Here is a 574,417-nt window from a genome sequence, read left to right as displayed (position 1 = left end):
TCAGCCCCGGCTGTGGAGATCTGGTGGTGCAGGGGTGAGCAGGACAGTGAGTTAGAGGCCAGGAGAAGGGGTGTGAGCTGGTAAGCTCTGTATGAAAACATGCCACCCAGCTGCTACCAGAGGAAATGCAGAAAGTCCTCAGAAACATATCCAGAAGATCTGACTCCTTCCTGCACCCAGTATATGCAGCTGAGATAGGACACAGATTTTTTCCCCCTCTTCCTTGAGTTGAGGGTGATAACAGAAAACATGATACTTTATCCTGAGTGGAAAAGGGAAAAGGAAAGTTGTTTGGGGCCTGTTCCTCTCTGAGGAGCAGACTAAGGCAGCCAGCCTGAGGTACATCTCATCAAGAGCACATTTTCTGAACAGGACAGCCACGCTGGGTAAGGGCTACATGTTACCAGCTCCTGATGCTGGGTTTGAATCCTTTTGGTATTTTCTCTTATTTTCCTTCACTGGGAGGATTTCTCAATCACAGCAAAGTGTGTTTGGTGATGTTTTTGTCCCTCAGCCTGAGGAGATGTTGACAATCTCATTTCCTAACAACTGCAATTCTGCAATTGCTTAACATAAAGTGTTGTCATGAGTTTCTCATATTGAGCATTACGAGCTCCTAACCTCTCATTCAAATGATCTGTTGAAAATATCATGATTGTTTTATTGCTATAACCACGAACATTAAATGCTGCACATGTTTTAGGCCAAAAAATAAAAAATAATAAAAAAATAAAAAAAAACATTTTCTTCCTTGAAGTTACCATGAATAATTTGCATCTTTCAATTTGAGAATGTGTTCACACATGTAGGGAATTAATTATTTCCAGATAAATTCACTTATTTTCAGTAAATGACTGTTATTTTGACTTGCACCAACAGTTGTTAATAAGGCAAGATGAGGGAGAGAGAGAAAGAGAGAGAGAGAGCGAGAGGAACACGTGTCTCTACCAGCTGTTGTTTCACTCTTTCCAAAAAGCATGAAGAAGTTGTTGGCAGTCATTACAAAAAGATTTTCTTTCCTCCTTTTCAAGCACAAGTATAACAGCTGTTGCCTCTGGCAAGTGTAATTTTTGCCTGATTAATGCTCATCCCATACAGTATTTTTATAAAAGACCAAACAAGAAAACAAAAAAAAATGGTGAAAACTGCAATGAATCAAACTCAGTTCACAAGCTTGGAATACCCGAATAAGAAAAAGAGCACTTTACCCACTTGAAGACATCTCACAAATTCAGAAGGAAGGGCAAAAACAAACAAAATGAACCCTGCAGGATGCTGCTTCAGATTTCCTACCAGATTGTTTCCGTTGCTGTATCAACAACTGCGCTTCTTTTCCCACTTCGCTGCAAGTCACTTTCTTGATAGAAACTTTACTTATTTGTTCTACATTTAGATTTGAGAAAATGCCCATCCTGTGGCAGCTAAACAGTACGGTAGGGCTGTCCTGTGCATGGCTGGTGGTGGCAAACACTTGTAACCTCAGTCTATTTCAGAAATACAGCATCTCCTCAACTGAGCTGAAGAAGTAGACGAAAACATGTGATTTTGGTAGTCAACACAGCTTTTTCTTATAATTGTTCAATGTCACGGCCACAAGTGCAATCTCCTCACTGGAAGCTCTGTCAAGGCAGCCTGGATAGAACGGCACCCATCAGCCCCTACAGTGCTAGCCCCACAGGGCAGCCAAATCTTTGCTGAACAAACTCCCCATCCCCGTCACTATCTATCACAGGGAAAAGTCACCTTCTCAGTACAAGAAACCCCCCCAGCTTCAATTTTTCTTTATTTTTTTTTTTCAGCCAAGCTGCTCAATTGCCTTCTTCAGCACTATCTTAGCGATATGGTTTAGTGGAGGACTTGTTAGCGTTAGGTCAGAGGTTGGACTCGATGATCTTGAGGTCTCTTCCAACCTAGATGATTCTGTGATTCTGTGATCTCCAACTCCCCTCAGCTGACCAAGGGATTTTAACAATGTATGTAACCCCTGCTGTTTGGTTCCTTGTTTCTCTCCTTTTCCTTATGAGGATCTCACCTTTGTCCCTGGGTTTGTCTCAGTGGTACTTTGCATTGTATCTTGGCTCTGCCCTAAAACGCTGCAGGCTGTGGTGAAACAGTTTGGATCAGCTCATTGCAAAATAGTCTTAAAAGAGATTGACTATGATAAAGGGCTTTGAATTCCCTTATTAATAATGCAGAAGGTTAACCACAACAGAAATCCTAAGTAGATACTCCTAAGTACATTCAGAGGGATCAGGTTTATCAATCTCCAGGGTTATGTTTCTTGATTACAGTAGTATCTTTTCCTGGCAGGCAAAACAGACAAGGCAGTCAAAAGCAAATTCTAGACCTAATCCTCCTTCACGGGGAGCTGATTTCATTTCATAAAGGGGAAGCTGCAAAGCAGCTAGGATCTATCACATACACAAAGAAATAAAACGCTTTGTGCTTCTTTGGGATGGATCACATTCACTCAGAAAGGCATGGGGGCTTGGGAGGAGGACTCCCACTCCTATGATTTAATTCCAGTTGAAGTGAGAGGAGCTCTACTAGCATGCATACTGTAGCAGTGTCATTTGTCATCCCACCAAAAGTCATGATCTTTGTGTGTATATGACTAGGTAAAATCCAGAATTTGTTCTCATGCAGAAAGGGGCATTAGAATACTGAATTTGTCTCTTAGAGTTCAAAAATCTGTGCAACTTTATTTTTCAAAGCCAAAACCCAGTCACAGTGCTTATTTTTAGGTATAATTCTTTACTGCAATCAATGGCAAATTTGGACTAGAAGTCAATGATGCCATCTGGCCCTTAGATGGATCCTTGTACATTGTTAGCTTTGCAAAATTAAAGGAAGGTGATGTTGATCATTCAGAAAGAGCAGCTGCTGTTGGAGCTGTTCCTTGGATAGAGTGCTAGTCAGCTGCGAGCTAGCAATTCCTCCAGATATTTAATCTAGCAGACTAATTTTTTGAGCACATTTCTTAAGAGGCAGCAGCCACTGCAATGAACAAACACACAGACCCACCTGCTGCCTGCTTTTGAACAAGTCTACTCGAACCGGTGATGGCAGGGACTGGGGTACCTGGCCAATGCTTCTGGCTCAGCGCTTGATCTGCTGGGTGAATTTTAGCATGGTGTTTCTTATTACAGCTGTTTCCCTTCCAGTTTGTCAAGTTGCAAGCGGTTTGTGAGACAGGCTAAGCATAATCCTATCATTGTGTGAAGCCTCACAAAACAGGACTCTCTTCTCAGACAGCACATCTAGGCCAAACTTGTAGACCCTGAATTTTTTTACGTGGGTACATCTGAAAGGAAGAGGAGCTTAGCAGTCTGTCCCGCAGAGGCAGGGGCATGCTGAAGGGACAGGGAAACCGGACAGAAACCTGGGGGCAGGTTTTTTTTTCACTGAGCAGGTGCTACACCTAAGTCCCCTCCTCAGGCAGCCCCCGGGACCCCTAGACAAAGAAGCAACACCCAGCACAGCGCTGCCATCCCTGCCAGTGTGGGGAGCTGCCCCGGTCATGGCAGGGGCATGGTCACAGCACAAAGCACCCCACAGGTGAGGGCAGGAGGGCAAAACATGGGGGCTGGCCTCCGCAGCCTCCCATGGAGCCTGGCTGGGCATTGCCCCATGTCTGAAGGCTACCCGGTGAGACCCTCGACCTGGTGGCACCCAGATAATTTCCACGACGCCACTTCCAGAACATGCTTTCTATCTTTGAAATGGTGGAGTGAGAGAAGTTGAAAGGACTATTTATTCACAGTAAATCTTTGTTCCAGCAGCTAATGAGCAGATTCAGCAGACTGAGTGATGTCTCCTCCTCCAAATTGCTCACACCAGAGGTCACAGTGGCTCGCTCAAGGGCACCGGCTTTGTGTTCACTGTCTGTGTTTGCAAGAGGATGGATAACCTTTATTTTTCAGCACATGTGGGTCATATCCAACAAGGTGCTGATCACTTTCTGCAAGGCGCTGAGCACCCACTGATAAATAAGGTGTCTGAGTACCTCTTGGGAGGTGATCAGCATCTGGCAGGATCAAAGGCTGCAGGGCTGAGCTGCCCAGACAGCCCACACAGCAATAAATTAGACCTTGTAGTTGCTGTGCTGGCAAATGTATTCATCACTCACACTCAGCAGTGCTGCTCACACAGCTGGGCACATTGGCACGAAAGCTTACCTGTACAGGGAAATCACTTGCACTCTCAGACATTTTCAGGAAGCAGTCTGTTGCGGATGGTTTGAGGAAACACGGATATCCTGTGCTCCCCTGCGTGCTGCTATGAGGAACTTCTATTATTTGCTTTGTCTGCTGAGGGAGGAACTGCTGGATATTGCACGCTTTTTGAAAAATCTCTACTTGACAGTCATTTCAACATATGTCCATGTTCCCTATGAAAAGCAGCCAGTATGATTTATTTTCCTTTTTCAGCTTGTGGTTTCCAGCCTTCAGATTTTTGCTACAAAAGTTTGGATTTGATTGCTTGCAAGTTTTCTAATTTACACCTTCCGGTATTTTGGCCTAAAGCTGCACATGGAGATGGTAACCACCAAAGAAAATGCCCAATATCAGCCATCTCAAATTGATTTCTTCCCAGCTCAAGCTGTGGTAAATCAGGGCATTCCAAGTTTGAACACTGTATAAACAACCTTACACATACTGTATTTGCACTGTGATAATGAACTGTAGACAGCAGAGCGACTTTGGTGCCAATGAGAGAACAAAACCCCCTCTTAATTATCGCAGTGTTTTTATTTTAGATCTCAGAAAACATCTGCAGGCTAGTTTGCAGCACCTCAGCACAGAAGCCCCCTTCTCAGTTCTAGTGCACTGCCTGTTGCTATTGTGCTGCATTTATTAAAAATTAAAAAAATTAAATTAAATTAAATTAAAAAAAACAAAACCTCTACACCAGAAATCACAGGGAAAATGTATTTCACAGTTAGATTTTCATGATTTTTTTTTCTTTTTCCGCACAAGCCCATTCTTGCTTTGTTTCAGTGTGAACAATGATGAAGGTTTGACAGAGCTGCAAGAGAGACCAGAAATGCAATCTCAAACCTGAACAAATTCTCTTGTCGGGAAGATCTTGATTTAGGAAGTAATGACCATTGGGATTTCCCAGCAAAACCATGGGCACAAAACCCCTTACACTTGAACAGCACGATTAATTCAGCCACACTGCACACGTGCTATGCAGGGTCTTCTATTCCTTTCCTGTGCATAAGAACATCTATTATCGACACCGCAAAGTACAAACCCCACTTTTTTCAAGCTGTCAGTGCAGACGAAGTGCTGCTGCTGGCATGTGAACACTTTGCAGGGAGGTGGGTCCTTCCATTGTGTGACCTTCGCGCCACATAAAACGGGACATCATTTAGCAAAAGGGGTGGGCAAGTGAAAGGCTGGTGGAGAACTCAGGAACTTCTTGTGCAGACAACTGAATGCAAGCTGCAAAGAAAGAAACACGTGCTGGGAATTATCTGGGGTAAGGTGCAGCCATGCTGGCACATCTTACCTGTCGCTTGTTTTGATCAGTTGGTCATTTTAGACACAGTTTAAGCAACCGCCTGCCTCCCAGTCTCTGGTGGCTATCTACAAGTGAAGCCCCTTCCCTGCACTTTGCCTAGGTTCCCTCTAATGCCGGAGGAGAGACCCAAGGCACCCCTGCTGACCCAAACGGGTGCTGTGGGATCCACGAAGCCTCCCAAAGTATGTGCTCCAGCCTTTGGTGACTGGGAGCCCAGGTGACTTCTGGCATTTCTTGGAGCTGACGTGGCATAAGGCCCAGGGCTGTAAGGAAGGGGAATCTGCCTTACGGATCAGTCAGCACAGCTGGAGATAAACAGGCTTTTGGGCACGCTTAACCTAGATCCTCATCCTTCACACAGCTAAAGGTGGACGAGATAAATCCTGTCATAATGACCAGGTTGCTTCTAGGGGTAATCATCTCCCTCACAGGTAGATTTGCATTCCTTCTGGGCCTCACTATTGACAGAGCTATATGTATTTTGGCTTAATATGGAGGTTATTTACTGCCCTGTGCAGAAAGACATGTACTTGAGGTGAAAAAACTTTGCGTGGGCAATGTAAAATACCTGAAATCCCTCATTCCCACTTCCAAGTGACTCCTTTTTGTAAATTTTAAATAAGTGACGTGGTGTCCAGATGTTATTGAAAGAAAACTAGCCAAGCTACCGGCATTGCTCAGAGGCTGAAGCCAGAGCTCCCAGCACTGGCCCCTCACTGCAGCTCAGCCATGGCACGTAAGGCACACCATGCTGCAGTGAAGATGGGTCTGCTCAGCACCACCACTCGCATATGACCGGCTCACTGCAGTCCTTTCCCCATGACCACGCACATGGAGAGAGACAGGATCGGGCCCAGACAGCATTCCCCAGGGGGAATCCTGACTCCATGACAAGGCAGCCGGGAATACCTCTGGCCATCAGGAGGCAACATTTTTTACCGAGGAAACCGAAGTGCGACCCGTGCAGAGTGTGCTGCTGAGGGAAGCAATCTTCAAGGTCTCCTAAGGTCTGCTTTTCTGCTTGAACTAAAATGCAGACACTTCTCTTGTTCTTTTTTAATGGCTACACAGTGCCTTACAACTGCAGTTCCAGCCCTGTTTAATTTTCCCTTTCCCTCGGAAATTCTGGAGTGCCTCTCATTATATTAAATTACTGCCGCTCCAGTGGAGAACAGAAGAGATGCTGTTATACTATTTTTGGTTCATTAAGTTTCTAATCACTTTGGGTTTGATATTCAAAAGCACTAATTAATGCTTTTAATGTGTAATGGTAGCAATGCACTACAATTGAATTAATACCGTTTTCAAGGAAAAATATAAAATATTTATTCCCAATGAAACATACAGTAGAATTAAAGGTTGAGAAGCTCTATAAATTATATAAGAGTAAAAACTGTACAGAACTAATTGCTATTATCTCACAACCAGGCAATCTGAATCCAGAAAGTTAAATGCAGATTAGTCTTTTAAAAACCCTAAAGCAGACTAAATGGAGACAATCTCAGTTGAAACAATGAAATTCTCAGTTCACAATGAAACTCCTCAAAAAAAAAAAAAAAAAAAAATCCTGTCTGCTGTGTCAACACAGTACCAATGAGGTATTTTAATATTTGGCCTTAAAGACAGGATATGTTTTACAAATAGTATCCTCCTATGTAATTACTGAAGGGCAGATTTAAACTGTATTTAATTCCTGTTTTTAAACTAGTATGCTTGTAATTACATGCTTGGATAAGTATAACCACCTCTCTGAACATCCTGTGTTTGCAAATAATCCTGGGTTTGGAAATAATTGCTACATCTCCAGAGCATTTTCTTTTTTGTTTCACCTTAAGTCCCTGATGTATTCTTCCAGTCCAAAGAGGGTTTTAACACAGACAATGAGGGGCATGAGGCAGCAGAGGGTGGGCGCCCGCCTCACCTGCGGTCGGTGTGGAGGGAAGGCCATGCGGCCCCTGCTGCTTTTGAGGAGCCCGAGCCCCATGGCCAGCTCCAGCCCTTTGCCTGCCTTTTCCTCCCCAGCTCTGCTGGTCTCAGTGCACTGTGGGCCCCATTCCTTGTGTTGGGGCCCCAATCCGGGTGTTAGGGCCCTGTTCAGGAGCTGCTGTGCTGATGCAGGAGGGGCCCCCTCGTTCCCTACACAACCCTGGCAATTATATTTGGCCTGGCTAAATTGACCTAGCTAAATAAGATTACCTCTGAAATATAGTTTGTCCAATAGGCTTTAAACAATTTTAACTGCACGCAACCTGATGACATCTTGCTGGCCACGCAGCCTGGCTTTTCCAGCTTGGCTGAACAATGTCAATCTGTACACAGTTCCAGCTGCTGCTTCTCCCCCTCTTCCCTACATCTTCCTTCTTCATTTGCACAGGATCCTGCTGCTTTCTTCCAGTGTTTTGACTTTGGACCCCAGCCCCCCCCCCCATCTCAAATCCACTCCCATTTTTCCCCTGCAATTCTTTGCTCCTGCCACAGATGCTGAGCTGTTTTTGTCCTTGCCTCCCCTGCTTGCTCCTGGTTCCACCCTCCCTCGCCTCCTGAATTGCCTCCCTCTCATTTTCTCTCTTTAATCTCTCACCCCTCTCTGGCTCCCCAGCATTTCAATGAATGTATGTGTTAATCCTCTTCATTGCTTACAAACGCCTCCCCCCCAGCCGCGACCACAAATCTTCACGCATCTTGTTTCAACCACCACGCACCTCTCTTCTCCTCACGCTGCAGGCTGACAGAAAGCCTGTTTGCCAGAGGATCCCAGAGCCCTCATGAGGCTCGTTCCCTCTTGCCCGGCCTCTGCCCCACACTCAGTTAATGTTGCTGGTGATGGACCTCGAGTGACCTCTCCACCAGCTCCGACTCTGCCCTGAGCCTCCCTTCTCTTGCCAGGTGCTCCCCACATGGCAACCATGCTTCCCTCCCCGATATGTAATTCTGTCTGTCATGGCTCTGCCCTCCCTTCCCCTTCAGTCTCCTCTCCATCAGCACGTCCCACCAGCTAGGCCACAGAGTGGGTTGTATACAGCTCTGGACTTGTCCTCTTCTTCTATGCTTTATCTGCAGGTAATCTCAACCACAAACATAAACTTGACTGCTGAGCAACTTAAAGATCCAGAGCTCTGTTCTGGCCAGTCTCTAAAGGTGAGATTAATCTCACCAAAAACAAAAGGGCAGAGTGCTGGTGTCTGCAAAAGCCATGCAGACTCCCTTCACAGTGAAGTGATCACCACCTTACCCTATCAGAGGCACCTGAAGCAGGTCAGATGCTTGGCACACAGGAAAATCCTGTTTCCCTCCCCTGCCTGAAAAGGGAGTAGCTCTGATGCTGATGGTCAAGAAGACTCCCAGGCCTTCTTTAACACAGCCTCTCTGGTGCTGGTCCAGGTGAGCCTTGCCATCAGCCAAAACCCAAGCATGGCTACAAAGACCACTTCATCATGGTATTCCTCAGCCATGCAGGCCAACAGCTTTACATGCCTATAGGTGGGGGCATCTTTGGTCCAGACCTCTCCCTATGACCTTTTTCAGGCCTGTATCTAGGCCTCGCAAGGTTGTTCTCTGCAAGAACTTCTGACAGGAAGCCTTTCTGTCTCCATCCATAGAGCTAAGAATCTCATCCAAGCTGTTACCACTTCGAACTGTGCTTAGTGCAAAAGTGCTTTTCCTTCCCTGAACAAATGCGGTTTTGTCCTGCACATCATCACGCTTCCACAAAGAACACTTGTCTGGCTGGTCTTCTGGGTGCTGCCAGACCTTTCTTTGCATTTATCCCTAATGAAGTGAGAGCTGCTTCTTCTCATTTCCAAGGCCTTTCTTAGTCATCTCAGCTCTGCCTGTCTCATGCATAGCCTCTCAAGTAGAACAAAGAGCCGGTCCTGACATCACCCATCACCCTGTGACACAACCACCTTGCTATGCTCTCATACACTGCTGTACAGCCTTCACGATGTCCAGCATATTTGGGACAAGCTATCTGCACACATCTGCAAGAACACCGCATCTACAAATTCTCTTTTTCCTCACTGCCCACAAAAACACTGGACAAGGGGCACATTGTTGTACTGGCACACACCATCCTGCAAGTTCCTCATATTGTCCATCACACAAGCTCCTGCGCTGCATCAGGAGTTGGACTCTCCCGTGCTACTTCAGTGACTGGCACAGGGAGGTCCTTGTCCACGACCCATGCTCTTACGTGTCACAAATTAATATATCTAAAATGGCATCAGCAGCCACTGAGTCATGATTGTCATTTGCATGACAATATAAAAAACTGAGTCTTAACCTTAAGAGGTGCAGCTGTAATTTAGAGATAATTGATGCTGTTAATAGTGTGGGAAGCTGGGAGAAACTGAGTGTATTTGACACTCCTTTGGTGATCCTGCCACTTCTTGGTAGCACTGCAGATTTGGTTATTAATACCTAAAAATGTCTGTTTTAAAAGAAAAGTGTTTTGACCATGATAGCATACCTACACTCCAAAGGATAGCATTAGACTTGCTCTTTTTCCTTCTTACTTGCTTTCCATCCTTTCAGTGAATGATCTTAATTTTATGTTGGCCATCTTATTTTTTAGCATATGTTTTCATATTAAAAATAAGAGGACAAGTGCAGCTAAATAGCCTGCTTCTTTGAAGCCCAGACGGACTGAGGGTGAGGAGGCAGTAAACAGACCAATTTAGGAAACTGGCAGGTGCTTCCTCTCCTGGAAAAGAGGAGGTGAAGAAAGAGGTGGGTGTCTGCAAGTCTTCTTTGAATCACACGCCTGGGTTGGTTGCAAAGACATATTTGAGAGTGTTTGGTGGAAGTGTTTTACAGGGAGGTTTTTTTTCTGCTGAATTTGGTGTTGTCCTTAAAGAAACTCTAACGGGGAGTCCTTGCTGTGATGGGAAACAGGTTAGTCCTGACAAGAAGCTATTCTTCCGAAAGAAGACATTGGAGTCTCAGGTAGGATTATTCAGTGTTAGTTACCTGGTTGTTTTTTGTCAGTCCGCCTTTCTGAGTGTGTATTTTTCTGTTTAAACATTCATCTCAAAGTTCTGCTGCTTTGCTTCAAAATCCATTGTGGATGTGCTAAAGAGGTCTGGAATATAAAAACTGACTCGTATCCTGATTTTCACTCTAATTGTTTTTAGGGTATTTTAGGACATGCAAGTAGGAGTATGAGAGAAAAGGTGGGTATTAAACTGCTAGAGTGACACTTAATAGCTCTGGTATTTTCTGGACAATTTGTAGAATGTAATGGAAATGATCTTGAACGCAATGTGCAATGAATCTCTTTGTGAAGGTTACTATGTGGGCTGGAGAAAAAATAGCTTGAAAGTGAAAAATCTGTTAAAATGCCAAAGATCAAAATTCCATCTTTATGATTTTATAGTTGAAAACAGAAGACTTAGTCCAGTAGTTTAAACTGAGGGATGAAAAGAAATTATGCTACAGGTACTCCTGTGAGTTCCGTAAGCTTCGCGTAAATTCTCACAACAGTAAAACACCTGAATAAAAGAAATTAGCTGGTTTTTATTTAAGTGTGTTAGTGACTGCATTAGGCCATTAGGCTCTGTTGAAGCTGGGAGAGTTAATGGATTTCTTTTATTTAGCATGAATATAGGAAAAAATGACCTCCTTTAGTAGCTGAAATAAAAGTATTACCATATATTGAACAGCCATGCACAGATTGATTAAAAACTGTCTTCTACGTGTTGACAGAGATTTGAATACACATGGAAAAGAGAACAAAACATGTTGTGCTAGGCTACTTTGAAAAAAAAAAGGGGAGGGGAGTGTGGAAGCAATTACTAGGTGGGAAAGGGGCTGAAAATATCTTCAGTCATCTAATTCTTACGCAGTACAAGAAAGGAGGAGCTTGCACATTCTTTGTACAGGAAGTGTTGCACAAGAGATACCTCAATTTATTATCACCTTCTCATCCTAAGTGAAACGACATCCAGAACATCAGGAGCTATGCACTAGGATTCTCTGAACGGTAATTTATAAGTACAGATACTTTTCTAATGTTGCTGATGTTCTCCCTCCATGAGGCAGAAACTGAAAGAGTATCTTGCCAAGGTGATGGTGATGTATAGCTTGCGTTCTGAAGTAGATGGGAAAAAGGTCATAAATCAGTTTGACAAAACACAAAGAACTATCGTTGTCGTGGTTGTAAAGAATAGTTTTATGTAAGTACCTCCAGCTGCCCTCAGTCCAGGGGTGAATGTGTGGGACAGTTGTGTTCTATCTCTAGAGAAATGTTAATTTGTATTGCCACTTGGGTATTTTTTTACGCTAAAATTTCAATGTAGTGTCTAGAATGAATACATGTTAAAATATGTTTAATTTACAGTATTATTTCATTGAAGTCTAGCTACGCTTCTGCTTCCTTGCTGTGTGAACCTCTGCAGTCAAACAGAAACAATTAACGCAATAAACTAAAAACCAAGGATCGAGTATGCCTGGAAGGCTGTTTATTTATAAAGTATACAAAGTCGTCTCCTCCGTGGCACTTGGTGTATATCACAGACAACTGCTCCTGGCGAAACCCCATTCGGGGTGCCCTAGCTTCGCTGAGCCCCAGCTGCGTGTCCTCTGTGGCGGGCAGGCCGCAGCTGCCGCCATGGGGCGTTGGGTGTGCGGTGGGACAGGTCTGGCCCCTCAGGGTGGTGCTGCCCCTCCTGCCCCTCCCCGGCCATGGGGCTGCCCGCCAGGCCCCGAGCCAAAATGGTGCCTCTCCCCGCGCCGCTCCAGCGTAGGCGCCAACCCTCCAGGAACTACACCTCCCAGCGTGCCCCGCGGCGGAAGGGCCGTGAGGAGCGGAAGCGGCGTGCCGCGCGGCACGCTGGGACACGTAGTCCTGCCGAGGCGCGATCCCGCGAATTTGAAAATTCCCGCGGCGGCAGCAGCAGCAGCAGCAGCATCAGCCGCGGCAGGAGCAGGAGCAGGAGCAGCAGCGGCAACTCTCGCGAGACCTCCGCCCCCCGGCCCCCGCGCGGCGGGTGAGCGGGCGAGGTGGGTGCCGCGCGCGCGGGAGGAGGAGGAGGTGAACGGGGGGGGGGGGGAGGGGGCGGGGCGCGCGCGGCTGCGCAGGCCCCGATCGCGGCGCGGCGCGGCCGGGCCCGGTGCGGGCGGGCGGGCGGAGGGAGGCGGCTGTAACCGCTGCGGGAGATGCCGCCGGCCTCACCGGCACGTACCGGGGCGGGGGCGGGCGGGGGGAGGCACGGCGGGAGGGAGAAGGGAACGGAGGGCAAGGGGGGGGTGGGCGGCGGCGGCGGCCGCGTACCGGGCGCTCCCCCGGCGGCTGCAGGCCCGGCCCCGAGCCCCTTACGTAAGGGCCCGCGGGCGGCGGCGCCGCGGCCCGGCCCGAGCCCCGCACGTGGCCCGGGTGAGGCCTGGGCAGCGCCGCCGGGGGCGGGCACGGCCCGGGGGGGGGTGGGGGGCGGCTTCCCCGCAGCCCCCGAGCGCGCCCCGCGGCTCCCTGCCCCCGCCTGGCTTTATTTCCCTCTCTGTTTTCCCTTTTTGTGCTTTTTTTTTTTTTGCTGGTCCTGCCCCGCCGGGGGTGCGGGGACCCGCTGGGGCTATGGGGACCCGGCGTGGTGCTCAGCGTGTGCCTGCCGCGCTGAGTTCCTGCATCACCCTTGCAAGTTGCTGCCTTAACCGTAAATACTCCGTTTCTTCAATGAGCCTGGTCCGGAGGTGCTGCTGGTAGGGAAGGAGGAGCGTGGCGGCTGGCTCTCGGCTCTCAACTCCGTCACGGTGGTTTGTAAAATACTCCGAAATCCAGGGGCTTGGTGAGGAGTCCTGAGCCCTGCCCGTAGCGCAGCGTGGTCATTCAGGTGCCGTGTTCACCCCGTGGCTGTGGGTGTTTGTGGCGGTCCCGGCGGGCGGCTGTCACATGCTGGGGCACACGGCGCTCTGCTGAGGACAGCTCCTCGTGCGCGGGCTGCATCGACTCGTTGTGCTGCATTCATCTGCTCGGGGATTGCTTTTTTCACGCAGCGCAGTGAACTTAATCAGGCTCCTATTAATTTCGTGCCTTCTACCTAGTAAGCTGTCAGATGCAGTTTTCGAAAAATAATGGTGACAAGCGGTTGCTGGCATGGTGCTGTGCTGCCTGTGCAGAGAACAGAGTGCTCAAACTGGGAGGGCACTCACCGAAAGCCTGGGCCTGTCTGTCTGTGTTTCAAATGTTTTTGCCATTCAGCTCATCCTGTTGCCCCCTGTGAAAGCGCCAGGAAGGATGTATGTTACAGTGGCATGCCAGGAGGCTGGAAATGCCTGGCTGACTACTGGCCGTCTGTTAGGAGGCTTGTGTGTGCTGTGTGCTGCTAACACCTGCCTCTGCCCGCCCTTGGCGTACCAAGTAATGTAAAAAAAGACCGTAATTTTAGAACTGACTGCAGGAACTTCTCCTGGCTTAGCCATGTTAGCTGGGGTCTGCACCTCTTGGGTAAAAGCATAGTCATGTTAGAGGTTAACCATAGGAGATAGCTGGGTGAACTGGCTCCTGTGTCGGGTTCTGATCTGGTTTGGTTTTGCTTGTTCTTTGATTTAAAGGGAAACCAAATACATGGTTTGTGTCAGGTATCGGGTTGTAGCTATTGGGGATTGTTGGGATAGAGAGCTGCAACTCTTTCTTCTCCTCACTCTTCGCACTGTGGATCTGTGTTTCTCAGCGAGCTTGTGGTGCTTCCACACAGCCTCTGACTGTGACAGCCTCTTTCTAGGCTGTGCTTGGGGGAAGCGTTCTAGAATTATGATGTGGATGACCATAATGAGCAGTGGCTCTACACTGAAGTTCAGGTCTTGGTTTAAGCGTGGAGCTTTTGCTTAAGACATTAGGGGGAAGTTTCTCTGCGCAGCTAGGAGAGAGAGTACCCTGTGGTGCTCACTAAATCCTTTCTTCAGGAGTAAATCACGGCAAAGTGCTAATTCACTGCACCTGACTACCAAAGTGCTGTAAGTGTCATCGTCTTCTGCTCCTCCTCCAGTGCCTGTGAGTTGCTTCCTGTTTTTTTCCACTGAAAATGTCATGGAAGTAGTCAGTAATAGCTCTTGAAGTTCTGTAATTGTCAACTTTACCTGTTAGTCAACAGAGTGAACGCTGCTCATCTCGAAAGAGTTAGCTTTGTCTTTCACCTTCTCTTCCCTGGCTTCTTCCCACTCTTTGTCCTTTTTCTATAGAAAATGTGCCTGGAATGATGTCGTGCAATGCTGTTTGTTCTCTGATCACTGAATAATACTTTGCTGAAATCACTTTAGCTTCCCCATCTGCTGAATGAGAGTGATGCTTGTCACCTGGAGCCTTCTCAGTGAGGTAGTCTCTACGTGAAACAGGGAGTTAAAAGTTGACTGTGTCTTGGGCAGTGACCTTTCTAAAAGTGAAGTTGATTTCAGCTCCTTGAAACTGAGCGTGGAGTTTCACACGTGCAGGAGCCAGCACAACGGCTGGCTGCCATAAAATGGGGAAGGCCTCGCTCCCTCTGCTGATTTGCGATGCGTTGGCCTGCCTCTTCCTTGTGTTGACTTTTGTGCTCGCTAGCTCTATCTGCAAGCCAGTTTAACTCTCTAACCTGGCAGAAAGCTGTTGGCTTTTTGGGGTTAGTTTCCTGCCTGCTTAGGGAGTTGGCTTGGCTCGCAGAGCAGTCGGAGAGGCTTGCCAGTCAGTGCAGGGTGAGCCGCAGGGATGCGGTGGGGTGAACGTGAGTGCATGGAGAGGTGGGAGGCAGCAGCCAGGTCTCTCTTCTGGTGCCAGTGAATTCACCGTGTTTTGTGAAATCACACCTGCTTGTGACTGGCCATGCTTTGGGCTTTTTCTTCAGTAAGCAGACACCATTCTTTGTCTTTGAAAGTGGTTTTCATGCACTTCGGTCAGTTAAAACTGACATCCCAGAACTCTGACTTGGCTGTCTGTGGTTCTTGAACATGTGGTTTCTCATGTTTTTCTTTTGGAGTCTGTTCATCCAAAAACGTGCCATCATTCAGGGTTTTTTGACACATTCATGTCTTTGGGAATAATTCATGATGTGTGAAGTTTTAAGCACCCGGGGTGGAAGAGGAGTTGGCAGTATGTACACAGAGCGCTTTGGTGTAGGATGCAGCTGGAAGGTCGGATGCCGATTTTACTCCTGAATGTGGAGTAAGCCTGTGGCATTTCACACTAATCTGGTTTCCAACAGACAGGAGGAATACAAGTGTAATCACTGACATTGTCTTCAGAGAGAGCAGAAACGCAGTCAGTTTTGGATGTACTTCTGAACAGGAGAGGTTTTGTGCCTTTAACCTATCTCTGTCCTAGTCACAGGGTTCTTGTGAGCAAATATTTTTCCACTGTTGTGATTTCCCAGCAGTCGTTGGTTTAACTTAGCAGAATGATGGAAGTAAACCACGCTAATAACCTGATCACTATACATACTGTTCATAATTTATCATGGAGTTATCTTCCCAGTTCCATATTGCCAGGCCAGATGTCTAGGAAAAAAAAAGTCATAAATTCGTGTTGGCTTCCTAGAGGAGACATAGGCATGCCTGGTGCTGTAGCATTTTTTTTTTTCACGCTTGTATATGCATTTAAAATAGCTGCAGCATGATTAAATGTAAGGTTACAAAAATGCTACAGGTGTTGAAGAGTTTGGTGTTCCTGTGGGGTGGCACTGGACTGACACACGTGAGGGGACGCTGGCAGGGCGGCGCTGTGTCAAGCCGGGAGCTTCCCACCGGAGAAGAGGAGTCCATTTGGCTTTGGTTCAGGGTGGTGGCTGTGGGGCTCGTTTGTTCTTTGAAATCGCATCTTCCCACTGGATTATCTTAAAATACGATTTCCAGTTTGGCCACGCGGAGCTCAGGCCTTTTCTCTGTGCTCTTGGCCTCCAGGTGGGCAGTGGCAAAGGCAGGAGGGCTGAGGGCGTGCGGTTGGGAATGCCACCTGCCTGCCCTACTGGGCGGGAGACACCTCGGTTCTTTAACACAGAACCATCGTGTGACTATTGCGAAATACCATCTTAGTAATCATGGAGTGCTTGTCACACAAACGTGTTTTTCAGAAGCGTTCATGCTTATTTATAGAGAAGATTTATGGTTTTATTCCCCACGATCGTGTTCTTTTCTGAATTGCATGCTGTTTTCTACACTTCCTTCGTACGTGCTGTCAAAATCAGTGCTCTCCCTTAGCGGAGCATCAACTGGGTGAACGTTTTAAAACAGGCTATGTCAGGGTTTTTGAAGTAGTATTTAAAACAAAATGCAGTGTAAAACAAAATGTAGTAATGATCTGGGTGATGAGGCAGAGCGTACCTTCAGCAAATAACTCTTCCGTCAAGCCGTCAGCAGCTTGCTTTTAACAAAACAGTGAATTAGACTGTGAAGCAGTTGCCATGTGCAAAATACCCAAGAAGTTATTTCTGGTGGTGGTGGGTCTTCTTTGGCCTGGTCAGAATGCAGAACCCTACCTGATTCCTAGCAGAACATCTCGGATAGAAGTCGCTGGGACCCTGGACAGAGACTACATGTTTCAGATCCTTTTTCTTCCCTCTATCTCCTTGTCTTACATGTCTTCTAAACAGGATAACAATTGCTGACAGAAAAAGAACCCAAGTAATAAGAACACATTATATCCTATTACATGAGAAGCATTTTGGGTGGGTTTTCTTACTTTTTTTTTTTTTTTTTTTTTTAAGTTAATGACATAGTCTACTTTTGGTATCTATTTTATCTGCTGCTTCCATCTGTTCTGTTTATCTCCTTCTGCATGTGCTCTGCTGAGTAGTCTTTCTTTGTTCATTACATAGTATATCCCCATTACTTTATCCTGCATTTGTCTTGAATATGATTTTTCTGCTTGGTTGCCTTCTTTCTCTGCTCTTTCAGATGTATCAGTTGGCTGTCCTGTTTTTCCTCTCTTGAAATTTCTTCTCCTGATTATATTCTCAGGTCATTCCTACTTGTTCAGCATCACAGAGTTGCAAAGGAACCTATGAAAGCAGTTGAATATTGATGGAAATTAAAAAGATGCTATTCAGAAGCCCAGAATATCTATTAGTATTTGGCATTATGGGTTACTCATGCAACATGTTCAGTCACTCATTTATGAGTAAACTGAGGCGGACTGCTGGTTGAAATACGGAGCATTTCACTGTCTGGAGCACCTCTATGCAGTGCAAAAGTTCATCCTGTTGGCATTGCTAAATGATGCTAACTATGTAAAGGGGGCCTAAAGGAAAGATGGGGAGAGACTTCTTAGCAGCTGTTGTAGCGACAGGAGAAGGAGGTTTAAACTAAAAGAGGGGAGATTTAGATTAGATACAAGGAAGAAGTTCTTTACTCTGAGGGTGGTGAGGCACAGGCTGCCCAGAGAAGCTGTGGATATCCCATCCCTAGAGGTGTTCAAGGCCAGGCTGGATGGGTCTGGTGCGAGGTGTCCCTGCCCGTGGCAGGGGGTTGGAACCAGGTGATCCATGAGGTCCCTTCCAACCCAAACCATTCTGTGATTATGTAATTACCAAAAAGCAAATTCAGCTAACCTACTGTGAATAAGTTGTCCCACTTGGAAGTTATCTGTGCTAGTTGTGAATGCTGGCAGAGTGGTCAAGCTGGCTGGCTGCAGCGGTGTCCTGCAATACTGACTTTGCCAGAAACTGTTGTGTTTTTTTTTTCAAGATGTCACCTTCTTCATGTGGGGGCTCTGAATACTGGCAGAAGATACAGCAACGCATTCTCAAATGCATGAGGCTTGTGACTTTAGATAGAGTCGATTCCGATGCCCAGGTCTTGGAGAATAATCCTCCACAGAATGATAATTCATACAAATTATGTTTATTTTTCTAGTCATTTCCCCTTTAATATTCTGTAATTCATCTGTTATTCCCAGAGCCTGGTCTTCAAAACTAGCTGTGACTTACGCTGTAAGAGAAATAAGTTACTTTTCTAAAACCCTGTCTTACTCTGCAGTATGTGAGTAGACTCGAGCTGTGTGAATTGTTTTGCTGCTATTTATCTGTCAATACCTGTGCATTGCTTTTTTTTTTACTGAAACGTCTCAGGCATTAGAAAAGCAAATGGTTGTCACTTTGCTCTTTTGTAAGGTCAAAAACTGAATGCCTTTTTTTTCCAAATGCCTTTTTCCCCCTCTTGCTTATAAGAACTACATGTGATGTAAAAGAGATTATTTGATGTATATTGATGAAAATTCTGTGAATCTCAAAAATATGTCTGACACGAGTATTTTTGCATTTCTTTATTTCTTTACAGTGAAGAATGCAAGACCTAACGGCTCAGGTAACAAGCAGTCTGCTGCAGTTTCCTGAGGTGACTATTCAAGCACTTGGGGAAGATGAGATAACCCTAGATTCTGTGCTGCGTGGGAAGTTTTCTGGAGGTGAGCATTACCCTTTAAAATGTTATTATTGTACGAAGTCATTATTTTCTGGAGGTTACCTGAAACATAGGGTCATAGAATCAACTGCTTTAGATTGGTTCTATTGAGATGCATCAGGCTTAGAGAAGATAAAAAGGGTGTCTTGGTTATTTAAAATGCTAATATTAGAATGAACTTTGAAATCACAACAATCCTCACTGAAGGCTGAAATAATCTTATGCTATTGAAGTCATTTACTTAAGCATGCTGAATCAGTGAGCTTTCCTCAATTTTTAATTAACTAAAGAACAGTTTTTCAAGTAATAGTGTTGTCTTGGGCTATATTTATTTGCACCAGCACAAGCTATATGACCATCGTGATACCACATGTGGGAATAGTTTTACAATGTTAGAGACAAAAAAGAAAAAATATTTTCCAAACTGAGTAGAACAAAGAGGCTAAGAATGTTAGGCACTGCAGCCATTATTTCCAAACTCCTGAATAGGATGCAGATGAATATCCAGTGAGAGTTTCTGAAGTGGCTAAGCAGATTAGATAGTTTTTCTTTCTGTGTGATCAGAAAGTAGAGCTGGGTGCCTGTCTGGATTTCCAGTCTTCTGTTAAGACCACGTAGAATCCACCTACCTGGCCGTAAACGCAGTAATTGAGTTAATACTTCTTTGAGTTTGAGGTAGTTCTGTGACACAAAAACTCTAAATCCTTCGGTAATCACAGGTAAGATTTGTAATTTACTAATGCATTTACCATCATTTTAAGATAATTTCTTCTCAAATTCCAAATCCATACCCAAAGTAGGGATATGTCAAGTAAAATTAATAAACTGGAATGAATGTTACAGTTGAAATGTACTCGAAGAATTGAATATCCTTATGTATTCAGATGTTTTTTAGCAAAATCAAGCCAAATATGGCATACAGACTGGATCAATATATTGCAATCCTTGCCCCCAACAATTAAAATCATTCAGTATATGGATGGCAAGTGCAAATGCCAAGTAATAAGGTTGTAAATTTTAAGGTGGGCTGCTTGAGGATTTCAACGTGTGATTTTAAATAGTTGACCAAAATTAAGTAAGTTAGTCTTACTCTGTTAGGTACTTTCATTGAGGGAAGGGGGCGATGACTTTTAAGTTGCTTTCAGTCCTCTGCTGGAAATTTTGAGTCAGCTTTCTTTTCTCTCACAGGACGAAATGGCCAGGCATGGTTGGCATGTGGTCCTCAACTTGAGGTAGTGAACTCTGTGACAGGAGAGAGGCTCTCTGCATATCGTTTCAGTGGAGTGAATGACCAGCCTCCCACTGTTCGCGTGGTAAAGGAGTTCTCCTGGCAGAAGAGAGCTGGGCTGTTGGTTGGATTGGAAGAAGCAGAGGGAAGTGTTCTCTGTCTGTATGACCTTGGAATATCAAGAGTGGTTAAAGCAGTTGTTCTTCCAGGAAGGGTATGTACTTGTTAATCAGAGAAACAAAGCTTTTATCTTATTACGTGCTGTTTCAGGAAAAGCTTTGGAGCATCTCTTTGTAGGATGTATTTTATTCTATGCTGTATTAACATACTGTAACTTCAGAGCATCCAGTCAAGAGAATCATGATGTAAAAGGAGGGGCCTAACAATACCATTGTCTTTAGAATTATACCGGTAGTAAAATGGGTTTGTTATCTAATTCTCCAAGTTCAAAAAAGGCATTGATTTTTTTTTTTTTTTTCCTCGTCAGATTGAAAAAGAAAAAAGTGCTTTGAAGTGTCTGTAGTACATGTTTCCTAAGTGGTTAATTTCTGTCTGAAGTACTGTCTTTAAAGTATCTCAGACTTCCATAGCTGTTGTGCAGTGAATGATTTAGACATTTCAAGTTGAAGTTTTATATCTTACATCTAAATAGAATGAGCTGGGAATAGAAAAATGAAAATAGGTTAAGAAGGATCATTGTCACATATTTAATCTGTGTGTATGGAAGTCATTTGAATATAGTTACAACTATCAGTTGTAGGAAGGAGTTTTGCTGTGGCACAGCAAACTGTTCAGGAGAAGATGTGAGGAATCTTGCAGGGGGAAGTTGGCTGTTTTGTGATAAGGGTTATGAATTTTGGGATAAAGCCAAAGCTTATCTGAATTTTTGCTGTTCTGCCCTAAATGTTTTTGATTACAAGCATGTTTGGTCTGTTGCTTTCACTTTGGTTCCTATCTTGTTGCTATTAGATTAATTACATCAACATAGACAGGGCACAGGTACTACTAATTGGAGCATAAAGTTCTTACGTTGTGTGTAGGAGCAAAGGTAAGCAGAAACAAGTAGATAAAGCTTGCACTTGACTACTCTCCATTTGTTTTGGATTTCGTTATTCTGTAATTCATACCGGCACGTATGTAATGTATAACCTGATTTAATCTGCCTAAATGATTCTTCCACACTGATTATTTTTAAAAGTAAAATGCAAATCTATTCTTAGTATCACTTTCTGCAGTTTGAGTTGTTGCTTTTTTATGGCTTTAATGAGCACATTAATTTACGGACTGTTTTTACTGTGGGTATATCTTCTGTAGCCAGATATAGAGGTTAACTAGCTTACAGTAACTCTGGTCTGAGGTGTTCACCCATTGATGTATCCATACAGCGTAGTTATAGTGACTGTACAGCTGACTTTTAGTGCAAGAGTAGATTGGCCGTTCAGAAAGGAAAGGATTCAAAAAACTTGTAAACTTAGACAAAAAAAATGCCTTTTTGTTTTGTGGGAGCGAGCATCTCTAATTGCTTCTGGACATCCATGCAAAATGTAGCAGAAAAATTAAAAATGTTACTGCAATCCTATTTGAATTAGGTTCCAGTAAAAGCAAATTTGAACTAAAACATTAAATTGTTTTACCATGCTTGTATGTTTCAGAACTATTGAATAGTATTTTCACAAATTTTCCTGGTTTGTGTGAGGCAGAAGGGTAGCATTGAGATTCAGTGAGCTGAGAGGAGTTGTCTTTGTTCATTCCCAGAATGAGCTGGCATTGGGCTAGGAGGATATGAAGACAGTGCAGAGAACAGTGGAAAAATGTGCTGTTTCAGGAGCTTTTACATAGTAAATTGATGTGTTAGAACCCAGAAATATTTTTTGCAAAAGTTGAAGATTCATTTGGAGCCAGTAGTACAATGACAATAATGGTCAAAGAAAAATTAGAAGTAACACCTGAACGTTGGGTAGTGCTGCAGTGAGGTGTGTACTGTACTTGTGCTCTCCTCATCACAATCATCAAGATGCACAGCAAAAAATTTGAATACTCAAAATGCTTTTGGTACTGCTTTGAGTAGCAGAGAAGATTGGAGATTTAATTTGATTCATAGGAAAATGAAACAAAATGCAGGTATGTAAATAGCTGCAAATACTTCTATGATTAGAAGTGTTGTGACAGCTGAAAGGTAAATTCTGTAGTGGATTGTTGGGCACTGTGGTCATAACAAATATGGGAGAGGAGAAGACTTTGAGGCTTCAGGGTTTAGTTAGTTTTTCCAACACTGGAAAAAATATATAGGAAGAGAAAAAATATATAGGAAGAGACTACCTTGTGATGGACACTTCTTTCAGTTTGATGTGACGTTGTTGACATAAAGCTTCCTGTTTTCATTCAGTTGTATTTTGCAAGAAGCTAAATGACAGCCTACATTCTTTCCTTGTATAGCTTTGCTGCAGGAGTTTTCAGGTGTTTGTATCTCTGGTATAGCAGTGAGTGCTGTCCCAGGAGGTGTTGCAGGTGCTGTGAAGGGTCTTCATTTTAAAGTAAAACAGCATGCAGACTGCCTTACAGCAGCCAGATGGATTTTGAAGATCTCCAAGGAAGGAGACTACAACCTCTCTGGGCAACCTGTGCCAACACTCCTTCAGGGATCAACAGATCCCTGAAGATGTTTAACAGGGCTGGGCCCACTGTTGACCTGTGAGGTATACCACTTGATACTGGCCTCCAACTCGATGTTGTGCCATGGGTCACCACCCTCTGGGCTCAGCCCTTCAGCTGGTTTTTGATCTGCCTCACTGTCTGCTCGCCCAGCCCATGTAACAACTGTTTGTCTGCGAAGATCCTACAGTAGACAGTGTCAAAGGCCTTACAGAAGTCCAGGCAGACAATATCCACTGCTCTCCCGTTGTTAACTGGTATAGTCATTTCGTCACAGAAGTTTATCATGTTGATTCCCTTTGGTCAGTCCATGTTGACTTCTGATGTCAACTATGAAGGCACAGACTATATCCCAGTGCTGATAGGCTGTGAGCACTGGGAGAACTAGATTTTTGCCTTATGTAAGGCTGTTAAATGCAGTAAAGTTTCTTCTGTAATTAATTTTAAAAAATTCCTTAGTTATTTCTAAGTAGGAAAGAGAAGTTGGTAAGCTGTAATAATGGAGTGTACCATGTAAGTTGGAGTTTATTCAATTAAATAACTGTAGGAAATACAGTAAATGAGAGGCAGTAGCAGATTTTAGTACAGGACTGATTTTTTTTTAATTGAAATAATTGAAAACAATGCTTTGCTTTCAAGTATTGTGCATTTATGCCATAGTGAGTGTTTCTGATGCCCTAATTTTGGTTTCCTTGTTGAATGATTTTTGTTTAGCTTGTCAGACAGGTTAAATGTTAACTTATGCTTTTCCTGTAGGTAACTGGTATAGAACCCATAATTAATCATGGAGGAGCCAGTGTGAGCACTCAGCACCTACACCAGAGTCTGCGATGGCTCTTTGGAGTGGCAGCAGTGGTTACAGATGTTGGACATATACTTCTGGTTGATCTTTGTTTGGATGATTTATCTTGTAGTCAGAATGAAGTAGAAGCATCTGGTAAGCTTGCATTTTTTTTTTCAACTTGAAACACCCATTTTAAATGTAAGAAAGGTTATGTCTTTTAAGTAAATAATATAGATCCAATTTTGAATATACTAGCATACAGACTACTGATTGCAGATGGTGGTTTGGTATCATGAAGTCCTGAACTGGTTAAAGATGGGAGTGGCGTAATGCTCTTTCTAAAGTTAAAATGCCCACCGTCTTTCACCAAGATCACTATGTCACCAATTCTTGCCAGTGAGGTATAGGAACTTTACTATCTGAGCCAGTGCAGCTGTCTGATGGGAAGTTGTCAGAAGCGCTCTTTTTATTGGGAATGATATTTTGCTTCTATTAACTAACATGGGGGCAAGTTATAGGCATATTTTTAAGATTAAATCCAACTTACCAAAAGTCATGCATTTGGACGAATGAAATACCTGATTTACCTATTCAGTTTTCGTATGCTGTTCCATTATTACAACAGTAGCTTCAGGAGTTGATGTCCTTCAGAGAGCTTCATCATAAGACCCATGCTCCTGATGTACGGAAGTCAAGAAAAAATTCTTTCTGGTTACACTTCTACCTGATTTTGAAATACAAGTGAGAATTTCAATCAAGTTAGAGTTCATATGTATTCAAAGAAATGACAATAGCAAATTACTGTTGCATAAATGGATATTTGGCCTTGGATGGTAAAACTAGATTATCAGTGTTGTCATGTCAGAGTTTTACATGCATGCTAAGTGAAATAACACATTCTTTTATCGTGATTTTTTTTTTTGTATGTGTGTAGACCTAGAAGTTGTCACTGGAATTCCTGCTGAAGTTCCACAAAGAAGAGAAGCTGTAACCAGAGAGGGGCGACATCTCTGTTTTCAAGTACAAAATCCATCAGGAACAGCAATAACAACCCTGTGCTACATAAGCAGAAGCAATCTGCTTGCTGTGGGTTTTTCAGATGGCTACCTGTCACTATGGAATATGAAAACTTTGAAGAAGGAGTAAGTAGGCTTGTATGCTTGCAGGAGGGTTCAAAGAGCTCAATTCTTGACTTAAGGAAATATGTTAAATTAAAGAAACTTTTTTCAGGGACCGAAATTCTTTAGAATAATCCTGGAATGCTTAGAAAATCTCTTTTGAACTACGAATTCATACATGGGATAAGTTGACCACCTTCTCCCCAGTGGCCTACATTTGTTTTACTTATTGTGCCTCTGGATTGAGGAATTGTGGAAAGCATTCTTGTTTGGGTTATGTTAGGCCATTAAGATGTGACAGAGCTGATTTTTCTAAGACAGTGCATTTTTCAGAACTAGTTACTGCAAGTAGGGCATAAATTGCAAGGCTGAAATATGTTAATAATTTTTTTTTGTTACGATATTCTCTAAAGAGTCTAGGGTGAGACTATTGAGACACGAAAAATCAGTAGCTGACCTGTGATCGAATATTTCTTTCTTTCTATGTTTCAGCCTTCTCTGATACAGGCAATTGGCCTCTATCAAGAAAAGGATGCATGCGAATGAAAGTTTGCTTAGAATGCTTGGAGACTAGAAAAAGGGACCCATAAATTTATGGGTGATAGAGAAGTTAAGGGATAATTTCAAAGAGGAATCTCTCTTGAAATACTTGACCAGATTTAGAAAGGGATTCACTTAAATAAATCTGCAGTGACTAACCAGAAATTATTGGATACGTGAATAGACAGTGGTGAAATAACTAGTTAGCAAGAATAGATTATGAAGTTACATATAAAATTCAGAAGTCTGGAAGAAGAATGCTTTTCTGCATAGTCCAAGTAAAGAAACAAGAAGCTACTTCTGTTTGGCACTGTTTTGAATTTGTTAAAAAGAACTTTAAGTTCTATATTTAAGTAAGATACAAAAGTAGGAATCGTCTCTTGCCCAGCAATTAAGTAATTGTTTGGGAGAAGCTAGTTTGAATTATCTTATGCAAAGGTAGTAAACACAGGTTATTACATTTGATAGACAATCTCCTTACCTCTTGAGTAGTCCTTGAAAAGTGGTCACTTCCTTGAATCACTTGTTCAAGATGCAAGTATGAGAGTAAGCATGTGGGTACTCTTCTGAGAAGATGCTTCTACTCTTCTGCAAACTTGGCCGATAGACTTACCTCCCTTATTTTTCTTCTTTAAACCTGTAGGTACCACTCTCAACTTGAAGGAGGAAGGATTCCTGTATATGCTGTTACTTTCCAGGAACCTGAAAATGATCCTCGTAATTGTTGCTACTTGTGGGCTGTTCAATCTACCCAAGAAAGGTAAATTAAAGTATATATTCTATATTTCACTGAATTAAGTTAAAATATGCTCACTTTGTTTAAATATCCAGGGTGTTTTCTCAAGTACAGAAGGTGTTAAGCTTACAATGCGGTTTTTATAGTTTTTAACAAATGTGAAGATGGAACTACTAGTTAAAATAATGATGACCTCAGAAATCCTTTTATTATAGAATAAATTTCTTCTTTCATTTGTAGTTTGAAACCTCTGAGAAGTCAGTCGATGAGAATGAATAAACATTGACTATCATGTTGTAGTCTTTTTCTTGAGTTTGGGATTTCACTAGGAGTGTAATGCCATTATATTTGAGCACTAGTATATATGTCATTTTCTTTACATACTTTCTCTTAGTTTTGACTGTTGATGTTTCTTGCATTTATTGAAATTGCTGTTGTAGAATTGTGTGTCTGTGTTTTTAGAGAGTTCTCTGGAAGCCTTGGGTTCATGCAGTTCCTACTTTGCTCAGAGTTTCAGAAAGAAGGTGAAACAGTAGTGGCTATATTTTTGTGCTTGCATGCATAATTATTTCCTTTTGTTCCTTGATGACTGCTTTATGATTTGTTTGATACTCACAGTGTGGTATTAAAAGCAGTTTAGGCTGCAAATCTAGAACACTAAATGTGCCGATACAACAGCCTGCTGTCCCTAAAGGAGGAGAATCACAGTATTGCTGATGACCGTCTGCCAGTTTTAGCATTCTTTGGAACCTCCATGAGTTAGTTCAGCTCATCTGGCAGAATACCATCCCTGTTCAGCAGAAAAGTAAATGGTTTCCTGCTGGGCTAATGAAGCAAACCAGTGTGTGGAAGGGTGCAGTATATGCAAGAGAGGGACTGAAATATTGTGATAGGGGAAAGGAGAGATCTCCCTCTTTCACCATTAGTCAGCTATTTTGTCAACTCAGCTGTTCACAGAGTTGCAATCTTTTGAAGTTTAAATTGAAAGCAGTTTGGCTTGAGAACTCTTCGCTGTGAAGAACTATTTCCAACATATTTTAGTATATACAACATATTGAAGCTTTCAAATTACATGGTTAGCATTTACTGCTGTGGAGCTATTAGTGTCCAAATTTCCTCCTTTATGTTTTAGCAGCTAAATGTGACCTATTGTCATGTTTAGGGAAGTGGTGTTTTTCTTTTCTGCCAGAGCGCACTATTAAGAAAACTTTGGTCTAGGTCTGATAAAAATGACAACGAGGACTATAAAACAACTTTCTAATCAAATTTCATAATTTGTACCTTTTTCAGCGAAGGTGATGTTTTGAGTTTACATCTGCTGCAGTTAGCGTTTGGTGACAGAAAACGCTTGGCATCAGGACAAGTCATGTATGAGGTAAGATATGTGTGTATGTGAAAATATGACAACAGTAATTTTCTCTAAGGGGAGTATCAATTAAGTTGGCAGGGTAACACCATCAAAATTCAGAGCTGACTGAAACAATCATCTTCAGCTTATTCCTCTTGGTCATGACCTTTGTCCAGGCATTTTGAAAACAAGTCATATGATTTTAAACTCTGATGTCATGTGTTCAAACTAGATTCATTTGCTAAGAGCTCCTGTAAACTCAATTTCCAAAGAGAAAACAGGTTTTACAAATAAAATTATCCTTAACCAAAACATCAAATTAATGGGGTGTAGTAACAGAAGAAGGGCTTTGAGTAGCTTTGTTTGTTTAGCCAAACTGCAGACTTGAATAAGCTTCTCTGTCTGTATCCCTTTTTAAAAATACAGTTGTGTATCTTTCTTTCCTGATCTTTTGTTTTATATTGTTGTTTTTCTTTTGTATTTTGTCAGCCAGACTGTAAAGAGAATGCATCTATAGTGTCTTAAGTATTGATCCTGAAGCATAGTAGCTATTAAGATCCTTTATACATCTTGATTGGCTTTCCTGTTAAATCTATTCTTAAAGCCAGCAGAATATGTGAATACAGTAAGCAGTGGTATGATTTGGTCAAAAGAGTATACATGAATTGTTAAAACTGGCTCCAAAAATAATGTGTTTAAAATATAGGTGAGGTATTGGATACCGATGCTGGTTAAACCTAACAGATATAAGTAAGATTAATCTGTTTGACTGTCTCTAGCAAAACATAATTCTGTATGCTTGAATCTCTTCCAAAATTCCTTTAAGTCAAGTCATCTTACTTGGAGCAATTCTTTCCTCCTATTCTGATGTTTTTTTTTTTTTTTTTTTTTTTTTAATTTAATATCCTCAACAGTTATGATTCTTATGTCATGGTACTCTTGTTTTTATAGGGACTGTGCCCTTTGATGGTTTAGAACAAAGGCAAAAATTTGAGTATAAATTCTGACCTTTTTCCTTATATACAGCAAAGCTCCTTCCTCATTTGTAAATGTTGCTTTTTGAATAGGTTAAATTTAGGTGATTGGGAATGGTGGTGTTTCTTTAAAAAGCATTACCTATCATGCTGGTAAGATATAAATATCTCCAAGTGATTCACTAGGTTCTAAATATGGATACCATCTCTTTATTTTTGTGTGTGTTTTTTGTTGTTAAGATATTAATATACTTTGCTTTAGAGGAACAGCACACCCTTACTGGGTTTTTAGTTTTTAAAAGGGCTTTTGCTACAGTTCACTTCTGCGTTTCTTGCACTGCTCTAAGAACTTTGGCAAGTTGATAGGACAAAGCTTCTTTAATCTTTTTCTATTTCCATTTTTTTGTACTACTTTGTTCTTTATACTCTTTTAAATGTTATTTTTAACTTCAGTCTTGGCAGTGGCAGAGGTTGTACCATGTTGCATGTGCTTCTTTGGGATAAAAAAAACGTCTACGTCCATCACTCTTGTGGTAACCAAGTTCTATCTCAATGCTTTAATGTTAGAATGTGGGTCCTTTTACTATTGAGCAGTTTTTTGTCTTAGTCACCTTACTTGTCTGAATTAGACATGACAAGTATCAATTTTTAGCTCAGAAGTTCAGCAGATTTTAAAAATGGATTCAGTAGCAATTCCAGTTAATACTTTAAAAAAAAAAAAAAAAAAAGGCAGTGTGATAACATAACGTGCTTTTGACCCCAGAGAACTGTGGTGTAGTCAAAGAATTTAAGACACTTAACCTTCTACAGACCTAGCAACAAGTAATTCATTCATATTCTTCTAAGAGGTATCAGGTACTGTTCTCTGGATTTGAGATATTCTACCCCTATGCTGTTTCTGCTTCCCATAAGTGTTGTGGAAATGTGAAACTGGGACCAATCTTACAAGGTGATTGAAGAGAGAATTAAACAGCTGGACGTGCTGGGGAGAAAAGATATCTGACTTCTTCAGCTAGCTTCCATATGAGCCACTTACACATACAGCTTCATACCAAGACGTGATAACACATACTGTCAACAAATTAAAAAAGATTGAGACATGTCAGGACAAGGAGGTGTGCTCTGCAGTTGACATGAGGGAAACGTGTAGTGTCACTTTAGCCAGTACTAGAGCTCTCAGTGGGTTTCTGAAGGTCTTAATACTTAAATATGCCTACGCAGCTGTCTGAATCAAATTTCCTGTTCATGTTCAGGGGCAGAAGGTATAAAAATTGTTCCAATTTGCCAGGTGAACTTTGAGTAAACAGAAAAATACTATTTGCCTTTGGCCATTGAGTTGAGTTTATAGGAGCATGAAAGATTTCTTTCCTATATCAGTTTCCTATATTGCTTAACATAGATTTGCTTTCCTCGATGGAAAAAATTAGCATGCGCTGTTATGCGTCAGGAGTTTTCTAGGGCAGGAATTGTTTGACTTCTACCCCCCCACCCCCAAGTTGGTGAGGAACTGGCCTTTATGAAGTTACTCAATGTCAAGTAGGAGAGGTATCCACATATTCAGTGATATTTTTCTGTGCTGAGTTAAAATAATTATAATTTCATAAACTAAACGATCTGTGACCTTTTGATCCTTTTCCTTATGCCTTAAGATCTGAAATCTCAAGTCAAAGGGAGTAGTACCTTTTAACCTGGCTGCATAGGTTGGCTTCTTAAATGATGTGGAAAAGCTATAATCAAAATCATCTGGACTTCTTGAATAGCAGTTTCCTTTAAAACATCCAGACACATATGTGGAACGGTATGAAAAGGACTTGGGCCTAAGCACAATGATAATTCTTTAATGCAGTTGGATTCATTTAGCAGCACTTTCTGGTTACCACTCACAGTTCTGTCCTCCAGTTGCCTCCAGGTGGCCCTGCTTGATCAGGGATTTGGACCAGATGACCTCCAGAGGGCCCTTCCAACCAGCAGAATTGTCCAGCAGTTAAAATTCATCTCTAGCAGGTTTATTTGGTTTTAGCAGTTTATTTGATGAAACAAACTTTAGGAATGGTGGACTTTTTTTTTTTTTTTCAGGAAAGCATTTTATTAAAAATTGTTTGGATAGTTTCCCTCCATAATAGAAGTGAGATTCAATTAGGCTTTGTGCTGGTTTTTCAGGGGGACCTTTTATATTTTTCTCATCTGTCTATGTGTGTCTGGTATTGCTGAAGTTACTTGATAGAATGGACTGTGCATACTTCAGGGTAAACTTCAGCATTTTTCTCTGTAGTAATATGTCGTGGTTTAACCCGGCTGGCAGCTAAACACCACGCAGCCGTTCGCTCACCCTCCCCCCTCCCTCTCTGGGACGGGGGAGAGAAATGGAAAGTGAAGCCCGTGAGTTGAGATAAAGACAGTTTAATAAGACAGGAAAATAATAATAATAATAATAATAATACAATGATGATAATAGTACTACTACTAATAATATGTACAAACAAGTGATGCACAATGCAATTGCTCACCACCCGCTGACCGATGCCCAGCTTAACCCCGAGCAGTCCGGCCCCCTCCCCCCGGCTAGCCACCCCTATATATTGTTTAGCATGACGTCAGATGGTATGGAATACCCCTTTGGCTAGTTCGGGTCACCTGTCCTGGGTCTGTCCCCTCCCAGCTCTTACTGCACCCCCAGCCTGCCTGTTGGCAGGACAGAGCAAAAGTCTGAGGTGTCCTTGGCTTGGTATAAGCACTGCTCTGCAACAATTAAAACATCGGGGTGTTATCAGCACTCTTCTCATCCTAAGCCAAAACACAGCATTCCACCAGCTACTAGGAAGAAAATTAATTCTTTTCTAACTGAAACCAGGACATAATAAAAGACTTTTTTTTTTTAAGACAGTCTTGATATTTCTTTGTAGTATTTCTTCAGAGAGAAAATTGGCCTCTTCTGAGGCTAGATGAATTAGATGTGCCATGTGAGACTATTGTTTTGTTCCAGCTCATTTCAGAGTTCTTAAAGCTTAGGAAACTGGGGTAGAATTGATTTTGGGATTGGTTTGTTTGTTTAGGTTTTAGGGTTGTTTTTGTGTTTCGGCATTCCTTATTTATTTGTGGTGGTGGTTTTTTGTTTTGAGGTTGTGGAGCTGTTGCTTGTCCACAATACGCAAATTGATGTGTTTCATGGCAGATGGTTTGAACCAATGCTGCATTTGGAAAGGCAGTATTTCAGTTAATGCTTACTGTAGAAAATGATGCTATCAGAAACGGCAGCAGGACTGTGTTGAACCTCTGAATACGTCTAAGTAGTTTGCCCATTCTGAAGTAATTTGTGATCCTAGATGTGTTGTTCATGTCTACCCCATTTTGTCTCTGTTTTCCTCTTCTGCTGTTGGCTGTGCTTGGTGAAGGAACCAAGGAATATTTAATCCATTAGTCTGACAGGATTAGAGGAGGAGCTAGGAGAAGCTTATATGGCCTGATAGAAGATTGTTAATCAGTAAGAAATTTCTCATAGGTACTCCAGAGGGATGTGTGTTCATTCTAGTGGTGTGCTTATAGTTAATATCTCTGTTATCGCTGTATCTCTGGTGTGCTTACAGTTAATATCTTAATATTAATAATAAATAAAGAATTTCAGCTGCTGTGATGCCATTACTTCTCTGATTTCATGGGTTCTGTAATCAAGACATGGAGCAAAGAGCTTTGTTTGCATCTGTATTGCATTATTTTAGGAATCTATTTGTAGATACGTATTTTGATCCGTAACAAACCCTTGTTTGGAAGAAATTCTGCAAAACATTTTTAGAACTGAATAATGTTAGAGAAATGCTGTGCTTTGAAAACAGGGAAAGTATTATCAATTTTACCCACTATGATTTTACTTTTTTTAAAATTTGCTTGCAGATCAGATGTAATTTATATTTACTATTGGAAATAATCTAGGGGGAAATACACGTCATCACATCTGTATTACATTTAGATACGTACAGTTGATTTAGGTGTAATGTTTGTTTTCATTTCAAAATGACCTTTTCTCTCTTCTCTTATTCTTCCCCAGGGCTTTGAATATTGTGATGAAAGGTACAGTTTAGATCTCACAGGTGGAGCCTTTCCCTTGAGAGGACAGAGCAGCAATACTAAATTACTCAGCTGTCAGACTGTAGAGAAATTTCGCAACCACGTAGACAGAGAGGATAGCATTAATGAAGGTTTGTTGTGATGTCCATGTTTGGTTATTCCAAAAGGAATGGTTTTGGAATGTGAACAATGAATGTTCTGTACCCACGGTCTGAAAGTTAAATATCTGTATAGAATAGCCTGTTTGGCTTATCTAAAAAGAAAAATGGGATGCTTAAGTTACATTTAAAGATAGAAATGGACAGTGCAATGAAGAGATCTGGTATTGAGTAAATTGCGTAAAGTCAGAAATTGTGCATTTCTTTTTTAGAAAAATATTTGACATAGCCATTTTTAAAACTTGCATTTTTAAAACTTAGCCATTTTTAAAACTTAAAAAGTAATTTGGACATTGTTTATTAAAGCACAATGCTGGTCTTTGCAGTTAAAAAACGAGGAAACTGCAAACGAGCAGTATGACTAATCTATCACAGAGAGATATGCTATCCTACCAATTTTTTTATTCTTAGTAGGTGTTGTCTGTCGTGAGTGATACAGAAGAATTAAAATGAAATGGAAAGTGATGCTTTAAAAATATCAAAAATATAATATTTTCTACTACTGAGACACAATTTCTTGTCTTTTACAGTAATATCTCCTGACACCAGTGTATCAATCTTCAGCTGGCAAGTGAATACATATGGTCAGGGAAAGCCATCTACTTATTTGGGTGTATTTGACATCAATCGCTGGTATCATGCTCAAATGCCAGATTCACTAAGGTAGATTTTTATTAAGTTGTTTTCAGTGTCCTTACAAATAACTTAATTTGAATGTTGGTATTGAAATTATATATTTGCTTCCTTAAAGGCCAGAAGAATTCCTTTATAATTGCCCCTATTTTGCCTTATGGTCATTGGATACTGTAATAAGTATGACTTCTCCAAACCGCATTTTGGATATTCTGGTACACGAGCGGAGTTTAAGTCGTGGAGTTCCTCCTTCTTATCCACCGCCTGAGCAGTTTTTTAATCCAAGTACCTATAACTTTGGTAGGTATTTCACTGTTTTTAATAAGGATAAGTTTAAGAATTGAGGTCAAATGTCATTTACTGGTTCTCTTGTTCAACGTTTGTCACTTAAAAATCAACAACAAAAAAAACCAACACATAAATCCAACGTGTGATTATGCTGTACCAACAAGGTACTTAATATCATGAAACACGCCGGAGGCATTGTGGGGTTTCTGTGCTTATATAACATAGCCTGTGAATTAGTGATGGTTATAAAATCACATTACTTTAAGCTGAAGGTCTTCAACCTCAGTAACACTAGAGATAAAATGTATATGTGCAGTAATGATATTTTTAAATGTTTGTAAATGAACTGGCAAAAAAAAAAAAAAAAGGCAAAAAAAACGGGGGGTACTCACATATTTCCAGATATATTTCTGTGTTAAAAATGTAAACTGGCTGTAATGAAATGGTGAGAGTATAGAATTCTAACAAACATTCTTTGTTTCTGCAGATGGTACGTGCTTGCTGAACTCTGGAGTTGTTCACATGACTTGCACTGGCTTCCAGAAGGAGGTGATCTTTTATTTTATCTTCATTGAGAATGTCAAGAAGTGTTTTCTATTGCACTGTTTCCACCATCAGGCCATTTTGTGGTTATTCTGCCCACCCACTCACAGAATTGCAGCTGCATCCTGCCAGTTTTAAGCAAATGGTTATGTTTTAGGTCCACTGTGGGGACTGAAAACTACCATTGACTACTTGTGAGCATGATGAAGGATTGGATGTCCGGAAAGGAAAAGAAAGCTGTTCTTAAGAACAACAATCCTGTAGAAGTCAGGGAAAGCTGTTGCTTCTTGATTGATACATCATACAGTCAGGGTTTTCATCTGTGATGGGAAGAAAAAAAAGTTAAGATGAAATGTCTTTTTTTTTTCCTTCCAAACTTGGACAAGTAATAACTTCTGAGCCACCACACAAATTGTAACAAGTCATTTTTTTCAGCTAGCTAAGCATTTCCAACATAAGTAGTTACATATCTCATTGAACACAAGTAAACATCTAAGAACTAAAGAACACCATCCCACAGAACTGCTTGATCAGCTTCAGCACAAACAACTACGGAAAGGATCTTCCAAAATGTGGTTTAAAAATGTGTTAGTTTTCATTTATATAGGATGTATTTTGCTGCAGTGATTAAGGAAAAGGAAAGGTCAACCTAAAGAAGCTAGAAAATACCTAGAAAAAATCCTGTAAGGGCTGATTTGAGTTGAACAGGATTTTTATAAACTGTAACTTAGTTTGGCTTCCATCTTCAAGACTACATAGTGATACTTAGATCACTAAAGCATGTTACTGATGCAACCTTCTGGGTAGTTTGTCAAAACTTTTTTTTTTTCCAATGATTATTTAGAACCTTCATGGTTAAATTACAATGATGTCTTAATCTGTAATTTTTGATTGATGTTTCAGACCTTGAATTTTTTGAAGAAATCTGGTCCTTCAATAAGTGAAGCCATTTGTGATAGCTACAATAGGTGTCTTATAGCTGGCTTGTTGTCTCCAAGACTAGTTGATGTCCAGCCATCCAGTCTGAGTCAGGTGAGTGCTTATCAGGAATCACGGGTGGGAGGAAGACCTGTGCGGTGCAAGGAGTTGGACTTTGTGATCCTTATGGGTCCCTTCCGAATTGGGGTATTCTATGATTCGTGTTGTCTGACAGGGCTGTGGAAACTCTAAGACCTGATAACTTGACACCCACTGCTTTTTATCTGCTTTATCCCACTGCAGTATTTACAGCCCCCTCTTTCATAGGTTTTCCATTTGCAGTACACCAACCGTTCTGTCATCTAAAGTGTTTCATGAGAAAGGGAGCTGTTGTGATAAACAGGCAGGGGAGAGCAGTCCTCCTACTGCCCTCATGTACTAGTCTCTTGGATTCTTCACTGGATTTGGGGAAGTATGTTGGGACAAGAAACAAACAGTCTGACAGCTGAAGGAAATTTCTTGTCAAGTTGGCCTGGCCATTAGACTGCTTATTTTGCAAGCATGATGCATAGTCTTAAATTCAAAATTGATGCTTTGATGTCAACTATAAATTGGAAATAAGTTGGGGATTTTTTTAATCATTGTTTGATTGTGAAAATATCACTCAGACTTGTGGATTTGAGCAGGGATTTCTTTTGGTTATTAGTTAAGACAAATTTCAGGATTATGGTCAAGAAGCTTGGTTTAGAGTTTTCTTTACCACCGTAAGTATTCTTTGTTGTTTCCTTGTCTGAAACAATTCCAAGAAAAAGATGGAAATGTCCCGTGTTTATTCTGACGTGCAGAGATTGCTTTGATCATAATGATTTTACCTAGAAGAGAAGCATAGTTTTGACTGTGTTCTAAAGAAATAAATAACAAAAACACAAACAAAGAGTAAATTCAGTAAAATGATATGAAGGATCGTTTCGCTTGAAGTATCAGAGCACCAGCTGCAGTAAACTACCCTTTAATATTTTATTTCTGTGCATAGTTGTTACCCTCCTAAATGAATCCCACTACGTTATAATGCACTTTTTGAACAGTTTAAAATAAAATCTAAATCTATTAAAATTTACAGTTCACTTTGTTTCTATAATTTTAGAAAATTAGAGCTTAATGTTCTGATGTTGAAGCTGCCTCATGTCTTTCCAGTCTAGAAAGCAGCTTGACCTTAGCTTCACTGCTTCTAGTGCAAACATTGCATATTAATGCATTCCTGATGCAAAACTTACATGCACAAAATGCGTAATGGATATTAGCAGAGGATGTTACCAAAAATAGTTAATTGGAGCTCAGTAAATTAAGACTATAATGCAGAGGCATGCAAATAGAGGTTAGAATTAGTAAGTTGAAATATCAGAGGAAAAGTTAATGTGTTCCTCAAACCAACAAGACTGTGATTAGAATTAAGAAAAGGGATATGGAATTAGTTGAGTATGCATGAAAAGACTTTTTGGTGTCTATATGAGTTTACACTTAGAAACACTAATTATTGATGGTTCAGACATCGCAACTGTGTAAGATGATCATTTTATTTTGCCTGTTGCGTTTAGGAGGAGCAGTTAGAAGCTGTATTGTCAGCTGCTGTCCAGACAAGTTCTTTAGAACTTCTGACTGGGTGCATTAAACATTGGACATCTGAAGGTAATACATCTTATGTTGACTTTGTTTTATATTTTTGAGTTTTAAGTTGTTCATTCATTCATTCCTTTTTGTTCTTTTTGTTTTTTAAAGAGCAGCCAAGTTCTGCTGCTAGTTTACGGTTTGTTCTTGAGTGGACGTGGAACAAAGTGATTTATACAAAAGATGAATTTGACCAAATCTGTGAGTATTACTGTAGTCATTTTGCAATCATAAAATTATCCTTTGAAATTGAGCATATTAAATAATCTGACTCTGTATGATATTGTACACAGTACTTTAAATGTACTTTGAAACTCTTGTTTGGAATTACACTATAGGCTAATGATTTAATATTTATTCTTGGAAAGGTGTTCCACTGTTTGATGGCTCCTGCAACTTCATTGACCCACAAACAATACAGTCTCTTCAGCACTGCCAGTTGGTTTTGAGCAACCTTAGCACAGTTTTGAATTGTTTCCTAGCAGAAGCACAAGAGCTTACTGAAAAAGGTTTGTAACAGTATTACTAAATCTTTCATATGTTCTATTGTGAAGTTCATATTCTCATTCAGGGTGACACTTGGGTTGTAGTTGTGGAAACATGAATTTTTGTTGGTTTTGATGCTCAGAAGACAAGTTTAGGTAGGAGAAGAGCTGTTAGTGAGAAATTGTGACTATTGCTTAATATGCATCTGTTCAGGGAAATGCTTTGTTCTGGAGTTTCGTGCAAGTGAGTAAGGGAGGTTACATTTAGCAAGAAGCTTTGTAAGCAACTAGACTGAAACTGCAACAATTATATATGGTAATGGTTAAAATTATTCTCTTTAGTTCTTAGCTAGCAACTCAGTTGAATACAAATACTGCATTACAAATTATAAAGGAAGCATAAATGAGTAACTTGCTAAAAGAAAAGTTGCTTAAGTTTCTGCAGTTTTTTATATTATAAATTGTTTGTGGCATATTGAAAAAATAAAGCTCTTTTCCTTTGTCATACTAAAAATCACTGCTGTATTGAAAACAGATGTCTTAAGAGTGTGTTCAGTAGTTCAGACTCTATTTTAATTTTTTTTTAATGTTAACCTTTTAGTAAATCTCTTGCTTTGCAGAGTTATTTTCTGTTGTGATTGTTTTTTTTCTTCAAATGAGAAAGTGATACAGAGATTTCTACCACATTGTTTTGCTGCTTTCCGCTTAGTATTGTGGAGTTTGTTTAAAAAAAGTTTGTTCTTTTTTTTTTTTTTTTAAGGTGTTACGGACTTGACAAATAAGCAGCTGGTAACTAGCCTCATTTCTTTGTATGCACAAGTAGTCATCTGGTTCTGTCGATCCAGTCTCCTACCAGAGGGTTTAGGTAAGCTTCAACTGTAATTCGTTTGTAACAAGGAAACTGTCCAGTGATTCCTGTAAACATGTTTTTAGCCATAGTCTAGTAAATGTTTCATCAATAACAAATAGTGTTGTTTCCATGATAGTATATGCTGAAGTTCTGTTGGTGAAATAGAGATTTCAGTGTTTTTTCAAATGTGTTGTGTAGAATAATGCAGCCAGTTTCTTTCCTGCGTGTTCTTTAAAAATAGCAATAAGCTTTTGACTTTAGGGAGGTAATTTGGATCAGTAACATGAAATACCTAGTATTTTAAACATTTTTTTAATAGGTGGTTTTACTGTTACAGTACACGTTCTGAATTTTACATCAACGGTAAACTTCAAGTGACAGTGGAGGCAAGAAGGAATTGTCTTGTGCCTTCTGTTCTAGTAAAGGCAGAAACAAAGTTAGTTTCTTTCAAAGCTGAAGGCTTGCTTATGCTTCTTGATGTGCTTCTTGATGTTTAGCTTTTATGACCTTCTGTTTAAATTTAATACAATACTACTTTAACTTGCTCTTGCTTTACTGCCTGTAGATGATGATATGCACTTGTCTAGACCTTTCTACAATTATCCTCTGATTCAGAGCTACTATACTGGTCATCGACAGAAACTTGAGCGTTTATCAAGGTAAGGTTTACCAGAGAATTCTGGAACACTTCCACTGAAAATTCAGAAGTTAGTGAATAGCTTTGATATCAACAGTTGTATTTGCTGTGCTTAATGCATTTGTCAGCAGTACTCAATTCTGTGATGCACATGTTCTGTTGAATACAGAGGCTACTTTCCTGTGCTAAAATGTGTGTGTATACTTCTGCTTAGTACCAGTCCTTGTTTTTTTATAGTTTAAGGGAAAATGATGAGGCAATAGTTATGTTTATTGTTCTTGTCATTTTTTTTATAAATGTCAACCACAAAACACAATACTCACAAAACAATTATTTTGGACATAGAATAAAGCGTGTTTTTGAAAATAAATTAAAAAAAAAACACTTCTGTTACTGACTGGTAATAGATGGTAATAATTGTATTGGCCTAAGTCTCCTACTCACAAGTAAAGCACACATTTGTGTGCTTTAATAAGATTGTCAGCTACAAGTAATTTTGACTTACCTAGCATAGTACTGGCTATTGGATAAAAATCACTTTTTTCTTTTTTTTTTTTTTTTTTTTGCTTTTGATCATTGGGGAAATTAAATGGCAGAAACAGTCAGTAGAAGACTGGTGGTCTATGGGACAATGTAATTTTAAAAAGTTCAGACATACATAACTGTAATGGTATGTCTATAGAAACATAAATGCTGCTTATGATGGTAAAAATTTACCTGTATGTCCAGCTTTCTGAAAATAACAGTATATTGTAGAATGGCTTGGGGACCTTAAACATCATCTAACTCCAACCCTCATTTTTCAGTAATAAAAGTGAGATACTGAAAACAAAATGTGAAATTTTCATTAAGTTGTGTATCAGTTGCTATATTGGAACACTCAATTAGAGGTATTATATTGCTCTTAAGAAGTTGTGGTGTTTTGATGCTGTTAAATTTCTTCTGTTAGTATAAGAATGATTATTTTTGGCACTTAAAAAACATTGTTTACAATTCCTTTAGTATGGTAAGTAACACAGCCTGAAACAGCCTCATTGCAGTTTTTAGTGTAATAGAACAACTTTTAAGATTCTCATTTTCAACTCCTATAATAATTGAATAGCACTTAATGAACATTTCTCAAACGACTCACGTATTTGCATGTATATTTCAAGTGATATTCACAGCGTTGTATGTATGTCTTCTTTCTTTGCTTTAGAAGAGTTGGCTGGTTTTTTTTTTTTTTTTTTTTTTTCTTAAACTGAAACAGAATTAGTGTTTTACTCTGTCCAAATCCTTGTTGCTTTTTGTTCCAGAGGAAAATGGGATTCTGACTGCTTGATGATTGATGGAATGGTTTCCCAGTTAGGAGAACAAGTTGAGAAACTGTGGCGGAGAGATGAAGGAGGAACTGGGAGATACCCACCTGTTAGTTTACACGTGAGTGTTATGCTCCTTTAAAAAACAAAAAGCAAAAAAGCAAACAAGAGCAAACGACTTACAGATGATTGGAGTTTTTTGGTTTTCTTAAACTTTAAATTTCTCATTTCAGGCACTGCTGGATCTCTATTTGTTAGAAAACATTGAAGAAAATGACAAACATGCAATTGTATCCTTTTTATTTATTTCTATTTTGTTTTCAATATGTGCACATAAATGTACTTAAATGTCATGTGGGTGCCTAATAGAACTTTTTAATTTACACTTCAAACACAGTGCAAGTGTGAAAAAATTCAGTTCAGAATTAAGTGGTAATCAGAAGCATTGTTTTACTTCTCTGTACTGTGGATGTTTTATGCTTTGTTGCAAAGTCTTTTCTGGTGTGAGCAAACAGGTGTACTAAAGAATTTTAAAGATAATAAGAAAAACAGTTTTTCTGGAAATGTATTTTTTTTAAAGCAGCCGTATCTGTAGTAAATGGCAGTTTCCTAGTATGATGCGCAAAAAGTGCTGCTTCAGAGGAAAAGGAAATGTAACAAGCTTATCAGTACCTTTTTTTTCCCACCAGCACAGCTAACAGCGATTGCTTTTGTTCTGTTCTAAGTGCAGGCACACAGAATAATAAACAGAGAGAAGGGAAAAGCCAATGTGCAGAAACTTAATATTTAAGCTGCTGAAATATACAGAATTGCTTTCTTGCCTAAGCAAACGGAGAGGGGAGCCAAGAGAGTTCACGTGTTTTAAAAGCTGTTGTACCTTACAGCTGACTTAGAGTATGTTCCTAAAAACACGTTAGAAAGAGAGAATGGCATTACCAAAGAATCATGCCATTTTAAATTCAGATTTTTTTCATTGAGAGCTAATACATTTCATAAGGATTTACTTTGTTTTGCATACTCTGGAAATGAGGAAATAAACCAACACCAGGGAATTTGTAAGCCTTGAGTGTTTCAATGTTTTGAATGTCCATCTGGTAGCTCTTCTGACTAAACAGTGGTCTGAGTTTAAAACTGAGATATTTAAATATCTAAAGTTAACTTTTTTTGAATACCTTACCGAAATTTCTTCCTGGTTATGTACTCAGGATGCAATTTTATGGTTCAGTATTTGGCTTTCTTTGGTTTATAATAGCTTAAAATGGCAAGACTAATCCATTACTATTTTTCTGCTTTCTAATACTCTTACGTTCTCATTCATTACAATATTTTTAAGAATAATGGGATACATTTTTAATCTCAGAAATATATTTGCCTTAATCAGATACTTGATATCAGACAATTTACTTGCTGCTAGATATCATGCATTCCATTCCGAATAAAACAGAAACTTCCATTGACTCCTTCCCAACTGTTTTTGCTATCCCCTGGGGTCTCGTTAGGCTTATTCAAGGTTTTTGGCTTCTGGATCACAATGATTATGAAGTAAGTATGTTACAGTTTGATTAGGCATACATTACAGTACAAAGCTATAAACTAAAAAGATTTTTTTTAATTGGTGCTGAGCTCATTAACAGTTGATAAAGGAGCAGAAGCTATTGTAATATTGTTACGATGCTTTCAGCAATAAATTATGCTTTGAAATTTGGTTTTTATTACTTTGATGGGAAATTGATTACAGAAGAAATCAACATGAATAATGCTTGTTGTTTAAATTTTCAAAGCCATTTGTTTAAGTCATTTTTAGCTGTTGAACAGTTTCTCAAAAACAATGTTTTGGGTATTTGAAATACTAAAACTGTGATCATAATAGTACGATTCAAGGCAGAAGATTGCAAAGGTGACTTTTGAACCTTATTCATGTTCTTTCTGGTGCTGAAGTTTGTTCTTTGCTTTTCATTATGTTAATATAATCTGGGAGAATAACTTGTCTATTCAATAATGTAGTTATCAAATTTCTATATACAAATATTACTTTTTATTAACCTAGAAATGTGCAAGTTGAAGTTCTTTTAAAACAATTCTAGATGGCTAACATTTTTTTGTGTGCAAATGCTTAAACATTCTTATTTATATTTCCTGTATCAAATATTTCATTAGTACTAGTCATTATACACCTTCACTATTATTTAGGAAGCTTTTGAGTGCTTTTATTGCAGAAGTGATTATTATCTATCTTAATAAACCTATTTTCTAACTTTTACAGAATTCATTGGCCCTTCTGTTTCATCCAGCTACAATCAAAACTGTGTCATGGCAACATATGAGAATTATTCAATCGCTTATGTGCCAAGGAGAGCATAGGCGAGCCCTCAAATACATGCAGATGATGAAGCCATCAGTCTCAAGCAGTAGTGAAGTGCAGCTTTTTCTCACTGTGTTGTTGTCGAATAGGTAAAGAAATATACGCCACGATGTTAGTATTCAAGTGTGGTGAAAGGTGGAGAACTAGTGATGTAAATCACTGTCACTTCAGTTTCCTTTAAGTGTTCAGTACACAGTTTTCAGACATCTTTTGGATTATGTGATTAATACTCTCTTTACATGTTATAAATTAATAACAGGTGCATGGTGGAGGCTTGGAGTCTGTTGCAACAACATAGCACTAAGTTAAATGTAGAAGAGCTGTTAAGGCACATGTATGAAATCTGTCAGGAGATGGGACTAATGCAAGATTTACTGAAGCTCCCTTTCACAGACACTGAACAAGTAAGTGTGGACAAGAAAGAAGTCTTAATTACATTTTGGAAATGATAAGAGGCAGAATCATAATAGTTTTCTGAAATGTGTTATTTCTCATAGGAGTGTTTGGAGAAGTTTTTGCAGACCAATGGTGGTGTACAAAATCACGAATTTCTTTTAGTTCACCATCTGCAACGTGCCAACTATATCCCAGCACTACAGTTGAATCAGTCAATGAAAGTTAATCTTATGGTAAGCATAAATGTTCTGTCCAGGGGTGCAAGTTTCTTTAAGGCATTACTATTTTTGATGGTACTTCATAAAAACCTTGGTTTTTTATTGTTCAAATATGGTTTAAGTGTTTCTTATACCATTCTTTTGAAATACTAGGAATAAGTTTCTACACCTTAAGTTGCAGCTGAACCTAAAGGTTAAACAAAATCTTTCACCGAGTCAGAGCTATTTTGTGAACTTATAAATTGTTACAGACCGGTTGACTCCACTTAAAAGTTTGAATCTGAGGAATCTACCTTTTGTAACATAAAGCTGTAAATTTAAAATTTCACTGTAGTCCTGCATTACAAAAATAAATTTTTACCTAATTCCTAACAGTCTAAAGCAAATTATTTTTGCTAAAGAAAAGTGTCTTTCACTGTAAATGGTCTGGATAAGGCAAGAATATAGGAAATGCTTAAGCTTAAATAGTGTGTACACAGTGTATATGTAAGCTTAAATACTGTTTATTCAACATCAAGGGATTTTAACCCCTTGAAGAACTCCAGGTCCAGAAACTAATGAATGAATTCTGTATGATTGCAAGAGTGTTAATTCAGTGTAAAGTATTCAAGGATATGAGCAAATTACTGTGAGGTGCTATAGGGCATGGTCTTTGTTTGGTTTGAACTGTTTTTTGTATGCATGTTGCTACTACAGTAAATATCAGCCAGTCTTGCTACTTAGTTGTTCAGATATGTATGTCACATACATATTAACATAATATATGCATATTAACATATTAATAACATAGGTTATTAGAAGTTGCTTTGATCCTTTCTGTGGAATGAAGAATATGTTGTATGTCGTCTCTTGCATCTTCCATGCAACTTTGTTTTTCTGAGAGCAGCCTGGATGCATATCCAGATGTAAAATTTTATTATTTTTTTTTTAACTTCCTCAGTTACAGTATGAGCTCTGTGATTCCACAATTTCCATTTTACCTCTAGTATGAGAAAAATCAATTTTTATCTACCTTCTGTTTCTTAAAATAACTCAACATTTCACGTGTCTATGTGAACTTCTCTTACAAATCTGTGATGCGTATGATGTTTTCCAGGACCTTAATTTTGCAATGAATCAAATCTATTAGATGGTATTGGAAGTTCTAGGTCCTGCATTTGAAAACTTACCTGTCTGGAAGATGTGTATAGGTAGCTTTTTCTTACCTGTTTGAATATTCAAATTATTTTGTCTAACATAATTTGCAGGTGCCTTGTATATAAGGACATCTCAGCCCTTGGTTTTTCAGAAAACCAAGGTCCATTGTTACTCTTTGGTAAGCTATTTGAGAGTGGGAATTGCAGGTGACAACATGCGTGGCACATTAAGTTTGTACAGAGTGCCAGAACTCCTTCAACTTAAGTTTGTAGGCTCATTGTTCTGGAAGTCTTCCGTCCGCTTGCTAAAAATATTAGGCAGAATTGGTGTTTGCTGTTGGGTAGAACTTGCTGTTACATGCAGTGGATGCATTTTAATGCGTCTTTAGAGGAAATGTATTCACTAATTAGAATAGCACAGATTACAATGAACTTTTTGTAATTAGTTAACTTTTTATAAACTTTTTCCTTTACTCTTTTAATTTATCAGCATGATTGTGATCCTCGCTTGAGAGAGAGAGCAGTTACCAGAAATTCTATATTAGACCAATATGGCAAGATCCTTCCTAGAGTTCAAAGGAAGCTGGCTATGGAGAGAGCCAAGCCTTACCATTTGCCTTCTTCAGTCTTAAGAGAAGGTAAATTTTGGGGGGAAAAGTGTAATGGACAACTTACCACCACTTGGATTACATAAGGCTAATATTTTTTCCCCTCTTACTTTACAGTATCAAGACCAAAGCCATTATCAACAGTAGCAAAAAAAGCTAATGCAGAAAGTGTGCATACAAGAGCAACTTTCATCAGTGATGTGTTGTCCAAAATTGGAGAAGTATGGGTAGGAAATGAGCAGAAAAACAGTTTTGCACAAAACGATAGGTAAGAAGCGTTTTAACAAAGTTAAGTCTTTAGATAGGTGTTTGGATAGAGATTTCAAAAAAAATGTTTGTGTTTTGTTTTCTTGGTGTTTGAGAAACCGGACCTTGAATAAAGCTTTGTTTGGCTGCTTTGCATATGCAAAGTAGAGTAATTATTATTAAATGCGAGAAATAATATTTTCAGAAAGTTTTCTGTTAATAATCTTACTTATGCAAATACGTATTTTTACGGTGTTAAATGTGTTTACAGAATTTAAGATAACTGAAACTAAAGCTTTGCCATCAGGCTGTTGTGTACAAATCTTGATAGATGCTGTTGTGTGATCAAGTACCACTCTTACCACTTTGTGTCTGGTTTCTGTTTTTGTTTCAGCTTTTTAACTTAGAAATAGGTAGAATTACAAACAACAAAAAGGGTCTAGTAGTAATACTAATAATAATGATTTTCTTGTAGGTGATACCAGAATTCTAGTTTATTTCACCATATGTTTTGTACTGCAGGTGAATGAAAGTCAATCATGTTTTCCTTTTAATTCCAGTCCTAGAGTTACAGAACCACCAGTCATAATGAATCAACCTCTCCCTGATGCAGAGTTGCCTGAGGCGTTTATTGGGACACCAATTACAAAATTTTCACAAAAATGTTCCAGGTAAAGTAGATCCACAGAGAGAATGTTCCAAAGATAAGGGGGAGGGAATATTATTTTATGTGGCTTTTGTCTTAATACTGTAGAAAATAAGTAATACTTATTTTTGTCCTACAGAATTACTAGTTGGTACTAAATATAGTTAGTAATACTACATTTAAATTATCTTGAGAAATAAGATGCTTCTCGTGTTCTTGTGTTTTCAGAGCGTTCTGTTTTCAAATTGTTCAATAGACAGAAAACCAAAAATCAACATAAGGGTGCAACTAAGTGGAGAATTTGAATTGGTCCCAGCATTGAAATGCAGATTAATTCTTTTGACATGAGAATTATGCTACTTATGTAAAATTGGATTACTCTTGCCTCAGAGGCAGTAATTTAGGAAATAAAATACAAAATGTAAACAAATAGTTTAAAAAAAAAAAAAAAAAAGCCTGTAGCTTGGACCTGGGCTTGATACCCTCACTGCTGCAGTAATGTATACGCATATTTTTTGTCCATTGCATATTTTAGTTATGTATCATCTCAGCTGTTTTGAACACAACATAATTTCATTTCCATTTATTAACTTACTTTCTTACTTTAAATTGTGTATCTTAACAGATTGCTGGATTTGGTGGTTCGCCCTGTTCCTTCATGTTCTCTAGCACAGGATGATAGCTGGCAGTCACCATGCCTACCTTCTACTTCATACATGGCATCCAGCCCATTGAAATCAAACATACATGGTTCCATCCCACAAAAAAGAATTGCAAGAGCATCAGAACTGGGTTTACTAGAGACTCCTCTTGTGGTTAAGGTTTGTGTTTTAAGAAAACAGTAAGAACCAGTGAACCAAACCAAAGCCTGTAAGCTTTAAAATGAAACCGCAGTACTTAACACAAACAACATGGGTTTCAAATTTTAATTTGCATGTGGTTATTATATATACGGTGCCTTTGGAAGCAGTACATTGGTAAGTCCTGAAAAGGAAATTTAAAATTGGACATTTAATTCTGATTTAATTGTAGTATGCACATTGTCCAATAACTCATGGAATACGCTTGTTTTCATTGCCGTGGAAAAAAGTTAAAATGGGACTTCTCAAAGTACTTAACGTGCAGTTTGCAGCATAATCATCTCATTATGTAAGCACTTAATAGCTCTGTCTGACTTGTGTGTATATAGAAGCAAGAATGTATATACTTCAGTTTATTAAGTGTTAAGTGAGTAACAGCTGTGGTTATCTGCAGGTGTTGTGTCAAATTCAGTGATCGCTTGTTGCAGTAACTAATAATAATTTCTACAGCAATATACTGTATTTTCATTCACTGCCATCAAACTGCATATTTTGTAAGAAAATAACGTTTGACATACCTTCTTGGGATGTTTCCTTTTTCCTTTGCCTACCTGAACAAAATAGATGTTACTCTGAATTATAAACTTTTTACTAAGTTTTGTTCATATTGTTAAGCTATTTTCAGTATCCTTAACTTTTAAACCTTTTAATTTCTGAAAAATCTTTTTTATGAGCTGGAATAAGAAGACCTGAATGCTCTAGATAAATTGGTATTTTTACAGCTGACATTGCAGCTTAATTTCATGAAATTAATTTGAAAAATAACATTTTGTTTACATTTTTAAACAAGAAGAAAAAATGGGGAAAAAAGACAGGCAAAAGAGGCATAGAAAGGATTGTTTATCATTATGCTTTTCATACATTTGGAAAAAGAGAGCATTGTAAAGGCTAAATTCTGTCCTCTATGCTGTTACGAATCGTGTTTGTAGTTGAAATGAATGTTTTTGCAAGTGAAGTCTTCTCTTTTAAAGATGTAACTAGTTTTAAAATAAATATTTTTATATCTTTTCATAGAGAGCTAAAGTTTTGGTGACATCTGCTGCTGCTCCTGGTTTTCCTGGGTTTACTCCTCAGTCTATTTTGAGATCCAGCCTTCGCACCACACCCCTAGCAACTCCCTCTGCATCTCCAGGGCGATCAGTTACTCCTCCTTTACGAGCAAAGGAACTTAGAATATCTTTCAGAGAAGAGAACTCAAATGTAAAATGGACTGTTGGGGTAAGCTGGGCTGCAGTTAATGATTTTTACAGTTAAAGGCTTTACAGACTCTGATTTGATTTTCATATTCATTAAGTATTTTTATTTTATTAAAATAAATTTATTATTTCATATTTATTAAAAGGTTTGCCAAAACTTATATAATGAGAATTGGAATTGCAAGTCATAAGGCTATTTGCATTTGTTCAAAAAAGGTTGTGTTAGACCTGCGGGCATGTGATGTTTTTGGAGCATATTTTGTAATAAAGACCAGTGGTGTTGATGGTTCTTACTTAGGTGTTGTTAAGAGCTGTGGTTGGTCCAAATTTCTAATTCAACTTCCTGCTGTATCTCATTGAATAATGATGCGGCAGAAAAGTAGTGAACATAGGCTCAGCTGGTTGTTCTGAAGTGACAAATATTTTTTAAGCTTTGTGAATTAAACATCTTTGAAAGCAGCAGAAGCCATGAGCTGCATTTACTTCCAGTCTGCCTTTTTGAGAGTCTGTGTTTACTTAAGATAAAAATTGACTCCTGATGAAAAGAGCTGTATTGTTGTTTGTTGTTCAGGCCTAAAGTTCTTAGTTTTGTTTCTTGGTTTGCACCAGGGATAGCATTCATGTAGCTATCGAATGAAACTTCTTTATCTGAGAAGTTGCCCTGTTCTACTCCTCCCACAGTCTTATTCTGTTGCTTTGATTCCCTGATCCAGCTCATCATGCTGTTTCAGAAGTGATGTATCAAAGTCAGGAACATGTGCTAGTATGAATGAACTTTCCATACATGTATTAGTACAACTTGTCATTGCAATCAGCACTTTATTATCTTTTATTAAGCCTTTTATTAGAATACCTGAATATTCTCTGTTATGAAGAGATATTTGGTTGTAACAAGTTCTCTTTCCTATATAAAGTTTTACTAATAGCAGACAGTGGCCAGTTTAATTTACTTGTTCCATGCTGTAGGCGTACTGCACTCTGAAATAGGTTGGTAGTGCATACAAGTTGAAACAGCAAGCAGTGAAAAGAAATCTTGAGAATTTTTAATTAAGTTCCCTCTTTTTGAGAAAAGAGTAGCGAAACAGTGAGCAGACTTGACACTAGAAGCAAGCACAAACAAGACATAGTTTTAATTCTCTGAGGTCATGGAAACTGAATAAGCAGTCAAAAGCATGGTAAATTTGTGCGTTCGGCTTTAAAAGCTATGGTAGGTAGTGCTAGAATGAGAAACAGTTTTGCAGTACCTTGCTTAAGGTGACAGTTGTAAAACTTAACCAGACATTGTTACTTTTTTTTTTTTAAGGTAACAGAAGATGATAAAGCACAGTCTGGAGCTTCATCTGAGCATCATCGTGGATTGGTGGACGATGCTTGGTCTGAGTGTAGAGAGAAAACTCCTCTGTTCACTCTGAGGAATCCCGAGGATGGTCATGCTGAAATGGAAGAGTCTTTGGAAAGCACACCTGGAGGTGGTTTGGAGAAAATGGATGTCAGTAAAGAAAATAGTAATGTCTCTGCCAGGTCAGACCAAACTACGTTGGAATATCATGATGCAAAATCACCTGGTGATTTTGAAGATGATGTCATTTTTATAGCTGCTAAACCAGCTAATTCTTTCACCGAAGAAACTGCTGATTTTCAAGAACCAGAGAGAGAGGACCATGGAATGGGTGAAGATAAACCTTTCCAGATAGAACAAACAGATTCATCAGAACCAAGAAAAGACGCTGGTGTGTTCCATCATATGCTAACTTAAGTTTTTGAATTAATTTTTCAAATGTCTTCAAAAGGTTAAATTACTGATGAGTGCAAGGGTTGGTACTGATGAGGGTTCACAAGTGTCCTAGGTACTTCCTTGTCCTAGGCTTTTAAAATTACCACTTCATTTTGAGTCATTTTCCAGATATCCTGGACTTTAAGAATGCATTATTGATTTGACTGGCATTTCTTCTGTGTAGTTGCAGCTAAGAGGCAGTAGTGATTTGAGGGATCAAAGTTGAAAATTTAGGCTTTTGGCTCTGTCGTAGAGGTACTTAAAGGTTTTTTTGTTCTTGTTTTACAGAAATCTTAGTGTAAAATGTATGTTGACTAGATACTTACCCCCCTCAATAGTCCTCAGTTTCCTTTTGGAAATGAATCTGTCTGCTCTTCATTACAGTTGTTCTTACTCATTTTACTGGCACAACAGCTTAGCTTACATAGCGTTTTCCAGACCTGTTTCAGTTGGTCTTCAGTAATTCATCTCAGTTCAACTCATTCAAGCAAGTTCCAGGATAAATAGGATGCATTTATATGAAACAGGCCTGCTGGTAGGTGAGAAGGGGTGTAACGCACGAGCTGGCAAGCAGTGGTGAAGAGCTGAGAGTGGTAGCATTTTTCATTTTTGTGGGAACAGGAAGATGATGTGTAAACACAGCTGACGTCAATATTTGACAATTGGGTCAGTCCATTCAACTCTAAAAAAGTTGCTATTTGAGTGTCAGACTACTGTGTCTGAGCTTTTGAAACAGCTCGTAGCAGTGAGTGCGTATACTCAAGTATGGGTGCATGGTATGTAGCCCAATTGAGTTCTAAATTTGATGTGATCCTGGGGAGAGATTGCGGCTGTCAGAGTTCCTGAGTTCATTTTCTTTGTGAATAAAACGACTCCACATACATAGGTAAAAGGGATTCTTCTGAATATTTCTAGTAAGATAGGTCAAAATGTCCTCTCTTATTTTGTCTTGTATATGGACAAGAAACCACAGGTGCTTTTCATTAAAAATATTAGTAAGGTACTAATGATTAAAGAATAACCCTGTAAAGAGGCTTTGTCGTTGCTGGACTGTGGTAGAAACAGTTCTGTACAATTTCAGTCCTCTGGAAGCATTAGAGGGCAGTTTGCATAGCTCTCTTTTGGCCAGAGCTGGCAAAATTATCCCAGTCTTGCATACAGTCTGCAGAGGTGATTGCTGGATCTGGAGGAAGCAGGCAATAGAAATAAGAAAAGGAGGATGTGTCTGAAATTGAAGCTGTCAAGGTAAAAACATGAGCAAGCATTTGGGTTTAAACAACACCAATCATTTATTAGAAGGAAAACTCAAGAAATTGGCTTAGATGCATTCTTGTAAAAGAGAGGAAGTACAGTCAAGAAATGAGTAAGCATTGCTGAAATGAGATAAATACCCAAAGAGAAATAAGAAAATTGACTTCCTAATTCTAAGAACAAAAGATGTTTTCTCAAGTGCGTAGGTCATTTGGCCAGTAATAATGTATCAAGTTCAATTTGTAATCAAAATATCCACTTGCCTTTTTGTTTTCTTGACTGAGATTATGCAGCAGGCTATTCTGGTTTTACTGTAACAAATTCAGGCCTATGGATTTGAAGACTTGGTAGCATTATTTTGTTTTTTCTTTAATTCATACGAATGTTTTAAAAGTAATTAAGTGAAATAGGAAAGTCATCTATCTGTCTATTTTTCTAGGATATTTGGAAGAATCAACTACTGAATGTCCTACCTTTCCTGAGGATGGTAAATTTGTGTTTAAAGCTGCTGAGGCTGCTGCTTCTTGGACTGCAAATGAAGGGTAAGTTTATAAAATGCATCTTTGGGTTTGTGCAACTGCTGACCTTCCTGTGTTTTAAAACTATGATGTTGGTATTGGCTATTCCCTATGTTCTTATGCATAATGGTTTTCCTATTCCTTTCTATCTACGAATATAAATAGTTTGGCACAAATATAACCCATATTGACTAGCTGTCATCCTTTCTTCTCAAATGGTTGTGGACCCCAAAGTATTGTGATAAAGACTTTTTTCAATGGGCCACACAAATCTTCTTACACTTTGAGGATAGATAGCATGAACATACTGTTCTGCTTTTGTCTGAAAACTGTGTAGCTAAAAAATTACACCTAAGATTCCTGTAGCTTTAGCAGGTTTATTTTGGGGTTTGAATTCTTTCTGGCAGTATTTTGTACGCTTGACAGTACAAAGAAAAGAGAACTTAATTAGTATCTACTTGTTTATAGAAAGGGAAGCAGTTTTTTCACCTGCACAACTGTTTTTTAAAGAGATGAAACGGGAATGTTAGTAATGAAAGAGCCCTTAATTTCATGTGGTAACTTATGCTGGTACAAACCTGTTCAGGTTGTTCTAAGCTTCCAATATAGCAGTTGCATTCTTTCTACAGAAAGCAAATTATTTACTAAAACTTCATTCTCATGGAACTAGTGTTATGTAGCTGGGAAGAATATTAAGTATATCATTCATTGCCTAAAATGAGTCACAAATTGGGTGTAGGTAAGTTGGGTAAGGAATTTCTAGTTTTAATCAATTCATTCAGTTTTTAAACTTGAAGATTTTGCAGTGGGGGAATGTTTTTGTAAACCTCTTAAAGGTATCTTTTGAAGCTTAACAGTGAATTCCTCTTTTTTTTTTTTTTTTTTCTCTGTCTATGAAGTGAAACAAACCACCAAGAGCCTAAAATGGCCTCTACATCAGAAGAAAGAGACGTACTGCCTGTAGTAAATCCCCAGCTTTCTGAATCCCCGGAGGCAGACAGCGAATGTATGTATAGTATGTTGGAGATGTTATGTGAGTTAATGTGACTAACCTCCTGAAGTTAAATGAGCATTTTGTCATACCACTATGTGTCTCTAACTGAAATATTAGTAGGATATTACTGCTATTTTTTGTTAACCCATACAGAGAAGACATTCCTCAAAGGAAGTCCATGTAGAGAATGTGTAGTGAATGTTTCTTTTGATCTTCAGAAAATTGGTAAAATTTAAAATATTAGAAGGAAAGCTTCATATTTCTTTTAATGTTGTACCCCATTTTTATATTGTTTGTAATGAGATCTGCTACTCAATTTGCTATTTTAAACAATGATGCATCCTCAATATGAAGGCTGTGAAGCATAGCTAGCTGTCAAGGTGCCTTTTCAGCCAACCTTTCTTCTGTTCTTTTTCTCTATGGCAGCTGACTTCCCCTTCCTACTTTTTTATTTCTTTTTTTTAATTTATTTATTGTGAGACTACCTCCTAGTTTTTGGAGAAAGCCCAATACACATGGTAGGATGGTGAACTGTATTGTTTGTTATTGCTCCCTTTGTTACTTTCTGTTGCTTAAACCTGTGCCATTCATTCAGTGGTTAAGTTTAAACGATGTAAATCTCTTTCAGCTGTGATAAGTATCCTTGACAGTGAGGATGTGGTCAGTACCCATTCAGAAAATCGTCTTGAAGGAAAGTATGTGGATTTACCTGAAGAACGTAACCTAGACGAAATTGAAGAAAATCTTCCCTTTGCGCAGGAAGAAATGCATGTTTCTAATAATCTTCCAAAAACTGAAGAAATTCACGTAAGTGAATTAGTTTCTCATTTTCTACAAAATAGAAAATGCAGCAAATTTCAGGACTGTCTTGTCTTAGAGTTAAAAGGTACACAAGAACATCTCAGCTTCTTGAGCTTGCTAACACGAGTTAACCTCACTATGTAAGGGTGGACAACTTTTTTTCCTCTTGTATTTTCTGTATGTATAACACAGAAGAGAACCTGTCAAGATTTGGGTCATTGAGATCTCCAACAACTAAAAAAACAAAACCAAAACAAAACAAAAAACAAAGCCCCTAAACTCTGCATTCATTTGATTTACTATAGCTTAAATGTTTTTAGGTGACTTCTAATTTTTTTTTAAAGAAAACATGAAAAGTTGGGGAAGCTGGGGAGAGCAGTTTTTTCAATACAGCATAACATTTTACTAAATGGCAAAATTATTAGGTTAGGGTAACCTAACTCATTTTCAGAGCGACTTAGGTGCTTATATCCTTTACTAGTTTTTTCTTGCTAACATAATTCATTACTGTGAATTCTGTTTTAATTTCATTTTCAAGATATTTTCAGCTACTTCAAAGATTTTTTTCTGTAAAAGCACACATTTTTTTAACATCTTAAAATGTTGTTAAATGTAGAATTTAAAAGGTTGCTCACATGGACTGAAAACTAGAACTAAGGTTTCTACAGTTATCCCTGATTTTTCCTGTTTTCCTCACCTTACTGGAGCTGATTTGTTATTCGGATACAGGTGCATGTCTTCGAAGTGCCATACAGAATACACTGTCAATTTCCTTTAGGATATTCTCTTATGTTTTGTGCTCAACATAAAAGATCAAGTATCTCATGTGGATCTAGAAGGAAAAAATAACCATCCAGTACAGGGAACTACAAAAAATAAGACTAATTCACATCACATGTGTTATTTCACCAAATCCAAGTGATTCCTTGAAGTGCAGTATTGAGTTTGCCTGCTGTGATGATATCTAGCCAGTTTGACTAAATGTTGAATTGTTGCAGGCACAACTGTCAGGACAAACTTTAAACTTTGGGGGGTGTAATTGTGTTGGATGCAGTCAGTCACTGTGGATGTGTAGTCAGCCCAAAAAGTACTATAGTGTGGTGGTTACTGCTGGTTGTGTATACAGCTTGTATTGTAAAACTGCTCCCCTTGTTCATGGGTGGTGGCAAATCATTAGTCATAAACCAAAATACCAGAAATGGAGCGTGTGATTGAATACACTGAATATTCTGTTCTCAGTTCCTCAAATGTATGAACCTCATCTGTAGTAGAGAGTACACTATCTGTTTTTAACTTTACATTTAGTGGTGATGTAAAAGGAAAAGCAGCATTTTACTGTCCTTAATTTCATCTGTCTCAGTTTGAAGCTAGTCTAGTAATCATTAATGCATTAACATACTTTTTTTTAACTTAGGTTCTGGAAGATGATGCAGTTAACATGCAAGCCTCAGAAGAAGCACCTGAAATGTCTCCACGTAGTGAACTACATCCATCAGGCAATCTTCAATACAGCTATGATACTATAGAGCAGCAGTTTGCATGTGATTTGCCTGATAATAAGGATGATGAATGTGATGCAGCTGAAGCAGATGGAGAGCTTTTTATATCTCAGAGTAATTTTACTTTAGTGTTGGAAGGAGAAGAAGGTGAAGGAGAGATGGGAGACCCTGAATTAGTAGATACTTCTAAACCAGCTGTTAACACAACAGATGAAAAACCCGTGAACAGTTTTGGAAATACTGAAAATGAAGAACATGTTACAAACTCAGTGTCTACTGTGACTAGTGACCAGGAATCTCAAAATATTGCCGAGTCACTCCCATATGTGCCTGAACCCATTAAGGTAGCTATTGCTGAGAACTTGCTGGATGTAATCAAAGACACAAGAAGTAAAGAATTTACGTCCGAAGTTGTAGAACAATCTATTCATGAAAGCATAGGTAAAAAGGTAACTAGAATGCAAAGGTCAAAATCTTCCTTAACAACTGTGCCAGAGGGAGTGGAAGACGAAACCAGCATACGTCAAGTAGAGTATGTTGTCACTCCAAGATCACGCCCAAGGAGACAACTGAATAGAAGTTTAGTTATTCCATCATCAGATGATCAGCAGCTACTAAAAACAGACAAACCAGTTCTATTTGGACTGTCTCCTAGGAGAAGTACCAGGCGAACAAAAGAAGCACCTGAGACTTCTAGTCTTCTAAGAGTAGAAAATACTCAAGATGAGCAAATACCTGTAACCCCTGTTACCCCGAGGAGAGGTAGGAAGCCCAAACAGACTAATTTAGAAAAAGCAGAGAGCAGCCAATCTGATGGACAGACATTGTCCAGCAGTACACAGTCCATAGCCGCTACTCCAAGAAGAGGATTAAGGAGAGCAAAGGAAGCTGCATCTGAACTCTTGGAAGAGGCTAAAGAGGAAACTTCCCTTGCTGAAGGTAGCGTTTTTACTTCTGCTACTTCTAGAAGGACTAGAGGAGGAAAACGTTCAGCAGGAGATCAAGAAACTGGCCAGACTGGCACTGATCATAGGATAAAAACAGCAGTCAGTCCCAGTAGAAGTATAAGAAAATTAAAAAGCAGTAATTCACAACCTATTGAAAATACTGTCATGGAGCAAGAGGTGCAGCCTAGTGATCAACTTCTTTTACCTGTGCCAACGAAAAGAGGCAGAAGAAGAAAAACGAGTTCATCGGATCTTTCTGAAAATTCTGACCTTGATCTGTCTAAATCATCAGTTCCTCAAACAGAACTCAAACTTCCTGTGACTCCTAGAAGAAGTGTTAGGAAGCTGGTACGGAATCTCTCAGCAGACATTGAATCTGCCTCTACTCAGGAAGACATACCTTCAGGTGAGAAAGTGGAAGTCGTTGATACTCCTAGGAGAAGAGCAAGAAGGGTTACACATGCTAAACCAGAAAAAACAGATGCTCTTGAGAGAACACCTGAGCAGCCAAATGAACAATCTACCACACCCAGGACTGCAGTAAGGACAGGGGGTCGGGGCAGAAAGAGGCGATTGCCATCGATATTGGAGGAGAGCACAGGGGAAGAAGCCTTCCCCCAAGGACCCGATGGCAGTCCTTTGCTGCTCACGGATGTAAACACATCAGGATATGATGAAGCATCAAGAACTCTAACAGATCGTATTACAAGATCCCGTAAAACTAGTGTGCATCAGAAACTGTCTGTTGAGGAAAATGAATCCTTCCTTTTTTCTCCTCCTCTCACAAAGCTGTCAAAGAAAGTTAAAGGTAGGTGCAACATGTTCATATGCAAAACAGGGTATGTTGCTGTCTTGTAAATGACATAAAACAGACTGTTTTATGACCCAAAGTATGGCTTTTAGTATTGTAAATAATCTAACTTTACAAAAGTAAAAATTTGGAAATTCATCTTTTTGCTTGAACTCCACATGCTTGGCTGGCCAGTTGTGGGGGAAGCAAATGATGAGGCTGAAACATTTCAAATAGACTGAAATCAAATTTTACCTGATTTTTTTTTTTTTGTTGTCATGACCTTAATTCCTATCAACTTAGAAGTCTAGGGGGACATCTTTTCAGACAATTGTCATCCGTTCCCCCACATGGCAGAAATAAAGGAGGCATCCAAATTTTGTTCAGTTTTTAATGTAAAATGAGCTGCATCTTGCAACACACTAGACAGCTGTTTAATTATGTGATTGTTTCTTTTTGGCATATGCTTTGCTAGTGAAGTTATTGCATACAGAGTTCTTTGTTAGACAACATGATTAATTTTTTTTGGAAATCTGTGAGGACACTTGATGCTGATTGAGCAAAACATCTTTGACTATGTAGGTACAAGTAAAATCACTGCTCTAGTTCATTGTTTCACAATTCACTATAAAATGATGGATCCTAAGAGGCAGTTATGAAGAAGTACCTCCACACTGAGTGTTTATAAACTTGATTGGGCCCTTTATTTTAGGAAGCTATTGTACTCTTTATTATCAGCTCTAATTTAACATCACTGTACTTTATAATGTACGTGCATGTTAACAATTCATTATCATTTTAGCTGGAAAAGCAGACCATCCTGTGCAGCTTAAGGATTTAGACCCGGACTTGTCTTCTCAATTTGTCTTTTCACCCCCTCTTTTGAGGTCAAGGAGAAAAAATGCCTCTAGTATTTCCCGAATTGTGAAAGAACCGGTAAGTAAAAAGTGTACTTGTCTCATATTTTTGACTTCTACTCTGTATCTCTTTTTGAAATCATACTTCTCAATGCCTTGTCTTTTTCCTTGGAAGTATATCTAAAAAGAGAGTTCTAAATCAGTCAGCTAGCAAAAGAGGTTTGTTGCTTTAAGAAAATTAGCTGCAAAAGTCAATTTTGTATCTATGTAAGTTGAGAACCAGTAAGTGTTGCCCTGCCTTTAACAAAAGACCAAGTGTCTGTCTTTATCTTTAAACTTAGGTGGTGTGTTATTTGTTAATTTCCAAATTTGAACTTTTAGGATGATGCAGTAATTTGAGGTGGAAGGTTGACTTTTTTTTTTAGAGGTGCTTATGGAAATCATAGTTTTATCATGATTTCTTATTGAAAAAAAGCATTCATTTGTATTTTGTAGAAGTGTAAGAATGCGTGCACATGAGTAACATTTTTTTTTGCCATAACATAGGAGCTTCCATCTAAAGAAGAGGAGGATACCATATCCATAGAGTCTGTGGGAAAACAAAAATCGAAGAGGGGTAGAACTGCAAAATCAAAAGCGAACAAAACAAGCAAGTATGAAACTCTTTTAAAATACTTAAGTTTATTTCTTGTGGTAGTCATTCTGTTAATAGCCACCTAACTTGAAACATCCCACTTGGCTATGTAGCAGTCCAGAGCAGTCCAGCTCGCTGGTCTGATAGACACATTTTTCCCCATGTAGTGATTGAGTTTTCTATTGCTAGCAGAAGAAGGGGATAGAAAATGGTGAAAGGCTACTCCTGTGTTTACTCGATGGTGATGTGCTCTTAATTCATCTTATTCCATCTAAAGAAACCACAGCCTTAAGGTCTTTAGTTCCTTATACAAGGCAGGAGGGGGTCAGACAATGAATAAAGAGAAGGTCTTGTTTCTGGACCTGTTTTCTGTTTCTTTCTGGAAAATGGTTAATTTGAGGACATTTGCTTCTTAGAGCTTGCAGGGGCCTTAAAAATCTCATCTGAATAATGACTGGGAGTGCAGAAATTAAAGAAATGAAAAGAAATGAAAGCAATAAGTTCATTTATGTACCTTCTCTGCCTCATTGCTGTCTAAAAAGAAGCCCATAAATTAATTTGTTGGCATTGATTTTGTAATTCCACTTTTTTTCCCCTCTACTAACTGTTGTTGATAATCAATTTGACACTTGCTGCTTTCACAGAACCACAAGAAAGGAAGGTTCTTGGTCACCTCCACCAGTAGAAATACAGTTCATTTCTCCTTTTACAAGTCCAGTGGATGGAAAGAAAAGCAAACAGAAAGAAACCACAGATGCGACAGAGAAGAATCTACGTAAGAACAAAAAAAGACTGTCTAATTTTCCAAAGCCAGTTGTGCGCCGGAAGATGCTGTAACTGTTTTTTAAGTTTGTAATGTACACCACTGTTTGTAAAGTCATCAAAATTGTGTGGATTAGTAAAAAATAAAAAATAATCATCTAATTTGGAAGAGATAATTTATATAAATTATTGTAAAATTTCATAAACAAATGGTCTTCAATAAGTAACTCCATATGGAGTGTGATTTCCTCAGTCAATGCAGTTTTCTATTTTATATTAAGACTTCATACATTTATATAATATGTAAATACAGCTTATTTTAGGAATGTTAAATAAAAATGTATACTTCACAATATGCTTACTGTCTGATAGCTTTTTAAGGGAATAGTGGGTTGAATGGCCTGTATCTCTCAAATTTTAATGTTGGTTTGCAAGAGTTGTTAATACTGAAAAATGAGGCCAAAAGTTTTTAAAAGTTTGCTTAGAACTACTATAACAAACACTTAAAATGTACTAGTTTAAATTTTATAGATGATGTTTGACCTTCTGGCACAAATAATTGGGCTCATGAATACAAACTGGTAATTACTTACATTCATGGTTAAGTTGTACTGTATTGAAGTCAGAATGTAAACAATTGTATTTTAAGCTGTGCAATATTTTTTTTGTATTTGTCTTAAACTTGGGGAAAGCTGCTCTTCAGTTTATAAAACTAGATCACATCTCAGATGTTTCAGTATTTTTTACAATTTGTTATCAGCAAAAAGCTATAGAGTTTGATGCTTACAATAGCATATCAAATTTAGAGGGATATTGCCCAAATAATTTTGGCTCAAATTTCAAAGTATTTTCATAAGATTGATACGAATACAACTATAATTGAAATAATTACTGTCTGTAAACATTTTGCAATATTTGAAGTCTACATATCACAGCACTGAAATGAAAGGTTGATGGTAAAGCTAACTTAAAAGTCTGAAGGTACCAAAATGTACAGAAATCTTAGTTACAAACCATATTTTTGAATGATTATCTCATTAATAATCTTGGCCTATGGAGTAAATGTCCCTATAAAATTTCAGTTTGTAAGAATAGATGAAAAAGACTATTCTTTTAAAAGCAAACATGGAAGTACTATTTTGATGTGCGGTCTTTTAGACAATGGATTATTTTTATGTATGTTAATTTATATATGGATGCAACTTTGAAGACTACCAAATGGTGGAACCTGACATTAAACTTTTTGATTAGTAAAAACTGCTACAATTACTTTAAGAAATAATTTATTGGTTAACTAACACCTTGTACATAATGAATGAATGTATTAATAATAGACTAAGCTTGTAAAAAGTGTCTTTTGGGGCCATGATTTTTCTATCTCAGAGCAGGATGTTCTAGAAAAGTAGCTGCATGCACTTTAATTTTCTTCCTCTTGGGAGTATTCATGACTGAATGAAAGTTTATAAAAATGCCAAATGTTGACAGCGTGAAAGTGGCAGTTCGAGTGAGACCTTTCAGTCAGGTTAGTAGTTATTTACTAAATACTTTTTAACTTGAGTTCCAATATATATAACCTTAAAGAGGAAAAAGGGGGTGGGACCAGGAGGGTTCTAACAATATTTTTTAATGCACATTGTACAGACGTGCATTGAGTAGCTAAGAAAATGGGGTAAAAGACCAAACTTCAATAACTGGGGGGAAGGGGGAACACGACTTCAAACCTGAATATATGTTTTGTGTGTGTTGTGCACAGAAGTGTAATGTGTTTGGATTCTTGATCAAACAATTAGCTGTCATGCTAGTGAAGATTGTTTAGTAGGATTTTAACATGAGTCTGTCCTTTATACTTACAAAATATTTTTGTATGAAAATAGAAGAAAACATATTAGCTAATTTTATTGATTGTAGTCATTTTTAGCCTCTCGTTTTATAACCTCAGCTGAATTGCCCTCATTTGGCAGTGCTTTGGCAGAAAAAAAGAAAGCAATAGTAATACAAGGAAATTGGCATGGGATTTAATAACTTCTTCAACTTTTGTAATAGCCCAGTAATCTTTATTTTAAAGGAGCTTTAATCCTATTAAATGCTAAATGTTTTTCTCCATTTTTATTCAGTTGTTTACATTCAGTGCACGTTTCTTGAATGCTGACCTGTATCCCCACGGAGTGTAAAAAGAATGGGAGAGTAACCGTAATGCGTTAACAAGGAATGGAATTTCAGAAAGGTGAAGGAAGTAGAAGCAGAAATGGGCATTGGGAATGTTTTTGTTAGAGCCTGAGAAACTGAACAGAAGTAAGCCTAACGGGAGGAAAAAAGATGGCAATGCGAGGAGGGATGAGTTTATAATGAAGTAGAGAAAATAGATTGTACTTGGTTTATTTGGTGCAGGCTTGCTACCAGTATGTAGAAAAAAAAAAAAGTGAAACATTTCTGTAAGGGAGAGGAAGATCCAGTCCATGGGCAACGCTTTTCAACGAGGAGGCTGAATTGGGAAGGAGGCCGCTATTTTAAAAGGTGTTAAAATGGCTTGGGAGCAAGTGGCTGAACAGGCTAGGGGTCCTCTTGGACAACTGTAGGCTTCTGCAAGTACGTGTCTGAGAGGAAGGTGTAACAGCTATGGTTCCAGAGAAGGACATGAGGGGCCTGTGAAGGAAAGAGCTGTGATGCAGCATCATGGTGGGTGCACACAGAAGGCCGTAGTGGTAGTTCTCTTTGAGAAACAGCACAGGAAAACTTTTTGTGAGCAAGATCAACATTTCTTAGGGACTCTTCCGTGCAGTTTATCACTAAATAGAGAAATTATGAAGTCCTTCCATGGGAAATCGAATTGTTTGAGGGTTGTTCTCTTTGTTTTTCTCCCCCTTAAGGAATTGCTGGGATTTCTCGTACAGACTGCTAAAAGCTGAAGCCAAATGCCATGTCTGTACCTTTTGGGGCCTTAACCTTAAGGAAAATTCTAGTGGAACATTGACTGCCTTAGGATAGTAGGCTCTCACCTTGCAGAAAATAGAATAATATATGTAATGGCAGATTTTATTTCCAGGAAACATAGTAGGAGATATTCATGAAGGGAAAATGAATACTAATAAGCCTAAAAGCTATTGTCTCAAAAGGGCATTTGACAGGATGTTTCAGTACAGATGTTTCCTTGAGTTCCCAGATAACTGACAAAAATGTAAGACTTTTTAAGTATTTAGAAGCCAAATGTGATGCAAGTATTCATTCTGGGTTATAATACAAAGGAGAAATACAGCAAATCACTTTTGATAGCCACTTAGCACTTTAAGCATTAACTGATTCACATTGACTTAGTTTATTTGAATTAATATTCCTACATGCCCAGTGTGCAAATAAGGTCACAGATAACTATATAGCTATAAATATAAATATATATATATTTATATATATTTATATATATATATATATAACTATATATTTCATCAGAAATTTCTCTCATGGAAGACCACTCTCAGGGTTGGTTGGCACAATACATTTGTTTGCTGTGATTTCATCAGTTCACATGTAACATCATAAATAGCTTAAGTTGCTGATTTACAGTGTTGGTTCCATCTTCTGGTGAGGAGAAAAGCTGCAGGCAGAAGCAAACCCATAGTTTTTCATGAGGAGTTAGACTAGTACATTACAAATACTGCCTAGGTCAATCTAACAATACTGTGAAATAACGCAAAGCATTACTCATCTGTCAGCACCGTCAGGTCTCACTTGGCTTCCTGTCATGTCACGTGGCTCAAGAGCAGACTTACTCCACCAGAACTACCAGTACATTGTACATTGCTATTGAACTTATTTTAAATCCAGACTAAACCATGATTTTTTTAGTGAATGACTGCTTGTATTTTGATACTACAATTATAATTTCAATACAGAGAGAGAAAGATGCAGGAAGTAGGTGTGTGATTTCTATGAACTCCAACAGCACGAGCATATATGATCCTAGGAATCCAGGGCACATGAAAACCTTTACTTTCGATCTGGCATACTGGTCTCACAGTGGCTTTCTAAAGGATGAGAATGGCACATTCATCTCAGCGGGATCCAACAGTTATGCTGGCCAGGTAAGTAGCAGCAATTGTAACTAATACACAGTTGTAGACTAGTCAGTTCATTTGTCTTTGTTATTAACACTCACGTCAATGGGATGAACTGACTGATGGCATCTTGTTTGCTGGTTTGAAGTATCATCTACATTTTGTCTATGTTAGTCTTAGTTTCTTAGAACTTCTAAGTTCTGTTTCTTAGTTCTGTTTCTTAGAACTTAGTCTTTCTAAGTAAGTTTGCAAATCCTGATTCTTCATTTAAACTGCTAGTGAGGGCACTCTGACGTGGCAGTAGTGCTTCTGTATGTATTTGCCTGTTCATCTTTCAAGATGATTTATTTGATAATTTTTTAGAGAGAGGTATTTCGTGATCTTGGTCAAGGAGTGCTGGAGAGTGCATGGCAAGGTTATAACGCTACTCTCCTAGCCTACGGTCAGACCGGCTCGGGGAAGAGCTATTCCATGATCGGGTATGGTGCAAACAGAGGACTGGTTCCCAGTGTGTGTGAAGAGCTCTTCAAAGCAATCCAGAGTCAGGAAAAGAACAAGCAGTACCAGGTGGGATTAGCAACAAACTGTCATTTATTCCCAAAATCTTTCCAGATTGTACTGTGAAGACTTTATTTAATTGAAATTAGAAAAAATATAAACTGTCAATATATGGAGCAAATTACTGTACAAACCATAGTAGGTCTTATAAGTGTTGAATAAAAAGTTGATGGAATAGAGCTAGACTTACAGATGATCCCTAAAAATGAGGATTTCTGTCACAGGTGTAACTGAAAGTAAGGTGATTTTAATTTTAGTTATGCTTCCTAACCTCACTCTCTTACAGGGTGCTTGTGAGAAAATCTTTCCAATGCCTCTAGTAAAGAAAATCAGTGTTTTCTTCTGTATACCTGTTAAAGAGTTTTATAGTGTTGTGTATCTTCTTTACAACAGGAAAGATGTTTTTTGCCTTGTACTACAGCATCTGTAGCTGCTAGGTGCTCCCACTCCATCTGCATCCTTTTCCAAGTGTAGTCCAAGTAACTTCCATGCAGCAACACTTGGCACATTCCAGCACTGCTGTAGGCATTACACTTCCCTTGCATTCAGCGGTGCCTTCTGTCTACAAAAATGCCAGCCTGATGACCAAGGGCTACTTCTGACTCAGTCCTGTGTTACTTCTCTTAAGAAAAGAACACTTTCTATTCCGTAGCCAGTCTCCACAACTCCATCCCATAAGGCTGCGTTTTGTGAATGTCCTGTGATGTCGTCATCCATTGTGTACCTCTGTGATAAGAAAAAAATAGTGAAAACGCCTTCCTTCCCATTTCACTAGATCAACCTGGTGATCAACCTAGACCAATCCTATTTGGAGTTGTTACTGCTATTAATGACAGCAACGCAGCTCCTCCTGGCAGCTCCTAGGAGTCTGAGCTTCTGGAGCCCAGCCCAGCACCCCCCAGACCCAGAGGTCTCTGTCCCAAGGACCTTTCCCATTTGCAGGTTCAGCCTCTAAGAAGGCTGGGTGTTCATCACACACACTCATGACAGAAATACAGGATACCAGAGCCAGGCTTCTCCCTTTAACATTCCCCATCTGCCACCATGGCAACTCCCAGAAACTATAAGTGCAGAGTCCCCTTCTTCCTCTTATGCTAATCACACCTGATGCTCACTGGTGACACCACACACGCTGTCACTGTGCACACTCATGCGCATGCCCACATTTGTAGCTCCCCCAAAATCAGCACAGCCCCAAGTCCAGCTAGCAGGTTGTGCCTGGAAATGGGGCTCCTGCACTGAGTCTTTCTGGAGAGTTTCCTTCTCCTCCCTGGTTACCCCACCATGGAGCTGGCTCACAAATGACACGTGCATGCCCACACACGTATGGTTATGGCACACAAGCACCCTGCCCCCTCTGGTTACTGCCCCCTGCACATAGGCCCTGGTGCCATGCCCCCGGTCCATCTGCAGGCACGTAGGCCCTCACCGCTCCCCCTGCTGCCACCACAGGCATGTGGGCCTCTGTCACCCGTGCCCAATTTTGTTTGCTGATGCTCAGCTTGCTCAGTTGCCAGCCCCAAGGGCAACGAGGCCCACTGAGCCATGGTCCCACCAAGTCCCCATGGTGGAGCCATCACTTGCTGTGGTTGCTGGTACCTCAGGTACAGGGGTCGCTGCCACCTGAGGTCTGACTCCAGTTATGGGAGCTTAGACCTTGCAGCACTCAGTGCGTGGGGCAGTGAGGGAATTTACACAGCTAGGTTGTTAAGGAAGGGTTCAATAAGATAGGACAGGCTGCAGTGATCAGACACAGGGTTCAGGCAGACAGACATGCTGACAGGCAGCATTTTGTACACAACCAGCCCCTTTCATCCTTCCCTCTGACTGTTCCTCCCTCATCCAGTCGTCCCCTTGTTTCCCCCCACTTGATCTCTTCCTTAAAAGTTCCTTAGGTCCCCTCCTTCAAGGATGCAAAATACGTGCACCTTGCTTCCCCTTTCTTACCAACTGCAAAATCTGGGCTGGCCCTTCTCAGGGCTGTGCTTGCAGTTTCTTAATGCCCCCTCAGTCAGTCTCCGAAGAGTTTGGGTCTTTGCTGTTGCCTCTGTTACTGCTTCTTGGGGCTTGGCAGCCTTGTGCCTCTGCCTGCTCTGCTTACTGTTTCCTTGGTGTTTGCTGCTGCCTGTAAATGGAAAAGGTCTGTGATCTGACCACCGTGATGTAGCAGGTGCTCTCATGCTACGCGTGCCCTTACACAGGTAATTTGTGTATGGTCACTGATGTTCACACAGAAATCAGCAATAGGAAAATAGGATTTTTCTTTGTTAAAATAGTCTTGAAAAGAAATACTGGTTGAATCGTCCTGCTAGCTAGCAGTGCTATTGAAAATTAACATTTGTTCTTCTTGACTTTTCTACAATGCTGTCTAGCTGCTTAATAATTTGTAAGTAATAGGTTTTATTGAAATATACCTCACGATGTAATCTCTATAGAGAGCAATAAAGTCTATGCATACAAGGGTAGGTTAAGGAAATGCTGGAGAAGAAACAGTTGTGATAAAGCAGTATGGATCTGATAAATAATTGCTTCAATTGAACTTACGTAATGGGTTGTGATGAAATGAAGATTTGATTTGTGGCACCTGTGCTATTTTTACAATGGGATGACTCCATTGCAAGGATTATTTTTTTCAAATGCATTTTTTTGTCTCATTACTTCTTGTTTTTACAGATTACTTTCAGTATGCTGGAAATCTATAATGAACAGGTAATGATCTCGTTTTATTTCAGTATTAACAAATCTTAGTTTTCTACGTACATTTCTTGATTTTCTGCACGCTGTAATTTGAAAATAAGCCTTTTCGTTCTCCTAACATGACCCTCCTGGGTGTGTTGGCTGACAAGTGTAGTTATTATCTGGACCAAGAAGAATTTTTTTGCTGCTTGAGCTAAATGAAAGTCTGGTAGCAAGTCTGCTCAGGTTCATAAACTGCTTTGCTATGCTGCTGCCAGAGTGGGACATGGAGAGTTCTGTTGGGAAGATCTCAGACCAACACTAGGCTCTTGAAACAATGCTGTCTTTGGCAAGAGCTGTCATACTGAGGGCCCACGTCTCCCTTTGCAGTGACAAGTCAAAGTGGGACCTGTGCCCCAAGCCCCAGCAGTGGTTTGGGCAGGAGCCTCAGCTGGCCACCACAGCCACCTTCCAGCATCACAGCCAGCTGCTCTGCACGCCAGTGGCCAAGTTGTTTCATCCTCTGCAGTGCTTTTCTGCTTTAAGTGGCTTTTTGGGGAAAAGAGCAATTAAGATAAGATTTTTACTTTGTTTTCCTTTTGCTGTTGATGTTATCTCCATGTCCTGGCAGACATAGGAGGCATTATTAATTGCAAATGGCTAAGCTGTTTCTCTTAAGCTGGGAGGGACTTCTGAAGATGGTATAAGTCTCAATGAATTATTTCCCTTCCCTTCCCTTTCCCTTCATTAGTTTTGAGCCACGTGGCCAATTTCAGTCAAATTTGATGTAGTGTACAGGAAGGAGAGTGGAAAAACGAATGCACAGGAAAACAAACATTATTAGCTTTAGTAGCTTAATAAGCCTTTTAAAACTAATAATGTCATAATTTTGCCAGCATCTTTAAGTCTACAGATATGAACTTTCAACGTAGATTAAATTTAAATGGAAAGTGGAACTCTCCGGGAATAAGTTTCTAAACACAGTAAAGTCAGAATAGTTGCCACATGATGAGCTGTAGTTTGTCTTTTTTTATTATTCTGTCCTTATTAAGAATAGTATTTTTTTTTAAATTTTATTTTAGTGACATATTCTAACTACAAATCTCTCTCCACAGGTAATAGACTTATTGTCTAAGACCAGGAAGCCCAGTGGGCTCAAGATTAGAGAAGATCGGCACCAAGGTTTTTATGTGGACAGTTTGAAGTTGGTGCCTTGTGATAATTACGCACAGATTGAGAGGTTAATGGATCAAGGGAATAAGATGAGAACAACAGCTACAACCACCATGAATGCCAGCAGCAGTCGATCCCACATGGTCATCACAATCCAATTCAAACAGGTGCAGTGTGCAGGCGCTGTTTGCACTGTGTTTCTTACCACCTCTGGGGCAGAGCCAGCAGGTGGAGAACACACCAGGTTTCCTCACCCCCAGGCTGCAGGGCCAGCCTTGTCAGGTTTTGGCACTCACACTTTGTCACACCGCTGCTCTTGGGGCCTAGATCACTGAAGTCAGAGATATCCTAAACCACGGCCTGTTTGCAGATAGGCTCACTATTTAAGGTTCTCTACGTCCTAAATGCATTTCCCAGATACTACAAGCTGTCTTTAGAAGCGTCTGGCTGATGTCCAGAAATAACCTGGGATTTCCACCCCATTTTCCGTGGGTGCAAGGGATGAGTCGTATTGCCTGCTGCTTAATTGTGGGAGACAGCAGGTCTTTTTGTTTCAGGCACACCTTTACAGCTCTCACATGTCAAGTAATTCTTAATATATAAAATGTTCCACTATTGGTAAATATCACAAAATATTTACTCTGAATTTCTGCACAGGGTTCCATTTTCTGTATCTTAATACTACCCGAACCATTTATTCGGTAACATTTCCTTATATTGACACCATACCTTCACAGATTTTTCTAGATGAAGCAATCACCAAGCAATCAGTTATAAATCTGGTGGACTTGGCAGGAAGTGAAAGGCAAAAATCATCAGGATCTGAAAAAGATAGATTGAAGGAAGGAACACGTGTAAACCTAAGCCTAACCACGCTAGGAAATGTCATCAGGTAATTATTATTACATTTTTTTTTTTAATATTTGTGAAGTAGAAAACAAATTTCTACATTTGAAAAACAGCCTCTTAATTCACATCTTCCTTGCAGTGTGGTTTACTAAAAGTACTTATTAAGTGAAGTCTCACTGTGTGCCCAAGATGTACATAAGCACATGAAAACAAAAAATATTAATTTTTCCTGGCTCCATATGTTGTGAGTGCTTGGACTGCCTGCTCATCTTTCAAAGCAGTGGCAGGCTGTGCAGCAGGGCTGAGGTGAGGCAGCTTCACAGGGCTGTTGCTCAGTGCATCAGACATCCAGGCCTTTCTGAAGCTCTTGAACTGAGCCATTCAAAACTTTCCTTTCAGTCTGAAAATCTTGACAGCAAATTATTTAGGTGGTGCATGAAGGAGGACTTTTTGTGTTCCCATAATGAATATATTGAAGTTATCTAATCTGTCTCTTTTTTTTCTTTCTTTCTTTTTTTTTTTTTTTTTTTCCTAAGCTTGCTTTTTCATATTTGTACTTATGTTGTTCACCCCTTTTCACTTCACTTTGTTTTCCCGCAGTGCTCTGGCTGAGGCAGCTACAGGGAAGAAAGTGCTGCATATCCCGTACAGGGACTCCGTGCTGACTAAACTCCTGCAATCTGCTCTGGGAGGGAACAGCAAGACAATCATGGTAAATTGATTCTTGAATTTATAACTCCTCAGTTTACCCATTGAAATAGAATTGTGTGGCTCCAACATTGGTGAAAATGGGCATAATTTTGTGTTGAGATTGCTTTCTACCTACCATAAAGGTGAAAGCACTTCTGCCACTACTACCAGAACATAGGTATTATTCAAATGGACAGCACTTGTGGTTATCAAATGCAAATGTGGCTGGCACAAAATGTGCAAAACCTAATGCAGACACATGCAGAAAACATTTTTTTTTAATATAAAAAATATAGAGATATATGTAGCTGTGAAACTTATAGCCATTTGTGTAATACAAAAGTCGTGTTCTTTATGTAAAACTAGGCTATATAATGATTTTTTTCCCGATTTCTGAGATCATTGTGTTGTGGATCAGATATTGCCTTCCTAAGTAGGAAAATCTCCCATAGGCTCTTTTCTTTGTATTAGGTGAATTGTGTGTTCCAGCATCTTTGATGACTTTTTTTAAAAGTACCATTAAATTAAAGATGGGAAAATATGAATAGCAAATGTGCAATTGTGTTAAATGCTTATAGTCTTAAAACAGTTTACCTGAGTTTCTTCAAATACTAGCCTTCTTAACTCATTGATGATGATGTGAACAAAGTTCAGGACATATTTTACAACTGTTACTTGTTGAAGAACCATCAATTTTTTATTTTTATTTTTATTTTTATTTTTATTTTTATTTTTATTTTTATTTTTTACTGATGCTAGGGTAAGCATTAGTATTACTAATACTACCTGTATCTGCTCATCTTTCTTCCTCATTTCTTATAATAGTGTTAAAAAGTGTACATTCACAGCCAGAAGTGTTTAAGACTACTTTAAAAAATCTTATTCAAAATCTATTATCAGTAAATATTTTTTGTGTGTTTACAGATTGCAGCTGTCAGTCCAGCAGACATCTGTTATGAAGAAACTTTGTCAACATTACGGTATGCTGAAAGGTATACTTCTATAATTTTTTCCTTTCTGGTCTAGGTGCAAATTGCAGGCAGATGCTGGGCAAAATGAGAAAAAATACCAATTCTAAGTGATCAGCAGCTCAGGATGAAGGAAGAGTTAATCTGTGAATAAGCAAGAGCAGCGTAGTAAGAGTTTATTCTTATTCGTGAATGGCTTATATTTTTAAAAAACTGAATTGTTTGGCAAGGGAACTATTTTTCCCTGGGTCTCTTTTCTGGAGGAGAAGGCTCCTGCTCTCCTCCTTCCCTTTCTCAGGCTCAGGAGAGATAATCTCTCACTTTGTAGTCCTTTCACTGGGGAAGTCCTTTCACTGTTAATCCCCGTATCAATTCCTTCTTACTCCAGCTCCCACAAGAAAAGGTCAGGCAGTTACACGTCCCTTATCCCGAAGCAGACCGTGGCTCAGGGACATTGCATCTGCAGCATCCTGGCTGCCGGCAGGTGTCAGGAGCAGGAGATTTAATGTTCTCAGCACCAGTTCAGTTCTGCAGGTAGCTGAATTGCTTTCATGTGCCGATGAGCGCCGTGCACCTGAGCCAGCTCCTTGTGGGAGCAGCTGGAGTCCACCTGTGTATTTGCCAGCAGACCTGTGGTGCCCGTGTTTACTGGGAAAGAAGTCCCTCTTTGGGGTATCCTGTCCCTCATTGCCCCACACACTGGAGGCACTGCAGCTGTGGCAGTGGGTGCAGGTTAGGGTAAGATGGAAAAGATGGGCAAAATCAAATTGGGCTGTGATTGCTGTAGCAGTACAAGAGAGGACATCAAATGCTTTCAGCCCTGGGGCAAAGTTTCTGCAGGATTTTTTTTTTTTTTTTTTTTTTTTTTAACTTCTGAAGTTTCAGAGCTGCATGGGATATTTCTGAACAGGGAAAAGAACAAAAGAGGAAAAAAAAGTAGTCATGTCTGACAGAAAATCTTGTCCATTGCTGAGATGGTGTTACAGCTTTTCTTTCTTTTTTTTTTTTTTTTTTTTTTTTTTTTTTCCCTTTTATGTGTTTTCACATTGAAAAGGACAAAAAAGATCAGGAACAAAGCAGTGGTAAATGCAAGTCCTGCTGAGAAGCTTATACGAGAACTGAAAGCTGAAAATAACAAGCTATTGTCCAGACTGGCTGGGCCCGGGAGCACAGGGAGATCAATAGCTGATGAAACACGTATGTATTTCAGCATAAATGAATAACAAGTAGATTTGGAGTTTCCAAAACATTATCAGGAGGCCTTTTTGGTAGTCTGTGACATTGGAGCAGTACGATGGAAATGCAGCTGAGCTATGTCCACAGGTGAATTTCTTACAAAGTGGATGGCAGGGGTAATCAAGGCATTGTATAAAATATTGACCCTGGTGCGCCAGTCCCAAGTATTTCAAAATCACAAGCTCTTGTGGGAGGAAGAGAGGATGTGGAGTGTTGGAGACCTGCAGTAACCCTGCCCAGCCCTGACGGGAGCACGTGCCTGGCAGTGCCACCCGCCCCTGTCTGGGTTAGGACTCCATCTGCCCCTGAGATGAGGAATGCAAGAACTGAGACTACTGGGAATGTTGTCCCAGATGGGCAGCCCCACAAGGTGGATGTTCTTCCCTCATTGCCAGCTCACCCTCTGCTTTATTTAGACACTTAAGCGTTGCTGTGTTTCTGTCTGTTGATGTGTGTGTAGTATTTGATAGAATTGGGATTTTTGTAGTATTTGATAGAATTGGGATTTTTTTTTCCCAGATATTATCAAAACAGATGCTGCTTTTAAAAACTTTTTTTTTTTTTAAAAAAAAGGCACTTTGAGAAACAGTTTTTGTTTCATTTATGCATTTGCAGCATTGGTCTGGCCACATCTGGTCGCTCAGTCAGACCCCTTATCAAGTGTTGATGGTTTGCTCAAGGTAAAAGATCAAAGCAAGTCTAAGTAAGGACACAGCAGGCAGGAGTGAAAAAATATTTACACTTTAAGGAATATAATAACAAGATGAGTGTGGACAAACATGAGAGCTGAAGGAAGAGGTAGAAACGTGCAATTGGCTAGTATTTGCATATTCCTTTGAAGAGGATTCAGCCGAGTCAATTCTTGTGCACGTACTGGGCACAGAATATTTTAGTGACCCCCTGTTGGTTAGAAGAGGAGAAGGAAAACTACAGCTTAATTTCCAGTTTAGGATGGGGATAGCAAACCCCATGCCACCTTACAAGGTTTGGGGAGTAAGGGCTTGCTCTGCAAGAGGCCAGGCCACTTCCCAGTGTGCTGCCACCGTGCTGCCAGTCCTCATCTCTCCGGGGCTTGCTGTTTCACAGGTGTATGCCCTGGTTAAAGCTGTCTCTCTTCAGCAGAGCTGCGACTGCTGGCCGAGAGCGAGGGGTGGATGCGGAGCACGCAGGCGGCGTGGGAGGCTCGCCTGGAGGAAGCCCGGCAGGAGTGGGAGCAGCAGTACGCTGCCGTCACCCAGGCCAGTCTCCCAGCAGTGGGCATCGTGGCTGAACCCAGATGCCTCAACCTCTGCTCTTTGAGTCTGATGTTTTCCCTTTCTTGCAATCTTTAAGATTTGTTGCTTGCACGCATCTCTGACAGCAGTTCCCCGACACAACACTCACAGGGCTTTTAAGCTTGGGTAAAGTGGTGATAATGCAGTCCTCTGTTAAGGATCCACAATGTCATACTGATTCTCGCTTGAGTTTAGATAACAGAATATTCTGTCTGCTTCTACCGTCAATGTATATTATAGTTTCTTGGATTTATTCTGTGGCTATAAGAAATTATTACTGAAATAAAACTTTTTTTTTTTTTTTTTTTTTTTCCTTTTAGTTTTGGGCATGTTTCTGAAAGCAACCCATGCTGACATGAATTCTGTAGCCAGACAGAAGCCTTTCAGTAGGAGGCTGTGGCATGTAAGAGCCAGGGAGTCAGGGAGAGGCTGCTGTGGGAGAGGAGGACCTGGCGGTGCTGTGATTAACAGCTTGTTCAGCACCTTTTGCAGAAAGGCTGTACGCAGCTCTCCTCCCTGCTGCTCTTCACGAGCCATTCCTGCACTCCTTGCAGGTAGCTGCCACCCGATAACATCAAGGGGAAGCCCAGATTACAGCTATCATGCTTGTATGCTATCAATGCTAGATTCAGAAGCATTCATCTGTGTGTGTAGATAGCACACGTAAGTAAAGGCATCTGGGGAATTGTTTCCCATTTCTCCAGTCAATCCTACTCCGTTCCCTGCTGTTGGTTCCCAGTCTGCTTTGTCAGACTGCTTCTAGCTGCATGGAGTAAAGTCTCTGCTCAGACCATGCCTCAGTCTTTGGGACCCCAGTGCTGAGAAGGTTGCTGTTTTTTTGCTGTAACAAATAATACCTATAATAGCATAAGCTGTTCATTTTTGCAGAAAGCAGCTCTGGGGATAATTCCAAACAAATAGTTCTTTCTTAGTATTTTGTTGCACGGAATAGAACTGAGTTTTGCTAAGACATGAGTTATGAGCTTCATGCACAAAATTGAATGCAGTTCCTCGTATTAATCTCACTGAAGGTGATGTGGAGGTCAACATCATCCTGAGATGCGTGATTTGAAATTGTAACTGAAACATTAAACCAAACCTTTTTTCATCACTTTTTTTTTCAAATCATCTGCAGAGTTCCCATGCATTTCTGATAAACCAGAATGCATTTTTAGGAATTGGAGACTGTGAATGTGTTTCAGAATGCAATCTCCTGTTGAGCATTTGGCATTTCGATTTTTTTTTTAGGATGTTCTTATGCAAACTGCTGTATGGTCATGATCTATCTTGTACACACACACGCAAAACAAACAAACAAACAACAACCAAACACCTCTATGTGTAATATTAGCTGTTATTTCAGGCATCCCACTGAAATGACATATTTCTCAATTCTTGCTCAGGAGAGGCGGATGATGGAAACGTTCCCCTATCTCCTGAATATCAATGAAGATCCACAGCTCTCATGGGTTCTCAAGCATTTCATTCAGGATGGTAAATATATTTTAAAGTCCTGAAGACAACATATAAATAGTGCTGTGATTTAACACTGACATATCAGAACTGCTGTTGCACTAGGTTGCTCAGCCATGTGAGTCATGATTACTTTATTTTTTTTCCTTAAGCACTTACCTACTTTTACCACTTTTAAACGTGCTCCTCTTGTTTGAGATCAGAGTGGGCTGAAGAATTATACTGTGAGAGTTGTTTCTATTGCAAAAAATGCTAAGATACGATGGAATAATAAGTCACATGCAATAGAAAAAGAAGTCATAAGAAATACCCAGGTCTTCTGTCAGCCATTTCTTCCCTGAAAATTATTGGCTTGAAAATGTGAACTCTTGCAAGCTGATGATCTCACACTTTCCACATTCTTCCTTACTGCCTTACTTACTGAACATCTCACCCCTCCTCTGCAGGTTGTGCTTTGCTGTTTTTCCACCACTGACTGACTGAGTGCTGCAATTAACAGAAATGGGAATAGAGTTGTAGATCTGGTACCCTGTTGCACACAGGTTATTTACTCTGGATGATTTTCTCTGCCATCTACTTGCTGGTAATGGATCCCAGGACTTTCTGGGGTCTCCCACATACATCCCAGAGGCCACATGGAATAAATCCTTTTTTGTTTCTCAGGATCCAGAGTCTTGTCTTTCTAAAGAGAAAGTAACTGACTATATTGTCATTTTCAAGTAGCAGCACTAATGTGAAAGGCTAGTGCTAAGCAGAGCTCAACATAGTGATTCAAAGGAGAAAAACTAAAAAGTAATGCAAAAACTTCAGCACTGTATACCTGTTGGTGTGCAAAGCACATATAATTTATACTGGAAAATGCCTATTTATTTATTTATTTATTTATTTATTTATTTATTTATTTATTTATTTTTAAAGGTACTTGTGATGTTGGTCAATCAACCTCAAATGCTATAATCCTAAGAGGTCTGGGGTAAGTACATCAATTTGTAGAAAACAAGATGTCTGCTTTTTTGATCTTCATGTTGTTTGGAGTTGTTTAATTTTAATTAGTTTTCAATTAAAGGAATTGCATAAACTGCATAAACATGGGTTATGATTATTTTGAACTTTTTATGGTATCTGCTAAGGGAAAGGTTAAAAAGTATAACTGATAAGCTTTTATGTTTCTAGAAACTGCCATTCTGGTAGTGGCAAAAACTTGAAGTCAAACTGTGGCAACTGCCTCTTGAATGGCAGCCTAAACTTAATGAATGGCAGCTTAAACTTGTCTTTGAAATTATGATTTAATGTTCTATGATGGTTCTCAAATTAAAAACAAAAAGTGAATCACAAGAAAATTGAACATCTTTCAGCATTTCGGACAAACACGCTACGTTTACGAATGCTGATGGCAAAGTTACCCTAGCACCACGAGATATGTGCAAGGTCGTTGTGAATGGTGTGCCCATCACAGGGAAAACAAAGCTGCAGCACTTGGTGAGTATTTTCATGGAGCATAAAACAAAACCCTGAAAGAAAAAAAACATTCTAATTTGCTCGCTGTGTCCTCAGGCAGAATCTTGTGTCTAAGGGAACATAAATTTGATATAATGTATTTTTTTTGTAATGTAATGTATTGTCATGTAATTAATAATAATAATAAAAAAATCCATCCATCTAAAGGAGCAAGCTCCTACCCCAGATTTTGACCTCACAGCTGGGCTCAAAATCTCTGTTCAGCCTCAGAATGATTTTTAGTATAGATGTGGATAACCTGTGTGCCTTTCTTACTGAAATGTTAAGCAATTGGTTCTGTTTTTATCCAGTTAGCACAAAATAATGCATGTGAGTCTGTACTGGGAATACAATGGGCCAGAATTAAAGGACACCAAATGAATCTTAGCAAGGTCCATGTTTGTCCCAAACAAAGGTGTAGTTAATCAGTCCTTCTTGCCAGAAGACATTGGGGAAATGATAACTGCATTACTTTGCTTCTGAGAGGATGTAGATTTTTCTTTCATGAAGCAGAAATCCACTAAGGGACGCAATGTAGAGGGATCACTTCCCAGAAAAGCAGCAGCTCTGCAGTTTGCCTGGAATGTGTACTCCTCCTTGGAAATCTGTCCCTGAGGGACAGCACCGCAAATGGGATACTGGGATGGATGGGTCTTTTTTCTGAGCCAGTGTATCTGCTTTTATATTCTGGTATTGAGCAGGTTTCTCTTCCTGATAGATGAGGCAAAACTGATCTGGTGATCAGCTTCTCCTCATGCTGGCTGCTGTGCCAATGGCAGTGGTGATTTTCAGGTCTCTCAGCTGCAACTACTGTGGTGGGTTTGGGTCACCCTTCGTCAACCCCCTCCTTGTCCATGGGAGCCCACAGGTCCTCTCCTCTCAAGCACTTTTCTTTAAAGTCTTGCCAGCTTGTGTAGTGTTTGCAAACACTTCACCCTTTGGTGACCCTTGCCATGCTGTACCCATAACTTCAGCAGCATCCTGTGTCTAACCTTTCAGGATCGTGTTATTTTGGGATCAAACAGTGCTTACCTGTATGTCGGGCCACCTGCAGAACGAACAGAGGAGGACCTTAGCAGATACGACTACGACTTCTTTCAGTCTGAGTTGGCAGCAGCAGAAGGTTTCAGTGTGGATAAACTTGGTAAGCACCACTGCTTGGGCACTGGGTGATGCTTTTCTGTGGGGACTGATGTTTTGTCACACCTTGGATCATATGCACACACCTTCCAAATCTGCCTTATTCTTTTGCAGTTTGCATGTTGTTCTTGCTGGGGGTTGGAGGCTGCGCAGTTCCTTATGAGGAAGCAGCCATGAGTCAGAAAAATTGCTTCATATCTATCTAATACTATAGAAAGAGAAATGCTTTTTAATTTTTTGAAATTACTATATGTAATAATATATAATATTATATGATAAATAATATGTAATAATGTGCTATTTCAAGAAACCAAGGGTGTGTCTGTTAGCTGTTACATATGTGAGCTTACTTATACTGCCATGTTGATAAACAGTAAAATGTGCGTTTGCTCTGCGTCTCAGACTGAGCAGCCTGACAGCTGAAGGTCTGGATAATTATTTTGGGTTTTATTACACACAGATCCCATTCTTACCATAGTTTCCTTTTTATTTTTATTTTTATTTTCCTTTTTATTTTTATTTTTATTTTCCTTTTTATTTTTATTTTTATTTTTATTTTTATTTTTATTTTTATTTTTATTTTTATTTTTATTTTTATTTTTATTTTTATTTTTATTTCTTTAGTGCTAGAACTGCTTCTTATATTTAAAAAAAAAAAAAAAAAGTGAGCAGTACTGATGAGATTACGTGAGATCAGATTACTTTTAATAATGCAGGAGCACTCCAGATGAGAAGGTCGCTCAGGACTGCACGCTGCACAGCACACGCAGTCAGTGCTGCCTTCCACAGCACATTTTATTGTCTGAGTAGCTTCTCCCAGAGAAGGCTCTTCCAGGCAGAATCACCAGATGTACACTGAAATAGTCTTTCCCTTTGTTTTTAACATTGCTCCATTAACTCTCTATGCTGGATTTTTTGTTGTATGTGTGATCGCATTAGGTAATAGTACAAAATATAATGTTAAATACTCTTTTGCTGTCATCCAAACCACTCCCCTTGCTCCCCTAAAATTTGCTCCTTTTTAATTTTTTTCATCTACATATATTTTTCTCTTTGTACATTGGGGAAATGCTACCCTCCAGTACTTTTCTTAAAATTACTTTTTTTTTTTGAAGTTCACTTTCTTGACATTTTTTAATGTGATCATTCCAGTGAGCAAAATGTTTAGTTGGTAAATATAACATAGACAATCCTGGGTCCTGGGAATATGTCACGTAGATCTTTTGCTTTCAGATATTTATTATTCGTAAAGAACTTGGGGGTTTGTGCATTGTTTTTGAATTGTGTGCTAATCTGCAAGGCCATTTTGAGTTCCTTAATGGCCCTGACAGTTTCATCTTTTGAATCACTCCATCCCTCTAGAAATATTCACTAATTTACAGAATGGCAGAGCTGTGACTGTAATCACACCACTGCCTTCAGGCATTTGTCTGAGGTCCAGCTGATCACCTGTGGTGAGCGTCTCAGGGAGTGCTGAGGGCACCCAGAGGACTGGGCCTACAGGCCTGAAACTCGATAGCATTGCCTCACTCCTGTGGGGAGGGATGCAGCAAATATGCACCTCAGCACTTGTGTGTAAAGAGCTGTTCTGGTACCCAAGCACACATTCTCTGTCTTAATAAATAAATAAATAAATAAAATTATTCAGCTGCCGTTCTGTTGCATCACCAAAATCCGTAGGTGGTCAGAATGGGCTGAGCCAGTTCTCTAAATATACCTAATTGTGTCTGCTTCAAATCCAGATGTTATGTCCCTGTTTTTTCATCCTGGATTGCCCTGCAAAACCTGAATTCCTAAGAAAAAGCAGTCCCCACCTGCAGACAGCAGGGAATTAATGACTGAACAGTGAAACTCTGTTCTAAGGAGTACCACAGTGGACTCTGACATCGAGTCCTGTAACAGTTTGGAGGAAATCCTTCACACATCAGACAGGACAGAAGCTCCCTGCTTGACATCCACTTTCTAATCCGATCAATTTGTCAGCCCGATTTTGAAAGAAAGGCGAAGTAGGCTGCTGTGAGCAAAGCATGTGTTTCTGCTGCTGTTTTTCCTGTGCTGCCCTCTCCCCATGGGATGAGAGCAGGTTGCGTGCCGCCCACCCAGCTCAGAGCAGGAGAGCGGCAAGGGCCAGAAGCATTAAATCATATTTTGGCAGTCGATGAGCACCCCCCTAAAGCTACCCACGGGTCAGGTGGCAGCCTGTTTACCCCTTCTCTTTGCCCCCTGGCGCACCGCTTCGGAAAGGCGCTGCGGGCAGCGGGGAGGGCAGAGCAGACCCCAGTGTCCTGGCGGCGTTCCACGATTACATCAAGTTGATGCCACTGGTGGCGGAGGCGAATCAGATGAGCCAGGAGCTGAAGAAGGTGAGTAAGGTTTCCCCAACTTCTGCGGGTTGGACTCGTTTGGTACATTTTTGAGTGTGAATAGAAATAACTGTAAGAGCATTTGCCAATGCTCTCACTCTTCCTAGCGCCCCACTCCTTTTGCTTTCCCCAGTCTCCCTCAACATCTGGCAGGCAGAGAGAAGAGGAGATGGGGGGAACGTGAATTTGGGAATGCAGGCTGCAAATGGAGTGTCAGGGTAGTTGCACTGTATGAATACACAAACAGTGGCTGCCATGGTGTTTTCAAGGGGATGAAAAGTCCACAAAGGGAGAATTCCTCCTCAGCCAAGTTCTATAACTTAGGAATAATGAGATAGATTTCCCTTTGGATCAAGATGCAATTTCCCAGCATTTTAACTAACTAACTAACTTCTGGAGAAGTTTCCTGAAGGAAAGATGGAAATAAACTTGTTAGGGTAAGTATTCTCCTTTCTTTGTGCACCCTGGTGGGAGAGTATGGTGCCAGTGAGGTATGTAAAGGAAGCCTCATTCTTTCCAAAATTTGAAATATTGGGAATGTCAAGTCCTAGACACTGCAGGAAGATTGCTATGAGAATTTATTTTTTAAGCAGGTTCATACATGTGTGTATATATTTATTTATTTATTTATTTATTTATTTATTTATTTATATATATACACACACACACATCTGTATAATTTTTCCTCTTATATGAAAATATTGCCAAATTATGTAGCAAAAGGTGTCTTGGATTGGAATGTGTTTAAGAAACTTTATTAATTAATAGGAGCTCAAATTTGAACTGAAGGTGAAGAACCTAGCCTTATCAGACTCCAGAGGCCATGACCTACAAAAGGAAATAACAGTAAAAGTGACACATGCAACGACAAATCAGGTAAGAAGGGCTCACGCATTAACAGCAGGCTTTAGGAGAAGATAAGAGAGATGTAGGCTGTGTGCTCGTTCTCAAGCCAGACGTTGAATCCTTGCAATGGCTGTCTCTGCTGTGCCTTAACAGACCCACGCCCTTCTTTTACTCTTCCACTCTTTGACGCCCTTTTTGTGGGCCTCCATACATGAAATGCACTCCTCCTAGCCCACGGATCTGTTCACCTCTAAAAAGGAACCCATGTGCTGCTTGTTCACAGGATGGCCATGCTCCTGGGTAGCTTCTGGCACGGACAGGAGATCCTTGAGGTGTATTCTTTCTGCCCCTCGAGGACTGTGTCTGCCTTAGCATTTGGGTGCAGTTAGCTACCTTCAGACACATTCTGTCACTGAACATCACAGCAGGGATGCACCTGGTGAAGTAAAGCAGGCGTGTTTGATGTCAACAAGTGCAGGGGGAGGCTGCCAGAGAACCTCTCTGCAACAAGTCAGCTTCAGCTGCATGTGGTGGCTCCCTCACTGACACCTCCTTAGGAGCTGCTGCTCCCTTGCAGCTGATCTCTGGCTGCTTAGCAACAAAGCTTCACCTTTTAAATAATGGAGGAGAGATCTTTATCTCTCCCTTCCGAAACCAGAGATTTTTCTACAACTGCTTGTTACCATTGTATTTGAAATGTTTGAGAGTGCTACTGTTGGACAAAGAAAAACGATTTTACATTTTCACTTCATATATTTAATAGTCCTGTTTAGACACACTCTAATTTGTAAATTGTTGTTTTACAGGAGCACTTTATGATGTAATTTATCCTCATTTTGCCATCATTGATGTCCATTAGTCTTTGAAACCATTGCAGCTGCAACCTAAGATGCCATTATATTTTTTTGTGAAAGCATTTCCATTTGTTCTTGTGTAAATCTGGCATGTGCAAAGCTTAGGCCATAGATACGAGCCCCTTATGTGCTCTTTAAAAACAGTGATGGAACCAGGAGAAGGAACCTCAGGAACTAACCAGAGTTAATTTCTTTAGATTTAGTGGTATTTTCTCAGCTGCTGGTTGTAATAACAAATTATATTAAAGCTGAAAACAATGGAAACTAAGATCAAAGGAAGACTATCTTAATGCAGAAGAAGCAAATTAACAAGCAATATTGGGCTGGGATGAAATGAAGGAATAAAAGTGAAAGGTAGTTGTGTTCTAATAAATCCCTTGAATCCCCATTCTGCCTGATAAATGATCTTTCTTAGGAGCAGTCTTAAGCCTCACGCTTCTTTGTTACAGGTGAATGCTCCAAACACCAGTCAGTAACACAAATCTTCTCTTTCTATTGTGTTTGTATAAACTTTGAGACAGCTTAGTCAGAACAGTTTATTGTATATTTTAAATATGAAATTCTAAGAGCTGCAAATTATTTCAGTTGATATGAAAGGCTGAAAGAACTGAATTTCATTTGTTTTAGAGAAGAGGTGACCACATCAGCCTGCACATAAAGGATTGTTGTAGAAAGGATGATGACCAGTAATCCTCCATAGCCCCTTAAGAAATAAGTCAACAGTCTTTATTGAAAAGGAAGTTAAAATTAAAGTATATCTCTCCGGCAGGTTGCGCAGCACAGGGTAGTTTTTTCAGTAATTTCAGAGGTGACTCCAAGTTTATTCTATCATTCCTCAAGGTGGAGAGGTGCTTTACTGTTCTCCTTGTCCGTGATTGCCCAACTTCATCACTTTTCCTTTGCCTCCTCCATAGGTGTGGGTATGGTCAAAGGCCAAGTTCATTAATAGGAAGTTCCTAATGGAGGAACTGTACCAGCGTTTTCTGGAAGGGGAGAACATGGATGTGAACCAGGACAGCGACCCATTCTGGGACCCAGTGGAGGTTGTCCATGTGGGATCTGCTCACGTTTGGCTGCAGGCACTGGCGTACCGCATGAAGCTGGAGGAGCAGACCGAGCTGCTGAACTCCGAAGGGCTGGAGGAAGCTGTCCTGCTGATCGACCTGTCTCCGTGCTCCAGCGATGGGAGGTAAATATCCACTGCCTTTGTACTGGAGAGCTGTCGGTCGTTCCTTGTTAAAGGAACTGGGGAACTTCACCTGTTGAATTGTGTGACTGGGAGTGAAGGCTGGCAGTGCTGAGCAAAATGTGGAAGAGGGAGACATTCAGGGATCTCACTGCTGAAACTGGGAGTGGGCATCAGCTCCAGATTATTAGACAACACCAAGGGGCAGTCCGTCCCCACTTCTGCCTCCTCTGGAGGGAGGGCCCCAGAACTGTTTTTCACACTCGCAGCCCTGCTGACTGACAGCTCTGTCCCTGTCCCCAGCTGGAGCTGGCAGCTCACAGAGGGACAGTCAGAGCTGAGCAGTCTTCTTCCTGCAGTTTCTGCAACGGGGTCGATATATCAGCAGTTCCTGCGCCTGTTCCTCAGGCCCTTTCTTTATACCTGCAGATCTTTGTAGGCTGGAAGTATCACAGTTAGTTTCTTTTAGCTGAGTAATGTTGCCATCAACATAGATAGAAGCTTCATCTGATGGAGAAAATAATTATACTTCAAAATGGATTCAGGTTAGTCCTCTGTTTTGAATGGTTCCTACATCCGTATTGTCTTTCTGGACTCCTTTGTTTTCTCTTTCAAACATAGCTGTTTTCTGTATACTAACATATGATAATGAAGGTCACATAGCCTCTGTCCTCACTTGGGGATGTGCAGAGGAAGAAAAAACTAAAACCAGCACACTAGCTGTCACATAAAACTGTCATTTCATTTGCCAGTAATTATTAATTATCAAAATGTTCAAGTCACACAAACAGCAGCTCTCCTCTCTGATCCCAGCGTCCTCCTCATTTCTGTTATCACCCTGTGTTGCTGTTGATTGAGGACCAGGGTCAAATTTGCATCGCTGTTCTTTCTGTTTGCAGACTCTTTGGGGAGGACGATATGGTCATTGATCCGCTGGAGCTGCTGGGGCGAAGGGTTGATTTCCAGATTCACGTTGCAGAGTGCCTTGGAGTCAAATGGTTGCGGGATGCTGCGGGAAGAGGCATTCAGATAGGGTATTGTGTTGCACCAACTCCCTGCTTCCTCAGAACAAGCCTGTTTTGTGCTCCTGGTGAAACTGAGAGCAGGTTTAGCCTTGCTCCTGTGGAAGTCATGAGCCTGCATAAACCATTATCTCTTTTGCTGGGGCCTTTAAGCTGCAGCAAGAATTTAACCTTGAATCTCTGAAACTGCGGAGAGATATGCAGTGTTGGCCTAAAAATATCCCTCCCATTTTAAAAAGGTCCGTGTTGAGCAAGGATTTACATGACTTCATTTGTTATCCTCAAAGATACGGGTGGAGCTGGAGAAATGCCCCATGGATTACTTAATAGGCAGCTGGAAGTCTCAGAATAAAAAATGGAGTTATGAATATTTTAAAGCTTTTTGTGCATTTTTGACAGCTTCCCACACTGCTGCTGTCAACAGAATAAGTACTAAAAATTAATAAAGTACAGTAATATTTTCACATGTCCTGCGGGTGCTGAATGACTGCATAAGGCACTTTATTGAGCAGGAAAGAACAGCTGACCTTGAAATGCTGCAGTATTTGTTTCTGCTCAACTTTTGTGTGTGTTTAAATAGAGACATTTTCAGAGACTGAATTGGCTTTTAATTATTTTTTTATGCTTGCATTTTTTGTCTTTAGGTATAGAGTTTATGATCTTCCACGGTCTTTATACACAAAACCTGTCTGGAAAAACGTGAATCCGAAGATAGAAGAAACAGTCCATTTCTCAGCTCTAAATGCATCCTATGAATTTTTGAATTATTTACAGAAAAATGCTTTAATTGTTGATTTGTGGGGACTTCAAGGTATTTCTTCCTGAAATTTTCACTTTTGAAAGTCTTATATTACATATTTTATGTTTTTCTTCAGTGATGGTTGGTAGATAGAATCAAACTGTATTGTCCATCGTTACGGAAACAAAAACATTCAGAATGTGAAAAACAGTTAGTGGTTTCATGGTATAATTTTAAAATGAGCATGCTGGCTCTCAGCTTGGTTGAAGTGCTAGGGAAAAGAATATTTCTGCCTTGAATTCAGAGTTTAAAAATAGGCTGTGTTTGTTTTCACCTTAAGTAACGTACACAGTGTGCAATAAGGGCACCAGTAGCAAAGAGCAAGTGATGGCTGAGTCCTGACCATGCTTTGCCTTTCCTTTGCTGCAGAAGGTTGTGTGGAGATGGACTACTCCTTGGATGGTCTTTTGCTCACAAGTGAGGGCACTGTTGTGGTTGATAATCCCAAAGCTTTGACTGCAAGCAATGCTGGTCTGGTAAGTGTACCTGGATTACCGATAACTACATTCCGACAAACCCACTTGATTTTCATGGGAATATGTAATGAGCGAAGGCTGCAGGGAAACGTCTAATTAAGCACAGTGCTGCATCTGAGCCCAAAGCACTCCTTGTGTACTGCTCTGAAGCACTGTAATGGATGACAGAGCCTGGCTGGGGTGTAACACAGCTGCAGGATGCAAGTGCTGAGCAGCTCTGCACACATTTGCTGGAGCACCACAGTGAGGTGCTTCCATTGTAAATGTTTCTTGACCTTCGCAGCTTATTTAATTACATTAGAGAGTAAAAGATTGTAAAAGAAATGAAAGCAGTTAAGTGATTTCTACAGGTGCATGTGTGCTCACACACATTTCAGTACAATTGTTTTTTATATATACATATGTATATATTTCTGTATGTGTATAAATACATGTACAGCTCTGTGTATGCATGCATATACACACATATGGAAAGAGATAGTAAAGCTAAAGCACTGCCCCTGATACTTGCAGAAATTCTCTTACCACTTTTGCTGATGAAATACCATGACAACAGGCCGGCGAACATTGGCTTGGCAGCTGGGGAAATAATAAATGAATGTTTGTTTAAAGGACTAATAAAACTGTAAGGAAAGAAAAAATATCCATCTGAAGCCATAGAAAAGTTTGTTTTCAAAATTCAATAACATGAAGAATGTAACAGTTCCATTTCCCCATTGGGAATATTCATTTATCTGCTTAGAAGTGTTTTTCATAGATGGGAATCAGTAAGGATTCGGTGATAATTATCTGAACTGCAGTTTTGTAACAAATACAGGATGCAGGTAACGAGGTGCCTGAACTGTACCGGAAGCTGCTGCAGATGGAACAAGAGACAGAGCTGCTGAGAGAGGTCAACAGAGCTTTAAGAGAAGAAAATGTCCTTCTTAAAGACAAACTAAAGAAATGGGACACAGGACACCACGAAAGTCAGTGCTCATCACAAACTGTCTCAGTATCTCATGCTTTTGCTACAGTTCTCCCTTACCAGTACTGCCCTAGGACATAGGCTCTACAGAAAGTTAATTTATATCCCCCTGACTTTTTCTCCTCTGACAAAGGGAATTAGCCTGCCATTTCCAATGACAATAAATTCAAGATAGATATATATTTAATTTTTTTTTTTAGTTTATTAATAATAATAAAAAAAATGTCTCTTGCATTTTAGAGAAAAAAGCTGAGTCACCTACCAAGGCAATTAAGATGATGAAACAGCCTTTGGGAGAAACTGAAGAGATGTGCAGCCATCGGACCAGCTGCGATGCAGAATTTGCTAAGGCCCTTAAGATCTTCTATCAAAACATGAATGTGGTCAGACAGCAATTCCTTCAGCTGAAGCAGTCCAGGCCACCGGTAGGTAAAGTTTTTACAATTTTTTACGAAGTTTTTGCAAGTTTAAGGATCAGAGGCCACTTTTCTAAGGAATTTTGTCCTAGATTTAGGAATCTGAAACTGGAGGTTTCAGAACTGGAGATTCGTGGAATCACAGGATGGGTATGGCTGGGCTACAGTTGGTTTCTTATCCTGGAGTTTTCCAGGTGGTTTGCATGGGACCAGAGGTACTGCCAAGACCTGCAGACTGTGTGCAGTCAGACATGCAAGTTTGAACACTAGATTTCAACAGCCTCACTCAGGTGGGCATGTTGCTACAGAAGTGCCTGCTTATCAGGGAAGCCATACTTTAACCAGGCCTGTTGTTAGGTATTTGGCTGGATGTGTACATAGTGCTTCATGGGAGTTAGCTTGTCATCATCTTCTTTATACGGTTTCTTCAGGATGGCTCTTTTTGTCTTTTTTTTTTTTTTTTTAATTTACATAAGTTGTACTTCAGGCTCTGACAACTTTAAGTAAGCAATAACTCTTCAGCACAAAACTACCCTCTAGAACACAAGTCAGATTTGTCAGGAGTGTGATGCAAATGGGCTTTTAGACGTGGTTGGCTTGGTATTCAGGAAGTCTTCTAGATTGCTTGGCAATGTAGCCATTTTTTACTGAAGCTGGCAAGGAGACTTTATGGCATATGTAGGCTTTCATGGTGCGACCTTTTCATGAGGGCTCTAGCTCTTCCTGTTACTGCTCAATAGCCCAATTTCTTGCCAGCAACACTGAACTCTTTTGATTTTTTCTGACTCTGTGTAACCTTAAGTTATACAGGGTAAGAAAGTCTCCTCAACTGGTTTATCATTTTCCTGTTTTCAGTGTTTACGGTTTTTCTGCAGGGAAAAAGTTAGAAACATATAAACATCAGTTTGTTTTGGCTTCTTATGTATTTGGCCTAAAACGCAGCTCAGAGTTGGAGTGCTGTCCCCAGCCTCTAGCAGACATTTGAAACAGCCTGTATTCAGTACTGTAAATCTGCATATGTAAAAGCAGGCTTGGACATTTGTTTCTTTAGGAAGCATTTATAAAGACATTCTAGGCCGTAAGACTGTTGTGAACTGTTACTGCCTAGGTCAGGGAGAAAAGCATCAATAACCTAATGTAATTCCTTTCCACTATCTCAGCTGAAGAAAAGGCTGCTCTTTGTATGGTTGGGAGCAGGGAACAAAACAAACTCTAACACGGTCCCGTATTTAATATTGTAAGTGCAGCAGTTCTAGCATCCGGGTTAAGAGTAGTATGATCTGAATTTTAGCCCAACAAATACTTCAGGCCCAACTGTATTAAAGAACTGTGTATTATGTTTCCTGTGCAGATGGAAGTTGGTAGCTGTTTACTGTTTCGTCTTATGCTGGCCTAATCCTTAGCCTACAGAACCATAGTGCATTTTTAGTACAACCGTTGTGGGGATGCAGATCCAAGTTTTTCTTCTCAGAATAAGAGACATTAATTATAAAGCAAATGTGTTTCTCCTGATCTTGGTATTTGTTTTCTGCAATTGAAGAACTAAACTGTCTATCAACAAAGGTATGAGATGCTTACAGGCTATACATTCCTAAAACCCACTGCTTAATTTCTGGTTATCTAGTAGCAGGATGATTGGTGGTTATCTCAAGGACAAAAGATGCTGTCAAGTCACAAGATCTCTTTTGTGCATACATGAAAAATTCATTGCCACTTAGTTAAAGGTAGCTGTGAAGTAAGCTCTGGCTTGTGCCCAGTCTTACACCCTCAGATGTTGCTGCAAAAGAGTGGTGCAATTCATCTGGCCTGGAGAAAGAGCAGAGCTACCTTCCCAAGCACATCCCTCGTGTTGTGATGCATGTTATTCTCCTTGGCAAAAGAACATAAAATTATGATCCTAATTTTAGTTTTTGAGGCTGTGGTTTATTCTAGCCTCCCCTTTTATTCAGTTACTGCCGTAGTTAAACCCATGAGACCTTCAAGTATTCTTTGCTGTTTATGTAAAAAAATGACATGGTTGTTCAGCCCAACTCATTTATTTTATTATGTTTTAGCAGGAAGATAATTTGCAGGTACTGCGTCTTTTTACAGAGAGACAATCACAGATGATAAGTGATTTTGGAAAACAACTTGAGTCAACCATTTACAAGCTGAAAAGTGATGTTGCTCTTATAGTTAAGAAGAAGCGGGAATACACAGCACATAGCAAATCTTGAGGATTCCCTCCAAGGAAGGCATTGAAGTGCAAAGTGAGTTTTCAGTTTGTAAGTTCTATCACAAGCATTTTATATACACCATAGTTTAAAGCAAATGTTATACCCATTCCCTCAGCTTTTGTTTATGATATCAGCCTCTAAAAATCACTCATTACAAATCTGTTTCACACTAAGACAAGAAATGAAGTTTTTCAGAAATACTATGTTCATCTGTAGCAATGCTCTGATCTCAGCAAGCTGTAACAGTGGGAAAAAAAGCTGTTATATTACTAAATGCAGATGTATTAGAAAAAAAAAAAAACAAACAACACGTTTGCTAGATGTATTATCATTCAACCACAGAGACTCCTGAAAGGTAACTTAATATTTACAAACAAATATGGCATTTTTTTCAACAGTTTAGAAGTAGTTTAACTTCCTACAATTACTATACTGACAAGGCTGCTACTTAGTCACTTTGTAAATGCATTGTTTTTGACACTGCTTTGTGTACTGCATGTATTATACTAGAATGACTTGTTCTCAGTTGAAAGGATGAAATGGCAACTGGTCTTCAGCTAGCTCTATATTACACTATGGGTTTTCTCTTTTTCAGTATGCCTCGCTACAGGCAAGCTGGTAGGACTGAAAGTCAACACTATGTGTCTACTTAAGTACAGTCAACTGATCTTCATAATAACCCACCAAAAAGACAAAACTACTCCTTAAACCTTAAGAAAAAAAAAAAAAAAACTACTCTGATTTGACTATGGGTACTAAGCCTTTAAAAATAAGAACACCAAATGGTAACCATGCCTATCCCAAACAGGCATGAGGAATAACTAGTGGTTTTGTCTGCTAAGGCACTTGGTATCCAGGGCCTGCCTGCTTCAAATAGTTGCGGTGAGAAGGTTGTGGTTAATTGCAGATTGAATTATGTAGTAACTGAAAATTTAGGCTGCTGTTCTCCTACTTAAGGTGAAAGAGATTAAACAATGTTCTAGAACTAGTACCCAATAAATTACTGATTTAATACATTCATGAATTAAAATCAGTATCCTGTGTTGTTTTTTTTTCACTATAGCATACGTTATTATACTTTTTAGCTTATTTTTTCTGCTGTAAACAACAGCACAATGAAACTTTTATGATCAGGCTTCTACAGCCAAATGAACTTTATTGGAATTAGACACAGGTAAGATGTTAGTTCATACAGTTATGTCTTGATGTCAGACTTCAGGCTGGCTAATGACAGAGAACTCAACACCACGACTGTTGAGGCGCTCAATCAGGTTTGTTTTAGAGAAAGCAGCTCCTGGAGAATACACACCACCTCTGTTAACAAGAATTGAAAGAGAAAAACATTAGTGGTACAATGACCAAGTACTGTCTTTATCTGAAGTCAAAAATATGTTTCCCTGGCTAGGAAAGAAAAAGCCACTTTGTGCCAGATGGAGCATGTGAGCAAGCTGGCTCATTTCTGCATGTAGTGAACTCAATGGAAATTTTTCCATAGCTGAAAATATAGATACTGGTGCAGTGGATACTGCAAAAACATAACTAAAACCTGTAATTACATCCTTTCAAGTTGAAAGGCAGATGAAGAGTAAGTGACTTTATCATGGTAAACTATCTCCCTTGCATAACAAGGATCATGTTTAATAGCACTGCCATTTGAGTGAGGTAAGAAAGCAATTGACAGGTTTATAGAGAATCTGTATTTTCAAAGAGAAACATGCATACAATAGCTGTAATGGAAATCAATATGTTCTGCATAGGAAAATACTCACTGTTTAGGCAGATAAGTTGTATCTTCCAGAAGAGATAAGGCTGCTTGAACCATCGCAATTGGAGTTGCAACATAGCCTGGTTCTGATGAAAACCAAACATACAGGGTGTTGAAACACAAAATTCACATTTCTAATTTTAATCTTTTTTACGTCATGCTGAAGAATAATCGAACAAACAAAAAGCTATCTCCATTTAAGATTAGCTTTTTTTTTTTTTTTTAAAACTGGTTATCATCCTAAATAGATAAAAGTCCTTAAGAACTAAGGTGAACAGAGATCTGCCTCAAATATAAGCCTATAACCACACAACAACTGTGAGTTATCACCGCTAAGTGACAACAAGCTCTTCACTACAGCAAGAGCTTTGCCCATCTGTGCTTAAAAGACTTTTTGATGTGATGCTGTCAGTATCCGGCTACGTATATTGTTATTTAAAGTAGCAACAGTTCATTAACTCCCTTCTGAATGTACATTCTTGCTGTCTACAAAACTGTTCAAAAAGCAGGTTACAATGCATGCTAGTACCTGAGATAATAGTCCATAAAGGCTGCGGGTTTAGTAGATGGTAGTGGAACCATAACCATGTATCAGGGTAGGAAATGTGCTGCAGTTAGCTGCTAACATACGTACCCGGTCCTTTCACTTGAGTGCAAATCTTTACATTTGGTTTGCCGTTCTCTGGATTCTGCCCCTCACTGTAACCCTCGCCAAAAAAGGTCATTGTGAAGGAGGTTTCATCCATCTGTAGTGGACAAGACATGAAGCGTGGTCACCAAAACAGTAACTCACTTCTTTAGACAAACAGAAGTAGTAAATGCAAGTATTACGCCAAATGCTGTGATACATCTAAACATGAAAGCAGTAATTCTGAGTCATTGCTTAAAAGGTACAATCCCAGTTACATAATCATTTAACTTTACTGGAACAGTTAGTTACAGCCCTAAAGTCCGGTTATTCTTTCACTGTGTTTGGGCTTGAGTTTTTGCTACTTCATCTATCACCACCCTTGACATCTATGTTGTAAGCCATTCATGTGAATACATCAGACCTAGAAATATGATCCACTTTTTCTTGTATCAGTTCCACATACTTTTGATGACTTAATAACAGAAGGCATCATTACTTAAATATTCACAGGTATACACAGTGTGCATTTAAAAATGATTTATTTCTTGGAGACTAAGTGGTAGACCACAGTTTACTATTCTACCATTACCCCAACAAACTTCTTCAATAACTAGAATGGAAAGCAGTCAGTTACCTGTTTCTGGGTTGGTCCTTTCTTTGTGAAACGTCCAGCAGAGAAAAATTCTGGATACTATATAATGAGAGGGAAAAGGAAAACAACACAAACAACTCACGTTAACGTAAAGTAAAAAAGCCTCCAAGCACTTAATTCTTTTGTGTTTTGAACACTTACTTTTGTCAGAAGTTTTCTTCCAAAGCTAAATTTCACAAGAAGAAGAAATAAAATGCCTGCAATCATCAGCTTCACAACAGAGCCAAGACCACCTATATTCACATAAGCACCATACTGTACCTAAGACAAAAACATATTTTCAGTGGTAGAATTTATATCAAAATTTTCTTGTAGATTCATTTTTAAAAATGCAGGATGCAAGTTTTTAATACAACATAGAGCTATTTGCAGTAGACTTTAGAACTCAGCTGTTTAAACAACTCCTTGAATAACACTTGACTTTATAATTCATTATGAGAAAGCAATGTAACTATGGAATGGAGATGGAGAGAGTATGGTAAACAACAGTGGAAAACTTAAAAGTTGTTTTCTGGTATTTGATTTCAGGCTTCTTTCCCAAGATACTCCTTTCCTTCTTTCTGTGTTTTAATTTAAGAGAAACCAAGGCCTTGCATTACAATTCTGGAATAGCAACAACAAAACCTTCTCATTAATAGTTCCAAGTATATTTTTAGAGCATTGTCTCCTTCAACCCTAACTGATGCCAGCGATTCTGCACAGCTGTTATATGAACTGTTAGTGCTGGTCTCCTCTCAGGGAACCATGGAAAACAAGAACTATATATCCTTCTCACCACCAACACACTTCATGTTGCCTTCGCTCTGTACCCCAAAGACTGAAGCATAAAAGAAGTTTCCAAATACAAATGAGCAGCATATAATTTATCTATGACAAAGTTTAGTACGATACCAACCTGTCTATTGTTACATAGACTACATTTATGATGTCTTTAAAATCTTCGTTGATATAACAAAAAAGCCTCTGCACAGGTACAAAACTAAACACCTTTACAGTTTCCTAAAAGCATGAAGCCCACTTTTCAAACACTTCTGTAACCCAAAGCCAAACCCAAAATTTCTTACAAACACATACCCAGAAATCAGACAGCATAAAAACCCTACAAAAGACTCTCAGAATTATTCTTTCTAGCAGCAGAAAGCAAGCTCATCAGGCAGGATATCACACAGTATGAAACAGGCCTGGGCATGCAGAAGAACCTGGACCACATAAGGTCAAGCAGCTTCCAAAAGATAATCAAGAGAACAAGCCTCTTTCTTTACACAAGCAAAAGCTCATTATTATTTATATAACTGCAGAAACCCTGGAACACAGATCTACATAAAGAACTATTATTACATATAGGAGGGATTTGCTGCAAATTAAAATAAAGACATACTACACTAGTAGCAGTGACTTACTGGTGTTTCCTGCAGCTGCGTGTGCAAATAGCGCTGAGACCGTTTCACGACAGAAACATCAGATCCCATGAATGGAATAGCATACTGTTTGAATTCCTGACTGTAGAACACAAATCCTCTGCAAATGGAAAAAACATTCACAAAAAAAAACCAAAAAAAAACATTCAAAACTTCATGCAAACAAAGAAATTGATCATAGCAGTGCTATCAATACTGTCTTTCTTTCAAGCATTTTTATGACATTATCTCTTTTCACTGAAACTAATTCAATAATTCAAATTTATCCTTGACTCAACTAGAAATTCCATGAACTATGGTCAGGATAAATATGATAATCAAAATAATATTCTCATATTTGTTTTTTCCATTCTACATTCATCACTTCTGAAATAAAAGTTTGCCGTGCCACTAAGTCTTTTAGAACACACTGAGAGACATGGTAAATGCTAACATGTTATTTTTCAGTGAAATATGAACATATCTTCAATTTTACCAGACAAGTGTGTGTATGTGTAGATTTTCCTGAAGTCTTAAATGCATATTTTTAGCATTTAATAATATGCTAACATTCTATAAAATAAATCCTGGAACTGTTAGAAAACAGCTTGTTTCACATTTTAAGCTTTTTATACCTTCTTTTAAGTTTTGCACCAACTACAGGAACAGGGGCATATCCTATCTTTTTTCGAAGCTTCTTCAGGTTGTCTTGATCTGCGAGGCCATAAACAGCAGACTTCCAAGTCCCATCGTGTATACAAGCACCCTGGTAAAATACCATGAAACAATAATTAATGCAGTTAAGGCTTTAAATATTTAACGATGACTTCGGAATTATTACATTACAAAATTATTACACAAAGGTATTCTGATTACATGCACTATCAAGTATCTCAAAACAACCCCAACAAATAGCAACAAAAAAACAGCCAAAATATTAGGATTACTGGCAACACACTTACGTATCCACTACAGTTTGTGTATGAGTACACAAGAAAACTGCAAAAGTAGTAGAGTACACGAGAAAACTGCAAAATCTAAGTATTTCTTGAAACTGCTTAATACAACAAATTTTATGTCAGCCCATGCAAGCAAACCTTACAAAAGGGTAAGTATCCTTGGGATACTTTATTAGCTTCTAAAGAATAAAATATTATATTATATACTATATATTAGCTTCTAAAGAATACAGACTCGTTGTGAAGGCACTGGCACAGCTTGTTCCGCATTAACGTAACAACAGTTACTCAAACAGGCTACGCTGATGTGATCACAAGTTCCCATGACAGTATAAAGCAACTAACCTCAGGTCCAGATTTCACATTCAGGAAACTTTCGACAGCAGTTAAGGTACCTTGAAAAGAGGAGAAAACATTAATTACTTGGGATATACACTCAGGTTAGTTCACATAGCCAGAGGACACTCTGGCAGCCTCAAATTGCAGACTACTGACATCGCTAGCGGACAGGACAGAGACACATCTTTATCTCAAAGTAAAGTAAACTAAGATTAAGATCTGGAGCTTTTTTTGTTAGCAAATAATAATTTCATACATAAAGTACTTCAGTAACGGTCATTAAACTTATCTTGAGTCATTAAATGCTACAGTTGTTTTATCTAGTTAATAAGATAATGTAAATAATAAATCAAAAGAGGAAAAGAATATTAAAAGCCATATTTAGATTTCCCTAAAGTTTTGAGATAAAGGACAACATCAGCTGTGAAACATAGATGAATTAAGAGAGCTTGGTAGCTCTTATTACAAAACAAATAAAAATAAATAAAAAAGAAAGAGCAGAAACACTCAACATATTCTAAAACAAAGGTTGCTTAGTTGTGGTGAACAGCAAAAGAAAACAACTCCAAATTCTGCTTTGTTTCACTTTGCTCAGTTCCTTTTGAGCTTATAAACTGTTCCTGTAAGGGCAGATTTAAACATAACGAGCAACTGGATAGACAGGTGATAATACCAGAAAGTCAAAATAGGAAGAGATAAAAGACATCTTTATTCAAAACAAGTATCAGACATCAAATTATAAGCTTATGAACAACCAGATACTCATTTTCATGCCTCTCCTCCTCTCTCTCTCTAATCAGATCCTTTTATAGATTTAGTTTTATGAAACTGAAAGTTGATGACATGTTCCAATATCAAGCACGTAATAGCAATTTTAATAGAATATTAGAGGCAAAACATTTGGATTCTCTTACTGGCCCTTCCAGTTACAAAGTCAGAATTGATGAACAAAGTATCCTTGTGTGGGATTAGGATCAAGAACTCCTTGCAGAGAATTAAATCATTTTACATCTTTTCTCAAATATATTTATATTTATTTATATTTATATATTCTCTGAGTTACTGTCCAGCTGCTCTTGACATAAAAGGCACTGTAAGACACTACCTACTTAGGTCTGTAAAACAGCTGCTCAGTACTGGAGGCGGAGAAACAAAACCTATGAAACCTGATCATCCACTGATTTGCAGTCCCTTCCCTACAGCCATCCTGTCCCCACCATCTCTTCCATACAATACTCTCACTGCACAAGAGAAGTATGCTGCAGCTTGCCCACGGATGCCCACACACTGGCTGAGCAGTCCACTTGCAACAAACAAACCTCTCAGTGAACAGCATCACCTTGAATCTCACCTCTACCTGAACACCAATTTGCTTGAATCTAATGGAACATGATTTAGATTTTCTTTTGTATCTGTCTACCAGATTTGGTTGAAATTAGTTAGCTGGTAAAGGCAGACAAAAAGACAAATTGAAGAAAGCTTGCCACAAGCATTTGTTTTAGGAAAACAGATGAAAAGCATAATCTGTGTGTCTTTTTCAGCATAAAGCCATGTTAAGAAAGTCACCTTTCAACTTGTCTCTGGTGTACAGTACTCCCATATCAGCTGGTATAGAGTCAAAGCCACAGCTTCCAATGACATACACTCCCTTCTCAGCAGCTTTTTCATTGTATTTCAGGTACATTCCTTCCAGAAACTAAAACACAATCAGAACAGATACTTTAAGCAGATCCCATATCTGACAATGTCCAATATTAACCATCAGCGCTTTATTCTCAAATCATAGCAGCCTACATACTTAAAATTAGTTATATTTATATCACTAATAACTTATATATCACTAATTAGTTATATTTATATCACATTATATTTATTATATAAATTACTTATATACATCTTTAAGGCAGATGTGTATCATTTGTCTTTTATGGTATGAAAATGTCACAACAGTGGGAAAAAAATAAAAAATGATCTATCCAAAATTCCTACCTGGAATCACAACTGAGACTTAAAGAGAAATTAAAAATGTTGGGCTTCCAGAAAGAACCTGGGGGGCTCTTGTCTAAGGGTGAGAAAACTATACAAATACTACACGTTCACACATCCTAAAGTTAACGCATCTTCAAACTGCACATCAGGAGGCAGAACTTGTCTGCATGTTCAAAAACGCTAGCAGAAACATAAAACTTCTTAACCAAGTAGTTTAAGAGAGCCTTAAGGTAAGGTAGCATTTTTCAGATGTCACGTACCTGGGGCTCTCCACTGATGTCAATGCAGCTCGCACCGTTTTCAACGCAAGCTTTCACGACAGGCTCTCCAAAAAATCTATACTGTAGAAGGAAAAAAACAGCACACGTAACAAAATAAACCCCCCCACACAACTCACCCAACCTGCTTCATCTAGTGTCTATCTACCAGATAAGGAAGCGCTTAATAGCTATTGATTTTTCTAAGTGGGGCAAATGCAATAGTCTTGCCTTCTGGGGGGAGGTTAGGGCCGGCGCAGCAGAGCAAACTTCATCACTGATAAAGGAGACTGCTGCACAAACCACTCCACCGTACCTCTCTCCAAAGATAAGATCGCCAAAGCTGGTTTAATATCTTCTTATCTCAATGTATGCTTTTTGCATTTGCATTACCTGCATATTCTCTGCTTAACTAACTCCGCAGGCCTTGCCATGATCTAACTTCCAGCTCGCGTACTTTGATCTGCTCTGAACGAGCCGGAACCATCGTCGGCCAGGGCCTCGGCACAGAGCTCCTCGGCCTTCTCTTCCAACCCAGACCTTTAAAAAAAAGGGGCGAGGAGACGCGGCGGGGGAGCACTCACCGGGCCCACGCAGTTGAGCACCAGCCGCGTCTGCCTCGCCATGGCGGCCAGCGAGCCCGGGTCGCCCACATCGCACAGCAGCACGCCGACCTCCGGCCCCAGCGCCGCCTTCCCTGCGCACCGGAGAGGCCGTCACCGCCGGCACCGCGGCCCCGGGGCCCTCCCCGAGCCCCTCGGCTGCTCCCAGCGGAGGAGCCGCCGCCGCCGCCCGCCCCCCGCCCCGAGCCGAGCCGAGCCGCGGCGCGTACCCAGCCTCTCGGCCGCCTGCTCCAGCACCTCCTGCAGCTTGGTGCGGCTCCGCCCGGCCACGGCCCAGCGCAGGGCGCCGCGCAGCTCCCCGCCGCTGGCCGCCCGCGCCACCTCCTCCACCACGAACTGCCCGGTGAAGCCGCTGGCGCCGAACACCACCAGCTCGTACGGACGCTGCTCCCCCGCCCCGCTGCTGCCGCCCGCCGCCATGTCGAGGGCAGCGCCCGAGCCCCAGCCCCAGCCGCCGCTCTGCGGGGCCGCTCCGCGCCTGGCAGCGGCCGGCACCGCCTGGCGCCGCCCCCGCCCCGCCCGCTGGGCGGCCGTTAGGGCCGGTACCCAACCCGCGCGGGCTGAGGGGGCGAGGGGCGTTCGGTGCCGTGGGCGCCCCCTCGGGGGCTGGGGCGAGTGGAAGCGCAGCGGGGTGCGGCTGAGGAGGCTGGGGGAGCAGGGGGTTGAGCGGAGATGGCTGTGGAGAGGCTGCTCTCTCCTTACCGGCATGGCACTGCTATGAGTGATCACTGTCTGTCAGTTCAGGTCGCGAGGATGAACTAGGGGCTGCTACTAATCGAAAAGAAAACCTTAAATCCCCGCCAGTAAAATAAAATGCTCAGTTGCGGCGGTGGTGACCCTGCAGAAACGTGGTGAAAGGCAACACTGGCGACAGCCCAGCACAGCGAGGCACAGCCAGATTTTCAGTGCTTCCCACGGCCCGGCTGCTCGCCTGGATCCCAGAGGCTCACAGGCAGGGCTGCCATACCTGAACCACCACTGATGGATGCCTGCCGAGCCTGTTTTTAAACCTCTAGTGACAGCAGCTTTCACAACTCTCCTCAGGCAATATCCTCCGGCACTGTCGTCCTTACCGCTGGAGACACAAGGCTAGATTGCTACGTGATGCAGGTTCAGCTCTGTACTCTTTCTCCTCTTCCTAGAGTACGTTGACAAAAGATTGGATTCCCAAGGAATATATAAGAAACCAAACAAACGAACAAACACCACCAACAACACCACAAAGCTGGAAATTTTCTTGTATCTCTTCAGCATTCACAAGACTAAAGAACACCAATTCTTTTTAATCATTCCCCACAGTTCATTTCACACATCCATCTTTCCTGTAGTTTTCTGAATCTCCCCTAGCTGGTTTACATTTTTCTTGAAATTTGGGTCCACTGCTAAGTCTCATATTCACTTTACCAATGCTAAATCAATTGGAAAGGTTATGGGATGTGCCAGAATTGATCCCTGTCTCTACGTGCCCAAACATCTGTCTTTTTTGTGGAAGTGTCCCACTGCTGATGCACATTCAGCTCATGATCTGTACTACCTCACAGGCTATTTCAGATCACCACTGCCTAGCCCATCTTCTCACATCTCGGATGGGAAGATTGATGTCCTTCCTGAACACATTTTAAATGTGCCATCTCCAGAGGCATGTGAGATCCTCACCTCCTAGCTCAACTCCTTGAGTTGTGCTGATGCAGTTATTTGTAGGCCTACACTATCAGCTGTGTCAGTGAAACAACTCAGTAACAAAAAACAAAGAGTGGGGGAGGGAAGGACAAAGACAGGTTTTGTTCTTTTTTAATTTTGTTGATATGATTTACAGAGCAACCCTGCAAAACCAGTTCCTTGTGCTTGAGGTCACTGAACATCTCATTAGGCAAGCTGGTCTCTTACTACCATCTCATCCTTCCTACGCACTGGGATAGTTTCCAGCTCTGCTCATAATACTGTCGAACTGTAAGGAGTGTGCACGCTGCAGAGGGGTTCTGACGTAGTTTACAGGGCTGGCTGGGATCTTCCATGTGCTTTCTTCAGCCCTTTGCTCTGGAAGCTTGCCTTTACTGCTCTCTTGCCTTTTCTCCCTCATCCCTCTCCATCATCCCTTTTTTGATATCTCATCCCCTGTCACTTCCAGAAAGCAAAGCAATTTAAAAATTACTACTCGGACCAGACCACTTGCGAGGGATCAGGACAGCACAAGCTTTGTAGGCCGTACATATTTGATAAGGCCTGCATTGCATTGTTAGGCAATGGCTTGGCAAGCGCAGGCTTGTATGCAGTGCTGAGAATCCTCTCTCCTCCGAGGGACTGAAATTTTACACCAAATCGGGCAGACTTACCTTGTTTAGCAAGCTGCAACCCTCAAGATTTCATCTCTTATTTCAAGTCAGCTATATTTCTTTAAAACACGTCTACTGGAGCAAAATAATTCATGTAAATTGCAGCTTACACAAGCAAGAAATCAGACTTATAGAGCTATAGAGGGACACCTGAAAAACAATGAGAGAGACAACAAAACACAAGGCATTATTTTTTTTCTTACACAAAATATCATCATGACAGCTCAAACGCATTTTTTCTTGAGATGGATGTGCAGTTGGCAAGTGGAAGATTCCTCTGTTTGTAGTCATCTCCAGTTTCGCTCCAGCTCACATGGGTAAAAAAAATAAAATACCCAAAGTCTCTAATCCAGTTTACAATCCTGCCCTTGGAACCAAAAAGTAGACAGGTAGGTTTCAAAACAGCAAACATCAAGGGAGGAATGTCAAGGTTCTGATTTTAGATGGAAGGCTTACAGCAGTCTTGACTAAAGGTAAAGGTTAACCTGTCTCCCTAGTTAGTGTCGCCAACGCAGGACTACAAAAATTATTCTGTGGGAAAGCCGTAGGATGACTTACAGTTTTCCTTTGTCCAATAAGACGGCAAGAAATGCCAGATCTGCTGCCAGCTGCAGCTCTCCAAGGGATGTTCCCACCTGGATTAGCTTCAGAAGCTCACAAAAGAGACAGTCTATTTCTCTTAAAATCTCGTGTTTTCAGATTTGAAGGTGCTTCTCTCTTTGATAGACATCTGTACACAGATATTTGAAGATTTCAGTACCTTATTTAAAGCCTTTTTTAACCAGACTACCTCAGTCTAAAATAACTTTGATTGCTAAAGGGCCCTGCCAGTTTCTTTGGGACCATGAAGCACACATGCACAATGCACACAAACCTTATCTTTTCAAATTCTTTAAGTAAAAAGGGGCTTGTCCCTTCTCTTTTTCCACCTAGAACCTTCAGCAGGATCTGACGAATCTGCATGGGCACTTATGACAGCACTTGTCTGTCCCTTCGTTTGGTACTGCTGGCATCCTGAGGAAGTCCCTCCTGTCAGTATTTATACTCCTTGGGCAACAATCTTTGAGGTAATTTTCTTTTTTTAAATACTGCTATAACTTTAGGGTATTCTTTGTTTATTAGAGTGGAAAATGAAGATGTCGTTCCATGACTACTTTTTAATTAAAATAATAATAAGGTAGCAGAAAGAATGCAATATGCTATCTATTGCACAACACTGTATAAAGGTGATTTTGAAAAAAATACATCATGATAATTGTCTTGTACCCCAAAGAATAAACTAAGATCTCTGAGTTGCGTCATTACAAGAGTTACTACAGGACACAAGAAAAATAGAGCGTAAGATTAGGCTGAGAAGTTGGGAAATAATGCTAGCTAATAAGGCATGGAAAATTCACTGCAGAGTTTGAAAAATTCTGTGGGTGAGTATAAAAGGAATAAAAAAAAGAAAGGCGGGCATCTAGGTACCAGCTACAGTTACTCAGCACTGTAAGACTGTGAGAACAAATGTTCCTGGAATAAAGCCTGCAGTTCTCAGTGCTGCAGTATATCTTACCCTTAATTTATGCAGAACATGACTTTATAATTAAGATGCAATAGGCCCCAAAAAGCCACACCATACAGAACTTTAGAATTTGTAATAAACCAAACCATTTAGACTAGGACAACAACAACAACAACAACAAAAGCTTAAAATTAAAATCTGCATTTCCTAAATTCAGTTCAACAAGGAGTTGCTTTCTACGTGCAACAGTTTGCTAATGTTTTATTTACAGAAAAGCACATCTTATGGAATTAACGAAAAAATAAAATGAAGAGCACAAAGTAGAATGGATGCAAATACTGAAATTCAAAAATATGAAGGCAAGCCAAGTACTGTAAATGGTTTCACATTTTGTAAAATTAGTATATATAATATATATATTCAACCAAACATATATTCAGCCAAATAATAATAACTGAACAAAGTTATTTCTGCCTACTTTGCTTGTTTCTAAATCTAGAGACTAAAAAAGAGCAGATGGTAGCTTCTGACATCTGCAAATCCCCTCCTCTTTTTCTTGTTTGTAAGCTGTATATACATTCCCATTCAAACACAACTCTAAGCAATCTTTTAAAAGAAGCAATAAAGGCACCTCTTGACCCACAGAGGTAGAGCAGAAGTCAAAGGTTTTGATTACCACTGGAGTTCAATACCTTTGTTCAGTACATCCTGCAGATCTTAGTTCTCCGACTGAACTTGAAACATTTATGGGTGTGAAAAGATTGATAAACCCACAGTATTTCAGTGACACTCCAGCTTTCTTTGATGGAGACCAAACAAGAAAGTGTAGGAGAACACTGTTTTCTCATGATGCTAAATAATAACCAATCTTGCATCAGAAAACTCCACAATAAAAATGGCCACACAGTAAATTGGAGATAAAGAGTTAAAAGACAGTGCTCTTGATGGGTCGTGCAGGGCTGTGCCCTATCTGACATCTCACCAGTCATTTTGATGACAACAACTGAACATTTGAAAAGTGGCCATAAGGTAAGCACTTAAAATTTCTCCCCCAGATGCACAGAAATAATTCACAGGCAACTAAGAAATTAGAAAGTGACAAGATTCAGAAAATGCAAACTAATCTATAGTGGAGAATCAATCTACGTTTCAGACTTTCAGGGGAAGGTTAAAACCTGGAAGGCAGTTATGCTGAAAGAGACAGAGGGATGAAAGCTTTGCTTGATGAATAGCAAATGCGGAAGATATTAGCTATGTAGAAGCATGAGATTGCAGAGGAGGAAATAGAAAGCTGTCATCATTTGAAAGTCTCATTTAAAACACTGAATCTGGTTCAGCCACTTCACTACAATAAAAAGACCGACAAATAACAGACAGCTCCAAGAAAATAATTCAGAAAATAAAGAATTATCCAGGAGTAAGATGGAGACACCTACTAAGAAAAATCAAAAGCACCAAATGTATAGTATTAAACTAAAAATAGCTACAGAGGCAGGATAACACTTTGCAGATATCTGAGGATGTAAATTCTAGGGGCGGTGTGAAGGACTTGGCGTACAAAAGAGCTGTGCACCCAATTAGACATGGCTGACAGAGTGACCAGCACAACTCATTCCTCACAGCAAGATTGTCCAGTTTTACAGATCGGCAGAAACACAGCCCCTCATTTTTACCACACTTACAAATCACAGCTCAGCTAAACAGGTGTTACTGTTCTCAAGAGCCTTGTAGCTCTCCTTGAGTTTATATCATATTCCTCCAGCATTTGACCTCCACAGACTGTGCTTTTTCCCAGTATTAGCTCGATCGGCTCCTGCATGAGGCGACCTGTCTTCTGCACCCATTCCCTTTACCTGGAGGGTTACAATAGTCAGCCCTCCACAAAACTCTCATCTTTGTCCCAGGGGCTACAGCTGCTCAGTACAACGCACACAGGCCCTCTCACATTTTTCAAGCAGAACACACAGTTATTCCTTCTAACCCTATAGCAGCTTTTATGCCTTTGCCCTGTCATAGCTTCCCTTGAAGCCAGCCCTGCTCACTAATGCTACTTCTTTATCAGCCGTCAGAGACTGAAGAGAAGGCAAGGGGAGAAGAAATGTTGCAGTGGTGGAATTTTTCTCCCTCTTGCTCCCACAGAAGAGAGCACAGCATTTAGTTTCATGCAGCTACTCTCGCTCTGCTCTGATGTTCTGTGCAGGAGAATAGCTGCAGAGTTTTGGGGGTGAGAGCAGAATGCCAAATGCCCTGTGGTCTCAGCCACCATACCCTGCAGAGATATTTCTGTGCTGAAACAGGGGTGGGAAGCAGCACTTCAAAGCTGAGTACCTTCTTCTGTGTCTTCCATGAAGCTGCTGTTAAATAGCCCCTGGCCAAACTTCTCACAGGAGAGCTCCAATGTCCTTTAGATGCCTGTAACATGGACAAAGGCAGGATGTCTTTCATCTTCCTCATAGAAAAGATCCTAATGGCTTTCTGGTGCCTGTAATGTTAGAATGGAGCACAATTTCCAAAATCTGCAGCCCAGAAATACAAGGTTTTCTAAGAGTTGCCACAAGAATGATAAACTATATCCTTTTGTTCATTCAGTGGAAAGCAGGTTAGCTTTCAGACCACTGTCTTGCCACAGGACTGAGTTCAGAGTTAGTAGTCATCACACGTAGCATTTACTGAGAGGACGGAAAGAACAACAACAGCATGTAATGCAGAGCCAGCAAATTCCCCTCATTTTATGGAGCTGGCCTGTGCAGCAGCGTGCAGGGCCAGTGACTGAACTTCGAGAAACAGTAAAGAACCAAGTGGGCCTACAGCGCGGGGAATATCTGCAGTGCAGCACGTTTTGCCATATTCCTGACGTACCTCCAGCACCCCCAGGTGACTGAATGCAAAGCCTGAGTAGAGCCCAGCACTGGTTTGTGTCACAGCGGAGCCTTACTTACCAACACAGCGACAATCCTCTCCCCCTCTTCTGAATTTCTGGGATAGCATCGAGGTGTCATACCCAGACTGAGAATCAGTTTATTTAAGGCTTTACTTCAGTAGTACTATCTCCCTTGTCACCTAACAAAGCTTGCTCGACTCATGCAAAATAATGAGCTGACCATATTAATTTTCTCTATGCAGCTGAACATGTGCAGGGTGGGAAAAGGCAAGAGGCCCCAGTCTGATATTATGTGGCCTCCTTCTATAAATCACAGTGCCAAAGACTGCCCAAGGTGGTTTAGATGATTTGCCTAACTCATACTAGTGTTTTAGTGCTCTCTGGCAAAGAGGCTTTCAAGGTGTGGCACACAAACCATTTTTACAAGTGTTTTTTAAAGGAAGAGAAGAAAACAAAACAAAACAAAACAAAACAAAACAAAACACACACACATCTTTTGTGGCTCCAGTAGCAGATTGAAAGCCTGCAGTGTACCAACTCTTATCTGAAGGAGAACAAATACTGCCACGTGAACAGCTACTGCGTGAGGGGAGGACAGTGACTGCCTGATGGCTGATAACTATCTGGCCACCAGAGAAGCATGTTTATAATGGTCTTTACTCATTAATTGCTTCCTGAACATTAGGTAAACACTTTCACAACAGCGATTACAGCCAGTCATAGAACCGCACCACTACAACTGCTCCTCTCAGACTGCCTGCCCAGGTGGTGCCTGAACCTGAGCTTGCAGCTCAGGATGGTGGAGCAAGAAAAGATAAGGGGAGAGGTTAAAATAAAAGCAGAGGCAGAGGGCATTAGGTGGGTGAGTGGATGAGGTTGGGGGCAGGCGGTAGGTGGGCAGAGGCAAAAGGTTTAGATCTTGGTGAGGTGAAGTGCACAGACAAGAAAGTAGCGGCTCTGAGGTGGATGCATGGGGTTTGTGGGAGTGGGACATGCAGCAGTATGCACATCTGAAGATGTAATGAAGGGGAAGGAACACACGAGGAGGTGGGGGGGAGGCAGGCAGGGATGGTAACACACTGCTTCTGACCCACCTTTATGGTCTGGAAAAACATATTCCAGTAGTATCTACTGATGCTGACACTCAAATTAAAGTTTGAGACCTCCGTGCCCCAGTTCAGTCCTAATTTACAAATCAGCTATGTCTTAAAGCTCAGTTTGCTTTTCATGATGCAGAGTCTGTAGTTGCCCACACAGAAACTATCTCAACAGGGAAGATTTACCGACAACACGCAAGTAACAGACTGGGGTAGAGCAGCTCCTCCCTGGGCTCAGAAGCGATGTCTGAGCTCCCTCTAGCGACTTGTGCTGGTTTTCCACACTCAAAGATCACTACCAGATTCTATACAGCTTTGGATCGAATAGCTCAATTAAAACCCAAAGAAAGAGTTTTAAAACAAATAAACGGACAAAGGGTCTTTGTACCTGTCCGGTACAGTTCATATCAATTCCACTTCACAAAGATAAGTTTATCTTTTCAGAAGTTGCCAGAAAAGTAAAGCAGAACATAAACAGATTGCATGGCGTTAGAGACAAGTTGAAACTGGACCGTTTCCAAAGCTCTTGCAAAACAAAAACAGAAAGCTTGTATAACTTTCTACTTTAGGTAACAGAAATATCTTCTGAAGTAGCATTTCTAGAAAGGGGAGTAGAAGAGGGCTTTTGCCGTCATGAATCTGAAAACAACCATCATAAATAAGTCTGGCATATAAATTGGTTCCCTTGCTATCTTACAGAATAAACATATGGGTGAATCACTAACTTTAAAAAAAAATCAGACTGCTCAATTTTCTACATGATGCATGGGCTCTGAGACACGGCCACTGCAAGCCTAAAAAGGAGAGAGTACAACTCATGTAAGTGTCAGGATCTGGGGTCCTCTCCCAGTCACATCCTCTTTGCAAACTTAAAAAAAAAAAAAAAAAGAAAAGAAAAAAAAAAAAAAGTTTAAATCATTCAATTTTTAAAACAAACAAAAAAGGCTTTAAAACTAAAACAAACATTTTACAAAAAAGTTTCTCTGTCTCATTGAAAATGTGTCTTGAGACACATATGTTAATCCTGATGGCATTTCTCTGCCTGTCAGTTTAATTATGTACTCCTGGAATGAGGGATGGAAAGGAACTTTTTGTATGCAACGAGCTTCAGCTACAGAGGCTGTGAACTGTTGCCTCAGCTCCTGCATAACCCCGCATCTACCTGTGCTTTTCCCCACAATGGGTGGAAAAAAGGAATATTTCAAACAAAATAAGACTGAACTATCTAGTGGTCAGTATAAGCATGTCCTCCAGCTCTCCTGCTGTTTTGCCATGGGGTTGTTCACTGTTTACTTCACCTGTCACTGACGTGGTGCAGAGTCTAGCATATGGGAGCCCTCATCTCAGTTTAGCCTGTCCTGCAGGGACTACTGCTACAGGAAGCTGTGTGCATCAGCATTGTTGTTTCCTGATATTGCTGTTCTTTGGTTTGTTATCAGTTCTGCTACGCTTATGGGACCGTGTTTTTGTGTACTGTTGAGCCACAACCACAAATTAACTTCTGTTCATATATTTGTCTTCTGTCTCTGCCACCAAATAAATCCCTACCTCCAAGATAAATGCCACTAACAACCTTCTAAAGTCCTATCCCCTTCTGGCTACAGCAGAGCAGTAATTCCCTCACAGCTCCTGTCTTCACACTGCTATATCTGCTCTCTTTCCTGACTTCTCAAATCCAGGTGCAAATTTAGGAGGGGGCATGACAGCAGCCACGCAGTTGTTCAGAGCAGGGTGAGAGGCTGTTAGCCCATCTGCCAGGGGAGAGTGCAAGCTGTAGGGGAATTTAACTTGCCCAAATGAGGAAGAGAATGAAGAGCTGGAGCTTTGCATTTAATGTTACAGAGCAGCAATGTTTCCCTGCCCATTACATCATGCTCATCATTAACTCACCAGCAGGAGGATTGTTCCTTTGTTTTTACAAAAGATCTCAAGTGGAGGGGAAGCACCCAACGGCTGGTACAGGGGAACAGCCTCTTCACCTCCTCAGCCAGTAAATTGGAGCAAGATGCTCAGACTCTGTACTGGAGGAAACACATAATGCTGAAACCATTCTGCATGGGGCTATGAAAACATAAAAGAGGCATAAAACCAAGTTAACAGCAGCATGTCAAGACCTTGTTAAAGAGTGGAAACAAAGCAAGTGCTGACGTAGCACCACCAAAGGCTCTGTAACAGACCAGGAGACTGAGTGTTGTTGCATTTCACTATATGCCTAACAGCAATACCTCCCAGCAGAAGAAAGGTTATTTTTAATGATCACTCACTTATGTCCTATAACAGTTCCATGGCCTTGGCAAGCACAAAGAGCTCCAAATGTCCTTTTTTTTGCCCAACCCTCTTTCCCCCCTCCCCACTTTTTTGTTTAACATACAACGTGATGCTTTTTTTTTTTTTTTTTTTTTTTTATGAAAAATAACTAATCTATATAGGAACAGATCCCATAGGTGAAGCTGAAACTAGGACATTTTAGCTTAAAAATAACTCATTAGGATTTAGGCACATGAGGTCACCTCTGAAAACAGGCCGTAGATACTCTCTGCACGTCACAATTACCAGTCAAAATCAGATGCTAAACTTGCATGTCTGGTTCAGAGTATTACAGATAACCCGAAATTTACTCTCAAGCATTAATGAGCTAAATTGGTGAGCATGTTGTTTTGCACTGAAAACCTGGAGCAGAGAAATCGCTCAGCATCGCTTAGACCCAAGGGATGGACTTGCGCTGTTATCAGCTACCGCATCTGCGCGACGTGGGCTTGGGGTTATCATCAACACTTGTGTCCTTTCCCATATCTGTATGTGCCCCATCAGGACACGTGCAGAGGGAACCGTGGGCTGTGCCTGGGTGCAGCTGTGCAGCAGCAGCAGCCACCAGCCTGTGCTGCAGCCCCAGCAGTGCCCGAGCAGCCCATGGCACCGACAGGCAGCACCGCACAGCTGTGGGCCCCTGCTCAGCTGGGCATGAGGAGGTGCTTGGTTAGCTTGGTAACCTTGGTTAGGGCTGGTGTCCAGCACTAGGGTCAGGACCGTGGAGCTGTTGTCATCTCTTTTGGTGTAAGCAGGGAGGGAATAGGAAAAATCCAAAGGGCAAAGTGAGCAAGAGGTTCTATTTTTGAAGCAGCAGTCTGGGAAAAATGTACCGGACAGAGGTCATCGTCTGTTTCTAAATAAAAGATCCGGGTGCCATCTCTGAGATGACAGTTGGCTTCTTTTTGTAGGAGTTCTCAGTACTCACCCCTTTCAAAACAGCAGCCCACACTTGTGCCCCATTTTCTCTCTCTTGGAAGTACAGTAGAGAAGAGAAAATGCAAAAATAATAATTTCTGCCAAAAATAAGACTGAAGAAGAACGTACATGCAACAAGACCAAACACAATGAGAAGGCACTGCTACTGTAGCTGGCCTCTTGCTTACACAAGATTGTCCCTAGCTCTTCACTCTGCCTCCCGCCAGTTCCTAGGTGCCATCAGACATCAAAAATACTGTTGGACCTAGGATAAAACAAGAAGGATTGCAAAAACAGTGCTCTCAGGAGGCTTTCAGCTCTGATCACATTTCCAAGAAGCACCTGATTGCTTCAGCACCTGAAATCTCTGCTAACATTGTGTAATTGCTTAGCAGCAGATAAGGATTCTGGATGGCAAAAGGATATCCCTCAACAGCCCCTCCCAATAAAGCCCACAAAGAGCTGCTCTCTCATTCCAACCCAAAAGTGGTAGCTGTAGTTTTCCGTTCTATTCCCTCCCGCTCCCCTGGGCCCTTTTGCTTTCTCCCAGGCTGAGCTGGCTTCCCCGGTAAGCTCAGCTGCCTCTCCCCATGTCCCCGCAGCTCCTGAGGGCAGCCAGGCAGGACAGCCCAGGGCCCCGCTGGCTGGGGACGGCACAAAGGTCTCCACAGCTTCTTTCGCAACACACACTCCGGAGGGAAAACAGCAGAAATGTTTATAGTGAACATGTTATTACAGACCTCATCCTTAATCACCAAGCAGCTCCCGGAATGCTGCTCTGCTGATTTTGCCACCCTAGAAACCTACGGAGGCACTTTGGGAATTTATCCAAGCCTCCTCCAAACTTCTGGCCAAGCAGCAGCACCTTGAACCTGCATCCAAATCACAAGTGTAGTCAAGGACAGCTGAAGTTACCTTAAGTCTACTGGAATCTGTAACTAGTAACGATTTAGTTTTCCTTACCTACAGCAGAAGTTTATGCCGACCCACCTGTCCAGGAAATTAGTCACTCATTGATGGAGCCAGGGCAAATTCCCATTATCGGTGGAACCAAAAAAAGTCATAGCCATCTCACTCACAGCTGCAACCTCTTATTCAAGGTAGGCTGGATCCAGGTCCTCCCCAGAAACCTGCTAGAAGTCAGACAAATTGCTTTGGGAGAAGCTTTGAGAAAACTGATTGCACCTCCCAGGACTGCCAAAGTGAGAGCAAGCAAACACCAGTCACCAGCAGGGTGGGCAGGGGACTAGGAAGGATCACTCAGATAACTCAGATAACCTGTTTTTCTGTCTTCCACTTTTTAAGAGGGACATTCATTCTGCTCGGTGTAGCAGAACCAATTACACAACATAGGTTTCAAATCCCTAATTACAGTGGATGCTTTTGCCTCAATATTGCTGGAGGGAAAGATTCATGCAATGAAGCCGCGGTATCTGTGACAACAACATCATGTGCCATGCTGATCAAAAACTGGTTCACTGCTGAATTTCAGTGTCACCCTTCCTAGCGGTAATTATGCCTCACAATTAAAAAGGAACCATCATCAAGGCTGTGTACTGACAAAATATTTTCATATGAATCATGGAACTCACTAAGTAAAATACAACATTTATTAATAATCTGTAACACGTTTTCAAAAAATTTAATTATTTTAAGGGCCAAAGGATAAAACTTCTGTGATAATGAATAGTCTAATCTTTTACAACTGGAACTAGGTCAACAACAAATTAAATTACCCAGCCAGCATGAAAAAGATGAATTGCACCAAAATTAAAAGATGCTATTAAAATAGATTTCCAGCCTCTTTTGCTAACCCACCTCAAAGCAAAAAAAAAAAAAAAAAAAAAAAAAAAAAAAAAAAAGAGAGAGAGAGAGAGAAAACAAAACAAACAAACAAACAAAAAAACAAACAAAACAACCAATCAAAACAAAAACAAACCACCAAAAACCCAGTAATATCAGGATGTCAGTATCATGAAATGGAATTAGGAAATATCATGCTGCTTTCTAGTTTCTGAACTACAGTGTTATAATAATCAAAGGGAGAAAATTTACTCCAGGATAGCAACATGGAGAAAAAAAGGAAAGTTAAAGCAGCAGGGTATGGAATTCTTTCAGTACGTCTTTAACTGAAAACATGTGAGATTGCTTGAAATTAATTCACGTTGGTATCAAATCATAGCAATAAGATCTTTTTCTCTATCTTAGCACTTTTTTTTTTTTTTTTTAATGAGTGTGTCAAAGCATTTTACTGGTCATAGGTAGGTGTCAAATCTATTGGAAAATAAATTCCTCTGTAGGAGTGCACTGCAGTGGTGGTAGTGAAATGAAACCCTTGTGCCCCAGCATGTCCCATTCAAGTATGGGTCAGAAATGCAGAGCTCCAGGAGCACGGCTGCTCTTGCACTGTTATTCACTGTAGGTAAGTGCAATGTACCTGAGAGGTGAGCAGGGTCTGGGTGTACTCTGCTTTACAGAGATGTAGACATATACAAGGACTGAAACACATACAGAAGCCTCATGGTATCATGCACAGAAGCCTCTTTATCTGCCAAGCTAAGGTCAGACACCTCATGTACTTTAAGCACTAATTATAATAGTAATAAAATTCATACATCCAAGATTAGAAGATCATCAATAACAAATCCACGAGACTTCCTGTATGAGAACAGTTGCGAGAACAGCAAAATCTGGCTCTGCTTTAGCTAGAAATGATGTTGAAACATTGTCAAAAGGCTTTTTCCCTCTTTGCTATGATTTTATTTTGGGATAAAATAGCTTAATGTTCCAAGTGTTATGTTTTGGCTCAAACTGCATATTTTAAAGCAATGCAGCTCTGCTGCAGCTTCTCTGAAAAGTACTATTTAATAACATTGTAAAGTCAATGACTCAAATCCCAGAAATATCCCTGCTTGTACTTTGTGATTTGGGCTTTTGGTTCCTAAGTATTATGATATTGTCTTTAATCACATTAGCATATCCTGTTGTCTCTAAGGATTCCTGTTCACGCAGTCACTGGGAAGCTATTCAGTGTTCTTTTCACCTTCCCTACTCAATGCCTGGCTCCAGGTTTCAGACTGCCTCCTCCCCACCAGGGTCTGCTTATGAAACTATTCACTCAAAGTGATTCATTAGCACTCGTCTGACTGCAGTGCTTGAAGCCCTTCTCATAACTAACTGAGATATTACCTTAAAAAGGATGCAAAGAATAGAAGTCTTGATCTCCACCAATGAGTTTGCATAATATTTTGAGAGAAGGCTGCTCTACAATGCACATTAAACTAGTGCAAGTTGGGACAAATACAGGTATCATGTATAGACCATTAATTTCTTGTTTTGGAGATGACTCTAAACTTCCAATTCTCAAACAATGGAAATTTGCAGTATACCTAAATCAAACTCTTACTGAAGAGGAAAACTCAAAAGGAAGCAAATAACCTCCTTAACAATAATATCCTGGTGACATTATAAAGCAAGGCTAGGCTATCAGTAATTTTCTTTAAAAAAACAAAACAAAACAAAACAAAAAAACTGCTTCTCACAGTAACAGAAGCATCAGGAGTCTGTGATTTTTCTTTTTCTTTTTAAACCAATGAGATAGTTGAGGTAAAGAGGCAATGAGAAACAAGAAATAGCCCGAAGAAAGGACAATAGCTACATGCCTGCCTCCTCCCCCTCTCCCCTTGTCACATTTTGAATAAATTGGCAGCAATTGTGAGTATTTCCTCACAAGGAAAATCCCAGTCATACGACCTACTTTCGTCTAATTACATGACCTACTCATCCTTGCCTCTTCCTCTAATGAAGGTGGTTGGTTTTTTGAAACCATTTACTTACCCAGGTCTTAGAAATCATAGCAAGTGCTGAAAAGCAGCACCTCGGTGGGGTGTGCGCAGATAAGTACCTCAGCTCATGAAGATGACAGTGAATTTTAATATGCAACTGGGACTGATAGGATTATTCACCTGCCATGATCATTTCTGGCTTGCCAAGGTGCCATATGAATGGGCAAGATTAAATGCTGGCTTCTCTCATCAACCAAAGAGTAGGACATGCATGGGTCCGAAACATGAGCCCACAGAAGTGCCTTATCTACATCCTGTGACTATATTCTTTCTCTGTTTTGGTAAAACACTGTGATGGCATTGCTCTTCTCTGCCACCACCTAGGTTCATATGTAGAAGGAAATGGACAAAAACTATAATCTCGGCCTCCTGAAAAAATAAAACACAAGGAGGTCACTTATAAAGGGGGTAATACACAGAAACAGCAGGCAAGGTGCCTGAATCTTTCTGCAGCTAAGGGCAGTTTCACATCTATGACAGAGGGCTGCTGATGGAGGTGGCTGTGCTGGAGAAGAGGAACTCACTGCTTGCTCTCTGAAGAAAGACCCAGCTGACATTAGTGCACGTGGGGCACTACAGACAGCAAAGCTGCAACTTTCAAACGATATCATAATAAGTGACACTAAAACAAGAAATAATAATAAAAAACCTCCAATGCTTCTGGAGATATATTCAACCAATTATAAAAATTATGCCATGAGGTTTTGCAGAACAGTTTGCATAATAGATGAGATTTTAATAAAACAAGTTGTTTCAGTAACTGATTTCTTACCTGTTCCAATTTGAAAATATGCTGACTGAAATAATACTGAAGCCGCTTATTTGCATAATTTATGCCTAACTGCTCAAAACTGTCGGTTTCAAAGTCTTCAAACCCCAAAACATCGGCTACAACAATGGGCAAACACTAAAGGACGAAGATGTAGAAATCTAGTTAAGCAATCTGGCATACAGTGACTTAACCCTCAACAGCTAACTATTACCAAAGGTGCTGTAGTGTATGCTAAGAGATTTTGAATACCTGTAGCGTATACTAATAGATTTTGAATATTTAGCAGATATGTTTATTATGAAAACAGAGAGAGGTAAATATTACAAAGAAGTTTGCCATTGACTTCAGAGGAATAGTAAGTTTTCCTGTGTTTGGGCCAGAAGCCATACCTTAGCTTGTCTTGCCTTTTCCTTTATGTTAGCTGCTCTATGTCACCTTCAGTGTTTCCAGCGAATAGCTTATGATGACCCGGAGAATTTAAATCACTAAATATACCTAAATGACTAAATCCCCGCTAATACTGTCACTAACAGTAACACAGCAGCAAAAAGCCTAACCCATATAAGTGCTAATAGCATTGGGAACAGACTTTTTCAGATTCTCTCTCAAAGGCTCTAGTATGAACACTTTCAAAAATGACCTGGTCACATTGTCCACAGGCTGCTTATTTTTCAGATAACCACTGGTAATATTGAGACTGTTAAAAGCTTTGCCCCATGGCAAGTGTGAAGGACTGACAGGTCTGGGTACTGCAGATACCAGCTATTGAAATCCATCAAGCAAATGCTTTTACCCCTCACTCCCATAGGAAAATGCTAATTTGCAAAAGCATTTTATAGTTCTATACTCTTCCTCTCAGGTAGCTTAAAATAGCGGTAAAATCTCACATTATAGTCATTACAATGCTAACAAAAAAAATCACAAAAAATAAAAAGAGATACAATTTCTACATCTGGCAGCACAGGACAAAAAAAAAATGGCAGGGATACTAAAGTGTTTCTTTGCATTTTTTAATATATATATATATATATATATATTTTTTTTTTTTCCTGAAGCAGCTATTGTATTCATAGAAAACCTGAAAAAGAAAGAGAGAAACAAGAATGGGCTTCTTTCTTTGTTTCTTCCTCCCGCCCCCCCCCTTCTTTTTTTCCCCTCTCAGATGTGGGGTTCTTTGCAAATTTACCTTACATTGTCACAAGTAACACTTCAGACAGAGGTGTGACAAGCAAGTTGCTGATATTGCTCAAAACATTTTACTTACAAGCTTACCATGATTCTGCTCACTGCTGTATTTCCACAGAGAGCATCAGACAGTATTTCTCCCCATTACTTCGGGGAGTACTGAAACACAGGAGGATTAACTGATGTGCTTAAGACCGTGTAAGAAATCTGTGGGATAGCAGGCAATTCCCAAGTTCCAGCTTTGGTTTTATCACTTAATCATCTCTTTCTCTGAGCTACAGGAAACTGTGTCACAGCACATCAGAAAGTACATTTTTCTGATGTGTATATATATATATATATATATATATATATATATATACACATATGCTGTATATATACATATATATTTATGCTGTAAAATTGTTTCTTAAAATCTCCTAAAATCCTTTGTTGTATTCCAGCTCACAAATCGATCACTTGAACCACTTCCATCTCAGTTGTGCTCCAATTGTTCATTTATAGCATTCTCCCTAATTTTGCAGGTTAGATAACTTAAATAGGACACTGTGGGTAAGTCGTAAATGTGCTTTATAAATAGCGCAGCACTCACAGATATATACAATATATCCCCCTTATAATGAAGTCAGCATCTCATCAGATATCTTCACTGACACTGAAAGAAAGAGTGGCAACTCAGTTGCTGGAGTTAGTGATGTCCACTTGTGTCAACTGGGGAATGCTCGTAATTTCCCCAGGGTCGAGATGTTCAGATGGGTCTCACAGCTCACCACTGATACCTGGAAGGAGCCTAAAGGAAAATACTTCATGTAGAAGGACAAGGTGCTAGTCAGGAAAACAACGTGCAAAAAAATTAACACAGTAACACATAAGGCATCATGTAGCTTTTCAAACAGCGGTAGCTTCCTGAAGCAAATGCTAAGTTGCTTTCCTCACAGCAGTGTTTTTGGATATGCTGTGAAAATGGCCCCATCCTTTTTCAGCCACAAACAATTTTTTCCTGGCTGTATCAAAAAAGTACGGAGCCAAATGGTTAACGGGAATGTCACTTAGAGGCAGGAATGAAGGTTTGAGGAAAATAAAACAATAATGTAAAGAAAGTTGAAAAGCAACTGCTGGTTGCTGAAAAACAAACTGGTTTGCCATGTAACCCTACAGGTCAGGACGACAGCCAGAAAAAAAAAAAAAGAATTTTAAACTCACCCTGTCACTGCCCTGCTGTAACCCACTGAACTGTATTTGGACTCATGACTGTGAAGCTAAGTGCTCTGTGACAAGAAGTGCCATAGAACATAGCCTTGTTTCTTTAAAAACTATTTCAAGCCTGCCCTTCTTACATTTGAATGATCTCAAAATCCTGAGGGACTCTTGGCAACACTACCTCCACTGAAATCTTTTTTTTTTTTTTTTTTTTTTTTTTTTGTGGCTTCCTCATGCCTTTGTTGCAGGATCCTCAGGCCTTCAGTCCCTTACACTATGTATTTCTTCATAAAGGAGATTAGCAAGTTTGGGTTCTTAAAATATTTTTGGTAATTTTGGCAATTGCTTCAAAGACCTCAGAAAAGACCACGGGACAAACTACGCGCTCTCCTCTGTGCTGGACAAACACAAGCTTGGGCTCAATCCTGAAGGACACTGCTTGCTCTCCTGCTAGCAGGACATTTGACTCATGGGCATTTGGCTCCCCCAGAGGGAATTAGGTGGCAAAGAGCATCTCCTCCAGGCCTGCACAGATTACTTGTTAGTGAGACCAACCATCTACCTGATCATGGGCTGTGGGGAGTGCAGGACAGACAGGCTGTTGTGGAGCTTCCAGCTAAAACCCTACAGGTCTTTATGGCCAACACGTGGCTGTTCTGTTTACTTTTAGGAGCCGTGCAGCCGCTGGGCTTCTCTACAGGAAAATGAGCAAAGTTTGCTTTGCAAGACGACTTGCCTCCCTGGCTGCTCTCAGCTGAGACATCACAGCTGAGAAAAGCATCAGCACAAAGAAGAACAAAGTGCCAGGCTGGGCTGGTGGTGTGGGTGGGCTGTGCAAGGCTTGTTCTGCAGTACAAAAGTCTGCCAGTTCTCCGAAAATATTGCTTCAACATCCTACTGCATGAGCCGATATAGATGGTTCTTTCTGATGGAGCTCTCTCTTGAGTCACTTACTGCTAATGGCCATCTATTTTGCCATTGTAGGCAAATTGTGGGCAGCAGTGAATTAGCTCAGGAAGGCAATACCCTATTTATAGAAAAATCTAACAGACATTACATTTTGAATTTTAAAAAAAGGTTTACCATTGCTTAATTCTCCTCTTTGCCTTCAACTAGGGAAGAGCTTTAATAATACAAAAATTGAAAAGAAAAGAAGGTTATTAAAGGCATTTAGAGAGATGCCAAGAACATTTGAAATTATTTCCATCTATCACATTTGCAGACAGTGATGACAACATCCACTTTATGGTCAAACCATTTCCGTGCCACCTCACAAGAACTTCATTTCTGCTGGAGGCAGCATCAGGTGACCACTGCTTCTTTCCCCACTGCTGTTTCTTCAGTAATGATTTTCCCTCTTGGCACAGTGGTAGGTATTGTATGAAGCCTAACAGAACTGAGATTGTGGCCTGATTTTTTTAAAAAATAGATTTCTCAACTGGGCCTGCTCTGCCGAGCATTGTTATGTCCCTGCAGTTACCAGCGCGTGAATAACAAGGGTCAGATAGCAAAAGACAAAAGAACTACAGACAGCTTGAGCCTCATTTCGTGATTACAGCAGTTGAAATTATGTGTTCCCAGGTGGTCTATTGATAGAATTTGTTCTAATACATGTAAACAGCAACCAGCTACCATGGGTATGATGATATCAAGCACTAGAAATACACTAGAACAGCATTTGGATGTATTGCTACATACCAGAAAGGAAATTCATCTCCTGAATCAATTTTATTCCTTACAATCATAACAGAACTTAGGAGAATATAAAAAAAAAATCTTGAAACAGAGTCCTCAAAGCTGTGTGAAGTTGAGGCTAATGTGAACAACAGGGTACTCATCTATCTTCCCTAATCCATGTTGTCCTAGTGGGCCCACGACCAGGCAAGAGATCAGAAGGCAGGATTTATAAACTCTGATCCTGCGTTGTTTCTGTCTGCTACGTGACCTTGTACAGACCACTTAAATTCCTCCTAGGGAGTCCTGCAAAGAAGCCAGCGATATTTTAACCATTAGTCACTCTCTTCCCTGTCTTCGTTAAATTACAGTGCCTTTTGTTTTGTTTTGTTTTGTTTCTATAAAATCTGGTTGAAAAAAAAAACACCACCACTGGTAGATGTCATTATCCAAAATATTTTTCATCTTTTACCAATACATTTTTTGATTCTCTTTCAAAGGTCTTTATTAAGTTTTCTGCAGCCCTTTGCCTATAACATTTGTACATTCTGGAGAAGTTCCTCCCTTATTTACCAACTTGTACTTAAAGATTCAGATCTTTGAATTAGGAATGCCATTAGGAATTCTCAGTGTATAGTTTTTTTTTTTTTCTTTGTACCTTTTTCAAATCTACCTTTACCTACTACTTGCAGTGGGACATTTTGGAGCAACACTGCTAACTTCTACAATGGTAGATGCTGACATTTTGTCTTACTAAAATTCACAGATCTTAAATGATTCAAACCTTTTGCTCTCTTTTCTCTGCCCTTTCTACAGTGTGCTGAACTCAGCTAGCACAGAAAAGTCATATCAAAATATCCTTGCTAATCCTGTAGCCTCACAGGGCTCTTGTTGCTCAACTTCTAGCACAGACCTGCTTTCACCGCCACTTGCGATGTAACAAAGACTTTCTCATGAAAGCCATGCTGAGGACAGCTGAACAAGTACCGACCAGCTGCTGGGGTGTGCTGCAGGAAATGCTGCAGGAAACGCTGCATTGCCTCTGCTTCCATGGATTATCAATAGCAATTGTGAAATCAAGTAGTGTTGCAGCAAAACTGTGAAAAACAGTGACGTTTTCTCATTGCAGTACTAGGCACGTGGCACTTTCTGAAGAAAAAACGAAACATATAGTTCTCACTCTGAAAGCTGTTTTTGATAATGGCTTTAAAGATGATTAGTCTGGAAGCACAATAGTGGGGCTTAACTTCGTTTTCAAGGCTGTACGATGAAATAGGACACAACCATTAACTGCAACGTGACAAAAGTGTTACTGGAAAACTTCCCCAAGAGCCTAGCAAATGAGTCCTACATCGGGGCCTATTTTGGCTCAAAGATGACACTGCCAGGCAGTTTCTTGGCTGAAAGAAAATGCAGAGAGCTGACTGACCTACTATCATGTGAAGCTGGATTCAAGCTTGTTTTCAACAAAGTGCAGCTCAACAATTTTAGATTAATGGAGGACTTAGGTCTGATATTAGCTGTGCCTTTGAAACTTTGGGTGTGCTTCAGTACTGCCTTTTTTTCACTTTTAATTTTAGTCTGTTTGTCATTAACAGCAAGCTCAAGATGCCTAAGGGCAGAATCAGACCTTTGGCTGAAATTCCATGATACAATTCTGTAACAGCTTAGCCATCGCAGAGCTACTCTTTAAAACAAAGCAGGCATCTACTCCCCATCATCACTTCCTTCATGCGATGAACACGATTCTTGTACAATGTTGGGTACAATGAACTCTAGGCTCTTATTAAGCCAGAGAATTACAATGCTATTTAATCCAAAATAATAAAAACCCATAAATAATAAAAAAGAGCTTCAAAGAAGCCATGTATAAAGATCATTATTGAAGCCATGTCTAAAGACATGATCTTTAGAGTTGGAGTTAAATGTCTCTTTAGAGACATGAAATACTTTAAGCTTCCTTAGGTAGCTGTATGAGATGTTATCTCAAGTTCCAATGAAATTACACACAAATCTCTTTTTCTTCTTCTCCATTTACATTATTATATTTTTCCTCTTTTTTTTTTTTTTTTTTTTTTTTTTTTTGGCTGTGAAGAACAGTTACAAAATATAAAACACAAAGATGACAAAACCAGAACAAGATTAACAAAACCAACTCATTTCATCTTAGGATTTCACTAGTTTTTCAGCCAGTCTGAGATCCTGGGTGGCCTCATTTGGTGGCTCTTGGGGGAAGAGCCAAGGCAGGGGGATGATGCTAGACGCAGCGTTGGCACGCTCCTGTTCAAATTGGAGACATCTGGGTTGGGCTGGGCAGAGTTGGAGTTGATTTGGTTTTGTTCAGTTGAACTCAAAGAGCAGACTGGCCTGTGATCTCTAAGCAAGTGACCCACCCTAGGGTTTCTGAAACTTACCATCCAATACTTTCTTTTGGAGCAACACAGTAAGGAAACATTTCAGCACTTTAAACACCGTTGCCTAGAGAATTCATGCTCTGTGAGGAGGCTGGGTTTTCATTTAGCTATTAAAACAAAGAAAAACCAACCAATCAACCCATGAAACTTACATTACACTAAAAACCAAATCAAACCTTATGCATTTTATCCTCGTTTACCCTTCTGGTTTGGGTTTGATCATAAAGTTCTCCTTGGTGATACTGCTGGTGATACTACTTGAACTTCACAGAACATCTCAGTGTTTTCTTATACTTAGAAATAACAGTACCCAAAAAGGTTCATATATTTTCTTTGGGACATCTTTTATTTTTATTTTTTTTTGCTACAGTACTTAAATCACAAGCTTGGGTGATGGTTTCAAACAATTATTTACTCCTTTTGCTAAAAGTAGCTAAAGTTAAATTTGTTACAAATCGTTATTAATCCTTTTAGATGGTCTTGGTTTTACATTATGGTACAAAGTAGGCAAAGATATTTTCCTGGGAGGGTAGCATCCCCTTTGGTTGTTGAGTGGAATAGTGCCCAATCACACAAAAACTTGGACTTCCAACCTACTCTGGTCATTTGATGTTTCAAGCTTGCCCTTTCCTCCCAGAGAACTCTAACAAGAGTTTCCCCTTTGGTTAGGCTACTTCCCACTGCGTGAGACCAGTGCTACGCATTTTCCAAGCATGAGAGCAAAGATACTGGACGAATCTTAAAACACGGGCTGCGTCTAGATTACAAACTTCTCCTGGCGCATCTGGGCTGTGAAAACGCTTCCTTACTGACACTGCTTGAAAACGAGCCTGTGGTACAGTGTGGCTATGCTGCAGCACAGTGCTTTTCTTGGTGTGCTTCAAGGTATTTGGGGTGAGGGTGCTAATTATGTCATTAGAAAGCTCTTTTTGGCAGCTTATGCTGAATGGGCATGAAGAGTCTTGTTGGTTTTGCTCTATCATGAGAACCTCTCTACAGTAACGACACTCACTGAGTGAACTGGAAGGTGGGGTTTCTGGTAGAGTGCGGCAGGTGATTAAATGCCCACAACTTCCATCTTTGAAGGTGAGCTACCACCCTGACATCCCAGTCATCTCTTAAGATGCCAAGTACTGAACCATTCCCTGAATTTTCCTACTGGCTACAAATGTTTTTACACTGGCAAAATGTTTCCCTTACTGCCAAGCAGAACCATACAGACAGTGGCAGGGAAGGCAAGAGAGGAAATGAAAACTTACACACAAAGGGCTTTACAAATGCACAAAGGGAAGAAAAAGCCTTTTCTCCCCTCCTTGCTTCCTACTTCAGGCTTAGCTGCAGCTCAGCACTATTTTACCACAAAACCCTCAGACGAGGATAACTGTTCAAATCAACTTTCAGCTTGGATTTCCCTAAGATCCCAACCCCTCAGGCCGCCCAGGTGGCAGCAATGTCACCAGCAATCGAGAGGGTACAGAACACATGGGAAGGCCAACACGAAGCCAACCTGCACACTCTTTGGTGTTCAAACAAAGCACGTCTTTTGTGTTGGTAGCTGCAAATCTGATAACATAGAACAGACCATGCAAACTGCGTGTACCAGCAGGATTGTCAGGCGAAGCAAGAGTTAGTACTATCCGCTTCTTATAAAGGAATGCCAACAGAAATTAGATCCAGATTCAAGTCCTCAACTGCAACTGAGGAGTGAAGAGCTCAGATGAGGAGCTGGGCAGCCTGTGTGAGTGTGTTTCTTCTGCTCCCTCAAATCCTGAGACTCCTTGCAGGAGCGGTTCCTTGGCATAGGCCAGGAAGGCGGGAGACATGCTCCACGCTACAGCACCAGTGTAAGATAGCTGAGCTACAGAGAACATTTGGGAACTCGTTTTTTTCTCAGGTGCGTGTCATAAAGTGGTGTGCTACCCCTTCATGGTCTTCTTGTAGGCAGTTCTGCTGATGTTAGCGAATCTTTGCACTGGGAATATAACACAAAGCTGCCATACCAGGATTTGGACTGTGGATTTTAAACTGAACTGCTTATTAAAAATTGCTTTGACTTTAAATAGATTTACAGTTTTAAATAAAATAATTATTTTAAAATAGTTCTAATTAAACAAACGTAGAAGATCTTCGATCCTCATATCTCATATATTTTTGAATAAATAGTTCTATATATACCTCTTGATCTTTTTGGTGATGAAGTGCACAAAAACAGATTTTTAAGCTGAAATCAACAGTTGTCTTTTAGGAACAAACTTAATATCCTGAAACACTCAATGCAAAGTTACAGAAATGCAAAATATATTTTAACTACACAATCACTATAAATACATATTTTAACCAAATGCATGCTTTTTAATTACTCTGAGTAAATTACCAAAAAAAAAAGAAGAAAATTAAGTTTTTCTTTAAAATAAAAACTAAATAAATACATAAACCGGAAATTAAAATAATACACTGAACCAGCCAGTAACACTTTAAAATACAAAAGCATCTCTCCCTTTCTCCCTTAGATTAGTCCAGCTTTATAATGCTCTGAGAATAACCAACAAAAAATATGCCAAACTACCATTCATAAGTTTCATTGTGAAAGCAAAAGTTTTCATTAATTTAGGTATTTTAGATCTGCTACTTTAATATAGAGCTGCACATGAGGCTTCCTAAGGTATGGATAAACTAAGCCTCAGCAGTGAAAACCGAAAAAGAAATCATACATGCAGTTTATTCTAGGAAAAAAACATGATTTTAACTTTCACTTTAAAAACCCATTAAGTATAACGGTGCGTTAGGATCAATCAAGCTCACTAGAGGGACATCGGCTAGCAAATGGCAGAAAGCATGATTGTTTCATGTTATAACTCTGAGCAATACCGTAAAGATTTCACTTTGTGGTAGTTTACAAAATAATATCCTAAACCTGAAGGAACTGCATCATACAACATTAATAAGCTGGAGATGGGAGTGGAGCGGAGTGAAGCAGACCCCTCAAAACTGCTGTTTCCTGAGGTGTGAAGGACTCCTTTCACACACCACCATCAGCATCATGCTCTGCGCGAGAACAGCTGCCACATTTTGACCATAGCGTGGGCCAAAGGCCTGTGTCACTAATTCTGACCTTTGCCGTCACGTCAGTATTTCTCTCACATACCACACAGAAAGGGCTGAGCACCAGGTGATAGAAATACCCATTTAAAACAACTCTTTTACTGATTTAAAGCTGGTAAAAAAAGAGAGCAGATTTTACAATATAAGTCTCAGATCTGGAGGGCAAATAGATGCAAATGTGCTTTCTCTGCTGGAATGAGTGCCCTGGACTACCAACATACTGTGGCTCTCAAGCAAGCCTCTGAATTTCTTCTTTTGTTGGATCAGTCCCACTGTATGTAAATGCTCACTCAATGAGAGAGGCTGCAGCCACACAGTTCAGTGATCCTGTGTGCTCCTCCGGGCTGCAGGAGAATCAGACGTGAGCCCTAATTGCAATAAATATTCACAGACAAAGGCAAGGATTGTTATTCCCCGTTTACGGAGGAGAAACTGAGGCACAAAGTGATTACCGTAAGTCAGCGACATAGCTGGACAGAAAACCCCGTTAGCCCAACACCTACTACCAGGTCCTTTAAAACTGGCCAAAGCCACTCTACCATAACACGAATAATTTACTAAACATCTTGCTCCTGTTTCTGCGTTTAGTGAGACCGATGATTTCTTTTTTATCCTCCTACTTCTGAAACAGCCCACACAATACCGGGAGTAAAGTTCCGGGAAGTTTTGTGAAATCTGCCAGCAGATTTATCCCACTCATGATATTCACCATAAGCTATAATATACAGGGTCAGCCTGCTTTCACCAAATGAGGGCTCTGTGAATGCTGCTGCACTCTTCTCACTCCACCCAAATTATTACATGGCTCACCAGGAGAATTAAAATGGAGAAAAATAGTAAGACGTAGAAGAAAAATAATGTTTTCGTAAAACACAGACTTATTGCATGATAGCTGGAGGCAACACCTTTGCACAAACAGCTGTAAATCAAAGCTGTCCTTTAACTAAGCTTCCAGAGATTGCTTACACAAGGTGTGGCAATGAGAGAGTATATAGAAGACAGTTAATTTTCTTCTTTCTTCTTCACTTGCTCAAGTTATTGAAAAGCTGCTTGTCTAATCTTAAAAGGGTGAAGAGAATGACTTCTTATTCTCCCATACCACGCTGCTACAGCTTAAGATGTGAACATTTTGCCACCTGAATGCTAAACTAGGATTTTTCTCAATTTCTAAGTAAAAGTGTAAGTACATCATCACATACACCTGCAGGTGGCAAGTGTTACCAAGAACTTGAAATCACAGTTTTTGTTTCTACCAGTGATCAGTGGTAAGCTCTCAACGTGCTGTCTCTGCTCATTTCAACTAGGAGAAGGCTATCCAGTGTTTTAGTTCTTCCACACGCTGCAATATCTGGGTATAATAGAAATCCATGTTGGCTGCGAAATCTGCACACACCGGGGATTCCATGTCACCAAAGGTGCAGTACAGCGCAGTTCCTCCAATGCTAAGGAAAACAGTTGCTATGCACAGCAGGATCAGCAAAATACAGGAGCCACCAGCTACTTCATCTGGAAATAGAAGAGCAGAAAAGTTGTATAAAGAACCATACAGAGCAATAGGAACATTTGTGAGAAAACCTGAGATTTGTTTTGGAAACCATAAATAATTATACAGTGCCTTTCCTGCAACCTGTCCTTGACAGGATCATTTGTGGAGTCAGTCCGCATGGAAGTACAACAGTCTTAAATATGAGAATGTCAGAGAACCAAAGCCTTCCTTCATGGAAATATCTGAAATGAGATTAAAGCTTTGAAAATGCAACAATTGTAAACGTTCTCCCTTCATTTGTACTGCCACTGACTGTGAGATGGTGAACTGCTCGTGTTTACTCTCACATTTTGACTAAAAGGATAGAGACAAAAACTTCAGGGTAAGCTATCATCAAGGGTTAGTTACATCTCCATTATTCTGTGGTAACTCTTTGCATGACTGTTTATTCCCATAGAGAGGCTACAGATGTGCTGCTACACCCTCACAACCTCACTTATCCATGCTAAGCTGTTCACACAAACAACATCTACATTTTCTGTCACACTGAAGAGGCTCTAAGAACATTTCTGAACTCCTTCCACCCTACCTCTGGGAGGAGAAAGAGGAAAAATTCAAGGTGTTTTTTGTTTTTTTTTAAAATCTGATTTAAAGTAATAATAATAAAAAGCAAGTTTCCTTATGAATCACTAAGTCCTGGGGAAAAAAATGGAACCAAACAAAAGGAAAATACTGGAATTTCATTTAAAGCATGAATTGTTTCTAAATAATTTCAAGAAAAAGATGCAATAAGCTCCTTTTTGGGCAGTAAATGGATTTTCTTTTCAGCGTGTGGGAAACATCATGAAGCATTAAAATTCTGCTCAGTTTCTCCAGCAGACTGTACTGAAGTATTATGAAACTATGCCAGTATTGCGGAACAGAATTTGGCTTTACTTAAAATGATGGCAAAACAGTAACATATTAAAGGCTCTCACAGTCTGGAACACTTCACAAAAAATTAAAGACGGGAAAAATGCTAGTTGTGTCTGAAATGACTCAAGAGTGCTAGAGTGCCTCGGCTATCAGGGACCACTTACACCAGATAGCCTTTTCTCACTCCCACTTTTTTAGGGCTGCAAAGAGCATTTGGGTCATCTCAGAGAGCTCTGATTGCAAAATACTTCTGTGGAACTCATCACCACATTAATGATACTAAAAGTTCAGTATCTCGATGCCTTTAAAATTATCTGGCACTTGATCAAGCTAGTCCTTTAGGACTAAAATATGACTAATTTATATGAGTATAGTGAGAATGACAAAAAGGTAGAGACTGGCAGAAAGGTAAGAAAGGGTTACAATGATATAAATTCATGAGATTCCTTGAGGGGCATGTGTGTGTAAGTGTATGTATGTATAAGCATTCATATACATATATATATATATATAGTATAGGCACAGAGGCATGTATTTATAATTATGAAATTTAAAATTATAGCATTTCAGTAATATGCTGTAGGAATTGGCAACAGTGACAGCGCAATATTTACTGAATAACCGAGTTCAGTGAATAGAGGAAAATTCCTGGAGTTAGAGATAACAAAGAAAAAAAATTAATATTTCAACAACTTAAAAGTTCATTGGTGAACCAGGAATGATAAATATTCATTTCATACAATTTAATCACAGTATGGGCACCAACCGTGCTACACCCAAGAAAAGCAGTCGCATACATTGGCAATGTTTATGGGTCAAATCAGATTGTTTCAGCTACCTGCTCTGACCTTCTGCACAACATGAGTCACATCATGTGAAAAAAAGTGTTTGGTTCATGAATTAAGCTACAACTTCTGATGTTGACAAACATAACTAATGCAATGAGTATCTGCTTATATATATACGTATATTGCATGTAAATACATGAAAAATACATGTAGCTACAGTTCATCTCGATTTACATATTTGAATTGACAATTGTCCTCAGAGGTTGTTTCAAGTGTTAACTGCATTGCTAAAAACTGAAGTAAAATTACTATGGCACTTACAAACTCTGCTCATGGGCAAGCAGCTCACTAAATAAGTAATGCATTAGTTAAAATCAAAAATGCTAGTCCTTATTCCAAGCAGTTTAGATGCAAGAATTAGACAAGGCAACAGACAGACCCAAAAAAGGGAAGGCAATGAGGCAACGTGGATCACAACACAAAGCATTAACACGGCCCACTAATAAAGCTTCAATTCTTTTTCCTTCTACACATCTTACTCTTGCATGTTAAAAGATTCTGGGGATACCAAAATAACAAGCTCATAAATTCCCACACTATATTAAAGAATATAGTGGGACGTACCTAGCAATCTCCTTCCAGGCAGAAAACGTGATGTTCACTCCAAAAGAGGCAACTAAGCAACTAATGGACTCACTTAATATATTATTTTAAGATTCTAACTGCTTGCTTGGTTGATTTCTGCTAAGCAATGTTACCTGATTTTTTTTTTTCCTTTCTGTATTTTTTCTCTACATAGTAATACCTACAAGACAATATCACTGGATAACTTTTTAGTAGTAATTCATACCAGTTTAATTCTGCAGTTAGTGTTATTTTTCCCTCTCCTTCCCCCAGTTCTCAATACGCTTTCACTTAGCTAATCATTAAGAGGACATGCTGAGCATTACAACACTCAGAGAGGAGAATTAATAAATGTTAATTTGGAGGAACAATAGAAACCAAAGGCATATGAAAACCATTATTTCTTGAGTCCCCACATGCTTAATTTTTAGACTCTTCTCTAGGTCTATTTGTTCCATTTTACTTCACAAAAAGCAGACAATGTTGTGTGTGTGAAATGAAACATCTTTCCATTACATCCAATGGCCAGTTTTCAACTTCTGGAGAACATCAGGCCTAAGAGGGATCTTTTCTACACTTGTTCCCAACCGTCCTATCAAGCAAATCTGAACATACCAGAGAAGGAACCTCCCATTATTGATCAAGCGTCTGCACTCCATTTAAGTTTAGCAGAACTGAAAGGCCTAAGAAAGGCTTCTACCAACCAAAGAAACTGCTTTCACCTCAAACACAACTTACACTGATTTAGGATGTTTGGAAATTCTGCAGTACCAATATTCACCCTCAGTACCCCAAAACAGCTTTCAGTCTCTCTCCTCCAGGGCATACCTAACTACTCTTAGTTTCAGAGTGGGAGGTATACTAGGAACAGTCAGCACTGGCTGGTGAAAACTGAGTCAAACTTCCTCTCCTGAAATCTGTAGTCACAGCGAGAAGAGCCAAGTCTGTCTACCTGTGCCACTAGCAATAACCATTACCCAACAATCTCCAAGGGGAGAAAAAATGTTTAATTGCTGCTTCATTACTATACATTCATTAGGGCTTCTTTTGTTGGTTTAAGTGATCTTGGCAAATAAAAGTTGTATCTAGTCTCAAAGGACAAAATAATGAGATGTAATTCCTTCAAAGTACAAAAAGTGAGTTTTTGGGCTATGTTAAAAAACAAAAACAAACAAACAAACAAACAAAAACAAACCAAAAAAAACCCACAGACATTCACTTGCCTGTTCTGTTTAAAGACAGAATTTCTGCAGAAGCCGGTATTTCAAGGCTTCTGGAGTAACAACAATAAATTATGCTAAAGAAAAGGATACCAACATAACATATTGTATTTCTTGTGAGGCTATTTAGCCCATCAAAAAGACAAGGCATTTTGCCAAATTCTAGCAAGTTTAGCTAGCAATTTCATACAGATGTTTAATTATAAAGCAGGATTAAAATCTAATGCTCTTCAATCCCATGGTCTAATAGAAAAGGCTGGGAAGCTATCTGTGGATAAAACACAGAAGACCTATTCCTTTTGTGTTCCTCTTTATCTACATGGATTAGGTTCAGGGAGAAAACCTACACCTACCGCCCCTAAGCACTAAGCATTCCTGAAAGGACATTACATGTCCCTCACAAATCATTCAGCTAGAAGAAAAAGCTGTGACTTAATTCCAAATGAGTTTAAAACAGAAACATATCTGTTGTATCCTTCCTTCTTCTGTATTCTTGATAACCAAACCTGCTATAAAATAAGCTTTGATCAAGCACCTTCAACTTTTACTTGACTAAGTTTTAAAAAGCCAAAGTACTATATAAAACGAACATCCACTTTGCTCTCGTGAACAAAAAGATCATCACATGCATGCCATGAATTAACAGTGTTAAAATACCTTGATCAAAAGTGTCGTCCATTTCTTGGAATCGGACTCTTCTCTTTGTTTGCCTTTGCTGGACTTGAGCAATTGCTTTTCCTTCCCTGTCATCTCTTTTCTTCAGTATGGACACTAATCCTTCTGCTGGGGCAATCTATCAGGAAAGATTATCAAAATCATTTGAAAGTGATTGGTACAACGTGAGAAATCCAAGCATGAAATCTATGTAACAAAAGCTTTAAGGAGTAAGTGAGACAAAGAGATAAATGGTTTCCACACCACATTTCTTAAACATTACAGCACTTGTGAAAACCCCTTATTGAATGCATTTGTTTCTTAATATGCAGGATAGCTTCAGCATCGTTCTGCTGTGTAGTAGCTGAGTAAGATGACAATTCGTGTCTTTAATCGCAATCAAAGTTAACATGCATTGTTTGGATCGTACTGAGTATTCATTGCATCAGCTCCTTTCTAAACTCGTATTAGTAAATCACATGGGTTGGGGCTGTAGTGAGAAGGCTTCCAGTCAAAAACACTATCGTCAAGGACAATAAGAGGTCAATGACATTGCTGCTGCCTCTCCAAAGACATAATCCTGCAGAGACTATAAAAATACTCACTGCGAGATTAATTTTTCAGTGTTGTGATTGGTTGCCTAGGGGAGACGACAAGCCAGAGTGGGGACAAAAAAAAAGAGAAAACACCAGGGGAAAAAGAAGTCTTCTTGCTTCTGGATAGATGAGAGCTCCGCACTGTAATAAGCTCTCAGGATAAAGTAGGAGTTCAAAAACCATTCCTACAAGTTGATCACCCAAACAACTTGCACAGTGATATGTTCAACAAGTCACTTTCCTTTCCTTTCCTTTCCTGTATCATTTGACTTAGCTGCAATATATTTTGAATACTTTTCTTCCTACAAAGCCATGTTAGGATGTTAGACTACCCAGCACTTTGTAATTTCCTAGTGACTACAGAAAATAAAGAAGGAGAAATATGAGAAGCAGAATGCATAATGGAGATGTGAGAACGCTGTCATGAAATGGTGCTGAGCCAAATGGATGGGCACTAATCAGCATAGGTGTTTGACTATTGAAACAGGTCACAACAGTTTCAATCTTCCCCAGCAATATTTTCATCAGTTAAAAACCACAAAACACACACCTTTGTAAAATTATCTCCATCAAGAAAATATTTTTTCTTAATTACATATCAGAAAATGTTTTTGCTTGTTATGGCAAATTTACCATGCACATAGATCCTACCATTTAAAAGCATCAACCAGTTTTCTGAAGTCACAGAAAAGAGGAGAGAAAACACTCGGAGTTGAAAGAGTAAAGTAGGGGACAGCATTAATACAAACAAAGGTACCCAGAACAGGTGCAGCACTTTACACATTACATTCAGCTATACCATTTACCTTCAATTTCTGCCAACCATGGATGCAATTACACAAAAGAAAAGATCTTCAATGAAGTGGTACTTGGGTGAGTAGGATGCAGGAACGTTGTACATCTTAGTTTATACACATTGAAAGTGGATGTGACTGTATTTGTAGGATACATTATTTGGATGTATTATATCAAAAAAAAAGCTAAAATTGCCAGAGCAGCAGTATATATGTGAAACTAGATAGGAAGAGTCACCTGATTAAACCCTGCACCTGGCTTTCAGGATCATATGCCAAATGTGATAACCCACCGGCAGAATGTGCTTTAGAAAACTCACAGGGTTCAAGAACATGCTGGTATTTCACAGGTGTAACAATCTACATGCTAACAGTAACATTCAGTGAAACTACCTGTAAGACTCACTGCTTGTGGGCTTTTACATTCTCTTCTCTTTAAAGCAGCTGGCATTTTTCTTTCATTACTTTAACAAGAACTTTAGCTGCTTGAAGTTGTTATAACAGCTTAAGCAATGAAGAAAATCTATGGATGATACTAAGGTTTGATACAAATATTACCTAAGTATTACCTAAGAAAAACAGATACATACAAATCCTGTTCCTTAGCTCTGTAGTCACCATGCTCCTTTTTTTTTTTTTTTTTTTTAAATCTTGAGATCATCTTTACCTGAAAAAGTCTTATCCATTTCTTCATAAATTTGAGTAGCCCCTTCTAAAACCTGCCTTGTTGATCAGCAATAATCTTTGTCAAACTGAAAGGTAATCTGTATAAATTTGTGCTACAGATGAGAAAATATCACATTTGCAACTTGATTTTGCAGCTCACCTGAGACATGACTCCAAATAGCTATAATTTTCACAAAAACAAAGTGAAAAAACAGACTACTTTCCAGACAACATAGCTGCAGACAACTGCCTGCCAACCACCCCATGATCTAACTAAATTGGAAGACCATGCATAAAAGCTCATTTATATTGCAATTACAAGAGCTGTAGAAAACCAGAAAACAAGTGACATTGTAACTTACGGTCCTAAACTTGCTCATACTACAAGCTTATGTAATGCATCGATGCTTGCTATAATCAGAGATGGTGTGCTGCACACAGACAATGGAGAGCACAATCCAATAGGCACGGCACCAACTGTGTCATTTGGCATTTGCAACATTTCAACCAGTAAATGTGGCAATTAAATTTGCATGTCTCTGCTCTGGCAGTATTTTATACCCCTCAATTGTTGCCCTCAGCAACAAACAGGGCTGGCCATTGTGGATTTATGTCTACAGCACAACAAAATTTTCCCCAAAACACAGCTGAGAGGATAAGATTGACATACTCTCCTTTTGATATTCACTTTCCCTTTTGATTATCTACTTAAGAGTTTGAATGGTTTATTTAATGAAACAAGGCAAGGAAGTACGTATGAAGTAGTGAAAGTGTGGAGGTGGTGAGAAGAAATTGTTTAAGTCGGTATGTGGAGGCACAAACCAAGTGGCAACAACAGCCTGCAAGCTCCTCATCACATCAGACAAGCGCACCGGGGTTAAGTGTCTACCAGTGATGTTAAATTAGCCTTGCAGAGCTGCCACGAAAATTTATCAGGCCAGCCAGAAAATAAATACTTATCCTTCCATGTTGTGACAAGGGAGGGGGATTGTGTAGGCGCGTATTAATTTGACTCATTTATTTGGGAGGGCGAGATGACATTATGTCCTTTAAAAGAGTGGATTATTTTAAGCCTCTACGTACGGCATCGCTTTTGTAAAGAGGATCAATGGATCGTCCCGAGCCACCCACGCAGCAGGCGAGCTGTTGCTGGCTACGCCTGCTCGAGCAGCTGGGACTGCGCGTGTGGGGAACATCACCTGGGGCAGGCTGGGCCCTGTCAGCCTGGCCTAGCAGCAGCACGTGGCAGGCCTTCCCAGGAGTGAGATGTTGGCTCCTGCCATCTGAATGGCTGTGGCACAAGCTCCGTCTCCTCCAAGCCTAAAAGCTGAGGGCTGTGCCTGACGGGATTACCTGGAAATGTGTTTCAGCGATTACAGTTATGTAAAAGGCTTGTGCAGGGAAGTCTTGCTGCAACGAGGTTTGAGGTTCACTTACTTTTGCTGTTGGCATACACAACTGTTGCAGGATTACTTCTAAATGCAAGAGACCTAACTGATGCAGCACAAGTTTCTCCACTCTAAACACCACCTTTTGCTTAAAAGGGGTGAGCAAGGTCTTTTGATTTTGCAATATAATCAGCATGGCTAACGTCATTCTCCTGGCCCAGCAAATACCAATAGATTAGATTTTTAAGGCTCTCTGACCAGAATATCTTCTTTGCATGACGTGCACCCATACCTGGAACATTTCATCTGCCTGTCACCAGATTGGAATCAAGGGTTTCCTTTTGCTCTGCAAAGCACCTACAGAACTATGCCTCCTACCCAGGGTACAGTTTATTATTAAAATGCAAACGCAAATACAAACATATGGAATTCTGCATAAAGCAACTTTTATACCTTTTTTCCTACCATGTTCTCAACTGCAGCTGAAAACTACCTAACAAACATCAAAACATTTTATTTTACTTATTTTCAGTCATTAATACATGTACATGTATGTCATTACTGAACTTAAGATTTTCATGTAAGTATAGTGTCCCTCTCACTACTGACAAAGTCTCATTCAATTTAACCAACTGTAAACACAATATTTTTTTCTGCACCTTTCTTTTAGAAAGATTTCAAAGCAATATACAAGCGGATTACATTAGATCCATCTCCCATTAACTAAATAGCCATGGAAAGTGGTAGGACAGGGACTTAACAGTCATGCAAGACTAGAAGTATTCCAGCCCAGTGTTTGAGGAATTTAACAAGGCAGAAAACATTATTTAAATTGGAGTCTAACTAGGGAACTGTGGTTAATACAGCTAACCACAAGTCAAGCCTTTGCTTGACTTGAACCACAAGAGGAAAATGTAGGCCTGCAGCAGGCGGCACAGCCAACAGCTCTGTTACATAAAAAGCTACATAAAGGACACTATTGAAACATAGGACCTTTTCTTAATTCTAAGCTAAATAATTAATAAAAGATGCTGTTGGACTTTGTGTACCTGAACTCACTCGGCTCTGCTGGCCTTTTGTAACAACCACCCAGAAACTGCAAATGGCATGCAGGTGTATGGTGGCACATGGACCAGCAGTCAGCAAGGAAAGCAGCAGTGACTACTGATTTACTCAAACTGCCAAATATTTGAGCTCTTCTCTTTTTACCAGTAGTAACAGAAAGTGATCCTGCTTCACACAGAAAAGTTTTAAACTTTTTTTTTTTTTTTTTTTTTTGGGGGGGGGTAAGGTTTAATATACAGGCTGCAAAAGAAGCAAGTAGATAAATAAATAAATCTCTAATTAAACTCTCTGCCTCTTCTCCTTGTTTAAAGCAGCATGTGCTGGTAAACTATTTAAAAAGCTTCTTACATTATGCTTATTTTCTCCAACTATGATACACATACTTTTATAAATATGACACACAAAACTATAAAAGTAAGGCCCTGCACTTTGAACTCTTGACAGAAAGTCAGATTACCCTTGCCTCTTGCAATCAGTCACAGCATGCAGAAGTAAATAAACCCCCAAAACTGGAGGCATGGAAGCAAAGTTCGCTCTGTGAAGTATTTTGGTCTAAATGCAGAGAACTACTCAAGGAGGAGTTTTGTTTGTATATTCTTCTGTGGGATTTATTCCTGATTCAGTGACTTGGCAGAAGCCTCCAATTTATTTCTAGCAATACCAGGCTCTTAAAGCAGTCGCACATAGCTGTACAACAAACTGACAAAAAGCAAAACAGCCCTGGCCTAAACTATAAGAAGCAGGCCAAACTCTGCTAATAAAATACATTATGTGCAGGAATATAATGATACATTAGATATATGAATAATCGGACTTTGAAAAGGAGCTAACTAATCAGATTCCGCATTCATACCACAATTAAGCTCTAACCATTTTTCTGTTAATGTGCTTACCACGCAAGCATTGGGGCTCCATTAAACAGAACCAAATACCTCCTGCTCCTCAGACACCACGTAAGCATTTCATGCAGAAATGTAATTCTCACAGACTCAAAACCACAGGACCCAAGCTGTACAAGAGGACAGGGGATCTCAGCAAGGCACCGTCTCCACACTTCTTTTCTGGAGACTTCATTTCTGCAATCAAATCAGCTGCTAGTCAGTACATACTCAGTAGTTTTTTAAAGTCTTGGTGTACAAAAAATGCCATCTAGAAGCTACTACTTTATGCTGTGGTAAGGAGTCTCACTACTTTTCATTGCAGAAAGAAATTTCAAATGGTAATTTGCCATTGAGAAAAACATCAAGATTTTATTCGTTTCCCCAATCATCTTGCAGAAAAAGCTGTATTTCATAAGGCAAAATGCACCTTACTTTACTGAAGTTACAATCTGACTGCTGGTACGTCATTTCATTCACACAGAAATGACAGCAACGAGATCCAAGAAGAGGTTATACACTTGTGAATTCTGTTGCTCCCAGCTGCTGACTGTGCCCCAAAGCTCTTTGCTAGCTGTATGAATGTAGTTTCTACATAACGACAGTGATTTTCCATCATTTGCACATTGCTGTGTATGGTTTGTACTAGTGAAGAAACACACAGTGTAACTCCAATATGTAAAATGCTATTTCAGTTTTTGTAGTTATTTAATGGCAGAGTCAGAATATAGGAGATTTTCGGTCTTTAATTAATTATTGTAAACGGTAGCTGAAAAGCAAATGACATAAAATATCCAAATTAGAGAACTATGTGAGGTGACTGCTCAATATGGGGCCAAAAATCCCTTGCTACCTGTAAATACATACACAACACTTACTGTGCCCCATTTGCAATAAATTAGTATTACACCTGCACTGCTCTATCATATGATTTTTGTGCCTAGGTTATTTCAAAACAGTCGTTACTTCTACCCTCTTCTAACTTGTTATGATTTTGTAAATACTTGCTCCAGGAAAAGTTTTTATCACATCCAAGTTAATTTTTTAATTGTCACTGTGGTACGTTTCATGTAAGGATTTGTTGCTGTTACACATGTGGCTACCAATGGATTTTCTAGGTATTTCTTTCATAACTCTTGTATGAAAACACTGTAACCTACTAGATGGCCACAGCCTGAACAACAGAAATTCAAAGGTGGAAAAGGAAGACAACAAAGAAATGTTAAAGCTGGATGCACAATCAGTCTGCTTGTTGTCAGTGGAATCTTACTTTGGCACTAAAACAAAACCACTTAAAGTAAATGCTGACAGTTTCTCAGAGGTCCCAAACCCTCTGGTGCCTTTCAGAGAAGCTGTAGGTGCTCACCACTTCTGAAATGCAACCCCTAAGGTAATGACAGGTGATAAGATTAACTAGAATAACAAAATATAAATGTATAATCAAACAACACAGGCTGCTGTGCCTGTATTGTAATTCACCCTGCTGCACCTAGCGATTTCAGGTATTGTAAAACACCTCAGAGGCTGTGTATTGTGGATTTTAATCAGTGTTGAAATGAACCCTTCTTTGCTTTTTCCTGATTTATCCCCCCTGCCTCACACACAAATCCAGCCTCTTGCTAAGAAAGACTGGAGAAGACTCCACCAGTGCTAGCCACCATTATGCCTTATACGGCAGGGAAAATGCTGTGCAAAGGCTCAAGGTACTTTTTACCTCTCCAGAGACTCCTCTCTGCTATCAGAGTACTGGCAGTCCTAGCAGCTGGGCAGCGAACTAGAAATGACACTAGATTCTCAGTAAAGCATCAGTGTCATCAATTGCTGGGCCAATCAATACAAGCATAACTTTTCTAACAGTATTGATATGCTGCTTCCTATCCAATCCTCTAAAAGGCAAATGGCACAACACACCACTTTAAAAATAGCTGCTGCAGGGTTAATTTCAGATTTTTCTACATGAAACAGAACAGTTCTCTTCTGTGGCTTAAAATGTTGAACTTCCATCGGGCTCAAAAGAAATCTCATCCCGAGGGATGGTATTTAAACTGCTCTTTTGTTATACATCCACATGGACTTAGCACAGACTGTCAATAAAATAATCTTATTTGAAGCCAGTGAATATAAGCCAATGGATTTAGTGCAAGAGTTTGATAACACATAATGAACATGTATTGTGGGTTCCCACATGTCACATGTTGTGAAGAGCTCGTTTACAGCTACTGCTGGATCCAAAAAAGCTGAAGTAAACGCAGCTTTGTGTATGCACAGCCCTCAGTCACAGGATGTGGTATGCTTCCTGACATCCCACAGAAAGAAAAGGTGTTTTAGGGGTGATCAGGATGCCTGGTGCTGGAAGGGAGACAAAGCTGTTTAGGTCTCTGTTTCCAGCATGGAGATTTTACCAAAGATATAACAACATCAGCATGGACCTCTGGTATTTAGTTTCCTGCTTGGCTGCAGTCCCTGAGCGATCGTGGGTTCTTGGTCTCCATGCATTAGCTTCTGATCTATAGAGAAGTACTGTTACTGTATTGCTAAGGGATGCTGTATTGTTAAATGCATTAAAAATAGAGACAAACTAACACGATACCATCTTACAAGTCCACCCCTTCCAGCATCTGAAATCACATCATTTCACAATATTCTCATATTTACATTTAAAGGAAAAGCTTTTAAGGTCCCACAGATGCAAATGTACCAAAACCAGTAGACAAATGTAGCAAACAAGTAATCATACACTTTGTGAGCCAGTCCTGAAGCAATAAAACTTCTGTATTTCAGAAGAACATTTTAGCTTAGGTAGCACTCATCCTTGTTGGGACCTATCAGAAATGCAAAAGAAAGGGGGATTGAGGCTTAGAAGGTTTTTCTTACTTTTGGTTCAGTGACAAAACTTCCTATGCGTGGCAAAATTAGAAGCCCATACAAGTATATACAGAGTTTACTATGTATGAAGCTCTTCCCACATATAAGGAAGGAGTAGAAAAGCAAATCAAATTTCATTCTGTGAATAGAAACCAACCATATGATACATCATTGGCATTATGTAGATCTTTTCAATAAAATCATAATTTAACAGGAATTGTCAGCTTATGTAAAAAAGACAAACGAGTTCACACTAATATGTAAAAATCAATATAGTTTTTAGAAGCACAAAGCAACACTTTGCAAGAAGGACACAAAGAGATAAAAGGGAACTTTTGTCTGAATTAAAACAAGTAAATAAATGTAGGTTTCTTTTCAGAGTAAAAAAAAATGACGAGTATTTAACACACTTTGAAGTTGGCAATGACTAAAATATTTTAACTAAGGTAACATGGAAGGTTTTATAGGATTCACAGTATTTACCTCTGCGATCTCTATCCTTCTTGCAAGTTCATCAAGAGAAGAAAAGCTGTCATCTAGTGATAAAGCTTCCAGTGAGTTGTAAGATGCTCGTTCAGGTGAAATATCTGGAACAGTGTCAAAATCCTCTTGGTTTGCTAAGCTTGCAAATGATTCTTCAGTGTCTATTATGTTACCATTTAAAAGTCTGAGAAGAAAATCTTCTTGTTCTTCATTTTTTAGCTTCTCCTCCTGTCCTGCTGCTCTCTGCATTTCCTTGCATACTCGTGAAAGGGCAGTACTCTCATGCTCAGACACTTTATGACTTCCAGAGCACACGTTCGATGCAGTTCTGTCCTGGGGAGATTTTTCATCATCGTGATCGGGCTGTTTCTGCTGCTGGTTTAAATCACTATTTCCGAGCTGGCCACTAGCAATTTCTGAAGAACTAGCAACATGTTTTGATCTGAGAAGATTTTTATCAGCTTGTACATCTTTATCAGTAGGAACCAAATCAGTAGGCATATAATCAGCATCTGTTAAAACCACAGCATCTACCATTGGCCCAGGAGAGATTTTCACTCCAGGCTCCCCAGCTGTCTCTTTTATTTTTTCTGCATCCTTAGAGAGCTGCCTTTCTCTCAGCTGCAAACTGTTATCTTTACCGGCATCCCCTGATGATAAACAGCCCGAAGAAGGCCTGCCCACTGTCCCTGTGGACTGGGTGTGTGGCTCCGATGTTGATTCAGCACTGCAGTGCTGCTCCTCCATGTGGTCCTTTCCTGCTGCTACCGAAAGGCTTGCTGTCTCGCTCTGTCTCTCAGTTTTGTTTTCACCTGGAGGACGAATGCTCAGCTGTTTATCTTCTTTCTTTGGTCCGACGCCAGGACAAGTTTCAGTACCTAAGCGCAACAGGAAAACAGTTCCAGTGTTTTTAAATGATTTAAAGCACCAGCAGAGGAGAGAGAGAATATATTATCATTTGATAACATTGGAAGCTAATGCTTTAAAACGTGCTCCCGTATCGGGAGGTACTTAATGCTCCAGGCAGAATGAAAGCTTTGTTAGTCTCAAGTAGTCTGAAAAGCTGACTCCTGATTTAACACAGTGTTTACATGCATTCTTGCAGGCTAAGCACATGATACTGTGCTCTCCTGAAGAGAAACAGACTTACTCCCATGCTTCAAGCAAAATATGTATTCAAGTGTCTTTCTGAACAGCTACATTCCTTCTAAAGCGTATTTTATATGACTGCATATTATGGAGGCCTGAAGTACAGATACATGCACTTAACTATTAAAAAAATGTATTTTGATGCTGGTGTATCTATTGCACAAGATCGCTGTATTTGCTTTAAAAGAACTGAAATTATACTGATTTAATACATTTTAAATTAAATTCTTTTAAGTGGGTAACTAGCTCCTTTAGTTAACGGTAAATTAAAAATCTAATTATGATATTTTACATAGCAGACTGCATAATGATTTACTTTTTGGAATTGAAAGTTAGTTTACATACTAAGAATGCAACTGGATTCGTTTTATTTCTGTATTCATATTTACAATACAATTAGAGACGGATTTTTCTGATCTGAAATTTCAGAGAGAACTCAGAGGAATTCTGCATAGGTTGTGAATTCACCTACTACTGACATGATCTGCTAATGAAAGAGTAGACGGTTACCCTAAATTGCCAATAAAATTACGAGACATTAAACATTATGAGAAGCTCAAAGCCAGATCTTGCCCTTAAGGCTTATGAAGAGAGAAAAGGAGTATTCAGCATTAGAATACCAAAGCAAGCTAACTATAACAGAAACTCTCTTTTTGCTCCATAACTTTAATAAAAACTAAGTTAAGACAATGCTACAGTAGGACTACTGTTACAGTAATAGTAGTAACTCCAAACAACAAACTCATACCTCCAGAAAATGCTTGTTTGCATTTTTTGGGTCACAGCCAAAAGCAGAAAATCTCATGAATATATTAACAAAGAGATCAAACACTACCCTGATTAACTGTACACATCCTGACAAGATGGACTGAAGATATTACCATATCTCTATGATAATCTTATCCTCCCTCACCTGTTAAAACACTTTAAATCTGAGCGATTTCCTCTACTTGTTACACGAAACAGGGTCACATTCTTGTGCCTTTCAGGAAATAGTCACATTATTTCAGTTTATGGCACAATTTTATTAAATTCTAAACTATTTTCATAGTGAAGTACAAGGCAGCATAGAAAAGATAGGCTTGAGAATTGAAGAAGAATATCCAACCATCTCAAAATGCAGACAAAAAGAACAACATTAATGGTTGAGAGGGTATGGGGAACCTAACTTATGAATGAAGAAATGGGTACGAGACTGGGACTTCTTGAAAACTAGATACAGATGAGTAGATAGCCCAAGGGATTTGTAACTTGATATTGAGCCCTTCACATATAGGTCATGAGTTCAAACACAGCCTGGATTACTGGGGCAAGATTTTGTTACCATCTGTCAGTTTCCCCCAGTGGATACATCCACATTACAGCAGGCATCTTTGTTGGTAGCCCCAACTGCAATATCAAAGATTAAATGGGAACGGAAATTAAATCAAATTCTTTACCAAGAGAGATGGCCCTTGAGCTCAGGCTTCTATTGCTAAGAAAGTAATAAATGATGCCAGCGCTGTTATCTGTCTGCAGAGGTACAGGAACTGAGAGGTAACAATCACCATTACACTGCACATCACATTTTCAGCAGCTTTCAGTACGTTCTGTACACCTACTTCAAAACACCTGATTTAGACAACTCATGCCCGCTACATACTCAAGGCAAGTTGAGACAAACACTTGAGGACTTACATTACAGAAGATGCTTTTTCCTGCCAAGTTAAATGAAGATGTACCCACCAAGGTGGCAGCAATTTTTATCTGTCGGAGATGTAACAGTGTCTACAGAGAATCTTCTAGCAGCAAAGCACTTAGAGCAATTTAAGATTTTTCCCCCCTAAACAGTTACTATTAAATTGCCACCAGCTTTGTTCATCGCAGAAACCTGTAGTCACTTCATTCTGTTACCCCAAAGCAGTCTAGCAGGGAGTGCTGAGAACGCGATGGCATTCTTCCAGTGGGCAATTCACACTTGCCCAGTCTTTGTCCCTGTCCATTTAAAAAAGAAATCCTTATACCCTGTTTTCTTTTAAGCCATAAAGAAGTTTCTTGACACCTTGAAAATAGGGTTTTATGTACACACTGCAAAATTATGCAAAGTGTTTTATTACATTCATCATTTCACTAGAGAATATTTCATAAAACACACGAACATGATTATCTTTAATTAACACCACGGTTTTCAGTTAGAAACCAAATAAATTAATGGATATAGTATGCATCAATTCTCATCCTTTAATGCACGCACATAGCTTTAATTTTTCTGTCGGTAGAATCAAAGATAAAATCTGCCAGGGAGGAAAGTGTAACAGAACACGAATTCACATGAAGGACAGTCTTCAAACTACTTGTGCATTTCCTTTTACTGTCATACTGTAAGTCACACCTTTACTACCAGCAGCTGAGTTCAGTAGTTCTCCCTTTCATATTGGCAGATACATTTCTATGTAGGACGTTGGGAGAAAAAAAGAAGAAAAAAAAAAAAAAGATTCTTTCTGATGTAGGAAAAAAACTGACAAAAGCAGAATATAAGCATTGTAAGTTCACAGTGAGAAGGCCCATGAATTTGGGCTCATGCTGAACAGGTTAGGTCAGGAGTCATAGCTTCCTCAAGAACATACTAATTTGTGAAAATCATCTCTTGTAAATCTTAAGCATTTAATCTTGAGGTAGGCTTGAAATACCCCTATCTTTGTACTGACAAAGTATTCAGCACTGATGGAAAATTCTCAGCAGGACAGCTTTATAATGGAATACAGTTTTATTAATTTACAAACACTTCACGGAAACCCAAAGGTTTTGATGACATTTTGACAAGAGTTACATTAAGAGAAAGACACGAAAAAATCCATTTGCACCATTAATTACTTTCACATTAATTTTAATATTTCTAGATGTTGTATCTTAACATTTACAAAAAATGCTACTTAATTCAGAAGTTTCAAAAGGTCAGAATTTCTGCTCTCCAGAAAGCTTTTGCTCCCACTTGGAATAAAAATGATGTAATTATATGTATCTTCCTTTTTTTTTTTTTTTCTTTTTTTTTTTTAAAACCATCCGAAACCAAAAGGACATTCAGTTCTTTTGATCTGCTTTCTGAGCTGTCAAGCATGTTTGCTCCACGTTTTCAATGTTTTGTTTTTAGATAGGTTGCTGCGACAGCGAAGGATCAGTATAGGGGTCATGGTAAAGAAAGGATGAAGATGAGGAGAGTCCACACACCTAGAAAATTATCATTTTGCTATTCTGTATTTTCATTAACTCCAAGTTCTGAACATCCGGGCTGATAGGCACTTGTTGGATAGCTTAGGTTGAAGGGGACTTCTGGAGGTCACCTAGGCCAACCCTCATCTCGTGAGAAATTCTGTCTGTTTTTGAGGAAAGGTCCTCAAGTTCAGGCCATTTTTGGCAACTGGACTGCAGCATAAAGAGAACATTTTTGCTCAAAGAGAGAAAGATAAAGCACAGCCTAGTAGATAAAGCACAGCCTAGTAGCCTAATGATGCTGTTTCCCTCTCTATCTCCATTTTAACAATTCATTAAATTGCAAATGTTTCATAAGACCCCAATGATTCTAACATATTTCTCAAATAAAGCAGCTGCTCCCCAAGGAAGGAGGATGAAAATGACATAAAAGTGCATCCAAAAAAAATTAACAGAACTATAGTTTTCTCTTTAAGAAAATCAAAAGGCTCCTCAATTTTCTGTGCTGTTATAAAAATATATAGCCCCAAATCAGTGTAGCACATATAATTAAAATAGTTAATAATATTTTTAAGTATACTGATTGGCCACTATTTGGATAATTATCTATCATCAGATTGTACACCATATAGTTTTACATGTCTAGTTTTACACAATTCTGTACCTTATGGAGGCTGCTGTAAACACATGCTCACATTCTCATCTAAAAGTAACTCTTTTGATGGGGGCTAGAATTACTAATTACAATTCTGAGTATCAATGACTAATTAAAATTGCATAACATGTCCATTGCAGAATTATTTTTGAAAAAAATAATAAAATGCAAAAATGGACGAATCTGTGGGAATCCAACTGCAGCTTCAAGTGAAAGAGAGTCATAATTTTTATAGGAATACATCATTATGGGATAATATTTCAAACAAATAAATGTACACATACATACATATACACACATACCTGATTTAAAAGCAGTAGCTTCTCTTTTCTTTGAATCCTCTGATCCCTTTAACTGGAGCAAGCAATCGCTTTCCCATGTAATTTCTGCAGCTACTGGCTGTAAAATATGATAGCATTTCCTGTCATTTTTGAACTGGAATACTGTGACTTTTTGAGACATTCAAGCTTCACGTGGCTCTGTACTAAACTGGAAAAACTATGTCTAATAATATTAGTAGTATATTTATTAGTAGTCTTTGGCAAAGCAAAATTCACATAAATGGCTCCTTACCTTGTTTTTGGGTGCCTGTGGCCTGCAGCAGTAAAGAAAAAAAAAATAAATTAAACTACTCAGCAACAACATTCTTCATAAAAAATGTCACTGAAATCCTATTAGCCTTTTCTCTGCTCTAATATTAGCACAGAACTTTTCTAACATTGAAACAGCATCAGCATGCAAAGACAATTTCAAACACAGATCCGTACCATATGTAAATATAATCAAAAGACCAATTAGCCCAAACACTGCCCCACCTATTTAAGAAAGCAGTTAAAAGATAAGTTACTGCAGCATATCAAGCGATCTAAATTCCTGTACAACTTTTTGCTAAAAGAGAACGCTGCCAACTTTCAAAATCATGTAAGGACACAGGATCTAGTGATATTAAAAATACTGATTGCTATAACAGAGGTTGAGGAAGGGAAAAAAAAAAAAAACAACAAACACCACCACCTTACTTGCCTCTCCTTAGACTATTTACACTGGGACATATTTTCTGGCTACTGTAAGATAGAACAGCTCCTACTGACTCCACTGGGATTCGCAGGTGATTCAGCATTGCTAATACTGTGGACTTTGCAAGCTGTGTAAACATTCATGCACAATGTGTACCTTGCTTTCGACTTAAAAAGCAAAATGCTCATATTTTCCAAGACCCTGTCTTAAAGTATTATTTTAATTGCAAAATAAATTGAGCATAAATCTTAGAAAAAAAAAATGTATCAAGTAGACTTTTGCCTAGAGAGTTCTGGAAAAGTAGTAATTTTCTATACAGAGAACTAATAATGGCAAATGAACAGAATCCTCATTTTTTACCAAGTTGCAGGAATGATTTACATAACTGAATTTTTATTATTTTAAAGTGAGGCTGCATGTAAGAGTTGGAAGGAGAAAGCAAAGTTATTCTCAACAAGGTGAGAATTCAGTGCCTAGGGAGGTGCTGCTAGTTGTGGCATATAAATTGTAATAGTCTTGAATACTAATCTTCATGTGAGCTTGCAAAGTCACGTATATAAAATGTAGCTTGAGGAACCCTGCAGGCACACAAAGTAGAATCTTGCAGCAGCAGCAGGCTCTGGGAATAAACTTGCAGCTACGGTGTCAGAGCTGCCTCTACCTCCCATGGAAATGCAGGCTTATGCTTTCTGGGGATTCCCCCCAAATGCATTCAGACTACAACAAACAACCTCAGCCTGGGCTCTGACGATTGGCCTGGGTGTTCTTCAAATTCTGTACTGTCATCCACAGAAAAAATGTGGAAGCTACATCATACTCTGTGAACAACAGGAATATTTTTGTTTTTGTTACATCCAACTGACTAAGCCAAAGCAAACGTATTTGAAAAAAAAATTCTCTCTCCATCTGATACAGAACATCTTTTGGATAATGATTTTTTCAGTGGTAGCTAGTATCCTTTTTTCACCAGTCCCTTAAAAGGCCTAGTAGGTAAGACATTCACCCATGAAATAACAAATCTTTGCCTTCCTGATGGGTCCCTTATCCCTTATGAAGAAGTACATCCCAGGCACTATTCAAAAGTTTGCTATATTGTGATAAAATGTTTCACGAGGCTGCTGGATGAGGCAAAGCAGGTACAAACAAAGATTTCTTAACTTTTCCAAAGACCGTCACACTAGTCAAGTACAGAATTTCTGCTTCATAGTGTTTAAGCAACCCATAGGAAATCAACAGAAGGTAACAAGAATGACTCAAAGCATTAGTGATTGTCCTAAAATATCAAAGATTTTCAAATAAGGTCCTATTGAGTAGTTGTGAGTACTGGAGTTTGAGGTGTTAGGCAATTGTATTTAAAAACAATGATTAGAACAGTAGGTATAGGCACAAGCACCATCATCAGATCTGCAGTCTGTCTCTTCCTGAATTAACATTTCTCAGTTTTCACTTTGGCTGAAAATACAAACTAACTCAACACTCTGTTTTTGGCAAAGTAATGACTTGCTGAAAACAGTCCAGATCTAGTCCCTGTACATTCCTCAAATCGTATGAGAGCACTGTGAAAACTGATGGTAACTGAAACATGTCAATTGCATACCAGGAACAGCAACCACTTCATAAGCACATTCACTGAAGTCAATGGGATACAGATTTTATTTTGGGACTGACTTTTTAAAAACAACCATAGCACTAATGAGACAACAGCTGCACTGGCATATTAGTACTGTAAAAGTAATGATGTTTTCTTTTACTTACTGTTGATGTGAAGAACAAACTTTAGTAAGCTTTTCCAGCTCTTCACTACTCAGTTCTTTAGCTGAATTCCTCAGCGTTCTAACTGGGCTAGAAACTGCTGTTTTCCATTTTCTTTCTAAATTAAACCAAAATATTTTATGCAAAGTACTATAAAAGTTAAATTTGCTTAACATAAAACATGCATGCTAAATTAATTCATAGAGAAATATTAACAGCTCCTCTGCACACGCTCTACAGTCTTTTTCAGACTGTGTAAAAAGCATCACATTTTGTCACAACGTGCTTTATTTTCATAATATCATATTAATCAACCTTAAAACAAAAATAACCCCCAAACAACTGTTGATCAAAATCTCAATTGACAGAATAAAGGATAATAAACTATTTACGCTTTCTTCATGATATGTGCAAAAAGGAATCCAAAGAAGGATTGCTTTTCTCGTAACAAGAGAAATTCTGATATAAATTATACTTTTGTTGTTTCACAGTTTTAAGCTGTAAAAATGCAAGCTCTATTAATTAGAAAGATAAATCAAACTCTTCCTTCTACTATATTAGTTTAGCCTGTACTTACCCCACTGTTCCTGTATGGAAGAAAGATTAGCAAGCAGCTGCTCATGATACAATCGTTCAAGCTGAATGAACTTCATTGCCTTCTCATCTTAATGGAAGGTTAAAGAAGAAAGCACACGTATACAAACATATTATGAATTATTTGTATTTGACACTGTATTTGAAAGGACAGTCATTATGTACCTGAAATTTGACATTACTGAATCAAACTGAGTAATAGTTAGCATCTAGATTTCTATGCAAGGAAGAAAACAATAGCAGACATGAATACAGCAAACGAGAACCAAATACATGTAAGTTCCAAAAATGAAAACCCTGTTCTCTTCAGCTGTTACCTATACCCATGTCTTGTGGCCAACAAGTTGTTCTAGAAAAGAAGTGAGCAAAATGTTACTATGCTGACAAATGTTTTCAGAAAATAAAATCTGTGGGAAATGAAAAGCAAAACCATTGCACAAATACTAGTATGCCTCTCTCAAGATATTCAATTGTATGTCAATAAACATAAACATAAATATAGCTTCTTCTTATTGACCAGCTGGTGACAGTATTAAAAAAAAACACAAAACCAAAAACTTTCCCAACTCAGACTCTACAAAGACACCAACCCTCTTTCGAACAACTGCATTTAACACTGTTGGACAGCTGAGACACCTTTTTTCTTTTTTCTGAAGATTCTCTTTACTTTTCTTCTACATGAAGAACTCTTTACCCTCCCTTCAAGGTTATCAATGTATTCAGAAAGGTATACTGATAGTTTTCTAATTTGCAATAGTTTAGGACAATTCTAGTTCCAGCAGTGCTCGGTTGTTAGTTGTTTTGTTTAAAGCCATGTTTTGTCAGCTATTTCAAATTTAATTCTACAGTACATGAGGATAGTAGTAGTCTGAATGAAGTTCACAGTAATATAGTAAAAAATTCCATTATTCATTCTCATTAAAATACTAAAGTAACCATTGTGAATACACCATCAATACTTGTTATTTTTGTTAGCCTTATGCAACACACACATAGCATGGCTTATAAATGACAATATTAATGGAAGGAATATTCCCTGCCTTCAAGATGTCTGTTATTAGAAACAGTATTACAGATCATAGAGAGAGCCTTAGAGGAGATCACAGCAACAAACCCTAAATTACTGTTAAATACGCAGTTCTACACTGGATGAATTAAAATGCCCATCATGGATAATTGATACTATGCAACATGATGAAGTAAGTTCTTTATTAACCTCAGGAAATTGATGGCTGCAAGTACAGATGAGATATCCTTCATAAATATGCATTATATCATGGTGTTGAATTCCACACATCAGGTGTATACTGCATTTTAAATTTACTGTATTTTTCCATTAAGAGCGATAATTTCTCTACAGAATTTTTCGATTTTTCTAAGTTGCATTACATATATACGTATTTTTTTTTTCTGATGGATGTTTTCTAAGATAGTGATAAGTATTTCACTTAATATATTCCTTTTAAAATATTGTTACAGTAGTTTCTCTGTTTTTGTACTACAGCCTAACATATTTTGGCTAGATTTCAAGGATATCTTTCCGAGCTTCTTTTGCTTTGTTATTTAATCATTATAATTGCCCACTTGCTTCATTTTGTTTGTTTTTACAAAGGCAACAAATTACACAATAAAGAAATAATCTTGTTTTTCTTAATCTTGTTAATCTTGTATGTACAGATTTTTTTGAATTTATGATGCACCTTAGTGCATATATACCTTATGGGCTTACCACTTGCCTCTTCTTTTTATAGGCTGAAAATTTTTCTTCAAGAGCAAACAGAGAAAAACTCAGTACAGGTTTTCTAAAAATACCATTTCACTTTAATGTAAATATTATTACTCTCTCCCAGAAATACTAAAATATATCGGAGTAACTATTAGCAGTTCAACTATTGGAACTTGCTGATCAAACTTGTTTGCATTATCTATGAAGAAATCAAAATAATCTTAGCTGTTCCCAGAAGCAGTTACCCACAGTTTCCTGTGACAAGGTTCTCAAACTACTTCGATGTGACTTGGACGAAATAGCATTTGACAAAAACATGCTGCTATTGTATGCAAGTTACTGATCTCCCTTAGCTCAGTGTTTGGTATTTTTATTCTAATCTAGACACTAATAGCACCTATTCTAATCAACTGTTGTGATAATTTTGTTCTTGCAACGATAGTGCCCTATTTGATATAAGAGAATATAAATGCTATCTGGATTGGACGTATTCCCAGTTACTAGTACTTACAACAAAACTTATCCTATAAAACAGATGTCCTTTGGAAACATTTCCTTACTTCCTTGTTTGTGCACAACTGCTAATGATTGTATCAGCACAGGTTTTGAAAGTGGATTTATTACTTAACTCATATTCCAGATGCCTGATTAAGAAGGACTTGCTAACATATTATATATTCACTCATGGGTAAATTAGGGCTCTTATTTCTTTCTACACCTGTCCCACAACCTGTGAGTCAATTGTAAAGTATGTCTTTTATGTTTTATCATGACAGATTATTTAAATACCACATAATTTTTACAAGTGAAAGGATACATTCCTCCTCTTGAAAATAGGTCTCAGCTATCTGCAAAGAAAAAAAGCAGAAAAATTAGCATTCTCTATTTTTATGAAAGTGGTAAGGATGTAATAAGAACTTTTTACTATAGTTTTTAAACATCTGTTTTGTAGGTTTGTATTTAGTTTCAATAGAACACAAGCGTTCAGACTAAATGAATGTATTCTTATTCTAGGAAAGATGTTTAAAAAAAGTGTCAAACAACAAAGAAATTTTAAGTCTACTCACACAAATTAATTTGCCCAAACATTAGTTGGGCTTTATCTTGTTACAACAACAAATGTTTATTTCAGCATTTTTTGTTTTAATGATCATATTAAAAAGTTTTAAGATAACCTAGAACAGAGGCACTGTATTTAATGATATGAGATGGGTCAAAGAGTTTGAATTCTATTATTGACCATTGCTTCCTTATGTTTGACAGAAGGGATGTTGTTGAGCTCTCCTGAGCATTACAATGCAATGAAATCAAATAGAGAAGTATAGGCTTACTGACAGATGACAGAAGAACAATCTTTGGATCAAAGAAACTGAAAATATCACCTATTGCAAGATCAGAGACATACCAACAGGCTTCCTGTTTACAATATTTCACATTTAAGCATTGGAAATTCATGAGATAAACATAAAAGGACTGATTTTTTTTCCCCCCCGTGTTACTCCTATTCTGCCAACAGAATCCAGACACCACCATTGCAGCAACCTTCTGCCACTTTCTTTCATGAAGCTTCTGTTCTGTATTAAAAAGATCTAAGGACCTTCTGCTCCATGTCAATTCACTAAGCCTAGCATCTTGATATCTGAAGCTCTTGAACAACAGAGCAAGAAGTCGTGTAGTTAACCCAGATGGCAGCCATTTGATATGCACTGTAGTTGTTATGACACAGAACAAATCTGAGGCTTTTCCTCCTTAAATTGACATTTCTGTAATGGAACAATTAAAATCAGATTCATAACAAGACAGCTCTGCCAAAAAGACGACCACTGGAAAGAAAAAAATAAAAACCAACAAAACCCTAAAAAAAAATCACAGTTTTCAAGACTTGTTCACCTACACGGACATTGAATTTACACAGATATGTCAAAACAAAGAAATACCATGTAGCTGACACAAGAAAAAATCAAGTGGTCCCTAGTGCATTATTTAGACCTTAAAGTGCTAAGGGAGTTTAATATAAAAAAAAAAAAAAAAAAAGATTGTACCAAAGCAGCTACTAAGGTTCAAACATGAGAGACTACTTTGAAATAAAACGTCAAAGAACATACAAAATACTTAAAATCTAAGTCAGTCTCTAACACCTGTAGCTTAAAAAAAAATTGTAAACTGACATTAAATTCTATAACAGCTATCAGCTTAGCCAATGGCTAGGAATTGAAAAAGAGATCTCTGTAGCCAAGCATTCAAGATCTCTATCTGTGACATCTTAAAATAAACTTCACCTTGGTTGCATAATTTTGCAACTTTGATCTTTAATAGATCGCCACAAAAAGGAACAGTAAACACATGCTTACCAAGGCATTACTTATATTTACACTAAGAAGCTTTCCATACCAAGGACATGGGCATGTGAAGATTTGCTACAGCAAAGCTACGAATTTTAACTGCAGACTACTGAACTAGATGTGCTAACCTCTTCCTAACAATGCTTTTGCTTTCAGCCAGCTCAAATCCAAAACTACAAACATGGAGGTGGCAAGAACTTCATGAAGAAAAGTCAAGTTCCCAGTTCGGAAACCTTTTTTTCTGTTAATCAAGTGAAGGTATCTTTTGTTGTTGCCTTTGTTTTCCTCCTCCCCTTTCTCAGATCTGATTTAAAGGACTATCTCTTGGACTAAAATGGCAAAGGCACCACTTTATAATAGAGTCCAGGCAACCAGCTGAGAGAAAGCAGTGTCCAAAGACATTCGGAAAAATAAGAGCGTTTTTAAGCAGAACATAACAGAACAAAGAATATTTTGCTTTGTCTCTGAGTTGTTGATGGAGAATACTACAGAAAAGACAGAGCTGATATTCCAGAAAGGAAAAGGTTTAAAGCTATATAGGGAAACTAAGCTGGTAACTGAAACGTATTTCTTTCCATTCTTCTCTTGACAAATCATCTTTGAGATATGCAACAGCAAAAAACTTACTTGTGCTTGCCAGAAAACTGGGTAGACTTTCCAAGAAAGCTGATGAACACTGATGATTTGTTCATAAATGGAATAAAACAACAAAAAATATAAACCTCAAAATTAAAAACATGTCTTTCACACATTCCAATACAATACGCTGCTATGTCTTAGGAAAAAAGAGAAGGTGTGTGGTTAACATGTTTGAGCCTAGAAACTCAGATTTTGTTTTCAGTTCTGTCACAGTTCCTGTATGACTTTGAAAAGGTTGTTCCCTTTAGGGTTTGGCTTCCTCATCTACGAAGCTGTGAACAGATTTCATCTCCATTGTGGTCGGTGACACTCCTTAATGTTTGTGAAGTGTTTTGAAATTCTTGCCCTAACTGTATTGTTTTCCAAAGGAGACCTTTCTACTGACTCATGGACAAACACCAAATTAAACATGGCTACAAGTACAAATGGTTTACCCTAATGCTAAGTTTCAAATAAGTTAAGGAACAACATAAAATCACTTAAACACAAGTATTAAAAAACAAAACAAAACAAAAGCCCTATATCAAATGTGAAGTATCTAGAAATTGTGATATGAAAGAGAAGACTCTCATATCATCTCTTCCCCACATTAAAGAGAACAAGGATGCAGGAGCATCATCAAAGTGAAGAAGCTTAAGATATTACAGTCATCCAATTTTCTGCAATAAGGATCATATAACTAAGTCAAAACAGACACTGTATCACATCTCTCTCTAGCCTGCGAGAGGTTATAGCCAAACAAAATGTTGTCCAGTCCATTCTCAGTCTGACAGAATCAAACTATGTATTAACAGTGAATCAAGTTCTAGACACATACTCATTTTGCACCATGATCTTCCAAAAAGAAAAACATACTTTGCGAGTTAGTAAGACTGCTTTCCAAATCACACAGTATTTAGTATTTCCATTGGTGTTGCACATGTGGTGACTGTGCGATAAAGAGTAGATACTAAGGAACCGTGAATCTCAGCATTCATGCATGAAGTTCATGCTAGAAAGAAGTCTGCAATGGTTAAAATAATTACCGATATAAAATATAATTTAAACATCAGCAGTCTTCTATTTACACCAGTGTCCTACAAAATGTATTTTAGGTATTTTGAAGAGTTATTTTTCTAAATCTTCTCCTAAAAATTTCCCTAAAAAAAAAACTTTCCTAAATCTTCCTGACCCACTCCAGGACTTCAGTGTCTGGGGAAAAAAATAATATTGTCAAAAACTCTTCTATAGACAAGCAAGTCTGTTCTAAAGTGTGTAAGACTTACCCTTGAGTTTCAATTAACTGCAGAATATACTTTCAAGGTAATTTATCATTTCACATATATTAGAAGAGGAGATATCTGCCGTGACCCTCTGTTATATATAGAAACTTCAAACTATTCTGTCCAGATACGAACATTGACATATGTTGAATTAATGCGTCTTTCTCCTAATGAGAAAAAGTCTCAAATCACAAAGCTGAGTGCAACAACCCAAAATGATAGTACCTGATGGAGACACAGGGGCAGTATCTTTGAATCCATCTGCTCAACCTCTTCACGGAGCAAAGAGAAAAGGGACTGCAACGTTTGGTTTTGTTCTTTTTGGTGAGAATGTTCATTTGCTTCAACAGCACCTTCAGCACGCACTGAATCTGTACGTGTAACAGGAGTATTTTCCTCTTTGATTCCTGTGGTTCCCGCTGAAGGAACTCCTTTAAAAAGAACAAGTATTTAGGTTAGGAATTCAAAATGTCAAGTTGCATTTTTAGGAAATTTCAATACAATAGCTGTGAATAAAAAGCTAGGATCTTAAATAACAGTTCTGCACATAAATAAAATATTGGCCTTGTCAAAGCTAGCTGCAATAGGTCTGTCTTACTGTCAGCTCACCTACCTGAAAAGACAGACACACAACAGCTGTTCTTGTACACTACTATCTGGGATCCAACTTTAACTTCGGATGAAAAAACACCTAGCCTAAACTGTTTGATAGTGATTAAAGGAGACCAGGATGACCTAAAAAAAAGTGTTGTGGCTGATGTTACATTTTTTGCAACACGGTTTTGCTCAGATGGGACAAAAGAAGAACAAATGAACAGCAGGCAGCAGATAGGCAGGGAGCAGTTTGTGTGATGAGCAGGGGTTCTGGTGGTGGCCACCTGAGCCAGGAGTGTGCCTGCGAGTTGGCTGGGACCAACCAAGGATGCACAGAGAGGCTGTCCTGGGTAGGCCAGGAGAAAGTGAATGAGGTTCTTGGTCGGTCCCTTCATGCCTGCTAAGGAGCTTGTAGAGGAGTAGCCCCAGAGAAGGAAAGGTTCCTGCTGGGAAAGTGAATTTAACCTCCCTCAGATGATCACACGGCATCTCCTCATGGTTATGACAAGATCTTAAAGGACAGAAACAAGTAGATGATGACAGTGGGAATTCTACTGTGGAAGACACACACGCAGGAGGATCGTACTGCTGGGTGAAAAGGAAAACACCCCCAAGTAGCCAGGCTATTTATTTGGGAGTCCAGGAGATGAACTACTAGCCATGATCCCTGTTGGTACCAATGAAACAAGGAAACGTGAACTGAATTGAACCACCAGAACTTCCTGATAGGCCAAAAACCAGGACCTCCATGGTACACTCCCTCCCAGTTCACTGTTGCCTGCCTATTTTTAGAGAAGCAAAAAAGGTGAGCACGCAGGTGAAGGACCATGTATTTTAACAGAGTAAAAATACTACAGGTAAAAATTTTCTGGGTGCAAATCCCTGTTTTCTTCTAGAAATGAAAAGTGGCCAGCACATGGGAGGAGAGGTTCTTGAAGGACTGGAAGCAAAGGTAGGGCCTGATGCTTCCTTTTGAAAATGGAAAAAAGTCAGTGGTGGGATACTCCAGGGTGACAGGGACTATCATGGACCATTTTTAACTCAGTATCTTCACTTCCTTCTCCAAGTCAAAGACGGTCGATGAAATCTCAAACTGTGCAAAAAAACTGTACTAACGTCTTTGGAACCAAGGTGAAGAAGTTCAGAAGGACCTCAAAAACTTGAGCCGGCAAGAAGGTGGCAGATGAGATGCAGTGTAGGTAAAAGTAATTCTGTGAGAATTATCTAAACTATTGCCTGTAAAATTCCAGTTTCATAACCAGATGAAAAAAAGTCAGGAAAGACCTTGGAGTCATTGTTGGCAGCTCTATGGAATCATCAGCCGATGTGCAGCATGTGCCAAAAGAAAAACCAACAAAACGTTGGACACAACCAGAGAGGCTGCTGAGAACAAAACACAAGATACGATTTTGCTGACTTGCACTGCCAGCATTTTGGCAGCACAGTTCCCATCTTTTATCTCAAGACAGGTATACAGGATTAACAGCAAGTACAGAGAACAACTGAAATGATCAAAACTGAGTAAATTAGGAGTTAGGGTGCATCAGGAAAAACTATTACATCTAGACTCTTCATGTAGGAGAAAAGAAAGACGAGTGGGGACAGGATAGAGACTTGTGAGGTAGAGAAGGTGGGACAAGCTGAATGGACTGTCTTGTGTTGATTAAACCAGCACATGAGAGTAGGTGCTTACCCAGAATCAACTAGAGTTGATTCCTCCAATTCATGAACAATTTATATTAAAAAAAATAAAATCTGTCCTATAAATGTATCAAATTCAGTGCATTTTTATGAAAAGAAAATGGGTAACAAATATAACAAATAAGTAAGTAAAGAAAAAATAAAAAAATAATGCCACTCACAGCTCCATAGATATTTTTAGTCACCAAATATGTTTGTGAAATTAAAAATTTATTGAAGTTATCTTCTCGATTAGTTAGACAACATATAAAAAGCATCCTGCATAGATGATACATACACCAAGACGCCAAGAAGTGCACAATAAAAAATTTTAACTCAAGTTATGATGAGTATGTTATTCCTGAACTACACCCATTTTCTGGAAATCATGTTATCAGTTAAAAGCAGGATGCATGGGGACACTGTGTCAAGCTAACCTACTCCCAGCAATAAGCATCTCTTCTTGGAACCATCACTCTGGTGCTGTTTCAGCAGCTTGAGCACTCAGCTGTTTCAGACTCCCTTGTGTTCACTGAAACCCTGCAGTGATGATTCAGGTTCGAGATTTAGGGCTTAAGAAAGGCATTGACTTGTCTGCTGAAGGCTCTACCGTTCTATTTTTGGTTATTTACAAACTCTTTATTGTAAACTGTCCAGGTCAGGAGCAGTAATAAACTCTGTGGGTGGCTGTTTCTGCAGGGCTTATTGCCAGACAAAATACGGGTGTAATTTAATAGTGCTTTTTCAATATTAATGTACATCTCTGCTCTTCAAGTATTTATTTGCACTTACTGTGGGCCAAAAGCAACAGGAGGCATAAATGGATGCAAGATGCAAACAAGAAGGTGTTTTTAGTGATGGAACGAAGGCTGTATTTAAAGAGACAAGTGTCTGTTCAGCACATGGTCATGAAATAAGAAGAGGGCCCAAGTATTTTAGCAAACCTTTCTCTGGAAAAAAAAGTCACTTCAAACTGCACTTGATTAAGGAGTTGATAAACACCCATCACATCAAAACACGAAACACGCACAATGGCAACCATCACAAAAAACAACTTCAGTTTAATGTTATTTTGGTACCGTTGCTCTAATACATAGTTCATACACTGCATATTGTTCCTATATATAGTTGAGCTGTCACCCACCGGGAATCCAGTTCTGCCCTCAACTTACTACACTGAAGTTGAAACAACATATTGGAGCCATTCAGGATCATTCAAAACCCAGGACAGCATTTGTGCCTTGGTAACTACAAAACCAAGAATGTTTCTCGTGGCAACAGCACTTAGGAATATAATTTTATCATAAAAGTTTTATGGGACAAGATCCCACTTTATGTATTCTCCACATTCTTAAAAAGGACACACACCACCACTTCTTCATCGAACTCAATCTTACTGTCTAAAGCAGATTTGAAAAAAAAAAAAAACAACAAACCATGACAAAAGGCAGTTATCTTATGTATATGTCTGATATTTAAAGAAACAAAGATTTTTTTTTCCCACTTTGCAAAACATAAACACTGAAAAGCTCACTCTTCCATTCTAGAGCGGAACCAAATCCTTTGTGAAAATTTTCTCCTATGTGGAGAAAAGCAAACAAACCAAAAAACATGACCAAACAGAAGATATCACCTCTTCAGTGGTGAGAGCACTCATTTGGAATATGGCAAATACCTAAGTTGAAGTCCCTGACCTGCCAGACTCGCGAAGTTTTAACTGACATCTTCTGTGCCCAACTGGCAGTGCCAACAATTCCTAAGACAAGGGGAGATGCAAACTTTCTCATAAGTTTTCTAAAAGTTCACCGAAGCAGCCCCGTGTCTGAACAAAATTCCAACTTCGACAGACCTTCTGAATGGAAATAACAAATGCATTCTTCCATGTCTCACTTATGCTTTTGTCAGTACTTCCAGTATATGAAATCAAAATGTTCTTCCCACCTGCTTGGAAATGTCAGATGTGCAAGTATGTAGTATTTGCTACCAATTCAAGCTATCAAAATAAACTTACAGAACTGTCCTCTATTTTTCAATTCAACTTTAATTTTCGTATTTGGTAACATCAGTTTTGTCTCTCAACAGTAACAGAAGTTTCTAGTACAGAACATTATTTATTTTTTTAAAAACATTTTTGGTACTCTGGTTCAGACTGAGTCATTCAAGAACCATAAAAAAATACCACCACCACCACCACCCTGTAGTATTTAAGTATTTTGAAAATACCTAATTTTTAAGAGATTATTATTATATTTTTTAAGACAAGAGTATCGGGGGGAACATCATTAAAGATCAAACTACAGCAGATCAAGCCCAAAATCTTGTTTAGCACAGCAAACAGGTAAAATGACTCTGCTTGGCTGTCCATAAAATGTGACCAGTTCATGTGTTTAGTTTGCTGCAACACCAAATCCATCCCAACCGCTTCACTTTCTCTCCCGTCTTTATGCTACTTCATGAAATAAGTTGAATAATTACAGGAAAACTGTGTGTTGCAGAATTTAACACCAGGAAAAGCAATCAAGTGCAAGACACCATGCTACTATCTTCATGAATTACACAGTGTGATTCTATAACATGAAGTTACCAATTATGCCAGGGATGACCTTTCAGAAAAAGACTAAATTATTTGCAGGGAACAGGGATAATTTGAGATCTGCATTTATAAAAATACATTGAGGCAGATGATGCTCCATGAATCACCATCTCTATCGCACTCCAGCAAGTACGATTCACTACAAGAAATCCAAGGATGAATAATCACCAAGGTTTAAATTGGTCCATTTATAGTTACATCACATCTTTGATCGCCAGTGGCCTCGGATATATTTATTCAAAACTATTATTAGTGTACAAAAAGAATGGGAGAAACAACTCAAGTCAGGCGGCAAATTCACTGGAAACCATTGGGTTCTGTCAATACTCACCCAGGGAGCTCCTGAATGGGCAATTTCGGGTGGCAAGGAGAAGACACTACCAAACACCTCTCCTCACCTTCTCATTGTAACTCTTATTTAGCAGTCCTCTACTGACCACTGTGAGAAGCAGGACATTCAACAAGATGGATCTTCAACTGCTACAGTAAATCCTGCATCTCTGACACTGATTGTAGAAGCTAGGATAATTGTAGCTCCTACACGTTGCAAATATATACAGAAACATAACAGTCAAATACTTGTAGTTGTTTACACCTCATAAGAAAATATTCAGAGGGTTTCAAACACTCTGCAAGTGGCAGTACTCGCTCTTTCTTCTGAAGTAAAAACGTGTGTTCAGAGTGGGATAGTGACTTCTCTAGTGATTGCCAATCTTCTGCTGCGCAAGTCCCGAAAAAATAGAAGGTAGGTTTCCATACTCCAAGTTCACTCCCTTAGATACCAGCAAGTGACTAGATACAGACGTGTTATTTAAGTCAAACATCAGCTTTTCCAGATTTTTTTTTTTAACACTTAACAGCGACAGGAACAGGTTTGCTTATATAAGAAGAGAGGACGATTCATAACACTCTTCTGTATCTATGAGTCAAAGCCAGCTCATCCATGATTTTTCGATAGTTAAAAATAAAAATTAAAAAATATCACCGTAATACATGTCCTGCAAGTATTCAGTCTGAGATTCTAACTGGATTGTGTAACTCTCTGCTGTCACCCATTCAGTGATTTTCCTCTGTTTGATTATTCTCTCTCTGAATTGGTATAACGCACAGAAAGCTGGTTTTGTTCTTTATGTAGAGGGACACTAGAGGAATACTCAAGAAATAGTTAAAATAGCTGATGTTAAAAATGAAAAAGGAAGGTTCTCACTAAAATAAAGGCATCTGCAACATCAAGAAATTGTGACAGTCACTGCACTGTGTGAAAACAGGAGAACCACCATGCGATGATAACTAGAAAGCTTAATGGAAATTAACTCATAGTCAATGGGAAAGAAGATGTAATTTTGTATTTTGATCTTCCTACTGTAACGATCCAGGTTCTTTATTAATAAGTAGTTAGCGTTTGTTCACAGGGATTCTATTTTTATTCCCAACAAAACTCCTTAAACTTTGCAGGCAGGATATTCTTCCCTGTTGTGGTATGCTGCATCTCTAGGTTTTTCAGGAAGTTTTCTTTATTTCAGCTTTCTGCCTTAGAACTCCCATCTACCGTGCACAGCTGTTTCTGTGGTACTCCTGCATCTGTTGATTGCATTTATCATCAAGAATACAAGCTAGCGGAAAGAGAATATGGGCAAAGCATAACTTTCAGTGTTTGGATAAATTTACTTATTTCTCCCTCTCACCATACTTCAGACACTTCTGTCCACAGATCTATATTACATTTCATCAACTTTTTTTTTTTTTTTTTTATTATTCCACTACTAGTCCTCAATTACTTCTTCCAATCCCTCTTTTATTTTATTTACCTTTTTATACATGAGATCTACAATTGAAAGACATATTCACTGATTTTCTTCATTATTTATGGACAAATCATTCTCCTTGTGACGACAGATTTCAGTATCCTCTAATCTTTACTAGAAAACATATTTTTTCTCTTCTAGATCTTGCCTGTATGTACAAGATATGGAACACAAGCTTCCTTCCTTTTCCTTTCTTTACCTATTTTGCAGTCCCTTTAGATCATCATCATTTAGCAGAAATAGGCCATAGAAGAATTCTGGCAAGAAAATTGTATTTTAAAACTACCTATTTAAAACTGTCAAATTCCCCATCTTCCCAATCCTTAGAAGAAAAAAATACATGGAAAAAAAAAAAAGGAGTGACTCAGTTATTCCAAGTAAGTTTTGAAAAGATACCAATGGGATGAAATACACTGATTTTAATTAATATATTTGCAGCACCATGACACATAAGATATATGATTTACGGCATAATCCTAATATGCATAATGATGCAGACAAATCTTACTCATTCAAAAAGGGAATGAACATCTCAAATAAGAACGTGTAATAAACTTTTACATCTTCCTTACCGAATTCAGATCCAAAAGATATAAAGGAGAAGTAACATGAAAAATTGGGAGAAATATCTGTTGAGTGTCTCATTACCTGAAATGCAAATCCTAGCACTATGTATCAAGCTTTAAACAACCTACGTAAATTCTGATGGGAGCAGGCCAAAATCAAGATACTTGGTACTCATACCAAGATGTCAAATCATGACTCTATATCAAGACACCAAAATCTTGCACTTCAACACCTAAAATAAACCAAAACATACTGCCTGAATTTCTGGCCATTCTGATTTGGAAGTCAGCCCAGTTTCCATACTGAAACTCTGCACCTCCCTCTACTCATCCTTCATCTGTGTGTTCCACGTGTTACATAGCTCACTAATTCAAATACAGACAATGAAAACTTCTAGAATTGAATCTGATTTGGTACTATTAACACTCTAAAACATATTTTAGTGAAACATGAAAATAATTACTGTGGCACGTACAATAGAACTTGCTTACCACTTCACAGATTAAAACTACAGTTTTATTATTTTAAGTAAACAGAATAAAAACATGTTTTTTAGAAAGTACCTTTAGATTTTTTTCCAGAGCTTCTTTTGCTTCTTGGACTTCTTTTTCCACCTTGCTGCTTTTCTATAACACGCCTTTCCTCCAGCTGGGGGTCCATATGGACATTTACAGATGTCCTTTCAGTCTCCCTTTCCTTACAGCTTGGGGTACAGTCTCCACTGTCCATATTCTCATTATTGTTGATGCTGTCCTGCTCACCTTTGTCCTGCCTTCCCATAGCAGTTCTACTACTGGTCAGAACCTCATTCCCATCATTGTCAAGTTGATTTTCATTTTCATCAGGTGAAGAAACCAAATATGAAGCCAAACTTTCCACCCTGTAGTCATCCTGAAGATTGTCTTTGGAGTCTATTTGTAGATCATTTGGTGGAAATTCTCTGTCATCCATTAGAGCGTTACTTGTTGAACCACTTAATCCCTCTCCAGATCGTTTTAGACCTAAAATATAAAACCAGAAGAAGCATTTATAATACATATTATGACAGATGAATAAGCTTGTGCTTAATTCCAGAAAATAAAGAATCACATTAGCTAAGTAATATAGTTTAACGGTATGGGGAAATCGTTTCCAATAGTTGCCCCATTATAAGTTTCCAACCCATTGCTCCATTGTAAGTTCTAAAACAAAGCATAGCTACATACTAAAAGCTATCTGAGAACTTGCGTTTTTATCCAGTTACAGTTGGTTCCAGTTAAATGGCCAGTAGCACAGCTGATCTTCACAACAGTGCTCACAGTGCTATAACTGAGGCAACAAGGAAAACACAAAGATAAACAAAAGCCACCATCTCCGTTTAAACCCATGGCTAAAATAAAAGCATTCTTATTGCATAAGATCATAGTTTGCCTGAAAAAAACACAACACACAAACCAAGACAGGAAGGAATGGAAGCTGAACTGTCATTTCTGTCAGTCACAGTACCACGGCAAACATGCAGATAGGTTAACTCTTTCACAAGAATTAGATGCAAGTAAAACCTGTTTATTGACTCAAATTGTCACTTCATTTTCAAGAGAACATTCAACATGTCTTCAGTACACACACAAGCAGATGGTTTGTTAATAAAAAAACCTAATCCACCACCTACTCTCAATGGGGGTCAATTTTCCCTTTTAGTGAACATGCAGCTCTAATCAATGCTGCAATTAAGCACATACTTACAGGAAAAAAGGATAAGACTTAGTAGCAGAGTTATGTGGAACCTAACAGAGGACTGTAATTGTGTTTGTTGCTTTCCTCAGCTTTTGGAAGCGCAGCACTACTGCTGGTTTAACTTAGCAACTATATAGATGAAATATAATTCCATTACATACATCTAATTAGATTCATCTCACATATTTTAAATAGGAAATCCAAAAAATGGCAAGCACTCTTATATTGCAGAAGAGCTTTGACAAGCTTCCTAAGGCAGCTTCCTACCCTTTCCTTCAAAGGAAAAGGCATTTTAGGAAACCTGTTTCACCAAACTTTCCTTGGTTTTCTTCCCCAATACATACAATTGATATAACTGAAATGCATGCTTACTAGATATGTGAGATACCATTTCATTTTACTTGGTAGAATAATTCAAATTGCAGAAAAATGAAAAGATACCTTAGAGGATAAGCATTCCTATACAACCTTTACAGTTGCTAAAAGGACTGGAAGGAAGAAAATTTCACTCATCTTAGAGAAGGACTAGAAGGAGGATTCACGGATCTACAGGCTGCTTGCCCTCACCTCAGTCCCTGGAAGATGACGTAGCAAGTAATCCCGGAAACCATTTTCAAACACGTGAAGGACAAGAAGGTCACTGAGAGTACTCAGTATGGATTTATGACAGGTAAATAGCACTTAACCAACTTAATAGCCTCCAATGACATGACTGGTTCAGTGGCTGAGGAGAGAACGGTGTATGGTGTTTACCTTGACTTTAGTAACGCTTTTGACACTGTCTTGTGTAACTCCCTTATAGACAAGCGTTCAAAGTATGGGCTACATAAACAGTGAAGTGAACTCAACACTGGCTGGATGGGTGAGCCCTGAGGGCTGTGATCAGCCAAATAAAGTTCAGCTGGAGGCCTGTCACGAGCCGTGTATCCTCAGGAGTTGACAGTGAGGCCAGTACTATCCTTTAATGACTATTCATTAAGTACTATTCATTAACTTCATTAATGACCTGGGTGACAAGTCAACTGGTGGTAAGCTTGCGGATGATACACCAGAGGGTTGTGCTGCCATTCACAGGGACCTCAACATGCTGGAGGGAATGGGCTGACAGGAACTCCACGCACTTCAGCAAAGGAAAATGCGAAGTCCTGCACCTGGGAAGGAATAGCCCCATGTGCTGATACAGACCAAGGGCCACCCCGCTGGAAAGCAGCCCCACAGAAATGTCACCAGGGCTTCTGGTGGGCAGCAATGGACCACGAACCAACAACGTGCATTCATGGCAAAGGAGGCCAATGGCATCTTGGGCCACATTAGGACGAGCAGGTCAAGGGAGGTGATCCTTCCTCCCTACTTAGTGCTAGTGAGACAAACCTGGAGTGCTGGGTACAGTTCAGGGCCCTATGGAAGAAATATAAGGATGTACTGAAGCAACTCCAGGACAGGGTCAAAGAGATGATTAAGGGACTGGAATATCCATCAGAGGAAGTGAGGCTGAGGGAGCTGTGACTGTTCAGCCTGAAGGCTCAGGGGAGATTTTATCAACATATGTAAATATGACAGGAGGAAGTAAAGACGAGTCAGTTTCTTCTCAGTGGTATCTAATGAAAGGACAAGATGGACACAAGCTATGTATAAGGAACACTTTTTGAACACAAAGAGAAGCTTCACCTGTATGTACAACTGAGAACTGGAACAGCTGCCCAGAACAGGCTGTAGAGCTGCCATTCTCGGAGATATTCAAAACCCAGCTGCACACAGTCCTGAGCAACCCACTCCATCTGACCTTGCTTTAAGTCAGGATGGGGGATGGACTAGAAAATCTCCAGAGATCCCTTCCAACCTTACCCATCCTACGATTCTGTGGCTGTGAGTGGTGGGATCATTAATAAGATACAGGCCACATCATGAAGCAAAAACTCCTGTATCTGCTTTTTGTACAAGGCATACAATAATTGTTAATTAAAAGGTTCATATTAAAAATCAAATTCACTAATTCTGAGAGGGAAAAAAGGTATGACTCTTATGTTCCTTTCACCAACGATTCACTCAGACACTGTTCTGAAGCCAGATGTGTATGCAGAGCTGATCTAAGGAAATGGAAAGGTGTCAATTCTAAAATTTTCTTCAACTTTCGTCCATTTGTAGGTTTTGCAGGGAACAAAAGGGAAGGGCACAGGACTGCAGAGGTGGAGACGCCAGCAGAGAAGCTATCCGTGCCCACACGCACTCCGGCTACTGCAACTGCTGTTAGCCATCTATGCTGGCTAGCTGTTGGGCACACAGCCAGCAGAGTTTCCAGCATTAACTCTTCCTAATTGTCCACCTCTCTTTCATCACTGCTTCAGAGAGGGCTCACAGGCTTTAGTCACTCTCCATGACTGCCCTTTATACTTGTCCTAAAATTATTTCTGCTACTATTCCTGAAAAGTTTATTTATAAAGTGCTATCCTTACTGCAACGTCAATTTTGCCAAGCTAACAGGTGCAAGGAAGCGCGAACACATCACTTGGGTAGTCTGCCCCTTAGCAGCACGAGTTTACTTCTCCACTCGGGTGTTCCTGGGTCACTCCACCAAGCACTGCTCTACTGGTTCTACAGGAGTGGCGAGACACCGGCAGCTTACCCTGCCCTCAGATACCACTGCAACCCACGCGTGCTCTGTAAAGGACTGTAACTTCTGGAGAGTTACAGTGACGGTGTGCCAGGTGCCCGGGGGTCTCTAAGCAGGATGTTTTAGGAGTTCCCAGTAAGGACATGGAGATGATGAGCCATAGCCAGCTGGGCAATGCAGAAGCAAACTCAGGACAACGCAGTTTCTGCTTGCTACCCGAAGGACCTGTTAGCCATTTCCAGCCATACCAGTCCAGCTAAGAACTACTGCCTGTCCTTTAGCATACACGCACCTTAAAAAAACAGTCAGTCTAGAAGACTAATGAATTGTACAAAGTGGGAAAGACGTAAATTGTGTCTGGCAACCAAACAAGAGAAATGGCTTTTCTTGAGCATAAGACAAATAAGGGATCTCAAGAGGAGATGGTTCTGCAGAACCTATCTGTTCATTAGAAGGATGCTCCTTATTCTAGCTCCTTGCCTTCAAGGAGAGTTAAACATGAAATGAAAAGTTAACAGGAGGACAGACCGCAAGAATCAGAACTAGAATATATTCTTTACAGACACCAATACAACAGTAACAATTCATAGATGGTAACTGTTCTAAATTGTTGAAAAAAATCCCAAATACCACATTAAAGGTTTACTTCTTACTCATCCCAGCAGATGAAATACTAACTATTGCTGCCTTTCCCAGCTCAAGGATTAAATGGCACTTCAGATAAAACAGGATAAAGCGAATTGCCCAAAGCCAATGAGGAATTAGCTTTTACAGCAATAATTAAAAACCAGGATGTCCTACCACTGCTCTTTTGCTCCTATCAGTAGACAACAGCTTATCCTTCCAAGAGCTAACACATGGAAAACAGAGAACTGAATGCATTTGAACAAGATGTTTCCTATTAGATTGTGCAAAATGAGGAAAAGATGCTTTTGACAAGTGGCATTTTATATAGAGGAAGCTAACTTTTTGATAGAAAATATTAAGTCATTTCCTTTCAACACAATATATGTGGCTATAATGATAGTCTCTCTCTAGCTGAGAGGCTGGAGAGCCTTTGCAGCTCATCCTGATAAACTTTTCCTGGCTTACAGTCTGAAATTAAGTATTTCTCCAAACAAAGGTAGCCTTTAAATCTACTCCTTTCTACAACCCTTGTGACTCAGAGGATGAAAATCCCTAAAGAGCTAGTTCAAAGAATTTAGAATAGTCTTGCTCTTGATATTTTAACAGGATTTTCCCTCCCTGCTGCCCCCCTCCCCTCCTTGTTTTCAATATTGCGGTTAATCCTTTTGACACTGCCAAGACACCAGGAAGTCACAGAAGCGCAGCTAAATCCAGTGAGAATGAACTTGAGCTCTGCCTACAAAACACAACTAGAAACACTTATTTATAAACAAAACTGGAATTAAGCCCACTAGTGATTTGACCTATATTTAAAACACCACTCTCATGCAGTTATTCTATTTACTCTTTTGCCATTGAAATGAATTGTATGCAAAAATATATGAAGAAAAAAAAACCACATTTGCTTCTTCCCAGGCACATCCTTCCTCCCTTCGCTATTTGTCCAAAATTGACATAAAAGCCAACACTGAGCAGAATTGTGCAGACCTGAATTAAAACGAGATGATGAATGGAAGTGCTTCAGTTTCAATTGCCACACAGATTAATGCAACTGGCATATAAAATCATGGTGATTATAGTACAAATAAAAATAGGATGGAAAATACTTGCCAAGTGGCTAAAAGGAAGTCTGAACTGAAAAAATTAGTTGGGTTTGTTTGAATACAGACAGCACGTATGTTACAGAAATACCCTGACACTCACTTCTACTTGAAGTAAATCAGTATCAATTTTAAAAAGTCCATGCTCTTCAGTGTTTTCTTTCATGTAGTTCATATAATTTCAAGAACTTTTTAGTTGCTTGTTTTTGTATGTGCATACAGTGATTTTCTTCCATCAGTCCTTACTAAGGAAACGTTACCTTAAACAAAGCTGTTGGGATTGAACACTGAAAAAAAGAAAGAACCAGGATCTTTCCTGACCTGGAAGGGCATTAATGAAAAAAAAAGAAAAAAAAAAAAAGAAAAAAAAGGAGGATTCATTGCACCCTACCAGACACTAATCAATTACAGATGTGTATTTTTCTTTTGTGCACAACACACACACACAATGTATGCAAAAAAGAACCTAGAAAGGTAAGAGTTGTAGAGGGGAAGGAACAGTGCTGCATGTGGTAACAGTTGCTCAGCCTAGAAAAGGTTGCCAAATGAATGAGCCAGCTGTCAAGAGATGTGGAATTGCCATCTTTTTAAAGAAGAAATTTAGCAACTTTTAATTTTAAAGACTGGTAAAAAGTAAATAGCACCTAGGATTAAGGGAACTTGTTTTGTTTTTTTTTTTTTTTAAATGTTGTGTGACTTTTGCCCCTTTCATATATACATTTAGTATTTTTAATATAAACATCATCTAGGACAACTAGTCCTAGAAAAAAAAAAGTGCTGATACTGTTAAGAGGAAACAGGATTTTTTTTTTAAACAATACCTATTATACACATATTAGGGAGTTGTGGCTTTTGTTGCTAGATAGAAAAAGAAAAAAGGAAAAGAGCTGAAACTGGATAATTTGAAGAATGACAAAACCTTACATGCATATTTCTTTGAAGAAAAAACAAATCTGATGATCTTTCTGATAGCCAGAGTGAAGATACATTATAGGACATTTAAATATTAGTATCTCATTTCATATTTTTAAATAAATACAAAGCAATGTGAAAACTATAATGGCCTTTCAAAATGAAAATGTGCACTGCAAATTGTTATTATTGCAACTTAATTTCTGCATAAGAGAAAGATCATTGGTCTTATTTAATGAACAATTACATTTACTTCCAAAATGAAGGTGCAATGATGGAAAAACTCTAGACAACAGAGTAACTAGTTCTTTTGAGAAAGTGCAAGAGCAATTTCTCTACTACTGCTGGCTTTTTCCATTGATCTGGAACCCAAGACATCCCTGAAGAAATGTGGAATATTATCACCAGATGGCTTCAGAGTGTCCTCATTTCATCATAGCCAAGAATAACAGGGGAAGTATCAGATGCTGGAAATGTACTTGACCATCACACGATTTGCTGCAGATGGAAAGAGACAGCAGACAACGAGGGTAGGCATTTCATTCAGCTGTAATCGTCTCATAAAGCCAGACCACTTCCAGCTAGCAGAATCCTGCTCTGCACTTGTTTTATGTGCAACACATAATGGTAAGAATCCTGCTGTCCTAAAGGAGGGGAACAAATCCGGACACACTTCTGTTTCCCAGCCTGATGTCCCTGCAGAAAAAACCTGCCATGCTGTGAGCATGGACTCGGTAGCAGTTTATTGCTTCACAAGGCAGTCTTATGTACAATCCCATTACTGGACAGCCTCACTACGAGAGAATCTCATTAACGTCCTTCTGCCTATTCAGTTTGCCCAGCGTCCTGCTTTGAAATAATGTACTAGACGAAAAAAAAAATAAATCTTCCTACATGTTTTCTGCTTCCACGTCAGACACATGGTTCAGGAGGTCTCTCTCTTCAGACACGTTAAGTCTGGTACCTCCAAGAGATACAGAAGCAGGAGTGGTTTATCTAATTACACTGAATTTACAAAACATCTGAGCATGAACAGCTTGGTGATTTGGCACTTTCCGACACTGAAGTGGTATTTCTCAAGTGACAGTGGCATTTAGCAGCATGACGATCTCTTACATTTATAAACAGCAGGAATGGTGAGGTTTTGAGAGGAAGTTCCACATGCTATTTTCAACTGCGAAGCTCCCCAATCATTCTGCTTATTCACAGCTTTCGTAAACAATGATAAACATACGCTGCCAGGCATAATCTACTCTTCCACATTTACCATTACTATAAAAACATGGTTCCGACACCAGCCAAACACAAGAGGTTTGTCTGGGAACAAATAATATCTGTTATTAGAACATACGACAGTTTAGATGAAAATTTCATACAAACAAGCTCTCGTTCAGCACTCAAAATGCAGTGATCAGCCTTGTAGGTCTCTGAAAAGTTTCAGGTTCCAAGCTAGGACAAACTTCACGCTTGTGTACGTTGAATGGTATGAGAACAAAATGGGACCTCATCATTTGATGGGTTAATTTTTTTAGCTTCTCTGCAGCAAAATACCCAAACATATCTCAGGTAGGGGACGTAAGGTGATGAACAGACTGTGGTAGGAGGATGGAGAACCCTCATCACTGCAGCACCTGGTAAAACACTGGTCAGAAGTAACCTATATGTAACTGCTCCTGCCTTAGGATAAATTGATCTCCTTTGAAGCCTTATGAGCAGAAGTAATTTGCCTTTTTTCATTTTTGTATTCTCCTTCTAGTTGAACAACTCCCAGATTGCTGTTACACTTCCGAATATGTGCACAGATTTGATTACCAAGCTTAAAAAAATTAAACTTCCCACTAGGCAAGTTCGTGCATCTTTCTCGTCTATGAGAAAAACTCGTTATAAATACAGTACTAGCTGAAAAAGAAGCAAACACAAACACAGAGAGCCTCACACATACCTGCATAACAAGCACCAACCAGCGTTTTCTATCAAACAGTTCTGAACAAGAAGTTTTGGTTACCTAGCAAAAGGCCAACTAAGAGTTATCCTAAGATCTTCCTAGGATGGGTGGATGGGTACTTTTTTTTTTTTTTTTTTTTTTTTTTTTTTGGTGAAAATAAAACAAAACCACAATCTAACTTTCTGAGAACTGACCAACTCAACTTGCTCTTACCTAAATCTTTGCTTTACCAGGACCTGAGAAAGCTGCTACACCGTAACACCTCAGAAAAGGTAGCCAAAAAAAAAAAAAAATAATAATAATCACATGGAGATCTAACTGTCCCACTTTCTCAGGTAACAACTTTAAACATACACAAAAAGGCAGAAATGACAGAATACAGAATACAGTCCTTCAAAATAGAGCTGCAAGAAGAACTGGGTTATTACCTAAAAATTGCCCATCTCAGGAAGCAAAGCGTTCAAGACCTTCTGTGAGTTGAATTTCATGCTGAAGTTAAATTCCATAATTTTCACCTGAGGAATAAGCAAGTTTTATAGCCCTGATCAACATCAAGATAATTGGCATGGTTAAAATATTTAATTAGGTCCTAAATCACATCAAGGCCAGAAACAACCACAAACAGAATGGAAAACTTGTCCATAAAATCTGTGAAACAAGTCTTGTCTGCGAGTGTTACATGCTTGTGGCTTCTTTGTTATCAAACCTGCAGGCCCAACTGAAGGCTAATTAAGATCAGAGCTAATTGTAAGATCTTCAATAACTCTCGTCATTAGAAGCTAAGAACACCCAGCAGCTCTAACAAACTGTTGCATCAGTCTGTTTTCTATTTGAGAGAGGAAGGATGGTTCAGCTGCCGCATAGTTCAGCATCAGATAGGAGCGAGTGAGATTGAACCCTTTCTTTGCTCTGAACCTCCCACATGAGCTGGTCACACTCCTACATTCTCTTTAATGCATTTCTGAACTGGAAATTACTGATTTATTTTGCAGGGGTATAACAAAGATTAATACATTTAAAAGATTGTAAAGTAGGTATTTTAGTAAAGGGCATAAGTATGGTAAAGAGATACAAAACACACATTTAACACTCAGATTTCTTGCCCTTAAATGCACACATGAGAACTTGACCACGTATTAACTTGAAGCATATGTTAAACAAATCATAGCCCCCCAAAATCACTTGCTGGTGTAACTTGATTGAAATTAATGAAGCTGCAACCACCTAGCTCAGTGATGAATTTAGCCTTGATGGCTGCTTGGGTCCTCCCCTTTCCAAGGGGAAGTTATTAAGTTAACTCAATTCAGCTCTAATTGTGTAAATAGTTGCTGGCTATATGAGCCATCTCTAATAATTTGCACATGCTTTTGATTAATAGATCTTGGAGAGGTTTTCTGAAACACACAGCTTTCAACTTTTCTATTAGAATTTGGATGCAAGTTTGTAATATATCAATATGTCAACAGTCAGAAATTTGTTTTAAATCACTTTTTCAGAAAATACTAGTTATCAAGACTGTTTTAAGTAGCAGTTTCCATTAAAAACAAAACACACACATGTATTTCCATTAGAAAGTCACAAATGACACAAATATTAATAAAACATAGCGTCAGTACTGTAAGAAGACAAAAACTCATTTCATTTAAAAACCAAACCCAGATAGTTTATATGGTACCATGACAGGAAGAGAGTTACAATTGACAGAGGCATTGTGTGATTGCTATTTCATCCTTGTACTAATGATGTCACGTTTCAGCACTAAAAGATTTTTAATAGTCACTCTTGAGAAAACAGAAATCCAGATATGAAACTTAGCAACTGCCACAACAATGGAGTAAGGGTAATTTTATATGCCAGCAGTAATAAAATCTTGCTGGGATCAAATGTGTAAGCTTTGCAATGTGAATGTCACTTTCTTTTATAAATACACAAATGAAAAGAGATGGCAAAATATTACTGAACAACTTACAAACTTGTAAATTGCAGGACAGGTGTCCTCCAATACGTTTATTTTGATGTAAGTGACTGAAACACAATTAACAAACAAACACCAGAACTGTGATGCCCTTACTTATTAATGTTGGTCTAAAATGATAGACCACCATGCTCTCATTTTAAGACTGGGAGCATATGATTCTAAAATTCTGTGTTTCAGTCAGTAGGACAGAACCCCAAAACCTCCATTACCAATTTCAACATTGTTTCAATGACTTATTCCTCAAGTGAGCTTAAAAATCTTCCTAACAGATGCTGATATTGCAAAGATAAATATCCAGATTATTCATTTACTTATTTATAATCCCAAAGTTATTTTGAATTAATCTCTATTTGCCCAGTAGTATAATATTTAAAAAAAAAAAAAACAAAAAAAACCACACACACACACAAACAAACCATAAAACCTAATCCACAGACAGAGAAAAGCAGTGTTAAAACTCAGATTGCAAGGTTACACATTAGCCATCCAGTTAGGAGAGAGGGCACAGCTTATTGGAACAACCACAGAAAAAAACTTCATGTTCCTAGGCAACTCTATTCCTAACAAAATCAAATGTGTAACCCACCAAAGTTTGTATACAGAAATACTTGACAATAACACCATTCATCCTCTACACTCCCCTTGTAAGTCAGCAATGTATTTTCAAAGACATCACAGTTAAACAGTAAGAAGATAAATAAGTTTAGAAAAAGAATGAAAAAGATGTTAACATGAAAAACCCTTGAGCAAGACTGCATTGCCGGAGTATTCAAAATAGACTTATGAAAACATACACATACACACACAAACAGGGGTGAGTGAATCTGAGAGTGTGCAGAATGTGCTGATGTGTATGTATCAAAATTCAATGAAGAGGAATTCTGAGAGAAGTAAACAGAAGACACGCTTATTGGAATGTTTTACTGCTGTCTACAAAGGTTTTAATAGCACTTTTTTGCATGCGCACAAAAAAATATTTGCAGTACTTTTACTGCTGCTGAAAGATGCCAGATTGATAGCCCTAGGGACTGAGTTTCGCTGTATACACAGACAGATATAGCACAGAGTGAGAAGGTTGTACCCCTGCCAAAACGCTTTACAATACACAGCTTATGCAACAGTCTTCACACCACAGAACCCTTGCTTCTCCTCTGAAAATGTTAAAAAATATTGCTGCTTAGTGTTCATTATAAGGCAAAATAAGATGGGGACACTGCTATTAACATCTGCAGGGCCAGAATTCAAGCCATCAGCTCATTTTAAACGTTTATTTTTGTGCTGAATGGCTCTGTTGTTAGCTGTGAACTTTGCTGCGCTGTTTGACAGGCTGGAAAGTCAAACTGCACCTGGTATGAAAACAGTTTAGTATTAAATAGAATGTTATTACAGCAGAAAAGAATGCAAAGGAAGAGTGGCTTAACAAAGTTTTTTCAAATAAGCTTATGGTCACATACATGAGCATACACCTAGTGCTCAGAAATGACCTCAAAGAACACAGCACTTAATAGCTTCACTTAACTGGTGCTCGCCAGTGATCTGCACATTTGATCTAGGGCATTTTTAAAAGACAATAATTTCTGATTAATAAGGTTTTAAGTGTTGCTAATACTAGGCTGGAAGCTACACTGTCATATGGAGCAGGCAGGCTTCCAAGGAACCTTGGACTACTGCTTTCCTTACTACTAATAGTTTAGCCAAACACCAAAAAAAACCACCAAAACAAAACAACAAATCCCCCAAATCCAAGAGCCTAGCCGTTTTTCACCATCAACAGATTACACATAAAATAGAAATAAGTCAAGGTTTATAGAGCACAATGGGTCTAAATGCAATTTACTGACCTCATTATAAAGAATGATTTTCATTTAGCAGGAAGATTTCTGATACAACCACAGGGTTGTAACTACTCTGCATCTCAAATCAGATTGTGGCACAGGATTAAAAGCTACTTTAGCCCTTGGGACTTCTATTGTGTGCTTATGTGGGCTTGCAACAGAGGGACAGTGTAACAGGGGAATAGGACAAAACAATGAGGCTACTCAATGATTTAAAAAAAAAAAAAAATCTTCCTACAGGAATACTTCCAAACTTTTGATCATATTTTGCCACCTTCTGAGTGTAAACACTTACAGAGCTTTTGAGGAAATCTCTTATCGCTCTTCTTCTTGGTCACCATCCATAGTATTACAACAAGGTTAATGAAATACACTGAATAAAACTCAAGTGCAAACAGTGACTCTGTGACATTCTGCATCTCAGCAAGGCACAGAATGGCTTCTGTCAATTCAACCATACAGCAAGTTACTTCCTTTTCATACTATTGAAGATAACGTATTTAAGGGATTCTTCCACCTTATTTTCTGAACATCAGTTCTATTGCAGGCCTTTCTTTAAAATTAGCACCAGAGGCACTGTTTGGTAACAGGTGAGCTTTTCAATATATGCATAATTTAAGTAAGGAACAATCAACATTGACAGTAGATTTTAAGATCAAATTTTCCAATGATGCAATTGGAAATGCAAATACGATATGGTGAATAAAACACAAAGATAAAGAGTTTCTAAAACAATACTAGCAAACGTGATCTGTATTCTGAGCCAAAGAGGAGCATCTAATGACAAGTATCACCACCAAGACAAGAAAAATTAAGATCTTGAAAATTTCTATTCACGTACCTTTCGTTTATGTGCAAGACAGAAATTCTATTGAATTTGTACAGAAAATGAAGTATGGGCGTACAGTTTCAAAAATGGAGATCAAGATGTATATACTATGACAATTTTCCCCTTCAGAAATGCTTGTTAAAATTTCCTGTTATTAAGTGGATAATACTACAAGACTAACTCTTCAAAATTAATTTAAAAAATAAGCTTTACACGGAACAAAATGAAAAGTAAATGCAAAAGATATTTAGAAATGTTGAGAAGAAAAGCATCCCTTTATTGATCTTCTTAACCCATACAAGCAATGAGCTCTTTCGGTTTAAGCACAGGCTAGAATCCTTCTGATTTCTTCTCTGTTTCAAAAAACAGTAATTAGAAGGAAACAACAACTTCAGAGCACCCAACAAGGAACTTAAATTGCAAAGACATGCCTATACAAGGTAAGACTGTAAGTTCAAATATTTGTTTGTGATAATAGCCGGATTAGAAAATATATGCCATGTGATCAGCTGTTAGCTTATAAATAGCCCCAAGTTGACTGTTCAAACATCCCTGGGATATACACTACTGGATTAAACATTTTTCTGCATTGTAATTTCTAAATGAAAACCATACAAATCTTACCATTTTCCTAAGGTTTCAACATGGATAACAACCAGGTCAGAAAGAGGTAGTCAGGTAGTCCCTTACGCGTGCAAAATTCGGTATATGAATATAGGGTAGGCTCCTTCATTAGGGGGAAAGAAAAATAAATAAATTAGAGAGTCATAAATGTATCCTATAAATAGATAGATCTATATAGATCTAAAGTTCAATGTAGGCAAGTCCTATGCTGAAGTTAAAAAATATAATATGAAAATGCAAATAAAAAACACACCATTTCTAGTGTATGACGAGTGTCAGGGCACAGCTCTGGGTCTTACTTAGCAAGCGTTCTTGAGAATAATCTCAGGTACTCTGAACAGCCCATGCAGTGATGACCCTAAAATCCTGAAAGCTTGAGAATCACAGAATCATCCAGGCTGGGGAAGACCTTCAGGATCATCAAGCCCAGACCTCACCCAACACTACCAAGTTCTGTCACCAAGCCATGTCCCTAAGCACCACATCCACTCCTCTCTTAAATACCTCCAGGGATGGCCACTCCACCACCTCCCTGGGCAGCTTGTTCTGATGCTTGGCCACCTTTTTGGTGAAGACATTCTTCCTGATACCCAACCTAAACTTCCCCTGGCACAACTTGAGACCCTTTCCTTGTGTCTCATCACTTGAGATAAAAGGGACCGACCCCCTCCTCACTGCAAGCTCCTTTCAGGCAGCTGTAGGGTGCAACAAGACCTCCTCTTAGAACAACATTTTCCGAAATTCTTTGCTTATCCTTACAGTTTATGGAATACAAGGCGGTGATATAGCGACTGTGCCTAAGATGTCTGTGGCCACAGCACGGACTTCAGTACGGGATGCTGAATTAGGGCATTACCCAACACCTCACCTAGGAAAACCGAGCTCCTTTTGATGTGCCGAAAGACCTACAAATTACCGAATTAACAGCCTAATTAGCGAGAGAAGGGAAAAAAAAAAAAAAAAAGCTATTAAAAACGCGAAGTCCGGCTTAAAAACGGACCGAGCTCTACCCCAGCACCCTGCCCACCTCCCCTACGGCACGGGGCAGCGAGGGGGAGCCCGGCTCCCTGCCAGCCCCGCTATGGGGGCGCCGCGGCGGTACCGGGGGCAGGGGCAGCGCCCGGTGCCGGCGGGGAGCAGCAGGAGGACGCCTCCTGCTCCTGCTCCTGCCGCCGGGAGCGAGCCCCGGCACTCACCTGGGCTCCGTCGCGGCTCAGGCACCCGCCGAGGGCAGCGGGGAGGCGCGGGGAGGTGCGGGCATGGCGCGGGCACGGCGCGGGGACGCGGCGGGTACCGGGGTGGACGCGGGGGGGGGGGGGCTCGGTGCGCCGGGCGCCGCTGCGGGGCTGGCACCATAGAGAGGGACCTCCAGCCCCGCCGCCGCCAGGGCGGAAGAGCGCTAGAGAGGCGCCGTGCCGAGGCGGAAGTGACGCCGGCCGTTGCTAAGGAGACGGCGCGGCCGGCGCTGGGCAGCGGCGCGGCGCCATGCGGCCGGCGCGGGCCCCGCCGGGCTGCGGCCGGCTCCTGGCGGCGGGGCTGCGGCCGCTGCTGGGCTGCCCGCGGCCGCCGCTGGGCCGGGGGGTCGCGGGGCGGTGGCCGAGCCCCGGGCTGCGGGTGCCGGAGGCGGCGGAGGCGGAGCGGCTGGTGCAGGAGGCCCGGCGGGCGGGCGGGCCGCTCCGCCGCTTCATCGCCTGCCCGCGGCTGGCCCGCACCGTGCAGCGCTGCCTCTGGGCTGCGCGCGGCCCCCAGCCCGTCGTGCTGGAGTGCGGCCCCGGTAAGAAGGCTCCCGGCCCGCCCCGCCCCGCCGCGCCGTGACCTTGCGGGGTCGGCGGGGCCGCCGGCGGTGAGGGGCGCTGGGGTTTGGAGGCGAACTTGGTCGCTGCCACTAACGGCAGGCCGAGGGATTGCGGGCCCTTTAGACAGCTGCCGCTCGTAATTGCTTAATGCTTGTATGCCACTCTCCATGGAGGGTGTTCTACCCGCAGGGGTAATGTGGGTAAGGTTCCAAAGTCTGTTTCATTTGGTAGAAGAAGAAGCAGGGAAGGTATTTGAGATATATCTAATGGTCCTCTGCATCAAACTGTAACACTGTGCTTAGTGCAATTCACTCAGTAATCTAAGGGACACTGTGTAAATTTGTTTTCAAACCGTTGTTTTGAAATAAGTGACATGAGTTACCTCCTGAATGGAAGTGCTATACCCCAACTGTTGCGCTGGAAAAATCACTCAGGGGAAAGTGGTTTTAAAAATATGTATTCCCCCCCCCCCCCCCCCTTTACAGGGCCTGGAATCTTGACGCGGACTCTACTCAATGCAGGTGTTAGAGTGGTAGCTCTAGAAAGTCACTCAGCTTTCCTTCCAAACTTACAGGTACGCTTTTGGTTTGGTAGCATGTTTCTAAAATTTAATTATGAGGGAAATGAGACATTAATTATGAAATACATAATTAACTGTGGGATCAAAAAGGAATTAGCCAGTCATTGTTACTTACAACATCTGAAATAATGCTTAATAATAGTAAGCATTGTTTGGTTTTACGCTGAACAGTCAGCAACAGTCTGACTATTTTATTACCAATTAATTTGACATCTTGAGTACGTGCAAATTCAAGTTCATAGTTTCATATAAAAATTTTTGAGGCTAGTATTAAGCAGAGTCATTGTAATTGTGTATGTTTAGGCAGGAAGTCCACGTGTAGCTTCCAAAAACCTGTAAAGATTCTCTTGGTTATTCTTATTGTCTCATGGTATTAGTTAATCTATTGTCTTGTGGCTGGCTGGCAATATGAAGACCGACAGGTGTTAATTCTTGTGTTCACCTTAACGTTGTGTGCTTTCAGAGGTTGTCAGACAGAGCCTTAGAATCTGCACGGAAGGAAGGTGTTACAGTAAAGCAGAGATTAGGAGCTTAAGACTCTAAACTCTTTCAAAATGTGCATAAAAGGCATGTTTTGTGCCTAAGTTTCTCATTCGCTGTGTATATGAAGAATTTCAGTTGGAAATTACTAAATGTAGTGGTTTGCTCAGTTTAATATGTATTTTTTTATTTTTTTCAAAACACTGCAAAACATACTACTAGTATGGGGAGGGGTTTAAAGCTCCAGCCAAGCAGCACAGAAATGCCTTGCATAATAAAGGAAGTTATTTTTCCTGTCAGTTATAAGACCCAACTCTGAAATCTGACTTTTTCTAGTGCTTGAACAACTTCATGTCTTGGTTGAGTGTTTTGTAAGGCAGTTTACTGCATTCTTCAACTGAAACTTAATTTGGTTCAGTCCTTAGAGAACAGCCTGGATGGACAATTAAAGGTGATTTATGGTGACTTCTTCAGACTGGATCCTTTGGTCACTGGAACAGTGAAACCGCCTGCTGTGTGTTCTGACAAGCTTTTTGAAGCCATGGGTGTAGCAGCAGTTCCTTGGAGAGCAGGTACGCGTATGAGATTGCACACGTTACAAACACATTTGAAGGCTGCATGGGCGGTTTGGAAAAATCTTTGGTAATAGCTCCAAAAAATGGCAATATGAAATCTCAGCTGTTTGCTTATTGTAATAAAGGATTAGTCTAATGCAAACAAGGCTTAGCTTTGAATAAAGCTTGAATTTTATTCATTCTTGAATAAAATGAGCTGACTTTTTTTTTTTATTATTTGTTTGTAAACTAGATGTTAGCATTAATGAGATTTTCCAATACATATTGCAAAATTTTAAAGTTACTTTTGCACACTATTGAAACAGATGTACCTGTGAAAGTTTTTGGAATCTTGCCACAAAAAAAGGAAAGGAACACACTTTGGAGGCTACTTTTTATCCTGTATGAATGCAGTTCCATATTCAGATATGGAAGAGTAGAGCTCAACATCTTTATAAGTGAAAAAGAGTACAAGGTATGTGCAAGAGATTTTGAAGGTAGTAGAGAATAAGTAGTGCTTCACAGTACACCCAAACAGTTATATTGTGGAGTTAGTCTTTTTGCTAGTGATTTTTTTTTTGACAGAATTTTAAAATCTTATAACTTCTGAGGTGCTTAAATTCTGTAACATGCTTTTGCAACAAAATTGGTTCCTAATTGCGGGACAGTGAAGAGGGAATTGACAAGTTCTCTTGAAGAATATTCAGTTGCTAAATAGCATGCTCGGTTTTATGCACTTGTCCACTTGAGCAAGCTTTGCGTGCAGTTCTGGAAAAAAATTGAGACAAAATATGAGTAAAGTACACACCTTTTTATCATAGTTCTGTATGCTGAGGGGCAGAGTAGCTTTCTGGATTACATGCTCCTGATTTGTGCTGTCTCAAACTTTTAGAATTGTACTTTTAGTTCAAGGCTACCTTCCTCTTTTTTTTTTTTTTTTTGCACTAACCTTGAGTTACTCGAGGTAAGGAAAGACTTCCAGGTGCGCCAACACAAGCTGTGTTCTGTCACCCTACTGGAAAAAATTAAAGTCTAAGTATGTTCTCTTGCAAAATGATAGGCTGGATACCACTGGAATGTCTGCTTGTTACATTTTTACTGGCTAGACATTTGAACAAAGAGAGGGCATCATAGTCATTTTAGTGCAGTCAGTGTAATTTTTAATTAACTTTTCTGTGTTTATTGTGAATCCTCTTAAATGAGTATTGTGTACCGAAGTAAAAGTAATTGGGACTCTTTTTTAGTGGGCACTGTTGATTCCTAAATCTATGATAAGTTAAATCTTCATTTTGTGACTTCTTTGCCCTGTTTGCACATAACTGTGGGGGGGTGAGTTTCTTTCTTTTTTTTTTTTTTTGTTTTCTTGCACTAATGTGTAATATTGTAACATCAGGAGGATGACTGGAAGGTGCTTAATGGTCAGGGAGATGGTTGGCTTACTCTGTGTGTTGTACTGGGAATATTCTCTTATTAGTGGGGAAGAACTCAGGCTATGAACTCTGCCCACGTTACAGTTTTAAAACAAAATGTGATCACTCTTTCTCTTCCATGTGAAACTCCTCTCTGCCTTAAAAGGGGCCTGAAAGTGTAAGCCAAAAATTCCTACTCAGTTCAGTTATCCAAATGATCGCTGCAAAACAATACTTAGATTGCCATAATGTCTTCTAATTGCATTTTCTAACAAGCATACTAAAATCACAGAAACTGGGGGTGTAATGTAACTTAGTCTTGGAATTTCAGACTTAACAGGTGGTAAGAAATTCATAGTTAAGTTTATAAGGATTTTCTTAGATAAAGAAGCAGTCTTGTTTTTTTCAACAATGATGTTTCTGCTTTGCCATTTTGTTAGGTATTAACAGCAAAGCCTGGGGAATCGAGGGCTTATCAAGCACTTTCTGTGCTTTGCCAAGTAGGATGTGAAATTCAGCTACTGCATATGGTAAGTTTGTTGTACCAAATGACACGGTCTCATGCTATAAACGTGCATATACAAAAGGGTTTGTACTGGTTATGCTATTGTAATCAAATTGGAAGGTAATTTGATGTTGAAATTAGTGGAGCACTACTGAAAACTCTTGGATATGGACAAGTCTTTTCTGTCTTGCTAGGTGTTGTGTGAGATTTAGGCTGCTCTTCCAGTCTGTCAGAGTCTGCTCTTTTTGTCCTCTGTGTTTTGGCATTGTGTGCTTTCACCTGCCTGAGCAATTTTCAGTAGAAACACTTTTTCAGTTTTGGTGCTTCTACTTGCAAAGCAACCCTACTTCTCACGCTAGTCAAGAATCATCTTGTCAAATGCGCTACGGTTTAGTTTTAAAAAGTTTTTTGAAATTGTTCATTAGCTTCCACTTGCTTTACTCTTTTAAGATTTTGTTTGTTTGTGCCCTATTTTTTCTGGGAGCTTCTTTCATAGTTTAAATGCTATGCTGATCTAAAATCGTAAGTTTCATTATCTGTTGTCCTCCAAATGGCTTGTAACATGAGGTATAGAGAGGACATTTCTAAATATGATGAGGTTGAAGAATACGATGATGCTCAAGGAACAATTATATAGGCATGGCCTGGTCATGCACTGCCTGCATTGCATCTGCTTGTAGCTGCTTCTGGAGTCAAGTTGTTGGGCTTGTGAGACTTCTATTCAAACTCAGTACAGCAGGTCTTATGGTCAGGTGTTTCTTTCCAGTTTTTAGCTTTGGTTCAAATTTTCAATTTGAAACCAATGAGCAGTCCCAGTTATGCATGGTAATATATGCAAAAGCTATTTGATTATAAATAATTTTAGCAGTGCTACTCAGATACTTTGTCAGGAGCATGGCTAAATAGCATTTTCAGTCTTGCCTTTGTGTGTATATTACTTGAATTTTATTTATATATATATATATATATTTCTAATGTATTTACATGGTTTTAAAACAAAGTTTAGAATGGAGTATGGTTTGAATTTGATAGGATTGATGGTAAATGTTTTTCTAAATTCTAACAAAGCACTTCATTTCTGTAATGTTTGCTTCTTCTCATAGGAGCCCTGGTCATCCTTTGTAACTAATTTGAAAAACAAGGGACTGGCAGTTTCAAAGAGCATGGTAAGATCATTTTCTTCTTTCAGAGATGCAGCTAAGCCCCTTTAATTAAAGATTAAAAATAACTTTATAACAGTGTTCACACATGTATCTTTTGGCTGTGAATAGTACATTTTTTTAAATGTTCTAATTAAAACTCATGGGCAGCATGTAGAAGGTGAAGAGGGTGAAGGATTGCTGCAATCTTAGAAACTGAGATAAACTAGTGTCTATATGATGAGAAAAAAATACAGTAAATAAATATCATGAGGACATGTGAACAGGTAAAATCTTATTTAAAATTAATGTCAGGGTCACATCTACCTGCTTGAATACAAAGACTGTTACCATGGTTAACAACATAGTCAGTATGCTGCTGGTTTTGATCAAAGTGGTTGTTCACATGTCCAATGCATATTCTGTGTGCTAGTTAAGTGTTGAAAGTGTGGATCTCAAAGCCTGTATTGTCTATTTCAACTAAGAAAACACAATCTTAAAAAATAAAAATTATGTCATAGTGTATCTGCTTGATTTCCTATTTCCTTTCCTGTTTTAAAAAAAAAAAAGGTAAAGCTATCTTAGTTACATAACAAAATTTTATAGCTTCCGCTTCCAATGTCATTATCTTTTTACCTTCTAAAACTCTAAGAAGTGTTACTGCTGGCCCAGTTGAAATGCTTTCTCTTAGAAAAAGACAGGCAGTGTCTTAAAAATGACTAATTTTCAATGACTTATTTTGTTTTTCTTGCAGTGGCTGCCGAATGACCATTTATGTTTGGTACGACTGACTCCCCAGCGAGATCTATTTTCAGAAGGCTTGAAGCCCACAAATTCAGCTACCTTCATTTTCATGGTGAAGCAGTGTCTTGCTAAACGCAAATCTAGACTTACTGATAGATTAAAGTAAGTATGGAAGTGTTTCAAGTTTTTATACGTTTCCTAAAGACATATAAGGAAAATGCTCAAATACTTTCTCAGAGCAGTATATATTTTAGATGAAATTCAGCATCTTTTTGAGTTACCTATGTGTAGAAAAGAAGACTTCATTTTTTCAGCCCAAGTACAATATTTTGGGTACCTGTACTTCATTCATACAGGATAAAAAGTTGAGGTTTGGCAGGAAGGTAGGCAAGTACGTAAACTTTGGAATTACAGACATTTACTGCACACCTAATGGAGGTGAGCTTGTGTACCTGCAAGAAATTTTTACTCAGTTTAGACATAACAATAAAGTCACCGAGTCTTTGCAGATATAAAAATTAAAAAGCTGCAGAAGTTTTGGATTATAAGAAACATCAAAGCAGTGCTAATGAAAATAGCTGAAGGTTATTGAAGGTTGAGTGGGGATGTCCTCACGTGGCTTTCTGTTACTGCATTCAGAAATTAGACTTCGGACTTATTTACCAATTACGCAGCTCTCTTTAATTACTTATTCCCTTTGATATGACATTGGAGCTACTCACTTGGCAGTACGATCACTAGATTTCTGTTCCCATAAATGTGAAGTGTTTGTACTCTCTGAAGTATTGGCTTCAAGTTGTTGATGAAAATAATTAACATATTTCTCATTTATTGATAGGGGTTAATGGATGCTAATTTCCAGAGAGGAGGTGGGGGGGATGTAAGGAGATGGGACACACACAAAAAGAATCCCGTGCAGAGAGCCTTAATGGATTTCTTTCTTAAAGCTCAGTGGTTTATCTAGTCTTCACTCGATCTTTTAGCCAGGAAGTGGAGCTAACCTTGAAGGCATCTAATGTGCATCTTTTGTATATTTATATCCCCTTTTCTTGTCTGGGAAATAGTTAATGCGTATGCACATTTATAAAAGGCCCAGTTTTCATAGCAGTGATGTGAATGTGGAGACAGTTTATAGATCTGTTTATATATAGAAGAAAATACCTGGGAGGTTTAAACCACGCTACCTCATGCTGTACTCAGTCATCCTCCTGAAGGTGACCTTGGCTTTAATTCCCCAGGAACTGAAGAGCAACCCCCTTTTATGCAGTAATGTCGGTTGCTGACAGCTGGAGTAGGGGTTTGTCTATTGTCTAGGACAGGAATGTCTATTGTTGTGCAGCTGGGGGAGCGAACTGAGGGAGCTAACCCTCTAATGGGGTGGGTTAGGTGGTTTGATATTCTCTGTGTGTGTGCTGGGGGCATTATTTGGTATTTGCATGGCTTCTTAGTAGAAGTTTTTCTGTTTGTAGTATGATTGAAAATAACTTGTGTCATAGGGAGAAATTGTTAACTTGCGGAAGCTGTGAAAGGATGAAATTGACCTTCAGATACTGTTTCTTCACAGGGAGAAATGCTCCATTATGATTTGTTTGTTTGTTTGTTTCAGTTCATGGAGCTTGGACAATAGTGGCCAATTACTGAAAGCACTAGAAATTCCAACAGATGTTGAAACAGGTAATTTGTACCCAGAAGACTACAAGCGTCTTTTTGAGGCTTTGCAAAACTGTAGTGTGTTTACTGAAAGTTGGTTCCACGATGAGGTCTTGGAAAGTATAAGGAACATAAACTTATAAATTGAAAGCTGCTGTCTTTTAGAAGATCATCTTTGCTTCTGGAAGATTACTGTGATAAGAAATGATTTAAATAAAATCGAAGTATTGTTAGGGAGATGACTTCCGGTCCAAATAGGAAAGTAAACTTGGCAAGAAACTAGAGCTCTTCTATACAGCATGGAACTGTGGGATTTACAGTTACTTGGTTACAATTGGATCCCGACTGGATAAAATCTGCATCTTCCCCAGGAGCATGATAGTGACCTGCTGCTTTTGGATGTGCCACCTAAACTGAACTTCTTATTACACTGCTGTATATTTACAATGTTTGAAAAAATAACAGACCAAATAATGATTTGTGTGGTTTGTATTTTAGTGCTCAGTGCTTTGAAAGTTCTTTCAGATTCCCAAAATACACAGGTCTGTACAACCACTGAATCTGTTGTATCATCTGATATATAAACCTTGCAGGCTAAGATATTAATAAATAAAGAGTGGTGGGTTTATGGAAGGCAAGGTAATGACAGCATAATAAAACATCAACTGAATATTTTGTTTAAATAGACTGTTATATCTGTGGTTGGGGGAAAAAAATCAGTTTTTTCTTTTGAAAATTTTAAATGACAAAACACTGGGTGTTCTGTTGTAGTTTACCATATGTAAACACCTATATACGGATGAGCTTTATCTTATTTTAGGTCTGAAATTCAAGTCACCAGAACATTCAGTGTTTTTATAAACAGCTGTGAAAAAGAATCATCTTACCTGTAACCCTTGCAACATAAAATTGTTCAATATGTATGATGTGTATATAAAACCTTATTTTAAAGAGAGATGCTATTAAAATTGTCTTTTCAGTCGTAGTCCTCCATACTCCAACCTGTTTCTCATTCCCCTTGTTGACTTAACATGAAACTGTTCTGTTGTTGTCTGATACTGTTGGCAAGTTCTACTACTGGCTGTGTTTCTTACGTTGTCTCCCCTGGGAGGCTGAGTGAATAAAATACTTTTTCAGGATGTTCTCTTCAGGATTTGGAAAACATTGGCAACTGAAGCGATGCAGTCGGAGGATCTTATTTCATAAGCACATTTGGAGGTATATATATGTGACAAACATTCATCTCTGTATTCCTCCTGCAGTTCCTGCTGCAGAAGAAAAATTGACTTGAAGCAGCCTCAGTTCATTGTTAGCCACCACTGCACTGTTAGCTGTGTGTTTCAACTGTCTTTTTCATGGTGTTATGGTGAAATTACTGGAAAAGCTGAGATTTAATTTGCATTCTGTTTCAGAGCAGCATTGCTCTTCTGGTGTGGATCTTGAAGATTTGAGGTTTTCTTTCTGTTCAGATATCTTAGCTCAGGTAACTTGCATTGTAAATCGACCATGAATGGCAGACTTGCGTTAACAGAAGCAATTCCTTCTCTTCAATTCCAGTGGACGGCAATTGTCTTATCTACATTGAAAAAAGAACTTAAAGTTGCCTGGCCTGATTTTTTTTCTTGAATAAAATAACTTCATCTTACTGCAGCAAGTTATCACATACCAGGGAAACTATTCAATGCATAAAATACAAGATGACCACTATCTACATAATCTTCCTTAACTGCATTGCTAGTAACATTTTTGAACATTAACTTGAAAAAGGAAAATTGCTCACTAGGTTTTATTTTTATTATGTTGTTGTCCAATAACATTTACTGAGCCAATGCAGAGACTTCCAAGGTAACAGTAGGAGTCTGTAAACGTATGGAATATTGTGTAACTGGGGACTTGAAATGAGGAGATGGAACGCTAACAGGAACTTTGCCATTAAGTCTTAAGTGTAAGCAGCATGTTTTACTCCATCACAGATGTGAAATGAAGAGTAAAATAGCTGTTATTACAGAAGTGGTTTTGGTATTGATGGAAAAAGTGAAGAATATTGGTGAACATGACAGAATACAATGGAGTGAAACTGAACTAGGTCAATGGCTTTGGTTCACTGATGCCATGCACTCGGTAGTTTCTGCTGTTGCAGGTTTACACCTTTTGTAGGAAAACAAGGCAAAGTTTCACTGAAAATTTAAATTGTGCATAAAGACTTCTCATGTGTTTTTGTTAAGCTTTATAACAAAGCCTCTACTTCTCATGCTCCTTTCCTTATATAATACTTTGTATTATTTTCACATTTGATAACAAAGCAAGGTCTTTTTCAGTGATTTTGGTCACCAACCTCCCTGACTGTTCCACAGTTTGCAAGTGATATTTTCACTATTGACTTTGTAAGATTTCTGTACTTTTGCTGTTGTATTCTCTTAAAAGTTCAAACTACTTATTTATATTGAGATGTGGTTTAATCCAGCCAGCTAGCCACCACACAGCTGTTTGCTCACCCTTGCCCCCTCCTCAGTGGGATGGGGAAGAGAATAGGAAAAAAAGTGAAAGCTTGTGGGTTGAGATAAAGACAGTTTATCAGGACAGAAAAGAAAGGAAAATAGTAATGCTAATAGTGCTAGTAATAATAGTTTGCACAAAACAAGTGATGCACAATGCAGTTGCTCACCACCCGCTGACCAATGCCCAACCTGTTCCTGGCATATGGTCCAACCCACCCCAGCTAGCCACCCCGTATAATTGCTCAGCATAATGTCAGATGGTATGGAATACCTCTTTGACCAGTTTGGGTCAGCTGTCCTGTTCTGTCCCTTCCCAGCTCCTGCTGCAAGCCCAGCCTGCCTGCTGGCAGGATAGTGTGAGAAGCTGAAATGTCCTTGGCTTAGTGTAAGAACTGCTCTGCAATAATTAAAACATCAGCATGGTATCAACTAAATTCACATCCTAAATCCTAAACACAGTACCATACCAGCTACTAGGTATGGTACTAGGAAAATTAACTCTATGATATGGATAAACTCTGAGCTGTTTTTTTTTCTTAGTGCAGAACAGTGTTCCACCAAAAAGCAGTGTCCTAATTTCACAATCCCCTTCAGTACTCCAGTAGTTTTTATAAGGTGTGGTGGTGGAATGAAGGAAAAAGATGGTGTTGGAGGTTCTGTCAGGAATGACCTGAGGAAGTCTGACATAGTTGTTTGATTTGCAGATTAATTCAGTTTGCATTTGAAATTTGCACTGAAATTTGTTTCACCAGAGTTTGAAGTATGTAATTTATTATCCAGTTATCAAATTAAGTGTCTAAAAAATGTTTATTAAAATAAAAGGAAAATAAGAGCCATTACTAAGTCTTGTGCACGTCGTTGTAAATGACTGCTAGTTGTGAGGGTTTTGGACATTGTGTTCTACTTTAAAATATCTTAGTGGTGCTTTGGAAAAAAAGGGCTTCCCTGACACCAGTGTAGAACTCTGTCTAGATCTGTATTCCACAATACACGCGTTTAACACCCTCTGTGTTACAGACTGCATAATTTAATAATTCTAGAAGCTTAAGGAACAAGAATGTTTGTCATCTTTGCAATACCCTAAGTTCCAGATTTCTGATTTCAGTCACCAGATGGGAGATTTTCAGAAGGCAACTTGATAGATTTCAGATGTATTACCATATAACTCAGAATGACAGGAAAACAGTGTAGCGTTAAAATCATAAACCTATATACTTCTTATTACAGATCAGCAGTGTTTTTTTAAGGAGTCATCAGTAATCATCAGTCGGTGCCTTAAAATTTCAGTCTTAGTAATTCTAATTTGCTGGACTTTTAAAATGATGTTTCCTTCTTCGTTTTGGATACAGTTTATTTGCAAACAGTAAATTACTATGGCTTGCCAATCCAGTTTTTGTTGTGTCAGTGTTATGATTACTAAATAAAAGGTAAATATGCTGATGAGTAGAAAAGTAGGATGTTTTTTCAGAGCCTCTGTTTTCTAAAATGCCTGGCCTGCTACATAGATTTGAAGAAACAAGAAAATACATACCCTTTCTCTGTAATTGATATTATCAGTGCTTTCAAATTTAATTGTATGGAAATGAAATTCTAAAGAGTGATTTCGTGGTGTTTCTGGCTTTTTTTTTTTTTTTTTTAAAAAAAAAAAAACACGCTGCTGTTGTTCAATGATGCAGGCAGTTTATGGTCAGATCCAGAAGAAAACTATGGGTATATATATAGATATACTGTACAAAACAGCATATTTGCCATGTTTCTCAATACATTCATGGAAAAGTGACTCAAAATATCTCCAGTTATTTTTGCTTCATGTCAATGCAAAGATAGGATCTGAAAATAGAAAAACAGTATACAAATGCAGGTTAATATTTATATTTTGATGACCATCCAAAATGCTATACAAACAGAAAACAAAACTGTAGGAGGAAATTCAGTCAACCTTTCACTTAAGACCTCAGAAGAGACCTTCACACTTTGATACAGCAGGGTTTACAGGAACTACTTTCCTATCATGGTGGGATAGCAAAGTTTCCCATTTCTGAAAGTGCATCGCTTTGAGATGCAGTAAGTAATAAAACATATTTTGAAATTCGCCCCAACACTTGAAACTGTTTCACAATTCTATTGTATTTTAAATAGTTCTGTGTTATGACGCTTTGTATCAGATATAAAGGAATTGAATATAAAAATTACATTGGTTGATTGCAAGCTTTTGGGGGAAATTTCTTTCTATGTTTTGCTGTCTTTGAATTTGTCATCTTTAAGTTAAAGGTTGCAACAGACATGCAGTGTTCTTAAGAGAAGATCCCTGGTATAGCATATTCCTTTCAATTGTTTCCAGGCTGTGTTTTTTTTTTTTTGTTTTGACTGATTTAATTCCTGGAACTTCTAAAATATGAGCCACATCTACCAAGTGGGATTGTTGGATTGTTTAAGTATTGCCTCAATTCTTTAGATACTGGTTCCTGGAGGAGCTGCCAAGAAAAGTTTTTTTTTTTTTCATGTGCCATAGTAAAGCACCAATACACCAGTTTGTATATTGATAGTAACTTCAGATGTGATGAATCTTCTGATGGCCCTCATTGTTTGTGCCATCCGTTTACCCGTAAAAGAAAATTGCATGACTTTGATAGTAATTGCCAAAAGCTTTGCTTCTTAACTATATGAAAATCTTAGCAAGCACAGATATAAACAGAAAGAAACTTAGTCCTTATGCCCAGTTATTGAGAAATTTTGCCCTTTGGAATTGGATCAGTTGAGTTGGGTTTTATGGTTAGTAGCTCACTTTTGATCCAGAAGAGGATCACAAGGTTTGTGACCCTGTACTGACAAACACACTAGGTGACGTGATAAGGGGTTGTTAAGGCGGAATGTGTCTATTACTGCTTACCAGGCTTGTACAGCATTGGACATTTTAATTTAATTATTTTTTCAGCTTAGCCTTGCAGGTAATAATGACAATGTTGATAGAAATATCAACATAAAATTCCAGAAGCAGATTGCGTGATGTAGTTTAAAAAGCGTATGTGATAGGAAGAAACAGGCTTCCTGAGGAACTTGCTGAATTAGTTCTGGCAGACTAAACACAATCTATGGGTCTGTGGATTGAAAACTCCATTTAAGCTTTGCAAGCCTTTAATTAGCAAAGCTGTACCTTCCTTCTGTAAAAACGGAGGGAATGGAAATAACAAGAGACTTTTCCAGCAAGGATAGCCAGTCAGAGGGAGATGTTTATTCATTCATGTTAGAGCCTTGCTCAATAGCTCTTGCGTCTTTCCTTGTGTATGCTGTTCTACAGGTCACTGCTAAAAATAGACACTCTGTGTCCCCAGCTGATAGATCACAAGACACAGCAAGCACAGGAAACCCGAGCGAAATTAGGAGTACCTAAGGTACAGCGAATGGAACAGCCAATTACTCATAAAGTAAGCAAGGCTTTAACACCTGATGTATTTTATCACTGTGATCAACTACCAAACAGAGCTTCAGCACTACCTGTTTACATAAAAATCGTTGTGCAGAGTTTGGTATGAATCATAAATTTGAACGTGTTGTAAGTTACCTTACCAGGATGGCTGCTCCTGATGCATTTCTACAGAACTGCTATTATCTTGGTCTCTGTTTCTTGGGTCTTATTTTTACAGCAATGGCAAACCAGGGTGTTCCCCTGGTTTCAGCTGCCGTGTGGTAGACACATGGAAAGACTTTTATTTCTCTGCTACAAAATCACACTCTGAAGGTAAGAGGAGCCATCAGGCAGTTTGGACTTGGCAGTGATTTTGTTTGATTTTATGCAGGTCTCCAGCAAGTGATCTACGAATGGACTCAGGAATATTTAGCCATTTGTACCAGAACTGATTAAATTAGAAAAATCAGTTTTTAAAGAAAAGTGGGAAATGAAGGCATGCAACACTAAATATGCAGGGTTTTTAGAAGTCTGTAATAATAAAATTAAATGTTTCTTGTCAGAAATTTTCTGCAGGAGAAAACAATTTTAAGAACTGTTTGACTCATTCCTCTCTGTAAAAATGTGAGATTTTATTTTTATATATATATATGTCTTGTAATTATGCCAGGGGATCTTTTTATTTTTATTTTTTTTCATATAAAGTACAATTACGACTCTTGTCTTTTGGCTAAGGAATTATGTTGACATGAGCTTCAGAGTCTTGTTCTGCCATCTGAAGGAAGTGAATGTGCAGGAAAGATTTGAAGAAGTAGAAAGCTTTTAGTGAAGCTCATTGTAAAGAATCAACAGGTACAATCTGCCTTCGTGTGAGTGGAATTTATTATGAATTTGTGCTTAAAATGTTTCTGCAATGAGGTTTTTTAATTTTACATTTAGCATAAAATTTTAACTAGCTCAACAAGGTTACAGAGACATCTTCAAAAGATTCCTGTGTTCATAAAAGATCTGTCTGTGCTTACTGGCTTTCAACTACTCTGATACCTTCTCCATACCTTTAGTGGTATAGATTCTGTACTAATTTATAACTTAATATTGGGCATTTTGAGCAAAATCTTGATCACAGAAAATCCAGTTTTGTGTCTTGCTGGTTGGAATGGGCATTGCATGTAAATGAATAAAGTTCAGAATTTGATTAGCTGTCTGAGTCACTTCATTACTGCAATTCTTTCTGTAAATTCATTTTGTGAAATGTGTTGTCTTGAGATGGAAAAACTAGGCTTCTACTACAATGTCTCATCTACAGACAGTAAGGAAGTGTGACTAATTCAGCAGCATCAGCCACAATTAAGTGGTATTTCCCACAAAAGTGCCTCTACTACGTGTCTGGACAGCTGCGTCTGTGCAGAATGTGTCATGCATTTCAAATAGCTCTTGGGAAGTCTGACCAGTGGATGACTTGGTCACGTAAAAGAACACATAATAAATAACGAGAATTAATTCAACTAAGTGTAGTCAAGTGCTAGATGACCATTTAGTGGAATATAAAGCCACAATATCATTATGCTCATTAAACATCTGAGGTGGATGTTGAACTTTTCACCATTACTCAAATTGCATTGAATGGCCCTGTGTAGGCAGACCTATGTGTAAACTATGGATGTAGATATCCAGAATTGTAGATACTGAAATAGATGTTGAAATACCCAACCCTATTACTGTTTCTGTTTGTATGGGTAATGCCTGCTTAGACAGTCTATAAAATAGCATATACAAGGAAACACAGAAAACTAAATAGGTGAAAGAGTAAAGTATACAAGCCTAGTGCAGAGGTAGTAGTTTGATATTTTAATGATATTTGAGAATAATTCTCAAGTATCTTGCAGTATCACTGTAATCAAACACTTGTAACAAGTTTGCTTGGCATGCTTAAGTGTAGTAACATGTGTGACTGCCAACCAGTTTGTTGTCAGTTCTTTTGGTAACAAAGTACAAAACTGCAGTGTTTAAGTGAATGTCTAAATGGATACATTTTTCTGTGGGAATCTTTTTATTTTTTATTTTTTTCCCTGTGAGAATCTACCTTGGTTCTTCCCAGCAGCAGTATTTTGGATATGTGTATTGCTACCTGTGACTACCCTGTTGTAGCCTGATTGAAAATATTTGAGGACTAAGATAATTGTTACTAAGAATGAAAGCGAGTGTGTTTTGGAAAGGGAACGCTGTTTGGCAGAACTGTTGGGCCTGTTTCTGAGTTATTTGGCAGGACAACTTAATGCTCCTTTCCAAAACAGAAGCCCTGACTCCCTCTATAGGCACAATAAGGAAGAGCAGACTAAGCTTATCTGTAGACTTCACATATAGCAAGCATAATGTATGTTATCTCTTAAATGAATGAAAGCTGCATAGACTCAGATGACACTGACAACCCTTTGGGTCACGGTACAAAACGAGTTTGATTTTCCCTATCTTGTACGTTGAAGGATGCAGCAGGCTGACTGTGGTCAAGTGCACTGGTGGCCAGGCTGGAGGAGCACTGGCTGGGGGACACGGCCCTGGGATGAGGCTTGAGGAGACCACCCCGGCAGGAGAAGGCCCAGCCCAGGCCCAGAAGTTCATTTCTCTTCTATGTGATGTTGTGGGTGTGCAGCTTCCCCCTATCCTCACGCCACTTCCATTTCTGTATACATTTTTTCCACATCCTTGTCACTGTTGAGGCTGGGTGGGCGCTGCAGTGAAACAAGAGCAGTGCAGAGTAAGGCTGATGTGGCAGTGCAAGCTTCATTATTGCTTCAGGTGTCTCCTGGGGGGGACTGCTGGAAGTGTGGAGGCCAGAAAAGGAGCTGCGGGATTTTTCACCTCCTCGCTCATGACACTTGCAATCAGAATTTTGATTTTTATGAGCGCCTTAGTTCCATTAGAACAAAACAAAAACAACCAAAGAGTCACTAAGAAAAAGCCCCAACCAACATACCGCCTATTTGTCATTAGCCACACGGGCTGCAATTAACGAGAGCGCTTCTAATCGCTTTGTTTAGCGCCACGAGGTGAGTCGCGACTGGAACCACGTCGCTAATCGCGCCTGGGAGTCCTGTCACGGGCAGGCGCCTCCACACGCGTGCCCCCGGCGTGCCGGCGGTTATAAGCGCTAAGATGGCGGCGCGGGCGGCGTGACGTGGAGGGAGGGGCCGCCCATTTTGTGTACGGCGGCGGCATGGAGGCGGCGGCGCTGCTGGAGCGGTTCCGCAGCCCGGGGAAGGGCAGCGGTCTGCGTGCCCGGCGGCGGCTGCGGCCCGGCGAGCTGCTGTACCGGGCCGAGCCCTTCGCATACGTGGTCATGAAGGAGCTGCTGGGCGGCGTGTGCGAGCACTGCCTGCGCAGGTAGGGAGGAGCGGGGGAAGCCGGCCGCCGCCATCGCCGCCTGCCCAGCGCCGCCCCTTCCGCCGCTGTGGAGGGCGGGCGGGTCGGGGAGGGCTGGGGGCAGCGCTGGGGCTGTGCCGGGAGATGGGGGCTGGCCCTGCCCGAAGCGATGTGTGGGGTGTGGGGGGATCCACGCTGCACGTGTGTCCCCGGGTCTTTGCCAGGGGCACCTGGCGAGCCCAAGTCCCGCTGGCGGGAGGAAGGCAGCGGTGTGGCTGTGTGTCGGTACCGGAACGTGCGCTGGCAGGCAGTCAAAACTCGTCTGGGCTCACCGGGATGTTGAGAAGAAATTCAGTATTGCCAGTTTTTGCCCTGTTTCATAACTACCTGACGCGTGGTTTTTCATGTTTCCGGGGCTTCGCTTCCTGTCCTCGCAGAGCCTCCCAGCTGCAGCTCAAAGAAGTGATGCTGTGATCCCCATGTCCCTGGGGAGAAGTTTGGTGCTGTGTGCCAGGTTGCACCTGCATCCAACCTCAGGGTATTAAAAAAAAAAAAAAAAAAAAAAAAAAAAAGCATAAGATTTTTAGGTGATGTTCCTGGGAAGCCTGGCTCGTGATTTCGGGGTGCCTCAGGAGGGTGGCTGCCTGCACCTTGAGGCAATGAGAGGCAGCTGGCCTCGGGGGCAGGCTGGCACCAGCAACTGCAGCGAAAATCCATCTCAGGTGTTATGCATTTGGAAGTTTATTGTTAACAGTGGTATTAGTAGAAAGTGGAAATTAAATAAAACGTAATTTACCACGGTTCAGATTCCACTGCAAAGCGTGCGCTGGTTGTGAAGATTTAGTAGATCCAAACTATGCGAACAGATTTTCTTATTTATCCAATTAAAAACAGTTTCTACTTATTCAAGAGACTTCATTAAACTAATGGTGTGTATTATCACACAGTTCTTTTTACACACATGGAAGTTAAATAAAATAGTCTGCACCCGCTGAAGTGGGATGTGAAATTGAACTGTGTCATGGCTCTGGCTTACATGTAATATGCAGTGTGATCCTTATTGAAAGCCAAGTAGGAGAAAAGCAGTTACTGCTCCCTTCCAGGACTACAGATAGGATGCCTTGGGTGCAACTTTTCCTGCTTTTCGTTCTGGTCTTTAGGGGGCAGTACAGGAACACAAATTCCCCCCAAAAAAGTCTTGCTTGAAATTAACTTAGCATTTATCCTTCTTACTGTATAGAGTGGATGTTTGAGGCTCTGTGCTCTGACATGCAATTCCGTGCTGACTTTGCCTCCCAGCTTGTGCTAGCAAGCGCTGGTGGTCGCAGCTCCTGGCTGTGTGGGAGGTGCTGGCTGGGGCAGAAGATGGGTGGCAAGGTGCAAATGTGTTTCTGGGGTGAATGCTGGGAGGCAGCAGGCTTGTTGTAGGGCCAGGGGTGTTTGCTGTGTGTCTGCCTTGCTATGAGGCCTTGGCCGAGCCCTTTGGGGCAGGGGTGATGGCTGCTGGGGCAATCTGCTGCCTTCCTTCAGAGAGGACAGCCTGGCTGCTGCCATAGCTCCACCTGGTCCTGTCTAAATTAAAGTGAGTAGCAGTGAGAATTTAAAAGAACAAAGTGATTTCATTTATTTACTTCCTACACCTGCTAGTGGAAATTGTAACATCCCCTCCTCACTTTATTGGCCTATTGGCAGTATTTGTATGGTGTGGTGAATTTTTTTTTGGTCAGTGTTATTAGGACTTTCTCATGTGCAGAGCAGGTGGCAGATAATAGTAATTATTTCCACTTTTGCGATTTCTTCTCACTCCAGAGACAGTCCTGTGTTTTCTGATGCCTACGTTCATACTAGTTTTTATAGGAGGCTGATCTGAAATGTTCTGCTATGGCTGATTTAATATGATAGTGTAGTTCATTCAAATAATATCACATTAGCAACTAAAAAATATAATGTCCTGAAGTTGGGTACATAGTATAGATCTGATTAAGAATGTAAATTTTGATAAAGAAGTATTTATCAGTTTGCATTTCCATGGAAGACATGCCCTGAGAGCATACGTGACAGTGTTGCGTGGCCGCACCTTTTTTGCCAAGGAGCATCTATCTGTAGGAATAGAGGTGATGCCTTGCTGACAGCATGCTGTTTGTGCCTTTATGCAAGTCTGACAAAATTTGGTTGGCATCTTCTTTCAACAACTGGCTGGGGAAAGCAACAGAAAAAAATCCTTCGCTTCTGTTAATTAATGACTTTCTGTATGGCTTCTTCCCATGTGCCTCTAAGGTGGGTTCAGTGTCAGAACAGCTCGGTACAGATTTCTACAGCAGGGGATTGAGTTGTGTAAAGACAGCTTAATTTCATCTGCAAACTAGGAGCCGTCATTGCGTTTTCTGTTCTGCTGGGTGTTGATAAAGATGTTGAGTGAAGCTAGTTGCCAGCAATCCCCAGAGATCTCCATCACCTTTCTCTGTTCCGGAAAGTGACTGTTAAGACCTCTTTTCCTTCTGTGTTCTTTATGTGGCTATCAGTCTATAAAAGGACCTTATTTCCAGTCCCTGGCAACTTAGCTCTTTTTTAGCCTTTGCACGATTATGTACTTGTCTGTGCATTGATGCTCTCATTGAGCAAGCTACGAAAGGAAGCTTCCCTTTCATGGGAGCTGTGCTTTCTCTTTCCTGGCAGATTTTATTGATCTGAGTGATTAATAATCTCATTCTTTATTATATAATTTTTAAAGTTTAATGGTGAAGACTAATTTGGCCTTTTTTCTTCTATTAGTTATTTTTAATATTCTGTTTTGTTTAACCTTATGGTTTTAGAATTTGCTTTTATGTAATTGATCTGACTAGTGGTTCCTTTAAAATCTGGATATTGCCCGTTACTTCTTGGTTTAGCAAAATAAGTCTGTACTGACTTTTAACCTAGGAAAACTTAACTGCCAGGTTTGCTTGCGCACATTGATTTATCATCCCTGAGTTCAATCATGCTGTCCATTTTATTTGGTGCTGTTGCTTAGTTTGCTCAGCTTGTTAAATCTGAACATGGATTTTAAAGATGTTCCTTGTCTGCGAAGTGAATACAGAAGCGGTGTCTCGGTGCATGGCAGAGTTTTATTCCTCTGTGTAATCAGTGTTATACTGGCCATTAATCCTTGCTGACTGACTTTCCCTCAAATTACATGGTAGGGATGGCTCTGCTTGGTCTAACCCTCATATCTTGTATTAAGAATGTACCCGGCCTGTTATAGAATGGGAGTCAAAATGAGGATAAAAACCAGTTATTCCTTTTTGGTTTGATTGCTTTTTATAAAACATCAACGTGTTGCATTGTGACATATAATGTCTTGCTTTTACAACAATTCAGTGCAAGAAAGCTTCAGTTCTGGATGACACCTGGGAACAAACAAACAAGCTTGCTGGAGTCTGTCTCAGAGGAAGCTGCAAAATAGAGAACAAAAGCCTATTCCCAAATGCTATTCTGTTTATGCCTTTACAGGAAAGTGACACTGAAGAAAAGTGAATATTAGAGTATGTGTGATGTATGACACAGACCATGAAATAAACCAAAGCATTTCTTGTATGGCTAGGGTCAGAGACTGTTCAGACTTCCCTTTTTCTTTTTTAAAAGAAAGAAGGCGGCTTTGTATGACTGCAGCTTTTGTAAATATACCTGGAGAGGAAAAAAAAAAAAGTCTAGTTCAGGACTGTTGGTAAACATGATTTGGTGCTGTGAGGTTGTTGGCAATAAATTTTTTGAGATTTAAGAAGTCTGGTGTGTTTCATCATTTGATTGTCAGAGTTTGAGATTTCCAGTAGTTCTTACAACACGTGACTTTGTAGGATGTAGAGGAGTTATAACAATGTGTATCAGGTTAGTGGTAGTCAGAGTGGTCTTTCCAGTCTGGAAACGGAAATAGGGTGGCTGTTAGAAACAGTTACATTTTTGTGCTTCCAAAGTAGGATAATACTGGGAATTATATGCTCAAACTCAATTGAGCATTTCTGAAGATGGAAGATCCGGTATTTGTGACAATGTTTGTGGTAATTCTCTTGACCTATCCTGTGACTTTGTTTGCCTCCCTTGCAGCACTCTTTGGGGTGACCAGGGAGTTTGCCATGTTCCTGCTAGGCATATCCTGTGGTCTGCGTTGTCCTTGTCTAACAGGTTGCTTGGTTTGTTTTTTCCTCTTTGAGGTGTGCTTTGGGAAGGTGATTCAGGTCCTGTTTGCTGTAAACCCTCTCCTTTCCTTTTGGCAGTATTTTGGTTCTTGCTGCGCTCCTCTGTACTGCTTCGGATGCTCTGGGCATGCTTTAGGCAAGGTGGGTCCCTCCCCGTCTCCTTCCCTTTGTCCCCTGCCTTGCAGCCTCGAGGCTGCTGTTAATGCCTCCTGCTGCCAGCCTGCCTTTGCCCGCCTTCATAATGTAAGAGGAGAAACTGGAAAGGCAGAGACATTACTGAAATAAATTCTCCTAGGTCAAGTGTTCATTGCAGTGTCTGTCAGTTATGGAAAACCAACATTCAGGTTCAGACGTGCCTTGAAAGTCCTTACGATGTTGTGATTCTGCGTGTATAATTTTCGTGCTTGTAGTGGTCTGTAATTTGAAAGGTATTATATCAAAATTGTTGTCTTGTCATGCTGTGACTGACAATTTAAGTTGCAGTCTTGTAAATTCATCTGAATTTAGGCTTTACTATGGATCTGCAATGCACACCTGGTATTGCTCTGCCTCTCTGCACAGTGCAGTCCATAATATTATTGTTTTAAATAATACGCTCCACAGGAATGCTCTCTGCTTGTAGCAGATGATGAAGCCACCAGAATAGGTTTGTGAATTGAATTATCTTTAGTATTCGTGTTCTTAAACTGTAATTGTGCAAGTACAGAATTAAAATGAGCCCTGTAAGGGAAAACATAAATAATTAAAATATGGATAACTTCTGGCTAACGTATGTGGTGACAAAATTAGTTTCAGATATCTCCTGTCTTGTTGGTAACTAGTCACACCAGTTCTGAGATGGTCAAAGTCATACAGGTGAGGGAGCTAGAAAGGTGGAACCATAGCTTAGCAAACATAAATGCATAAATATATCTGTCGGTGTCCTTCAGTCCTGGTGTTGCTGAGGGGTAGAGGGGCTGAAGTGGACCCTGCAGGGAAGGGGAAGGTCAGGCAGTCAGGGCTTTCAAGCCCTGGTGCACTTCAGCACCTGGTGCACTAGGAAGGAGGGCCAGGCGTCATGGAAAGAATACAGGGATGCTGTTCGTGTTTGTAGGGAGAAAGTTCGAGTGGCCAAAGCACAGCTAGAGTTGAAGCTGGCTGTGTCTGTGAGAGAAAATAAAAAGGGTTTTTTTAGATATGTAAATGGAAAAAGGAGAACTAAAGAATACATAGGGCCGCTCCTTGATAGAGAAGGTCTCCTCACAGACGATGACATAGGCAAAGCAGAGACGCTTAACGCCTTCTTTGCCTCTGTCTTCAATGCCGATGATGGGCTTCGGGACCCAGGGTGCCCTGAGCTGGAGGGCCGGGACGGTGGGGATGACAAACTCCCAACTGACCCTGAACGTGTGCGGGATTTGCTACTCCACCTGGATCCCTACAAGTCCATGGGTCCGGATGGGATTCATCCCCGGGTGCTGAAAGAGCTGGCGGATGTCATCGCGGAACCTCTTTCAATTATTTTTCAACGATCCTGGGAATTTGGAGAGGTACCGGTAGACTGGAAGCTGGCAAATGTTGTGCCAATTTTCAAGAAGGGTCAGAAAGAAGACCCTAGCAATTACAGGCCTGTCAGTCTCACGTCAGTGCCTGGTAAAATCATGGAGAAGTTGGTTCTCGGACTTATTGAGGCGCACCTGGGGGACAGAGCAGTCATTGGTCCCAGCCAGCATGGGTTTGTGAAGGGTAGGTCCTGCCTAACTAACCTGATTTCCTTTTATGATAAGATCACCCGTATGGTGGACCAAGGGAAACCAGCTGATGTGATTTTTTTGGACTTCAGCAAGGCTTTTGACACGGTTTCCCATAGGATCCTACTGGACAAAATGTCCACCATACAGCTAAATAAAAACATCATACGATGGGTGAGCAATTGGCTAACGGGCAGGGCCCAAAGGGTTATGGTAAATGGGGCTGCGTCAGGCTGGCGGGCGGTCACCAGTGGGGTCCCTCAAGGCTCCATTTTAGGGCCGGTACTTTTCAATATTTTTATAAACGATCTGGATGTAGGAATAGAGGGTATTTTGAGCAAGTTTGCTGATGACACCAAACTTGGAGGAGTTGTGGACTCAAATGAGGGCGTAAAGGCCTTACAGAGGGATCTGGACAGGTTGGAGAGCTGGGCGATCACCAACCGCATGAAGTTCAATAAGAGCAAGTGCCGGGTCCTGCACCTGGGACGGGGAAACCCTGGCTGCATGTACAGACTGGGCGATGAGACGCTGGAGAGCAGCCTGGAAGAGAGGGATCTGGGGGTCGTGGTAGACAGCAAGTTGAATATGAGCCAGCAGTGTGCCCTGGCAGCCAGGAGGGCCAACCGTGTCCTGGGGTGCATCGAGCACGGCATCGCTAGTAGGTCAAGGGAGGTGATTGTCCCGCTCTACTCTGCGCTGGTGCGGCCTCACCTCGAGTACTGTGTGCAGTTCTGGGCACCACAGTATAAAAAGGACATGAAACTGTTGGAAAGTGTCCAGAGGAGGGCTACGAAGATGGTGAAAGGCCTGGAGGGGAAGACGTACGAGGAACGGCTGAGGTCACTGGGCCTGTTCAGCCTGGAGAAGAGGAGGCTGAGGGGAGACCTCATCACAGTCTACAACTTCCTCGTAAGGGGGTGTCGAGAGGCAGGAGACCTTTTCTCCATTAACACCAGTGACAGGACCCGCGGGAACGGGGTTAAGCTGAGGCAGGGGAAATTTAGGCTGGACGTCAGGAGGGGGTTCTTCACAGAGAGGGTGGTTGCACACTGGAACAGGCTCCCCAGGGAAGTGGTCACTGCACCGAGCCTGTCTGAATTTAAGAAGAGATTGGACTGTGCACTTAGTCACATGGTCTGAACTTTTGGGTAGACCTGTGCGGTGTCAAGAGTTGGACTTGATGATCCTTAAGGGTCCCTTCCAACTCAGGATATTCTATGATTCTATGAAACCATAAAAAGGGTGGTGGAGGGAATTTCCAAGCTCCTACGGGGGTGTGCCTGCAAGAAAGGGGACTTTGAGGAGTGTGGGGCCAGCTGGCTCTTTGTAGGGGGGAGGATGCTTTCTGCTTTGTAGCCTGGGACAGTCCTGGCTAACCGTGCCCCACAGGGAAGGTTTATTCCTTCATCCATCCTGTTGTGGTTCTGCCACGTTTTCCTCCCACAGAAGCATTTCCTAATATTAGCTTCAATTTGGTAGAAGAAACACTGCAGACATGTGGAGTTGCTTCTTCATACAAAGAAGAGATTATTTTTGGTCAACATCTTGGCTATGTAGGAGTGCCTTCTGTGACATGATTTCTGTCACTGATCTTACCGATTTCGGGGCCTGTGCTACCTGCTGTGATCGCAGTTCTTCCAGTGCACCTCTGTGGCTGAGCAGGTGGTTCTGCTTGGAGATCGAGACAAGATTTGGACTCATGCTCAAGGGTGTCCTGGTGACTGTAGGGTCTGTGCCAAGTGGTATGATCATAGAATGTCAATGCGTAATTCCTGTGTTAAGTCAAGCTATGATCCCATGTTCATAAAGTATTTACCTTCCCCGTTTATCATCTGAACTGCTAACTGCCTTCAGCTCAGGGCTCATTCATTCTGTGACTAGCTCAGCTGCTCAAGCTTACACAAAATTCAAGACTGAATGTTTTTTTGAAGCAAACTGTCTCCTTGACTCTTGTGTGTTGCAGTTCCCACTTCTGCTGCTGATAGGGAGGAAATTCAACCCCTGGCTTTGCTGGGGGAGGCCTGTGTGTCTGGGTGCACCTGTGGGGTCTGTGTGTGTTGATGAAGCATTGCCCTGGAGGGGGAAAGATGCTTGTGTCTTGGGGAATGTTGAAATGTTGAGTGTGAAATAAAACTATGTATGTTTCCTGTGTAGGATCTTTGTTCAGTGGCCAGAAACTTGTTTTTTTTTTTTTTTTTTTTTTGTCAAGAAAAGGTTGCAAGCCTCTCACTTCAGCACACAGGTTCAAATTGTAGTGCTATACTGTTTTTTGAAACCTAAATTGTTTTATAACAGTAGTACTCTTTGTTTTCTAACAGGAATGTATTTGTAAGTCCCGTTGTTTCCAAATATCGGTGGAGGGACACTTTACCATTGAAGGCACACTTCTAGAAGGGAATGCCACAAGTGTGCAAGCTACCAATATTTAGACAAATTTTGAGAGACGTAAAGGACATAATCTTTACCCTCCGCATTTCTTTGCATCTTGCCCCTCCTCACACCCTCATCAATATATTCTTGGGGGCCCTCTATGTTGTCCTTGTAGGAGGAGTAAATAGAAGTACTGCTTTGAATGTCACTGTGCAAGAAAACTTTACTGAATATCATATGGGATGAGAAAGGTTTATGCGAGGCTAATGCCCTGCATTTAATTTCCTTTGAAAGAAGCTGAGGCTCTTTTAACCAACCTCTGGATCCAGCTATTCTAAGCATTGGTTGAGTATTGCTGTGAATCCGTACTCTGTATAGCTCTCTTTGGGTACTGCAGTGTGTTGGCTCCAAGTCCTCCAGCTGTTGAACGTGTCTTAGTCCAGATTTCTGAAGAAGCAAAACCAGATGAGAGACGAAAAAGAACAAATTGAATTGGCACAGACAACCACTTTCTCCTCAGCTATTTAGGTTCCTAAGTGTCTGTTTTAGTAAATGAGTCTGACTACTCAGTTATTTACAAATTGTATCCACTTGTCATATTAAAACTGTCTTATTAGTTACTATTGATGTACAGCAGACGGAATGGGTATGGAAACATTTTTTTGGAGTAGTCTGTGAAACTCTGCATGTGATGATAGATTTATCTGAAGTTTTTGCCCCGGAGGGAGAAGAGGCTGTGTGGTAATCTACATAAGAAATGCGTGGTTTCAGCTGTAAAAGAGAGCCATGAAGCATATTTCATCGTAAGTAAAATCTATTACAGAATCTTGGGCTTTTTCTAAAGACTGTAGTGTTTGTTTTTTCCCCTCAAAAGTACAGAACATGATCTCTTACTCCAAGAACGTTACTCTCCAAGGCTGGGGCAATAGATGAGTTGTGCAGATCAGCACTAATAAGCATCACGTCAGGCATAATAATAGCAAGACAGTTATAAAGGTCTTATTTAGCATCCCAATTACAGAGGAAGTTCATCTTGTTATGTCTGCTAGATAGCCAGCATTTTGTCAGCCATGCAGTCAGTCTGTATATTGCTCGGGTGGGGGTTTTGCTGCCCCTTAACAGCCTTTGCTGCTTTGGCAGTCATGTTCATTGCATTACACTAATTATTTGATGTGGTTAGTACCTCATTGCATTGGTCTAATCAGCCAAAACTACTTTAGGTTTTAAATGAAACTTTGAAAGGAGAGTGAACATGCTCAGTGTTGTGCAAAAGCAATTGGGCCCCTTCAAAGACACTGTGGAAATTTGGGGGTGGGGTTGTTTTTACTGATTTTACCTTTCTGCTGGAAAACACGACTGGAGAATCCTGTTGCAAATATATGAAATGTTACCCAGGCTGGATTCACTTCTGCTGAATTATGCTATTATAGATTAACAAATTGATTAAAAAAAGAAGCGTAGAAGATGGTGTCTGCTTGTGCTGAAGTACATATTCAACCAACTTCTCATAGATTAGGAAGTAACTGGGATTATCGAGATCTAAGTGGCTTTATTTTTATGGTATGTTTACTGGTGTGATTCAGGCAAGGCTTACCCTTCTGTTCTTTACTGCCTTCATGGAAACTCCCTTTGTGATGTTAAAGATCCCTGTACTCAGTTTTGTGCTTTAATCTGGAGAGACCATTGTAAGATTTCCCACTTGTAAGGATCAGTTGTCACTTTGCTCTCTTTCTGCCACCAGTCGAAGCCTTTATGGACAGCTTTCAGGGCTTGGGGTAGGTGGTCAGTCAAAGTGGTAAGTGGTAGATCTGTCTTAATTCACCTTGCTCATGTGTACAGATGATTTTCTCAGCTGATGGGGACACTTTAATGGATGCGTGAAGAATACAGCAGATGAAGGATGACTTTGTATTTGGATACACAAGTGGAGGGTTAGAGTCCATGTTTTGACACAAGCATCTTCTGTGAGTTTGGATAAGGTCTTTTCATTGCTTACTAATCTGAGAGATTTGAAATTTATTGTTCACCCATATACTTAGTTGCTGATAGTAGGCAAAATAAGGAAAAAAAACCCCTTGAGTTGTAAACTTCTATATCACCTTAAGGGCAGTATTTGACCTGTAGTCCACTTGAGCATCTTAAACAGTGATTTTAGGCAGCAGATGGTGAATCTGCTGTAAATTTCCTAGTACTGAGAGGAGAAAGTACAACACCAACAGGTTTATATGTACATTTAGAATTAATGGAGCTCTCTAAAATTGCCAAAATGTGTCCCTGTTACACCGGAGCTGAGAGCTTTCCTGTGTGAAACTTTATGGCCTGTGCAGTTTGCCAGATCAGAACATTATTGTGCTAAATCACGAGGGTTTCTTCCAGCTTCAAAAGCTATGAAACTTGCCTGTCCTTAGGCCAAGAAAAAAGTGCCTGTGTGGAATGAGAAGCTTAACTGATACCATAGAAGAAGAGAGAAGGGGCCAATGGGATCTAAATTACAACAGACCAAAGGGAACGTCAGTGTGAAAAATTGTTTACCTGGGATGGGCTCAGTAGATGCAACGTAGAGAGCTGCCCAAAGCTGGAAGTTTATTAAATGTTTCAGGAAAAAAATGATTGTAAGGGAATAACCTGTCAGGCCTTAAAAATAGTGGTCTGCCGTGGATGATACTGCAATACAAATTACTTAGCAAATCAAGGAGTGTCGGTGGCTGGAAGCCGAAGTAGCAGCATATGGTACGAAGGGTTGGGAAACATGCTTCATGATTTGTGCCTGCGTGTGTAGGAATCTCAGCAGAAAGACTTTGAAAGGTGGTATGTACGAACCATGTTTTCCCTGGAGAGCTAACAGAGTAGTGAGGCTGTGGCCCCTCTACGTGGCTAATGACAGCACCTAAAATAACAAAAGGAAAGTGGAAAATGCAGCTCTAGAAAGATTTGTGCTTCCTGCCCAAGACTGGAATTTAGTGATGTTGCAAAGCATCGTAAGGAGAGGCTAGAGGCTTCCTAAATGAACAGGGTTTCTTGCTGGAAAGCTTGTATGGAACCTGATGTGGAGGGAACTGGGTGTTTGGTGGGAAGCAGGATACTAAGCCTCTGTATTTGGTGGGCAGAGCTGTGGGCTGGGAACATGAAAGCTAGGTGTGTAGCTGGAGACACAGCCTGGGGCTGAGGGCACAGCAGCAGCAGGGATGCGCTGCCTGTTGGTGGAAGAGCATGTGAATGTAATGGTCAGTGGCAATGGATACGAGTGTTACCTGTGGTGCTGAATATTCTTTCAAACCTGAGATTTTAGCCCCTTGTGTCTGAATCTCAGGAAGAGCTGAGTTGTCAAAGGACATAGTCAGCCTTCGAACAGGTAGCTCACAGCAGTGTCAGTGTTTGCTGGGCACGAAATACAGTGGTATTTGGCTTTCTGTGGGGAGGGGGGGCTGTTGTAAGCTTTTTTCCACCAGCTTTTGTTCACAGAGTGGCTTTGGAACTGGTGAAATGATGTACACAACTCCCAACTGCTTCAGAAATAATTGCAGAGCCAATTCTGTTGTCCTTAGAAATTGCCATGGGAGTTGTGACTTTGGGAACAGACTTGGCCTGTTCAGAGAGACTGTACTGTGGACTTATTAATTTTTAATTTTCTTTTCTTCTTTTTAATGTCCCCCTTTGGAGTCTTATGAGCTGTAACTGTCTGTACACATACGAGTTTATGACCCTTGTAGTTAGGACTGCTTGTGAAGCGTGTATTTGGAGCTCTTTCTCATACATTCTTGGTTTTAACCATAAATTTCATCTGTACTGCAGAGCATTTTACTGATAGCTGTTTTTATTAATTGTAAGATTGTTTGCTTTCCTGCTGGGTAGCACATAAGGATTTGGCATCCTTTTTATGAATGTCCTTTTTTTGGGGACATCTCAGTGTCAATGTATTGTACGGCTGAAGGTAACAGCATTTTAAAGTATCTATTTTATTTTCCAGGTACAAAGTCACCCAGTCTGTGTTACCTTTCTCCCTTTTTTGCTATAAATTCTTCCAGGCATGAAATAGCTTGCCAGTTGTTTGTTACACAGAAGCTAATGAATGGTTATCATTTATCGCCGGTAATAGCATAGCTGCAAAGTGCGATGCACATGTAAGTAAGCTCATTGTGTAGAATTTCTGCTGTAAGACTATGTTAAATCAGCTATTGCAGGCCTAATCACGTCAGCCTAGTCTGTGCTTTCCATCAGGTCTCTGCAACAGAAACCACCTCACCTGCCATCCTGCCCACTCTGGAAGCAGATGGAGCTAGAAACCTTTCCTCAGCTTAAAAACATTCCCAGTCTTGTCCCAAAGTTTCAGTAGCTTTTAACTGCACAGGTATTTTGACTTCATCTTGTGATGGGTCCTTAATATTCATTCTAACTGGTAGAAGTAAATGACCACCAGTTTCACCCAGGCTTGTTCCTATAAAGGCAAGTTTGTCCTTGACATGTAAACAAAACATTTACTGCTGCTCAGGATGTGAGTTCCCAGTCAGAAAGAACAAAGCCTCTGTGGACTCAATCCTGCACGTACCTGCTCTCAGAACTTGTAATGAAGGTAGAGCAGGAAGTTGTATGTCTTCTAGAGTTAGTAATTGCCCAAAGCACATTTTGTTCACTTTTGTTACATTTCTATGTGTATATCTGCTTCTTATGCCATAAAAAGTGGGAATAATTTTAACTGGAAGAACAGTATGTTCTCCTAAGCTTACTTTATTGCTGAAATAGGAAACAGTTTTAATAGTCTAAATTGCTTTTTTTTTTTTTTTTTTAGAAGTTGTTTTCAAACTGTTAGCTTACATGGAAAAAGCAGTCTTGTTTTTTATTTTACAGTTACTGACAATCTATTTAACAAATAAATATGGTGTCCGTTTGGTGGAACAAGCTTGTGGGGTCAGAAGTGGAGCCCGTCCAAGGGCAAGGTGCTGCCTGCCCCAGGGGCTTGGCTTTTGGGCGGCCTGAGGCCGAAGTTATCCCTTAGGGAAGGTGGATGTGTGCCTGCTCATCCTTTAACAAAGATGTTGTTTCCCAGTAGCTGAGAAGTTTGAAGCCACCTTGCTGCAGGGAGCAGTTGTGCTGGTGAGCACGGGCAGCAGCCCAGTGGTGTGAGCAACCCTGGGGATCAGCATGGTCTGAAGACAAAGGGAGGGGGAATGGTTGGGGGAGAGGCTATCCTTTTGGGTCCTGGTATACAAGAAACTCATCCAAAACTAACTTCGGTTATTGGGAGGAGAAAATGTCACCCTGTGAAATATGACTGCTAATTTCTGTACTGGCATGCAGATAGCAGCAGTCATGCCTCTATTTCAGAAAGACTTTTTGCATTGTTTTCGAAAGCAAATATTTTACTTGTGAGGAGAGGTTGACCCAGGTATGTTTTAACCTGGGAATGTAGTTAATGAAAACTTTGGATGGCTGAAATAAAAATGCAAAGAGTAGGAAAAAGTTGTTCTAATAAAAGGTCTCGTTGATTAAAAAAAAAAAAAAAAAAAGAAAAGAAAATGCTTAACATATGTGACTTTTATTTTCAGCCAATATGTATGGAGAAAACCTGACATATAACCTTGTTTTGCCTTTGGAGTTAGCCTAACATAAGGATTTTTCAGAAAGCCTAACCTTTTAGTCTACTAAAACCACTATTCTATTTTTCTTTTTTCCCCAAAGTAACAATTTTTAGCTGCTTTTGTTTTTTTTTTTTCCACTGCACTCACTTCAGTTGCTCAACATTAAGGAAGTTAATGAGTCTAAAGAAGCATAATAGTGAGCTCATTTTTTTTTAATTGCATGCTTGACGAAAAGTTTTTTAAAAGTTTTTTAAGCCTTCTTTGTGGGTAGCCAAAGGATGGCAGTGAGCTGGTCAGATTCCACCAAGATGTTTTTTTGCAGGTAGGTACCTGTGCACTGCCAAGCTAAGGCTAAGTGTCAAATTCTTGAGATGGGTACACTTAGATTCATCCTGGTACTACAACTTTTGGTAACAAACCTGTAAGATTTTTTGAAACAAACAAACAAATCCTGAATACTTGGCTTCTTGACCACTGCTGTGTCTATCTGAATGTGATTTTTGATGAGTTTATTCCACGTTCTCGATGTACCTGCTTTAGAGAAATGAGTTTTGGATTCATAGAGCTGCAGTGATGCAAGCCTGGTTGCAAGGCGCATCCTGACTCAGCGGTAGGGATGGTGGCAATAAAGATATTTACATGCTCAGTGAAGTGCATGGATTTTTCTGTAGTCTTGGGGAGATGGATTGTTCTCTGGATACAATTACAGTGTAGCTAGTGGAGAAAGGTTGTATTGGTTTAAAATAAAGCAGCACATGGGTTCTGTCATCAAGACAGTGGAGTCACTGTGTGTCATTGTCAGCTCAGGTAAATTTGCAAGTTGAATACTTGCACTGCTGACACATCATTCCTGTGGGTGAGACTTCTCAAAGTTTTCCCTTCAGGTTCTGTGTTGGCTTTTGAACTCCTCCAGAGTTTGTATGTTGGTATCTAGTTCATGTGTTCAAAATATCTTCATCTTGGAAATCTGGTTGTTTTGTATGGCCTCAAATAATTGGCAAAGTGCATTGAAACTAGAAAATGTTGAATGGTTTTGATAGTCTGCCTGCCTCTTGAAGTCTGTATTATTTTGAAGTGTTTTCCTTAAGCATAAGCATTCCTATGAACAGACCCATCCTGAGATCTAAAACCTTTGTCATAACCTCCTGAACTTTTAGTGTTGTATTGGGTTATTTTCAGCCACTATTTTATTAACACAAAAAAGTGGATAGCTGATGTGTTTTTTGCTTGTGTTGTCCCATGTACTGCAAGTATGACGTGGTTTAATAATTTAATCTGCTTATTTTCTGTGAACTTGTTCTGTTCATAGTTTGATAACTGTTTCCAGCGGGTCTTGATCCAACTTCAATAATTATGAAAGTTGTTTCTATACTTAAAAATTATGAAAGTGGTTCCTATATTTAAAACTACTTGGATGCTCCTTTTGTGAGAGGAGGCAAACTGTAGAAATGCAGAAGCAAAATGATAATAATGGAAAAGAAATACTTCAAGTTTAAGGTTTTTGCTGTACCAGTGTTCTCTCTCATGAGATGCCATACGTTATTCTTGTAAAGATTTTTGGTTGCTTGTCAGTCTAAATGTCTTAAAATTTTGATCTGAACTGAATAGCGTTAAATATTTGTAGCTGAATGTTGTCCATAACAGTGAGGAAATGCAAGAAGGATCATTGTATCCTTGACTGTGGCTTCCAGTTCTCTGAAGAAGGGTAAGCCCATGACACATTTGATTGGTTTTGCTCCTGTTATGGATATTAAAATCCTGTCAAACAGATGCTTTTTGTTGTAAGTGAACTCAAAAAATAAATAAATAAATAAATAAATAAAACAAATAAAAAATTAGGATGACTATATTTGCCTTTTGTTGTTTATAATTTCTTCTGTGTGTAGATCCTGGTACTTTGCAAAAGGCCAATATATGGGGAAAACTCTTTACTTTCGCCTTTCCTTGTCCATTTTCTTAAATTAGAGATTTAAAACTTCTAATTTGTGATAGAATAGGATGCAGTTGACTTCGTTTTTTCTAAGTAGCCATCACATACCATTATCTATTTTATACTGCATTGAGTTAGCCTAAAATAGAATGCCTATCCATAAATCAAGCTCTTTGTTCCTGATTATTGTGGGCAGTGATGCAGGGACCGATTCTAATAGAATTTGCAGGGAAGAAGTCAATGTGTTTCTCCAGGGGTCATGGAGAATCCATAAACTCCCACGGGGCAGTTATTGAAGATGCATCTGCATGCAATAGAGCATAACAGAGCTAAAGCTTTTTACTTAGTGCTTCTTGATGGAACAATTAATTTGACAGTGGTCACCGTGCACTTTACCCTTCTTAGATGGACTTGGTTGTACAGTCTAAGAAGACACTTAAAAGCTTCAAGGTGAGTTGAAGATCACAAATCTTCCAAAAAGCTAGTTGAGTATCAATCATGGGAAATTTTGGCAAGGCGGGCGGGTGGCTGATGCGAACTCCTCTTACTCCTCTTCTTACCCCACCATCAGAGTGTTTCCAAAGAGTGTTTATCAATATGGTGATAGTTGCTTTATATATAAATATATATATTTTTTAAAAACAAACAAACAAAATACACATTACCCCAGCTAACTTGTGTAGTCAGTGCTTTTTACAGTGTGTCAGTGTACAGCTGATCAGCTGTGGTCTGACCTGAAACACAAAGATGATTTTAGTGTCAAAGCTCATTTACTTTTTCACTGGTCACAGTACAGCAATCCTTGCTCCAAGAAGCTCACCCGGCTGTGTCGTTTGTTACTATATTACTGCCTTCATCCTGCACTGTTGTAGTCAGTGAAAATCTTGTCAAAGACTTCAGTGGTACAAGGGAAGTCCATCACTGAACAGGAGGATGGTGTTATACAGCGTAAGTGTTGTCTACTGCACTCAGAATTCATTATTGGTGTAAACTCTAGTTTTTGTTCACAGAAATCCATGGCTTTCCTCCTATTATTTGCATAGTAAATGTAAATCCAGTATCATTTATCCAGTATTTTTATCTGCAGCTGTCAACTCACCTATTAAATATTTTCTACTAGAAAACATTGATGCGTGAATGGTTTTGATACATGCATCCTAAGTATGCTTTCATAAATAGAGTTTTTGTTGTCTTAGAAAGCATGCTTGAACAGGTTTAACTGTAAATAAAGTATTTGTGAGCTTACTTGATCTCTTCAAGTCATTCAACTAAGAGTTGTCCTATTCTTAATAACATAGGATGAGCAAATTCTAGGAGTTGAAGATATCCAAGAATGAGTAATTCCATCTTAAAAACATGCTTCTCTCATACACAAATGAACTTCAGCTGCATTTTGGTTTATTTCTTTTAAAGAATTCCGGTTAAATATTATATAATGGTAGGATGCCTTATTCTGCCAGTTTATCTATTTGCAATTAGTTTGGGGTACGCTTAGTATGTTATTTTAATACTCCACAAATTAATTGTAATGATGTACTGTGTTTAGGATATGTTATTCCTGTGATGATTCTAAGATATTGAAAAATCAAGAGGAAACAAATGTCATTTTCTTGTCAAAGACAGTATCCCTGTAAAAAATAAATAAATAAATAAATAATATATATATATATATATATCACCTTCTATAGCATGTAAGTAAGTTCATGAATTGGTAATCCATTATGTTTTTATCCTTATCTAAGGCTCTGATTTTTTTGATATCTATTCTGAAGTATTTTACTGAATCAAGGTCTCAGTTTTAGTTTTCTTCCCACACAGTTTTTTTTGTTATGTGATGGTTCCATTAAGTACGTAATCTTTGCTTGAAAATAGTTGTAACATGTTCTTTTACTGTCATAAAAACAATTGTCTTGACACTATCCTATATTAATCTGTTTAGTATTTTCATAGGATGTATACTTTGGTTTAGGGTTTGTCATGGTTCCGCTCGAGTGGGCAGCCGAGCTCCACCACAGCCGCTCTCTCACTCCCCCTCCTCAAAGAGGAATGGGGAGAAAATATGTGAAAAGGGCTCAAGGATTGAGATAAGGACGAGAAAATCACGCAATAATTATTGTAACGGGCAAAACAGACTCGGCATAAGGAGATAGTAAGATTTATTGCCTACAACTAACAAGCGAGAGAAGTGAGAAAACAAAGAAAAAAAAAACAAAAGCACCTTCCCCCCATCCACCCTCTTCCACCTCCTCCCCCCGAGCGGCGCAGGGGAACGGGGAATGGGGGTTATGGTCAGTCTACAGCACTTCTTCTCTGCCGCTCCTTCTCGGTCACTCTCGTCCCCTGTGCTGTGGGGTCCCACCCACGGGATGCAGTCCTTGATGAACTGATCCGGCGTGGGCTTCCCACAGGCAGCAGCTCTTCCAGAACTGCTCCAGATATGGGTCCGTACCACGGGGTCCATCCCTCAGGAGAAAACTGCTCCAACCTGGCTCCCCTACGGGCAGCAGCTCCTGCCAGATCACCTGCTCCTGCGTGGTCTCCTCTCCACGGGCTACAGGTCCGGCCCAGAATCTGCTCTGGCAGGGGTCTTCCACAGGCGGCAGCCTCCGTCGGTGCAGGGCCACCTGCTCCACCGTGGTCTCCTCCACGGGCTGCAGCGTGGAACCCTGCTCCACCGTGGTACTCCATGGGCTGCAGGGGGACATCCTGCTTCACCATGGTCCTCACCACAGGCCGCAGGGGACTTCTGCTCCGGCGCCTGGAGCACCTCTCCCCCTCCTTCTACACTGACCTTGGCGCAAGGCTGTTCCTCACTCCTCTCACTCTCCCAGCTGCTGTGTGGCGCAGCGTTTTTTCCCTGTCTTAAATATGCTCTCACAGAGGCGAAAAACAACATCGCTTATTGGCTCGGATCTGGAAAACAATGGGGCCCTTCCCAAACATGGGGCAGCTTCTAGATCTTTCTCACAGAAACCACCCCTATGGCTCCCTGCTACCAAAACCTTGCCACGTAAACCCACTACAGGGTTATGTGTTTATATATATCCAGTTTTAGCAGATGACTGCCTATTTATTTTTTTGGCAATGTCATTAATTGTTCAGAAGCCTTTTATCCCCAGATCCCATAGTTTTCAGACAAACCTTGAGCATCTGTTTGTAATTCTCTCTTGAACATTGCCAACACAAATTAGTCTTGCAAGCTCAGTTCATATTTTAGCTCAAGTTCATGAGTTTAACAAGAACAATTAATACCAAACCAATGTACTAATCTGGATTTCTACCCTGGGTTTTTGAAGGCTTTGCAAATACAAACCTTGCAGTTTCCAAGTCAGGTAGATGACTGAATTTCTGCTGTCTCTGGGGTGAGACACTGCTGATGTCTACTTAACTTATGGGTTAGGATGAGGAATACAGAAAAATCATTTTAAAACTGTGTGTGTATTGGAGGGGGATTGATCCATCAGTCCTTGGCATATTATGTTGCTTCAAAAAAATAAAAACACAAATAAAAACAAATAAAAAAAACTCCACCAAATTTATAAACTAAGAGTTCAGTCATCAGCCTAGGTTTTCTATCTTCCATGGAAGGCCTCATCTTCAGCAATGCAACAACCTGTTATGCTGGGAAATTTTTTATCAAATTGGATGAAACAGTCACTTCACATCAAGTGCAAGCACATGGTCCTGAATCAGCAGATTATTCTATGTCAGCATCTTAATGTATCGTTTCCCAGTTTAAAAAGGCTTAGTTGGGAAACATCTGCCAGGTCTGCAGCACAAAATGCAGCATAAATGCAAGCTTTTCAGGTTTTGTTCAGGTTTCTCTCTGTTGTGAAGAATTCCTGTAAAATGAAACGTAGTAGATGAACATTTCAAGCAGCAAAACGAGCAAAGTGTAGAGATTACACCTGCACCTGCAGAGCTGCAGAAGGGGTGGGTGTCTGAGCTGTCGTGGGCATGCAGCTCTGAGCTTGGGCATCTTGCAGTGTGTTGCTCCTGGGGTGACAGTGGGCAAGCCCAAGTGGTGATGAACTGGGTACAGTGTGTACATGAGGTATGGGAGGAGATGGTGATAAGCAGCCAATAAGAGGTGAAAAGTTGAGGCTAGGAAGAAAGAAAACAAGGGGAGGTTGTGTATGTGGATGAAAAATATATATATGTGCATGTATACACTTGAGAAACTTTTATTTTGCAGTCTTAATGAAAGTGAAGTTTTTACAGACCAATATGATTGTGACTGATTATTCTTCCCCATGCACTTTCTCGGCTCATTGGTTTGGGGCATGGATGACTCTAGAAACTATGGGAGGTTCATATTTTTCAAATAGGTGCTGCTGGCACTTCTCTTACTCTGCAAAGCATAGCACTGATGTTAATTTTAACACTATTATTTAACTTGTGCTGAAAAGACATATAATTTCTGATCCATGTTAACAAAAACTCCAGTGCTCTTCCAGCTTTTGCCCATCACAATAAACCTTCGAAACCTTTGCTCTATCCATTTGCTAATAGGGAATAACATTTCTCATTTTCTTGTACCGTACTCTACAAAGTCTCATTCCATGGTTGTTGAACTGAAACAAATAGTCTGATTTTGCTCATGACCCATCACTGAAGCTGCAGTACAGTGATTAAAGGCTCACATTTCTTGGCCATGGAGAAAATGAGATTTAACTGAAGACTTACAGTGATGTAAACATAAATATATGTTCCAGAAAATGCTAAAATAATAATTTTAGCTGGATAATCAAGTGAAATCCACATCATTTTATGACAAATCTACATCATAACTCTTCATATTAGTTCAAACCTCACAGTGTCTATGCTGCTTTGAAGCTTCTTTAATACCAGTTGCAGTTTTTAAAATGGAAATGTGTCCATTGGTGTGTTGTGGTTGGTCCAATTTGGCAGGAAAGTAGATGACAATCTCTCATGACAAATACTATGGCTTTATAGCTCCTTTTTTTCAGTATTGGCTATTCAACCTTGTTTTAAGAAACAAGAGCCATGTCTAAGTGTGTGGAAGCATGTTGTATGTTGAAATTCCCAAGACCTCATTACAAATTGATTCCGTTAATGAAAATTATGACTTCAGATTTTTAAAAAGCACTTGGTTCTTTTTTATGTTAATGCCACATCATTTTATTTTGTGAAAAACAGACCTAGAAATGGAGAAGGCATAACTTAAAAATAACTTGGGATTTTTATTAAAAATTGAACAAAATTAGCTTATTCTGATGGTTATCCTACCCAAGTTCTATCTCCATTTTTTACATTTTGAAGAGAATTTATTCCAAACAATTTTTTGCAAGTGAGAGCTGTGCTCATTCTCCTAACATGATGAGTAGTTTCTGGGAGACACTATATTATTCTGAATCTTCCATGGTTGGAGTAATTATCTATGTCGACTACTGCTGGTTGACTACAGTCAGAAACATAACAGTACTAATAACAGATCTAGTCTGTGAAAGAGGGTTGTCATTTGCAGGTATATCTAAGCATGTGCACACCTTTAAGCGTATCAGTGCTGCTGAAATTTTCAGAATTAATCCCAGCATTAACTGTCTTCCTAGTCAAGCTGTTATTTCTTAACAAGGAAAGCTGTCCTGAAGCTGGTGATGACTTCAAGTCCTAAAACGTACTTATGACTTTGGCCAATGTGTTTTTAAAGACCCTTCTGTTGGAAATCAACAAACTTGGAAACCATGAAGGATGTACTGCGTTTCCCTACCTGACTAATTGGTATGTAGAATGGCTGGTGAGGACACCGGGGTGACTTAACCCTCGCGCTTTTAACTGTTGTAAGTACTTTTTTTTTTTTTTTTTTTTCTTTCCTGAAAATGTGTAGGCATTACTATAGCTGTGTAGGCATTTCTTTTGACTTTTTAAAAATTTTATTTAAATGGAAAACAGAAACTGGTGTAACTAATCTTTGAAACTGAAGAAATATCTATTACACTTTTAGCCATAGGATGTCACCAGAGTACAGAGAGTACTCTGTGATGAAGTATTGTGGAGTTGATTTATGGCTTTCTTTGGCTGTTTATTTTGCAGTGTGAGAAATGCAGTCCTGCAGAGGCTTTCTCAGATCAGTTGTTGCAGCATCTTGACCAGTCCACCGTGGTTCTGACTCAGATTTAGAGTATTGCATAAGACACAGGTTTGGGATCTAGCCATGCTTCTGTAGGTGCATTCCCACAGGATGGATTGGGGGCTGAAATGAGTGAGAAGTAAATGCATGTCGCTACATACTACAGCCTTGGTATTTCTGTGCTATTGTTACAGTGGACTGTTTCTCAGAGGTCTTGGAAGCAACTTGTGTCTCTGCTGGAGTATGGTTTGATTTTTTTTTTTTTTTGGGTGGTCCTGTGTAGAACCAGGAGTTGGATAGGTTGATCCCTGTGGGTGCTTCCATCTCAGGATGTGCTATGAGGGGAGTCAGAAGGGAAAATGAGTCTATTTCCATCCAGAATTGGTTGAAGAAAGGATTGAGGTGTGACATCATAGATTTTATTTAAGCAGCTGATAGGAAGAAACTTTGTACAGTGCTCTCAGATCAAGTTGTTTGAATGTGGTCCCTCTGATATGAAGTTAAAATTACTGTAAGAGGTGTAAAATTAAAAAAAATTAGTGATATAGCAATAGTAATTAGTACATGTGGAAGTCCACTCTTTACAGGTATTTCCAAGCTACATTTTGATTTGTTCTTGGCCAGAAATTATTGGCAGATAAAAACATTTTGGGGCTGATGGAGAATCAAGTGAGACTTCTCCAAGAAAAAAAAAATCTCCTTTTATCTAGAAAATGGATGAGAAAATCTGAAATGGGAAAGTTGTTGAAACATGAGGAAATTAGGGAAAAAATACAATCAGTGGCAAGAAAACCAAAATGTGTTAGGCTCGAGATAACAGTGGCAGGGATGTGTCTGATGAAATATAGAAGATTTGAAGAAAAATACATGTCTAAAAAAAATAAGTTGGCAGGTGTGTATTTGTGGCAGTTCAAGAGACAGTTCAGTTGAACTACAAAAGTGAATAGGCAGATACTTGTAAGTTTGTTTAGGTGTTGGTAAGTCTGCTAAAAGTTATCTTTCCTCAGGTTTTGCTAGTGCCTCTCAGTGGTATGGAATTGCTTAGGAGAGCCAACAGCAGTCCTGTGAGGAGTAGTCTGCGGTTCTGACAGGCCAAGTTTAAACTTGGCATTAGCAGTGCTTTGTGTCTGTGCAGAATTGCTGCCTGAGGAAAACTTACAGAATCACAGCAAAGTTTGGGTAGGAAGGGACCTCAAAGACCACCTGGTTCCAACACCCACTATGGGCAGGGACACCTCCCACCATACCAGGTTGCCCAAAGCCCCATCCAGCCTGGCCTTGAGCACCTCCAGGGATGGGGCATCCACAGGTTCTCTGGGCAGCCTGTGCCAGTGCCTCGCCACCCTCAGAATGAAGGATTACTTCCTAATATCTAATTCTACCCTTTTAACGTTTAAAACTGTTACTCTTTGTCCTATCACCACGCTTCCTTACAAAGAGTCCCTCTCCTCAAGTGCCATATTGGTACAATTTCCTTGCTTGGAATATTTGAGTTCTTGTTCAGCACTTTCCAGATGTGTTCCATCAGGAATGAGGGGACTTCTAGATGTATCAGTTCATATTCGGAAATGGAAAAGCAAATAAGGGGAAGATGCAAAAAGCTTCTAAAAATGTGTCCCAGATATGTAAATATGGGCAAGAAGAGAAAGATATTCTTCTGTGAGAGGGTCAGAGAGGTTTAAATTTCACTGAATCATAGATCCATATGATCCAAGAGGCAAATACTAGCTGGATGAAAATATAATGTTTCAGAGTAACCACATTGTTTTTCTCGAATGTTGACCTATGGACATTGTATTTTTCATTTTTATCAGGGAAAAAATGAAAGATGGGATGTTTTGTAATACTTGCGGCTGCGTTGGATTGTAACCACATGGTCAAGAAACGAGTCTTTAAAAGTATTGCATGTGGCTTTTCTTTTGCATGTTTTTCAGTTGTACATATGACCTTTTGATATTGTGAAATATAATCTTGGTTTTCATCAGTTTTTGGCATTTTTATTTAATTAAAATTCGAAGGTGTAATGAAGGTACTGTGACTGAAGTTAATCAGTTTAAGCCTTAAATTGCTGAAGGCATGTTGGCGTGCCATCTGTAGGCAAACACTAAAGATTGCCTTCATTTGAGGGAAACAGTGTCAAAGTAGCTTTGCAGGGCAAGTAGGCTTAGGAGGCAATTTGAAACAGTTTGCCTTGTGCTCTCAAAGCCAAATTTTCTTGTGTTTCTGCATCACTGCTCTCAGTTGGGGATAATCACTGTGTTTGCACGCAACTATTGATTTTTGTTGTGATAGCATTTGTTTTATTCATCTTTCCCTTTGATAAACTGGGTGCATGTGCGTGTGTGTGCATATATATGTATTTATATAAAAGGTAGAAGTTATTTGATTTTAAAGCTAGTTTGTCTTCTAGAATAAAAAGGTGCTGTTCTGCGAGATACTGAATGCTTCTCCTGAATGATATGCAGGTACGGGGAGCAGACTGTGGCCTTGTACTACTGAAATTGCAACTTCTGGAGCTTTCTCTTTGTTTTCAGTAGACCTATTTTCCTGTACATTTTTCCTGTACATCCTTGAATTGGTTAGGATCAGATGTAAATAATCAATGAAGAAGTAGGATTCCAAATAAAGACTAAATTTCTTGCCTACTGAAGGTGATAACTCTAAGATATTTATTGGAAAGGACTGTATCTGAAACATGTGATCAGGTACCAGCTCAACATCAAGTTGTATAATTTTCTGGTTTTGGTTATGTCAGATTAAGTACTGTACTTCCAGTAGCTGTGTTTTCAGGAAAGTACTTTTTTCTTCACTGTAACAAAAGGAGAATCTTCTACTTGTGGCTCTAGGTAACTTTTTTCAATTTCAGTGAAGAATCTTACACCATTTTGTGAGTGTCGGATATTTTGAAAAACTACATCTTTTAAAAATTGGGTGAAGTGTTCTAATAGTAACTTTTTCTTATCAATAGTTAGCAATGCTGCTACTACAGCATGAGCAGAAAGACTAGCTTCTACATGACAGCAAATGAAAATCTACCCACTGGATGTCTCTTATTGTTGCTTCAGCCATGGCTACTTCAAATCCCAAAAGAAGAAAAAAGCTAAATATCCAACATAGATAAGAAAACATGATTCTGGAACAAAGAAATGATTGTAGACTACAACAGTTTTATTTGGAAAACACTTTTTAGAATTTTTGGACCAGGCATTCTTTGGAAGAATGAAGTTGCAGGAGGAGAATTAGGGGAGATAGTAGCAGATGCACAGAAGCAGACAAGGAATACTGTCCAGAACACCCAGTTAGTTGAAGTAATATGACCCAGCATGTTTATCACCTACTTAGGGTATATGTTTAAGCCAAATAAAGGTAGCATATATGTAATAAAGATGATAGTTATAAAATCTGAACAGGACTGAGGCTCATTCTATGCTGAAGGGTGCTCTCTCCCCTCATCTGTCTGATTTTTTATATTTTTTTTTTATTTTTTACTTTTTTGCTTATAGAAAGTGTCCAAAAACATTTCAGGGTGTTAAATACAAGGTTGGCAGTAACAAGAAATACAGAAAATAGCAGAGAATGTGAGCAATTGAGGTGGTACGTGAGACTTCAGAAGCCAAGACTTAAGCAGTTGGAAGTTTACTTGGTATGCCAAATAAACTGTATTTTTGCTTGTGTTACGAGGTAGTTTGCACGAGAGCACAAGTGTCTGAACTTTTGCTGCAAGCCAAGCGCTTTGGTTATTCATGTTTTCTCCCTTTTTTCTTTCCTGGGCAAATACCACTTCTTTAGTGTGTTCAGGTGTAAAGTAGATGATCAATGTACTTGGAAAAAAAAAAAAAAAAAGTATTTTTTTGTATATGGAAGGTCTCTCTTAGATTTCACTTGAATAAATGAGTCTAGGTAGCTGTGGTGACTATATTTTAATTTAAACATCAAGCATTCTAACTACCCAAAGCTACTTCTCCCTAGTGCTGCTCTGATGTTAAAATTAATTGATATGCTTTCTTAATCAAGTGTGCAAGTGGGGCATTTTGTGGCATTTTTGTATGACTTTTGGGGCATGGATTTCAAAGAATTCTTGCTCATAGTATGCATGTAGGCTCCAGGGGTGAGATGAGACCCCAGCAGCCTCGTAAGTAGGGACCGCAAGGCAGATGAGCCAGTGGCTTCTCTTCCACCAGCATGTCTGTGATGGCAGAATGGGCCTGAGGCTGGAGGGAAGGGGAAGCCGCATGAAGGTGGTGCCCTGGGCTTGGGTTGCTGCCCTTATTGCTTGGCAAGGGCTTGGATTTGGGGTGTGCCAGGGGCTTGACAGGCTTGGGAGTGCCCAGGCAGTTCCCCTGCCCAGGCTTTCCCCCAGCACGCTTTGTCCTTGTCACTGGAGCCATGCTATTAGTTTTGGCATGCTGGAGATGCCCCCACCATTGCTGGTGCCCATGTGGATGATCACCTGTGCCATACCGTGGCATTACCCATCTGCTGGGAGAGAGGGGAGGAAGGAAAGTGGTAATTGCATTGCATGTAACCCTGCTGCTCCCATATCTACTAAGTTAAAAATGCTGTTTGTTATTAGCATCTTTATTTTTATTTCTGTAAGACAAAAATGTACTAGTAGGGTGATGAATAATGTGTTTATTGTGGGTATCGATTGCTTTCACTTTGTGATGAATCTGAAATGCACGCACTTAGAAAATCCAAGTAGGCATCATGCACTTGATGTGTTCGACTGAATCAGAGGTCCGATAATTTGTTCAGGAAATTAGCCCTACCTGACATGCATCTGAAAGAGCATCTCTTTTGTAATGTGTACTGTAGGGCAGGATTATTAACTGAAAAACAGTATCAACAACAAAAATGCAGTAGGGAATTTGCATGAGATTGCCCTTTTGTCCTGCAAGCTGTGGCAGCATCAGAAGTGTGAATAAATTGTACAGCAAGGAGTGGTGAGAGTAGCATGGTAATCAAATGTTGTGTTACATCTAACACTTGTCTGGTGAGCGGGGGCTGAAAGTCAAGTGCCTGCAATCACCAGAGAAGTGTAGATGCATTTTCATTATAAATTAAGTAGCCTAATCATGTTTGGTTGGGTTTCAGTGTTTTTTAATTATCTTAGGCTCTTTCCCAGTAAACCAAAATACTCCCATTCACTGGGGCCAGGTCGTTATTGGAGTGTGTTGATTAACTGCTCATTTGTTTTCAGCAGGGCAAGGTGTGGCACTGGTAGGGCCTCTGCAGCCTGACTTAGGTGGATCACATCAGCTGAGATGTCATCCATACCTTGGAGGTAACCTGATGTCATCTCCGGGTGATATTTACAAGTGATGGGAAATGCACAGCTGTATTTAACAGTGACTTTGTTTCAATAATGTCTGTAACAGATTTAGGTTGGAAATTAGGAGACATTTCTTCTTAGGAAGAGCATTTGAGCATTGGGAAGGGTTGCCCAGGGAGGTGGTGTCATCACTGTGCCTGGGGGTGTTTAAGGAAAGGTTGGCCCTGGTGTTTAGGGACATGGTTTAGTGGGTGACTGGTTGTAGGGTGATGGTTGGACCAGATGGTCTTGGAGGTCTTTTCCAACCTTAATGATCTTATGTTTCTAAAATACTGAGAACTACAGGAATAAACTATGCAAATTATCCCACTTTTTAAAGTGTTCTAGAACATATAAATCATGTATACACTAATTTTATTCTTGAATTCTTTTATTCAGGTTAAGTGTGTTAGATCATACTCTTTTTCATTTAAAATATCATGTTGCAAGACCTATGGATGCTCTAAGATCTTTCTTTTAGTCCACAAAGGAGGACAGAACTGGGGGTGGGGAAAAGCAACAACTTGATCAGTAGTTGCAGCATTCAAGTCTGTAAGTGCCATCCTACATCTGAATGTCATTCAGAGAAACCCCAAAAGATGAATGGGTTGTTCATTTGTTATGCAGTGACAGCAGGGAGTCACCTTATTCAAATAATCTGGCTGGTGGTGTCAGTGTGGCAAAACTCCAAGTTTCAAGTGCTGATGCCTAGATTTTTCTGCATATTGGTTTGTTACTGCAGCATTGTGAAATCTATAGGGAAAAAAGATACAAAAGATCTAATCCTGTAAAGTACTGAAACTCCAGCAGGTGCTGAAGGACTTGGGTGCTTTGTGGCAACAGGTCCACTAATTGTTTGACAAAACAAAGAGCAAGTAAGTGTTCATGACTTCACATCAATGATCCCAGTAAATCCTGGCGTCTTTTAGAAAAGGTATACCAAGGCAAGGCCTGTTTGCAGTTTGTTAATGTTGTCAGATTTAGTCTTCTGATGGAAGGATGTGAAATCATTAGGGGAGAGTTCTCCAGTACTTATGGACATTCATTCACTTAAGTTCTGGCTGCAAAGTTAGGATTACTCTGCTCTGGGAATCTGCGTCCTACTGGTTGATACTCTGCCAGATTGGTACTTTAATGTGTATGTGACTGACATTGGAAATGCTGTGTTTGCTAAATCCTAACTTGCATTTAGATGGATAGTATTTAGAATAAACAAAGTCTGCCTTAAATGTTCTGCTCATTCTGCAGCAAAAAGCAACAATTGAAGTCTGATGGAGTCTGCTAGCATAGTTGTAAAATATTGAGTATAAAGAAGGTATCAATGAAGAGGTTGGAAGAGCCTTCATGCCTTTCTGTGATTCTGTAAAGCTACATGAAGTAGAACTATAGAGAAAAGCAGAGGCAACCTGCGGAGTGGCAGTCATGAAGGTTATGGTCATGCAGATGGACAGCTAAACATCAAACCAAAGCTCTAGATGTTTTGTTTTATCTTTTAATCTTGGTTGGTAGGCAGATTTTCTTAGTGACAGCATTGCCGATGATGAATCTGATTTGGAAAGTTTATTGGCAGACTTGAAAGGTAACAAAGCAAGTTAAAATTCTTGTAGCATAATCTTTCAGCAATTTGAAAGGTTTGAAAAGTGTTCGTCTGTGCTGTTAATTGAAAAACATCTAGAAAGAAGGTGCGAGTGGTATCTTAAAAATGATTCTTTTTGTCCCTGATGAAATATGCTGCTCAGTATTAAAAATGTCTGTCAAAACTTGTCTTGGTGGGAATTCAGTTGTGTGTGTTGTTTGTGAGCATTTATTTATACCTGGGCTGCTTCTGATATCCAAATCAATGAGTAGTTCCAAACGGCATTTCTTTTCATTTTCTGTTGTCTACAGTAATTTTTCTACTGCAGTATTTTTTTCCCTAAATAACTCTGATATGCACTTCTAATCTGGAATGGGAAATACACTCCTCTGTCATAGGCTGGCTAAAGGTGTGTCATTGCTCAACCTTGAAAATGAAGCAGCTCTCCCTGGCTGGCAAAATGAAGATTTCAGACTTATTTCTATCTCTGAATTGTCTTCAGGGATTGTACTTTAAAATCAAAAACCTATTATGCATGCACAGGGTTTTAGATTTGGTTTACAGGAATCTAAGAGTTGCTTAGTTTTTTTCAGTCTCCAGGACTCACTTATCAGGTGGGAAGGTAAGGGAGGCAATAGCAAACATATGCTGATATATGAAATGTTTCTATATTACATTTAACCTAGTAGTTAACAGGAATACATACAGAATCTTGTGCAACAAAATTGTGCTTTTCATACAGTAGATATTAAAAGATTGTTACTTGATTTTAATGATCTGTACATTCAATTTTCTACAGGAAATTGAGGGTATGGGGGCATAAAAATCTGTCTTGTTTATACTGGTCTGAAATAAATCTTTTATTTACTTGAACCAGAAATAGAACCAGAAATATTTTCTTAAGACAAATTTCTGTTTACAAGTCAACCTCAATGAAGTAGTAATTTGATATCATAACTGCAGTTTCACAGTCAGGTCTTCATTAAGACAGATAATGACTCCTGCTGCAAGACCCAAGACCGTTAGTAAATATATTTTCTATCTGTTATGCTTAACTCCAGTTATAATGTCTAGTTATACATCTACAAAGTCAAACTCATTGGGACTGTAGCTGTATGGCACAAAAAAAGGTATGTTTGATATCTTTGCTGTGGATCCAAAGTGGCCCCAGGTATACTGAGTCCTATGTGTAAAGGATTGTGCAAATAGCTTTGTATTTAAGTGTGTGATTTCTTCTCATGCTACAATGCGTTTTAGACTACTCTTTTCTTTTGTTCCCCTTTTATTCCAGATACTTTTTTTTTGCCTTGGAATATTTGAAAACTGTCAGTTATGTAAGTAAGATAAACGTTAAAACTCTATTTGTATTTATAACTGATTTTTTTTTTTTGTTTTCTTCAAATAGGAATGAACATCTGCACAGATGCTCTCAGTGCAAGGTTGCTAAATACTGTGGTAAATCTTGTCAGGTAAGATGAAATATTACAGCTATAAAGCACTGAAGAAAAACAAGCATTTGAATGCTTAATTTACAGGGTCTCCATACATTTTCCACACTGTCACACCTCCAAATTTTTTTGTTTGTAGTTACAGATGGAGAGCAAACATGTCGCCTTGTTTAAATTTTCTCATAGTTACAAATATAAGACTGGCAAATATCTGATTGTAATCAGAGCTAAAGAAAGAACCAAGATGAAATGTGTGGTGTTTGGCTATGCTTGGTTAGAGGGGGAGGAAGACTTCTGGTTGCATGCTGAAGTTTCTAAGTCAGTTTTGCAGTAAAACAAAAGATTATTCTTGAAATACAAATTTCGATGATAAAGTATGTTCTCTCTTTATTAAGAGGAAGAAAGCTGTGAGAATCTGGAGAGAAGAGAGCCTTGGGCAAAACTGTAGCTCTGAGGAGGGTATCACAAAGATGGAGCCAGGCTTTCCACAGTGATGGGTGGTGGGATGACAAGAGACAAAGGAAATAAGTTGAAGGAAGACCGCTTCAGGTACAATAAAAGGAAAAGCTTTTTAACCTTGAGGACAGACAAGAAATAGAACAGGCTGGCTAGGGTAGTTGTGCTATATGTGTGTTTGGAGGGTCTCAAGACCCCACTGGACAAAACTCTGAGTGGGGTCTGACCCTGGAGCTGACCCTGTTTTGTCACTTGAAATCTCCAGAGATCCCTTCCAATTGTTAATTATCCTATGATTTTATCCTATGAAACCTTTCTTAATGGTGTTCAACCCTAAAACTTGAGTTTTTGTGTTTGGGTTGTTTTGTCACTGGAGCTTGTGCACAGAAGTTGGCAGGACATGGTATCAAAGGGTCACACGGGTAGGTGACTGCGTAAGGTGTGATATGGTATAGAACCTGGCACCTGAGATTGAAACCATATAGTTTGCCTTATAGAACCCTTCAGGTTTTACATCATTGCTCCTAGCATTGCGTGGTAATTTGGTTGTTTTTCCTAAATAGAGAAGAGTGAAGAAAGACAACTAATGGCTGAAAAGAAGTAGTAGTGATCCTCTATCAAAGGTATAGGAATTGAACTGCCGTCATTGACCTTCAAATGATCCTTTCACATCTTATGTGCTTTGGAAGCAATTCTGCCTTAGTATGATCTGCAACATTCTCAACCCCTCCTTTTTGGGATTAAAACATATGGAAGTAGAAAGGAGGAAGATATGTCATCTTGATTCATTGTACAGCAAATGCGCACAATGTACATTAGGTGCTTACTGTAGCATCCATAATAATGCCACAAGTAGATTTATTATGGAAAAATATGACTGAAGAATATAAAAGACCAGAGTTATTTGTAAGGTAAGTTCAAAACAAATATGTGTCAGGAGAGTCTTTGAGAAATCTTCTGTTGGCAAGTCTAATGTGGAATGAGACAGCATGCAGCACTCCCTGTGCTGGCACTGACCTGCATGAGCAAACCTGCAAGGTGTAACACAATAGCCTCTTATAGCCTAAGTTGTAATAGCAGTGAAACTAGGAAATGGGGCTTCCTTTGAGAAAATAATTATGTGAACACACTTCAAAGATTTGCACCAGAATATCTGAAGTCATCTGGGGCATCTTTGCTTTTGGCTTCCAGCTCTAGGCATCTTGCGCTTGAAGCCAGCTCAAGTTGCTCTACCTCCACAACTGTAGGTATTGATTTCAGTGACGCAGGCTAGAGCTACTTTAAGTCATCTGCACTTAACATGTTACGTATTTACTGTTACATAGTATCATGTGCTATTAATATCAATAAATTAATATTGAATTTATATTATATAGTGCTTTCTGATATTAGGTGGCAATTGAGAATAACTGAAAAAATGTTTTTTTTTCTAGACAAAACAGGGAATTTATTGGGATTGACAGCTCAGGGCAAATGATACAAATAAAACTCAGACCAACCAAAAACTCAGACCAATCAAATCCATTTTCTCTTCAGTACTGTCCACTACTTCATATTTCTTTTGAAAAGCTATCTAAACTGCTCTGCAACTCTGCGTTTATAGCAGCCCTTAGCAAAGCTTTTCTCAGCCACGCCAAAGCTTTTGTACTCAGCCTCTGTAGATTTAGTGCAATTGCTTAATATGTGCATTTGTAATTGAACTAATTACTGAGCAAAATAAACAGCAGGGTATTAAATCAAATTGCAGTGTGCAGATTTAAAAAGAACATTGGCAAAACAGGACAATTTTATTTTTCTAAATACAGACCAACTTAGAAATGCATATTGTACAGTTGGATTTACAATTTACACTTTAGTTGAAGAATGATTTGATTCTGGAGTTTTCTGGTTAATACAGAAAGTCAAATAAGAAAGTAAACTGACTTTCAAAACAAGAAAAATCATATTAATCTGAGCAGCTGAACTAGGTTTATGATAAAGGTAGACTTTGAAGGAAGCGACTACATGTACATTCATCAGGGGATTTCAATGTTAGGATGTACCAAAATGAACCATTTTAAAGCTCATTTAAAAGATTTTAAAAGTTCATTTTAAAGATTTCTTGTAGGAATCTTCACTTGCTTAAAATATCAGGTGGTTAAGAAAAAGTGTCTTTGCCCTAGCATGTAAAGGAAGAAACACGCTTTTGAAAGATGCTTCACATACCTTGCAAAGTGTTATCCTACAAGGAGTACAGAACAAAACTACATGGGAATTGGAGTTCAAGTTGCAGAAGTCTTCATTATGTTGAAAATGAATATTTTGAGTGTATTGTGCCAAATTTAAGAAATCCCTGTTATCTCTTTTCAGGCCAGTTTGAACCTGTTTGGTTTCACTTTAATTTAAATAAATAAATAAATAAACAAAACAAATGTGGGACTGGAAGTGAACATGAGATTCTTTAGGCTGACCTGTTACACTGAATTCTCGTTTCAGAATCACTTATATGTAGGTCTTTTAATTGTTGTGTTTTTTTTTTCAGTTGGATCTCATTGACTTTTGCCCCTTCTTGACACTTCCCTGCTGCAGCACCTTTCCCACCTGCTGATACCTATTTTCCCTAATTTACTAGCAGTGTTATGTATGTTTTGTGTCTCTCCAAACATAGTTAGCACATCTGCTCCACCTTATAATCACTGTTGTGATCTCCTCTGGCAGTGTTTATTAATTTGGTGTGTCCCATAGACTGGAGACCAGTGATGTAAATGAAAATCCTCAACAAGTGGGGGAGTCACTTCAGGAAGAATTCAGAATATGCCATCATGAGATATTTTTATGAAGTCATTTCAATAATAAGACACTTTGTAAAAATTGAACAATCCATTGGAAACTACAAGTTCTGACATTTTTAATTAGCCACTACATCCCAATGGGAAAATATTCAACTTTTTTTTTTTGGATGAGCTGTAGTCTTTAATTGCTTTCCATGAGTGCATTAATCTGCAGGCAACATTCAACTTTTTTTTTGGTGCTGTAGAGGAGATGAGGGGAAACCTTAATTTTGTAAATAATGGCTTAGGGTCTTTCCTAGGATTAGGGACTATTTGGAAGTGGGATAGTATATCTCAGTGCAAGAACAGACATGCATCTCTGTGAAGGCGAAACAGGTCAGCTGAGAGATAGGCAAGATCTTGTGGGCAGATGGAGGTGTTTGTGCCAGTGCCCTGAGCCAGCAGGAGGTGATGCTGGGGCTGCATTAAGTGACACATGGTTGTGTGCTGGTGTTTGCATGTTGGTTTGGCCAGGCAGGCTCTCAGTCTGCCACCAGTAAACAGCTCTACACTGCAGTAAGTTCTGAGCAGTTTGGGCTCTCGTCCCTTCTCAGTTGAGTAAAGGCTGAGGAATTGCAGGTGGGATACACTGGGCTTGAATGAGAGACACTGACCTAGGAGGGATTTTCTTTTTTAGTTTCTAAATGAAATGAAGTCTGCGGAAGGAGGGCCAGGTACTGCCCTGTACTTCCCTGCAGTTTGCTTTGCTTGCTTCCTTCTGGGAGCGTTTGTTTTTGATGGGGAGGGTGGTGGTATATATGTTGGAAAAACTGGAAGGACTTCCCTGACAGGGAGGGAGCAGGGCCAGACCAGGTGGTCTGCAGGATGGTATTTGCACTCATGCTGTTTTGGGGATGTAAAACCCCTGCCTGAAATCCAGAACATGAAGAGTTCAGAAAACCTCCTGTGGAGAACTGTGGGACTAACATAAACCCAGCAGTAACTATCATTAGAGACTAGCTTTAAAACTAAGTCACTCCAGGATCGGAGGTTTTCATAGTCCATATAGTTCTGTAATTTGTATCCTTGTTGTATTGGTAGTGAGAAGGAATAGCGCTGCATCTCATTACACCTGATGTATTTGGAGCTTCCCCCCTAGTCAGCAGGGAAGAAGTGAGTGGCAGTCCCTGTTCCAGCAGGCTTCCTGCAGAGGAGTATGATTCCTTCTTGGCATCAGTTTCAGCCAAACACTGCTTAGAAGAAAGCATCTGGTATAACCATTGTTCTCATAGGGAAATGCATCTCCAAGAAACGTGACATATTATGCTGTGTGGTACTGCATATTTTGTCTCATTAGGGCGTTATTGGTTGGGTATGCTATTAATCATTTTAATGTCACCTTTAGCATACTTGACATTCTGTGCAGTATTTATGTAAGGAAAAAAAATTGACAGATAGAGGCTTGTTCCAAAGAACAATTTTAGTTTAAGTGGTATAAAAATGCCAATATAATTATATTACAGAGAATGACGTCTGGACATTTACAAGCATGACCTTGTTTCTTCTAGACAAGAGTAATTCTATTCACCAGTAGATACTTAGCTTTTATTTGTCAGACACTGTGCAGCACTAACTGTTTTTGGATTAATGCCTTCTTGATGTCATTTTTTTCCCCTTGTAGAGTTATGGGTAAAGGAAATGAAATCAGAAATCTCTTATGTATCTGAAGGAAATAAAAATTACAATTTATTTATTATGTGTAAGCCAAAGGTGGAGGGAAAACCCACAGTAAAACAGAACAGTGCTACTGGTGCTGAAGTCTGGTTACCTGAAACAATCACCCTGCTTCAATGCAGCTTAAAAAATATATTGCATTATATTGCATGATAGGCTTTGTAATCTTTATAACTGGAATGTCAGTGTCTACAGGTGTGATGTGGACTTGTACATTTCACTGTTGTTCCCTCTTTTTTATTGCTGAATGTATAATTGCTTTGTAGTAGGTATTTTATTATTTTCCATGTGGCAGTTACCTTACAAAAGCTGGTGTTCTCAGTTTTTTTTCTTAATGCATGTCTGTGAGAAAATGTCACCTTCACAAGCTTTTGGTTATTCAGAGTTATTGTCACCTTAACAATTGTTTGCTGTGTCCTATTTTTCCAATTTGCTTTTAAAAAGGTATTTAAAAAAAAAAAGCTCAGTGTCTTCAAACCTATACTGCAAATATATGTATTAAATATTAACATAGTAAATCTTTACATAAGATGGTCTTGAAGACGTTTTTTAAAGTATAAACAGAATTTTGAGCTTGGAAAGACAGAAGGCAGAAAATAAAAAGATGATCAGACATTGACTCTGTCTTCCAGCATGAGTTTCTTTTTCCTAGAAACTCCTTGTTGCTCTTCTGCACAGACTTGGGGGGGGGAGACACATTTCAATATACAGCAGCTTTCCCATCCCTAACCTTGTCATTCCTTCTCTGCTCTGACAATGTTACTCATTGTAAGCCATTCTGATAAAAGTGATCCATGAAATAAAAAAATTCAGGTCCAAGTAGTACATGCAGCTGTATCATCTTTGGTTCCTTCTATTTTGGTCACTTTTGGTTACTGCAACCATTCCTGGTCTCTGAGCTCTGGACATATCATCACTCGTCCTGCCAACAGTGGATGTTAATGCCTAACCAGGTCAGGTGGCTTTGGGAGTGTTTTTTTCGGCATGGGGAACTTGGTCGTTGCTTTAGAGCAGCTGCATTTTGGTGAAGTGGATAGACAGTCAGGTCTCTGTGTCCTTGATTTGAGTGAACTCTTAGGCAACAGTGTGGTGTATGTTGACAGAACTGGGATAGCTCAGGGAGTTTTAGCCTCCTTTCTAGTTATCTTCAGTCTTGAGGAACACACAGCTCCATCTCTTCTTGCCGCAATGAAATGAGAATCAGAACCCATTTACTTACTGAATTAAAAACTCAGCTTGAATGGGGATATCAATTTAAGCTGCTGATGCTATCATTGCACAAATGAGCATGTTGCACAAAGGTAAAGAAAATTGTATAGGGGGAACAAAATTAGAGGTATTTTTTCTAGGTTTCTGTACAGTTTTAATATTACTTTACATATTCACAGAATCATCTAGGTTAAAAAAGACCTCCAAGATGACCTAATCCAACCTCTGACCTAATACTAACATGTCCATATCACTAAGCTCTACAGCTAAACATCTTTTAAAGACCTCCAGGGATGGTGACTGAACCGCTTCCCTGGGCAACCCATTCCAAGGCCTAAAAGCCCTTTCAGTAAAGAAGTTCTTCCTAATATCCAATCTAAACCTCCCTTGGTGCAACTTAAGCCCATTCCCTACTTTCCTATCACTGGGCATGTGGGAGAATAGACCAACCCCCCACCTTGCTACAGCCTCCTTTAAGGTACCTGTAGAAAGCAATAAGGTTGACCCTCCTCTTCTCCAGGCTGAACAAGCCCAGCTCCCTCAGTCTCACCTTGTACGACTTGTTCTCCTGACCCCTCACCAGCTTTGTCACCCTTCTGTGGACTTGCTGGAGCCCCTTGATGTCCTTCTTGTAGCGAGGGGCCCAAAACTGAACATACTACTCGAGGTGTGGCCTCACCAGAGCCGAGTACAGGGGGAGGATCACTTCCCGAGCCCTGCTGCTCACACTGCTTCTTATACAAGCCAGGATGCTGTTGGCCTTCTTGGCCACCTGAGCACACTGCTGGCTCATATTCAGCTGACTGTCAACCAATACTCCCAGGTCCTTTTCTACCAGGCAGCTTTCCAACCACTCAGCGCTGCTTGGGGTTATTGCACCCTAGGTGCAGGACCCGACATTTGGCCTTATTGAACTTCATACAGTTGACCTCAGCCCATCAGTCCAGCCTATCCAGATCCTCCTGCAGAGCCTTTCTACCCTCGAGCAGATCGACACACGCACCTAACTTGGTGTCATCTGTGAGCTTACTGAGGGTGCACTCGATCCCCTCATCCAGCTCATCGATAAAGGTATTAAAGAAGACTGGCCCCAGTGTTGAGCCCTGGGGAACGCCACTAGTAACCGGCCTCCAACTGGATTTGACTCCATTCACCACGACTCTTTGGGCCCAGCTACCCAGGTAGTTTCTAACCCAACAAAGCATACACCAGTCCAAACCAAGAGCAGCCAGTTTCTTGAGGAGAATGCTGTGGGAAACACTATTAAAAACCTTACTGAAGTCAAGGTAGACCACATCCACAGCCTTTCCCTCATCCACCAAGCGTGTCACTTTGTCATAGAAGGAGATCATGTTCGTCAAGCAGGACCTGCCTTTCATGAACCCATGCTGACTGGGACTGATCACCTGCTTGCCCTGCAAATGCTGTGTGATGACACTCAAGATAATCTGCTCCATGAGCTTCCCTGGTACTGAGGTCAAACTGACAGGCCTATAGTTTCCCAGGTCTGCCCTCCGGCCCTTCTTGTAGATGGGCGTCACATTTCATAGAATCATAGAATATCCTGAGTTGGAAGGGACCCTTAAGGATCATCAAGTCCAACTCTTGACACCGCACAGGTCTACCCAAAAGTTCAGACCATGTGACTAAGTGCACAGTCCAATCTCTTCTTAAATTCAGCCAGGCTCGGTGCAGTGACCACTTCCCTGGGGAGCCTGTTCCAGTGTGCAACCACCCTCTCTGTGAAGAACCCCCTCCTGACGTCCAGCCTAAATTTCCCCTGCCTCAGCTTAACCCCGTTCCCGCGGGTCCTGTCACTAGTGTTAATGGAGAAAAGGTCTCCTGCCTCTCGACACCCCCTTACGAGGAAGTTGTAGACTGTGATGAGGTCTCCCCTCAGTCTCCTCTTCTCCAGGCTGAACAGGCCCAGTGACCTCAGCCGTTCCTCGTACGTCTTCCCCTCCAGGCCTTTCACCATCTTCGTAGCCCTCCTCTGGACACTTTCCAACAGTTTCATGTCCTTTTTATACTGTGGTGCCCAGAACTGCACACAGTACTCGAGGTGAGGCCGCACCAGCGCAGAGTAGAGCGGGACAATCACCTCCCTTGACCTACTAGCGATGCCGTGCTTGATGCACCCCAGGACACGGTTGGCCCTCCTGGCTGCCAGGGCACACTGCTGGCTCATATTCAACTTGCTGTCTACCACGACCCCCAGATCCCTCTCTTCTAGGCTGCTCTCCAGCGTCTCATCGCCCAGTCTGTACATGCAGCCAGGGTTTCCCCGTCCCAGGTGCAGGACCCGGCACTTGCTCTTATTGAACTTCATGCGGTTGGTGATCGCCCAGCTCTCCAACCTGTCCAGATCCCTCTGTAAGGCCTTTACGCCCTCATTTGAGTCCACAACTCCTCCAAGTTTGGTGTCATCAGCAAACTTGCTCAAAATACCCTCTATTCCTACATCCAGATCGTTTATAAAAATATTGAAAAGTACCGGCCCTAAAATGGAGCCTTGAGGGACCCCACTGGTGACCGCCCGCCAGCCTGACGCAGCCCCATTTACCATAACCCTTTGGGCCCTGCCCGTTAGCCAATTGCTCACCCATCGTATGATGTTTTTATTTAGCTGTATGGTGGACATTTTGTCCAGTAGGATCCTATGGGAAACCGTGTCAAAAGCCTTGCTGAAGTCCAAAAAAATCACATCAGCTGGTTTCCCTTGGTCCACCATACGGGTGATCTTATCATAAAAGGAAATCAGGTTAGTTAGGCAGGACCTACCCTTCACAAACCCATGCTGGCTGGGACCAATGACTGCTCTGTCCCCCAGGTGCGCCTCAATAAGTCCGAGAACCAACTTCTCCATGATTTTACCAGGCACTGACGTGAGACTGACAGGCCTGTAATTGCTAGGGTCTTCTTTCTGACCCTTCTTGAAAATTGGCACAACATTTGCCAGCTTCCAGTCTATCGGGACCTCTCCAAATTCCCAGGATCGTTGAAAAATAATTGAAAGAGGTTCCGCGATGACATCCGCCAGCTCTTTCAGCACCCGGGGATGAATCCCATCCGGACCCATGGACTTGTAGGGATCCAGGTGGAGTAGCAAATCCCGCACACGTTCAGGGTCAGTTGGGAGTTTGTCATCCCCACCGTCCCGGTCCTCCAGCTCAGGGCACCCTCGGTCCCGAAGCCCATCATCGGCATTGAAGACAGAGGCAAAGAAGGCGTTAAGCGTCTCTGCTTTGCCTACGTCATCGTCTGTGAGGAGACCTTCCCTATCAAGGAGCGGCCCTATGTATTCTTTAGTTCTCCTAAACATTTGCTAGCCACCAGTCAACTGGGACCTCCCTTGATAGCCAGGACTGCTGATAAATGATGGAGAGCAGCTTGGCCACTTTGCCACTTCTCTCAGTACCCTCCTTTTTATGCATTAAAGAAGATAGTATTTGAACAAGTATGGTAAGAACTGTGTTGTTGGAGAGTAGCATGCAACAGACAAAGTAAGGATTGCATAGATCAAGGATTGAATGGGGAACTTGAGAATGTTTTTGTTTTTACTACTCTTATTGTTGTTAAAAGTAAAGTAAAATTCTGGGGCAGCAAAATGGCAATCCTCTTGTGTGACCTGCACTACTGTAGCTCCGATGTCTAGTACACAATCTTACCTTAAAGGAAGTAATGGCTTGATGAGGGTGTTTTGAATAGATAATCCAACCTGTGCTTCTCCACAGTTGAGTGATAGCTGCAGTCTTAGGCTGTTTTGATACAGCATGTGTGCTGCTGTTTTTTTGGCAGTCAGCATGAGATGTTGCCTGTGGTAGCAGCTGCTAATTCAGTGGGTGTCAGTACCTGAGAAAGGGCTGCCTCCTTCCTGCCTGTGGGAGCTGAAGGGGGGGTTCCTGCCCCGGCCCGATTGGCCCTGATGCTGTTCTGGTTCTGTGTCCCTGGTCCAGCCAGAGGCCAGGCTGACTATGCTTATTGGTGTGCCTGTATAAGTTTGTGTGTGCATATATAGAAGTACATAAAACGGGGTATAAGTTTTGAAAAATAACATGTTTTTTTTTTTTCTTTCTCTTTCTTAAAAAAAAAATAGAAAGAAGCTTGGCTGGACCACAAGCAAGAATGCAAGTGTCTTAAGAGCATCAAGCCTAATTTTCCTCCAGACTCCATCAGACTTGCTGGCAGGATTGTTTTTAAACTAGTAAGTGACATTCTTTTAGATGTATTCAGTGTAACAGTTTCAGATAAATACTTTTTTCCCATTACATTTTTAATGTAATTAAGAGTTAGAAAGCCGAAGTGACTAGGATTGCTGAACAAAATTGGACTGCATATCGCATTAGATTAACTTGCAGAAATGCTGAAAGTATCAAGAGATACTAAAATGGACATAATTAACTTTAAGATGTCTGTTTAAGAGGTCTTAACTTTAAGAGGTCTGTTTGTGAAGTTTTCTGCCTGTGAGTATGGTATCATCCTAACCTTATTTCTGCCTAGAAAGAAAGCAGAGAAGGACACACTTTTTTTTGGTTCATACTCTTGAAGATATTGGTGCTTCCATTAACTTCAGTGGGAACCTCTTCTTTTTTTTCCCTTCTATATGGGTAGTAAGGACAGGCATGCAGTTAGCTAGCCCTTTCTTTAGGGGCACAATCCCATCCTTTTATTGTTGAGTTCTCTTAATTTGATTTCTTTTTCTCTATACTTTTTTGGAAGCCCTGGATGTTTGACATTCCAACAATATGATTAAATCATGTGGACTAAATTTTCAGTTAGGTAATTAGGCTTATGATTGGGATGGTAAATCAAAAAGGACTTACTGCTTTTTTCTTTTATTTATTTTTTCTGACCCTGCCATGGTGCTGTCCTTGAATAAAAATGTGCACATTTGTAGTGGTCTGGGATGATAAAATGTGATTTTAATATCTTCATTTGTACATTGTTGGGAAGAGTGTGTGCATGTTTTTTAAAGGGCAAATATGTACCTAGCTATGCTATGCATTAATTATAGTCTCATGAAATCTGAGATTGCTAACCTCATAAATTGCTTTCAATTATAGTGTGAAAGGCCAAAGTAAATTACTAGGGGTAAGCTGCCAAAGTCAAGAAAATATATTAGTAGAAAGTGTCGTAACACCAAAAAAAAAAAAAAAAAAGTATTTTTATGGTAGTTTACAGAAAGCATGGATTGACCAGATTTATGTTGATGCTGTTACCCTTATCTAATTATCTTACAGGCATATCACATTGAATAATCAATTTTGTAGAATGTTTTCAAGATAAAACATGCTGTGTAAGTGTTAATTACCTGTTTTTCTCTACAGCTTAGACAATCAGTATGCATTTCCGAGAGACTCTACTCTTTTTCAGATCTTCAGTCAAGTAAGTAATTGCCAACCATATTGCAGGAAATGATTCCAAATTCTGTTTTACAGAATGGCCAGCCTATCTTATTGCACCTTGCCTTCTGAAAGTCTGCTACTGTAGTATAATAGAACATGGCATGAAAAACAGAATCAAAGCAGAGCTACAGGCTGGGAGAGGAATGGTTGGAAAGCTGCCAGGCAGAGAAGGACCTGGGAGTGATGGTTGATAGTCGGCTGAATATGAGCCAGCAGTGTGCTCAGGTGGCCAAGAAGGCCAACAGCATCCTGGCTTGCATAAGAAACAGTGTGGCCAGCAGGGTTAGGGAAGTGATCCTCCCCCTGTACTCGGCTCTGGTGAGGCCACACCTCGAGTACTGTGTTCAGTTTTGGGCCCCTCGCTACAAGAAGGACATCGAGGTGCTTGAGTGAGTCCACAGAAGGGCGACGAAGCTGGTGAGGGGTCAGGAGAACAAGTCGTACAAGGTGAGACTGAGGTAGCTGGGCTTGTTCAGCCTGGAGAAGAGGAGGCTCAGGGGTGACCTTATTGCTCTCTACAGGTACCTCAAGGGAGGCTGTAGCAAGGTGGGGGGTTGGTCTGTTCTCCCACGTGCCTGGTGACGGGACGAGGGGGAATGGGCTTAAGTTGTGCCAGGGGAGTTTTAGGTTGGATGTTAGGAAGAACTTCTTTACTGAAAGGGTTGTCAGACATTGGAGTGGGCTGCCCAGGGAAGTGGTGGAGTCACCATCCCTGGAGGTCTTTAAAAGACGTTTAGATGTAGAGCTTAGGGATATGGTTTAGTGGGGACTGTTAGTGTTAGGTCAGAGGTTGGACTCGATGATCTTGAGGTCTCTTCCAACCTAGAAATTTTGTGATTCTGTGAAAGACAAAACTGCACCTGCTTAAACCTCTGTGGGGATGAATACGTTGTTCAAAAATCAATGGAAAAAACATGCATGTCTTGCTCAAGCAAGATTTCTTCCACATTATTTGGCTTTAATATTTCTCCTTATTTTATAGCATACATTTTGCTGGTTTGGTTTTTAAAATTTACCAAATGTCTGTTTTTTTACATATATTTTCAACATACCTTTTTTATAATAAGGTTTTAGTTTTTCAATATTTATGGGTTAGTGTATAAAGCTGCAAAATAAGTTCCAGAAAAAGGAAAGATATTTAAAACTTACAAGGGATGTGTCTGTCTTGCTCATGACTTCAGTGGAGGAAAAAAAAGATGAAATTGCGCAGATATCTTATGCAGATAAAAATATAAATAAAATAAAATTTTGCAGATAACTGTGGTTTAACAAGTTTCAGCTGCTGGGACAGGAAAGGAGGTTCATCACAATCTCTTAGCAGAACTGTTGTTGAACTAGAAAACACTTTTTCCAGACGTTGCAGTACCTAGAAGTTTGAAGACATGCAGGGGAAGAAATACATCCTTAGTTTGATCTTCTGTCTTGTTTAAAGGGATTTTGTAGATGGTAGCATGAACGTTTTGATTATCTCAATTTTTAAAGTAATTCAGAGGTTTGGATTTAAAACAGCTTCAAATATTGATATAGTTAATAGAAATAAATAAATGCCATAAACTGGAAAAATGCAATAACTACTGAGAAGTTTTATTTCTTTAGATCGTGACATTCTGTTGCCTTCTCCCAAATTGCAAGGACAAAAGACCTTAAGGCAACAAATTGATCAGGATAAAGGGATTGCATTTCAATTAAAACAAAACAAAACAAAACAGCATTTTCTGCCATGGATATTCTAAAATTCTATAATACATTTTTTTTGGAATTAGATAAGCATCTGATTTAAAAGCAGCCTTTCCAGGTGTTCCAATGACATTAAAAGATGACTACTGACTTCTATACCCCATAACACAGCTGAGATCCAGAAAAAAAAAAAAAAAAAAAAAAAAGAAACAACTCTTTTTGGTGCTGTGTTTTGCCCATGGCTGGTTGGGCAGTGGTAGAGGAAGAATTGGGGTAAGAGGTTTCCTTTAAAAATTGAATACTAATAATTATACGGCAATTTCTGTAGTGCAGGCAAAGATTTTTTTGTAACTGGTAATTGCATAAAAACTGAGGTTTTAATAGTACAGCTGAGGAGGTGCTCTCAACTTCCTTTGACTTGGCTGGAGGCAAGGGGAATGGTGTGATACATGTCTGGAGAGAAGGCGTGAGCTGCAATGGAGAGATGGTACAAAAATCTGTAAACATGTCTAGAAGCTTCTCTTCAATCCTCATTCTAAAGGCAATGCTGCTACAGCCTGTGATACAGGTCAGATGGGTGCTCTCACCATTACTGAATGAGCTGTTCCCTAACCTTATTTTACAAGGAAGCAAATGAGAGATCCACATCTACTGTTTCATCTGCATTTACTTAAGAGCTTTAATAACAGTTTGTTTGTGATCTTCTTAACTCCAAAGTGTTTGTGACTCCTCAATAACCAAAGCTGGTACTTCACAGAATATAGTACAAATGGATAATGACACTTGCATAATCTCATGCAAAGTTTTTGGCTAACCACTTTTGCTGATTTCACAGCTACCTTGATATAGTGAAACTAATGTCTCTACAGTTTTGCTTTTAGAATGGAAAGCAAAGCCCAAAAGAATATCGTAGCATGGTGTCACAGCCTGGAGTCACTGTGGTGCTATTTGCTGCCACTGTATCTTCAGCAAGCTTCCTATTTACTGCACTATTTACAGGTTGTTGATAACAATTTGGGATTTACTTTCCTTTGTTATTGGTAGAATGCATACGAAAGTCATAGAAGTTTTTTTCATTAGAGATCTAAGTATAAAGGAAAAAATATTTCATTGAAGGAAATCATATGAACTGGAAATACAGGTGGTGATCCAAGCAAGCAACTTCTCAGGAAGCATCTGTATAATACAAGATTGTTTCAACTCTATCATAAATATTATGGGTAGAATTCTAATTGATTCACTTTTTTGTTGTTTTTAAAATCCAAAATATACAAAAATTGTCACTACGCTATCTACATGTATGTCTACTTGACAATACTACTTTTTAAGTGTTACTTTATATGGTTGGTTGATTTTCAGTGTGGGTGACCTATATACTTTTATTCAGTTTATATGATGTTTTACACACTTAGGGATTCAATATCTGGTGAAATGTGTAACACATCTATTAAAAGCAAACAAATGAGGAACATTTGGCAGCGCATAGCCCTTTATAAAGCTTTATTCCCCACTCCACAGTTCCTTCAAATTCATTGTTTTCTGAAGTGCTGATTAAGTAGGAGATTAAGTGCTGGTTCGGTATTATTATACAATGTTTTGTTACTTGCATGGTTTCACTGGCTTGCTGTGTGTTAAGATGATTCAGAAATCAACTTGGCTTATGCTTAACTAGTTTCAGTATGCAGGAAAGTGTTTGTGTAGAGTAGTATGGGCAGATTTTTTGCTATTTCACTTGTATCAGTATCAGGGATGCATAATTAAATGCCCATTCCTCAGTTAGAAACCATTCCACAAGCCTTTTATAGCATATTTTTTTTCCCATACCATGGTTCTGACAGCAAAAAAATGTTTCTTAGAAAAACAAAATGAAAACATTAACAAATTTTGTATTCCTTTTTTTTTTTTTTTTTTTTTTGGCCTTGGTTTCATGATGTGTTGTGAAAACCAGGTCTTGATCATTTGCCGTTAAAGTCCTGTGGCACTTTTTGTGGGGATCATTAGCTCTGATGTCCTGGATGGAGTCCAATTTGAATAATTGTTTTCTGCTCCTGTCTCTCAAAATTCTCCCAGAAGTTCTAGTTGGATTCAATATTTCTTGATCACATTTGTCCTAAACTGCAGACTCTACTTAGAAGACTTCTGTTCTCCACTCTAGAGGTGTTTTTTTTTTGCCAATAGTGAAGCAAATCATGCCTGTCTTTGTCATAATACATTTCAAAATGTGCATTATATAGTTGTATAGTTATAAAAAAGCAAATCCTTTAGTTACATAGCCTTGGTGCCACTTAACAAGGAGCATCTGTCTGCTTTTTGTGTGATGAGTGATGTGAACTTTCTGAGGAGCTGAATCTGAGCACTGTGGGAGAGCTCACCTGTCCTGAGACAAAATACCCTGTACCTTCAAGTGCAGGAATGCTGGGTGGGGTGGCACACAAAAGCCAAAGAATCACAAACACTAGCTAGATGTTTACCAGACCCAGGGACATCTGCTTTAATTGCATCCTTTTTTAAAATGAGTAATTAGGAGTTAGCTCTAGAGAGGATCTTGAATTGTTCTTCCAGGATGCCAGAAGGCTTGCATCTAAAGCACAGGGAAGAACCTTTCTTAGTGAAAGGTTATTTCTGTTCCCAATAAAAATAGATATTTTATATATATATATATATATATATATATATATATATATATATATATATATATATATATATAAATCACTGTTATACAGAGATGAAGTTGATTCTCAGTGCATAATTATCCACTTAGACTTTTGTTATGATTGATGCTTGAGTCTGTTCATTGTCCATTCTCCAGTTAGGTCTTTTGTGCTCACTGGCAGAAAAAAGGAAATGTGAACCATGTGTGTGAGGCACTGAACTTACGAGGACAGCTGAGTTTCACTTTCCATGTTATCACTGATCTGATGCATGGATGATCACTTCATTAGAAAATAAGGCACTGTTTTTTTTTTGCTTCAGGATTCCAGGATTCCTATCTGTGAAGCATAAATAATGGTGCTTTAATATAGGAGTTGGATTTGCTTAATATTCCTTCATATCAATTCTGTTTAGCAGCTGCTGCTGTGTATGAAACTCTGTCTCAAAACTACTCTCCCTTTTTATCTGCTGGCATAAAGTGTTTGACACCTCTGGGAAGAATATAGTATAAAAATGTGCACTTCTGCAAGGAGGAAGGAGCTGCTGCATAACCTTTCAAATTCATTCTTAACATTATAAACCCCTAGATGCCTATTTTTTGTACCTAATGTGTTACATCTGCTTACACATCTGCTTTATCTTTTGGCTTTTGATCTTTAACTCACCATTGAATTTATGCAATTTGGTAATAGCAACATGATAAACTCTTCTTTGTGTTGATAGGTAGTTGTCAGGAAAAAAAGACAAATGTTTGCCCTCTGTCAAAATTGCCCTCTGTCAAGATTAATTCTGAGACTGGAAATGTCTAGACTATATAGCTGCCATTGTACATTTTCAAGATGTTGGCGAAAGGTTCTGTTTATGCCTTGGTGTACTTTTTTTCCTGTCCCCTTAAGATACTGAACAACTAAGTGAAGAAATGAAAGATGGCCTCAGGCACCTTGCGCACACCTTGCAACTGTATCTGAAAGCAGAGATCCAGGATGCGTCTCACTTGCCAGCTGCAATTGACTTTTTTCAGATCTTCACAAAAGTAAGTGTTAAAATGTGATTGCTTGACAACTCATAAATTATCCTTTCATTGTGTTCTTGATTTATTTTTGAGCAGCAGTTCAGTAGATGCATCCAGAATGTGATATATAGCAAAGCAAAATCAAACTATTTTTTCTGTTCAGTCACCATTTAAGAAAAACTGTAGGTTTTATACATGTATAACACTTCAAAATAAAAGCAGCAGCCAGATGGGGGTTCTTCTTTTCCATTTTATATTGTCATGTTAACGTTCGTGGAAAATAAGTAATGTTGCATTAAAAAAAATACACAAACAATTTAAAAACCAATTGAATTAATTTAACTCAAGTAATTTTTTAATGGTGATAAAGAGCATATAGCATCATTCGTCATCCTGGAATTTTTTTTGTAAAGTGTCTTATATTTCTAGATATATTAGCAATCTGTTTTGCCATTTAGTAATATGTGCTAATGGGACATGTTCATGGCAGTATCATGTCCCACAAACTGTTATCAGGAGTCATGTGGATCATCTGTTCTAAAATGCTACATGTTAAAGTACATGAAATTCACTTCCATGATACACAATGTTTGTTTACTAAATAAATATTATTGTGTTTTCTTGTACATATTTTATATCTTTAATTTCAGAAAGTTTGAGTTAAACAGTTGTAGTAGAAGTATATGGAGAATGCTCATAGTTTTAACTTAATCGAGCTTTTTGATTTCTAGTTGCTAAATTCTAGCATGATTTCTCAACTCAAGCACATTTCAGTAGTCTTAATGTTTTGTTATGAAAAAAATCAAACTCTTAGATGTTTTTCTTTGGATTTAAAGAAGAGGAAGAGACTCTTTTAGAAAAAAAATAAAATGCAATATGATTTTTTGGTCTGCTAGCACACTAGTGGAATCTTTTTTTCTTGGGATGAAAGGATCAGAGGCAATATAATCATAAGTGTTTTTTCATCTGGATTTTTTATTGTTGATTGGACTGCAGTGTGAAGTTTCAATTTTCCCGTCAAAAACACTCAGAATGAACTATACTCACTCTTGAAAGAAAAACAACAAACAAGGCAAAACATGCACTGCTTAGTCTCCACTCAAACTGTTTTACTGTCTTGCTGTGGCACTCTGGTTCAGCCTGCACTTTGCCAGATGAAATGCTCTGTGTTAACTGGTTTAGAGAATCTGTACAGCTGAAGGTAAGGCTGATTATCAGATGATCATTACTTAACTGCTTTGAACTGAGTCACAGCTTGCAAGAATGTTTCCAAGTATTGTTGCCCTCTATTTAACAATAATCGTAAATTGGATACTGGCCATGGTTCTTTCATTGATTTCTTTTATATCATTATTGAACATATGAGATGAAATGCAATAGGTGATGCTTTGGTGGACTGTCATGATGATGGTAATTACATAATTATGACCTGTGATAAAAAAAGTAAGTAATTTCAGCTCATCGTTAGGCTTTTCAGTACAGAAAGTGTTACAGATTTTTTTTTAAAGTGAAATTATTTTAGATTGAAATGAAACACCCAAGGCATTGTGAGGAGAAGGTATGAGTTCTGTTCTTTGCCTCATCCCACCTGTTGGTTGTTGGTTAATGCTCTGGCTCTAGACTTTGCTGGACCTCTCTGTACTTACTCTGCCCACCAACCCATCTACAAGAACTTTTCCTGGCAAAAGAAGTCACGTATTTGTCCTCTGTGACCAGGCAGACTCAGCAAACCAGTCTCTGACAAATACAGAGAGGGGGCAGGGCTGCACAATGCAGGAGAAAGGTTTGAACTCTTCCTTTTAATGAACTATTAATTAGTTTACCATTTTGCACGTATTCTCAACCTTAGGAGAGATGTTTGAAGTTGGATTGTGTGTTGGCTTTACAGGAGCAGTGTGATGGCTGCTCAATATATTGGCACACTGGTGAAAAATATGTGCAAGCTTTTAAAAATGTTGAAGTACATGCACGCAGAAGCATCTGCATGCGTGGGCACCTCCTCTTCCCTCCCATGTATTCTACTAAGTTGAAGCAAGAGGGCATCAAGTACAGAGTGTAAGTTAGAACTTCCCAGCTCCAAATCCTGTTAGCTGGAGAACTAGAATGATCATTTAAAGTAGTAGATGGTAACATTTGTCCCACTATACCTTTGCTATGATAAAGACATTTTAAACTTGGGGTATTCCACATTTTGCGTGGGACTTTGTTCCAGCCCTATTGAATGCACTCAGTTGTCAAGTTGTTGCTGATTTCTTTCTAAATTCTAGAAATTCAGAGGCGCTGGAATGATTAAAGTAGGTCTCATTTCCTTCTTCCTTTGCTCATATAACTGAGCCTGTGTGGTAGTCTGCCTCAGGGAAAGGGAGAGCAACGACATAGACCTATCATGGCTGCTGTTACTTCATATTGTTAATAATAACAAAAATGACACAAGGGAAAGAAAAATCTGACTAAGCAGGTGAGCTCATTGGGAGGAAAGAGTTGTTGACTAAATGTAACACTGTGCATTATGTGCAAGCAAAAATCGGCATCTTGCTTGGATTCCTGGTCAGGCACAATGCTTTTTGGAAGCTCTAATGTCACTCTCTAATTTTCCATGTAGTAGTTTATAGCCTTCCCAATTTGGTTGTCAGATGAATACATTATGAAGTGTAACACTGTATTAAAATATGATTTTAATATGACCCCATCCCCGCAAAGGCAGCAGTAGGAGCCAGCATTTTCTTCCACTTGTATAAAATCCTTCTTGGAAGATGAGCTGAATGTCAATGGAAAAAATACTGGGGAGTGTTTTGTCCCATTCTTCCTCCCCCAAGCTAAATAGGGATGCTTATTCCCAGCAGGTAAAACTTAAGGCTTTGGAACTGTAAATGTCTGATAAAAGTCTTATGAAGTCTTTTGTGGTCTCTTAAAAAAAAAAAGAAAAAAAAAAAGACCAGCTGTGATGACTTCTGTGTGGTCACAGATACAGATACATGACTTCAAGATGTAATCTTGTTTTTCCAACCTCTTCCAACATTCTTTTCAAGTTCAGTAGGTGCCTATTCTAGCATTGAACTATTTTGGATCAGTCCTCTCATTGCATGACAAAAAAAAAAAAAATAAAAGGAAAGCAATAAAAAAAAGTCAAAGGTTATTTTTATTGTTTGATGCTGAGTCCTCAAGCAGGAAAAAAAGCAACAGGCAGACAAAAGAGAAAAACCATCCTGCAGTGAGATGACTAAATTCCAGATTGTTCTTGGAAGTTCTCCAACCTGAATGAGGTCAAAGGAGTTTCACGGAAGCTCTTTTAAACAGACTTCCTTTTCTCTTGGTCACTGTTCTTGTCTTTGTGGAAAATTAATTATAGTTTTATTCACTTTCTTGTGACATTCAGTAGGCTGAGTCCCCTTGACTGCAAACTATGCAAACTTCCCATTGAAAACCAAAGAAAGCTCTGCCATTTCTTTAAGTGAGGCTAGAATTTCAGTCCAATGTATTCTTAAGTTACATAAGACCTGTGAAAGATATCAGCTGTACTGGATGGGGAGGTGTTTCAGAAGGGCCATGTACCTTTCCTTTTTACAATTTTGCCCTGTTCTCACTAGGCAGTTTGTTCATGTGTCAACTGTCCTTTGAGTTGGAGTTGGATTTTTTTCATTCTTGCTATCTGATCACTCTTTGGAAGCTTTATTTAACATGCCATTTATCAAGGTTGTGGCTGTTTTTAAATTCTGATCCTCAGTATTAAACAGAATTATCTACAGTTAATTATGTGATAAGGTTTTCAACTCCACCGAGACTTTTTCAAATGTCAAGATAAATTTTTGACACCATAGTTTTGTGGTCTAATGGTGTTTCCATAACCTTGAGATAAAATCAGTCCTTGCTTTTTTTATTCTTCAGCCTTCGCATACATGTGTGAGGAGGTGGCCTAGAATCCTATGAGAAATTTAATGGATGAGGAATAATTTTTTGGTATCCATTTATGATTCTTTTCATAATAACAGACAGAGCCACATAAACTACTTAAGAAACTCATACATGGCATGTTGACTGTAAAACTGAGAGTGGCTCTACTGAGTGAAATCAAGCCTGAAACAATTCTTATTTTGGGGACAAAATATTAACTTGGTGTCTTGCATAGAATAACATTAGTCAGAATATCCTGAGTTGAAAGGGACCCACAACATTGAATCCAACTCCTGGGTTCCCAAAAGACTGCCCAAAAATCAGACCCTGTGTCTGAGAGAGTTGTCCAAATGCTTCTTGAACTCTGGCGGCTCGGTGCCATGACAACTGCCTGGGGAAGCCTGTCCCAGTGCCCGACCACCCTCTGGGTGCAGACCCTTTCCCTAACCCCCAGCCTGACCCTCCCCTGTCCCAGCTCCATGCCGTTCCCTCGGGTCCTGTCACTGTCCCAACAATAGAGCTCAGCACCTGCCCCCTGCTTCTCATCAAGAGGAAGCTGTAGATCTACTTGTACTATGTCACAATTGATGCTTTATGAATGCAATTGATGCTTTACGGATGTTTTAAAAAATTCTGGAAATTTATGTAAAGTAATAAGAGAAATAAGAGATTCTGGTAATAAAATGGTAGCCATTTTAAAGATCTTGTCATTTCAGATCCTCACATCTATGAAAACAGTGAAATATATGCAAGCTCTGTCCTGAAATAATAGTAAGGTAAAATCCAACCATATTTAACAAACATTTAACGGGGCAGACTTCTAGAACAGGTTAGTAATCTTAAAACAGTTTTGTTGGAAGAAAGAGGGTTCTAACAGATATTTTGATGAACCAGTTTATAACAAAGTTTTGAGAAAAGAATGGCTGGACCAAAGGTTCTTGGGCAACCCAACAGAGCAATCTCCCTAGTCTTTCTGTTGTAGTAAAACTTATAATGTGTTTTCTGAATCATACCTTAACTGCATGTGAGGTGATAGGGATTGATTAGAAGAATTTCTATCTTTCTGAAAATTCTAACCTTTCTAGCAGTTATAATCCTGCCACTTCTTTCTCACAAGCAGTTCCAACCTTGAAAGTAAATGTGCTCCTTTCATTCGGCTCACAGGGGAGTTCACATGCCTGCATACCTGTCAGCTGAATATGCCTCTTTATGCATGTGAAGTGCTGCCCACCACCCTCTTCTCAGGCGTTGTCCTATTCTTTCTTTTTCGGGTCAGTTTAGAATTGTCACATATCCGTGATTGAGTATTGGACTTCAGTATTTTAAACTCACTTCTTGTGGTGATCGAGCAACTGAGTTGTGAGAGACATTCTGCTGCCACAGATTCTTCTTGCCAGAACTGCTCCCTTTGGTAATATGAGAATCATTGCGGAAGCCTGGATGAGCCAGTGTTAGCTGATGACAGAGCTGTTCAACTCCAAGACTAGGGATTTGACATGATGACAGGACTGTAAAGTCCATGATGTAGACTCATTTCTGACACAGCTTTCACTGTCCATCTTAGTTAATTTGGGGAAGGATGATATCTCATAAATATAGGTAGGGGAAAAAAAAAGAGGTTGTTTAGTAGCAAGAAAATGTAGGAAAGATCTTGAGACTATTTACTAATATTTTACTACATTTAGTATTTGCTATACTAATAATTCCTTGACTTGGTCTGTAAGATCACAGGGTTATCTGCTTGGTGTCCCTTGTTCTCCCATCAATTCAGCTACTATTGAAAGAGTAGGAATAAGTAGAAAATGTGAAGTTGACCTTCAGGTTCTTCATTTGTCTCTGCCTATGAATTCAGCATGTTTATTAGAAGGATATAATACTTTATGTTTGCATGGCACTTTTAGTAAGGCTCAAGAAGATCTTGATGATCTAGCAATGAATCTCTAAAGTTTTCTTGAGTAGCAGACTAAGGAACAAGTCTAAAGGTATGTAGGTACCTGTCTTTTTGGAAGAGGCCTCTAGAGCAATCAAAACTGAATCCTGTCTTTTCTGCTGCACTGTGTAACAGGTCATGTTGCCTGTTTTCAGTATAGCACTGAGTAAACATAATGACAACTGGAACAGGAGCAGCTGTGAATAAGATTCTACATTTTAGACTGCATCTTTTTAGTGTTGCAGAAGTATTTCCATGCTGCTGCTAAGATCCTCATAAAGGTTGCTTACAGTAGGTGTTCTCTCCTTAACTCAAGATTGCAGAGGAAGTGGAAGCCACAACACATCAGCTTCAGAAGTAGTGGTGTAAATAAAAATTAAAGAAAAACAGTAAAAATTTGAGTGAAGTGGGAAGAAATGTTGCAGCAGTACTCCAGAATGGGGATGATAAACACCCTGAGAGCACTTCTCTCTTCCTACTTCAGCAAATAAAAATCACATCTTTACAGGAAGTGACTTTTGTCTAACATGATTTTTCAGGATTAATTATTTCCTGTTATTTCCCTATTGAGTTATGATAGGGGGAGATAATTTTCCATAGCAATTATCTTAATTTTTAGTCACAATAATAACCTTTCAAAGCAATAGGATGTTGTACTGGAACATGAAACAAGGCTTTAACCATAGTATCTGACTTGAAATTAGAGCAACATGGTTACAATTAAAATATTAGCTTTCACTAACAAAGCTTGGAGCTGTGTAGGTAAGACTGTAATACTTCAAACTGAGGTTGTGGTGTAATTTGAGTTCCCTCATCTAATTGTTGAGTACACCTTCTGTTTTACAAACTACATGTATATATAACTGACACTGGGTGTAGGAAACCGGGAGGAATAATTACAAAACATGGAATGGCTAGATAGAATTTGTATTGATTTATTGGGGTATGGAAGAAGAGAAAGCTTTGTTATTTAGGTGTGGGGGTAGGGAAGAAAAACTTTTAAGGAGTTTTTTCATCTCTGAATAAAAATCATAAGCTTCTAGAAAAGTTACTGCCTTGGGTGGACACTGGGGGGAAAAAAGGTATGTATACATCTTGTTCAGTTAACTTTTTTTTCTTATGCTCAAGACAAGTAATAAAAAAACAGCCAGGAAAATAAAATGGCAGTGTAAAATTTGCTATTTTGTACCTTTTTTCTTTGGTTGCCTTCTGTTTTTTTTTTTTTTTTTTTTCTTTTTTTTTTTTTTCCTTGCTCTGGTTTAGGTCTAGAGCTGTGATAGTGTTCTTCAGAACTGAAAAGGATCCAGGTGGTCAGGGACTTAATAACCATTGCTTTATCTAATTCTGCTCAGACCATATCCAGAAAACACAGTGCTTAAAAAGTTAATGGTCCCTGACATGTGATATACATCAGTCTCTTTTCTGGCACCCTTATGGATAAAAAAAAAAAAAAAAAAAAAAAAAAAGAAAGCTTTAGTGGAAAAGCTTTAGTGGTTGTGGCAATCAGAGTACATGTAAAAAAATGTGGGGTGAGGCACCTTCCATGTTTAGAAAAAGCCAGCATGAACGAGGTCATGGAGACATTTAGTAAAGATTTGAGTAAATGAAAAACATTTACATCCTCTATCAGCAATTTTAAAAGCTTCTAATTGAGGAGGATAAGCCTGATAACTGCTTGTAAAGCTGTTGGCAGCAAACTGTTCTATCCTTGTCTTTAGGATAACCCGCAGTAGGGTTGCTTAAAGCTTTTGAGCTTGTTTGTTTTGGCTGAGAGCAAAGCTGGAGTTCTGTGTGGCCAGATTATTAATCAACTCAGACTTGTTTAATAGATGAAAAGGCTAAAAATTGATTTCCTTCCAGAATGGCATTGGAGTAGATTGATAGTCCGCTAAAAATACCATGCTCTTTGAATATAGGATGGGGAACCAAGAATTTGTGGTGTTGCTGGTGACTTGCTGTTCTCTCAGCTGGTTCAGTGCTTCAGAGTCTCTGTGAAATTGAGGGTAACTTTGACAATAGTATGCTAGAGAACTGAAGAGCTGTTTCAGTCCAAGTATTGACAGCAGGTGAGACACATTCTGCCCAATGTCATTTAAATGGTAGCTACCTGTGTGACAGTGAGTCCTAATAAATCTGCTTTCCCCCCCTTCCTCCAATATGTGGGGAAAAAAATAAAACATCTATACACACTATATATATGCACACACACTTGATATATCTATGTGTATCTATCTATCTATCTGTATATTTTATTAAAAACATGATGAACTTTTTTGAGTGTGATTTTATTATAACCACCCCTGAGTTTTAGAAGTTATTTAGGTACACAGCATGGATTAATTCAGACATTTCTCATGCTGTGGCGATGTTAATTTACAGTTTTTGAACACACTGCAGCATCTTCATGTTAATGGAGAAGGAATTTAATGTGGAAATAAGATGAAGAAAGAAGCAATAGTCATACTGGGTCAGAAGCACAGTGTAATTGATTCCCTATCCTGTATTTTAGTATGGGTGGGCTGCAGTCACAAAGTGGTTGTAGCATTGATAACACTGTGAGCTGGCTTGAGATCACTTAGCTTGTACCATAGCAACCTGAATCTGACAGAGACTAATTTAGACAGTTTCTTCGCATAGCAGTGGTTATAGATATCCTTTAGTAGAAGTTGGCACTAGATTCTTGGGAGCAAAGTGCAAGAACTTTGCAATCAACAAGCTGATGATTTATCATAGTTTTCTTCCATACATCTCCCTGCATACATATGCTGGAAGTTCCAGTGCTGTTCTCCAATGCTGTAGCTAATTGGATGTTCATTTATACAAAATGAAACATGAAACTTGCAAAGCTTTGTTAGTATTAACCTTAAACATGGAGTTTTACTTTATTGGTGAAAATTAACTTTTTTTTTTTCTTTTGTTCCCAAATGGTTCTGTCAGGTAAAAAACTCATTTCCCAGTTTAGAGTAGCTATCCCACACTGCTCCTCTTAGCTGCTGCATGTTAAAAAGATGAGAGCTCTGTCTACAACAGTTTTGGAAACTTTTGAGGTTTAATCCTTTTGATTTTTTTTTTTCTTCTGTGAAATGCTGGGCAACTACATTTCTTATTACATTATATAGCATCAAATGCCTGATGCAGAAAGACTTTTGAAGTTTAGTTTTTACAATTACTTCTACATGGCATACTCAAAACTTTGTGTCTTCAATTCTGCTTCAGTGTTTTCTAATAGAAAAACTGCGATTGAAGCTCTCTTCCATCTCCCATGCCACAAAAAAGTTTTTTCAGTCTGTGAGCAAACCTTGTCCTTTGCCTATATTCACAAGTGTAAGCATCTTCTTTCCTCTTGCTTTACCATCCAGGCCAGGGTTTCCCTCAGCTTTCAGAGGAAACTGGATTGGGCATCTGCTCACTGGTGGGTATTTCTACACATCATAAGGTCACTGACATCAGATGTCTGATTTACATGCTCATTGTGTAAATAAGCAGGATACAGTTTCGTGTTGCTGGTGGTGTAGGTAGAAAGAGAAGTGTCAGCCTCCTGGTTTGCCACCATTGATCTTTTGCCATGGGGGAAAAATACCTGTTTGGGCCTCTAGCCTGAGAAGACAGTAAAGAGTGATGGGAGGTGCAAAAATTGTTTGCTTTCTCTGACATTAACTTCCTCTTCTGTACAGAAATTATGTAGACTAAGTAAAGCTGAAATTCTCATTCATTTTAGTCATTTTAGCCTTACTGAATACATTTATACTCAAATTACAAGGTCTGTATTGGAAACAATAACTTGCACTGTGTATGTTTGTGCTGTCTAATCTTTTGAATAGTCATATTTGCTTTTATATTTTCCAAAGTAGGTAAAAATCCATGGCTCGAAAAATAACTGGCTGGTAGTGAGAAACTTGTGTGACAGAGGAGAATCACCTTATTTTGCTTTTAATCTTCCATTGTTTTTTTCTTTTGAACTTCAGACAAACAATACCCATCATTCTGGTGATATTTTTAAGCGTTGTGAATTGGAAACAAGCATCTTGAGAGATTTCACTTCCCTAAATTTTGTTTACTGCTGCATATGTTAAATGTATTTTATCATGTATTAAGAAGAGAAGCATGTGTATAGTTTAAGGAAAAAGTTAAATATTAGCTGAAGTAGCTCATGTTGAGAATGCAATGATAATGCTGGAATTTTTGTGGTGGATTTGTGGATTTGGACCAATGATAGACATAAATCTAACATATGTTAGACATTGGACAATTCTTGTCCAATAGTTTAATTTTTGAAAATATTGTTATGGAATAAGAAACATAATCTTATAACCACGTGTCCTGGTTTCAGTTAGAACAGAATTAATTTTCTTCCTAGTAGCTGGTGGAATGCTGGGCTGCTGGAATAATCTGGGCTGCTGCAGGAGCTGGGACTGGAGCGGCTGCAGAGTCCACCGTAGGGGTCACAGTGGCCATTGGATCTGTCACGGGACTTGGAGTGGCCGCAGGGTCTGTCACTAAGTTGATAGCAGTATCCAAGGCAGCTCGATAGGCATGAGCCAGGCCCCAGCATGTTACAATGATTTGTGTTACTTTGGAACTGCCAGAATCGTGACACCTTTTTTTCAAGCGTTCTGCCAGTTTTTTAGGATTTTGCAGTTGTTCAGGGGTGAATTTCCAAAACACTGGGGGTGCCAACTGGTCTAGATGCCTGCCCATATCCTCCCATACTCCCTGCCACCCACAACTATACTGCCTCCGGGCAGATCTCCGGATGAGCTTCCTAAGGAGTTGTTTAACATTAAGCAGAATCTGAAGCGCATTCAGGAGGCAGAACAACAGGACTATGCTGGTCTGAGTATCCCAAGGATATTCAATATCTTGGAGAGCTATTGTAGCAAGCTCAGAGGGTAAGAGGGTGGTGAAGGAGGAAGGGAGAGTGATCAAGGAGAATACAGGGGTGGTGAAGGAGAAAGGGAGAGTGATCAAGTAAGAAAAAATATCTTCCCCTTTCCCCTCCACAGATTGACTCCCTAATGAAAAAAGGCAACAGATATAATTGCTAATAGTTTCCAAAATACAGTTTCCAAAGTATAGAGTCGAAGATGTTACTGAGTACAAATACCAGGTTAGAGTCGTGGCCAGATATTTCATCATCTCATAAGCCACTGATACAACACACAGTACCATAATGGTCTGAAACCAGGGCCCGAAGAGAATAAACAACATGACAGAGAGCACATACAGAAAATAACGTGCTATAATACTCAATTTGGAAAACAGGCGCAGCACAGTTGAGATTAAAGCAATCAGCATTATGACAAGTGACTATTAAGCAGGTCTAATACTTACACCAATTTTAGTTTAACACACTCTGGTCAGATCTGCCGTTATCTCAACCTTTCGGGCCCCACGTTGGGTGCCAAAAAGACTGTCGCGGTTTAACCCGGCCGGCAGCTAAACACCACGCAGCCGTTCGCTCCCCCTCCCCCCTCCCTCTCTGGGACGGGGGAGAGAAATGGAAAGTGAAGCCCGTGAGTTGAGATAAAGACAGTTTAATAAGACAGGATAATAATAATAATAATAATAATAATAATAATAATAATAATAATAATAATAATAATAATACAATGATGATAATAGTACTACTTCTAATAATATGTACAAACAAGTGATGCACAATGCAATTGCTCACCACTCCCTGACCGACGCCCAGCCTAACCCCGAGCAGTCCGGCCCCCTCCCCCTGGCTAGCCACCCCTATATATTGTTTAGCATGACGTCAGATGGTATGGAATACCCCTTTGGCTAGTTTGGGTCACCTGTCCTGGGTCTGTCCCCTCCCAGCTCTTACTGCACCCCCAGCCTGCCTGTTGGCAGGACAGAGCAAAAGGCTGAGATGTCCTTGGCTTGGTATAAGCACTGCTCTGCAACAATTAAAACATCGGGGTGTTATCAGCACTCTTCTCATCCTAAGCCAAAACACAGCATTCCACCAGCTACTAGGAAGAAAATTAATTCTGTTCTAACTCAAACCAGGACACCAAGACAGCAATTTATGTCAGATTTATGTCTATCATTGGTCTAACATATTGGACAATCAGCTAGTAATTTTCAATATAATCTCCAGTTCATTTGATTGAAAAGCCACAGTTCTGAAAATAAACTCCGGTGGTAAAGTCCAGTGCAGCACTTCACCAGTTTACCCCCACTCTTTCAGTCAGCCAGCAATGACACCCAGGACCAAAATTTGTACCACTACTGGGATGACACAAACAGACTGACCCCACAGGAGCAATTTGTGACTGATGGCAGGAAGGATCAAGAGAGAAATTTAGCTTACTGTTTTAATGTCCTTGTACCTCCTAGCTAAACATAAAAAAACCTGTATTTAACCACCTCTTATAAAAAGATAATACTTGAGATGAATTAATGGCAGCTATTGAGAATTGCAGCAAGATTTGTACCATCATCTTCAACATGTATGAACCACAAGGTATAAAAGCAAGAAGCAATTTAATTGTGTTAACTGTAATTTTGAAAAGCTTGTGGTTTTTTTTGTTTGTTTGTTTGTTTGTTTGTTTTTGTTTTTGTTTTTTACCTTTACACAGCTCTTTAAAAGACCTCTTGTCTTAATGAAGATGTTAGTGGGCACGTTTCCTATCTTTTATTTAACTGTCCTTGCTATACCTTGTTATGGCACAAAATCAGAGAATATAAGAGCCAGGCAACAAAAAGTGTTCTGTAACAGCAGGATCTTGTACAGCATTAACAGTTGTTTTTTGTAGTACCTGCCTCTTGGAAACAGATGAATTGAGATAGATTTGATGATGTCTCACAGTGGCCCCTGCCGCTGCAGGTGGTATCAGTAGATAATGAGTCATGGTCTGTGTTACTGTGTCAGGGAGATAAAACCTGCACACGGCTACAAGATCAGGGAGATAACTTCTCCATAACTGCACAAATTGTATAAGCGTGGAGGAACCCTGCCAAATGAATCCTGCCAAATAGATGCAGATGTGTCTGGTGGCTCATGTATGCTAGAAAAAGTGGGACACAGCTGATGCTTCTCTGCAGAGATCCATTGGTATGGCTCTGCTGTGAGAGTGAAGCAAAAGAGCTGGCAGTATCTGAAGCTGTGGATTGTGTGCTGTCAGTAAGGATTTTTTTTTGGTTTCAAAACAACCTGCTGTTTGGGAGAGGTGTAAGCACATGCACATCTGCTTTCCAAGCATGTTGTAAGTATATATGCGTTTTTGAAAGCTTTATCTGCTAATCAAGGAATTGCACCACAAACAACAAAATAAATGTAAGCCATGCTGGCAAACATGCCCATGATAAAAGCAAAACAACTTCCTTTTTTAGTGGGTACATACTTGTATGACTTATAGTAACTATTTTTGGTACTGTCTAAATATTGCCAATACACAAGAAATTACATTCATAAATTCAGTTTTCTTGAACTCTGTTTCTAGATGAGAGGTATGAGAGAAATATAGAGTTACATAAGAAAGGTACTGAAAGAGAAAAAAGAGTCCAGTGGGCTCGTTCTCAAGGAGAACATGATTTCCAATTAATATTGAAAGAACATCTGAGCGCTGTTGTTTGCTGCCAGAGCGTCTCTTGATTCTCTGGGATAAGAATGCAGGTGTTTGAAGAAATTTAACAGAATTTCTCAAAGTGTGAGAAAAGAACTGATGAGGGGAGAGTGGGCTGATGGGTTTCCTACAGTTATCTGGTTTGTGTTGTATTAGGTTTTTTACTAATCTCTGTTATTCTGTATATATAAGAGGAGGTGGGAAGCTATGAATATATGCTATAGTATGGTTTTTAATCACTCTATTATGCTGATACACATTTGAGTTTTATTGTTAGTGTGAAGCTGGAGAATTTCCCTGGGCTACATTTTTGCTTTACTGGGATGGAGGGTAGAGGTGGTTGATAGGCAGAAATAAGATTCAGCTTATCAGATCAAGCAAACATTATATTAACCATCAGACTGTCAGAATTGTTATTTAGTTCAGTTAGGATTAAGTTGAAGTCTGAAGGCAGTTCTGTAATTAGTATTATTAGTGACTAGGAATCTCCTTGGGTCTCGTTTAATAACTTGTTGTCATGTAACAAGGTGTGTAGCTGCAGTTGGACAAATTTTCTCCTGGTGTATATAATCTTTTGAGTGTCATACATCTCCTGCCATTTCAGTGGGGAGCTGTTAATAGTCATGCTCCTTTACAGCAAAAAGAGGAACGACTCTTTCAGACCAATAACATTTTCTCTATCCACCGTAACCTGTCACTGCAGCGCAATTTAACAGAACTACCCCTCAGTCAGCAGTTGAGAAGCCCTGAGTATACGAATGCTGTCACCACTCTAGAATCAAAATTGCACAATGTGTCTGGAGGAAGTTCAAGAGAGAGCGGGTGGCTGTTCTAGCTCATGCAAGCAAATGACATTGATTAAATTCATGGAATGATAAACAGTGGAATTTAGAATAATGAGGTAAAATGGCTTTAATTTATTGTTCTAAGTAAAAATGAGTTCTTGGGAAAAAAGATACAGTAAAAGATCTGACCATGGGACCCTGAAAAGTTCATTTGGACTTTTTAAAAGCTGTATCTAGCTTTGTTAAACAGTCTTGCTCCTCTGCCTGTAACACTAATTTTATAATGGATCAGCATGGAAAGAAAAACAATATATTTATGTACACAGTGCCTAAAATATTTTTTAAAGCTCAAAGATAACTTTTCTTAGTGATGCTTATCTACCATTCTGGCCCAGATTGTGGACAAGCTTGCAATTCCAGTCGACTTACTTTCTCTGAATTTTCAGGGATACGGTCGATCTCTGCAATTTCTGTTTTTTATTGCTCATGCTTTCAAAATTTTCTGAGAAGATTGACCTCAGCAGATAGGGTTATACCTGCATGGGCTTGTTCCTCCTCAGCCTTTTCTTGGAAAAAGGCAAGCAAGAGGGATTCCTACCAATGGTAATGCTCTAGGGCCATCTTCAGGAAGTCTCCAAACTTGGATTAGAGTTCAGAATCTGTCCTCCCTGAGGTGGGCCCTCAAGTCTCATGCGCCAAGGCATCCTGTTCTGCCATCTGCTCTGTACTTCACCACTGGGACTCGTTCATTTCCTGCATTTACAGGTTCATTTTCTCATACTGCATGTGCTAAGTGTAGACTTGGGTGGGGAGTCCACTGATGTGCCTCACACGACGTCTGGAGGAGGTGCGGCTGTCTTGCTGGAGGGCTGTCGTGCTGGAGGGCATGACTTCCAGCCACAGCAGGGCTCCAGGGACCATGCCCTGCTGCATGCTCCCCTGTCCCAGGGCCCGGTGTCCAGGTACGTGTGTTCCATCCGACTTGCGTATCCATTCCCACTGGGGGGCCTTATGTTGAACCGTGTTTAGGCTCCAGTAATTTGAGATTCAGTCACTGGGAGTCCCACTGTTGATTTTGTGGGATCAGGGACAAGATCTTTGTGCACTTAGTGCTGCTCAGGGACAAATGGGGAACTGAACGTGAACTCTTCCAACCCTGATTTTTGTCAGAAGCTACCTGCTTCCTTTCACGTGTTGTTCTGTCTCAGTAAGATTTTCCGCTGCATCTGCACGTTAGTTCATCTGTGTTCTGGGAGACATTACATTTCAGTTATGTTCAACACCATGTGAGAAAGTTCAGTGTGAGGATTATTCATGCTGTTTTGCTATAGGTTAGTATGAATTAATTAGCACTGCTATTATTGTAGTGTTGCTAATTAATCTTACACTGTAATCTTATCCTATAAAAAGCTTTCAATAATCACTGTCATGTGTTCCTGAAATGTGTTGTTATGCAGAAGAAAGGTAAATTAAATCAGGATTGATTGGGGTTTTCACTTTTAGCCTTAACATTAATTAGAATGCATTTTCTAGCTAAAATAGAACTGGAATCTTATAGATCACATGACTTTTATGTGTGGGTTATACAGAAGAGTGTAAGTGAAACTGAACTTTGAATTGCTAAGATTTTATAACTGTTACAAAGCTTGATCTCATGCCAGAGCAATTTAAAATCACTTTAAAAATATTGACATATTAGTTATGAGTTAAGGCACTCAGCATCTTAGAAAAGTGCTACTGAATTTCAGAAATTGGGATGAAAACTACTTTTTAAAACATCTCATGCAAAAACACTCTTGCTCTTTGGTGCTTCCATATGGCTGTAACAAATGCTTGAGTTCTTCTTTCAAACTGCGAGGAACCTGTAATTAAAATACAGAAAGATGCACTGGAAAACAAATTGTCTTTACTTGCAGAATGCCACTGAATTTTTCCTAGCTATGAGGCTATTTTTATTTGTAGTAAAGTAAGACATGCTTGGAAATTCACAAGGCAGCTCTGATATTCTCTTGAGACATCTGTCCTCGATTAACTGTTTGAATCAGGACTGTTATGTGTATGTGTCCCGTTGCCAAGAAAGCTATCGTTGATAGCTTCTTTTGAGAAAGAAAAAGCAGCACAAGAAAATATGCTAAATTGCATCTTCTTTCTGATGTTGAAACATTGTTCAGATTAACTCTTACGCATTTCATTTTTGAATTGTTTGTGGTTCTGACTGAGTACTTGGGAAATAAGTTTGTAGGCTTTCATGAAACAGCATAAAGAATAGAAATATACTGTTAAAAAAAAAAAAAGACAAATTGAGCAACTGTGTAGAACTATTGTGGTGTCTAAGAGACACCCTGTAAACAGAATTTGGTTGTGCAGTTCTTTGCCCTAATGGTTTTTATCTATGAAAAATGATTTCAGATGTATTTGTAGGAGTTTTCAAAATAGAAGCTAATTACCTCTTATGTCTTCTAATGTGAGAAAACTTGCCTGGTATCTCATGTTTTAAGCTTCAGCAGTTATTGCCAACAGCCTACCTGTCTAAGCTCAGTATCTTTTGTATCATGACAAAATGCTTTTATGAAAAATTATTTTCAGAGGTGAATGCTTTAGGGGATTTCTGGAATTCACTTGAATATAAGGATCTGGCAGTCCCTAAGCTGAAAAGGTTGTTGGAATGAAATAGTTTTTTTTCTTATTTCAAAGAAAATGGACAGTTAAAACCTTAATAGGTCAGTGGCAGTGAAATAATTAATGATTTTAAAGCAATTTTTATATTTTTCCAACGGTTCTGTCTTATACATATGTAGAGTGAAGGCTAGGATGATGATACGGATACTCTTTTAGAGTGTTAGATTTCTTACAAAAGAACTCTAAAGGACTTTAAATGAACGGGTTTTTCAGCTGGAAGACACCATCTTCACAGAACAGAAAAAGGGATATTGCAGTACTTGAAACGTCATGAAGAAGGCTCTTTTGTTGGACTTACTCTTGAGTCTGCCTCAACTCAGCCTGGTAATACCACACTTGTAGGAATGCTTCTTGTGGGAATTGCTGGCTGCAAGAAAGCATTGTTGCAATCTGCAGTCAAGAGCATCTCCTATGGGCTAGGAGGAACTGGAAAGAGCAGAAGAGATAATGCCAAGGTTATTTGTGCAAGATTAAAAAATAGATGATGTATACTGTTTAAATAAATGCAAAGAAAAAAAATTGCTACAGTATTGGTTCTCCTCTTACATCATTACTTGATTACCAGAAAATCCATCAGTGTTGACAGAAACGTTCATATCAGGGATGGGAAGTGGGGAGGAGTTGTGTTGCAGGCTGTGTGTGTGAGCAGAGTGAGGTGCAAGCCTTGTCCAGAGGCAGAATTAGATGTGGGCTCTGTGTGGTGGAGCCATGCTGCTGCTTGCCCACAGGGCTGGTGGCGATGGCTGGGTTGTGCATGACAGCATAGCAGGGTCCAGGGCTGCAGTGGTGCAGGGAGTAGAATGAGGTTTCCTTCTGTCAAACACTTTTTATTTTTAAAGATGAATGTAAATCACAGAATCACAGAATTGTAGGGGTTGGAAGGGACCTCAAGTCCCTAAATGATTCATGTTATCATGGTTTGTAACTACTTTCTACTCTTTAGATAAATGCCTCCCTTTTTGTGTCAAGAAACTGCTACATGGAGATGAAAACATATTTAAAAAAAAATCCATTCATCTTTGCTGTGGACTAACTGCTTCTTTGAAGACAGTGTAAGCAGCTTAAGTTCAGGCAGGCCATGATATGTATATATATGTATATTTATTTTTCAGCAAAACCCCTGGTGAATTTTAGGGCTACAGTGGTTATTTCTACCCTTTAAAAAGTATGTTGTCACAGATCCATAACACATAATAAATCTCTTCTTTCATTTCATTTAAAATGCACTATTAACTTTCAGTGGGAGATGAGGTAGAAAACAAGAAATGTCGATAATGTGACGCTATCTAGGATTGACTTTGTTTTTTATTGTTTTTGTTCCTCTTGTCATTCATAATTTCTTAGAAATTTGCTTGCTTTAGCATTAGAAAACAAAGAGTAATTTCAATACAAAACTATTATAATTGGTATTTCTCAACTTTGTCAAGAAAGCTATTTGTGACTATTGGTTAATTATGGGGTTTGGATTGCACTTGGAAACCTGGATGCAGTAGATTACTGTGCACAACCAAAAAGCTGGCAGGCTTCTTGGTGTTCTTCAAAGGGATGTTGTTGGTGATGGTGTCTATATATTAAATAGAACCCATTTCAATAGATGAGTTTCCAACCTCGTTTGTCTTTATTAAAAAGGTAGTATGTCAACGTCTTGCAGGCCAACTTGGATTGTTTTGAATAACATGAACAGTGGTTAAATGCTTCCTTCAGAAACTGCTTTGTTAAGGGAGACTTTCTTTTTTTAAAAACTTATTTACACGTTTGGTGTTTCCTGAACTTTGAACTTGAGAAAATAAACTCATATATTTGAGTCCAACCCTTTTTCTCTGATTTAATTGCTAACTGTTCTTATGGTGAGAGAGCAAGAAAGGAGGAACTAAGGGGTAGGTGGCCTCCTATTCTACAGTTCTCTGGTAGACAGAGATCAGGTCAATAAGAAAATGAGTGAGTTCCAGTCACAGGTGCATTTTATCTAGGAATCAGCATTTGGCAGTAAACAGGCTTTGCATCTTATCACAATAGCTTTAGCAAAATCCATTTAAAAATAGAGTACAATTTTCCACTTTACATAGTTTGGTGTATTACATGTGGAGATCTTCCCTGGCTTGGTAACTATACCAAAGTGCAAGAGGTTTATGAGATTTGGAGACACTATAGAGTATTCTTAATTAGATTTATTCTGTACCATGCAATCTAAGATCTTTGTAAGTAGAAATAATTAACTGTGAAGCTTATGTTTGTGTGTTCCTATAACAGTAGAATTACCATGTCTATGATTTACGTTGGTTTAAACCAATAGGAGAAAAATTCATTTGTAATGTAAAGACACCACCTCTGGCTTGTGATGTCCTTGAGAAGCAAGTTGGGAAAGCCTCGGAGAGCATATCAGAAAAGTTTCACCCTGAGTAGCACTTGTCTTATATTCATGTATTCTGCCCTTGATGTCTGCTGTTGGCCACTTTTGGAGACAGGATAATAATGGTGTTTGAGTCTCCACTGGTAGAGACATCAGTTGTTTAGAAGACATCTCAGGCTGCTGAGCAGCTCCTGTTGGGTGAAGAGGTTCCAGCCATGAGTTCAGGGTGATGATGCAGGTGCCTGAGAGAGTCACCAGGCATGGGTCTGGTGCTGTCCATGCTCTCTGGCAGCTGTGAGCATCCCTTTAAGACCCTTTAAGCAGCTGTTTTCCACCAGACCTTTAACATGGGAAGGACTTGCAGAGACTTGATATAGTTGAGCTGTGCTGATGGATGGCAGCTTATCGATGTGTCTGAACCCCAATCCTCACTTTCCTTGATGTGGACAAAGGAGACAGAAAAAGGGAAAGGCAGTGAGGATAATAAGATGAGTAAAGGTTTTTGTTTGGTGATTTTTCATTTATTGATTCATTTTGGTCTGTATGCACAGGATCCAAGATGCTGGGTAGCTACAGAAATGTTATGGGCTGGCAGGTCTGCACTGACAGCTGTCACCTTGGACTTTGTGGTATCGTCGCTCTTCAAAAGTACCATCTGGTTGGTCTGATCTGAGCTCTCTGATTCATTAGTTTTCTCTAAGTTGGGTGGAGCGGTGGAGAGCCATTTCATCCTGTCTTTCTCACGCTATGTTGCTGTTGTACAGTCAGTTGCATATAAGAAGTTGAGAGATTGAAAAGTAAGGAGTGAGGGAAGAAGATAACATTTGATTTGTTGTGTTTTAGACTGATGTGACTGCTGATCTGCTATTTTTAAACGCATATGGTCTTTGGTTTAGGAAATTCCTAAGCCACGGGTTGGTGGATGCTGGGATGTATCAGTGGAGGCATCTCTCTATATCCATGCTGTAATTGTGCCTTTTTGCAAAGAATCTCGCTTGGGGCAGTCAGAAACGTGATTTGGTGCTGCACATGGACCTTTGGCTCAAGCTGGAATAGCTGTCCAAAAATGATGATTTGGTGATCTTTGACATAAAATAGAAACCTGATGATTCTGCCTACTTCTGAAATTAACAAAAAGCAAAGAATGATTTTTCCCATTATTAGTGAACAAAACAATGAGATTTGACTTTAAATGGCTAGTTTGCTCCACTGATTCTGGATCCAGACCTTTCTTTGCTTACAAGACAATCTTAACGTTGTCTTCTGACTGTACTGGTATAGCTAGTGTGGGCTACTTGCTTTTCTTTACTTTTACTTTACTTTTACTTTTTTACTTTACTTTTACTTTTTTACTTTACTACACCAAGAGATGTAAAGGAAGAGGTGCAAAGTATAATATTTAATGTTTCATTTATCTCAATTTGAAATCTGAATTGAGACTTGTTGGATCTTAGTTACAAAAATGCCAATAAGTAAATTAGCCAATAGTTCTCAATGTCACTTTTTTCCACAAATCTTTTTATTTTAAACGTTACATATTAGTAGTGTGCTGGAAAAAGTTGTTGAGCACTCAAATCCTTAAATTCTGGCACTGATCTTAGGGGTATAATTAATTTAGGGTGAGAATTAAAAAGTAATAATTGTATTGGAACTTATATTTATGGAATAAGAATTAAAACCTCTTGATAAACTAAGTTTAAATTTTGTGCATTTCAAATGCTTAAAAATCCCTTTTAGATAGGTCATGTTACAATACAGGATGGATGTTTAGAAAAGTGACGAGCTTATAGTGATTGCTGTAAAACTTTATTGTTATAATATGCAGTGGTAATTTTTGTACTCTGCTATGCTATCTGCATACCTTGTGAAAAATCTTTAATAGATATAAATTTTGGTAGCTCCACTGATTTCAGTGGATAACTAATAATTTGCATTTGGATCTTCTGTTGTATTTTTTTTCCCTGAAACAAAATACAATAGTTGCTAGCAAGGGGACAGCTAATTAATAGCACAAGGATTTTATGGTCAGTTGGCGGGAATAACCTGCATTTTATTTTTATGTGGAGAAATGAACAACTAATTTTTTTGTACTTTTGTTGATTTCTAGGAATCTTGTGCAGGCTTGCTATGGTAAGCTCGTCTCTGGCTAAGAATACAGAATGGGTGTCTAAAACACTAGTACTTATTGTTGTATTTATAAACAAACAAGGTAATATTACACAATTAACATGATTTTTTAAATATATGTGGTCTTAAAAAAAAAAACAAGAAACCACAGTTTCTTTGTTTTTTGATGCCACGTTATCTTTTTATGTCTATAACATTAGAACAACCTGTTGAACTTAACAGGGTGAAAGTGTTAAGAATATTAATACTAGTTGCCAAGTCTGGTGAATTTTTAGAAAACTGAACAAAAGTTGATGTTCAATCAGTATTTGAAAAGAGTAAGTTTAGCAAGCATCAGTTATTTTCCAATTTGTCCTGATAGTGTAGTGACAAAATAATCTCACTGTCAAATGGAAAATACTGTGTCAATCCAAGTGTATGGATAGAAATGAAATCTCATCAAATCAGTCTTGATTGACCATATGGAAAATAGATTCTTGATAAACTAATGATATGTTCTTTTAATGAATTTATACCTTTGGTGGAAAAAGATGATACTGACATTGCTAAGCAAGTTTAACTTTTTTTCATCACATCAATTAAAACAAAAAAAACAGTCTCAAAACCTTGTAGAATTTTAAATGCATCTCACCTTTTATTCTGAGGGCTTATTTACTGTATAGACGTGCTTTTGGGATGCCTCTCACATAGGGATAGATTCTTGATCCTGTGCTATTTGAAACTTCTGTTAGTGCTATGGAAAATGAATAAAGCAATCACCACCTGCAAGCTGACTAAAGACTAGGGAATGGTCAGCTATTTAGAAGGACCTATATTGCTTGGACAAGTAGGTAGACCAAACTTTTTGTTTCAATACAGCCAATATTTATTGCATTGTATTGTCACATAATCACATCCTTAATTTTCCAAAAACCTACTTGTACTGTAACAGGAGTTGCTTATGGCATTAAAGTGACATTCATACAGGGGATTTTTATAGAGTAAGGACTAAAATCTTTTTTATTCTACTTCTGTAGTGAAAGAGAGACAGAAACTGACATATTTTCATTTAAATGTTTCCACTTCCTTAGTTGTCTGTAAATAAAATATTTATGGGAGCAAAAGAATGATGCAGGATTTTCTAATGGAAGGAATTATTTAAGCCAGTACACAGAAAACATCGTCTTCTGTTTTAAAAGCTAGTGTGAAAAAGAGTATTTCCTCCCTCCAGCTGACGACTACTGCAGGACTGTGCCTTATTACAGTTGAGTGTTTTCATAATGCTTGGAGGACCTTTCATGCTACTGTCTTTTATTGGAGTTTAATCACATTTTGGTTACTTTTCTTTATAACAAGGACACAAAGGTCAAAAGGAGGATAAACAAAATAGTTTTACTTTCGTGTTTAAATGTGCATTTTATATTTTAGGTCAGTTTCTTTTATTTATCCTTTGAAATGCATGATAGAACTAATTCTTATCGCCACCACTGTTATTATTAAGGAGAATTTAGCATTCATGGTGGATTACCATGGGACACAGGTTAGATACAGCCTTAAAAGTCTCTAAGAATCTGACATGATGCTAGAATGGCAGCTGATTTCAAGGTAAATTGAAAACTACAGATGATTGTAGAGTTAACTAAATTATTATTTCCAAAACTAATCTGAGGTATCCCAATACTCAGAATGCATCCCAAATTCCCCTGAAAATATTTTGAATTTCCTTCACTTTTCCTTCGAAGGCAGACAAATCACTGAGCTTCCTGAATTTCAGTAGACATTGCCAGGAAAACTGCTTGTGACAAATCCATCATATCACAACCTATGCTATCGGAATTAGGCAGATTTTTTAATTTGCTCTGTCAGAAGTGTCCTAGGCAAGATAAAAGCATTCTTGCTGATTGCTTGTGAAGCTGCAGATGAAGAGTTTGTGAGCTGTGTTAGGAAGATCTAAATGTCACGAATGTCATAGCAGGGACATATTCCTACCTAAGATGTTCTCTAGGATTTAAAGGTTTCATTTTGGGGAGTGGGAAGAAGACCAACACTGGGTGTTCATGAAGCGCAAAGGCATTGTGCTAGCACATGGTATGTGTACGTGTGTTCAGCTTTTTTCACATCACAGCACCTGTTCTTGGGAAGAGAGCATGGAGGTGGTGGTGTCTTACAGTGAAGAAGTGCAAACCAATGTTTCTGTGGGGAGGGTAGTGCAACCTTATGGTGCACATCTTATGGTTAGCATAGAGTATGACAGAAGCCTTCCTCTCCTGTAGTTCAGGAATGAAATTATGCAGGTGGGGAGATTTGTATACAAGTGATTGTATATTGAACCTTATTGTCTCTAAAACATAACAGACCACAGAAACAGAGAGAATGCTCCAGATGGACTGGGAGGTAACTTCCCATTCCTTCCTGAGAATATTCCTGCAGTGATGGTAGTCCTATCCCAAGAGATTGCCCTGGTCTTGATATCTGGAGGTTGTGCTGCCTTATCAAGTTTCTTTACAGACAGATTAACTATTTTCTGGTTATAGTTTCCCTTGATGAGTACTGTAGTGCCTTTTTATATATTTCTTTAATGTCTAATGTACTGTGTAGTCCAACATGAAAAAACTTCTCAAAGTTGCTGAGTCCACACTAAATGTGCATTTCACTCTGCTGCTGTGTATGTGCTTTTTTCCTGCTCTTTTGAGCTGGTGTGGCACAAGAAGCACCAAAACTTCTTGGCAAAGCTGTGCCATCAGAAGGTAACGTGAATAATACTGAGTATTACACAAGATAGGCTATGGAGGATGAAGTACAGCAGTCCAGTACCTCCATGATTTCTTTTTCAGAGTGTTTGAAGTGATTTTATGTCCCAAGTCTTTGTTTTGCTCTGGCAGCTTCTCAGTGGATTGAGGAGTCAGTTCTTTAAGGTTGCACAGTGAATCCTTCAGCACTGTGTGCGTGTGTGAATACAGATTCTTCATCCTTGTAATTTAAGGCCAAAAGAACTCAACTTCAGTTGCTGGCTTCTCTACTATTACTTCTTGAATATAGCTTTTGGATTTGGATAGGAGAACGTACATTTTGCTCTCTTTTGTCTCTCCACAGCATGAATCCTTTGGGGGCAATTCTGGTATACCTGAGGGAGGTGAGAGGAGAAATACAGTAGGGCTTATTTCAGGTTCTTTCCATATATTTATATATATTGTTTTCTACTGCCAGTTAAATCAGCAGGAACTGTGGAGTGACAACATATTTTGTGCAATTAGCTTGCGTGAATTTTAATTAACTTCAGGTTTTAACAGTGAATTTTGTTTAGTTATGTATATTTTAAAGGACTTTCATAGATTTCTTGTTTTTTTAGCACAGAAGATATAATTGTCAGAGAAATACCATGAATGGTATTAATCTAGACATCATTTTAAAAATGACACTAAGGTTGTAATAATATTCAATGATTTCTTTATAAGTCTTCAGATAAGATTAGCTGCTGTTCACTTGCATAACTGGATAAATATTTTGTCTAAAATGTTTTATTTGGGAAGAAATCAAATGCTGACTTTGAGTAAATGAGAACAGCTAAGACTTTCCAAAATATGTCAGTAATTTATTTTCCAGTTATTGTGATAGCAAATCATGGAGTTGTGCAAATGTAAACCTATTATAATAGGAGGTTAAAAAACTGCTAATAAAAGGATATTTAATAATTATATAAAGGCTTATTCTAAACTTCTAAAATTCTGCGTGCATAGAAAGAAGTAAATATGAATAAGTTCTACAATTTCTTGGTAGACTTGAGACTATGAGAGAAAAAAGTTCAGAAAATACAGTAACCTCATTTCCTGTGGTTGACTGACTGAATTTATGATGAGGTTGTATTTGGAGATAAGCAACCTTTTGATGTTCTTCCTGATGGTCAAACTGTCTGGGAAAATTCTGTGTTATCATAAATTCATGTCTGTACTGTCATTCTAAGCAGGCAATTTTTTTAAAAAAGTAGCTCTTTGACCAGATAGAAATGGAAATATTTATAGAGGCAAGAAGGGAGCCTCAGTAAAGAATGTATGTTTGAGATTCTTCCTTTTTAAAATCTAAAAGGCAAGCATTCTGATTTTTTAGAGACACTACATCTTCATGTCATATCTGTAGGAAAACCTTGACAGTCTTGTGCAAGGATGCCTACCAGTTTTCATAACAATCCGTGTGTCTCTTGTGACATCCCAGGTAAAGATGAAAATGGGGATTAGGTGCCTGCAAAGTTGGCAGGCTCTGCCTTCTGTGAAGAAGTGAGTTCTGATGTCAAGGATATCTCATGGCAAACACCTGATCATTGATGCCTTTGCTTTAAAAAGGAGTGATGTTAGCTGAAGTATTACTTGTGTATTTGCAAGTAACCTAACAGTAACCTGTGAAGAGCTGTAAGAAGTAAATGCCATCTGAAAATCAATCTACAGCTAGAGGCTAGTCTGCAGAGGAGTTTTATTGTGTTGCCAGCAAAATTAAACAGCAGCTGTATTCTGCACCAGTTTCAGCTTTCAGCTGGCCTCATGTGGTCTGGCTGGATTATGTTGCAGAAATTGGTTCCTGATGTGAGTCTTCGGCAAACGTAGCAGTGAACATAACTGCCTTTGTTTACAGTTTTCTTTGTATGAATAGAAGAGGAAAAAATGCTTACAACTTCTGGCTCTCCTTTTGAATACAAGTGTGTGAAAAATTAATGAAACCCTTAGCTGGAATCCTGTACAAACAGAAATGAAGTGTGGTTCTTCCCCAGAACAGTCATCACTTGGTTCAAACTTATGTTTCTTCTGGCTTTTCTCTTTATTATTCGCTTACAAGTAGTTGTAAGAGATAAATCTTGTATGTATTTCAGGTAGACATCTTAGTTTGTCTTTACAACAGCTCAATAACAGGACCATTCTTTTGAGCATTGCTTTCCACCTGGCTCTCCTGATCAGTTTACACAATTTTCAGGTATTATTTCAGTTTTGCCTTGATAGCTTTAGCCAGCTGAATCTGGTCCAACTTCTGGCTGTATTCCTGCATGAGGGCAGGAGCTCTTGTGAAGGAGGTAGATCACAGTCATGTGCTCCAAGCCTGAAGAAGTGATTGCAACCCTTTGGTCTTCTGCTAGAAAGTCAAACTGAACAAAGGATTGTTTGGTAAAACTGTGGCTGGACATAATTCCTTTCAAACAAACCAAGCAGTTGCATAGTCTTATTGAGCTGAGGAGTAAGCATTAAAACTTTGCACCATGCTGATGAGGGGAGCAGTTTTCTGTAGCTACCTCATGGGAATTTCCAAAAGCAAACAGATTCACACTGTGCTGGGAGCTGTAACTTATTCTTGTTGTTTGCCACTAACTAATCCTTCTTTTAAAGTGTTGCTGCATTATGTGGATGCAGATCAATTCAGTTTGTCCTTCTGAATAAATGAGTGCAAATGCACTGGTACTGATGTGCTGTCTTAAATTCATCAGATCCCTGGAAGACAACTGTATAGAGGGTATAATGAAAGCCTTTGGTGGATTTCATTGTGACGTTATGTATTTTTGTCTTTCTCAAGCAGAACCACCTCCATTCTCAATTCCGTTTTTCTATTTTCTGGTGAAAAAAGTTCTAATAAATTACATTTTAGGAGTTAGGGTGTAAAAAATGGATGCTTAAAATGTGGTCAGAAGTCACAGAATGTCTAAAACAAGATGAAATACAAAAAAAAGTTTATAATGCCAGTTTGCTGCAGGATTTGGTCAAGTTTTGAGTTATGAGGGGGTTCTGCTGTGCTGCTCATATGCTTACTGATGGTTTTTCATGCCTTGCTTGATTACAGATTGTAGAGTTGAAGCCTGAAAATGGAAAATACTGAATTAGCCTTCCCCCAGAGTGGTACTGTTCCTTTAGGCCAAGTATACAATGCAGAGTAGAGCACTGATAGACATGGGGTGTAGTCCAAGGCATGTCATACATTTTATTAAATGCATTTCCAGCTGCTTTCTACTTTGCGTTATGGCTTTCAGTGCTCCAATTTGTTTCAAATGGAAGAGTAAACAGTTCGCTATTTATAGTCACATAAAATGAACTTCTGAATTTCTTTGAAATAGGGAGACATTTCATTTAAAAAAAAGTAATCCAAATTATGATATCGTAGCTGTTGGAAATAAAATCCTAATGGTTACGAATTTAACTCATCTAAACCATGACATTTCTGCCTAGTTGGTCTTGCCACAGAGGACTGGTAATATTTAATATTTTCTACTTTAATTTACACTTGGAATAAAGTCCTATTTAATAGTTTTTATTCTAAAGTATATGAGATAATAACTTTGTAACCTTATCCGTACCATTTAACATCTGTAAAGGTACTGTCTGTAAAGGAGGCACAAATACTGTATGCATGGAGATCCCCAAACACACTTAAACCAGGGAAACAAAGGGCAAAATTAAATGATTAGCAAGGACGCAATGATTAAATCATGTTTCTTAACTTTTCTAGAAAAGGTTATTCACCTTCAAGAACTTTTACTATGATATAAACAGACTTTCCTAGGAAATCTGAAAATGTAATGAATGTGACCATTATAAACAAACACCCAATGAAAACAAAAAAGAATCCTTGTCCCCCCCAACTAATATTTGGAGTTCTCACTAAATACTGCATGAGTAAATACTTTCAACTTCATTCCTTCAGTCTTCTGTGTATGTGTTAATGAAGGAAGGCATTATTGTGTCACAGGTCACATATTGTATCGAATGTTTTTTCTGATGAATTGTCATAAATAGAAACACTTTCAGCACTACTGTGTGCTACCAGTTAAAATAATAACATCAAAATTATTTTTGTATGATTAAATATAAATGCATTTATGAGAAGTTACATAGGAAAAATGTTACATATATCAGAAGCCATATACAGTTTGTGGAAAGCAAACAATTAAAATAATAGCTTGAATTTTACATTACCTAATTCTAGAGTTCTCAACAACAGAAGTTGATTCTGCAACCTTCTGAGCTCATTGGATGGTATTTTTAAGTGTAATGACTGAAGAAGGAAAAAAAAATAAGAGTAGCCTAGCTGTGCACAATATTCCAGGTTAGGCTGCACCAATGCTAAATATAGCAGGAGAATCATGTCTTTTCATCTCATTTTGGCTATGTTGTGTCTAATGCATTCCAAAATACAGTTTGTCCTCTAGGCTTCCAGGGCATAGCGCTGGCTCATGTTGAGCCTGCTGTCAACCAGCCCTTTCTTCAAGGGCTGCTTCTCTAGCCACTCTAGCTATTCTTACTGCTTTTTTTGATCATGCTTCAGAAAATGTGTTATTCCCAAAGTTGGATATTCCAAAGCGTGCAATACAGTCTGTCATACAAAAATGTGAGAAAATTTGAGATACATAGGAGGAAAACAGACTGTTGAAATCAGTCCTTGGCAGACAATTGGAAGTGTTGCCTCTGTGCGGGTTCCCTGTCCTTTCCACCCCCAACATTCTTTCTATATTAAAAAAAAAAAAAGTCCTACCTGAATTGACTTTATTTCCTGTTATGTATAAAATGTTCACTTCGATGTTTTTAGTCTAATGCAGTATGTATGTGTCATATTGATTGTGATTCTAGCAAACATTATCAATGATTTTGATGTAGTAGAGACAGCAAACAATAGTTTGCATTCCCAATCTTATTTCTAAATCTCAAACAACAAAGTGAAACTGTTGAAAAGCACATTTTTCAATTAGATTCCCAATGCATTCTCTGTAATGAGAGAATCTCAAGAGGCTTCAGGTGAAGGCAGATATTATAAAAAAGTGTGCCAGTCAGCTACAAAATGAATATTATTTTTGGATACCGATCTAATGTTGTTTAATTATATCAGAGTGGAATTGACAGTTTTCAATTATCTTGTTATAGGAATAAAACAACTTAGCTCACACGGGATTAATTATCAGAGTATATTTCTAAATGAGCCAGTACTCAAATCACTATTGTGATGTCATTTCAAGACTTCAAGTTTTTTTTCTTTTCACAGGTGACTCTAAAATCATGAAGGAAAAAGATTGATGAATTCTGTCATGGAGAACTACTTAATCTTTATTTTGCTGGTAACCTTGACTCTTAAGGACCCTCACAGGTATTAGGTCATTCTGGGTTTATGTTATATAAATAAAGCATCTGTCCTGGCTGTTGAGGATGCATAGCTAATCGTAAAACAGCCGTGCAGTATCTTTACATCTGAAGTTTTACTGCTCTATGAGTTTTTGAACTGTAGTTTTTGTAGGGCCACACCAGTGAGTGAGAAAGTGTTTAGTGTTTTATGATTAGACCATGTACCTAAGCCAGAAATGAAAATGATCTGAAGCATGGTGGTGCTGTCATCCTTACTGCTAAACTGATCTAGCTGTGAAACATTGCCAATAGGGAGAACTAATTCTCCAAGGGGAAGGTGCTGCTAGTGTCAGACAGTGGAAATGTCTCATCCTCCATGTACAGGTCTGTGAGATCCTTCAGAGGATCTGTAAAGGGAGAGCAAGAACATGGCCATGACTGGGCAGGATGCTTGAGCTGGAGGCATTCGTCTCTTCTAGTGATAAAACCCACCCACAGGGCAAGTTATACCTGAAAGCATGATTCTGTGACAGTAAGCCAAACTGAAGTGGTTATACATCTGGTTTCCTTTTCTTGCCATCTTTGACTGTAGTTGCATCTCTTCCTTTGCTACGGTATTGGCACTCAACCAAACAGAAGACAAGGTGAGTCAGGAGCTGAGCCAGCTAAAAACTAATCCAGAGAAAGAAATCCTCATCAGCATGCATGGGAAAGCAGCTCATAGTATTTAGCAGTCTCAAAGTCTGTGAAAGTGATAAATCAAAAGAGTAGGCAATATATTGAGAAGAGGACTGAGGTGGCCTCATAATTATAAGTTCAGGCTTTGCTGGGTGGTTCTGAATTACTGTTGTGTTTGTTTTTAGTGCATTTGTTTTTCAGTGCTTTCTGCTGTAATTAATCTGTAGGTGAGCTTTCAATAAGCTAATCGGTCTGATGTTTGTCTGAGGTTCAAATAATAGCATTCTTCCTGTTTTTTAAATTCTTTGTCAAGAAATCCTATGTTATGGAATACACAGTGATTTTAGAAGATGATTTTAGAAGACGAAGATGATTCTAAATGTCTCTTAGTAAAAGTCTCATCAAATGTACTGATACTTCTGAGTGAGAATTCATTTTTGTTAAATCTGATTGTTTTTAAGCAAACCATACTAATTATTAATTGTGAATGAAAAACTGGTGCTTGCTGACAAGGAACTAGGATTTGAGATGTTTTTGGCAGCAGAAAGCCAAGAGAATATTTGAAAGCAATGAAAAAAATGTTAAGCTGTATTTTTTTATGAAAGGAACATTCATGCAGCTGTTTAAGATGGGACTGATAAAGTAGAACTTTGCTAGAGCATGAGATTAGACCTATCCTAAACTTGCTTTAGAGAGAGTTTGAACTGTTGATACTCTCATTTACAAAGAGAAATCATTTTTTTTCATACTAAAATTAGTAGTAAATATTTAGATAAGGTACTTTCATGTTACTATTTGCCTGGATCTTCTCGTGGAGTGGCAACAGCTGTAGGTAAACTTTTCTTTTGTTCCCCATCCTCGCTCTTTGACAGTAACCAAAAATTGTAAGAAAAAAAAATCCATGTAAGCAAAGCCATGTGTGGGAATGTATTCTAAACAATAATACATCTGTAGACCCCCATAGTTTAATGTGTTTGCCTAGAGCCTAATTTGCTAGTACACCCTCAAACGCCAGGTATAGTAATGCTGGCAAGAATGTATACTGGTAGTTTATTGTGGTATGATATAAACAAAAGCAAATAAAAATGCTAGCTTTGTGTTCTTTTCTGAGTAGAGCATTTTGTCAGTTGAACACATCTGGTCTTTGACAAGATGTGTTTGTGTTTGCTTACCTTCTGAAAATGTGGTGTGGGCACATGCAAGTTTGGTAAGCATGCTGAGTAGACAGTTTCCCAACCTCCTGTGAAGAATGTGCTTAACTTCTTCTAGATGGAATAAAACTGAAGCAGCTTTTGTCAGTGAGGAATTCTAACAAGTGATTATTGATGTGAATTGCATGCTGTACTTTTAATGAAATGATTTTGTCTAATATATTGTGAATATATTGAATATATTATATTATTCAATATATTCAATACAATATATTATTGAATATATTTGAATATATACATTCATGCGCTGTTTTTATGAAATGGTAGACCTTAAAATAAATAGGAAGATGATACATTTTGTCTCTCTCTTTTTTTTTTTTTTTTTTTCCCCTGCAGATGATGCTATTACTCTGTATAAGAGACTACATAGAGAATAGGGCTAGAGCGCATGAAGTTTAGCGGAAGATTTGTTGACCTTGATCCTCCTACTGCTTACATGAGCAGTGTCTACAATGGGACACAAGAAAGCCTTTTCTTAACCAACATGGTTCAGTAAAATATATCTGCAATATTTCCTTTAACATTTCTTGTTATGACAGTCATGAGAGATTTATGCTTCTGCATCAGCTGTTTTTCTATTCTTTTAGTTGCTGTGATTTGATTTTTCTTAAAGGAAAAAGATGCATAACTAAACATAATGATCTACATGATGAATATTTTTAGTGTAACAAAGAAATTTAAATAAGACTTGACAATTTGAGTTATGATGTATGGCAAAGAGAAGGGAAAAATGCTCTAAGGGTGCCGTACTGCTCAGAGACATTCAGAGAGCTCTGCAAATCAATGCTGAGAGTGACGGGCTCATATATCAACCGTGACTCTGCACCAGCTTGAATGTAATGAGAACTTCGGTAATATGGCTTTGCTATGGTTGAATGCTGCTTCTGGGTGGAATTTCATGAGCATGTTAAAAGAGAGAACAGGACTCTTCTGTCTTAGCAGACAGAGGTGATTTTAAAAATAGTAATAATTGCCCTAGAAATAAAAGTTGGGTGAACAGCAAACTGTATCTGTACAAATACATGAGAATAAGTGTATGCATTATACTTCAGGAATTTGTTTCCCACTTTTCTGTAGTGATTTGGAATTGACACTTCCTTATCAAATAGATTTAAGGGAAGACTTATAAATAAAGAGGTTAAGAAAAGCATTTACTGGCAAATTATGAGAAACTTTTGAGGTTTCTATTGCAGGTTATTGGAATAATTCACTTGGTGGGAGACCTTTTAAAAGAAATGGATAAGGAAATCTTTAATATCCTTACTATTTCTGATGCTGCTCTCTTTGTGCCTTCATTATGTTTAAAATGTGACTTATTTGACTTCCTTGTAGTTATGTGAAACTTTATTATAGCCTAGATAATGCAAAATGAAAAAAGTGTTCTCTCATCTTCTCTCATTGATAGTACAGAAAAAAAATCTCTGATTTGGGCTGTATCATCTTTTTGAAAATAGTTCAACTTTTTTTTTGCATTAAGACATTCTTCTAGTGTAATAGTACATGGCCACTTCACTCTGAAAAGGTTATAATGGCTTCTGAGAAAATATTTCTATTGTTGTAGCAAAATGGGTTTTAATCAAATGACATTCATGTGGAGATGATAGTCCAGCAGGAGCCTCTGAAAGCCAAGAGAATTGGCTTCTGGTAATACACAAATGATGTTTAAGTCTCCATTCCCTAAGTTTTATGCTGATGTCCAAATTATGCCAGTGTTTCCAGAAAACAAGCTTTTGTCAGAAGTCTAGCTACGTTTTCAAAAATTGTCAGGGGTGGGAAATCACTTGGATGAATGATCGGAGTTATGTTTTTTCAGAGGTTTTATGTTTTGTTTTGTTTTGTTTTTTTCTCCTGGGCTAAAATGTAGCATCCTTCCTTCTGTCCCTCTTATATGTATTTATTAATTTAAAGTTCAGATAGAGTAATCCGTGCCTATCCCTCTGTCCCTGCCACAGTGTACTGCTGCAATCTGAGATTAACTCACCAAGGACAATGAGGAGCTGAACTTTGTCCCTCAAGTTAATAAATAGTCAAGTTTTTGAATTTTGAGAAAGTGAAATAAGAACAGCTTGCATCCCAATTTAAAATTAGTTTATGATGTCCTGCAAAACAGCTCTTTGAAATCATTTTTGAAAATTTATCTCAGCATTTGCAAATGATATTGTCAACTGTTTTTCATGCATTTATTTTCCCCATAATGACATTAATTTAAAAATGTGTAACAATAAAAAGAAGTTTCATTACAGCATGAACAGATGGCACTTCAGTATTGCAATGACCTTTGTATAGGAAAATATATTTTTATATGAGAATTTTCTGACTCTCCCTTAGCTTTGCAAATGGACCTATTAGGAGTCTGTGCCACAGATTGCACTGAATTGTGATCCATGACAAGATCTGATTTCAGGAAGTAATCCTAATTTAAAAATGTGTAGCAGTATGAAATCACATTTCTTTAAATCCTGTCTCATGTGATGATACCCAGGGTAAATACAGGCAGGACCTAGCATGAACACCTCCCAGTGCCAAGAGGGTTGTAAGTAAGGGAGTCGTTGGGCATTTACCCAAAGTTAACTGAGGTCCTAGTGGTTCTAAGACATGTTACAGTCTCATTTCTTAGTAATAAGCTTTTCCAGTAATAGAACTGCAGACTAGTTAGTGTCATCCTCCTGAATGGCAGCTGATTAAATGCTAGCTCCTGCAGAGTGGAACAAATCAATTAGGAGGAGGAAGGAGACATTTGGCCTTTTAGTGCTCAGTCAGGTTGATTTTCAATAATGCAGGTGGCATCTGCATGCTGGAATGATAGGCATGGTAGAAAAAACTTCAACTGCTTTGGCTCTGTTTCAGTCAAAATGCAGAGGTAATTAATGGCATAAGGAGCAAACGCCTCTCCATTAGACAACTGCTCAGCACGTTAGATTAAAACATGAGTCACTGGATAGGACAGAAATAGTCTGTGCAGAGGAAGCTAGTGGGCTTTGACAGCTTGGATGAGGAAGGTTGTTAAAAGTTGTGACATAAGAATTTTGAAATGAAGAATATCGAATACGTTGCCAAAAAAACAAAAACCTTTCCAGAATGAGATTGTTCCAGCTTAAAATTAATGTTAAAATGAGGAAATCTTATGTACAGAAAATGAAGTTTATCTTTTGCTTTTAAGAATGAATGCTCTCCACCTCATTAGTTATCCATACTTCATTCGTTTGTCAGTAGGAAATCACTATCCTGTGATAAGTGTGTGTTCCATTCCCACTGCCTGTTGGTCATTCTGAAAGCGGGTGCTTGCTTGTCAGTGCCTGAGACACAGCCCCTCATTCAACAGAAGTGCTCCTCTTTAGGCTCTGCAGTTACCTGAACAGTGGAGCCTATCTGGAGAGGGTTGGGTTTTGTGTTGCGGTTTTCTGCTTTTTCTTCCTTTATGAAGGTGTTTAGACCTTATGAAGTCCTTTTCTTTCCTCAACTAACTTTTCTGCTGAAAAGTACATTGAGAGAGATTTGGACCAGTCGTTTTACAATGAGGCTTCATTACTAGCAACTTGCATTGTCTTACTGCTACTGTGATGCTCCTGTCACAAATGGCTCTTACCTGTATATGTTAAAAACTGATGAGGAATTTCATCAGTTGCCCAGACAAGATGTGTAGCCTCTCTCCTTGGAGATCTTCAAAAGCCCCCTGGACATGATCCTGGGCAATCTGCTCTAGGTGGCCCTGCCTGAGCAGGGAGTTGAGCCAGATGATCACAGAGGCCCCTTCCAACCTCAACTGTTCTGTGATTCTGTGATTCATCCCATTGTCCTGTACCAGCCTTATTTTTAACCAGCACATGCCTGATGCTGATGATGAAATTTGAGGCTCATGCTGCATGCCTCTTCACTTCTAGCAGTGGAGGAAGCTGAACCGTCCAGCTATTGCTTGACCTGAGTGGAAGGAAGTGCTGTTGATCCTGATGGTGCTGCTGAACCTGTAGGTTTCTTGTGGTTTGGGGTGCCCTCCCAGGAAAGGGGAAGTGATAGCTGGACCAGGGGAGCTCTCCTTGTTCTTGCAGCCCAGTCATCTTCACAGGAGATAATTTCTCATGAGTCAGGACCTCACTGACCTACACAGAAGGCTAATACAATGTGTTCTGTTTTTTTCAGCGAGAGATGGATACCACTTTACCCTTCAGTCTCCTGTGATGAAACTAAGTGTGTCAAGCCTAAACTGAACATGAATTAAGCTGCACTGAGAAAAGCTGATGTTGGGGGAGAGAGCTGACCTATTCCCATCTGTGTTGTTTTAAGAAACACTGCTAGGGTCTGAGAGATTGCTTCTTGTCAGGAATCTATCTTTGTTTTCATCAGCATGCAGTTGTTTGATTTCTAGTCCCTCATGCTTTGTGGCAGACTTGTAAGAAACTGCTGCTGCTGTGACTACTCAGAAGGAACAAAAGAAAGGGATGTTATCTAGAGTTGTACTGCAAACTTAATTTCACATAAGGACCCCCATTATGTTGTTTACAGCTTTTATCTTCCACTGTGTGCTTTATGTTTTAATCACACCTTGTCCAATTCAGTTGTGGAGATCTGTTTATTTTATTCAGGCTGGAGAAGAAGATTAATGAGCAATATAAATATTATACATAAATATACATTTCACCTGCTGTGTATGCAGTGCTGCATGCCACTGCAGTTTCTCTTTTTTTGTATCCACTGGATAACTGCCTTCTTTTTTTTCTCTTCTTCCTTCCCCCTGCCAGTATAAATCTGTTTAATCTTGTTGATACCTTCTAGGAATATTTGGCCTCTCTAAGAGTTTGTGTGTGCAGGTGTCTACATATGCACAAAATACGTGTGTAGATGTTTGTGTGTATTTTAAATTAGATATGTAGAGTATTTAGTATTCAGATACAATAGTTGGCTTTGGATATGTAAATTAATTATGAAGCAGATAGTTAGTATGTGTCTTTAAGAACAGAGAACAAAACAAAAACCTACTGTATTTCTGTTCTTTTCCTACAATTACCACTGCAATAAAAATTCAAGTTCATGGAATATTTGTCACACAAACGACTGTTCCTGTAGTTATAATTCATAAATAATGGCAGCAATTAAATTCCAAATAGCCTCTTGGCAGATGCAACAAAAGGGAAAATGGTCTGGTTCCTTAATGGGGAGTCTGTTGTCCTATGAGACAAGCCTGAGAAGAGATAGCGTGCGTATGGGACTGATATGGAGGTCACATAAGGAGGACTATTTTAATTTAATTAAAAGCATAATTAATCCTATCGAGATTCTGTAACCCTCTACAGTTAGATTTTATGGACCTGCACTATTTGCAAGCCAAAAAGGAAAGGAAATTTTGACATTTAAAGATGAGAAAGTATCACTTCTTTGCCAAGAAATTTATCTGATGGAGAAAGAATTAGCAAAATATTAAATGTCAATTTGCTGGCAAACAAAAACTGGGCGCTGTAAATCATTGCCTTTCTCAGTAAAAAGCTAATAATAAAAAGTGTTTTTTTTTTTTTTTTTTCTCCACGCCAACTTGTTCAGAGTTCTGCCTCAAGGATTTTGCATAGTAGTGTTATATGCTACAGTGTTTGTACATGGCAGCACGTTCCGGTGTTTATATAGCAGTGTGCTAAAAGCTACCTCGTTAAGCGTACATTTTGAAATTAAATGATACATTAAGAATGTAACAAAATAATGTTTGCATTTTGGTGCTGCACTGTATTTTTTGTGAACCAGCTGAACAATATACTAAAGTTAACTTCATTTTAACTGAAACAATTGCTTGTGCTGAAGTGAGAATTCTTTTGCTTGATGAATCTTTATTCTATCAACTGCTAATGAGCCTCAGTTGTATTTCTCCAGCTGTGACAAGAGGAGGGGTTTGTGGTTTAGCATGGATGGTTCAACACCTTAGCTACTGTCATGCTACTGGTTCAGCATTTCTTGTAATTGGTCTGATAGCAATGGGTCATCTGTTATGAAATAGCTGCTCATCACCTCCATCTTGCTGTAATGACATCTATTTATGTATCTACTATAAAGTTACTGGACCAGCACTTCGAGATACTGATGGCTTATTTCAATATATAGGCATCCTGAGATGTAATGAATTTACTTCTTGAATTTCTCAGATGCAATACTTACAAGTACGTAAATCTTGAATAGATAAAGTAGGATGGTGTTCATTTGTTTTGTTGTCTCTGACTTTTTGAGGACAGCATTTACATACTTTGCTGTAATGAATAGTAAGAAAGTATTTTTTTACCATGAGAAAAGATACTAGATGAGGTGGTGAAACTGGGAACATGGCAACAGCTGAGGAAAAATATGATGTGGCTCTAATGACAGAGGTGGTAAAAATAGAGGAGATACTTATTTCTGATTTTACATAAAACTGCAGGGATTGCTTAGCAGATTTCTCTCTTAGGCCGTCCTTTCCCAAACCACTCTCTTGATTTATACGGTATATAGTGTGTATTCTGGAAATGTGGTTTGAGTTATAAAAACTCAAATACCTTAATGCAAATCTAAAAATCTGTTTGAAAACTGGGAAAAGATAAAAGACAAAAAGCACATCTTAGCAAAAATGAACTTTAGTTGTAAAATTTGTGAGAAGACTCATTTTGAAATCTATGTGCTTCCTCTGAGCTGTGTCATTTGTTCTGCCTTTATGGGTTTGGACACCTCCTTGTCCTCTCCTCCTCCTTCTCCCCGTCTTTGGCTGTCTCCATTGTTTCACAATTTATCTTTGCTGCCCAGGGAATGCAACCATCTGGGGCTTATGGCTTCATCCCGCCTTGCTGTCAAGGTCAAAATCTTTTAATTTTGCAGGTAGAGTGGCTAGCATGACCCCAGGGTCTGCTGCTGTATATTTAAATCCCGTCAGTGTTCTCTGAATGACAATGTCTTGGGTTTCTGCCTGTCAGTGCTTTTTTTTTTTTTTTTTTTTTTTTTCTAAGCTCTTTGGCTGTATTTTGTCTAATTTCTTTTGACAAGAATAAAACATGAGAACGCTAAACATTGCAATAGAGTATGTATTAGTATTTTCTTGTTAATAGAAAAAGCCAGTGGCATTAAGAACTTTTCACCTAAATAAAAAGAGCTTAACAACATTCTTATTACAGTTGTCAAACGGAAAAGTGTATTTACAGAATGTAAAAACGATGTAGTTTTGGAAACACAGAAGAGATTAGCTTGCCTCAGTTGCTTTATGAAGTTAATTGTTCTCTATTTTAGAGTTTCTTTGCAATTTCTTTAACTCGTGTTGGAAACATTAATTATGCTAAGGATGTCTTGTATACATTTCCATTCTTGGAAAAGTCATTGCAAAGGGGGAGAATTTTAAATATCTTTTGTGTATACAGGTTTAGGTATTTTAGCAAGAGATTGAGATTTCCTGTAGTCAGTTTTTACCAGTACAGAGCCTAGATACTTAGACTTTGTGGCTAGATTTAATCATCATTAAGCAACAAATGGAACTTCAACACAGTGTAGTAGAAATGTGAACTGAAATGTATGATCTCTTGTGTGTTTTCAGTGTCACTTGAATGTTGACATTGATCATGGTCTGTAGGAAATCACTGAAACAAACGTGGTAACAATGGATCTTGTACTAATTTAGTCACCATAATGAGATATTCTCAAAACCTATAAGGTAAGTAAATTAAGGAATTTCTCATGGAAAGCCAGGGAGCTGTGGGCTCTCCAAACATGGCAAGTAACTCTTCAGTGATACTCGGGTGTTGAGAGGCTTGTACATCATCTGGAGCAGAACTGGAAGGTAGTTGAACTCTAACAAGTTGGTACTGAAATATTTCATGCTGACATTTTCCCAAGACTTTTAAACTTGGTTTATGGTGAATTATTTTTATATACCACAGCCAAAACAGACATGTGATGTGGAAGAATTATAAGCCTCTGAGAGCAGCTTATAGTTTCAGTGGCTTCCAATCTGTAGTTGCTGAGAACTTTATCTGTTACCAAGTAGTAGCAAAAGAAAAATGAACCTACAGATTTCTCAGAATTGTTTTCATACATACGTTTCTTGTTGACATGCTGTTTGAGCTGCAGCAAAGTAGGTTTTTTTTTTTTTTTTTATCTATTACATGTAATTGAAAATCTCCATTAGGCATTTAAATATGCCAGCTGAGTGAATGTTTTGAAAGGTTGTATGCAAATTTGCATACACTGATGTTTCTTTCGCATTCTTTCTGCTGATAGTCTGGTGAATAACAGACTGCTGCGCTTGTGTAAGCTAAACAAACCACAGGAAGCAATTGTGAACTCACAGATCAGCTAAGAGAGAGATAGCAAAAAGAAGCATGCCTAACCGTCCTGAGTTTAAGAACAGGTAAAAGCATATACCAGGTAACTGATATGTCAAAGTAGTTGCCAGTATCAGTACTCACAATAAATCTTATATCTTTTTAAATGATTTAAGTGACCCAAGGCACAACAGGTGAGAGTCTCTTAAAGAAGTTAGTAAAACTTATCAGAAATATAAGAGTTATTGGGTTTGGTCTGTTGAAGACTTGATCTTTCATATTGAAAGTAGATGTTGCAGTCACCATGACAGACCAACTCTGGAAACATCTCTGAGAAAGCTGAAAAACATTTTCAGCGGAATCTGTAGGCATCCATAGAAAACAAATCCTACTGCCGTAATCAGTTGAGTAGCTGTGTTGACTTTTAAAGAGTATGACGTATTTATGTGGATAAGATGAATTATTTCTGGTCAAAACTGTTTGTCTGCTCAGTTCAGAGTAAGATGGATTACTCATGCTGTATGTGCAAATTGTGGTTCTACCCAGTGGTCTAGACATATGGGCATTTGTGTTGACTAAACTATCTTATCAACTCTGTCAGCAAAAAGCTTGCATTATTAATATAGTAGCATTCCAAGTTTCTCATAATTCATCTACCTTTCTTACCATATGTAAGGATGATTTCTGCTTTTTTTTTTTTTTTTTTTTTTTTTTTTAAAGAATCATTGTTTATTCATCCATATTTAGGATATTAATTTATTTGAAACTGAGCTGAAGTCCACATATAAATAACTGGCAAGACCTCGATCATAAAGAGAACCAGATGCAGTGGGCCTCACACACCCAATGGCCTTCAAACATGTGGTCTCGTACTTCTGGATAAATGCATGTCACAAATTAGGCTTTCAGTACAAGTTCTGTCATTATATACCATTGGTCTGAACACAAATACAATTTAAAGAACAGAACATCAAATTTCAGTTGCAAATCCTGTGTGATAACCATATTTTAAATGTAGTAAAAAGTAGGCACCAAAAGGACATAGCTTATTAAGAAACAATTTTAAGTATACTGTTTGCAAATAGTGCTGTTCCAAACATACAGTGAAACATGCTCCCTTTGCTTAGTATTCAAGGGTAATCAAAAGTATTGAAACTGCAGAACTACTGCTGCTAATTCTTTTCTGGAAATTGTCTGACAGTCTTTAAATGTTTCCAATTCAATGTCTCATTTTTAAATGTTTCCAAGAGGTTTGACCCAGGCTTTGTCAGTTTTGATGTCTGCTTTATTTTTTTATTATTTTTATTTTAAATAACCAGAATTGAGTCAAGTTTGCTTGATACCCTGAACATAGTCTTTCTGAAGAGATGCCTTTGAGCACTTTGGTATAGTATTTTGCAGGCAGTTTCGAATGTGTTTTTATAAAGCTCTCAGCTAACCCATATAGGAGGCTCTGTGACCAGCACTATTAGCATGGTAACGAACCCAAGATGTTCCCTGAGTGGAGTTGGTTAGCTGAAGCTCAGTGCTGTGCCAATCCTCGTTTCTGAGTCGGAGTATGGGCAAAGTAATCTTGCATTTGCTCTCATAGCACCATTTATTCTTTTGTGGACTATGGTTTACATATTCCAGCAAAACACTGAAGCCTATGCCCTAATGCAACTGTGTGAATAGTCAGAGGACTTGCTTCCTCAGCTAACTAGCTGAAATAGTGTTTCATGTCATAAGCAGAATTAATCAACTTCTGCAATTCACAAGGTCAGTGCTCTATTAGATGAGCTTATGCTTTTTTTAAAATGAGTGTGTGATTAATAGAAGATCCAAAATGACAAAGCAGGCACAAAATAAATTAAGCTTCTGTTTTTACTGTGGAATGATTTGAAATTTTAGTTGTATGTTCAGAATGTTCCTGTGTAACTTATTATTAAGCTCTTCAGTGTTTACATTATTCAAAAGGAGAAATTGAGGCAGAAATTTGAGTATATTGAGAAAAAAATAGAATGAGCTGTAATTCTTAACCTCTCTTAGTTGTTGGGTTACTCTTTTTTTTTTATTATTATTATTATTACTTGCTTGCTCAAGATCTTAAGATGAAACTAATATATATATATATATTTAAATAGTTGATCTTGCACTATGCTTTCCCCTGCTTTGACTTTTTCTTTGAACTACAGTAGCTAACTTCAGAGTGTTCCTAACTATTTCCTCATAGCATACTATGTATTGTTCCACTTGAATGCTTGGAAATATAAAATATTTGCCTTGTAACAATGAGGTTGACATATGTCTAGAAAAATTTTACAGCTGGTAAGTGATAGCAGCAAGCTTGTGTTGCTTTTAAAGAGGTTTTATCACTGTCCTCCATGAGTTTGGTTTGAGGTACTCCCAAAACCCCAGAGTATATATGCACAAAAGGCAATTGCTTCTTTGTATAATCTCTGGAAGAATTCCTTTAGACAGTCCAGTCTACTAAAGGGGTCAGGTGCCACTTCATCAAAGCAGAACATCAATCTGAACCTCTCTGATCTTTTTAGTACTTCTGCACACTTTGAAAACAAATGTAAAACTTTGTTTGCTGAATTACTTCAGCATTTTCTAAGGGAAACCAGGATCCTGCAGGATGCTTTGATTTGCTGTAGTTGTACAATAGTATATGGTAGTGCTAATTGTATATGATACTGGATATGTCCAGTATCCATATATATGTCCATATGTTAATATGTCCATTAACACTATATTGTCCTGTAGTAGTATGAGCTGAATAAACACACTACGTTGCATGTTGTACTGAATATACATATGTATTGGAGAGTCATACTAATTCTAAAGTGGGGAGTAGAAAATGTCTCTTGAATGAAGAAGCATATATAATTTGTCACTTGCTAGCTGATTAACTCAGTTTTATTCACCAGAGTTATCTGTTAATTATTGAACTGTGGTTGTAATTCCGAATACTACCACTTTAAAATAAATGATTGCTTGAGATCATCCTTTTCCAAAGAAATATGATAAGACAATTTAATAAACTGTTTTATATTGAAGCATTTTTGATGTACAGGAGTGACTTCCAGTCTTGAAGAACCAGCAAAAATGTGTTATCAATTGAAGATACCAAGAAATAATTAAGTAACTGTTTAAATGTGTGTACTGGGTAGCATGCAGAAATGGTGGATGGGTATAGTTTAGTCAGAAAACATTTTTTTTTCTGTAAATATTCTGTAAACTAATTGAAGTTATTTTTGAAGGTTTATTTTAATTCCAGTTGTGTACATGTAAGAAGGGAGGGAATTAATGTACATAACTGGTGTCGGTTGTGTCTCATGGGCACAGGGAGTACCACAATTCCATATCTGAAGTAACATTTTTCTCAGTGCTTAGGATGTTTCTTCTCTAAAAAGAATATATATATATATATATCATTTCCCTCCCCCCCCCCCCCCCCCCCCCCCCCGCATATACACCTACACTAAGCCTTGACATGAATTGTATCTCTCAAAGAGAATAAATATAAATACACTTGAATGGAGGTGGAAGATATGCCTGGCTTTCTACAGCCAACTTTTATTTAGAGATGTCACTAAGATGTCTAACACTGAGATAAACTAGCGTGTGTTATGTAGAATTGATATGGTTAACTGAAGCTGGTTTACCAGCCATCAACTAAAATTCAGTTAATTCCATCAGCCTCTTGTCACTTTCCCCAGGAAAAAGAGCATCAGAAGTAGTTAGCAGAAGTGAAGTTGTTAGCTACCAAAGGCCTTCACTCTTCTATTTCTGTCTGCTAAAACATTTGTCTTGCATAGCAAAACTGTATTTTAAGTTCAAAATTTGCAGACTTTTAATGCCCAAAGTGGCTGTTGTTTATCTGTTCTGCTTATTTGAATGATGTAAGCCACTGAATTTCACATGGTTGGTTCTGTGTTCATCATCCTAATATATTTTTGGCAAAAAAGAAGAGTTTGTTGTGAAGACTACATTCGCTTTTAATAAAATAAAGCATTTCAAAGCTTTGTGGTATAAAATTACAAATACAAATGAAGTATCTTGAAAAAATCCTCATTTAAGGTAAGATTTCTTTTGAAGTAATCCTAATAATTTTGTAACATCTCCCTGAGTGTGTGCGCATATTAACGATCTTAAATAGCAAATAAAAGCAGGTAATGTTTCAGAATGTCCAAAGACACATGCAATAAACAGGAGATAACAAATACAAGGCCTGGCTAAAGAATCTTTTAAAGATTCATTTATAGGGTTGTGGTCATGTTTTGTAGCCTGAATCTGTGAGTGATATAAATTCCTGAGTTAGTTATCAGGACAATGTTCCTGTTTTGCATTATCTAAAACAGGCACATATCCACTTCATCAATCCCAGCTATCCAAATGTTTCAGATATATTCTCAAAGCTTTTTATAATTATACTTCACACACATGCACGTGACACTTGATCGCATATGCAATAGCTTGGTTATAGGTTACTGGGGAGATGTGTGCACATATGTCTATGATAATCTGCCCTTAGCCTGGTGGGATAAATGAGAACAGAATAAAAGGCTTCTTTGACAACACAGTTGCTCTTTCTAGTTTTCCCAAAAGTGTCATTGGAGAGTGTTAGTTTGTTTTGCCTGTTAAATTAAACTTCACCCTCCATCTTGGTATTCTCAGTATTTTCTTTCCAAGCTTATATAGCTTTGTATGTTACAATTGTGATTGTTAGAAAGGATTAAAAATATGGTACGAGTAAAAAGGGTAAATGAATTTCTGGACAGTCAATATACAGAAGAAACATGTACCCTGAAAATGGGGGTGCTTTTTGCCCCTATTTTCCTGACACTGTTACTTCACTGTTGTATTTCACACACAATTGCTTCATGCCATTATGCCACCCATTAATTATTTTGTCCTAAGAAGAAACATTACCTTCTAGCTCTTCTCTTGTGAAATTACGTCCATTTTCCTTCTTTCTCTGTTTCTGTTTTCAATTCACATTTTTCTTTGGCTGGGTTTCCTAAAGAAAAATGTGACTTAGTTGTACTTTACATTGTCTGTCAGATGATCTTTCTACTTTCCCCAGCAATTTTTTGAACTGCTAAGGAACACCACGTCTGTTAGAGGGACAGTTTTCAAAGCCATTCCTGCAAGTTTTATGAGAATACATCTATAAGAGAGTAGGAAAGAGACCCCTTAGTGTTTTTGTTAAGGAAACAGTCATCACAATATAGTATTAGATGTAAGACAATTCAAGTAGAGAGAGATGTTATGACACCTAGGCTCCTTGGCATTCACTTAGGAGTTCTAGCTGTTTGTGGATTCAGTTGTTTTGTCTAATACACAGTTTTTGGTGTCAAAATATGTAAGGGTGTTTTTTCATTGTGGAAACCATACTCATTATGGAAAGGTGGCATTTTATTAAGATATTATTAGGTGACATATATTTTGATTTTTTAAAAGATGCACAGGCAGAAGCTGCACAGGCCTATCTATACATACTTATACGTGTGCACAAGAAGACCTTGTGATAGCTTGAATTCTGTGCTTCCCCCAGACTATCATTTAAGGTACAAGGAATAGTGATAAAGGAACGTCAACAAACCTATCTCAAGAAGCACTTTCAAGACCTGTAGGAAAACACATCAGCACTTTCTCAACTTTTGCATGACTTTTCTCATGATGAGTCATTTTATTTGCATGAGACATTGAAGTCTGGGCCAGGCCCACAAAATCAGCTTTCCCTTCAAGTACGTATTTCTGATAAAATTTGTGATAGGATCCGTGTGGGGGAATTTTATTACTCTACAACATCCTTATGTGGGCATTCTATGGAAAAATCTAATTTAACAGAGGAAAAAATCTCCAAGAAAACCTGTCAGTTTTAACACTTGTTAACATTATAGTAAAACCAAAAACGTCAAGTATCTTAACCCTTAAATACTGTGACTTCAGAAATGTGGAATTGTATCTGTTAATACTTTTTAATTTGTATTTGTTTACATGACACTGGTATGAAGAAATTATCCCTTTTTAAGATTGAGGAGAAAGTGTTAACTCTTACGCAGGGACAAGCTGCATAGCCACGTAATCTTAGGTGTCTGCCTTCATTTTTCCTCCCTATTCTCTGATTGCTCTGTTCTGGGTCATGTCAGAAACTAATTTTGTGAGTTCCCTGGGTTGCAAAGATTTGTACTAGGAGGTGTATTAGCATGCTTTTGGGTGCTATTAAAAAAAATTGTTTCCATCCTTATAAACCTTTGAAGAAATCCAGATGTTTTCAACAACTACAAGTCATGCCAGCAGGGGTCAGTTTAGTACCAATGGAAGCTGAAGCTGCCAGATTCCATACACTTGAGGAGTTAGAACAAACGAGAAGTTTATATGATCAGACTACAAATAAACTTGGTAGCCGCTAAAACCATCTCTGGTATTCCTACTAGATTTGGAGTCCATTTCTTAAACATATATGAACAAATAAGCTTTTCTGGAGTTTCATTGTATTTCCCACAGTATTTTCAGTATTTTGTTGTCAGATTATGTGAATGGGGTATATGATGGTTTACAAATAGAATCCATATTCATTACAAAAAGGATAGGAACAATAGGTAGGGAAAAGACTGTTTTCTATGATGGCTGCATTTAAACTGAAAGAAATAAAGTCTGATGCAGGTATGTGAAAATGTTTAGGTCAAGTTCTTCAAAGGCAGAAGTACTGGTATGTGCATAGTGGCTACCCAGCAACCGAAGTTTCATTTCCCTCCCACCTTCATTCGTCATGTAAAGAAATTCACATAAAGAAATCTGCACTGACATTTTTAGGGCTAATGGTGAGCTTTTGAATTTCTGCCATTTTTCCTGTGATCATGAGTGACTGTAGCCACTCACATAGATGAATGTGCCTAACAATCAAAACCAGAAGTCAGGAGAAGGATGAAATAGGAAAAACAATAAAGCTGTCATAATACGAAGATATTCCCTGTTAGATTTGTTTTACATGCTGTTTCTTTTTCTGTAGGTATCTAGTAGGTATCTAGCTTTCCATGTTTGTTTTCATTGTCTCTTTGATGTGTGCTTCATTTGTGGAATAACTACTTAAATGCATCCCATCCATTTTTATATTATTTCTCCACTGAAAAGTAAATTGTAGCACGTATCTTTTAGAATGTTTTAATTTTCTTGTTAGTTTAGCGGTGACATCTGCAGAAATTCTTGGCTAGCATTTGATTGTTCTTTAATGAATACGTAGACAGCTCTTCCATGAATTTTAAAAATCTTGAGTGGATATTAAGAATCGTGTCATCTAAGGTCAGTAGAGTTACTAAACTACTTTAAAATGATTATATTTATGGCAGTATTTATTTATTTTCTCTGCCTTTGCATTCTGTTCTGGTTCCTAGTTGCTGTAATCAGACTAGGTCCACTATTCATTTTAGTAACATAATTGGTGCAATGTAATAACGTAATTTAAGCCAGAATTACAATAGACTGTTTTAATTAAGGTGTAGCAGACCTAATCAGAAAAAAATGAATGTGGGAAACACAATATTGACAATGTTCAAAAATAATTTTGGATTCAGACTTGTTGTCTCGTCTTTATCTTTCAAGATGTCCTAGTTTCTTCTGGGATAATTTTCTTCCTAGTAGCTAGTATGGTGCTGTGTTTTGGATTTATTCTATTGATAACATCCATGGAATAGTTGTTACTGAGCAGTGCTCACAAGGCTTTTCAGCTTCTTGTGCTGCCCTGCCAGCGAGAGGCTGTGGGTGTACACGAAGCTGGGAGGGGACAGAACCAGGACAGTTGATCCCAACTGGCCAAAGGGATGTCCCACACCATGTGGCATCATGTGGAACAATTAATATGGGGGAGCTGGCCAGGGAGTCAGGCTGCTGCTCCTTGAGGGCCAGCTGGGCATCAATCTGCAGGTGGTGAGCAATCATATTGTGTGTCACTTGTTTTGTATATTCTATTACTATTTTTTATTTTCCCTTCATTTTCCTGTTCTACCTCACAGAAAATCAGTTGATACAATGGGCTGTTAAAGACTTCACAGAGCAACGGGTGCTGACATATTAAAGTATTGGGATACTCATTTAGCAAAAGCCATCTGGTTAGTCAGCACTAGGGGTTCTTCCATTGGGCTGATTCTGCCCAATAAAAACTCTTACATACTGTAGAAGGGGATAAAGTCCCTGTAGTGCATATAAAAGAACGAAGCTGGGGAAGACAGTCTGGGTTATTCCTGCCTTGGGTGTGACCCCTGCGACAGACAGTGCAGCAAAATGATAATCTTAAAACAGCTCCCAGAGATGGTCAACAGTACAACAGGGAGCACATGCAACAAGTAAGGTGTTACACTGCATGACTCTGGAAACAAGTAAAACAACTGACAGAAAAAAAAATCAACATTATTACCAGCAACTATTAAACTAAAATAATGCTTATATCAAATCTGTTTTAACACGCTCTGGTCTCAACCCTTCATGCTCCGCATTGGGTGCCCAAAGGAGTGCTGTGGTTTAGTCCTTTGCTCACTTCCCCACAGTGGGATGGGGAAGAGAACTGGAAAAAAGGTAAAACTTGTGGGTTGAGCCACTACTTCCATTATGCACTTGCACTGAATTAAGATCATTAAGAGCTTTTTTAGACCTGCCTTTACAGGCTGAGTCTTCATCATTGCTTAAGTCTAAGCAATGGGGTTATTTGTTCTCAAACATTTGTGGCTCAACACTTTATCTCCTGTGAAGGACAAAACCTTTCTTTACTTGATTGCTGGTCTCCTTTTGAATGAGCAAGGTTTATGCTGTAAGGATTATTTTCTTGCCATTTCCAGACTTAGCAGAGAGTATTGCAAGTGTCTTGAACAAGCATGGCTTTGATTTAAGTAATTTTAGCACCAAGACTTCTGGACATTGTCTCTTGTTCTTCTGCTCATAGACCCCAAATGGGCCAGGGTCTCCCAGCATTTGGTGTTAGGGTGTCAGTGGAGGAAGTGTAAGGAATATCCTGGAGCATCAAAACTGCTAAGACTCTCAATTTCCTTTCCAAACCCTGCAGTTACCTTTAGTATCTCACCCAAGAAGTAGAAATCCAGGGTGTCCCAGCTGGTGCTCTGTTGCAGAGGTTTTTGCTTTGCAGGATGTGTCAGATGTGTAGCGTGGTGCCTTCAAGATGCAGGAAATGGTTCTAGAGGAAAACACATTGCAAAATTGGCAAAACTCTCAATGATATGGAAGCAATTTACTATAATCAACAGGTTTTTTGTAGCAATCACTTGATAATTGCATACTTTGAGACTAATAACTTGTAGTAACAAAGAGCAGGAAACCACTACGTTTGTAAGCGGAAATGTTTCTTTAAAATGTATATAAGCCCCCAGTGCATAAAGTGCCCCACAGGATGGGAGGTGGTATGTGGGAACTTCTTGTTCTATTTGTTTTGAAATCAGCGCTAATAAGGTAGGTGGTCTGAGAAACAATTTGCAAAGGACTCTGAAGGTCAAAAGTTTCTCAGGAGTTTGGTGTTTCATTGCAAACCTTGAAAAGGAAGAATTTCTGTATGAAAGAGCCTTTAGGATAACGGTAGTGTTCCAAAATATGTACTGATAGGTGAATGAACTGCTGCACTAGAAAACAGAAGATAATACTTAGCGCATCAAAACCCTGTCCCTAGCAACACCTACACTCCCTTAGACCAATGAGCCAACTGAAAGATGGCTCATTTTAAGTGACCAATTTCTCAATCTTCCGATAATTGTTCCTTGTCAATCTAATGAGATGTTATTTCTCTGTACAAATCTTGCCACTTCAATTCAGTTTCAGATTTCATACAAGTAAAGGGTAATCTAACCAGATGCATTTATTTGGAGGCTGCGTAGAGGAAAAGGTAACTAAACTAATTAACAGAATTTTGGGGTTGATTTCAGAGTAGGTGTCGTGGTTCCGCTCGAGTGGGCAGCTGAGCTCCACCACAGCCGCTCTCTCACTCCCCCTCCTCAAAGAGGAATGGGGAGAAAATATGTGAAAAGGGCTCAAGGATTGAGATAAGGACGAGAAAATCACGCAGTAATTATTGTAACGGGCAAAACAGACTCGGCATAAGGAGATAGTAAGATTTATTGCCTATTACTAACAAGCGAGAGAAGTGAGAAAACAAAGGAAAAAGCAAATCAAAAGTACCTTCCCCCCCCATCCACCCTCTTCCACCTCCTCCCCCCGAGCGGCGCAGGGGAACGGGGGAATGGGAGTTATGGTCAGTCTACAGCACTTCTTCTCTGCCGCTCCTTCTCGGTCACTCTCGTCCCCTGTGCTGTGGGGTCCCACCCACGGGATGCAGTCCTTGATGAACTGATCCGGCGTGGGCTTCCCACAGGCAGCAGCTCTTCCAGAACTGCTCCAGATATGGGTCCGTACCACGGGGTCCATCCCTCAGGAGAAAACTGCTCCAACCTGGCTCCCCTACGGGCAGCAGCTCCTGCCGGGTCACCTGCTCCTGCGTGGGCTCCTCTCCACGGGCTACAGGTCCGGCCCGGAATCTGCTCCGGCAGGGGTCTTCCACAGGCGGCAGCCTCCGTCGGTGCAGGGCCACCTGCTGCACCGTGGTCTCCTCCACGGGCTGCAGCATGGAACCCTGCTCCACCGTGGTACTCCATGGGCTGCAGGGGGACATCCTGCTTCACCATGGTCCTCACCACAGGCCACAGGGGACTTCTGCTCCGGCGCCTGGAGCACCTCTCCCCCTCCCTCTACACTGACCTTGGCATGTGCAAGGCTGTTCTCTCACTCCCTTGACTCTCCCGGCTGCTGTGTGGCGCAGCGTTTTTTTCGCTGTCTTAAATATGCTCTCACAGAGGCGCAAACAACATCGCTTATTGGCTCAGATCTGGAAAACAATGGGGCCCTTCCCAAACATGGGGCAGCTTCTAGGTCTTTCTCACAGAAACCACCCCTATAGCCCCCTGCTACCAAAACCTTGCCACGTAAACCCACTACAGTAGGGAATATCAACAAAATTCAGGATAGTGCTTATCCAAAAGGAGAAGAAAAATATAATAAAATTTATGGCATAAGAAATGAATTGAGGAAAGGATGCTGAACTTTTTGAAGTGCCAGGAGAAAGATGAGAGTGAAAGATGAGAGGAGTAGAAATAAATAGGGAGTAGGAATGTTGTTGAACAACACTTTTGAGAGTGAGACCTCTCTCTTCTGTCGGACCATAGTTGTTTGAACACTTTCTATAGCATAAAAGAAATGTTTTCTCTTCCTGTTTCCAGCCCATTAGGTCAGAGCAAACATTTATACCATTGAAAGCTGGTTCTCTGATTCATGCTAAACATGTAAAAAACTTTCTTTTGCCAGGTTAGCTTTAACTTAATGCAATATGCAGTTCTGTAATCCAGTTCACTCCACGTATGTGCAAGTGCTTATGGCAGGGTAAAGGAAGAATGGCCAAAGGCATGTGATGGGATTGCTTCTTCTGGTAAGAATTCCTTATGAAATTTATTTCTTTATGAGAAATAAATTATTCTGAGAAATATATGTTTCTTCTGGTAAGAATTCTGTATGAGTTTATGAAACTGTGGACCAAGAAAGTGTTTTAGAAAGGTGTGTTTTCAGTCTTTTCTAGAATGCTACTAATTTATTCTGAAAATCCATTAAAGGTAAGGCAGCTTATTGGAAATTTGTATGAGTGATGCATTAGAAAATCTTCCAAATGTTGCTTTGGCTTTTTTTTTTTTCTTTTGAGGGGAACGATGATGTTAAGAACTCTCACTGCCTTCAGAACAAGGTATAATGTCCTGCCAAAGTCATGTTTTGCTGTTCAGTGAGAATCGCAACTATCTGTATCATCTGTAGTACAAGATGGTTGTTTGTTATTACTTCTGATGGTCTTTAAGCAATATTAGTTAAATGTATGAACAGCAATTAGTTAGACTTGTTTTATCTCTACACTAAGAAGATGGCTAAACTAATGATTTTGAATTAAGCTTTTTTTGATTTAATGAAGAAGTTACCACTCAGATATCCTATGTGCCAGCCCACATCCTTCAGAAGTGTAGCTTCAAATGATTCAGGAGTGATAGAATCTAAAACTACTTTGTGCAGCAGTTACAAAAGAGATGTTGACTGACTCTACAACTTTTGGAGTCAATTCCTTATTAAAAGAAAAAGACTTTATAGTAATCTGCGCTTTGAATTGCTTTTTGCCCTCTGAAGGTTAGAATTTTTTTTTGGTAAGAAGAAAGATTTTGTAATATGAAGCTGTGCATGTGATGTGTTCTGCTTGTCTCTAATTTCTCATTTTGCCCTTAATGTTATTAAACAATTAGTTTTGTAATGGTTTTATTTCTAAGGCAAGAAGAGAGTGTTCTCAGTTTTCTTGCATATATAAAAGATGTGCTGTGTGATGGTGAGCAAGCTACAGGCTGTGTGGAAAAAGATGAAATTTCTTTGTGATGGAAGAGTAATCTAAATTGCATTAGAGGAGGTCTTCAGAAGAAAATCAATGGGACTCCACCTTATTACTGGTAGTAATTTGAATGACCTTGTGTCGTTGAAACTTTTTCCATATTTCATATCAAACTAAACAAAGCAAAGTCAAATCTGTCTTAAGGGAGCTTCATTGCATTGATTGTATAATTTAATAATTTACCCAACTATATATTAAAAACAAAAAAGCAAAAAAACAGTAATAATGAGTATAAATATTCTCTGTGCATTCTCTGTGCATCAGCCTATGCAGACCAGAGATAAATCAAAGGGGTTGCTAGAAAGAATGATCTGTATGCTGGTTAATAAGAAAACACACTAAAGCATTGTTAATCCAGTAAACTGAAGTCTTTTTAGTTCATTCTTATCCCTTTCTGCATTATGCCTATTCTCACGGGTTTTCTAAGTGTAAACATTTGATTTGTTTTTACTTTTTGAATTCTTTCAGAGCAAGAAAAAAATATTACATTAAGATAGTCATTGTGATTCTGCCACTGTAAAATCTGAAAGCGCTACCTTCTGCCCATCTGGTCATTTTGGAAGAAAAGGAGCAGCACATGAATTGTTCAACTTAGTTAAAAATTGGTTTAGTTAAACTAGTGAAAAGTCTTACTGAAACACATTTAGATTTGTTTACAGGTGCCATTAGCTAAATCAATATGAACTATGTTATACTACTTTAATTCAGACCAAATTGTTTTTCTTCAGCTTAACAAATCATTTTAAAACTAATTTCAGTCAGGCTGGTGCATTTGGATGCTGATGATTTACAGTATCCCAGATTTAACTTTTTATTGCAGTTGAATTCAGTGGAGAGGTATGTCAAGTAATGCAAATATCTTCATTTTCTAATAAAGTTTTTGAAGTTGAATGAAGTTAATTTAAAAATGAATAAATAAACAAGGGAAGGAATAGAAAAGCATCCAACAACAAACCTCATTGAACCAGTCCAAACTGCAAGAGCATAGGGATTTAGACACAAGAAGAATGTGCATGCTGTTGACTGCTTCACAGTAGCTGTCCATAAACACTCTAACCCCAAATTGCAAGAGAGTAAAGTAGTAAGCTCCTGCTCCTATACTGCCAAAATAGTGAGGGTGTTGAGACTGAACTGGCTGATGCTCTTTCAGCTTTATTTACAAGTGCTTATTTTTGTAATGCCATCTCTAAGAAACTTAAAAAATAATAATATTGTACTTTAAAAGCATGAAGCAGATTAAAATACTTAACTGTTCTGAAAGTTACAAAGGCAGTTTAAAGAAACACTTCCTGTTACTTCTGTTGAAGGTAAGAAGTTGGCTTCATGGCATCTTTTCCTTCCCTTTCTACTTCTGGAGATCTTGCAATGAGTATGAGGATGGATATCTGTTTGAAAGCAAGAGCCAATTAATTTAAATTTGGTGGCCATCTACAACAGCCACCAAATTCCAAGAGTAATCAAATCTTTCTGCAGTGCTAGAGGAATGCATGAGGTTTTAATAGAGAGATATTTGGACTTATTTTCACAAGTATTTGATTTAAGGGGGATTAATATCTCTCCTATGAATTAACTTGAAATCATATGGGTATCATTGGCAAATGCATGGGTATCTGTTCCTGCTTTGAAATGGTGAGTTCTTCTTGTCACTTAGATTTTGGTGGAAGTGAGTTTAAATCATATAATTTAGGGAAACTATTTGTTTTATCCATTTTGAATTTCCCTGTTTTGTGTTCTCTGAAATTGAGAATTCCTTTGTTTCAATGGGAGAAGCTGATGACTGATTTTCTAGACCATTCAGAGCATTATGTGCTTTTAGGTTTTTCTCTCTGAAAGTAACAATCTTTTTTTTTTTTATTCATATGGCTTAAAGTGGTATTCTTTTCTTTTCTTTCTTCCAATAATTCAGTAATATCCTTCAAAATTTTTTTCTGTGTGTTTTGCCATAGTATTCTTTATACATTACTGTTGGTTTTTAACCACAGCTGCTGCTAAGCAGAGTTTTTTCTCTGCCATTGCTGTCTGTGGTGCAACTTTCTTGAATTGAAAGTTCAGATGGTCATTTTTCTCCCTTATCTTGTGTTCATCAACATTGAGTGTGTTTTGCTATTGCTTTGCCAGTTCATTTGCTGTGCTCTGAAGTGCCTCACTGTATCGTCTGGTACACTGCAATAACTTACCTTTCTCCAACTATTACTGCCATTTTTACTTTATCTGTTTCCCCCTTCTTTCTTTCTTTGCTGTTCGAGATCATTGTTAAGTATGCTGACGATGGAGAGCTAAAGTCTGTCTAACATCTGACCTGAAAAGGTACCACCAATGCCTTTTTCTACAGGCAGTGTTATCTCTCGTGTAGGTTTAGCATTACTTGTGTCAAAGACAAAACTTAAAGACTGACAGAATTCATTGTGCACCAAATTTATTGTCTTGTTTAAATGGTGAAATGTGTGTGAGGGCTAAAAATGTGAAAGAGAATAATGCTACCATCTTCCTCCTTTCTATTTTCAAAATGCAAAGTAGGTAACTAAAATTGAAAACTTTTGCCTAAAGATTACAATTCCCAATAAGTAATTACTGTATTACAGAATAATTTTTAAAGCTCAGTTAAAGAAAGAAAATGGGAGAGAATTGTTTTAAACAATGTCAGTTAATGAATTTGGACTTGAGGAATTGCTCTGTTTACCATGCTTAATTTCATGCATCAATTCAAAACCACCTACTTTTTGACATATCACAGTCTCTGAAGCAATTAATGGTGATATCCCAAATTACATTTGTGAATTTAGATGAAGAATAAACTGCTGGGACAGAAGATATATGAAACAACAATTAAGATCCTGCTTTTCTGTTGATATTTCTGGTTGTTGATGGGAATGGGGGGAAGACATGACCAAACCAGGATTTCTGACTGTCTGAAAGTGTGATACTTTTCTTGGTGTCATCAGTAGGCAGTTCATGTCTCTATTTACATTTCACCTCCTTATTCTAGTATTTGCTGCACCCAGAAAATATTGTTTACAGTCCGTAGATTGGTCTGCAGCCAAGGACAAAGCCAGATAAGCACAAATGCACAGGTGTTTTCTCCGTGATTCAAAGCACAACTCTGTTCAGTACGTGCTTTGCTCCATTAACTGTCTAGATTGGAGACAGGTATCCACATCAAGTAAGTGTCCTTTCAAGTTACAGTTGTGGAGAAGATTGCTGCTGCTTATATCATTAATTAGATTATTTTATAGAATTAATCTCTGCTACAGTTTGCAGAGAAGAAAACTGGTATGCAAACTGTGAGGAGGAAAAGGAATCACTAACTTATGTTTCCTAAAGTCAACTCATACCTTGCTAACTCACTTTATTTTATATTTTTACTATCTTTTCTCATTAGCAGTATTCATATATTCATACTTGCTATTTTTCTAATTTTCATCACTTTCTAGATCATTTGATAAACATTTGTTAAAACTTTCAGATTGATAAACTTTAGTAAATGCTTTTCTTTGAAGATCATGTAGCTTTGATGGGAGAAAATAGAAACTCTATTTCTGTAAGTAATTTTGTTAGCTATCTCAAGATCAATTGCCAGTAATCAGTGGCAGAATATCGTATAAAAAGTTCTATTATATTAGAGCTACCTCTTTAGTCCATGCATTTTAGAATCAGTTATAAATTAAGTTGTTAATACGATGATACACAGATGAAAACATTATTGATTTGCTCCAAAGACTGCAACAATATTCAGTATTAAAAATTGATTTAATACTACCTCTCTAAAATCAATCTTGCATTTTGAAATTATATTGCATATGATTTTCCCTTATTTTTTAGTGTGATATTGTTGACTGTATGTTGGCTATTTCAAGGTAGTTGTCAAACAGTCATTTCTTCTTATAGCTGATTTAAGCTTCATTGGTAAATCACTTAAGACTCTTTTTTACTAACAATCTTCAAGGATAGAAATTCTCAAACTCCAATTGTAATCACAGATACAGTTTCTTCTGGAGTTTCTACTGATGGTGTTAAGGAAACTTGCCGTTCTTTTGTATTTATCCTGCTGCTTTCCATGATGCTCTTTTGATAGTCATGTATTTTCTCTGCCATCCTAATAATTACAGAATCACACTGTGGTGTGGAATGACAGTCCTCTTCTGGAAGAGGATTCAAATGCATGGATTCCATTGATGCCACCACACCTTTTTTTATATCAATTATCATGTAAAAACTTGCATGGATACAATGAAACTACAACATGACTTTTTTTATTTGTGTTCTTTATATGAGGCTTAATTTTTCCTAGGGCAGTAGGGAAAGATTTAGGTAATTATTTGGGTATGTAATATGTCTAACAGGAGGTCATGCCTGGATAGCAGATATGAATGATCAGGAGAATGTCAGCATTGTCCAGAGTAGCACTAGAGGGAAACCTTGTTAAAAGGAAAAGGGTTTGGTCAGACATGCTAGACAGACTATACCATAAAATATCAATGAAGAGGTTTTCTGAAGTACTTGTTTTCCTTATCCATTGTAATGAGGTCTAGGTAATACAGGCAAAGGTAAGCAGAGTTTCTCCTTGTTTGTATTTTGTAGCCTTTCTTTTCCGTTTTTTTGTTTTGTTTGTTTGTTTTTTAAGTTCATGATTGAGTACCAGTTTTGCAATGGGAATGCAGTCTATGTATGTCACTGATAACAGTAGGGTGTGTATAATTCTCAACTGTCCTATCATTTTAAGGCTGTTTACCTTTTGTCAAAGAGGAGTTGGTATCCAGTTATTTGACTGTTTGAAATTATTGATACCACACTGATGACCACACTGGAGTGCTGCTTTCATGGGAAGAATCAGTCCTCTGACATCTCAGGTTGCTTACATGCATGTCTGCTGACATGTACAGAGAGAGATAAGCACAATTTTCTGAACTTGTTCATGAAGGAGATTACTGTTTGTTTTCATGAATTGCTGGGCCTGTCTACAAGCATCAATGAAAGCAGTAGTTAAAGCTAGGAGTGATAGGAAGTATACTGCAAAGGAAATCGAGAGCAGTAGCTTACCAGTGTATGAAGCATCTAAGAGGACAGTGCTGGAAATTACTCTTCTTCCATAGGGTTTGCCTATGTGATTTACACGATGATTTCCCTGTGCCCCTTTGGGAACTGCTGACAAAGTGAGGTGGTAGAGGTTAGGACAAAAAAGCCGATGAGCTTTTTCTTTCCATGCCCTGATGAAGAGTGTCAGCAGGGTGGTGTTTGCTATGGTGAGGATGTGGCAATCAGAATGTAAGAATGGCTCAACTTGGGCAAGCCAAAATCTACCTTGACCACTCTTTAGTCTGATAGTGTTTGACTGGAAGTCAAACTTCAAGATACTTCAAGACAAATACAAAATCATCTTCCCTTCAATGTACCTTTCCAGGATACAATATGTTGTAATTTGCGTCTTTCCAAGCAGTGTTGAATCTGAATTGTTTTGTTTAATTGGCCTCAAATGACTTTTTTCACTTAATTGCCTTTTTCGTTTTGTTTTTATCCTTCTTTTGTACAACATCCTACAGCAAAGCAGGATGCAATTTAATTATACTTTATGTGAAGTTTAATTTGGTGTGAGCATTCTGCATGATATTCTATTCTGCCTAATAATTCTTTAATGTGAAAAAATAAGTACTTGTTCCTTGTTCATCATCCCCACCCCATGAGTCATTTTGCATCATGTCACACCAAGCTGTTTTTTTCTGAGGTGAACCTGTTGATCTTCTCTCCATATAGAAGTCACTCCATATCTTCCACTTCTGGCATTGCTCTTCTCTATGACATTTCCAATTCTGTTACAGTGCCTTTGAACTGGGGCGACCACAGCCGCATGTGCTTTTTTTATTGACCTTTTTCTGTTTTATTCTGTTCCACTCCCAGTAACACTTAAGATTTAATGTGGCATTTTCACCACTGTGGTATGAGGGCTTTGCGGGCACGAAGCTTTCTGCTCCTTTGCCCCTGTCTGTCTGTACCTGCTGTATTGGGCTTGCACTGCTTATAACAACTGTGTTAAAAAACGTTCAAAGATATGTTCCAGTTCAAAATTCCTCCCCTCCTATTTTTTTTTTCCACCTTTCTCTTTTCTGGTTCATAATGGTTAACATCTGTGCTGTATGACTGAAGATTATGACTGGGAACAGGAGAGGAGGGAAAAGAGTTCATAAAATGCTATTGCCATCCAAATCCCTGTATTGTCAAGTGAGAGTGTATATGGGCTGCAATTAGAAGGAGTGCTTAGTTGGAAAGGAATTAGTTTATGGTGGAGCATAGTGATAAACAGTACATTTTACACCTAACCAAGGTATACTATGAAAAGCTACAGTGACTAATAAATGATAGTTACTAATAAATGATACAGTTTATCACTTATTACCTAGTTCTTCTAAACACTAGCCTGAATATTCAGTGTCAGGGTTATAAAAAGTTATGAGTCTCTAAGACTGCTGTAAAATATTCTGCTGAGCTCTAGCATCTGGCAAATGACAGAATATCGTGCTGCTATAAGATCCCTAGGTCAAATCCTGAGGTGGTTCTGAGTGTGGTTACTGCCTCAATGTCAATAAAACCTTCCTGACTGATGTTGCTCATTCAGGAGTTGACCACTGCGTTGGTTAAGGATCAATATTCCTTACTCTTAGATTCCCCGGGTGGTGATAGATTTCCCATAGCTGCAGTGTATTTGTGCAAAGCCAGATGCTGTGAAGGTACTTCTTGTACTGCACGGGGCCTGAACTTCAGACTGCATGCCAGTCAACTGCGCAACATGCAGCCTGCTATAAAATGCAAGCAGGTTTAATGGGATGTACCAGCTTTGAATGACAACTAGAAGGTAAAAATTCCTTGGATGCATTGTTCCTCCTTATGGTGGTAATTGATTGGACTTCTAAGAGAACATTAGAAGCAAAGGACTGCATTAAGTGGCTAAAAAAATCCACAAGTTGTTGTTGAGCAAGAGGCTTCCAGAAATGACACGGTTTGTTCTGACCACAGGAGTGTTTCTTTTGCATGTCTGCCATGGCTGTAGTGCTTCTTAATAAATCTCCATTAAATGGTTTCAAAGAGTACATTGGGTTTTAAATAAAGCTTGTTTTCTTGTGTGTGGCATTCTTTCTGGTTTCCACTGCTTATATGGAATAGAAAGTGAGTTGAAGGGATGTGGGTTTAGGGTTTAACTTCAGGTCACGTTATGATTTGTCTTTGAAACGAGGGGAAGGATTTTCTTGTGAGAGGAGCACTTGGAGTGAGGTGTGATATGCCATCTTGCCCTCTCAAGTCATTTATTTGTTTTTAATGTCACTGTACTCTGTGGCTTGTGGGGGAAAGAGGTCTCCCTGAGAATGGCTATGGGAACCCTTGCTGCTACAGTGCTGCTGTGGGGCGGTCTCACCTGGACAGCTGTGGATGGGCACTCCACCACTTCTGAGGTGGCTGCTGCTGTCAGGAGGTCAGAGGTGTGCTTTAGAGAAAAGCAAAGGCTTCCCCCAAGTTTTGAATACAGCTGCTTGCTCTGGTGTAGTAAGCTGCCTGCTGGTTTGCTGTGCTCAGTGTATTCACAATTCTGCTTGTGCATGCTAATTCCTGTGTTTTTGAGTGCATATTCAGAGTAGAAAGTAGGTGGAGGAGACATAAGGTGCGTGTTTAGCTAAAGAAGGTGCTAGAGAGATGGGGGAAGCTGTCTTAAACCTCATTAGGGCTTTTGCTTATTGAGAATCAGAAGCTTCTGCCTCACAGCATCCCAGCTATGTGGGGGTTCCCTCTTTGCAATGAAAGCAAAAATCTGTGGATCAGCTGATAGGCGGTATCATGTCACTGCATAGAACACAAGCAGCTACATTTGAAACGGTATTTCATTTTTCTCACCCTTCAATGCCTGGTTTTGCATGCACTTGTAGAACAGTGTCAAGGTCCCACATAACACCAGAACAGTGAGAGGGGCATAATCAAAAGGGCTTTTCATGCCTTCTGGCAGAGTATACTCACTAATCCCTTGTGCTGATGTGTTTTTAGTCTTGTGTTGTAATAATATCTCCATCACTGACCGTTTTTTCAAAGCACAGTGATGATTCTAAAATGTCTGGATGACCCTTAGGGTTTTGGGTTTTTGTCATCTACTCCTACTTGATTCCTTTCTGATTACTGAGATTTGATTTCTGCCTCAGTATGCTATGGATCCTACTAAAAATGGCAAAGTCTGAGCACAATGTTATAACATCTGAAAAGCTCTGTCTTTCACTGTGTAGTGAAATAGATATGAGAACCATGATAGATGAGTGTCTTCTTAGGTTGGTTGATGAAGATCCTCGTAGCTGGAAAGGAGATGAAAATGCATCTACACCCATACACTCCCACCCTTTTGTGTACACGATTAACTTCTATTGATATATATATATATGATATATATACATTATATATATATGTATTTGAGTTGATATGCAATTACTCAGGTTCAGGGACTTGTTCAGAAACAAATAGAAATTTCTATATTTGGCTTTGTAGTTGAGGAGTTGGCTCAAAGAAAAATTCTGTTTGTAAAATAGAAAATCTCATTTATTCATTGACAGCTAATGATGGCATACTGAAAACCTGAAAAGTCTTCTAAAGCTTTGAAGGTTTTTGTGGTGCTGTTTTATTGGCAGGGATTTTTCTTTTCTTTTTCCTTCTGTTTGTTAGTTTGGTTTTGTTTTTTGCTTTGGTGGTGGTTTGTGGTCTTTTTTTTTTTTTTTTTTTTTGAGACTGTCACCAGTGGAACACAGACATCATATTATAGGTAAACTAGAAAAGATAAAAGAGCATCATAGGATAACTTATGTCCAGCTCCCGGCTGGCTTCTCCTTGAGGTCAGACTGCAGTGCTCAGGATTTTACTCAGTCAGGCCTTGAAACCTTCTTCTCTAATCCATAATCCTAAGTGAGGCTGCCATTGCAAGTGTTGATGCAAGTCTTTTATTTTCTATTTTATTTCAGGACTGCTGTCTAAATTTAGTTAGTGTAATGCTACACCAGCTGCTGTGCCTTTGTGAGTTCCTATATGTTTTAATAAAGCTCTATTAACATCATTCTTAATTATGTGTAGGCAATACAAGTCAGAAGTGAAGAAAGCTTAACGTTTTCAGTGATGCCAAAAGGCGTTTATCAGCCTTTGTGAGCTGTATGTCTAGCCCTTACTATACTTATGGCAAAGAGATGCTATCTTGTTTACTTCTGTTGTGTGCCTGAATGCTACTCTGCTGCAGTTAAATTGAAATGAAGTTTTAGGATTGATCCCGTGCAGAGCAGCTGAGCAAGATTAATGTTAATTGATGTTTTCAGATAAACATAAGTGCTAAATAATATACATACATTTAATTTTTAGTATGACTTAGGCTTACAGATATGGACAGATGGAAAAAGGAACCTGAATTCTTTCTTCCTTGTAAGAAGTTCCCAGAATTTTTTCATTCATAAATTTAAATGAATGATGTCTTATTTCTGTGGATTGCTCAAGTCCCACAGAAAAATTACTTTAAAATGTATCTGAAGCTGAGAGCAAATACTAATACACAAAGCACAAAAAAATGGTGGTACTAGAGCAGTTCTGTAAGTGTGTATTATAATTGGAAATTATGAAATTAAGAACTTTGGAGTCACTAACAGAAATTTACTTCCAACTCTAGAAAAACTGGGTAGATACAAAGCCTCTGAATACCATCAGCTGGATTTCCGGTGATTTTATTCAATTAAAAAAAAACTGTTTTAAAGTCAGTTTTAGTGCTTATTGAATGTAGGTTACATTACAATGTTTTTTTTTTATTATTATTTTTATTTTATTTTATTTTTATTTTATTTTATTTTATTTTTTTTTTAATGAGGCTATAGATTTTTTACACTGTGTTTCTCCTTATAGCCTCACTTCCAGACAGAGTTAGGTTTGTGTATCTAAAATAGCACGCATATTTTTAAATATAAATGCAAGTCTGAGTTTCCAGCAGTTAGAACTATTAAAAGGCCAGGTAATTGCAACTCCTTATATTTGTTATTACTGGTAAGATTTGATTTATTAATTTTCCTTTTACATGTAGCATAGTTTATTACTGAAATGCACATGGTAACAGCAAGCCAGATACTTTAAAACATGCTGCTATGTGGTCTAGTTTATGACTGGAAGATACTCTAAATGTATTTGTCTCAAGCAGAAATCATTCACAGAGCTGCACTACTATAGTGCATTTCTAACCTCTTGCCCCTGTATGAAGGTGTTAGGGTGAGATATATTATTTTCTTATTATATAGTAATGATGACTTTCTGCTCATAGCAGTCTTGTACAGTTTGTGAGACTCACCCAAACCTGTTTCTGTTTCATGTGCATCTTGGAGAGTCAAGCTCGAGTGCACAAAGCTTTCTGTGTGATGCTGCAGCAGATTTTGTGAGTCAGCAGTTTTAAACCACATTAATGCCAAACCCATGCCAATATACAGCGCAAGGAGGTTTTAATGTTTGGCCATTTTCTGTTCAATGAGGAAATTTTGTAAACCTGACCACCTGTGATCATTTGAACATGCATTTTTCTCCCTGTTGCAGTGTTTTTCCTTCTCTATGGTTGTTCTTTTTTTTTTTTTTTTTTTTTTTTCTGTATCTTAGTGTCACTTATACTTTGTGCTCCCCCATCTTGCTTTTCATGTGTAAAAATATAACATTAAAATGCAGAAGGCCACACGGTCTTTCCCTTTGCATTCTCTGTTTTCAGGCTTCTGCTAATTTTTTGATCCCCCTAATTCTGTCTTCAGGTTTTTATTTTTTTTTTCTGCTTTATGCACTTCTGTTTCTCTCCAATTTAGTATAATTTGTGTCTTCTCAAAGCTTGCTCTTTAATGCTGATTGTCCTTGTTGTCTTGGCTGTTCCTTACCCTTCTCCCTGCTCCCACAGCCCCCCACTGCACCCTGCTTTCCCAGCTGTGTTCTCCTGCACCCCGTGGCACTGACCTGTGTTGGTGCTGGGTGCCTTCAGCAAAGTCCTCAGCAGAAGCCGGTTCCACTGCATTTGGACAAGTTTAGCAACTACACCTCATGGTATGAGACCAGTGTGCATATATCATATATCACTTATTTTTAATGAGATTTAACAAGAGTTTGGGTGTAACAACCATGAGAGAAGGAGGCACTTCTTATTTTTCCTTACTGGAGTATCAAGGTCACCTTATCTGCTGATAATGGGAAGAATAAACCCTTAATTTATGCTTGGGTACAAGCTTCTTTGTGTTTTATTTCATCTCTCCAGTTTGTCTGGAAGTCTTCACAATCAAAGTTTAAATCAGAGTGAGGATTAAGTACCTGTGATATATTCCAATGGCCAAATGCTTTTTTTCTGTAACAGAATAAAAATGAAATAGAAATGGCTGGAAGAAAAAATATACTTCAGAGTTCATAACACCTCAGATGCAAAATACCTCCATACTTCTGTGTGTTGTGAGATAGGTAAGGGCTGAAGTTAAACTGCCTGCAGTCATTTTAATAAACAAAAGCATAAACAGTGCTATGAGCAATTAATGTTAATTTTGCACTTCTCTACATAGCCAGGGATAAGTACTTACTAGCATAGGTATGAATCTTTTTTATGGAAAAGGAAAAAGGGCTTGAGGTAACAGAGGAGTCTGACTGAAATGTGAATGTTCAGCACAATGGAAGGGGGATAAAAGCACATGAGTTCATTTGGCGGCTTCTCTTGAAGGGGATTTCAGCCTCGAATGGTCTGAAGTGAAGCAGACAGAAGAATGCTGCTAGGAGCAGTCATAATAAAGGTGATCTACAGCAGCAGTTGGTTACAAAGGAGGAGTTAAAGGAGTTAAACTTATTTAGCCTTTAGTGGCAGCTCCAGGTTGCCATTAGGATGCTGCTGCATCGTACCGAGGCAGATGGCAAAAGGAAGCGCTGTGCTCCTGACACTGTGCATGTGTCCTCCAGCCCAGAGCTGTCTGGGGAAGGTGCAGGCTCCTGGGCAGGTATGGGAAGCGTTTGAAGAGCAAAGGGTTTTGACAACCCGTTAGTGCAGTCAGCATGGTCTGTAGTCCCCTGTAACTCCCCACTGCAGCCCCCAGGGAGAGATGCAGTAGCTGCATCTTGTGGGAGCCTCCTTGATAAGTGCATTGAAACATGTAGGAAACAGAATTTTGAAATCAAACTGCTTGTTAGGTCTTATGTGGCCTTGTTATTTTGTAAAATAAGGAAGCAAATTTGAATTGCTTACAAATACCAGCACAGAATATATAGAGAGCAATCTTGTGAGGCTTACAGGCTAAGCGCCTATTTTTTTTTCTCCCCTCCTATGCTGTGAGTGCACCTTGAAATGCCATTACCTGCTCGAGCTGAGAACAACGTAATTTGTAATGTGGTACAGCTAATTTTTCATTGTGGTTCCACTGGGGCATAGTGCAAAACAATCTGGTATAGCTACAGTGGTAGAGCAGTAACCTGAATTCAGAGCAGGCGGCACTATGTCAGTTGCTGTCTCCTCTCACCTTTGGCCAATAATGAGGCTATTTGCAAAATTGCTGTTAGGCTTTTAAATATATTTTATATATTCTGCTTTTCACATAGTATGCAAACATATTCAGAAAAAAAAATGGAGGTTGGGTGATTACAAAATATAAATACAAAATGGAAATTGTAGTTAGCTGACATCCATCTTCTCCAGATCTAAAAGAAACATAGGACCACAGAATGGTTTGGGTTCCAAGGGACCTTAAAGATTATCTATTTCCATCCCACCTCCCACCAGACCAGGTAGTTCCTTAGTTATGTTGAGGAGCCAATTCTGTGGCCAAGATAGGAAGAGAAATGTTTTCAGAGCCAACTTAGACAACTTTCTGAGATTTTTTTTTTCTGCCATTCGCATAACAAATTGTAGTGTGTGCAAAGGAGATGAGAAACCCCAGCTCTTTTAGGCTGTCAGTGCCAAGTGCTGTGTTGGCTTTGAGAAGAATCCAGCTTGGAACAGCTCTGAACGGGATGGTGATCTTCTGTAGTTTGGAAGCATTAAAACACAGCTGCTGAATTAAACTTCTCTGTGAATTTTCTTCTCTTGTCTGGAAGCTCAGCTTTCAGCTTAAAAGTTTTTTTTTTTTTTTTTTTTTTTTTTCCAAAATATGATAGATTACACCCTGAACTCCACAGTTTCCTCTGTTGCATTTTAGGTCTCTCCCAGGTCACCTAAATGCAAAGGTGAGAGGCAGCATGCCCTGTGTCCAGAGAGCTGGTGTGGTCGTTCTGCTGACCTTCCATCTGAAGGACAATTTCTTGTGTTTCTCTTGTCTTACCCAGCCTGTAATTTTCATGGAACTTGCTAAAATGTACTGCTGTTCTGTTGTCAAACTGAGCTGAAATTGGCCTGAAAATTCAGGAGTTACTTGGGGGAAATCTGATAGGCTATGTGATTGTGTAAGTATGCCTTCTTGTATACTGGCTGCAAAAACTTCCAACCCTCAAACAACAAGGGGGAAAAAAGCCTTAATTTACCACAAAGGTGGTTTTCAGATGTCCCTGTGTGTCTGATCTGTGCATTTGGATTCAGCAATTAAAGTATTAATGCATGTAGCAGCATCTGTATCATTAAACTACTGGTATTCTGCACTGGATTTTTCTTCCCAGCAGAGCAAATTTTGCTGTATTATATTGAGTTCCTGGAGAATCCCAGAAAGGTGACTAAAATTTTAAATCTTGCATTGCATCATAATTTCCTCCTTGTGAGACAGCCAGCAAAGCCATGCTGCAGAGGTAGATTCTATCTCCTTTCCAAAGATAACAGGAAAAATACTCTTTACTATGTAATCACAATCCTTTTACAAGTCTGCCAGAATTAGCAATTCTGATAATCCTAAGTAGCGTGCTTCCTCAACCACTGTATTTACAAATGATTTACTTATTCAAGGCTTGCCTACCTGAATCAAAAACAAGAACTCATCTCTCCTCATAGAGAAAAGGATTACAGACTCTGTAATCTCCTTCTCATATCGATTCTGCTGTTGTATGGAGACGATTACTATTTTCCTGGCTTTAATCAAGGTTGCATTATTCGTGATATCATTTGATATGCAAAAGAAACTGGAAGCTCTTAAAAATAAAAGTAATAAGGAAAAGGTAATTTCTTATTCTAAGTTTCACTCAAAAATTGAAATTAAAGTCGTGTAAGTTAGCGTGCCTCGAGTGAGAATCTGTCTCATTAATATTAATCTCTGGACTCTAATGAGGACGCTAAGCTGCTATGTAATACTAAAAGGGCACAGGTGTGACATAGTCTCAGAGAAGGCAGCAGCCCTAAATCCCATAGGCTATTAAACCATAAATTGCAATACCTAATTATTAGGCAATTTCTTGTCTGGTTATTGAAAGGACTGGGGTTTTGAGTGTTTATCAGTGAAAAATAAATGGTTGTAGAAGACAATTTATCATACATGGAAGGATCACTGAAACTCCCTGTAACAGAAAAATATGATGGAGTGGAGTCTCCACTCCATGATGCCACTGTTTTATCAATATATATATTTATCAAATATATTTAGTATATTTGAAGGTTAGTTATGTTCTGCACAGCTCAAACATCTGTCATTTGGCCTATGATCGACACATAGCGCAGTTTAGTCCCAGGAAGAAACACTCAGTTTGCTGTTTTCAGCTGTACTCAGGCTTGAAGGGATGAATGGGAAAATAGACTCCATGGTTACTTTCCTGGGCAGTGTCAATGACAGCAGCCTGGATGCATTTGGGGAGTGTATTTAATATGTTTGCGCTCTCAGACTTTGCAGTGATGGATTCTGTATAAATAAATAAAGACTCAGGAGATTTAGTAAGGTGCCAGAGGAAGGCGATCACAATTTGTCTTGACTAGAAGCCTTCTGGAAGCAACATTCATAAACTCTATACTAATATGTTGTCCCCTCCACCCTGAAATTAAATAAAAATTAAAGGAAAGAAAAAACTTTTTTAGGTTTAAATGCCCTGTCATTTCTCTGCCTGCTAGCATAGCTGTTGTGTTCAGTGATAGTTCTTAATGGGGTGGTGGAGCAGAATTGGGGTGGGAATGTGCTGTATATGCTAAACCCACAAGTAAAATATGATTCTGTTGTCTTGAACAGAGACCTATTTATATGGTGAACTGTACAGATGTCTTGTAACGGAAAATTACTCTTCCTTCCTGAAAAACCACTTGATAAATCACAGGCTTCTCTTTATATTTGCTTCTCTCTTAATGTCTAGAAAATCCAAAAGTTATGCAAATGTGTAGTACTCCAATCACAGTAAACACCTGGAAAAACAGAATAAGCACTCTTAACAGATTACCTTAATATGCACTTTTTTATTCCTAACATTTGTTGAAAAGCTTATGAAATCCTAGGCAACATTTTTTTTTATTGGAAATTAGAAGTTTTCTATGTGGTTAATGAGTTTTGCAGCTTTTGTAATTGACAGAACCAACCCTTTTGAATGGTTCACTAAATGCAGCACATTAATCTATTGCTTATTATTGTTTCCTGTAACTGGCAATGGTAACATGAGTAAAAGTCAGTCCCTAGGTGTTTTGGTACTTAAGACTGGACTCAGATTTGATTTAAAAGTGGTGAACTGGCTAGGTATTCAGGTGGGACAAGGACTGAGGTCCTAGCTCCTGACTATTAGTGGTCACCAATAATGCCCTGGACTGCATTTGAGTCAGGAGGCACTGCAGTGTTGCCATTCGGGATGTACTGCATGACTGGTACCTTACATATCCCTGCTCTGGTTCTGCGCTGGAATGTTGCATGTTCAGTGTCCTGTCCTGAAACACTCAGCACAGCTCTGCCTTCTGCCATGCCTTGCTCCCAGGTAGCCAAAAAGATCCTTTTATGAATATTTTAATGTGCATTTAAAACATAGTGGTTTAAAACATACAATCATTGCGTGTTTCGAGGCAAAAGTAATCCTCATTGGTGTGCTGGAGCTTAATGGTGTCGTGATGAAGGGTGGATGTACTGCTTTACTTCCGTGCGGAGTTGTGCCTCGAGGTCTTTTTTTCTCTGAGCTGTGGAGAGAAACTGAAGTAAAATACAGTGGAGTGCTTTTTTCATGTGCTGGATTTCTGTAATTGCAAGGAAAGTCTGTTATTGGTATGCCAACTATGGGTACCCCTTTGCCATAGCTGTTTGCCTGATATTAGCCAGGTTTAATAGGAAAACAAAGCTTTGTAATTTGTCTGTGTTGTTGCCCCCTTCTGTGTGACCTTCTAAAACTACTGGCAAGCTTTGAATAACACCAACAGTTACGTGCCTGCGTGAGCTTCCTCAGTTACGATAGCTTGGTGGGGGAGTGCCCCTCAGAGAAGAGGCCATGGCACCAGCTGCCTATTGCACTGGAGATGCCAGTGAATCAATGTGAATGAGGCCCTCAAAACCATGCTTTGTATGGTCTATAAGCCAGAGAGTGCGTTGGGCTTTCTGTCCTCGGAGGCAGGACAGACCTTGTGGATGGGTTATCTCCTCCCTGTTCAGCCAAGCCATGCAGTGTATGAGTGGTGACTTCATTCACAAGGGTCTCCATCATGACACAGAGCTCTTCTGTGGTGGTTTAACTGTTGGTCTTGTCCTTTGCTGTTCTGAAATGGGAGTAAACCGTGGCAGATCTAGACCTGATAGACTGCTTGGTGTCCCTTGCCTGCCTTGTCCATCTCCGATTGTCTCTTGCTCAGTGGGGCTGGGTGACTTGGGCGATCCCTGCAAAAATAACCCATGTGAGCATGTTCTACACATTTTTCTGATCCCTTCAGTGCCACTAAAGTTCGACAAAGTTTTGATACTTAAATGTACATACATTGAAACAGAAAACAGCATTAAAAACTCATTTTTACTTGTTGAGATGTATTTCTTTTTCTTCAGTAAATGTTTAATTTTAATGAGTTGTAAGCAGCTTACTGTTTGTGTTTGGGGGAAAAAAAAAAGAATCCCCAAGAGAACAATATCAGATCATTTGTTAGAGAAAAAAAGCTTTAATGCTTGCTAATTGCATGAGTCTCCTGTTATTAGCATTTTTGGTTAAAGACAAGTCTTTCCCTTTAAGCTTTGCTGGAGAAACATTGTGTGGCTTTACTTCCTTTTATTAAAAACCAGCCCAACCAAACAAAATGCTCAAAACAAAGACCTGGTGCAAGAGAGGCAAGTGCCTCTCTCCGTGCTGAGAACAAGGTGGTGCAACATCAGAAGGCGGCGAATAGTGAGGCAGTGTTGGAAGCAAAGTTAAAACTTGAAAATACCAATCTGAAAAATGCAGTTCCTCTACCTACCCTAGAGTTCCTCTACTTACGCTAGAATACATCTGATTAGAGAGTGTATGAACAGTGAGGTGAAATGTTAATTAAATGTCAGTAGTTTGTATTCCCCACGGCAGGTTAAGATGCTGTGTGCAGACCAGTGACACGGTGGGTGGGCAGTGCGGTTTCCTGCAGGGGGGCTAGCACAGGACCCAGGAGTGGGAAAGTCATTTCGTGCTCTGCTCTGGGCATACTTCATCCACATCCTAGAGCCAGGCTGGCACAGCTGATGCAAAACTCTCTGCTCCTGTTTATTGCACACCACGGAAGAAAACGGTTGAGAGAGCAGCCTTTGCTGTCTTTGGGGCTACTGGGTGCAATGGTTCTATTCTCTTGAGGATGAGATTAAGCTCAGTGCTGCTAAAGAATAAGAGATACTGCCAGGTATGAATGAATTCTATAATATCACAAATAAAACCTTTTTTTTTTTTTTTTAAATTAACATGGACATCAGTGTTTTGTGTATTGGCACATAAAATAAATTTCATTTAGATGAAGCACAATAGAGGAACCTGTTCATGCGGAAATCAATGGGATTTGGGCTTTCAACCTTTGATTTTCTTTTAATTATTTTTAAAAAATATTTAATGAGTGTGGGATATCAGGCCCATGACTGATAATCGTGCTTGTATCATATTTCTGATACTAGCCACAAGTCTTACAATTCATTGAAGTGATTTCTTACCCATTTTTTTGTAAAATGGAAATAGGAGGTTGTTTCCTAAAGCAGTCTGAATTTTTTAAAATCAGATTTATTTGTAGGAACTAAGTACTGAGTACTAGAATGCATTATTCTATTCCAAATTTATCATTAAGGATATTACCCTGTCATTGTTAACTGAAGATTCAGTCACACCTACAACAGTAGGAAGCATGTTCTGTTCAAAATCAATGCCAAGTGTAACTACACTAGCAAAACAAACAAGAAAAAAAAAAAAAAAGTGGGCTGCTTTTAAAATCATGGTTAGTATTTGTGAAGATGCGTAAGTCAACTCTCAGCAACATTGCAGATGATTCAAAATGGGGTGGATTAGTTGTGCTGCCAGTTAGAGAGACCTGGGCCACCAGTAGTTTCATGTGGATCGACAAAGGCAAGTGCACAGTCCTGCACCTGGGCAGGAACAACGCCAGGCACCAGCATACACAAGTGGAAAGCAGCCTTGCAGAAATGGACCTTGAGGTACTAGTGAACAGCAAACTGACCATGAGCCAGCTGTATGCTCTCGTGGCAAAGCAGGCCAACAGCATCCTGGGTTTTGTTAGGAAGAGCATTGCTGGCAGGTTGTTGGATGAGGATTGTTCCTCTGTATGAAGCACTGGTGCTCATCTCTGTGGTTTTGTGTCCAGTTTTGGTCTCCCCAGCGTAAGAAGGATGTGTACTTACTGGAGCAGTTCCAGAGTAGGGACACAAAGACAATGAAGGGATGGGAGCCAGTGCTGTCAGAGCTGGCACTCATCAGCCTGGAGAAGATTCAGAAGGATCATATGAGTGCATATAAATACCTGATGGAAAGGAAGGAACAAGTAATCAAGAGCTTTTTCTCAGTAGTGCCCATTGGCAGGACGAGAGATGATGGTCACAAATAATAGTAAAAACAAACAAAACCAAAACATGCAATTCCATCTGAAGACAATAAAAATCTTTTTTCACTGTAGGGGTGATCAAACACCGGAACAGATTGCCTTTAGAGTCTGTGAAGTCTCAATCCGTCAAGATATTAAAAACCTGGCCTTAAATCAAATCAAATCAGGTTCTAAGAAAGGATGCTTGCTACAAAATGTACTGCATGTGAAACACACTGCTGAATTCATACTAGGGTCCTCCCAGTGGTGTATTACAAGCTCTACACAATTTTGTTCAGGCTGGCTGAGTTTCTTAGGAATGAGAGGCTCAGGTTTTCCACTGGTAGTGCAGGTTTGTCTGAGCTTGGTCTTCTAAATAGTGACAGCTGAAAATAAAAATCAGTGCACAGCAAATGGACAGGGAGTGCATCTCTTTTTTTTAATTAATTTTTTTTTTAATTTATTTTGACCTGTACCTATAGATGCCCCAAATGAATCTTTGGGAAGGTCAGGCTGAAGTCTGGATCAGCTCAAGTCTTCCTTCAAGTGTGGATGGTGTGTTTAATTCTTAAGGAGCTGTACAAGTAGTGGTTTCAGGTAAATTACTAGTTCTGTACATAAAAGCTTGTTCATTTCTCTTCCAAAATGAACTGTGTTATTATGATACTCTAGTTGCTCTGCTCAGTTTTTTTTTTTTTTTTTTTCTTCTGATGAATAGCTACTATCAGCAGAACTACATTCTACATTAGAAGCTTATATAAACCTAAATTTTTGTCCTCTTGGCCTTTAGTCATCTCCTTAATATTATCTTCTGCAGTTGTTATAATGAAAACACAGTACATGTCCAGACTTAAAAATATCCACCCAGGGAAAGATTGGCTGCAGAATGATCCTTCTACAGATTTATATCACTGTGCATACTACTAAACAAATATTTACCTTACTATGGGGTTCATTTTGAGAGCTGCTAAACACTTACTGTTTTGCAGGCCATGTGCAGGATTCAGTAATGGAGAGAAATAGAATTTCTAAGTGCTAAAATGTGTACCAGCATATACAAACCAATAACCAGCACAGTGTGATTTGAAGAAATGACTTCCCGCTATACAGTGCATGTTCTTTAAAAAGAGCAACCACTGCTTTCTAGCTCATTGTAATTCACACTGCGTCCAGCACTACTGGAAAACTAATGAAAATGCTGGGAGTACAAGGCTTTATTTTACTGTTGAGAATTCTCGGTGGTTACAATATTATGTTGTGCCTAATTCTCCTGGTATCACGTTTTTTTTAACAGTGATTTTTATTTTCAGCCCAGTGATCCATTTCATGCGTTAACCCCCTAACTCCTGAATGTACCAAGTAGCACAAAGGAGATTTCATAGCAAAATGTTTTTGCTAGATTAATTGTAAACACGAAAATTCTTCTCAAGCAGCTAGAAATCTTGTATGCATAGGCTTACTGGCATGGAAATCTGGGTAGCAGGAGCTTTTAAGTCAACCTCCAAGATCAAAGTGCTGGGATAGGAGGAGGAGGTGCTGGTTTTATTTTTTCATCCAAGACTGTGTGACATGAAACCATGCAACTGTTGCCATAGTGAAGTTATATTAAATTGACTAAAAGCCAGTCAACAGTAGTGTGCAAAAAATAAACCAAACCAAACAACCCTTCCCAAAAACAAACCAAAACAAAACATCCCCTCCCAAAAAAGAAAACCAGAAGGATAAACACTTTGTTTTCCCTCCTATAATATGGAACTATAGGAACTCATTTTGCAACTCTCTGTGACTCTTTTTAAAAAAATATATACATGATTGCCAGCAGTGAAGTCATGGAGTGTTTCTGGGATTTGGAATATGTTGTGTTTCAAATATAATTTTTAAAGAACATGCACTGTATAACACTGACGTTTTTTCTTCTACTTTGCTAGAGAAATCAGAGCTGTGGCTGCTCAGATGTCCCCTTTCTCCAGGTGCTGACATTCTTCTGCATTCCCTGAAAGCATGTTATCATGCTGAAGTGTTCAGTTTCTTTTAAAAAGGAGCGTGAATTCTTCACATGTCTTCCTCCCTCATATAAAAATAATACTTCGGTAACCAGGACTCTCCTTAAAGAGGTCTAGTCCAGATGAAGCACTTGTTATCTGCAGAGTACATTGAATAAAACCTGAAGACTTCATATAACATTTAAACATGTGCAATAAAATGCACGTACAATATAGTGTTTTCTAGGTACTCCAGATGATTGCCTGTAATTAATTGGCCTTTCTTCTTTGTACAACATAGTGATCTCATGAGTGAATACATTTAATGTTTTGTCTTTACAAACCGTGATTTTCAATTTTATTTTCTTTCTTTTCCACCACTCATTTTCCAATTAGGAAAGGGAAAAAGGGAGGCCCAGGAATTTCTGCCTTTAGGGAAAGCTCATTGTGAGTGAGCAGGTACAGTTCTTCTAAAATAAATGAATTCTTCTGTGACTTCTAAAATAATTGCATGCACCAGCATTACAGTTGATCTTTCTTCTGCAAAACATAGTTGGAACAGAGTTCAACATCAGTGGTACATAGTGGTATGGCACTGTCCCATTCCTTCGTGCTGCTGTGTTCTAATACACCAAGTGACTCTTATTTACACCGTTTGCCTAAGCAGTTGTTGAAGAAACATCTGATAGCTAGATTGTACTGACTTTATCTCTATTGATTAACAAGCGTTTATTGTGATGTCTATCTATTGACTACTTCTGTGGACTGGACTTTTTAAGGGGTTATTTTATTTTATGGCATCCTCTACAACTGGTGAGAAAAAGCCCTCTGTGTTTAAAATAAGTTCATCCATTATTTTTCATTGTTTGTCCTATTGCAGCCATTACCTTAGATCACGTAGATATAGTAGAAACAATATTTATAGGAAACAGTTCAATCTCATCCATTAAAAGAAAACCTTTCCAGATTCTACCCCATGAAAAGGCAAGATTGTCATCCTTTAAAGGAGACAAAAGGAGAAAAAAGGCATACCCACAAACAAATCGTATTTTTACATAAAGGAAGTAAATAACAGAAAAGAAAAAACAGAAAAGATTTTCTTGGTTCTTTCGGTACCTTCCTAACCTTTTAGTTGAGGTTACATGGTGTTGTCTTCATAGGTAAATCTTACTGGATTCATCCCTCATATTCTGGCCCTGTGTTTGGAGAGAAAACCCAAACATTAAAAAAAAAAAGATATCCATTTCCTGTGGTTATGAGTGAGATTTATATTGTGGGTGATAAAAAGCAGGGGAGGTACAATCTGTTCCTTCATCACAAGAGATGATCAGCGACAAATTTCTTGAGGGTTTTCCTCATCTGTAGGTGTTGCAGAGAAAGCAGACCCTGCTAAACCCAGTACACGGGTCAGAAGTTTCTCTTGGTCTGAGAGTTGATAATGAGAATACATTTCACTCTCTAGAGATAACCAAAGTAGGAGGAGTCAACTGACTGCCCGTTACATAATATGGCTTTAAACACAGACATTTAAAGCCTTCTGCCATGTAAATTAGAATTTCTGTTTATGGGATTGCATTTTCACTGAATATTTTTCTTATTAGAAATGCAGAGAGCCTAAAAGCCTCATTTCACACAGCACCTAGAAAGAAGTGTTATGCTGTTAGGAAAAGAAATGCTGTTTTACAAAGCTGAAGTGCATTTGTGGTGTCTTTCTGCATACACTGTTTCATTCATTGCAAGAGTATGATTCGTACCGACTTTCTCTTCTTATGAGACAAAAAAGGGAAGAAAAACTCAGAAAAACTTTTTTTTTTTTTTTTGGGAGAAAGAATATCCATTGGTGGGAATTTCAGACGATAAAGGTAAAAAATGAGATACCTGTCTCTCTGATCTGCCTACACTTATGTGAAACTTGGCTAATGGCAGTATAGTTCTTGATCACTGAGTGAAGGGCTTACATTTTAAAAGGCAACTTTTGCCATGAAAGATGGAAGTTGAAATGGGATTTTGTCTCCTTTATAAAATGCTTTTGTGCCATTAGCTCAAAAGCTTTATGTGATAGATGAGCCACATATGTTATTACTGGAAAGAAACACTTGCCAAAGCTGACCGAAAACTCTCATAAACACCCCATATGGAGAAATGCTACAATAGTAACTCTCTCAGACCAGCAAGCTTAAAAATATATACTGGATGTATCTAGGACCATTGACAACCAGTACAAAATTAGGTCCTGTTTCTGCAATTTTATCTTTGATTTTACAGATATTGGGGTTGGCAGAAACAACTTTCACATTCAAATCTCAGCACAGTAGGCTAAAGACTACTTGCCATGAAGGGAGATGAAATAGAGGACAGCATAGCATTGGTCAGTCAGCCTTTTTTTCCCTCTGCTGTTCTGATTTTATTGTCCAGTGATTCTTTCAGAAATCTGTCTGGTTGGTCCTGTAATACTCAGAATTGTTTGAATGCAATGAGATTTTCTTCTTGTTTGCTTTTCCTCTGAAGGTTTATTTTCTTCTCTCTTTGCTACTAAATGTAAGAACTCCTGGAGAATATATTTTTGATTATTATTTGAAATTTTGGAACATTTCTGATGGTTGAAAAAACACTAAAATGTCTACTAGGGCAGAGAAGCCTAGAAACAAACAGCCATTGTCATAATTTACAGGCAATTATCCTCAACTTTATTCTACCTTTTTACCTCTCCGGCATTCTTTAAGAAGACTTTCAAGAAAAAGAGCAGGGGTGCTGTGGGACTGGTGCTTTGTTTTTTTCTGTGGAGGGACAGATGTATGTGAGGTCGGGTAGGCACTGGTGGAGGAGGCACAGAGGGTCTTCCTCTGGTGAAGGAGAAAAGCTGACACAGCACAATGAAGGCAGAGGGAGAAAGCATGCTGCATTCATTTCATCTTTGGAAAATGGAATTATTTCCAAAACTCCTTGCAAGTTGAAAATAACACATAAGATTCAACTTGAAGAAACTTATTTTCTGCTTCAAAACCAAATTAATTTTCATATTTATTTTTTAATATTCTTTAGTGTCATGAAAGTAGTAGCAGTTCATGATGTGTTTGCTGTTGTACAGAGTAAATATTCAGTTGAAATAGCCAAGTGACTGTGATATCTTGTCATTCTGGGCCATCACTGGGAGTCTCCTGTCAGTGATTCATTCAGTATCAGTGACTAAACATTGGGAACACTCATGAGTGAGTAGGGTAAAATATGTATTAAAACAGACTTTGCTTTGAAATAAAATATTTTGATTCAAGGAAAAGCAGGTTGAGTGTAATTTTAAATTAGTCGATGATTTTTAGCAAAAGCACAGTGCCCTCAAACCTGTACCGTGGTAGAAAATGGTTTTAATGGAATTGTTTCAGTCAGCTGTAGCTGGAGGTTTTCTTTTGCAGGAAAGCTCTCACAGCGTTATATATATACTTATATACGAATTTATTCAGTAAGTCTCTCTGACAGAATTGTGGAAGTCAAGAAGATATGATAGGTTAACATAAGAAAAGCAATGCTAATGACTAATTATATGCATTATGCTATTAATGATCATTTCTCCTTTACAGTGTAGGAAAGTAAGTGGGAGGTCAACAGAGAGAAAAAAGAACAAACAAATGAACAAAAAACCACGGTGAGCCCTCCTCAATCCCTCTTCCTCAGGCCTCCTATGTCTGAAATCTTTTCTTGTGTTAGGAAACTAATTATACCGGGGTTGCTGACCCAGTTCTCTTTCAAGTACTGAAATCGTAGAGAATCTTTCTTGGTTCAGGTAGCAATTAGCAGTCACCTAGCTGTACAGCTGGCATTGTCCTGTTATCAGCCTGCTCAGTGAGCCCTTCTGCTTTGATGCAGATGGGAGCAGGCTGCTGCTACAAGGAAAGTTCCCACTTTTTCCTGATGAAATTTTTGTGGTTCTTCATCATATGCATAATTTCCACCATAGCTTTTTCTCATGACACCTCTCTCTCTGCTCCTGTCACAGTTGATTTTCCTGTCCGTTGTGTAAGTTCATTCACAGGGCTCACAGATCTGCATGACATGTGGTATCCCCTCCTTTTCCAAGCTCATGTGCACCACACCACCCTCAGTACCTCCACTGAAGTCTGTGGACTACATTTGGGTGAAGCAGGAGGAACAGACTGCCTTGCATGCCTGTATTTCCTCTGTGATGTGTGCAACATGCTTTTGGTGCTCCATGTGAAGGCAAATAGATAATCTTAATAAAAATGTGTAGCATGTGGCCGACACATCACAGTCATCTAGGAGACTCCCCCTAATTCTCAATGTTTTTGGAAAGTTGTAAGTTAATTAACTCCATTAGTATCAGAAATAAATAAATAAATAAAAATCTCCATAGCAGCTACCAGAAGTATTTTTAATTATGGCATGCTCCTAAATCAAAACCGTGTGTATTTTTTGTTTTTTTTTGAAGTCAGCTGTTCTGCAGCAGCCTCCATTTTAATTAATTTACTAAAGTTTTAAAACTTAGCACTGGAGCATATTGTTGTGGTTGAGCTTGTTAATCACAAATGGGTAATTGACTTGTTCCAATGGGTGCATTTGTTCTTTTCTTCTTTCCTCACAGACTATAACTGCTTGTTAGGGCTCTCATGCCATGAAGGATCTTTATGGATCTCCAGGGCTGGTTGTGTGTCCATGTGTGAATACACAGTCATGTGCTTGAAATCCGTTTTGGGATTTCCTCAAAATTATTTCATAGACATGGTCTACTTCACAGTGAAATCAAATGTTATATAAACACTTACAAACATATTTTTGATGTTGCAGTTTTTTTTTTTTTAATTTTTTTTTCTTATTTGTTTATTTTTATCTAAATGACAGAGGAATTGTTTAAATGAATGAAAATTAAAACAGTCTTTCACAGATTTTATTCTTCTTTGAATAGACCATTATGAACACTTACAAATTACTGAAAAGTCCGTGACTGAATTTTACTTTTTAGGGAAACACAGCACGGAGACGGACTGTAGGTAAGACATTCTCTAAATTAAGATGAACTAGTTTTCTAAAATGCAGTTATTCATTTTAACACAAGATAGAGATAAATTTGTTATATAATTAACGCTTAAAACTCAAGCCTTAATACCATTCTGAGAATAGAAAACACCAACACACTTCACTGACCATTTCTTTGATTTCTAGTAGAGAATTGGGGAATAGTAAAGAGAATCATATATGAAAAAAATATAAAAATTAATTTGGAAAATCAAAATTAATCAGGACAGTTATTAATTTAATGTGATTCAAATATTGGCAGGATTTTTTTCTGCTCAGAATTACTTTTGGTTTGCCTGAACTGTCTTTCCCTTTCATTCTACTTGGCATGTATTTTATGGAGATGATGCTTAGTGGTATTGACTACTGGCATATGCATCAGAGTCCTGGTAACATGAACAGTTCCCCAGAAATCTATGGCTCAGTACCTCACCTTTCCCTAGAGTGCTGTGGAACATCACACAAGCCATTTTTCACTATATGGCATTGGTCCTTTTGAAGAAGGAATAAAGAAAGAGGAAGATAGTCTATATAATGCTTAAGAAATTCAAAGTCATTAAAGAAATGCTTGCAACAGTTTCTAAATATTCTTTTAAGACAAAGACAGCTCAAGTACTTTATTATTATTATTATTATTATTACTTACAGTTTTGAAGTTAAACGTTCATGTCTCTTTGTATATAATTCCTTAGGAAATCAGACTTGAGATCCTTGAAGCATGGACCACTTTATGGCAATGCTTACTGTTGAAAGCCTGGGTTAGGTTGCTGTCTTATTTTATCCTTATTATCACTGTTTTGTTTCATCCGATTTAGACCAATAAGTAATTCATGATGCATGTTTTTCAGGGCCTGTGGGGGTTTGTTTAAGAATCTTTGGAAAATTGATTTAAAATTTTGTGGGGCTTTTAGTGTAGAGAGGAGAAGGCAGAAGGTGACTTTATCAGTGCCAGGCTTGGTTGGCTATGCATGACTTCATATGTTTATGTCAGCTCTTGTGTGTGTACTGTTATCTTCGTCAATGATGGACATGGATGTAAGCTTGGTGGTTTTGTCCTCAGTTTTGCCTAGGGCTTTTCTGAAGGTGGGAGCATGTTGCACCCTTACAGCAGCAGTAACAGTGGCAGGATAAAGAGTCGATGTGTGCTGGTAACAGCAGGGCATGGTACATGAACAGATTTCTGGTAGCTTAAGTGAAATGCTCCTATTTTGTAGTCTAAATTTCAGTGTGTGGGATAAGAGTTTAGAGAGGAATGTCATGGGTCATTCTGTTGTTAACCTAGTGGACATGGAAAGAGAGATGCTTCCCACTTCTCTAGGTGATATTTGGATGGCATTTTAATTCTGCCATCCATAAAAATTAATGTAATTTTCATTCACTGTTGTCTTCTGTTTTGGTTTTGTGGGATTTGAGGATCGGCTTAATGCCACTACAATTGTTGGCAGGTATTCAGGCCTTAAAATAATTGCCCATCTGTGTAATTTTCTATTAACCATTTGGAAATAGTAGCTGTGACATAATGTGAAATCTGATTTGACAATATGTAATATAACAGAGGGAAGTGAGAGGTAACATAATCCACTGTCTATCAAGTAAGAATATTTATGGATCTCTGAATTTGTGATTTACAGAAATGGTAAATTCAACAATCATGAGCCAAAAGGATCCATATGGAATTTAAGGAAACTCTGAACAGCAAGACAGATGTAATCAAACATTTCCTAGTAGAAAGAACTCTATTGGTAAGAATGCAAAACCCAGTGCAAAAAAAAAATAATAAAAAAATAAAAAAATCTAAGTGTATGAGAGAGATAGTGAGAGGCAAAGTGTGCTTGGTGATACTGAACTTGTTATCCACATGCAGCCAAAGTTGTGTGAGAGTCAGTTTTCTGATAAACAGCTATCATTTCTGAGCTGTGATTAAGGGAAATAGGGCCAGAAAATGCCTTTTTTTTTTTTTTTTTTTTTTTTTTTGTGGACTCTTACCTTGTTACTGAGAGGAATGTCAATATCCTGATACAGATATCTTCTGCAGCTACATTTGTGGATGTTACACGCTTGCTCCACTCCATTCTGGGTTAAATAAAAAAGCCTCTAGTCTCTAGCGGCACAACCAGTGCTGTGTGCAGCATCCTCCTGCACTGGATATGGATGGATGAGGCAGGCACTTCTGTCTTACTTAAACCAAAATTCTTTAACATTAATGATTTTTTTCCTATTGTAACTGGATATATCTTCAGGGGTTGAGGTAAGGTAGTCCTTAGAGAAATTGTTATGTTGAAGACAGAGCAGCAGGGTATGTGTGACCAGCTCTGCGTCCCTGGCTGCCTGCCCTTCTGGCCCCACCACAGTTGCCCATCTGTATGCACCAGCTCCAGGTTATGGAGTGCCTCAAGGTGCTTGAAAGATCTTCGGTGTCACCAGAAATTCTACCTGTGTCAGTACTTGTCACTATTTCCATTGTGTTTTGTTTTCTTATTGAAGAATACGTTGTCCCAGTCAGCCCTGAAATCAAGGTGGGGCTTGAGATGGAAGGGCAAAGCTGTGTCTGCTTCTGTGATGACTATGTAACCACAGCATGCACATTTCCCCTTCTCATCTCTTGATCTTAATGGGAAATTCACTGCGAGTATAAGCTATTGCTTTGCCCATTTAGCAAATAACAGAATAATTTTGGAAGGCATCCTGGGAGATATCTTCTAGTGTGCTACACTGTCTCTCCAGTGAATTTTCCTACAGGAAAATTAATGTTTTTAATGCATTAATGTTTTGGATTCAGCCCTGTTCCAGAAATGCTTAAATATGAAACGACTATAACTTGTGAATGACACATTAGTTTGTGCATGTGATATAGTCTCACATATAACTTGCACCCAAGGAGAGCATATGTTCACAAACAGCCAAAGAAAAAGGAGTTACTTGCCAGGTCAGCATCTGATCTTCAGATTACAAATCTGTATACATTTGGTCTCCTCTTGTGCTTTGATTAAATTGTCAAGTATATTTAGCTCTCTGAAAGTATGTGTGTCTATGTATGTATGTAAATACACATATATTTCTGTGTGTGTGCATGCATGCATATATTTGTGTATATAGGTATACATATATTTATGTACATATATATACATACATACTGGTTCTAGTAGGCAGCCTTTATGGACTGAACTACTGCTACTGGTAAAATCTCTCAACTAGGACACATGAAGTGCATTTTCATACGTGTGGGAACAAAAAATGTCCCAAAGAACTTAATTCAGTTATTAACTGAAAAGTAACTTTATCTTTTTACTGGTTGGTAAATTTACCAATTTTTACTAAACGTCAGATTTCTGAATGTCAAACAACTTTACCCATTGTTTAATTTATTTATTCATTAGCCTTTTTTTTTTGAAGATTAACCTGTTGCATGAAATAATTAAAATGAAATGTCAGAAAGAGTAAATGATGGAGAAGTGAATGAATAGGTGTTACAGATGAGTCACTGGAGCTCTGATAAGACAGTAAGAAAGAGAAAACAGCCATCATTGCATTCCAGATGCTTTGATCACTGTGTCAATTCCAATGACAGCTTAGATAGCTCGACTGCATGCAGGATTTTGCAAGAAGAGCACATAGTGAATAGGTATATAGTCTATTAATTTAAACATTGCTACATTATTTTCTCATTTCCTTGGCCAGGAAGATAAGTTGTGGACAATAGAGATTACAGTGGAGCAGTAATTACTGTCATTTTTGTTAAGATTGTAGATTCTTGAAAAGTTGTTTGAAAAGTAATGTGCATAGGAGATTTTTTTTGTTAATTTTTCACAGTCTACTGAATCCTTAGGACTAGAGGGAACGACACAGCTGTGTTATTTTTGGTAGTTTTTCCTTATATTTTTTCTTTATTTCCTAATATGTAGTGTATAGTAAACCATCTGAGGGACTGTACAAATTTGACATTAAAAGCAAAGCAAACTTTGAGTACTTCTTTAACTAACTGATAATGATGTTTTATTTAACAACCTATACAGTTCCCTAGGTGGTTAGAAGCAGTAGGCATCCTCAGTGATTACAACCTCAAGAGAAGCTTAGTATGATATCAAATTTGCTTGCATTCATCTAGCAGAATTATTCTGAGTATATGACCATATTCCTTTTGTTACTCATCTCAACAAGAGTCATGACTCTCAGAAACTGTCATTCTCTAACCTATCTTCATTTCACCTAAGCAAATTACAAAAACAAGTTGCCTTTCAACGTTTTTAGATGTCTACAGTAGCAATGGTGTCACTGCAACACTATAACAGCTGTGTTATGTGTTAGCTGTATCAGCTGTTACTTGAGATACCTCATAGGAATGTGCACAGTGAACCATGAACCATGCCGTTTTTAAACTTCTTGAACGTGCAAAGAGCATCAGGTTTTAATGAACAAGCTACATTCCACTTTTCCAGGCGATGATGACCTAATTAGAGCTATAACATCCTCTACTGGAGACTACCCACAAGCTGCCTTCCACTTGCACAAACAAAATCAATAAATCAGAGAGAAGCCTTCATTTTCAAACAAAGGGAGGATATAAAATAAATCCTCAGATGCTGGATTGTATAGTACCATTGACAAGCCCTAAAGCTACATAATGTCCTCTGCTAATGTTGCATTGTGCTCTGAGCAGTGTAACCCGATAATTTAGTTTTCTCTGGTATTTTTAACATGAGTCCATATAAGGCAAGGAAACAAATGTTCTGTTTTATCTCTGAAAAAGTATCCGTCAGCACATTCCCTCAGACTTAGAAGCTTCAGATGGAGACTTCTGTGGGTGATCCCTCTGAGAAATTTCTAAGACAGCTTAATGGAGTGCCCTCTCCTATTTCTCAAATCCAGTTGGATGCTGTGTTTCTTGTGTGATTGGAGGTAGATCCTGAACCAGCTCCAGCCTGTTGCTGTTACTGCCCTCCAGAACCCTCCAGAAATGTTGCAGTACCGCTGCAAGCCTTGTGCTCAGGCACGTGTAGTCAGGCATTAGGGCTACACGTAGGGCTCTGCATGGCCATGTGCCCAGCCCAGTGCTCAGGAAGGAGGTGACCTTCCTTTTCCTAAGGTGCTGAGAAGAGGGGGGCACCTCAGCTTCCAGCCATTTTTGCTGCTCTGCATCCCTGGGTGGTGGTCTCGGGGGCCATCAGTGGCAAACTTCTTCCATACTCCACTTCATGCTGGCTTTGTGCAGGTCAGTGTGGTGCTGCAATCCTAAAACCTGGAGTCAGCTGCCCTTCTAGGCTTTGTGCAGCACTCCTGCAGGGGATGTGTTGTGTTTCCTTCACAGCTGGTATGTTTATACACGTTGAATAGCCTGAGATCTAATTTCTGCTAATAGATTAAATCTTGGATCACCCAGGTGTCCACGTAGAAACAATTTTTTACTTTTAATTACCCTTCAGAAAGGGCTGTGGGAAAACATGCCAGGTCACAGTTTGGTTCTTAAAGATATCAGGTATAGAGAAAATGAACTGTGTGAAAATTACTGGATAAGGAGAAAAAAAAAAAAAAAAAAAAAAAAAAGGAAGGAAAAAGAAAAAAAACAAACAACATGTATAAATAGCTTAATAGCTTAATATAAATATCATAATGAAGCAATAAAAGATACCAATCCCATAGAAGTAGCTCAATAGAATGTTTTCTAGATATAATTATTCCCTGATAGCAAAGTAAAATAATGCCATGTAGAAAAGATAGAGGAGACACCACAGGGAGCAGGAACAGAGACTATGGAAGTATTTAGATGACTTTTCAGAGGAAATTGCAAGAGAAACTGTTGTGAGAGTAAACTAGTTTTGTGAAATTATAATCCAATACACCATCTGGGAACATGCATGGTTCCAGCTGAGCAAGAAGTCTGAGTGGTTTAGTGTGATAAATACCAACTCATTGTAAAATCTCATTTTCCTGATGCTGTTAATTTATTTCTTCTGTTGAGGGGGAAAAACAGACATATATGTACATAGCTTTATTTCCCTGTAGTGCAACAGGTCCTACTTACTCATCAATTTGCTTTGGGTGGAAAACTGTGATTTATTTGAAATTCTTTTTTTTTTTTTTTTTTGAAAAAACATTAATAAAATTGTAAAATGAGTAAATTAATTCTATTCACCTCTTTTTAATAATTTTGCTTTACTCTTTGGTATCCTTGTAATAGTCAGAACTAGATCAGTGATAAATCTAGCTCATCATTGATTATTATTGTTGTTTATTTCTTCCTGGAGTCCTTAAGAGCATTGATTATGGACAAAGAATGCAAGGTGCCAGATAATGGGAAAAATAATTAAATAAAAAAATTATAAATATATATTTTATTTTATTTTTTATTATATAAAAAAATCTTTGCACTCAAGCAGTTTGCTGCTGTGTCTTTCTTGCATCAAACAAGCTCTTAGGATATTAATGTTGTTAATAACAGATTTTTAATTACCTGCTAATATTTGGAGATGTATAAATGCCAGGAAAGCTGCAGGTGAGGCAGAATAAATAATATGCCATCTTAAATTATTTAATTACATTAAAAAATTGATATAGCAAGTCTCTTTTTCTGTGTATAGGGAGGACTGGAAGTGGTAGCAGCAGCTATAATCCATGATAGGTCAAGTCATATATGAAGAAAAAGCTTTCATTTGTAAACTTTGGCAAACCCAGGGGGAAGCAATTACTGATGAGAAACAACTTTCATCCATGTCAAACTCATCATTAATTGTTTTTTGTTTTTCAATAAGTGTTGCTCTTTTTTGCTGTTGTCCCCAGAAACCAACATAAGTGACATGCAATATAATGTAGATTGAAGAAGAAATTCAACTGTCAGCTTTGTGAACAGATTAATACTCATTAAATGAATGTAGGTCTCTGAACATAGGTTTATTGTAAAACGAAGGGCTATGTTTTGTTTCTGAGCACAGCTGGAAGTCAGTATAGCTCCTAAATGTCACTAGAGCAGCAAAAGCCTGCAGGAGCAGCGTTGTCACCGAGGCACCCCTCTGATGTATGACCTTGTCCCATTTTCTCTTGCTGTCCACTTGTGTAGTAGTTTGCTCTGGGCCTACAGCAACTGCACATTACAACCCCTCCCCAGCCATCGTAGCCATGATGGCTGACTAGTTCGGAGGGGTAAAATCCAACATCTGTCTGACCTTACCCATCTGTTCCTATCTGTCTATCTGTCCTTCAACCATCTGAAAGTGAAGCCTTAGCACCCCTGGGGGACTTACTCCATCGCAATCCTGCCTCAAGTGAGGAGACAAGAACATGGTGGAGCTGCCTACAGAGACGAGTAGATATTTGCTAAGCATTTGTTCAGGAGGAATAACTTTTAGATTTCTGTTTCAACCACTTCTTGTGCTGCCAAAGTGTTTCTGCTATTCTCTCTGTAGGTCTCTTTTCTTGATCAAAGAAAAAAGTGTCTTTGAGATATTAGTGCTACCCTGTGTCTTTGCCATAATTGATTTGTTATTAGTCTTTGTCTCAGTATAGGACTTTTTATAGGATCAGTTCTGAGCATTTTTGACTCTCAGATATGTTTATGTACATGTCTTTGCATGGGAAGTACATATATATAATGTACTTTTAGATGCTACGTGGCTGTTCTATGCAAAATTTTCCCTAGCATTTTGTAAAACATGCTAGAAAGCATTAGGTGCAGGGCATTCTGATTCACAGGAAAGATCTTCAGTTTGAAGAGCTAGTAGAACTTGTATATCAGATAAGCAAAATTAACAGGACCTCATTACTAGGAACATGAAGTAATAGCTGAATCACTTATTCTGCAACTTGTGTAAAACTACTTTGATTCATGGCAACTTCAAGAGTCTAATGCCATGGTAGTTAAAAATGGGGGAAAAAAGAAAAAAGGTAAATGACAGATGAGAATTTTGGAGAAAGTGGATAGGAGCTTTAGTAAATAATGGAATTTTTATGGACACGTGGCCCATAATTTATAGGGCTTTATAGGCCATATGGAAGAAGAGCCAACACAACGTTTGTAAAGAGAAGTGGTGCTTCAGAAGGTGTATACAGGGGAAGTTTCTCATTTAAGGCTCTCAAAGAAATTAGAAGCAGGAGAACGATCCATTGGCTGAAAGATAACAACTAAAAAGTGAAGCAGCCAGCTCTGTCCAAGAATTTAGACATTACTCCAAAGTACATTTTAAAGATAGCTGTGCATTTACTAATCAATCTCATCTTAGACTTCCACATTCTGTAGTTTTTAATTATAGCCATGTCTATTCACTATTATTTTCATAGTATGTGCCCCAGTACTTCTGCCATGGGAATTGCACGAGTGGTGTATGTCATAAGAGGATGAAAACTGGTATAAACACAGACAGTGCTAAACTGAAGTCAAGTCTCCAGTAGCTTCTGAAGGGATTAAAAGTCCATCTCCCATCCAACTGTATGGCTGGTTTGGTGCAAATTCCTGACCTGGGATAAAATGCTGTATTACGTTTGTTCACCCCTTAAATAGACAGCCACAGCAGAAAAAATCCAGGATTTGCTCTTGTTGGAACTACATTTGATCTTGGAGCTCACGGAGCACAGGTCACTAACGTGCAGAGAGCTCTGCAGAGCAAAGCCCCGCTGCTTCCTTGCCTTTCTGCCGTTAGGGTCAACACGAGGCATAATGGTCCAGGCAGTGGCAGGAAATAACAGATGTGTGTGCTTTTGTGTAAGTACAGGTACATTCTTCTATCTGGTGCTTCCCTGTGCTTGGTTTTGCTCTGTCACCATTTGTTTAACCACTTTCTCCACTTGCTGCTGTCAGGTGAAACGTCTGGGTCTGGCAGATAACAAAATCATTTTTCCCTTTAAGAATTAATATAGGGAAGGGCGAGGATGGATGCAGGAGCTTAAGAAATTGCTTACAGTCTGAATACACATGAGCAATGAGTGTGACATGGAAGATGGAGAGGTAAGTGCAGCTGCAGCAGGTGGAAAAAATGCTGCTTTAGGGGGCTGGCAGTGGGACAGGAGGTTTCCAGGTGGAGAAGCAGACCTGATAAAAGTATGTCAGAACATGGGGGAAGAAGGGAAGCATAGGGGGGCACCAGGGCTTTATCAACCCATTTGATTTTTTTTTTTGTTGTTGTTGGCAAAGACAGTTTTGTAATGAGGGTGGAAGGGTGCTTTAATGTTCCCTATCAGTCACCAGCAAGTTCTTGACTTTTTGGCTCAGCATCTTTGGTAAAAGCATTTAAAATCAAAACTCTGCTCTCGTTTCAGTGTGGTTTGCAGTGGAATTTGATAAAACCTAGGGAAAAAAAAAAAAAAAAAAGGCTCTGACAGCTTTCTTTGCTCTACATTTGATTGATTTGTTCCCTCACTTGCATAGCCTGTTTAATATCTCAGATACTCATTTCTTTTCTGTGTGTTGACACGCGCTCTACAGTACATATTCTGGTTCTCGGCTATTACACACATGATAAATGAATACCATAATGTCAGGAATAGTGAAAATCATTGCTGTGAATATACAAAGGAGTAACAGACCTGTAACCTCTCTAGAGGAGAAGCACCACAATAACGACAGGAATCAAAACCTTCACAATTTGGTGTTACCTTGTGCAGTTTGCATTCAGAATGATAATTCAGGCTAATGGCTTCAGGCTCCCACGGGGCAGCTAAAACAGATTCTGAAAAGGCAGAAGAAAATGGTGTAGTAAATAAACTCAACGAGCTGTCAAAGAATATTTCTACATCAAACAAGTCTCTGAACCTTTTTGTGCTTCGTAATCTGACCTTTCCTGGCTGCTCATTTTTTTTCTCCTGACTGAAGCAGATCACGAAACATGACATGGTAGGTACAAAGTCAGTAAGTAAATAAAAACATTTATAGAGCCATTAAAGCAGAAAATGTTAGAAGATCGTGGGGAGGTTTCTATGAATTTACAGTTGAATGGAAACCCCCTCCTTGCTCCCAGTTGCCAAGCAACACATCTTGGGATGCACGCTCACTGAGCAACGAGGATGTTTGAAACAATTTGGGTCTTGCATCCTCCAGGAACGAGTAGTATGAATTAGGTTCCACAAAGTATGACACCTCAAAGAAAATAAGCTTGTATTGGCTTAATGTACATTTCCACCTGTTGATCACAAAGTCACTTGTATAGAAAAATACATTTTTTCCCATTCTGCAGGTGCGGAAACTTCTCTATGAAAAGCTACTGTAGCTTTTTGCCAGGCTGAAAGCAGGGCCCAGGTCTTCCTGGTCCCATGTTTCAGGTATCTGGTAGCATCTGCAAAGCCTCAGTCCTCGGGGTACTTCAGCCCAAGCAGCCAGGTAGGATCATTGTGTGGCTTTGGTCTTACAGAAAACATCATTACTGTTCAGAGGACTGTATTAGTGCTTAGAAAATAACCAGAGTGCACAGAGAAATACGACTTATGCTTGTGTAACATGTTTTTGTCATTTTTACTGAGCTCCCACATTGTGTATGCTTAAGTTGTTTACTTTTACAGTTAAAAATTAAATACATTTAATTCCCGAGAAAGACCAAGAGAGCAGTCTTTCTGGGTTAGTCACTTGAAGATTCACATTCAGTGTGTTAAAATGAGGTGAGTTCCTTCCAGGAGACCTCAGCTGCAGAAGGCCAAATGTATGCAAAAGCACTTGTTTCAGAAGGTCACTGTTGCTGGGGGTGGTGAAAAGAGCACCACATTTTTGCTCATTTGTAGGTTTTTGGAAAGTTAGCAGTAATAATGCAAGCTGTAAACACAAAATGGCTTTGCCTGCAAATTCAAGTGTTTCAAAGTGGAAATTTTCTCTGGTGATGGGTTTTTAAAGCTTATGCAGCTCAAGAGGAATGGGTTTGACCTCTTAAATAAGTTTATGCAAAAATACCATCTGTATACTGTGAAGAAAAGCGTGTGTTCTATGAAGAAATGAGTTTACAGTATAGCTGCAGTTTTCCAAACAAAAAACGTAGTTTTCTAAGGACCCACATAAGGGCCAATGCTCTCTGATTATTAACTTGTCCATCAAGTCACACTTATACAGTCATAAAAACTAACTGTGCAGATGTTTTTATAAACATCAAATATGAAAAATACTTAGTAAGTGGGCATTGAATTTGATTTCTTCTAATAGTAATCCTGACCTTGTTTTTTTGTCCTGTAGAATAGTTCTTCTAGTTTCCCTTGTGTTGTGTAATATTTATCTTTTCTTTGTTCTCAGTTAAGCAGTTTGGCAGGTGTGGTTAAAGTGTTGTTCTAATCAGGAATGAGAATTAGGTAATGTTCTTTGTAGTGAAAATTAAAAACAAACAAACAAAAACAAAACAACAACAAAAAACACATTTCTGAACTATCATTTCTTCAAATTGGAATTGAATATATTTCAATTATAAAGCTGAAGGGAATAACTGCATTATGTTTGTGAGGAGCTTTCAGAACTCATTGTCTGTCATCCCAACTATTAAAACGCTATGAAAAGAACAGGCCCTCATGGTTGCCACCATGAAAGCTAGCAGCTCTGAAGCATGCTTTAATGTTATGTTGATGTGATATAAAAGAAATACTTGTACTTCAGTTGCATGGTAAGGATGGCAATACCTTTCTTTTCAGTTTAATGAAGAAGTGCAATACTTTGTCTCCAGGTATATAGTCTTCCTTCCTTTGTACATGTACTTTACAGTAACAGGTGTTACACGTGTAGATTATGGTCAGGATATGCTGGAAAGACATTCAGTGATTTGTAAAGTGAATTCCTTCTTAGTGTTTTGAGTATGTTGAACAGTACAGATGACTTCAACCATCGGTCATGAATATAATGTGCACAGTTGGCGTGGTTGACACCATTTAAAAGATAGAAGGGAAACACAATTTGAAGCGAAACCATTTTCATTTTTTTGAGCGGAAAAAATATCCCTTTATCCAGCCTATAGTTTGGTCAGATTGGCTTTCTCACAGAAACATCTGTGTGAGAGGCTGCCATTCCCCCACTAAGCCAGGTGCTTGTTAGCAGGGCAGAAAAGTGAAAACTATAGGAACAAGTAATTAGAAATAGTTGTATCCTGTCTTGGATCACCTGCCAGGTGGGTATTTGCTGGCCATAGCCAAAGGGGGAGAGCCAAACACTTCATACCTCGGCTTGGTGTTTTCTGCTGTCCTAGCAGGCTGCTGTGCTTGGGCTTCCCATTGACTTCTTCCAGACTCTGCACAAAAATGCGTAAGTCTGGAGAGCTGGAAACTAAGGCTGTCCTTGTGATTTTGGAAGCTACAACATATTACATCATGTGGATTAGTTTCTGCATGTAACTAGTAATAAAGGTGAATTGACATAATAGATGCAGATAGCCTCAGTGCTTGTGCTGTAAGTTTGCGTGTTAGCTCTCAGAAATCCATTTTGAATCTTTTTTTTTTTTTTTTTTTTTTTTTTTTTTTGGAATAAACTGCAGCCATATTTCTTCACCCAAACTGTTTTGCCCTGTGAGACGACCAGAATCTTTTCATGAACTTTGTGGATAGAATTCATTTTAATTTCTCCTTTGTAGACCAACATAAAATTCAGCATCTTTCTTGCTTCTCTAGCTTTAGTCTACAAACTAGGCAATATCACTGGCAGAGAAGCAATGATGCCCTTCATGCAGAGACCTGTAATGTGCAGTCATTATTCTTAGCAGTGGGTAGAGACAGCTAGTTGTGTTGCTCCCTCTTCATCCTAATTTTTGTGCTACAATTTTTAGAAAGCTGGTGGACTCCTGAAATGGGGGTGATTTTGGTAATGGGTCATAATGGCTGATGCTATTCCCAATGCTTTCTCCTTTTAGCATTAGAGACAAAAACATTTTTTTCAAGAAAAGTTGTTAACTTTATGTTTTGCTTACATTTTGAAGATGTACTAAACATAAAACATTCTTGATTTGCCACCTGTTATCTATTGTTTGTCAGAGGGAATGACGAATATACTTGTCTGAGAAATGCTGAAGTAAGGATTCACCGCATCCAGTGCCTAAATTGCTTTTGTGTACTACAGTGGATAAAAATCTAGAAAAAGAATTGAGTATTGATTTTCCTAATCTTTTTTTTTTTTTTTTTGCGTGTGTTTCTACAAACAATGCATATACGTGTAATACCCATGCTAAAAAAGCTTCTTTACCTTATAAACTTTCTTAGATATTTGAATTCATATATGCACAAGATATATGAAGATCTCCCTTGTCTCATTTTCAAATATTTTGCATTAAATCCTCATTTAATTTGATATAGAAAACTATATAGCATTCCTTTGTAGCTATTAGAATTTTTGTTACCATCACTAGACTCTGAAATTGTGTCCTAGGTTTGTAGAGCCTGTTACTTAAGTAATATTCCTATGGCTTAAGGACTGAATCTCAGCTTCTGCTTTCATTTATATTTGATTTGTTTTCTTCATGCTGAGTCTGGAGTGGTGTATGCTTCTGTAAATGATTTGGTTTTGCTAATGCAGAGATTTATGGATAACTTATTTACCCTCAGTAAAACACCAGAAATTAATATAAAATGGCTGTTTTACCTGTTCTTAAAATAACTATTTTCTAAATATGTGGGAAGTAACTAAACAAAATGCATCTGTTTTGGTCAACAGCTAATGTATTTCTACGTTCCCATAATATAGACTTACTATAACCTGAATTGCAGTTATTTATAATCTTGCCTTTTGGGGAAATTCATTTAAAAAACTTTTCTTTCTTTTATTATTATTATGATGAGATCTAACAGCTGCAGTCAGGTTAGGCACTTTGCTGTGCTTAACTGCATGATGGCTGATGGGGGCAATTTAGGCTTTAAAACAATTTTCAAGAGTATTGCTAGGGCTGCTTGTGTTTGATCTGGAGCTTAACAAAAGCTGGTGGCAGGGCTGCCAGATGAAGCCACTGTGCTGAGAACAGTAAGGCAGCAGGTCTTTACAGAGGTAAGCTGGAGTGGGTTAGTGTGGGGAAAGATGGGAAGAAAAAGGCTGCAAAAAAGGGTCTGCTCTCTGAAAATCCTTTAATGAAGGTCTGAAGCTGAGAGCAAGTGTCAGCTTTGAGGAAGTTTGGATGTGCCTTTAAATTTTACAGCTGAAGTTTAGCTATGATACTTTAAAACACCTCCTGATTGTACTAAACTAGAGAAAAAGCAAGATACCAGCAGCTGGGTACGATTAACATACATTTACGCCACTAATTTAGCACTATGCAAATCGTATTCCTTGCCAGCGAGCTCATTGAGCAGCACATGCTAGGTGTCTCTTGGCAGAGCACAAGTCCTCTTTCTGTAATTGTTTCATGCTCTTCACGTGCAGAAATTTAATTTGCTCTGTCTCGTCACACTTTCTGCCATGCTTCTTTTAATCTTGTAGTTGCTTGGAAGGAAGAAATGAGAATGAGAAATGCAAAACCAACTGGTGCTTATTTGAAGAAAAAGACTTTGAAAGGTCTGGATTTATTGCCTCCCCCCAAAGGCTCATGGACTTTGATTTTGGGCCAGGCTTTAAAAAGATGTTTGTTTGTTTGTTTACAGTGAGCGGGGGTTATTCTGATCTCGTACAGGTGTACATCAAGCACATCTTTGAAGTCTGTCGAGGGTGCAAACCTGTGCAGCTCAGATGAGGCTCCAGGTTGCATCGCTCCTGCAAGCATTGGGTGAGAAGCTGCTGCTCATGCTGGGGGGCCTGATACCATGTCCTGCTCACATGCTTCCCTGCTCCTGTGGTGCCTTTCCCATCGTGGCCCATGTTTATGGACACCTGTGCTTGCTGAGCCACTGGAAGGAGCTGTGGCAGAAGCACTGCAGACATTTTTCCTTCCCGTCCATTTGAAATGGACAAAAAAAAACATAATGACCCTCCACACGTGGAGTGGCCAGGTGCAAACTGTTGCCATCAGGGCTCCCGTCACAGCCCTGGTGAAATGAAATAACAATCCCTTCAGTTTAATAGCAAAAAGCTGGAGGAGGGCAAATAGGCCCTTGCTGATCGCAGCTGTGATCTGCGTGCCCTCTGGGATGCTGGGGCCTCTGGGATGCTGGGGGCAGAAGGCAGTCTTTTTCTGTCAAGACCCTGGCTGTGGCCATCTCTCTGTCCTCCGTGCTTTTCTCGGTCATAATTGAAGACCCCAGTGGTTGCAGGAGGCTGGTGTGTTGGTGCAGCAGGCTTTCCTAGCTAGGGATGCTTTTGCTCTTGGGTTGCTTTGGGTGAGCTCTCTTGTTCCTGCTGTTAACAGCAGGGGGCCTTTCTGCTTCTCCTGGTGGGGAGAGTGGGTTTCCACCCCAAGAGGCAGTATGGTGGTAGTGGTATGCTTTGTAATGCGATCAGCTGCTGTAGAGGGGACTGTGTGACTGTCAGGAGAACTGCCTTTGGTTTGGAGTAACGTTTTTATAGGTTGTATGTAGCTGTAATAAACTGTGCAATGTATCTTTAGCTGTGGCAGGACTTCTAGTACCATAACAGGTTATGTACTGTAATGGGGAAAAGACACTGCTAAAAAGCATTTCTGCTTTTTAAACGCTTTTAGTTATACCCCAGCTTGAGTAACTTCTGGACACTTCTGAAAATGCTATATAGGAACTGCCCCTCCAATGCATACATGAGCATGGTGCTGGTTGTTTTTTTTTTTGTTGTTTTTGTTTTTTTCTTATTCTTTCCTGCTTTCAAGGGGTTGTTAGGAGGCATACATCATCCTGTGGCATTGCAGTTAGGGTTCTGCATGTTTGCCCGGTGGAAACAACTTCCTTTTTTCAACCAGGTTTCATGTGATTAGCTCAGATTCCTTGGCCTGAAATTCTTACCCTTGTGCTTTCTGTGTTAATGACGTTAATCCCCTCTACTGTCAATGGTGGTATTTCTGCTCATGAGGCAATCACCTGTGAAGTCAGTGGGACCAAGCATGTCGCATGAGCTGGGCATTGTGGTGGGTGTGCAGGCAGCACCAGGTTAAGTTAAGCACTCCGGCACCCAGTGAGATGACAGGCAGTGTAAAAACGTGTAAAAATGCAAAATATTGTAATTACTTGAGCAGGATCATTGCCAAAAGCCTCTCATTGTTCTAGTATGCAGGAACATGTGCCGCTCTCTTAATTTAAAAAGTAATTCAGATAGCTTAATGAAGGCTTATTGGCTCAGGGAGTGCTTTAGCTAAGAGGGATGTCAGAAGCACCTTTTGTGGGCTCTTCTTAAAAAAAAAAAAAAAAAAAAAAAAAAAAACAGGAATCTGAGATTTCTTGAAGTTTGGGGAAGCACCATCCAGTAATAGCCATGTGATATGGCCTTGCAAATATTTTTCTCCTCCATTTACTGAGTACACTTTGCTAAATCCAGCTTTGTGCTGCACTGTGTGTTCATTACAAAGAAATCTTTATCTTGAAATTCTTAAATATTTTTAAAGATTATGGTTTGTAAACTCTGGCAAAAACAACAAACGCATTTAAAAAAGTGAAGCAGGAGTGAGTTTTGCATCGTAAAGTCAGCGTGAAGTATGACAAATCATGAGACTAGCTTAAGAAATAGATTTAACTACCTTCTCCCCCAGATTTGGGTTAACAAAATTTTAGCTTTGACTTGTCTTGTAATTTCATACTGTTCTCAGCTGCTAATGCTTACAACCTCTGTTTTTCTGACTTGATTTACTTTACTTTCTAGGAGTTAAGGTTTTAGGAAAAGTACCGGTGTTTGGGAAACTCTCAATAAAATTGAGTCTTAAATTGGTGTAGGAGGGCAGAATATTTTTAACTTCCCCTTACTTCTATATCATGAATTGCCTTGTGCTTCGAGCTGGAAAACCTGGTCCAAGGGCTCTGCCTACATCCAGCCCCCCTGTGTCCAGGAAGGGATGCTCGCTGGTGGCAAACCAGGATCCTGCAGTCCCTTGCATTCAGGGGCTGCAGCTCTTTGCTTGGTTTTGCGGGCAGCCCATAAGTCAGGTGAGGTGGGCATTTATTATCCTACCTATTATCCTGACAGTCCATCAGTCATAGTTCAACTGAGGGTGATCACTTGTGATAATTTATTGGTAGCTTCAGTTTATATAATAGTCTGTAGCCAAATTCTGGTCAGAAATGATGCACTATACAGAAATCTGGCCAAAGGCCTGGAAACAGCTGTGGAGGCAGAACCACCTTTAGGTGCCAAACTCAAATGTGAGAAAGATAAAATTATGTGGGCAAAGGATAGGTGTGGACTGCTTTTTTCATTTGCAGCATATCACGCTCCTGCTTTTAGCTTCAGATTGGCTGCAGTGAGACCGAAGGAGGACTCAAGATGGCAAACAGAGGGTAAAAGGGCATGCTTTTTCTTTTACATATATTATTTACACTCAACCAAGGTCAGTGGGCCAGAACAGCTGCTATTACTGTACCTTGGCTGGTATAGTTAAATGTTTTGCACAGGGCTCTTGTAACATCTCTTTACTTGTTGCATTTAGTGGTAAAATAACCAAAATAAAAAATAAAGCCATTTGCACCAGCATTCATTGTACAAAAATTCATTGCTCAAAGAGCTGAGCATCAGTGAAAACTCACACTTTTAAAAAGCCTGACTACTCCAAATGAATTATCTTGCTGCATAAAATGATACAAAGTTAGAATTTGCTTCTTGGTGGTGTCTGCAGAGCTTGGGAAGATTCTGGCCAGCGTGGGAGGAGGCAGGCAGCTGCTTGTCTCTTGGGTTGCTCATTTAAAGTGTGTGTACTCAGAGACAGCCTAAGGCTGTTCAGGAGCAATGACCTCCTAACGTACACTATTACACATAGAGTGAAGGGAAGCTGGCATGTGTAGAAAAAAGTGCAGATTGTCTTTCTAGAAGTATATTCAACAAAATTGCTTTTCCACTAAAAACCAGGAGATCTTAAGCAAAAAGCTATTTTTAAGAGAAAGCTGTCATTCAGATGTCCAGTGAAGTGTCAGCAAATGCCAAAGTTAAGTTTACACATTGGATCTTGGTTCTGCCCCCTTGAGCTGTGTTTTTCAGAAGACCAGCACCCAGGAATGAAGGATTCAGCGGTCACAGCCATGACATTACCTCAACTTAATCTGAATTGAAGCAGAGCCAACTAGCTTTTGAGACTGGATTATTTGCTCTACTTTTCCAATTCATACAAATGAAGCAGAGAGGCATCAGAGGTCATCAGCACTGATGAAAGCATCCCTGATCTTTTCACAACCCTTCCCAAAAGCTTTCTGTATACGTTGACTGATGGGATGGCAACAGAGAATCCTGGGATTAAGCATTTAGTAGGAGGAAGAATTAGGTTTTATCTCTGAACTTCCCGCTGAGGAGAGAATATATAATTTCTCAAGAGCTAACTGTGTGTGTTCTTTTGAAGTCTGGACATGAAAACATGATTACAGAAATGCAGAGGGCAGGGTGGGCAGTGTTGAGTAGCAAACTAAAATCAATTGAATTTATATACAGATATTTAATTTTGGACCTCTTTTCTGGTTTATTAATACCAATTTATTAAAAAAAAAAAATGCAGTTGTTAAACGTGGTTCAATGAGGAGTATATACTTGTATATATACACACGTTTATATATTTAAAATACTTATATTTGAACTGTATACAACTGCATTATGGGTTTCTCATTCTTGGAAATATTTAAAGCCTATATGGCCATGAGCCTGAGCAACATGTCTAACTTCTGAGTTGCATCCAACTTTGTAGAAGGTCATGCTTTGAACAGGGTGATTGACCAGCCAATCTGTATAGATCTCTTCCAACCTAAGCTATTTTACAATTCTGATTGTGACCTGTGTACAGGTGTAAAATGTTAAGGTGATGGATCGCATATTCAGCAGAGTCCTTTGGCATGCCACAGTGTAATTAAACATTTGCTGGCACTTTCAGAGAAGAAGTTTTAAATCTCCAGTGTTTCCCTGAGGTAGCCATGGAGTTTAAGTCTTCAAATAAGAAAGTTAAGTGAAAGTAACAGGAACCAGGCTGAATGCAAATAAGAAGAGGTGGTTTTTCATGCAGCAAGGATGGGGACTGCTTGCTAAGAGACCCCACAGTTCTGTCAGCTTACATGGGCTCAGCAGGAACAAGCGGAGCACCTGGAAGGGATATCCATGGCTGCTTCTTATGCAAGCAGACCATATCCAGACCAGAAGGTGCCTGGACAGACATGAAGTTGGGACAGCGCTTATAGGAAACACACCCTGCAAGTGCAGGGTCTTAACCTTTACTCAGTGCAAACTTACAACTCCTTTTGGAGGCCAGGTCTTCAGTTTGACCAGGACAGCTCTGTGCTTTTCAGCATGACTGGGCTAATAAAGTGCAGTTGTGGGAAGAGTTTGGGGAGTGCTGGAGGCTTCACTGTTTTTTGTGCCTCTTCCATCCTCCCCACAACCTATGGGCACTGGAGCTGGGCAGGCACAATGCCATCCCTCCCTTTATTTGTCACCCTCCTCCCAGTGCCTTTCTTGGACACCCTGACACTCCAAATGCAGTGGGTGTGGAGTGGCAGCAGCTTTTCAGCCAGCATTGAGGCCCACATGATGTTAACACACTATCCTGCATGCTGATTGTGGAAGGACTTGTCATGGGGGACCACTCTGGATCAAGAGACCTTTAGTTAGCCATTGGTTTTTACTTTTCTCACGGAAACTGGTATTTATGCAGCCTTTCTGCTACAAGATTTCCATTGAAGAGAAAGCAACGGAGCCTTTATTCCATTTCTGCAGATCCTCATCTGATTTAAGATGACAAATGTTAATATTAGTGGAATATCTGCTTGCTGACAATAGCAACATCACGAAATCTAGCAACAGAACTGGTAATGTTTCAAGGGAGGTTCCCTGTGTTTGGTCTGTTCCAGAATAACTTACTAGTGACTTCTAACAGAAGTGTGTGCTGGAGATACTATGGAAATCCCAATTTACTCATAAAAATTTTAACCTTTGATAATTGATGCCAGTAATTTATTTTTCTATTTTGCACTGAGATTAGCACTTGCAGACGGAGAGTTAAAGTTCATAATTTACACGTGCCAGAGGCACCAGTGGGTTGTGATGACAAGCCTTTTAATGACTCTGCTAGATGTGATATCAAGCAAAGCCACTGGAAGTGCCACATGAATATTCATTTTAATGACATATATTGGTAGGCAAAGAATTACAACTTGCATGATATAGCTGTGGCTCTTAAAATTAAATGAACATATGGTAAACCATAGGCATTTTAAAGAAGCTCCAGATAGTTCCATTACATTTGGCAGTGATGGAATTAAATAATAATGAGGAAAAAAGAAAAGCTTTCCTCTGTGTGCAGACTGAAACCATGATTGCATCGGTATCACGTGTATAAGGTAAGTGGGAAGGGACTGCCCATACAATCTGAAATTGCTGACAGCTGTTAAAATCAGTCTTGTACCATGTGCAAAGGCATTAATCATGTTGCTGACTACATCTGTTCTTGGGAAAGAGGACACGTCTTGCCTTTGAGGACAGTTACCTGGCTATAAAAGGCTTGTTTGCAATTGTTATGCAGAACAGCATGTCATCCCATTACCACAGACTGCGAGCTTGTGATAAGAACTAATTGACTAGCAATTCCTTATTTGCATCACATTTTTGATTCCCAGAAATCAATGAGTAACCTGAAAGTCATGACATTGTAGAGGTCAGTGTGTGCGCATCCACCCCAGCAAGCCACAGAGTTTGATGAGCTGAGATGGTAATGGGTGTGTGTGAGTTGTACGTTTTTTTCAACTTTGATGTGCAGCACAGCCAGCTGAGGTAAGTCTGACTGTGAGAAGTGTTTGCATAAAATCTTTTTTTCTATCTTAAAACTGGAGGCAGTGTACTTGGGCACCATTTGCTGACATCAAATGGTGATCTTGGGGCTTGTGGTGAAGTGTTACGATGCTGAGGAAGCAAATGTAATTATTTCTGATGTTGTTCTGTATTGGCTAAAGAATACAGGATTTTCATGTCAAAGTAGGTAGTTCACTGATGGAGATACTCTAATAGCAAAAACACGTATGTTGAGAGCCTGAGCAATACCTTTTTGTTCCTGCAGATCAACCAGCCATGCTTCATCCTAAGCAGGATTTGTAATATGGCAATTAATCTAGATTTTGATGTTCTGCCATGCAGTGTATGGTATTCTGTGTGAGTAATGAACACTTAAAAAGCCAGACGTTCTGCAGCAAACTTAAAATCCAGGGTTGCTGATTAAATATAATGCACTGTACATACATATCATAAATGGTCTTGATACCACACAAAAAGTTTTCCTGTGCAGCTCATTTCCATAGGCAGGTTCCACAGGAGAAGGGAGGTCAGTAATCATTGTTTGTGCAGTGCCTCTAAATTGTCCATTAGAGCACTTGTTAACAGTGCCATGTTTATAAGAGGGCAAGGCTGTTTGTTTACCTCAGTTGTCAATAATATGTTGAATGGAATATGGAATTGAGTGAAATGAAGTAGTGGCTGGAGATGAGGAAGAGAAAGAAGGAGGGCTGATGGCAAAGGAAGAGAAATGAGAGAAAATAGAAGCAAGTAGAAAGCTGTGTGCAAACAGAAAGATCAAGGCAGCTACAGATGATTTGATGACGGTACGGAAAGCAGGCTTTTGAAGCCTTCTGCTGGGCTTTTGTTTCTTTTCTCTTTAAACAAAAGGGGTGGAAGAAAAATTAAATGAACTCCTGAAAAATATCACCAAATACAGGAAGAAACAGTCAAGATAAACTATGGAAAAGAAAGGAACAGAAAAAGGAAAAGTGCCCTGGAGAAAATGAGTGTTGTAAACACTCTTATAAACAGAAAATGTTGCTCTTCCTCTCCCTGCTCCTGTGCTGCTCCCAGACAAATGAAATGTTAACTAAAATACTCCGTTATTTGAAAACTGCCTAAGAAAGGGATGCTAGAATAAAATCTAAAAGGTGAAGTAAGGGAAAACACACAACACGGGCATATGTGAAAATGCTATCTATGTAAGGGGTTCTGAATGGTGGCCAAAAGTTAATAATTATGATTTGAAACATCCTACATAGGATTGGTAGGTATGATCCAGGCCTTATGGCTGTAAGGTAAGATCTGGTGCTGTAGCTGTAGCCTTGAGATGGGTAGACTCCAGGTCATGTGAGTATCCTAAATGACACTGGATGCCTTTGGACAGTAGAAACCTATCTTAGAGGTTATGACGTCTAAATACAACCAATACCACATAGACATATGTGTATGCATGGTGTGTGCTTGGAATGTGCTCAAATCAGTGTTTATTTTGCCTAATCTTGTTCAATGCATCTGTTGTGTTATGTACTATTGAGCAGTTAAAGTGTATATATTCAGCAGTCACATGGGCACTGCATATTTGTCAAATGTTTTAAGCTGTGAACCAAATATGTGGAATGTGCAGCCAGATCAAAGCAGTAGGTACTTTATGGGGGTTTCTTTACATGCTCTGTGTTTTTTTTCTAGTTCAGTAAATGTTCTTGTATCCTATCATGTTGCTTGTTCTCCAAAAGTAAGCAGGAATTTAAGAAAAGAATGGAAAGCAAGTTTACAGAAGATTTTGATGACACACACATACAAACAAAACCCCAGTAACCGAAAACTCAAAACTCCTATCTAATTTGATATGGAGCGATACTTATGATGTGCAATGTGGATTAGAAGGGCAGGGAAGGATGAAATACCTTACTGTGTTCAATCAGATGGCTAATGAGCACACTAGGACTTGGGCCTTTTCACTTATTGCATTAAATATGACTAGAAGTTATATATTTGTTTACTATTTAAACATTACCTCTTTTGGGAATGAAAGATTTCCATGTTAGTGTGGCAGAAACTTCCTCGAAAGAGTTTTATAATTTTACTTACTAGGAAAATCTTTTAAATCCCGTGATTGAGAAGAGAACAAAATATTTTTCACCTATGTAGCTAGCCATTATTATGCAATATGCACCTTAACACATTATAAATAGACTTCATTTCTGTTTATGAATTTCTTACACAAATATGAAAGTGTTTTCACCTATGTGTTACAACATGCCTCTAGCAAAGAATATCGTATGTTTTCTGAATTCTATATTTGCATGAAACATAGGTATTTTTTTAAGCACAGCTGCTGATTTTCATCAGGGTTTTGTAGAAAAAATACATAATACTCTTAGTTCTGAATATTTAAAAATATGGAATATTTCTATTTTTTTAGTGTTTTCAAAATTTGTTTATAACAAGGAGAATTGTCGCCATTTTGAACAGTAAAAAATAAATAAATCATTTGATAGGAACCACTCCGGTACTGCTGGAAAGAAACATGTTATGAAATAGTGCCTTAAGTGAACTGGAAAGAAGATGGAAAATGATATCTGAAAATCCAATAGCATGGCAGCCAAAACTAACAATGTATTTTATAGTTTCTACTGTGTTCAGATCATAGCATAAGATTTTTATCCATTCCAGAATGAGAAGCCTGCTCCGTAAGACAGAAAAGCTTCTGAAGTTATGATTTTTATAGAAAGTGCTGTGGTATGTGAACTCTGCAGAACTCAAGCTGTTAGCCCTGCAGAAGTGTGGAAACAGGGCTCCTGCCTGTGAATTCATTGATCTGAAGGGCTTCATCATGGTTGCTTTCATGGCACATGGAAAATACTAAAATCCCAGATGTCTTACCGCCTAGGGGATGAAGAGAGGGCTGCCACTTCCTTGGTGCTGCTCCCGTGCACTCCGCTCTTTTCAGCACTGCTGTAAGGTTTTAGGGAAGATGATCAGCCGTGTGTTGTGTGTGTCTGTAAACTTCATGCTATATGGGGGGACTAATGGGTAAATAGCATATAATATCATTGCTAGTACTCTTCTGCCTTTGATTTCTGTAAGCTAATCTTCAGTATTTTAGGAGATTGAGCAGAGAGGCAGAACACACAACAGTGTTGTAGTGGTAGATGGTAAGGGTCTGAGTAAGATCTGTAACATGAAGCTGTCTGTAGCTTCTCTCTTGAGTCATATGTCTGCTCAAGTGGTCTTTCAGAGTGGTCTTTTAGAGGACTAGGAAAAGTGAATGGATTTTTAGTTAACTTTTTTTCTTTAAAAATTAGTACCTGATATTTCATTGCTGTGATTTAGTTTAATTTTGTAGATACATATTGAAGGTCGTTGCCTGATGCTTTCCTGGAACAGACTGCATATTTCATCTTTTATACCATAGCACTTAAGAACAGTAATGTTTCTGAATACAGACTTGTATAGTCTACTACCTTTAGAAAAGTATTCTTTGCTTGAAAAAGGCATATCAATGGACAGTAATTAAAGCAACATAAAGGAGAGTAAATGTTTCAGTGTTAGCTAGGTCAAGTATTATTGATTTCTGTTGATTTCTCTTGAAAAAACTTCATTTGGTGCAATCTGGAGGAGGAAGTGCAACTGCTTGTATGGGCAGCGGGCTGAACACTTGAAAGGGAGTATTTGTCAGAAGAGCAATGAGGGCACCTGAGCTGCCCCTCACAAAGCTGGGAGGAGAGGTATAAACCTGCCCAGCTGAGGAAAAGTACCTTTGGAATCTGTTTCTCAACTTTCTCACTCTTTCTCTGTTTTCCTTGGGTGTGCTGTTAGGAAGAGTTGAGAAAACTCTTTGCGTTTACTTAGTTTATAAAAGAAAACAAATGCTCCTCTTCCCATTGATACTGTTGTTTTTAGCAGCTTAATAAAATAAAGGTTTTGCCTCATCCTCTGAGCTGCCAAGAGTCCCTTCTGCTCCATAAGAGACATGTAAGAGACAGAGACGATCAAACGTTTTAAGGGACTAAAGCAGTGCGCTTGTGCAATGGCATGGTGAATTTTTGCATAGAAATCGTAATTTTCTCCTCCCCACTGAAAATCTCACACTGCTTTCTGAGCAAGCACTCCTACCAATGTGATGAATTCAACTGTTTTCAACCAATGATGACCTTGTTCAACAGATACTTTTCATATTGTGTTCCAGACTGTGTAGGTGAGATTATTTTTTGTTAAATGTTTTGGTGATAGGATTTTAGAAACAAAAGGATTTGATTCTGCAGGCCTTTACTCTTTCATTCAGCCCTGTTAATTTAAGTGTTTTTTTCCCCTATTCCAACAATATAAAAGATTGAAAAGTTGTTTTTGATTGCTATTCATTATTGTACCAAATCTAGACTGTTTCTTGCTGAATAGATTTTGAATTCAAAATATCCTAAAATATTAGTATTAGAATCAGGTAATGTCTCAAATATTCCTTTCTGTAATATGGGAGCTTTTGTAATACTTAAAGCTTCTGCCTCGTAAATAATGCATATGTGTTATGCCTCTATTCAGTATTCAGTGTATTGTTTTCTATTATCTTTCTTCTTTATACTGTCTTTCTGATGTAAAATGAAGACTATTTTGGACGTATTCCCTCAGGACAGGAAAACTGCTAGTAAAATTCAATCCTCTCTCCTGCAGAAATTTGAATATAATCTGAATGCATTAAAATTAATCTTAAAAAGTAACGTTCCTTGCCAAAAGGGATCAGTAGTCATTTTTGCACCAAGTTTAAAAAAAAAAAAAAAAAAAGTATTTTGTATGTCCTAGTAGTCTGCCGTTATCTTTCAACAGTCATAAAGAAAACTTAATGACTTTCAGAGGTCATTTTAAAATTTATTTGAATCCTAGTATAACTAAAGTTTTTACTTGTTATAAATATAGTTCTTGATATCATTTTGCAAGCCCAATGCACTGTCTCTAGTGCTGCAGTGTATGTTGAAAAATAACTTTCTGGGGAACGGCAAGGAGGCAGGTTCAGCTTGAATTGGTTTCCAAGGTACTTCTGGCTCTGAAAAAAAAAAAATGTAGTGCCTCTGCCAGGTTCTCTGTATTACAAAAGGGGTCAGCTGAGAGGCAGTGTGCATCACATGACTGTATTTGGTGTTATAGATGCAGTTTCCTCAAAACTTCAACATTTTTGAAGTAAGGAGATCCTCCCTTGAGGCTCAGCCTGGCATTTGTCCAAATAGATCTTGTGCAGCCTTTTCAAATGAAGGTGGCAACATTTTGTATGTAAAAATTATCTACCTGTGTGAGGATTGATAGTGTAGGTATCTGACTTTACAGTGTCAAAATGGGATTAAGAATGAACATTGAGAATCCAACTGGTTTATAAAAAAAAAAAAAAAAAAAAGTGGAACAAAACAGAATGAATCCCTTTTCATTAGACTTTAAACTACCCCAGATGTAGTAATACCAAAATGGTAAAGCCATAAAAGTGAAACAACACAACTGAGACAGGACTGCAATAACTGCAGTTTCCTGGAGGAAAAAAAAAAAAAAAAAAGCAATAGTGACAGATTCTCATAGGCCATTATTCACAATTCAGAAGACAGCTTGCTAAATATTTTTAGTTTACAGCGTACAAACAAATCATCCGCTAAAATAATTATATGTCAGACCATATGCTATCAAAGTATTATTCTGTGTAAGGGGCCTTAAAGAGACTGTATCACTTACTCATTTTGTAAGTATGTGTTGTCATTGAAGATGAAATATATGCACAGTAAAGACAAGGACTGTGAACAGTCAAAAAGTGTTGCATGTAACAGTAGTAAATAATCCTGATAGTTGAGTTTATCTACTCGTGTATGTGTATCTAATCTATGTGCTTAGAGTTGTACCAAACAGTTATGGTGGTATACATGTCGTATATTTGCAGCTCACATGGTAGGTGAGCCAGAGAGCACTGCCTCACAGTTTTTTTGCAAGCTTTGTCTTGTTCAAACACATTTTGAAAAAAAAAAAAAAAAAAAAAAAAAAAAAAAAAAAACACCAGAAATGGGGTTGTATTTAGCTCCAGTGTTTCTAACCTCTGAAATGCTCCTTTTTCATCACCTTCCTCTGAGAACTGCTATATACGATCATGATCCTAAATTAACCATTCCTTCAGAGGTGAGCAATAATTAAGCTAAAAATAACAAAGCTGCTTCTGCTTTTATCTTCTGTGCTGCTTTACTGCATTTAAGATGTTAAACTCTTACCTTTTTGGAAGAAGTCCAAATGCAGAAAAATTGTGTATTTTTTCTCCATTATATTTACCTAAATTCCTGAATAAACATATTTGATGAGTATTGTAAATTGCAATCTGTCTCAAGTCATATGTAATTGGGAAACTCCACGAGTTGCATGAAAATTTAAATGATTTTTATTAGTTGAAAAATGGAGGGAAACTTTATGTATAGGTCAGGAATCAGAATTTTACTAAAAAATGAAAATGGCTTTTACTATTTTTAATGCAGTAAAGTCTACAAAAAGCTGTTACAATATTAAGTTTTAGTTGGCAGTAATTAGTGTTAAATTTAAGCAGTTGGTAATTCTGGCTTCAGTCCTTCCTACTGAATCATAATCCACTTAGCTGTTGGGGGCTGAAATACTCTCAGGATATGAGTACCTGTCAAGGGAGTGCTTCATGTGACATTTCTGCATTAAAGGGTCTCAGCTGTGTTTCTAGATCTAGGTTGGGATGTGTCTGTTCTCTCTCATCTTCTCTTTTACGCTTGTGCAAGTGTTCTCACTGCCACTAAATGTATTAAGGGGCAGTCAGAGAGAGGAAAGGAGTCTGATATTTATCCACAGGCTGTAATCACAGCCTTTTTTAACCTTGATCTATGATGTGCAGCTTGCATTAAAGTTGCTGTGGGTGTTGTAGATGCTGTTTCTATGAGAGAAACCATCAGACTTGGTCTTCATCTTATCTAAAAGATGTCTTCCCTGCATCAGTGGACTCACAGAATCACCTAGGTTGGAAGAGACCTCCAAGATCCCCTAGTCCAACCTCTGACCTAACACTAACAAGTCTTCCACTAAGTCATATCCCTAAGCTCTAAATCTAAACGTCTTTTAAAGACCTCCAGGGATGGTGACTGAACTGCTTCCCTGGGCAGCCTATTCCAATGCCTAACAGCCCTTTGGGTAAAGAAGTTCATCCTAAGATCCAACCTAAAAAAAACCCTGGCGCAACTTTAGCCCATTCCCTGTCTGGAATTGTCCAGGATTTAGCCTGTCACCAGGCACGTGGGAGAACAGACCAACCCCCACCTCACTACAGCCTCCCTTGAGGTACCTGTAGAGAGCGATAAGGTTGACCCTGAGCCTCCTTTTCTCCAGGCTGAACAAGCCCAGCTCCCTCAGCCGCTCCTTGTAAGACTTGTTCTCCTGACCCCTCAACAGCTTTGTTGCCCTTCTCTGGACTCTCTCAAGCACCTCGATGTCCTTCTTGTAGCGAGGGGCCCAAAACTGAACACAGTACTCAAGGTGTGGCCTCACCAGACCTGAGTACAGTGGAAAGATCACTTCCCTAGCCCTGCTGGCCACACTGCTTCTTATACAAGCCAGGATGCCATTGGCCTTCTTGGCCACCTGAGCACACTGCTGGCTCATATTCAGCCAACTAAACTCATGCATTATACAAGTTGCCTCTTCATTAGCTCAAGCATACGATCCTTGGGTCACCAGATTTTTTTTTGATATAAGATCAGCACTGATGTGTTCTGTATTTGCTTAATCCAGGTTTTGCAGTGAAATATAAAATGAATGTGGCCAATGTGGGAGCTTTGGCTGGTCTTGCCAGTGAATGGCACTGCTCAGCAAATGGCACTGCAGTGCTGTCATTTCCACTGGCCCCATGCTGCATGCCCTCCCCTCCTCTGGGCTCCCCCATTTCTGGAGAAAGGTTATAAATCTGTCAGGTTCCCAATGGGGCCAGACACAGTCTGTTCATTGTACCCAACTGGATTGCACCAGACCATTCCTAGTGCATACCCTGTTCCTTCTATCCACCTCCACGTAGCTTTTCCCAAGACCAGAGAGAATGGAAGCTCTACTGATCTGTTGCTCATTGCCTGTAAAAGAGATGAAAACCAGTACACCAGTGACACCAGTGTATAGGAGTGCTCAATTGGACACAGCTGTGTGAAGATAATGCAAGCATGTTTATTTCAGCACATTTTACTATTACAAATATCCTCTAAAAATAAATCTCCACTTTATTCTGAAACATTAACAGCCCTTTTTAACTTTCTCTTTTTTAAAATAAAGTATAAAATAATAGTTAAAAACGCAAACCAAACCAAAGTGCTCTATTGCTATTAGAGTATTCATAGCAAAAGCTCTGTGAGCATGATGAGCTAGTCGAGCATGGAGTTTTCATTATTGAAATTATTTGATTTAAAAGTTTCATCCTGAGGTTTGGATACAGATACTTTAAGTCACAGAAGCTAAAAACAGAGTAGATTTTACAATATTTAAATTTCAACATGCAAAACTATGCCATTGTTGCTTGTAAATATGCTAAATGTCTCCTGTAGTGTCTTGTAAATATGCTAAGCACCCCCTGTAGTTAGTTCCCCCACTACCATTATAAATGAGAGCAAAGAAAATGTATTTCTTACATTATAGCTTCTTTTCCCAGGTGTAAATCTGCTGTTTTGTTTGATATTACCAGCTCAGCTGCTTGACTGACAGGTTTCAGAGTCTGCTGTAATTGTGAACTGTGCTCTCAGTCGCAGTGCTTTGGAGTCAGCAGGGAACAGTACTGCACGCTATATACTTTTTATTATTTTTTTTTTTTAAAGAAAGGGCATTACAGTGCCAACATCTAATCAATCTTGAAAGCTCTTTCTCCTGCTCCCCCCCCTTCTTTCCTCTCTTGGTATCTTTTAAATTACCGTAATGGTGCAGTTGCTTTTGCATTGCAACATCACAGTCTGAGCTGCTGTACTTATAATTGTTTTAGCACACCCATTATGAACCTGGGTTTCTACATGTTATTGAAAGGTTTGTAGATCTGTCTGACAGACTGTCTATCAAATGTTATTCTGTGCTTGCTTCCTAATATTAATAACAGTAGAAAAACAGTATAGGTAGAAAAAGAGAAAATTATTTCCAGGAAATCCTAGTTAAAAACAGTGAAAGAAGGGTTGATATATAATGGCTGCATTGATAAAATGATGCCAGAGCAATTGTTGGCCAGACATGATGGGACAAAGCTGTGGTGGAAAGTGTTTGTGTGGTACCAAGCCCAGGCAGCACTGTGAGGGTGCCTTTCTGCAGGGGCTGCAATGTGGAGCATTGAGCCCGCTGACTGCAGCACCCCTGTGCCCCAGTCTGCTCTGCTTCCATGGTCTGGCCACAAGAGCCTCCTTTTGACTCATGCACATGGACATAGAAAAGCCCTGCTTAGGACACGCTGGTTATACAAGGGCTCCTCTGAGGGAGGTTCAGGTTGAATGCAACGAGCCCTCAGCTTGTTCCTTTGTTTGCAGAAGGTCCACAGTGCTGAAATCAGTTCTACTCTTCTTATTTCCCCTTCATTTGGGAGGGTAGCCAATAAGTATTTAGTGGCAGTTTGTGGATCAAAGAAGAAAATATTGCTTGCTCATTGTGCAAGTCTGTTTTTCCCATTGATTTGCACAGGCCAGCAGTAAGTGACGTAGTTAAAATCAGCTAATTTATAATAATAAAGCTAATTCAGAAATCATTTATTATGTGCTAAAACTGGAATATCCCTATTGAGTAATGTACTGTGGTCAGTAGAGTTGATCTGAAATGATGCCAACCTAATGAAGGACGTCATGGTCATAGCTTGGAGTTTAGCCTTTAAATTAATCTTCTTCCTCTTCTTCTTTGAAGAACAGCTGTTGCTGTTGAAATGCAGTTTCTGATACTGATTGCCATATCGTTGTTCTAATGTATTGCTGTGCGTGTTTTTGCCAAAAATTTATTATTACAGTTTGGTAAATGTATGATTCTAGGTCTCTGAGCAGACCACACAGTATAGCCTAACTATCCTCTAGGTTCTGCTTAAATGGTATCATAGTTCTCATAATATGTTTGTTACCATATATAGCATATTTTGCATGCCTATTTAAATACCCTATTTTCTGCTATTTATTATTTCATGTGCTGTTTTTCTGCTTTCAGCACGAACAAATACTCGAGCGTCAGGCCTTCCCAGGCCACAGGCCTTGGAGAGCTGGGTCTTGAGGTCTAGGGTGGTGGTGGGTATGGAGCTCCAAGTTTGTCTTCCCCTCTGGTGTCCTTGAAGAAAAATACAGGTGGTAGTTATTTACACTAATTATTTCCCTAAATGTGTTAAATGTAGTATTTGCTTAGAAGAGCAGCACACTGAAATATGTTCCAATAGGTTTACTATATGGTGTATATTTCATAAACAAAGACAGTGGGTGCATGAGAGTTGAACATCTTTTTCCTCTCTTCTTATCTCAGCTTTCTGTTTAAAAGCTTTTAATATATCTTTGATAAACAGAATCTCTCAGTTCATTAAGAACATAAATGTATTTTTCTCTTAACTGGTGGAGATCAGTTCTGGCCTGCTGGTACGATGTTGGTAGATGGGATATGAAGATTTTAATCGGGTGCCTGCTGGCAGGGACAGCCTGCTCTGGCAACCTCCTGCTGGCTTGCTGGTCCCTCAGCAGCTCTGAGAAACCGTGGTTGCTTTGTCTGCCAAGTTTTTGCTGTGTGTATCAATGTATAGGCTGGCAGGGTGCTGAAGATTGATTCTATCTTTTACTTCCTATCACAGATCATTCAGCCTTATTTTTAGTATAGGTTTCTTTGCTTCACGTGACTCCGCATCCACAAAGGGAAGAAAAGCAGTAAATTATGCTTTGCTTTTCTTATTTGATTTTCTGATTTGTGGTGCTATGCCCAGGCCCTGAACCTTTTAAAATTTATGTGCCCTGTTTCAGGTATTATTTGTACTGATGCTTTGGGCTCTAAGTTTCTACTTTTTCCTTCTGTCTGTCAGCATCTGAAATGTTTACTTCAGTATTCCCCCCTTACATAGGATTTCTATCAAAAGTGTTTTAGAGGTGAAAGAAATTTATCCTCTGTTCACATGGACTTCCCTGTGCAATTTTGCTTGTGATGCAAGAGCTGCTTCTCTCCTCTTGCTGAAACACTCATCCTTGTGCATGCATTGGCCCAAGTGCCCTGGCCCTTTGGGCAGGCCAGGAGCTGGCAACGGGGCTGAGGTGCCTGCACCCCCTCACACACCCAGGGCACCAATACTGCTGGGGAACTTGTTCAGGCTCAAAGGGGGTGGTACAGGTGTACCAGCCCCAGGGTTTGGGTTAAGGACATTGCTGTGAGCTGCTTTCCAGCTGGTACTTGTCCTCACACCTGATTTTAAACAAGTGAGCAATTGATTTGCAATAAGTGTATTTAAAAGTATGTTAAATATGTTTAAGCTTTCTTTGGTGGAAACTTCTACAGAAGTTGTTCTTCTAATTTAAGAAAAAAATAACGTGGATTAAATAAATAGTTGGTGTCATGCAGTGTGCTTTTCACTGTGCAAGCAAAGGGAGTATAGACTAGCCATTAGAATGAAAAATTGTGTTTTGCTTCAAGCCTTCTTTTATTTCTTTAATTTTGTAAATGTTATGTCATTTGCTGTAGACAAAACCATTTTTACATTTCTATCCCAGGTGATGAATGCAAACGTTGCCTCCAGTCCCCTGAACTCTGATGTCATGTGTGTTTCTTTACCCAATTCCATTTTACAAAGAAATATCAGTGTTGTATTTAGCTGTTAGGATAATGTTTGGAACCAGCTCCTCTTTGTAAATTTACAGAAGCAGGTTGCACTTCTGTATTATAATCATGCATAGACGTGAGGATCATAAGAGTTTTGCTGAGGTAATGTCCTATGCAAAAATCAGACCAAATTTTCAGCTGATGGGTAACTTTATTAGTATCAATTTGTTTTTCCATATTACGTCAGCAGCAGTAAATTCTTCAGTCTCACTATGAGATAATGAATAATGTGGGATTATGATCTCTATGCAACAAAACATAAAAGGAAAGGATCCAGATTTAGAAAATGAAAATTTGGTGATAACATGAAAGATGCAACAAAAACAAGTAAGTGAAGGAACCATTATATTTGCAGTTATCATCTAAATAGAAAATTGATAGAAGTGTACCAAGAACTGGTAATAAAGAATGAAGGAATGAGATGGACATGATGCAAAGGCAGAAATATTATTGGAAAACAAAAGACAGTTTAAAATATTCTTTAAAAGTTATAAGGGCTGTTTATCGCAACACAATTTTCTCATGGTATTCACTGCTCCCAGAGAAGTGGAATTGACTTAAGTTTAAATAAACTAAATATATACATGTATATATGTAGAAATCTGTCTCGTGGAACATATGTCTATGTGCTCCTCACACATCTAGATTCATACAAAGACATTACAAGATTAGAGAGATCAGGTGGGAGGACTGAGAAGAAATGCTCTCAGTGCCCACAAAAATAAGCAATGAGAAGGTACTCTAATAGCATATAGTAGAGATGAGGATATTTTTAGCTAAAGGAAGGTAAAGCCTATCCTTTTGACTGGAGATGCTGGACCTTTGTGCAGGGGATCTTCATCTGAGCTGTGAGGCAGAGGAGTTGAGCTGGTGTAGGGCAGGTTGAAACCCCCCATTTTGATGGGCTGGAAACACACAGGCCTCCACATGCTGCCCCATCATTTCTAGTGAAATGCATCAAAGTCTCTTCTTTTTATTTTTTAACTTAGGAGAAATGTTTTGGTTGCGAAACACGTAGCTGCATATTCACTTACACTTCCCAAGCGTGCAAATGCATGGGGTGAGATGGATGACAGTAATTTTCACAGCTTAAGTTGCCACTTTATCACAAGGAAGCAAATAGCATCCATGCAATGTACATGCTTTTGTTGAGTTCGTTCTTCCTGTAGTATTCGACTGCAGTTAAAGCCCATCAAATCTCATTTATGACTCCTTATATCTTGAGACTCTATTTATGTCAGATTTAGGGTGTGTAATTCACTAGTAGCTGCATTCAAAGCAATGTGCTCCAGAAAAGTGAGCAGCTGCTGGCTGCTGCTGTGGATGCCATCCTCACATGGGAATGCAGACCAAGAACATCTGCATAAGCAGGAAAGCTTGAATTCCTAGCGCTGAAGGAGACGTCTGATTCAACAAAGGGTTTTCTTTAGTAATTCTTACTGAAGACTGGAATTTGCTGTTTGTTAATCTCATTAGATCAGACCAAATTCTTTGTGTTAATGTGACTCATACTATGAAAAAAAGAAAACCTATGCTAATAAAAAGTCTAAGCAAAATGCATATGACTGATTAGAGAGCACAGTTCTTTAATTGTTGAAGGACCTATTGGATCCTGGCATGTTTTATACCCTGTTTCTTGTAACAAGGGGGATAGAGATCTTAATAAAACATTTTAAATACACTGAAAATGATTAATGATTGCCAAAAATTCTGGCTTGAAATTCCAATACTGAAAATGTTTGGAAGCAGCTTCAATTTTCCTTCATTAAGAAAGCAGAGATACTAATTCTTGGGAAAATATATATAATATCTGTAGATGCTTTGAGGTTTTGCAATGGTCAGTTTGGAACTGTTGTCAGTTTCATAGCCCGTACCTATTATTTGATTGAGGGATCTGCTGCAATGACTCAAGTTAATTATTAAAAAAAAAATAACTTAGATAATGCACTCTCTCAGGTCTCTGCAATTCTACTTTGGTTCTCGTGCTCCAAGTATCTATGCCATAGTGTAAGTGACAATGGTTTTGGATACAATGGCTGGGTGTGCTCTGTTCAGTGTGTACTGCATCCCCTGTGGGCATGAGGGTAGTTGCACACTCAAACCTTGTCTCAGGTCTGTGTCATTCTCTGTAGGTTGTCAGGTGCCCTAGCCCCTTGGTTTCAGAGGAAAAAAAAAAAAATCTTAGATTTAGACACTGCTATTTCTCCTGTGCCCAAAATAATAGCCATTAAACATGCAAGTGCGTCTGCCATGGCTGTCAATGAATGTATACAGTATTAGTGTCATAAAATTACAGGATCACTTTTAGCAATCTGATAGTGGTTGACAAGAGCTGTATGTGTTCCTCCTACTACAGCAGCTCTTCTGAGCTGATGTTTTATCTGTAGCAAGGGGAAATTTCTCAACTGTTTGGTGTGCTTTTTCACAGACGGCCTAGTATCTTGCCTACCAGTGATTTAAAGGAACATGGAAATTCATGTGTGTTATGCTATGCTGATACACTTGAAAAGTGGTTACTGTAACAATGTGATTTTTAGAAATGAAAGCAGTCTGTGTTTCAGTTCTGTCACAGCCAAATGCTAACCCAATGATAAACAGAAAGCAGTGACAAGCTTTTTAGGAGGATTTATTAACTTAAACTTGTGCTACAAAATGATCTTAAAGCTGTCATATGTCTTAATGAGGATAATCTATAGAAAAAACATCTCTGCAACCTAATTTGACAAATTGTTTGCTGAGCTGCTTTTTATATTTTATCCTTATATGTACAATATGTACTGTAATCCCAATTTGCATTTAAAAATTTTATTTTTATAAAACAAAAACTGAACATTTGCGTTTGAATAGCAAATTCAAAAATTCAGAAGCTAGCCCCAGCTTGCGTGACAAAGCAGCACAGTCTCTCCAGATGAAATCTTACCCTTGGCTTTCCTTCCATAGTGCCAGCAGCCCTGGCTTTTTAGCCATTGCACAAGCACGCCCTCACTAATGCGTGTCAGGAGACATTGCTTGCATGGCACTGTAATATGCTCTATGGACTAACCTGCACTGTCCTATCTTGCCTTGTCCTATCCTTATATAGTTAGCTAGGACTATTACATATTTTTTGGAGACAGGTACGTTGTTTTCTTCCTGGAAGAAGAGAAGTCTTCTCTTCTGCTACCACCAGAGAACGTATCAAGTGGTAAATAAAAGATGAGGTATCATTTCCGTAAGCTAGCTATGTATGACCTATTTGCTCACATTCTTGCATCAGCTTTGAAAATATTCTCATTCATCTTTCGAAGTACCTAGAAAAGGCAAAGAACTACCCTACCTGCTCCCCTTGCTCTACACAGGCGCACATCACAGCTTTGCAGCCACACGGCCTCTGTGGCATGTGGTTTTGGGCTGTGTGTGCATTGCAGACAGGTCAGGAATGTGAGACAGAGCGCTGGGACTTATTTTGGAGAAATCATCAAACACTTGGTGATTTTTAGCCCAAAAGAGATTAAGGGCAAGTTGCGGGGATAGTCTTTGTTTGAAAGATGAATGCTCAGGAAATACAAGGGCAGGAAAATGAAAGGGGGAGGAGGAGGGTGAGGGGAACCTCTGGATATACTCAGGCTATCAAATTACAGACAGCTTGGTGAGAAACAAGTTATGAACTACTCTAAGCAGCAGCAACACAATAGAAAGAAAAGATAAAATATTTCTGCATCTGAAGAAAGAAACTTGCTGAACTTATTTTTGTTTTGGATATTGATAAACTATGCATCATGTGACAACAGGACTTTTCAGACACCTCTGGAAATTTGCATGCTAAATCGTACTCTAATCAGGGCTAATTCATTTAGAAAATCTCATAGGGACAGGACTCTGAAATGAGATCTTATGCTCCTGGGGGAGAGGATAAAGTCCTCATCTTGAGAAAGGGAAAAAAAAAAAAGAGGGGGGGGGGACACACATATTAGGCTATTTTCTATCATTCTGATTTGGCATTTCAGTGGATGTTGAAGAATGGTGGCCATGTCTCAAGTCTCCAAGAACCTGCATTACATAGATTCTCTATATGCATCCTTATGGGCTGTTGTGCTTCCAAAAAATGTTCCTTGCATAATATCCCTGAGGCTCAGCTCTAGTACAGGTTGTCTTCAAATTTGGACCTAGTTGGAAAGGGTTTTTTATGTACCCCTTTAATCTGTCCAACCACTTGGAGGGGCTGTGTTCAAAATCAAGGTAAGAGAAATTTGCCTTCTTGAGAGATCCTTGAAAAGATTCCCACAAGACATAATTTCCACCAAATGCAAGAGAATTTCTCTGCATGAGGGTGGATTTCAGTCACTGCAAAACAATGTTTTTACTTGTCTGTGATGGTATCCAGCCCATATTTGCACTTCACTAATTACAAGTACAGAAACAGTATTTACTGCAGGCTTAAAGCATAAGCAATTGTATGCAAATGTGTTAGCTTCATGTTTGTTTTGCTGATCTTCAAACTAAGATGTACACTAAAAACAAAGCAACAGCAACAACAAACAGCCAGAGGGGAAAAACACAAGATGAAAATAAGTGTTTTATTTGCAAGAATAAAACAAAAAAGTAAAATCAGTTGAAATCGCTTCTGTTTGTAACAGCTTTGTCAGACATCTTTTAAAATCTCTTCAGTCAAATTGTAATAAATAAAAACACAATGAACCCCAAATTCTTCTCTATTTTATTAAAGACGGAATGGAAGAAATAGACTTTTTTTTAAGGAAATCTGAATTTGAAAAGTTGGGTCCAGCTGTGATACAGCAAACATACTAGCTCTCTAAATTTCCTTAGATAGTGGATGTATCTATAGTTGTGGGAACAAACCAAAACCAGCACACAGCAGGAACAATGCTTAGCAATGTTGTTTCTCTGCTCTGAATGTTGCAGGTTGGATCAAACTCATCCTGGGGTTTCAGTGGGCTTGTGTAGAAGCTTGGAATGGCAGACTGATAAGGGTGTCTGGCAAAGCACCTGGGTCAGATAGGGAAACAGCTTTCCAGTCCTGTACTAAGGAAATGGTAGCTGTAATTGTAATTCTCATGAAAAGGAGACAAGCTTTAAACAGGAATTTGTTCCAACATCTGAACTAAGAAAGCGTCGTTTTAGGGTTGAGATTTGGGCTCCTCTGTGCAGCATGGAAATGATTGAGGTGAGATTGTCGCTAACTGTAAAGACGAATCATTAAATTCATGGGAACATTCAGCTCTCCCTTTTGTGCAAGTGTGTGCTTGGCAGCTGAAAAAGTGCCCTCCTCTTAAATGAGTATATTCCTAACAGTCAATATGTGATCATAAGATGAACAATTGCAGTATATTATGCTTCATTATCATTCTCTTTACTACATTTTTTCTTTTTTTTTTTTTAAACCAAGGCTTTAACCAGATGTTTACTTTTTTTAACACATACCGTAGGACATAGTACAAATCTATACGTGATTAATGATTTTTTTTTTTTAATTTAGAGTATATGTACTACTAAGGAATCATTAATTTTGCAGCAGACATACCTGAAACAGCCTTGTAATTTTAAGTAATTATTTAAACCTGCAGCCAGCTTTCTGCTTCTTTTTATATTCTCTATTAAGTTACAACTTGAAAAGCCTCAAAGCAAAAGGTTTCTGTAATAAATTTTTGAAATGTAGAAGTGCTTTATATTGTATAACAAGTCACAAATAGAAATTCTATTCTGAAGTGTTTGCTGCTTTGAGAACCAGCCAAAATTTTCATATGAAATCTTGATATCTTTTTGTTTCCCAAAGAGTTGGTATGTGACTGATCCAGAACAAAACTGAGTGTGTACACAAGGGCTTGCTCACTGCTGGTGAAGACCTGCCCAGCATAAAGCTTATCACTCCTGCACCATGCATGTGTTGCTCCTCCAGGTGTGTCTGACATGGTGGCTACCAAGTGCTGGCATCACGGTGCTATGTCCCTTCCACATAGCCAAGGCACAGCAAGCAGAATGGCTTCTGGTGTGACTGGCAAAAGTGTCGTCATTGATCACCTACTTAGGCTGTTTTCACAAATTAGAAGAAAATCTGCAGCCATGGATTAAGAGAACTGGTTCAGTTTTGCTGATGGAAGTAAAAACTTTTAGTTTGCTCTCAGTCAGCAGATCTGACTGTGTATGTGCAGGGAGAAGATTTCCTGCATGATTAAATTTTATTTTAAAATTTTCACGAATGGTTTTTATCCTGGCACTACATTTAAATGGGGGTTAGGGTACTGTTTAGCTCACATGGAGTGAACATAGCCCAGTGATAAAGTTATCTTTGTTCCCTGGGAAACATCCTCCTATCATGGTGAACAACATTTGTGACATTTTTGTTGCAGTAGCAGAAATCTTGTATTTTGACGAGGGAGAGGGAACCACCACTTTTCAGCTCAGTGAGATCTTTCTGGGGATCTGTGGTGGTTTTACCTGGCTGGGCAGCTTAACACCACCACAACTGCTTTCTCACTCCTCCTCGTCAAAGGAAAAGGGGAGAAAATGTGATGGAAAGGGGTCAAGGGTTGAGATAAGGACAGGGACATTACTCAATAATCATTGTCATGGACAAAACTGACTCAGCAGAGGGAAATGAATAGAGTTTATTACCTATCACTAGCAAACTCAATCTGTGAGAAACTAAGAACACCTTGCTCCCCATCTACCATCTCCTATCTCCTTCCCCTGCATGGCACAGGGGAATGGGGGTTGCAGTCAGTCCCTGATGCTTTATCTCTGCTACTCCCTCATGGTTACTCCCTGCCCCTGCTCCCTGTGGGGTCCCTCCCATGGGATGCTATCCTTCCCAAAATGAGCCTGTGGGGGCTGTCCACAGGCAGCAGCTCTTCAAGCACTGCTCCCACACGGCTCTGTACCATGGGGTCCATCCATTCCCCAGTAGCAAACTGCTCCAGCATGGGTCCCCCATGGGTGGGTGACAGCTCCCCCCAGACCCACCGCTCCTGCATAGGTTTTTCTCCACAGGTTGCAGCTCTGACCCGGGGCCTGCTCCTGCAGGGGCTCTCCATGGGCTGCAGCCTCCTCCAGGCCACATCCACGTGCTCCACCGGGGGCTTCTCCATGGGTCAAAGGAGAACTGATGCTCCATGCCCAGAGTACCTCCTGCCCTCCTTCTGTACTGACCCTGGGGGGCTGCAGGGCTGGTTCTCTCTCTTCTCTCTCCCAGTTGCTGTTGCACAGCAGGTTTTTCTCTTTCTTAGACCTTCTCTCCCAGAGGAGCAAACAACATCGCTCCTTGGCTCATCTCTAGCCAGCAGCAAGTCCCTTCTGGAGCTGGCTGAAGATTTTGCTTACATGAAATGGCATAGCTGTTGGGCTCTGCTGACAAAATTCATCCCTGCAGTCCCCTACTACAAAACCGTTGCCACAAAAACCTTACACAGGATCATTACAATGTTTGCATATACATGTACTGTTTTTAAGACAGGTTGATCATTAATGAATATAGAGAAGAAAACATGATGATACTATTTTGAGCTTCCTACCAAAATGAGAAGCAAACTTTTGTCAACCCATTTGGTATGTATGGTTTGTAGTTATGCAATAAAAACTAGACTAGCATGTGGGCTGGTTCAGGGACAGGAGATGAATTCTCATCCGGGGGAGATTTTTCTACTTATTGATTTATTTTTGCCCTTCCACATAGAGTGACCATAAAAAATACCTTCAGCATGCCCTGCTTACCACTCTGGTGTTTTCAGCAATTTTCTCTCTGTCTCTAGGGTTACGCTGTCAGCTGCAATAAAGTGTCATTGCTGCCAATTCTCAGTTTATTGAGAGTTCTTAGATATTTAGTGCCCGGTCTCTTGTACCCCTGTCTTGTGCAAGTCATGTGGGACATTTCTGAGCAAGAAATGTATGTGGCTCATCTCTGCATGGTGGTAGTAAAATACAGAGCCAAGGATTGTCTCCTGTCAGTGACAGGCAAGTTCAACTAACTTTCTTTTTCTCTTGCTTTGTGCAAATATTTGGCCTTTATGATTCAGAAGAAAGCTTGAAAGTGTTGTCCGAGTGAATCATTATGAATCAATAGCCAAATAACAGGAATCTCAGCTTTATTACTCACAGAAAAATCCTTGTGATTTTTGATAGGTTTCTTTACTTGTTTCCATTACAAGGAAAATGGAAAAAATCTGAAATTTTTGATTGTCTAAGTGGGGTTATACTGCAGCTGCTGTTTCTTCATGACCTTTTGGGAACTGGGCAGATTAGATCCTGATCTGGCCTCAAAAATGCAGACACAGACATACAACAGCTGAGAACTACTGCACTGAGGGCAGCCCTGCTGTATGTTGTCTGCTCTTTGTAATGAATCCAGGATGTTTCCTGATGCCTTTCTGGGAATTTGTTTTAAAAAATAAAATAAAAAATTCCAGTGGCAAGATTGCTTCTGGTACAGCTTCCATTCAGGCCAGGTTGAGGTTCAGCTGCCTCATGCCCCAGTCCCCTGTTGAGTTTCGAAGCAAGCAGTGTGTTGAAGGTTGGGCAGTTCAGCAGCTCGTAAACATTGAGCAGTTTAAATAGAAACAGGCTGCAGAGGATTTTGGGACTGTGTTCTGAACCTTGAGTATTTTGTGGTGTTACGGAGTAATGAGGGTACTACCATTCTTCACTGAGCCCCAGTTAAATAACTCTCTGAGCTTAATTACCTTCAAGGTCATTATTTTTTTTCTTTTACTTCTGGCTAATTTTGTAAATGTCAAACAGTGTGGGACTAAGGAATCCCTCATTTTGAGCCATTTTGTATCTTTTGGTAACTAAGATCTTATCTTTCTCAACAGAGATTAGTTAGAAAACTGGAAAAACAATGCTCATTTCAGTTTAAGCAAGGTAGGACTGCTGCGATGTTTACTAACCCTTTAAAATTTTTGCAGTCAGAGTGGTTTTAGGATCCTTTAAGGTTTAAGGACACAAAATGTAGTGAAAATAATATGAAAGCTCCAAACTAGACACAGTGCTTCATTTATGTCTTGGAAGTTAAAGATACATTTAGTTTTTTCCGTTTGCTGTGCAGGAGTGTTGCAATGCAGTTTTGTTTTGTTTTGGCATGGCCTCAATGTTACTTCATAAAATTCACCCTGCAGAGAAAGAAATCTGCACAGCAGGTGAGCGTAAAGACATGGATCTGTTCATCTAGTCCTATATGCACTGCCTGCAATTGCTGGCATGTGATGCACGTGCAAAATGGAGGTGCAACTGCATAGCCTCTTGTGAAGTACCACCGTGGCAGTATGTTGTGAAAAAAAAAAAAAAAAAGTATGATCAGGAAACAATTACAGCAGGTAAAACATTGCATGCAGTAGAGAAAACATCACGTGCAATTTAAACATTGGTTGTAGTTCCTGGGGAAAAAAATAAATCTTCAACCTGTCTTGGGCTCCTATCTATTGCTCAGTTGAGGGAGTATGATTCAAGAAAAGTTTTGTGAGGTATGTTGAATAGTCTGGTTTTATTGCTACAAATGGCTTAGAAGTTCAGTTAGCAGCATTAGATCTCCTAGTGAAGTCTGGAGTTTTTCTTGAGTGAAAGAGGGAAAGGCCAGGTGGGTGTGCAACACTGAGACTGGAGGGCAAAGGGAGATTTATGGAATGTGTCTCCTTGGTCAGAGAAAATTCTCACTACATCACAGTCTCCAAAAATGGGCATCAACATAGGGAGGTTTCCAAGCATTATATTGAAAATACATTGGCTGAAAAGATGGGGGAGTGCTGAAATTTACTACTATTACCATTACCTGGAGTAAAGGATCTAGTGGAGTTCAAAAGTAAAGCTCAAAAAAGCTAAAGAGTAAAGACAAGTGGAGCCCAACAGGTGAAAGCAAACAAGCCATGTTAGCTAGCATTCTAATATTAGAGCACTTATTAGGTACCAAAATCGTCATGCAACTCCGAGATTCTGCCTCCAGTTCAAAGTATTGTTTTTCAAATGAGTGATGTCTTTGTCATATATTTTTCCTGCTTACTCTTATTGCTAGGCTAAGTCAGAATTTGGGGATTTTAGACTAAGTAACTACCAAATAGTGCTGATGTTCAAAGAATGACATGCTGATGAGCTTTCTAGTAAAGAAGTGATTCTTCGTGAGGTTCAGACCATGTGACAGCTGCTGCCATCTATTAAGCTATAAGCAAAAGGAATTTATCACCAACGTTTTGTTAGGCATTTTCATAATGTGTTGTTTTATGTTTTGTTCTACTCTTTGAAGTTTTGAAGCTGGTTTCTTTTGAGACAGGTGACATGTATAAAAACAGTAAGTGTAGAGATGCAGAGTTTGACAGCCCATGAAAACTATCCATGGTACTAACTGCAAATCTGATTTGTAATTCTGATTTATACATTGCAAAACAGTGGAAATTCTTAGGAACAGTTGCATACTTCTGGAAGTTTCTTCTTTAAAAATAATGTTCTGCTGTGTTGCAAGTGTCAGCAGCTGCTGCTCCAAATTTGGACAAATCTAAGGACAAGAATTTGTATTTTGTTTTCAGACTGAGTTCTCTCTTCCATCAGCTCTGCAGTTCCTGTGACCCTCTGCCCTGAGTTTCCTTTGTTTTCTGAATAACTCCATGCTTTTTGATGGCGATGTAATTCCTGCATCTGTTTTGATAATATCATTTTGGTGAAGGCCTGCTCAAATTGCTTATGGCTTTGCTAGTAATGCATAAAGTGCTTGTTAAAACCATGATGCCCAATGCTGATAATAGTACAGAATTTCTTTCCTTGTTCCTGTGCCCACATGGCGGTGAATCAAATCCTCATGGCCGCTATGAATTTCTTTGCAGACCCTGTGAAGTCTTTGTGGCTTGGCTTGGTCATGGTAAGACAAGGTGCTGCCTGCTGCTACCAAAACCCTGCTTCGGGTTCCCCTGGAGCTCACTGTTAGGCATGCTGTCGAGGGTGTTTTCATCAGCTTGTATTTTCTTCACCCCAACTGTTGCCAAGTAGACTGATTAATCATTATGCCAATAGTAATTTCTGCATGTCCTCATTGTGTGTTAACATGGTAAAAAGCTAATTAGGACTTCATCAAACCATCATATTAGTTGTAACTGTTCCCTTCAAAATACATTACTTTGAAATTATTTTCACTCAGAGCCCTGTACGGTGTCTGAGTGTCCTAAAGAAGCTGTTATTTAAAAGTTGTCATTCCAGAATAAGGTAATAGTTCAAGATAATAGTTCAAGGACCCTGTATAAATTCTCTTAATTTAATGAGGAAGATGGGATTAGATTAGCCAGCCATCTCAGCTGCAGGCTGGTAATGTTTGCACTGAGAGGAGAGCTGAACCCAAACCAGATAACCAGATGATTTCCAAAATCAGTGGCAAGAGAGAGAACTTCTTGAAGAGGTTTTCATTCTGAGAACCCTGTACTTTTTTTTTCTTTTTTTTTTTTTCTTTTTTTTCCCCCTCTTCACAGTCCAGGGTATCTTTATTTTTTTTCTGTGAAAATCTGTTGCTTCTTCAGAGCATTTTGCGGGTTGCCATGATGACTGTCGCTTGGTGCCAGCTGGGTGCACAACCTGACTTGCTGTGAGACAAGACTGGGGGCTGTTCCAGATAGCTGGCAACTACAAATATCTGCAAAGCTGAGACAGGCAACCTTGCTGCCAGCTGTCTCTGTCTGACAGAGTGCCATCTTCGGTTACATGTAAGGAAAATAATTAATTATTTTTTTATTTTTTTTTTTAAGCTGACTGAGCTAAAGAATCAGAATTTTGACAGCTCATGTAGGATTTAAGAGGGATACAGGCTAGGGTTCTTGCTTCACTCTTTAACAGACAGATTTGAAATCTTTGTTGTGATCTTTGCAAAATGAAAGTTGTTATTCTTATTTATGCAATCCATCTATTGGGAACAAATAATTTATGTCCAACTGCTCCATAATAGAGACGATTTTCATGTAATTATGAAGAAAACTTAGTCATTGGAAAGGAGGGAGAAGTTAAGATCAGCATGTATTAAATGTACATTAAATATAAATAAACAATAATAAATGGGAAACTGCTCTTACTACTGTGCAATTGTGTCTATTAAGACACAGAAATGTTTTCTGAGCACTGGAATGGATGGGGAATTAATTTGCATTTAAAAGTTAAGTAGATTGTTTTAAAAACTGAAAAGCAAGTTTCTCTATCACTAAACTGTGTTTAAAAGCAGTCATAAATATTTCAAAGCAGTATGCCCAGAGTGGGAGACAGTCTCTTCACCTAATTGCCTGTAAGAGGTGTTTTTTTCCCCCCTTACACACCAGTACCAGAATTTACAATGTGAAACTTCACCCCCATGTCTCCAAGGAATGACATGGAGTGCCCGGCTGCTTAAAATTCCCTTCTACCCTGAAGTATTGCTGTTCTGCTTACCCAGAAACTTGGGATCATTGCTTGAACTAGCAGCAGCATAATCCTCTGAGGTGCTCGTGTGTGAGGAGCCAGAAAGGCAAGGAAGGCTCCAGTAGGTGTGGTAGGAAAGCTCCCAGGGATGACAGCTCCCAGGCACACAGCAGGAGCAGTGCTGGATTTATTTCGCTGCAGACACGGGGCTCAGGCAGGAGTGCTCTCACCTCGCGGTGGGGACAAGGACGATGAATTGCAGGGAAGAAGAGCCCTGCTGAGCTGTGAGATGCGAGTGTCCATGGGGGAAGGTGGTCCCTGCCAGAGCTGCTTGTGGGGACACGTGGAAGACCTCAGGCATCATAAGCAATGAAATGCCAAAAGAGAGAGAGAGAGAAACAAACAGACAGTAAAAATATTAACAAGGAGCTTCCATTGCCTCTGTCATATTTTTCCTCTTGGGGAAAACAAAACAAAACAACTCCCCAGCCCTTTGTTGCCCTGTCCGTGTAATTTCTATTCCTCTGCAGAGGTCAGAGTGGTGTTGGTGCACTGAGGGCAGAACTGGGAGTTCCCTGCAATCCCATCCACGCTCACTCACTAGAGGAGTTAATTTTCCAGGTTAGTCCAAGGTCTGCAATTTATAGCTGGGTTGAGATTAGATGATCTTTGAGGTCGCTTCCAACCTAAAGCACAGTATGATTGTATTCCATACATAACTCTGTAAGACAGCAGTGCTGGAAAGGTGCAGAGGTGCCATATGTGGTGGCACTGGCACACAGTTACACCAAAAGGCCCTGAATGCAACTGTCCTCCGGGCACTTGGATGCACAGTCTGCTTTGTGTTTTTGTCCCAGCCTCCAGGCTGGGAGGAGTTTGTGTCAGTCTCGGGTTGCCATGCTATCAGGAGCTTGTGCTTGCCTTGTCTCGATGACTTTTCAAGTAATGCAGTAAGAAGAGGTACCACTTCTCCCACACTACTTCTCTGCCAAAGCAGATGATGAACAGTAGAGCAGCACGTCTTGTTGGAGTGAGGTTAAACCTGTTAATGAAGACCCTGCTCCTCTTCCTCAGCCAAAGCCTCCCCATCAGTCCTGTGGCACACGGATAAAGTGGGCTCCAGGAATAAGGAGCCCACAATGCAATGACTGAGTTTGTGTTTTGTTATTGACTTCACAATTCACTCTGAAGCCAGAGCAACCACTTGCTGACATTTTAAGGAGAGAAAAACAAGCTGAGTAAAGCTGAAGTTTCCAGTTAATTACTGTTCAGGAAGGTGGCAGAAAACCTGTGTATTTCTTCCTAGAGCTAAAAGCTGTGAATGATTCCTCCTCAGGAGCAGAGAATCTCTCCTCCCAGCAGAGCCAGAGTGCTAAGTGCTAATTGTGCTGTTTTGCATGTCAAGCCAATTTTCCCTTCCTATGGATCTGCTCGGCATGGTAGTGGATCCATAAGCTATGTGTTTGGGTGTTGTTTTTTTAAAAGTCTGCTTCATTTTACACGAGGCGGGAATAAGATGTAGAAGGATAATCTCTGTACTCCCCTTTGATCTCTGAAAAGTAGTATCATTCAAGATGAGATTCTCCACTTGGGAATCCTTCTTACACAGACTTGCTTATGGATTCTGGCTTTTCTAATTCATCCAAGGATTACACACTTTGTTAGTTTCCATAGAGCTCTTTTTTGCTCCTGGTATAAACTTAACAATTCCCATTCATGAGAAGAAAACAGCTTGAGGTACATCTACCCAAGGTAAAACTGATTTTATTATGTGGAATATTTTAACCCCTTGATGGCACAACCCTGCCTTTTATCAGAGGGAGCACCTACATCTACGTGCAGAAATCTTCTATTTAGGAGTTATCCTGGAGATCTTGGAGATTGGCAAAAAGGAGGTTTCTGTAATCCTTCACAGATTCCTTCATTTAATATTGCTACTAGAGACAGTATCACAGATAAAATCTTTTATGTGTGTTTTTCACAACTCTGTATGTGAGAGAGAAATCAAGATGGAAATTGATTATATGGAATATTTCAGTAACACTACTTATACATATTTCATTGCTCAGCTTTGTGTACAGAATATGATTAGAAGATTTACAGCTGAAGTAAAAGAATAAAACAAGTATTGTTTTACATTAATGATCACATCAAATAAGTAATCTGTTAGTTAAGGTTGAAGTGATGCCTGAATTTAAAACCTAAAGTTCTGACATTTATAACTTCTTTTAAAAATCTGTATTCTGTAGTTTCACTTGTATAATCTCAACCTTGAGTTTTATGTGAAGTGGTGTTTGAAGAAAAAATAGTCATCCATCATTTCTTCTACTAAATTCAGAAGAAGATGTTTAGGAATAATTCAAAGACTTTCAAAAATCCCAACCACTTTAAAAACAGAATTTCCAATACAATTTTCTCAGCATGTGAAAAACGGGTCAGAATTTGTACCTTTGATCTCATCTGAATGTTTTGTTGTTGTCAGATAGGCAACATATATATTGCAAAATGGATGTCAGAGCCAGTTTTCTGGTTCTGATGCCTGTGCAACTTGAGGTTTTTCTCAATCAAAAAATTCGTCATCTTCAGTACAGCAAATGTGAAAGAGTTGAGATTAGGGAACTTATTATACGATAACTCCAACAATTATGGTTGGATTTTCTGTTCTTAATGCTCCCTTTTATTTCCTATAAAAATTAACATGTTCAACAATTTGTTCCCTGTTGAAAGTCTAGTATCTGATAGTTTAGACAGAGACTTTCTTCTTCTGCAACATGTAGTTTCTCTTCCTATATCAGAATCTTTAAAACATTCAGTTGGCAATTCCTATTACAGTTGCTTACTCTGACCAGGCAAATTGCCGAATAAAAGGTTTGTAAATTATCTGCTTTATATTTGTGCTGTCCTCAAAGGACTGAAATTTGCTTTGGGGAAAAGCAAAGGACCAAGTAATAACATTTTCTTTTTTAAAGCACTGCCAGAAACTTAATTTCAGAGAGCTTTTTATTATTAAATTTCCCAGCCTTCCTTTCAAGCACTTTATTAGGAACACAGCTCATTTATTTGGGAGGGGGAGGAAAGCATTGAGGAAGGGGGAGATGAAGGTGAAAAGCAAGCTCATTAATTCTAATTGTGATCTAAGTGTACTTTTCAAGTTGGCAACAATTTCATTTTTCTAATGCAGAGTCATTGTCAAAGACTCATTTTAATATTGAAACCTTAAAGTATTGGGGAAATTGTTTCTCTTGTACTTTTTTTTTTTTTTTTAAGCTCTTTTATACTGAAAATTTTAAGGCCTTTGGAAAGTTTAAGTGGTTCTCCTACAACAGGTGAAAAAGACAGACCTTTGGTGCTTTATTGGTGGGAACAAGAGAAATCAAAGATTTGATTGCTTTAATTATGAGCTAGATTCAGCTTTTAGCACTGGGCTCAATTCTGATGCTGCTAGAGAAGTGAAGGGAAGTCTAGGTAGTAGATGCAGCGCCAGGAGAAATTGATTCCACTTAGGGGTTGTATTTTGCAAATGTGTTTTTATTCATTTACATCCAAGGCTTAGCATCAAGGCACCTAAATTTTAAGAAGGGACTCTTTGCTTCTAGGTTGCAAAAGAAAGGTGTCCTGGTAAGATGCAACAGAAGAAGAGGTCAGTGGCTGCCTTTAGTTATACAATAAATGCATAAGTTTTCTCAATGAAAGACAAAGGCTGTGAGCCCCTTAAAGAAAATGCATAAAACTTAAGTGTGGGGACAATCCAAAATGCTGCTATTTTTCATCCATATATGGTTTGAGTCTTGGTAGCTGAATACTGATTCTGTCTCAACATACTGTTTTGACAGTAGAGACCGAATTGAGGTGCTGGTGATGCCTGAGAGAGCTGAAGAGAAGGTAGAATTTCCATTCCCCAGGAAATCCAAACATTCTGAAATTCTATCTCATTCCAGCTTGAGGCAAAGTCTGTCAAAATAAGTATTCTAAGATATTCTGGTTTAGGACCATAGAAACGCTTTAGCTTTAGTATTGTCTGAAGAGATAAGAGCACTTGTTTTTTTCTGTTTAAATGCTTACCAAATCAAATCTAATTAAATTAAAAATTCCAACAGCAAATAGTTTGCTCCCAAAACTCCTTCACTATTTGATAGCCTGAGGACTGATCCCATGTTCCTCTCAGGTAAATCCTTGATCTTCTGCCCTTTAAATTTAACCAGTTTTCTGCCCTTTCTACTAGTCCATTCTGGATCCTGCTGGAGCTCTCAGCCGTTCGACTATCCTTTTTAGGCAGCTGTTTCTGAAGTGCATGGGTCTTGTCAAGGAAAATGATGGAACAAATTTCCACTTCCTTAACACCATTAATGAGTTGTTTTTAGCTTCCTGAAAGTAAGGCGTGAGGAAACCTCTGAGGAGTTGTGAGTCTTTGGTGCTTTTAGAACTTGAGATAAGGAACATGCTTTTCTTCTACTCTATTTTATGTTTGCTTTTAACTCTTTCCCTAAAATATTTGCTGCTGACTCATCTATATCACTTGTCAAGCCTCCCTTTCTTGTTGCTGGTTTTGTCTTACACAGGGTTGATTTTTTTGACTGCCTGATTTGCATTTTATTTGCTTGTTCTCTCTGAATGTGAGGCATGATCCTTTAGCAGTTACTGTGGCACAAGGTTAGGGTCAGGATTGCTTTAAAACTTTTGGTCTTGTTTGATGGAAAGGGTTGTGTCTGCAATGATATCTAGGTGGAAGGAACGGTGCAAATGATGTATTTCTTCCAGGTGGCACATTGCATTATTTGTAAGCTAGAGAAGTGTGACAGCACAGACTTGAAGGAATACAACATACTGTTTTATAAATTACTAAAAATAATAACAGTGAACTGAGAGGAGGCAACTGGAGCAAGGCAAAACAGGCACATCCCACTCTCTGTGTTGCAGAAAGCTTGTGTGGGGCACAGCAGGAGACGAGCTGTCAGCTGTACTTTCAGGTGTTGGAGCAATGTGCTATTACAGTGTTAGTATGTAACTCAAGAAGCTATTGGCACTTTTGCAAGAAACAGAGGAAAAAAAAATTGCTACTGCTATTCCAAAATGCTAAAAGGTTTTGGTGGATGCTTGCTGCAGAGAAAAAAGCTGGATAATAATCTGGTGATAATGTGTAGCATATATTTAGTGTGATTTTCCCGCTGTGAATGCAGTCCTATTTCATCGGGTTAACTTCCCTGACCATCATCTTCCTATATGAACTTTTTTAACCCTATCTCAGACGACGAGAATCTTATTGGAAGGCATTTCCACAACTTTGCAATGAGACATTTTTTTTAGCATTTTGTTCCAAAATTTGTACTTGTGTGTCTTTTAGCTTAAGTTCCTCCTTTGGACTGTTGAATTTGCCTGGTAAGTGATCAGACAACAATATGATCCTTCCTGTCCTGGTCTTGCTACATAGAAAGTGAGAAGGTTTAGTCCAGTTTAGTTAGAATGTTATCTTGATAATTTTTGAAGTATATTTCTGGCCCCATTCTAATTTGAAGGACTCTTTCTGGAACATGGCTGGCACTGTGCATAATGTTTCAGAGGAGGAGCTTTCAAAGGGGCCTTTACCATGGAAATTAATCTTCCTTTGCTCTCCTGAGGATACATCACCTGATGGATTTACTCTTTTCATGGCTGTATCACACCAATGATTTACAGACAGCCCGTATTCTACAAATGTACTGTCTCCTACATAGCTCCTCCAGCTGACAGCTTCATAGTTTATAACAAAGTCTTGTTATGTTTTGAAGCTTATGACCTTGCACGCTGCTATTAAATTTCATCCCATTTCTATTACCCCTCCAGATCATCCAGCTCTTGCTGCATTCTGTGCTTCCAGTCCTCTTTGTACCGACAAGGCCTCCAGTCATTTAGGCTTCAGGAAATTTGTTTGCTTTTATGCTTCTGTGCCAAAGTCATTAATACCAGTATTAAGTATTAATAGTTATGATTGAAGTGTATTTTATTTTGTAAACAACACTTGTGAACATATCAAAGTGGAGAGACCACGCCTGTGCTCATACTTAGCACTTTGCATGTTCCCAGCCTTATGCAAACATTAAAGAACCAACATAAACAGTAATTTTCATAATGTGGCTTAATATTATGTGGTATTGTGAACCTTGCTTTGCCTCTTTGTGCTCAAGGGATTATAATTTGTACCCTTTTACATGTGTAATGAAGGCTATACCCGGCATTTACTCTCTCCCATTCATCCTTTTCCTGTGGCATTCAGACCAAAGGGGAGAGCAGCTTTGATTTCAGACAGCTCCAAAAAGCCCAGGCCGTAATTTGTCTCTGGCTCGCTTCCAACTTTCTTGATGGTGCCAGCTTGCTCCAGGCTCCCTCTGGTGCTGTATCATTGCAGGCCCCCCCTCCCCCCCCTTTTTTTTTTTCCAGAGGGCAAGGGTGGTCTTTCTCCCACATCTGGAACTACCATTGGCATTGCAGTGGCTGGAACAGAAGACCACCTGTGTTTGAAAAGTGCATGTCTGTTACGTTTTCTTACATGCTTGTCAGCAGGAAAACGCTGCCTGGCTTACTTTTAAAATGCTAAAGTTATCCTTTTGCCTCAAGTTAGAAATATGTACATCTATTTTGGCAGCATGACTTCAAATAGCTGTATTTCAGATATTAAAAAAATGTGTGTTTTCAGGATTTGCAAGAACCAGGAGCAACTGAATGTGAGATTAGCAGATGAGAATAAAGGCAGATGAAAATACTGAAGGGTTTGAGTCAGGTTAGGGTGACAGCAGAAAGCACAGTTTGAGGGCAAGCTCTCCCAGCTGATGAAAGTGTGCTTGGAGAGAGTTGAGAGCAGAAGAAACCAGCATCTACTTTGCAAACTACTGCAAAGTAGGATAGGGGGTTGTCAATTTTATCATGTTAATAGACTGCAGGCTTCTACGTTGGCTAAAATGTGATGAATTGAGCAGAAATAATTTAAGCCTTTATCCTGCAGTTTGTTGAGGGGAGACATGCACCTGACAGCTGATAGAGTTAAGCATTTGCAGCTTAAAGGTGTCGATCCTCAGCACTTCTGAAGAGCAAACGGGGGCTGAATTATTTACATTACTGAGTGAAGATGTCGTGTTGTTAGTCTCATCATTCATCATTGCTCAGCAAGCACCTGTGTTCATACATTGCATCATAAATACTGCAAAATGAATATGTAATTTTATATTCTTTGAATGCAACTCTGATTCACAGCCACATAATGACGTGCACAACAGCCATGCTGTATTAGTTGTCATATATATAGGGGAATTATGGTTGAGCCCAATTACGCCTGTATGTAAGAGATTTCTTTACTTAATTGCCCCTGTGCCAGCAATTAAACCGGACTTAGGCATGCTGGAATGATGTTTGGGAATAGCCTATCTGTAAAACTATTTAAATTAAATGATCAGGTGAAAAAACAGCAGGTCTGTAATTTGCTTTATTTTCTAATATTGAAAACATAAAGTTTAAGGAATCTCATTCATGCCAATAGCTACAATAACGAGCTCAGGACCTGAATACAGAGCAGCACTAGACTTCTATAGGTCAGGGCTGCAAAACCTGTAGAAACCTAGAAGTCTTGCTTGGAAAGAAAAGGTGAAAGAATCCAGATCTACATGGATGAACGACCACCTCTAAAACAGACATTAAGATTTTGACAAAAAGCTGCCAGCAAATGGAAAATACAGTTTTCATGTCAAAGACAGGGAATACAAGAATAAAATGAAATTGCCAAAGTAGTTTAAATCTTACAAAAGAAATTTGAAGCGTACCTCATGTATAGGAATAACAACAGTGAATGAACAACTAAAGAAGACACAGAACTACTCTAACAATACGTGGGTTAGGATTAGGTTAGTCCAGTAATCACAATAATGAAGACCAATATTAAACTATAGGTTTTAGTAAAGACTGTGATGCTGAACACGAGAATAAAGAGAGTATACATCCCAGACTGGAAACAAGCACAGTAACATCAGAGGTGGATGTAGTAAAAGTGGATGATGTCTATCCACTCATTATAAACAAGCTAGCACATGATTAATGGTAGAAAATATGTTTAATAGCTAGCAGTGGCATTAGGAAAAGGTAGAATAGTGCTGATGTGTTGGTGGCAAAATTCAAGTTATCAGCAAAAGGAATGAAAACTCAGGTCAACAAAGAAGGGGTATGAAAGTGATTGATTATGGGGAATAGGGAGGAGTAAGAGTACTTGATTTGTTCTGCTAGGTCACATGAAGATTTTGAAAGGCATCTGACCATTCTCTGTACGTGCATTAACACCATTAGCTATAAGTGGGAAGGAGTAGATGAAAACTGTTACTTAGAAAAAGATTTTGAACATGCAGGTAGTGGAGCTTTTGAGCAGGGTCCTGTAAGAGCAGTTGCAAAATCAAGTGAAAGAGGAACAAAATGTAACTGACTATTATGTGGTGCTCTATCATGATAACTTTTTTCTGAATATGCTGTTTGGCTTTTCAGGTCAGACATTCTGTTCAGGAGAAATTTGCCTGGCCTCTCAGGACAGGTGGTAGTGAGCACGCTTGCATTTTTGTTGTGTCTGACGTGCAGTTGTACATGTGAGCATTTCCTGAGTGCATGGTCAGGATGAATTACATGTGTGCAGCAGTTTGCTTGGCAAATCCCTGTGCTTCCCAGTGCCTGCATGCTGTGCTTTGGCCTTGGCTCATGAGCATGAGGGAAGATTCAATGCATCATGGAAAAGCCAGATTTACTGTGTGTATGGAAACCACAGTTGCAGTGGGTGCATATTGGGCCAGGGGCTTTGCCAATATGCCAGCTTGACTGGACATGAACTTTGCTTGTGGATTTCTGCTCAGGAAATGCAAGATAAAAATGTGGCTGTCCTTGGCAGGAAACATTTGTGAAAGATACTGTATGATGTGGGCACTCTTACCCTGGGACCCTGTGCTTTCAAACCCATGTCTTTCTTATCCTTGGGCAGTTATGGTATTTTTCCACAAGTAAACAAAAGTAACCAGTTTTGTAAAATGTTGAATGATTTTTTTTTTTTTTAATCATATGTTTAATTTGGCAGCATTGTATGCCCTTATAAACAGTTTAAACCAAACCATTAAACTAAAAGTTAAGTTAGCACTTCTTAATCCTGTTAAGAATTTTGTTTTAGATACCCTGGTTCTAACGCAAACTAAATTAAATTAAATTCCAGCTGAGAGTTGGTTCTGGTATTTGTGTTTCTGAAATCATGATCTGGAGTTCTCAGTTATAGCATTTCTGTCTTTTATATTTAATTTTGAAGCTTATGTATTTTGTGATGACAAATGGGATAGAGCACTGTGAGGACATGGGTGGAACAGAAAGATATTTCCATGTGAAATAACAGGTTAGTGATAAATGTATCAAGAGTGGGCTCTAATGTAATATAAAAAATACCAATAAGAAAAATAGTCGAGAGGCAATGGATGACATGGGAGTCCAAAATCAGGAAAAACATGGAAATATTAAAGGGTATTTATGAGATTATTATTTTTTTTTGAACAGAAAATATTAAGGTAGTTATCAATAGAATCGATTCATTTTCAGCATTAAAAAGTCAAAAACAGACAGTAGAAAATAAAAGTACTGATCAGAGATGGAACAGACAGAGGTTTGGAAAGGCATGCATTGCTAAAAGAGAAACAAAATCTGCCTGCTCTAAAGGGGGATACCTGACAGATAATCAACTGATGTTTGCATCAAGGTCAGTCACTGGAAGTGACTGCAGTCTCTAAATTTTTAGATTAAAAAAAAAATCTTTACCTAGATTGATCCTTAGGTGTATTTACATCGAATTAATGGAACTGAAGCTTGGATGAATGAGTGCTTGTTGTTGTTTTGGTTGAGATCAGATTTTGCCTAGCAAAGCTCAGCATTATTGTATTTTGCATCATGGTGAGATTTTATTAATGTGCAAAGCTAAAAATAATGGCGTAGCTGCTGCATTTCAGCTCTTATCTTTTGGCTGAAGCACAGAATTTTAACTCCATCAATGATTTTGCTTCTGGAATTATTTCTTGGGATGCATGACTTTATCCAAAGTCTGGAGACTGACCGGATAAATCTGTACAGATTTGACATCTGTAACAAAACTTTCATCAATTTCTTGTAATGTAATTTTGCATATGATCACAGCTCCTAAGTGCTTCTTTGGCTAGTAACATGAACAAGTGTTTGATGCTTGGAGGGAGGAGTGTTTTCAAAAATGAAATCTGGAGCTGTTGCATTGTTGTACTGGGAAAAGGTGGGAGCAAGAGGATCAACCATGCTTCAGCTTTCATGTATCTGCTTTCATCTTCACACTGATGACTTTTGACATGAAGGAGGGGAGCTTGTTTATAGGGAAAAGATGCAGATTTTCTAAAGCTAATCAACTGAGTTTTTATCATCAGAAAAAATTGTTGAAATACACATGAGAATTTACCCAGATTAAGCTAGACATGTAATGCAAAGCGTTACTTAAAGATCTGTTGTCAGGAAGAATTTCCCTAGTCAGCTTCTGAATTTGAGGCCAAAATCTGCAGTCCTTGGCCCAGCAAAACTAAGTGGATTATTTTTCACCTGTTTGACTAAGAATGATAGGATTTTGCCCTGTCACTTAAAAAGATGTAAGGATTTTTAGGAAAAGAAAAGAAGTGAATTGTTATGGTAAATATTCAGGTAATGAGAGTACACTGAGCTCTAAGCTCAAAGGAGGATGTTAGGATTAATACAATTTTTGGTCAAGTCCAAACGTTGCAGATTTACAGTAGAAGGATTACAGTAGAAGATGGGGAATCTTGAGGGATAGCTGTAGAGATGATCCTTACCCTTTATAGGTAAAGCTTTCCTGGTTGTTGTGCAAACAGAAGCATCTTTTTTACTTTATATCTCAGCAGACATCATCATTGTTAATGTGATTAATGTGCATGTATAAAAACCTGGAAACCGGGGACCCAGCAATCTGTAGCAGTGTGGCTTTGCCATACCTGTCAAAAACTTAGGGAAATGTTCTCATTCCTTGCAGCTGACAAGTGAATTAAAGCCTGTTGACCAAAAGCACATCCTTGCATTGTGTAGCCTCTTACAGCTATGCTGGAGGTTTGCATGATGAGCTAGCCATTCCGTGAATTAATGGCTTCGGAAAGCAAGCCAACACAACACCTACAGTGTCTCTGTTTTTCCCTCATTCTTTAAACCTGCTAAAAATACAACTTCTGCTGATTTCCTGAGGTTGGTAAATGCTTTTTAACATCTCTCTATAAATTATTAAAATTGTTATATTTCTGCTTCCTGGAGGGAAATGCGCATGGCAGGATTCAAGCCAGCCACTGAAGTGATCCTTGGGGGCATGGCATGAGGTTGCACTGTTGATGCCTTTTTATTGTCATTGTATGTTGGCAGCAGCTGTTACAGAAATGGGATTTTTGTACAAACCAGTTCATAGGGTCAGATCCTGGGCATGTTTCTGTGGCCAGCTTTGAGCAGAACTTGAGCAATGTGCTAGAGGGAAGAAGACGTGAGGTGCTATAAAGTGGCAGGTCTGTGAAGGCTGCAAAACCATGTCACATCTTCTTGGTTGTTTGTGTGCTGAGTAGGAATAGATTCAGAACTGCCATTCAGCTTTCTTTTGGAGAAGACATGTAATATTTGAAGAGTTTTGTGCATCCTTAAAGCAGTGTGCCTTTGAGCATGGTTACTTACAAACAGCATGTAAGCAAAAGCCCTGTGGAAACACCAGAGTCAGATCTGGAAAATAACAGTTGTTTCCTGAACTTGCTCAAATTGGAGAGGTTGAGGCAGATAAGGAAGACTCCTGGCTTTTTGTAGCACATTTTCCTGCCCTCTGATTGGTTTGTGAATTCAATGAAAAAATCAAATTTTTCCTGTTCCCCAAAGACCCTCTTTTCACCCTGTGACATAGGCTGCAGTCCTATTGTCTGTGATACTCAGGGCCTTTACCATCACTTCTCAGCTCCTTTCCTGGTCTTCCTGTACTTCCCAGGTGTGCATTCATGCTGGAGTGGGCACCAGAGATGTCTGCAGCCCCTGGAGCCATGGGGGCATGGGGCATTGGGATGCCTTTTGCCTAGGGATGGTGTTGGGGCAGAGCTTGTCCCAGAGCAGCGAGGCTGAACACCTCAGGGCACGGTTCTGTTTCCTCTGCTGAAGTACATTTCTGAATACTAATTACCATTTACAACTGTTTTAATGTCTGCTGAGCAACTTAGCTCAAGGGGAGCAAAATGATTGTGGTAATAGTTTGAAAAACAAGTACAAAAGCCACATTTTTAGCAAAGCACTTGGCTGGGTTTACATTAAACTTGCCCTCAAGTTCCATATTTATTTTTAATATATTACTCCTGCAGCTTCTCTTCCTCCACAGTGATTTTCCCTTGCTGCACAGAATCCTCTCAGCTTTCCTTGTCCCAAGCAGAGCTGTCAATCTTCAAGATTAAATTGGCATCATCCTTTCCCCAGCTCCATCTGTCCTTGGCTTCTTTTAAGTTCTTGTCAGTGTAATCTCCATATAGTGCACTATATAAATATAATATATATATATATAAAAATATATCTATACTGGTTTTGTTTCCTTTGGATTGTACCCAGTCTATCACAGTGGTCAAAATTGTTTCTGGCACCCATAAGAGATAATTAAAGTGTGTCATAATATTGTGAATAGTATATTGCATTATATACATCACCAGGGGAGTTCTGGATATGAAAATATAACTGTTAGGCTTATAGTCAGAAATCTAAAGATTGCCTTATAGACCTTTTTGTTATGGTTGAGTAACACATTTGACTTAAAAGTAGAACACATCTATGAGCCTTTTCCAGATCTATTTAGACTGCACATAAGAGCTGTTTTGAATTTTGAGCAGAGATGAAATGCATTTAATAAGAATCAGCCTAAGTTAATCAACTAGAATCCAGGAGTAATCAATGGCAAAGCTACCTGGGTGAATGTCTTGCGATTTTTAAGACTGCACTGCCAATTCTGTCTTCACCCCAGTGGTTTGTTGTTGTTTGTTTTGTTTTCCAATTTTTATTTCTTCCCAAAATATGTTTATTATTATTATTATTAGTGAACTATTTTTGCCATGGTGAACTGTGACAGTTGATATTTCTAAATGTTTTATTGTCCAGTAGTCAGTCTTGTCTGTTGTGGAAGCTGCCAGGACCTCAGTGTGAATGCAGGAAGGGTTTGTGAATTTAGTCTTTGGACACTGTGTATACATTGCAGAAATGTGAACTTGGTACATGTGTGGCCTGTAGGTATATTCAAAACTTTGTGGTATCTTTTTTTTTTTTTTTTTTTTTTTTTACTACTTTTGTTTGCTTTAAGGAATAAATAGCAAAACATTTGATATAGCAAGGATGCTAGATTCCAAAGAGTATTCAGACAATTTTTTATGAACTTTGGGTTTAGCTGAACAACCTATTAACTCCATTAACCTCAGTCTGTTGTATCTGTGAGCAAGTACCACAATAACAGAGTGACTGCTGTACTAAGCTCTGGTGTCTACTGTTGTCATTATTGAGAACAGTTTAATTGTAAGATTGCTCCAATGAAACATGGATTATTTCTTTATTGATCTCCTTGTTTGATATTTTTATTTCAAATAACACTAAACTCAGCAATTTCTTTAATTTTGTGAAAATGCATTTAGCTCAGAAAAGAAACTTGCTAGAGAGTGTACATATTAAGAAGCGTGTATCCTGTATTATAGAGGCTTATGTTACATGGAAGAGAAGCAATGCTGAGAAGCAAAGCAAACAGGTTCTTAGGCAAAGAGCTTTGGCTCAATGGTCGCACCACCTCCTTGGGGATAGTGAAATTCAAATCATATGGCAATTTTGCTGAGACTGAACTTTGCACAGTCCATCACAGTGGAAATATCACCTGGAACTTGTAATTTGAGTTCCCTTTTTAATAAACCCTTGGTTCATTCCTTTTTTTCCATCTAACTCCATTGTTGTATTTAAAAATATGAATGATTAAACAAGACACCTAAATGATATCAATCTCCTAGCTAGTATATTACGTGTTTAAGTAACTCATTTGTTTTATTTGTTTTACAGGTAAGTAGCAATTGGCACCTATTTATCAACAGTTTACGGTAAGTGTATTTTATATTTAGCAAAAACTGAAATTAAAGTTGTGTTTTGTTCTTTAAAGGGATAGCATAAAAGTTAGTCATGCAATAAGATTTGTTTCAGGTGCTAAGCCTGAAATTACTACATGTCCCAGGTCTGACAGTGCTCAGTGTCCTCTATGGTAGTGCACGCGTTCTAAAATAAATCTGTTTTTCTAACACAGCATTTGTCCCATTAGTGTTAAGCCTTAGTATGGTATTTAGTTGGTGTCCAAGCAGATTTTAAAAATTGATTTGTCTATTTTTAGTGGTTTTTTTTTTTTTTTTTTTTTTTTTTTATACTTCCCGGCCTCTTCAGAGTCAGTTATTATATTGTTGCTACAGTATGAGAGGTGTAACAGCTTTGTGCTGCAATGTTTGGAATTTTATAATATGTAATGGTACATTTTTTCTTGTGGTAAGACTGAATGGCTCTCAGCACTTGGCATGGATGTTGCTTGAGCATTTGACCCCCTTAGAAAAAGTCACTGTGTTTTTCCTCCTCGTATTTTAATTTTGTATAATTTTTTGCTAGACTACACACAATCCTTACTTTTTTTTTTTTTTTTCAACATCTTCTCCTTTTTTCTCTTTGTATGTCCCTTTTTTTTTTTTTTTTTTTCCTGGAGCATTTTTTATTTTGAATTCATATTGTTCTCTTCAACTGATCACACAACTCAGCCCTCAGTCACAGAGGCTTTTTCTTTCATCCTTACCGTACCTTGACAACATCCGTAAGTTTATGATCTAGTCTACTTTCATTCAAATGTATTTGTTATACCAGTGGCTTAATTAGCTGATTTTCTTTGAATATATTTTCTTATTTTCCCATGGCATCTTCTCCAGAGGTTTCCCTTGGTTGTGCTGCTTGCTCTCTGTCATCTTTTGTAAAATGTGTTGCCAGAGGATTTTTGCTCTACGTCAACTATCATTTTCTTCCTAAAGATTTTTCTCATGTGTACTTGTGCATATACATGCAAAACTGAGGTAGATTTATTTAAATACAGACCAACAGGGATATAAGATGTCTGCTAAATTTCTCTAGACACAAACCTGGATGCGGAGTTGTGTATTTTCTCCAGAGGTCAAATCTGAATTCTTTCTGCCCCTTGAGACACCATTATCATTCTGCATCTCTATTTTATCTGTTCTATGAAAAGTTGGTTAGATTGTTCTGTTTCCATAATTCAAATGTTTGATGGCGTGTTACAGGGCTGGTATGGTCAAATAAGAAGACTGAATGGATTACTTGTCACTTGTTTTCTTCTTTGTTCTGCCCAGTCTGGAGTGGGGGGGGCCCTCTTGGGAGCTTATCCTGGCAGTCTCAGCTTGAGGTCCAGCAGAAGGGAAGGGCTTCAAGAGCTGATTTCCTAGATCTGATGCCTCATGTTAAGCCTTGAATTAAGAAGTCCAAGATGAAACTGCTGATTACATTGTGGTTATCATAGCTGAAAGCACTAGCAGTCTTTTTGAATGAAAAGGTTGCCTCTGAACAGCATTAAAAAAGAAAATAACCCTGGTACTAATTGACTTGGACATATTTTATTTTTGTATTTTTATTGTACTTTTTACATAACTTTCAATATGTTTTCCCAACATTGAACATATTTCCTAGCATATTTTTTCACCTTCCAGTGGAAACGGAGTGTATTATATAAGCAGGTCAGATTCAAAAATAGATCTTAGGGTATTGTGGTCTCAGAAATCTGTAGCATGCAGTTCTGAATATTGTTTCTGAGGCAATATTTCCAGAAAAGTTGTAGAAATACGGACATTTGCAGTGGTTCAATCCAAATTGAACCACTTGAATATGTTCTTTGAATATATTGGAAATAGTAACAATTGAGACTTTTTTGGTATAATAAGCAGAAAAAAAATAATTAGAGTAAAAGAATCATCTTTATTAAAAATAAACCCATTGCACCTATACAATGAGTTTTACACTTAAAGACCAAGATGTACATTTTCTTCAAATTTTCCAAAAGACTCATTGTTTGGAATGAGATAAAATCAGTGTTTCCAAAATGTCTTGTAGGCAACTATGTTTTTTGCTGTTGTTGGAAATGATCTTAGCCAAGCCAATGCCTTACGTGCATGAAATTTCCTAGAGTGACTAGCGAGTGCACTTTTTTAGTTTATGAACCTATTTCTAGAGTTACTTTTCCTTTTATCTGGGAGCTTCTATGCTGAAACTGTTGAAAATAAATTACTCAAACTCATGAAGAATTGGCCTCTCAGAAAGTGTTTTTTACTTCCTATGCTGGATAAGCCTATTAATTGAAGATAGAAAGATCACCCTTTATTAATCTGTGTACTGTGCTCTGGTATGGGCGCTGATATGCACCTTCCTCAGGCTTTCTGACTGTGAGTATGTGGGAAAGGAAGACCAGTCTGTTCTTATTTCCACTGATAGCAAGAAGCAGCCGCAATCCCAGTCCTTTCACCATAAAAGTTCATGCACTACTGAACTTTGCTGTCTTCCTTTAGTATCTGTTTTGCTGTTGTATTCTTTGTTATGAAACAATACAAACTCTGGTTGTATTTAATTTGGCTTTAATTTAAAAATTGAAGTGGCTTTAAATTAAATTGGCTAAAAATTTCATTTGGCTTTAAATTTTCCCAAAAGTATTGTCACCATTACTCTTAATAAAACAAGTTATGTAAAATACTGAACATCAGTGGAAATAATGGTGCTGTTTCCTTTGTCTCAGTAGTTGTAGAGTACCTCCCTTTTATAGGCAGTCAAGATTATATCTCCTATTGGCTTCTTATGGCAGGGATTGACTCTGATATAGCAGCAAAAACCATAAGCAGGTGGTTTCAATAGAAATAATTACACTGAATCCAGCACATCCCATTTCATGTCTTATGTGAGTAAAGCAGCTAGATTATGAATTTATTAAAATAACAATCAAATACCGGTTCATCTCTGTGTGACTCCATTTTAACAAGCAACTGTCACATTCAGTGTTTTATAACTCTTTCATTGCTATGATTTCTTCAGTGAAGGAAAGAATAAAAGCAGTGGCTGTCTGAGGTATATATCCATGACTATCTGTTCTCAGTGAGTTAACCTGATATATTTGTGTTTGGGAACCAATGTGTTAACTGGCATTAAAACATGAATTTCACCCTTGGTGTATTTGGCCCCAAGATTATTGCTAGCTCTTGTATTTTAAATAAGTCATATTACATAGCCATGTTACATCTGTCTTTCTGGAAGAACATATAACATTGCATTAGAGTTGACAGGAAAAAAAGTCTATTGTCATTTTCTCTCCTGACCTTCAGCATTTAAACACAGTTTTCTGTAGGCCATCTTCTCTACAACTAAGCTTTTCCTAGTAGCTGTTTACTTATACTATCAGACTGAAAAAAATGGCTTTAACAGTCTTAGGATTCTTCTCAAAAGTTCCTGCTAGCTGCCTCAATGGAATATGTAACATGAAAATTCACGTGCCATCTTGGGAGTGTGAAAGGTGTTAACAACCGAAGTAGCTGCCTGCCATTCTTGATGTAGTTGGGGAGGATCAAGCCTGTATATAAACCTCAGTGTACACATGGCGTCTTTGTGTGCTTTGGCAATCTTTTTGAAACTTCACAGTTGTACAAACCTTTATCAAAATGAACTGTGAGCTTGCTATAGCCTGTAGAATCACAAGAGATGACGCTCTCTCAAGCTGTCACTTTCACTGGGCTTTCTGAAAAGTTTGGGGAAAGACGAGAGCAAATAGGGGTATTTTGTTTAGCAAGAGGACAAGGCACCAATTTCTTCCTTTCAAAAAAAAAAAATCCTACTTTCATATCAGAGAATAACTTTTGTGGGGATTGTTCTTGTGGAAGATGAAGGAATTGATCAGTGGTTTTGTAGCTTGGTAGCTGTAGAAATGTAACAGGTTACTAATGCTGTTTTAATTGTTTCCTGATATTTCATTTAGCATCCTTGAAAACTAACACGGTTTTGATTAGTCTGAATGTTAAAACTCATGTAAAACAGGGATAAGCACAATTGGTTTCCTGAGTGTGGAAAGGTCCCAGTCTGATATTTTTTAAAGTTCACAATTGCCAGATTAAAGGAACAAACACCATTTAAAGGAGAGTACCAGTGACAATTTCTCTGCACTGTTTTGTCATTATGCCTCAGGAAGCAGATCTGAGAGACCACATCTGGGTGTAAGGGAGGCTGTTTCATGACTTTCATATCCTTTTTACTGTCTGCAGGCACTTTCCAAAAGGTTGCAAATTAATGCTAACTTCAGCGGTGACTTTGATGATGCTGGGTACTTTTCTACAGGCTGAGCTGGTACTGCAAAGGTACTGTCACTGAGCAGTCAGGTGCTGCTAAATTGTAGTACTGATGAAAATGTTTCATTGGGCCAAATTCATTATTTTTTTTTAAGTGTATATTTTCTGTGTGTTTGCTTTGTAATTCTTCCAAAACAACAGCCATTTTACTAACTTGACTTTGAAGCTGGAAGCATCAGATTGCAAACTAGAACCCACTGGTGTGGTGCCTATGCACCGCTTAAAACACCAGGGAGCCTGGCACTGCTCAGGTCCTCTCTGCATCAGTATTGCTCTGCCATGTGCATGAGGGCAGGACCTCATCCTTTAGCCAAACAGTGCAGACTGGTTGTGAGTGCGGATGCTGGTGTCTGTGGTACTCTGCCCAAGCCTAGTACCCCATGCTCTTTACTCCAGGCCTGTGAGTAACTAACATGTACAGTTTGGCATGCTTTTTGATGATAAAAGTAGCAAGGGCCTTGGAAAGAGAGAGTAAGCAAACTGCGGTGTAGATGCACCTTCTGATATGGTAAGGTGTGTTGAAACAAAGTCTGAGAATGCTTTATGTGGAAGGAAACAATTCAGCATATATATGCCATAAGTCCTGAGGGTTTTAGTCACTGTCTTTTCTGGCAACAACAAATACAAACCCTATCACTGAGATGAGCTTCCGTGTAGTTGTTACTGAGATATACTCATTTGTCAAAATGTAATGGGCCACAAAAAATTGGAGCGTCTCAACAAGTGCATCTATATTCATGTTTTAATTCAGACCAGGAGTGCACCTCCAAAGTGAATTTCCCCTTTGGTTGGTTTTAGTTGAGCAGTAGTCCTGGAGTGCATGATCCCGTTGTGTTTTCAATGAAACTAAACTGGAAAATGCGCTCTGGGAGTCCTGAATGCACTCCAGGTGCAAGAGGGCTTCAGGCCCTCTGAAGTTTAAACAAAGAAACAGAAAAATCTGAAGTATTTACAGTAGGGATGACAACATTTATTTTTTTTTTCCTCTGCTGAACTTTTACTATTTGTCTGTAATGCCTGATAACATACTCCTAGCCAGTGTGACCATGTAAACCTTATGGGTCCTTACTACTTTATGGAGTTGAAACGTCTTTGTGTTAGACCAAGGTACTGTGTCTATTTGAATGATTTATACTGACACAGTTCCTGCATAAAATCTTCACTCTTCTCATTGTGCTTGGTACTGATAAAATACAGCAGAAATGTGCACCATTCTGCAGATGAGGAAGATGCCTGTTAGTAAGGAATTGGCAAAGCTGAGAATTATGAAATGCATTTTCTGCTCAGTTTTTAAATGCATTCATACATATTTTATTTGAAAAACCCAGTTGTTGATTGCATCTGCAAAGATTAGTCAGGATCCTTGTGTTAACAGCAGAGATGCATGAACCTCTTCCTTCAGTTTCAGGGTGAGGGCTGTGTGTTGAGCACTCTGGAGAGCTGTGTACTGATGTGCTGCACCTTTCCCACATGCCCTGAAGAATAATTCCAAAGCAAGAATGAGTCTTTGGAGTTAATGGCTGATAAATAAACCTTTGCCCCTGTTTCCTCACAGATCGTCATTAATCTCCAGAAAACTCAGAGCGGCTGGTTGTGTTGTGCCATTGTTGCTGTGTCTTGCTCTTTTGAATACTTTGGAAAATGAAATAAGGCTGCTGTGGGTTTTGGTGATATACTGTTCTAGGCACTGTGCAAAGCTTATGCACCTTTCTGTATGCCAGCTGAGTGTGTTGAGTAACAACATAATGGCTGAGCTCATGACATTCCTGAATGAAGTTGAGTGTTGCTGAATGCTGGGGGAAAATGCTATGAACTTTCTCGTATGACAAGTGTAACCTGGTGTGGTAGTGTTAGGAAGGAAGGCTGTCAGTGACTGAAAAGAGAAAATCTGCCTGGGGAAAAATAAATAAATAAAAAAGCAGAGGAGCTTAGTGCACTGTAAAACAAAAACTAAACCAAGAAAATGCATTCATAGACCATAACATTTTTTTTTTCCAATTAGTAATGCTACAGACAGGTTAAAAAATTGCTCCTGAGCCATTGCTATTCACATATGCAATGAAGTTGATAGGAATTTAATTACAGCAATAATAATTTCCTCTTATAAATAACAATCTCAAACTGTTACCCAAGGGAGGTTATTGTCATTACTCCATTTCTGTGTGGGGAAATGAGAGAATGGAGGGGTGAAATGTCTGGGCTGAGGTCATTCTGCAAAGCCAAACAGGTTGAGCAATAGTTCCCATATGCCCCTGAAGTCCCAGGCCAGTGCTCAGTGTGTGCAGTATCTGGGAAAACAAGCACCAGTTTGCAGCCCCACAGAGTAGGAAGGACTCTGCAAGGGAGTGCTCACCCAGCTTCTGGGAGCTGTGGCTATTCTAATGGCCTCCTTGGCCTACGTAGGCTTCACAAACCTGATCTGGGACAGGGAGGAGGAAAGCTAAGAGTGGATTACTCCTCCTCCTTACTTACTTGTTTATTCCTCCTCCTCCTTAATTATTCCTTCATAGGTGGCCAGTGCCATTGTGATGCTATTGCATTGTGCAGTCATGCAAAATTCATATGTGATCTAACTCTCTACTTTGAACTGGTTGCATGAGTTATGATGATGTCCAAACTTTGAGTGGAAATATTGCCACCACGTTGTCACTCATCATTTTGTAGGTATTAATAAGTTCATTTTGTGTTCTTTGATAGTGCTTATTATGTAATTTATTTTAAATGGTTTGTGTCAACTCAGAAAATGATGGTTCTGATTTTAAAAGCATATTCACAGGTGCTTTACTGCATTTGTATTCAAGAGGCATATACTTCTTTTGAATCCATTGGATCTAATCACACACATACATCATATGGATGTGAAGTTATTTTCAGAAGCAGATGTTTCCACCCACATACTGATGGATTTCTGTAAGATGAAGTGGAGACTTCTGTATCAGAGAAAACCATTGTCACTGTCAAATCCTTTATTCTTGTAGCTCTCCTCCATCTTCTCCAAGTTTTAAATTCATTTCCAAAGTGAGCAAATGGCTTCCAGACGGGGGGGGGAGAGGTGATAAAACATTTTCAGGAAGCCTGTATAAGTTTGCATCAGGAACACAGTCCAAGGGTTTCCTTCTGTCAAAGTTGCTGGAAACTAGATAATGTGCATGTAGCTTGGCAGAGAAGTGGCAGGCTTTAGTTCACTGTACATGTTAGATGTAAGACTAAAACTGCATTTGTGGCTTGGAGGTGGGATATACATTAGCTACCAGATGCACTTTCACACCTTTGGACTGGTTATATTCTAAACTTGAGAGGAAGGTCAGATTGTGTTCAGGTGGGTGTGTGGAGGATGAGGATGAAGTAATGATGTAGACAAGAAGCCTTTACAGGATTTCCTGATGGACCAGACAGCCCCAGGTGTCTGTTTGCTTGGTCTCGTCTCTGATCTGCATTTTCCCTGGTGTCCAGTAGATGGTGATGATGTGTTTAAAAACGCTGCTTCATTCATATTTTGATCGGAGGAAATACTGGTTTCACAACCATGATGTACTAAGTTCCCAAGCATTATATTTTCACGGATTCATTTTTACTTCTCTTTTGAAACCGTTCTTAGTTCTTTAAAAAAAATACTCCTTTCATTTCTTGTGAGTTAATCAAGCTGCTATGATAGCAAGGTATTATTTTGTATTATTAACATAATATTTTGTCTTAGATTTTGTTAATTGTTTTCACAGATGTCACTGATTCTATATTATCTGTAGACCTTGTATGAAACATAAAGGAGGATGGGCTACATTATTTAATGGCCCCTTTCAAACTTGAAATTTTACAAGTGTCATTTTTATGATATATTAAGAAGATAACTAGGTCAGTTATCAAAATTGTCAGAATACAAAGGAAAAAAGGGGGGTATTCAGAACTAAAACTTCTAGCTGTATTTCTGCTTCCACAATCTCAGAGTCAACAACTTTGGTAACTGGAATAGAAATTTTAATTTCTCTAAGTAACTTGCCAGGGACAAACTCTATTTGTGAGGCATGCCTGATACTGTTGTGAGACCATAAACAAAGTTTCTGACATCTAGTTTCTATATAAGTATCCTAAAATACCTGAGTTTTGGAAATGCTGAAGTTTTGTACGTACTGCTTAACTACATGAAAATTGGGCTACGTATTTTAAGGCTTCTCTATAAACCATTCTTTCCATTCTTTAGACACATTAATCAATGATAAACAAAACAAAAACAAATAAAAAACTGCAACAGCAAATAGTACTGAATACACTAAGAGCAATTCTTACAGATAAAAGTATACCTTCCTGAAATGTTTGTCCATCTGCTTATTTAGGCTTTTCTATACTGCCTACCAGCATAATTCCCAAGTAACAATATAAAACAATATAAAATCAGCATTATAAGTTTGCTGGATTCTGATACCTGCTTTAATGGTTATGTTTGTCTCTTGTAAATAGTATTTGTGAAGACACCTATTTATAAGCACTGTTATAAATGTTTTTGACTTCGTTGACTATTAGTATTGTTTCAAAGCTGTTGAAGTTGTTTTTGTAATGCAGCTCTTTTAAAGCTATTCTGAAAGGAGGTCCAGTCACCATTAATTCCTGTGTAAATTAAGCACAATCACTTATGAGAAGAGACCCTTTATTTAGTCAGTTTAAAGCTCATTATACAATTTTGTAGGGGGAAAATTACCATGCCCGCAAATTAGCTGCATCTCCTAATGAAATAACTTGGCTTTTTTTTTTTTAAAAAAAAAAAAAAAAAGAAAGAAAGAAAAAAAAAAAAGCTTTCTTTGATAGGAATAAGAATTGCAGCGGCACTGGAAAGTAAAATCATGCTATTCCTACTGGCAGTTTTCCCAGTTCTAGAAGAAATTATAACTGTGAACACATTTTGATTCAGTTTCATCTCAACATCTAACAAAAGCATCTTTTGTCCTGGTGTTTTTTGAGCTCCTCTTTTCCCACCTCTATTATTAGAGCCTAAATAAAGTCTGCTCCACCAGCCTTGCTTGCGGCTTATGACATACATTCTCTGGGGGCATGTGGCTTTCTCAAACAATAAAGCATCATTACAGTCCTCATTCCTGAGGATACCATATTTCATGTGTGAATCATATTTCAAGAGACGAAACAGCAGAACTCACCGTGCTCATTTCCAGCAAAAAATGAGGCTTGCACCCTCCCATCAGGCTTGCAAAGGCAAATACAGTTATGATAGGTGTCTGTGCTTATCTAGTTTTATCCTAACATATGGTTTTAGATGGCAGCGAATAGATGGCATTTTAAGTGCTTTGGATGCAGCTACCACCAACAGAAGTGGTAAAAGACAAACTAATTGTTCTTGGTCAGTCTGCCTTCTTCCTCGCATATGAATCAATAAGCCAGCACAGTGTCTGTAACTCTGCAATGCACACACAGCTGTCTGCTAAGCCAGTTGTTGCCACTGCACTTCAGCAGCTAAAGCAGAGATGCATGGATTTGCTGTAAACTTGATAATTTTAAGAATTTTAATAATTCTAATTCTTTTTTTTTTTTTTTTTTTTTTTGCATTTTCCTGAAATCAATTCCATTTAATATTATGAATGTTAATTATATGTGCTAATAGAGCATGGTTGTTTTTCTTTCATTTGGGAAAGGTATAAGTACATTTAGTGACACACGGATTAGATTCCTCAGAATTTCTTTTTTCCCAGTCTTTCCCAGTCCGTTTTCATCTGTGTAAAATAAAGATTGAGAATAGTTTGGCTTTAGAAAGTAGCATTAAGTTAGACCATAAAGAAGTAGTCAGAATTTAGAAGTAGGTTCCTATTTTTCATTTCTTAACACAACACTGTTATACAATAACAACAACATGCAATGTTCCTTGAAATCTTTTGTGGTACATTAAAATTAATGAAAGATTAAATAGGCTTCTACTATGTTTGATCAGTATGAAACTTTCCATCAATATGAATGATATTCCTTCAACAGTTAGAAACCACTGCTGAAGTTCTGCTGCTGGCTAGTGCTTACAGTTGAGTATTTTTCAGGAGGGATTGAAAACTGGTTCTGGACTTGCTCATGATCTAGCACAGAAAAGCAAGGCTTTTTGTCATTTTATTTTATTTTTTTTTCTGGGTAAAGTCATGTTTAGAACACAATGCTGTCCATGCTTGTCAAAAAGGTTGGCAGGGCAAAAACCTTGTGTTTCTGTTTGGGATTGTATCAAGATGTAGTTTCCTGAAGTTAGTCAACATAGGTATGAGTTCTCAGTGTTGTGGCTGTACAGCTGCCACTGGTTTTCAGTGCTCAGTGATAGCTGCTCAGCACTTCTCCAAAGTGGAGTATTTCTGTTCAGCATTTTGAGCCTCTGAAAATGAATCCCTGAGACAGTACAATATTAAAACCCATTTGTTTGGAAATGTGATGGAAATAATGTGATCCAAATTTCCTGAGACAGCTGTTTCTGGAATTAAAAAAAAAAAAAAAAAAAAAAAAAAAAAAAGTTTGAAGTATATATTTTTGACAAAATTGAAGTTTTTTTTTCTTTCTTTTTCAGCCTGGAGACACTTTATCTTTTATGAACTAAAAATGTAAGTAAGGTTGGTTGTTGTGCAGAACCAACACTTAACATCACCCCTGTGAAAAATGCCAGATACAGCAAAGCCCCTAGATTACAATCAGCATTAAGGAGGAGACAAGAAGGTTTTGCATTGGCAAAGCAATAGGATAGAGAAAAGGAAAAACAAAAATAAGCAAATTTGAGGTGAAGGGTGCATTACTCCATCTCTACTCTGATAATTAGAAGGAAAAAATTCATAGCTGCCATAAAATAGTTTAAATATGAGACTCTTATTAGTTCTTCCAGGGTGCCATTAATCACTTGCCATCACACGTGCTCTTCATGTAGCATTGTGTGGTGGTAGCACTTCATCAGAAACTAGCTGAGTAACAACTGGTTTCTCAAGCTGCCACTTTCTCTGGTGAAGGCCCAGAAGCTGAAGGTGCATTGCCCCTTCTCACGCTGCTGTGCCTGTGCACTGAGGTGGGGAAGGACAGGGCTGGTGCAGGCCTGAGGGCTGCAACCTGTTTGGAAAACCCCCAGCTTGGGGCGCAAGTGGTGTTGAAGGTCCTGAGAGTGGAGGGCAGGGCCTAGGGCAGCAGGATGGCAAACATGGCTGGGCCAAGCCGTGCGGGGCCTCAACCACCCTTGGTGGGTGCTGCCATCAGGTAGTGGTGGAAGAGCAACTGCTGGAGCTGCTTGGCAGTGCTTATTTGTTCCTGTTGTTTAACTAGATTCTGAATTCTGTCAAGTGCATACACCAGAACACCAAATTAGGCTGCTGAATTTGCCTAGCCGAGTGTTGGCTGTGCCACAAAATTATTGCGATTTTGCCTTTCACAGACATCTGATTAAGACATGGTAAGTCATAGTCAAATTCCCACTGAAAGGATGGCCTGCTATTATATAAAAATATTTAGCTAATAATATAAAATAAATGCAGGTAATATATAGCCCTAATTACAGAAGATTTTTGGCAGTAACATTTTTTTTTAGTAACAACCATAGGATAGACAATCCTACCTACAGATAGTACTGGAGAGGCTCTGATGGTTGCTCATAATTATTACTCTCAATTCCATCTTACTTCCAAGGGGTAGGATGAAATATAAGTAAGGGTAAGAGGTGGCCATGGTGCATGCCAGGAAACTGAGAAACACTTTGGCAATGTGTAGTTCTCAAGAGACCCAGGTATTGGTATTGCTGGTTTCCCAAGGGTAGGTGGCTGGGGGCTAAAAAAACGGTTGGATACTTCTTCATAAGTTCATTATTTTGTCCTCACAGGCTATACTATGGTCTCTCATGAAGTAATCAGTAAATGTTTTCCCAGATATCTGAAGGAGCTTCAAGCCTTGTCCTGCACCATCTTCTACCTGTGAATTACTTTCCTTTTGAAACACATCTCACTGGTGTTACAAGAAAACACTTTAAACTCCTGGAGTCATTCTCACCATAAATAAAGAACAACATATGTTGTATAGTCACACTCCAATGTTTTATATTTTTCTTCAAGAAGAACCTTCAGCAATTAGCTTGTCGTTGAAGTCCACAATGTACACACACAGAGAACAGAATGTTCTAGATGGGGAGGGGACTTGTCAGTAGCTGATCAAGGATTTATTTTTTTAATCTTAAATATGATTTAATGCTCTGTGAAAAGAATTAAGAATCCCATTTTACACTGAAGCATGTTCTTAATGTGCATATAAAAACCTCAGCAGTTTTATTGACAGTTATAAATTCACAGCTGCTGTTGGTGATTTTTTTTTAAAAAGACTGCTTCCATTTCCCTAGCTCTTTGCAGACCATTGTCATAGTTTGCTATTAGCTAAGGAAGAACCTTATTTAGCAGAAATGCATTGGACTTCAATTTCACTGTATACATGAGGAAGAAAAGAAAATCAATGTGAAGCCCAGACTCAGTCTGCTGATGCCAGAGATGACTATCTATAGAATATAGAAAGGAAACCAGGCTCAGATTATTTTTTTCTTACCATTTGGATGCTAAAAATGACAGAAGGAGGTTACTGCTAGTGGGAGTTGTTATGACTATTATCTTCTGTTCAGATTTGAGGTTAAGCCTGGAGACTGTCAGTGTGTGCATCAAATATTTTAAGTACCTAGTATTAATTAATTAAGTACCTAGAAATTAATTTCTAGTTAATTGATAGAAGGATGACTATTAAGAAACAATATATGCAGTTGCAGTTTCACGTTTGCATTGCACATCCATTGTGTGCGTGTGTCGATGATTCCCATGTACGCAGGGATATGTCTGTACGTATATATAAATCATATCTATGTTTACATATGTATGTATACATTTATCTAACCTTCTGGTCTATTTATATATAAGAATGGGGGTCTGAATGACTCTAAATTGTGAATCCATGAAAAGTATAAATACCTGGTCAAAAAGAGGTGAAGATAATTTTTATTTCTAAACAGGATGTTTGAAAAACACGACACCCAGCTTGCAGAGCTGGGGACTGTTACAGCTTCACAAGTGGGGTCCCTGTCTTGTACATTGCAAACACAACTGTAGCTACAGCAGCAGTGACCTAAAGCTGATGATAACTGATTTGTGTGAAGATTTGTGTGATGCTGTTAATTTCTGGTCTCAGTGTAGCTTCTGTTAAATTTACTGTCACTAAGAGGTATTCCTATAAATGACGGCCTTAAGGCTGGCTGAAAATAAGAAAGAGATTTTTTGATTTTTTTTTCTCAAAATTCTTGTATATTTACTGCAAAAAAAAAAAGAAAAAGTTTCATTGAATTCAATCAGACTTGTTTTTTGTTTGAGAAACTTAAACATACTCTGCTTATGATGCTTCTTACAGAAATGTCTTTGATATATTTTCTTAGATGTACATGTTGACCAAAATTATTATTCTTTGTAAGAAATCATGTTTGATAGTGAATGAGATTCCTAGTAAAACATTGAGGAAAAAAAAAATATGGAAGTTCTTAGAAAGTAGAAAGGTTTGAGTGTAGCAATTTTGCTTTAGAAAAAAAAAAAAAAAAAGTATTTAATTCATTTATTTTTTTCCTATCCCCACTGACGTTGCTAGTCTCACCTAAGGAAAATAACATTGACTGGTCTTTCCCTGAAAGTATGGAAGTATTTGTTATAATCTTAATCAACAAGAAGTTTTAGTTTCCCAACAAATTATTTCTACCATTATATTAAAAAATAGTAAAATCCTATAAACTTTATAATCCATATAAAGTGTTTATATTTGATACAATTTTCATGGGATCAGGGCCTTTGAGTCTCATTTAGTAACATTTACAAGAATTGTTACTTTTGAATTCTAAAGCATTACCTACAGTTCACCGTAGACTCTGTAAAGAAAATGAATTCAATAATTAATTTCAGGGGAATTTTGAGCTATTCCTTGCCCAAACTCATTCTGTGGTTAAAAAATGACTTGGGTTTTCAAAAATGTTAATTCAGCATATGTCAGCAGTAAGTCTACTTATGAATTCTTAATAAAAAGATGGAAACTGAATTTCCAACTATGTATAAATGTGCATAACTAGGCTTAAGAACCTAGCTCTGAACTGGAGCTTGGGAAGTGCTAGTTTTAGACTCAGCTCCGATGCTCTTGCCAGCTGACCCTGATCACTTCATCTGATTTCTTTCAAGTACCCCAGGATTTCTTTGAAGTACCCCCAGTAAAATGTGTGTATATTGTTGTTTGCTTCCTATGTAAAATTATCTCCTCAAGATGCTGTAGTTTGCCATAGTCCTTCAGATTTTAAGATAAGTCTGAGATATTACATACTTCAGATAACTCCAGTGTGAGAGTCTTAAAAAGCTATTCCCTATTTTAACTTCCTCCATTCCACCCATGTTTCTTTCCAAAAGTGAACACACAATTTGATTTTTGAAGGTGAAGGATTTTGGAACTTCTTTTAGAAGGGTCATTTTTTTTTTCTTTTTTTTCTTTCTTTTTTAAATACTTTCATAAAGTTACTTTTTATGTAAGGACCCTCTCAGAGGTGCTAATACATTTTCTCATTCTTTCCGAAATATAGAGCCTATATAAAATGAACCCCATGAGAAACTATACTTTAGCTTCATTATTTAATATATGGGATATGTGTGACAGGAAAAGAAATGCTGGGTCTGGTGTCACACACTGTATGAGATGCTTTCCTATACCTAATAATCTATGGTCCATTCCCAAAGATGACTGTTAAGTTCTAAGTGAACTGTACCTAATTTAAACACTGTGAGTTAAGTTTGAATAGCAGAGATTTGCTAATTTTAATGATGATTCAGTCTTAGAATTGGAGTGGTTGCTTATTTTTTTGTGGAACTAATTAGATGTAATCTCACTTTGTCTTCATTGTCTTTAATCAGGTTTTTCTGACCAGATAGCACTCTAAATTCAGTTCCTTGTCTTCCAAACTGTAATTGTGTTTATGTATCAGTAAGGCATTTATGTTAACGTTTGGGCTTGCTTGTTTACACTAGCCCCAACATTTCCCCAAAAAATTCCACATGGATTTTGATTCTTGCAGTGATCATAAAATAGTGGGAGAAACTGTTGCAATAATGCATACAGCAATTTTATAATAATGCAAATAGTACAATGCATCACTTCCTTTACAAGATATTGTTTGGGATTTGATCTTTAGGAAAGACTTGTTTCATGTACTTGTTTTCACTCACCGTTTCAGAGCTGACAAGTTTGGGTGAAATTTATAATATTCCAGCCTCAGTTCTCTACCTGTTTGGTAGAAATGACTTCATCCCAACAGGATGAGTTATGAGCATGTCTGCCACAACTAGGAAATGAATCAAGCCTCTATCTAATCTGTGTATGAAAGGAAGCTCCTTCTCTACTCTGAACAAATAATCCATGTCTAGTTTGAGCAAAAATATGGATATTTTGGGAAACTAATGCCTTATTATGTTTTCTGCCTCCTTACTAGTGTGGCACCTTAATTCCCTAAAACCGTGAGGGATCTGACTTACAATGAATAAATCAGGTTCTAAAAATGAAGAGAAATAGAGAAGACTTTGGAAACGTTACATACGAAAGATTTAAATGTGATTCTGGCAACTTCCAGCTTGAGGTTAATATAGAACAGAAACACTGCTAAACAATGATTCTGCTGATTGAATAGTAACATGGAAGAAGGACTCGTCCCAGGCCCATAGAAAATGCTGTGTTCAGGCACCAGGCCATGTGCAGTAATTGTGGTCACACAATGAAACACATATTCAACTCCGCCACCTGACTTTCAATACCTCCGGTTTGTGGTAAAGCAGCAGCAGAGTACTCTTGTGCCTGTGGACACCATGAGAAATTGGTGGCTCTGCACCGAAAACATGTCTGTTCTGTGGTGGCTGATTGCTGGGCCTGCCACACTCCTGGGGATGCTGCATTCCCCGAGTGCTGCAGTGCCCTGGCATGAGCTGGACACTGCTGAAATTAGGCGCTGTTTTCCTTTACTAACAAGATTTTGCCCCTTTTTCTTCCCGAAGGGGTCACTGTTGGAACAAGTACCAAGTATCTGGTACTTTCTCAGTGGTGCATCTCAACAGAAGCATTGGAGCCCTATAACATACCTGGCAACTTTCTGGATGTTTTAAAGTAGTGTGATTCATGCCTGAGCACCTGATGCCCCTGGAGCCTTGTCTTTTGACATGCTCAATTACTTATACAGAGCCATTTTTATTAATACTGTAAATGAACCATTTAAAAAGAAAAAGCCATCAAATGGGAACATTGCTGTGGAAATTGATCATTTCAATGAAAAGTCTTTCAAGGGGCTAAAGAGCAAAAAACCCTGTCCCCCTCCCCTGTCCTTTATTTTGCTTTCATTCACTTTTTTATTTGCCCTTAATGTTCCCAAAACTTTTAAATCCAATGAATCAACAGTTGGTGTTTTTTAATTCTCTTTTCAGAAACTCTAGTTGTCACCACAGAGAGTGGAATTGGCCTGAACTTTTAAACTTTCAAAATGAGTTTTGGAAATTCTGTTGTAAGTTGTTTAGAAATATTTAAAAGTGAAACTCCTTGAGACTTGCTGCCATCAAATGAACATTTCCATCCTTGCTGTCTTCAGAAAAAGCAACAAAACAAAGGTTAACTGAGCAATATTTCAGGTATTTAGATAATCAATTTTAGCACATTTTTGAATAGCTTTCCATCAACAATTTCAGCTAGACAGTATTGGATTTAAATTATCCATTATGTTTAAATTAAAAAAAAAAAAAAGAAAAAGATTTTATGATGTGATTTGCATGTGAAGTCAGATGTTTATTTTGATCTCAGTGCAGGGACCAGTTTTGTGTCTACCAGTGTTTGTCTGAGTTAGATCAAGTGCTGAGAGTTTAAAATGGCCAAGAAGTATTTGAAAGTGGGTACAGGATAAATATTAGCGTATTGCACAAGACACATACCTGTGATCTGCTGCACTGAGATTTGCTTTGCTGGTTTTTACTTTTTCCTCTCACTAATTAAGGGACCAAATATAGCATTTGCATCAAAGCTTGTTAGTCCAGCTTCAGTTTATTGATGGCAACACACTTTCTGAATTTGCAAGCAAGCACCTTTACCCAGTTACAGCAGCAGGAAGCATGCCTGCCTGTTGGAAGGAATCCAGGACATCCTCAGCCTTTCAGCTTTCCTCTGTGTTGGATTTTCTTTTGTTGCTGAGGCTGTTGTTGGTTTTCCTCATTTCCTGTACTGCAAAAATTTCTAAATGAGGGCTGGTTGATTTCTCCGTTTGTTGTTTCCCACCTCAAAGTTAGGGTGTTCACTGATCCACTGAACAGATATAGACTTCTTCTCTTGAACAATGCTTACAAGGATCTCTTCCCTTTTCCTAAGTGTAGAACCTGATCCCAAGTGTGCCAGCCACACTGGGTGGTCCCCCAGCAGAACGCCTGTGGACTGTGTGATGTGCTGTGTTTGAGGTTATTGAAGTTTGCATCTTTAAATAGTACTGCATGCTTATTTGCAAACCGTACCAAGTCATGAATCAGAAGCAGTATACCTAGGCACTGATGACTGTTGCCTCCAGAGAAATGCGAGAGGGGTTGTGAGGGGAGGAGAGGACATGGCTGGGCCACAGGCACGAGGTGCTAGCTGCCAGTGGCTCTGCAGCACCGGGGTGAGCCCTTGTTCCCTGGCTCCGTGTCTGTGAGGACCTTGGTAATGTGTCTCAGTTATGTGTTAAGATTACTTTGTGATGGGCTTTCTGCAGCTTTTCCTCCAGCTTCTTCCTTTCATCTTCAAAAAATCCATCAAAAAAAATAATAAAAGTCTGTCACTTGCACACATACTCAATTTTGGAGGTGAAGGCTGCTATTTGGGCCTCTGCTGGATAATGACACACATTGTTATGTGGTTAGGGTGACTTTCTGAAGGAAGAAACTTCCTTTAAAGAAACTTAAGTCAGTGATGAGAATAGGTTTGAATTCTGTTGAGCAAAGTGGTGATCCAGATAAGCCATTACTTTCTCTGGATGAGCCTGTCTAAGGACAGAAACTCTCAGCCTGTTTGATGATCTGTACCAGCATAGCACTACCACACCAGGCAAAATATTTTTCCAACTGTCCATCTTGAACCTCTGAAGCTGCAAGGTGTGGTTGATGTCCTAGCTGTGCTGTCTGGCACTACCAGGGGGACTTTGGTGCTCTTCTAATAACTGCCCTTCAACTTCATCTTCACCAAACCTACCATGCTCAGGTCCCTCAGCCTCTCCATGTAGGGTGTGCACATGGTGGCCCGTTGCTGGACCTTTCTCTGGATCCCTTTTGATCTGAGAGTTCCAGGGCCTGCCTCAGTCCTAGCTTCCCTGGCAATGGTCCTAATGCCATTCAGTGAGCAATTTGTTTTGTTTGTAGTGAGGACTCACCGTTGCAGCCTGGTGCCTACTGTAACATTAGAGTCTCTTAAAGGCTGCTGCTCAGTAAGATACTTCTCAGTTTGTATCACTCTATGGGGTTATTCCACTCCAGGTGCAGGATTCTGCGTTTTTCCTTATTGAGAGTCCTGTCGTTTCTGTTGGCTCAGTCCTCAGATGTATTGACATCTGTCTGGATTGAGGCTCTGGCATTAACCATGTCAGCTATTTCCCCTAGCTCCGTGCTGTCTGAAAGTCTGCTGAGTCTGTTACCTTCCTATCTGAACAAAGGTCGGTCTATAAAAGCCTACTGATAAAGTTTGTACTGTTATTTTTTGTGTTTGTAGCCTCCTAAGATTCTCAACAGTGGTTTTAGGAGGAAGAATCTCCATTATCTGTAAGATTATACTCCTGCTTACCTGAAGAGAAGGAAGGACTCAGTAGTACAGTACAACTCAGTGTTTCATTTCTTAACGCAGAAATGATGTTGATATATTTAGGTGAATGTATGAAATTTTATAATTCCTTTTTTTTTTTTTTTTTTTTTTTCAACAAAAGCTTTTTTGTTGTCTTTATTTCACTGGCCGGTATAAACAGGCTGCTATCTCTAGATTTAGATATAATTTCTTGCTTCAAACAAAAGGGTTTGGCTTGTTACATATACATAAAGCAGTGTTATGTGTGTTAAGAAAGTACTTTCAGGTTAGATGCTAAGTCTCTTTTAGGGGGAGAAATGCCAGCATCACATTTCACCTTCTAAAATCTTTTATCTGACATCTAGTTTCACATTTATGTGGGACTTTGTATTTCTTTGGGCAGTATTGGACAATTTTAGTATGAGTAAGGGATACGGGTCGAATTTCTGTCCTACCTTAAAAACGTTAAATAGTTAAAATGTTTTATGTACCCTTGCCTTGTTGCCTGGCCCTGCATTTGCTCAGTTGCGCTTTCATTGCATACAACTTACCAGTTTTCTGGAAGCATGAAAAACATAAGCTATTTTACTTTATCTGTGTTAACTGGAATTGTATTGGCATGTTCAAAATGAAAGAGCATTGCACAAATGAATGTATGCATTCATGCAACATCATACCTGAGTATATGTTGTTTAATACTGTTTAGAAGAGGGTTCTTTGGAAGATGACATTAGAAAGGACCTTACAAGGCTCCTAAGGTCCTTAGAAACTCAGCGCCTCATTCTGCAAAGTTTTGAAATTACAGATGTTTCCACTGTTTAATGTGAAGGTTGCAAACATCTAATTTGTTGCCTGATCCACCTACTGAGTGTATATGTGGTGCGAATTTGCAAGATCCAGGCCTAAGGAAAAAGTTCAACAAAATAAATATTATTTCTAGTTATGCATGCAGCATATTTTTTGAAAAGTACTTTCTATATACCTTGATTATTTTTACAACAATTTTATATATAATGTACAGGGTCCCCCCATACTAAAACTTGGTTAAATTGGTGTAGTTCCAGTTTGCAGCATATATTCTTAATTGGTAATACAATATGAAATCTTATAAGACATAAGAGTTTGAACTGAGGCAAAGAAGGCAAAAGAATGCATCTTTTTGTGTGTGTGAGTGATATTGTTTATCTTACATGCTAGCCCCAAGCCAGACATACGTTTATTAAATTCTTTATATTTGCAAATTTTAATTTAAGCCAGGGAAGAAAAGCCCGGCAAAACATGAAAAGCAGCTTTAATCTAATGTATTTGTTATGGTGTGTTTTTTTTTGTTGGTTAACTCTCATTATTTGAACCCATTAACTAAATGACCAAGTGTTTCCAGCTCCCAGTTTACAAGATAGATGATGGATGCTTTATTATTATAGCCCATTATTCTGAAATAAAAGTGTTGTTTTTTATAAGTTAAAAACTGACATTTAGCGACTGAAAAACGGTGGTTGTACATCATGCAAGCATTCATGGAGCTGGAGGGAGGAGGAAGGTCTACACAAATAGAGAGGTGGCCTTTCAGGGCTCTATGGAGGAGCTCATGGAGCTGAGCCCAGTGGTGGCCTCTTGTTCACTCTTCCTGGTGATTGCCAGGTCCACCTGGATGGCTAAGGAGGCTTCTGGTCTTGTGTGGAAAAGTGGGCTGAAGGCGAGCTTCTGTATAGGGATGGGGATTTCATGATGGGTTTCTACCTTTGCTTCAGTTAGAGGTTGTTCCTTAACCTCATCATCAAAACTAACTTATCTGGTTCACTTCACCCTGAAATTCATCTAGACTTCCTTGAGTGCTCAACATGGAAATTGCCATGAATATAAGGCTAAGCATGGAATGCATTTATAAAAGAGCCTCCAATAAATATATTGTACTAAGTTCTTGTTAGCTGCCAATACACCAAGCCCTAAGAGTGGAGACTGTGTAAGTCTATACAGTAATGTTAAAGAAAATGAAGAAAACTTCACCTCAGTTTACCTCCCAGAACTGCAAATTCATGACTGATCCTATTAGTCCACATTAGGATCTAGATTATAACATAAATGCACGTGATTTAAATACTTTGTGTGGTTGCTGTCCAGTACTTCACACATTTTTGTGTACATGTGTTAAGAAAAAACAAATAAACAAAAAACCCTGAAGTGAGAATTTTATTATGGTGGAAGATTGAAAGTTGAACCAGACAGCATTAATTACCCTTGAGAGAGTTTGATTTTATCGTATACAGTAATGTTATAAAAACCCAAACCACCTAAAGAACATACTGTGCCTTTCCTAGCTCCCAAAATAAACAACAACAAACAGTACTGTTAGCTGAAATTGTATTTTCCTTATTTCAGCAAATGTAACCTCCCACCCTGCTGTAGAGAATGAGGTAGAATGGGCTGTTATTTGATCAGGAAGTAGCATTCAGTTTAGGCTGTTTCTCACAGTGATTTCTTTGCCTACAGCTTCTTATAGCTGTACAAAATTATTGAGAGAATAATGGCAAATGGGCTCTGATGATAACAGATTGTTGACAGCAAATCTTCCAATACCGTGCAAGGAAGCAAGCAAGAAAAAGACATAATAACAGGAGGATATTTGCTCTGGTAACCTTGCGTGGGCAGTAGGCTGGAGCTCGCTGTTCCTTCACCTGAAAGCCTTCACAGGCACACCTGCTGCCTTGAGTGCTAAGATAGAAATCACAGGTGGCTTCCCTTTGCCTGCACAAAGGGAAGAGATGTAGAGATGAACGTAATTTTAAATAGTATACTATATGCATTGCATACTATATGCATTGCATATTTTCTACCTCTTTAGGTAAAACGTTTAGCTTGGAGACTGTAGATTACTCCTTTCCAGTTTCTACAGTTATGGAGGAAGGCTGCAGACATAGTGCTCAGCAGGAGCTGATATTTACAGTGTTGTAGAAACATGTTCAGATTTACCTGACATTTATACAGAGGAAGTAGAAGAACCTTTGCAGTGAGCTTTTGTGTTCAGGGGCTGTTTCGGTCTCCGCAGGTCAGTGGTGTGATTGGCAGCAGATGACTCCATCCTGAACAGTGCTGATCAAGACCAAGTCATCCATTTCTCTTGGAGTGATTCCTTCTCTCAGGATGACATCTGTCTTCCCAATCTCTTTCTGTGTACATCATACAGTTTTCACTTCATTGACTGCTGGTTTTGGACATGGAAATCAATTCTAGCTGAAATGCTAGAAAAGCCATTGGAAAATTTGACTGCTGGAGAGCTTGATCAATGGCAATAGCTCTAGAACAGTCTTGGGTTGATGGAAAGAAGTCATGAAGTTCAGAAATAAATCCCCCTGCTTTTCTTCCATCAGTTTAAATTTGGCCTCATTAGTATTTTTGTTGGTGTACTCCTTTGCATTTACCTAGGCACTCCAAGCATGGTGGGGCTGTAACCCAACTTAAGGGTGTTAGCCACAAAACTTCAAGGAGACATACCTGATCTGCTGAGATTTCTAGGTTTGCTAGAAAAACTCTTCCTAGATAAACATGCCTTTCTAAGGGATTACAGAACATACAGATTTCTGCCAGCAGCCCTGCAGCAGGCCACTGCAGCGATCCTTGTCACAGCCACAGGGGTTCATGTCATGGCCAGTGCTGCTATCACAGTGCTCTACAGTGAAGCCAAAGCTGCTGCCAGCTCTGTTTGGGCCAAGCCTGCATGCAGGCAGGGAGCACAAGCTGTGTGTCCTGCTGGAAACATCGGGGTGGCCCAGCAGCAGCACGTGCTGTAAAGTCATCAACACAGCCCCAGAGAGGGTGTGCTCAGCAGAAACTTTTAAAGCTTACTGGATATCACCTGCTACATCATCACATTGTTCTGAACATAACAGAATGCATCAAGGCCCAGGCCAGTCCTTGGTGAGAGAGGAAAGGCTTTCTTCAGGCGGCTCTTCCTCCACAGGCACTGGTGGGTCTGACATGTCAGGAAAGGTTTAAAGAACTAAAGGTGTAGTAGAGCTTGTTTCAGTGAATCACTGGAGACATAATAGCAGCATAGGTACATCTGAAGCATGGAAGGAGTTTGACCTACTCCTCTGTCCCCAGATGTACAGACTAATTTTGGATCCAGAGCCTGCCTTAGCCTATCTGCTACCTGCTTAGCCTACCTAGCCTACAGGTGCACCTCTGTGATGCTTCGTGATACTTTCTCCACAGCCTCTCTTGCTTCACGCCCTTCCAAACTCTCTGTGGCCCTGGCAAGGTAAGGATATGCCAAGGGACAGCTATCAAGCTTCATACTGTTATGCAAGTTCACTCTCTTCATTTCTGAATCCCACTCCTAAGTTTTTCAAACCTTGAGAAACTGGAGAAGACAAGAAATGGCATAACACAGTTATGAATGTATGTGCCTGACCCTGGATGCCCTTCACAATTTGCATCTTTCCTGCTGGCACAAGGCTGATTATAAAGACTATTAAAAGGCACTTCAAGGTATATTAAAATCTTATGACTTTGTGTCATGCATCACAGTTCATATACAAAGCTGGAAAAAGTATTACAAAGTACAAAAGGCAGTCCATTTTTAATGTCAGTGGTAGTCATTTGGTTTGCTGTACTGTAGCATCCCATAAGATATATTTTATTAATTTCAAAGCTCAATGTCCATACAATGTGCCTGCACAGGATAGTTAGGAGTTTTGTAGGTAGGTGTATTTCCGTAATGATTCACTGGTGTCTTGCTTTTATCTATGCTTCCCTCAGGATTGTGATGTAGAGCTTCAAACCAGAATGGCAGAAAGTCTCTCTTGAGTATTAGCAACTGTTGTGCAGTGCTTTAGCCACGTATTTCACTGCCTGCAAAAGAAGAATAAAAAACAATCTTTATGATACCGATTGCTCAAGTTGCTTTTTTTATACAACTGGAAAAGATCCTTCTGTTTGATTTTGCAATAGTACTTTTATATCTCTTGATAATACTTCCCCTTTAGAACTGAGTGTATTTTTTTTTTTTTAATAATGTACAGTGGTAGCAAGAATTGCACGTATATTACCATAATTATTACAGGGAAGGGAATTCAGTCTCTTCCCTGTGTATCATGAAATCGTCTTCATGGTGGAATTGTTCTGATTACTCTTCCAAAAGATATATTCAGTTTGACCCTCTTCTTTTTCCTTCTGTGAGACTAATACAGCTAGTACTTCTGTGTAAGTGTATGTTCAAGCAGCAGTGAACCAATCCTGTGTTCCCTGGCAACAACATCCCTTTTCTTTCCTTATCTTTCTGAGGTGCTATAATGGTTTGATCCAGGGCACCATTAGTAGAATAAACATAATGATTCTATCAGCTGATTAGGGTCATCTAATGTATTTGTTGGACATCAGTTACTGCTCGTTAAAGGAAATAGTTCAAGGGAAAACTTCATGAGTCTGCGAAAGAAAACTATTACAGTAGAACAAGAGGCTAGAAAAACGGTATTTTTCTCAGAGGCACATAGGCAAGTTTCCCATGTCCTCACTGCTGTGTGAAGGGTTACTGGTAGAAAGGCAGCTTGTTTTTTGGTTTAGCTTTACCCATCTGTGTGGTGTAATTTATACAGCTTCCAAGATATAGTTGCCCTTTGGATTCTCAGTGGGTGATTACATTGGGAATCTCTTTTCCCAGGCTACATTTGTCTTACTTTGCCAGAGAGGTGTGCTGGTGGCTGCTGCTATGAATAATACTTAAGTACTTAGGTATCATAATTGCATCTGTGCACCAGTGTGGGTAGTTTAGTATATTGTGGTTTCAAACTTCTTCACAGCTGTAATAGGATTTTTCAACTATTATTTACTTTGATTTCTGTGGAGCTGTATTAATTACCAAATTATATGTATATACATATATATATAAATTGCTTGTGTTACTGTATTTTCTTGCATCTGTTTGGCTCTTGCCACAACTATTTCTAAACAACAACATAATTTAGTGGAGGAAATCAGCTCAGCTGGACTATGAAAGCTTTATTAAAAGGCCTGCTCTCCACATGCAATGAATATTTAATCATTGCCTTCATTTTCTGTTCTCATTTTCAATTCAGTGCATTCTATAGTTTTTAATTATAAAAATAACTGATGAAGATACACTTTTCTTCCTGTTGAATTGTCCAAAGACATTCTCATTTGTATTCAATACTGAAAACTGCATTTTACTATTTTGAAGTTTGTTTTGGAGTCATCCAGATTCTCAGAAATTATATTACGTCCAGCATTTCTAGATCCAGGAAAATACTAATTTAAAACATTGATGTTGTTTAATTCAATAGAATTTGCCATTAAGTAATGCTAAGATTTACGTATGTATTTGGGAGTAGGTTTACATACCGGTATAAGTTTATGATAATGCAGGATTTGTACTGAAAATTATGTAATATTTACAGATTTTAATTAGTTGATTTATGGGGTACTAGCAAATTAAATTACTTGATTTAGCAACTTAGAAATTTCAAATTCTGATAGATACAGTTTAGGTTTTGTTGTTGTTTTATTATATATATATATAAGGATTCTTTAGGATTTTTCTATTTTCTCATTTCATCTGATGAATATTTTTTAGTTCAAATTATTGATTTTACTGAGACCTCCATAAATTATTAAACAAATACCTTTTCTTCATTTCATTTTCTAGCTTTTAAAATTATGTTCCTGTAAGATGTCTAAGTTCAAATCTTTTGTTCTGCAGTATATTAGACCTTAACAGTATTGGTGTTCACAGTGGCCTTTGGTTCATCCATGACCTAGCAAACTGTGCAAGTTACAAATCAATACTTTGAGCTACAAATGACGATTAAATGGTCAGATCCCCAAAACATTTTCTGTTTAATTCTATTCTATTTGATACTATTGAGATCATGCTAATGGAGTGACTACAAACAATTAGTACGCATTACATTCCTCAGAAAGAGTTCACAGTGACTTAAGCGTAGAGGTGCTTAAATTGCTGAGCTGATTCCCACTGTTGGGCTTGGTTCAGTTATTTATATCTGGGGGCAATAACGTGCATGCTGGTGAGAGAAGGATCAGGGGAATTTCATAGTTTCTGCTTCTTGATGGCTCTTCTTGCTTGACATATCGCCAGTGTTTTACAGCTGCTTTTTTTGTAATCATTTGCAAAAAGAAAATTTTAGGACACAAAGGAAGGAGAGTTAAATTATAATCCAATGTCAATGTATACAGATCTTGAATTGTTTTGTCCACCTCTATCTAAATCCCGCTCATCAAAGAAATAGCCATTGTCAGCAGTTGTATTGTAGAGTTACTCAGGTTGGAAACCCCCTAGAAATACTGCTTCTGTGGTTCTGAGTATCTCTCTTTGAGGTGAAAACCTGTGAGTTTTAGGATTTGGCCTTATGTATTTTAAGATGAATGATTGAAAATTGCAGTAGCTGAAACAAACCTGCAATGCTTTCTTTTCATGGTTAATCTGTACCCACAGAAGGGTCCTCATCAGCTTCAGCGAGGGTCACACAGTTATTCCATACTTTTTATAAGACTTTGTGTATGAGCTCAGGCTGTTTGCTGTTCTTGAGTGTGAAGATGATTTTCATTTTCCAGTCTTAATCTATTCAAGACCATGGTTTGCACTGGATCAGAGAGGGCCAAGAGAAGAGTAGAAATTTTAGGCCCCCTTTTTTTCTGTTCAGATACACATTCCACAGGCTCAAAGTGCTGATGAAGCTCTTGAGGTAGCAAAGCTGTACTCATCCAACAATAGCTGCATCTGTGTACTGAGACATACTTTATGTCAGAGCAGTAGCAAAAGGTTACTTTCCCTAATTGGTGTGTCTGATCTAGGCCTTGTAAAGTGAATATTAGGTAGCTGCTAAAAATATTAATATAAAACGGAGTATGTGAGGGTTTTATGGATTCCGAGCTAAATTACACATACTGTATTGCTGTCGCGGTTTAACCCGGCTGGCAGCTAAACACCACGCAGCCGTTCGCTCACCCTCCCCCCTCCCTCTCTGGGACAGGGGAGAGAAATGGAAAGTGAAGCCCGTGAGTTGAGATAAAGACAGTTTAATAAGACAGGAAAATAATAATAACAAAATAATAATAACAATAATAACAATAATGTTACAATGGTGATAATAGGAAAGTAATAATAATATGTACAAACAAGTGATGCACAATGCGATTGCTCACCACCCGCTGACCGATGCCCAGCCTAACCCCGAGCAGTCCGGCCCCCTCTCCCCGGCTAGCCACCCCTATATATTGTTTAGCATGACGTCAGATGGTATGGAATACCCCTTTGGCTAGTTCGGGTCACCTGTCCTGGGTCTGTCCCCTCCCAGCTCTTATTGCACCTCCAGCCTGCCTGTTGGCAGGACAGAGCAAAAGGCTGAGATGTCCTTGGCTTGGTATAAGCACTGCTCTGCAACAATTAAAACATCGGGGTGTTATCAGCACTCTTCTCATCCTAAGCCAAAACACAGCATTCCACCAGCTACTAGGAAGAAAATTAATTCTGTTCTAACTAAAACCAAGACATCTATCCACCCCTTATTCCATACCATTTATGTCATGCTCAGGTTACACTCTTTTCCATACATTCTAATTAGTCACCTACAGTAGTCATAGTAGTGATAACATACAGTATTATATAGTAATTAACATGGTACAATTCAGTTCATGGGCTATTCTCACCCAGTATTAAATCTCCTTGAGGTACACACCGGACCTCTCCGTTCTTTTGCATCACCCACCAAGTGTATCCAGGTCCCTGAGCGAAAACAATTCCACGAATAGGTTTGCCTTTTCCTGAGGCAGGAGTAGCCCAGACTGTTTTACCCAGCATATTTCTTACATGCACTACAGGAACTTTATCCCCATCTACAGTACGTAACAGGTTTGATTGGGCAGGTCCAGCTCGGTTGGCAGATCCCCTAGTATTGACTAACCAGGTGGCCTTTGCCAAATGCGTATCCCAGTTTTTGAATGTCCCAGCGCCCATTGCTTTCAATGTAGTCTTTAACAGTCCGTTGTATCGTTCAACTTTCCCGGAGGCTGGTGCATGATAGGGGATGTGATACACCCACTCAATACCATGTTCTTTGGCCCAAGTGTCTATAAGGTTGTTTCGGAAATGAGTTCCATTGTCTGACTCTATTCTTTCTGGGGTACCATGTCGCCATAGTACTTGCTTTTCAAGGCCCAGGATAGTGTTCCGGGCGGTGGCATGAGGCACAGGGTATGTTTCCAGCCATCCGGTGGTTGCTTCCACCATTGTAAGTACGTGGCGCTTGCCATTGCGAGTTTGAGGGAGTGTGATGTAATCAATCTGCCAGGCCTCTCCATATTTATATTTCAGCCATCGTCCTCCATACCAAAGAGGCTTTGACCGTTTGGCTTGCTTGATTGCAGCACATGTTTCACAGTCATGAATAACCCGTGCTTATAGCGTCCATGGTCAGGTCCACCCCTCGATCACGAGCCCATCTGTATGTTGCATCTCTACCTTGATGGCCTGAGGTGTCATGGGCACCTCAGGCCAAAATGCATAGCTACCTTAGCATCAAAATTTGCAACATCAAAATAAAAGCAAAGGTTTGCTAGGAAACCAGAAAGCTGATTATTGATCTGCTTTTATTATGATCATTTATGCTTATATGCCTGGGTCACTGTTAGCTCTGGGAAGTTCTCGGTATTTTGGAACTCAATCAATAATTGCTTATTTCTGCCTTATAATTACTTCAAATTCAGATAGCAGTTGTTATTGTGGTTGTTTTTAATTTCTATGCATCAGTTTGTTTTTTAATTTGATGCAACAAAATTAGAATTGATCTTGGTGTGGAAAGATGCTGGTATTAGCAGCCACTGATGATACTGAAGAACAAAAGTTGTCAATATTGTTTATAACTCTCAAAGAGATCTAATTAGAGAATAAAATATTTTCTTGCAAAATTAAAAACTGGTATTCTTTATCCATGTTGAAGTTAAAATGTTATGGAAAAGACATTCTGAGGTTTATAAGCCCAAAAACCTGTATGAAAATGTCATTCATATAAGGCCTGTATTGTGTTAAAGCAGGTAACAAAAAAGCTTGCATTGAACACTTTTCTGGTTAGTTCCTCCAGTATAATAATGCAAGCTGCAATGTGTTTCATTTTGTGTATATTGGAAATATTATATATGCCGAAGTGTGCTGTGCTGATATTGTTGTGAAAAGCATTGAGTCTATAAATATATTTTTATCAATCATAGAATCACAGACAACTTCATAATTGAAAGGAACCTCTAGATCAGAAGAGTGGACCTCTGGACCAGAGATTGTGTGGTCCTACTCCTTCTCAAAGCAGGATCAGGGAGATCAGGTTGGCCAGGGACTTTCACAGGTGAGATATCCTCAAGGATGGAGATTACACATTTGTGTTAATTATATCTGGGAAATGTCATTCAGCTTTGATTATTTGAACACATTGTGCTGAGGCAAATTATGATGAAGAAAGTCGGGTTTCCTTCAATAATGTCATAGTAGAGTTGGTGACTCCAAAATGCTCATGTAAATAAAAAGAAGGAAAAGAGGTTCCAGAATGCTGGTTGAAAGAGTTGGATGCAACTAGTGTATAATATCGCCTGTAACACACTCCCTCCCCTGTTGCAACCTGAGTCAATAGTCTGTGAGTGATTTTATGTCACAGGTGCTGAAGGGAAGAAATGCTTTCTCAGGACTTTTGCCCTGGTTGAGAGGGGGTGGAAGGAAGTAGCTCAGTTACTTCTGATATGTGTTCTGTGTTCTTGTTAATTCGTGTTGCTGTCTGATGGAAACAGGTTCATTTCTATCACACAGTAACCATCAAACCCCTTAGTCTCAGGAAGATTTTCTCCTAGACTTTTTATTTACACAGAAGTCCAGGAGAGGAGCTGGGGCAACCTTCTTAAGACTCTGAAGTGAACAAGTGAATGCACCCTTGAGTGCATAAAGTCCCAGAAAACTGGACTTCTCTGGGACTCTTCTACTCCTCCATTAGACTACAGTCTAATTCATTTAATTTTATGTGGACAAGATAGGCTTAACATTGAATATTTCAGTTCATGAGTGGAATATATGGAAAGTAGCACTGCCATTTGTTTTGCTATAGCCCAAATTCTGGGAGCTGAACCATGGTCTATACTGGACTGTGGGCTTTTCTTTTTTTTTTTTGTTTGATAATAGACCTTAGTACAATGTTTTGCTTGGTCCTTTAAGCTCTCTCTCCTTGTTCTTGGTATGGAGCCATGATTTTTTGCCACCTTCATGTCTTAGAGTCTAATGAAGCAGAGCACTGCTCCCTGATTTTCTGGGATAAAAGGGGGGGTTTAAAATGAGCAGAAATAATAATTTGTATTAGTTTTTTACATGCATTTTTCATCACCTGAAAAAAAAAAGCCTTCACAAACCAACTTTTTAATGAGAAAGCTTCTAGTGTTGCTTGTAGCAATGAGTAAATGTCTGAATACCTGTAGCATTTCTTGTTAGTTCATTAAAAGGCTAGCCTTCCTAATTACATTTGCATGTCTTTCCATAATTTGTACAGACCTCAATAATTAAATAGTTGATAATCTGTCAGCAGAATTGCAAAATAATTCAATCCTTATATTTGCAATCCCTCTGGCAGTATTTACAGTTATATAATGGTATGTTGCCTTTCTTACTTGATTTTTAACTGAATATTAGATGCTGTTGCTCTCTTCACAAATGATGTGTTATGGAATGGTTGAAGACTCTTTGGGGCTCATATAAGACATGCTGTCCTCTTGTTCCCTGGTCATGCCAAAGACAGATCTCATCTTTGCTTTAGTTATTTGAAATTGTCAGTGTTTTTATTTCACTCAGTCATTTCAAAATGTGGAATTAATGTTATTTTTTTGCTGTTTGAAGGACAATTCTCTTTGTGATGCTTGGGTGGCCAAAAGATGGTGAGTAAAGCACGTATTAGATACCTGCAACATAATTTCTAAAGGTGCAGAGGTGAGGCTGGGGAATTGGTCCTCACCCTCTAAGGTCAGAGCACAGATTGAGTTGCAGGACTGGAAGCATTCAGGGCTTACAGTGATGCTCTAAGTGCATTCACCTGTTTTTTCTTTTATTTGTTCTTCAGACAAATAGAAAAATGAGCCATCCTGTTATATTTTCATTATTTTTTTTTTTACCCAGTCTTCAATTTTAGTGTAATTTTACCTCTTCAATACTCCTGTGACTTAAATGCTTTATGTTGGTATTTCACATGGGAATTGCCTCCATAGGCATTCATTTAAATATAACACTTTCAGTGCATTGTTCTTTGAATAATTTAGGGCAAATCTAGTTATCATTTTGTGCACACTTAGCAATGCAGTGGCTCTCTTGTGATCATCAGAAAGCCTTTGGACTCTCACCCATAAGTTCTGCAGTCCTTGGTGCTCAGTTTCCTGCAGCATCCCCAGATCCACATGTGCCACCCATTTGTGGCGCCCCAACTCTCCTCTTAGATTTCTCTCAGAGCAAAACAAGGTGATTTCATTTCTAACTCAGTTCAGTCACATCTTGGAGAGCAAGGTCAGATCTTTATATCTGCATCATTATCTTCAGAAATATTTCAAATTATGCCATTTTAGCACTGTATTAGGCATTCTGTTCATGGAACAAGGGAATCAAATTGGAACATGGAGAAAGGAAGAGAACCGCTGTGTTTCAAGTTAATGTTCACACCTGCTGGGACATGGCTTTGGCTCAGGGTCACATGAGGGTGGCACCAGTGGTGCAGGAAGGCACTTGCTGAGGTTGGAAAGACAGATCACAGGCTAAAAGTGTGGTTTCTGACCACCTGCCTGGACAAAGTGATTTCGTCTGGGATTTCTGCTATTGGAATCATCCCTGCATGGCTTGGCAACTGTTTGCTGTATCCTCTTTAAATTATTTCAGTTTGTACACATGTTGTGAATAAAAACAAACTTGGAGAAAATAAGAATGGGTATTTGCTTTTCCAGAAAATCTTGTAACCTATAATTGATTCCCCCAAATCAGTTCTTTATGCAAAGGGGCAACCATATGTTGTAAAAACACACTGTAATGATAAAGCAACTTAGGTAAGATGCATACATTAAAAAAAAAATAATAATAAAAATTAATTTCAGAGAGTTTTCATTGCATAGAAATCCACGTACTTTATAAGTTCAATATTTAAATTTTTAATCACATTTCATTAGAAGTCTGTTTATTCTGACTGAAGGGATAGAGCCAATGCTTACTACACATCTGTCTATTCTGTATGTTATGAGCTTTAGTGTTGCACTGAGTTCCATGTTAGTGTCACCATTAGATTTTTAAAAGGTCTGTTTAAAAGAAAAAAAAAGTGTAAACAGTATTGTCTGTTAACTGTACTTAGGAGAGGTCTTCTGCACCTCCAACAGACTTTATGAATGTTTAGGCTTACACTCCTTTTTGCTCTCACGTGGATTGAAGTGACCATATAATTGATCAATGTATGAATTTATCTGGTCAGGAGCTCCTTTCCTTCAGCATCCTTGGAGCTCAGCAGCATCAGTAGTAGAACAGAAAGAAAATCAGCCTTTATTTCCAATACAGAATTGATAGGTGAACAGCAGAACCTGCCATCCCACTAATATAACGTGATATGGAGACTGTGATGTTAGGTGTAAAGAGCTGGTTTGGCAGTTTTTTTGAGTATAAATCAAGTGATTTGCAAGATGATATATAAAATGCCTGCCTTGGTATTTTCCCCAGTATCCATGTGGAAGTGACAACATAGATCTTCCTCTTCAGTTCAGGTGTTTTAGAAACTTGCCTACCTTCCTGCTATCACATTATCAGCATGAGGAATTAAGATTGGGTACCTGCATGATGAGAGTGTGAAAAGGGTTGCTCTTTGAATGATGCTAAGATGGTATGCAGCAGAGCATACTTGTTAACCAGTCTAGTCAAAGCTAAAAGCAAACTCAAAACCATTAACTTTTAAAAGCATATTTTGATGCTTGCATGTATGCTGCTTGCATATGTTTTTCTTTCTCTTTCTCTTTTTCTTTTTTTTCCCCCTTTTCATCTTTTCCTTTTGCTCTCTCTCTCTCTTTTCTCCTACTTTTAAGCATTGTGACTGCTAATTTTGTTTCAGATACAATTCCCGTCAAGGTTTCAGGAATTATTATCTAGGCTACCATGGCCTCCATCAGTGCCGTGTCACAATGTAGACAGTCCTTGTATAAAATGCCTAGAACCACTCAAAATTTTTCTTCCAGAAATGACAGTAATATTAAATAGAGAATATTAAAGGCAAAAACTTCTGGCATTTCCTAAAAATTCTTCACTCTGACTCTCAAAAGGAAGAAATATCTATGATTCTATGAAACTTGTATTTCAACTCCCTTAGTGCAATAAGTGTTGGCTAAATTAGATTTAGCTATTTGACTGTGTCTTCATAGATGAAAATTAGAACCGCATATTATATATATAAATAGAACCATATATTTTATATATATATATATATATACAAACATTATTAATGTTTATTTGTTTGTTTGTTTTTCCTCAGGAATCAGGAGGGTAGTTTGTACTAGCTAGAAGGCACACCTAAAAAGTTGGTGTTGGTACATCACATTGATTTATAACACTGTTTTATGAATCTTGCCCACATTCAATTACCTTTTAAGTCTTCTTTTCTCCTTCTTTGCTGTGACTTACTTTAGTTTACCAAGGGCCAGCCAAGTAATGTTGGTACACTATTCCCCATGCATGCTTCAGCTTTGGTGTCCATTGCTCAGTGATGTGAGTCCCATGTACTCAGTCTCACCAAGAATATTATTGTACCAGTTGCTCTAAGTTTATACAGACTTTTTTTTCCTTCCTGAAATTGGTCTAAAGGCATTTCAAAAACTTAGTCTCAAGGGCACACTTGATTTCTGGGAGCTTTTCAAAGCAAAAATGGTAGTAATGTGTCCAAATTCCGTTTCCCTTCTGTGGGAATAGGGTACTGAAAGGACTGTACCCTTGAAAATCCTCTACATCACCCATTTATTTTTGTTTTGATTGCTTAAATATTGCCCTTGAAATATGTGACAAATATAGTACTTGACTGAATTATGAATAGGGTAAGCTAAAAAAGCATAGTTCTTTTATGCTCCTTTGTGTCATTCAATGGCTCTGATCTGATTTTTGAAATAAACTTACATATTCTTCTTGGGGTTTAATGACATCATCACATCTGTACATTTAGTGGTCTGATGCAAATGATGATCTGATTCTGTTATAATGATTAGTCTGCCAAAACATTAACAGTGTTTCGTATTCTGTCCATCTGCTATATGCCTAAATACATTCCAGTATTTTATTTATGTTATGGACTTTATTTTGAATTATGTTCTTTTGCTGCATGCATGAAGGTTTTATTAAACTTTCTTCTGGTATATCACCACTGGGAACAGCTGGTCCTCCCTTCATTATGCACCTGGTGCTTTTGGAAAACTTTTTTTTTCATTTCTGTATTTTTGTTCTTTGGCATAATTTTAGCGTCATGTCATTTATGGTTAATTTTCCACACAAATGAAAATGAAGGAAAGAATAGGGTGAGAGAAAGTTATTGTCATGAAGTGGCATCCTTTCTTCATGCCTACATGTAACAAATCATTTCTTTACACCCTGGATATTTAATTTCATGTGCTTCCTATGAAAGCTCTAATAGGAATGATTCAAAGAAGTTTCATGGATTTCATTTTAAAAGTAGTCCCTAAAGACTATTGTAGTCTTTACTGTATGTAGCCTCTGAAGATTACTGCTTGACAGTAGTTTTCAAAATGCTACACAGATAAAAGGTATATATATAAAACAAAAACAAACAAACAAACAAAAACTTTACCATGCAGTCAAATATTTCATGAAGCCATTGCAAGTGGACATAATTTAGCGATGGGACTCCGTAGGTCAGGTTGATGGTTGGACTTGATATTGAAGGTTCTTTCCAACCTAGTTGATTGCTTTGTATGTATGCTTTCTGCTTCTGCTTCAGCACAGAGCATTAGAAATCATCTTTGGATTACCACTAATAGCTGTATGATGAGACTCAGAGAATTAGTGCTTCCTGGTCTAATCAGAAATAGTAGTAGTAATGTTGAGGATTGGGGATTTCATAGATCAGTACATGGACAGAGGTGTCTTTTTAAATTTAATTTGTATGTTTTGTTTGTTTGATTGATTTTCTCTTTCGTATAGAAGTCATCTAACAATTCTGTTGAAAAGATTTAGTTTTAACACTGACACTGAGATATTGCACTGAAACAAAAACAGATGACTTCAGAATGACTGCAGTAAAGGCAATTATGCTTCAACCCACAATAATCTTAAATGAGTTTTTTTATTAAATGTTAATAACTTTGGGGACTTCACTGGTTTCTACTTAGGTCTTTCAAGTAGGAGTTACTCTGTGCAAAAAGATGCCTGTAATATAAAGAAGGTGGAATGTGTACCAAGGGATGTTTCTGACTGCTTAAAACCATTTGAGATTTATTAATTTTCTGGATTTGGGTTAACATGGTTCTGTGAATAGGCACAAGGCCTGGAGAGTGGGATTAGGAAGGTTTCCAGAGGCTCTGAACTCATGTCAAGCAAAACTGTCATGCCAAGCAGCTAAGTCAACTGCAAAGGGAAAAGCCTTGAAAGTGCTTTATCAGTGCATAATGTTTGTAAATTTTATTCAATTAATTTACAGCTGCAGGGCTCATGAGGCTGAAATTAAAGTTTTGTAAAGTTTTGATAAGGAAGCAGCCAAAAACAAACACAAAAGTTTGATTAGCTCTGGATGTGTTTAAACAAGTTGGCAGGGGAACAAAATTACAAGCAAGTGTTGCAGAAAAGATGCATCTAGTCTTAGGAAATACTGTAATAAACTGTACTGGTAGTAGAATGCCTGCTAGCACCTCGCATGAAGTGCCTCAGGTGTGCTTGCCACTTGCTTTTGTTTCTACTTACTGGTACCACATAGAAAAGTTGTGTCCCAAAGAAAAGCCACTGGAAGCTAGTGCTATCAAAAATACATAACAAATAAACATTTTGCTTAAAATTACTGTTATTTCTATGACAACATTAAATGGAGTTTGCTTTAGGCAATAAAGAATAGTGAAAAAGAGGATATGACAGAGGACAGCCAGACTACTAGAATACCACCTTTGTCCAAAACATCAGTGCCCCTGTTGCAGGCATGAAGATGACTAACTCTTGAATAGACACTAGCCATGTCACTGTTTTTTTTGCTTTATTTTCTTTTCTTGGGGGAACTGGGGAAACCCTCAACTGCTGGGAGAGCCCTCAAGATATCTATTGGGAAGATCAGAGTTAGGGTTGCTGCTCCACTTCTCTGCTTCTTGTAGGTGAGTTAGGAGAAGTATTGCTTATTGCAATCAATTGCTCAAGTAGATGTTTCTATCACTTTTAGTCATGTGTGTTTGTCATTTTACAGTATGTTTGCATTAGTGAGAAGAACAGTATTTTTATTGTTTTCTTACATGCATTATTAATTTTTAGACTTGAGATCTAATTTCTAGTATTGTTTTTTAAATTAAGATTAGTGAAGTGGATTATCCAGAGAGCTAATTTGCTTCCAATCATTGTGGAGTTTATATTTTGTTGGGAATCTTCTGTCAGTGTATCTACAGCAAAAAAGGAAAATTCTGTTAAAACTGAAATTTCACATGGGAACCTATCCACTTTTGCTGAAATATTTTTATTTGCTTTGCAAAAATATAAACAAAATACAGAGGTATTTTTATTTCAGTCGGATCATTTTAGATTCAAGTATCTCAGGTTGTTAACAGCATCTTTTAAGGATGTGAGTGGTATAGGTTTGATGCATCCCAGTCACATCAAAAGTTGTGGCAGATGCATTTAGACAATGCTGATCTGTCTGGAGATGAAAGCTTTAGCTTAGAAGCTTAGCCTGCATCTGGACAAAATGTAAACTGCCTTTTCTGGGAACAGAACAGAGTCTCAAGGGGAGAAATGCTGCATCGGTGTTGCTTGAGTCTCTGCTATGTCCATCATTTAAAACCTGTGATTTTGAAGGAGATCTAGGGACAACAGGAGGTTGCTGAAGGTGGTGCTTACTAGGATCTTTAATGCAGAGGACTATGTGTGTGCCCTGGGAAGCACTTCTGGGGACAGGAAACTGCTGTCCCACCTTTCACCAGGGCTTCATTGGGTTGTTAGGAGTTTACACCATGGTAACTCAGATAATATCTGAACAGAACTTGGATTTTTTTCTGAATTGACAGTATCTGTATTGAATTATGATTCAATATCTCTGCAATGCTGATGATGTGGAAGAACTTGAAGACTTTCTAAGTGTAAATTGTGCCATACGCTATTCCTATTGACTTTGAACTCATTGTTCGTGTTGGATGCTGTTTTGCAGTCTTATTTCCATACATATTTGAAAAGAAGCAAATCTTTGTTTATTAAGTAATGCTTCCTTCCAAAACTCTCTTGACGTTTTTGGGATTGGAAATGGAATACAAAAACAATCAATCAAACAAAACAGCTTTCAGTGAGATTTCCTTCTGATCTTAGGACAGTGGGACAAGGCTTCCAGACTTTTGGGTGGGGTTTGCATGCCTTCCAGTGAGTCTTTTACATCAGGACAGCTGGTGACAGACAGCTGGGCTTATACTCAGGGGTTTTATACAAAGGACATTTTTTAAGATTCTACTAAATCTTTAAGATTCTACTAAATCTACACTCATCTGCAGTACAGAAGAGATACCAGAAGTTCATTATCTTATTGCTTTGGCATGACCATTTTCAGTTTTATATGCAGTTTTCCCAGTTTAATAATGGTTTTCCTTATTTCATTCTTCAAATCTATACATAGATTAGTCCAAAATAGTTTAGAAGTTTTCAGATGATGATCTTAAAACCAAAACAGGGTTTTGGTACACTATGACAGCTTATCTGTTATTCTCTGGTATCTGTCACCACAAAGAGCAAAACAATCTTGCAGTGCTAAATTGCATATTTAAAATCAAGTGTTGTGTTTACATGGAGCTGTACCTGAACTGAATTTAAAAATATATGTTATCAAATTCTGGACAAGATACAAATTTTTCTATTCAAAATTTGCATGGAATTATGAAGAAGCAGCCTTCTCTGAGGAAAATATTTTATTGATTTACAAATGCACGTGTGAATATAGAGATAGCTTCTGCACTTCAAAAACATGTTCCAAGAGTAATATTTCTTTTGGGTGTTTAGAATGACCATGCTTCTCATTTCATTCAAGTGACAGTAAGTTTTCTAAAAAGTAGTCGTGATGTACTGACTTCTTAGTCACAGCACTAATTGCAGATGATTTTTCAATCTGTTGTGGTCAGTCTGTTTATTTCCATGTCAGAAAAATAAATTATGTTTCCATATAGGATTCATTAATGGTAGTAGATGAAATATGCAAAAGCTCTGCTATAACATGCATTTATTACTAAGAATCTCAGAATGTTAAAAATATTAGAATAATAACCTGTTACAGTAAACCTATGACTGACCAATGCCCTCCCATTTCAAAGGGGAGAGAGCCTTGATTCATCATCCAGAATGCCACAGAAGTCAGTTATTTGATACATACAATATATGGTGATTCTATAAAAATAATAAAACTTCAAAATTAAATACATTTAAAGAAGCAAGTCATGAACTCTTTGAAATACCAGGAGTCATGGGAACGACTCATAAATAGGGATTTGGTCAGGACTTCAATGAGATCAATTTATAGCAGAAACACTAGAATATTTTATAAATTACTCGGAAAATATAATGAGATGAAAACTTTTTATATGCCTACACAACATACCTGTTTTCGGATAGCATTTATAATTTGACTGATTGGCTCAGGGCTCCCATGCTGTCTGGTATACAGTTTGTCTCTGTCTTAGGAACAGCAAGTCTTTTAGACATATTTTTCTTTTAAACATTTGGATGCAGATGTGTTCAAACATGTCCCATCTTTGTACAGCTGCCTTTATCCTTTTGTTGTACAGATACTACAGTTCTCTGTAGCCTCTGCACTGCTCTTAGAGTTGCTTTTATTTGGCTCTGACCCTGAAACAACTCAGGTACCTGGGGGATGTCAAAAAGCCACCATTCATTTCAGCCTGCAATTTGTGTCCCCAGTGCGTTGCTTGTCAATTTTGTCCAGTGCCGCTTTGACTTGCTGGGAAACATTACTGACTGTCAGAGGTGTTGCCTGAAAATGGTGTATTTGTAAGAAGATAATGGAGGTGAACATTGGACACGGACACTACTGCTATCTTCATTTAGGCTAAAGAACTGCAAGAACGATACTTGACGGAGGCTGACTTTCAAAGCACACCTGCTCAACGGGGGAGGTGTTCAGTGAGGCTTCACCTTTAAGAACTTTTCCTTCTTAGGGGAAAACAAGGAAGTAAAAAGATAAGCAGACAGGCTGATATTGTTTCAGGAAACTGGCTTATTGATTAATAATTTCAATAACACTCTAAATGACATAAAATTCTGTTGGGCTAAAAGCAACATTTGATAAAGCTGCTCATCCTAGGGATCTCTAATACTATACTTGGTTGTCTTATAGCTGAGATTTTACCCTGTTTTGTAACCTCTGTTTAAAGAATATTGAGTTTTTCTTGGGGTTTCAGGAAGTTACTGCATTTTGCAGCCATTCTTTTCACTTTCTTTTTGTTTTTATAATCTGCTAGTATGCTCTTATAAAAAATAGCTGTCCATGGATGGTAGATAGTGTGGGGGAGATAAAGTTGCCTGCAAACTTTTGTCTAGAGAAATATAACTCTCAGTTCAAGGAAGTCAGAATGAAAACAAGATAAGTCATAGTCAGGAGTGCATTTATGAGTACAGAGATCTTCCTGCTACAGGGGCACTTGACAAGAACCAGAGAAGGCATGTGGAGAACCAAACACACTGCAGGATTGTTTATATCTCTGTGAACAGTTCTCTCCTCTGCCTGGGCAGAAATCTCTAAATATTCTGTCTTTATTCTTCTCCTTGATTTTAAGTAGCTTAATTCAGCATTGTTTATGGCAATTTACCACCTCTTTATAGTGCTAATGTTTTAGACTCTATTTGCTATGACATGAGCTTCCCCTACTGAATTATTTTCTTACCTTTGTGCAATCTTGGCCCTACATCAGGTGCGAACTAAGGGAGCAGATCTACAACACATACTTTTCACTTCTGCCTGCAATAGTCTTCTGTTGCATTCCAGAGAAATTTGTAGTGCTGGAGTTTAGTTTTACAGTAGTTTCTATTGGAAAGTAGAAAACAAAGATTTTCAAAAGCTTTATTAACATTATCCTGTGAATATTTGCTGGCATCTATGTCAACATTACCAGTTGTATCCTACTGAGAATAAAATCCTTGTCTTATTTTCAAAATACATCTTGTCTACCAGCTATGGAATCACTGGCACTACTTCCTCAGAAATATTGGGCAATATTGGGCAAAAGCTGATTCCTGAAAAACAGTCTGGAATAAGGGTCTTCTTCATAGTGCAGCGTTGACAGGAGGTTGCAGAATTCAGTTGTGTTCAGTAAACTTTTTTAGTTCATTGCTAGAGAGAGAAAAGTGCACAATGTTTGTTGGATCTTCCTATCACTACATGATCTGCGAAATGTGCTAATTGAAATGATGAATTGGACCCAGTTCCATTTTGGATAAAATTATACTATGTCTGTCAAGCCCAGAGAGTAAAGCATATAGTTTTTGACAAAGCTGTATGTACATGTGGTAGCTCATCAGACTTGGGGCTGGTGAAAGTGCCTGCAGCACACCATTTGCAATCTGTTCCTCAAAGGGATCATGCATGGATGGGAGAATGTGAGCTATTACTGACTGGCTCAGACTTGAAAGATAGTGTAATGGGCATTCTAGAAAGAAAGCTAGATTGGCATTCAAGAGGTTAATTAGACTGGGAAAGAGCAATTAAAGGGACTTGAGGAAGTTTTCATAAAACTGTAATTGAGTGCTCTTCATTCTGAGGATCTCATTAAACTAGGAACAGGATTTTTTTTGTTATTGAAATTGTGAACCTCCCATTAAGATTGTCTAATCAGCTTTCTGAAAGAGGAGATATTGCAATACTATAATTTTTGAAACCTTTTGTTTTTCTCAAGATACTCTGTGTATGCTTTATATGGGTATGTTTTCCTTGGACTCAAAATGTAGAAGTGATAATATTGCTTGGGTATGAATGTCACGAGTCTGTTATTTTTATTTGCTCAACCTATGAGACAAATGAAGATTTAGCTGTTAGTTTCAGTAATTGCACGGTTATGTTATGTATATTGTGTGATAATGTGACAACACGTGCAGAATACAAATCAATACCTCAACAGCAAGTAACAGATGGATGGCTTCTGTGAAAGAACTTTGTTGTCCATTTATTGATTGCAGTTAGTAGTTTATGTTAGCAGAGACATACCATAACTACCGGTGCCAAAATAAACATCGGTTTGAATACTGGTCCAGTGAGAACAGGTTTTTGCTGGTTTACTCAGTAAGTACAGTAGTGCCGACTGCTAGGCTGAATAACTGGTCAAACTTAAATGGAGTGCTGGGATTCAGAGAGCAAAATGAAGGTCCAGATGCTGAAAGGAAACTGATGAACATTGCATTTGAATTGTTATAAAATACATTAGCTATTGTGAAGTAGTAAATTATTTAAATCACAGCAAATAAAGCTTGTCAAGGAAAAAAAAAAAATACACACAGTGAAATGCTGCCAATTTAAAACCCAACACTAAATAATAGCTTAATCTACTAAAGATGCCATTTGTACTACTTCTGCAAATTATTGTGTCAGTGGTTTCAGTTGTTTTTTCTTTCTCTAACTCTGCATGAAAGACCCACACAACTGCAAGAGCACATATGGAGAAAGGACAGGTAGACTCTGTGTGCACAAAATGTTGGTGTAGAGAATAAGCAAAATGAAAACAGAAAGAAAAAACATAATTTCTCTTTATCTCCTGCACCGTGACCATGGGTACCATGTGCTGTAATGATAAATATCCACACTTTTAAATCTTTCAAAGCTGTTCATGTGTGTGTGAGTATGTGACACACATCTGAAGGAAATGTTTACGTTGATGTTTTGACTCACTCTGTTTTGCACTGTGGCCCTGGCTCTCTGATTGTCTGGTGTCAGTTATCTTCTGGCCTCCTCTTGGCATGCAGTCAACTCCTTCCCTCTTAGAGGAAACCCTGGATGCTGAGCACAGATATATTGACATATTTTCCACATATCCAGGGGGGCCTGCTTTCTACAGAGTAGTGTAAATATAATCAACCTGGAACAGTACGGATGCAAGCCAAAATATGCCATTTCCTGCCAATTTTTCTTTTATGTTGCAAAAGCAGTCTAGGGGCATCCACATTATACCCTTACTGTAAACAGCGTTGCTCTGATTAGGCATAGGAATAAATGCCCATCTTTCTTAAATGGCCCTTCAGTGAAGTACTAATTAACTTTAAGGATTTGGGAATCCACGTTGTGTAACTTATGTTTTCTATTACCGACATATGTAATTTATTGAAAAAAAATATACATGGATGGGAGAAGAGAGATGCTGTACATTTTTAAAGTGACAAAAAGTTAGTAGTTTTTAGTCTCAACCAAACTTCTAGACATAAACAAGGAAGGGCTTTGTAGGAAATACGGCTTTTCCTCTCCTGTCAGTAGGAAATTTGAGGGGGTCTTGCATATGTTTGCTCTTGCTGTTTTGATCTGGAAGTCCAGCAGAAACCATCACCGCTCAGTTGTGTCCTGGCAGCTTCATGCTCTATTTGAATCCTCAGAGTTCTGGGAATATTGGAAATTATTGGAGGAAAGAAGTGGTAAAAGTAAATCAACCTTTTACTCTGCTCATTTAGCATGTATGCCCTTTATCTATTCTAAGTAAATTACTGAAGGAACTAGGCATATACAGACTTGCCCTGAATCCACTACAGGTGCTGGAAAGTGGCTATGGCAAATACAAACAAAAAGCATAGCAAGTCAATTCTCACCCCTTCTCATGGACGTGGCTGCTTGTTTAGGGTTGAATCTTGTGGTCCTGGTGAAGATTAGGAAGGTCCCAAAGGCCATTGAGTTATTGCCCTGCCTTTGTTCCTTTTTACTGGGAAGAGGAGAACATCCAACAGCCACCTTGGGTGCTGTGACATAGATCACACATAGAAATAATGAGAACCACTACTCTGGTAGCCTTCCAGATGTATAGGTCAGATCTATGAGAGAAAAAAAAAAAAAAAAAAAAAAAAAAAAAAGAGAGAGAAAAGAAAAAGCCCAGACTCTATGGTTTGCATCCTCACTACATTATATTGTGATTTACTTTCATAGATGGCTGAATTTGACTCTAGAAATGTGATTGACATTGTGCATATTCTTGGCCCTTCTTTATCTTCTGCCAAGGAGGAAAGAAACAGATACTCCATCTCTGAACAGAGAATAAGAGAGCCAGAGGCACACAGCACATAAAATTGGATGATTGTAATAAATAAAACTTGGTACTTTTCTTTTTTTCTGAATGCCCTTGCCACACACTCTTTGCTGATACTTTGCGAACTAATTAGTATCTTGTGATAGTAATTTCATTTCAGGGTGATAGCAAAGTTTAATTTGTGCTGTTAATTACTTTCCATCAATTTTCCCATCTTTGAATGGACAGTATTTGTATCTATACCATTACTGAACAGAAAAAAAACAAACCTCCTAGATGAAGTGGAAAAAAAAAAAGGTAATTTTTCTCTCAATAATTTTGACATTTTAGGAGAATGAGACTGGATTATGACACATACAATTTTAATTGTAACAGCTAATGCAAATCAACTGTAAATTCTAGAAACAACATAAAGTAATTATGCAACTGAGAGAAATGTTTCCAAAACCATTTCTGGAATTATTCTAGAGATGTTCTAAAACATTAAAATGTTTTAAGTTGTTTACAAGCAAAAAATATTGACACAGAAAAATAATTTTTATTTAGTTACTACCCAGAAAAATGACTTCAAAACAATGAGATCTGCATAATATGACCTATTAATGATATCCAATTGAAATAATTAAGGAGACAGCATAATATAGCTATGCAATGAATACTTTGAAATATATGATGGTCTGAACGTTGATGAAATGACAAGCTGGTTAAAATTGCTGTATAAATATAACTTGACTACAGAGTACATACATAACTGCACACTTAATTGTAGGTTTTGATTTAGCTTAGCTCATATTTTGTCTGTGCTTATGCTCCCTGATAGGCATAAATGCAGCACTTTGTGAATATCTCTATCCTGTTAAGGTCTGCCTCGCTTCTTTGCTTGTTGGATAATGAGGAATTGGGAACAACTGGGAAATGAAGGAAGGCTGCCAAAGTGGTTTGTGTTAGTGGGATCATTACAAATCTCACGGAGGCTCCTGCTGAAGTGCTACCTGGATAGTTACTGAAGCCCGTGTATCTTGGTCTGTGTAACTGGAAGTTTGCCAGTAGCACCCAGAGGTGGAGAACCAGCTCTTGTGCATTCTTCTCACTGTATGTATTTGCAAAATTGTCATCCAGCTCCAAACTTGAGGTGATGCTGATTTCCGTGAAGAATGCTGTCTATAGTTTGCTGTTCAACCCACCATTGCGGTCCCTCCCCAGGGAGGAAACCTGCCGCACCCAGCATCAGACAGAGGAGAAGCATAGGGATGGACGTGACCCCTCTCTCTCTCTCTGCCCCTCATTAGCACAAGCACACAGGCATGTGCTCGCTTGTACCCAAGTGTGTGCTGCCTGTGCTTGTGAAGGGGGTGGCCAGGCCATTCAGCCATGGCCTGCTGCTTTGAACAGGTTCTCACAAAGTGTTCAGAACCTGTTCAGACTGGTGAAATCTCCTCTATTGATTTCAGCTAGCTTTGGACCAGACCCTTTGAAAAGAGACTGCTTACTTTTTGCAGGTACACTTGGTATTGCTAGCATCTGCTTCTGATTTTCTCTAACTCAGTAAAAGATATACGTAACCAGAATTGTATTTCTGTGTACATTGCAAATACCAAAGCTAAATAAACAACAGCACAGCAAACAAACTTGGGAAAAGCCAAAGAAGGGTATGTCAGTTGGAGCAAATTATACTTTCCTCGTTGATGTGCGAATGGGGTAAGATTTACATGCACATGATACAGCTGTTGTATTAGAGCAGGTCAAGCTATTCATAACACCCATTCACTGAATTTGTCTTTGCTGTTAGTTAATTGCCTAATTCAGCCAAAGTTAGCTGAAGAAAGAGGAGGAGGTTAGACTTCAATGGTATTTATCTGTTAAAAATGCTATAGCTATTGAATGATAAAGGTAAAGGATACAAGATGAAATTTGTAGGTTATTAAAAATAAAAAGCTAGTTGTCTGCATGATATGTTGTTAATCAGTGGAAATCCTTGTCAAAGGGCACTGTGGTTATTTAAAGTTTCCATGGAATCAAGATAAGATGGCACAAATTCTTGAGAGCCATTCTCTTGAGAATTAATAAATACATAAAAGCATGCTTGGCTAAAGGAGAGCTGTAAATGTTTGGAGAATAGGAGAGTTACTTGTAGAAAGTGTAGTTTATCCTCCTTATATGCTCTTTCCCTATGTTTTTACCTACAGCCACTAAGAGCATGGCTATACTTTTGTTTTTGTTGGATGCCTTGCCTGCTGGATTACTCATAAACTTTCTCTGTCATTATTTGCTTATAGCATTTTGTATCCAATGGTTTCTAGTCCTGAGCAGATGGCTGACTTTTTATTTAAGTAGGATAATTTCAGAAAGTTGCTTCCAGATGAACTGTTGCAGGAAATAAATAAGAGTTTGGGAGACCTGCTATCAATAAAGGTTTTAGAGAAGAAAAGTCAAATTAAGAGAACATGAAAGCAGCAGTTGCTTTCAGGTGCTGACTGGACGAGGAAAGCTGGGACAGAGAGGGCTCTCAGCACTCCCTTCCTCCCACAAATGCTCTTATGCAATTCTTGCTTTTATAATTTACATGATCTTGCCCTCAGCATAAAATCAAACAAAGAAACTTTGCAAATGAAAATTGAACTAGAAAGTATTTTTAAATATTCTAAGAATTTTCAAAGATATTTTATTCATGCCCTATCACTTAAAAACAAAACAAAACCAAAAACAAACAAACAAACAAACAAACAAAACTAGGCCTTAATCCCAGTCTGTACCATCACAGAATTATGCTGGAAACAGTTGCAGGAAGAAATCAGAAATTGATACAGCCTGTGGCCAGGTAACTATTGATTTCACATTCCCAAATTCTATGGGCTGTTCACTGTAACAGTATTTTATCTAATTTATCAATCGTTTTCATCTGTTTCACTTAGTAAATTTTAAGACATTTTTGAAGGTAAAGTTCTCTTTGCTCTGTAGTTATGTCTTGTGAACAGAGCTAGCCCAAAGGGTACACCCTCTGTGACTTAGCTAGAATAACTTTAAAAGCATTTTGATGGTTACTTTCCACCCTTCCTTTCCAAATATGCCAGGTTTTCCACAATTTGTAATAAATAGACAGGAGAACCCCTAGTGATTATCTCACCAGTCACTTATTTGATTTGAATCACCTGCTTATTAATAATCCCAATGGATGATAAAAACTGAGTCATTCTTCTCTTAAAAAAAAAAATACACTCAAATTGTGAAAATAGGTATTAGAATATCCTAGCAAAAATCCAACACCATTAAAAGAATTTATATCTTTTTAGTCTTCATTATATGTTTAGGCTAGTGACTCAAGATGACATCCAGACTGATTCATTTTAGGTTTACTTCTGACATAGTGAAGGTAAAATGAAGTGCACCCTAGATTAAAATGTTCTATGGCCAGAGGTATAGCCAAGAGATATATTCAGAGATAACTTTTATAATATTGGAAAACAAGCCACAACAATATTTGCTATGTCAAGCCCATGGATGTTTGTTAGAGTTAAAAACACACCTTTGAAAAGATAACCAGCTTTGATTTAAAGCCATCAGGTAAAGAGTGGTAAAGGAACTCCATTTAAGTGCATCGTTGCAGCAACTGAACTTCATTTGGCTTCTGTTTTAATTTATGTGAATTATTATGAGCTTGTCAGAGGAAAAAGCAAAAGAATCTCTTCCACACTAAGACTATGTACCAATTAACACCTTACCATATAATAAATAGACCAAAAAAACTGTTTGAAGTATGTGCTTCCAATTTGAGTAGTTTGAATAAGATCACTGAAGCTTGCCATGGGGAAAAGACCCACACCTTGCTGGTGCATAAGTCACTGCTTGCCTGATGGTTATTGGAAAGCAGCTATAACGTGAGTCTCAGTTTGCTAGACATTGCTGTGGATAAAGAATGCCCTCAGATTTGCAAATGTGATTTAACAGTGCCCAAGACCTGTAGAGAGGAGAAAAAGCTTCCCAAACAAGGATTTCCTATAGAAAATCTTCTGATGCTGGAGCTATCAGCAGCAATTTTCAGCAAACTAGGGTTTGCTGAACAACCATAACATGAGACTCAGTCTTCTGTCACTTTGAAAGTGTGAGACTGAAAGACGCACAAAAATTCTCTCCCTAGATGTGGACTAAAATTGGTATTGCTTTCCATGCACCTCCTGTGTAATCTGCTTATTTTTCAGTTTTGCAGCTGATCTAATTCCTTTTGCAGTGCTCATCCAAACCTTTTCAACTCTCCTCATAATCTGCGCTGTGTCAGTGTGGCTGAGTAGAAAAGGCAAAAATATGGCTTTTGCCGTCCATATGTTTAGTCCTCATATCTATCTTGTCCTAGGAACAATTTGGAGCAGTTGCCTCATAGATTTTCTTCAAGTCAGGGCTGAAAATAGCTGTTCTGTTTCTGTGGCAACTGTGATTTTCCTTTATGCAAGGTGAATCCTATTTCTTCGTTGTTCTGGGTTTCTAGAGCCAGGTGGATGATGCATCCTCTGTGATCCAAGCTCACATCCTAGTGAGTACTTATAAGTACTTATTTGTAAGCAGATCATCTAGCATCAGTGAGGACATGCTGCATAAAGTAAATTGCTATTTAGCTATTGACATCTTGTTTAGTCATTATCTAATTTAGTTGACATTACATGCTTGAGAGATTGTTCTTGACATCAGGTTTAGGGACCATCAACTTTGACCTATGACTGAGAAGCAATTTAGGCAGTTTTATTTTTGCCTTGTTCTTGATATAAGGAAAAAAATATATATTTATATGTGTTGCTTGAAAAAATAGTGCTAATTTCTTAGTGAATACCATTGTTCATGCAAAAAGGTGATAGGTCACAGATTTTTGGATCTTTGAAAGAGTCTGCTTTTGAACTTCTGGTGTGTGACTGATTTAGAGGTCACAGCGATTCAGTTTGAATCACTTCACATGTATCATGGAATCGCAGGTAAATTTATTTTATTTACATCACTTTAGACATGAAGAAGAAAAGAAAATAATAATTAATCTGCTGAACCTGACTTGAAGGGTCAAGATACTAGAGATGAAAAAAGTTCCTTCTCACTAACTGGTTAGCTTGAGGGAGTCCCTTTTTTTTTTTTTTTTTTTTTTTTTTTTTTTTTTTTGCAGACCCTTTTAGTGTCCCAAATGCTTTGTCTTTGGATGGGTAAGTGTACTTGTTCTTTTGGGCTGTATCACTTCCTTACAGCTACTGATGTGGAAAGGAAGAAGGGGCTCTTCAGCATTAGTTCATCTGGGTAGACTGTTACTGCAAACCACTTTATCAAGAGTCAGCATCAGCCTGTCTTGATCTGTATTTTCATCTGAATAAGTTCATTGAGTGGTATCCTGATCTTTCTGTACATTGTGCAGAATAACTTATGTGGCATAGATGCTGGAGCACATCTGTTGAAATCATGCATCTGTAGATAATGTTGCAGTGTAAATAAATTCTGTAGTGTGAGTAGATTGTACCCTTCTTGATATGTATTTGGTCTGATCAGCTATAAGATTGCAAACATTTACTGTATTTCCAAATTCTATGTTTAATTTATATATACTCAGGAGAGTCTTGATTTTTATGAATGTTTATCTCACAGAGTGGTTTGGTTTTTTTTTTTTTTTTTTTTTTTGTAGCCCACTCAAGCCTGGTCTCAACAAAGGAAATGCTGAAAATGCACAGTGCTTCAACATTGTATGAACTGTTTATCTTTAGATTTGCATTTTTGTGTCTGGTTTGTATGGCACACTCAAGAAAACAGATCAAAGTGACAGATTCTGTTATTTCATTACCTTTGTGTTCAACAAATTCTGTTTGTGCCTGTTCTCAATAGAATAGCATTGGACCAAACCAGAGCTTTGAAAAATCTTTGAAGTTTTGAACATATGGGAGGAAGAACAGTCTTGTGGCAGTAGACTTTGCTTGAAAGCAAAACTGGTAATTTAGTACACAGATTGCATTATGGAAACCACTCATGTTTAAAAGCACCAGTAAAGCATCAATTCTTAAACAGAAAAACAAATTCTGTCTTAGGTTTGCACAAATTTCTGTTCTTGTGTTGGAAATGAATGAGCATGGAGTCTATATTGAAGACCATGGTGTTTCCCAAGCTTAATTGAATTGTGTTTATTTTGGAAGGGTGAAGAGGTGTAAAGGATCTCTGCAGAATCAGTTCTTAATGGGAAAAAAAAAAAAAAAAAAGGCAGTTTTTCTACACAGATTAATGAAAATGAACCCATATGGGCCTATTCTCTTAAGTATAAAACCAAGGAGAAATATTGAAATATGAAGAGCCCACTCCCATTAAAAAGTTCAGCAAGGTTTTAATATAATTATTTTTGTTCTAGGACCATCTTTTTGATGTTCCATAGCGCTTTGCATTTTGCATGATTATTAGCAGCAAATTTCATATAAAGCAGCCAAGAAATGCTGCCAGACCTGAATCTAAGCTCTGGGTTGCATCCTTTTGAATGTGTTTAAACAGTATACAGAGAAGGAGGCTTCTAGTTCAGGTGCATAATACCAATCTGAAAATTGTTCATTTTCCTTAGTTCTCACATAGCACAGCAGAGTATGCAATGTGAAGAGAAATCCTACTAAAGGTATAGTGCTTATAATTCTCCTTGAAATCAGTAATGAGCATTAAAGATCGAGTTTTCAGTTGAGTCTGGATTGTTTTGTAAGATCAGTTTTTTAAATTTGTGGTGGGATTGTTATTTCAAAATTTTTGCCTTTTTGTTTTGGTTTCTCTGAAAAACAAGTTAAACTTAATTCATAACTAGTATATTGTTTTATCTGTGATTATTGAAGTATGTGTTTGTAGTTTAGAAGTGTAGATTTTTGTTTCAGGATTCCTAAATGCAAATTAATTGAATGGTCATTTATGGTTTTGTTTGTTTCTTTCTTTCTGAATAATTCTGAATAATTTTACAGATTACTAAACATTACTAAATTATACAGATACACTAAATGGTAAAATTATAAATGTAACTTCAGTTTGTATAGGAATAGATGACTGAGCTGCAAAACTCAACAAGTGACAATTTGCCTTTTATAATCACTTCAGAAAGTGTTCATGGTTCAATATTTGGTCTGATACAGAAATGTGTGATACAGTTGATTATCCAGCCATTTTAATTGAAGGTGAATATCCTACAGTCACTGTAAATGTTCAGAGAAAATGGTGCTTAAAATGGGGAATGAGTTAAAAGAAAAAAATGGAAATAATCCTTGTGTTAATATTGTCTTCTGTTTGATTCAGGATAACATTTAATCTTCAAATCTGTCTGAGTTATTAGAGCGAGATCTCTGTATGTCCAGGAAAACCCTGAAATATTTGATTGATGAGCACTATTGGCCAGAATGTAGCTTTCCATGCAAGCCACTTTTAAATTTAGGAGAAAAAAAAAATATCATTTTGAAAATATTAAGGCTGAAAATAGATGCAAAATGGTAAATGTGATCCTTCTTCTGATCTCATTTCAGATTACATTAAAGCTAACTTTAATACCATTGCTTTGGCTGGTGATATGTTTTGCAAATAGAAGTTTGTGACCAGTATGTTTTCCTATTTTGGTGTTTCTGAACATAGTTATATGATATACTGTAATAAGGAATTTAGATGTTATATGTTTTCAAATAAGGAAACAAAATGTTATGTATTCTTCTGAATTGTGGAGAATTCCCTCTACACGTGCCATAGGAAAATCAAGATTAGTTGATTTTTACCTCTGTAATAATAAATGCTCATAAAATCAGGCTGTGATTAACTTAAGATTTAGTGATCTGCAGTGCTTTCTGTCTGTGCTCCCAGGCCTCAACTTCTTCCCACCTAAAGGATATTATCACTTTTAGAGCATGTAGGTCACCTCTCTTCATTGGCTCCATGGCATGGTATCACCCTAGTGGATACAGAAGCAATGCAGGAATGAATTATCTGAAACACTCATTAAATTACCTTGCTTTTAACTGGAGGCTCTACCTAGAAGCAGAAGGGGCCACTTTTGTACCTTTGCTTGTGGACAAGAAGAGTCTGTCCCCTATTCCCCTATTCCTGTGAAATAATGAGACCGTTTCCTGCTTGTGGAGGGTCAGCCAGGTGCAGGCAGTGCTTTCATCCTGTTTCAGAGATCTAAATGGGATGAAAATGGTCCTGTATCTCCTGTACTTTATGTTCTGTCTTCACAAGGCAAGTGAGGGTTTGAGCCTTTTTTTTTTCTCTCTCAAGGAACTGAATCAAGAGACATGCTCTGGCTTCTAGGTCCTCATCTCAGATCAGTCAGCCAGTCAGGCTTCCCAGCGTGCTCTCCCAAACTGTATTAGACCCCTCTCCTTGTTTATTCTTTTCTGCTCTTACTTCATATTCCACCTGTATGAAAAGTGGAGAACTTATCCACATGGGACTGTTGTGATGCTGAATGCTTTGCAAGGTTGGTGCGTTCAGAGGAACATGGACCAAGGAAATAACCAAGGTTAATCAGTAATCTTTTATTATATAAATGTTTGTCTGTGCCTTGTGATTCCCTGTATAGATTTTAATTTATTCTCAATATATGCCTTCAAGTCAAGAAGACATGACTGTCGCTGCTTGTTACTGGGGGCCTGCTTCTTCCCACACGCACATAACAATGCTATGATCAGCATCACAGAATCAACTGCCTTGCTCGGCCCTTTGGTCACTTCAAGTATTTATAAAATGCAGGAATCTGCCTTACAGTTGTAAAGAAATATTCATTGAAACTCTTGTCATATCATCTAATATGTCAATAGACACTCACATGCCTTCATTTTTGCTACATGGATGTAAATGTCCAATGGCGCGGACCTTTGTTTATCTTCCACAAAGTTCTGTTGCTGATCACCTGCACAGCAGAAAAATGTGCATGCGAAGATTTTTTCCCAGATAATCAGATTTTAGTTTTAATATGTAAAGCCTGTGTTTATATCTGGTCTTTTTGTTATGGTTATGTTTTGACCTCCTGGGACACTCCACTGCAATGAGATTTTGATATCTGGAGTATGGCATTTCTATGCATAGCTCTTAATTTCAGATAGAACTGACTAAATGTATATAGCTCATAGGTTAGGAAACTATTTAAAGATTTCTTAAGATATCTCCGTTCTGAGTTGTGACAACAGTTTTGTTCTCTGACAGTTCAGCCTGAATAAAGGAAAGCAGAGATGAACAGATAAACTTGAATATATTTCAAACCTTAAATTTTATTTTATTTTTTATCTGTTATTTGGGAGTTATTCCTGCTACTTTAGATTCCAATTTTTTATTGTTATGCTTACAGCTATCGTTTAATTTAGTTAAAATCTTCAAAATGTCTTTTAAGTTCTGCTTTGGGTCCGAATACAGAGCTCCTGAAAGGAGCTGATTTTAGCTCAGTAAGGATGATCTCCATCAGCTCCATCTATAAACGGTGGAGGGGAGGGCATTTCTTTTCCAGAGGGGGACTCAAAAGAGTTAAATTAGGCTTCAGTCATGAATGTTTCTCTCTCCATTGACTGTTGAGACTGTTTTTAGATACATTAGCCACACGTGATTAAATTAGCCTTGATGAGTATTCTTTCTGATAGGCTAATCTATGAACTAAGTTCCAGTCATTAGCAAAGCTGATATCCAAGTGGGATCTCTGTATCTTGGACAATTTATCCCAAAGATGGGCAAATTAAGCAGCATTATCAAGGTCTTTGTAGATCATCTTACATTAGGATTGCATATTTCATAGTGGGCTTCAATCCCTGTTACCATAGACAGGATAGTTTAATGAAGGCATGGAAAAAGAGAAATAAGTATTAAAGAAATAGGAAGATGGAATGAAAGGAAGACAGTCTTTCTTGAACCCCACTGGGTCTCTGTCACGAGATCTTCAATTTGTTTTCATTATTCTTTTCTCATTAAACTAGATGTCCATATAACTTTCATTTATTGAGTAAAAATGGAAGGGTAGCTAAAGTGCTCTGATAACTGAAGGAGATGTTTGTGCTGAAGGAGATATTTGTGCTGGGAAAACTCTCTAACCCCTTACAGCTGGAAAGTCTTCAGGTGGCAGCTGCCCAGTATCTTGAAAATATTGACCTTGCACAGTTTTGTGGATTACAAGAGAGTTTATAAAAAATAACCAGGGCTAGCGAGCTGGATGCTAAGGGAATATTAAATACGAAAGTTAAACTCTTGCAATGTTATGATTACAAGTATAAAATCAAATTGGAAAATGTAATACAAACATATGTAATATAAATATTATACATTAATTACATCATTGAGTACTTTTGGAGATGTATATGTTTATATATTATTTTAATAAAGAAGGGTTTGCTTCCTCTTATCATTTTGGGGGAGAGAAGAGGGGTGTTCCATGCAGGAGAATATCAATATCTGTATTTTCTTATGTGAAGATTTATCCATTACATGAAATGTTGTAGAGAATGAGAACATGAGGAACATGAGTGACACAAAATACTCTATTTCATATCAGTTTTTTTTTTTTTTTTTTAAAAAAAGCTGTATTGTTTTGCATGAGATGGTGTTTTGACATTCTCTCTAGTAGAGAACAACTTCTTTTATAATGCAATGTGACTTACCTTTATGAGAGTGTTATGGGAACCCCATGCCTGGGGGTTTCCTTGGAGGTGCAGGTGCGCTGATACAGGAAATGTGCAATCTTGCTGGGAAGCCTAGCTCATTCGGAAAACTGAGAATGTCATGTGCACAAACTGTCATGCTCACAGAGCTGGTGCATCACAACAGCAAAGAGCAGTTTTGTATTTGTGCAATATTCTTAGGTACAAGTTAATAGGAAGATTGTGTCACACCTTGTAACTTTAATATAATGTGCAAAGTAGCAAACATTAAAATCTGTGAAAGAAAGACCGTTGAAAGAGCAGTGGCATTCTTCGCCAATCATACAAGATTCTCTCCTACATTTGTGTAAATTTGTGTAAAATTTTGGTAAATTTGTGCCTGCCTGGGGGTTAATTGTATTTCTGCCTTTTCCTCAAATAGACAGGGTAAGAGGAGCAGATTACCTTGAGAGTCATCATGCAGCACTTGCAGGGCAAGCAGGCGATCAAGCCCAGTCAGCATGGGTTTATGAAAGGCAGGTCCTGCTTGACGAACCTGATCTCCTTCTATGACAAAGTGACGTGCTGTGTGGATGAGGGAAAGGCTGTGGATGTGGTCTACCTTGACTTCAGCAAGGCTTTTGACACCGTTTCCCACAGCATTCTCCTCAAGAAACTGTCTGCTCTTGGCTTGGACTGGTGCACGCTTCGTTGGGTTAGAAACTGGCTGGATAGCCGGGCCCAAAGAGTCGTGGTGAATGGAGTGAAATCCAGTTGGAGGCCAGTCACTAGTGGCGTTCCCCAGGGCTCAGTGCTGGGGCCGGTCCTCTTTAATATCTTCATCGATGATCTGGATGAGGGCATTGAGTGCACCCTCAGTAAGTTTGCAGATGACACCAAGTTAGGTGCGTGTGTCGTTCTGCTCGAGGGTAGGAAGGCTCTGCAGGAGGATCTGGATAGGCTGCACCGATGGGCTGAGGTCAACTGTATGAAGTTCAATAAGGCCAGGTGCTGGGTCCTGCACCTGGGGCGCAATAACCCCAAGCAGAGCTACAGGCTGGGAGATGAGTGGTTGGAGAGCTGCCAGGCAGAGAAGGACCTGGGAGTGATGGTTGATAGTCGGCTGAATATGAGCCAGCAGTGTGCTCAGGTGGCCAAGAAGACCAACAGCATCCTGGCTTGCATAAGAAGCAGTGTGACCAGCAGGGCTAGGGAGGTGATTGTCCCCCTGTACTCGGCTCTGGTGAGGCCACACCTTGAGTACTGTGTTCAGTTTTGGGCCCCTCGCTACAAGAAGGACATCGAGGTGCTCGAGCGAGTCCAGAGAAGGGCGACAAAGCTGTTGAGGGGCCTGGAGAACAAGTCCTACGAGGAGCGGCTGAGGGAGCTGGGCTTGTTCAGCCTGGAGTAGAGGAGGCTCAGGGGCGACCTTATCGCTCTCTATAGGTACCTCAAGGGAGGCTGTAGTGAGGTGGGGGTTGGTCTGCTCTCCCACGTGCCTGGTGACAGGACGAGAGGATATGGGCTTAAGTTGCGCCAGGGGAGCTTTAGGTTGGATCTTAGGAAGAATTTCTTTACCGAAAGGGTTGTTAGGCATTGGAACAGGCTGCCCAGGGAAGTGGTGGAGTCACCATCCCTGGAAGTCTTCAAAAGACGTTTAGATGTAGAGCTTAGGGAAATGGTTTAGTGGGGACTGTTAGTGTTAGGTCAGAGGTTGGACTCGATGATCTTGAGGTCTCTTCCAACCTAGAAATCCTGTGTGATTCTGTGTGTGTGATTTCAGGTTGGTTTACGAGATAAATATGAACTGTTACCACTTTGGGAGTCACAAAATTGGTTCTCATTAGGAGTGCTCATATTAAGCAGTTGTTACTTGCCATTTAAAAGTGTTTTGGAGAACATATAATGCAAAAATATCAGCAATTGTATTTTATTTTTGTAATTAAAAGAGAGACATGTCTATCCTGTTCTTTATATGTGTGTATCAGAGGATGTTTGCAATTCAGTGGCTTTAAGACTTGACTGGGCACATAGCACTCTAATGCTGTTTCAGCCAAGACCTGAATCATACACTGAACTTTTGCTGGGATTATGGCAAGAGCATTATTTAAACATTTAGCAGAAAATAATAATAATAATTAAAAAAATAAATAAATAGTTGTCTAGAAGTATTATATAGAATATAGTCAAATTTTTATATAATAGGATAGCCATGAAGATCATGTGAAACTGATCCCTTGACTGATAAGGAATCATATCAGCAGGATTTTAGCCCCTGACATGCCTCTTTTCTACTACTAAATATCTATATTTTCCCAGTTCCACAATAGTCACATGAATGAATACCCTTTTCAAGTGATGACTTAATATAGTTAGATTAAAACCAGAAAGACAGGAAATGAGATGAGAGACACAGATCTCAGCTTTCACTTTGATGAGAATATTTCTTGTTTAAGAAAAGACTGTTTTCATATTTAAAATATTATGCCACAACAAGTGATTCAGAAGAAAGAATAACTATATGAGCAGATTTACTTAAGTAAATGAAATTCTCTCCTCCTTCTCTCAAAAATTCAATGATTCTGATGAAAGAATTTTGGAAAACACTGATGAAACAAACAAACAAAAAACACAATGTCTTTAAAACAGTTCAACCTAAACATTCATTTTTGTTACCTTGTATGATTGCAGTAAGTAATCAGGCAACTACTTATAGATATTGAAATTGCTTTCCCTGAAAATACCACAAAATTGGAAAAAAAAAATAATGGACTGAATCAAGGAATTCAGTCTTTTATCTTTTCAACATATTTCATCATTTCAAGAGTGATGTATTGGATGGTAGTAGTCGAGGTACCATACACTTCAGGAGGGAAATGGTGATAGTCAGAAAATGTCTTGAGCTTTTACTCTTACATTCTAATTAATTCTCCAGTAGCACCTAGAGGCTTTGGGTCTGAAGTAGTGCCATGCTGCCCTAGCACTCCCCAGACACATTGTGTGAGATATTCACTACCTGGAAGATCCAACAGAAACAGACAAGGTAAATAATGGAAAGAAAAAGAGGTGCAGGAAGGTGAAGAAACAAAGGTAATCCAAGAACTGAGGTAATGCTGGGAAATTAATTCAGATTTTATAACCCTGTAATTCAATGCTCAGTCCATTTCCATGCTGCATCCACTCTCATTCCTGCTCTTTGTTTTGGGAGTTTAGTGTTTGCTGTAAGAATTTTGATGATGGCTCAAATTAGCATGAAGAACTTAGGGTCTAGTGCAGAAGAGCTTTACAGTAATTTGATGGATTCACTGTGTGTAATTCAGTACTTAAGACAGGCACAGCACTTCAGTTGAGGTGCTAATATTTCAGTTTAGCCCATAATAATTTGTTTGAATGTGGATTGCCTCAATAATGTATTAGGATCTGACTGAGACAGATACATATCAAAAAGTATCATTACAGCCATTGGGACAAATTCTGGTTACATTTGCTCAATACCAACTCAAATGACCCCATAAATCTGTGTTCTTAGACCTTTAGATAGTTCTAATTATTTTCAGAGTGCACTGAAAACCCAGCCCAGTGGCCTCTGCTGTCACTGCTAGAAGTCAGATTACAGGGTGGCCATTATGAGTCTCACAAGCTGTTCCTATCAGTTCAGTGAAACACATGTGCAAGAAAAGGTTAAAAAAATGAATCATGACCTTAATGGTCTGTGCCTACTTTGCAAAAACAGGGTAAGTATACACTTTATATCCCAAAACATCTTGTTGAGGCCTATCTCGGATAGAAAATGACTTGTATATTGCAAAGGTTTCCTGGGACACAGCTGCAAGGAATTGGGTTGTAGAGGTTGGTAGACTATTAATGAATGGGTCTGGCTTCACTTGTGCTTTGCCTCTGTTCTGAAAGGGTAGCACTGTAGCAACACCCATTTTCTCTTCTGCTGTGTTCCACTGTCTAATCAAAGGCTGTTACTGGGTGCTCATTGAGCACCCAGGTTTGGATCCAGCTCTTCACCGGGTTTTGATCCTAAGCAAACCTTGAGCAGAAGTAGGATTTAGCACATATATATAATACAAATATACCTAACTAATCTTTGTTTCCTACCTTATTTTAAATGATCTCATGTTGCTTCTTGATATTATAAATATTTGAAATATTTGTCTTAACGTCTCTTTGTAGTTTATGGCTTACTATAGAAAATATTGCAATTGCCTGCATTCTTAATTATTCTTCAAAATAATGATCTGCAACCCTGTCTGACCTTATTTTCCCGAAGCTAAATAATAGAACTCCTAAGAAAATAGAAACTCTGCATGCAGTATTTCAGAATCAGCTTATAAAATTACCCCTGTCTCTGTACTGTTACAATTGTTAGCACTCTACTCTTGAAAATGCAGCGTAAAATTACATGTTAAGTACTGACTCTTTACTGTTTTTGTTATTCATGAATATGTGAGCCTGTGGTTGAAAGATGTTATGGTTAATCTCTGAACTTAATCCTTTGAAGGAATGAAAAGTAGAGAGGACATTATTTGGCTCAGTGATGTCAGATGACAAATACTTGAGTGTTCCAGCACAGAAACAGGCAGCCAGATATGCTTTCAGATCTTCCTTTTCTTAAAAATTGAGTGGACAGTGAATAAATTCTTTGGAGTAGCTCCTCTTTTTGCGTATCAAAACATTCAGCAGATTAAAAGCATGTTACCAGAAAATCTTTAGCCTCTTCAAATCCTAGATCAGATACAATATTAGTGAAACTTTCCATTTAAACAAATAAAGCTAACTGCTATGTTATGTGGCAAGCGAAGTTGTATAGGGCTTTCTCTTAAAGTATTGTTTTCACAACAAGGTACACGTGTGGAATTCCCCTGCTGATCCCTCCTTTGTTCCTTGTTTCTTCTCCTACCTCCTGTATAAATGCATTATTATTTTTGACCCAAGAATTGTCCTGTACAATAGTGCAGTAGTATACACTACTAAAGTTAGATAAAGGCTTCTAAAGCCTGACCTTTAGTACTGGAAAAGAGGGCAATTAAAATGGATCAAGTACCAAACTGTCCTCAGGTACCTGACGCTGTATTTACCCAATCTCACTTGAGATGTTATTCATATTTATTTGAAATACTTTTCTAATCTCTCAGAGTTTTGAATACTATGCTTTTGCTCTGGCAACCTGGACTTTGGAAAAAATCTGTTGTTTCCAGTATGTTGTGCGATTCAAAATAACGTTCGTTCTTTCACCCAGGATCTCAGGTTGTTTTCTTGCTATTGTGGTATTTTGGCATTTAAGTTATTGCTCTTTAAAATGGATCAATTAGTTTTGCTCCAGATCAATTTTCCCTTCTGTCATCTTCACCTGGGAAAAAGGTAGCATGCTGGATAGATAACAAATTTCAGAACTGACCTCCTCCTTATGAGGAGCTGTGAGTTCTTGGGCTCTTCCACAGAGCTAGGCAGAGTCTTGAAAATCATCTGTTTAAGAGGTGTTGCCCTCTTCCAAGGACAGTAAACCTTTGTTGTATACAAAATGAAGTATGCAATCAATGCTCTTTGACCAATATTTCATGCCATATCTTCATCCAATTTCTTCTTTCTGAAACCTGGTCTTAATTATGGTACACGGTCTGAGATTGCGGAATTAGAGTTGCATATATTCACTACGAAGTCATAGAAAAATTACTCTCATGTCAGTGAAAAGTTTGCCCAGTTTGTCTTCCTGGAGACCTCTAAGTTACAGGATTGGAGAGAGATTCTGTGCATGCTTAGTACAGCATATGTAGCCCCCTGCACAACATGTGACTTTTGCAGGAAGAACAAAGGAGGAACCTGATGTAAAATTTGAATAGGATTTATTCTTGCACTCTGATAGTGAGTTTCCTTATTGCTGGCATTGCAAATTATGTCTGTTGGCACTCCAGTAGAAGGTTCAAAAACCTTCCGTTTAAAAACATTAATAAATCTAAGGGCCTAAATATATTGTTTATATATGTAGTCAAATGTTTCTTTCATGGGAGGACACATCTAATGCTCAGATGTTTCAGTCAGCTATTTTTGTCTGTCTACATTATCTGTGATAAGTTTACAACTGCAGTTTTTAAAAAGATGACTTTATAAAATTATACTCAGCTCTGCTAAAAGAGAACAAGTAACCAAAAATAGGGGCAAAAAAAATGTTTACTAACAATGCATATTGTAAATTCAGCCACATCAAATCATTGGAAGTGTATGATGGGTTCGTCATAAGGTGTGGTGTATCTACCTGTGTAAGGCTAAGCTGTGCCAAAATGTCCAAACCCTGTTAGAGCAAATAAGACTAAGAGAAAAGTAGCAAGTTTTACATGACTGTCACAGTCCTTATTTTTCACAGTGGTAAAGGCAGAGGTGCTGTTGCATAACTGTTACAGAATTCGTTTCCAGAAGTGAGGTGCTCTAGGTTAAAAGAAACATCATGAAAGTCTACCAAAGACTAGGATGATCTATGAGCTTTCCTGAGGCACCCCTGTTCAAGTGTGTTGATGGCACTGCTTAACATTTAGTGTAAACTTCTCTTGTTCAACATAATCTGCCTTGCCTTAGGGATAGAATCTATCCTGTGTCATTTCAGATCTTTAAAAGATAGAGATATTTCAAAGTGGGTTGTTTGGTCTCTCTTTGCAGTCAGAAGTTCAAAAGTAAGCTTGGATGCAATTCATCAAATCTAAACCAGACAGCAACTTTAAAACAAGATGACTCAGGATCTAGAAAAGGCTATTTATCTCTAGTGATTCTAAAGAGGGGTTGGACAGCTCTCTGAGATGTATTTCTAGAATTGGCTTCACTAATCCTAGCCTGGATTGTTAGTTCCTCATGCTAATTCTCCGTGAGTGTGTGACTTTGTGATGAAACAAGTCCCGTTTAGAGGTTTTCTTCTGTTTTTGATCTATAACTCTAGCTTTGATCTCCTTGAGTCTCACAGTCAGACTGTAAATACTATAAAACCATCTCGTCATCCATGAAACTTCTGATGTTATGTTTTTTGGCAGATCCATGATCTGTAGCTTGAAAACAGGCAATGAGAAGTAAGAAACAAGACAATATTTTCATCGCCAAGTGGTCTGAAGTCCTGGTTTTCTTTCCAGGGATTGAATCACTGATCCAGCTGGTTCACGTATGTGCCTGCGTTCACACTTAAGGCTTACGTATTCAAATGCTGTTCAGATCTTTATTTATTTATTATTATTTTCTGAAACCTCTGCATTACCTATAGCAGAAAATCTGTACTCTCCAATTTATGTGGTTCACATGATAGTAAGAGCATAGATAGCAGTTCATTCCTCCTTCATTTCCCTCCCATTTATTGTCTGTGTTACAGTTTCTGTCTTTTTCCACTGTTTAAATGTATCAAAACTCTTTTTTTTTTTTTTTTTTTTTTTTTTTTTCATTTACTCTAGCTTCTCTTTTAATACCTTGAGGACTTCTAGTATTTTATTCTCTTACTTTATAACTTTGGACATTGTTTTGCCCATCTCATTCTTTAATCTCATGCCGTACCTTCTGGCTTCAGCTCAGGAAGTTTGTGGTTATGATCTCACCCAGCATGAAGGACTGTGGTAGAGAATTTTGGGTCTCTAATGTGCCCGCCCAGTTATCTTTCCTGTCTGGAAGAAGAAAAGGTCACAATTAAATGTCCTGCATGGCATTTAAATGCTGGGCTAAGGAGAGATGAAAGGGGGTATCCCTAGCTGCTTGATAGGTTTGCCTAAAAAGGTGTATATCACGTTTTCCTTCTCCAGTACTCCTAGAATCACTTCTGAAGAAAAATAAACCTAATTAAAACCATTGCTGGTTCCAGGGCTGCTCTCTGGCATAGGTTCCTTCAGATGCAGGAACTTGTGCTCTTGTCAACTAGGTTTCAAAACCAGACAAAATGGTTCATCAAGAGAAATCTGTCAGTACCAGAACTGATTTCTTGGTGGCAGCAAGAGTAGTTCTCTTCTGGAGGACTGGGCAGATGGACAACAAACAATCAGTATGACTTGTGCCATCACTTAACCTGAAGGGTGCTGCCAGTGCTTGTGGACCCATTGCCTGTGAAAGAGTCCACCTCTCTTTGGTTTTGTGCTTGTGGTCAGAATGGCCTAAGCCTGGTCAGGTAACTTAGACTTGTTTCTAGAGAGCGGGGATCCAAAGTGTCCATCTCTTCTAATTTCTCCTGTTGTTTCTGTCTTCCCTTCAGAAAAGGATTTCATGGAATACTTTGACATCCAACATTCACAAAAAAGAGTTTTAACACTGGAACGAGAAAACAGGAGAAAAAACGTGTCTGGTGTCCAGCTGCTCTATCTTCAGTCATATGTGTTCAGAGGTCTCCTCTTGATTGATCTAGTTACCAAGAAAAAAAGAGCTCACTTGAGAAAGCTTACCTGTGTACTAGAAGCCTTTTTCTTGTGACACTCTGAAATTGCACATGTTAAGGAGCTTACAATGCCACTTTACTAGCTACCATGACTTCCTACTTCTGCCTTGTTGTTTTCTCCTGTCTTTTACCCTAAACAATATGCTTCCTCTGCAGAAGTAGCCATATAGATCAAAGATGTTAAATGTGTGTTTCTATATTGATAAAACAGAACTTGTCAGAGGACTTCTCACCTTTATGTGTCTACAACAGGAATATCAAGCAGGCCCTTAATTTCCTCAATAATAATAATTTATATATATATATATATATATATATAAAATTGGTTTTTGTTGTTCACATCATGGCTTTGCAAATCCCCACAGCCTCCTTGGCTGTAGTCCTGGGGTCCTGGTTGGAGCCATTCACAGACTGGCACTCAAAAGAGAAGGGAGGGATACTTGCTTGTATCTCCTGAAATGTGCTGTAAGCATGTACATTTACAACCTTTTCTCCTGCTCAAATTCCCTTGTTGAAGAGTTTGATTTGATCTCTGACTTCCCTGCCTGAAAGGAAGGATCCCCCTTTGCCCCTCACCTTACTGTATGAAGGGAGGACAGTATGCCATGTGCCCTCTGCGTGTGCTCCTGGAATGAAAGTCCTCCCAGTGCCAGATCTGTACCCCGTGTGGGAATTGCATATGGTACCACATCTTAAAAGAACAGTTAAAGGTCAGCAGCATGTCTTTTTACTTTGGCACCTACCCTTACTTTTAGAGTCCCATCCTGGTCCCTTCTGGGCAGGAGCTTTTGTGTGGGTACGAACACGACAGTCTGAGTTGCCAGTTCTCCTGTTAAATTCCTCAACTACCATAGGAGCCAGGTGTGTGTGTTTAGAGAAGAACTTGGCCATATATGGATGATATTAATAATTACTTGTGATTCACTCTAGTTAATTTAAGAAAATAAAATCTTTATCTCGTGTGTCATCAAATATTCCACAGAAACGGCTAAAGAATAATGTCACTAAACAAGCCTGGGCAGCCCAGCTGGTATTTGAAACACCAAACCTGTGAGATATGCTGTTTCCTAATGTTGTATTCTGACTCCCATAGCTGTGCCTGCATGTGCACACCCACCCACCTGTACACACCTAATTTAAATTGCCTGACATAGTATGCATACACACCAAATATCAGCCTGCAGAATTACTGTAGCAGTATTTGCTCCCCGCAATTCCTACCTGACAGTAGGGTATCTGCAACCTTTGCTAAACGTAAGTGTTCTAGGGAAGGCATGTGTAGGATATTTGGCTTTCCCTCACAATTTATGTTGACTCTTTACTGGAACATTTTTCATATATAACACACTTCCTAAAATCCCAGTTGTTTCTTATTTACTCTATTATAGAAGTTCATTATGTACATATGTTTTTTGATTCGGATGGGATAATAAGGGCTGGTTTAAATCATGTATTTTTTGTAATTTTCTTGTTAATGGAAATTATCTACTTTAAGCAGTTGCATGGCCAGCAGCAATGTCACCTTCATTTAATAATATTTGGAGGCAAGTTCCTTTTTCAGACGCCTAGAAGGCCTCAGCACAGAAAAAATGTTGCCTAATCCTTAACAGAACTCAGAAGTCTTGCTGAGAAGTTGAAACAGGATTAGAAATCTCAGTATCTGATCCTTTGAGGACAGCTTCTTCAAAGCAACTATGCAAAGCTGGGAAAAGAGTGAATGAGCAAGCTTCAACTCTTTGAAATATTTACTGTTCAGTGAGTTTGGAGAGAAAGGGAGAACATGATGCCTTCCCTCTCCTAAAAGCTGATAGCATCCTCTTGTTTTATTAATAGGAAAAAGATGATGCTACTACTTTGACAATTCTTTTGATGGACAAAAGCTGGAGACACTGATCTAAGACTTATACATTTTATATATATATATATATATATATATGTATACACACACACACACACACCTAGAAAGTACTATCCCAAGTGTGTGTATATATATATACATGGTAGAAAGAAGCTGTAAGTTTCATTTGTTCCTAAATATTAAGCTTTTTTTTTTTTTTTTTTTTTAATTTGTTGGAAATCAACTTTCTTCAAAACACATTTAATAACTGGATCAATAGCCATCATACATCGAATAGGAAACATTAGAATAATTATTTTACAAGGTTTGCACTGTTGCTTAATGACTTGTCAGCAATTCATTCAAATTTCAAAGCAGTTGTGGAGCTTGAGCTTCTCTTTTAGTTCTCTGCATCAGATGTAGGTCTGTATGCCCTGATAAAAATTCAGACTTGTCAGAAAACTAGTCCCCTTGTCACAAAGTGTGTACCTACTCCCGTGCTTGAATTTATTTACACAGTCACTATTAGCAAAGAACAGCACAGTTAGTCTCCATTTTTTTCTCTCCTCAAATCATTTTTTTTTCATTTTATTTTTAACCCAGACCTCAAGTTTTTGTTTGTAAATCTGAATGTTTTCATGATATTTTTCCTTATGCTTTTCTTTGGAAAGCATCTTGTTCGATTTCTCATTTTCCTATTAGAGAAATCTACAGTAACATAAACATGAGTGGGCTTGAATCTCTCCAGGTGACTATTTTCTTGTCAAGGTATCTTTCCAAAGGACTTAGCATAAAACATCTTAGTTGTCTAGGGACTTCGTCAGCATTAACATTAACACAGTACTGTGTTGATATTAACTCCTAAATCCAAAGGAAACTTACTGTATGTGATTATTATTATTATTATTCAAATATTCAAACATGAATATGGTCTTGGAGTTCTTACTTGGGGACTTCATGGAATTGCTGTATGGAGCCAACAGAACTCAATATGAGGGAGGAGCTTTTGCCAGCTCAGCCTGACAATGAGAATCCCAGTAATCAGGTATGCCCTTCCTGTGTGCATGGTATTGTTTCTTTAATTGCATTTATTGTAAATGTAATCGGAGTTTACTAACAGATTTACAAAAATAATTATTGAAAAAAGAACCTAGTTTTGAGTTCATTGGTTTTGAGAGGATTGCAAAAGTATTTCAGGGGAGGCCTTAAATTCTTGAGTGGATTGCTATTTATCTGTGGTCATGCACAGGCTAAATAATGATATTAAATAAATTACTCTACTATTGTGTTTTCTAATAAAGCAAAGCCTTCCAGCTATATAAACAACACTTTGTTTCCAACATTATGGAATAAAATAGGTAGAGGTGGCTTTGTGGGTTGACTATTTGAGGTTCATGACTGCACATTAATTTCCAAAGCTGAGCCTAATTGTGATGATCAGTTTTGCCTTTCTGCTGTGCTCAATCATGCAAATTAAGGCAACTTCTGAACAACCTGCACACATCAAATTTCCTATTTGGTAAACCTTATGTGTTTCCCATCATGTTGGATGGGGCTGCCAATGTTTTAAAAAAGCAATTTGTTTTGCCATCTTTGAAGTACCTGATGCATTAGTAACCCTGCCACCTTTGAAATTAAACAGGGTTTTGTCTGCAGTTTAAGCACTCTGAAGAGTCTTCTATTTTTAAATCTCATCGGAGTATTGGAAATGCCTTTAGCTCTCTTGCAAATGGGTTTTGTTTAATGATTGTTGTCTCTAAATTGGTCCTGGCATTTTTAGTCATTTTGCAGTGAAGCAATTATTTTTTCTAATTGAATTTGCAGGGGAATGACTTGGGACAGAGAGCAAACAATGTCACATAGTCATGGGCACTTTAGGGTTGAGAAGTTCATCCAAAATATGGCATGCAGCCTTTTTATTTCATCTTATAAATATCTCCATATATGAGTAATTTTAATGTCTGTGATCCAAAGGTTTTATTGCTTTATATTTCAAAATGAAATATTCACTTTGCATCTGTAAAGCTTGCAACATAAGTATCCTAAGTGATTTTTTCCAAAGTGCATTGGTTTTGATACACTGCATATTTTCATTAACAGCTCGAGTACTCCATTGGTGGGTGCAAATGCTGGAAAGATAGACATTTTGTCATATTCCTCTGATCACCCAAGTTTTTTCCACCAGCAAATCCAGGCAATGGAAGAATAGATGCCATTGAGACAGGCCTATGGGTCTCAGCTGCTCGCAGCAACAGTAGATGTTCAGTTATGCTAGGAATATAGAAATGTCCCGGTCTGTTTCCTCCCTGTCTCTGACGTTAGCTTAGAGCAGTGTTAAAGATGCCTGACACACCTACTGCAACTCTTCAGGCATGGATCATCATCGGTCAAGGCATTAAGTAAGTTTGGGGTTAAATCAACCATTTAATTCCTTCAAAAAGCCTGCAAAACATAAATTTCTGCTGAATTGTATTGATATCATAAGCTAAGGAAAGAAGGAAGCTTACTAGTTGCATAACAACTGAGCAGTAAGATAGCCAAGCTGTGGAGAGAAGATGAAGTTAACAAGAGAAAACTGAGGTACGTTTTAGAGAGATCTTGCTTACAAAGTTGAAATACTGCTAACACTGCAATGCGATCTGCTGGGGAGTTTCTAAGCATCACAGACTGTAAAGGGCTGATTCTTAGAAAGTGCCAGAAAGGAAAACAAGACAGAAAGCCATAGAACCTCTTTAAAATATGCTAAACAAACCAAGAAAGGACAAAAATCAGGTGGCAGAAATGACATTTATTTTTGTGAACAGGCAAAGCCAGTATTTTGCTTTAAGCGAAATGATGCTTTGCCATCACTTAGCACCATTATTGCTGCACTGATGTTCCCTGAACAGACTCTCTTTGTGAGAGTGTTTTGTTTTGTGAGAATGTGTTTCTGTTAATTTGACAGCCTCCAGTAACATTCATATCTCTCTTGGTACGTTAATATGTCCTGGGCTGAAATGAATAGTGTGTGTAAGCATGGTTTATAGCTTGTTTTTAAATAATTTTCTTCTCCAGCAGTTAAAAAAATAAAAATCTATGCATGGTTTGAGATCACCACCAGGCAGGTGATGGGGAATGAGGTAAACACAAATGAAAATGGTTCAGCATCTGTGCTGTGACACGATGTACAAAGTTGTCTGTAGTGCCCTGTGAGGGGAGTCACATTGCTGCAGGGTGAGCCTCCCGGTGGGATCAGGTCAGGTGTGTGTAGAGCTGTGGCACAAGTTTTCTGCTGTCTGCCTGTGGATGGTGGTGAATTCCCATGTTCTTAGGGGATGAATGTGTGTGTCTAACAGCTGCTTTGAAAATATCAGCCCTTTGAAAATACCAGGGCTAAAGAACTGGCGGAGTCATTGTGCTCTTAAGTAAGGCGTTGGAAATTGTGTTTGTCTTCCATCTGATCATTGTGGTCTTGCTCTTTCGTTACATTTCCACAATCTCATGAAAGTGAAGCTAGGATATGTACAGAAATGCCGTTGTTCATTTTGTATTCTTTGCAGCATACTTTCCGTCTACACATCGTGGAGCAGAAAATGAGAGACATGCAGTACCCCAATTCTCACAGGGGATCGTTAGGATTCCCCACTGCTGTCTAATCATGTGCTGTCCTATTGATGTGTAGTCAATTGATAGGGTAATTGTGTTTGGTGCACTAGATCTTGCTTGATTATAGCGGTGTTTTGTTTTTAGTTATGAAAATGCAGCATGGTTTTAGGCTTTAAAATGAACAGCAGATCTTTCTGTGCTTAACGAAGCATAAGCACAAATTAAGGAGGGATTAAGGGAAAAAGGAACACTTAAAATACATATGTTTGCAGACAGGTTTTTTTGTGTGGAAGGAGTCTATCAGATGCACACCAAATCAACTGAGTTTGTAATTGTCCTGATGCTGGGAGGAGTTGCTGGGTGAGGCCATCGGTCCATTAGGGTGCTGCTGGGCAGCTGGCACTTGCCTGTCCCAACACCCTGGATGCATGAGAGCCGAAGGGTCTGCTGCAAGCCAGGGGCTGTGGGCCTGTGCACTACCAAAGCACTGCTGAGCGCCGTGGAAGGAGGCTGTCTTGAGCTTGTTCTCCCTTGTGTCGACTTCATGGTTGGAGCTACAGTCATCAGCCCATCAGGGGCTGTGGCTGGGCCATGCCAGCTAGCCAGGCCACTCTGGGTTTTTTAACACTGCAGAAGTTTTTCTGTAGACTCAGGGAGCACAGGATATTGTGGTCTAATTTCCAAATATTTGTTAAAGGGAATAGTCCCTCAGTGCCAGGAGGTTACTGTGAGCCCCACAATGCTTCATAGGTGTAACATAAAGTTTACTGCTAGAATCAAACATTTTCCTCACAAAGCTGAAGGCAGGCTGGGTTGAGGGAAGGCTCACATGTTCGTGCAGGTAGCAAATTTGCTGACCCTGCCAACTCCATTTCCTACAGTCTGGCTTGGCAGCCCTGAAATCGCCAAATCTCCTTTTCCGAGTTCAGCTAATAGCCAGGCTGGCCATGGGTTTTCCTCACAGTGTTTTTTGAGGTTGTGTTTGAGATGAAGGCATGAAATAGGGCAGACTGTCATCGATCACCGATGGGGTTGTTGCCATGAGATGTGAGTTAGGGATGGGGGAAAAGCAGATAACACCCCCCTTGCTTTCCTGTCTCTTGTCGATGTGGCACTCCCTGTGTTTGAGTGCACGTACTACCCGTAAGTCAGCATGGTGAGGGCTGCTAATGGGAAGCATGCAAAGTCTGCAGACTTGTTCTGGCTTCTGTTGTACACAGAGATGCCACAGTATGAAATTATGAATTTTTTATTTTTTTTTTGCTTCCTCTTACTTTGATGTACTTTGTATACTAATGTGTTCTATTACAAAACTCCATTTTCAGTGACCATATGTTTTTCTTTGATGTGTGGTGCCTTTCTCAGTCGAAACAGACACTTTTTTTTTCTTTTTCCCAGTTGTTTCAGCAAAAGCAGAGAAAAGGAGTGTATGGTAACAGATTTTGGATACAATGCTGAATCAGTAAATTAGCAGAAATAAGGCTTAAATAAGAGTTGTAAAATATACAAACTGCTTTGCTCCATCATAAATTTTATTTCCCTTACCCCTTGTTCTTTTTTAAAGACTGGCAAATTCATAATAGAAGATCTATGTGAGCATAATCTGATCATTGCTGCCCAAAGTCATCATGACATCAAAATAAATGTGCAACTTTTTCAGTCTACTGACTCTACTGATTTAAAAAAAAAATAAATAAATAAAAAAAAAATATTGCAGATTCCAGGAACTAGAAAGGTCTTGTAAGATTAAGTGGTTGGATTTTTTGTTGTTTTGTTGTCTTTGTAAATTTAATGACTGAATAAACAGGTCCCAAGAAACTGGTTGAAACTGAAACCAGATCCTCAGTTTGCCAATTAAAGTTGACTTCATGATTCCTCAGTGAAATTATTTTTGCTGCTCTAAGGTAAAAATGTAGTAAATATTACTGTAGCATCGCAGACTGTTAAACATGGAGGTAAAAGCAGAGTATTCATGCTTCATGAAAAGGTGGAGGAACAGTGCAAGAGGTTTGTGAATGTTATTCCATATTTTTATTCCTTGACAGACTGGCTGAGGAGATAGAGCATTATTACTCTCTCTCTCTTTAGTAGAAAATACAGGCATATATGCCAAATAGAAGTGGTTCCCTATTGTTTATTTTAGCATTTTCAAGACATCCCCCAGCTCTCTGTTCTATTCACCACCCTCTTATTGCCAGCAGATAATTTTGCTAATGCTTGGTGAGTCATCATCTGATTTTGGAATTCATAAATAAATAAATATTCATTTGATGTGAATGGGTCTCTTCCCACCAAGAGAACTTTGAGCTTTGCAGATTTTTCCTAAGTATACTTTTGTGTCTTTAGAGTATGGCTTTATATGTTTATGTAAGGATGAAGAATGTAATCTATTACTACCTCTTGACAGATAGTAAAACCAAACTCTTAACAGGGATGGCTGGTGTATTTGAGGTAGCCAGCATGCTATTTACATTTTTTTCAATTTGGGAATTCTTGCTTGTTCATCAAATATGAAATACCAAAGCCTGGCATTTAACATTTTCATATTTATCATTCCACTGTTACTGATGAAGGTTTTTGTTTGTTTGGTTGGTTTTTTTTGAAGTCATATTTTACATGACTAGCTGCAAACAAGAGTTGGTTTTCGGTGTGAGAACAGCTGGTAACAGCAGATTGGGAACATGGGAAAGCAGAGATGAATTGCCCAGGCCTATCAGTTGCATACCAGAGGGACACAAGAATTAAAATGTCACTGTTCTGGAGGGAGGAGGTGATCAGCATGATTTTGAAGCCTGCCACCACCTCACTTCAGGTGACAAAATATTTCTGACATTGGTGTTAAAAAAAAAAAAAAAATACACTTCTATTTTGCTACCTGTGAATTGGTTGGAAACTTCCTTGTGTAAAGAACCTTTTGACATGTCATAGCTGAAATTCTCATCAGACTTATGGGAAAACTGCTGTATTGTTGACACAAACTCACCAAGATTCAGTGTTTTATATCATACATAGAGAAGAAAATGGAAATCTCAGTGGTAAACTCATACTGCAGGAAAGTCGGTAAAGACCACCTTGTACACTCCAACACAGAAGCTTGAGTTTGCACCCAAAAAGTGACCATCTGTTGATTGGAAAAATGTAATTGAAAGTGTGATGAATTGGTCTTGGCATAAGTTATGTCAGAAATCACAAATCTGTAATTTTACATCTTGCTGTGCTGGAAAACTAAAAACAAAAACAAACAAACAAACAAAAAACAACAAAACAAAACAAAAAAAAATCTCGTCTTTTGACCTAACGGTTGCTTAGGTTAAATCAATTGCCCATTATATACATAGAATTATGCATTTCAAGAAGCATTACAAAGCAGGTATATTTTTATTTCCCTACTAAACCTTATAGGCAGGATTTGTTCCTTCTGCAAGATGTAGTAGAATTATAAATTATGTCAGGATATGTGTCCTGACAGATACGTATATTTACTAGGAGCACACAAATATCCTACTCCACATGTATCCCTGAATATTCCTTGTATATGATTGCTGCTTAAGGGATACTATTGACTTGAGTGTATCCATTGAAAATGTTGTACCTCACATCTGCTTACCTAAATGAGATCATGGACATGATGTAAAAAATTCTCATGGATTTCACCAACCAATGGAGCCATTTGGCTGCTAAAGGAAAAAAAAAAACTACTCACAGGTAATTGTAAACAAATAGCTATAATATTAAGATTGAGGGTAGTGTCTTGGTGCCTGTTCCCTCATGTGCTGTAATACCAACACTTAATAATTAAAGCAAAGCAGTGTATTGCTGACCAAAATAAACTATCCTTGTCATTAGCTGTTTTCATGAAACTTAGTAGAGTAAGTAAGGTTTTGAAATTATCGAACACCTAATAAAGGTGTAAGACTAGTTCAAAGAAATAGGTGATTTCTTTCAGTGTACAGAAGGCAGGAAAATCTTCAGACATCTCCAGTTACCTTCTTGGTGAGGACAGTGCTTTTGGTTCCTACACAGCTGAAAGAGAGAAAAACATGTCCAGACTTGTATCGAGGAAACCCCGAGTACATCTGTCAGTGGGTTGGATTGGATTGAATATCCCAGAAAAGTACTGGTCAAAGGACAAAACCACAAATGTGTAAACTCAGTTACGTTGGTAACCTGGCAAACAGAGTCCAGAAAGACATTTGTTCAGCGTAGGGACAGCTTGTCTCTTAAGTCCTAGAACACTTGTACCAGTAAAATTTCTCCAGATGTCAGTAGGGATTTCTGCATCAGAAGGGACTGCAAGATATAATCTTATTAATGTCTATCTGTTTTGAGGTATATCACTGCTTCATTCTGTGGGGATTTGTACTGATGGTAACTCGCTGTAAGCCAGATGAACTATGCACCCTTTAGAATTTATGATGGCTGTAAAGTTTCTCCACTGAAATGAAGTCTTTCCTGTGAATTATTAGTGTAAGCTTTCCTAAGCCCCATCTTACATTACATTTCCTAAATTCATGGCAAAAATGCTATACTTGTTAGGCATCTATTTCGAAGGTCAGTATGGAGTTCTGCCTCAGTTCATATATAAGAAAAATAACTGAATGGAAGCATCATTTTCTATTGGCTTTTCCATGTATCTGCTTCTTATTTTTACTTCATTTACAGCATAAGTTTTCAGAGTGTAAAGCTAAAGTGGACTAGTACATCAGCTAATCTTGCTCGTACTGACAGTGCCTTAATTAGCTATTCCTTTATTGTGTTCCTTAGTTTATATTTAACCTAAGGATTGCTTTGAGTCAGACATCTAAACTGAGTATGAATGTGTTTGGAGATAAAAACCTGCATGTTAATTTGTTCCCATCTCCTTGTCTTTATTATTAAAAATGTACATCATTTAGAAATCTGAATGGAACAGGTTTGGGCATACAGCTGCCAGCTCTTGCTGTCTAGCAAGAGTTTGAAGGCATACAAGAACTTTTGCTAAAGAGGCTGTGTTTAATTATTATTTGTATGCTAATTGTGCTTTGGAATTTTTAAGACACCTCACTGTAGACCTTATTAGCTTTTTCCCTTGTTGCACTTCTGTGCCTATATGATCCAAGCAGAGAGAATGAAAACATAATTTCCCCTCTGCTGGGGAAAATATCCTTGGTGTCTTGTTATGTGTTGTTGTTGTTTTGTTTTGTTTTATTATTATTATTATTGGAGTCTCTTAACAGGAGTTAAGCCTCATTGCTTTAAAGACACATGCATCTAATAACAAGGGCTCCACGTTTTCTGATTTCAGTACCCATATGTAGTCTCCTACAGATCAGAAGCAGTGCACAGCTGCAGATATTTGTGCACATGTAGTGCCTTACAGGATCACTGCTTAGCTGCATACATTTTATATGCTTTCCTTCTGATATGGATCTGAAGCTGCCAACAACAGCGTGGGAGCGGCAAAAATGAAAAAGAAGGGAGGAATGTTTTCAATAAAACTCTGCCTCCCTTGCATAGTCTAAGTGACAGCAAGCATTCCAACTTTGAGGGCTCTTAGTTGGCATTGTATGCAAAAGGATTTCAAAGTAGGGAGAAGAAGACAAATATAAAGAGCGGGAGGAAAGGGCTGCAGCACCACTGGACTTCATTCAGACTTGCAGCCAAAACTGTGAAGAGAGAGGTGATGACAACCACAGAGTTAGATGTGTGTAAGAGCAAAGTTTCCCACACGTGTTCTCATCTGTATCACAGCTTGGGGTGCTTGGTAATGGAGCGTTTGGGCTCCAGCCATTAGGGAGGCAAGGCCAACCACAGAGTTCAGATCTGGATCCAAACTTCTTCATGTTTGGGAATACTTATCCCTCTGGCCTGCAATTCTACTTAACTATGCACAAAAATAAGTAAGAAGCTTGAAGAAAAGATTATTTTCAAATTGCAACTGTAATACTGCAAGCCTCTTAGCAGTTCTGGTTAACCAGGGAACTACACAAGTTTTTGTATTTTGTTTTTTAAAGTTTGTTTTAACAATTTTACTTTGTATGTGCCAAATGCTTTGTCAGTCATTGGTATTGCATTTCAGCCTCAAATAAGCCTGAAATCAGGTTTTGAGTAAGTGCCACTTGTGCCTCTATATTAGATCTTGGGCTCTAGGGAGTACCTGGTTATCTGCAAAAGGGAGTCAGCTCCTGTCCTACTCTGAAACCAGCTCTTAAACCCTAGCTAAGGGAGCAGAGACCAGCCAGGAGCCACTGTTCTGGCATTCTCACCAACCTGTGTGTCCTGCGTAGGTGGCTACGTTGGGGAGCAGCATGTTGTGGGGCATCACTGCCCCCTTTCTGCCTGGGACGGCTGATTTTACCAGATTTCTGCGGACTGTGCTGCCATAAGCATAAGCCTCTTTCACTTGTCTTCCTGACCTGATCAAATGGAGTTTGCAGAAGATGCTAGAGGCTGCTTAATTTGTCTGAATTTGAGGGAATGGCTTTGGTTGGTGGAGTTTTCCCTTTCCCTTGGAGTTTTCCATTTTCCCTTGTGCTTCTGTTGTGGCAGGAGCTGCTTGGTTCTTGGAGGTGCTAGAAAAGCCCTGTTTCTTGTAAAAGAGACACGTTTTTTCCAGAGTTTCACTGCCTGAAATCCTAGAAGACAATCCCACTATAGACTGAGTTCTGGCTGATTTTGCCATGCCTCTCAGACTGTGACCTCCCAAGAGGACAGTGGATAAGAGAGGGGCTGATTCAGTTTCAAGCTTTCCAGTACTTTAACCCAGCATGGTCTACCCATCCCAAATGTACTCTGTATCTCACCTGTGTAGAAAAGGGCATTTCAAATCCAAACTGTGATCTTGTTTAAGTAAATGACATTCATTAAAGGCTGAGAGAAGTCCAATACAGCAACAGCTGGAGATACAAATGTCTTGAAATGTGGATTGTATTGTTGAGGCCATTGAGGCAGAAATGATGTATAATGGTAGATACACATATTGGCAGTTTGATAAGAAAAAGTCCTTTAACAGTCTTTTTGTCTATTTGTCTTATTTGCAAAGATGAGGAGAACCTATTAGAGAAGCATCTCAAGTCCTAAGGTTTACCAGGTGGGCATAATCTTTCAATGTTTTCCATTCTTTTTCTTTTTTATTCTTTGGATAGTTCTTCAAAATCATAAACAAAAGAACTGAAGAAGATAAAGGATGGAATTAATGAGACTGGAATTGTATCAGTTGCTTTTCATTTCATTCCATTTGAACCATTGATAAAACTACCAATGATTTATTTAAACAATTTCTTAGTTGTTTAGCAGACTCTGAAATTTGCATTTAATACTAAAGCTGCAGTGATTCACAAAATGTTATATAAAATAGATTTTAAAGATATAATCTTCTTTGTAATAAAGGAAGCTAGTCACCCTTCTTTGGGAAATCAGGTACATTTACGTAAATGGCAAATGTTCTCTGTCCTAGAAATGAGACTGTCCCATGTTCCCTCTTGTCCTGATGTCGAGCAAACACAGTGCAGAAGTCTGACACTAGATAGCTACCTGTGTGAAGTGGTTCATGGGTTACTGTATTATTTATTATTATTTTAGAGAGTATCATCTTTTTAATGTAAAACTTTTTTTTTTTCACTAACTGCTGGCTGTGGATTAACATGGCTCATTCCATTACATCACCTTAAGATACAGTTGGAATCAAAGTGATCCTATCTCATGACTACTATTGCGTATGATATAATTTAATTAAGGGGTAACCCTTTTGGAATTGGTCATTAGCATTAGCTAGCAATTTGCTTTGTTTGCTTCAAAAGGTTAATGCTATAGCTTGGTAAGCAATAACTAATTTCATGAGGATTTATTGCTATTAAAAATATAATCAATTTCTAATAGCAATACTTCATTATTTTAAAAGGCTGTAGGTTGGTTGACTGCGCTCAGATTACTTTACAATGGATATTTTTATGGCAGATGAATAATTCTCTGCTAGTCAACTCAGTTTTGAGCTCTCAGATTTAGCATTTCAATTATGCATTCTTCATTTGTTTTATTAATTGTTTGGTTATATTTGACTATGCTGAACTATACATGCATGCATAATATATGACATGTTATTCATGAACTTTTCCAGTGTGACAGGCTCTGGTTACTCATGAGTAATACAGTATCTGTCATATAATAAATAGAGTAAAGCTACTTTATGTAAGCTTGTTCTAAGTTCTTAAGCATAATTATCTGAACTGTTGAAAGGAAATAAGTGTTTAAATTACTCTGATGCACAATGTAGTAATTTGAGGTAAGAAATTCTTATGTGACAGGTAGAACTCTCCTAAATATGTTTATGACAGGAACAAATGAGATAAATGAAGAGATTTTTTATTTAATGCCAAGATTGAAGCTGGCTGAGACTGTGGCCTTGATCTTACTAATTAGTGGCTCATTCTTTCTGGACCAAATTATCTACTACTGTAAATGTATGCTGCTTTATTAATTTCAGTAAAACTAGATTGGATTACATAGGCATAGAAGTGGTGAAGGCTGAAGTGGTGGATGATAACATCTAGCTTTTTTCACATCCGTTTCTGTGTGTGTTTCTTCCAGTTGGAAGCCATCAGCTGTATGCCCTGTTAGGCTAAGCCTGTTTACGCTTACTGTATCATTAGGAAAATAATAATAATTTGTGTAATGTCTTTTCATCTCACTTCCAAGCTTTCTTTAAAAGCAAAGGAGGATTGAGGATTTGGCTACAGGATCTTGGCTACAAAAAAGCATTGCATCACCACAGAAAGGAGCATCAGTTAACTTCAGGCAGTTATCACCCAGGCTGTCACAGGCTAGGTATAGCCTGGCTGTGAGTGCATAGTGAGTGCTAATTTTCCTTGCTTCATGGACAAGACCTTGGGTAGTTGCTGACTCATTTGTTTCTTTAGTTTACATATCCTCTGGAGGGTTATTCCAGTTTCATTAAAACAAGGTGAATGAAATATAACAGTTCTTTCCTGTGTTTCTAAAAGAGAAATTGCAAATTTTATCTTTTCCCTTGTAAAACTTAAAATTTGATCAAGAGAGGTAAACATTACTAAAAATAGATTGCTTGTGGGGTAGCTTCTACCAAAGAGGAAGATTCAAACAGGTGCTCTTTATGTGATTTTAGTTTGGAATTTCTGTGTTTAAAGACAAGCTGATAACATTGACAATGAAATGTAGCCCTGCAATAAACTGTTATGGCTGAAATCCACACGCATTCATAAATATTGGAAGTTAATTTTGAAAAACTTCAGGTGTAATAATAAGTCTTCAAATGTTTCTACTGTATGCTATGACTTTTGTAACATTATTTTCTGCTAGTAAAAACTGCTTTCATTTATTTCAAACACAAACCACTGATTGTGTAGTTCATTTCCTAGTGTGAAAAAGTGCAGCTTAGATGCCATCTCTAGTTTTGCCTTCCTGGTGTAATATGGAAAGAAATCTGACTTCCCCCCAGATTTCTTACAAGCAAGTGGAATTTGGGGATATTCTAATAGAGTGAAATCAGTGGCTTTTTATAATCTGTATTACACACTCTTCTTCCAGAATTACACAGAATAATAGTATTTATTTCAGCCAGAAGTAGGTTAAGCTTTCAAAGCAGAAAGCCACAGTTTAGTAGGAAAAGTGTATAAAAATTCATTGCAAACATAAATAGGAATATCTCCATTGACTCCACTGGCATTGTGCATTTCAGAAGATACAGCAGTCAGCAGTCCAAGGAATCAGTACCGTGCACAGCACCAATAATGTATACGTTCCGTTAATCTCACTATGTTGGAAAAATGATTTAACTAGCTAGCACATGTGCTTGAATTTTTTGCACTATGGGATACTAGTGTATCAGTTCCATTGACATACATGTACCAGTGACCAGTTCATCCAGCATCTTGACTTTTCTGACACAGGTATGTATGTGGTTGTGGAAGGTTTTATTTTGAAGAGCATGTTGTTACATTAGTCATGAAGTCACATATTATGACATCTATTATTTTACAGAGAAGTATGTATGAATGATATCCACTGTTAGTATTGAATAAGTAAACTTCTCTACTGCAATTTTTATGTAGGAAGAGCATGAGAGGGGATCTGTCTATCTGCAACATGTTGAATAATAATCCTGAAACTTGCCAAATTCCTACCAGAAATGTGGTTCCCGGAGCCACTCTCTTATACTGAATGCTAAATATAGTCTTCTGAGATGGAAGGATAAAATCAGCATTCAAAGAATATTAATATTAGGACTGTTAAAAAGATTTACTTTCCATTCACTACCAGCATTTTTGCTCTCACGTTTTTCATGTTTACCTACAGACTCAGCAAAGGGCTTCATTGTGCACCCTCTACCTTCACACAAATGTGCTGGCTAACAGAAAACCAACAAGAACATTGCTGCATTGATTTTCTCTCATGCCTGCAAGCCATGAAGTTTCCATGATGAATATAAATCAATATTTGTGGTAGAGCAGAAGGTGATCTGCATAATTGCTGATGAAAGAGTGAACACTGAAACTTTACAAATAACAAAGATTGTTGAATGAAATACTTACCTTCAGATAATTCCCACTGCACCAGGCTTCATACTGTGGAGCCTCAAGTTTTTGGTGTGGTATTGGCAGAGTTCCCCCAGCTCTGACGCCCTGAAAAGATTTTAGAAAAAGTAAATTAAAAAGGAACTAGGATCTGCCTGAAGTGCCCTGCTTTCTTACTGCTTGTTGGAGGGGAAATGCAACAAAGGCTATTAAATCATTCCTTGAAGATTGACGGAGTTATGTACATAGTGATGATGCTGAGCTTTTTCTGCAGCCTAGAAAGCTGCAACCCTAGCTCTCCTCTGGCTTATCTGGTCTCCTCTCTGATAATGGGAAGCCCCAGTCACTGTTATTTCCTTTTTGCTTCCCTCACGTAGGTTTCTTTTCAGTCTCCTTACCAATCCTCTACAAAGGGATAGAAAAACAACAACTGTGAACTTTGAAATTGTAACTAATACAATTGCAAGTAATCTTTTGAAGGTGTGTGTTCATATATTGCATGTGTACAAGTAAGCACAGTGTGAGAGTGTTGCCCAAGTGATGGGGAATGTGAGGTAAACTCATTATAGATATTGTAGATGTGATTCATAGTTTAAGCTATAGCTAAGCGTCCACTAGAAATTTCTTTCTTCCTGTGCCCATTTTTCAATGAAGAAGAAGCAATTCTGTGAACTTTGTGTATAATCATTTTAGCACTTAAAGGAATGTGTACAGATTTTGAAACATTAGCTGCCAGTTTTCGAAATGGAAGGACCTCAGAGAGTGGTTTTATTTCACCTTTTTTCAGCTCCTTGTACAAATTCTGAATGGAAAACTGGCCTGCCACACGTGTGGCATAATGTGCATTAGAAATGGCTCTGCAATACTTTGCTTTGCTCACTGTTACTAACTGGCTTTCTGTCAAAAAATCCACCTTTTAAAAGCTTCACGTGTTTACATTTTAAGTATATAGGTAGCTCAGTAAAAACAGGGGTCTTTGTGAACCAGTAGCTGAGCTTACTGGAAATAAACACTCATTCTGTATTGCTTTAAAGTTCTACATTAGTTGAAGGAAAACTTTATTACAGCTATGTTAGCTACACTTGGTGGATACATAAGCTTTTCATGTGTGTATTTAAAGAGCATAGAGTAGCAAATGGCCTAATCTGACTATCACAAGCTGTCTTTTGACCTGGATAAGTATGTGAAATGTTAGTGATCACAAAGATAAGCTTTGGCAGTTTGCTGTGTACGAAAAAATTCCCAATCTTAAATAAACATCAGCATTTTAAAATTTTGTATAGTTTTGGCATTTCAATGTTAGACTTCTAGTCTTAAATTTTAAAGACATGAAAAGGCGGTCACATCCACCCACCCTGTCTAGAGCATAAGCTGAGAGAGGAAAGAAATATGTGCTAGTACCTAGATCAACCTGATGTAGACGTCTTTTCTAATGGGGCTAAGTATCAAAGAAGAATTTTGGTTCTTTGTTGCTTGGTGATAGAAATGGAAATATTGTGCAAGTAGGATGCATTATTAGTGAAGTCAGACTGTGCATATGTTTTTGGCTGGAATTAAGACTGAGAAACATAGAAGGTGAATCCTTGCATGCTAATGCTGCATTCAATTGTGTGAATTATGAAATATGCAAATTGCAGTTTCCTGTAAGTAGTGATTTCCTTTTAATACTAAGGATTCTTCTCTGCTAGCTCTTGTACTTATGTAATTTGCGTGAGAGTTGTAGTAACTGGTGCAGCAATTTTTACTGTAGACTAACAATTCAGCTTCTGTAGGACTGCTGCATAAGTCAGTGTCGAGGGAACAGTGATTTGCCCAAGACAGATAAGGAGTCAGTGCTGATCTAATACAGAAATGAGGTTTGCACAAGTCCCAGCCATCCATACAATCAGTGTGACCACAACACCATCTGCAATTTTATTCCTCTAGGTCTGTACTTATCTTTTGATGTGGTGATATTCATCCCTGCCAAATGTTTGTCAGTCCAGTACTTTTTGAACTACTAGCTTTTTTTTTTAAAAAAAAAAAAACAAAATACAAAAAAAACAAAACAAAACAAAACAAAACAAAACAAAACAAAAAAAAAAACCAGCAAGAACAGGTGGCTGGGTAGTTTCCAATCAAGAAAGAATGCTAATGAATTATACAGAACTTCTGACTTGCATTAAGCAGCACCATGACATGTTATAACAGCCTGACAAAGCCAGAATTTCCTATAAATCACATTTCAAGGGGCAAAAATATCCACCTGTCATAGCTGAATAGCTGAGGCCTCTGCAGGAATCAGTATTTGAAGCTGACATGATTTGCACCATCTCATAAGGTACCTTTTTATGATGTATGTTTCCTTTTTTAACAGACAAAATAAGATAATTTAATCTTTTCTTCCTGCTGTCCAGTCAAGACAGCATTGTGCGCTTTGCTTCGTTTCTGGAAACTCTTTATTGTTCTTTCACAAGAAGAAAGCCTGTTTCAGGGATGGTGTTTGCAGAGTCATTGGCCACATGACAAAATATTGATGTTCTCATCAACAGACTGTATGCTTCTATGTCCATGCAATGTCTTGTCTCAATTAGTAAGAAATTGATTTCATATAAGTTTGTTAAATTCTATCTATTCCTACATACTTATCTTAGTGGTCATATGGAGGACCTGGAGACCAGACATACAATTGAGAGAAACACTGTAAAGACTGATTATTTTTGTCCGAACAAATGATGGTACAAGTAGTTGATGTAACATATGAAATCAGATTCTGCCTCTTCAGTAGACAATGATGTGCATCCAGCAATATAAAATCAAATAGGTAAAGTAATTTTCTGATGTAAAGCAGGGAGTGTTTGTTTCATAATTTATCCTTTGGGCTACGAATTATTCATCATTTCCAGGTATCAGAGGATCATAACTATAAATTTTCCTCTGCAATTTGACCTGAAAAACAGATTTCAGTAGAGAGGTCAAGTCATCCGAGAGTTATTTCTGTCTTACAAGTGAAATAAGCGGGAAGGAAGTGTTGGTACTTTGAGGAAATGTTCAGCCATCTTAAAATTTTCTACATTTTCTGTTACATACCTGTGTAAGAGATCTGTCCAGCTCAATGAGATACTGTTTGAATTCATAGAAACAAGATGGGCTAAATCCCCAGCTGGTATAAATCAGCCTTGTTTTACTGAATCAGTAGAGCTATGTGCTGGCTTTATACTAGCAGACAAGCTGGTTGAAATTGTACATTAGAAGGAAGCTTATGAGCATGCATGTATTACTTATTATGTATATTAGTGGTAATTATCAGGAATATAATCCCAGTGGCTCCAGGGGATACATGAACAAATTGAAAAATAAGATTAAATTAGAAAGTAAAACAAATTAACAAATTTAAATGATAAAAAGAGAATTGGGGAAAAAAAAAAAAAAAAGTAAGGCCACATGTTCAACTGCCACTGGAAGCTCAGACTTGATATTTCTATTTTATATATGACCCATTCTGTAATTTAATTCAGTTTTTGGTGTGTTAGTTTGGGGCCTAATCGGTTTAAGGGTAAATTGCACTCCTGTGCACTTTGATCTAACATCAAGATGCTTTGGATGCTTTTTGAGAACTATAATTTTCTTTTAGCTCCTCAAACTGCTGCAGGATTTATTAAAGCAATGAAAACAGGATACTAAAGCCATGCTAGAGACAGGAACACCTCAGTCTTGTTGGAAGTCCCTTTTGCTGAGAGTTCTATCCTTTTTGAACAGTGACAAGCATATCATAGTGTACAGAGTATTGCTCACAAACCTCTGACTTGTGTAAAGGCTTAGAGAAAGCATTAAAACCAAAAGAAGAAAAAGGGAACTGTTGTTACTTGCACTTCTTTTTAAGTGTGCCCTACAGTCTTGATTCAATCTTCTTCATCCTTCCCAAGAACAGGTTGGGGAGTTTTGAGAGTTTTTTTTCATGGAATATTCTGTACAGGCAAAACAAGGTCACTCCTGCCTCCTTTCAACAGCTCCATCCTCAGAATGCTCCCAAGCAACATCTCTTGGCAGCATATACACCGATGTGACTCAGCAAAGGATGTTATCTGGTAGAGAAAGATATTGTTAACTGAATGAAAGTCATTTGTACAGAACAAACTGTTTCCTGTAGTCCTCATCATTACCCTACCTTTTGGACCAATGCACATGTTGATTAACTTGAGAGCTGATGTGAGATAGAGTTCACTAGAAAAAAGAGGTGGCTGGTACAGATGCCATAGTAAAGAACAGGACACAAAAAGAAAAAACGTGTGAGTGCATACATCATGAATTAATAGCGATAAATCTATGCCATGAGCTCCATGTGTTCAAAGATGATGAAAAAATACTTTAAATATTTTTCAGTTTCCCTATAGAGTTATGCTTTTCTTGTGTCAAATCTTGATCTACAGTTCTATTGAGGGAAGGAGAATTTGCAATGTTAAAACCACCCCTTTCACTTTAGATTTAAAGCAAGATGACAGAAGTATAAACATTTTATTAACTAATATTGATTTTATTTTATTTTTTGATGGAGAGGCATACAGCGATGAAAGTAATGAGAAATTCTGAATTTAGGTTCAAAGCCAGTCCCTTCACCTTTGTTCTGAAAGCTTAGCCTTTTATGGGAAAGAAGTGCCTGCTGACATTATTGAGTACATACGTCAATGACAAATAGCCCACTGAATTAAATGGAGCCACAGTTTCATCTCAAGATAGCAAAACAGATCTTTATGTATGTGCTCATTTTCTTTCTCTTGTAACTTAAATTGAAAGCTTAAGAACTGCGTAGTATCCTATAATGTTCTAGACTATGCTGAGGAGCAGATTAATGACTACAACACGGCATGTACTTTAACAGGAAGAAACTAAGCTGTTTAGCACTTTCCTGTAATATTTTGGATCGCTTCCTTGGCCTCCTCTGAAATTCATTTCCTCTACAAGAGGTCAGTTATTTCTACTTCAGGTTAGCTTGGTTTGACCTCTGTCTTTTCTGCTTCATTCCTCAGTAAGCTTAGAGATAATATTTATATTTGTAAAAACACCACATAAGATACATGCAGGACTGAATTCAGTATGATGGTTGTTGTTTGCAGCATTCCTGACAGAAAGTTGTGGTGGTGGAAAGTCAGAGCTATGTAATTCATGCACACCCAGGCAGACAAAGAGCAAGCAGAATCTGTCATTTGGGAACTAGTACCCATGCAAAAGAATGTTTTTATGTGGTGGACAGGTCTGCACACGTGTTTAGATCCAACTGACAGCTAGACAGGTGTTTCTTTTCAGGGACGAGTAACATAAGTGTTTTACCACATCCCATTTACATTCTCTCTGGGAGTCCTCCTGCTTTGTGAGAATCCTACGTGCCCCTTCCTGTCACCCAAGTTTGTTGACTAAGCTTCCTTACCCCATTCTGTGCATGTATAACATAAAGCTGTCTTTATAACATATCTCTGCATAGCTGAGAATTGTGCACTTGTAAACACACACAGATGGACCAGAGCCATGTAATTATCATAGCATATGCCCTGCTATAGGCTATGAAGCCTTATCTGCCCATGCCTAATTGGCCGGTGTCACAGTTGAGCTGCTTTTACTGCTATTGGAATTTAATCAAATATTAATTGTTGAAATGAATCTGACTTGCTTAGATGTGCTTGCACAACTTGCACTCCAATTGCTTTGTCGATACACCACAAAAGAACCTGACGGGGGTTATGTTAGGCAAACGTTACAGTGAGTCTACCTCCCTGCTTGCTTGGAGCACTCTTGGGGAACATTTAACTCAAAATCTCAGTCCAGAAACACCCTGTTTCAGTCCCAGAGATAGATGAAATACTTAAAGTCACTAAAGAGTGTCCCAAGTGTTGTCACAACAATGCATTCAGTTACTGAAATTGGGATTCTGGTCAAGTTTTCCACTTTCAGCACAAACTTCACAACTGACTGTTAGATGATAGTAATACCACAGTTGCCAAGCTAGCTATATACTTAGAAGCTGTTAATTGTTAGGGAGTTACTATAATAAAACAATTAGCAAATTCTAAAAATTCAGGATTATGAGGATTGCCTTATTGCTGTAAATGCAGAAGTAGCTGCCATCAAAGATAAGGACAATTCTCAGATGGTATATTCTGTTTTATCAAAACATTTCCCACGTGAAGAAATAACAGAAGCGATAAAGTGATAAAAGCAACATTAAGCTGGTACAAAGATGTGATATGCAGGCAAAGAACCATGTTAGAAGGAAGGGTCCCAGTTATATAAGACATAATTATGGCTGTTTGGTCCCTTCAGAGTTCATTAACAAACACTTGGGAGCACTGATTAGAGCCTGTATCTCTGTTTTTTTCCAGTGGCATAACAGAAATAATTAATGTCAAAAATGTGAAAAAGATTGACTGAGAGTTTGATGTTAGTTTATGGGGCATGTTCTTAGCTCTAATTAAAGTAAAACTCTGAAAAACTGCTGCACAGGTTCACTCTGCTGATTGTCAACAGTTGAAAATTTTCTCTTTTATGTTGTTTGGAGACCATTTAACAATACAGATCTCATCAGGGGATAGCAGAATGGTTACTTAATTTGCTTAATCCCTTTGCTAAAAACTGGCTTTCAAGACCTTTGCTAATCTAGATCTTTACAGAGCTCTAAGAAGCTATAAGCATTGTTTATTTCTAATTTTCCTTCCTGTTATTATGCTTAGGCTTCAGAGTCTGGACAAAATGAAAACAAGCTATGATTTTTATTTTTTTTTTAATAAAACAAAAACAAAAACCTACTTTAGATTCTGCAGAGTTTTAAGATGCATTATCAATATATCTTTTCTCAGAGTTCCTAAATTTCTAACAAGCCACAGAGAAATACATGTATTCCAATACCACAGATAATCTTCAAGACCATGTTAAATTAAACCCAGCCCGATTTATTATTAACTATTTTAAGTACTTCCTCTTCAGGCTTCATTTCTACTTTTGGCAGACTAGATTTGAGAAAAGAAAGTGGTCTGAATACTGAGGAACACTTGCAACTTAAAACTGGGGAAATTAGCAGAGATATTTTTGATCTAAGCAGCGAGCAATGTCAGTCTGTTTAGCTTCAGGGATTTCCTTAGGATCATGAATTTGCTTCACACATAAGATCTGACTGAGAGTCCTGAAGAAAGTCCCGAGTCAGCAGGTTCACCATGGACTCTGGGGTACTCTGGACTATACTACCAAACACTTCTGGATATTGCTACAGGTAGAGGCCATCTTCCAGGAACCTGTTGCTTGTGGAAAGGACATGACTACTTGCCAAGGGCTACTTCCCTGTGTGGGAACGTATCTTCTAGATGTGTCCCTGCCATTCCCTGTGGTTCCATTTACAGCTTGAAGGAAGGACACACTTCACATTCTCTGAACCACAGGATAGGTGTTGGGTGTATGCTCACAACTTGGGTAAGCAGGATTGTTGTTCTCTCGGGAACACTGCTTTTCTCTGTAAGCTAAGTGGAAGTTGCTTGTGTTACTATGCAAAGTCAAGGAAAATAATGTCAGATTTGGTTAGATATTGAATTACAGAATCAAAAGAAGTGTTACACATTGCAGAAAAACAGAAAACGTGCTGAGGTATACCTGTGAATTCACTGTCTTTTTATGAGTATCTCATTCAGGTGCAAGAGCTGAGGGGACCATCCCTCCTCACACACTGCCCCGAAGTGTCACATCTCAGCAACTCACCTGAAGAAGGGCTTGTACTGCTAAAAAAAACTTGCCTTTTTTTTTTTTTTTTCTTGCTCCACACTGATTTGTTCTGATGATAGGCATTATGTACAAACTTCAATGCCCTGCTTAAATACTTAAGCCATTGGGAATACAGAATGCTACTGCTTGGCCTCTGGACTTACCCTTTTCCTTAGTGACTATGTCTCTTAGTTTTGGCTGGAATGACTTTGTCTGTCCTTGGACTGAAGCTGCAGAGTGAGCAGAGATAACTCCCTGCCCTCGGAGCAGCTTCTGCTCAGAGCTCTGCTCCCTTTCTTTCTCTTTTGTTGCTTTCACTCTTCTTCTTTTCAACTTCCTTCCTAGATCTTTTTCAATAGGAAGGGTGCCTGGGGACTTGCACTAAATAGAGATGTGAAGGATCAGTGTTTCCCTCCCCTGCTAGCTGTGCCTGGGCCCTGGGATATGATATGCAAATCTAGCAAGGGGTACACTCCCCCCTTCCTTCCTCTTTGAGGCCAGGATTTTCCCTTCCCCTTATCTGGCTTCTTTTAACTTACGTTTCACTTGTATTCTCTAATTAGCACATTCCTTCTAGCTTGGCTGGCTTTTTCCTGTTTACAGCATCTCCACAATTGCTACTCAACTTTATAAATCATATACTTCATAAGAAGGGCTCATTGTAAATAGCCATGTTACTAGACTCATCAATTCTAGTTCTCTGGGAGCTTTGAGTATAAACTCCATATTACATATTAATAATGCAAATAGTAGCTTAAAGCTGAAAGTGATTTCCTAAATGGCCTTCCTTTTTGCCATTTTTGGAGGTGCTGTCATATCTAAGTGGGTATTTCCAAAGAAGACGGTAATGCTCAAATATATCATGGGGAAAGATGTACAAATTAATGATTGTGAAAATGAGACTAGTCATCTTCTAGAGCAGTTTGATTAATAAGTAGTAGAATGTGAGAAGCAGAAAATTATTCTAAAAGGCAGAATTCAACTCATGTTACTCGTCCAGGGGAAGGGAAGAAGAGTTATGATGTAAACCCATTAAAAGTCTGCAAATAATAGCATAACCAAGAGATGGAAGGAAGGAACAGGAACAGAGTAATATTTTCCATTTGAGGGCAGTGTGTCCACTTGGGCAGGCCAGACTTGGAGAGTGGCAGTTCTTTGTAATAAAGGAATCTATTCAACATTCATTGGTGTGCTGCTCCAAGAAGTTTTCATTTAACACATTTCAGCACCAAGCAACAGACGTGTGAAATACCCCGTATAATGAATTTTAAAATACCTTTGGATGAAAGACTATGTGCAAATGGTAGTAGATGGCTCTATACTTGTTTAAATGATATATAAAGATTATGGTGCGGTCCTAGTAAAGCCTCTGAAGACTTTATATATGAGCTAGCAAATCAGAAAACTAGAGTATATTTCAGAATAGTGGAAAATTTTTGAAAATAAAGTTGATCTGTTGTTATAATTGTTAAGATAAATACATTACTTACATAAAACATCCAGGAATACATTCAAAATATGAGGTGCAGTTCCACTGTAAAATAGTACTGCACAGATCATAGCAAAGTCATTAAAAGCTGACTATGCATCTTAAAGGCAGAATTTGTCTTGTGTTACTTCTGCAACTCAATTATGGATTGTAAATATATATATATTTAAATATCAGCAGGAAAATATGAACAGTCACTGCAGCTTTGAGCTGTGCTTGACATACAGTGCTGTGAGAAATGCTGGGTTTAGGAACTGTGCTGTAGCAATGTAGGCTGAGGTTAGTCTTTTGTCCATCTGATATAGTTGGAAAAATGATCTGAAACTTATCTGTTTTTTTCCTCTAATATCAATCACTGTTAAGAAAGATATTACTTTTTCCCTACAGACCTTTACTGTTATATTTAACTTTCTGAGTGTAGGGGAAATATATTCTTATGTCATATGTGAACTTTTAATATTGATTAGTTGAGACATTGTATGTGACAAAGGTAAAGGAAATAAAGAAAAGAGCTTTGATGAATGTATAGCAGAGTTTAACCCAGGCAGGTTCTCCAGGCTGTGTTTATCATAAAGCAATATCTGATGTTCAGAGACTGCAGTAAAGTGACAAGAACTGAAATATACAGGGGCACAGAGCTACATACTAGAAAGTTTAAACTGATTTTTTCAGATTTAATTTTGAAGCAATTGCCAAAAGCTGGAAAAGAGGTCCAGGTTTTGTTTTGCATATTCTGAAAATCAGGATTCTCAGAAAGAATGGAATTAACATTCCATTCTTTCTGTTGTGAAACACAGGTTGCAGTATTTTGCTTCCAATTCCTTCATCAAGACCAATGATTTAAGGCTGAAATAAAACAGTATCTTTCAGAAAGACATAAAGTCTGGATCTAAGAGTGCAAAGATGGGAGAACTTTTCCATGTCTCCTAACTTCTCGAAAACTGGCTCTGCTAACTTGAATTTCCAACCATTAGATCTTTCTGCATCTTTTCCCTTCAGGCTGAGAGCTGTCTGGTAACAAAAGATTTTTGATAAAATAGATCTCAAACAATTACTGTAAACTTTCTTTTCTTCACGTGGCTAGAATTTTTAGCATAATGACTTTATGACTTCAACCTGCACTTGCAATTCCAACTGTAAATTCACAATGATACACCTTTCTACTCCTGATGTTAGTCTTACTGTGCTAGGCATCCTTTGAGCAGCCCAGATCTTCATGCAGTGCCAACTAAATGGGAGATACAAATGTCTGAAGATGTTGGGTTTCAAGCATGCTGTAGGTTGACATGAATCACTGGCTGGACTCTTGTTAATTTTGGTGCTTTTTGATGTGTGAAATGTTATATGAAAAATTCTATCAAATGAGTTTTTGGCCTTTTATAGACAGAATGAAGGATCTGAAATTTGAGGGTTTCACAGCTCAGCTGAATGACTTATTTGCCTGCTGAGTGAAGTCAGAGAGGTTCACCTCCTATTTCCTAACAACAATTAATTTAAGACCTTAAACTTAACCGTAGCAAGCATATTAAAAATTATAAGAAAGAAAAATAAGCAGATCACTTTTTCCACAAGGGTGATCAAGGGGCTGAAGCATCTCTCCTGTGAAGAGGGTCTGAGGGAGTTGGAGCTGTTCAGCCTGGGAAGACGAAAGCCTTGGAGAGATCTTATAATGGCCTTTCAGTACCTAAAGGAAGCCTGCAGGAAAGCTGGGGAGGGACTCTTTGTCAGGGACTGGAGTGATAGAACAAGGAGGAATTACTTTAAACTAAAAGAGGGTAGATTTTGATTAGGTATTAAGAAGAATTTCTTTACTCTGAGGGCTGTGAGGCCCTGGAACAGGTTGCCCAGAGAAGCTGTGGATGCCCCATCCTTGGAAGTGTTCAAGGCTAGGCTGGATGGGGCTTTGGACCTGGTCTAGAGGTACCCCAGCCCATGGCAGGGGATTGGAATTAGGTGATCTTTAAGGTCCTTTCCAACCCAAGCCATTCTGTGATTCTGTGATTGTCTGAAAGCTTTGAGGAAGAAATACGTTGAGGCAATTGAAATAGGAAATGATCATATAGTCTCTGACAGTTGTGAAGAATGACAGAGAAAGATAAAACCAGAAAAATCTGTAAAGAAGATATGCTGTGGATTTTGAAAGCTGAAGATATATTTTTAGTCCTGCCAGAAGTGTATCCCTGCTCTACTAAGCAGTCAGGAACAGCATGGGAGAGCTTTAGAGACAATTAGTTTGTAAAGTTTATCTATGACTGTCTTTAGCTTGAGTAAATAACTGCAGAAGAGAAGAGCAGTGAGCACTTGAGAGCATAGACAGCAATTTTTCTCAGTTTATTAGCACTTGGAGTAAGTGCACAGTTGCCTGCACTGGGTTAGGCTGTGGTGGAGTCAGTTTTCTTCCTAGCATTATGTGTGGTGCTGTGTTTTTGATCTGTGACTAAAACAGTGTTGATAAATGCCAGTGTTTTGTATACTACTGAACAGTGCTTACGCAGTGTCAAAACTTGCTCCTTTTCTCACTCTGTCCCCTCACAGCAAGCAGGCTAGAGGTAGGCAAGAATCTGGGAGAGGACACAGCTGGGACAGCTGACCTGAATCAGCCAAAGGGTTTCTCCATGCCATGTAACACTACACTCAACAACAGGGGCAACAAAAACTGGTGGTGTCGGTGTGGTGTGTCTGCCAATATGTAGTTGCTTGGAGCCTAGGTGGACATTGGCTTGCTTGTGGCATCCGATGAGTGGAAGACCTTTGCATAACCTATTTTTTTTCCTCTTTCATTCAGTTGTTAAACTATTCCTACTTCAACCTACAAGATTGCTTTTGCTTTTTCTGTTCTCATTCCTCCACATCCTGCTGAGTCTGGGGTGGAAGGTGGGGAATGAGTGTTTACTGCTGGCTGGGGTCAACCCACCACACAGCCCTTACGGGACAGGTTAGTGGACTATGCTGTTCTGTGCTCTCTGGCTCCTGCAGGCTGATTTCTTTAATAAGTACATAGCCATTTAGTAGTTTTCAATGAACCAAAACACAAGGAAAAATACTGTGCAGTTAAATGGCAATGCACCATTTCTGCCTAATGTGTCAGGATATACATTTGCATAGGTGAGTCATCCTGTTTTCTTCCCATGCAGTTGAGTAAAACACAGACACAAGTGTTGTTTTGTTGGTAGTGATGGTGGGTTGTTTTGTTTTTGCTTGTTTGTTTCCCCAAAACTGTTGTTTTTAGCAGATAGGCATATTTCATAACTGTTCAATAATTATCTTCAATAAATATGTTCATCCTTCCATTTTAAATGCTGTCAAGGTGATACCACAACTAGATACCTGTCCCTCACATTATTTCATTCAGTGTACCCACACAACTGTAACATGCAATTTAGTCTTTGAGGACCTGTTCTTCACAGGAAGAAATGGACATAAATGTGTGCTCTCGGGTACAGCAGAAAGAACAAGGGCCCTTTGTGCCACAGCTAACGCTAGCAGAGGTTACTGGCCAAGGGCAGTCTGGAAGTTGGGATGGTTATTCCTAGTGTAGGGAAGAGGTTGCAGCATCCTAGCACAGTAGCCTATTGGTTAAAAAGCAGATGGAAGATAAAATGAGCACAGTTGGTGAGACCAAGAAAATGTTGTAGCATCATTCAAAAGATCAACATGATTTCATCTCCTGTTTGCAATTGAGGAAACTTTCCTTTATGTGACTGAGTTTTCTTGTCTTGTTAACTATCTTGTGATATGCAGTCAATTAGAAAGAGTCTAAAACTTGCAATCAGCATTAATAATAATAACAATAAAGTAGGTTTGGATTTCATCTGTCATGGACTGTTCTAAAACTAGCTTTTTCTTGTGTTGATGAACTGGTAGCACTACTTGGCACCACAATGGATGCAATGCTTAATGAGAGCAAATGTGTGAAGTGCAGTTATGCTGGTCTCAGTAGCTGATGCTGTGGCAAGTAGAAAGAGGTAGTAGAGTTGAACCTTTTCTCTCTCCTATCAGAACATAGGCAGTTGTCTTAGAAACGGTGATGATCTTTGTAGCGTTGCTTTTTTATAGTGATGAATGCATTTGACTGGACCGTCCTGGACCAGAATAATAATGAAATAGAATATGTAGGCAATTGAATATAATTGTGCTTAGCTCAGTAGATAATTTTGATACTGCTGTTGAGTGCTTCTGAGGATGGTTTTAACACAGGGTTTTTTGTTTTTGTTTTTGTTTTTTTTTTTTCCAGTTACTTTCAGTGTATATGTGATTGTTTTTTAAGGAAATACTCCTTTTACCAGCAGCAGTGGAAATGCTGTTTCATAACATAGCCAATATTTAACGGATTATGATCTTTGTGTTTTGAATTTTTTTTTCAAAGAATATTGCTATTAAAATACAATATTTTAAAAATAAAAATTAGAGGAAAAGTCCTTAGGAACATGAGGCAGATTTCCTTTTCAGAGCACAGATGTTACTCTGCCAAAGAACTGCATAAATAATACTATGAAAATGTATTCTCTTTCATTTTCCACAAATCATCAGCTCTCAGAAGTGCATATGAAAATAATGTATCAAAAGACTTTGAAGTTGGGAATTTTTCCATTGACTGCCATGAGCTTTGTGTTGGTCACTTGTGGTTTATAGCTTGTGTTAACCTACTGGACATGGGGAATGTGTTTCTTCCCTACTCTAATGCTGCAAATGGAGAAGTAATGTTGTTTTTCTTAATCATAGGATGCAGGACAAGATAGGTTGTACCTAGTTCTATGCTGATGAGCAAGCTAATGGTGTTTGTTTGTTTGTTTTGTTTTGTTTTGTTTTGTGACTCCTTTTGGTCTGTGCAGAGACCAAGTGTAATGTTTGTCCTAAATCCAGCACGTGATGGTTTTGAATATTGTAGCCCAGACACTAAAGACAAAAAGCTCAGTCACGTCAGTACTGGGCATCTGCCTGCAATAACAAATGTTATTATACTCTTCTCTACTTCTGGTGGCATCACACTTCTCATTTGAAAGGACAAAATAAGCCTTAGAGACAGAATTTACTTCTCAATAAGTGAACTGTTTTTTTGCTGGGGGATGCTTGGCACACATTAGTAAGGAATTGCCTGTAGGAACGTAAATTAGGTACTTCTTACCCACACATTACCACACACATTAAAAAAATGTCAAACTGTTTGCTTGATGATGGCATTGGTTCATGATTACATTTCTGTGATCTTATTAAGGGCAAAGAAACTCCTCAATAGGATTCAAGCATGTAAAATTTCAGCATGGATTCAGGGTCTCTTTTGAGAGAACTTCCGCTATTACCATTCTTTCCATAAACCACCGAGAGTTTCTTTAAGCACTTCATGTCTGATGTTTATACTGTTCTTTCCTCTTGGATGGAAGTATAATTGAGTTAAAACAATCTTTCACTGATGAATACTTCATTTACAATAGGCATAACTATAGTAATTTCACCTGTCACTCAAGAATCTGCTACCTTGTAAAGCTATGCTTAGGAAACCCTGCTGTTTTCTTCACTAGACTAATTGGAAATAACAGTTGGTTAAGCAGCATCACAGAAGGTCATTGCTCTTACAAATAAACAATACAAGATAAAATTATCCAAAATAGTTAAAAAAAAAAAAAAAAAAGACCTCTGTATATCTTTTCACATAGAAGTACGTTTTTACAAAGCGGTGTTTAAGAAATTGACATCAGTATATCAAACGTGTGGGGCAGTCTAATCAAAGTCAGTGAATTCTGCTTTGCAGTTCAGATACATTTGAAGCACTGATACTTACTTTCTTTGGGTTTACTTCAGATTAACACCTTTGGCATTCCAGGAATTTTGGCTGTAGCTGGACTTGGGGCTTATTTACTGCAGAAAACAGGGTGTGAAAGGGCAAGGTGTAAAACATAAGATTAGCACTCAGAGAAATACAGCTCATTTCTTGTTCTTTTCTGAAAGATGGTATTTGACTTTTTTTTTTTTGGGGGGGGGGGGGGGGGGGGGATTCTTCTCATTAAAGTTGAGATTTTTTTTTTTTTAATTGGTATGAATGAACAGCCTGAGTTTTTGTTGTTGTTGTTGTAACACATTGTTATGAAATGGTGTTGTCTTCCATGTCCAGTTCCATGTCCAGGACATGGGAAAAAGCAAAGAAAACTGGGGTACAGAGCTATAGCCTTGGATGAGATTATTTCTGTTAAATTCAGAGCTCTGGGTCACAGAGAGGGTAAGTGATTTGCTGAAAGCCACAGAGAAAGTAGGAGGCAAGTAAAAGGTTTGAAAATTGGTGCTCAGATTTTCACTCTTCCTTAACTGCAGAAATTAGTGAGTATTGCAACCAAACAACACCATGCCTTTTCACTCCCTCACTCACTGTCTTCTTCACTCTCCTTCTATATCCCCTGTCTTTTTGTTCTATTTTCTTATGTGACACTGAAAAAGAAAATCAGGAAGGCAGTAGCTGGCATATTTTTACTGATGAGCCACAGTTCCTGGAAGCCCTATTTGCATGTCAGATATTCTTCATTCTATTCCACTAGAATAATGATTTGTGACTGAATGTATAGCTGAAGACCTGTCCTAATTTGCATTGTTAAAATTTTAACTAATACAATAATATCCCCACAGGTCATTTGCAACCTGCGTAATATATTTGCTGAGGCAATGTCATGTAAATTAGAATAATGACTAGATGATTGTAAATGATTAAGTTAGCATGTCTTAAGAAGTTACCACCCTTGAGCTGAGATGCAGTAACTGATTGCTTCATGCTTCTATGACATGACAAATAAACTTTGGCTAATTTTTAAGTTGCTGTGCAGTTCATGATCATCTACCCATACTTTACAATTAACTCTTAAATATCTACATTTTTTTTTTTCACAATGAAGTCTTTTTTCACAATGAAAAGTGAATGTTTTTTTCACAATGAAGTTGCTTACAACTACCTGAAACTCAGATTCATCTGACAGTGCAAATACAAGGTTGCTCACTTGACTCTTAGAAGTTTCAGAAAATGAATTTTGTTTGGGGACTGGAGGCAGATGATGATTTTATATTCTGTTTCCAGTCCAAGTGCATGGCAATATACCAGCCAGGCCAGTGGCTCTGGCACAGGCATTGAGCACTGTGCACTTGTGGACAGTGTGGTCTCTGTACCCTCTCTACTACCTGTGCATTTGCTGTGTTTACTGAAGTCAGGGAAATGTTAGATGTTGACATCTTTATATAAGGAACATGATAAAGTGTGCAAGCAATCAAAGAACAGGGAAGTTTTCTCAGGAAGTCTTGAAAGTATTGATATTTCTTTATCAAAAGGATCTATATAAATATAATTTTGGCACGTTTTAGAAGGAAGAGCAAGTCACAAGCCAGCATACTCATTTAAGATTCATTTATCCAGTGTGAGACATGCTGATCAACACAGGCACTGTGTTTTCTTGGAGATCAGTGAAGAGCACTGTGTAGCCATAGAGCTCCCTTCAAAAGAAAGAGATTTGCTGAATAGGACCATAAACAGAAATGTGCTTGGTTGGAGCAGCTTTTGGAACGAGATGAGCTTCCAGGATACAGAGTGTAGGCCGATATTCGGGAAGTGCTCAGATACTACAATGAGTGCTGCCAAAGTAGGGCTCCAGCTAGACACTTAAAAAACCTAGACAGAGATTGTATCTGGCTTATTTTTAGAAAATAATTATTCACATTCTTTTGAATATTTAAAATGATGGTGAAAATGGTATCATTCATCAAGCATGTTGGTTTAAAAAAAAAAAAAAAAGAAAGAAAAGAAAAAGAATTACTGTTAAAGCCTGAGAACAGAGACATCATATCTTTCTGAGAGATTCACAGACGCTTGATTTCATTCATCCACCCACACAGTCTGAGATAAGCATAAGAAAATTTTTCTTAAATTTCAAGACAGAAAGTTAACTGGTTTGAAAAGCTGTTTTGGAGGTCAAGGGCCTCTGTGATAAATCTTCTACACTTTTATTTGATCATTTTGATGATTTTTTCCTAAAGTCCATAAAAGAGTTAGTTGGTTTTATTTTTTAGTGTTCTTGGAGCAGAGAATTCACATGTTGGAAAATACACTATGCTACATTAAAGAAGGATGCTATCATGAATCTGCTGTCATTACCAATTAATGTTCTTATTTCCATTTTCTTTCTTGTGATAATGTTTAATTCATCCCAACCTTAGCAAACATTCCTGTCAAAATGAGAGTGAATCTCATACAAAAAGAATTCAACAAATGAGTTGGGCCTAGGTAGGATGTTTAACATTACAAAGAAAGCAACCAAATTCCTCCCCAATTATACCACGTTTTCATCACTGTTTGATGGATCCTTTGCAGTTCTAAATTGTAACAGTACCATCTGAAATCTTCAAATGTACCGATATACATCAGTTAAGTATATGGTTCAGTACTGCCAGCACCTCAGAAGATGGATGGGCCTAACCTTTACATGTATGGCTACATTAGTGCAGTGGTTTCCTGGTTAGTAGTGCAAATGAGAAATAGAATTAGTCTAATAATATGATATGCAGTCTACTTAGCAACACTGTTAGAAAAATTTATTGTAGTTCATAGAACCATTGAATATCCTGAGTTGATAGGGACCCCCAAGGATCATCAAGTTCAACACAGGCTCTACACAGGACCACCCAAAAATCAGACCCTGTGTCTTGAGAGCATTGTCCAAACACTTCTTGAACTCCAACAGGCTCAGTGCCATAACTGCTGCCTGGGGGAGCCTGCCCAACCACCCTCTCAGTGATGAACCTTTCCTTAACACGCAGCCTGACCCTCCTCTGTCCAGCTCCGTGCTATTCCCTTGGGTCCTGTCACTGTCCCCAGACAGTAAAGCTCAGTGCCTGCCCTTCCACTCCCCTCAAAAGGGAGCTGCAGGCTACCATAAGGCCTCCCCTCAGCCTGCTCTGGGCTGAACAAAACAAGTGACCTCAGCCACTCCTCATGTGTCTTGCTCTCCAGACCTTTCATCATCTTTGTTGCCCTTTTATGAGAACAGTTTTATTTGAGATGTTGGATGTGCTTTGTTGTGTTGAAACTGGTGAAGCTCTAAGTGCCTGACTTCTGTCAATTTAGAATGAAGCTTCACTATAAAAAATTTCTTACAAAGAAGAAATTCCTAGGGAAAAAAAAAAATAATAATAAAAAAAATCCCCAAATCTCATGTAGTCTATTGCTCTAGTTAAATGTGCTCTCTAGTATTACTGCAGCAGTTGTATGAATCTGGCACTTCTGCAAAATAGTTGGGTTTTACAACAGGGCATTTTCTGACAAAATATAAGTTGAATTTAGCCTACAGATTATCCTTAAAGTGTTTACTGTCAAACTGATTCTCTCCTTCCTACAGAGGTTATTCTTCTCTGGTTTGTGTAAATCGCAGCTGCTTTCTGATATAACATCCAAAACAGGTATTGTCTGGGTAAAACATATGATCAGGTATCCTCTGCCATCCAACTGAAACCACTACTTTCATTAAAATCATATGTTTTTCGATAATGTAATTTCTGTGATGCTGATGTGAATGCTATTGCACTCTTTTAAATTTATGGTATCTACAGAGCTGTTTTCAACTATGTTTTGTGTGAGGGCTGAGACATTTCCTGAAAGCAATGTGAATCATGCAGGAATTTTTGCTTGTCCTTTACTTGGTGCTGTCATTGAGGCTTATGGACCATACCTAAAAGAGAAAGCTCGTATTTCTGGTGAGACTATGATTTCTGTGAAGCACAATTTGACATAACTATATTAGAATTGTTTTATTTTCCTGAAAAAAGCCTTGTACTTTTGGCGTAATTCATAGAAGGCTCTACAGTATGCTTTAACACCAGCATGCATAACTTTTAAAGCATCTGTGAAGGTTTCAGAGCACCAAAGATTTGTTGACATTGTTAATTTTTGAGATATGAGGTAAAATTTAGAAAATGGGTATATGATCTGAAACCAAAATAGACCATATATTTTCTCCCTCTCTCTCTCTCTTTTTTTTTTTTTTTTTTTTTTAAAGTTACATATTAATTTGAATTAATATCTATGCAGCCTACTGTGAAAACAACCCATGGAAGTCAGTTATATCATTCATCCCAATCTGCTTCCCCTAGAGTGGCAAATAACATATTTTCATAGTGCACTTCCAATGATTCCAAGAAAAACAACTCATATTATTTGTCTACAGAAAATGGATAGTAGTGAATGCTTTCCTACATGTATTATTTTCCAACATTGTTTTCCTACATGTATTTATAGATGCCCTACATATATATTATTTCTCTCACTGTCCAGTCTTAAAAATACCTTATTTCTTCTAAATTTCATTATCGATATGTTGTATAGGAGCCAGAAACTGCGCGTGTTTTCAATATACAGAGAAGAGTACAATTCTGGGCAATACACTTCTGGTGATGAGGTCGTCTTCTGTCATAGCAAAGCTTTGACTATTGAGGGTTATTTCTTCATGAAATTAGGGAAAGGGGAGACAGTCTTGTCTCATTTTCTTTTTTTCAATGTAAACCACACCAAAACAGCAACAAAAACCAAAACCATAAAGTCTTAGCATTCTACAGAAGCTCTGTGTTTTTCTAGTGACACCTGTTTATGCAGCAGTTTTCCAGTAGAGCTTCTTTCTGGAGTTTAATTTATTGAGCGTACTCCTCTACCATGAACGTAGGGAGGAGGACCTGAAAGTATTTGCTGTCAGTCTAGCATAATTATGTGTCACAATTATGTCTTAAGTACTGTAATGTTTTCATAGCAGTGTTTTGCTATGACCTGACTCACCAAAGGAAGTAAGCAATGCAAACTGGCATTGTGTGGACTGGTGACTCCCTGTGTCAGGGGTTTCACCTCATCAGGGTCCTACCACCCCAGCCAGGAGCAGGAAGCTGGGGGCACCAGGGCAGCCCCAACCCCAAGCACTGGGCACCTCCCTGCAAGCTGGGAAGGCCTACCACATCTACAGTTTGCCCCTGAGCAACCTTTGGCTGCCTCAGGACCTCCTCCTGGCTGCCACGTGGACAGCCCTTCCCAAGAGGCCTCTGCTCCTCAAAACAGGAGCTTTTACTCGGCTCTGTGAGAGGCAGGAGTGGATGTGGAGCTTTTTATCTGCCGGTACAAGTGTTCTGAGAACATGACCTCTAACAGGGCATACAGAAAAGCATACTAGCTGTGTCAGATTCCATATTAAATTGTGGCCCTGACAAGTTCAGTGCTGGGTGCCTTCCGAGGTACCTTTCTGCCCTGACAGTCGCCTGCGTTTGAGGGCATAGGCAGGGAAGTCCAAGCTGCCACTTTCCCCTTACCTAGTGTGGCCCAGGTGGGTTGTTGACCACAGGGGGCATCCCTTCACCTTCAGTACCACAGGTGCCAAGAGGCAAAGCCCCACTGCACTGAGTGCACAGGGTGGGCTGCAGGGAATTTCTATGGCAGTTTGCTCTCATCCCTGATTCTTCGGGATTTTCTTTCCAGGTTTATGGTTAAGCTTTAAAAAGAGCTCTGGTGCTTTATAAATTTCGGCTGCTGAGGAGATTCCATCCACTACTCTTTTTATGTTACTTTAATTTTTACTGTATGATGAGCGTGCTCTGTAATGGCAGTTAACAGCTAGGCAGCAATCTGCATAAATGGAGAAAGGCAAATGCAGATTGAAAATGCACTAGAGAAGTACATTGGAGCTACCAGCCAATTTCACAACTTTACGCTGTCAAGACAGAGGACATGAAATAATACACAGCCCCTTAACTGGCATAACATTACCAACAGTGTGCCTGCAGCTGTACTGCAGCACAGAACAGCCAACGTCTGCCACAGAGAAATGTAAAGACAGAAATCCAATTTCAGTTGCGGATTTTGTGCTTCTGTTATTTTCTAAAGAAAATTGTTTGTTGTTTTTCTTTTTAACTGTAACCTTTTGGATACAGTCAGAGATGCTGAGCAAAATTCCTTTGTATACCTAACTGCTGCTGGTGTGCTGTGTGGCCTTGGTGTTGCATTCAATTCCTCCATGATTCAGTTCTGCACTTGCATTCTTCACAGGCCTGTTATGACTAATTAACACTTATACATTGTTTGATGTCCTTGAGCAAATAGAAATATAAAGCTACATATATTCAAGCAAATATTATTTCAGGCCTTCTGAACTCTGGTTTCAACTTGTAGTTACACAACTGAAATGCTAAAATGAGAAGCAAGAAAGAGAAGCTTTGTGAGAAGCTGGAAGGAGGAAAGGTTCTTCAAAAGCATTGCCTTTTTTTTTTTTTTTTTTTTTTCTGCCTTACATAATGTAATATTCCATTATTTTACTTCATAGATTTGAAGCATTATTAATTTTTGATTCCAGTTCTACTCAAAAAACGTTTAAGGAGTTTTTATTCTAATAATGAGAAGATGATGAGAGAGAGAAAAAAAAAAAAAAAAAGAAAGAAACAGAAAAACACCCCTCCAAAATACTTGAAAACATAATTTGCGGGATTCTCTGGGTAAAATTTCTGTGTGGGCTAAAACAAACAAACAAAAACAAAAAAAGAATATTTTCCAACATTCATTGTTCCATTAATTGGTGCTATTTTAGGGCAGGGCAGTTCTCCAGAGGCTTCTTCAAGCTTGCCTTTTGATGGTAATTTACATTCAGCGTCTCTGCTGCAATGCAATCACAATAATAAGCCACAGTATCTTCAGTTTTTAAGCCACCAAATGTATCTACAGACTCAGCAACTGTCACAATTTCAGTATTTGAGTGTGAATTTTTACTGCTTAGTTCATGATTGGTTCCTTGATTTCAAAAATAGTAACAAAAAGGAAAGGTTTGAGCTGATTCTGAATGAATTTTGACAGATCCATGATTTACTTTTAGGCATTCCAAACATAAAGGCAGAATCTGCTTTTGGAGGGTAAATGATTTGTTGAAAATTAAATGATATACTGAGCTCTAATTAGGATAAACTTTTTTTTTTTTTTTCATGGACTTAGGCCCATTAAATGTACAGGCTTAATTCAAATATGTAACAGTTTCATTTGTGAATAATTTTGAAACCGATAAATACCCATGGTCAGTTATTATGCAGTTAGTTACTATGGATACTTGGTTTGCAAAATGTGTGGCTTTGTGGATAAATTTCAGCCAAAGAGCGCGTATCATTAAATAACATTTCTTTTTTAGACAAATAACCAGAGTGACATGATAGTATATTTGTAGTCATGCACGCAAATCCAGAAAAGATTTTTGCAGAGAGAAGTCTGGGTAAATAGAAGTGAGCTTTATTTTGCAGTGATCTCTTTGTGTGTCTCCTTGGAGCAGATTTGTTGGTTTTGTATAAATAGGGCTTTTTTGAAAATATTGGCTTTACACAGAAGTTCAATCTTTTTTTTTTTTTTTTTTTTTTTTTTTGACAAAGTCATCTGTGCTTCCATCTCTCTACATGCCAGTACTAATGCAGCTCTCCTAAAACCCTTCAGCTTTCCTGCCCTTTGCTGTTGCTGCCCAGTCTCATGGGAGTATTATGGTATAAACAGATCATCCTTTAGATATCAAAACTGAGTTTGCTACACTTGAGTTCTCACTTTAACATACTTCCTCTGTTAAAAGACTTCTGCATTCAGTTCACTAAATATTGCTGAATATTACTCAGTGATATGTTTTTCAAAAGCTGCCCTGCACAGTTCTTATTGTCGCATCCCCCACCTGCACAGGTCCTGGGGCTGACTCTGACTCTTCTGGTTTGGGAATCCTCCCAATGGACAGATTCATCATGAAAATCGAGTGGCTGTTCAAAAAAAAATAAGATTGATTAATATTACTTTTTTTAGAGTAATCGCATTGCAGGGTCTTCAGACACAATTTGCCATAACCAGAACCTCGATACTTAAGGAAAACAGATGCACCACTCCTGAGCCATGGGTTGCAGGGTGGTTCCTTTGCTGAAGCGGGCAAGACAAATCAGCAATAATCCATGAACCACCTTTGAGGTTGATGAGAAAAAAGCTCAGGTGAAAACAAAACTCTAGAAGTGCTTCCAGAGGCAGGGCCTGTTTGTTGAACAAGAGTGAAGAGGGAAGAAGTAGGTCCCCAACTTCAAATATCTGACTAGTTTGCACAAAGTTAGGTGATGATATTAAATTAACTTTTCAGTTGCAGAACAGCAGAAGAGAATCATTATTCGCTCAAGGTACCAGCATTCATTTGTTCCTATGATATGGGAGTTAGAAGCGCAGTCTCCATGTGTAGGAGCTGACTGGGTGAGAAGTTCTCAGTGGACAGACCGCTGTATTTATGCAGCCTCCTTCACAAGGCAAGGCCTACAGTTCATGCACCCTCAGTTGTCTGGCAGTTATAAAGCATCCTTAGCGAGAGGATGCTTTTATGGATTGGTGAGCATGGCTTAGAGTCCTTGAGAACTGCAGGTGAGTGAAGTTTGAGCTTCACAGGGCTGAATTCAGCTCTGCAGGCACGTGTGGAGGCAGCGCTGCTCCTGGTTTTGTTGCCGTGCTGGCACCTTTGAGAGCATGGGCCTGTAATGTGTCAGAGCTGGCTTGCTGCTCAGAACTGCTGAGCAGCTAAACTGTGTAGCAATTTTTAAAACAAAACTCTACCTTTTCCTTTATTCTCTGTAGGCCTGGGTACTAGATGACCTTTGAGCCATATATGCTGGAAATTCAGTGCCACTAGCCTTGGCTGCCATTTTACAGGGTCCTTTCCTCCATGCTCCTCCTACAACCAAACTGTTAATAAACGCTCACTAAGAAAAAAGTTATTTATTTGAACTTTTTTTTTTTTTTTTTTAATGCATTAGCTCCTGTAGTTTTGATTTCTATTTTATTTCTCTTAGTTCAGTCATTTTATACTTTTTGTGACCTTCCCTTTTCTGGTTTCTAATTTGTTTAAAATCACAGATGTGTAACTGGAGGGTTGGCAATGTGATTTGGAGAAAGAGATTCAATGTATTAATTTGCCCCTAAGGAATAAGTTACATATATTTTTAAATATCTTATACAAACTGAATAGTGTATTTAAATGATTCAACAAGTGATAATAGCTTAACAGACTTTTCAATATGATGCTATCTTCACAGTGAGTAGAAAATGTTAAAAATGTAATAATGAAGTTTGAGAGAAGTTGGTGCTTCATTCATGGATAGGAGGACCCTCACCAGTATCTGTTTCAGCATCACAGAGGAAGTGATACAATTGACTCTCAGTGGAAGAAGCTTGAACTCAATATGGAAAGACTCACAAACCCTAGATCATAATTAAGACTTTCTAAATGTTTTGTGTTTTCATTAGGATGAGCTCAATATTAAAAAAAAAAGGGGGGGGAGGAGGGGTTGGGGAGGAGAGAAAGTGGTCAAAGCGGAAGTGTTTGAAGACTTGATATTCGGAATTCTTGTTTTGGGGTGAGCCAAAGGTGACAATTTTATAATTTCACACGGTTGATTTATAGTTGAGGCCAAGAGTACCACAGCATGTAAAATATTAAACAAACAAAACATTTAATTGTATCTTAAACAGGATTTAATGTAAAAAATTACTTTTTTCTGTCATAAAAAAAAAAAAATCAACATTTTGGTGGGGGAAAAAGTATGAATGTACTTAATTTGTTCTCATGTGGCACTCATCACAAGAACTACCAGTTAATGAAACCTTGTGTAGTGTCATTTGGTAATTTTTATTTTAAATGCATGTTGTATCATGAATTTGTATCATGAATAGACTGTTAGGGTGAAAAGTCTGGGTTTTAGGAATTAATTTGCAGTTTTACTTCATTCTATTATGAAAATATAATAATTCAAAGGTAAAATTTTCATGGGAAGTCAAATAATATGAGAGACAAGTCCTACATGAAAGGAAAATGTGCTCTGAAATAATAAGTCCTTAAATAATCATAGCCATAATATTGAATTTTAAATGATTAAATTCATCAAGTAAGAAGGTATTTTGGCATGTAGCTTTTTGGCATTACACTGGTTTAAAAAGAAAACAACAGTATGAACATAAGGAGAAGCCAGCATCAAAATGCCAACTGTGAGGAGAAACGCAACAGTAGATTTGAATAATCTCATGTCTTGTGGCTCATATTTCTAATTCAGTTTTGCCATTTCTTTAGTTTTGTCTTGTTTTTAAGAGAGTTTTGATATATAAACTTAGATTTTTCTTTGGATGTGGAGGTGGGGAGCTCGCTCAGCTCTACTGCTATAGTATTGACCAACGATTAGTATGTTCTTTCCTGTCACCCAGGTTTTGTCAGGTGTGGTAGAAATGCCAAGTACTCCTTCTTGCTTGCTGAAATCACAGCTCATCTAGCAGGTTTGCTTGTATGAGGTGTATGTAAAGATCTGGTTTGTACAAAATAAGAGAAGCTCAGAGGAATGGGTATGTAAATTGTAGATAAAGATTTGCTGAGAGCGAATCTGCATATCAGTAAAAAAGAGCATGAAGCACTAGGAGAGTGCTGTGTATCAGAGGGGTATTTTGTAAATCTGTAATTAGTTTTCTAGAGCCAAAACATCCATATTTCTTTCTTGAAATATGTAACACAACACCATTGTAATTTGCTCAGACTGTAGTGAATGTTGGGACTTTGAAATGTAAATATTGAGTCTGTTCTCAAAGTTTCTGAAATCATGAATCTGGATTATGAAAACAATTGAATTGGCTTAAAAATCACAAGATAAAGAGAATTAAATGAAAACGTATTGGTATTCTAAAGAGAATTAAATGAAAACATACTGGTATTCATCTGCTTACTAGGGTTTACTACTGGTATTTATTTTGCCTGTCTGCATATAAGAGGGAGGATGATACAACTTTTCCTGTAAAGAAATGTTGATACTTGTTGGCAGGCAAAATTCTCACTTTCACATGAAAGATTGCATGGCTGTAGCAGTCACTTTGCAAATGGCAGTATATCATTTACATGCTGAGAAAACACAGACGATTTTGAAAAATGCAAAGCTTCAATTCCTTTCACGGTATCTCAAGATAATGGTGAAACAAAACTGCATGCTATTTTTAAATACCCTCCAACTTTGGCTAGTCTGTTTGTTTAATATCATCACATCTACTGTCTATTAAAAACAAACAAAAAAAAATATTTTTCCTTATTAGATATGAACCTGAGGCATTAGTGGTACAGAGCTTAGATTAAGAATTAAGCAACCCAAAGTTTGCAGATGTTTAATGGAAAGGATTTGTTATGTCTGAAATATTCAGAATTTTAACCACAAGGAGTTGGATCACCCTATTTAAATGCTCTCGGAAGTTCTCATTCTAGTTTGTCTAGTGAACTTTCTTGCTATCTAATTATTGTTTTTGTGTAACTCACCTGATGCCACTGAAGTTTGTGCTAATTTGTATTAATGTAAGTGCAAATTTTATGTTGCAGTCTAAATAAGGACAAATGAAGAGTAAATTTTTTTTCAAGCCTATTTGTATACAGTTATGTTATTTACCAATTAAAAATTGATAAAATCTCATTTCTGAGAAGTTGCAAGATTATATTCCTGGCTGTTAGATTTAGTTATTTAGTTCATCTCATACTGACACTGTTCATCACAGAAATGCTCTTATAAGGTTTCTTTGCTGGTGAGTTTGTGGAAGGGCAAAGGTGAAGGAGTGAGGAGAAAATTCTTTCTTTGACATAAGTATTTCCTGTAGACAGCAATTACATACAGGTCTGTGAACTTTAGTTAGCTACCCACAAGCATTTGAACTGTGTGCTCAACATAATGTTTGTCTAACCTTCCTTTAATAATATATTTCAAAGACATCTGGTAGAGACATTTCGAAATTAAATACTTTTTTTTTTTTTCTTTAAGAGTGAAAGATCAAATAATGTAATTGTGAAGGTGAAAAGTCTTTCTTCCATGTTGTTATTATTATTTACAATGCCTAATTTATATTTTTTTGCTTCAGGTACTCATGCATATCACATAGTACAGCAGGTGAATTAGAATCCCATGTTGTTTCTTTGAATTATAGAAATATACACAAATTACTTTCAGATCTCTATCTCTTTTGTACTCTTCAGTGCACTTGCTTATTATTCCAAACTTCCTGTCCTCTAGCTGATTTCCACTCATTTCCTTTCCTTTTCCGTTTATCTTATATTAGAAACAGCAAGAAAGTCCTGCTGCGATGGTTTTCAACTTCCAGTACACGGTGGTACATAGCCTTCTTAATGAAGGATACCAGGAGTGATGTGAAATCAGAAAAGGTTTTGTTGGCTGATATCTGCTGTGGGTGTGGGTAAGAATCTTGGACATACAGAAGCCACAGGCCATCTGAAAGGAGAGCTTCCTGACACCTTCCATTTTCTATTCCTAGGAAAGTAGAAATGTTTCCTACCAGTTGATTAGTTGATTGCTTAGTTATAAACTTCATAAAGCGAAATCTCACAGAAAATGGCAATTACATAAGGGCTAATAAACTGTTTCCACTTCTTCTTCTAAAACAGGCTTTTAATATCTAATGAGGACCATTTGTTCCTTTAAATTAGATAGATTTGAGGTTTGTATTTACAAACAAAGAGCCAGAAATAAGAACATGAGGAATCAGTGGAGATTGAATCAGAGGTAGAAAGGGATCTTGAGAGATCATTTCTTTACATGCTGCTTGAAGCTGGGCCAACACTGAATTCAGAGCAGCTTGATTACAGCTTTCACCAGTTAGGTCCTGAAAACTGCTGATATCCCAATATACCTAAAATCCTTAGAATTTCTGATACAATTTATGCTAGCTAAAAGTCTTCCAGTAAATTTCTAGCTCAGCCTGCATTCTTGAGAATTGTGGAACTGGTTATACATTCCAAGTGGCATCCCTCTGCCTGGAAGAGGAAACATAGATCATTTTCTCTTCAATTTACAGTCTGTATACTATAAGAGAGTTTGTTAAGCAGGAAGTATGGCTTTTTATTTCTGCAAGCTATGATTCTAGCTGTGCTATTAAAAGTTACTTTATGTGTTACTTGCTATTAAAAGTTACTCTACATGTAACTGTTTTGCAATCCTTTTGTCAGCTCATTGTTTGATGTCATATTAACTAGGCATTCTCTAAACTTGTTTTATGAGCTTATTTTGGACAAAGTCATATTTTCTTTAATCTGACTGCTACTCTAATGAAAGTATGGCTTAATGCTACTTTCAAGTGTTGTCTTTCTTCCTAACAAGTAATAGCATATAGTAATGATAAAGAAAATCTGTATAATGGTTACTACTAATTTGGTACAGTAAAACATTATTTCAAAGGAAGATCTATTCTATTCAGATATAGGTAGAATGGTATATTAGAATCATTATCTGTTCTACTGAAGCAGTGGTGCTTCTGAGGAGTCCTGATGGATTGAACAGTGACATTCCCCCTGCTAGTTTCTGGGGTACTGACTTTGTGGGGTGCTGCAAGCCTTGTTCACCCAAAATATCTTCTACCAGTACTTTCATTCAAAAGGCACAAATGGCTCCAAATGAAATATGAAAGGGAGGTTCCTCCATAGCACTCGCTGTGTACAAAGTATCCAGGCTTTTCTGAATGGAGCAGATTGTAGCAAACGGAGTCCCTTCAAGCAAAATCCCCCACCTTAGCCAACAAATGGGACTCGCAGCTCTGGTTTAGATCCTGTGTGCAGATCCTGCAAATGCACCCTGCAGATTCAAAGGAGTAGAGCAGGATTTTTTTTTTTTTTTTCCCGACTCACTCTGTCACTTCCCAATATGGTCAAATGTAGTCCACAATGCTAGCAAATTGCCTTCAGTAACGTTAGATGTCATTGACTGTCTGTGTTTTATTATCACGTAGAATTGTCCAAGAATGTCAGACTAACATTATGGGAATGAGAAAACTAGTGGCATCAGCGTGAAAGCTATCCTCACAGTAACTAGAAGCGTATGCACTGTGTTGAGACTAAACATATCCAATGTTATGGAATTCCAAAAATTAAATTATTTAAACTGTTTCCTGATTAGAGCAGTGTTTGAAATAGCCCAGCAAAACAGAGTTGTAGGAAAAAAAAAATCTGGCTGGAAACCCTTATGGAGGTGATTTTCTAGAGATACTATGGGTACACAAGTCCTATGAAAATCCATGAACTCTTTGAGTAGAGAGGACTTGAGTTATGCAGGCCTTAAAATTACTGTTTTGGCTTTAATTTGTTCTATGCATCACATCTTTACCTTTAACATAATAGCATGTTTTGTCCCAAAAAGGAAATGGAGTTTGACTTACATTTTCTGCCTTTCTGTATCATGCTATTTTCTGATACGGTCATATTCATGCTTCTGTGCCAACACACGCTCATAGTGAGTGCAATCAGTCTTTCCTTTCAGTCAGGTCAATGTCTAGAACTGGGGTCTGGTTTAACCACCTCCTCAGTGCCTGGATTTCTTAAAACCACCTCCAGTAGGCAGTCACCCTTTTTTACCAAAAAACATCTGGTTAAGGTCATCAGCTGGCTGTTTCAGTATTTCAAGATTACCTACATAGTGGGCTTTTTGTTTCAGTTTTACTTTGTCCTGTTAAACTTCTAATTGCCACCTGGTCTTAATCTATTTGATCGATATCATCTGGCACTCCACACTTCTTAGCTGGCCTATCTGATGCAGAACACCTCCTAGGGGACAGTAGCATCAGTCATTGTGTCTGATGATCCTGTTCATATGTTTTCTATGGAAGAAAGAAGCAAAAGTGAGTTTAAAAGCATTTTGCAGGCATGTGCTAATAAATTGCTAACAAACTTAGAGGCAAAGGAAAGTATTTTCTTTAGGAAATTCTATGCTGGCACTTTGTGAAGAGCTCATGTAATATTCAAATTATTTTTTTGTGTGTAATTGAAACTACCTGCTCTTAGCAGATGTTTGTTTTGCTAGCTGTCAGGAAGGAAGAACGTTCGCCATGCTTGCTATTGTCTTATTTACAAATTTCTGAAAATCTTTAGTGGGGAGAAAGGGCTTAGACCGCTGACAGACAAAAGGGTATGTCTGGCGCCCTGATTTTTAAAAGTAGTAATGTCACCTAGTTTGAATGATAGGAAAAAGTTAAAAAGTAAATGATATGTAAATAACTTAAATTCCTTTTTGTTTTGTTTTGATCAAAACCAAATGATTTTACAAAATAACAATAACAATTTTTTATGAAACTGCGTGTCAAAAGAAAAGTAATAGTAGTTCATCTGGTGGGAAAGCATGTAAGAAAAATGGAAGGATCTGGAAGGAATAGTTACATGAGTATTCTTTTGGACCTAGATGTCCAAACTTTACAAAAGCCTGAGATTTCATCTGGTTAATATAAACCAGAGTATATTGTAGTTAGCCCTGCTTGCAGGGATCATGGACACATACATGTTTACAGTGTCGCGAGTTGTTTCCATGCATTTTTCACCCTCATAAAAACAACAACAACAAAACAGGTTCAGTTCTAAAACTCCTCAGTCATCTGTTTCAGGATGTAACTCAAGTAGCAAAATGAGACTAGAACTGGTCTAAAAACCATGTGCAGCTTGTGGGGGAAAAAAAAAAAAAAAAGAAAAAAAGAAAACTTGTGGAGTTTTGCTCAAAAATGCTTTCTATGTTTCTAAATTTATTTAGCATTTTTTACAGGAAAAAAAAATCAAAATCAAACTTTAAAAGTATGGGTGGTTTTGTTTTTTAAACATTTTCAAGTAATTAAAATATTTGGTTTATGCCATAACAGTTTGGAAGAGAGTTCTGATTTTGTTTTTCTTCTCATTTTGAATTTTCTTCCTCTTCAAGTTTTTGTGCTTTCAGGAATTTCCTTTTAGAGACAATTTTAAAGAAATTGCATGAAAAGCATTTTCCCCAGGCTTTATCTTCCCTCCCACTTTTTTTTTTTTTTTTTTTCTTCCCAGTAGAAAATATATTGCTAGGCAGTAAGTGAAAACTGAAAAAGGAAGGAGGAAGTAGATGCAAAAATCCACCAAGCCAAGTGACCAAATCCAAAGACTTTGCATCAATGAACCTTAAGAGAGAAATACACTTGAAGGTCTTGCTCAACAAACACCTCCAGAAGGAGCAACAATTATTTGGCAATTGTAAGAATAAGGTCAGCCAAGCCCGAAACATTTGGGCTAGGTTTTATCTCACCTAACATAGGCTGTCTAGCAGTTATGAGTCTTGTATGAGGAAATCATCTGGGTACTGGAGATGATGTACTCATTTATTCCACCATATTTTTAGCTCAAGATTAGTTCATTAATCTTGTTTTGCCTATGCCATTTTCACACCAGAAACTATAGCTGAGTCTCACCTTTATTTTTCATATTTAGTCCCACATTTGGTTTTTGAATATTCCATTGCAGAGCAGATAAGCCGAAAGACAAGACAAATACCAAGTCACTTAACCACTCCCAGATGCCATCAAGTTTGATCTCATCCAAGAAGCAAGTAGTTTTACTTTGAACAGGTGGGCATACAGTGGCTGCAGGAATCAAGTTAATAACTTTGCCCCATCTCACAGGAGTGGACTTACCAGCAGGAAAATAAGGAAGAAGAGATGGTTGTCATGCCTCTACTCTACTCCAGTTAATAATGCCAACTGCTGCATGCATACTGTAATATGGTCCATTAGTGACTTTGCAGTTCCTTCTGTCCAGTTCTGCTCCAGAAATAGATGTGTTTTAGTTCTGTTCCAAAAAGCAGTAATAATAGTATTTGCAGAGCTAGGTAAAAGCTAGAGTTTCTCCAAAGGCAACATGAGGTTTGCTGACTGTTGGCAGAATAGTCTGTAAAAAGAACACAAGGAACACAATTTTTTTTTAATGGGAGTTCTATGGAACTTCAGGATACTTCATTTTACCAAAAAAGTGCAATGTTTTTGCATGTTTCAGGCTTTAGCTATTCATGTCTTGGGTCAGTAACTACATCTTACACACACACTTAAAAAAAAAAAAAAAAAAAAAAAAAGTGCCCATAGCAAACATAACATTTGTCCTAGTAATGATGGCTTTGAAATTCTTGATGATCAAATATATTTAGCTACATAGCTAAATATTTTCATTTGAAGGATTGGAGAAGTATGTATAGGGATAAGAAGATAGGAGGTAATTTGCCATGACCTATTTTCATTCCATTCCAATCAAAATTGCACCACTTAGCTGAGTACTAAAAAGGGATGCCTGAAGCACAGTCGCATTAAATCATCTGTTAATGTCAGGCCAAATTTATCTGGTCTACTGGCTGGTAGGTGGTGACACCCATCTGCAAGGGATACTGGTGTTCTGCAGGCTCATAAGAAACTCTTATTTGCTAGGATTGCTAAAAGTGGCCTGAAATTTTGACAGTTGATAGGAAGAAAGATCTCCAACGATGACAAAAACTAAGAGAACATTTGGAAATCCACATCTTTGCTGTAAGTAGCTCTGAAGCAATAGTTTCTAATTCAGCCAAAACCTTAACGATTTGGCACAAGAGATAGATAGGATGTATTGTTCTTAAAGAAAAATGAAATAATTGAAAATTCAGTCCTGGTGTGAAAGAAATGTAACTCCTATGAATGCCGTGATATTGCAGCAAAATTTGGCTTCTGAGCATGTATCACAAACAGTTAAGTACTTGTCCCATTTCCATAGTCTGAAAATCTAAATTAGATAAACTTTTCCCCAAACCATCCTAACATGTTTTGATTTCAGTCTAGAACAAAACACAGAAGAATCTTTTTCTTGGTTTATTTCAGTTCTTTTAATGCTTCCTTCCTCTACTGTTGATTTTGTGGCTCCTATGGAAGCAGGTAGGTCTTGAGTACAATACAGCAGAGAATTGGATTCAAAGCTCCTGATTTAGTAAAACCTGTGTGTACACACACCAGAAATATACGCCTTGTGGCAGGGCTTCTTTCAGCACAGCACTCTGGTAGCAGACAACTTACCTTCCCACCTCATCCCATTTCCTCTTACCCTCTCTGAAATGCTGTCCATTGGACACAGCTGAGGATTCAGAGCAGGAGGAGCTCTGCCTACCTGTGTCTTTTTGGGGCCATAGGCTCTGGCCACGAGCAGCTAAATGAAGGATGCTCAATACAGGGCCTTGACAGGTCTGTCGCTGCCGTGGCATACCATGCATTTGCACTTGAGCACTGCAGCAGTGTTTAGCACTGTTACCCTAGCACTCTGTGTGCCAAATGAAGTCATTAGCAGATTTGAGATCTATCAACCATCTGTGTCTTGTATCTGTTCATCCTCAAATGGGAAGGAGATATCAGTACAGACCTACAATGGGGGCGGTGGTGCTAGGAGGTCTCTGGGGCACATCTTGGTCATTTGAATTAGTCTGTCCCTTGCATAGCATTTACTGCCCACCCCTTCCACCTGGCTAATGCCTGAGTCTCTTGAGAAGCTTGTTTACAACATGACAACTGGTTACAACATCTTTTGTTAAATATTCGCTAGTGATCAGGAATATCCAGCCAGCTTTCCTGTGGAAGGGAAACTTAATAATCCATGAACTTGTTTTTGTTTTTTCATCTTTAATTTACATTACATTGAGTTCATAAATTAGGGGGAAAAGTTCTGGCTTTCTTCCTGCTGGTGGGTTAGAATATGCCAGCTGTGACACACCATTTACAGAGATGGCTGGAGTCATTCTAGATCAAAGCTGAAAATGATATTGGCCTTATTGGTGCAATGTGTCCATTGTTAATCCTTCTTTGAGGTTTTCTTGTGCACATTACAAGAACTACCTCACGGTGCTGCAGTAATATACAGGGACACATGGAGACAAAATGATTGTTATTAGTCCTGGTATTTGTAACTTGATTTGTGCAGCAATCTTTAACCACTAATAATTTGTTTTCTTCTCTTGCGTCCCCTATGCAAATTTTCCGTTGTCTTAGTGTCTGAAATCCCAGATCTGGAATGTCCTGCTATTGGGTCTAAGTCTGCTTTATTTAACCCAAATGCAAATCTGTAGTGTAAAGTGATATGAACGAGGTCTGAACTGCGGCCACAGTCACCCACAATCAGTAGGAGGGCTTTGGATTAGGATAGGCAGAACTGAATGCAAATCCAAGGCAATATGTCGCCAAACTGAATCCTTCATACCCTGTCAAATGTGAACACCAGAATTAATCTTCATGGCTCTCCATTGGACTGCAAGTCTGGCACAGGCAGAGATTGCTTAGACAGTACCTCCAGATGTCCTGGGAGCAGAGACCTCCTTACGAGGTAAATTGCAGAGTTCTCATATGCTATTTGGAGAGGAAATAAAACATAACAGATTGCAGCAGTTTTTGTTTGCTGATGAAATATGTGTGAGAACAGTGGTCAGTCAGTAAAGCTGTTTTACCCTCTGTGTGTTTACCAGGCTGGGAAAGATTATGTCGTCTTCTTGGGTTAACTTATGGGGTACAGTATACCTCTCTAAAACACGTGCAGTCTCTCAAAAAACAAATCTTTTTATTTAAATCAATCAGGATACATTATAATATTGTTTGTTGCTTGAAATAGTGATTCTTTTTAAATAATCTTGCAGGATTTATTGTCACAGTGCAAACTCAAACACTGAGGACTGACACTTTAAATTGTTGGTGAATGGTATTGCCAATCAATCTATGATGATAAACCTTGAGAGCTTTGAGATATTCTTAAAAAAGTTTTGCCTCGTGGAGACTTGAAAAGCCTGCGAATCTCCTGTGAGAATTTGCCCTCAGTTCTCATGCTGGGAAATGTGTTATTTCAGAAATTGTAGAAATGGCAAGGAATTTGACTTTGCAGCTTTGGAGTTCCAAAGTATGTGGACATTTTTCCTTATTTGTAGGTCTAGCAAACTCTGAGTACTCTGTTCAGTCTCCATATGTAGATATGCATTCATAGTGCTATGGCATTGGACAGAGAAGAGTTTTTAGAGGAATCATAAGGGACAAGTTGAACTGCAGCATAAATTAAATAACCAAGATAGATGATTCTACAGGAGTTAAGATGACAAAGGCCATGCCTCTGTAAGGAAGAAACTCTATTCTGAAGCAGCGTATTGCCCCATATTGTTTATTCTTCCTTATTTCAAAATCTGGGTTCACAGAGAATCAGAACCTCGAAGATCATTGTATCAAGAATAAGATGGTTCAGTTAAGGCAGAAAAAAAGGCAAAGTGATGATGGAACCTGAAAGCAACACAATAACAGAAGAAAGGCATTGTTTGCTTTGTTTTGTTTTCCGTAGAAATGGGGTTAGTTAACTTCCAGTCACAGCAGGTTTTGATCTGTAACCAGTTTCCTCACTTTGTCTTGAAACAGGCAGTGTACCTGTGGTCTTCTCAACAGCACTGGATGCTCCAGTTTTAGCTAGTATCTGAGCTACACATAAAAGTCAGCAAATCCTAGGAAGCGAAGCTAGGAAAATGGATTTTTCTTCGGGTTTTGTGTAAAAGAAATTCCTTCTTTTTGTTTCTTGTGAGATGTGGTCTTCAACATTAACTCCTATGGTGGCCGTTGGACTGAAATCCCAATACTGCCCTTGGCAGGACTCACCTTTAAATTTGAGAGATTAGAAACTTCTTAAAAGTTTTGTGAACAGAAATGATGTGGAGAATATTCAGATTTTTAGAAACTTCATAAGAAATTTGAAAGAGAACCAACATCCCCATCTCCAGGTGCCAGACTGTGGAGTTTTCGTCTTTGATTCCTGTTACCAGCTGCAAACTATCAGTGCAGGATTGTCATTATGTCAGAATTTCATACACCATAAACGATGAGATACTACTTCCTACCTTGCTTCCTCTGTCTGCATTTGCTAAGGACAGAGAACAACCACAACAAAGGGCGATATCTGTAATGCACTCCGTATGAGCACTACTGGCTAATTCTTGTTTCCATACCTGAGCTTAACAGTGGGGAAGGATTGTCTGCAAGGAAGCTAAATAAATCCCAAAGCACTTGAAACTTCTTATGCCTCTGGTTGGACTGTGACTAAAGTTATATAGCCCAAAGTTCATAGATTTCTGCCTATGTTTAGTCTAAAGCCTAAATACCTTTTTAGATGTGGTCCTGAATGCTTCTGATTCCTAGTCCCCTATGTGAAACTGCAAATAATTAGAAATTAGATGGTATTGCACTACTTCACTGGGATATTGAGATGCAACTGTATACTCTGAAGATATCTAAACGGGAGAAGTTAAAAAGTGCCTCACAGAGAGCTACTTCTGAAAGACACTCTTGATGTCTGAATCTCAGAGCGTCCATTCATCTCACATTTTTCTTTACATATAATCTATAAAAACATAGTGTGTTCTTACAAAAAGCAAAATGTAAAACGCTTGTGACTTCTGTGTATGAAACTTTTCACACAATAGAATGCATACCTATGTTAGAAAATGATGAAATAGTCTCTATAGCTCTTAATTCTATAACTCCAACATTCAATGTTGTTAATATAAACAGTTTTATGGTAATAATAGGAGATCTGCAAGGAAGAGGGATTCATTTACTTCTAAGAGATGTCTGACCTCTGCTACTTCATAATCCGTTAGAGAGCACTGAGGTCCACATAAGTGGGCTTTCTTTCTCCTTTACCTGGAAGGCATTATTTTTTCAATAAATACCAAAATCAAGTCAATATTTTTAAAACTACTATAATTGCCACTTTAAATGGACTAATCTTTGTTCAGAAGTTGTCTGATACTTCATGTCCAGTGCCAGTAGAACAGAAATAATTAAGATGTATGCATTTGGTAATTGATGGGGAACATTTGAATGGGTTACATAAATAATAGACCAATCATAGTATTGTCTAACCATTTAAAAATAAATAAATAAACACAAGCCTTACTGCATGTGCATTTATTTAAATTAACGTTGCTGTCAGAATTTATGAGAAATTTTGAAAGAGGGTTTCTTTCTCACCTTATGGTTAATGTTCTCATAAATAATAATTCATCAATTCTGTAAGATAAGGTGTACGATTAAATTGTTCAGTGTACCACTTTAAAATAGAGGTGTGCATTTACTGTTCTGGGCAATTATTCTATGGATAAAACTACAACTTTCAGATCTCATTTTCAGATCTGCCAAATCATACTCTATCTCATTTCTGTTCTAAAGAAAATAAATGGCATTAGTAATTGAATGTTATGCAGAACAGGCATAGGACTTTGCATAATACTTGCATGTACAAGAAGTCTTTTTCTTTATCAAGTATTTTATTAGTATGTTATTGATAACTGAACAGGAACTAATAAAAATATATATATTTAAAAAAAAAAAAAAAGCAAAGAAAACAGTCATGTCCCTTCCCCATCCTCCCCACAACAAAACCAACAAAAAATAATTGAGACATATTAGAAGTTCATTAGGAGCTGCATTCTGGTTCTTGTTTAAGCCCATGAAAGTGATAATTGCTAAGCATTTACAAATTTCTGATCTATCACCAGGACACTTCAGTCTGATACTTTGGGGTTTGGCTGTATCTTCTTGCAATGAACTTTCATTCTTCTCCACTGTCTTCTAAAACCACTTTGGTTTTGTACGAGTGTAGAAGGGAAGAATGCACTATCAAGCTGAATATTTGAGGGGAAGTGAAAGATTATATTTCTCTTGAACAATAATTTGAAGATGATTTTGTGTGATCTTATACATGCAAACCAACATATTCATAGCGTGAAAGCTGGACTATTGCACAAACTTTGCATGTATTTATGCCTATATCACATTGCCAGAGTCAAGACTGCTCTTTAAATCAAGGCTCTGCCATATATATTCTTTAGGCTCTTGTAGTACTCATTAAAAGGTCTGTGACAGCCTGGCATCAGTAGTGTACCAGAATGGAAGCAGCCACGCTTTTCACCGGCCTTATCTGCTGTTATCTGCTGTGTTGTTTCCAGGCTAAGCTTCTCAGCCTCTGTGTAGGTTTTTCCCCCCTCTGAACAGGAAGATAGGGCCTCTGCATGTGTTTAACCCCACATTTTTGCAGGATACTAATATTTCTGCTTTTAATTGACTGCAGTTTTACAGGAGAGTGTGTCCCAGATGTGATTGCTCTAAAATGAAAGAGCACCAGTGTTGAACTTGAATGTTTCCCATCCAATTACCAGTTGCCCCTTCATTTTATTTTGAAAGTTTTTTTCATCTGAGTATGGAGTTTCCAAGTTACTCTGGTAATCCTGGTTTTTTTCCCTTGTTTTCACAGGTGACCTGTAACTGTTTCACCATCAGTAACGGAGAGATGCAGGATGTTGGTGTTGGCCTGTATCCCAGGTAGTGTGAACACTGTTTCATTCACAGGCAAAATCTATGTTAAGTTTTCTCCTTTTTTCCTAGGTAGCTTTAAGGGCCATACCATAAATGTAGCAGGTAACATGTCCAAACAAGAAACTGGGAAATGGGAATAAATTATAGGAGAATGAAAAAAATCATCAAGTTGAAAAAATTCTTAATAGTCCCAATTACAGATTTAAAACAATTTAAATAGAATATGTCTTTAGATTTTATTTTTATTGAGGTGGTAGTCATTTCTAAGTAAAAAAAAAAAAAAAAAAAGCTAATGTTAAAAACGTGTTAAAACTAAACATTCCTAACAAGTAAAAGGAAGTGTGTTATGTGTTGCTTTGGAAGGCAGATATTTTGCAGCCAAGAGTCTTCTGAATTGGCAATTAAAAGAAAAAGATCAAATGTGTATATTAGCAAATTACCATAACTAAGAAACCAGTAAAGTGAAAAGATAAGCCCCTTGAGAGATGGATGTTAGTATTTGAATTATTTCTTATTTGTATTAGTTAAGAAGGATGTATGAGGGAAGGTTTTGCCTTCATAGGTACCTGCAACTATTAATATGGAGCACATAAAATTGAGCAGATAAAATATAATTTTCAATTTATTTTTTTGTGAATATAGGGTTGAACCATGTTGTCAGTATCTAAAGGGGCCTGTCATTGTTGTTGCTTTTCCTACTAAGGTCATGTGTGCAAGATTTGACTGAGGACAAACGAGGCCTGCTTGTGGTAAAGATAAGGCAAAGGCTAGGAGGTAAAAAAAAGGCTTGTGGTAAAGATAAGGCAAAGGAGGAAATGGGAACCAGTGTTATGAAAAATACGGAACATTCATCTGATTTCATAGTGGAATGGAAACAAATCTTTTCACATACTTCAAAAAAAAAAAAAAAAAAAAAAAAAAGGAACAGTATTTTAGAGCATTGTTATTAGTGAAAGGTTTTCTTTTGGTTGACAAAAAGACCCTGACTAGGAAGAAAGTGGATATCTGTGTTCTGTGATAATGCCCTGTCAGGGATACAAGAGACCCTTTCCCAATTCAGTTCACAGCAGCTTTAATTTTGCTGCTTCAAAACATTCTGAGATGGGAAAATTGTGAACTTAAACTGCTGGTTCCCAAATTCTAGGCAAATGCCCTTCCACCTGGGCTGCAGCATGTAATAAGGTGACAGTCTACACTTCCAGGTGAAATTGTCATTATAAACATTAGAGTTTCCACAAGATGAAATTTGATTAAGAATGCTTCATATAGTCTCATTAAAAGGTTGTATGTTGTTGCATGGCTTAATAGCTTCAGCATCCCAATATATTTTAAAACAAATAAAATCCTGTGGTACCTCTTTGCATCATCTTGCCAGCAGGAATAGGCCCAGTGACCTCACTTAAGTGAAATGGAGACCGTCTCCCAGAGTATGCTATTGAGTTCATGCGGAGACTCACCACTGATATTTTGTGAGGCTTGAAGGGCTATCAAATGATTTAAGGTCCTTTTTATAACCCTTTAAGAGTCAAGAACTGAATAAATATGGTTTGGTCTAGGGCTGTGACCCTTGGTAACATCCTTCGTTTTGCCAGCTGCATTGGGGATCCTGAGTTGCTGAATCAGGCAGATGGGGAAAGTAATAAAGGCAGCTAGAAGATGGATAAGTCAAAAATTCTGCTTCCAGCCTGATGATGCCAGAAACGGTCTTTCAGTGGATCATTACCATAGAAGAAGAAACATCAGAGCTGAGTCAGCTATGAAACTGTTCTTGGTCTGGCAGAGTCGATTGTTTCTCAGCTAGTAAAATGTGGAAATCAGAAGTACATGGAGGAAGATGTTCATATGTGCCCTTTTAAAAGAGGGAAGGTCCCACTAAGGGCCAAAGTAACTGATAAGGTGTATGTTATTAGTGCCCCGAAACTGAGCAGAAGCAGCAGAAATAAGACACAGTTCTACTGGACAAATCTTTTATTCTGAACTGTTCTAAGCTACATTGTTGTCAGCTTGCCTGCTTTGCACTCTTCCCTGAGAAAGGCCTCTAAGAGAGTCACTGGGAGTCCATCTCCTTCCTCCCCTGCAGAGTACAAGGAGGGAAGAAACATGTAAACAGGTCCAAGAGTGGCTCCTATTAGAAGATTTATATTCATTGCTAAACATTAATTTTTCTCCCCTAACCAAGAGCAGCTGATTTACCAGGGATTTTATTGGATAGCTATTTTTAAATTATGTCCACCATAATGGCAGTGAACTAAAGTTCTTTCACTCTCTTTCTCCAACTCTACCACCATTTGCAGCATGTCTTTACTGAATCACAGCTGTGACCCAAACTGTGTGATCGTTTTTGAAGGATACCAGCTTTTACTTCGCTCCGTCCGAGAGATCCAGATTGGTGAAGAGGTAATTAACTTGTCCTCCCTTCCATCACAGACACCTGCAACAATGACATCTCCCTAAATAAATTCCAGACTGCAGGGCCACCAGCTTAATATTTTGATGATATATTGATGCCAATTTCTAGCACATAGCTATCAGGGAGAAAATGATAAATAGAATCATCTCTTCACACTGCCTGGGCCCCATAATCATTACTACTCATAAATCACCAGCAGTCTTGATAAATTCTTGTTCCTCTTTCCTCCTTTAGGCACTTCATTTTGTTTGTATTTGGATGTCTTTACCCTGATGGAAACACTTAGAATATTTCTGGGTGGAATGCAGTGTTCACTAAGTCAGGGCAACGATAAGCATTTGTCAGGCTGTAACCATGCTATTGTTGTAAACCTTTCATTGACAGAGAAAGTAACAATGTGAGGTTTGTTTTCTTGTTCATTTTACAAGGGAAGACTTCAAAATATCCCTCTCGAGAGATTTCTGATTTTGATCTAAGTTATTGTCAGTTTTGTTTTTAAGACAGCATTTGTATTTCTTTTGAAAACAATCATTTGTGACTAGGTAACCGTTTCAAAGGAACTGTCTTTCAGAGCAATGCAATGCAGAATTTGCTTAGGAAGGCCTGCAAAAACAGGTATATATGTAACTTCACATGCACCAACGACCTATGCAGGTCTAGCTCTTGGTTATTTCAAAATCCTGATCTTATGTAAATGCAGTTCACGTTTGTGCTTCAATCTCTGGGAAGATCAAGGATTTATGTACTCTAATTTAGGAACAGTACCTCCTTTTCTCACTATAAGTTGTTTGCTTTTTTTTGTTTGTTTGTTTTTTAATGCATCCTTTTTCTAAGATATGTAAATGGTAAAATATATTTGTAGGCAAAATAGTGTGGAGAACCAACAGAAATGCTTTTGCTTGTTTACTTTATCAAGAGAAATCTTCTAGGGTACAATTTTGTAGACCTAGTAAGTGTAGCCATTATTCTGTCTGGCATTCTTGTTCAAGACAAATTATGTGTGCTTTTCTTGCATTTTATCTATATATCTTTGCTTTCCCATTCACCAAGATGTGTTATTTATCTAAATATACAGTGGATTGTAATGTTTTCCCATGATGTATTCAGGTTAATTACTAGAGTTCTAAAATCTTATTTTCATGTACACAGGTATATTTTTCCAAATAAATTTTGTAAATCAGTTCTTTGTAACAAGCAGCTTTTGCACAGTGGAAGAGGCACTCGGGTAGCCTCAGAGTGGTTCTGGAGTGAGAAGTGAAGTAGAACATCCTTGAATGTATGGATGTCACTTGGTAGTGCTACAGCTGTGAAGCAATGACCCAAATTTCACACTTTGTTTTAGGCGTCTATGATCCACAGAAGTCTTCAGGTTAAAATCAGTGGTGGAATAGATATCGTGCAATTTATAAGTCATTTGTAAGGCTATAAATATAAGTGGTAAAACAGGGCAGCTAGAACCACTTAGTTTACAGTGACTTGGACAGCTGCATGAATGTGAGCTTTAAAATGACTGCACCTTATGTGAACATATCATTTTCTAAAACACTTTTCCTCAGAAAGTCAGAATTTTCTTTAGAGCCCAGGTTCTGGTTTACTTGGTGCAATAATTGCTCCTAGTTTTGGTGCTTAAAGGAAAACTTGCCTTAAAGAACATCTAAGATATATATGTCCTGTATTAAATTGAGTGCTATCTTGATTTAGCTGGAAGAAATAAAAGTTGCGTCTGTGTTTCTTCAAATAAGGATGTGTCTAAGGAAGAAAAAGAAGCATAAGTGAGAAAGATGCAAAGGATGCATTAGTTTAGATCTATTAGGGTAATTTGAAGGGGAAGAAAATTATGAGTATATATATACAAGTTAGCTGTTGAAAATTATTTTTAACACTCAATTAAGTTTCTTCTTATGCAACTGCTGTTGTTTTTCATTCTATCTGTGCTCTGCATGCTAGCTGTGGTAAAGCTCCTTTCTACACTGCCTTACTGCTTGCCTGTGGCAGGGTGGGTCTCACTTTTCTTACTAGCTGTGTATTGAATTTAAACACCCGTGCAAATGGAACCATGTTACCTGTTCTGGCCTGAATTTTCCTTATATTACTGAGGTCATGATCTGAGCCAATAGGAGAGAAAATACATGTTAGGGAAGAATCTGGTTGAGTTTTCTGAACAAATCAAGTGTTCTCAGATGATGTGATTGGCCTTGTGTCAAGCCATGAGGCAATAAGGAATCTTAAATAATTATCAGCAGTAGAAAAGCAGGTTAATTCTGGAATCACACTTATGCCTCAATTATACTTTAGAGTGCTTGTGCTATGAACAGTAATTACATTGATCATTACTGAAAAAAAATGTATGCAAGACTATGAAAAGCTCGATTTTTTTATTTTTTTTTTATTTCATGATGGAAGTTGTTCCAGTTCCCTTTTGGTCTTGTGTCTACGTAGACATTGTTTATTTGCATGTTTTTCACAGGAAGCCATGTGGCATTTAGTGGTTTTTAATTAAATTTTGGTTTGGGCTTTGGAATTTGTTCAATGCAAAATGTATATCAGGTAGTAGGAAATTAGGACTTTTCAGGCAGAAGAAAATGTTTGCCTAAATCCTTATAGAGTGAAAGCACTACATTTCATGGTGTATATTTTGAAAACTAATCACTCCTAAAATCACATTCTACCCATGTAGTCCTTTTTTTGTGGTAAAGACAGTGTTGCAGTCCTGAAGCGCTAAGAAATTATGAGTCATGAATGTTACTTTTTCGTAGGATCTGAAAGAAGTGATTCATGGGTAATCACTTGGTTTCCAGAGCTGAACCTTTAGGAAAAAAAAATGTATTGCAGGAATAATAATAAAATACTGGAAGTTGGCAAGAAAGAGAATTGTCTGTTCCTTACATTTTGTTTTGTAAACCAAGTAAGTTCAGATTTATCTTCAGGTAAATTGTTTGGATTTTACATTAATTTGGTTCTGTGGTATTGCATGCTTTTTGAGAGCAGAAAGTTACAATTTTAAACAAAAACACAGTTTTCCAATTGGCTTTTGACTGTGAATGCTTTATTCAGTGTTCAAAATAACAGCTTTCATTTCTATCATTACGTAACTCATTCATCTGTTTAAATGGCATTTATAATCCTCACTAAATGTAGAATTTTTAAAGTGAAACTTTAAAAAGGAAAGGTTTTTAAGAAGGCAAGGTTGAAGGAAACATCCTTCAACCTTGGTAGCCTTTTGTTTTTTCTTCCTGTCCTGACTCATTCTCTTATAAGTCACATAAGGCTGTATGGTTCTATACTAATACCCCCAAATTCTAGTGCTTGACCAGCTGGCAATGATCACTACTAAATTTAAGTATTTTCTGTTCTGCATCTGGCATAAATGGAATAAAGCAGGTAGGGACAAAAGAAGTGAAAGGAAGACATGGCTTCAATGCAATGATTTATCTCTCATGCGTGGATGGGGGAGGTTGGCCTAGAAAGAGTCTCCTAACAATATATAGATTCTACCCTGTACCAGGTTTCTGAGCATAATTGTATATAATGGCGGGAAGAAAGAAATAAGGATTTTTGTAGAGTTTTTATTCTACATGTCCCTACTTAAAAAGCTACAATATTTTCTGAAACTTGCTTCCAGAAACTCAAAACTAATTATAACACCTTTTTCCTCCTCAAGATAACAATACTTGTGGTGCTATCAGAGCTTTTGTTTCTTTACGTAATATTACTTCAACAGTACATAAAGATTTCAATTGATTTTTTTTCTTCATTACTGTGTCTACCTGGTGTTTTGCAGACTAACATAAGTTCATTTTGCCTATTCTCCAGTCATAAGTTGCATAGTTATGGTTAGTTTAATGCATAGCTATGGCTAGTTTAATGCATAGCTCAAATCAATTAGTCCTGCTTAAGAAACAGGATGTATTAGCTAAGGTTCAGTTCTGCGCCAAAATGGGTGCATGGTTTCACATCAATTTCAGATTTCAGTTAGAACAGATTTGTATCTTTCCACTGAAAGACGCGTAACAGATGGTCCTCTTATGGTGCAAGTAATCTTTTAATGAATACTAAATAAAATTCATAATTTCCTATGACTAGCAATAAATATCTTCTTAATAGGTTTTCAACCAAGATGTATAATATTTCTGTTATTATAATTCTGTGAGGTAAAGTTTTATATCTTTGTATTTGTCACATTACATTTCTTTTCAATATTTTTTTCCTTGAGTTAGAAGGCATGTTGATCTCATATGCCAAAAGAGAAAAACGACAGCCTGTTCACCACTTACATAACTCTGTCTCAGGAACACATGTTTGTACACAACCCTCCCTAAGACCCCAAGACCCATGCCTGCAAAAGCAAGATGACTCACTTTTTTTTTCTCCTGCCATTTGCATTAAAATAATTCACTTGAAATTCCTACAGAATCCTCCATGTAGAAATTTTGTAGGTTATAGCTTATAACAAAAAAAATAAAAGTAAAAAATCATAAATTAAGTCCTCTGCAGCATGGCAGCACTGGAAAATTTTGTCCATGTCATTTGGCAGATGAGGAACATGAGAAATGAACCACCATACCTATCATTAAAGAATTTCTGTGTCATAGAAAGAAGTAGGGTTTAGACAGTGATGCATTTCCAAGGAGAAAGTCTTGAGAGTCAGTAAGTCTCATGGCTGTTAAATAACATTTATGAAGGCAGAGATCTATTTAATATATATTCTTCAGTTTGAGGTAGAAGATTTACTGCATTCTTTATAAGCATTGCAATGAGGAGGCAAGCTTTGGTCAGCTGAAATAATGTTTTAATTAATATCATACAACCCACATGCAAATACCATTAAGACAACCTTTGATAAATAGGGATACTTCATAAATATGGATAAGTTAAATGAGCCTTGCATCTAATGAAAGGATCCAAAAATTAAAACAAGTGTAGGAAAGAGACTTGAATACAGAATTTTTATGTTTAAACCATTAAATGGTTAGTGTAGATTTAGTCACCATTAGGTTGGTCATATTTCTAAATATCCTAACTGCATTTTCCCACTCAGTCTGCCAGTTACAAACATCCTTTTCACTTATGGATTTCTCCTGGCAGGAACTGGAATTTGGACTTGGGCCTCTAATGGCAAGAGTGACCCTAAATCATTCAAATGTTAAAAGGAGATGTCAATGTGATGAAGCTTCTTGTCTTCCTCCTTCTGCCTAGTCATATGTTCAGAGCAGGTAGTTAAGTGATGGTCATATCCACTGCCTTTGAGAAAAGAAATTACTGATTTCAAACTTATTCCCTGCACATGTGGGGAAAAAAAAAAAAAAAAAAAAAAGAAAAAAAAAAAAAGAGAAAAGAATGAAGCTGAAGATATGAAGATACAGCATGGCTGTGTGTTGTTTTTTTGTTTTTGTTTTTTAATGCAATATTAGAACTGAACCCTGCCTTATGATGGCTTTGGCAGTAATTAAAAGGTTTAAATCATTCTCTTATGTGTTTTGGGAAAAAAAAAAAAAAAAAAGTAATCTCAAACACAAGACTTTTTTTTCAGAATATTCAAGATGCCTTGCACTGTGCCTAAACTTGATTGCATGCCTCTTATTGCTGGATGCCACCTGAACCTAAATCCCAGTAGGACATTGGTCAAACCAATGATCTTTTTTTTTTCAAAGAAGATAAGAGACAGGGAATGGGCCAGTGTGGGGAGCAACTTGGACAGAAAACACTTGTGAATTGCAAGAAGGCATGAAGATCAGAAGAGAGGAGAGGACAGTTGGGCTCGGAATGGCTGAAGGATGAGGTTAGGGCTACAGCTTGACAGCAAACTGCTTTGTGAGAAGGAAGAGAGACGGATCTTTTTTACCATATCTGAGAGGATGCAGAGTAGGACCTGCTAGGGGAAGAAATGAGGACAAATACTTGGTGGGGATCACTGATGATGATTGAGAAACCAGAGTAGGGAAACAAGGACTGCGTTAGTGTTAGTGATCAAATATGGGGAAAAGATGTAAAATGAGGCATACAAGGGAGGAAGAAGGGCATATCTGGGACTAACACAATGACTAAAATCAGTCCATTGTCTAAGAATGGCTATGTAAGGAGCTAGAAGTGAGGGCTGGAAAGTAGAACTAGATAACCAGGTGCAGAGAATAAGACTAGAAAATTATACAGCAGCAAAGAAGAGAGAACAAAAAGATGGACAGATTGGAAAAATGGGGTAGAAGAGCTTGGCAGAAAAGAATGGAAAAGAAATAGGCAAAGTATTTCCATCCATTCCCCACAGAAAGCTCAGAGGGAAGCCTACTGTTCCCATGTAAAGGATTAGTACAGACCCGTTCTGCTGTCAGCCAACAGCAGTGAAACAACTTCCCTCTCAACTAGAACACAAACAAGCTGTGACAGAACATTATTTAGAAATTAAAGCTGAACAAAGTTCTCACACTTTCTAACTTTTGATTATCTGTGGAACTTGAATTTGTCTCTTTAATTAATTATACTATTAATCTTCAATTATGAGGCCATATTTTCCTTTTTTCCACAGGCTTTCTGCTTATTGACTTTACCATCTTTGGAAAAAGTGCTTGACTTTACCATCTCAGTAATCCTTTAATACAGTCCTCCCTCAATAAATAATCAAAGTAAACTGTAATAATAAATGGAAAAAAATGCAAGCATTATTTTAGTTGCTAGTTAATTGCTCGTTTAATTAGAATACTCATTAGTTTTCAAAATGCAGACTCTGACAATAGATTTCATGGTCATTAGTACAAATTGGTCAGGTTTTCCTGTGATTTTTTTTGAGTGGACTCTCGTGGTCTAACTGAGAACCATGTGAAAATTCTCCCAATTAGCTGAAGTGTCTAGGCTGAGAATGAAATAATGTGACCTGATTTTTTCAGTTGTGACCTCTATGGAGTGTTTAAAAGTGTGTTAGGTGTATAGTATAATCACTCTGTAGTGTGTATATCTGAATGCTGGTTTGAGCCAGAGTGTTATTTTGTTATATTCTTTCCCTTATCATTAGTTTGTGCCTTAACAGCACTTTAAACATTTGAAGAACCCTGCAAATGGTCAGCATTGTAAAATTCCTTCTGGCAGGCATCACAATGAATGAACTAAAGAGTTCTCTGTAATTCACTATACAATTTAAAATGACACAAACGTAAGCATTTTATTTTATTGATCATTTTACTAAATTTTCCTGTCAATAGTTTCAACAACTATGACTGCAATACTTTTGTGCTACTTTGGTCATGAAGGAAACATCACAGACAAACTAAAGGTGGGCATAACAAAAGAAGCTTTCTTCAGGCTCAAATGGAGCAAAAGACATTTGAAAGAAAGCACAGGTTTCCCTGAAACAAAATTTATGGAGATAGTTGGATGTTGTATTATGCCAAAGTTAAATACACGTTATCTTTAGAGCTAGACAGAAAATGAGGTTCCATGCACAGGGAATTCAGATGCTGAACTTCCTTTTTTTTTTTTTTTTTTTCCTCTATTATGTATTTCTTCCTCCAAGTTTGGATGAAAAGCTGCAAGAGTCGTTGGTTGATTTTTTTTTTCTTTTTTCCTGAATTAAAAATTTTAAACTATATTAATCTGGAATAGTGAAAAAGTGTTCCTCTATGGAATTTATATTTGGCCTTTTTTGATTTTGTAGAAGTTGTCTGTTTTGTTTGTTTGTTTGTTTTCCCTAGAAAATAATCTGTTAAAATAAAATTTCATTTTCTGCAAGAATAATGTTGTATCCAAAAATATTATCTTAGCTATACTTTAACTAAATATGGAATTTTTGTAAAACATACTAACTCTGCTTTTGGATGTGCTACACACAGCTCACTATCAGCTATATTGAATCACTGATGCCCACCAGTGAACGCCAAAAGCAACTGATGCGCCAGTATTGTTTTGAATGTGACTGTCATCTCTGCCAGGATCATGAAAAGGTAGGTTGGACAAAGAAATTCCTTGTCAGTAAAACAGAATTTTCCAGAATTTGCCTGTCAGCACCTTCCCTTACTTTATGTAATACTTATCTTTTGTTACTAAATGAATGGTCAGAATACAGCAAAAAAAAAAATGACCTCTGCCCTCAGTCCTGTTTATGTTTCTATGAAAGACAACCATGAAGGAAAGGAAAGCAGGAGATGTTGACCACATGATAAGACGTTTTTGCTAAAATATGCCTTCTTCTTAAAGCTAGGAACCACTTTCAGTTCCAAAGTGTGGTTCAGATTATTATGGGATTCAAGGACCTCCAAAAATGAGAGTCAACATAACTTTAAGATCAAAGGAAAATATTTGGTTTTTGCTATTCAAAATAATAATATTGGAGCTGAAACTACTTCTCTGATGCTAGAGGAAGGCTGTGCTTATCCTCCTAATAATGTTAAATTAATTTTGACAAACATGTACATCTATAAATTCTCAAGAACTACCAGACATGTTCAGGAGTTGTTAGAGCTAGGCTACATTCAGGGTGGTGAATCTCCCTGGACAACTATTTGTAGCTTTTGTGCTCTTGTTTGCAAGTTCTTGGAGCAGCATGTCAGTAGCTGCAGTAGGTAAAATTGTGTTTGTCGTGACCTTTAATTAGAGTTCAGCCTAGCCTGGATTAATTATTTTCTGGGTTCATTGCTTCATATTTATATAGCCCAGCCAGACTAATTCTGTGCTCCAAGCCTGAGGTGAGATCAAATAGAATATGCTAAATGATGCCAGCTTCACATCTACTTTGTCTCTCTGGTTATATGTATGCTTGTTCCTATTTTCAGAAATGCCTATTTTGGATGAATCAATATGCCATAGCTAAATGTGCTTTCAGTAGATCAGAGATAATATGCAAGACATTAGTGAAAATGTGATTCCAAGGAGCATGGTGTGATTCATAAAATAATTGCTGTACAGAAAAAAAGATTAAAAAAAATAATAATTAACTGCCAACATTTAAAAACTTAAAGGGAGTACAGTTGTGTGAGTGCATAATTTTGTTCAAGCCAGGGTACACCAATTAAATACATAATGTATCCTTTGATTCATCAGTAAGCAGTTCAAAAAAGAGACAACAGAAAAGTTCCAGGTTTATGACATAATACTAAATGACTTCCTGTCCATGTGCAAAAGTTGTTGGCATTTTGTGCCTGATAAAGATTGCTGCACTGCTGTTTGGAGGCAGTGAAGGGAAGCAAAGACCTCTGTTTGTCTTTCTTTTAAAGATGCTCACTCAAGTGGCATGAAATCTCAGATTAGTTTTGGGGAATGGCATCTCAACACAGATGCAGTGATGATTAAGAAACATAAGCATGCTAAAGAGTCTTCAAGGATTGCTTAAAAGTCTGTGGAAGGGGAAGCAAGTGGTGGAAAGACCATTCAGCACGTAGAATGTTTTAAGAAACAAGATCCATAGGTTGGCATACACATCACTGTAAGAGCCAATGTACCGCATCTACAAATATTGTAGTGAAATTATAATTGTAGTGAAATTATGTAGTTTCATCAATACATTTAAATTAAGATTTTTTTTTCTTCTAAATTTTTAACTGTGGTTTGAATTCAACAGATTATTATTATTATTATTATTATTATTATTATCTTTTAGCAAAATTCCCTGTGGGGATGATACTGCAAAGTGTTTGGAAAGCTCCTTCTGATTTAATTCTGAAATTCTGTAAATTTTTATCATTGTTACCATGTAAACACATCTTTGAAAGGCAAGGAATCTCACGTCAACATTGTTGATGTCTGTGAAGACACAAGCCTTTTATCCTTAATTTCAGTTTAGGATGATTATATCTAATCTCCAGTAATCCTCATAGTACTGCATTTCATTGTTCTGCAGCAGAGATTTAATCACTTAACTGTTTACATGACTTACTTCGAAACAGATACTTTTCTTCCATTGATTTCAGACTATGTAAGATGGGAGACATCTAACACAGAAGCTACAGTGGCAGAGAATTTTGTTTGTTTGTTTTGGTTGGTTGGTTGTGTTTTTTTTTGTGTGTGTGTGTGTTCTGATTTGTTTTTGAAATTACAGAATGGCTGGATTTAAATGCCATAAAGTAATCTGTTGGCAACATTATTCAATAATATAATTTCTGAAATACCATGGATATTGACATAACTTCTCAAGATATCTTGGGAACTTTTTAAAAGGTGAAGTCTGTCAACAGAATAGGCAATGGCTGCAGCTTTGGGTCATCAAGAGTGGAATATTCAACACTGAGTCAATAAGTAATGATAGCTTACAGTAATTTTCTGTATTACAATGTTGCTTTGTAAATATGATGGGCATCATCAATAGCAATCTAGTTCCTAAATCTTTGTTATAAATAAAAATGCACGTTTGAGTTTGGCTAAGAAATGCTATATGCCTTCAAGTAAGTTATTTATAACTTACTTGAGTAAGTTATATACATGTATATAAGTATATATAAGTAAGTATATATACATATATAAGCTGTTTTTATTTCCCTTCATTTTTCCCCATTTATTTTCCAGTTATAATTATCTCATAAAAATGCTAGCATTCCCTTTCTAACATTGTAGATTGTAGCTTTTCGCTACTCCCAAGTTCTAGACTCACTGAGTACACCTGCCAGCTGCTGAGCATCTGCTAGAGACCAGTGATAGCAGACAAATCACTCTTGAGATGCACACATCCATTTAAAGCAGAACTACAGATCAAATCCTTTCCATTGTACCTTTTATTCTACATCTAATGTAATTATTTAAAAGTAATCCTGAAAAGTCTGTGGAAGTATACATTAAAGTTTATATGAAGAGCATATAAACCTTGTATGTATTTGTTCTTGCTTATTTATACAGTACTTTACAAGTTTGTTATTAATGAAATTCATGTCTCTTCTGTTAAATTTTCTAAAAACTTGTTCTTTAGTCATCTTCTGTGCTCAGCTGAAGAAGGAAGATGATGGTATCAGGTTTCTGTTCTCAGGTCAGTCACTGACTTCACAAGTGACCTTGGGTAATCCCTTTCATTCAAAAGCAACCTTACTGTTTTCTGAGACCTTGCCCTTATTTTTCATAATTAGTGAGAAGCTACCATTTTAATTCGAGCTGGCCATATTTTTCACTAAAAACAAGACCAGTCTGTCTAAATTGGGGATAATTTTTAATGAATATTCTGTCATGCTCTGTTTTGCTCAGTTTCCCCATATGCCACATGAAGATTGGAATTCTTAATTCTGCTGAGTATTCTGATGTACAAATAATGATAGAGAATGATGCTGCATTTTCCAAGATCCTTTAGCTTTGAGTGCTGGATTTGTTTTAATAATTCCTTGAAGTGGAATGATTTGAGGTTTGTGTGTTTTGTACAGTTCTCATTCTCATCTGGTTATTTTAGCACTATTAAAAAAAAAAAAAAAAAAAAAAAAAAAAGTCGTATTTAACCTCAGAGAGAGCTATGTGAACAAATAACAGGTTTAGCCTACAGAATGCTATTAGTTTCTCCCATTTCATTTAGAGATCTAATCTAAGCCAGTTTATATCCTGCCTCCATATCCAAAGAGATGGGCAACTCATTCATACACTCTTGTAGTAGCCTTCTATGAGAACTAGATTGGATACAGAAGGCTAAAGGAAAGCCTTCAAACAAATATCCACACGCTAGACAGATGAAGTTAGGTGAGATGAATTATGTTGCTCCATAAAGTATGTATAAACACAAAATCAAGAATTGCATGGTTGTCTGCCTGTGCTAGCTGACAGGGATAGCACAGTGTAGTTGCACTTACATAGGTTTCAGCACCCTACCACTCACGTTGTGGGCAAAAATCTGTTCACACAGATCACTTTGAGCATTTGTATCTGATTGCTACTGTGGACATATTTATCTTTCAGCCAGTTTTACCATTTCTTCACTGTTATTTGTGCTAAAATTGATTTAAGTAGGATAGTGGTTACATAGTACTACAATCATGCAGTTTAACTGTGCATAGAATCATTTAGGTTGGAAAAGGCCTCTAAGATCATCTGATCCAACTTTTAACCTACCGCTGCCAAGTTCACCATTAAAGCATGTCACTAAGCATTACGTACAAACAAGAGTAGCGTGTCAAACTGCTCTTTTGCCAATCTAGGTTATGTGATTTTGCCAGGACATTTTTTTTTTTTAATTATTATACCAGATTTCTGATGAGCTATGATTTAAGGTGCAGCATGTCTGTCGAGACATTTTTTTCATTTGTCATTTACATGTAGTATAAATACGTGTAATATGGTTACATATTCACACTTATGGTTAGGTGTGGCAGCTTCTTCTCTAATTGCTGGCAAATTACAGTTTACTTGCACATTTGTTTAGATCTGAGTCTATTATATGTCAAAGTCCGCATCTTCAGGTATACTTACGCAGCACCCTATCCACAGTGATCCTGTTCAGCTGCAGCTGATGCATGCTGACGCCCTCAGGGTGAGCAGTCATAGTGCTAGAACAAGTGGAGAGGTCCTTGGCTGCACAGATGCCCTGTCATTAACTGTTGTGGGAGCTAATGTTCCTCACTGCTGTTGAGAGGACTTCATGATGAATCTCTGCTTGCATTAGTTGTTTTCTGTGTGCTTGTCCCACTGCCAGCACAGCCATGGACAAATCCAGGCGTCTAGCTGTCATCAAGGGTAAGAAAATAGGCAGGGAAATAGTGGCAGCTAGCTCTAGCTTTGGATCTCAAATGATTAGGCCCCAATGTCAGCTACTTGTCAACTCTAGGAGGTAATACCATAATGCTGGCCAGTCTCTTTCGGCAACTGGTTCAGCAGCCTGGTTGCTGATTTAACAGGAGAAGAGAAGCATGTGCTAACACACTAGTGTAAACTGGTTAAGGTAAGATTAGGACGATCCTTTTGGCAGCACGTTCTGCCCAATTAAATGGTATTAACTGCAAATCTAACCAACATTTTTAATTGATTGTGGCTCAAGACAAGAAACAATCAGTAAGTAAAAGAGGGAAAAAAAGACCTCTTTTTAAGAATGTGTGCTGTCAGTACTTCAAGTTTTTGCTACTGTAATGTCTTCAGTTCATTGTATCTCTGACAGCTTTATAAATTATTATTATTTGCTCCAGACATTTTAAGATCAATCTACACCGTAATTTGGAAATGCGTTCCTTCATAAAAGCTGAACTCTTGGCAGTGAATTACCGTCCCAGCACATAAAAGCCCCTTACATTAATTATAATTAAAGATGGGATTACACCGATGACAAACATTTTAAAAGGAGAAAATTTTTTTCCACAATCATGAGCCAGAGTATTGTTCATATTCTACATTTTCAGCCAAGGATTTGAGGGAGATTTGTGCTTTGCTATGAGTCGTCTTTCTTCTTTGGAGCCAGGATTTAATATTTTAGTCTAGCTTGCTTTTGGAAAGCTTTTATTTATTACAAGGTCACAAGCAATGGGTTTTGAATCATTTTTACATTTGTCCAGTATTTTATAGTTGCCAAAGCTAATAATAACATAATGCCAGTAAGTACTTTATTCCTTTAATCAGTTTATTGCTTTGCTTATTACTTGCTCATATTGCATCCTGAGTTTTTTTAGAGAACATCACAAGTCCAGTTTCCAACTCAAGGACTCTCAAAATTAGGTCACCTGAATAGCAGCCAAGCCATGAAAATGATCATGAAAATGTCACCTATGGTTCTTTAGCTTTTGCACTTCCATGCACTCACCAGCTCTCTCTCTCTCTCTTTTTTTTTTTTTTAATAAAACCAGTAAGCAATCCCCTAAAGCTACTAAATGTATTTACTTTTTTTTTTTTTTTTTTCTTGTCTGAAAAAATAATGTAGCTGTAGTTTAGGATTGTTATTAAACATAAATGCTTGTTTAACTCACTTGATCAATTTGTTTTTTGAGCATGCGTCTTTGGTTGATTTGTCTCACTGAGGTTTTTGAGAGAAACATCAATGTGGCCAAGATTTACACATTTTCACCTTTTATCTTTATTTTTTTTGTCTTCAATCACATTGAAGAACATGTGCTTAAATCACAGGGGCATTGTTACATGAAAAACACTATTATTGATGGTTGTGAATTAGCATGTAAAGGCTTCACATGAGATTACTGTACTATTATTAGTACAGAAATACACCCCCTCCCTCAGGGAATGTACATTTAGGACATAGGAAATATAAAATAATCTGTTAAGAAGTGCCTTTTTAATTGGCTGAATTGCCAGGTTCTAGAAGTTTGTGTCCCAGCTTCCACAATATTTACTTTCAGGTATTTACATTCCCACTTTTCCAGCTATAATGAAAGATGAGATCTCTAAACTGATTCAAAAGATGAAGGCTGGGAACAAAGGAGTAAGCAAGATTGTCAAAAACAAGTCTGTTCATACAGATAGCTGAACATAAAACCCCTTGATCAAAGCAGAGTGAAGTAGGAGCATCGGTATCTCTAGGGATGATTCTAAGGTGCTTGCTATTTAAAGGTATGTTAAAAAAAAAAAAAAATCAGGTCTTTGTTCCAACAAAAAGCTGGTTTAATAGACCTACTATCAAATGATAGAGATTGTGATGTCTTATTTTATAAATACCATATTCTTTCCTCATCTTTTTACTAGTTTACCCCTAGAACAACCTTTGAAGCAAACTACAAATGAAAGTCAAGTCACAGCACAGCTATTTCACCCATCCACCCTTTCGGCCCAACATTAGCATCACCAGTGCCTTCAAAAGCCAGTGGCACTAATTAGCTGCTCATTGGGACACTGTTATTTTTTTCCAAAGGTGGTTGGCTGATTAACCATTCATTCCTTTTGGCAAGACTTTTGATAGTGACTTAAACCCTGGATCAGTTCCTGAAATCCCGCAATCAGTCTGACAGTCTTCTGTTTCCTTTCAGGGATCTTACCCTCTTGGGATGTATTTCCAAACAGCCAAGGACTGAAAGGTTTTTTTGTTTGTTTGTTTGTTTTCCTAGTGCCAAAAATGCCACACACACAAAAAAAAAAAAAAAAAAAAAAAAAAAAAAAAGCAATATTTTCTAATTTCTGAGCTCTTTTGTTCATTAACAAAGGCACCATCTCTTCAGACTTTTCTTACACTTCAGACATTTCTTATGCTACTTCTGAGGCTTCTTCTATCTTTCAACATTTTTTTGCCATCAAACGGCAGTCCCCCAAACAATGTTAGACAGTGACAAATTGACTGTGATCATTCTTCCATGACAACTTACCTTGCCCAGTTACTTCAGGACTGCCTCAATGTGCTCTGGTCATGACTTGGCAGAAGTCAGCCGGAGCTCACTTGGGTTGTCAAAGGTCATGGAAAAGATACCGCTGTTCACGTAAAAAGACTGGAGTTCAGAGCTGTATGCAGACTCTTTTCTTGTTCAGGGGATAGTCAATAGGGAAAATAGTATCAATCTGGTCCAAAAATGTTGTATTTGGAGTCAACATAGGAGTTGGAGTGTGGTGCTCTCCAAGGAGTCCAGCTTTATGCTCATCTGAGAGAAGAAGAACCTCACTCCTTTTAGACCCAGCCGTCTGAGAGGAGATATAAATCCTTTGGCAGATGTTTTAAGCAGAAATATTCTTTTTGCCAAGGGAAGAGAGTCTGTTCCCACTGCTGTTTCAGGCTGTTGTGGCTACATTTAGGTGCCCAGCTAGTAATTTCCCCTTTCCAGATGTCCATCTTCCTTGGAACTGTCATTAGAACCAATTACTAGTCTTAGGATTTTTCTTTTCAGTTGGTGTCATTCATATAGCATTCACTCTTCCGTCTCTGCTGAATGATGAACAGAAATAAGAAAAGTATTTCTCTTTATTTGCACTCCAAAATAAGCATAAAGAAGATAGAATATGCTGAGAGAAATAGCAGCTTTTTTAAGAAATAAGATTAGGTCAGACAAATCTCATTCCAAACCCTTTTTCCCAGAGTGATTCTGGAAGACTGTTTTGCACTTTTTTTTTTTTTTTTTTTTTATTAAATAGATACTGAATATGGTGGTTGCTTTATGCTCCTTTTAAAGCACTTCATTAATTACTCCATCTAAAGTTTCTGCATTTGATAGTTGACAGGAGAAATTAATTTTGCTTAAGGAATTTAAGCACATTGTTAATACACTGTCAGAGGACAGACAGTGCATTACAGCCCAGAAATGGTATGAAAAATTGTCACTGTGCCCTAAAGGAAGCAGCCTGAAGGCTTTGTTACCTCTTTGGGATTCCTAAAAAGGTATTTCCACAAAGAATTATGATTTGATTCACTGTAAGACAAACCTTGAATTCTCTTTCAGTGAGGTTACCATAATAACTTGTGTATAATACCACGTGACATCCAGCTTCAAACACTGATTTGTGAATATATTGTTGGGTTAGAAGAGGCTGGGATTGCTCGGGGTGTGTTTCATCTTCCAGCTAAAGGGGGCCTTCTTTATTTGGAATATGCACTAGATAAGGTTGGAAGTACCATGATGAGGCTGGTATTAGGAACAGAGTAGAGCAAGTGAGAAACTAATTTAAAAGACTATCATCACAATGTGTCCAACGAATAGTAAGTAATCAGGAAGCCACTAACCGATTAAATTTAGGGAAAGGAGAACACGTTGACCGCAAGTATCCATTTTAGTTAATATCTGAATTAAGTTGATATTTGATATAATATATTAATATTATATTAATAGCCCAGAGTATTGAAGGTTGGCATATAAATCAGCTTGTGAATATAGAAAGTATTAGATTATTATATAACTCAGAATAATTTATATGTATTTAAGTGAATACTGTCCTATCTTTTTGGATTATTTAATTTCTTCAAAGACTAAACATTATGGAAAAGATTTTTTTTTTTATCATGAAGTCCTCTAACACCTATTAGTCAAAGGAAACGTGTGGTGAAAGTTTGTAACATATCTGCAGCTTTAAATTAATAATAATATATATAGTTCCATTTAAAGAGAACATAGTTTGTAAACCTTATCTATATGACAACAGAGCAGTGCAGTTGTTTTGACTGATTTTTTTAGGAGACGTATGTAAAAATATGGAATTATTTATATTAAATGTAACCAATATATTAATTAGTCACACTAGTCATAAGTCCACAATATATACTGTAAATGAGAGCTCAGTATCTCCAAATGTCTCTGAGTGGAGACTATACAAATGCAGTTCCTGTCAGGGGAGAGGAATTCCTGTCAAAACATTTCAGTGATTCTGGAAGGTCCAAGCCAACCAAAGAGCCATATGAATGCAATATTCTTTCAAATATAACAACAACAACTAAGCTAAAAGTCCTTAATCTAACTCTCAAGAGTCTTCCACATTGTTCTGGGCATTATCAATAGCTCTTCGTAGGGCCAGCTTCAAGAAATACCCATTATACAAGTAAAATGAAAAAGATTAACTCTTCTTTAGAACATCTCGCTATGAAACATACTACAATGATTCATATAGCTCTTATTTCCTGTGTCACATTGTTTAAGTGTGCCCCATCTCTGGAGGTGTTCAAGGTCAGACTTGGTGGGGCCTTGGACAACCTGATCTAGTAGGCGGCATCCCTGCCTATGGCAGGGGGCTTGGAGTTAAATGAGCTTTAAGGTCCCTTCTACCCCAAGCCATTCTATGATTCTATGAATTGCATCTTTCCTTCAAGTTATCTTACTTAAATAAAGATGGCTTTCCTGTTAGCTGCCTCTAAACTTTTAGAAACTCTTTGCAAGCTAAATGTTATTTTTCAATGGTTGATCAATTGATCAATTTATTTAGGCTCCTGTAGTGAAGTCACCAGGTATCATGACTTTGTTCTACTTTCTTTTTGACAGTGCAGTTTTTCAAGTTTTGGGGCTTTGGCTGAGTTAGTAGGAAGCACTATAGATAGACAAAGGCAAAATCAGGCCCTTCAGTGCCTAAATCAATTCCAGTCATTAACTAATATTCTCCAAGGTCTGTTAAAGAAAGAATGAGCTCATGTGAATAACAAGGAAGTCTATAACTTTTGAGATTGTAAAGCCACAGACTGCCTGCTATGGAGTGAAAAATTGCTATCATAAGCAGTGTGCCATATCAATTTCTTGCCAGTAATTTAATTAATATCATAACAATGCAGCAACTAAAACTGTAGCTATAAATTTTGCATTTGTGAACTTCATTTTTAGACATGAATAGGAACTTTTTGTTGTGTAAAAGGCAGCAAGCTTGAAAAGGCTGAATTTACTGTAGCCATGTGAATTACAACAGAGGAATGTGTGAATTGTTGACCTATTGCAGGATCTCCTATTATTTTCCACAAGATTGCTCAGTAAATTGTATTACTTAGGCTGTTGATTACACAGCAGTGATCTGAACTGGGGAGTGTGGTAGAACAGTGAATCACAGCTTTGCACAAGATTTACCTGACCACAATCTTTAAGAAAAAAAGTGCTGCTGCATCATAGCGCTTTAGAAAAGATAGGGGACTGTCTTAGTGCTGACAAGTGTTGGTCATAACCTAATGTTTCTACTCTTTCTTTGGCAATATCTAGACAACTAAATTTTACTTTCAAAATATGTCTGTATGTTAAAGTTGCAATATTCCCAGGCACAAAATGAGCCATTCTGAGCTTAGAGAGATTCTGATGTGATTCCAGCTACTGCCTAGTAACACAGTAGTTTGAATCCATAGGCATTTGTTATAGGGAAAAAAAGATACTGTGAAGTTGGATTACTTAGTACATTGCATTTCATTAATGAAGGTCAGGTTGCATGTTTAGAACGTGCAGTGAGCTTCTTCTCCCAAACCCTTAACCGCAAAAGAAGTTTTTAAAAAAGAGGGGTTGAGATACCATGCATTTCAGAGGTGTGAAACATCCATGTGACAGAGAAAAATATTTTAGGAGAACAGTATCCCTGTTTTCTAAGCAATGAGTAAAGTCCTTAGTGGACTGTACTTACCAGGAGACAGAAAAATAAATAAATTGCTAGTACTGTGAACTGTTCTGGAAAATTGGAAGTCCAATATAGATGATGAATCACCAAATAATGTTGTTCTGGCAGGTCCTATAAACAGTTGCTTACATGTAAGTCAAGATGTGTAACTCTCTGTACAGGTTTTGTAAACTAGGCTACCTCTCTTTGCTTTGAATTACTGGGACTTATCACCACTGATTGCTGAGACACGTAAAAACTTGTGCAGCTGGCTCCTGTTGACTGCCATTACTACAATAGCTATTCAAAGAGTAGATAAAGTCTCTGAGAATAATTCATAGGCATTATAGTAGTTTCCGTGGCACTATGTCATTTTATAGAATGTCCTCTTCACACTCTGGGATCTGGCCATTTTCCTATTTTTCATGACAATGACTAAAATGTCAGTGTTATTGAATCAGGATAATAGACAAGTAGAAAGGTACTGGCAGCAGCTTGTGTCAAGCACTCATTTGCTTTACAGAGCAGTTCTAGCTGCTTCCTTTAAAGACTGGAAGAACTTCTGCCTTAAATTGGATAGTCAATAATAATTCTCCAAAGCAGAAGTTCTTGAAATGACTAAAATGCTGGATGACATCTTTTAAGAGTATTCATATACTTCTCCTTTGATGCTCTGAAACTGATATTCAGCTAGGGAGCAATCAAATTTGTTGGCAAAATTCTAGAGGTGGAACTCCAGATACTGTGCTCTCGTAAGAGCTGTAGTTGTACAAAATGAATTCTACCTTTTTTATTCATGACTTCAAAAAAAAATAAATAAAAATTGAGTGGTCAGTGTGGATTTGTGCAGTGACATTGAACACTGAAGCAACAAGCTAGTGAGATAGGCAGTCAATTTTTATCAGCCCTCCGGGAACTGCTACTTTCACTTTTGAGATTTGTCAACTATTTTAAGGTATAGAGTAGATTAACAACTGTGTATGATCTTAATCGTCTTGAATGCGTTTTTTTCTAAATCCTAAACTCCCTGTGTTTAATATCCATTTATTCCGAAAACAGTATGCTCCAATAAATATTGTCATTTTACATTGCAGTTTACATTAAAAAAAAAAAAAAACTAATTATTCAAACTACTGTTTTATCAAGTGATATATCATGCATTAAAATTTTAAATTGTTTTCAAATGAGTGTTCAAAATAAATATCTAATTTTGTGTCAGTATATATATCTTCAGATGGAATCAATAATTCAACGGGCACAGATTCTTCAATCACTGAAGCATAAACAGAACTTTGACACAGGGGTAACAACACCTCTACTTAGTGAAGTGTTTAGTCATCTGCAAAAATACGAACTTCAATGGTGTTTATGCATGCATTTAAACTTAAGTGCACTCATGATTGTGGATCAGATTATGTGTGTAAATACCTAAATATTCTGAGAATTTTGGACCTACATGTCTCATCTGAGCCACTAAATGTTCTCAGTGGCACCCTGCATCTCCACAAAGTACGGTCTTAGAAACAAAGCAGATTTGCCTTATAGTTGTCAGTTCAATTGTTGATAGAGCTAGAAATTGACTTAACAAATGTGTGATGTCTAAGACAGTCTGAAATACCAACTACATGGTTACTAGGGATTAGGCTGAACAGTATCCTTCCTCAGGTAACCAAATTACCCTGAGGGTTTTTTTGGACTGAAGCTGGAAATTACAATGGAATTGCAAACGTGCCAAGAATTTTTGGGTGGTCTGGCATAGAGCCCTATTTCTCTGATGGTAAACTGTAAATACCTTCCTTTCCTTTTCCTCCCTTCCTCCCATCCTCTGGCTTTTATGAGTTGATAAGTAGTGAACTTCCATTTATTACTCTTCCCATGGTCCAATCTATTTTTATTTCAGCTTGTAACTTATGCAGCTCGGATGGGGATTTTGTTGTCAGCTCTAAGCTCCTGAAATTAGGAGGTTTATTGGCAGTGTTCTTACAAACATAAAATTTGGTCCTGTTGCTTATGGAATGAACTACAATTTCCATTGTAGACATAGGGGTTTGGGGCCTGCAAAGTGCCAAACATCCTGCAGGGACCTCAGTGGTGGGGACCTCTCAAAGCTAAACTGTGTGTCCCACATGGGTTTTTTGAAACAGTACGGAGAAAGGACTATGAAAATAACTGGGGTAGCCCTTGTGTGATCATGACTCCTTTTTCAGCAAAAGAAGGATATAGGGGTCACAGCTGAAAAATAAATATGGGAAATATTTTGGTCAGCCACCAGAATAACTAAAACTTCACTTAAATGACTACAGAATGTGTTAAATACATGTGCTTTTCATGTAAAGAGTCGCCAAGTCTGGGCTAGGAGCTATGGTGTAGTTTAGTGCATTAGCCCTATGTATTGTTTATATTCTCTTTAGATATCATCTTGCTTTCTTGCTAAGTAACCCAATATCCTTGTATGGTGCTTTTTGAGAGAAAAAATACTCTCTGTAGTGTTTCTCGTTTAGATTTTTGTCACAAAGAGTACATGCAAAACAGAAAAGCTTTAATAATAACTTTTGACCTGTGAGCATCGTAGGTCTTGGGGAAAAAAAAAAAAAAAAAAAGAGAGAGAGAGAGAGAGAGACTGTGATATCCAAGGCTAATGTAAAGCTTTCCGTTTTTTTGTTTGGTTTGGTTTGGTTTGGGTTTTGTGTGTGTGTGTGTGTGTTTTTTCTTATTACAGGAATTTTTACATATACACTCTAAAGATTGTTCTGATGCCACACTTACACATTAAATCACCATAATCATCAGTTATATATAATGCTTACCAAATAGCTTCAGAGAGTGTCCATAATGACCTTGTTTCTACAGTTCCCAGCATTTTCATGAATGAATTGGAAGTAATTGCAAAATCATTGCCAATAAAATTTGTGGATGACAAAGACTGAGAGAATAATAAACGTTTAGGAGGACAGGTAAATCATACAGAGTAACTGGAATTGCTTAGTAAATTAGACCTGTTGAAATAAAATACACCACCACTGTAAAGGTAGAACATGTTCCACATCTGAAATGGAGATCTGCAACTGTGATTTATTTCACCAAACCTCAGACAGCTGCAGTGTAAACATCAGCATCTGAGCTAGTTACTCTAGCCTTTTTTTATGGATAAAATGGGGGAAAAAAGGACACTCTTTGACTGCTATTCATCTGATGTATTTTAGAAGTTTGTTTTTGAATAATACAGCTTTCACCCTGAGAGTGCCTCTAAATTGAAGGCTAGTCCAAATGTGTGCATTTGGTCTGATGAATCTCAGTACAGATATCTGAACAGAAATGAAAAATGTTGTGTTTTTCTCTGGCAAAGAAGGCTAATGTGATCACTGAGTCTACAAGCATGGGAGTCAATAGGAGGAGGGATGTGATTTTACTTCTTCTGTAACATAAGAAATACAGATGCAGTAGTCTTCAAAAATGCTGTTTAAAAATTTGTATGTGTAAAAATAAATCACAGAAACAAACAGAAGTGGGTTGCGATGAATAAGAGTGGAGTCTGAGTCTGAAAGTAATGCATTTTTTTAATGTGTGCAGAACTGTGAGTCTGACATATTGGACTTGCAACTGGAAGAGGCAGAGAACTCTTTCCTCCTCTCTAACCTTATGCTTTAAAACTTTATTAACTTCAAGGTGTTTATGGGATAAATTTGTCTGAGTCCCATTTAATTTTGTTAGATTAAACTGGATTTATTTATCTTAATTTTCTCTTTATTAAAAGCATTCTATTGCAATAAATTTCCCATGGTTTTTTGATGCCTTATTTTAAGTTTCCAAGGAAACACTATAATGTTGTAGCTAAGTTAGATAATGTTAAAGAAATTATATTCATGCAACTATCTGAAGGTACCTGTTTTTTTTCCACTGATTGTACACAGGGTTTAGAGAAACTCTCATCTTGATTTGATTGCCTAAGTAGTGTGCTTAAACATAAATGGTGTGAATGACTTAAATATTCCAGTACAATTTAGAGTATTACTAGCCTGTGCATTTCTTTTGGCATTCCAGACACCAGAGTCAGTAATCCGTGAAGATAAGTGCTATATGAACAGCCGATATCAATTACATGAGGTAATGCAGTCTGTCTCACAGTGTACTGCACAACTGCAATATGGCATGCATGTGATGTGTCTTGTTTACTTTCAGAATTCAAAAATAAGAAGTACAAAGTGAGTTTGTTCAGAGGCAGGCTTCACCCCCTCCCTGTAGCTTTACATGGAACGTAACACTGCTTTTCTTCTGCAGACAGATTAGCCTTGGAATCGCAATTGTCACCCTCTTCACAGCTGTATGGCAGAGCTGAGCTGTATGCTCAGCTTTTGGGGAGAACAACCTTGTGCTGGCTGGATGGGATAGCTGAACTGGTATTTGTGGAGCTGGCGTTATTATTTTTCATGGGGCAGGGCAGGGGAAAGTTTGAATCTTTAGAAGTCACAGGTGAATCTTGGTCACAACAGTTCATTAGTCCAGGGCTCTGTGCAATGCCCATTTCTTATACACACAGTTCAGAACATAGTCATTTTCAAGTCTGAAAGTGAGGGAAATTGTAAACCAATGCTTTAGGATTCAATAAACCACAGCCTTTGTGAGATCTGCAACAGGATCTGCAATATCATCTCAATTAATGCTCTGCTCTGGCCAATCATGTATAAAATAGTGGGTTACGGAGTTACTAGAAGCACACTTTCAGTGGTTGCTGCGAAATTAAATAGAATTAGAAATAGAAAATTGTTATTTATGCTTTCAGAGCATTATGTATTAGAGATCTATTTTGAAATGTCATGCCATTTTTAAATGTCTGAACTCTTCTGACAACTTCTTCAATCAAAACCTAAGAAAAACTTTTAATTTGAACCCACTGAGTTGGTCAAAATTGTTCTTCCAGGTGCACATTGAACTTGCCACTGAAATTTTTAGAAATTAAGCAAATCATAAAGTTGTGGTCAGCACTTTATTGTGAAATGTTCACATATTTCAGGTATCCATAGCTTTAAGCTGTTAAAATATTAAATTCCACAACACTTCCTTTTAAAATATATTTTTAAAACTTCCACAAAAAGAGAGCAGGAACAGAATTACACGGTGCTGCCTCACAGGATTATCATTATATAGTCATAGATTTTGTGACCAGAAGGAACCATTGTCATCATTCAGTGTGATTTTTGTCTTGCAAAAATATACCCAATAATATTTCATATTAAATCCATAATTTTTGTTTAAACTATAGTTATAGGCTTTTACTATTGTAAAACTGACATTCCTTAGTGTTTACATTGCACATGTGTATTTCATTTGTGTGTTTAGAAGAGAAGATACTGGCCATGGAAGACTTTAGACCTTGTTTTTCTCTCAGGGCAACCTAGCACTCTGTATCCCTTACATAGTTTTGCTCATTTCTACCTCTATGGGACTAGACAACTGAACACCAGATGTCCCTGGACCTACTTCTTCTAGAGAAAGGATGGGAAGGAGAAAGAGAGATGTAGGAGTTACCTATTGTGTGGAATTCCTGTCCCCACTTCTCCCTTACAGACAGAGGCAGGGAGAGTTTGACGGTTTCTCTCCATGGCAAATTTCTGGTTTGTTTCTCTACCTCTATCTGTGACAAGGAGAAAGAAGAACCTTGTAGAGAGGAGATAAAATCCATTTTCAATTTCTACGCTGTAGCCTAAGTATGAAAGGAGGACTAGCTCTTAATCAACCCTTTCATTGTAAAGAGACTCTGATGGACACCTCTGAAGAGCAATGGTGGGGCTGCAGGAGCACATTTGTGCAGAAGAGACAATAATGTCTCTTATGAAAAATATGGAAGCAAAGGAATAGGAGGGAATGGAAGAGGTGATACATTTTCAAATGCTTATTTCTGTGGTGACTGATATATCTAACTGCTTCAGGAGAATCATAAATCTTCTTTTATCATAAATTTTCCTATCAATTAACTGTAGAACTGTAGAACTCTTAAAGTTTGGTCACCATGTCAATAGGTTATATTCTTCATCAGATATCCTGTAGTTTTCTTATTCCACTCTCTTTTGTTGTTATTGTTTCATTTTTGTAAGTGTCACTAATGGAACCTAAATTGTGGAAAACTGTGTAGTATTTAAAGCAAGTATTGACATTTAGTGATGAATTGTGTATCACAGACTATTTTTATGAGCATTTACAGAACATGCTGGACAGAGCTGCTCGTGTGCTTTCTCAGGCTCCTGAAATACATATCATTATGAGTATCTACAAATTTAAAAGTCAAGAGGATAATTGGATAAGAAAGATGGATACACTCTGAAAGAAAAATAACAACCAATGTTATTTTCATCTAGAATCTGTAGAAATTATGATATTCAAGCAAATACTTATATATTAATATTTTTATTGAATTCTTTATGCAGTTAAACCATTGCCACATTTAAGAAAGGAAAAAATGGTTCTTTACAGTAGTAGAATTTTCCTTTACAGAATGTAAATTTTGTCTGCCCATTCTGAAGAGTCAAGGAGATTTTAAGGGTGGAATTTTGTCTGGTCAAATTTTGTAGGTGAGCCTTTGTGTTTTATGCACCCAAACTAAATTCAAGAAGATGTGAAGGCACACAGCACCCTCCTTTTGGTAGGTTTCAGATGGGAAGAGTTTAGGTTATAGCTTATTTTACTAGAAGAACCAAATATCACTGGAAATTGGTTTGTCTAAAGGGTTTAGAAGCACTGGTCTATGCAGTCTGGGATAGTTAGTCCAAGGGATAGGTAATTAATGGAGATTTTCAGAAAGCTTCAGTATTAAGATGACAAATCCCCAGCTGTGTTTCATCAGGAAAGCTGTAGAAGCACCTGCTGCAGTACTGGAAGAATGAAGAGATGGAATTGAAATGTTACTATTGCATTTTAACTCACCTTTTAATAGACAAATTTCCCCAGCAAATGCTTGGAGGAAGTGGGAAACAGGTGCTGGAATCATCTTCTGTCTGCAATAATTTGCTCAGAATAAGTCACAACATCAATTTTGTCTTTCTCTGTGCCTTAGATTGTAGATTCAACTAGCACATCCTGTGATACTTCTGCCTCCAATGGATTGTACCTATGTTATTAAGAGTATCATGGGGTTATGCTCTTGCTGTAGAAAAGCGTATATTGCAGCTGTCTTTTCTGCTCTCCCCATGAGCCTTCAACACTTCTACTCTCAGTTTTCTCCAGCACACCTCAGCGTGTGAAATGAATTGTAAAGCATGCCAGCTAAAGTCATCATAAGTTTGTTATGCATTTCTGTGACTAGATTATTAATAAGTCTAATTATTTTTTTAGTCTAAGACACAAATATTTTGTTGTTTTGTAGAACAAATTCTTCAGTTTAGTGTTGATGTTAGAAATAAGGAAATTAATTAGGCACAGCATTGCTAACTCTTTCCTCTTATTCAGAAGCCTCTTTCTTTTCTTCAGCTAGGGTCTCCTTTTCTACAGATGACAAAAACTTGTCTTTCTTTATTGTTGGCAGCTCTGCACACCTGGAGGTTTGACTGGGAACATGTTCTGAAAAGTGCTTTCAATGGGTGTTGCTCTGTGGAAAGCTAAATCTCACATAGCTGTTATTGCCATGCTCTTAGACTAAATTAAACAGTTTGGCATAAATATTAATCACTTCAATTATTTCCATAATACCAACTACAAGGCAGCTTTGTATTTTTAGCTGGCTTAGTCATACCACGTGTCCGTGACTTTCAAAGCATTGTCCAAAGGAGAGAAACAAGTTACTTGGATAAAGCTTATTAGGCTGGGAGGCAGAAGTGTTTTCAGCGACAAGCCTTCCTGGTGGTTTTGCAACCCCTGCTTGGCTGCCTGTTTAGGAGCAGCCACTGCACCTTGAACAAGAATGTTTAGGAGAGGACAGGACCTCTCTAGTATTTGAAAACCTGATGGAGAACAGTGTAAAAGGGTGAGCTGACTAAGGCCTTTGTTTGTTCTTATGTAAGGCAATCCCCAAAATACCTCATTTTGAAAACACAGAAAAAATATCATTGAAACCTGGGACTGAAATCATTCCCAGGTGAAATCAGCTGGGCATGATGCCCAGCTCCTTCCATCCTTAAGTCTCTTACAGAAGGGATAAAGACTATGAATCCAGAGAGGGTTTTGAGGTTATTTGTCTAACTGACACTCCCTATCCTTTACCTAGATATGAAGCCAGTGATGACTTAACCCTATGCACTAGTGTAAAGGTTACAGGAAACCCCAAACCTGGACTGCTTGGTATTGTTAATGAAATCCTAGAAGACAATGAAAAGCAACTCAAAAGAGTTATGTGAATGAACACTGTAACCTGATTTCATCCATCAGTCCCACTGTGAGCAAAGTGAGTCCTAATGGGGCTTCACATCAATCATTGGCTTGTAACTTGTTGCTTAGGTTTTTTCCTTTCAATTACAAGTCAGTCCCAATTTCCCTGTTTCTGAGTTTTTAGTTGTAAGGCTTACTGTGTGCTACAAAAAGACCGAGAATTGTATTTTGGCTTAAAAGAATTTTTCTTTTTCACAAAGCTCCTTAAACCTAAAATTTCACAGAAGTCATTATTAATATCTAACAGGCTAGATTTCTCTTTCAGATCTATCAGCGAGCATCACTTGATCTACAAAGGTGTTTTAGAATTGGATTGTTACAGGTTAGCAGCCTGAGTTCAGAAATTGATGTACTCCCACAAAAACTGGGAGAGGTTATGCTGAAGGTAACAGATTTGGTTTAAGTCTCTTCCAAAACTGTAACAGAGTTGGGTATGTCCATTAATTGTGCTGATAAAAAGTCTACAATATAAGCTTGTTTCTCCTGACATTCACCTTTTGTCTTTTGGTGGTAAATTCAGCTATGCACAAAATTATTTCCAGGTGAACTTTTTGATTGGAGAACTAATTGTGTGGGAAGTGCATGCACCAAATGCAGTGGGTTCAGGTTGCCCTCCTTGTAATATGTATCCTACAGATAAGTGAGGCAGCTGATACCAATCTTGATTTAATCATCCCAGGAATGCACAGAGGTCTGCTATTTCATGGAGCAGATGGAAAGACAAAACTGCAAATTAAATGTGAAAGTGAGTGCTGATTCTCACTGTAAATATTTCCTGATTTGAATTTATGGTAAATAAGGAGCAGTAGAGTAAAAAAATTATGCTGTTCTAGACAGATAGAGCTTGCAAGCTTTTTAATAGAGGTAGTGCTGTGATATACACAGTGAGCATCTGTTGGCTACAGAGTGGTTGGTTAGATTCAAACACACTTCCTCTATTAATCTCCAGGCCTTCATCCCTGCTGAAGGGATCTTTGAGAACTGTATTTAAAATATTTCTGAAAGAATTTGCACTTACAACAGTCTTTTGAGAGTAGCAGAGCCTTTGTAAGGAGAGAGAGATAATGAACTGCAGTGTCTTAAAGGCCAGATTTTTAAAGGTACTTAAGCGCTTACAGCAATGGAAATTGAATATCTAGATGCTTTTGGAAGTCCCTCAAGATGCTTAGCTGTGTCTGTAGATGCTTTAATAAATTTGTTCCAAGTGGTTTGCCTAAGGTGCAGTTAGTCCCTGCTAGAGAGCTGGAAAGAGAAACTATTTCCCTTACTGCTGTAACCATTAATCATTTTTGCCTTCTTTATTATGACAAAGTGATAGGACAATATAACTGTTGTAATAGGGAAGAAATAACAATGAATTATAAAATAAAACTAAAGTTCAGCTTTTTCTGAGTAGCAGACATTTCCTATAAGCAAATGCTTACAACTGTAATGAGTGAAGGTAGGTTCCTTCTGCTTGTAAAGTCTCTCTAATCAGCACAAAATTATATGTGAAACCCTTTTTACATTGCAGTTAAGGGTCTGTGAAATATTAGGTAGCAGTTCTTTGAGAGAATTTGATCTTATTCATGCATTTTTGATAGTAAAATTCACATGCCACTGGTTATCTTTTCCAAATGATCATAGTTCTTGTTATAAAATCTACTATCTGGTTGGAGTATTTAATATTTCCATGTCTGTGTTCATTTTCCTTGATATCTTCTCATTTATTTTCAGATACAGGGTGAATATGAACATCAAGTGAAATTAATTTTTGTGCATTCTCAAAAAATAGTGATAAAATCCCCACAACTTGCTTCTGTCAATGTGATCTTTTAAGATAGTTTTTCTTCATTACTGCATACTCTGTTTTACTGTCTTTCTAATCAAATGCTTTTGTTCCCTTTAACCAGGATGCTGAGAAATTGGCAGGTGAAGAGAGTGCCTGGAAAGAAGTCAAAGATGCTGTAAATGAAGTGAGATATCCGAAATCAAAAGAAGGTATCCTTTCAGTGACAGGCAACAGACTGTCATTCAGTTGTGAGCAGAATCCAGGGAGCCCTTTAGTAAAGCAGTTCATCTTCTGAGATTTATTTCCTAAAAGTTTCCATTCTTGTGTTGTTTTAAAAATAATTGTAATTTGTTGTTTGGATTTGATGATCTTAGAGGAGGTCTTTTCAAACCTACATGATTCTATGATGCTATTTGATGTGAGTACATTTAAAATGTAATATTTTGTGATATTAGAGTGAGAGAGAATGAAATCTTCCAGTATTTCAGTTCTTCCAGTTCCTTTTCAGCAGCATAAAAAACCAAGTTTGCATAATGATATTCCAGGCTGGAAACCTATCATCACATTTTTTTTCTGTAACAAAAATAATAATAATTTAAAAAAATGTTACTTTCTAACCCAGACAGATTCAGTTTGTTAGCAAAAGGACTGTTGTTAAGGGAAATACTTACCTAACTTTAACACTCATACAGTTTGTAGTCTGGTTTAAAGTCCTTTGTAGTCACTAGCTTGAAATGGGCAATACTGAATCTTCAAGCATTCAGCTGTAGCTCAGGGCCCATGTTTTAACCTGAATATTAGGTTGTAAATATGCAATATACAGCTGCAATCATGTTGGTACCAAACGTATGGAGCCAAAATACTCATGCAATTTAATGTCCCTATATTTAAATGCAGGAGAAATTGCACCTACTGACTTTTGCTAGGATCTTTATCAGTGAATTAGCAAACTTAATTATTTAAAAATGAATCAAATGTACTGTAGTAGAAGGTATTGGGACTGGTTGAAGAAAATGTCACTGCTGTCTGTTCAGCTTCTGTTCTCAGATTTGGGCACAGATTTGAAATGGGAAATCTTTTCCTTCCATTGCAGCACAGTGCTGTACCAGAGCTAATTGTCATGAATTGGTGAATGCAGTACCTGAGGAGGGGGCTTGACATTTGTCCGTTTGCCAAGAATGAATATAAACCTTGCTGATTGAGGCACATAGTCATTAGTTTCTGCAAATGTATTTTTATAGCAAATTAAATGAATAGTGTCCACAGTTTAGCGAGTTAGTGACTCCCAAAATCTGATCTACTGACTATAACTGATACAGCGCTGTAATGCTAAATCTGCAGTTAAGAGAACTTGAAACATTATGTGCGTGCAGATTGTTGCAGAACCAAATTCTAGTTTAAGCATTAAATGCTAAAGATGCTAAAGCCAAGTCTGAGGGGATTATTGTGTGCAACACAACAGCAGCAGAGATGCTTGAAGGCTGCTCCTCTAGTCTTGGGACTAGATGTAGGACAGCCAGCTTCACTTTTGTCCTGTTGCAGCTGATAGTTTTCTAGTTTGCAGTTTATGTATGTGAAAATTTGGTCCCAACTGGTTTTGCTATTAGATGCTAGTGAATGAACAAAGTAACGTAATATAAATAAAAGCAGAGTACTACTATGCATCAGCTAAAATGGTAATCTTTAGTGCTGTCTTTGGTGGTTTATACTTACTACAAAAATTGTATCAGGTGGAAATGCTATCCATCATTCTTCTGTTTGTCTGTCCTTAATCAGTTTTAAAGAATACATGGATGTTTGCCAGAGATATAGAGGTTAAGGTGCAATTTTATAATAACACATTCTTTCCCTTGTATGGTTCTTTCAATCCAAGGGCATGAGAGCAGTTCACAAATAATTAGTTTAGCCTTTTAACAACCATGCTATAAATTCTGGCCCAGCCACAGAGTGGTCACATTCTTAAATTTAAGTATGTAAATATTCCAGTGTTCAGGAAGGACTAATTACTTCATTACAGGGTTATCATTACACACTTAAATCCATTGCTGCATTGGGGTGAATAACATTTTCAGTAATGTCATGAAGATAATTGCTGAACGTCCTTGAGTTGATTGTATAGAAAGACCATGAGAGAAGCAGTGTTATTACTTCTCTTACTATAATTCTTCTGTTGCTTGCTTGATTTGTTCTTACTGGTGTGTATGGTAACATTTTAGTGTTTAAACTGCTTGGTTAAACTGTTTAAACTGATTACCTATTTAAATCTGGAAATATTAGTGTTCATCTTAGCTGTGGTCAGCGAGAGGAGAAGCTGCTCCGTAGAAAGGCTAAACCAGTTTAATGTATAATGAAAATACGTGGTTTGTGATCAGGAACATCCAACTGAAGTGAATGCAAGCCCCAGATTACTCTCTGCCAAATAAAAACAAACAAACCAACAAAAAAACTCTTATAGTATTGGATGTAAAAATCATTATGTAAAATCAAATGTAAAAAATTACTGCCACGATCCTTTAACCTGAGCAACAGTCAGACATCAGAACTGTGATGCTTTTCTTTCATATGCACGAAGCTTGCATCAATACATGGGAAAAACAACAACAACAACAACAACAAAAACATCAAAAAAAGAAACCACAGTGCTCTTTACAACTATTTCAAGGAGAAATAAACTTAATTAATTGCAAGAAAGGTTCTAACTTATGAGAATTTAAAAAAAAATCTTGGGCAGCTTGTAAGTATGTGTCATTATTTTAGTACATAGAAAAAAAAAATCTTTTTTTAGCTGCTGAAACATTTTGAGAAGACACATTTCCATGGGTTCTTGCTGTTGGGCATAAGATTTTGAGGAGTATCTTAAGTAAATAATAATTTTTCAGCAGCTAAAAAATGTAACATTTTTAGTTTGATAGATATTAAAATATCCTTTAATTTTGTCTTTTTTCTTTTACCTCTTATTGCTGAAATACTGCCGCCTTTAGCAAGTTATTCTGCTAAGTATAAACAAAGCATAGTTACCTAAGCTTGCCACTTATGAGTTCAAGTATGTTTTCAAGAACTGAAGCTGCCTGGAGTGATGGCAGCTTTTTTTAATCTTAATGCCCTGTAGCTCCCAGTCCTTCCCAACAACATTTAGGACTTGTATTTTTGTTTGGTTAAAGATATTTCTTTAACTGAGGCCAATAACAGAGTGGGAGCAGGTTCTGGCAAGATGTCAGAGTCTCTTGAGCGGTGACAAGAGTTGTCATCTTCCAGACACAAATATCTACAAGCTCAAAATGCTCGACTGCGCCATGGATGCCTGCATCAACCTTGAAGCCTGGGAACAAGCTTTGTGTTATGGCAACAGGACTCTAGGACCATACAGGTAAGAGACGCAGTGGGTTCAACTGTTTTCAAAGACTGGCCTGTGTGTCAAGGGGTGTCTGTCTAATTGCATGCAAACAGAGTGTTTTGTCTAGATGCTGCTTAACAGTTTTTATTTCTTTCTGTAAATCTTGCATTGCTTTCCAGATTAATGAATGAGGGAGAAGTCCTATTCTGCTTGCATAGTAAGGCTGAGAGCAAATAACATGATAATAGGAACTGTGATAACTGATTGTCAGCTGCTTAGATGTACTCAGATGCTGCTCTACAACTCTGACCAGAAGCTGACTTTCTGGTTCAGACGGCGTTGCAATGAGGGTATCAGTATATTTATGCTGAACTGTGTTAAGTTTGAGGGACAGTGCTGGCTGAAATAACATATATTCTCAGTATACTGAGTACATGGAGTTCATAGAATTATTATTATTATTATTTTTTTTTTTTTTTATCTTGTGAAATGAAGTTTCAGGTCAAAGTGAAAAAGCCACTATTCCCTGTTTTGGTAACACCAAGGGGCTAAGGTGGTAAAGCATTTATTCTCTCCTTGTCAGTACTTGATCCTATGGTACATGCTGGAAGAGTTTCTGAGTCTGATATCCTTTCTTTGGTACGTAAGGATGCTCTAGAAGATCCCACATCATGTGATAGGTCTTGAAATTGATTGGAGCCTGGATCTGTCATGTAACTTTGGTCATTTACTGGAGATAGGGTGGCTGTTGCATGCTTTGGTTTGTTTGCTCTGTTTTAAAAGCTCTGTGTTGCAAGTCTTTGGGTTCTGGATATTTGATTTGTGACTAAACGTAAACCTGTGCTGAATCTCTGGACATAAGGTCATTCACGCATGAATGTTTGTTCTTGCGAAGCTATTTGTCAGAGTATCCATTTCTTCTCTTAGGTTTTGCTACACCATTTAGAACAATGTGTGCTGCTGTGAATATCAACATTTCAGATTTTACATATTTTCCCTAATCAAACCAGGCTGCCATCAGCATGCATTATTTTGCCTGAGGAAATTTCATCTGGCAGCCTGTTTCTGAATGAAACTCTGGGCAGTAGTTGAGAAACAGCACAGTGTTTCAGAGCTTTCACCGTAATGTAATTAGTAAGAAATCTGCATGTGCTCTGCTCCACCAGTGCTGCAAGAAGCTGTATGCTCATAGCCACTATTACTTCACATACACAAGGGCATGAGTGCTTACAAATTCTCACATTTCTTCAGGGTGAAATTCACATCATGCGTGTCCCACTTAACCTTTTAAGCAGGGCTAATGTAGCACTGCAGCAGTACATGCTTCCTGCCAGCCTTCTACCATGTGGCACGCTCCAGATGGGTGGAGTAGCCTGCCTGTTTAAATGTTCCCTTATTAAAAAAAATAAAATAAAATAAAAAATCACTAAATCATTTTTTTTTATAGCTTGTTAACTCAGTTCTTCAAAACTGAACACTGAGGATTTTTCTACAGACATTTAAGAGAACAGAGTGCAGTGAAACCAAGTGCAATTTTACCAGATAATTTAATAAAGGTTTCTCTGTTTTGCCTACTGACGTGTACTGTAGTTTTCAAGCTGTTAATGCAGGAGTTTGAAGATGAAAGAAAGGGTTTGACTTTGTGCATTGAATTAGTATTTCTTAGGGAATGCTATTTGCATGAGACACTTGACCTTTTTTGCACCTCGACAAAATTGTCCTTATTCTCACTTCATCCAAAAGCATTATTTAAGCGAGATTTTCACTTTTAGTTTTCTCTTTATACCCTAAAGTCATCACCGCAAGTTTTGACATACCTGAAACAAAATCCTCAGTTTCTCATTACAACAAATTGTGCCCTAAGCAGCAGGAGAGCAAATCCTAGGAAATCTTTTGGGATGCATTGAATTTCTCTTGTTGAATCAATCTACTGCTTGGCTGCTCCTGCAGTTCCATTATAGATATCTATTTTCCTTTCCTCAGCTCTGGAAAAAATATTCATGGTGCTCTCCACAGGGTATCACCTGAGATTTCTAGAAGTCCATATAAGTAGGAAATCATTGTTAAAACTTTAAAGCTCAGGAGTATTGGTCGAAAACAATTTTAATTTCAGGTAATGTGTTTATTGTTCATTTTCCATTTCTTTAGCAGCAGGGTTGATTTTCAGTGCTGTGTGACGCCTTGTATCATAATGCATGTTTTCAGTGTGATGGTTGCTGATTTTTCTTCTGAATCATCCACTTCATTAACTGGTGGAGACAGATGGTTAAACTGCATAAAACTGGTTTGTCATACTGAATACCTACCTCTGTATTTGAGGTAGTGACGATGACATTTTATGAGGAACATTGTTTAGGCATATATATCAAATATATCAAAGCAAAAAGATGCCTCCTCTTTTTATGCTGAACCATAATTGTCCATTATTTGTTAAAATCTATGACATGTACTTTCACTAGATAGTCTAAGCCAAGTGTATGTACACAGCTTTTCTTGTAAATGTCACAGTTAATTGTCTGTCTGTCCAAGAGCCTTAACAAAAGCTGAGGCATTTGCCTAAGTGAAAGCTGCCCCACATCAGAGTCAGCACTCAGCAGCTTGCTAAAATAAACTTCCTTTCAAAAATCCTCTAACCACAAAATAACAGAATATCAGGAAGAGGTGTTACATGGGTTTGTCATGTCTCAGCACATTCACACTCCAGGCTGACTGCTGCTTATGAAGACTCAGATTAAGAGATACTGACCTTAGCAGACTTCTTCTAGGTTACCTCTGGGGAAGGACCCCCTAAATTGAAAAGAAGTCATTTATGTTCTGGGGATTTGGTTTGGGGGTTCTATTGTTTTTCTTTTCCCTTTATCTCAAGTATCTGGTGCTCACACTGCCAACAGTGGCAGTATGCATCTGTTATAAAACTCTGCTTGATGTCCTAAGAGACAAGAGAACTAGAGAGAAAAGTAGTAGCAAAGTGACAGCACGGGTCTTTTGGGTTTATGAAGCTGAGCTGATGGGGTGAAGGTGTGCTGCCTCTCTGGGCATCTGTGGCATCAGGTCTGGGGAGATTCTGGTGCAGAGAGGACAAATGCCTCTGTTTCTTTTCTGCACTGCTCATAAGCTCTGGCTGAACTTAAAGCTAGTGTGCAAGTCCCCCTAATTCTCAGACGAGCTGTTTTAATTAGCAACCCTTCATCTCCTGTGCTGCAGCATGAGGAGTTACTGGAGGGCTCTAGCATTAAGGAGGGGAAATTCCTCCCTTTCACCCCACAGAGAAAGTTGTACAGAAGCACTGTTGTCTTTTCCCCCAGGCAGCCTCGCACATCTTTCCCCCTCTAACCTCCCTCTGCCGAGTCAGCACCGACACAGGGCTTGTGCTGATGTGGCTGTTCTGCTTCTGGATGGGAGCGAGCTGTATAGGTGCAAGCATCACACTTTTCTGTTAGATGTGCATCATTTGTCTGCTCTTCTCACTCCTTCTATTCTCCATCCCTTCCAGCAACATTCTGCAGTATTGCCTTACTTGACCTGTCTTCACTGACTGACGTGTTTCAGGGAACAGGGAAGACAGTCCCCATTAACACAACCTCAGATTATTTTGGAAAGGGTTGGATTTAAGAACAGTGGCTGGGATGTTCTTTTTCAGAATATTTCTCACTCCCCCAGACTACTCCTATAAATAAGGTAGGTCACAACAAGGCTCAGGGTATATTTTGAGAACATAGTTGAGTTTTCACTGTGGGAATGAAATGTCAGCCAGGAATTTTTGATTTAGAATTCTATCAGTAGACATGATGGATGGTAGTTTCTAAGTCTGTGAACTTCAATCAAAAGGTAGATTAAAAATTAATGGTTGCTACAATATCTTGTCCATGACTCATGATTTTGTAAAAAATAAAATTTAAAATGGCAAAAAAGCTGTAGAACCTAACATTCTCAGAAGGGGTTCTCAACCTATTTTTTCTTCTTCAAATGCACTCCAATAAAGAGCCTGGTTCTCTTTTTGTCTAATTTTCACCCCTTTTTGAAATATGTTTTGCAGAAACATCTCTGCTCTTACAGGTTAGTGTTTTATAATAGACACGTTATATATTCAATGACTGAAGATATATTTTTTTCATCTTTATATGTGATATATGGATCTTTACTGAGCTGAAAAGACTCCCAAGTACTGGCTAGTTCTGAGACACCTTGCTTGAATTTACATTTCTTCTGAAAGTTGGAGTATCTAGAAAACTAACGTACATACCCCCACCCCACCCCCAAAAAATAAAAAAAGGCCTGAGCTGCAGTGATGGATAGGACCACTGGGGGATGCTAATGCTTAAGGGTTAAGGTCTAGATTCAGCACCAATTGGCACCCTGGTTGTCGGAGGCCCCTTGGGGACTTGTGCATGGCTGGCAAATTTCTGAACCTATAGATAGGAGTAAGTCACTGACCAAAGTTCAGTGTTTTAATCATAAAACATCAGTAGTAAACATACCTCTTCCTTCTGGGATCACCTGAGAGAGAGGGAGACAAAAACGTAAAGGTGGAGAAAGCAATTTAGAGGAAGAATGAAACAAAGAGCAGAAATAATAAAATTTAGCCCTGCTTTATTTTATGGGGTTTTAGAAAGTGGCATTTGTCCCTAACATTTAGAGCAATATGTGTGTGTGTGGGGGGGGGGGGGGGGGGAGAGAATAGATCTTGCCAAAGAAAAAAAGATCTTGCCAAAGAAAATCTGAAGTGCTGGGGTATCCTTTCTTTCCACTGTCTAAATACATAACCATGAATTAAGATTTGGGAATTGATAGGTGGTTCATCAATGTTTCCGACATCTTAGCATCTAGAGATAGTAAAAAGGCCAAGTAAACATCAGTGGTTTGCAAAGCACATTTGCGAAAAGAATAGGTTGTGTCTGTGCGAAGGTGCAAGGCTGGAAGCATCGCAGCTGATCAGAACCTCAAAGAGCTATTGCTAGAAACTGAATGAAGAGCACCACACAGCCTTGGTGTACCTTCAAGGTAAGGAAATCAAGAGAGGGAAGAGAGAGCTTGATAGAGCTAAACTGCTAAAGCTCAAGAAATGATGGACAGCACTGGGAGCAGAGTGCCTCTCCACTTTGCTTTCTTTCCAGGTTATTGATAGCAGGTCACTGTTTAGTGAGTTTGTGTTCAGTAAGTTATATGAAATTAGCTGGCACTATTAGCATAAATCATCAGAAGCCAAACTGTCTTTACAAGCCACCACAGCTCAAGAAGCTGTTAGATATCTTATGAGAAACTATTAATGTTGTGAGTTATCTTTGTACTCTAAGAAACACATTCTTCACTTCTGTGACTGTTTGTTAAGACTGTTTCTTAAACAGCTTCGTTGCTGTAAAGTTTTCCTAACAGTGCCCAGTCAGGAGCTCTATATATGTATATTGGTTCTTTCAAACTTCAGTTCATGCTTCTACTTTCAGTTTTAGTTTCTAGTTTTACCTTTCACTTATGTAAACATCAGTGTCTCCTAGTGTAATTCAGGCCTCCCAGTGCACAGTACTCTGCATATTGTCATCTTACACAGGTTTCCAAAAATGTAGGATGTGTTTGAATATTTATATCATCTGTATGATCGTGGTATTTGTTGCTATTTTATTTCCTAACATGGGTCTCACAGTAAAATTTCATGTTGCATCCTTGTTATTTTAGTGAGAAACTGAAAGGTAGCCTGTGTTCTGGAGAAGTTTGGATAACTCTTGTGCAGATCTGAAAGGACAAAAATATAAAACCCATGAAAACTCTAAATTCTAGTTGGTGCTTTTTGATGGCTATCTGGTTAGGAAAATCTAGTATACATTGAAGAGTGTATTGTGTCTTGGTAGTCTTAGGTAATTCCCCCAAAAGACAGCTTTTTTTTGTAGCAATATTTGCATAAATTCTGTCTTCATTGTACCTGTTTTACAGATAAAAAGGGAGCATGCTTGCCCATGGTCTGACATCTCTAGGGATCTCTTAAAGTACCTCAGCAGTCCACTTCTACCCTCCATTCCTCTCTACTTCCTCCCCACCACAGCCCTCTAATCCCAACAGCCTTACACAAAAATGAAAGAAATGTTTTATGTCTGAAGTCTGGTGCCTAAGTTATCTATGTCCTGATCAACCCATTTCCCACATAGGAAATGGATTTTCTGGTTTGCTGCTTGCTGGCTACCTATGTCTGCACAGCACCACCACCTTTGAAGCTTTGATTCTTTTCTAGTTGTTTTTCTTGTATCCTTCCATTACAACCATTTGTCTTCCCCCAAAGTGAAACTCAGACATATAAACCTCATTAACTTCTATAATGGCAAGCTCCAATTAGTGCTCCACCATCTACCTTTCTCCATTTTCATGTGTGTGCATGAAGTAAAATTTCTTACTATTGTCTCCAGTCATGCCAGCTATTTTTTCAGACATAATTTAGATATCTTTAGGTTGTCCAATATACTCTATCACGTACAAAAAGTTCACCAACATTGCTGTTAATTTGAAGTGCCTCGTCCAGTATACATAACATTTCTAATCAGGTAGCCTAGGACTGTTTCTCAAATGGCTTTATTGCTGCAAAGTTTTCCTCACAGTGCTCAGCCAGTAGCTTTGTACACGTATACTGGTTCTTTCAAGCTTGAGTTTAAGCTTCCATTTTCAGTTTTAGTTTCTAGTGTCACCTTTCACTTACACCAAGAGCTATTTGAACCCTAATATTGCTGGTCGTGATCTTAGTGAACTGAATTACAGTTTCCTGGAGTTGCATTTTTCTCTGACTCAAGCGTTGATTTCTCTGTCTCTTACCTGGCATTTCCAAGATATTTTAAGACACCTCTTGAAAGAACTGTGTTCTCTGTCAATGATAACTTAATATGTAAAGATTTTCTTTTGGCATTGCTGGATCTCTTTCAGATTAAAATGTTAGATTATTTAGAACTTTATGCTTTATCTAGAAGAAGCTAATTCAATTCTAGCTGATCTGCCTATGAGAACTGAAAGATTTGGTGTGTTTTTGTAGCCCTTAAGTGGGAATGCTTGGTATCTTTGTTTTATAATCAAAGGATCTCTTCTTTTTTTACTTGCAATTTATTTTATGCAGTCCTTGCTAGATAGAGTTCTTTTCATTAGTCTGCTGGCTGTTACACACTAATTAAAGGACAAAAGCAGCAAGAATAAAAGTGAATACTGGACATTAGTTTTACTACTATTGCTAGTATACTCACCTACAAATACACGAGCAGGTGTTACAAAGACCTTTGTGCTCTGAAAAATGCAGCTTAGTTCAGCTGGAAAAATCTGGAGGAGGATATTTGGGAATTCACATCTTTTGTATGAATGTTGGTGAGAGGAAAAGGGGGAAGCTGATGGCATACAGATTCAAAAAAAAATAGGTTTGGTTAGAACCTGAGCTAAAGTGAGATTGAGAAGTGATATCAAGGGAATAATTAACAGGTAAAAATAGATACATGGAAGCATATGTAGAGGTTTGGATTGCTTTGATGGTAGTTGAGCATTGCTTTGAAAAAGCTATTTTAGACAGAAGTGGTGAAAAACAAAGACAAAGGGGAGGGGAATCATTAGAAAAGAAAGATAAACTTACAATACTATCTCTGAAAGAGTCAAAAAAAAAAAAAAAGAGGACATGCAAAAAATAACAGTAGAGAAGGTGTAAGGAACAACGTATTCTCTAGGGAGAGAATTAGGAAAAGTCTGATTTTAGTCATAAAATATCTATTTCTTTTTTTGAATAAGTTGTCAATTTGAGTTGAGGAAGCAGAGACTGGAGTCTTGGCAATACTCCTAAGGAGGAAATCAATTAAGAAATCCTAGTGGCAGAGATGTGAATGTTGGCAAAAAATGAAAATTGTAGCATTTAAGCAAGAAAACATCCTAAGCAATCTTACAGTAAAGGTTGAGAAAACTGAAAAGCAATATTTTTTTATTTGAAAAAGTGGAAATATCACTGAAAGGGAAAAACACAATTATGAGGGAAGGAATTGGACAAGAGCAGTAGATGAGACAAGCACAGATATTGAAGAACATAGAGGTCTATTTAAAGGGTGAAACAATGAGGTTGGCAGGGGAAGACTGATGGAAATATGGTGCTTTGAAGAGGGGTGTGCAGTATTAAAAAATTGAAGGAAGTATTGTCAAACGAGAACCAGGTTAAAGAGTGATCAAATTCCTGATGGGATGGTCCATCCAACAGGGAAAACAGACAGTGAGGGTCAGAGAGGTTCTGCGGCAAAATAGGTGAGCTGTGTTGTGTAAAGCTGAATTTTCCCAGACTGATATTGAGAGGAAAGGAAGAGAAGAAAATTGAATATCCAGGTGAGAGGAAAAGGTAAATTATTGCAATGAGCAAATCCTAAAGGCCACACAAATGCTGATGTGACAGTAGACCAGAAGTTCACAGACTCTTGGATTTACCACTTATCAAGGGAGAGAACTAAAATGTAAAAGATCTGATTAGGAATTTATTGAATGGATGTCTCTGAAAACTAGAAATACCTTTCTTTTCAGATGCTGTGTTTGCTAAGTTACCTTGGTTAATAGTTCATACATATTTCCACCATGCCATATCTCGGTGAGCTCTGTTTCTCTTGATCTAGTCAAAGTCTGTTAGTCAGTTTTCCTTATCCTCATAAAAACATAAAATCCAGTCATCCCACACAGTCATCCCACATCAAGGTATCATAACTAGTTCTAAATTATCTAGTTGTGGTATAAGGAGTGACACAGCTGAATTAGAATAACACTGCCTAATATAATTGGCAGTAGGATTGTGCTATAGGGAACTGGTCAAAAAAATGCTGAGTATATTGACTGCTACGTGAAATCTAGTTGCATTTTCTCATAAATACAACAGATCTGACCTTCAAAAATTTATTCAATGTCTAATCTCCTTACTTCTCTACACATCTAAATCTTGGATTATACAATTTAGAGGATAAGGGATGACAGGGATGTGATGTGACCTTATGCTCACCTGCAGAACTCTTGTGTATGTATTCCTTTGGTTGCCATCAAAGCTGCTTCTTCCTTTCTTTTCTTTCATTTCTTATAGAACATCTTTCTCCTTTTGGCCAGAACCCCAGACACTGCTGATATGTCACCCTGAAATATCTGCTGAGCCCTAGATAATCCATTTCCATGGTTAAACAGGTGATTCAGTGCTTCTCGTCTCCACCCCTCCTTTTCCACCTCCTCCCCGCCCACAGATGCCCTACTCTTCCTCTGAGTACACTGAAAGATTTTTTCTTTCAGTGTATCATTTCATCATCAGGAGAGACATGGAAGCCTGAGCCACCTTTAGTAATGTGACTTTGAAGATGAAAGTAAGATGGAAGAAACAGAAAGCAAATGTCTGTGGGTAGAGAGCTGAACAAAGACAGTAACTGATTATAAATGTTGGAAGGGTAACAAAAGATTTAGTACTGCTAAGGAAAACCACTCCAAGAAGTAGAAAGTAGGCTGCCCAAAGGACCATCAAAGCTGACAAAAGTGAGAGCATGATAAATATATCAGAGAGAAAAAAAAATCACCTTGAGAAAATTATGCAAGTCTACTAGTGAAAAATAAAAAAAAAAAAAATAATGTTTTACAAACAAAGCAAGGTCATCTTGGAAAATTGAGGAATGCAATGCACACATGACCACTAAAGGGAGAGGAAAGAGTATAAGCAACAAAAGGACAATTAGAAGGAGCACAGGAATATCAAAAGTAAAGGGGAAAACCATTCCATTTAAAATCTCCCATCACCACAGAAGGTGAAAAAGAGAGAGGGCAAAGAAAATGGATACTGAGAGAGTTGCAAATACTTTCCTAGGAGGAAAATCAGCTTTCTCTAGCAGTGCAGTATGCTCTTGGAAGATACGGTTGATGGGCTGCCAGAAGTGAAGATAAAGTTCTGGAATCAAAGTATGTTCATTACAGCAACATCATGAATACATTTCCATATTAATTCAGGTATGTTGAATGATGCACACCAAGGATTTAATGTGCTTTTAAGGCTGGCCAGCATTTCAGAAGTCTTTTGAAAACTGGCAAAAGTGACAGCCAACAAGTAGAAGCATCCTAAACTTGGTCTTTCTAGTCGATTCATTGTTGATGAACTAGAACAGAGAAAGAGAAAATAGAATCTTTTCATGCAGTAGTGTGTTTGGCAGACTTTGAAAAATTGAATTAGATCTTACATTACTATAAAACAAAAGGCTCAGTATATACAGTCATAAAAAGGAAAAGCATTTAAGAGATTAATTTTGTTGTCATAGAAGGAATTTGCAAGATTTTTCATAGCATTGTTTGGAGAACTTTGCTTTAGACAGTGGCACAAAATACACGTTTTAAAAATGTTTATGTAAATATGACTGAATATTTTCCTTGGGAAGAATTGAAAATTGCTGTATGTTGTATTGTCTGAGGTGTTCTGAAACACAGGCATCATGTCCAATGAAACACAATGTAGCTTTCACAAATCTTAAAAAATTCAAACAAAATAAGGTATGACCAGGGGAATGTTCTGCTAGTTAGTTGCTTGCTCTCATGACAATAGCTAGAGATAAGTTATCTTAGAAATTTGTCTCAGTACTGCACCAGAGTTAAGGCCCTCTATTTTTCAAGGGATTTCAAAATGTGTAACCAAGTTGAGTAACATTAACTCTACCAATTCAACGTCTCAGAATTTTGAGACGTAAAGCAGGTTTACATGCTTGCAGTGAGATAACATCCTGAATGCATACTCAAGCTTTATCTGTTTTTGCCCATCTGGATTCAGTTCATCTGTGTATTGTCTTGCTGGCATGTTTGCAGTGCAGGTGAGCTCTACCAATACTGGATATTTATCAAGAGATGCTATCAAATTGTGCAAGTTTGCTTGTGCCAGTGGAAAGAAAGAAAGAAAGAAAGAGAGACAGGGGAGTAAAAAAAAGATCCTTTTCCTCCAACAGAGCATCAACATACAGCTGTGAAACAAATAAAAGTATGCTGGCTTTCAGTAAAAAATTGATAATTTTATTAAGTACTCCATACTTTCAACCCACTGGAGTGCTTTGAGAGCAACATTGTCCTGGGGAAGTGCTTGTGTCTTTTGATACCTTGAAGAGATTAAGGAAGTACAATGGCTATATGCCTCTGATGGGTTAAACTGTGCCTATCAATTAACAACAAAGTCCAGATATCGAAGTGGAGAATGGCTCTTCCCCTCCTGTTTGCAGTGACAAGGGCTGTCACAATGCATGAACATTCTGAAAACACTAGGTTTAATGCATCCAGTGATACTAACAAAGACCCACAGCAGATTGTACTCAGACCCTGCTAAGTTAAATGAGGAAAATGGGACATCAGATTTGCTGATAAACAAAAACGGAAAAGCTCCATAGAAATCAGCGGTGGTTTGTGGACTCTGTTTTCAATGAAGGCCTCAGCAACGTAATGTTTGGTGGCATAAGGCTTTCACTGTTGGTGATAATGGTGTGGTGTATATCATGGGGACTGGAGGGAGTTCTGTCTGGTTAGGGAGTCAAGCACTAAGTTTTCTTCTCTACCACCTAAGGTCAGAACTAGACAAATATTTTCCAGGTTTCAAACATTAAAAACTATCTGAATGTGGAAGAAAATTTACTCACAATTTCTCTGATATTCACCACTGAAATTCTGTCACTTAAGTTTTTGCCCTATTTTTAAACATAAGACCAGTTCAGGTTCTTGACTGTTCTGAACTGATTGGACTTGTTTTATGTCAGTTAAGGATGTAAAAGATTCTCCATGAAATTCTACCTTTCTCTGAGGCACAAGTGCAAATACTCGGGATGTATTTTCATGTTTGCATATACTGCTTCCATGTGTCAGTTTTTATTGCTGTTGCTGCTACCTAGCTAAGTAAATTCACAATTAACAGGATTGCTAGTGCCTTTAGTAGGGGTAGCTGTATTTTGCTTCAGTTTTGTTGATGCTGGTTTTTATATCTGCCCATTCTTGCAGTCATTTTATCAAGGTCTCTTTGTAATGGCTTATTTCAAACAAATGTAGACATTCTTAAGCTATACATCATGCATTCCAGTAAATAACACAAGCCTTCGGCCACTTCTGAATGTGCCTCAAATGGCTCATCTCTACCTGCCAGGGCTACCCTTTGGCAAATTTCTGCTTGGTTTTGTTTAACTGAAGTTTACAAAAGTGATTTGATTTCCAGGGTCTTTGGCAGTGCTAGTGACAGCAATGGCTTACAGAGAGATACCTTAGACTGTTCCTGAAAGAAAGTTAGTGTGTTGTATTCAATACAATAACACTACCCCAACTTGTGATTAAGTGCTCAGTGAGTTCCATTTCCTTATAAGAACATGTGTAAGAACCCAAGAATGTATGCCACAAGTGAACTAAGCATCAATCTGTCAGCAGCTTAAGTGTGTTTGGGATAGTGCAATGGAAATATGCAGTACAGTGACACAGTGTTGTTCTCTGGGAAGCGTTTAAGAGCAGATGGAACCTGTAAAATAGACTGATTCATGATAGTGTACAGCTTCTATCAGATTTGTTGGATGCTTCCTTGATTTAACCTAAATAAACACAGGCCTTGTTATATATATTGTTATATATATAATATGCTTGCATTTGCAGTAACGTGCCAGTAGCTGCAGGTGGGGCACCCAACATTAATATGGTTCACAGAACTTCATCACTGAAAGTTTTTTACTTAAAAGGTACACTTACTTCCTAGAATAGTGAGATGGGTAAACAGTACAGTATCTTTCTTGAAATATCCTGAGGAACTGAGAAAAAAAAAATGAAGATTCTACAACATAAAAAAATAAGATGCTGGAGTCTCATTCCAGCTCAATGGAAAGTTAGCTCCACTGTAGGCATCTCTTAAAATTCTAGCATAACATCCATAAAAATGAGGTAGGGTTCTACAGAAGTGACAATACAAGTCTGTAGCATTTAACAGAAAAAGGTTAAGCATCCTTCTGATCCACTAAAGCACACTGTAAAATCCTGCAAACAATGTTTGGGGAAAAAAAAAAAAAAAAAGCTGCAAGTATATATATAAGGGAGATGTTACATTCATGTCCTTAAAGAAGACTTTCTGAACAACATCCCTTGCTAATCAGAAGAAATAATAAGCACTATATTGAGATCTGGGAAAACCATTATATTTGTGCAAAGCACCGCCAGAGTCACCACTTTATGGATTTTGAGTTGCATGCCATTGTGGCTGTTACAGTGGTTTAGTTGCAGTGTTCCAAAATCTGCACCAAGTTGAACCTTGGGATGGAATTTGCAGACAGCCTACACTGGCAGTTATCTCACTATTTTATACTGGACTAAATGAGCTAAAATTTATATATAAAACATTTGCATATAAAACATTTATATAAAATACATAAATTATATAAAACTTTATAAAAATTATATAAAACTTTATTAAAAAGTTTATATAAAACTTTATAAAAATTTATATAAAACTATATAAAAATTATAAAATATATATAAATTATATAAATTAAATTATATTATAAATTATATAAAACATTACATATAAAACATTTATATATAAAACATATATAAAAAACTTCCTGTTTTTTGTGCTACAGAACTGTTGGTGATTTGGTTCATTTATTTTGATTCATCTTTAATGTCTGGCGCAGAAATGTCTACACTAAAAATCAGAGGAAATTTTTAAAAGCAAAAAAGATCCTGAATCCTGTCTGCAGCTTCAGACATTTTTTTTCACATAAACTGAACATAAGTGAGAAACAAAAAGTCAGTGCCTACATAGCAGCCCTTACTGCACTTGAAGGACACAGTTTGTCAAGTCTGCATTCCTTTTTATGTCAGAGTAAACACAATCTTTGGTTAAAGTATTTGGATAAAAATCAAAGCTAGAATCAGGTAGAATCCCTGGCACTGATGTAGTTATTGGCTAAATTCTCATGGCTTCGTTAAGGCTAGAGTTTCATCTGTTGGGTTGGTCTTAGATCAGTCATCTATAGCCAACTTGTGGATGAGTCACATGGAAGTGTCCCCAGTATCTTCAGAACTGTCAAGTTTCATACACTGGATAGGAAACTCGCTCGTCTGACCTCCCCCTTGTACTCCCTACCCCTGGTGCAGTGGCTGTTGCTTGTCTCCAACTCTGTGTCTGTCACGTCCAACAGCAAGGATCCCTGGGAAAAGTCAGCTGGAGTAATTTATTGCCAGATGATACATTATCCAGCAGCAGTGCACTGACAGGTCCTCCTCTCTCATGTGCCTGAAAGCACAGACAATCACACGCTTGTACCCCCATCATCCGATGCATGAATCTTGTGTGTGCGGATTCTGTGGCATTTCTCTTCTTTATTTTTTTGGCTAAGGATACTTGCATATATTCAAGACCTTATTCTCTTTCATCTACATCATTTTTAAATTAGTAAACAGCTCTGGAAGCAAGAGAGATGTAGATATGGCTCGTTCACTGTAAGAGTTTTTGTTGTGATATGTTGACAGATGTTTCTAATTCTGCCTGAGTTCAGTGAAGCATCGTCTGCTTTTTAATTTTATTGTGCCCACATTTTGCAATTTTACTTTATTCTCAACAGTTGAAGCTATCTGCTTTTCACAGTCTTATGGAGATTACAAATTATTTTATCATGTAAGCCAGGTAAAGCAGGGATTTAGAAAGCAAAGATAAGATTTCATGAGGCATCAGTAGAATGTTCTTCACTGTGTAACACACCCTTTTCTGCAAAGTAAAAGGGTTTTGGATAATGCAAAGAAAAATGCATTATCAAATCTTTTTTATATTTGTTATCTTCCTTTAAGTTAGCAACAGTGAAGAAAATACTAAGGGAGAGTTCAGGGAAATAAAAAGAAAACTTGGAATTAACAATTTTGAAACTCTTCATTCTGTGTATTCTTCAAGAGCACATTGTGCAGTATAAGGAGTTATCATAGGTTAGGAAATTTATCCAAATGGCAGTCCTTAATAAAGTGGTAAGTATGTATTTGAGTAACATTTCTCAGAAACTTTTTTTCCAGAGAGATTATGTGGGGCCAAAACTATCTGAAGATTGTATATCAAATTTGGTGAAGATTGATACTTGCATGACTGTTGCCCTCATCTATACCGTTTCACAGCTTTTGGCTTTCATTGACTTCATTACAGTGACTCTCAATTTCAAAGTATTTTAAAAGAGAAGCCAAAGAGATGTTGGTGGATGAGAGAGACCAGAAGTAATGATAGCGTCTAATGTGAAGTGATAGAGAAGTGGAATGAGTGTAGAGTGTAAGTCTAAATAGTGAAAATAAATCCAACCTCTGGCTGACACTGGAAGTGAATTTCGTAATGAAAGTGTTGTGAATGGCTCATCACGGTCTGAAGAAGCAAGACTTGATTTATATACTGCTTTGCTTTTAATAGCTGCTACCATTGGTCTTTCTCTAGTGTGAAAATATCACTAATTTTGTACATGATCTGCCTTCTGTATCACTGCCTGCTGCCCTGTTTCAGTCCTGACAACACCTTATACGCACTCATTGGCCAAGCTACCATCAACAGTGAACTTTCCACCAATACAAATCATACACATGACCTCATCTGTTATCTGTATAAGATGCATCTAGACCTGTAAGTGTCTAATAAGAATAATACATTATTTAAGAAAATAAAATGTTATTAAATAGACATACTTTATAGAATCTTGCCTGGTATATTCACCTCTTGAAGACAGCTTGCTAACAACAGTCTCTCAGGAGATCTGTTTTTCTTCTTTGCATTTAAATGTTTGCCTTTTGTAAGCCACAGATTTCCCTGAAGTGTTATCCATAAATGTACAAGCATACGGAAAAGTTGGCTGCAGACGTGTGCAATAAGCATATTGGAAACTTGCAGTCTGTGGACTCTTCAGATCAAAGGATTTCAGAGCACAGTGCTCAGGCCAGCTCAGTATATTCCTCGTAGCCTCCCGCTGGTTGTTAATGTCCTTGTTGAAGGACTGCACAACAGTCCTTCATGCTAGCTGTGAGCAACACCAGGACAAGTTCTGGCTATAAGAAGATCAGGGCAGTGGCCTGTCAGCTCTACCAGAAAAATATCACCAACATGCTCTAAAAATTCAGGAGATGTGCTCAGCAAATTCAATCTCTGAGCAAATTCCTGTAGACAATGAGCCGTATTCTACTTTAATGCATATTGGCTTCACTCTAGCATAACTCTGGTGACTTGTTATGAGTTCATAATTTGTACATTCGTAGCTCTAAAGAGCTGTAGCAACAAATGTTATGCTAGTGTGCTTGGAGGCATGCTGGCACTGAGCAAGTGACTTGCTTGCTGGCCTCCAGAACTAAGGGAGCTATTTTTCCATTAGATTTTTGTCTTTGACTGACTTTTTGTGCTGATTGACTGAATGATAGCTGTGCTGCAGTGTTCATGCACTGCTTATTACACATTTGAGAATTCACACTAGAGAGTCAGCATAATATTTTTGTAGTGCACAAACCAAGGTTTCCCATGGTTGGAGAATTTACAGTATTTTTCCTGCATGCATTCCTTTATACATAACTCAAGCCAAGCTTACACCATGTTCTTTACCTTGGGGAAAGGAGTATTGGTATCTGTCTCTTTTTTTTTCTTTTTTTGTTTTTTTCAGAGTACTAAAACATCTTTGAGATTACTACTCCACACCAAATTTAGTTGAAATTGGCCAGTGGATTCAAAACTTACTAGAGAAGAACTGACAGACAGATGATGGATCCATAAATCATGTTATCAGGCTGAAAAGAAGATAAAGCCAGCAGGTCAGGGAAGGACAGGCTAACAATGAGATAGAATATGACCAGACCCTTCCTTTGACAGCCTGACTACTGGTGGGTATAAGTGATATGTTACTAGTTCCCACATAATCTTGGTTTTATCCAGGAACTATGAGAAGGAGGAGTTTTAATGAGGGATTTGCTGAAAGCTAATGAAGTAGTCTTGTGGATGCTTACAGGAAGCTTTTTAAAGGTATGAAGAGCAGTTTGAGAGGAAATATAGCAAGGAAAAATAGAAACCTTAAACTCAGGAGGGATGCTTGTCTTATTAGTATAAGCAAGCATAACTATTGAGTGTCTCAGTTTGTTAGATGCCCTGGTACTGATTAGAGAGCTTTACTGATGGCAGCGGAGCATCAACTTCTTCTTTTCAAAGACAATTTTGCAGCCTTCAAGTCTCCAGAAGTTACTCTGCCACCTGCCTTGGACACTCATTTCTCTGTCTCACATAACACCAAATGCCATCCTCCTATTTCACTACTTTCCTCAGGACACCCACTCCCAACCCTTCCCAGCTACAAGCATGAACTTTCATTTCCAAATGCAAGCGTTTTTCTCTTAGAAGGTAAGCTACAAATGACAAGCTTCCTGCCTCAGTGTTTACCACAAAATACTATGTCTACTTCCCCAGCCCAGGTGGTGCCCCTGCTGCAGTCAATATTCACCTTTGGATGCTTTCCCAACATTTAAAATTGTGGTATTTGATTCATGGGAAAGACCCTTGCATAACCCAATGCCATCCTAAAGGAATCCCACCCTGGGAATTGCTGCGTTAGGATATATCACCATCCTGCATTTTGTAGTTCCCGGTAACAATTTTTCAGAAGTTGTGTGTGTGCCAATCCCACACAGCACGACTGAACTCAGCCAGACGTTAAGGGCCTCCATCCCTGATGCCAGAATTGGGCCTCAACAAAGCAAATTATGACTAGAGCTGAGCAAGCAAAACCTAACAACAAATTTTTTTCCCAAACTCACTTCTTCTTTGCCCTCAGATCAGCCATGAGCGGGCTTCCAGTTTTCTCAGATTTATTTCTAGTGTAGTTCTTTCAACAAATGCAGTTTAGAATATTTCACTTCATGACTATATTGTGAATCTTTAAAATCTAAAGCTTAAGTTTTAGCTCTTGGGTAAAATTCTTCCTTCCACACTAGCTGAGCATTAAGATACTTCCAGCCAAGCAAACATTAAAAAATAGAGATAATGCTTCAGCAAGTTTCTGCACAAGTACAAGCCCATCTTGGAATCCTTGTTAATGGCTTTAATTATGGGAACCAAGCTTTAACTTACAAAATTCACACATATGAGTGGAATATGCATGTTATGAATATTTATTTTGGTAGAATTCAAGTTGTTATGGACTGTGAAACAAAATCAGGGTCCTGATATATTCAGTTCAAAATGCAAGCAAATGCATTTATCTTGATAGCAAGGAACTGAGTATTTTGTGCTGTTCCTAGCACACATCTGAAATTAGGAGAAAAAAAGAAGCAATGCATATGTTTCCAGATGGCTGTTTAGATGGTCAAATACTTCAAATGTTTGCAAGAAGTTTTAATTTTTTGTGTGTGACTACAAATGAACACTATCTGTGTTCATTTTACCCATTTACCCATATGGTCTAGTTTACTGTATGGTCTAGATTACAGAGCTAGCTTATGTCTCTTCTGTGTTCCCACATTTTCTGAGCAGTTACTGACTTCCCTGAGCTATAAAAGTTACTCCATCTAGTCGATTCATTCTGAAACATAGACAAGAACATAGTAATTGCTGTGTGTTTGTGCTGATCCAGTGTCACAACTAGCAGCAATGATTAGAGTCAAAATCCAGCTGTTCAAAATATCTTAGTTAACTTGTGGGTGAGGTCAGGGTGGTACAGAAACCTTCTTTCAAAATCATAAAACCTGATACTAGACCTGAGAGAGTGGTTTTGATTCACCAGTTGCACTGACTACCCTGCAGGATCGCAAACTCAGGTATATTTTGTTAGCCTGTCGGCCTAAGAAGAGGGAACTGGTAATGTGCAAGGACATTCATGACCCTGTGTAGGAGGGCTGATAATGGCTATTGTCTGTTCACTAAAAAGAGCACTGGGAGATGAGATACAGGGAACGTTCCAGGAAGGAGCATTTTGCATTTTCATTCAGGTGTTTAAAGATCTGTGAAAGTTTGCTGTTAGAGGCGGTATAAATTTCCTATCCCAGCTTGCAAGTTTATCTTTTTCTCTTTGTCTCAGCAGCTCACCTCAGAGAGGTGTTTTGGATTGGGCTCCTTCCCTCTCCCAAATTTGTTTTACACTACTCTCTTCTTCTCTGATTCCAGCCTGTTTATCTTAATTTCTTTGATTCCTCTCTCTACACCATAGTAAAGAAAGCGTTGAGGGGAAGGGTAGGTAATATTTTTGTAATTTCTTTTCATTTTTTCCCCCAATCACCTTGGCAACGTAATATACAAATGTATACCATCATTGGTGGCCTCTCCTTTTACTAGTCTTTCATCTAGTAGCTCCTGTGGAGAAAGGATGAAGACATCTTTTCTCCAAGGAAGTGGTTGTCCCTGACAAACAAATTCTTCCTTTCAGAATCTGTCATTCCTCCAACCAAGGTAGCAGCGGATCTTTCCTGTCTTCCAAGGCAAGAGAGGGAAACCTTCCCTCCCCTGCTCAGGCAATGCAGGAATGAGCAAAATAGTCATCCTGCTGGAACTTGGTTGCTTCATTCCAAGTGGACAGATGAGCACTTGGTTAGAGAGAAGTGAAGCTTTGTGAGCACATGGCCCAAGCCTCATTAATTTCCGTGGGCTTTGGAAATGGTTGTCACAACGTATTACTTCACTATGGCCCACACATTTCACACCCAAATTGCAGACTGCCATATACTAAAAGGACAGTTTCAAGAAAGACATTGTTGGAGAGTAGCTCATCTGTGTTACTTTTCTCCAGCATCCACATCCCCAGGTTTATCTGCTGTCTTGTTGGGGGGGGGGGGGGGGGGGGGGAGGAGGGGAGAAATATTTAGCATACAAAAGGAGGATTTCTTGTGCTATAGTTGCTTAGTCCATTAAATTTAGACTTGACCTATGCTAAATCCCTGTAGATTATATGTATTTTTGACCATCAGCTCCCATGGAACTATATTTTCTGGCTACCCTTTATATCACTATGGAAGCTTAGGACATGGATGATGCAACAAATGCTACCATAGTGTTGCTGTTGGTTTGCAGCAATTGTGTGTGTGCTTCAGTGGATGATGGAGGGTTAACTGTTCCCCTGAGGTACGTGCTTTCTTATGAGTTTTCAGAGTTTTTTTATGAAGCTCTTTTCTTTTTACTCTTTCATCTATTTGTTGTGTATGCCCACATGACCTCCTGAAAATACAAACACACTCTTCTATTTGCAGAGCCCATTATCAGCCTTGTCTTTAGCCTCATGATAAAGGTCAAGTAGATTAGTTAGGGAGGTTCTTGCCTTTCTAAATCCATGTTGGTTATCTCCTTTTAGATAATTACTATCCATGTACTTCTCTAACATGCCCCAGGGTATAGTTTCCATTCCTTGAATACTGCAAGGTTAAATTCATCTACTTTTGACACATTTCGCTTTGTTTCAGCTCTGCTAACTGTTTTAATGCCTGTGCTTTTGTGATTAGTCATTTTGGACAGGGGAAATAGAGTAAGTGCTTAGGAAGAATATTATTCTCCAGGAATAATCCTCTAAGAAATACTTGTGGTACAGCAGCTAATGTTTCTGATTTATCATGTAAGTTCTTCAGATATCCATGGTCTATTCTATTTCTTCAGCACTGTATTGCTTATGCAACTTCATGCTGTGTACAGAAAACCCATGGGAATAAAGGAGCACAACAGTAAGAACAAGATGACTAATATTAACCTCCCTGTAACCTCTAGTCAGACTTAAAAATGCCACTGAAACATTGAGGCTTTTGAGGTTCTCATTTTAAAGAATAATATTCTGCTTTTAAGATGCCCACATTTCATGCCTTTCAGGAAAAAAAAAAAAAAAAAAAAAAAAGTAGCAGGTTTCTTGTATTTTACACTCTGCCTTCATTAATAATAATTTCAGCAGAAACTTGAGGGATTTAAAAAATACTTATACATGCAAGACGCATCTCAAAATTACTTGCTTCCAGTGAATATCCCTTATCTATGGAATAATCAAGCTCAATAACTGTGCTTTAATAGGTGCTTTATCCATAGTTAAATGTGTGCCTTTTGCCTGGTTTTCATTACCATTCTTCATCACAACAGGACATTTAAAATGCTATATAGGATAGTATGGCATAAGGAGTATGGAGCAAATATGGCGTTCCTTTCAAGATCTTTCCTCTATAATCTTCAAATGAAAATATCTGTCTTATTTAAACTTTCAGTATAATAACGATTGCTGATGTGATAACAAAGTGGGAGCTTTTTGATATTTTGGCTCTGATCGTTCGCTATCTTTAGAAGCCGAATGTTTTCCTGTGTGGTGTATCTTTTTAGCAAAGCAGTGGTGAAGATTTATCACAGTGAGCAACACTGGTTCTTCATCCCCAAATATTTTATATTGGGCACTGTGTGACTATTTCACTAGTTAATGTCTCTTTTAAATCAGATATCATTATAATAATATTTTAATAAAATTATCTACATCACTGTGCCTGGTGCAGATCTTGCAAAGATAAAATTTCCGCATCCCCAGAGTGCTATTTGCATTTGTAACTAATGTTCATTGGTAACTAATGCATGTATCCTGTGGTCAAACAAATCTATTACATTAAGCAACACGAAGCTTCACACATATGTTTTCCTTCCATCCTCTTTTCCATGACAAATGATTTCTTCGTATCACATGCTTTCTGTTCTTGCTAATTCCCCAGTGGTGTGCCATAGTATGTATTGAATTAAATAATTCACCTTTAATCTTATACTTAGAAAGCTCTCCTGTGCTTGAGGTCAGCATGAACAAAAGACATTGGGGCCAAAAATGAAGACATGGTGTTTTTCCTTAGTTTCTTCATAAATTTAAAGAGAAACCCTTTTAAATGTATTTTTTTTTTTTTTCTCGGTTATGAGAATATTTAAACACTACAGAGACTTTGTCAATATATTGCCATTTTGCATGCTGCTCAGATGCAACAGTATGTGGGATATTTTATAAAAGCCAGACTAGACTGCAGTGTATCCAGATTAACATTTCTCATTGTCTATACATCTTTTAATAAAATCCTTCAAAATACTGGTATGTTTTTGTTCATAAGGGTTTCTCTATATATGCAATATTCTGTGCTACTCGTGAATGATTGCAACTTCTCTGTAGATGAAAATGTGGTAAATATTGCAATAGACAAAATATTTTTCAAATGCTAAAACTCTAACCTTATAAAACAAAGAAGCAACCTTGAGTCAGCTGGGTAAGAGGTTTTTTTAGCAGTTTAATGTAGCAGAACTCAACCAAAGAGGTAAATTTTTGCTTTAGCTTTCCACTGATGTGAACACTGCAGCTGCATTTGTGTTTCCATATTCATTATTGCTAGTGTTCCTCCTGGATTATGACTTATCCAGAAGAATTTGAATCCTCGTTTGATGTTTTTAGTCTTTTTTTATTTTTCTTTAATTTTGGTAGAAACAGACAGAAAGAATACTCATGGCAGCCATTATTTCTTTCCACAATTTGTTGGAAGTGGCAGAAGCTATTAAAAAATGAAGGCATACATATCTCATGCTATTCAGCTAACTGGTAATTAAAGTGCAATTAAATTTTTCATGGTGTAGATTGTGTCTCTTTTCCAAAGAAATTAGAAGCTGTGGCCCTTTGAGAATTGTATTCTTTGTCAATAGGCATTTACTGCTACAGCATTTATTAAATGTGATCATTGATGAAGTTTGAACATTCAACATACTTATAGGAGGAAGTTTGTAGTTAGTTGGCTTTTTTTTGGAATTGTGGTGTTCCTATAAAAATGCATTGTCCTGAAGCTTCCCATCTGTGTTAAAGATTAATAAATTGCAAGCAAAATTAATCACTTTGTCTCCCCATTTCAATTTGGAGAGTCAAAGTGTGGTGCAAATTGCCCTCACAGTTAGGGAGTGAGTCAACATGATGGATACCTGAACCCATAAGGTCATCTTGAATTATTAATTCTGGGGAATAGTCAGCAGCGCAAGCTAGGTATTCTGAATTTCCTCCTCAAGGAGACCTGGACTCTGCACTGGCTATACTGTGAACATGTGAAAATTAAGCTTCCCATTTGGGCATCAAAAGTTAGATGTAAAAGTAAGCTGACTACATGATTTATACTACCAGACAAATCCTATACTACCAGATAAATCCTATTCTCACTGTTATGTGAAAATTTCTAAAATCTTGTTCAAGTATAGTAGCAAAACTGAGTATTTGCTATTTTGAACCAACTGCAGGTAGCTCTAGAAAGGATTTAGACATGTGGGCAAGGCCTACAGAAGTCAACTAAGCATCTGTTTAGGTACTTCTTTTAAATGCTTTCCTGAATAGAGATGGAATTAATGCTTAAAAGCTTAGATGTGCAGTGTAACACATGCTATAACGGCATGAAATGACTGCAGAGCTCAGTCTGAAAAATAGATGGACAGAAGACAAAGTTTCTCTAAAAAATCCAAAGGTAAGGGTGACTAGAGGATACAAATATAAAGCACCTTTGATATTTTGGCAATTTGGTACAAGAGGAAACAAAGGGAGATACAGAGAAAAATGCGTGGAAATGAAGTTTTGTGTTTTGTTTTGTTTTGTTTAAAAAAAAGGTGTCTCAATTCCGGTGTTATGAGTACATCAAATAGGATCCAACAGAGGAAAGTCCAGTGGAACACAAAGCCTCAATTCTGTAGTGTTGTCAGTGTTAATTCCACACCTGAAGTATTTTCCAACAGGAGTTACAAGGAAAATTTTTCCACTGGAATTTTTTTCATAATTTAGTATGGATCCAAGTAATTGAATACTTGTCAAAATGTTTCATATTTCAAATAAAAAGTTTGTTTTCTGTTCGGTTATGGGGCTAAGTAGAGGTTTCAGATTCATTTTTAAGGAAGGAAGAATCCTGGACAGCTAATTCAGAAATGTAAAGCAATAGAGAAATTTGTAATTACTAAGAATCCATGAATCCTAAATAATTGCTGATCAGGGATCAAACTCAAGCTCCTTAGATACTGAAATTTAATCATGCATTTAAAGTCTTACATTCACAGGAACAAAACATTAATCGAAGGCTTGTGTATATTGGGAGCTCAGTATAGTGGTTTCCCTGCCATGCACTTCCTGACACAGAAATGAAATTCATTGAGTACCACTAAAACTTGAAAAGAGAAAGAAAAAGGAAAAGAGAAAGAAACAATCCTTTTCTTCAGAGAGTACCATCCATCTTGCTGTTTAGGGCAGCATAAAAGAGAAAGTTTAGTACTGCAGCCACAGTTACTTGCACTTGCTTTATGCATATAACCACTTTGTTTTGCTATAAGAAAGGGAAGATGACAAATACAATTGAGGTGACAATGTCTGAGGATTTAGATTTTTGACTTGCTAACAACCTTCTTAATGTTCAGATTTCAGCTATCTTGACAGTTATATTCATAGAGGATGAAATTCACATGCAGACAGACAGCCCCAGGCTTATGCACCACATAAATCCTGTCTAAGCCCCTAAAATGCGTTATAAGTGGGCCTAATTGATGCACAGGACCTGTACTGGCCCCTTACACACGGCAGAATTTCTCCCAGTTTTTTGGCTTGCAATAATTAACTATTGTACTATTGTTTAAAAATCTTTTACCCTTTTTTATCTATTACCATTTTTCCTAGTGAGCTGATTTTGCACTTCCTTCTGTTTAAACATAAGCACAGAGGAATATTTGAGATCACAATGTATATATTAGATAGGAACACCAATGAAATGTATATTAGAAAGGTCAGCATTCAATAAAAATTCAAATCAGATATTTAGATTTGATTATACACAGTGTGATCCATGCAGTATGCACTTGGGGATTGTGCAGAAAATCCACTAAATGTGGTGATGGAAAAGCACACATTTTGTAAAGGACTAAATTCATCGTAGCTTGTAATGATTCTTAAGACATTGGTGGAGAAAAGAATTACTATAGCAACTGATTCTGTGTTTGCTGGTAGTTTAGTATTTGCTAGTACATTAAGCACAATCTGCCACTTCTAATTAATACTTCATAATTTATATTTATTGTACCATCAACTTTGAGTCAAAAGATAGCACAACCAGCTTATTAACCTAATAATGCAAAATATATTATTGTCTCTAGTTTGTGCCTTGCCCCATTTTGTCTAGTACCTTAAAGGACAAATCATTATTTTTTTCCCCACATAAAGCAATTTTCTAGCTAATTCCTGTCCACATAAAGAAAATAAGACACAAAACATCAAATATTACTCTAAAGAGAGGAATGTTACATGATTTTATATTTACATACATTTTGGACCAATGTTGTGAAGACACATGCTTTTGTTTTTTTAAGGGTACTGTTTTTATCTGACCAATGCTTTTGCCTCAAGAGTAAATAACCCAAATAGGTTTTAAAGTACTTTAATTAATCTTTTCAAATACCTGTGTTTCTCTTGATTTAATGCAGCATGACCTAATTTACTTTGGAAAAGAATCAAGCTAAATGTGAAATAGCTCCACATTAGTTTTCAATGAGAGCATCTACACGATCGTAGAAGTAATCTACCTTAAATTCATATCATTACTGAATTCAAATTAACCTTGAAAGTCCAGATGTAGACAAAATCTTTTACTCTGGTATTTATGCAGAAGAGTCATGCATTTATCCAAGAATTGCAGTTATTTACAAATTTCTCCTAATGGTAATTGTGCTTGCCTACATATTATAAGTGATTAAAATTTTGAATTGTAATCCAAAAAGTGTTTCAGATTGGAGTCATAATTTCAAATCAAGGCAACCCAGGGTACATTCAGATAGTTCATTGTACCCTGGCAAGTGTAGAAATTAGTTTTGATCAAACACTTTTTTAAGATATTTGTTAATTGTCTTTTAAACTATTTTAACTTATTGGCCTATCTGTAAAGTAGAGGGTTTTGCTGGAGTTCACATAGTTTTAAATAAAGTGTTAAAATTAAAAGTGATACAGTAAAACACATACGGTGAGGTAATCAATACCAACATTGTAGAATGGTTACTGGGTGACAAAGACATACTGGGTAAGCTGCTCTATAGGTATTGAAGGCCTGAACTGCCATCAGTTTGTTCACTATGATTTATGTAATCTATTTTTCATGTAGATGGTAGTTTGCTGCTTTTAAAAATAAAGGTGTTGTTTGTAGAGTCATGCTACAAAAGCACTGACAATGAGAGTATGTGATGTTTTGATACCCTGGTCTATACATGAGGCTTGTGATGCAGTCAGCAAGCCTGATAACTGTGGAGGTTAAAGATCTTGTCAGGAGCACTTTGTAGGTAAAAACATAGGAAAGAAATTCAGTGAAGGAGCCTTGGAGGAGAGCAAGCCATGGTAAAAGCTAGAGGAGATGTGATGGTGGAGGGTTTGGAAGAAGTTTGGCAGTTCCTGGAATAATTACACAACGCTGCCGAAAGGGAAGAGAGAAAAAGAATGGAAGAGATGAGTGTAAGTGCTTTGGAATGGAGACAAAGCAAGGCATCTTTTACCCTTTAAGCCAATAATCTTTCCATTTATAGCTTCTCTGTTAAGAGGAGAAGCATTTTCAGTGGTTGTTTTCTGATACAAATATTTGTCCATATGAAACTGGCTTAAATTGTTATGTCTTGTATGTTGCATAATATTGTATGATATACTGCATGAGATGATTTGACCTATGTTATATGATGTAGGAATCAAAAAAATGTGATATTTTTATATGTAATCTGTCTTTTCTCATATTTTAAAATGTTAAGGCAATCTGCATATCTGTATGCATTCATTTTAAATCTACTTATGTCACAGTGGAAATACTTTTACTATACAGTAGCATTCATGCTGTCAGCGTACTTCCGTGCACAGCAAAATTTCCTTCTTGGCTCATCTCTATTCATAAACAAATGTCATGGAGAAATTAATATTCTGCAGTTTTTAAGAATCTACTGTATCATGCCTCAAACTAGCATTGAAAAAAGATGCATATTTTGCAAAACTTAGTTGCATGGTTAGCATTATTTGTACTTTATAGTAACGTATAAAAATTATCATTTACATCGGTAAATTATCCAGGCCTTCTGCTATATTGTAATTAAATATCTGTGTGTTTGAAAGTGGACTTCATTCATACTTCTATTCTGGATGTGCAGTGGTAAAGAGAATGGTAGCATCCAGCAATCTAGCAGTGAATAACTTTGGGTTTCCTTTTTATGTACTTATTATATTTTAACCTAAAATTTAATTTGTGCAAAAATTACCACAGTTATCAAGGTGCTTTCTGAGGAGGATAGATGTCAGGTCTCAGAAAAGTGGCCTAAACACCAAAGTAGTGATCATTTGGATGTAGGATGGCATCTAGAACATGCCTGGGGAAAGTAAAAGTACACATGGCAAAGCTGCCCAGAAGGACAAAACTCCTGTTCAGCCATCAAAATGTCCATCTTGTTGCATATCCACAGTATAGCTGGATGAGAGCAGATGTGACGATTCGAGGCTAAGGACAGCAGCTGATGGTGGCACCAGTCATGTAAGGGCTAGAATTGAGCCACATACTTTCTCATATGAAGATACAACTCTCATCAGGTTTTCTTCTGATAGGGGGCAATGCAAAGAACTGCTCTAAATATCAAGGACTGTAATGAGGTATGTGATAGTTTGTGCAGAAAGAAACCCTGCAGGAAGCCAGCAATAATTAGCAGAGCCCTTTCTGAGAACTAGTCTTTCATCTCAGTCAAAGTTGCTGTTCCTTTGACAAGAGTCTTGTTGAAACAGGGAGCAGGTGGACAAAGAACATTGCTTGGTGTAACAACATGAGCAGAGAAAGAAACAAGATAAGCTCCAAGTAAAGAATGAAATCTCTTTATTAAAAAAGCGTGTATCACTGTGGTATGTAGCTGCAAGGTGACTCCAGGGAAGAGCTCCATGTTTCTGGGAAAGAAACTGTCCACTGAAAGGAGAACATCATATTTTGCTAGAGAGGTCTTTTTCCTGCATTTTGTTGAGAACATCTGGTCCAGCATAAAATACAGACTGATACAAAAGCCCTGAGAATGGATATCATGATAGCTGAGAGATGTCTAAGACATTTCAGAGAAATCACAAATTGACAATGAAATGGTGAGGTCCTATTGTGCTACAAGCAAAATCAGATAGGGCTGTGACATTTTGTTTTTTTGCTTGAGGCAAGTAAATGCCATTTTAGATTTTGATGCCTGCCTCATGCCATGGATTCATATTTAATAGCAAAGACTAAGTATGTGGTTTTCCTATGCCTCACAAAAGCGTATTGACAGATTTTTTTCATGGCTGCGTCCTGTACCAATTTAGAAAGATGCCCTTTAGGCTGCAGAGATTAATGGACATGTCGTAGATCAATGGGTAGTTTCCTGAGGCTTTATGCACAGCACACCATTGCATGTCTTAACATGTTGTAATTTTCAGTGCGTACAGGGAATTTACTTTGCAACAGCTGTTAGCAGTCTAGCGGTTGCTTCAAAGATGTGTATCTTGCATGCAGCCCAGCCAAATGAGCAATTGGCCTCCACAGGACACACCACTTTTGTTATGTGTAGGTAGACAGGGCCCAGGAGTGGAAGAAACGTAAAATGATGAATAAAAAGATGAAAGAGGAGGTTAGAGGGGGAAATAAAGCAATTTGGTGGGGGGAAAAAATAGCAAAAGAAGAAAATATAAAGAGAAGGATAGAGAAACCAGGAAAGAAAGACAGAACCTAGAGGAGGAAAACTGAGAAGAAAATAGGAAACAGTGTCTTGGGAAAGGGAGAAAATGGAATTTCTTCTTACTGTTAGAAATAATGACTTGTGAGATAGACCAAGGGTTCTGCCTCAGACCTAGCTGGTATGTGTAATGGCACACAGATAGTAAATATTGTTGAAGGGTTTTAGCTGATGAAGAGGTATGACCTGGGGCACAGGGTGATGTACTACTCCAGGACCTGCAGATTGGTCACCCTGGCAGCTTTGCTGCACTTGCACAACAGCTTACTGGAGCTCTTCCCAGTGTGCTGACTGTTAATGCTGAGCTAGAGCTATGAACCTTGTCTCAGTGTGCAGAAATTGTCTACTGGGAACTGTGGGCCAAGTAGTACAGAGTCTTTCTTTAGCTCAGTGGGACACAACTAACATTTGATAGAAAAAATAGAATTTGATGGAGTCCATATGTATTTCTTTTGCTTGTTTCCCCTCCTCCACTCAGCCATAAATCAATGTGTTAATTGCCTCCACACAACTGGCTAAAAGAGAAATGTGGTTGCTCAATGTTTTGTAATTTCAGACTGTTACAAGCCTCTTATTCCTGTGCCTGTATTGCAGTTGAAGCTCTTTCTTTGTGCCTGCTGCCCTCAGTGAATGGGAAGCAAGGTAAACATTTATCAAGTTGTTTCAGATGATCCCTGTCAGAAATGTGCTGCATGGATGGGATGTCTACCCACTGGCAACAGGGAAAGGCAGTTGGACACAAAATGTCTGTGCCTCCTCTGGTGTCCGTGCAAGCACCATTGTGGGCCCTAGTCAAGTAACTCTTCAGAATTTCCTGCGCAGATTAATAGGTTTTTTGTTTGTGTGTTTAATTTTATTTGTAATTCTGATGGGTTCATGGCCATATTCTTCAGTGTCATGTTTGGTCATTGTTCTTGTGGTCTGGCACAGAGAGGCAGCCACTGGTCTTGTTGGCAGCCACATGGCTCCCAACAGGCCCATCATGTATATTTATATAGTAGCCACTAAGTGAAATCAAAAACAGCTAATTCCTTGGGAACTGCATATCCTGCATATCGTACATGATATTTTGACTCTGCAAAGTCTTTATTTCTGTTTATACTCAAGATATTTATTAAGTAGGTCCTTGAATGCATTGCACTTTATCTTAAATCAATTGTTCATGCCTTATCTTGCCTACAGAAATATATTTGTCATGTTAAGATACAAACCTGTAATGCTCCAATCTAGAAATGCAATCAAAAACCTCATACTGAGGACATTCTATGCAAAATGCCTATTGGAAAGTATCTTTTATCCTCCCATCTCACACATCTCTAAACAAGCCCTGAGTGGCTGGAGTAGTGACATAGCTAGAGTCAGTATAGTTTTGCAAAACCTCAGAATCTCTTAGAACAACAATATACGATTACAAACTGGTGAATCAAGATTGCAAATAATCTTGTGTCAAAATCTGGGCATAAAACTTTGTTGTCCCAGAGAACACTGTAGAAAGAAAGCAGCATTTGAACAAAAAGTGAAACAAAGATCTTTTAATCCCAAGTACTGTGAATTTTGAACAATGTTTTGGAAATTTGGCTTTGATTCTGTGATGCTGACATTAACATTGTCTTATAGGTCTTAGACACAAGGTGTTCCATGTACTGGCAGAAGATGGTGTACCCATGTCAGTCAGTGCATCAAGCATTAAAATCAGTGATATTATATCAGGTTACATCTGTAAAAACTGTCTTGAGATGTTCTGCTATCTGTAACATGCATGTTGTATTCAGCCATTGGAGATGGTAGCTTGCACACTAAACTAGGAACTGATATGAGACATCATGTAAAGCATGAAATCTTGAAAATTGCTTTACTTTGTGTGAACAGAAACATTCTTTTCATAGATCTATTTCCTCCTCAAGCAATCTTCTCATAATTTTTTTGCCCCCTGCCTGTTCTGCCAAGGTACAAATGTACTCATTAATCAAGGTGTACAGCAAACATGGCTTTGCTTGAAAAACGCTTGCTCAATGAACATGCTAGTTTCAATTACAAATGGAGAGTTCAAGCATGTCTTGGTTTTTTGAAGCATTGCACACCCATGAAGAGGCATAGTGGTGTTACATGAAAAAATCTGTTCTTTATATTCAGCTAGCATTTCAGGCAACCCTTTAGAGCCTCCTTGGAGAGATTATTGTTCATGATTGCTACTCATAAAATTCATAGCAAGTCTTTTTTTTTTTTTTTTCTGTAAAGAATGCTATTTCCCCCCTCCCCTTTCTTCCAGATTGTTTTGTTTCTAGGAAACTCTGGAGCAATTTACATGCCTTTTGGGTCATGCAAGATATTTTCTAGCCAGCTGAGTGACTGGATGGAAGGTAGTGTTCTTCAGTATAGTCAGGTGGTCCTGTTTAGCTGCCACATTTTAACTACGTAGCTTACCAAGGATTTATAATTCTCTATAGATCTAGTGCTAATACATTAAACTACTACAGAATCTTACTATTGAAGCCTCAGAGCTTTCCACAAATGTAATTGAATTTATTCTTCAGTGAGAGGATCACTATTCTCACCTTACAGATGGAAAAGCTGAGACATAAGGAGTAAAGCCAGATAGCTAACTGAGATATCTGATGCCAGGCAGTAGAGTTCCTGTTCAGGCATGCTGGTAACAAGTTATGCATAAGAATCTCACTAAATTTTGTAAATGCTACTTCAGCTATTATTGTTGCTATTATTATTGAATATTATGATCTGAGAAGCAAGGAAAAATGAAATGTCAGCTGGTAAAGCACGGATCTGAGAAATTCTGAAAGGTGACAACATGGTGGGTGAAAGCAGAGAAACCTGTAAGAGAAGTGAGTCTGGGAGGCATCTGAGTGGTCAAAACTGAGGAGATAAGCCATACAGAATTTGGCAGGGTGATGAAATTAGTATCACTAGGTTCAACAGCTAACCAGCCAAATCAGAAGCATGCACACAAACAGCTGGATCAAATGTCCACAGTTGGGACAGCAATGAACCAGCATCTTGCTGATTTGAAGATGGCAGAGGGCAAGGAGAGATCCCTGGCTTTCCTTTGTTCATAACCCATGTATTGCTATTAACATAAAACTAGGTTGGTAAACACAACACCACTGCAGTAGTTACTGCAAACAAGATGATGCTTACTGAGGGAACAGCAATGGCACAAGGTATCACAAAGCAAAAAGGGCCATCTTGCTAACTGGATGCAGAGTAAATTCCTTTCTGTATTTACTTAGCTTTACTAATAGCTATGGATATGGTACAGTGCACTTCCAAAGTAAAAGTGGTTCCCAAAGAACATTAAGTCAGAGCTGACGCTAAGCAATTGAAGAATAACAATTATGTTGTTCCTGTACTTTGGAAGGGGGAACTAGAGGGCCATCAACTCAAAGAGATTTAAGAAAAATTCTGAACGCAGAAAAAATGAAATGAACGGAAAATGCTGTAAAAAGTACAGAATCACAGAATCACAGAATCACAGAATTTTCTAGGTTGGAAGAGACCTCAAGGTCATCGAGTCCAACCTCCAACCTAACGCTAACAGCCCTCCACTAAACCATATCCCTAAGCTCTGCATCTAAACGTCTTTTGAAGACTTCCAGGGATGGTGACTCCACCACTTCCCTGGGCAGCCTGTTCCAACGCCTCACAACCCTTTCAGTGAAGAAGTTCTTCCTAACATCTAACCTAAAACTCCCCTGGCTCAACTTAAGCCCATTCCCCCTCGTCCTGTCACCAGGCACGTGTGAGAACAGGCCAACCCCCACCTCGCTACAGCCTCCCTTGAGGTACCTATAGAGAGCGATAAGGTCACCCCTGAGCCTCCTCTTCTCCAGGCTGAACAAGCCCAGCTCCCTCAGCCGCTCCTCGTAGGACTTGTTCTCCAGACCCCTCACCAGCTTCGTCGCCCTTCTCTGCACCCGCTCAAGCACCTCGATGTCCTTCTTGTAGCGAGGGGCCCAAAACTGAACACAGTACTCGAGGTGCGGCCTCACCAGAGCTGAGTACAGGGGGACGATCACCTCCCTAGCCCTGCTGGTCACACTGTTCCTGATACAAGCCAGGATGCCGTTGGCCTTCTTGGCCACCTGAGCACACTGCTGGCTCATATTCAGCCGACTATCCACCATCACTCCCAGGTCCTTCTCTGCCTGGCAGCTCTCCAACCATTCCTCTCCCAGCCTGTAGCTCTGCTTGGGGTTATTGCGCCCCAGGTGCAGGACCCGGCACTTGGCCTTGTTAAACTTCATGCAGCAATGTAGGTTTAACAAATATGGATCGTGCAAGACTATTTTTGATAATACAACATAATCTAAATGAAGGACAATAACATAGAGTTAAATTTCACTAGATTATCTAATGAAGTATAACAGAGTTACTGTCATTCTAGATGCATATTTGCACACAAAAAATTAAGGTGGATCAAGACTGTCTTCATCAGCCCTGTTTATGTCTTTCTATTAAACTGTTTTGAGATGATGGGATCAGAATTGCATACAATGCTCAAGATGTAGGTGTATGGTGTATTTTTTTCAGCATTTTTCTGTTTTCTTTTCCTAAAAATATCATAATATTTGTTTTGGTTTTGTTTCGTTTGTTTTTAGTTTTGTTTTTGTTTTGACCAGAATGTTCATAGAGCTAACGTTTTCATAGAAATATTTATTATGACTCCAAGATCTCTTTCCTATATTATACAGCTTACTTCAAACCCGTTACTATATATGTGTGTATATATATATATATATATAAGCTTACTAAAAGAGTGATCTATGTTAAAAAAAAAAAAAAAAAAAAAAGTCTCTGGTCTTCAGAAGTGGAAAGTGACAGAAATCCAGCCAAAGGACATGCTGCTGTGATTCTTTTCTGACCCACAGCTGTCATGAGAAAAATGACTACGTCTCTCCAAATCGCAGCCACGCTGTCTGAAATTGGCATTTGTAATCCTTTCTCTAAAGAGACAGAGTTGTTGCACTGTACCTGATAGTTTCCCTGCAGAATTATCTGGAGATACTGTAGAAAAAGAAAGAAGGACAGTATTGTGTAAACAAGTGATCTAACTCACAAGTTATCAGTCTTCTGTATTGCAGCACACTTCTGAGGTGATCTGAGATTCTGAGGAGTGGAGAAAAGTTATTCTGCACTGATGATGGCAGTACTGCCAGCTGCATCCTTCCTTGTAGAGTTTGTACTTGCACACACTCGCATGACCTCTCTGAAGTTTACTAACACTAGTAGCAATTAGATGTGCGTGGCTCTGGTGCTGAGGGAGTTCCTATCATACTGGAGGGGCAGGGAGTCAATTAGAGCACTTTTTGAGCATAGGGGATCCAGCAGTGCTTTTCATTCTTTCCCTGTCACTCTCTTGTTCTGTTGCTGAAAGGATCAGCATACAAACATGCAGATTCATGATCTGCTCACAGAAAGCAGAAGTCTAAACTTGCATTGCTTGTATCTGCAACCAGTCTTGTAGCTGTGTTCTAGCTATATAAGATACCGAGGGTGGGTCATTTCTCTTAACATCAGTGACCTGTAGATTCATTCATTGGAGAAGAAGGTAAATATCAAGGTCTTTGTCACAAATTAATATTTCTCTAGTACACGTTTCCCTTCCATATTTTATTTTTCTTCCCATGCATGTTCTCTGTAAGTAGCTTTCCCATTCTTTCTTTGCTGTCTTTCCTACACTTACTGTGTTTTCTGGCATTCTCTAAACATGCTCCATTTCACTTTTTAATTCTTTCTATAAATCCTTTGAACTAAACTGTTGACCCTAACCTCTTGTTCTTCCAGTTATGCAAGGACTGAGACAATATATTCCTATCTGCAGTGACAGTCCACCCTACCATCTGTAGCTGTAAGGACGGTAACCACATGATGAAACTAATGAGCTACAAGATGCTGGGAAGATTGGCCAGGACACAGGGACAACCTATGCCAAGTTTTTCCCTTCTTCCATTCCAGACTGAGCAATGTTTGTTACTGTAACATCTCTTAACACCAGAAGCAGACAACATTTGAAGTGGACCATTCAAACAGACAGCATCAGCTTTTTAAATGGATTAATTAGACTTAGAGACAAGATGAAAATTGTGGTTTATAACACTTTGTCATTTTATTAAAATTATCATTCAAATCTTGGTAGAGCCAACATCTGGAATTATATCCATTTTAATGTGACATAAATAATCACCATAAGGAATATGGCAGAATGATCAGTAGCCAGAGAGAAATTATTTCTGATGAACAGCTAATATTTCTTGTGAATTCAGTCAATTAAGAAGTGTGATTGCTTATTCAATCACATCAGTTAAATTACTGAAACAAATAATCATAGAACAGTATGAGACACAGATGTGATGAAAAAGATTTTGAACCATGATTTCACAGATCTAAATCCTAAACTATTTGCAGAGGCAGTTATTTCACTGAAATAATGGGACATTTCTTGAGTGAGGACAGAATAAAAATAAATAGGTAAAAGAAGAAGAAATTGTCAATCTGGCACAAAAATTTCTAATGCTGCTGTCTCTACATTCCATTTCAAAAATACAACATGCCTTTTAAGCCTACAAAACTACATTTACTTTCATCTGGATTGACAGAGCCAGGTAGCCAGACAAAACAGCATGGATATAAGACCCAGGCTCTGCATGAACCTAAAAAAAGTCCTTTTCCCTGAAGTTACATAGTTCTTGAGGTCCAGGTTAAATTCTTCACTTTTCCAGGGACTTTTCTCTCATAAAATCAGACATATCACTTCATTTGCCTGTGCCTCAATTTCTCATCTGTGCAGACCAAGGACTGTCATGTCGTGCTTTTTAGTGCTTAGTATAACGAGGTGCTTAAATATGTTGTGGTCTTTGGTGAAACTTTCAATACTAAGGATAACAAGAATTTTGACAGTACAGCAATAATACAGGTAAAGAACACATATAAATTAGAATACACAAATGTACAGCCAGGATGTATTATAGTCAAGAGTTTAGAGACTTCCAAGTGAGGTGTGATGAGAGGTGCTAGGTCTACATATCTCTACTATATCAGACCCAGATGGCTCAGAAAATAAGGTTGACTTTCTCTTGTTACTTGGTTAAATCAGAAACATATTTCCAATATAAAGATTTTACTAAATATGTTTTCTCATCAATGGCAACGCTGTTCAGTAATGCTTCAGGGATGTGCACTAGTACTTACCTGCAGGAAATCCTCAATAGTAGTGCTGTGGAGCTGCACCCACAAGTGAAAAAGGTCAAATCTGGGTAAAAAAAAAAAAAAAAAAAAAAAAAAAAAAGGATAATTTCAGCATTAAACTGTTCAGTGATGCTTTGATTATGTCAGTGAGGCACTGTGATGGGGAGATAAAATGGACAATGAACATTTCATGGCAGCTGGACTATATATCAGCACATGTAAAGGATTTAATCTGCTGCTCCAAAAATGGCATGGCTGCTGCAGAAAGTGTAAGGGGAGTTGTAAGGTCCTCAATGGATTTAAACGTACCTGGTTGTCCATAAGGAGTTGGAAGAGAAGAGAAAAAAAAAAAAAAGAGAGAGAGAGAGAGAGAAAGGACAGAAATAACTGTTTAAAATCATTTTTATTTCAAGAAAAAAATGTGATTAATATGTGAGCCAAGCCAGTAATCTTTTGGAAGGCTTTCACAGGGAACCCTAAAGATTATATGTAGGTTAAAATAGATATGCTGCCCTGAGAAATTATATAGTTCCAACTAGGCTTCTAATGCTTAGCATGCAAAACAAAGTCATTTATTCTATATCAGTAACATTTCCCCACCTCCACCAAAAATAACCCTATAACCTTGTTCCATCCCAGACAAAACTCTTGCATATGGCTGGTGGTTATTAAAAAAAATACATACAAAGCTCTTTAAGGATATTTTCTATAAATAAAACATTGCTTGCTAAGCACTATTCCAGCTTCAAATTGCAGGGTTTGGTGTAGGAATTGCCAGGTGAAATTCTGTGCAGGAGATCAGACTGAACAGCTGCAGCACGGTCCCTTTGGCATTAAGATCTGTGAGCTCCTATATGAGCACAGATAGCTGTAAATGAGCACTGTTAGTTTACCTGTTTTATGCTCCTGAGGAATACACTTTCTTTGACTATTCATAAAATAACTGGTTCATTCTTGGACCAGTTGATAGATACCAAATGTCTCATACTTTTTATCATAAATAATCATTTGTCTTTAAATTTGTCCTAAAAAAATGCTTCTCATAAGTCCCAGATGTGGAACCCTTTGATCATCCCAGTCAAGGAGTGGAACAAATATCATGCGAATTATGAATGACCAGTCTTACATCACTAAATAATGAAAAAATAAAAATCGCTGGACAGCATAAAAATAATCCCTTGGCTGCAGTTCAGTGAAAAGCTTTAATGAATGTACTCAAATACTGAGTAGTTCAGAAATCAAGAACACATCAAAAAAAGAAAACAAGGCTGCGCTGTATTTGTGGTGAACATTTCCACCCACTGTAGCTAGTACATTTCTGTCAGGAGACTGATGCTGTCCTCTTTGCATTCTGCTCACCCCTTTCCTGAAGCCCAGGAGCCTGCTCTTAATTCCTTCTCTGTTGCTGTGGCTCCTAAAACTGCTTTATGTCTTTTATGCTGTCATATTTACTTGCATGAAAAGATACTGCAAACCAATTTACAGTCATGTATAGCATCACTTTTTACATGTCACCATATTAAAGAGCCTGGTAACATTTCCATTCTAAACCCTTATTTCAGGTTTTATAAATCCTGCCTGCTTCTAATTACATCAGGCTGAAGACAAAGGTGTAAATGTTAACCCTGCAGACAGATTTACAGGAAATGGAAGGCATCTATTTATTTTAAAACATGAGGCATCAGAAAATAAAGTGATTTTGCATATCCTTTTTGATAGTAGCCGTTAGCTCACAACAGAACACAAAAGTTGCTGATTGTTTACCCTGTAATGAGAGATAATTTGAGTGTAATTAGAGGAACTGCAGTATTAAAAAGTAGAAGGATTTAGCTAAAATTAGTCAAAAGTGTTTTTCTTTTTTACGTTTTTCTATATACAAGAACACAAAGGATTTCTTGAAGAGATTTATGAAAGAATTTTTTTCTTTGTAAAGTATATGAACAGTAATTGCATGGGGGGTCATCAAGGCAAACCTTGGGGCTGAGCTGCAAATAGGAGCTATCAATTTCATGGTATATTAGAAACAACTATTGCTTTACCAAGTATTGGCCGTATCTTTGCTTACTGAAAATTGGTATCCGTGTATTTTGTGAATGAAATGCAGGAATTGCTGATTCCTGGAACAGTGAAACACTGAAGCAAGCTACCTGGAGACTGGGAAATAGCTTTCAATTGCGGTTTTGAATAATGAACTAGACAGTGCTTTCTTTGCCTCACTCTTCACCTATGCAGTGCTCCAGGCACAACCCAGAGAGAGGGCTGAGTCAAGAGGATTACCTGAGAATGTGACCTGTACAAACACATTGGATCTCTAACAAAGGTGTTGAGAGCTGGCCAGCTTTCTTGTTGTCCTCTTTGAAAGGTGGAGAGGATCAGGGAGTTACCACCCAAGTTAGGATATCACAGTTCAGATGAGTAGACAGTTTGACAGGTAAAAATCTGGTTGGATGTGGGGGTCAGAGGGCCATGGCTGACATGCTGTTGCTTGTTTGGATGCCAGTAACAGTGGGTACCACAGGGGACTGTCCAGGGACTGGTACCGATTAACACCCTTTAACCTGCAGGAAGCAACGAGAGGCACTCCTGTGTTGTCTGCACATCACGCCACATGGGGGCGGACCAGCTGACAGGCAGAGGAACAGGCTGGCATGGATGATGTTAGTCATATACTGGAAAAAAACTGCTGTGGAGGCTGTGATACAAAATGTAAAGATCTTTTTCATCCTCCTCTAGTTTTCTTGTTTACAGTGCATTTTACTTGTTAGTTATTGTATTTTGTTTAATCTCTCTTTGCAAGTGGACTGATGGGCATTGACCAGTGCCAAGGAGCAGGAAACATCACTCCACAGAACCATCTTTCTTTATTTCAGCTTTTAGTGTGATACTGTTCCCTTTCCTGTCCCTCAGGCCTTGGTAAATCTCATAAAATCCTTTTCAGATTGAAATCCTATTCTTCCCGAGCTGTTCTGTGTTTTACAGCATGTATTTCTCTGTAGTTGTGTTATTCTCTTGTTGACAGTCTTTAGGTGCTAGTTCCCTGGCTGGTAAATGCCTTCCTTAGTCTTAAAATTATCCATTTGTTTTGTTCAGAGCAATGCATGGGGATAGCAGATAGGCTCACAAATACCTGACACTGCTTCTTAGCTCTTTTTGCTACACCAGATTTTCATAATACTGAATCCTAGGGATGCCTGGAAGAAGCCAGCAGCATTCTGCCTGCTTACGCATCTCTCAGAAGAGCTGCAAGCTGCCTGGATTTCTCTTATAAACTCACTCAATGGACGCGCTTTCACAAAAAGGTGTTTAATAGATTTATTTCAGAATATGATAATAAATAGTTGTTTCAAATGTCAATTTTAAGGCTTGCAAATGTAACTATATACATGCATAAGATCAGAACATAAATCAGCACAGTAAAACAGCTTTGTAAATATTTATGAACTCAAGGCTCTTTGTTTCACACTTACTCCTTCTGTGTCGTCATCTTAAATTTTCAGTTGCTTTGGTTTATGGATGGTAGTCTGGGCTGAGTCCCTGACATTGTTAAATTGCCTCCTGTTTGTTCTGGCATTGCATATACCAAACAATGCTAAGTCTTTATTGACTTCAAGTGAACGTATGCTCTATAGAAAGAGACCCGTTTGCATTCAGGGGCAGACTCTGCATTCTGATGGATCCGTGTGAAGTTTAGCAAGCCCCACGTTGCCAGACCGAAGCACAGCCTGAATTTGTCCTTGTGAGCTGCCACCCCCATGGTGGCTTCTGGCAAGGCAGGACCCAGTTGGTGTTGGTATTTCAGACAGGGCTGGTTATTCAGGAAGGAGAGGGAAAGGAGAAATATTAAAAAGATGGTTGAAAGGATGAAAAGTTGAGGTTTGCCATGAAGGAATAGAGAGGCGAATCAGAACTGTCATGGCATAGCACAAACAGTCTAGTGAGTACTGCAAAAAGTTATCTCACGCAAAAGTCTGCCTCTCTGTCTCCTGCTCCCATGGCTGTGATATTTGACTCAGGCATCCTGGCATTCCAGTAGCCCAGAAAGAGAGGGAATGACCTTCATGCTCCATCCATTGCAGCAGTCACAGGTGAAGGCAGAAGTTTGCAACCATCTGGGCATTGCTGTTTTGCAAATTTTACAAAGTTGTGCATGGCATCACTACTCCCATTTGTGCCATGTTATCTCAGCAATTTATATGACTGTTCACTAATTCACAACAAAATCTCTGACTTAGTTGTGTTTCCTCCTTGCTTAACTATTAGCAGATTGCACCATGTTAATTGATATAATAATCAGAAAAAAAAAAAATCTACTGATATTTTTCCAGTGTTTGTTTAACTGAATCTTTAAAGTTCCTAAGTGTCAGTTTGGACTGAGACAAGAATTATCATTTTTCTTCTCTCTAGTCTACTGGCTCTCAGCCTTTTTGGATTGCAACCTACAACAGGTTTGAGAATGCCACTGTGCACGTCTTGTAGTTTTTGTAGTATGAACAGGTGGTGCTCATGTCAATTCAGGATGGATTCTTCACATTAAGGAGTTTGTTTCTGTTACTTCGTGAGAGAACTTGATGGATAAAGGTCCTGAGAGGCAAGCAAACCAGGCATGCTTCCCATGTGTTTCTGTACATCTTCACTGAAACTGGGGGATCAGCAGAAAAAGGGGAGGTTGGGTGTGAAAACATTTTCCATGACATTTACACATCTTCATTTGAGATTTATGACATTTCACGAGCATCTTGAAGGAAATTAATGATGATGTCACCCTCCATCTACTTCCTAGGGAAAAAAAAAAAAAAAGAGAGAGAGAGCATAGTTATATCTTTATATATGTGTTTCCGAAGTAACTCCAGTAAGATTGATGGAAAACTTCTGATTGTGGAAGTGAGGAGATTCTCCTCACAGTAGCAGATACCGTGTCTAGATGCATGAGCCCAGTCTGAGATGTTTCCTTGAACATGCATTACCAGTTCTTTTCTGCACCAGGGAGCAGCTAGCAAACCTTCAGAAATGGTGGCCTTGATGTATGTACCTGCTTTCTGTGCTGCCCCTCTCCTTCATCCTGGAGGATCCAAGAGGTGGTTTCCTTCTGAAGCTTCCCTTTAAAATTATAGCTCTTCAGGGACCTGGGATTGTGAACGACCTCTGTTTGCAACACTAAGTACAGTAAATTCTATTGTGTTACCCAACAGTAGCAAATGAAATAATCCCACTCCCGTCACTTTCTAACAGGATAATGTTAAAGGCATTCCTTTGAGATGGAGAGTAATAACTTGCTAATTCCCCTCAGTATTTCATGCTTCTCAGTAGTGTAGCTAATTTTCTCTGAGTACCTTATTAACATTCACAATGACTCTGTGGTCCCACCCTAATAGCTCTCCACAGAGGCAGTGACTGTGAAGGTGAGAGCTGACACAGTGACGCATTTTCCTCCTTTTTTCTCTGCAGACTGTATTATCCTGGCTTCCATCCACTGAGGGCTGTCCAGCTGATGCGAGTGGGCAAACTGCAGTACAGTCAAGACATGTTTCCTCAAGCACTGGAGACTTTGAAACAGGTCAGTGTTGTGAAATGCTACGTCCTCCCCCAGCTCTCGCTAGCCCCGAACCAGCCATGTATTCCCTCCCCTTCTCCTCTGACTGTACCTTGTGCCTTTGCATATTCCTCACCACTTTTTCCGTCGTCAGTGCTGTTTCCCCAGGCTGCAGCTGAATGTGATGATGGGTCACTGTTGCGCAGAGTTTCAGGCACTGCCTTCCTTCAGTATCAGTCAATGCTAATTGCAGTTTGATAGCTCAGAAGTGCCTGAATGAAAAATTGCTGTTAGATCTGAAGAGATAAAACTATCTTATTGCCTTCTACTCTCCTTATTACCATAGCAAAGGGATTCTGGGAGCACTAGAAGTACAAAAACAGGTGCGGAGCTGCGGTTTCTACCCTCCTTATAGTACCTCCTTAGGTATTTGTGATTTTGGATAGAAGAACTTTGCCTTTTCATGCTTGTATTTTATTGTGAGCTACACAATCAACAGGCGTGCTTCTCGATCCCCCCTGTTTCTGTGTCACTCACCATCTTTCCATTCAATCTGTTTTTGCAGCTGGTGCTTTGCTGGTTACTTTTCAGTTTTAAGCTGTCCCTGTTGTACCTGAACTTATTGTTCAGGTTTAATGAGTTTTATATTCATTTCCTCCTACCCCAGGCTCTTATTTGTCCTGCTGTTATATTGCTTTTACTATCTGGCTTGGGACTACAACCTTAAATATACTGAAGAATCCCCTTCCATGAGCAATGTTTTCAGGACATAGGCTCTCACTTGCTTCATGTCTCGAATCCTAAGCCACTGTTGGGGTATTTTTCTCCCACTGGAAGATGTGCTGCCTCAGGTCCCCCTCAGAGAGGTCTCAGGCTCATTCACGTGTATTGTTGATTGTACTTTGTTGAAGCTGGCCTGAAGACACCACAAACTCTGTGAGGTTCCCCCACTTGTCTCCCTGCCCACCTCCAGTGCCTGATGCAGTCTCCTCAACGTTTTCTCAGTACTGCAGATAGCCATTTGCAGTTTGCCCTCTGCAAGGAACTTGTCACAATACTGTCACTTCAGGCCTTGCACAGCTTGTGTTGTCTTCAGGACAGGGTATTTCACATGTTAGCAGTGCGTTTATCCTTAAGACATCCCACTGGAGAAATCCTGTCATCTCCATTTCCAAATGGGGAAATTGCAGGACAGAGGGACTGAAGAGCTTCTAGCACAACCTTGGGAAAGTTTTCAGCACTTGCTCCTCTCCTCTCTTCTACTTGAATGTCTGAAATTAGACGCCAGAAATTGATGGCTTATGCCCCATTCACAGAGTTGAGAACAAAATAGCTGTAATTATACGGGCCTGCAATTTCTGGTAGGCATTGATAGGATTCTCTGCTTCTCCATTTACACCATATATTTTCTTAGCACTAATTAAGCGTTTTTTGGTTTTTTGTTCCTGCACAGTCCTCTCCAGTGCAGAAGTTGGCTGTTTTGTCCCCTTTGTTTAATGTCCATATTGTATGAAGAGCTAGCTGTGTTGCAGAGGGGCAGCTGCTTGGGATAGAAGGGGATGGGAGTCTGTGCTGGGGATGGGGAGGAAGTGTTTTTTACTCCTGTCTGGATCCCCTTTAAATAGCAGTCACAACACAACAGATAATTTACTGTTTTGTACTTGCTTTTCTGAACCACCCTATCTGTTAGGTTTTAACATCTGATTACATATGCAAAGTGAATAACTGATCATTTTCACCTCTTTAAATAATAAATCAGTATTTGATACGGCACCTTTCTTACCAAATCTTAGTAACTTAAATCTTCACTTGATATATTTAACTTAAATTGTGGCCAATTCTGATCATTAAGAAGTTGATGGGAGCATAATCAATTCTATTTCCCATTCATTATTCAGAAGTAAGCCATATATCTGCCATGTGCCAGGTAATCTGCTCTGCCATTTCCCCTGTAATATTTATGATTTCCAAACATTTGGACCTTCCCTTTTAGCAAATGGAGTGAGCCCCCAGTCAGAGGAGTTTATGTTTTCATTGATATTGCTGCAATACATCAACAGGCGTGCTTCTAATTGCATTTCTAATATGATATTGCATTAAACGAAACTGGAGTTAATTCCCCTAGAGCCATCTGAATGCTGTTCATTGGTGAGGGCAGAAGTTGTGATGGGTTTTTGTATGTGTTTAGTGCAGTAGCCCATTGCAGGCCAGATTGTTACTGTATTATTCTTTGAGTGCAGACCAATACCTAACACAGAAACCATTTTTTCAAGATTTATCTCCTCTGTCCCTTAAAAAGGAGCACATGCTGTTTACTGTTTTATGCCATACCTCTGTGCATCTCTAACCATGCTCTCCAAGACATTAGTGGTCCAAAAGGACACAGTAAGTGCTTTGTAGCTGGGATGCAGAACCATTGATAAACCAATCCTATTGCAGCTTTGTCTACTCCCTATTCAGTCTCCACCTTTTTAACCAAATGTGTCGTACAGGGAGAGACTCGCCTCTCACTCTCTGCGAGCACAGTTAAGCAGACAGAAAAGCTTCTTGTCATCCTACTTTCCCTACTTCCCCAACTTGCATGCATGGGATGCAGTGCTTCTTCGAACGGGATCTGAAGCTGACTCCTTCATCGCTGTCTACACAGGAGCAAATTAGAGCCATGTAATTCCCAGTTTGTTGCGAGTAAAGGATGTGATTCCTAATATAACTCAGATAATGTCCTGGAGTTATATCAGAACACAGTTTGGCCCTCTGTGATTAGATGTGTCAACAGAGCATGCCACATGCTCAGAGCAGAAACTCGATTGCCTTCTCTGCTTCATTACTCTTCTTAATACACTCTGACACTGAATAGCACCCTGTTGGAGCTCTCGTCAGACTAATTTCAGCCTGGCATTAAGGAGAAGGATGGGGAAGGTGCAGAGGAATTGAGATCTGAGTGAAATTCACCTCACTCATATAAATCCTGTTTAATCAAGCACAGCCTCAGAGCTGCTGTGGATTGACAGTGGCTCTGCAGCAGCCCTGCAGTGTGTTTGCACCCGTAGATCTTCACACACAGCCGTGCAGCCCAGCCCGTATTTCTGCACCCTGCGTCACCTGAAAGTGAATCACAACCACGCTGCCCTACTCTTATCACCCTTTGGTTTTAGCTCTCTCACCTGCACCCCGAAAGAAGGCTTAAATAATGTGAGGGGCCTTGTGTTACCCATTAAAATGAAATCACCTTTTAAAAATATATTATCCCCTGCAGAACCTAATTTGCCAGGTCTTGGAAACAGAAGTATTACAGAGAGGCAGTAATCTACTTCTGGAGTAAAACCTAAAGGTAGCCTTTGGTTTATTGTACAGCCAACCTATTATTTTTACATTTATATATATATATATGAAAAAATGTAATGCTGGGAGAACAAATGGAATTATAGATCAGGAAAGCCTTTGTCAGCAAAACACCAGAGCTGGAGCCTGGTCTGACAAAACTAATTTAAAGAGCTTTGGATGACTGTAAAAGTGGCAGTAACGACAGTTGCAACAGGCTGTCTGGGGACGGGTAAAGCTTCTCGACCCGGAAACAGTGCTCGTGCACGAGCCCAGGACAGGTCTGCATTTCTGGAGCTCGTGGGAATCCCCTGGTGAGTGTCTGTGGTTTGTCCCTGTGCACATTCGGTGCCCTAAATATTTGGTAGGGGTCATCATTACCTTCACAGCACTGCAGACTCCTCTCTTTGGTTGACCGTAACCTCAGTGCAACCAAACTGTGCGAGGACAGGCAGGGTGTACAGGGGAAGACTTGGACCTGGTTTTTCACCCTTGCCTCCTTGAAGTGAGTCCCAGTGGTAGTGGTGGTGGTGGCAGCCTGTGCCCTTGGGCTTGCTTGAGTGATGGCTGGTGGGGACTGAGGCAAGAGGGGCGCCCAGAGCTGCGCTGCCTTTCATTTGCATTCATGGAACAACTGCTGTACCTCTGATCTAATGGGTTTTATATTCTTCAGGGATACAGCGTGTGGTTGGTGACACCCTGGCCTGAGCTGCTGTCTTGCGATTACTGTAGTGTTTCATAATTAGATTTCTTCTTTTGTCTGAGAGGAGGACCACACACATCACAAGACTCTGATCCGCCTTGGCTCTGCTGGTTAACTATAAGATATAAAAGAAAAGGGGGGGGGGGGGGGGGGGCTCAGAGAGTTGGCATATTCCTCCATATTTTTCATATATCACCAGTTAAAAAATCCTTGCTTTGGAGGTGAAATTATCCCCGGTTTTTCTCTGATCTTTACAAAAATAGCTCTGTAACTTCATGTCAGCATAACCTGAGAATTAGGGAAGTCATTGCTATTCTACCTTCAATACAGCCTGGTTCTGACTTGTAGTGCACTGTGTAAGACAGAACATTGCATGAGAATGATTTTCTCCCTGAAGGAGACAAAAGGATAAAGACTGGGTGCATTTATCTGCCGTACTGAGGACAGAGACGAAATGGAAAAGAAATGTTGCAGGTGAGAGAGAAGTCAGCCACGGTAATGGTATCTCAAGGTTAGGTACGATATTAGGGAATTTTGCCTTTTATCAGATATATATCCTCACGGACATCTGTAACATCAGGGTGTTGATGGCCATCACTACTTGCCTGACCTGTGTCCTGTAGGTGGGCTAAAGATCAGGGTCAGCTGCCCTGGGACTATGATCCAGCCCAAATGCACAGCTTGTTAACACAGGTCTTTCCCAATAAATCCATCAGCTTTCTTGGACAGATCATGTAAACACCACACACCAAACGTGTCTATATCTATGGCCAGTCCCCATCACCCTTTTGCCCTGGAGTCATCCTGACCATGCTTAGCCTGAGCACAGCTGCTCTGTGCTGCACAGCAACATGCCTGGGATCCCACCTGCAGCTATGCTGCTCTGCACCATCCAGGGATTCCTACACTGTGCCCATGTTCATATTTCTCCACTCCACTGTCTCTGCCAAGTAAGGACTGGCTCTTATTCTTGCCTTGTACGCTACCTCTTCAGTTATTTATATTAAAAAAGCTCTCATACAGCTTAACACTTCATGCTCAACTATGTTGAAGTACTTTCGTGATCTGTTCTTCACAACATTTTCCCCTCACGTTAAATTAGGAAAAACAGAAGACTAAGAACAGCTTAGTGAGTATTTTCAGGGAATATAATTATGACTTCCTTGCAAATGTTTTGCAAAAACATGAACAGATTTGTATTTCTCCTAAAATAGATATACGCAAAAACGAGGATTTCTGATTTTATTTCACATTTCTTAGGCATTTCTAGTGAAATGAAAGAATTTCCATTGTTCTGTATAACTGAGTATTTTACCATTTAGTAGTAGGAAGGCACTGTGGTAGCTCAGAACATCTGATTCTTTGTAGAGTTCCTTGCTTACTCTGATTTGTTTTGACTGATAATTCAACTTGTTCTTTCGGTCCTTTGCTTCCTTCCTCTTATTCTAAAAAGTTAGCTAATTGGAAGCAAAAATAAATTATGCCAGAATTTCCATATGCTTGCCTGTTTCTAGAAGTTGGAAGTAGAATTTGAGTCATTCTACCAAAGAATCTTTATATTTATTTTTATCTTTGAACTTAAATGAGGTCCCTTCCTTGACATATTTCCAAAAAGATAATTTTTCTTGTAATCTAAAGCTGATTTAGCTGAATTTTATCAGCCGACTGGACCAGGAACTTATTCAAGCCCAGGCTGCATTTACTTTTTGATGATTCCTCAGCTTGTGATGAAGAAAAATCTCTGATGTTTTTTCTTCTATCAGTGCACTTGGAGCTCCCTTGTTCTTTCCTTAGAAGTGCTGAGTCTGTTTCCACCTGGTACTTCCCTTCTTCCATGAAGAATTTAAAAGAATGAAGAAGCCGAAATGTCGTATGAGAAACGGTGATTGAAACATGAGCTGGGCAAGGAGTATGTCAGACATATCTGTGGCAGGGAATCAGCAATACAACAGACAATATGAGCAAGCATAAATTGGGCTAGCAATGTAAGATGACCAACACAGAGAGAAAATAATCTATGGGAAATGGAGCAAAGAACCATTCCTCACACGTGCCTTTTTTGAGTGAAACTATTAATTTACATATTTGTTTGATGCTATGTATAGTTTCTCCTTATATAGTCAGAGCACTTAATTCTATTTGTTAAGCATTAATCCATTTATATTTCAAGGACTTTGAGGCTATTAACAGCATAAATATCGCAGTCATCTTTTAAATAATGTATCAAAACCTTGGGTGTTGTAGTTGATCAATCTTAAAATTGCCTTCATGCCTCAGTGCAAAAGCATCTCCCTCTATTACGCCAAACATCCCTCTGTGCAACACACTAGGGGACTTTAATGTTTTAACATCTAAGAATAATGTGTCAGTACCTCCTCCTTTGTCAGAGACAAATTGTTACATGCTTTGGGATACTTCACTCTGATTTCTACTATGCCATGCTTTAAAGCCCCCATCTTGAGAGCTGGCACTGAAATCCATGCCCTACTGTAGTTACCAACCCTTTCAGATGTCCTGCGCAATGACTAATGTGTCCCTTTCTGCTCTCTTCTCCAGGCCTACAATATTATGAAGGTGACCCATGGGACAGATCACAGGCTGATGCAAACCTTGATGGACTTAAAGGAGCAGTGTGAGGCCATCATGAAAATACAATGAAGAAATTATCCGGTCTGGAAAACAAAATATTCAAGGAGAAAGGAAATCAGATGTTTTTTATTACATTAGGAAGTTTCTCAATGATTTTGTTGTCTTTTCATCAGGCCCTACTTTGATTACAAAAATTTGTTGGTTTTGCTGTATCTTCTGAATTGAGTTAATGGTTGGAGGAATATGTGCTATTTTCAGAAAGTTTCTAATTTCTACAAGGCAAAATGGTAGTGGGTAAGCCTTAGTATTTGATCTTAAAGATGCTGGTGATAAAAATACAGACTTCAACATATAGCAAGGAACAATTTTCTTCATTTTTATTTAATTACCAGAATCTTCAGTCCAAATACCACTGAATGTAGGAAGAATTGAGACTTGAATTGTAACTCAATGATACTTGACCCAGCTTCTCCCATGTGTTTTAGGTATTGATTTCTGTATCCGTCCCGTTATCTCTGGAATGATCACAAAGTCTCACCTTACCAGCTGTTTTATGTCTGTTTATCAGAACACCCTTTGGATTTTTTTTTCCTACCAAACACCTAATTTAGATGATAATACTTGATTATCAATTTAAAACACCCAATTTAATTGATAACAAATGCTGGGAAATGCATACAGTCTTAGCTTGTTACAAAATAATGTAATTCCATTGACATCAGCAGCCAGTTTTTTGTGCCAGTTTATGCCAGCAATTGAAGATCTAGTCTCAGAAATATTCTATGTAGAGAGAGCATATTTTTCCCTTTGACTTACCATTTGGTGTGTTTTCCAAAAGCCTGATCCAATACTATTTGACATTAAATAAAAGACTTCCAGTGTTCTAAATGAGATTTTCTTCCCTTGCATTTTAACTTTTGGGTTCTGTTCCTCTTTTTCTTGCCTTTTATATGTTATAATAGTGGATATTAAAATGGATGAAACAAAAAATTTAATCAAATATGTATCTATGCAGAAATTGTTTATCCTGATGTCTCACCATTTTGACTGCTTCAACAAGTTCTCAATCCATAACAGTGTTAAAAAGAGAGATTTGGACCTATGAGCTCAAACCTTTGTCTGCAGGTGCAAGTTTTTTGTGAAGCTTCCTCAAAATCAGAGGTTGGGTATCAGGGGCAGTGCAAAAAGTAGTTTGGGTTAGAAGTTCAGTGACAGGCTTGCTGATAATCTGTCCACATAAAAGGAATTCCAGCTTTTTGTTTGTTTTTTTTTTTAATGAAAGTAAAATTGGAGAAACTACTTAGTTACTAAAAAGCCAAAAGAAATACAGGAATGCTGTCAACAGGACCATGCTTAAACTACCTCTTGGATTTTTTAGGTGAAATTATACTTGCCACTAGGTGTCTCAATTTAAGAAAGCATTCAAGAAACAATTAGAATAACCTGGTTTAAAAGGTGACTAGGCTCTGGAAGCCCCTTTGAATCACTTTAGGGCTGAAGTCAAACCTTCTGCTAGTGCCCGGAGATACCCCTGGGCCTCCAGCACCTACCCTCTCAGTAAGGAACTGAAACAGAAG

The 574,417-nt window shown here is 38.6% G+C and overlaps 6 protein-coding genes across 12 annotated transcripts; 4 read left to right on the top strand and 2 right to left on the bottom strand.

Moving 5' to 3' along the window:
- Window positions 1–12,506: 12,506 nt before the first annotated feature.
- AHCTF1 (AT-hook containing transcription factor 1) lies at window positions 12,507–59,553 on the top strand. 2 transcript variants are annotated; one of them, XM_084283532.1, is made up of 36 exons: window positions 12,507–12,528; window positions 18,763–18,889; window positions 20,074–20,327; window positions 23,522–23,702; window positions 24,484–24,691; window positions 25,851–25,967; window positions 27,234–27,318; window positions 32,308–32,458; window positions 33,016–33,148; window positions 33,237–33,418; window positions 33,894–33,955; window positions 34,853–34,981; window positions 36,463–36,553; window positions 36,644–36,733; window positions 36,901–37,041; window positions 37,778–37,882; window positions 38,433–38,526; window positions 39,800–39,923; window positions 40,036–40,092; window positions 41,198–41,344; window positions 42,066–42,253; window positions 42,424–42,568; window positions 42,662–42,793; window positions 44,405–44,552; window positions 44,640–44,790; window positions 45,329–45,439; window positions 46,040–46,235; window positions 47,289–47,492; window positions 48,774–49,200; window positions 50,935–51,037; window positions 51,913–52,019; window positions 52,636–52,814; window positions 54,223–56,062; window positions 56,847–56,980; window positions 57,448–57,554; window positions 58,180–59,553. In XM_084283532.1, the coding sequence occupies exons 2-36, from the start codon at window positions 18,769–18,771 to the stop codon at window positions 58,370–58,372; spliced, it is 6,837 nt and encodes a 2,278-aa protein (XP_084139658.1). In that variant the 5' UTR covers window positions 12,507–12,528; window positions 18,763–18,768; the 3' UTR covers window positions 58,373–59,553. The 2 variants fall into 2 exon arrangements, with proteins under 2 accessions (XP_084139658.1, XP_084139657.1); XM_084283531.1 differs by lacking the exon at window positions 12,507–12,528 and adding an exon at window positions 12,612–12,702.
- A 2,667-nt stretch (window positions 59,554–62,220) lies between these two features.
- Window positions 62,221–87,027, top strand: LOC311207412 (kinesin-like protein KIF28; the record flags this gene model as incomplete). Its single annotated transcript, XM_084283416.1, has 22 exons — window positions 62,221–62,373; window positions 62,710–62,913; window positions 65,578–65,613; window positions 66,696–66,920; window positions 67,491–67,645; window positions 68,203–68,314; window positions 69,217–69,284; window positions 70,315–70,457; window positions 71,616–71,734; window positions 73,174–73,264; window positions 74,162–74,216; window positions 74,599–74,722; window positions 75,740–75,884; window positions 78,125–78,243; window positions 79,012–79,119; window positions 80,858–81,132; window positions 82,029–82,163; window positions 82,796–82,962; window positions 83,320–83,426; window positions 84,244–84,394; window positions 84,634–84,818; window positions 86,864–87,027. 22 exons carry the CDS (start codon window positions 62,221–62,223, stop codon window positions 87,023–87,025), a joined length of 3,039 nt encoding a protein of 1,012 aa, XP_084139542.1. The 3' UTR covers window positions 87,026–87,027.
- Window positions 87,028–87,050: 23 nt separating this feature from the next.
- SCCPDH (saccharopine dehydrogenase (putative)) lies at window positions 87,051–96,139 on the bottom strand. The gene is made up of 12 exons (XM_084283584.1): window positions 95,847–96,139; window positions 95,599–95,711; window positions 95,018–95,098; window positions 94,335–94,464; window positions 92,775–92,824; window positions 92,106–92,236; window positions 91,474–91,591; window positions 90,215–90,334; window positions 90,056–90,112; window positions 89,425–89,536; window positions 88,795–88,876; window positions 87,051–88,339 (listed from the first exon to the last, which is right to left on the bottom strand). Exons 1-12 carry the CDS (start codon window positions 96,055–96,057, stop codon window positions 88,234–88,236), a joined length of 1,311 nt encoding a protein of 436 aa, XP_084139710.1. The 5' UTR covers window positions 96,058–96,139; the 3' UTR covers window positions 87,051–88,233.
- Window positions 96,140–118,094: 21,955 nt separating this feature from the next.
- On the bottom strand, window positions 118,095–172,347 carry CNST (consortin, connexin sorting protein). Of its 2 annotated transcripts, XM_084284257.1 has the most exons (12): window positions 172,229–172,347; window positions 171,033–171,135; window positions 157,419–157,856; window positions 149,842–150,047; window positions 146,191–146,221; window positions 143,631–143,717; window positions 143,057–143,171; window positions 140,858–140,879; window positions 140,587–140,683; window positions 135,292–136,169; window positions 126,560–126,695; window positions 118,095–122,375 (listed from the first exon to the last, which is right to left on the bottom strand). In XM_084284257.1, the coding sequence occupies exons 3-12, from the start codon at window positions 157,804–157,806 to the stop codon at window positions 122,170–122,172; spliced, it is 2,166 nt and encodes a 721-aa protein (XP_084140383.1). In that variant the 5' UTR covers window positions 157,807–157,856; window positions 171,033–171,135; window positions 172,229–172,347; the 3' UTR covers window positions 118,095–122,169. The 2 variants fall into 2 exon arrangements, with proteins under 2 accessions (XP_084140383.1, XP_084140384.1); XM_084284258.1 differs by lacking the exons at window positions 171,033–171,135; window positions 172,229–172,347 and adding an exon at window positions 166,195–166,275.
- A 170-nt stretch (window positions 172,348–172,517) lies between these two features.
- On the top strand, window positions 172,518–183,219 carry TFB2M (transcription factor B2, mitochondrial; the record flags this gene model as incomplete). Its single annotated transcript, XM_084284596.1, has 8 exons — window positions 172,518–172,806; window positions 173,314–173,402; window positions 174,307–174,460; window positions 174,769–174,917; window positions 176,292–176,381; window positions 177,460–177,522; window positions 178,250–178,401; window positions 179,846–183,219. The coding sequence occupies 8 exons, from the start codon at window positions 172,518–172,520 to the stop codon at window positions 180,030–180,032; spliced, it is 1,173 nt and encodes a 390-aa protein (XP_084140722.1). The 3' UTR covers window positions 180,033–183,219.
- Window positions 183,220–189,007: 5,788 nt separating this feature from the next.
- SMYD3 (SET and MYND domain containing 3) lies at window positions 189,008–573,711 on the top strand (the record flags this gene model as incomplete). Of its 5 annotated transcripts, none has more annotated exons than XM_084283468.1 (13): window positions 189,008–189,174; window positions 219,318–219,381; window positions 229,606–229,713; window positions 230,837–230,894; window positions 236,140–236,276; window positions 490,030–490,097; window positions 492,386–492,488; window positions 500,319–500,429; window positions 515,392–515,454; window positions 521,598–521,685; window positions 524,732–524,843; window positions 566,143–566,251; window positions 572,808–573,711. In XM_084283468.1, the coding sequence occupies 13 exons, from the start codon at window positions 189,008–189,010 to the stop codon at window positions 572,907–572,909; spliced, it is 1,290 nt and encodes a 429-aa protein (XP_084139594.1). In that variant the 3' UTR covers window positions 572,910–573,711. The 5 variants fall into 5 exon arrangements, with proteins under 5 accessions (XP_084139594.1, XP_084139592.1, XP_084139595.1 ...); XM_084283466.1 differs by having other exon boundaries at window positions 524,666–524,843; XM_084283470.1 differs by lacking the exon at window positions 189,008–189,174 and adding an exon at window positions 216,225–216,309 and having other exon boundaries at window positions 524,666–524,843.
- Between the last annotated feature and the right edge of the window lie 706 nt (window positions 573,712–574,417).

This window comes from Netta rufina (genome assembly GCF_964035555.1).
Source record: "Netta rufina genome assembly, chromosome: 3".
NCBI lineage: Eukaryota > Metazoa > Chordata > Aves > Anseriformes > Anatidae > Netta > Netta rufina.
The sequence above is the reverse complement of the archived record's forward strand: the minus strand, read 5'-3'. Positions and strand labels throughout refer to the sequence as shown.

Coding starts and splice junctions, on each gene's coding strand:
- AHCTF1 (XM_084283532.1), top strand. CDS start 18,769: ATGCAAGACCTAACGGCTCAGGTAACAAGCAGTCTGCTGCAGTTTCCT. Junction 25,968..27,233: donor GTTCAATCTACCCAAGAAAG/GTAAATTAAAGT, acceptor TACCTTTTTCAG/CGAAGGTGATGTTTTGAGTT. Junction 42,569..42,661: donor CTTTCACAGACACTGAACAA/GTAAGTGTGGAC, acceptor TATTTCTCATAG/GAGTGTTTGGAGAAGTTTTT.
- SCCPDH (XM_084283584.1), bottom strand. CDS start 96,057: ATGGCGGCGGGCGGCAGCAGCGGGGCGGGGGAGCAGCGTCCGTACGAG. Junction 92,237..92,774: donor ATGTGAAATCTGGACCTGAG/GTTAGTTGCTTT, acceptor GTATTTTACCAG/GGTGCTTGTATACACGATGG. Junction 88,340..88,794: donor ACAACTTATCTGCCTAAACA/GTGAGTATTTTC, acceptor TCTTGTTAACAG/AGGTGGTGTGTATTCTCCAG.
- CNST (XM_084284257.1), bottom strand. CDS start 157,806: ATGGATGACAGAGAATTTCCACCAAATGATCTACAAATAGACTCCAAA. Junction 140,684..140,857: donor CACAGGCACCCAAAAACAAG/GTAAGGAGCCAT, acceptor CATATTTTACAG/CCAGTAGCTGCAGAAATTAC. Junction 122,376..126,559: donor GGACGACACTTTTGATCAAG/GTATTTTAACAC, acceptor TTCTATTTCCAG/ATGAAGTAGCTGGTGGCTCC.